The sequence below is a fragment of the Jaculus jaculus genome, chromosome 1 (assembly GCF_020740685.1).
Source record: "Jaculus jaculus isolate mJacJac1 chromosome 1, mJacJac1.mat.Y.cur, whole genome shotgun sequence".
NCBI lineage: Eukaryota > Metazoa > Chordata > Mammalia > Rodentia > Dipodidae > Jaculus > Jaculus jaculus.
The window spans coordinates 53,994,883-54,571,598 of NC_059102.1; the positions used below are offsets into that span (position 1 = coordinate 53,994,883).

The 576,716-nt window shown below is 37.6% G+C and overlaps 1 protein-coding gene and 2 pseudogenes across 7 annotated transcripts; all 3 read left to right on the forward strand.

The window, feature by feature from the left end:
- The first annotated feature begins 1,986 nt into the window (after nt 1–1,986).
- Nucleotides 1,987–269,603, forward strand: Rfx3 (regulatory factor X3). 7 transcript variants are annotated; one of them, XM_045150961.1, is made up of 19 exons: nt 1,987–2,246; nt 87,980–88,038; nt 129,990–130,114; nt 157,413–157,510; nt 174,223–174,481; nt 191,209–191,283; nt 200,740–200,921; nt 205,000–205,119; nt 218,102–218,223; nt 219,733–219,845; nt 224,248–224,363; nt 224,836–224,990; nt 228,784–228,881; nt 231,101–231,250; nt 237,715–237,923; nt 243,668–243,821; nt 246,236–246,298; nt 264,720–264,762; nt 269,192–269,603. In XM_045150961.1, exons 3-19 carry the CDS (start codon nt 129,998–130,000, stop codon nt 269,428–269,430), a joined length of 2,313 nt encoding a protein of 770 aa, XP_045006896.1. In that variant the 5' UTR covers nt 1,987–2,246; nt 87,980–88,038; nt 129,990–129,997; the 3' UTR covers nt 269,431–269,603. The 7 variants fall into 7 exon arrangements, with proteins under 7 accessions (XP_045006896.1, XP_045006907.1, XP_045006918.1 ...); XM_045150983.1 differs by lacking the exon at nt 1,987–2,246 and adding an exon at nt 2,562–2,627; XM_045150948.1 differs by lacking the exon at nt 1,987–2,246 and adding an exon at nt 3,426–3,477.
- Nucleotides 269,604–460,675: 191,072 nt separating this feature from the next.
- LOC101594628 lies at nt 460,676–461,505 on the forward strand (annotated as a pseudogene).
- A 351-nt stretch (nt 461,506–461,856) lies between these two features.
- On the forward strand, nt 461,857–493,753 carry LOC101594336 (annotated as a pseudogene).
- Nucleotides 493,754–576,716: the final 82,963 nt, after the last annotated feature.

Here is a 576,716-nt window from a genome sequence, read left to right on the forward strand (position 1 = left end):
TATAATACAGCTATTTTCACTGACAGCAGTAAGGAGCAACAGCTGACAGTGTGGAGACAGGCAAACTATAACAGACAATAGGACTAAAAATCGCAAAGCTACTGAGAGAAATGCAGTGAGCTAGCAGTCCTACTCACCCTTGTAGAAAGTGGAGTTCATCTGTAAATGTTATAAGTGAACACTGTCAACTTGAAGTTTAACTGCTGTTGGTTAATACACTGTTATTTTTGTCTTGACCCGTGGGTCATGAAACCTTTAGGGCTGTGTGTATCACTGTTCACGACTGCATTGTAGCTCATTAAGAATATCTACAGTGCATCATGACATTACTGAAGTAAATAGTATTACTCTTACATCTATTGTTCTGACAGTTGGTTCCTAAAATGTCTTTACTTAGTATCTTCATGGCCTAGAGAGGGAAAATAAAAACTACTTCCAAGTCTCTGCTTGTTTTTCCAAAACTGAGAATATTACCTACCTAATAGTGCTGTTGTCAGGATTAGATGAGATAATGTATGTAAAACACTCAGCACAAAAGTCAGGGGCAAAGAAATAGAGCTCAGTCTTATTTGAGCAGTGGTGAAAACATGCGGTCCCAAATCCTTTATTTGCAGGTGCAAAAATTAAGCCTCAGAAGAACTGACTTCCTAAGGCTCTACTTCCAAATGTTATTGTCTCGGATAAGCTGCTTAGCTGCAAATGTTGGAGATTTGGGGTATTGGCGGGCCGGGGGGCACGTGCCTGGTGGACTCCGGTGTGTGGAGAACTGGACCAATATGTTGAACCATGATGTGTGAGAAGTTGAGCGTTATCCTCAGGAGCTCGGGATACCAGGTCGCGCGCTAGTAACCCATTATCATAGACGGAAACTCACAGGAGGTCAAGTAACGGGATGCAGGCTGCGCTCAAATCCCTTCCGCCAACTTTGGAGGGATGAACACTTAAGGGGCGAAAATGACGGGCAGTGGACGGTGGTGCCCTAAGGGAAGCTCGGCAGGTCGGTTACGCCGGCCGCCCGCCGGGCCTCCGTCGCGGGGACCACCGTGGGAACCCCATCCTGCCGAAGGGCAAACCCCAGCTGCTCGTCAGCACTTACTCCCGGCCCCGTAGGTAGGGAGTGAAGGAAGACCTCTCCGGTCCGCTGGGCGGGCAGGGAGGGCCGGACACGCCGGGACGCGGCGCCGCCGAGGCCGAGGGGCGCGGGAGGCCGGCCCGCACAGCGCAGCGCCCGGGCTCGCCTTCTCTAAGATGGCGGCGGCGCAGCTCGCTCACGCCCGGCGGCCCGCGCTCCGGGAGCCAGTCGTGGCTCGGGAGGCGAGAGCAGGCTGGGGCGCCGAAACCGGAGGGACAGGGCAGCTCGGACCCTCGAGGCCCGCCAGTCTGGGGAAAGGCCAGGCCAAGAGGCTAGGGCGGCCGGGGAACACCCCCGGCGCTTCAGATGGGGCGCGGGAGCGTGGGGGACGTTGGAGGTGGAAGTGGGGAGGGGTGTGGGGAAGAGCCGTGGTAGCCGCACATCCGGGCCCTCCGTCGGGCCCGCCCCGGAAATGACGCGAAAGGGGGCGGGCTCCGTACTTCAAAGTAGATTCTCCCCGGCCGCGGCTGGAGTGTCCACCGAGTGCTCGGGATGGCCGTCCCCACCCCTGCCCTGGCTTAGCGGTGGTCTTCTCGCGGCTCGGGAGCTCGTCCGCATCGAGCTGGCTGCAGACACCGGGGCTTCCCGATTCTCAGACTGTACCCCTCTCCCCGTCACCCCAAAGTGCCCCCCTCGTGCCGCGTGCTTCCCGGCCGCGAGTAGTAGCGGACCTCGGAGAGGAGGACGCCCGCTGACCCGAGCCGCGTCAAGTCTCAGCGCCCCTCTCGGAGAGCCCACGTCGGAATCCCTTCCTCCCGACCGCCGGCCGCCCGGGCGCAGAGCTGTCAGTCAGGGCCGCCGAGCCCGCTCCTTCCGGCGCTCACGGGCCCGCCTCCTGCCCTCCTCCCTCCCCACCCCTCCCCGCGCGAGTGTCTCCCTCTCGCTCCCTCTCTCCCTCTCTCTCCCTCTCTCTCTCTCTCTCTCTTTTGTGAGTTATAGCAACCGTTGCCTTGTGAATCAAGCGCCATAGTCACCGTAGTCCTGGCGACTGTTACCCATCAACAACAACTACTCCTCTCCTCCTCCTCCTCCTCCTCTTCCTCCTCCTCCTCCTCCTCCTCCCCACCACCATCTCCATCACCCACCAACAACACCACAATAATCCACAGCCAAGGTGAATATTCTTCGGTCTCTCCATGTGTGTGGGAAGCGTGTGTCCGTGCGTGTGTGTGTGTGTGTGTGTGTGTGCGTTCGTGTGTGTGCGAGCAGCGAGCGTGGCTGTGCGGGGGTCTCACTCCTGACACCGGGCTGCGGCGGGGCGGCCGTCCAGGGGCTCGGTCCCCCGGGCTTGTTTACAATGGACCTCGCGCACCGGCGGGGTCGGGGGTGTGGGCGCCGCGCGCTGCCCGCCGCCCGGCCCTCGCCGCCGCGCTGCAGGGATGGAGCGGGGAGCTCGGGGGGCTGGAGTCGGGCCGGAGCCGGAGCCGGTGCTGCCCGCTGCGGATGCTTCAGCTCCCCCCCCACACCCCCAGGTCTGGGTGAGGAGGAGGGTCAGGTGAAGACAGAAGGGCTTCTCTCTCTCTCTTTCTCTCTTTCTTTAATTTTCTTTTCTAATGTGTTTCTTGCTTCTTTCAAAATCGAATTAGACCACAGTGTGCAGAGAGAGGGTGACCCAAGAGGTGGTGAATTGTGGTTCACTTGTGGGGCCTTGTTTGGGGTTTTGTTATTTTTATCATCGTACATCGGTGAACTTTTCCCACCGCCTATTCCCTTCATTTTTGCCCCTCTTTGCCTGCTGCTGAATAGGCTGCTCTTCTTCCACCATCGCCACCTTCATGATCTTTTTCCTTTAAAACTGTATTTTCTTTGTGCAGCAAACAGTGTTAATATCCATTCAGTACTCCCCACCACGTCCCCCCCCCCACCTTTTGCACACACATTGCAACCAGGGGCCCTCTTCCTTCTCCCGGGCTCTCCACTGCACTGTGAGGTTTTTTTTTTTAAGTCTTCAGTGTCCCCCCCCCTCCTCCTCCCCCCCTACAGTGTGTGGTGCGCTTGTGATTTACACCGGATGCAGGGCATCTGTGGTACTTGGGTTAGTAGAGTTACTGACAGTGCTTTATCCTTCTTGTGGTGATGGGAGGGGTAGTGGTGAGGTTCCATTTCACTTTGATGAGCCTCCCTCCCCGCAGGAGAGTGTTAACAATTTTCATTGTGGTTTTGAGACTTTGTGTGTGATGAGCAAGAGAGGACATAAGGAAGCTTTGTGAGAACGCAGTTCCCAATGTTATTTGTGACAGTTATGGTACTTGAAGAGTTTCTTCATCTCTGTTCTTTTCCCTTTGAGAGTTGAAATTGAAGTCAAGTTGTTCATAAAGAATGTATGAAGCTTCTCAACTTGAAACGTGTGTATATTTCTCTTTCTTTTGGTTAAGATTTAGGTTTGTGTGTACTTAACATATTCTTTTTGTTTACTTTTTTCTTCGGTCAGTGACTTAAACATGCTCAAGAGAGAACTTTTAAAAATACTTCTTTTGAGAAATTACTATTTTGTTTATAGATTTGAATGCTTACTAGTCCTTAAGTCATAGTGTTTTTAATTAGAGCCAATCTGGACTCACTGATCCCTTATTTTTGCTCATTTTTCCAGTCTAACTTTTAATTGATCATCAGTTTAAAAAAAACCTTGATAATGAAGTTGTGCTAAAACAAACATAATGCATAATGTACTATTACAATTGCACATATTGAAATTTCTAATTCAGTTTTCAGGTTTTTTAAATACCCGCTTAAATTATCTAAAAGCAAACATTTACTGATTTAAATGACAGAACAACCTTTGAATAATGTGACAGTTAGTATTGAAGATGGTCAGTGAGTACTTTGGATAATTATAATATTAAGGCTAATATTTTGTATAATAAGAGTTGGGGGTTTGAAAAAAACTTTTCTTTTCCTTATGATTGCTATTTTAAATGAAGCTGATACTTGGTTCTGAAAGAAGTCTTCTTTGAGCACTCAGACTTCTTTAGCATTCTTCATTCCTTACCCAACCTGTTTTCCTTGTATATCACTAATACTAACTTGTATTTTTCATTTTTCTGTTCAGTAAGTGTCAAATGCCTGAGCACTTTTGGATGGCAAAGCTCTGGGGTTCTATAATTCTCTCTGAACCTAAAAGGAGTTTTACTGTCTGGGATAGTTTTAGGCCTCATGCTATTTACATAGTAACTTTTCCACTAAGTAAATTATATATGTTAAAATGTCATGAGTTAATATTCTTATTTGCATCCTCCAAGAATATTAGCATCATTTCACTCATCATACTTATACCATATTTCCCTGGTATAATTTAGATTCGTTTTTGTTTACAAGTTGATTTGCGAATAGAACCCAAGTTGAATTACATTTCCTATTTAACAAAGTTTGTATGTGGTATAACATTGATGTTAGTCATCGTTAGGGCTCTCATAAGATGAAATTATTCTTATGGATCATTTAACTTCTAATTAGCAATGCAACAAATGATTTTTACAGTTAGATACAAAGATAATACTTAACATTTATTTCATTTATTCTGTAATAGTTTTTCCTAAGAAGGATTATATTATGTATTGCTAGTCATTTTTAGGTTTTTAGGTGAAGAGAAATCTGTGAAAATGATCATACTTTGAAACTATAAGTATTAAATAGTAATTCGTTGTGAGCAGCTGTATATCTATGATTCAGTATGTGTTATAATGAGTATCACAGTCTTTTTGAGTTGTTCTTCATTGAATTATATTAAACAGTGTAGAATATAGGCATAGTAACTTTACATGTATATGATCAACTAGTGAATTTCTAGACATTTTGCATTTTCATTACACGGATATAGTTATACCTGATTTCTAAAATAATATATTCTTCTGGACTATATATGGTCTTGTATTCTACAGAGGTACTCAGAAGGCTTATAGTTTATCAACTTTGTAAACTTTAAACAAACAGCTTAGAAAAACTGTAAACAAAATCATTGTGGTTCATTTTTGTACCATTAAAATGTAACAAGAATGAATGAGCCAGGGTAGATCTGTATCTTGCTTAAATGTCAATATGGTATGCTTAATACTTTTCTGTAGACTTACAAGTAAATATTTTATATTTCTCTAACTTTTAACTAAAGAAGATTTCAAGTTTTAAAGTGTGTGTGTCTCTGCGTTTAAAATAGATGTAGGAGTATCAGATTGTGGAAAGAGTTAATTTTTTTTTTTTCCTGAGTAGTCCCATAATGAGAACATGTAAAAGAAATGATAATAACAAATAAGTCAGCTTTTAAATTATGAAGTCTACTTGTTATGTTGTTTTTATGGTAAGCATTTGGCCGAATATTTTATTTTATTATTTTGGTTTTTTTGAGGTAGGGTCTCACTCCAGCCCATGCTGACCTGGAATTCATTATGTTGTCTCACGGTGGCCTTGACATGGTGATCCTCTTGCCACTGCCTCCTGAGTGCTGGGATTAAAGGTGTACGCCACCATGCCCGCTGGCTGAATATTCTTTATATATTTGCTTTAAAATAATTTCCCTTACTAAATCATTTGCCTTTAACTCTTTGGTGTATATTCCCAGTTGACATTACCGAATGGATTTTAAATTGTTCTCTATTCACAGGTGCATAGTGTTCCCATATTTTGGAAATCCAAGATTAAGTGGATTTGACTAAATTTAGCTTGTTAGAGACAGATGGCTGCTTTAAACAGGTGTCACTTTCATTTTTCACTGCATTGTGCTGGGACTTCCAGGGGTTCACAAAAGGATTGTCTAAAGCAGGTGGCGTCTTCTGAGTTTGTAGTATGATCTTTTAGAGTTAATTATTTCCTAGGAGGAGATATTTTTTTAAATCAAAACTTTTAAACTATTAGTCTTTAAACTTCTCTAGACTTTTAGTTCAATTCACATAGCTTTTATTTCTGAATGCCACTGTATTTTCAAGCTATGGAAATTGTATATTAATTTACAAAATGTCAATTCTTGCAAATAAGGATAAATTATGTTTGAATTCAGAAAGGGTATATAGGAAAGCTTTTCATACTTGAGTCAAATATATCTAAAGCAAAAAAAAGGGGATTAAAAGAAAGTAAAATTTAGCTAATATAACAAGAAAACTTCCACTATCCCATACTTAAAAGAATTTTTTGTACAGTATTTAATTAATATTTAATTTGAGAGTTATGTTGGAAACAGGTGTTGCTTTTTTTTTGCCCGATATTATAATATTAAAATACTTCCATGACTTATTTCACTTGATGCCTTAATATTTATATTGACCTTTACAAATAGTTTTAAGTATGTTTTACTTATGGACTGGCATTAATAAAAATATCAACCAACTGCTATTTAAAATTTATTTTTAGTTTATGATTTTATCCTTTCTGTGTGGGAATTTTATGTATCTTATAAGAGATGCACCAGAGGGTGCTGTGCTATTTGAAACATAATATTCTCACTAAAAATTTGTCTTGATTAGAACTTTCATTTAAAGAAAAAACTTTAATATATGAATTCAAGCATATGATCTTATTTCCACGGAGTTTTAACATTTAATATACTGCCTTAGTTGGCAGCTTTAAATGAAAGCTTGTGTGTATACTTATCATATGGATTGTTAGCATGGTATAACAGTATCAAGATGGGTATCATTATATAGTCTTATCAGCATGTATTCCTATGAGCATATGTATTGGCCATCTTATGCGAATATTTCTATCTTTATCTTAGAAATTTAGTGGAACTTGAGAATATATAATATTTGGTAATTTTATTAAAATATATTAATTCTTATAATATCTTATTTAATATTATTCACACATATCTATATATTTTCATTCCTTTAGTATTTTTGTATAGAATAATATACTTTTATGGTATAACCTAAAAAAATGACCCACACCTGGAAAGTATAAATATAAATAAATAAATATAAATAAATAAATATAAAGTATACATTAGTTACCAGGCTAATTTATCAATAATAATAAAATATCAAACATCTGAAAAGTTTAATTCCTACTGCATGCTCTAAGAGTAGTCTAGTTGACTTTATAAATTGGTTATTATCAGAAAACTTTTAGATTCTCTGCTGTATTCTGTGCCATGTGCTTCTAAACTGGAATTGGCTTTATGTAGCTGAATATTTGTTTAGGAAAAGACATTTTTCTTTAAAATGTTGAATTCAATTTTTTGATGGCTTACATCATTGATTCTGCTTTTACAAGCTGTGTGTACTCAGTGGCGAGTGCAGGAACAACAGTATCTACCTCCAAACATCAACAGAAAGTAGCAATATTTTAAAATCTACTGGGCTTAACTAAAATAGTTTTGGTATTGGTCTTAAAAAAATCCCGTAGCTTGTCAGTTTAGGCCACTGAGTTTTAGACATATATTCAGATATATTAAAAATTTTACATTAGAGGTTCAGGTGTTTGCCTTCAAAGCCAAAGGACCCAGGTTCAATTCCCTAGGACCCACGTAAGCCAGATGCACATGCGTCTGGAGTTTGTTTGCATTGGTTGGAAGCCCTGGCATGCCTATTCTCTCTCTCTCTCTTTCTCTCCTTCTCTCTCTGTATATATATGTATATGTATATTTATATGTATATATATGTATGTATGTGTATATACATATGTATATACATGTGTATATGTATCTTTCAAATAAATAAAACTAGATATTAAAAATTACATTTTAGATTTTATGTTTCATACCAAAGTATGAATTATAGTTAATGACAGAGTTAAAAAACCAAATTGTTGGAGTAATGTATTATAAGCTAAGAAAGTAGGCTTTAGAGTCAAATTTTAGATACTCTTATTAGTATGACCTTGTACATATTATTTACTTTCACCATAGATTCAGTTTTTTCATTTGTAAAATTGGGATCAATTCTGCTTATCTTCTGAACTTATCGCTTAAAAGAAAGCGATAAGTTCATGAACTGTGTGTAGGGCAGTCTTAGAATACATGCTCAGTGCATAATGGCTGATTCTATTCAGAAATGCTGAGAAGATACCTAATATTTTTTTTTGCCACCAAAGAATCATTTAGCTATGACCCTTTAACCATCTCTTTTCCATGGACTGAAGTGTTTGAAAGACCGTCCACTAATGTACTGTCATTGCCTACTTCTAAAAATAAAGCAAAGCTATAAAGCTATCAATTCCAGGTTTGGATTACCATTTTATAACTAGTCCTATTACCACACTGAACTAAAAGAATGCTAGTTCAGGGATTGGGGAGATAGCTGATTCAGTGTAGTGCTTGCCTTGCAAGCATGAGGATCTATGTTGGATCCAAGTAACATGGCAAGTGAGATGGAGTGCCCTTTTAGTATTAGTTGTAAGAAGCTGGGGAGGCAGAGACATGAGGATCCTTGGGACTGATTGGCCAGCCAGACTGGCCTAACTTGTGAGCTTCAGGCCATTGAGAGCTCTTGTCTCAAAGGAAGTACATGGTGCTCCTGAGGATGCCCCTGAGATTGTCCTCTGGCTTCCATGCACACACATACAAATGCAAAAAGCTCATCCAAACTCATTTTTTACTTTTATTCTGTAGCCTTATAATAGTGTTTACTAAGTTTATATAACTTTCCTTTTCTAGATGTTTTGTATTAAGGACTAATGATAATATTTCATTATCTCTTAATTCCCATTGACCCTTTCTTTGTCCACTTTGTATTTTTCTTGTTACATGTTATACAGAAATGCATATGAAAACATCTGTAGCTCCATCATGCTTAAATGGAGTCATTATATAATGAAAACAATGAGTTTTAAAAATAGTTTTTACATGTGAATTCATGCTTAAAATTTAGGGGTAAAAATGTATGCAATTATTGCTTATATATTTGTGTACAACTGAGAAATTTAGGATACTTTGCTAACTTGCACTTGAGTTGTAAAGTAACTTTGGAACATTATCTGGCATAACATATAATATGAAGTTACAACCCCAAAATGCTGTATTTGTGTCTCTTTTTTTAGATGTTAAAAATGTTTCAAGTAACATTTTCAAGTTGGCTGCCATAACTAAAGTTGTTCAATAATGTGCTATATTTTTATTTTTGAGCAATTTGAATAAGAATGAAACCTTTTTTTTTTTTTTCATTTTAAAGTGATTTAAAGCATCCTCAAGATGGTTGTGGTAGTACATGCCTTTAATCCCTGTACTTGGGTAGGCTCAGGTAGGAGGATCACCATGGGTATGAGGCCAACTTGTTAGAGTTTCACACTAGCTTCACCTGGAGTGAGAGACCTTGCCTGGAGAAAGAAAAAAGAAAAAAAATTCCCAACCTGGAAATATGGTGTATTTATTCCAATCGAAAAAAAATTACATGCTATCTTTTCTTTTTTTTCTGGAACTGCGTTTCTCATTGTTCAGTAATTACTTGGACCTTTTATATTATTTTATAGCTAATTAGCCCCAGAATATAAATTAGACTGCTTTCAGTTATCTCTTATACATCTTTTTGTCAGTGATTGTGACACACATACACACACACACCCACACACACACACACATACACACACACGCTCTCTTACTTTTAGAGACAGGGTCTCAGTATAAGCTGGCCTTGATCCTCTGCATCCTGTGTATGGGACCTACAAGCTCACGTTTACGTTTTTAAAGGAATCTTGGAAGAAGGACTATGAAATGTTACTGACACGAGCAGAATATAACACTTCCAAACATCTATTTTCCTAAAGTTTCTATCTTTCTGTCTTCTTCAATAGAAATATAACTTTATTTCGCTAATAATGTAACCTGAATGTAATTTTTGTTCAAAAGATTTCCAATCCCTGGGTTTGATCTGCCTTCTCGAGAAGAACTTAAGGGTTAAATCTCTGGCTGAATTTAAATTACTGTGTTTATGCAGTTGCCTGTACTTTTGATGACTCTTAATTTCAGTACCCTTCTTTTATGGCAGCAGTTACAACCAGTCCATACTGCTTGCCATTGTTTTATAGAGCCTGATCAAAAATTCCCAGAGGTTCTTGGTGTTTCCTCTTAGGCAAAAATGGGTATATGCTATCAGAGCTTTCCAGGAAGATTAAAACAATGAAGAAGCAGACCTGAAAATAAAAGTACAATAATTAATGAGAGAAGACAGATACATTCAGAGATGACAGAAGAAAGTGACTAGATTGAGAAAGAAAGGGACTTTAATCCTGCAAGCCTAAGGAAGGTAAAGGGAAGGGCAGAGGTACTCAGTTATCCATCTGTAAAACAGTGTGACTATGTGATCTCCAAATTATTTCTACCAGTAATAGTCTGTGATTCTATGTCAAAATTAGCACTAGGAGGCCAGAAACATCCTGACATGGGTCCAGGAATTGGTGTGTGCTTTTTTTTTTTTTAAATTATTTATTTATTTATTTGAGAGCGACAGACACAGAGAGAAAGACAGATAGAGGGAGAGAGAGAATGGGTGCGCCAGGGCTTCCAGCCTCTGCAAACGAACTCCAGACGCGTGCGCCCCCCTGTGCATCTGGCCAACGTGGGACCTGGGGAACCGAGCCTCGAACCGGGGTCCTTAGGTTTCACAGGCAAGCGCTTAACCGCTAAGCCATCTCTCCAGCCCTGGTGTATGCTTTTACTAGGGTCTCAAAGGCCAGCATGTTACTTGCCTTTGGCTTCTTCTGATAAGAGCACCAAAGCATGAAAACAGATCCCAGCTGTAGTCTAATTGTCATATCCATTCCAGTGGCTCCTTCAGAGAGCAGTGACCAAGTGCCCTGATTTCTTCACCCACTTAGCTGAGCCTTACAGCTTGAGCTCCTTCTGGAGCTAGCTCTTCTGAGGATATGTGTCAGATAAGTGTCTTGTAGTTGGGGATCTTGCCTGTTGCTTATTAGTAAGATACTTAAAACAGGACTTAATCCCCAGTTTGTGAATAGGCATGTAGATGGTGTGGGTGCCTGGAAGGCAGTCACTAAGGGAAAAAGCATTTTTGTATATGTTTAGGGCAAATCATATATTCTGTATTGTAACTCTTACCAATCTGTAGAGAAGAGTATGAGAGATTTGAGAGTTTGTATTTTTGTTATTATAATTGATTAATGCAACCATATGCATGTGTCTGAATTGCATTCAGATTTTAAAAAAATTAAAAATATTTTAAAGAAACTTTATTTATTTATTTGAGAGAGAGAAAGAGAGAGAGGGTGACACATCGAGGGAGAGAGAATTGGGCATGCCAGGGCCTTCAGCTGCTGTAGACGAACTCCAGACACATGTGCCACCTTGTGTATCTGGCTTAAGTGGGTCCTGGTGAACCAAACCTGGGTCCTTTGGCTTTGCAGGCAAGTGCCTTAACTGCTAAGCTGTCTCTCTAGTCCCTGCATTCAAATTTTTATGCTTCATAACATGTGTTTATATTTTAATAACACTTTTCTCTTTAGAATATCTTCATAGTGTACTTTGTCTGAATATGTCAAATCTTTTCAGAGACTGTGCTTGTTAGTTAGGTTTCTTCAAGCTGTGTACAGTGGTGCATGTTTGTAACTGCAGCCCTTGGTAGGCTGAGGCAGGAGGATTACAAGTTGGAGGCTAGCCTGACCTACAAAGTGATCGTGTCTCAAAGAAAAACTTTTTCTTCAGTGCTTTATTTGTAGAGGAGTGGGAGAGGTTACTTGATGGAGGTGGGTGGGCAGAAAGAAGCAAATGCATTTAGAAGTCATATTATGTTGTGGAATACCATTTTTTTATATATGCCTATCTGTTCATTTTTATGTATTATGTAATTTTGGTAGGGGTAGAAGTTAGTGGTGGGGGTTAGGGAAGTGCAGAGGCAGGAGATGAAAGTGACTAGAGCAATCCAATATTCCTTCTGTGCTGCAGTGTTGAAGAGAGCACAGATACTTTTGCAAGGACAGTCATTCTATCACTTAAATGCATGTTTATTACATTTCATTAAATAATTCAGTTCTCTTAAAGACTGTGTTGTCTGATTTGTCTATTCATTAGTACATTAGTGGATATAAAATACTCTTTTGACAGCCAGCATTGTGCTTTAGGCATGCACAGATTTTAAAAGGTAAGGATAAAATAAAGGAATGGTGAGAAAATCTATTTCATACATAACTGATTTCCTTTTCTTTTTGAGACAGTGTTACATGTAGCCCAGGCTGGACTCCCAACTTGCTTTGTAGCTGATGATGACCTTGGAGTTGTGATCTTCTTTTTACATCCAGAGTGATAGGATTATAGGCGTATTCATGCACATTCTGTTTGAAACTGATTTCTTCATTTACCTCCTTATAATTTCCTCTAGATAGATGTTTTTATGAATACATTTTTGACAATAAAACCTAGGATTTTCCTCTCGTTGGAGAGAATATGCTGGTATTTCAAAGTGGGAGTATAACCTGTAAGAGCAAGCTTTTACTTAATCATTTTGTGATTATGTCTGTATGTAGTCTTGGAAATGAGTTTTGAGAAGTGTCTGCCTCAGGGTCATTAACTCATGAACACTTATTATACTAGTAAGTTGGAAATTACCTGTACAGCTTTAGTGTACATACAATATGTATTTTAATGTGCTATGGTGAAAACTTAACATAAATTAATACATGGAAGATCAGATAAACTGATTTTTTTTGTTTTACCACATTCCATTTTCAGACTGCTTATAAAAATGGAGTTTAGATGTGGTGCTTGTATATATGTGTTCATGTGTATATAATTAGATATTTTAAATGTACGTTTTACATGGTGCTATGCAGCTTTTATCATTATTGTTTTTTGTTCACTGTTTTTTTGCATTATACATATCTTGGGTCATATTAGGAACGTTGAGCATTTCCACCTCAGTGCTGTATTCTTGAGGCAAAGAAAACTAGGGGAAATATTTGAATAAGTTCTATAAATGACCTTCCTGTGATGCTGTGAACAATTTCTAACAGTGTTACACATTATGAAATGATACTTAGAGGCTATTTGACTTAGTAAAGAACTTGAGTTTGGGAAATGAATTAAATACAAAAGTATAATTTCAGTACATTGCAGTAAGTTAAGATTTTGCTGCTGGGTTAACATTTCATCTCTTCTTTGTGCTTGAGAAGTCTGCTAAGTTTTGAAAATTTAAATAAAACCTTTTAAATAATATTGAATGAGTAGAACTGTTTGATAGATGTTTATTTGTAACTTATGTGTATGTTTCTACATGAATGCAGGCATGTACATGTCACAGCATATATGAGAAAGTTAGAGGGTAACCCGAGTGCTTGTGTTTGCTGTTCACTTTATATGAGGCAGGGTCTCTTGTTCATTGTTGAATACATCAGACTAGATGACCTAAAAGACTTCTGTGAATTTCCTGTCTCTGCCTCCCACTATACGCTGTCTGGGATTACAGACATGTCTGCTCCTGCATTTGGTATTTACATGGGTTCTGGGGATCCCAGCTCACATCCTCACCTAGATTTTTACCTTAGCAAAGATCTAAGAGCCGTATGTCTTAGAATTGAGGTAAGATTCTTTTATTTTTGAATTTTGAAAGCGAAGTTAATATTTTGGTTTGGATTGATTTGCTTGAACATGCTTTTGGAGTTAAAAAATAAACAAACTTGCAAATGACAATGGACTGCACATGAAGAGGACAGTGATTTGTGAGACTTTTGGTAATTCTGATATTCTACTCACCTCCTTGTTACAGCTCTGGATAAAATTAGAAGTAAAGATTTCTTTCTTACATTATGTAAGCCTCTGTATTAAATTAGGTTTTGGTTAATTTACATTGTTGTTTGGAATTTCCCAAATACACATTATGTATGCACTTTGGAAATTCTAGTTTATCTTTTGGTTCACTAATCTTTGTTTCTCTCTTTCTTTCTTTCTTTTTTTTTTTGGTGGTTTATTGATCCTTGAAGAATGCCCACAGATGGTATCCCATGCCTTAATCTGAAGAGATTTTTATTTATTTATTTATTTTTCTTCATTTTTATTTATTTATTTGGGAGCGACAGAGAGAGAGAGAAAGAGGCAGAGAGAGAGTGAATGGGTATGCCAGGCCCTCCAGTCACTGCAAATGAACTCCAGATGCATGTACCCCTTGTGCATCTCGCTAACGTGGGTCCTGGGGAACTGAACCTCGAACCAGGGTTCTTAGGCTTCACAGGCAAGCGCTTAACTGCTAAGCCATCTCTCCAGCCCTGAAGAGATTTTTTAAATGAAGCTAAGTTTAAGTTGTAGAAGGATCTTGTAATTGGAAACACTAGGAGATGACCAGTGGTAGTACAGAAGAGAAAAACAGAGGGGTCACTTCAGGAGCTGTGTGTGAATCCCAGTGTTCCATGTTTAGTAAATTGTATTTGATTCAAAAATAACTTAAAAAAAAAAAAGCTAGTAGAGATCTAAAAGTAATTGCATATGCCAGTTTTTAAGCTTTCAGTTTTAAATAAAAGTCCTTTAGTTTTAATAAAGGGTTTACATCAGTTAGTATTTGGTTCAATACTATTTATGGTTAATTTAGAGATTCTGAAATGGCTTAAATTTCTTTTTTTTTCTTCTACCTCCTCCTCCTCTTCCTCCTTCTTCTTCCTCTTCCTCCTCCTCCTCCTCCTTCTCCTTCTTCTTCTGGGTTTTAAGGAGTATTTTGAAAAGAAAAGAAAAACCTTATGTCTGATCCACAACTATAGCCCTCCAAAAGGAAACAAAAAAATTGAATGAACTAAACAATAATACAAAAATAAATATAGCCTTGCAAACAAAATATCACAGGTTATATATGTTAACTATAGCTATATTTACAAATTTAGTTATGTAATTAAATACAATATTATCTTAAAGTTAATCTTAAAGTAATCTTTTCTGTGCTTTTACATACTGCATACTTACCATATAATTCCATTTGTTTTTTTTTGTGTTTTATTCTAAATAGTATCAACAAAAACTCAGGTGTTTCTTATTCTGATCAACCTTTAGAAGGTTTTTTTTTGGTTAAATTTGACTTAGTATGTTATGTCATCTAATTAAAAACCCAGGTTTTTCTGATGGGAGGATAATAATAGGTAACAGGAAATAGCTTAATGCTGTAATTTTCAAGAATTTTGTGTCTTTGTGTGTGAAGGGGAGTTTTATCCAAAGGTTTATAAAGGTATTTTAGAACCTGACCCTACTTGGATACTAGCCAAACTTTTGGGTTTGGGACTTAAATACTTGATAATGGATGTCCTTTTTCTTCAGCACAATTTAAGTTCTTTTGTCTCTACTTAGCTTTTCTACAGCCATTTTACTCAGTCCCTTTGCCATGTCTCACTTAGCACAGCAAAATAAAAGGAGCAGTCAGAAGCTATGGTCAAGATGCCAGAGTGAAAATGTCTTATACTATAATCATAAATGGTTTTAAGTATAAATATGTAGAGTTCTACTGGAGAAATAATCAAGATGTTTCTATTTTAGAAGCAAATTTTTTTTTTTTTTTGGTTTGTTTTTTTGAGTTAGGGTCTCCCTATAGCACAGGCTGACCTGGAATTTACTATATAGCCTCAGCATAGCCTCAAACTCAAGGTGATCCTCCTACGTCAACCTCCAGAGTGAGTGCTGGGATTAATGGTGTGCACCAGCATGCCTGGCTACTTTCTTTTTTAAACTGTGAGATGTGCTTTTGAAGTTATCAAGTTGAAATCTCTTCCCCTTCTCCACTTACTTTACTGATGAGGAAACTAAGGTTAAATGACTTGCACAATGGTAAGGTGTCATACAAATCAATGGGCTGGGCTGTTGAACTTCATACTATTCACATCGACAAGCATTGTTGCTTTTGTAGTTAGTACAAAACTTTTCTTAAATGCAAACAGCACATATGTGCCACCTTTAGAGTATAGAATTCTTGTTAAAATTTGATCTGTATATTTTTTAATGCAAGTAGGCTTAATTCATGTTTGAATACATAATTTTTATTTCCAGTTGTAATTTTGGCTATATGGGTCATTTAGTTGTTCTCCTTTAGAATTGTATAGATAATTTAAATTTATGGACGATTTAAAAATGTTCTAAAACCCTAATTAGGGTGTGTACTAAGGGGAATTACCACATTTGCTAGATTTTGTGTATTAAAAATGAGTTGGAGCCAGGCGTGGTGGTGCATGCCTTTAATCCCAGCACTCGGGAGGCAGAGGTAGGAGGATCACAGAGAGTTCAAGGCTACCCTGAGACTACATAGTGAATTCCAGGTCAGCCTGAGCCAGAGTGAGACCCTACCTCGAAAAACCAAAAAAAAAAAAAAAAAAAACAAAACCAAAAACCAAAAAACAAAAATGAGTTGGGGGATGTGCATTCAAGGCCAGCCTGAGACTACATAGTGGATTCCAGGTCAGCCTGGGCTAGAATGATACCTTGCCTCGACAAAACAAACAAAAAAATTGCATCTTGATCCTCATTTGTATGTCATAAACATTGATGTATAAACATGAACAACTCTCAGGCTTGGAATGTACACCTTCAGGGTTTTTTTGTTCTTTTTTAAATGCTAGTGCTGGAGTCCAGGGCTCTCACTCATGCTAAGCATGTACTTACTGTACAGCTGAGCTATAGCTCTAGCTCTTCTCTTTAATTTTTAGTGAAGGTAAAGTTAACTACTGTTATTCTGAAGAGCTTTATAAAATCCATTTGTTAATTTTAAAAACAAAAGCATTTGTTCTTGTGGGTTACTCTATGGTGGAACAAAAGTCAATAGCTGGCCTCTGACATGGGGTGGTGCAAGCTGAACCATGCCAAGGTGCTTATAGGTGCTGTAGCACCAAAAAAAGGAGTATGTGAGCAGACTTCCCTTAATTCTATTGCAGCCAAAAGCAATGCCAGCAGCCATGCTGCCCTATGAAGTCTTATTTTCTTAAAATTTGAGTGTTTGGAAGATGATGTTAGCTGATTAATAGTATGAGACTATGACAGGAATAAGTAATTATCAACAGGGTGGATTACTTCCTGTGCTCCCGCATATAGAACTAGAAGTAAAATCTTGAGCTCAGGCTTGGACTTACTTTTTCTGTCCTTTTTGTGGTAAAAATGAACAGTCTGAGTATTAGCACTATTATTTGAAACAGCCCATCTAAGAGACACCAAGCAAATGACAGTTTAACTTTCCCATATAACTTAATTTCTCTGCAGTCTAATTTGTGGTACCAAATCTGAAAAGAATGCATTCTTATAAAATAGGAATAGGCTTCCTATGGGGAAAAACCATTTGTCATATGCTCTTAACAAGGTTAATCCCTACAGACAAACCTTCTTGTAAAACTGTTCCCACTGGATTTAACTTCAACTTCAATAAAAAAAGGATATACAGTAAACAAAGGTATGATGAAATATTACTTGTTCTTGCATTTTTGCTCAAAAGTTCCTTATTTTTTTTGATATAGAATAATGCTAGTTCATGTAAATGGAGAGACTTAGAACATAATGTATTATGTTGTTTTGCTTCCAATTGGTGATCTTGTTATTTGAGGAGAGAGGGAGCTAAGTAATTTACCACTATATGTCTTTCTGATCTTCTCATCATAAGATAGAATAGAAAATATAAATGTTTTAAGTACAATTCAGATGAGGAGAGAGTACTAAATACTTACTGGCCTTAAATTCAGATCTGAACATAAAGAATGAATTAATAGTGAATCTGAATACTAGATTGCTGTATTTGTTGGGTATAAAGAAAAAAATTCTCAATAGGAAAGTAGTCCTAATATAAATTTTTCTGAATAATTTTTGCCTAAACTGTTCTCATATGTATAAATAAAAAAAAAATAGCTTGGGTAGTCCCACCCTTCCCCTCCCCTCCTTTCCCTTCCCCTCCCCTCTCTTTCCTTTCTCTCCCTCTCTTTCTTTCATCCTTTCTTTTTTGGCAATCACAGGAGGACTGGCCTTTTTGTTTTTAAAGTGAGAGAGAGAATTGGTGTGCCAGGACCTTTAGCCACTGTAATTGAACTCCAGAAATGTGTACCATTTTGTGCACATGTGCAACCTTGTGCACTTGCATCACATCACATTTTGTGTCTGGCTTATGTGGGGCCTGGAGAGTAGAACATGGGTCCTTAGGTTTCACAGGCAACCACTTTACAGTTAAGCCATCTCTCCAGCCATTGGGTATTAAATTTCTTTAGGTTAGAGTCCTTTTAGGATTCCTCACTGCAGATTTATCATAATAATTTAAGAAAGGCTCATTCAATGCCACACATAGAGTGCCACAACACTATTTAGTCCTTGCCATTTGGAAGATTGTTTTCTCATGTCCATTTCAAATTCATATTTTGCCACTTTGCTTTGTAACTTTCTTTTTCTGCCTGGCCTGGCTTATGGCATTTGTCCTTGTTAAAAGCATGGACTGTAAAATCAAGAGTCCAGAGCTTGAATTCCAGCTCTGCTACTGATTAGGAGTTTAATGCTGTGCAGAGTACTTAACATCCTTGAAGTAGGTTTTATAAACCTACCTTACCAGATTGTTTGGAAGATCCCATTATTATGGCACAGTGATCAAATGACATTTGCTGAGACTACCCTAGGTAGTCTCCTGAAATCTTTCATTCTTTTCAAACTCTGTTCTCTTTCTTTTCTCTGCTTGGATCCTATACTTTTTCTCTCTTTTAAAATTAGAGTGCCTCCTAATGTGATCTGTTCATGTTCAACACTTTTATTTAGACAATCCCAATAGACTGGCCTGTGTGTGCGTCTGTGTGAGAGAGAGAGAGAGAGAAGGAGCGTGAGTATGCGCGTGAGAGAGAATGAGATTGTTGGGGCACCAGGGCCTCTAGCCACTGCAATGGAACTCCAGACACATGTGCCCCCTTGTGTGTTTGTGTGACCTGTTGCTCTTGTGTCACCTTGTGCAGCTGCCTTACATGGGACCTGGAGAGTCAGACATTAGTCCTTAACCACTAAACCATCTCTCCATTCTTACTTTTATTACTATCTGTGATACTGAGTGGGAATTGTGATTTACATTTTTTGTTTTGATTTAGATGTTATTCATTAATAAATTTATTTTTTGTGTATGTGAGTGATGTTCATGTACATATGTATACATGTTATTTTGTGTGTGGACATGAATGAACATGTGAAGGACATAAATTTTCCTTAGTTATTCTTCACATTTTTGAAAATGCATCTCCCACTGAACCTGGACTTCACTGATTTGGTTAGACTAGTGGTCCATAGGCACATATCACCTTGCCCAATTTTATTTATTTATTTATTTTTAGCATGGATGCTAGGGAATTGAACTCAGATCTTCATGGCTGTCTGGAAGACATCTTATGAACTCAGCCATCTACCAAACCCCAATTGTTTAATCTTTTCAAATTGTTTGTTAGTTCCTGGAGGGCAAAAAAATTATACAATAGAATTTTTTAAGCTCAGCATCAAACACAATACCCTTTTCTAGTACAATAAATATCACTTTAGGTATTCTATTAATTTACAACTCATTGTGAAGTGATTTTAACTTTTCAGATTTTAGGAGGAACTAAAATTTATATAGCAAATTGTACTGTATATGTTCATTTCCACCCTTTTTAATACATGCATTTGTTGAGTAATTACTGACATGTACAGTGTGGGTCAAGAAGTTAACTGCTGTGTGAGTTACAACAATGGACAAAACTGTTTTTTTCTCTGTCCTGAAAGAGTGCACATTCCTTTGTGAGGAAAGAGAAAGGATGAATTGATATGCGTTATAAGTCATGTTTATAAGTTATGGAGAAAAGTAAGATGAAAAGAAGGATAGAGAAAGTTAGGTAAGAGAAGTGGAGAACCTACAATTTCAGATAGAGTAAATAAGATAATATTGGAAAAAAGACAAAGGATGTAGGTCTTTTGAAGTTTCTTCAAGTGTGTCTTTATAACTGATGCCTTGATGGCTGCTAGCATTCCTATGATCTTATTAGTCTTTTAAAATCAGCATCTGTGGCTGGATAGATGACTGAGCAGTTGTGGCATTTGCCTGTGAAGCCAAAGGACCCAGGTTCAGTTCCCCAGGACCCATGTAACCCAGATGCAGAAAGTAGCATATGTGCCTGGAGTTTGTTTACAGTGGCCAAAGGCCCTGACATGCCCATTCTCCCCCCACCCCTCTCTCTCTTTCTCTCCTTCTGTCTCTCTCTTTCTGTAGCTGCCTTTTTCTCTCTCTGTCAAATAAATTAAATTAAATTTAAAAAGTTTTAAAAATAAAATCAGTATCTGTTCTCACATCACTTTCTGCATTTCCATTTGCCCCCTGTTTTCATATTTATATGCTTTCTCTAAAAACATAGATTTTGAGGTACATCGTCTGGAACTTCAATTTTTATAAGGAAAAGGAAATAATTACTTGAGAAACTTTCAAATTTAAATCTTCCATGCCTACTATGCATCAAGGTTTAAGGTTCTTTAGAAACATTTGTAATTCTCATAAGCTATATCTAAAGTAACCAGAATTCATGTATGAGGTATTAATTGTAAAAATCATAATGCATAGTCAAATCAAAATTAGAATTGAGCAGACTGTAATTTGGTTATGCCCTCAATTTGCATGTCGGTAATTTAAACTGGATAACAAATCATTGGGTACAGTGGAGTCAATGATATAAATGCTGTTCCTCTCAACTTTTTAATGTCATTGCTTCTATGGCATAGCTATCACATCTCATCTTTAATCATTACTTATGAGTTAAATTTATTCATAAAACTTTGTATATGCCAAAAATGACAATTGAAAGGTTATTTCAATAAATAAAAGGTACTAATGGAGGAAAATTGTCTTGCATTCCATTATTTTGACAAATAAATTGTCATTGTGATATTTTTAGAGTGAAATTTTCAGTGTGCTAATGTCAAAATCATATTTTCCATTTCATTTCATTGCCAAATATTCAGCATTATTTGCCTGTCATCCATTGTGAGTACATATAGTTGCATATTTAGGCTATTGTACTGGAAAACTCCACAAATGGTACAAAGATATTTAACATATAAATATAAATATGAGTTTTATATCATTTAAAATATTTTTTGTGCAATCTTGAAAACAAAAGTTACCTTTCTGTGTTGGAACTTAAATAATATATATGTCATACTTATTTTTAATCCTGATTTTCATCCTTAAAGGCCAATTTAATAATTATACTTGCAAATGTGTCCAGGCATTTGTATGTGATATGAGTCAGCTGTGCATACAGTTTAGCAACCTGTGGGCCAGACTATGAAACATGAATACCTGGATATTTCTGACAGAACACCAATAAATAAATCACATTTGTAGATGAAAACATAAAAAGTTCTTAGAGACTTTGGAGAGAATTGAGTCAACATGTATGCTTGTTCCCCTGTTTTTAAGTACAGATTGAATATTTATAATAAAGAGAATAATGATGAAACAAGGCAGTTCATCACTGTGCTTTCATAGTTAATAATTTGTGGCTAATGGCATTTCAGCCAGACTTCTCTGTTTCCTACCTCCCTATTCCCCTTGGTTCACTTTAGAACCGACACTAAAGCACAGCTCAGTCACAGTTTCCACTCTGATCATTTGTCAGTCCCTTTTGCTGTTTTGCAAATTGTTTATCTACACTGTGGTTGGATGTTGAATGAAAAAAAATCATGAAAGAATATGTTTCTCTATCACGAACTTTAAGATTTTGAATTGTGAACTTTCATATTTCTGGTTTTAGGTTTTGAGTTGAATTAAGTATAATTTTTCAAATTTAGTATAGACTTCTAGAATATTTGCTAGTGTTCTATTGGAAAGTATATTTTTTGTTAAAGTGGCTTATTTGTTTTCTAAAGATTTTATTTGTATTTGTCTGAGACCAAAAATTTTGGGATTGATTGAATTTATAATGTGATACAATTAATTATTCCTTGGATTTGTGGGATATATTTTAAGATACTGTTTTAGTGTCCTCAATTATGAATTTCAAAAGGAATTGATACAGTGTCCCCCATCAAAGTTTGTTTCTTTTTCTTTTTCCTTTTTGAAGTAGGGTCACACTATAATCCATGCTGATCTGGAATTCACTATCTAGGCTCAGGGTGGCCTGGAACTCACAGAAATCCTTATGCTTCTCTGCCTTGTGATCCTCCACCTTTGCCTCCTGAGTACTGGGATTAACGGCTTGTACCACCACACCTGGCCTTCATCAAGTTTTTAAATATATAAAAACAAATTGTATTTAAAAAGTGAAAGTGGTTTTTATAAATTTTAGAAGTTGTAAACTATGTTAAACTGATATTATAGTTGTTTATGCCATTCATTTTTATAAATTTTAATGTTAGAAATATTTGTACATAAAGGTTCTTTTTGACCTTTGCTAAGCAAAACACTGAAATAATTTGAATAAGCAAAATAAAGAAACATGCTTTCACAGAAAAGGAGAACCTGGGTTCAACCCCCAGTACTGCCAGAATAAAAGACAGGATGTATTAATGTTTCAGATAATGATTTCCCTTTCTCTTTATAGTTACTAAGGTATGATGAATACTAAAAAGAATTCTCACCTGTAAGTCATTGATTACCCAACAAGAACTATGTGAATTATCAGAGCCTGCAGTTCTTTCTTAAAGAATTTTTGAAGTAAAAATGCATTGGAACTCACTTCTGTTTCACATTTACTGAGGTGTTTTGATTTTTATAAATAAAAATAGGAAGATGGATATTTAGTCATGAAATACAGTAGAGTGATGTAAATTAAAGAAAAGGAATGTATAAGGAAAAGGAATAATTGCATAGAGGAGCACATTACTCTGTGTTGCTTCACAGTCTAAGGTAGAGCTGAAGGATGCCATACTTCACCCTGCAGCTTGATAGTCCTGTGGAAAGGAGTAGTGAGTGATAGTAAACAACACTTTCTAGTTGGCCTATTTACCCTCACTGTTTTTTTTTAGACTTCATTATCTTTTAGTTTATTCTGCTTGATAGTATTAATGTATTCAATTTAGAACTTTTTTTCTTAGATCACATTTTCCTGATCAAGTTGGAATAATTTAATTTAACTAATAAAAAGTTACCACCTTTGTTAGCGCATTCTTTGTTAGTAATACACTTCTAAGTTGAATGTGGCCTCATCACTTTATGAGTGTGTATATGTAGTATGTCTGTCTTCAGTGTTTTAGTCTTGTTTGAGGAATCAATATTTCAAAAACATTTTCATACATTATGCTCTGCAGTATGAGAATTAAGTTAAAATTATTTTATTAGGTATGAGAATTCGGGAGTATTCAGATTACTTTGAAAATTAAGTTGTCTATAAGTTACAAATCACTTTTCTACACCCTTAGTGTCTGCTCACATCCATGAGTAGAGATAACTCATGAGTTGTTGCACACTTTCTTAGGAAGTAACAGTGACTCAAGGAGTACAAAATTACTGGCTTTTTCTCATTTGTGTTCTTTTTCCTTTTCATCACATTTGTAAAATGAATCATACTTTTTCTGTATATCCCATTTCAGTACTCATTCAAAATATATGCCTACTTTCATAATTTTTTTCTGCCCCACTTCTCATTTGCACTGTTCTGCCTAGCCTGGCTTTATTTACAAACAGCATCAGTTCTCCATCTTCATAGTCAGCCCATCCACCTTCCTCACAGAGTGCTTTGGTCAGACATTGCCTGTGTCCCTCTCAGCCTCCCTCAGCTCGCTTTAACGTTGGATTCTTTGTCCTTCACTTTTGGATAGTTGTTCCACGTTCCTCTGTTGCTTCTCTGTTCTCAACTCTGTTGTGTACTTTGAGAGAAATAATTTCTTTTTCTCTGCTCCTGTGGTATGTAACAGAAGAAATAAAAGCAGCAAGTGAAAAGGATAACCATTTTATTCAAAAAGAATAAGGTAGTACAGTTGGCAGATTAAAGTGCTCCCCACTCAGAATAGTCAGGTACAAGGAAGGGTCCAGCTTGCCATAACTATAAAGTATCCAACTTCATTTCTTTTAAATTTAATTTCTCACTTAAAAAAAAAGGCAGGCAATGTTACCACTAAAATATCATTGGAAAATTCTGGATTTATTTTTCATAGTTATTGTGTTTATTATTCTTCCTTGTATTATCTTTGATAATTTATTATATATGTAGAAGCTTTGTCATTTTCTTTGAGCACTCGAAAAAAAACCTAGCATCCATAACCAAGTAAGTCAGTATAGTCTCCTTTAAAGGTATGAGTAGTCCACTAACCTGTCAGTAAGTAGTCCATCCTTACCTATCTATAAGCAAATAATCAGTAACCTCTTTTAAAGATGTCCATAGGTTAAAATCTTTCGTTAATCTATGTTACTTTGTAGTGTGCTTCACAAATTTGTGTAGCAGAATTTTGATAGATTCCATGTTTCTCTTTTCAAGTGATGCCATATTCAGTTTTAGTTCTTAAAACTATAGAATGTTTGCATAGAATAGATTTGAGGATTAATGTAAAATCATTACTGACCAAATGGGATGAACAGAGAAGCAAAATTATCTTTTATAATAAAGTAAATTTTCTAATTTTATTTTCATAATTTTATTCTTTCTAGTTTTAGACCTCTGTTTAAGTTTCTCTTGGAGTTATAAATATGATTTTAAAAACCAATGTAAGTATGTACCAAGTATGGTACTCCCCCCTTCCTAATTTCTCAGCTAATTTATATCCATTATAACATTTCAAAAGACTACATGGAAAGAAAAACTTTAAATGGTAGGTAGTATAATTGAAATGTAGATCATAATCTCTTTGTTTTACCAAATTAGCTGTTCTGAAGATACATTTTTGAATATCTGTATATGTTTAGCATTTTGTCCTTTTTGTTAGAAATCTCTCTCAGTGTGACTTGTTTTTAATAGGATGTGTCTTGAATTGTGGGCCAGTCACTCTTTCAAAGTATTAAGCCCTTTAAACACACTAGTCAGCCCCATAGAGGGAAGCCTACAGGTTTATTAGCACTGCTTAGCTGAAAGCACAGCATACCCTTTTAGGTTGCACAGCAACAGACTCCTAGCAACCATAATAGATTGAATTTCTAAGAGTGACCAAGCCGGATGTAATAATAAAGCAAGAGGTACAAACAGTTGTCATGGTTTTCTTTTCACAGCAAGCTAGTTTGATTTGGGGGAACTCAGCTTTTTAAAAATGTGCAAACTTTTAATAAAACTACTACTATTTGTACATACTTTTGTTATTAAAAATAGCTATAATACCACAATTTAAAAACCACTGTTTAATAATATACTCAATAAAAAGGATTATCATCTAAAGTTTTTAGGAGAGTATTTTTATAAAGAATTTGTCATAAACTTAAATTTGAATAGTAGCCAAATAATCCTAATGTACTTTAAAATTAGAAAGAAAAACATATTTTTTAATTTTTTATTTTAGAGAGAGTAAGAGACAAAAAAATTACTGTTTCATGCTTTTTTTCCTTTTGAATTCTGCTCCTTTGAATCATCTCCTTCTAGCATTATGAATGTGATATAAGTGGATATTCAAATAAAACATTATGTAAATTTAAAAGTATATACAAAAGAAGCTTTTTAACTTGTACATAAATAACTTTTGAAGTCACAAACTAATAAGTAATATAAGTGAATTTATAAAAAATAAAATGTTTGATCTTATTGATAGTAAAGGAGCTGTGATATTTCTAAAGATGTAATTTCATGCTATAACTTTTCAACATGCCTTCTTTGTAGCCTTTAGTGTGTGCTTGCTAATGAAACTATGAAAAGGAGCTTAATTAAAATACATTCACAACCTGAAACAGGATGCTTCTATCAGAAGAAAGAGATCCTCTTCATATAGCTGTTGGAGTTGAGAGTGTAGCTACAGCCTTTGACAGCAGTAAGCTGTAAATATACACACATGCTAATGCCCTTGATTTGTTCATCTTTTGTGTCAGCATTTGGCAAAGATTGTTAAAGTGGCAGTTATAGTAAGCCTAGCAATTACAGTAAGGAGCAGAAATTAGGTATTTGTGACCTATTACATTTCATTAAAAGACGTCCTTATTAAAATGGCACTGCTTACTCTGATTACTTGACAGCTGCCCTAAACAGATTAGAAAATGCACAGCTTCAGCTAAAGGTAAAACCAACCTCTTAAGCAAGCTCATAGCATAGAATAAGTAAAATGGCATGGTATAAGCCATTTTTAGACAATGAATTTGCTTTAAGTAGAAATGTTTTATTGGTGACCACATGTCATGCTCCTTTACATAATAATGTCTCACCCACAGTGGCATTTTACCATTGAGATATTTTACTGTATCTACCTAATATTACACTAGTTTACTAATAACACATGTGTTATGGACCATTGTGTATCAAGATATCAACATGGTTTTATTAAAAAAGCCTTTTTCTATTATTACCACCAAAGCTAATGGTAAATTCAGTCTGCACTTAGCATAACTCAGACTTTTAGAACTTTTCCCACTAGATTAAAGTCTGAAATATTTTAAATATATGAAATTTAGGCATCTATTTTACAATAGTGAACCATCTGACTTTCTAGAAAAAAATTGTTATATAGCTCTCGTTAACTTCAGTGATGTTTCTGCTTGCTTTGGTACATATATATTGTTAAAGTTCATATTTGTCCTTTGTTGTCTACATCATGAAGTCAGGTGAAAACATGTTATATCATTCTGAGTGCTAAATCACACTTCACTGTTGATAAAAGAAGCACAAGTTCATCATGAAGAACACAGACTTTTATTTTAATAGAGAGTGATTGTAGTATGTATCTCAAACTAGATAATTTTTGCACTGATCCAGAAGTATGTTGTATGACATATTCATGCTGATTGTACTTGCACAAATATTCATGACTTATGTTTTCATATTTTCAGGTTAATATCTGTCTTGTACCTGTTGCAAGAGCTATGCCAGTTTACAGAATTATTTTGGGGTAAATGATGCCTAGTTTTGAATAAGTGAGTTGGATTCACATTTTAGTATCCCATTTGGTAGTTAATTTTGCTTAAATAATTTATATTGATTCTGGATATTTTATGTAAAAATGGATATGTTATGTAATCAATATGGTTATAAAATGAAAGGTGAAGTAGCAGGTATCATGAACTAAGAATTTTGCTTATCACAGCAGTCTAGTTTTTAAACTGTGGAAGCCAGTATTTTGATTTTCATCTTTGTGGCTCAATCTTTGTGTTGTAAGATACAAGGAGCAGACTCCTGCATCTCCCTCCTCACCTAGTAGAAGATAGACTTATACTTAAAAACATTGTGTTCAAAGAAATGTGTGATATATGGAATCATTTTCACTAATTGTTAGTAGTTATGAATTCTTTTGAAATTTTTTCTGGCAATTTCATACATGCATATTGTATTTTGATAACATTTACTCAACATTACCATCTCTTGTCCTCTTACAACAAAACCTTTTCCTCTTCTTTCTAGTCCCCATTCTACTTTCCTATTTTCCTGTATTTTTGTTGTTGTTCCTGTGTAGTTGGTTTGGTAACACAATGAATATAATTAAGGTTGCTTAGATGAGCAAGGGTAAGATGTTATTTACCAAACACTGGTAATTTACCAATGGGTACAAGCTGATGAAAATGTTTCTTCCTGCTCCAGTAACCACTATCTGACAACAGCCCCACAGGTGGGCTGTCACCTTGTGATCCCCTGCTTTATCCATGATGGCATTTTGACATGGTGCCTAGTCCTGTGCAGGAACCAAAGCTGCTGTTCAGTCATGAGTACAGTGGCCATGCCATTTTGGAAATGCACCTTTCCATATTACCCTTCCCTTTATCTAGCTCTAAAATTAAGAATTCTTCAGAATAAACTTGTATAAAGTGACCATTCTTGTCCATGGATTCAGTTATTGGGGCCAGATGTTTAAAGATTTTAAGATCTGAAAAAAATGTATGCTGATGTTAAATGTTCACCTACACAAAAATAAACTTTATAGAACAAATTTTTTATTTTAGTAAATATGTTCAATGAGGCTTAGCTGTTAATTCTTTTTTCCATGTGAAAAGCTGTAAATGCAGAAGTGACTAAACTGCCCAGGCTTATGCCAGCCTTTTTCATTGTTGATGTAAAAGAACCACAATGATCAGAGTCACTCACTATTAAAAGTTAAGTTAGCTGTAGAGGCACTTTAGAGATTGCCTTTGGTACTTTGGTCTAATTAAAAACTGTTCAGCATGCCCATTTATTCTTAACTTGTGAAAGTTACTTAAATTTTACTATATTTTTATTGCTTAAGTGACTGTAGGCCTTTAATTTAATGAGAATGTAATATTTACAGAATAGAATTGGCTTAAAATACAGTAGAAGTTTAGTTAGTGGGATTAAACTCATTTTAGGCAGTGACTGTCCTACTTCACTTTTTTGAGGAAGGCAATTACAGTATGAATTTAAGAAAAGGAAAAAATACTGAATGTGTTTAAAAATGCCATGATATTTTTCAGTTGAGAAGAGTATCAGGCTAAAGTGATAATTTTAGGGCCAGCAGAAAACAGTACGTAATCTTATGTAGATATTATCTCAGATAAAACCAATAGCTATTACTGGTGGTTCTACAAATATTTAATAATTTTTCTCAAATATAATTTATATGCCTATAGTAAACTGTTTAATAAGATTAAAAGTAGACAAATATTAAATTCAGAAATTTCAAATTAAAAACATTTATTTATTTATTTATTTGAGAGCGACAGACAGAGAGAAAGAGGCAGATAGAGAGAGAGAATGGGCGCGCCAGGCCCCCAGCCACTGCAGAAGAACTCCAGATGCGTGCGCCCCCTTGTGATCTGGCTAATGTGGGTCCTGGGGAATTGAGCCTCGAACTGGGGTCCTGAGGCTTCACAGGCAAGTGCTTAACCGCTAAGCCATCTCAAGCCAGAAATGTCACATTTTAAACTAAAATATAATTTGCTTTCTTATAACAGCCATGTCTTACATCAGTGAATATGGTGCAGTTGTTCACATATAAAAATGAAGAATATAACTGTACCTTGTATACTTAATTGGGTATTTTATCCAACTCAATGAAAATTCAGTTGTTTGCCTTATAAATGTTCATAGTGCATTGATTTTCCTCTCTTAAAAATGGAGAAGCTTTTTATAGTTCTCTTTCTTTATAAAACCACTATGAGTGGATGAATTGAGGGATAAAATTATATGTATGTATGTATACACTTTATATATATATGTCTTGCACTTATATATGAATGTATATTTGTAAGTGTACCCACTCACCTATGAAGTGTGGGCTTTTAATTGCAGTATAAAATCAGAATTTCATTTGTAAATACTTGCTAGGTGAGAAAGATGAATTGAAATGCCAAATCAGTCCAAACTCAATATTGATAAGGTCTTTTGATATGTTTGTGCCACATGTAGTGGTCATTTGTTGTCATTTTAAAGTTAATAAATAACTACTATATTTTCACTTTGTAATATGAATACAGAGAAATATAACTTAATAACTTATAATGATCTGAATCATACTTTTACCAGTTTGAGAAATTCATGGTTGCTAAATGCATGTAGGATGTAGCTTGAGCTAGACATAGTGGAACTATTTATATCGTATACATGTGTACAAACTACATATTTGACTTTTGGGGATGGGAATGAAAATAAGTGAGTTTCAAAAACATTTACTAGTGTATGACTGGAGATGGCACACATGAATATAAGTTATTTAGGGTTCTAAAAATTTTTGGATATAAATAGATTCTAGGATCCAGAGTTTTGTTCATCATAAAGAACTGATACTTATAGTATGCAAACAATTTCTGAATCTATAAAACTTTACAGCTGACAGGACTTTAGGAAGGTGCTTTAGTCTCTGGGGTCATATTGCCCTTTTTTCTTTTCCTGTAATGCCTTCTACCAAAATTACCTCCATTAAGTGATTTAAAGTCAGTAGATATGTAATAACTTTTTTTGATTCTCTCAATGCTCAGTACATCACTTAATTACTTGCTTATTAAAGACTACAAGTGTTACAAGAAGATAATGAACATAGGATGATTCTGGGTTTGATTTGTTAGAGGTCTTCAGAGAGGAGGCATGCCATGGTATGGCTGTTAATCCTGTGAATAACAATTAAGCACATGATAGAGAGAGAACCAAGTGTGATTGCTGTGTAAAGAGGTCAGTTTGGGATAATGAAAGTGTCCTTTAAAGAGATTAATCTGGTAGACCTGTTTGGTTAGATTAACGGACGTTGATTGTGAAATCAGGGAAAACTTCAGGCAAAACTTTTAACGTGGAGTGAATATAGGATGACTAATTTGGGCTTTGAATTGAGAAAGATCTTGGTTGAAATCTTTCTGCTATTCTGTAATGTTCAGTTTATGGATAATGAGATATAGACAACCACTGCCCATTGGTGTTATATTACAAAGAATGTGGCAGAGTGCAGCACAGGCCGACACAATGACAGTTAGTCATTGTGAATGTAAGACTGCTATTCATAATGCCATTATTACAGTCACCGAGTTGGTTGTAATGCAGATTGAGGCTGAGGAAACATCTGTAGAAATAGGGCATAAGAAGAATCTCCATCCCTAATATCAACAATGACCAAGAATATAAGTGAAAGTTCCAGAATTGTTATTCTGGGTATTTTAGTATTACAAATGAGCCAAGAATCTGTTGGGTAAAATATGCTTTAACATCCTAACTTGACCAATATAGTTATAAAATGAGACAGATAGCTAGAATACTCAGGATTTTCAAGGAGTTCCTTCCTAGAACAGTGGCAAATGAAGAGTGACTCATCACCCTGTCCCTGATTGTCAGTCTACCATCTTTGCATTTTATCCTAGGTTCTTTTTTTCTTTTTAAATAGAAATATGCCTGCATGTCCACCTCCCAAGGAGCCTTGCCCCATCCTTTTAGTGCTATATCTAGATAAGTCTGGGGGCCAGCGGTGAGTGTGCCTTTATTTCTTTGTGCCATGAGAAGGATAGCCCATGGCCGTACAGTCTTAGATCCTGGGACTCTGCTGAAGTAGAGTTTATTATCATGGCACTGTGCTAGACAAGTATATCACCTCATGAGAGAGACACAGCACCCTTGCAAGGTACAAGAGCAAGATGCCTGCTTTCAGGAGGATGCTGGAAATGAACCATTGACATGACAAATTAGTGGGACTTCTTACTATTTGTGGGGTACTATAAAATTAAAATAGTAGTAAAGACCAAATATAACTGGGCTTGAGGGGCAGGAAGAATGGGAAATAGCCATGCTTTGTTTACTATTGACACTCTACCATCTAGTCACCTGTTTGAATATTGCCAACCACATACAAAGTCACAATAATGCATGATAACATAAGGAAACTAAATTATCATGATGCCACAGTCCCTTGTATCCTATGGAGTGGGCAAATTGCTGTAGTTCATAGTAGTATGTGAGCTCACTGTGTGTAAAAACCATATGTGCTTAATATAGTTGGTTCTTTTTAAACAAATTTTTGAATAATTTAATAAGAATAGGCTCTGAAGGAATGAAGGGTTTTTAAAGTGGTGCTTGGCAAAGTGAATGATGTATAGCTGAGGGAACTTGCAGTACCTTTACATATCCTGAGCAGTTGTTGCAGTGTCACTTTGTGGTGGGTACAGAGAAAGAGCTGTTCATAGCAGAGATTTTATTTTTTCTTTGTTTGCAGAGGAGTTAATGACTCATAACTGCTATAGATGAGCTTGTGTTTTCAAGGTAGCTGTAGGGGTATTTGGAGAAAATGATTAGAATTAAAGTAGTAGTGTTTTTATATTTATTTCCAAAGAGAGTGAGAGGAGAGAGAGAGAGAGAGAGAAAAAAAAAAGGATGGGTGTGCCAGGGCTTCTAGCTGCTGCAAAGAAACTCCAGGTGCCTGTGCTGTTTTGTGCATCTGGCTTTACATGGGTACTGGGGAATCAAATCTGGGTCATTAGGCTTTGCAAGTAAGTGCCTTATATGCTGAGCCATCTCCCTAGTCCCCCAAATAGTAGTTTTATTGATATAAATATGTGCCTGCATGTATATATAATTCATAATCTTAGTTTTGAAAATTATGAAATATTTAGTCACTTCATTTGAAATGTGTACAATAAAACCTCATGTCATACAGTGCCCTGTATTCATAGTGACAGCAATGTAATAGGAAAATCTGATGACAGACTTAAAATTTCCAAGTTCTTTTTGAGAATTTGGTGTGTTCAGTAATGTATGTGATTTCATTTTGCTGACTCTGACTTATACACTATATACACAACAAATTCCTGTGATTATTTTAGTGCTCCTTTTTTCCCTAAATACATGGATTTAGATTTCTATTAGTTCATATGTGTTCAACCTGTTGGCTGTGTTATTTTTCCATTGTAATGAATCAATATAAAAATTTATGGCCAACTGTCAATATCACCTCTACCTTTTGTTTTTGTTGTTGTTGGTTTTTTTTTGAGGTAGAGTTTCACTCTAGTCCAGGCAGACCTGGAATTCACTACTATTCTCATGCTGCAAGTGCTGGGATTAAAGGCATGTGCCACCATGCCTGGCTATCACCTTTAACTTATAGAAAAATGAAACCAAAACTGAATCATAGTAGGCAACTATGTAACTAGAAGACATAGTGTACTTAAACCGATCTTTGATATCATAGGCCAGATTTAGGGCAGCAAATATATATAGGCAGATATAAACAAATACACACATACATGTAGTGATGTCATTGTAATCCTAAAATTAATTACCCAATAAAGATCATTTGTTTCAAGAAAAAAAATCTTTTACTATTTTTCCTAAAGATTACCTTTTAAAAAATTTAATAAACTTGGATAGCATTTGTATTTTATTGATTTCCTCTTCTATGTGGTCAATTCATGTATCTTTTGCTTATTTACAAGAAATCATGTTTGGTTTTAAGAATGAGAAAATGTCTGTCAGCTGTTAATTCATTCTCATTTTTGTTTCTTTAAACACAGGAAGTTAGCACAGTGATTTCAAAAGCTTTTGCTTACTATTTTCCCTCATTTTGATCTTACCTGCTTATTACAATGTTATTTTTATTATTTATATTTTATGTTTTTAAAAATATTTCCCTTTCCTGTAAAATTAAAACCATTATCATATCTGGCTCAGTGTGAAATTAAGAAATAGAGATTTAGTTGTGAAAAATATGTTTTTAGTAATTTGGGCATATACATACTCTATAACTTAAGATTAATAGCTTCTAGATGTCTTAGGAATTTTTATGCTAACCTAATTGTTCTTGGTTTTAAATCTTTGAGACTTTTTCATTATGGCATTTTATAATAGAGAGTACCTTGAGTTGCCCCACAGAAAGCATAGAGGGTTATTTGATCACATGTTCTCTCTACATACATGAAAGAATACTTGATTCTGTCATATGTCTGAGTTTTCCCAAAAACACATTTAAGATTTTGTGATAGGTTTTCCCTTTCCTGATGGTTGGCAATATGATAGCTACCTTTAAAAATATTATTTCATATACATTAGAGACAATTCTTTGTGATTAGAGTTTTTATTTTAAAACACTTCAAAACCCCATTTTTCTGTGGTTCTATAGAAAGTACAAAAGCACTCTCTTTTGTCTATTACCTATGTCTTTGCACCTCCACATGTCTTGAGTAGAAATAAAGGCGTATTGCATTTAAATGTATTGTAGTCACCCCACAAAGGTTACAGGGAAAGCAATAAGATAAAATATTGAAGCTTTTATAATGTGACATATCCAGATATTTCTCCAGCTTACAGATCTTTAGAGATACTGAAACAAAAAACTTTTAGTCTTCTCCTGGAAAATTCATACCCATGTATCTGGATTTGATATTCTAAAATAATAGGTAAGTAGTTATCTTTCCTGAATTTCCATAGTCTCATAAATTACAAGGCATCAATCATATATTAGAATAAGTTCTACTTAAGGATAGGACGTTAAAAGCACACTCTTTATGAAGTTTAGCCAATCACATTATCATGTGGACCAGTGGATATTAAGTATTTATTAAGAGGAATTGGCTAGCATATTGCTGATGTCATAATTCTCCTACTCACTAATGGGCTTGTTAATAATACAGTTTGGTTGTTTGACCATCTGCTTCCCCTATAAACTATATTGTTAAGAGAAGCCTTTCACTGACATTCAGAAAGGTGAAAGGAGCTTGTTGGATATATGGGTGGTGGGAGTTACATAAGAAAGGGATAGGCTTAGTTTCTGTTGTGTGTAAGTTGCTCATCAACATTGGTCTTTTAGATGTTTGCTCTGTAGTTACTTTCTTACCTTTCCAAGTTCAATGCAATTGCCTGTCCATTCAGGATGATTAAATCTTGTGACTTTCCATCTCCTGTCCCAGTATAAAATGGAGCCGGGCATGGCGGCACACACCTTTAATACAAGCACTTGGGAGGCAGAGGTAGGAGGATTGCTATGAGTTTGAGGCCATCCCTAGACTACATAGTGAATTCCATGTCAGCCTGGGCTAGATTGAGACCCTACCTCAAAACAAAAACAAAGAAATGCAATGTAAATGATTAAAGTTGGTATTTTAAGATAAGTATGTGGTTTCTATTTTATTGAGTATATAATCTAGTAATTGTTTTAATAATTTACCTTTTTAATGTAGTTTACTTTTTATTTGATGTTGGATATTCAATCTATGGCCTCACATATGCCTTGAAAATGGTCTACCACTGAACTATATATTCAGCCATAATTTGTTTATTTGTGCTGTGGTGGGAATTGGACCTAAGGCTTCATACATGCTAGATAAGCTGTCTACCTCTGAGCTGCACCCCCAGCCCAAACATTCATCTTTAAAATTACATTTTTCATGTTTATTCCTTACTTGTAGTAATTTTGCTTATATATATCCAATAAAATATATAGTGAGGAAGTAGAATCTGTCGTCCTTTGTGGAGACCATATAGTGTTATATTTCAAGTTGATTTATGTATTCTTTCTGTTTAGCCCATATCACTAAGTAAAACCTGCTTCTATGGGAAGATAAATACACAAATGATAGTTAAGAGACAAAGCTCAAGAGAAATTCATTAGAATTATATCTATCTGTCTATCTATCTAATCTATCTATCTATCCATCTAATATATATATGTATATAATTTTTTTGAGGTAGGGTCTCACTCTGGCTCAGGCTGATGTGGAATTCACTATGTAGTCTCAGGGTGGCATTGAACTCATGGTGATCCTCCTACTTCTGCCTCCCAAGTGCTGGGATTAGAGGCATGTGCTACCATGCCCGGCTGAGAACTATGTTTTTTATTCCTCTCTCACTCCATTCCCTCCCTCTCTCCTCCCCTTTCTCCCTCTCTTCTTTGTTCCCTCCCTCCCAACAGAGCCTCACTTTGAATGTTAGCCTAGACTCAAACCCATAATGCCGCATCAGCCTCCCAGTTTGGAATTGCTGGGATTCCAATTGTATATTAATATACCCAGTTCCTGCACTCTTCCATTTCAAACCTCTGTGTGTGTGTGTGTGTGTGTGTGTGTGTATACACACACACACACACACACACACACACACACACACACACACACATATAAAGGATTTTTATTTACTTATTAGGGAGAGGGAGAGAGAAAGAGAGTGGGTACATCAGGGCATCGGTACTGCAAATGAACTCCAGACACATGTGCCACCTTGTGCATCTGGCTTACGTGGGTCCTGGTGAATCAAACCTGTGTTCTTAGGCTTAACAAGCAATGGCCTTAGTCACTAAGCTCTCTCTCCAGTTCTCAAACCTGTATTTCTATAAATGTCCTTCACAGAATATACCAGAAGTTCCCATATACACACATTTCTCAAAAATTTTTTATGTATGTATGGTTATAGCAAGGTTGTAAGAAAGACCAATAATTTTTTAAAAATATTTATTTTCACATAGAGAGAAGAGAGAGAAAAAGAGAGAGGAGAGAGGGCATATGGGTACACCAGGGCTCCTAGCCATTAAAAATTAACTCCAGATGCATGGACCACTTGTGTATCTGATTTTGTGGGTACTGGAAATTCAACCCCAGATAGTTAGGCTTAGCAGGCAAACACTTTAACTGCTGAGAAATCTCTCCAACTGGATATATAGTTTGTATATATTCAGTATGATATGTAACATAACTGTGCATTTATGGGTAGGAGTTATAATTTAAGTGTTATAATAATCTTTATCACTGTATATTTAAAATACTAGTTCTTTCAAATATTTTTTTCCCTAGGAAAATTTACAACTTTATTGCATTATTCACTTGATGAGATACTGATACTCTTTTTTTAATATATTCTTTTTCCTTAACAATTTTCATAATTGGGTATATCTGACTATGGGCTTTGCCTATCTAGTAATTATAAAAGCTCATGTGTATTTGAAAAAAATGTTTTTTGCCACATACTTACGTTAATTCTTATAAGTATGTTTATAAATTTAATTTAGATGAAATAAACCAGTGGATATGTAGTAGAAATGGAGATGTCTTTAAGTCACATCCAGTTAAGCAATAGAAAACAATTTCTCTTTTCTTCACTTTTAATAGCATTAATTTCCTTTGTTGCGAAGCTTCTTGGAAAAAGGGAGTAGAGGAAAGGAGCATGATTACTTTTACAAATTAACAAAATATTTAGTTCAATGATTATATTATACATCATATTTAAATACTGGTTCTTACCTTACCAAGTCCTTACGAGTATAGGACTTTTGAAAACTTTTTCTATTGGACAGTTTTTTGGCATAGTGATTGTCACTGGACCACGAATTATGAATTGGAAATAGGTTGAGGAACACCTGTCTAGCTACACAAGTAATATGTTTAAGAACCAACTTGTGAACCCTCATCTTGTGACTCTGTTTACAAATTTACTTGCATTTCTTTTTACTTTATTGTTATGAACTTCTATCCACAATAAAATGCCATATTGACATATATTATTGTATCATTATATAGTACAATATATACAATATGTAATATGTTGACATATGTTCAGAGGAGAGAGGTCAGTTACCTTTTTGAAACCTTGAACTAAGTAGAGCTTAAATTATGGAAAAGGTGATCTTGATTTGCCATAAAGAGACTCCCTAAAAGGTCACTAAGCTCTGGAGTTGGATACAGATAAATTTTTAGCATCTTATTTACCATAAAAATCTTGTAGATGGAAAAGGATTAATATTCAGCTAATATGTGTACTACTTATGTCTCTGGCAGGCTTAGGTTTCTTTTGTTGTAGTTATGCTTCTAGTTGTTTGGAAAAGTAATTCTGTATTCCTTTTATATTCATAATTGAAAATATTACATGTAATTTATGGAGATTTAAAAATTATTTTTTCATAAGTATATTAAGATAAAAATTAGAAATACATTTGAGACTATAGAATTAATATTCCTTTATCTCAAAAAGTAAATTCCATGTTGTTATGACTTTAAAAATACTTGATAAAGGGCTGGGAGATGGCTCAGTGGCTGTGCAAGAATGAGGGTCACCTAACAACCTGAGCATGCAGCACATGCCTGTAATCTTAGCACTGGAGAGGTGGAGATAGGAGATTCCCTAAGGCTTCTTGACTGGCTGTTCTAGCCAAATTGGTTATATCTAGATTCAATTAGAGACCCTGTCTTAACAAATAAGGAGGGAAGTGGCTAAGGAAGATATTTTATAGCTTAGATGGCTGGTCTCCATATGCACCTGTGCAAATACATGTGCCCACACATGTGAACATGCATACACACTGACACCACACTCATGAAAAAAAACAAACAAAGAAAAACTAGACATTGGGGCGGCGGGGGAGGGGGAACTCAATGGTAAAAGCTCAGGTAAGGCTGGGTGCTGCAGTAGGCATCTAACCCTAACACCTGTAGTGAAAAGGGATATGGAAAATCTATAGGAAGCTCACTGGCTAAGTAGTCTGTAGTACTGTGGTCAAAAATGAAATGAAATATCCTGCCTCAAACAATGTAAAAATTGAGAACTGACACCTGAAAGTCCTCTGACCTTCACATGTACTCACCCAAATCCATCACATCCACATGCGTACACACACACACACACACACACACACACACACACACACACACAAATTCCTAAGGTTGGAAAACTTGTCAAGAATGAGAATAGAGCAGTACCATTTGGTAGGGTGGTCTAGTATAAGTAGTTCATTAGCTTATGTCTAACTTGAGTTAGACCCTTTGTTGACTGATTTATTAATTCAGTACACTGTAATACATGGGCAGTAACTGTTGACTTGTTGCAAAAAACAATCAAGGGGTATGGGTATGTACACACTACATAATGTGATGCTTGATATTTAATGCTTAATAATTCATAGTTTGCTCCATTTTCTCATGAGTTTAAAGCCTCTCCCTAAGTTAGATTACAGGGCCTCTGGCCACTGCAAATGAACTCCATATTCATGTGCCATCTTGTGTATCTGGTTTACGTGGGGCCTGGGTAATTGAACTGGAGTCTGTAGGCTTCACAGGCAGGTGCCTTAATTGCTAAACCATCTCTCCAGCCCTCATTTTGCTTTATTTTGAAGACATAATTATCTTAGGTTTTCTCTGGCCACTTCTCACCCCTATACCTACTCCCTGCCTTTGGGTAAAGATATCGCTGATCATAGAATTCCCCTAGGAGTAGTGTAGCCCAGTTAAAAAAAAAAAACTTAAGTAGACATAGAAAACTATGCTTCTCTGTCATCATTTCTTTTATTCTTTCATGTTATTTGAATCTCAGTCTGCACCATAAATTGCTTATTTCGATTTTATTCAAGAGATAATTATTTAATGATTGCTGTAAACAGATTAGATACAAAATTTAACATGATATCATAGACCCTATCTCAACAGGGAAACTATTATTATAGATGGTGCAGTTCATAGTTAAGTATCCCATGTTGAAGCATGTTTAACATCTTTTGGCCCAAATGGCCTTAGAAGCACTTACTTTCCCCTAGCATTGTGACAACATGGATATAAACATTTCCATATTCTTGGTAAGCATGGGGTAATGGCATAATAAAGTTATTTATTCAGTCTTGATGCTTGCCTACCACTATCCAAATAAAATAATTGATTTTAAAGATTTACTTTGTTAGAGTACTGGCTTTATGCAAAGTAAACATCTGAGGGATATGGAAGGAAAATGACTAAACTGATTACATTCTTACTGCAGTGCTTAATCTCAAAAACAAGACTGGGAATGGATAATCTACCCATGGCTAATAGAGAAGTTCCATTATACTGAGTAAATTATAAGCATAAGTTAATAAGCTCCCAAGTTAACTTACCAAGTGGTACTGGATTCTTTCCAGCTGTGGAATTAAAGTCTCTTGTAAGTTACATATTCACTGCTCAGAAATATAATACATCATACCCATGCCAAGTATAACATGCCAGACTTCATTTCTGCTTCACATTCATTTTGAGCAACATTTTAAAAGAAATTAAAAAAATCTAGTACTTGTGAGCAGAAACAAAAAGTGTTTTGTTTTGGTGATTTTGAATTTGTCATTGGAAATATGAATTTCAAAATACATTTTTTTCTCTTGGATGTATGCAACTGTGTTTTGGGCTGTATGTATTAGTATAAATAAAATTGGAAAGTTCACAGAATTTCATGCTTACAACAGTAGAAATTATTTTGAATAAAATTATTATTTTGTATTGTTATGGAATTATATGCGATTAACGTAAATATTCATAAAACACAAAAGTACAAAGAATGAAACACAAAACAAACTATAGCCCTGCTGTTTAGAGATTGCTGCACATTTTATAGGATCAATGTTGTCGCATGTTGGGATGTTTCTCTTTGAGTAGCTGTATGCTTATGCTGATGCTCTTAGATTTGATGCTAGTGTGCACATGCTGGTATTTGCATCTTGCAGATAAAGATGTATCTTAATTTTTTATGAAGTTGGGTCTTAGGATTTTTTACTTTGACATCATAACTTTTACTCATTTTTACATCAATGAATAAGCTTTTGTCTTTATTGACACTGTATGGATATATTAGTTTATGCAGCTCTGTAGCTATGTAGGTAACACCATGTGTTTTGGTACTAATTACTGTATTCACATCTTTGCACATTTGTCCAATTATTTCCTCTATATGAATTCTTAGGAACAGAATTACTGGATAAATGGCTAGGAGAATTGGCAATGTTTTTTAAACAAATAACATTATGCTCTAGAAAACTTGTGCCATATTGACTCTAACAACATTGCCTGAATGTTCGGTTTCTTTGCTTGATGTCTGATTCTGAATGTTATCATGTATTTTGAAATTTAAAAAAGTTACCAGTCAAAAAATTATTTTGCATTTTCTTGACAAAAATGTCAAAACTTTACATGGCATATTTTTACTTTAATATTTGCCATAATTTGAATTTCCCATAAAGTTTATGTGCTAGAAACCCCTCAATATAGTTTTGGGAGATGAGACCTAATATAAGAAGAAATTTACAATAGACCTAAGATTACTTTTATCTCAGAATTGGGCTAAATATGAGAATGTGCTTGTAATTATAGTGAGTTTGGCCCCTGGCTTGCTTGCTGTCCACCTTCCCTCATATTTTTGCCATCCACCACTGCTAGAAGGCCAGATATGAACCTTTTTATATTGGACTTCTTAGATCCTAGACCATCAGAAAAAAATATAGTTCTTTATGAATTACTTAGTATCCTAAATTTCAAGATGTCTTTATTATACAAGGATTTTTCACTTATATCACACATATTTTTGCCAATGATTTATCACATGCAAGCAAAAATGCCATTTATACTACACATTTTTAAAGTACCTAAAGTAATCAAATCTTAGGTGTTTTAAAAGAGTGACATTACCTACATTGGATCTGATATATAGGTGAACAACAATAAATTGTAGCTAGAGTTAGTATTATCATTCATAGCAAAATGTACTGTTACTTGAACCTGTATTACATGTAAATAGATATAATAATTGGTTTATGTGTAATTAATGTTTATTATGATTCTTTTTTACAGATTGAAGCCTAGCTAGGTTGATTCTATGTCATTATTCTTTCAGGTAAATAGTACTTGTTTATATTTGTATACTACTTTACAGCTTTCCAAGCACTTTGCTTCTTTTTTTTAAACATTTTTGTTTTATTTTTTACTCATTCATTTGAGAGACAGAGATAGAGAAACAACGGGCATGCTGGGGTCTCCAACCACTGCAAATAAGTCCCGATTCGTATGCTCCTTGTACATCTGACTTACATGAGTTCTGGTGAACCAAACCTGGGTCCTTTGGCCTTGAAAGCAAGTGCCTTACCTGCTAAGCCCTCTCTCCAGCCCCTGGCTTTTTGTTGATGTAACATTCCTATAAGATAGGGGATATATAATTTTCCCTCTTGTATTTTATTTATTTATTTGAGTGAGAAACACACACGCACACATACATAGAGAGGGAGGAAGAGAATTGGTACACTAGGGCCAAGGAACTCCAGAGGCATGCACTGCCTTACGTGTCTGCCTTGTGTTAGTCCTGGGGAATCAAACTTGGGTCCTTTGGCTTGGGAGAGTTTGACTTGTCCAAGGACATTTGGCTTATAAGTGGTTAACCAAGTCTCACCTATAATTCAGTTTTCACTGAAACTGTAATGACCCTTACTGAAAAGGAACAGAAAATAGTCTCTTAACTGCATGGTCTTCACGTATCTTTACCTACTTGAGAGCTTCTTGTGGTTTATTCTACTCCAGTCACCTGGACAGTGGCATTAAAGATTTAATAATTTATTAAACTTACGGTATTCAATGCTCTTGTGAAGTTTTTCCCCTCCTCCCTCAATTTTAGCTTCAAAAAATATGTAACAGAATTTTTAACAAATAGGTTGTAACCGATTTAAAGCTGTTCCATGTCTATGTAAGCTCTGAGATGGCTTGGCAGTTTCAACTTTGGGAGAATGAACCTTTTTGTAACAAATTTCACCACCTTCTTTTTGTTTTGTTTTGTTTTTTGTTGTCTCAAGGTAGGGTCTCGCTCTAGCCCAGGCTGACCTGGAATTCTCTATGTTGTCTCAGAGTGGCCTGAATCACTAGCTTTCCTGAAAGACGTCTGTAAAAGAGGAAACATGTAGAGGAGAGGGAGAAGCCCCAAGTGTACAGGAAGATTAGACTAGGAGGTGACAACATGAATACCAAGAATTGCCTATTTGAGCTCTGCCCCAATAGCAGATATGGACACACATGGGATATTGTTATTATTTTGAGCCAGCTAGTTCTCATTTCGTTGTTATACAATGTAAAAAAGCATGACAGTTCCACTTAGAATAGGTTTCAAACTTCCTGGCCCACTCTGGCTCCTCAATATCTAACAGAGAAGAGAGATGATAGTAATGAATATGCCTCTTCCCCTACTCCCAGAAACTCTGTACTTTCCCTTAACTACACAGGTTTGGCCTATCCTTGTGTCAATGTGAGATAAACCCAGCTCTCTGTAGAATTTATTCAGAGGAACCTTAGGAATATGGAAGTCTCCTGTGAACAGGTCTCTGATGTCTCTAGGGTTGTCTACTATGCTTAGGTTCTGTTTTTTCTTCTCTGTTGAAACCCTTACTCAATTTCTGTGGTGTTCCCCCTCCCCATCCCCATCAGGAAGAGTTAAATTGGATTTGGCCTACATCAGCAAAGTAAAATAAGGTAGAATAGCTTTTTTGTTTGTTTCTTCAAATCACTGAACCTTCTTTTGTTGGAGGAAACAGATTTGGGATGCTGTTTGAAACTGAGAGAAGGCTAGGAATCACCTCTAATTTTCTTCCTAATTATTAACAAGGAAGGTGGATGCAAGACAGTAAGATATTGCTCATGTAGTTAATCTAATTCCTCAAAGATCAGTTTCTCTTATGTTTAAATACTGCAATATATATATATTTTTTCACAAATTTCTCTAGACATAGAAATCAGTGATCTAAAATTTGTAGCTTATTTTGTCAAACTGTATAATTTTATTTTTTTTACTAAAATAGTTCTTCCCCTCATAAACATGTAAGGTACAATTAAAAGTACAGTTTAAAGTGTATATCATGACCTACTTCCCAGATTGTGGAATATAAAAGGCAGCAAAAACAAACAAACAGACAAAAAAAAATTGGTAAAATAATGAAAGTTAAAAAATAAGCTGAAAAATGCCCAGTAGAAAATATTGAACCATTGGAAGAGAGTAAGGTCTCCAACTTAGTAGTTTAGCTGTTATTGTCTAGATTGACAATAACAGGCAGAAGAGATAGAAAATATGAATATGACTATGAGCACTTTAGGTACTCCACTAAGCTCTGTCCCTAGAGCATAGTTATATATTGTCTGAACTTGCAGCAGCTCACTGGGAAAATTATTCTCAGAGAGAGGTTGGCTTGACTTGGAGCTAAGCTTGGAGAAAGAAAAAGTTTACCCCCCAGGGCCTTACTGAGACAATAGCAAACTGTTGACAAGGTCTCTGCTGCCTAAAGCTGTAATTTTCACCTGTGGCAAAGTAGAGCCTGGTTAGGAATTTTTTAAAGAAAAGCCCAAAGAAAGAGCCAAACAATAGTAGGGCATATGCCTAGGAAAGACCCGAAAGGAAAATGTCACTTCTGGCTGCTCATGTGATTTTATGTAAGAAGGAAAGGGGTTTGCTAAACTGATGGAAGTTTGGGGTATATAGTAGGAAAGGACTTGTAAAGTTAGCTATTACTAATATGATGCCTCAAAGGACTAAGTGAACCCTGTTTAAAGGATTGAAAAGAAAGAAAATGGTATCTCGTCAAAGAGAATACAAGTAAACAGATGGCTATCAATAATGTGAATCACATACATATTTAAGAGGTTAAAAGTACAAGGGAAAAAATCACCCTAGGGACTCACATGAGATTGCAGGTGAAGCAGTCAACTTGAAGATAAATCCATAGAGATTACCCAGTATGAGGAGGAGCAAATCAAAAGTAGAGCCAGGAACCTATGAGATAGCATCAGATGTACCAGCACAGGGCTACTTGGAGAAGAAGAGCAAGAGGAGCAATAATATTTGAAGGAATAATTAAAGAAAATGTCCCAAATTTGCTAAAACATTAATTATACATTTAGAATCTTAGCTTGATTTGAATAGAATGAACTCAAAATGACATATATTGGTATACTTAAGAAAGGGAAGTCATACTGTGGTAGCACCTTCCTTTCTCACTCCCTGACCATCTTGACTGCTGCTCTTGGCTGGAGCTGGTCTTGCACTTAAGCTAGGAAGATGGTGGCTGCAGTGAAGATGACAAAGAGTCCATCAGTTCCAGGCTCCAACTTGTTATGAAAAAGAAGTATGAGGGCTGGAGAGATGGCTTAGCGGTTAAGCGCTTGCCTGTGAAGCCTAAGGACCTCGGTTCGAGGCTCGGTTCCCCAGGTCCCACGTTAGCCAGATGCACAAGGGGGCAAACGCGTCTGGAGTTCGTTTGCAGGGGCTGGAAGCCCTGGCACACCCATTCTCTCCCTCTCCCTCTATCTGTCTTTCTCTCTGTGTCTGTGGCTCTCAAATAAATAAATAAAAAGTGAACAAAAAAAAAAGTATGAGTTGAGGTGCCATCTGACTTTGAAGATGATCAGACAGGGCCAACAAAGTGACATTGGTCATCCTTGCCAACAACTGCCCAGCTTTGAGGAAATCTGAGATGGAATACTATGCTAGTTTAGCCAAAACTGTTGTCCATCACTACAATAATAGTGAATTGGGCACAGGATGTGTTAAATACTGCAGAGTATGTACACTGTCTAACATTGGTCCAGGTGATTCTGACATAAGACACATGCCAGAGCAGACTGGTGAAAAGTAAATTAGGTAAGTTTTTTCATTAATAAAACTTGTTACGGGCTGGAGAGATGGCTTAGCAGTTAAGCGCTTGCCTATGAAGCCTAAGGACCCCGGTTCGAGGCTCGGTTCCCCAGGACCCACGTTAGCCAGATGCACAAATGGGCGCACGCATCTGGAGTTGGTTTGCAGTGGCTGGAAGCCCTGGCGCGCCCATTCTCTTCCTCCCTCCCTCCCTCCCTCCCTCCCTCCCTCTCCCTCTCCCTCTCTCTCTCTCTCTCTCTCTCTCTCTCTCTGCCTCTTTGTCTGTCGCTCTCAAATAAACAAATAAAAAAAAACTTGTTAGAATGTAAGTCTTAGAAGCAGCAAAGGAAAAGTGACTGACTTATCATGCACAAGGGCTCACCAGTAAATTTAATAGTGACTTTTAATCAGAAATCTTGAAGATAAGACATTTGCAGCATTGAAAGTATATGACTTAGATCTCTCTAAGCTCTTTCAAAAATAAAGAAAAATGCAACCATTTTCAAATAGTCAAAACCTAGAAGAATTTTTCATTAAAAGTTCATTATAAGAACATTAAAAGGACTCCTTATGTTTCAAACAAAAGACCAATGCATAGTAAACTCTTAATTGATGTGAAGAAATAAACCAGCATACCAAGGTAACAACAGAGGTATTATGAAAGACATGAAAATGTACATAAATACAATTTGCATATAATTTTCTGTTAAAATTCAATGGAATTAAATCAATAATTATAAAATTGTTTTCATAATAAAGTATGTATCCATACCAGGTATCTTAAGAGAGTTTCTAATTGTAATCTTTTTATTTATTTATTTATTTATTTAAGAGCAACAGACACAGAGAGAAAGACAGATAGAGGGAGAGAGAGAGAATGGGCGCGCCAGGGCTTCCAGCCTCTGCAAACGAAATCCAGACGCGTGCGCCCCCTTGTGCATCTGGCTAACGTGGGACCTGGGGAACCGAGCCTCGAACCGGGGTCCTTAGGCTTCACAGGCAAGCGCCTAACTGCTAAGCCATCTCTCCAGCCCTCTAATTGTAATCTTTAGCCACTAAGAATACAACTTAAAACAAATTATAGTAAAAGGAGCAAAAAGGGAATGAAAACATGCTAAAAACATGCCTATCTCACATGCACAAAGGCAGGACTTAGAATTGATATTACTAAGCTAATTATATTTTTGTTAATGGAGACATTTATGTCATATTTAAATTCATAAACTTGCCACATAGTTTCCCTATATTTTAAAAGAAAATAGGAAAAAGAAATTGGTACAGGAAATAGAGTTATTTACATGTGGTCAAATCCTAAGAGAAAGACACCTGTTTTCTCTGTCATTCCTTGGAGCAATTGTATAATTTTATAGAAATGATCAAACAAAAGCCAAGAAATATGTGCTTGTTAATTTAACTGTGAGGTAACTTGTCTGAACTATGGGAAATCTTTTCCTGTTAGTTAGATTCTTCATCTGGCTGCCACTAAGCTTTAGCCTTTTCCTTCTCCCATTTGAGGTTTCTGGAAGAATTTTCATTCTTTGACTTTTCTGTTTTAATAGTCTGATGGTTGAAGTGAGCAGCATAGATCTCTCTTAGAATCGTTCTCCTGTCAGGGATCCAGCAGAGTGTTACAGTGACATTCATGTACCACTTCCATGTTAAAGAATATATTCATATAGTCCTTGTAGAGAAATGTTACATTTTAGTACATAAATCTTAGTTTAATTTTATGATTCAATCAAATACCTCTGAATAACTTTTGAAAGTATAGCATAAAATGTATAATGGCTACACACTTTATATCCCACCAACCCTATCCAACAGTACCTGTTTTTCCACATTCTCATCCAAACTCTTTTTTTTGGGTGGGGGGGTAAGTGTGGGTGTGATGTGTGGATGTATAGTGTTTGCAAGTGTGTGTGTGCATGTGCTCATGTGTAAATGTGTATATGCATATGTGCATATCATACCAGATGAGAATGTCAGGTATCCTATTGTGAAAGAGTATGTCCTTGAGATGGAATCTTTCACTGAAGATGGAGTTGCTGTTTTTGGTCACACTGACCAGTGAGCTCCAGGAATTTTCCTGTTTCTGCACCCCCACAAAAGTGGGGTAACATGCATGACAGACGAACACTATGCTTTTTAAAATTATTTTTCTAATTAGTTTTGTACTCAGTGAATACAGTCAAGTTGCTACCATTGTTAGGCCCATCCACGTCCTACCCCCTCCCCTGACCCCTCTTTGTTGAGATATATGGGTCATGCATTGTGGAGTTAGCCCACAGTTATGGGTAGGAGAAATGTCTCTGCGTATCATTACCCAACGTGTGGCTCTGACATTGTTTCTGCCCCCTCTTCCACAAAAATTTCCCTGAGCCATGTTGGGTTCATTTTTGTTCTGCTTATCCTAGGGTTGAATTCAGGGCATTTCTGGCCCTCAGCTCACACAGCCAGCACTCTTCACTACTGAGCCATCTCACCAGCCCATATTTTCTGTCATTTTGATAGTGGCAACGTTAACCGTTACTCATTAATTATTACCTTAATGCTACAAATTAGTCTTTGTTTTATTTTCATTTTCAAAGAAACCAAATAGTTATCTTAGGAGGCTTCCTGTATTTTTGCCAATCTTCATACTGTTCCTTGACTTTCAACACTAAAGTATTAGCTGGGCTGCTATTCTCCATGCATTTAAATGTATAAGACTGAATATTTGAATTCCTTCAGAGTTTAACAGATATATTAGGTTTTTTTTTTTTTGCTAGAATTCATATGATTACCTAAATGTATCACTAAGCAGAGTTAAGATGCTATTTTATCTCTGCCTTTAATATTTTGAATGGTGACTACTACCACCCAGATGCCTCTTCTACATCTGTTTCCAGGCAGTCCAAGAATGCCATATCTCTGAATGCATCTTTTCAGTGCATAAACATGTGCTACTTCAGTTCTTTCTGAAGATGGCTGTGTACATTTCATTAGCCACCTGGTTTATATTGTGTTTTGGAGAAGTCTGGTTTGATTCTATGCTTGGTCTTAAACTTGGTGTCTTATGCATACTAAGTAGGTTTGCTACCCTGTTCCTTATGCAGTAAATCTTGTAACCAAAGAAAGAATCATTTTCCTAGAGACAAAAATGATAGACATCAGGTATTCTTTAATGGACTGTATTTGATAATGGGTTTGGAGATTCGTTCTCATAATTTGGCCATTAATTGGAAAAGTCAGTGAAAATAGCATAAAATTATTCACTAACAATTTTAATTTAAAATGTATAAATGGACTGCTTTGATTATGCCTGAAGGACTGTCCTTGTAGCATCAGTCTCATATTTGGAAGTGTAATTATTACATGAATTTACATATATAACAAATCTAGTTTATGCTTTGTTCCTTTAATTTAGATAGAAAATAGAGGCATTTATGAAGCAGAGATTCTCGAAGTGTGGTTCTGTTACAAGTACCATGACATGGCACTTCTTTAACATACAGATTCACTTTCAGAAATTTTGGGTCATGGAGCTAAGCAATCTTTGTTTTCATAAGACCTCTATGGTAAAGTTTAACGGTCACTAGTTTGTATTTTGTGGCTTTTCCCAGATTTGAAATACTTCTCTTACCTTTGCCTTTCTCAGTAGCCTTGTTTTTATAGTAAGTTGCTTTTATCACATCTTTTCAAAGCCATTGTCTTAGTTTAAAAAATATGGAACCTTTCACTTTTGCTTTTGTGTTTTATTCTATTAAAATTAGCTCATTGCAATAACAATACCTTCCTACCCCTAGTGAGGTTTAGGAGCAAATACTGCCAAACTGGCTGAATAAACAAGTCAACATTTGGGATCAGAAGTGAGATCCAACCTGAAAAAGAGCCTATAGGCTATGGATTTTCCATGTTCTGTGATATCTGTCACTGTGGTTGGAAAGGAAATAGTGATTAGGGTTTTATATAGTAAGCTGGGTAAGTGAAGTTTGATTGAGCGATCTTCCTGTGTTTTCTCTGCATGGGTTTATGTGTTTCTGGATCCATTTGTCTAAAATCTCTAGTCCATTTATATGTGTTTTATATATTTGTTAGTAATCTTGAGTCTTTGGATTTGAAATTTGATTTTAATACTTCTCAGATTTCTCAGGTCAGTATTGTGGAGAGATCTAGAGCAAGAATCTAGGTGTACCTTTGGAAAAACGTCACAACACTGAAAAGGAGAGACTTTGTAGCAGCTAAGAATTTAAAATAAAAGAAGAAAAAAAATTTCCTCTAGCCCAAAATTTCAGTTTTTGCCTAGCTTTAGAGCTTTCTATGATTTTGGGGAAATAGATATATTGGGGATAATTCCTACTAAAGTACAGGGAAAGTATTTGACAATCATTTGGGTTTCAGAGATTGGACTGGTCTATTGAATTAAAACATTGCTGTCTGGTGACATGTTGGATTGTTGGAGAGAGATTGGATAGAGCTGATTTTCTTTTTTAAATTCTCTCTCTCAAAAAAGTGAATAAATACTTTATCAGGAACAGACTCTTAAGTTGATAATATTTGGCATGCATGGCATACATTGCAATTCTGCATTTAAATTCTACTTTGCTGTCTGAATAGTCATAAAAGTAATAAAAATTTAATTTTACATAAAACTAAAGGAAATTAAAATAAAATTGCATTTAAAAATTATTTCATTTTAAATGGTAAGTGAGCTATATCATTCATCTACATATCTATATCACAGCTTCCTAGGGCATGACAAAATTACTTGAATTTTATGGTTGGGAAATTGGATTACAAAAGCTGGTGACATGCTTAAGATCATTTAAAAGTAGTATGTGATGAGGCTTAGTTTTGAACTGTAATCTACTCATCACTAAAAAATAAGCTTTTAAATATTATTTTATACCTTAATATCCTGTGCTTTTGTATTCCTGGCCTACCTTCAGAAACTTTTTTCTTCCTGTCAATTCCAGAGATAACATTTAATGACTTGACAACAGTGACCTTTCTAAACAAATATAGAGTGTTAGAGAACCAGATGGCCTAAGATTATATTTTATTTTTCTGGCTCAAAAGAAATTGCTTGCTCTATGCCTGATAAAGTTAAAAATAAAAATAAAAAGGTCCGTCTGTGTCCTAGGACTTCGTCATGCCACATGGCTAGCCAATGCCCTTTATCATTAGCCAGTCATGAGTACACAGCTCTCTGTCTTTATACTATAATTTAAATTAGGACCTAATGAAAGAGGATGAAGCTGGTTTACTAAATGCGATTATTCTGGCCTTTGTTAATAGTACTTGGTAGAAAAAGTGTGAGGAATTGACAGTAGGGCAATACTGCACTGTCTTTTTAAGTGGATGTAACCAAAAGGAAGATGAGTATTATTTAACACAAGTGCATATTATACATCTATTTTCATTTTGGGACTTGAGGAGAATTTTTCTAATAATCAGCAACCTTATTATTCTTGACTATGCAAAATCTGGGTAAGCATTTCCTTAAATTATTACACAAATATATTTAGAGAACTGTCCTTTGGTGGAAAGAAGGTACTACATCATGCATAACCATATATGGTGCTTCTTTGAACTCACTAATATTAAATTCTACAGTTAGAAAAGATTCTAAAGGGTAGTTATGGAACTAACTCAGAGATATATTGAAGCTGCATTTGTAATTGACTCAAAATTCCACTATCAAAAGATGCACTGGAGAGATAACTCTGTTGTAAAGGTGCTTGCCTTCAAAACCAAATCACCTAGATTCAATTTCCCATGTTAAGCCAGATGTACAAGGTGGCACATACTTCTGGAGTTCATTTGTAGTGGCTAGAGGCCCTGGCATGCCTATTGTCTCTCCATTTGTCTCTTTTTCTCTCTCATTAAACAAATAAATAAAAACAAGATATTTTAAAAACGAAGCACTTGAGTTGGAGTTAGGAGACATGTATTGAGACTTAGCTTTACCATGTGTAAGGATCCTGGAACAAGCAATCTAAACTCTCAGCATCTTAGTTTTAGCACTGGCAACTTAGACATGAATAATAATAATTGTATCATTTCATGGCCAGAATAGGAAGTGTATGTGTGATTTTAAAATGGATGCTATTACTATGGGGTAACAGTATCTTGAATGCATTGACCTGTGTTTGGAATTATACTCTTCAGTAGTTTGGAGATTTTAGTCATCATCACAGACTCACAGGTGTGAAAATTCTTTAAGTTTTATTATTTTCAATAATATAGATACTTGAACCCAGAGCAAGATCTCTAATACTGAGCTATATTTTAGACCCTTGACTTTTTTTGTTTTTTTTTTTTTTGGTTTTCTGAAGTGGGATTTCACTGTAGCTCAGGCTGACCTGGAATTTACTATGTAGTCTCAGGGTGACCTTGAACTCACAGTGATCCTCCTACCCCTGCCTCCTGAGTGCTGGGATTAAAGGCATGTGCCATGCCACCACGCCCGGCTTCCTTTGACTTTTAAAAAATTTAATTAATTAATTAATTAATTTTTAGTTTTTCGTTATTTGAGGTAGGGTCTCACTCTAGCCCAAGCTGATCTGGAATTCACTATGTAGTCTCAGGGTGGTCTTGAACTCTTAGTGATCCTCCTACCTCTGCCTCCTGAGTGCTGGGACTAAGCTAACCCTTGACGTTTTTCATAAAATAGTGTTGGGATAGGAATAATAATATTGAATTGATTTCATGAAGTTAAAAAATAAAAAGGTAGCACATTTTGTCTTGATGCCACATGTCTTAGCAATATACAAAATCAATAGAATACTAAAATATTCTTTCTAGATGGACCGTTCAGAATCATTTATATTCTGTCCATCATTTTAGCCAAAGATTGCCTTCTAATCACATTTTTGTCATTCTGCTATGTTTATATGTGTGGAGGATAATACTGTCACAACAAAATCAAATGTAAAGGATGTACGTCGTCTTTAACTTTTTTTATTTAAAAAAAATTCATTTGCAAGGAGGGTGGAAAAGAGAGGGAGGAGTGGTAGTAAGAAATGGTGGGGGGAGGAAGAGGGAGAGAGAGAGAGAAAAAGAAAGAGGGCACAAGCTCACATGCCAGGACATCCAGCCACTGTAAACAAACTTCAGAAGCATGCAACACTTTGTTCATCTGGCTTTACATGGTTACTGGTCTAGAAATGTAAAGCCATACCAGAGATGATCTCTGGAAGTAGTATAGATAAGAAAAAAACCTGAACCATTTGTTAGACTAGAGAGAGAATCTTGATTTTGTTAGTTCCTACTTGTGACAATGGGAAGTTGAATGATGCTGTGCTGTGTTCCTTGCCAGGATTGGCTCCATTTTCACTTGTGATTCTTTGGACCTGAGATGTATTTTGTTTTATTTTCTTCATGCTGATGGTTTTTTGACCTCTTTCTAAAAAAAAATAACACTGAGAAAATATAATATGTTGATTCCTCAAGACTGTGAAGGGACTTCAATATGTAAAATACTTCAATATGGAATGGTAAATTAAAAAAATCATGTGGCATGTTAGCTTTTTTGCTTACATTATTGATTTTGTACATTTGACTTTATGTTGATTTTTTGTAACTGGGGGTTACATGTATTTCCAAATTTATTAGAACATAAAAGAAACTGACTTAATGTGGAATTATAAAATGATAATATTTGTTTTCAAACAAGAAGATGAGCTCTTGTAGAAAAAAAAAAAAAAAACCACCAGGAAAACACTATTTGCTCACTGAACACTGAGGACAAATGTAGAGAATGTCTGTTTTCACAATTATTATTTTTTTTTAAATTAATTTCACTAATTTTTGTTAGTTTGAGATAGGCTTCACTACTATAGCTCAGGCTGGCCTCGAAGTCATAGTAATTCTTTATTTGTTTATTTATTTATTTATTTGAGAGCAACAGACACAGAGAGAAAGACAGATAGAGGGAGAGAGAGAGAATGGGTGCACCAGTGCTTCCAGCCTCTGCAAACGAACTCCAGACGCGTGCACCCCCTTGTGCATCTGGCTAACGTGGGACCTGGGGAACTGAGCCTCGAACCAGGGTCCTTAGGCTTCACAGGCAAGCACTTACCTGCTAAGCCATCCCTCCAGCCCTGTTTTCACAATTATTTATGATCCCCTGTGCATATCAGTTTGGACGAGTGGTTCAAGGTGCCATAGTCAAGAATGATCACCTTTGTGTACTTTGCCCATTATAGTGTGGGAGAGATTCCATATTTTTATAGTGACTTGTCCTTTGACTAACATATTCTTTTTATCCCTATATGATGTTCTGGGAATAAGCATAAGTTGAAAATTTTGAAAAATGAAAATGCAAGATCAATTATTTATTTACTTAGGTCCTAATGAGACTTGACTGGAAAATGGAAGATTGACATAAAGAGAATATAGAAGCAAAAGAGCCCATAGTTTAATGGGAATTAATCTGTGAAGTATATTTTTTTCTGTCTCATTTTTTTGTGAAATAAATGAACAGAATTTCTCCCTTGATTAACTGTAGCATACTTTCATTGTAGCCAGTAGTCTGGGCTTTTGCTTGATTGCTTCTTTTGTGAATTTATGTGTTGGTGCTTTGCATCTGTTTAAATTTTGTCTCTGCTAATTACAGAACAGATATTACAACAATTTGGCAGGCAGTTTGCTGAAATATTAAATGAGTAACTTTATGATACATGGGGATTACTTTTTCTACTTGTTTTTACATTGTCCTTCAGAATGTTTACTATCTTATAATGAAATTACATTTTTTTTTCTTTTTGCAAAAAGAAAGCAATTGGTCAAAAATATGAGAAATGATTTTGTTGTCCAAGGCTAATGCTGACTTAAATAGGCCTAGGTCTTCATGGCTGACAGCTGCAGGTAATTAGCTTTTTCTTCCTTAACAAAGAAGCAAATGGAGCCTCAAGACAGTCATTGCCTTTTCTGTCATCATCATAATAATGTATGTATTTAACTTCTGTGGTTCCTTAAATTGATTCAGCGCTAAGCTGCCTACATTACATATAATAGGAGTGACAAGTGAAAGCTGCAGCACATATTTGTGTGGCAAACGGGGGCATTGATTGACAGCAAAGTTTCTTTCTACACTGTAACAGCAGTGTTGTGGGGCTGAAAGAGACCAGATACATAAATCCTAAAATTGTAGAGCAGATTCATGGAATGAATTTTGGAAGGGGATTGTCACTTGGTGTATTTATTTGGGTGTCATCATGTTCTTGGCTCTGGGTGAGGGCACAGATGGATAGAATCTCACCTGACATGATGCACATTAAGGAAAATTATTTGAGCATATTATTACTTGTAATATGAGGAAGCTTTCCAAATTATAGATCAAATTAAAATTTTATACTCAGTAAATGAAAATTTCCTACAACTGAGTCACTGTATTTAAAGGAATAATGTAGGGCTTATATTCAAAAAAGGATTTTAAGATCATAAGCTGTCTTGTTGTTATATAAGCAAAAATACCCATTTTCACCTCTGTCATTTCTGGAAAAGTAATCATATAGGTTTAGTGGTTTCTGTTGGCCATAGTAGCTAAGTGTGATCATCTCATTTTGTTTTTGTGACATAGGATATGTAGTTGAAAGGCCCCTTGGTGATTACTGCTGAGTACTGAACTTCCTTCTGTATCCTGGAAAGGCTTATATTTAGAAGGTAGCCACTCTGTGTGTGTGGAAGGGAGGAGGGTGCCCTGTGTCCTTGTGCACTGGCAGCCCCTACTGGCCACTTGGAAGACAGCATTGGCCTCTGTTTTCTTCCCTGTAAACTTGTGTACTTGAGCTCAGCTTTCACTTTTTTTGGTCTTAACTCTCATTATTGTTTCCTTTGCAGGGCTTGGAAGACTGCTTCATCTGTTGGATGTTTGATTTATAGTATCTAAAGGGGCTACTACTCAAGGGTTTTCCTCAATAAACTAACAAAATAAAATGGGTAGAATTATTTAGAACCTCTGAAGAAATAACATATAACATTGCCTTGTGAAGTATTTCTTACAAGAGGTCAATTAATATTTATAAAAATTTAAATATAATGAATGAATGAATTAAGGAGATTATATGGCATTTACTTTAGTCTGTTAGGCCAGTAATTATCTAATTATCTGATTGATAGTCACCTAATAAGCCTTGAATCTTAGGATAAACTCAGTTTCTTATTATCTATTTGTATATGTTTTGCTGACTTGAATTTATTAAGACCTTTTTTATAGGTATATTTTGTGTGCAATTTGAGTGTATTTACACTTCCTTATATGTGTCATTTTTTACTTTTTAAATGTAGGTAATACTGGCCTCATAACATAATTTGAGAAATGTCTCCCTCACCATTATCAGGAAGAATAAATACCAACTTACTTCCATATTATTTATATGTTGCAAATGAAACATTCACTTTTTTGACTCTTACAATTTATTTATGTAATAAAGGGCATGCTTCACCTTTCAGTTATTCTTTAGATGATTAATAATATCTGATAACAAAACATAAAACAAAATACTTTATTTGGTGGGATTGCACAAGTATTTTTAAGCATTAATATGCAAATTAAGTTTTACAATTTAATATAAATTTAGTATAGAAATATATGGAAGTATATTTCATAGAGATATTAATAGTAAAATTCTTTTAGTTTGGTTTATTTAAACATTCTGTATAATTATACGTTCCTATCAAATTATTTTATTTGTGTTTCTACTTTAACCAACTTGGCAGTTGTTACTTTATGATAAATACAAAACTCTTTGATCTAGCAGAACATTCTATGTACATTTCTTAGCAAGAAACAGTTTCTTTGGACTATAATTGTTCTTAAACTGTATCATGATTAGATGAGAAATCTTTAAGATATATTACAGGTCAACAATTTGATTTTTCCTTATTGTTTTGCTTTTCATATATTAATTATAAAACTGTTAAATCTACATCTGAAGTAACATTTTTGAACTTTTAAGAATCAGGTTGGCACATGCTATTGATTATTTGAGATAGTGCTTGTTAAAGTTGGTTTAAGGAGCTACGGATTTGTGTTAACTGCCCGAAAATGGTAAACAACAGTGGATAGTAAAATAAAAAGATGTTTATCTGTTGAGATGAAAATAGTTTGCTGTTTTCTTACATAGTTTTAATAATATTAGAACTTAAATTTTACCAAGCTCTTTACCAATTGTTTTCTAAATGCTTGTTACTTTAATTTTTTTTTTTTTTTTTTCTTTTTCGAGGTAGGGTCTTACTCTGGTCCAGGCTGACCTGGAATTAACTCTGTAGTCTCAGGGTGGCCTTGAACTCATGGCAATCCTCCTACCTCTGCCTCCCGAGTGCTGGGATTAAAGGCGTGCGCCACTACACCCAGCTTGTTACTTTAATTTTTGTTGAGAATCTCATCACGGACAGGAGAAACTTTGTATCCTATAAATCTTTTATAGTAGCTTTTTAAATTTTTTGTAGTTATTATTATTATTTATTTATTTGAAAGAGCCAGAGCCAGAGAGAAAGGGAGAGGGAGGGAGGAAGAGAGGGAGATAGAGAGAGGAGAGAGAGAGAATATGGGCACGTAGGGCCTCCAGCCACTGTAACTGAACTCCAGATGCATGCGCCATCTTGTGCATCTGGCTTACGTGGGTCTTGGGGAATCAAGCTTTAAATTGGCATCCTTAGGCTTCATAGGCAAGTGCTTAACCACTAACCCATCTCTCCAGTCCTTATAGCAGTTTTTACATTGGTAAATATTATGACTTATTTATTAGAAGAATTACATTTTAAAACCACGAAAATTCAGTTTTTTTTCTATTTTCATTATTTACTTGCATATGTATTTTTTGTGTACATGAATATGATATATGTATATGATGTGCATGTGCCATGGCACATGTGTGGGGGTAAGAAGACAACTTTCGGGTGTTTCCTCTCCTACCTTCCCGAGACAGGGTCTCACTTGTACTGTTGCATTGTCATCAACATATAGAGTTTACACACTCATGTGCCATGTCGTGTGTGGCTTTATATGGATGCAGGGAAATTGGACTTGGACCTGTAGGCTTGAAAGCAAGTGCCTTTATCCATGAGCCATCTCCCCAATCTCTGAAAAGATGAAATTATATAAAATAGGATGTAATAAGGTATTTATATTGATCCTTTTTTTCATTTTTCTTCCCACAGTCATGAACTTGATTTTCTTTCCTGTATAAATTTGCTAGTGTTCCCTTTGATGTAAATACCACCTACATAATGTTGTAAGATATGAATCAGTACCTATAACTAAATCATTAAATGTATTGTTGACACTTTTTGTGTGTATATTTTATAAAATACCTCATAGCATGAGCTACATTTGCATTTATTTACTATATGGAATGACATAAAAAGCCAAGCTACAAATTACTCAGTTAAAGGAAGCAGTAGGCCTACTACTATAATATATATTTTGAATAAATAGTAATGAAGACAAAAAAAGCAAATCACAAGAGAAAGATAGTATAACTGAAAAGGATTCATTTAGATTGATTTTTAAAATGATCTGAGAGAGAGAGTGGGTGGGAGATGGAGGGAGAGACAGGCAGAGAGAATGGGTGTGCCAGGGCTTCCAGCTGCTGTAATTGAACTCCAGACACATGTGCCACTTTGTGTGTCTGCCTTATGTGGGTCCTGGGTAATCAAACCTGGGTCCTTTAGCTTTGTAGGCAACCATCTGGACTGCTCAGTTATCCCGCTAGCCCACAGATTGATTTTTGATAACGCTCTTTCTTGTAATGTCTCATCATAAGTATAATCATATGTGAGATCATTAAGTACAGTAAGAATGTGATCAGAGTATTGAAAGACATTTGTAGTTGTCGATTGTACATTATGATAAAAGCAGGCTCTTCATTAAGTAATTGGCTACATGATCATTTAAGGAAGTATTATCTCTTCTCACTGTAGAAACAGAGAAATATGCATTTGGAAATGATGAGTAATTAGACATGTTTCATATCTTCTCTTCATAGTGATTGTGTGTGGCTTAGAACTACCTTGTGCATCTTCATCTAATTAGAGATACAAAGAATGTATAAGGATTTTATTATATTCCCTAATAATTTTCCTAAATCAAGAAGGGAGAAAAGAGGCAAGAAAGTAGATCAGATTCTGTGAGATTTTACCTCAGTATAAAGTATACAATATTCAAGTGAGAAAGTTACACCTTTGTGTCAACTTGATAAATTTTAAGTTTATTATTGAGTAAAGCACAATTGGAAACTTCAGAGGTAAATTTTTGGGCTTTCCAAATGCTCTTTAAAAAAAAAGTTTTATTTGAGAGAGGGGGAGAGAAAGCAAGAGAAAATGGGCATACCAGGGCCTCCAGCCATTGCACACAAACTCCAGATACATGTGCCATCTGGCTTATGTGGGTGCTGGGGAATCAAAGGTAGATCATTAGTCTTCATAGGCAAGTGCCTTAACTGCTAAGCCATCTCTCCAGCCCCCCAAACATTCTGTCTTTTTTGTTGAGTATGAAAGTTATAGGGAATTGAATGATGATTGCTGCATTGAATATTTTCTAATTGTTAAATCTATTACTTAATATTAGAAATATTTGAGTATTTAGTTTTATCCATATATATATTCAGGAAGAGCAGATTTTATCTTTTATCTGAAGCCATTTAGCAATCACTGTAGTTTGGTTTTGATTTAATGTCTACAACATTATAAGAATTTTGCATTTTACTATACTATAATTTGCTAGAATATAGAATATATATGTTTTCTTAGGTTTTTAAATTTTTCTTAGTTTTATCAATTTGTGCCTTCTCTCATCTAGTTTTTCACAGACCCATTAACTGAGCTAGTGAGTTTATACTTTCACACCAGAGCAATGGGATGCAAACATAAGATCCCAGGTGAAAGTCCATTCATATCTCACTAGCTTTTGAAATTGAAGCCTTGTTATATGTTTTTTTCTTAATAATGGTATTATGTGGTTATTAAAAACCTTTTATGCTGACTGTTTAAGGGAAGAGAAATAATTGCTCATAATCTCACTATCCATAGATAGCATATTTTACCATCTTGAAATAATAATACTTAAAAATATAGTTATACTTGTGCATCAGGAAGATGCCTTCCTTAAAAGTCTACCTTTCATCAAAATATAACTTAGCAGAGTGGGTACGAGTTAATGGGAAGGGATGATGAATGGCTAACTGAAGGCTGATGTGAGGTTTCATGAGATAGCTGAGGAAACAAGAGTCCCTGTTAAATTCCTGAAGTACAGCCCAAAAGTGGAAAAACAAAACCTAGATTCTGAACCTAATGAATGGGTCCATGGCAAAGTAAGACTGACTATTTTAATCTATGTCACATATTATTTGTTCTGATCCTTTATCGCTCTTATTTTTATTTTATTTCTTATTGCATTCTAGTTAGTTTTCTGCATATGATAAAAATAATAATGCTTCACCAATATGCAGTGCCCAGTAACTGTGCCAGGTTTATGTTTTTCAGACTTTTATTGAGAATTTAAGCAGTATCTTTTAGAACTTACCATGTTTATCTTCCAGTTCTAACAGATGTGATTGGGATAGAAATCACTTCTGTTTATCTGAATGAGAACCCTTTGGTAAAATTCCTTTGATTCTAAGATAACTAGATGAAATGTGTTGCATAAATCATGTCACAGCAAACAGTTGTCACCTGGCACTGGAGCTTAATGAAATTTGTTGGTGTTGGCTCATTGCCTGTAGTGTTCAGCTGCAGTTCTATAGGAAGTCTGTCTCTACAGATAAAGCAGTTCTTAGAGTAATGCAAGAATCACCTTTCTCAAGACAGAGTATTGGAGTTCAGTGGAGATCCTGATTCGAACCCTCAAGACAGGCACTGATGCTTTGTTTTACTTTCTCAGTGTTCTGCCTTTAGAATGCTTCTAAGAAAGTGGAACAGTCCATTGGTTTGGCCTAGTACCCACCCCAAGGCATTAATATTTCCAGTAATTCTTGGCAGATAATCAGATTTGGGTTTTAATATTTTTTATTTACTAGTATTTTACTTTTGCTTCAGAACTTGCTTTATTTTTTCCAAGATTTTACATTCATGTTACTTACTGACAGTTTAGTCTGATACTAACCTTTTCTTACAAAATGAGAAAAATCTACACAGCATTTGTAGAGTGGCATGAACCTATATTCTTCAACTTTAGAAGAAACAATAGCTAAAGTTCTAAAGTCAGTAAACTTTCTTGTAAAACATCAATTTAGATTTTACATTTTCAGACTTTGAAACCTCAGTTACTTTGAAGAAATTATGCTGTTTTTCATGGATAGTGATAGTAAGATAAAAAGGTCCCCATTCCCTACCTTATTACTTTGATTTTAGCTATAGTTTTTGTTTCATAAGAATCTATTTCTACATTTTTTGAAAACATGGGGACAAATATGGTAGGATGCATTTGTTTTAAATTTGCCTTGGTAGCATTATGCCCTAGTTACTATTTACTGCATAAACAGAGTACAAAATGACATTCAGCATAATCCTATCAAGATCGGTATTCCCATTTGCACCAGGATATTCTAGAGAGAGAACATTTGCTTCATTTTATTTACCCTATGGGCCCCATGGATAACAAATCTATAATATAAAACCTTTAGGTAACTGGCCACATATTTTTCAGCTTTCTCTTTCATATGTCTTGTAACTTAAACCTGATCCACATGAAATCATTCTTTTAAGAAAACCGTGTATGCTTTTTCATATTGCCATTCCTTCATACATGCTATTCCTTAAGCTAGTTCCAGTATTCCATGACTACTTCATCATTCAACTCAGGCATAGTTTTCTTGGTTAAGACTTCTGCAGCTATTTTATGCTTAGGCTGTTTTCTTTTTACTCTGTTCTCACAGCATGTAGTTTAATTTTGGTAATATAGAAAGCTGTATTCATTACCCTTAGTCTATATTTCCCTCTATACTCCCTGAAGACAGAGACTAGATTTTAGGTATTTTTAAGACACAAATACCAAAGTACAAAACAGAATGGTGAACAGGATTTATCCTAGAATAAATTGAAGCTCATACAATAGTACCTGCCATGACCTGTTTTGTTCATTGCATGAAAGAAGAACTGTTGTTGAAATAGATGGTACGGTTTAGAAGCTAACGTTAAGGCAGAACTATGGAACTGTTGGGTTTATTTCAATTGTTCTTTCCAAATAAAATGATAATAAAGTTCTGTAAAGGAGATTAATAAGAGTAGTCAGGTTGAAGTCAATGAAGATGAGATCAATGAAAAATCATTTTGATGCTCTCTACTGTTAATGATCTAGTACTAAATGGTTTGTTGTTTTGAATGGATTATTTTGGCTTTGATAAATTTGGCTGAATATTAGAGTGCCAAAAGGAAAAAAAAATAGCTTTCAGTTTGTTTTTATTTTTATGTTTATAAATATTATTGACTTTTCTATCAGTACCTGCAACAATTTGTTTATTATTGAGATTTGTAAGATTAACCTAGAAAAGAATTGTTCATCTAGGGACAACATGGTTTGGTGAGGAAGTGACATTAAGACGTGCATAGTTTTTCCAGTTTAGATGAAGTAAGTTCATTGTAGCAAGCCTTTGAACAAAATGTTTCATGTTCAGGAAATAAGTTGTCATACCAGAGGTACATTGTTATGACAGGTTAAATTTTAGGTGGTTGAATAAATTGATGAATGGATTGGTACTAGCCTGAAGAGAGGTGTTTCTATGACATGACATAGCTCTTTTCCCTCTGCCCTATTAATCATTTTTATCACTTGCTTGGATAAAACAGTCCTATCATATTTGCATATCACATAGTTGGGTGCAAAAGCAGATAGTATAGATGATGGAATCATGATTGAGAAGTGTAGTCATTTGAAATGTTCTGCTCAAACTAAGATGGTCTCTAGGAATGAATAATATACAATTCTGCACTAAGTTTCTCACATTACTACACTAGTGTATAATAAAGTTGACATGCTCTAGGAGAATTTCATGTGAAAAGACCTCAGAATTTCTAATATTATTGTCTCTTCCATGTTCTACTTTTGTATGGGTTTGAATGTATACCCTCCATAAATTTCATGTTGAAGTTTAATGTTCATGTGGTGTTATTAATGTGTGGGTACTTTAAGAGGCAATTGTGTCTTGGGAAGAACTCTCATTCTAGGAAGGAATGAGGGTCAGAGTCTTCTTATGGCATTCTATAGCTGGTTCCTTTACTTCTCGTGAGAACACAGATTTCCTCACTTCTGGAAGATGCAGTCCTTTTCAGACAACAGAACATGTCTGTAACTTGGTCTTTGACTTTTTCTGTCCCCCGGTACTGTGAGAATTAACTTTCTTTGTAAAGCTTTGGCTATTCTGTTAAAGCAGCACAAAATGGACTAAAACATGGGTAGACTTAGAAGAGACATTCTGTACTGATGAAGAGTTGCTGTGATTATTTCATTTATGGTAGAAATTGGTCAAATAGTTACCTGATGAGTACATGTGAGTTATAAGTATAACTGCTGTGAAGTAGATAGATGAGTATGGTACCACAAGAGAAGAGAACTAATTATAAGGACATTTTATTTCGTTAGTAAGAGAGGGGAAGTGAAGGCCTGCTGAAATTTAGGGAGAGTACATTGCCAAGGTAGAAGTAGGCAAAAGGATGTTGGGTGAAAAAATTTGGTGATTGTGAAGGCCAGAACATCTGTGTGGCCCATAGAGCATCCAGAAGAAAGGAAAGGGAAAAGGGTCAAGCTGTTCAGACATTGAAGGCTTTGCTAAGAAGTCTGTTCCAAAAATATTTACTGATTTAAATTTTGGAGGCTGACTCTGGCTACAATGTGGGGAATTTGACTTGAGTTGAGGCCAGAGGAAATGTGCTTAAGCCATCTAAGGAAGGGTTGCAATTAGATGGACTAGGGTAGTATGTGCGGCAAGAAATAGGACCTGTCTGTGAAAGTGTCATTCAGTTCTGGAGACAAAGTGCAACACGTCAAAAATAAAAATTTGGGGGCAGAAGATGTCAGTATGAATCCCAGTTCGCTGACTAATGAAATTGAAGAGCTTGTGCAATGCACATAATTTCCTTATTCCTGTTTATTTGGATAACTATCTTCTCATGTGTTTTTAAATCAAATTTGTATGATTTTATGTACATGTGAATGTCATGCAAACTATGAAATATACATATACATACAAATACATATATACACATGGGAATTTTGGGAAAAATTTAATCAGTGATGGCTGTTATAAGACCAAGAAGGCTAGTAATAGTATTGAATTTCTTCAGTGGTTTCCATTTTAATTAGTTCAAACAGCTAAGTCTTGATTTTTTTTTTTTTTTTGTAGCTTATGGCTTCTATACTTTGCAGTTGTTTGGGAGCCTTCACTATCAAAGGCAGTCCAGTATCTTATGGTGGTCCCATTCTTTATAGCTTTCTAGTAGTAATTGTGTAGTGTGATGTGTCTTAAAGCAAGTTTTCTAGGAATAATTTTCCTTCTGCACAATCTCAGAAGCAAGAAATGACATCAAATAGTCTTAACAAAATGTTAAGACAAATAATTAGTAAGTATAGCATTTCTCAAACATGTCTTTAGGTATGTTCTACCTTTTATATTTTCAGTAACATTCAGTGCATAGGGATTTACATGTATACCTGTTTTGTATGCTTATCTGTGCGCATATTTGCATTTGTCTGAAACCATGCATATACAAAATGGATCCTGTGAGTGGGATTATACTTTTAGTTTTTGAAATGTTTTAGTTTGGACTCTAAGATAAAATGAAAATCAGAGAAAAATGTTATTTAACATCTGTTGGGGGGCATACAGGAAAGGAACACTTTTTAGTAATTCTTAGGGAGGTGGATATGCAGGGATCATGCAATCACATGTTCATACTTCACTCATAGATTTATTGAACACCCAAGATGTTCATATGCACTGCTCTAACCTGTATGCTTATTATTTTTGTATGTTAGCACTCATCTCAAAAATCTGTTCCCAAGTAAGATGTGAACAAAGGTAAAGTGCCAGGATGCAAATATATTCTATATTTGTAAACACATACAATCTTATGGAAAAGTTCACAAGTTTGGCAGTAGCTCTTTCTGTGTTTTAAGCATGTTTGATCTCACTGTCTTTGAATATTTTGTGGCTTAATGGACCACAAGAATTATCCAATGAGAATATATGTGATTCTGTGGTTTTTGGTTTAGTATATCTCTACGCAAAGGAGCAGTTAGTGATAGGTATTTCGTTAAGTAAGGAATCAGTAATAATAATTGCTAAAAACCAGTTGTACTTGAAAAGTATTTACATTTGGACATTGCTTATGGATTTGTAGTTGAGTAGGACACAAGGTTGAATGGGAAATGGGTCTTCCTACTGACTATTATTTATACCAATAATGGCAGCCACTAGGCTAAGTGCTTTATTTATCTTTCCATCAACCTTGCAAAGTGTGGGTAGTGTTATTCCAGTTGTATACATAAATAAACTGGGCTGTAAGAATGTTAAATAATTAGTAGAAAGGCCTTTGTTCCATCCCAAGTCACGTTATTTTTCAAAATTCTGATATTTCGAAACAGCTAATTTTTGTACAAATTTAAATTGATTCATATCATTTTTATTAATTTCTTTGGGCCATGATTTTTATATGGCACATATTACAAAGTAGCAACACATAGATACAAAAAAAAGTTGAAAAGGTAACTATTGATTTCTGTGTAATAGTGACTTCTTTTAGCTTCTGGCACTACAACAAATTTTAAATAAGTAATGCATACACATTGTAAAAAATAATTCTGATATCTCCATAGTTGTTATAATATAAAACATTTCTCCTTCTAACTTTCTTCCCTTCTGTCCTTTTCCGTACTGAGGTAAGTATTGTATCTAATTTCCAGTTATTATTCCATAATAGTGTTAACATGAATTTGTTTTTCAAAGATGACATTTGAAGACCAATCCCAACGAGACAAATTGCAAACTGCTAGACAAATACATTATCACCTTTATGGACTAAGCTAGGGAGGACTTGAGGTGGATGCAGGTGTGACCCTCAGGGCTTAGAATGCAGACAAGCTAGTGTCATTAAGCTTCTTTCCCATGGGGTAACAAAGCCATCCCATCAGTCTTGGCCATTTTATATATGACAAAGTTAGTTATTGAAGTTCTGTGTATGGTTACAGTAAGAACAAAAGTCTTTAAACACTGTGCCTCGCTATTTTGTTGCAGTGCACTTGATCTGTGAGTTCAGAGTATTGTGAAGAATTATACAGTTGAAGTCATTTCTAATACACTAGCTTTTATAATAAGGTGGTGAGCAAACTTCTAAAAGCTGAAGGCAATAGATAACCCTCCTCTCCATTGCTCTCTCTCCCTCCCTTCCTTTCCATTTTCTAACTCTTTTTTGTTCATTTTTATTTATTTATTTGAGAGTGACAGAGAGAGAGAGAGAGAGAGAGAGAGAGAGAGAGAGAGAGAGAGAGAGAGAGAGAGAATGGGTGCGCCAGGGCTTCCAGCCACTGCAAATGAACTCCAGATGCATGCGCCCCTTTGTGCATCTGGCTAAAGTGGGTCCTGGGGAATCAAGCCTCGAACCACAGTCCCTAGGCTTCACAGGCAAGTGCTTAACCACTAAACCATCTCTCCAGCCCCATTTTCTAACTCTTAAATGTGCTTGTTAGTTTATAGTGAACTTATAGAAAACCTTCAAATGTAATACATAGTTCTCATATACTCTACTGTCAGTATCTCTTATTAGCAACAGGGTTTTTCACCTTACTAAGGAAATAGGATTGCTTATCGTACCTCATTCTCATTGAACTATTTGAAAGGAAGCCAGTGCACTGCTATACTCAAGGCAAGGAAAGGGATGTTGCACCTCAGTGAAGGTGGAGTATCTAAGTAAAGTATTTGGACTATTTCTATAAAAGTCTTTTAAAATATGTATATGTATATATATATGTGTGTGTGTATATATATATATGTGTATGTGTATATATGTATATATGTGTATGTGTATATATATATGTGTGTGTGTATACATATATATATATACACACACATACATATATATGTGTGTGTGTATACATATATATATACATATACATACATACATACATACATACATACATACATACATATATATATTTAGTTAGTGATTTGAGAGAGAAAGAGGCAGACAGAAAGAGAGAATGGTCATGCCTGGGCCTCCAGTCATTGTAAACGAACTCCAGATACATGTACCTTGTTGTACACCTGACTTATATGAGTCCTGGAGAGTTGAACTGAGATCCTTTGGCTTTGCACACAAAGCCTTAACCACTGAGAAATCTCTCTAGCCCTGTAAAGCTCTTTTGTATTTTATTCAAACATTTATTTATATAAGTATTCTTGTATAGATTATATGATTATATAATCCATTAATACTTTGTTGCTTAAGCTGTACTAGTTTTGCCAATTAAAAGCTCCTTTAGTTGTTTCCTGTATAACTTTGTAATTTTGTTGATGACTTTCTTACTTTCTGATACTTCTAAATTCTTAAAATTTAATTTATTTCCCATTACACCTTTAGAGTCCATCATTTTTTTTTTCCATGAAGCTTTGATTCTTTTTATTTCAAAGGAACAGTAGAAACCAAAATCTGGGTGTCATATGTAATTGTAGCTTTCTATTTTTTTATTTTTTAAACATATTTTATTTATTTGGGAGAGAAATGGGCAGAGAGAGAGAGAGAGAGAGAGAGAGAGAGAGAGAGAGAAAGAAGAAGAAGGAGGAAGAGGAGGAGGAAGAAGAGGAGGAGCAAGAGGAGGAGGAGGAACAAGAGGAGAAGGAGGAACAGGAGGAGGAGGAGAAGGAGGAGGAAGAGAGGGAAGGAGGGAGGGGGAGAGAATAGGCGCACCTGTGCCTGCAGCCACTACAAAGGAAATCCAGATGCATGTGCCCCCTTGTGCAGCTGGCCTACGTGGGTCCTGAGGAATCAAATTGGGTTCATTTGGCTTTGCAGGCAAACATCTTAACCATTTAGCCATCTCTCCAATCCAATTGTAGCTTTTTAAAAACTAAATATTGAGTCATTGTTCCAGGTAATGCTAAGTTAGGTGACCACAGTAATTACAATTTGGCTGAAATGTAAAGTTTGCCTCATTTAATTAAGTGGAATGATACTAAGATGTTTCTGTGTGTGCACATGTGTGTATGCATACACATGTTCATGTGTGTCTATGGTATCTAGGTGGGCAGTCAGAGGAGAACTTTGGGGGGCCTTCTGTAAAGCTCATCCAAGTACTTCTCTGATCTCTATCCCTCAGGCAGAACATGGATTCTGAGGAAGTGTAACTTTAGTGGTCTCTGGCTCTCCCATGCTTTCGTACGTAAATGGCAAGTGCTATTAACCACAGAGCCATCTTCCTAATCTAATAGTAAGATTTTTTTTCTTTTAAGGAAAATCTAGGAAATTTTACTATTCCTTTCTGTCAGTTTCTTTTAAAGGTCTGTCCTTGATTTTAATTTATTTGATACATCTTTTTACTCTTAACCAGAAAATCTGAGTCAAAACGATAAAATGTGGTAAATTGAAACTGGTAGTGATTAAATCTAGGCTTTATACTCTATTAAAAAATTAACAAGAATGGAGGCTGTTAAATATAGATATTCAAATAATTTATATTTATCTAAAGAAAAGTACTTTTCACTTGATTGGCTAAAGGAGGAAGCCAGCATGGACTACAGAATAAGTTCCAGATCAGCCTGGGCTGTAGTGAGACCCTGCTTCAAAACAACCAAAAAAATATAATAATAATACTTCTTTTTACACTACTCATTAATAGGTATTTTTAACTTATATACCATACAGAGAGTAGGGAGAGAATATTTTCTTAAGGAACAGAGAAAACGATGGAAAAATATGAAAATATGATCTTTCAACATTGTTAAAATATTTGGGTGGTAGTCCTAAGTAATTTTTGTCATTCTAAACATTCTGTAACAATTTTGCCTTTCTGATTTTAGAATTGAGAGCTTTTTTTTTTTAGTTAAAGAATTGAGAGCTTTTTAATCTGGAGTATTTGCAGGTAGATCAGAGTCTATTTTTCAGTGGCCTTACAGGAATCTGTATCTTTGTACTTATAATTTTAGTGCCAATTACCAATGCACATTTGTGAAAACTCATTTTATGTTCTGAGCTACCTTGTTAGCACACATACTCTTTTAGTCTTTGGCATTTACCATTTCAGCAAATAGGTTATACTTTTAAAGCTTATCAGGCAACCAGGAGAATCACAGGACCTAACAAAAAACTCTCTAAAATATAATTGGTTAAGAGTTTTAAAACATGGCTGTTATATGTAGACAGTTTGGAGCAGTTGAAATTTTGGGTTATGATCATCAACTGTATTCTGATGGTCTCAGAATTGATGAGAGATCCATGGTCGTAGATGATGAAACAAGTATGCTTATGGGAAATTTTAGTTATTTGTTGAACATTTTAAATAGAATTTTCTGTCAGTATCCCTTTTAGAGTGCTTCTTTTTGTTGTGTTGTACTGTTATACTCTAGCACACTGGTTGTTAATATATTAGACTGTGTATGGATGGGAAAAGAGAATGCCTAAAACTACTATGAATTGTAAGAAGGTAATTTAAAAAAATAGTGTTTACATTTACAGAGTAAATCTCAAGAGCAAATTAATTATATGTCTGAGTTCTTGAAACTAAGTAGGCTAAGTGAGGGAAAAGCATGATTTAATCTTGCTTTATTGCTGGCCAAATCTCTTGGCCAGCCATTTTTTCCTTTTAATAAAAATGCTTGTGGTTCCTTGTCTTCCATTATCTCATAGTTGAGAGCTCTGTTAAGTTGTCTGTGAGACGGAGTGTATTAAGCCTGCCTGATTAAAATTGTTCATGAGAGATCAAGCAGACAGGGACTTTTAGTATAATTAAAAAAAAAAAAAAGCACTGCTAGCCTTTAAAGATGAGATTTCAGAGATTTTTGAAATTTATATCTACCTGTAGGGAATTGTGTTTATGTAATTAGATTCTGGGTCTCTCATGAACCCTTTGTACTTAATTCATGCATGGTATCCTTTTATGAAATACTATCTTCTTATCCAGGACACGCAAAAGTTGTTTAGAAGAAGCAGAACTTGAACAAATGAAATGTTTCCCTTGACAGATCATCATGTGATAAGTTAGAAAAATCAGTTACCTCCTTATTTATGCAAGGAAATACAGAAGTAGAGTTGAAGATAGAAATGGGGGAAATCAATTCTTAGACTAAACTGAGAAAGTATACTAGCTTTTAGGAAATAATCTCCTTTGTTTAATGAATGTCTCATGCCAAATTTATGTTTGTGTGTTTTTATTTTACATTACCAGACATTGTAATTATTTGGTTATCATTTCCAGGAAAAATGATTATATGTAACATGGTTTTAATATTTTATTTTCATTTAATTACTTGAGGGGGGAGAGAGAGAGAAAGAAAGAATGGGTGTGCCAGGGCCTCTAGCCACTGCAAACAAATTCCAGATACCACCTTGTGCATCTGGTTTATGTGGGTCCTGGAGAACTGAACTGGGGTCCTTTGGCTTTGTAAGCAAGTGCCTTAACTGCTAAGCCATCTCTCCAACCCTTTAACATGGTTGTAAAGTGCTTCTTCTTTTGTCCTTGGGAATTAAAAGTCATGGCTACACACTGGGAATGTTTCTGTCTTCATGTGTTAATTTAAAATGGCATTGTATCTTCTTCAGGATGGAACCCTTGTGTCATAGATCAAAAATACATTGCTGGGCTGCAGAGATGGGTTAGCGGTTAAGCGCTTGCCTCTGAAGCCTAAGGACCCTGGTTCGAGGCTCGGTTCCCCAGGTCCCATGTTAGCCAGATGCATAAGGGGGTGCACATGTTTGGAGTTCGTTTGCAGAGGCTGGAAGCCCTGGTGCGCCCATTCTCTCTCTCCCTCTATCTGTCTTTCTCTCTGTGTCTGTCGCTCTCAAATAAATAAATTAAAAAAAATTTAAAAAAATACATTGCTGTAATGAGACAACATTTTAGGAGAAAATTACAAAGGTGTGGACTTTTTCTTTTCAACTTCATGTATATAACTCATTAATTTCATAGACATAGGTCTTCTGTCATGAGAACATATTTTTTAGGAAAGGTTTTGTAGTCTATAAGTATAATTTTTTTTTTTTTTTTGAGGTAGGGTCTCACTCTGGTCCAGGCTGACCTACAGCCTGACCTAGAATTCACTATGTAGTCTCAAGGTGGCCTCGAGCTCCTGGTGATTCTCCTACCTCTGCCTCCCAAGTGCTGGGATTAAAGGTGTGCGCCACCATGCCCAGCCCTACTTTTTCTTTTTTAATTGTTTTCCAAAAAGATTGCTTAAGAACATGCTCATACAATTAAAGAGTTTTTCCATTACCTGAGGATAGTCTTCAAAGACTCTTATTTTTTTGGAATTTTATCTTTTGATATTTTAAAAAATAATGTCATATTTTGATTTTAATATAAAGCATCTGTGTCCAACAAGAACCAACAAATTTCTATATCATACCTGAGCAAATGAACAAGAAATAAATGAAACTCTTTAAACCAAACTATACTATAAGTTGCCCCAGTTATATTTGAGATAATTTTAATAAAACATTATGACCAGGCATAAAGAATAATTTAATTGAAATCACTTAAGAAGAAAGGATCCTATAATTTTCAGCATTAGGAGTTTTATTTCTTTATTTTTATTTTTTATGTGTCATCTACAGCAGGATAGCACTAAACAAGGTTACATCTTGAAACAGTAAAATCTGTAAATAGTTTTATTTGTAGGTGGAGGCCACGAGAAGATTATTCTTCTGGCTTCTTCTGGACAATCAGAGTGGTTCATACCTCTCTTGGTTTACAGCCATTTGAAAGGCTTGACAGTTAGTTCTTATATCACATTATATATTACTTTTAGTTATAATTAAATAGACTTTTAATAGGCTGCATAATCAAGTAGGCTAGATGATGATAGCCATTTAAATTAAGATATAATTAGGGATGAGGTCATATGGAATTACTATGGTATAGTATATGTTATGATTGTGCTAATTAGTCTGTATCATATAGTTAAAACAGGTGTGGTTGTGCACACCTTTAATCCCAGCACTTGGGAGGCAGAGGTAGGAGTATTTCTATGTGTTTGAGGCCAGCCTAGGACTACATAGTGAATTCTAGGTCAGCCTGTGTCGGAGCGAGATCCTACCTCAAAAAACCAAATTTATATATTACTACTTTCATATCACATCTCTCCCAGTAAATACTTAATTTCAGATATTGGTTAGTATACTCCTTTATTTGTTTATTCATTTACCTGTTGGCCATGTTGACAATGTGGACTTTAAGTGTAAGGACATAAAAGCACTGGAGGAACTAAACCTGAATCAGTAATGTGAGAATTTTTAATTTGAAGTTACTACATCAGGTGGGCTTAGAGGAAACACTGGGAAAGTGGAAGAAATACTTAAATAGCAATCATCAGATGACTCCTATTCTTCAGTAAACTGTGAGGTATTTACATATCACTAGTATGTAGATCCACAAAGACCTGATTGCATCCTTCCTCTCAGCTCTGTCAATATGATTTTTCATCTGTACCCTGAAGATTTTGGGTTGTACATCTCATTGTGAAATAGGCGTTTTACAAATTTGTAGGCCTATACAATATAGTTATGGTTGGCCATTACTATTATTAAGTCTTTAAGTGCTTAATAATGTTGCATTGATATATAAATTTGTGATAAACATAAAAGGAAAAATGCCCAATAAAATTGTATCTATGAACTCTTTCTTATTGCTTTTCTTATGTGAAAGATAACCCAGTTATCTATTAACCTAGTATATTTAGTATGTTCATGTACTCACAAATATTATATCACTCAAAATTTACAGGCAACTTCAATTTTACAGTCAACTCCAATTGTTGGAGCTGATGGAGCTTCCTATTGATTTCTGTTCTGTTGGTATTATCTCATGATGTCACATAGGAAAATCTAGTCACTATTTCATATGTGATACCATGTATGTTTGCCAAAAGTCATCATTACTTTCCGAGACTTCTCAATTCCATGTTGAAAGTTTTTCAACATTCTCAATTTTCTTTTTGTTGAATTTTTTTCTTTTAAACATTTTATTGACAATTTTCACACATGTCCATAATATATTTTGGTCATAATCCCCTCTAGCTAAGTTCTCCTGGCCCCTTCTCCCCATTCTTCTTCCACTGAGTCCCTACTTTGAAAATAAATCCCTACCTTTTAAAACATTTTTGTGAGACCTTTTTTCCCTACAATGAACTGCACATATTCAGAATGCATAATTTGTTAAGTTTTGATGTAGCATATATCTGTAAAACTATGACTATCCTCAGACTAGTGAATAAACTATTTCCTTGAAGTTTGCCTTTATAGGCTTTTTCTCTTGATTCTCCCTGTTATACTCAGCCCAATCTTACTCCTTCCTATAGTCATTCATTCTTTTTCTTGTTTTTAAAAAAATTATATTTATTTATTTATTTGCAAGGAGGGATTGAGGGAGGGAAAGAAAGAGAGTGAGAGAAGAGGACAAGGGAAGAGATGAGAGGAAGAGAATAGACCCACCAGGGCCTCTAGCCACTATAAATGAACTCCATATATGCATGTACCACTTTGTGCATCTGGCCTTATGTGGGGACTGGGAAATGAGACCTGGGTCCTTAGGCTTTGCAGGCAAGCTCCTTAACCACTGAGCTATCTCTCCAACCTCATCCTTTTATTATTACTAGAACTTTGTATAAATGGAATCACTTAGTATATATTTCTTTCTCCTGGCTTCTTTTTTTTTTAATTTTTTTTTTATCTTTTATTTATTTATTTGAGAGCGACAGACACAGAGAGAAAGACAGATAGAGGGAGAGAGAGAGAATGGGCGCGCCAGGGCTTCCAGCCTCTGCAAACAAACTCCAGACGCGTTTGCCCCCTTGTGCATCTGGCTAACGTGGGACCTGGGGAACCGAGCCTCAAATCGAGGTCCTTAGGCTTCACAGGCAAGTGCTTAACCACTAAGCCATCTCTCCAGCCCTTCTCCTGGCTTCTTTCATGAAGGTTTATCCATGGTTATGTCTATAATAATTATTTGGTTCTTTTCATCCATGAGTTGCATTGCGTCAGAAGGATACATTACAGTTGGTTTATCCACTGTCCGATGACAGTTGCATGCATGTAACATGTCCACTTATTAGCTAACCATCATGATGAGGCTGTTATGACCATTATTATTTTTTGTTTGCTTTTCATTGAGTACTTAATAAGTTTTATGAATGGGTAACAAAATAGGTATGTATTTGTGAAAAATTTCTAAACTGCCTTTCAAAATTGTTGTACAATTTTCCATTCAGTATGGTTTGAGTGTTCTAATTCCTCTTCATTCTTAACAACTATAGTGGCTTTGCTTCATGGTATTACTTTGCATCTTCCTGATGGGTGATTTTGTTAACCTTATTTTCCTATAATGTTGGTCAATTTGTATATATTTTTCTAGTATTTGTTCAAACATTTGGCCCAGTTTATTTATTATTTTTATTTTGAGGGAGTGAGAGAGAGAGAGAGAGAGAGAGAGAGAAAGAGAGAGAGAGAGAGAGAGAGAGAGAGAGAATGAGAATGGACACTCCAGGGCCTTCAGCTGTTGCACATGAATTCCAGATGCCTTTTGTGCATGTGTAGCATCCCTGTACATCTGGCTTATGTGGAACCTGGATATTCGAACATTAGTTCTTAGGCTTCACAGGCAACTCCTCAATCACTAAGCCATCTCTACAAACCCATAGCCCAGTTTTAATCAGGTTGTTACTTAACATTTTGAGAGTCTTGATATATATCACAAAGCCTTTATTAGCTTTATTGAGCTTTGCAATACTATGCTGCCTATTTGTTTCATTCCCATAAAGTACCTTTCAAAGAACATACTTTTAATTGTCATAGTCAAATTTATTGATTTTATCATAAGTGGAATATACTATTGGTATATAACATTTTCCTCAACTTAATGTCAAAAGTAATTTTTGTTTTGTAAGTTCTTCATTACTTTACCTTTTATATTTAAATTTATATCAATATTTATAATAATCTTTTATTTTAAAATAATTTTAGATTTAAAGCAAAGTTGTTAAGTTAGTACAGATAGTTCTGGTACATGTTTTCAGATTGTTAACTTCTCATATAACCAGTATTGGTACATTGCTTTTAATACACTTCATGTTTTACTTGAATTTTACCAGATTCATTCTAAGTTTCCACCTTGTAGTTGGCTCTTATGCCTCCATAGGCTGTTTTGATCCTTCATTGTTTCTTTGTTGTATTGTGCTCTTCGTTACATACAGCCTCAAGTCACTGTGATGAACCTCCAGATCAGACACAGTTTATGAGAAGAAGGGCTTTATTTGAAGCTTAGAGGTCTAGGGGAAGTTTCATAATGGCAGAAGTTGGTCCCCCTTTCACAGATCCAAGCAGAGAGAAAAGCCACATCCACACCATAAGCAAGTAAACTTAGGAACTCCAGGCAAAGCTCAGGCACTTTGCGTATCTTTAGACTGAAGTTCCAAATCCATATCCAAACCTTAGGGCTGTACACTAGGCTCCACCCATAGTGACAGCTCCTTCAGCCAGGTAGCTATAGATCTAAATAAACTTTATATTATATTATAAACTTTAATAAAATCCTGAATATATTGTAGGTTATCCATGCAAACTACCACATTCTGCTCCTGGGCCTCAATAGATTCATCACCATCTCACATTATAAATTCTATTCAGTCCAACTTCAAAGGTTCCCACAGTCTTTACCAACCTAAAATAGTTTAACAATTCTAAATCTAATCTGAGAGTTAAGGTTGTCTCTTAGTTGTGAGTCCTGTAAAATTGAAACAAGTTATATACTTTTAACATACAAAGGCATAAAGTAAACATTTTCAACTATTATGAGATATAACAGGTAGAGACTGGAGCAATCAATGTAAACTCAACAACCATCAAGCAAACAAAACATCTGATTGTCTCTGGATTTTTCAATTCTACCCAACCAGCTGGGCCGAGTATCCAGGGAACCATTCCATCCTTAGGCTAACAGGCTCCATGGTAGCCCTTACACATTCCTGGTATATCCAAAACATATTTGGGTCTCCATGCAAACCATGGTATACCTTCCAATGGCTTTGTCAGCCTATTCATGAGGATCATGATCCCCTGCCTATATGCCACATCTCAGCAGTGGCTCCTGAAACTGTTCACAAATGACCATTCCATACATTTTTCCTACTTCCAAACCTAATACCAGGTGTGCTAGACACAACCATATTCTTAATACAGGGACAAAGTAAATCATAATCTTGAAAAGCAGAGGTCATTACTCCAGTCAACTCTCTTCCAAAAGAGTTTGCATTTTATTTCATTTTATTTAAGAGAAAAGAGGTAGATAGAGAAGGAAAATGTGCACATCAGGTCTTCAGCCATTGTAAACGAACTCCAGACACGTGCTATGTTGTGTACCTGGCTTATGTGGGTCCTACGGAATCAAACCTGTGTCCTTTGGCTTCATAGGCTAATGCCTTAACCATTGTACCATCTCTCCAGCCCAAGAGTTTGCATTTCTATCATAATCTTCCCTCAGACATCCTTTCCATAGTTTCAAAGTAAAATAGTTGGGCCATCTTCCTCCCAAATGCTAATGTATTTGACAATAGCAGCTTCAGCAACCAGTCTCTGTGCCAGTAATTTTAAACTTGCTTGAGTATTTCCATCTCAAAATATTAAATCTCTCAGCCTAATATCTTTAGCCAAGCACATTATTCCATTATACATTTAACCTTGATCAAACACTCTAGGCATGGGAAGCAGAATGCAGCCAACCTTTATGCTAGTAGCCCAGTTTCAACAAGGTTTTCTGCTGTCTTCACCTTAGAAAGTTCACAGGCCAGGGCTCTAAATACAGTTCTCTCTGTACTTAGCATTAATACACACACACACACACACACACACACACACACATATACACACACACACACACACATACACACACACACGAGAAAAAAGAGAGACAAAGAAAAAGAGAAAGAGAATGAGAATGAGCATGCCAGGGCATCCTGCCACTGAAAACTCCAGACACATGTGCCACTTTGTGCATCTGGCTTATGTGGGTCCTAGGGAATCAGACTGGGGACCTTTGGCTTTGCAGGAAAGCACTTTTACCACTATGTACTTAGCATTTTTAAACTTTTATCAGAATAGTCCATAATGTTTGAGTTACTTCTCCAGAAGTTATCTTCAGTTGCAAGCACCAGGTTTCCCATTTCTGTAGCACACAAGTTCCAAAAGAAACGAAATCCCTTAGCAAGATTCATCTCAGCATACCCAACTCTTGGTACCAACATTGTAGCAAACAGCTTCAGATTGCTGGGATCAACCTCTAGATCAGACACAGTTCAGATTTATTTAAAGTTTACAGATCCAGGGGAACTTCCATAATGTCTGAAGAAGTTGTCCCCCCTTTCTCAGATTTAAGCAGAGAAAAAATCCATAAGCTGTGTACACCAGCACCATAAGCAAGCACATTTAGGAACTCCAGGCATATCTTTAAAGTGGAATTCCAAATCCACTCCCACACCATAGGCCTGAACACTAGGATCCACCCATAGTGACATCTCCTCCAGCCAGGTGGCTGCAGATCTAAATTACAAACTTTAATAACAAAACCCTGAATATACTGGGGGCTATCCATTCAAATACCAAAATTACCATAACAGTTTTTAAAATATTATTATTTGTAATCAGAGCAAGATAGGGAGGAGAGAGACAGACAGAATAAGTATGTCAGGGCCTCCAGCCTCTGCAAATAAACTTCAGATACATGTGTCACCTTTTACATTGGGCTTTATGTAGGTACTGGGGAATCAAACCCTGGTCATTAGGCTTGCAGGCAAGTACGCTAACTGATGAGTCACCTTTCCCACCCCACCATAGAAGTTTTGAGAACAATTAACCATATATTTATTTAGAATGTTTATCAAGTTGGGTTTCATGTTTTGGGAAGTGCTCTTCTTGCCTTGTGTGGTGGTACATACCTGTAATTAATTCTAGCACTTGGAAGAGGGAGACATCAGATTGTGGGTTGAGGCCAGCATGCACACATATACACATTCTCTTCCATTATGTTGTAGTGCGTAATGACCCTGCTCTGGTGTGTGTGTGTGTGTGTTAGTGTGTATTTTGTGAATTAGGGTGGAGTTAATATGCTTGTCACTGATGTTCATCCTTGGTTTCCTTTCTGTATTTTGTTCTTTGGTAGCAAGTCATTAAGTATAGTACCAGGAACTAGGGGGTTGCATATGAGAGAAGTATGATCCATATTCTACAGTTAGGTGTCTAGATACAGTATTTCACTTTTTTGTAAGAAAGCTTTATCCTTGTTATTTATTTCTTTTATTATATTAGTATGGCCTCATGCATAATTACTTCATACACCATAACTATGTTTTTTTTTTTTAATTTTATTGCTCAACTTGTTCTATCTAGGAGCCAGTACCCCTCTTTGACTTGTCTTCTCTCTTTCTCTCTGTCTTTCAGCACTTTGACTTCCTTGCTTCCTGATATGTTTAATAACATTTAAGAACATTTTTTTAAAAGCCACTGTTCTGTTGATGGGTATTTAGGTTGATTCCATAACTTGACTGTTTTCAGTAGTGCTGTGATAACTGTGGGTATACAGTTATCTCTATTAGTAACCCAACTTTGAGTCTGTGGGTGTAAGATCAGAAACAGGGTAGCAAATTGAATGATAGGTCTAGGTTTTAGTATTTTAGGAACTTCCATACTGAATAGTTGTTCTGACAGTGGTGACTTGGAATCATGCTATAGTTTTCAAAGGATATCTGAATAGTTTTATAAAAAATTTGTCATTTGTTATTCCCTTAAAAGTTATCTTCTCTGTTCATTTTCCCATTTGAGTTGATGATGGGGCTTTTATGGTCTTTTTGAGGTGTGTGTGTGTGTGTGTGTGTGTGTGTGTGTGTTGATATGGCATGTGTATGCCTATGAACCTGTGTTTGTGTCTCTTGTGCATGATTGTAGATATAACAGGACATTGGATGTCCTTCTTTATCATTCTTCTGTCTTATTTCCTTGATATAGAGTAGCTTAGTGAACCCGGAGTTTATTTTAGGGTCAGGTCAGCTGACCAGTGTACCCCAGTGATTCTCCTTTTTCCCCTTTTTTTGCATTGGGATTATAAGTGTATGTAGCCACACAGAGCTTTTTAAGGGGTACTAGGAATTGAACTCAGGTTCTCATGCTTGCATAGGAAGTGCTTTTGCCAACAAAGCCATCTCCCCAGCCCTTGAGTACTTTGTGTATTCTGGATATTAATCCTCTATTGGATGAGGAACTCACAAACTTTTCATCATTCTATAGTCTGTCTCTTCACTTTATTTTCCTTTTGCTGTATAGAAGCTGTTTAATTTGATGAGGCCTCATTTATCATTTCTTGTTACACATTCCTATTCAGAAAGCCATTGCCCATGTCCAAATTCGAGTTTTCTTATTTTTTCCTATAGTAATGTGAAAGTTTCAAAAGGTCTATCCATTTTGAGTTCATATTTTATTTATTTTTCAAGTTAGGATCTTATCCTAGCTCAGGCTGACCTGGATCTCATTCTGTACTTACAGGCAGCCTTGAACTCTGGATAATTTTCTTATCTCCACCTCCCAAATTTAGGAGTAAAGGTTTTTGCCACTATGTATGGCTTAAAAAAAAAAAAAACAGAAAACAAAACAAAACAACAACAACAACAACAAAAAAAAAAAAAAACAGTGAAGGAGAATGTGATCTTTTCCTAGCACTCCTTAGTAGAGTGACTGGTGTTCACTGTGGGGTAATTAGGTCCTCTGTTTCTGCTGGGAGCTATGTCTCTGGCTATTTCTACCTGCCTTGTGGCTTTCCCAGTCTTCTGTCCTCTTCTACAACAGTCCCTAAGCTTTGCCCTCGTGTATTATTGGTTAGTTTGACTTCTTTGTAGCCTCTGTATTTCTGTTATGATATACTTTTGTTTGCCACAGTATTTGCTGCTATTTTCCTTGATGTGGAATTTGGACTAAATTGAGAGCAATAGGTTTCTGCTTCCTCTGCAGTTTCTTCTGGGCAATGGTAAATGTGGTAGAGTTGGCATATCTCATTGTATTTAGTTGTTTTTTCCTGGGTTGGTGAATCTTGGATATCCCTAGTATATTCTTCCATCTGTAAAATAAAACAAACCAAAGGTGAGAGCAGCTTTGATTAAAGGCACTATACGTAGGGTCTCTCAAGCTCATATGCATATCCAGAGATGTTTTGTTTACTTTAAAAAATTATTTAATTTTAGACAAATATATTTTTGTGCCATTACTTTATTTCAGTCTCTATTTCTTTTATTTTCTCTCAAGAAAGATTGTTGGGATATATCTTTCCAATAGTGGGGAAATGTTTTCCATCCTATTCTAGAAAAGTAATCTCACAGTAATGTTATTTCAGTCATTGTGATTTTTATGGAAGAGAGTCTCAAGAAGAGGAGAAAAAAAAGAAGATGGGGTGTTAGGCTTGAAAAATGCTACAGTTATTTTATCAGATGTGAAACAGGCAAACCAGTACATTTAAAAAATATTTGATATATAATAGGTAATAACACTCTAATCCCCTTTCCCTGACTCCTGTTACCCTGGGGCCCTCCTCAGTGGGATTATGGTATGGTATTCATGGGGTCACAAAGGCCTCAGTCAGTCCCTATGGGGTAGCCTGAGCACCATGCCTTAGGTAATCCTACTTACTCTGTGGCTCTTACAGTCTTTCTGCTCTCTCTTCCACAATTTTCCCTGAGCCATGACAGACCTGTTAGCAGTGTGACTCAGTACCTTTTCATCTCAAATACCAAGATATAAGGAAGTATGTAGTCTATTATTGATCCCTGGAACTGTATATCAGAAATAACTTTATTTACTCCTGTTTAGAACTGAGGGGGTGGGGGGAACAAAAACTTTTCTCCCCTTGCTTCAAATTGCTTTGTTCCTGAAGGATATCCTGAAGTAGCATTGTCATGAGAGGATTTTTGTTAAGTTCCTCTAGTATGTAAATCAGGGCATTCTTGTTCCCTGTGCATTCTAAATCTAGGTCTTACAAAGTCAAAGAAGCAGAGTGTGGCACATCTCTATTAAAGGCAGATGCTTTCTGCCCTGTTTACTTCAGACAGTTGAATGTCTAGCGTGGTTAACACTGATGAATTGTAAGCTGATGAATGATGCCAAAAACTAAATGTCTCTTGAGTCCATTGAAGTCTATAGTATAGTCTCCATCAATATTAGGGCAGTGTGCCAACTAAAGTTGGCTTAATTCTGCAAACAGGAGCCCTTTGCAGAAGGATTCATGGTAATTAACTAATTCGGAGTGCAATATTTTCCTTTCATTAGTTTGGCAGAAAACAACTAAATATCTACAGCAAAATGTTTTTGACATTTTCATTTGGTGCTTGGAAAATAATGGATACTTTGAATTGTACTATAAAAGAAAACTGCTAGGATTTTTGTCATTTACATTTTAACTTCCTATATATACAATTAGTAGTTTAAAAAAAAGTGGAAATATTTGACTGCAAGATTGACCACAATTAATTCACATTTTGAAGTGACTTGCTTATGAGAGTTTCTTAGGGGACTTATTTGCTCAGACCTATTGCTGTTTACATTATCTTCCCTTTATGTGTGAGTAGTGGGGATGCATTGGGAGGTGATAGCTTTATATCCTCCTCCTTTTCCCATCTTACCTACTCCAAATATTTCACAATTTCTTGCCTTTATTTATTTATTTAATTTATTTTGCAAGGGGGTTGCAGCATGGGCACTCCAGGGGGTCTAGCTGCTGCAAATGAACTCCAGAACTCCAGTTGTATGTACCACTTTGTGCATCTGGCTTTACATGGGTACTGGGGAATTGAACCTGGATCGTTAGAGTTTGCAGGCAAGTACCATTAACTGAGCCATCTCTTCAGCCCTCCTTTATTTATTTTTTGGTTAAAGAAACTTTTGCTATCCCAATAATTTCATTCCAAGAATTGTTAATGGTTGATTTGTTTTTTTTTTAACTTCAAGAAAAATGTTCTTAGGGCCAGATACTTAGCAAGTGGTATCTTGGAGTATAGTCTATTGTTGACATTTTTTTTCTTAGAGGAATTGCAGTATTTATTTATTTTGGGATATGTCTCTCTCTCTCTCTGTGTGTGTGAAAATAATAGATATATTGAATTACACATTTTCAATCATGGTTTTGTTTTCACTAGAAACATATCATACCTTGTTTTAGACATATTCATTTACATATTTAATAAGTTTACACACATGCCAAAACTCTAACATAAGAAAGGACCCTTAATGTGTAGAAGAAGCACTAAGACACTTACTCCCTTCCATGTCCCAAGACAGTGGTAGAAAGTATGTTTGCATTTTACACAGTGGTTAAATTAAGGGCCAGAATCCTCATGGGGCTTAACAAGACTGAGGGACATGAGCACTCCCAAGGGGATGCAAGGGAAAGAAATTGTTATATTAACATTGTTTAAAATTGTTATTTTAGCTGGGCGTGGTGGCGCACGCCTTTAATCCCAGCACTCGGGAGGCAGAGGTAGGAGGATCACTGTAAGTTCAAGGCCACCCTGAGATTCCATAGTTAATTCCAGGTCAGCCTGGGCTAGAGTGAGACCTTACCTTGAAAAACCAAAAAAAAAAAAAAAAAAAAAAAAAAAAAAAAAAAATTGTTATTTTAACATTTAAAAGAAAACCACAAACTCATTTGAACAGCTCTTCTAGGCTTGGTGCCTCAGTATGTTACACACACATGCACATGGGCACATGCTGGTGAGACAGGAAGACACAGTGCCCACTTTCCTCACAGCCACACTATGAACTTGTTTCCCACAAGAACACCTTGTCCAGCATAGGCTGTGGTTTCAACTATGGTGGAACCATGTCACAGGCTAATTTATTAAACTTGTCAATGCACCATGATCCTCAAGGGCAGTTACACTGAAGTCTTCCAGAGGGTGCTGCAACCCTACTACTTAAGTTCTAATTGTTTTCTCTTCTCTTCTCTCCCTTTCCCCTCCTGCTTTTCCACAATTCATTTGCTTTGATGAATTTGTTATAACCCATGTATGGTCAAGGATTTTTCCCTATGTTAGCCTCTGGTTGGCATATGCTTTTAATAGTCTTGAAATAAGGTCTCTGAATCCCTCCATCACAATGTCAGGGAATGTGAATTCAACCTGTGATAGCCTTTTGTTAGTATGTGTCACCAAGTCATTGTAAACTTGATGATTACTCAGTCTACCATTTTTGCTTTTGCAATTCTGACATATTTTGGGTAAACAGTTGTCTCTGTATGGTCTGCATATAAAGGTTATGTTTAGTTGGGAAAGTACCTTATGTTTAATGTTCTTTATTTTTGGTTTTTCAAGGTAGGGTCTCACTCTGGCTCAGGCTGATCTGGAATTCACTATGTAGTCTCAGTGTGGCCTCGAACTCTTGGCAATCCTCCTTCCTCTGCCTACCAAGTGCTGGGATTAAAGGTGTGCACCACCATGCCCGGCTAATGTTCTTTTTATTGTAAATATCTAAAACCATGCCCGGCTAATGTTCTTTTTATTGTAAATATCTAAAATGTATTTTAATCCAAAAATTACAATGTGGGTTGATGTTGAGTTAATTCCTAAAATGTCAGGATTTCTGAACTTCATTATCATTTTGAAACTGCCATTGGTAAATTCATATCAACCTAGGTTGAATTTTTTCATCTTTTATGTTTCCATCCTAGTATAGGCTGCTTCTTCCTTTGCATTTTATAAATTCACTTCCCAGTGTTGTTAAATATACAAGACCAAATATAATCACTACCACTGCTTTTCATTTATTCAATTGGAATGACAAGTTTAGATGGAGAGACCAGAGTCCTGTGTGAATGATAAAGATGCCATGAAAGAAAATGCAGACCACCTTCAGTCAAAAAGCCATTTAAAGACTGGCTTGTGAGACTTTAAAATGTTAAGACATTGTAGTGAAACAAATTAACAGGTTAATATACATCTATCTATGTCATTTATGTTACAGGCTTTGGCTTTACTATTTTTCTCAACCTGATAGGCTCAAACTCATGTGCTTAAATAGTTTATCTACTGAACCTTCTGAACTAGTTGGGATTGTAATTGTGTGCCATCACATTGGGATTAAGTATCCTTACTTTTAAATGTCAAGTTCCTTTGAGATACAATTCATTTGATGGAAATAGTCTTTTGGAGATTACTATGGCTAATATGTTTATATGTGTATCTGAAGAAACTCAGACTAAAATTAGGGGCAAAGTCTTTTGTCAACAAGAGTAAAACTGCAATAGAACTGGGATAGGGAATTAGAATTTCAGATTAAGCTGACTACATTTCTTTTGAGCAAGGAGACTTAAAGAGGGTCATCATTAGATCCTAGTATCCTATCCTTATTTCATTCCAAGCTTCAACCAGAGCACATTGCCTTTATATATACTGTGTAAGATTTACATGTAAGTCTTGAATATTGTTGAAAACATCATTATATTGTCTTCAATATTCATTTTTTTTGAAAATTTTCTTGGTCACCAAATACATGAGATCTATCTGTTATTAATGAAATTGTGATGACTTGGCAAAGAATCTCTTATTGAGAAAGTGTAAATAACAAGTACTTAAGAGAACATGGAATGGTCAGTGAATCTGAAAATCTAAGTCAACTGATGTTTGACACTTTGTGGTTTTCAATGTGATTAGATGCGCATAGGTTGTGGTCGAAAGCTGCCTCCTAGATAGGAACTTGTGACTCTGTTGGTTACTTCAACAGATTAAAGAGTTTGTATTATTAAGAGATACCCAGGTCCTATTTCTGTTAGAGAAAATAAATATAAGGCAGATGTAGCATGATAATAGCCACATGATAATGTGAATGAGTCTGGAGATTTCTGATTATGCTGAATCTTATTTAATATGTTCCAGTTGTTGGTCTGTCTAACTACTGTGTAAGGAAATGCAATTCCTATAAATCAAAAAGAAAAGGAAGAAAGGGTTAAGAGGAGATTAGTTCTTAATTCTTTGAAAAGGATAGAATGCTCTGTCTAGTCTAGTGGAAAATATCTTGAGTTTCATGCATTAGAATCACAGAGCCAGATATAGTGAGAAATTGAAGTTGTTTTTTTATTTCAAATCTGAAAATATCTCTCCATTATAACTATCTCCATGCCAATACTATAAACATATATTTTATTATAGTATTGGCTTATAATAGCACTGGTTACCAATTATTTTCTCTGACCTAATTTTCCAATTTTTCAAATTTTAAGAGAAATTTCAGGTTGTCTGTTGGCCCTTGAAACAACTATGGTCCCTAGGCTTTATGCCTCAGTGGTATGTTGTCCTTGATATACTCCAAGAATTTATTTATGTGAACATAAGAATTACCCAAATTATGGCTTAGTGGTTAAGACGCTTGCCTACAAAGCCTAAGGACCCATGTTCAATCTTTATCCAGATCAAATGTAAGCCAGATGCACAAGATGATGCAAATATAAGGTTGCACGTGTTCAGTAGGTGGCACAAGCATATCGAGTTTGATTATAGTGGCTGGGACCCACCAATTCCCTTTCTGGGTCTTGCTCTCTCTCTTGCTCTCTCAGTCTCTCTTTTTTATTAAAAAAAGAAAGAATGCAAGAAGAAAGTATCCAAATTAGTTGAGAAGTCTGTGCTCAGCAAACATATACTTAATTCATGTTACTAGCCATTTCATGAAAATGGTTTTTAAAGATACAGTATTGCTTATATTTATATTGGTTTCTCATTTAAATAGGTCATGGTTTACCTAGGGAAAAGTAGATATTTCTTCAGTCTTTAAATACAACTAGAAAGACATTTTTATTTGGACAGTGAGATCATATCAATATCATAAATGAAATTGAGGAGAATTCTGACTAGGTTAGTTTCTCTAAATATTCTATTTTTATTTTGACTTGAATTAAAACTGGAAATGAAAGAAATGTGAAAAGCAGTATGAGTTGCAAGGTCGCGATATTTTGATTAGCAAATTGGTATTTGTTGGGGCGCAGTGGCGGAGTGAGTAGGCCAGACCCCTGTTTCCCTGCTCCTCCCAGTTCCCTAGTCTGGATTCCCTGCTCCACATGGTGTGTAGTAGGATGCAGGGACATAGAATGGGAGCAGGACCTGTGGAGATAAACAACCCAGTTTCACCCCAGCCCCAGCTGAAACCATAGAGGAACTGGTGAAATGAGCTAGAGTGCTGCTTTCTCGGTGAACTTGATAGCAGCACAGCGTGAAGGAGATAGACGCTGTGGACACTCAACACCTTCCAAAGCATTGTTGGAGATGGCATACAAATTGAGATTGAAAATCACCTTTCATAACTATGTATTCTCTCAATATCTGTCATGTTTATGTGAAACATATGTGTTAATCTTTAAAAAACTGGTTATTTGTTCAGAAAAAAGTAAATAAGCATTAGAAGAAGCTTTAAAGTTTGATTTCAAACAATTTTTAAGTGTCAGAAACCTTATAAGAGTTATTAGACAGTTATTGGATAGTGTGTTAGGGATCCGAGAATTGATGGGTTCCCAAGCACTATGGAGGGAAGATAAAAATAACAGGCATCCAGTTGAGAACTAAAATTTTCATAACTTTAAAGCAAAGGACCTTTGTCTTGATTCACTGTCACTGATATACAAAATTATCTGAGACCTTAATTCACAAGGCACTGATATTTTTCCCTTATAATTCTGCAACATAACAAAAATGTCCAAGGTTGTGCGGTTAGGGTTATTCACACCCAAGATGGTACCTTGAATGCTTCCACTTCTGGATGGATTGCATGACGAATGATCACATGGCAGAAGCTCGAAAGATGAGAGCTGCTTATAAGTGAAGCCTTTCTTATAAGATACGTTATTACAATAATGAGGAAAGTTGCCATGGATTAGTCACTTTATAACACTGCCTTTTATACTTGACAGAACTTTGGAGATGACTAATTTTAGAGAGAACTGATTAAAATAAAAGGTGCATCCTAGAGAGCCTTACCTTCTATCTATACTACAAAAATTAAAACTAGATTTCCACAAAATCTGTAGGGAAGCATTAAAAAAAAAAGTCCTGCCAAACTGGAAGGCTTGAGAAATTTGTTGAGCATTCTCAACTTTATCTCAGTGAAACATAAAACAATTTTTATTTTGTATCTTGAGACTGCTCTCCAGAGGTTACCACTCTTCAGAGGTACATGGAACCCAAGATCAATATATTTTATTGCCATACTGTTCAGTAAGTAATAAAAACACTACTGGACATGTCAAAGAACATAAAAAATATGACCTATGGCCAAGAGAACAGAGAGTCAATAGACCTTGAGATAGCCTACATGCTAGTTTTAGTGGACAAAGACTTATGTGTAAACACCCATACAAGAACTTACAGGCCAAAAATAAAAAAAGTGTGCAAATAGAGAAATTACAATCTCAATAAATGAACCAGTAGGAAATTATGGATGGGAATAAACATAATTCAAATTCTAAAACTGGAAAGTGTAGTGCTATAAATCAAATTTATTGTTTTACCACTTAAAGGATATTAAGAAAAATTATATTTGCCAATATGTCAATCAAACTTACTTAGTCTGAGAGACAGTGATGGTGTATTGAAAAAGAAATAATAAATGATTGAATCACATCTACTTATCTAGCATGTGTAGATTGGAGCTGCAGTAAGAGAGGAACCTGAGAATGGGGCATATAAGGGATTAAGAAAGAGGACTGACAACATCTCATTTTAAATTCAGCACATCAAACTATAAACATAAACTATAAAGCCTATGGTGTATCACATGAAACTGAACTATCTGCCAGTTACTTTAGTGATAAAAGTGATAAAGGAAAATTTAAGCCTTCCACTATAACTGAGGAAGGAGCCATTACCTTTGTCTAATTTATGCATTTAAAATAATGAATTATAAAATCTTTCTGCATGTGTCCATTGAACAATACTTTTGTTTGTTTTTTGAGGTAGGGTCTCACTCTAGTCCAGGCTGACCTGGAATTCACTATGGTGTCTCCAGGTAGCCTCGAACTCACAAGTGATCCTCCTACCTCTGCCTCCCGAGTACTGGGATTAAAGGCGTGCGCCACCATGCCCTGCTTGCTTTTAATTTTTGATTACAAGAAGCATGTATGCTTATTGTAGAAACACAACTATGAAGATATTGTACAAAATTTGTTATATCATGGCATTTGACCATTTTATCTTACCATGTTTCTATTTTGTTTATTTTTGACAAACAGTAGAGAATCATTAAAAAGTAATTATGAAGGGAAATCACTTTTGCTTCATTATTATTTTGAGACAATGTCACCCTAGGTAGCTTTGGCTGACCTGGTAGTCATTATGTAGCCCTGCCTGGCTTCAAACTTAGGGTGATCCTCCTGTTTCTGGTACTATAGGTGTGGCCCACAATGCCTGCTTAACATGTTACATTATAAAATAAGTTCTAAAATCTAATTTGCTACTTAAAATTTTTATGTTAAATTGATGTGGACCAAATATCTCTTTTGTGTGAAATGTTTATAATAAATTCATTCTAAACTTAACATTTTATATTATATATATGTATGTATGTATATGTGCGTATACATATATATATATGTATATATATATATATTTGAAGATATTCTAATTATATAGTAGAAACTATTCACAGAATTTCTGAGAATGAAATTTACTTGAAATGAAAATTACTTATACTTTCTGTAGTGTGAAGCTTGAGTAATTACTTTTTAATAAAAAATTTAGTTATGTATTAGAATAACTAAGTTGTTGTTTAACCCTCTTCTATATTTGAGAAGACACTGTCATGGTAAAAAAAAAAAAAATCCTGAGGCATTTATGGGATATTTAATTTTTTTCTCATTCAAATGGTATTTGAACAAAATTAAATTAAATGATATGGATTTGCAACTGAAGTTCACCAAAGATAGCCTCCTATTTCTTTTTTATTCAGAGATTTTTATCAGAGGGATGTAGACTGGAATCTGCAATGGTTCTCACAATCTCAGAGTGGTAAGTGAGGCCAATCAAGTCTTTTCTTACCTGTATTTCACTTAATTTTTTTCATATGTATATGTATGTATGTGGATATATATATATATATATATATATATATATGTGTATATATATATATATATATACACATACATGCATACATATATGGTTCTTAACTAAAATATTTCAAATGATAAAGTCTCATTAATTGCCGAGTTTTTATTTTCTATTTTGTGTGTATGAAGGTGATGCTTGTATGTATGCAGATGTACATGCCCTGTTCACATGTATGGTGCTGTTTCATGGCTGGTAATACAGGCATGAATGGCCATATGGTGGTTGTTAGGGATTGGACAATGATATTTATGCATGAATAACAAGCACTCTTACCTACTGAGCCATCTTTCCAGCTGCAGGCTTCTTTACTTTTAATAAAAGCTAATAAAAACCTTTTTTTTAAAGCTTTGTTACCATCTGATAACTCTATAGTCTGTTGTTAGAAATTCCTTATTTGCATTCTAAGGGTTTTTACTTACTTGGAACCTGAAATGAGGTCCAAGAACAGTGAGAAGCTTTGTGTAACAGAGGATATACTTATGTTGAATACATTTGTCTCATCCTTTAGGACCTAAGTACCCTAAGTTGATGGTTGATCCTTTGATAACTTGCATTAGACTGAGAATAGAGTTGGTATTTTCTTGTTTTCACCCCAAGAAGTTAAGACTTATAGCCAAGACTAATTAAATCTGGGACTATTACCAATGAACTGATTGAAATGAATCGTGTTTGAAAAATAGAGCTCTTGGGAAATATCCAGGGATTTAGGCTGATCAGTGGTATAGCACCTGCCTAGCATTCATAAAACCTTCCCTGCACATGAACAACAACAACAACAACAACAACAACAACACACACACACACACACACACACACACACACGTTCCAAACTATCTTAGGGACTGTAGTAAATTTTCCATTAACATTTTGTAGCAAATCATAAAAAGGAACAATTAAAAGGGGTTATTTTCTGTGGCTTTTTATTGCTGTTTTAATGCAGGCTCTTGATATAAGTCTCAACTGGCCTGGTATTTACCATAGAGATCAAGCTGATTTCCAACTCACTGTAGACCTGTTGCCTCTGCCACCACATGGTTGGGGTTACAGGTATGCACCACTATCCCCAGCTCAAAAGTTATAATTCTAAGCAATTCAAATTGATCAGTTGTGATTTTAAACAACTCCAGTTGATGTTGAAAAAATGTACATTAACTAATTATATCCTAATTTTGAATTAACAAAAACCTACAGAGGTAAAAAATGACTTTGTACTGTCCATACAAATGCTCTTGAAATTATACATTCAAACAAATAAAAGATCTCATGAATTTAAGCTATAAACAAACACATTTGCTTATGTATCACAAAAGATCAAAGATATATGCCTTTGGACTTTCACTGGACTTCTCTACTATTTTTTTTTAAATTATTTTTATTTATGTATTTGAGAGCAACAGAGTGAGAGAGAGATCGAAAAAGAGGAAGATAGAGAATGGGTCCTCCAGAGCCTCCAGCCACTGCAAACAAATTCCAGACGTGTGTGCCCTTTTGTGTGTCTAGCTAAGGTGGGTCCTGTGAGTCAAGACTCAGACCAGGGTCCCTAGGCTTCACAGGCAAGTGCTTAACTGCTAAGCCATTTCTACAGCCCTCCACTAAATTTTTAAGGCAGCATCCAAGTCATGGATTTTGTTATAGCACTTTCATACACATGTTGTTCTTACCTCTTCTCTCCCTTACTCGACTCCCTTGTCATGTTCTCCTGCCTTCTCCTGTTGATCCTGTTCTGTTCCCCCAATAGCCCCCCTTTCTGCTTGTATATAACATATTCTATTACCTTCTTTTCACGTGCAAATCTAGGTTTTTTTAAATGAGAACAAACTTTTTAAAAATTAATTAGTGGTATACTCAGCGAATACAGTCAATTAGGTACCATTATTAGGCTCATCCATTACCTAACCCCTCCCCTTGGCCCCTCCTTGTTGAGGTATATGGGTCATGAATTCTGGAGTCAGCCCACAGTTATGGGTAGGATAAATGTCTGCATATCATGACCCAACATGTGGCTCTGAAATTCTGTTTGCCCCCTCTTCCGCAAAATTTCCCTGAGCCATGTTGGGTTCATTTTTGGTCTGCTTCAGTGATGAGGTGTTGGGGGCCTCTGGGTATCTGGCTCTCTGATTTGGTAGGAGTTGATTTTTCTTTATGTTGATCTCCTTCACCCTTGTGCTGGTACCTGGTTCACCAAGAAAACAGCACCCTTGCTTGTTTTGCCAATTGTTCTTAGTTTCAGCCAGGGCCCTTTTGAGGTATGATGGGCTGGCTCTCTCCTTAGGATCTTCATCTTTCTGGAAAAGAGAAGCATATTCTCCAATGGAGAGTAAGTTAGCACCAGAGAAATGAGATAACCCTTTCTTTTTTATAGAGAATTTAATAGGTATAGGTCCTCTTATAGCCCATGATTGGTGGTAGCTTGATAGTGGAGAACAGACTTATGTTTGGATATGGTTCTGACTTGTTTCCCAGCTCCGGCTATGGGTCCCGTACCACTGAGGGGAGCAGTTAGCCCAATCAAGACCAGTTGGTTTCCCAACATGGCTGTGTGCCACTATTGCACTTGTGTGGTCATCACACCAGGTTATTTGTTGCTAAGTAGGTGAGATCATGAGTTGCTTGGACAGATATTGGTCATTTTCCCCCAGTCGCCCATGTAGCACCTTGTAACCTTTGGTGGGTCAAGTACTCCTACAGAAATCTGTCTTTCTTTTAGGAAACCTTATAGTTTTCTCTGATCAAAAGCTCATTGTGGATGATAGCCACATGCTGGTACTGGGAGTTACAGGTCAGTGCCCACTAAGTAAAGGAAGACAAAGACAACTAATATAAAAGAGATAGAGAGAAGAGGGTGGGGGGAAGAGAGGCTGTAGAAGATTAAGGTCAGTCTTCATCATACCCTCTCCAGTGTCTTGTGGGTCAGGTGTTCCCTCTAAGGGCCTGGTGAAGGTTCAGACATTTGGTCTGCCTTTTAGGATGTAGAATTTTATGGTTGTTGTTTTTATGTTTTGTATGTTTTGGTTAATGTAATTATTTCCAGTTGCCATCATTTTCCTCCAAATGTCATGATTTCATTTTTCTTTTTTTTAAAAAATTTATTTATTTATTTGAGAGCGACAGACACAGAGAGAAAGACAGATAGAGGGAGAGAGAGAATGGGCGCGCCAGGGCTTCCAGCCTCTGCAAACGAACTCCAGCCGCGTGCGCTCCCTTGTGCATCTGGCTAACGTGGGACCTGGGGAACTGAGCCTCGAACCGGGGTCCTTAGGCTTCACAGGCAAGCACTTAACCACTAAGCCATCTCTCCAGCCCGATTTCATTTTTCTTTATGGCTGTATAAAACTTTTCCTGTGTATATATACTACTTTTTCTTATTGGTTCATCTATTGATGCACATATAAGATGGCTTCATTTCTTAGCTATTGTGAGTAGTGAAGCAATAAACATGAATATACATTTTATCTCTGTGGTAGGACTTAGGAGTCCTTTGTGCATAGACCCAGCTGTTGACTATTTTTATAATTCCAAGCTCACCTTGCACATCTACTGATGTCATGCATTTTTTGATCACTTGCCATTAAACATTGATTTCTTTACTGTTTTTGTAGATGACATTGTCTCTCTAGTATTTCATAAAAACAGAATTATACATTTTATTTAGTCTTGCCTTGGAGATAACAGGTGTTTGGTTCTAGATCAACTCATTAATATCAGTAGAGAATCCTGGGAATGTTTTGCTATCTTGGTGCATATAAAAGTTGTTGTAGGGGCTGGAGAAATTAAGGCATTTGCCTGCAAAGTGAAAGGATCCCAGTTTTACTCTCCACAACCCACATAAGCCAGATGCACCAGGGGTGCATGTGTCTGGAGTTCATTTGCAGTGGCTGGAAGCCCTACTGTGCCCATTTTCTTTCTCTCTTTCCTTCTTTCTCTTTCATTCTCTCTCTCTCTCTCAAATAAATAAACACAAATAAATAAATAAAATATTAAAAATTTGTTTTATATAACTATATTAAATATACAAAAATGTATATATCATATTCTACAAAATACTTCATTACTAACAGTTGTTTGATCTGTTGGAGGAATGCTTCTGACAGGCTTGCTCCATGTAAAGTTACCACAAACCAACTGGTAACAATATAAGCAAAGTACAGTAAAGTGCATATCCGTAAAACTATATATGCCTATTTTTTGTATCTGGCTGTTTTTGTTCAACATAATGTTCTTGAGCTTATCCATATTATTTGAGTTTTTTAATGCTTGATTAGTATTCCTGTTTATGATTTTACAATTTGCCCCTCCACTGTTTGTGGCTATTACAGACAAAGTTACTGTAGACAGTTATTTTATATTTTGTTCAGAGAAAATTTTAATGTTTTAATTTTTTGAATAAATTTCTAGGAGTGAAGCCATTAAGTTTTATATTTAGTATAGTTCTTTTTTTTCAGAAGCAACTTCCAATGTGCTTTTAGCAATGATTGTACTATTTCTCATTGTCAACAGCATGTTGAAAGTTCTAGTACCTCTATATTAATTCATTGTTTTAAAGATGTACAGAATCCTTAGCATATATTTATATATGTTGTTAGTTATTGTGTGTCTCCATTAGTCTGAGTAGAGTCCTACAATTAGGAAATAATTTCTGATTTTATCTGTTATCCACACTTGATTGTTAGTTACTTTGTAGATCTGTATTTTCCTGAGAAAAGTGCTACTTTTTTAGAACATTTCCCCACATATTTTTTTGAAATATGAATCATCATGTTAAAATCATAGAGAAATCAAATTTCTGGGATATGTTTCTACATTTGACAGCCTTCATTTTATAAAACCTACTGACCCACAGTGTGTTTTATATACATAACATGTATCCTAAATATAGAAGATGCTCACTGTCTCTTTATTACTGGAAAATCCCCTATCTTCATTACAAAATATGCATTATTTACCTTTCTCATATGCAAGTATGTGTACATGCATTGATACAGGTGAGTGTATATGTATGTGGAATCTGGAGGTTAACCAACATACCTGGCATTTTTACTTGGGCTTGAACTCAGATCCTCATGCTTACAAGGCAAACACTTTAGTGATTGAGCTATCTCCTCAGTAGCATAATTTACCTTTAATCAAGAAGCTAAATTGGTCATAACTGAAGTAGTACATCTGACTTATTATGGGATCTGTTTCACTTGCATAGTGTCTGATTCATGTTGAATTTGATATATAAACCATTCAGAAACTATTTCTTATAGCATCAAAGGATAAGGAAGAGGTATTTCAGATAAGGCAGAAGAGTTTTTCTTTTCTGGTCTGTCAATTCAGAATTTATTTCTACTGTAAATGTACAGGGTTGGGAGATCCATACCAAGCCAAGATACAATAACCACAGAGTTTACTTCATGTCATCTGTTTGAAACTACACACAAACTTCTACTACCACCATCACCATCAACACCAGAGCCCAAGTTTGTTTCAGGCTCATTTCAGCAATATAGGGGATGGCACATGTCAGTTCTGGCATCAGCCCTATTATAGGACAGAAGGTAGTCCAGACATCCATTCAGGTGAGGGGGCTGCAAGCAACAGTATGCTTTACTATGAAATTTTCCTCTGAGATGAATCATGTGTTCCCAGTCTCCTTCCTTTTTTGTTCTTTTTAGAATGACTTCTTGAGCACCTTCCCTAATATAAAGAACAAGTCAGTTTTCCTTATCAAAAATTCTACTTCTTTTTGTTTCTCCAGAAAATTTAATTATAACTCTGTGATGGTTCCCAGGAAAACATTTTAAAATGCACAGTCTTTTTAACTCGAGAGAGTAGTTCCTACTGTTGTACTATAACTCTTTCTGGAGTTAATTTTGTAGCAGTGTTTTTATATACATTGTGTTAAGGAAAACAAAGCGGAGAGGCAGAAAAAGGGGAAATACATTAAAAGATATAAAAGGAAGCCAGAATCAGTCTATGGGTGTTACTTTCTAGATCTGATATGTTAGGCCACCATTTTATAACTGTAATAAACAAGCAGATGCTGTGATTCTGCCATCTTTAAAATAAAGCCCAACTCTGGGTATATTACTGGCCTAATGAGATGACCAAATTAAATCATATAGATGAAGGACTTGGGATGCTGAGAGTTTTAATTTGCTACTGTTGTATAAAATAATGAGTACTGAATAAAATAAAAAGTGCAGACCCTCCACATTTTTCGAAATGTTTTTTATAATATAACTAGAAAATAGGAATACTAGTTATATCTGTATAGTATGATGTTTGGTGATATTTGTTCTTTTTATATTAAAGTTCTTTATTTTATGTTTTTAAATATTTATTTGTTTGTTTGCAGGCAGAGAGAGATAGAAGAGAGACAGACAGAGAGAACAGATATTCCAGAGCTTCTAGCCGCTGTAAATGAAGTCCAGATGCATGTACCTCTTTGTGCACCTGGCTTTACATGGGTATTGGGGAATTGAACCTAGGTGGTTAGACTTTGTAGGCAAGTGCTTTAACTGTTAAGCCATCTCTCCAGCCCAAAGTTCTTTATGGTAAATTAAAGATGAAAGGAGGGTGTTCAGCTCTTTAGGATATTTAGTAATATTGTCTAAGTATTGCATTTAAGCATGAGGTGTTTCTCTGCTCTTATTTGTCCCTTCTACCTGGTTTTGACCTACTACTGAGAATGTTATAAGCTTTGAGTTTAGAACACATTGTAAACACTGAACATGATGGTTTAGGTAGTTCTTCAGAAGGTCATTAAAATCTTGTTTTGCTTTTTATTGTGGTCATTCTCAGTGTTTGTTCTGGTTCAGTGATTCAGTATGGTCTCTAGGGGATAGCCACCAGAGTTAAGTGATGCCATATTGATTATTCATCGCTTGCTTAGTTTTGATATGTACAGCAGACTTATAAAGTCAGTGACTTTCTCAAATTTCATTACTCCTAGGCCAGTTTCTGATGTGCCCACAAAACATTACAGTCTCAGGAGAAGGATCTATGTTTTGTGACTTCAAGTTTGGCTTATAGATATTTTATTAGATCAGTCAGACTTTAAATGGACAAAACATGTCCTGACGTCTTAGGCCATCTGAGAAAAACAACCAGGAGTTAAAGGCAAGAAGTAAAGGAAGGAATGTGTTTGCTAACTAAAGGCACCTTTGGAAGCAGTACTGTGCTACATGGAATCATTGTTGACTTCACTAAGGAAGCTTGACTTCCAACTTCGCCCCTATCTGTGAGGTATAGAAATGAGAACTAAGAGACTCTGAAATCTTAAGTTAGTTTTGGGGAACATAGAAGTCAAGTTCTTCTCCACTACTTGTTGAAGTAACCTCTGACATTTTGTTTCTTTTCATGAACATTTAATTAAAAATACATGTGTCAGGTTGATGGAGATGGCTTGGGATAAAGTGCTTGCTATGCAATCATGGAGGCCTATGTTTTGATCTCTAGAACACATGTAAGCACTAGGTACGCATGATACCTGCTGTAATCCCAGCACATGGGAGCCTGAGACAGGATCCATGTATTCCTGCACCTACAAGCTAGCCAGCTAGACTAGCTGAATACGTTAGCTTTGGTCTCAAGATAGAAACCCTGTTTTAGTGAAAAAAGTGGATAGCAGTTGAAGTAGATGCTTGATGTCAACTTGGCTTCCACACACATGAACACAAAGTCCTGCCCCACACAATGTACCAACAGGCTTATAAACACATATGCATATAAACAACCACACCCATGAAGAATAAAAATGTTACTGTTCTTCTAAGAATTAGTAAAATATTTTTATGTGAAATACTTGATAAATGCAAAGCTGTAGTTGATAACAAGATCAATGATTTCAGGCAGTCTTCACCGTTTCCTTGACTATCTGATTTTACTCTTTGCTTATGTTTTCACATTTTTGCTGTCTTCTCCATAGGCATTAGACTGAGTGAATAATAGAATGTCCTATAAGTACTTAACCCATGTTGCAGTGTTTTGCTTGCCTTTATGGTTCTTCCAAAGTGTTGGTTGGTATAGGCCATGCCACAAGCACCAGGAGACAGCATATATGATTTTAACTTTAATCCATTGGCTGACTAAAGTTGGAGGGAGGCAGTTCAAGAACTGTGGTGCTATGTCCTCAAATGCCTTCTGCTTTCTCTGGCTAGTCTTTTCTTCTTGCCTTCCTGTGCTACAATGACAAACGTTCTCATTTGTTCTTATCATATAAAGACAAGAGAAAGATGGATTACAAATTCAAGGGTTGTGTGTGAGTTTTCAATTATTATGTATAATAGGCATAATCTACTTAGTAGTCCCAGTTGGCTGAGGCACATGGTTACTTACCTTAAGTAAGAAGTTTCGATTTCAGTGTCCAAGAAAGAGAACATGGCTTGCATATAGGTTTTTACATAAATATGACATTTTGAGTTATTTAGTAACAGTATACATGTTTTTATCATGTTCTAGCTAGCATGTGAGAGACCTGTGAGATTATTTTAATTAAAAGAAGAAAGCAAAGTACTTGTTCTTTTAGTACTTGTAAGAAATTAGAAAATATAATCACCAGCTTGGTATCCTTTACAGTTTGATAGTACAGCATCTATTTTTGTGCTGTTGGTAATGAATGCAGCGTTGAAGGCATTCGTGTTTCATAAAATAAAAATGTGAAATGTGTTCCATACTTATTTGGTTGTTTTCTCATACCAGATGAAAACTGCTCTTGTGCTTTCTTTCTCATTGCTATCTAAGCCATTTAAAACTGAATTTAGAAAGAAATGAAAAGTTTTGTAAGACATAATATTTAAATCTGTGAGCTCTGGTTGAACGGAGCATGTAACAATGAATAGTTGCAGGCAGCAGGACAACACTAAAATTGATCTTTTGTGTCGCTTGAAATATGAAGTTATTAAATGTGCTAGATGATCTAAAATACTTTATGTAAGACATAATTTTTTATTGGATCATTCTCTCTTGCTTTGAAAAGAAATTGTCCCTGCCCCACCTCTGTTTTAACACTTACTCTCAGGTAACTTCTAAGCTTTGCTTTTCTTTTTTGAAACATGGCTGAATTAACCTATTTTTCTGTGGTGGTTCCTTATTTTAATTAATTTTTCTTAATTTAAAAATATGTGGAGTATTGACGATAAGCTTCAGTTAATTGTAACTCAATACTATGTAATAGTGGTGGTTGTTCCTTGAATTCTTATTTTACATCAGGAATAGTTGATAACCCACAAATGAAGTGACTTGTTTAAACCATAAAGAAGGCTACACTCTAGGAACTGGAAGTATCTGATTATTATTATATTGTTTATGCCTACTTTGAAGTCAAGAAAACTAAGGCTTTGGTAGTTAAATAACATGCTAGTTATCATGGTTACTAATTTTGATTCATACCATGGTATGAGTCCAGGCAATTTGGGTAGATAATTTAGAAGGCTTCACCATTTTGCTATGCGTTAATATAGACAATTTTCATTTAGCACATAATACTTCCATAGAGCTCACAGGATGTTGTATTCAGCTATAGACCAAAACATACATGTTTTTAATATATATATCTGCTTTTAGGTTAAAAAAAGGGGATTAAAGCATTTAAATATTAATGTTACATAGCTACTAACATAGAGATTGCTCAATTTTTAATTAGGAAAATTATGTTCATTTTTAAATTTTTATTTATTATTTGACAGAGAAAGAAGAAGGAGGAGGAGGAGAAGAGAGAGAGAGAGAGAGAGAGAGAGAGAGAGAGAGAGAGAGAATATGAGCATGCTAGGGTCTCTAGCCACTGAAAACTAATTCCAGATGCATGCACCCCTTTGTGCATCTGGCTAACATGGGTCCTGGGGAATCAAACCTGGGTCCTTTGGATTTGCAGGCAAATGGCTTAACTACTAAGCCATCCCTCCAGCCCCATATGTTCTTTTTAAAACTGCCTTTTAAAATTTTTTTGTGATTTTAAAGATTTTTAGAAATATCCTCTAATTCTTCCAGTTCTGTTTATTTGAAATTTTATTTTATGGGTGAAATTTCATCTAAGAATGCAATGAATGCTTCAATTATTGGACTAGGCATTCATGGTGGGAATATCTTGGCTTGTTGTCTTGTTTGTTATTATTTGTTTTACATTGGAGTTTTCCCATCTCAAGGTAGTTGTCTTGTTTTGCTAAGAATGTAGCAATTACTAGCTCTTGTGGAATCGGCATTGATTGTTCAGGTTTGGTCAAGGTTGGAGTGGGATGGTGGTATATTCACAGGTTTTTGCTGGGTTGTCTTGAGCCTGAGTCAAGTTTTCCTGGTGTGTTCAGTGTCCTATCAATAAGTAAGGTCGTCTTTTCCCTCTGTTACTCATTTCCTGGTTCTTGGTGTTGGGATTTGCTGTAGCTATTGTTGGTAAGCATACAGAAGGGAGAACCCCAATACTTCTATTGGAGTAGAATCTTAATTAAGGTAGTTGTGGGACTCTCCTAGGTCCCATGTTTATAGGGACAGCGTGGGCTCAATGATTACAGACCAAATCCTGCTTTTGGGCCTTCTCCAATAAGTTGTGTGTGGAGATCTAATGGTTCCTTGCCCCCAGGTTGAGATAGGCCTAGAAAGCCAGGTAGTTCCCTACCACCTGACCTAAATGTGCCACTTAGGTTGCCTAAAATGTTCCGTGTCTTCCAGGTTCGATGTGTCTAAGGAGCCCAGCATTTCCCTGCCTGCCCACCCCAAATGTGGTTCCTGATTGACAGGCTTGAACCTGCCTAACTGGCACCTTACACCTGCACCCTGGAATCTTGCCTCCTTTTAAATTGAGGCTCCGATTCATTTGACTAGAAATCTGAGTCTCCTTTTAGTAAAATTTTACAAACAGTTCATCTAACAAGAACAGGGACTATAAGAAAGGGAAAAGACATAGCATCACAGTTTGAAACATTCGATACAGCACAGACTGATATAGAGACCAAACTTCCCAGTAGCAAGAAGTCCCACCACACCAAGGAAATAACTATTTAAACAAAATAAAAATGAAAATGTATGTTTGGGTAAGGATAAAGGGAATGCCACTCTGTGTACTCTAAGGAAAGAATGAAACTTCTTTTATCAAAAAGTAGAAAAGAATAAATAAGTTCCTACTTTGACTTTGAAAGCTGAAACTCTGTCATATGCAGCTGGTAACAGGAAATATACTTATTTATTATCATTGCATATTCACTAAATCTCTGAGCTAAAAATAAAAATTTTAATAGCACTTTCATTATGTTACATGTATGAGTTCAATAGCATTATATTTTATGTATTATAACAATATTTTTGTTACAAATATAATAGATTTTGAATTAAAAGCCCAGTACCTAAACCTAACATTGTCTTCCTGTTACTGATACTGTTTTATTTGTTTTACTTTGTGTTCATTCATATCTTTAACTCTTTTTTAATTTTTTCATTACATACATTAAAATTTTTTTTTATTAGCAACTTCTATACTTACCGACTATAAAACATGATATTTCCCTCCCCTCCTCTCCTACTTCCCCCTTCACAACTCTTCACTCCATCATATCCCCTCCCTCTCTATTAGTCTCTCTTTTAATTTGATTCATCATCTTTTTCTCCTATTTTGAGGGTCTTGTGTAGGTATTGCTCAGCACTGCAAGGTCATAGATATTGAGGCCAATTTCTTTCTGGACAGTTGCATTGTAAGGTGTGGCATCCTGCCTTTGGCACATTCTTTCTGCCACCTCTTTCACATAGGACCTGACCCTTGAAGGGTGTGATAGAGAGGTTTCTGTGCTGGACACTCCCTCTCCCTTCTTTTTAACACTATGTTGCCTTTTGGGTCATCTCAGTGGTCATTGCCATCTGAAAAGAGAAGCTTCTCTAACCAAGAATGAGAGTAGCATTAATATATGAACATGCACTCTAAGTGTAGTCCTTTCAGGGCAGTTTGGTGAGTAATATGTATGTTTATCCAGACAAGAGCAGGCTTTATATCCTTAAGGCTCATGGCCTCCCCTGCCATAGGCTTTTGATTAGGTTTCCAGTACCAGGATTGTATTCTCTCCCACTGAGCAGACCTCCAGTACAGCTAGAGAGCAGTTCCCCTAGAACAGACATGCCACTATTGCACCCATGTGGTCATTTGGCCTGTCTGGCCAAACTTGAGGCTTCCAGTATCCATTGTTTTCACTGCTGATGACTTTTGTCTCCCATAGGACTGCATGCAGCACACCTTTTACCAGCTTTCAGTTGGCTGGTCTACTGGGAGGAGGTTTTCATTGCAGCCCCAACTTGACATCTCAGTTACCTTGCTGCCCAGGCATGTGAAGACTTCAGCAATAGGGTCTTACCATCTGTTTCTCATGAGAAACCAAGGGCCTAGGCAATAGCCTGTAATGTTTTGGAGGCTACAGGGACCTCCCTGGCCAACAACTCACTGGAAGGTATCCCATCCCTGGCACTGAAAATTTTCTAGTAACAATCTATGGCTTCTGGATGTGCCAGTATCCAAAACAAAAAAACAAAACAAAACAAAACAAAACAAAAAAACAAACAAACAAACAAAAAAGTTTTCATGTCTTCTTCAGAGTATTTGAATTTTGATTGACCCTCCCCCTACCCTTCTTTAACAGTCTTCTCCCCTGGCCTCCCTTAGACCATTCCCCTCTCTGTAATCTGTTCTACTTACATGTATATAATACCATTCCCTAAATCCTTCCCTCTCCTCCCTCTCTTACAGCCTTTTTCTAGCTTACTGGCCTCTGCTACCAAGTTTTAGTTCCAGCTCACACACTAGTCTATGCATTTGTAGCTAGGATCCACACATGAGAGAGAACATGTGAGTTTCCCCCCGCACCCCCTGGGCCTGAGTTACCTCACTTAGCATAACAGTTTACAGATCCATCCATTTCCCAGCAAATTTTATAATTTCATTTTTCTTTACTGCTGAATAGAACTCCATTGTGTAGATATACCACATCTTTTTTATTCATTCATTTATGGAGAGATATCTAGGCTAGTTCCATTTCCTAGCTCTTGTGAATAGAGCAACAATAAACGTGGTTGTATAAGTATCTCTAAGGTAGTGAGAAGAGTCATTAGAATATATGCTTAGGAATGCTATAGTTGGATCATATGGTATATCTATTTTTAGCTGTTTCAAGAACCTCTACACTGATTTCCACAATGACTCTACCAGATTACATTTCCACCAACAGTGTAGAAGGGTTCCCCTTTTTTTCTGCATTCTCATCAACATTTATTGTCATTTGTTTTCTTAATGGTTGCCATTCTGACAGAAGTGAGATAGAATCTCAAAATTGTTTTAATTTGCATTTCCCTGATGACTGAGGATGTAGAACAGTTTTTTAGATGTTTAAATGTCATCTGTATTTCTTCTTTTGAGAACCTTCTACTTAATTCCATAGCCCCTTTAAAAATTGTGTTGTTTGATTACTTATTGTTCTGTTTTTTGAGTTTTTTGTATATTCTGGTTATTAATCCTCTGTCAGATGTGTAGCTGGCACAGATTTTCTCCCATCATATAGGTTGTCTCTTTGCTGTATTCACAATGTCCTTTGCCATACAAAAGCTTTGTAATTACATGAGATCCTAGTGGTTGATTAGTGGTTTTATTTTCTGAGCAATTGGGTTATATTCAGAAAGTCATTGCCTATGCCAGTAGATTTCCCCTACATTTTCCTCTAGCAATTTCAGAGTTCATGTTTGATATTAAGTTTTCTGATCCAAGTGGACTTGATTCTTATGAATGGAGAAAGACAAGGATCTATTTTCATCCTTCTACATATAGATATTCAGTTTTCCCAGCACCACTTGTTGAAGAGGCTGTCTTTTCTCCAATGAATATTTTTGGCATTTGTGTCAAAAATCAGATGGTTGTAGCTGTCTGGATTAATATCTGGGTCCTCTATTCTGTTCCATTGATCTACATGTCTTTTTTAATGCCAGTACCATGCTGTTTTTGTTACTCTGGCTTTATAATATAGCTTAAAGTCAGGTGTGGTGATACCACCAGCTTTACTTTTGTTGCTCAAAATTGTTTTGGATATTTGAGATTATTTTGTGTATCCAAATGAATTTTAGGATTGTTTTTTTCTATTTCTGTGAAGAATGCTTTGGTATTTTAATGGGCATTTCATTAAATATGTAGATTGCTTTTGGTAAGATTGACATTTTCACAATATTGATTTTTTTCAATCCAAATATGCATGATGTCTTTCCATTTCCTAGTGTCTTCTGCAATTTCTGTCTTGAGTGTTTTAAAGTTCTCATTGTAGAGCTTTTTTACTTCCTTGGTTAATTTTATTCCAAAGCACTTTATCTATTTATTTATTTATTTAGAGGCAGTTGTGAATGGGAGAGATTACCTGATTTCATCCTCCACTTGTTTTTTGTTAGTATATAGGAAAGCTACTGACTTTGGTGTGTTTATTTTGTATCCTGCTATGTTGTTAAAAGTGTTTATCAGTGCTAACAGAGTTCTGGTAAAGTCTTTAGGGTCCTTTATAGATAGAATAGAATCACATCGTCTGCAAATAATGATAATTTGATCTCTTCCTTTCTAATTTGTATCCCTTTTATGAGGGTCTCTTGCCTTATTGCTATATCTAAGACTTCCAGTGCTATATTAATAAAAGTGAGGACAGTAGACACCCTTGTCTTGTTCCTGCATTTAGTGGAAAAACTTCAAGGTTTTCCTCATTTAGTATTATGTTTGCTGTAGGTTTATCATAAATAGCTTTTGTCATGTTCACTTATGTTCCTTCTATTCCTAGTTTTTGTAATACTTTTACCATGAAGAAATGTTGGATTTTGTCAAATGCCTTTTCTGCATCTATTGAGATGATCATGTGAGTCTTGTCCTTCAGACCATTTATATGATGCATTATATTTATCGATTTACATATGTTGAGCCATCTGTGGATCCCTGGGATAAGACCAACTTGGTCAGGGTGAATAACCTTTCTGATATATTCTTGTATTTTGTTTGCCAAAATTTTGTTCAGAATTTTTGCATCAATGTTTATGAGGGAGATTGGTCCATAATTTTCCTTTTTGGTTCTGTCTTTGTCTGGTTTTGGTATGAATGTGATGCTGGCTTCATAGAAGGAGTTTGGTAGAATTCCTTCCTTTTCTATTTTATGGAAAAGTTTGAGAAGCAGTTGTGGTGGTTTGATTCAGGTGTCCCCCATAAACTTAGGTGTTGTGAATGCTAGCTCCCCAGCTGATGGATATTTGGGAATTAATGCCTCCTGGAGGGAGTGTATTGTTGGGGGCGGGCTTATGGGTATCAAAGCCAGTTTCCCCTTGCCAGTGTTTGGCACACCCTCCTGTTGCTGTGGTCCATCTTTTGTTGGCCAGGGGGTGATGTCCACCTTCTGCTCATGCCATCGTTTTCCCCTGCCATCATGAAGCTTCCCCTCGAGCCTGTAAGCCAAAATAAATCTCTTTTTCCCAGAAGCTACTCTTGGTTGGGTGATTTCTACCAGCAGTGTGAACCGGACTGCACTAGTAAAGTGGTACCGAGGAGTGTGATTGCTGCTAGACACCTGACTGTGTGGCTTTGGCCTTTTGGAGCTGATTTTCAAGAGGAATGTGGGAGGATTTGAAACCTTGGCCTCAGAGGTGCTTTGCAGTGCTGTAAGTATAGCTTGATGGTCTATCCTGGTCAGAGCTGAAAGACCTGAAGGCAGTAAGAACTATGGACTATGAGGTTTGGCTTATGAGGGTGAGAAGGAGCTTTGCTTGGACTGGGCTAGCAGTTTGTGTGAGAAGCTTGCTCTTGTGCCCATGTCCTGAGAAGTTTTGCAAGGTTGCTTTGCGTAGAAATGAACTGGTGTGTGCAGAGGCATATAGCACAGAAAGAAAAATCTTTGGGTGAACTGTTGCCCATTCAGCTGCAACTGAGAGATTACAACCTTTGAGACTGGGCTAGCTGACCTGCGCTGGGGCAACAAGAAGAATGTAGACTCTTTTGAAGGGGCCTGGGTGCTCCAGGAGTGTCCTGTTCTTCAAAGTCTGCTTTAATCCCCCCTGGATTAACAAATTGGCACCCTACCTGGTATCGTGGAGTATAAGAAATGCTGGAAAGAGGGTCATTGAGTTTGCAACACGGTCTTGTGTTTTGGAAATGGCCATGGGCAGTGTGAAGTGGGTTTGCTGGTTGCCTGCATAAAGACCCCACGGGGCCATGAAGATGAACCATGGCTTGCAGTGGAGACCCAGTGGAGATGCTGGGACCATGAGATGGCTGCCAAGGAGCTGCTGGCCCTGATGAAGTTTCTCACGACTGTGAGTAGCCTAGCTGGAGGGGCAGAATTGGAATGCCAGAGACTTGTTGCTGGTTAGAATTATCGGACTTGAAGATTTGTCACTGGCCATAGTTGCTGGACTTGAAGCTACAAAGTTTGATATTTGCCCTGTTTGTTTTAAATCTTGTATTGGTTGAATGTTTCTTTGCTATGCCCAATGCCATCTTTTGCAGTGACAATATTTATTCTGTGCCATTATGGGTTTTTTGAGGTTATTTTTTTGGTATTATGGCTCAGTTAAAAGATCTTGGACTATGGGGATGTATGAACATCATTGGTATTGATAAAAACTATGGGGACTTTTAAAGTCAGACTGAATACATTGTATTTTACATCATGTATGGATATTAGTTTATGGGGACAAGGGTCGGAATGTGGTGGTTTGATTCAGGTGTGTTCTGAATGCTAGGTTCCCAGCTGATGGAGATTTGGGAATTATTGCCTCCTGGAGGGAGTGTATTGTTGGGGGCTTGCTTATGGGTATTAAAGCCAGTTTCCCCTTGCCAGTGTTTGGCATACCCTCCTGTTGCTTTGGTCCACCTTATGTTGGCCAGGTGGTGATGTCCACCCTGTGCTCATGCCATTGTTTTCCCTTGCCATCGTGGAGCTTCCCCTCAAGCCTGTAAGCCAAAATAAATCTCTTTTTCCCAGAAGCTGCTCTTTTTTTAAAAATTATTTATTTATTTATTTGAGAGTGACAGACACAGAGAGAAAGACAGATAGAGGGAGAGAGAGAGAATGGGCGCGCCAGGGCTTCCAGCCTCTGCAAACAAACTCCAGACGCGTGCACCCCCTTGTGCATCTGGCTAACGTGGGACCTGGGGAACTGAGCCTTGAACCGAGGTCCTTAGGCTTCACAGGCAAGTGCTTAACTGCTAAGCCATCTCTCCAGCCCCAGAAGCTGCTCTTGGTTTCGTGATTTCTACCAGCAATGCGAACCGGACTGCAACACAGTGATGTTTTTTCTTCCATGAAAGTCTAGTAAAATTCACCAGTGAATCCATCTGGGCCTAGGCTTTTTATTTGGGTGACTTTTTCTGACTGCTTGGATCTCCATACTTGTTATAGCTCTATTTAAATGGTTTATCTTATCTTGATTAAATTTTGGTAGATCAATGAAGGAAATCATCCATTTCTTTCAGAACTTCAAACATAGAAGCATATATATTCTTAAAGTATATCCTTGTAATTTTCTGAATTTCTTTGGTATCTATTGTAATGGTGTCTTTTTCATCTCTAATTTATTAATATTTGTTTCTTTTTCTTCTGGTCAGATTTGCTAAAGGATTATCAATCTTGTTTATCCTTTCAAAGAACCAACTCTTTGATTCATTGATTCTTTGGATTGGTTTTTGTTTCTATTTCATTAATTTCTGCCCTAATCTTCATTATTTCTTTCATCTACTGATTTTTGGTTTGCCTTGTTCTTCTTTTTCCAAGGTCTTAAGGTGAAGCATTAAATTGTTTCCTTGTGAACTCTCTAATTTCTTGATATCAGTACTTAGCACTGTAAATTTCCCTCTTAGGACTGTCTTCATTCCAAAGGTTTTGGTATGTTGTATTCTCATCATCATTTGATTCTATGAATTTGTTGACTTCTTTTTGATTTCTTCAATGACCCATTCATCATTCAGTAGTGTATTGTTTAGTCTCCATGAATTTCTATATGCTTTGTAGTTTTTCTTGTTGCTGATTTGCAGTTAAAATCCCATTGTGGTCAGATAGAGTACAAGGGATTATTTCAATTTTTTCTATATTTGTTGAGATTTGCTTTGTGTTCTAATATATGGTCTATTTTAGAGAATGTTCCATGTGCTGCTGAGAAAAATGTATATTCTGCAGCATCTGGATGAATTGTTCTGTAGATATCCGTTAGGTCTATTTGTTCCATGACAGCATTTCATCCTGATGTCTCTCTGTTTACTTTCTGCCGGGATGACTTGTCAGTTGATGAGAGTGGTGTTGGCCTTTATTAATTGAGACATACGGAATATATACTTATTTTCTGGAGTTTGATGTTCATTTCAGTAGAGTAGGAAACACATTCTAGTCTAGATTCCTACCTCTGCCTCTCAAGTGCTTGGATAAAGGCGTGTAACATCATGCCTGGCTGGGAACACACATTTTAAAACATCATTGTAAGAATTCCTTTGTTTTTATGGCACCTGTGTGACAGGTGATCAGTAAATTATAGTGCTGTTTTTGCATATATATATGCATAAGTACAGTTAGTATGTATGTTTGTGTGTGGGTGGATGCACATATGCATGTGAAGTACAGAGGTAGACATTTGGTATTTCCCTCTGTCACTTTCCACTGGGACTTTCATTTAATCTGGAACTCATGGATTTGGCTAATATAGCTAGCCAGCTTGCCCACGGATCCTCCTGTCTCTGGGTATGACCTTAAACTTCTTATTTTCCTGTCTCCATCGCCAAGTGTTGGGATTATGGGCACATGCCACCTTGTTTTGTTTTAATTGCACATAAGTGGTACAGTAAGTCGGAGTCTTTGCCAACAATGGGGCCTTACTCACGGTTGCTCTTAATTGACCCTTTCTCAGCTCCTGGTTGTTAGGGTGCTGGATCCTTATGGCCACACCAAATTTCCACTGAGTTAGTGGTATCTAGGTTCTTGTGTTTAATGAACAAGATCCATAGACCGTACAGGGTAAGTTTAAATTTATTTTATTATATATTTTACAAAGCTTAAGAGCAAGATGGAAGGCAGAGTTCCCTCCAGGAGGAGTTTCCTGGAAATAGGAATGTCCACCTAGTGATACCTAGGTGGACTCTGTGGTCTTTAATGGGGTTTAATATATGGGGGCTTAGGGTGTCATTCCAGCTCCCATCTCAGATTTCTAGGAAAGGAAGTAAATTGATTGGCATTCCTAGGAAAGGGAATTACCCTTCTTAGAAGGGGGCAATTATCTAGTCCATGAAAGGGGAAGTCCTGTAGAGAGAGGAGATTTGGAAATAACAGAGCCTTCTACAAATTCTGGCCTCTAGCAAGGTAGGTGATGATGTCCTCCTTTAGGGAAAAAGACATGATGAATAACAAAGTTCCTTCTTACAAGCTTACGGACATTTCTGGTCTTTAGCCACTTTTACTCTTGTGAGCCCTGTTACTCCTAAACTGCCTTATAAGGAATGAGAGGTAATGGTGAAAGAAGAAAACCTGGTTTGTTGGAAGAAACTTTCAAATGCCTTATTATTTTTAAGGCTATCTAGGGTGGGGGTGTCACTTTTTTTTTCCTGATTTGGAGATATATATATATATATATCTCCAAATATGTATGTATGTTTTTTACATAAGAGAAGTTTTTTGAATTTAAAGTGTGACTTTTAAATTCAACATTTTCAACATTTGTGTTAACTATCAATATTCTTTTAAACATCAGTTTATCAGCAGACTATTCAGCATTGGTGCTAAAAATAATTTAGGAATTTGCATTTTTTTCCTGGACATACAAATGGTATTAAATTCCTTCTCTATCTGAATATAATGTAGTATTATGGTTAGCATACCTAAAAGATAAAGTGCTTCCCATGTCTTTAACCATTTTATAGCACTTTTGCTGACACCACATTATGTCCTCTGACATCACAGATTTATAGGTGTCCCTTTGCTTGTGTGGATTCCAACAGCAGCTTCAGAAATGCCAATTTCATGCTTTGCATCTTTTATAACTCCATACAATTTTCTTCTAAAGATATTTACCCAGTCCATCTTGTTCTAGAATTAGTCAGTCCACTTTCATTCTAAAATTATTTTTGTTTAGAGCATTCCCAAAAAGAAAATAAGTCAAATGAGGGCTGGACAGATGGCTTAGCAAAGCAAGTGATCCATATTCTCTTTCACAGTAAACATAAAAGCCAGAGGCACAAGATGGTACATATATCTGGAGTTCATTTGCAGTGACTAGAGGCCCTGAAGTGCCCATTCTCTTTCTTTCCCTCTCCTCCTTGTCTTTCTAAAGAAAATAAATAAAATACTTAATAAAAAGTCAAGTGAATATATTTTTTATTATTTGAAACTCTTAGTTCTTTGACCATTATACTTCTAATTACTATCTATACACTTAAAAATAAAAATAGAGTTAACTTGGAGTCATATTAAATAACAATTCTGTAATATTACCAGTAAAGTGATATGGTAGACTGTCGTAATGAAGACATAGATGAATCAATGTTATTGCCTGGAAGTATGAGCCTAGAATTCTCTAAATATAGGCACATCAAGTAATAACAAGTCTAATGTTTAGTGGTCTTACAATAAAGTAGTTCTACTCGATCCCAAGAGCCAAGAATATATAGCATTATTGATAATAAGCTTTGTCTTGTGATTGAAGTTTGTTCATGTGGCATACATATATAACATGTATTTCCATACAAAATGATGTCACTGAGATCCTATGAGTAATGTGAATGTCAGTTGTTAGGATATGTAAAATAAATCTGAAGATGAAGTAATGAAGTCACAGTATTCACTGAGCTTGTATGTACTAAACCTTAAGAAAGAGGCACTTTATTGTAGCTGCTGCTTCTGGACAATCCTTTTATTTGAGTGGGTGGCAGAGGAAGGAATGAAGTAAAGGAAGCAAGAATGTAAAATAATTCTATTGCTATGTTATTTATAAAAGAACTCATTATTCAATGTTAAGTGCATTTTATAGGAAAGAGAGTTACTTCTTATAAGGAACAATTCAGTTGTACTTAGAAAACATCATAAATCTGGTATGTGAGAAAAGTACTTCCATGGAATTATCTTGGGGTTTTGAACATAATATATAAATACTAGCTTACTAACAAGGCTTCATATTACCTTTATATTATGGGCTATCTAGATAATTTTTGATTTGGTTTTATTATAAAATATTTGTTAATATCCTTCAGTACTGCATAAATACTACTTCAATGTAAATTAGGTATGGACATTTATTCAGCTAACAAAATCCAATTGAAATCTCATATGATTAAAGAAATTAAGGAATATGATTTGTTCAAAAGTTACTTGTATAGAAAAGAATTTTAAAATCTTTTAAAAAAAGATGTGAACATAAAATACAAATAAGTAGTAGCAAAACATTTGTCATGGATAAATAGTACAAGTTTTGGAAAGCTTGTAAATTTCCTGTATAAAACTGATAACCCTTATGAGCATTTCATGCTATTTGACAGTGAATAGAGCACCTTGTAAAAGCTGTTACACAAACTGTTCCATTTAAAAGGTTTTCGTCTCACACCCTAAAATTACAGTTATTTACTTCAAGTCAAGATTCAGAACTTTTCCCTTGTTTATTTTGGTTACAATTAGTGATGTGTTGAATTTTGTTTCCCCACCTCCCTTCTTGTCAAACTAGAAATTAGTCTTTTGGCTTTTTTAAAAAAAATTTCAGTAAAAAACAAAGTCAGTTTCTCTATAATTTAAATTTATAATTTAAATTCCAATGATAAAATAATAATCTTCTAAGCCTGCAACAAATATAATTCATATAATAATAAAAGTCTGGGCTATATAACTGTGGGCTAACTCCACAATGCACGACCCATATACCTCAATAAGGAGGGGCCAATGGGGAGGGATGAGCCTAATAATGATACCAAACTGACTGTATTTGCTGAATACAAAACTAATTAATAAAAAAAAAAAATTTAAGTCTGGACTAGAAACACTGAGTATTTAACACCCAAAAATGTGTAAGATGGCTCAGAATCCCTGAAGAATATGTGAAATGAACTGATTCATTTTAGTTGATATTGTTACACCTCATAGTTTGCTTCTCTTGAAACCTTGTTAACTGCCCTTAATATAGTGCCTTATTCATTATGTGAAAGAGAAACTTGGGAACTTCTAAGAGGCCTTCTTATAGTAGAATTCGATTCTGTATGTTATTTGAGAATTTCCTTCATTGTGTAATAAACATTTGTGCTTCTGGCAAACTTGCTGCTTCCTTTTGAGTGCCTGCTCCTTTTCTTCTCTTAGAGCTTTCTACTGTAAACTGGATGTCTGGAGTTTCAATGCAAACTCTGAAACTAGCTGATAGGTCTATTTTGATTACGTTGGCCTCAGACTCTAAATGGAAGGCTGAACTAGGTGATCTACTGAACACACTTAGCTTTAAAATGCAGTTATATTTGGAAGGAGGCCAGTTACCTGAAAAGCAATTATCCTTCCTCACCAAAGGAAAATTTACTGATTGATTGAATATTTCACCTGAAATCAGTTTAGTGAAACAAGGTCACAGAAAACCCTGCTATTTAATTTGCTGACTACACTAATGTATCACTTAATGACAAATTATTAGCTGCTTGAAATGTGTTTATATTATCTGCATATGAAGTTTATCACAACTAATGCTACATAGAGTAGTTGAAAAAGCCTTTTGGAATTTTTGGTGGGAAGTATTAAGTTTTAATCCTTATGTACATACCCATTTTGTCCTATATATTTTATAATTCAGTACTTTCAGTTCATTTGAATTTCAAATTTATTGTATATATTTGATAACTGCATGTGTTTAGTCATTCAAAGCAGAAGCAATATCTAGCTGAAATGTTCAACAAAAGTGTGAATTAAGGGAAATGAAGATCACAGTTAAATGGGTTGAAAATTTGGTTGAAAGAAATAAACTGTTCTTATTTATAAATATCCTGGTATTCAAGATTTCCATATTTAAGTTTTTTCTCAATTTTTATTAACATTTTCCATGATTAGAAAAAGTATCCCATGGTAATACCCTCCCTCCCCCCACTTTGAAATTTCATTTTCCATCATATCCCCTTCCCATCTCAATCAGTTTCTCTTTTATTTTGATGTCATGATCTTTTCCTCCTCTTATGATAGTCTTGTGTAGGTTGTGTCAGGCACTATGAGGTTATGGATATCCAGGCCATTTTATGTCTGGAGGGAGCATGTTGTAAGGAGTCCTACCCTTCCTTTGGCTCTTACATTCTTTCCAGCACCTCTTCCTCATTAGACCCTGAGCCTTGGAAGGTGTGATCGAGATGTTACTCAGTACTCCAGTCACTTCTTTCCAGCACTATAATACCTTCTGAGTTGTCCCAAGGTCACTCCCATCTGAAAAGAGAAGATTCTCTATCCAAAGTGAGAGTAGCATAAATACAAGGGTATGAATATTAAGAGAAGTGCTTACTGGGCAGTCTGATAAGCATATATACATTTATCCAGACATTAGCAGATGTTATACCCCTAGGGCTCATGACTACCCCTGTTTTACGTTTTCAGTATCAGGGATGTATTCCCTCCCATGGAGCAGACCTCCAGTCCAATTGGAGGGCAGTTGGTTTCCACCATGACAGACATGTCACTATTGCACCCGTTGGCTCATTTGGCCTGGCTGGCCAATTATAAGGCTTGCAGTGTCCACTGTTGAGTATCTTCACTGGTGGTATCTCTTTCTCCCACTGAACTACATGTATAATGGCTTCTTTCATCTTTCTGTCAGCTGGTCTACATGGAGGAGGTTATCAGCTTATTTCCAGCAGGATTTCTCAGTGGCCTTCCAGCCCAAGTATGTGGAGTCTTCAGCAATAGGGTCTTATCATCTATTCCTGGTGGGAAACCAAGGACCTCAGCAATGGTCTATAATGTTTTGGGGCATCAGGGACCTCCATGGCCAACAACTCACTGGAGGTATCTCATCCCTGGCACTGAAAAATTTTTAACAATGATCTATGGCTCTTGAATGTTCTATTGTCCAAAACCGGAGGATTCCATAGAATTTATTTGTATCCTCTTAGATTTTGATGAGCCCTCCTTCTACCTTTCCTTTACCGAATCTCTTCCTCTGAACTCACTTTGGGCCTTTTCACCCCCATTAATCTATTCTTCTACTTACATTTATATAATACCAACCTAATAAGTACCCTCCTCCATTTCTTTCTCTTCCCTTTATATCTCCTTTTTTATATTCTCATTCCCAAAAGTTATACCAGAAAACCACAAAATTCCAAAATTCAATATGGGTAGATGATAGTGTAGTACAGACTGAATTTTCAAATAAATCAAAAAACTTGAATTCATAAACTGAAAATATCAAAGAGCTCTTCAAAAGCTATTAAAATCATCATTTAATACCAATAACTGTCAAAATTTTAAAGTGCTAAGTGAAGCAAGGTTTGATTGAACTGTTAAATGGATTATTTGCCAAAATGAGTTGACTGTTGACAAAGCTGACCTGGCTTTTTCACATCCCCATTGCTATCACCTCCAGGGATGGGTGGTATGTCTATGGTGGGATGGTAGGGGTATGAAGGTGTGAGACTTCAATAAGATATATTATTTTCGTTGGAATTGGAGTTTTTTTTTTTTTCTTAGCCATATCCTGTAGGTTGAATTAGAACTGTTTTAAAAATGTGTTAAGGCTGGAGAAATGGCTTAGTGTTTAAGGTGCTTGCCTGCTAAGCCAAAAGATCCAGGTTCAATTCCCCAGGACCCATATAAGCCAGATGAACTTCAGCCACATGCATCTGGAGTTAGTATGCAGTGGCTAGAAGCCCTGGTATGCCCATTCTCTCTCTAAAGTAAATAAAGAAAAATAAAATTTTTTTTTTAAATTGGGTTAAAAACTCACAGTATACTTCTGTGTGATGTGTGTGTGTGTGTGTGTGAGAGAGAGAGAGAGAGAGAGAAAGAGGGAGAGGGAGAGAGAGAGAGATGTGTATGTATATGTGAGGTATGGCTACCATAACACTATATTAAGCATGATAAAAAGTCTAGGTGAGAAGTAAAGTTACTTTTCGTTCATCCTGAGTCTTATCACCAGTGTTAAATATGTCCTATTTGAGCATTTTACTGAAGAACAAAATGCATAGTTGAAGGTATATGACAATTCTTTGGCACATATAAAGGAAAGATAGTCTCATTCTCCAGCAGGACCAGAGATGGCAGTTGGATTAGAGGACTATATTGTGGCATAGTTTTGGGTTAGTAATCTAAATACTATCTTTTTGTTTACAGCCTTCCTTAAGGCTCTTTGTTTCTCAAATGCCATTACTTAGTAGATATTAAGGAACTCTGGCATTTTCTGTATTGTAATCTGTGACTGTATATAAAGATCACAAAGCTACAGTGCTTAATGCATATGCAGAAGACCTCTTATGACTGTTTTCGCAGAAGTGAACTAGTTGAGACTCTCACCTGAGAAACTGCACCGCATCATTCCCATTCCTTTTGAAGAATTGATATGGGTACCTATGAATTAGTAGATACGTATGGGTATCTATTTCAGAAAGAGAATACATTTTCTAAGCTATGATTCAAATCCCCTTTAGGCTTGTGCATTAGCCCAGAAGTAATAGTACCCATCTGCTAGCATCAAACCTATGGCCTTGTCCTTGTAGGCAAGCATCTGCATTGAAGATGTATCTCCCCAGTACATGACAAAGGCATTTTTATTAGTCTAAGCTGACATTTTCAGAAGAAAATGGAAAGCTACCTTATCAAATAGTCTGAATTTCTGAGGTAAACTGACTTCTTTTTAATTTTGAAGATAATGTCTCATGCAAGTTTACTAAACGGGTTAACTCACACCACATCTAGCTCCCATAATGCAGAAGATTGAAAATCTAGAAAAGACTCATAAGCCAGACAAGGCAACATAATTGTTGGTCTGCTAAGCATTACATTATTTTAAGCCAAGAACTACAGACGGCTTGGTTAAAAAAAAAAAAAAAGAAAGAAAGAAAGAAAAGCAAAGGTTCCTGAACCTTAATATTCAAGTCTCACTTTCCCTTATCTAGTTGTATACCTTGGTGCTGATAGGATATTTTAAATTCTTTTCCCCCATCATCCATAGAAAGATAGGGTAAGAACTTTACATACCTCATAGCTTTTCCAGGCAGATGACATCATGTACATAAATTCTCTATTTAAATGTTAATTTATTAGTAACTTGAAGTTCCCTGGAATACTTTTTTTGTGTGGAAAGTTTCAGTAATTATTAAGAGAACATAGAAGAATGTCAATTGAATGTTGCCAACTTCAAATAAATTTCAAGTGGTTAATTAATGATGTAGTCAGAACAATTACTAGTAGGCTAATTACTTATTCTTAGCATTCCACCTATGAAAATTAAAGATCTCAGTGCTTCTGTCTAACAAAAGAAGTATAAAAGGCCATGTCTTCCAAGCTGACATGATTAGAGCAAATCCATAATTCAGTGAATCATGTGTTCTTGTTAAAACAGTAAATGATGTGTCAGAAGATTCAGAGCAATAGCTGGTGATTTGATGTGTTTATTTAAGTTTATGTGATCCTTGTATTTTTATTTAAAATTTTTTGTGTTAGGTCTTTTGAAGCTTAAAATTCTTGGAATATTGGGACTACAAAATTCTACAACTGAAATCAAGAGTAACGTCAATAAAAGTTAAGGGAACAACCACTCTTAATGAATACTTTGATTGCAAATGGCTATAACTGACCATGGTATTTACTTGTAATTTTGCAGTATTAAATGCCTTTGAGAAAGTATAGTAATTTTTCAACAAGGTCTTCAACTCATTCTCTTTAAAGATTCATCTGTTCACTCAACAATTGAATGTATTTTGCGTGTTAGGCACTGTGGCACATGTGTAGGTAAAAGAGATTAGCTAGGCAGAGTCCATGTGCTCCTGAAGCTTATGCTCCTCTTGTCAAGACTGATAATTGCACTCTTATCTGACATGAGTCCTGCATATGGAGTAATGATAGAGTGCTGTTGGAACACCAGGGAGGTCACCAGGCTTAGATATGTGAACAGGAAGGAAGGGAACAGATTAGTGTGTTTTGGAAAAGTATCTGGAAGAAGTGAAATTTATCCTGACGCCTAAAAATTGACAGGTGGGAAGGAAAAATTGTTTCAAACAGAAAAGAAAAAAAAAAAAAAACTTTCTGCTTGAATGCCCCTGTGCTGACTAACTAAGGGGATCACACATAGATGAATTGTGTATACTCTTGGGAAAGTATGAACTTTACATTTCTCTCAGACAGGCGTATCAACCTGCCAGCTAGGAAACCTCATGGGACGTATTCTTCTGAGGATTGTGACTCAACAAAAAATTACATATCTACCTAAAAATTATGAATTTTATTTTGCATTATTTTTGTTAACTGGAGTAGTTCTGGAACATGAAGTTTGTAGATAGTGATGTCATGTTACAATGTCTAAAGGTTAGACATATCTGCTTGTAAATAGAAACTGTATTCTCAAGAGCCTCAGAAGTCTAGATAAGGGATTTGGAGTTCACCAGAGAAATCTGGGGACCTAAATCCAAGGACTAGCCTAAACTTAAGGGATCTATGTGGTGAGGTAGAATTTATTGTGTTTTTAAAAATAATTAGAAACAGAAACATTGGACTAGTAGTTTAATTGAAATTTGTGGGGTAAGAGTAAAGAAGTCTGTCTCTTAATGTTAGTTATTCTTTTTGGAGTAGATGGGATACCAAAATAATGACATGCCAAGGTAGCCATCAGTGGATTTTCTACTCACTAAGAGCAGACTGTATCTCCCACATCATGGAAGAGCAGTTGCTGGCAGAAAATTTAATAAACAAGGTAAATTTAAGGTGAGTTTTGATGATTGAATTTGAAAAAAAATTGAGTTATAATTATGATAAACTGTTTAAAAAGATTAAATATATAGGTAAAAATCAAAATCTCCAATTCAGTGGAAGGAAAGGTATTGAGTAGATGTATTGATTGGGAAGTTATTAATATACAGATGATGTAGATGTATAAATTTTTCAAAACTGTGTATCCAAAGTGTAGAGTATAGATTCCAAACCCAACTCTGTCTTGTGTCAGCATGCAAATGTTTACAAAAGGGAAGAATTTAACCTTTGAGGGAAATAGACTGGCCAGGCTATATGAAGAAAAATCAGACAAATGGAATGTGTTAGAAGGCATGGAATAACTTTTCAGAAGGATAAGTAGTTGTCATTAATTTCCAGAAAACTGACAACTCAGAAAGATCATTGAATTTTTAGATTTAGAAATTATTTATTCTTTAATTTCTTCGAAAACAAGATTCTCTCAGAGAGCTGTGATAGAAACAGAATGTTCAGTGATCCACTTAGGAATTGAGTAAAATGGACAGAAATGGAGGTAGTGGAGGTAGTGACTAGAGGACACTTTTATGAACAAATTTTGTGATTAATAAAAGAATGATTAGGTTAAAAATAGTTACCATTATTGTAATCATCAGTGGATTCTATACCCTAAATTTTACTCTCCACAGAAGACCATCAAAGTGTAGTAGAAGGAGAAAGGGAAGCTCTGTTATGTGGAATTACACACTTACCTAAAAAGTTATATAATAAAAACTTGTATTCATCATGAAAAATTTAGTTGATTTTAAACATTTACATATTTTCAATTAGGGGTATTAATTAAATAGTTATGAGATAGCATTAGCTAACTCACTTTTGGAAGGTAGTATTTATGAAGGAGGTTTTAAATGAGTTTGTTTTTGAAGCAAGAAAAAAAAAGTGCTGTAGACTAAGTTGGAAGGACTGCCATAGAAAAAGTCCGTCATCAATTTCCAAACTGTAATTCCAAAGGAACAGCACTTATAAAATAATTTGTTTTTCTTTGTTTATTTAAGAGAAAGTAGGAGAGAGGGGGAGAGAAAGGGAGAGAGTAAGTGTGCCAGGGCCTCCAGCTGCTGGAAACAAACTTGAGACACATGCACCACTTTGTGCATCTGGCTCATATGGGTACTGTAGAATCAAACCTGGATCCTTTGACTTTGCAGGCAAGCGCCTTAACCACAAACCATAAAGCATCTTTCCAGCCCAGGGACAGCATTTTTAAGTAACTAAATTTATTGTAAATTTTACTGATCTCTTCAGATAATTTTGTTTTAAATATATGAACTTTTAAAATTGGCTGGATCCTTCAATCTGTTATATATGCAGTTCTTTCATGAAAAAACAACATACACATTTTCCTGGATTAATACCATTGTTTTACAGCAAAATGTTTCTAGTGTTTATGTGTGTAAGTGATATATTAAGGATTTTTTGAGGCCCTCCCACACTCATTCCCTGTATTTGCCAAAAAATGTTAGTAATAAGAATCAATTCTTTAAAATACTGGATATTTAAAATGGTGTATATTGTTTCCTTTATTAGTAGTGTTATTATACGGTATTTTCTGTTTTTAAATAATATTGATCTCTTTGAGCCTGTCATTACAATAGTTAAGCACTGCAAAAGATTGTTTTCCAATTTTATAAAAAGAAAAAGAGATGGGAGAAAAACAATGTGTGTGGGTAAGAGAATTTAGAGGAAAATTGTCATTGCAGCCTTTTCTGATGTGAAGAAAATGAGTTCTTTTTCTTGCTTTACTCTCCCTGTGAAATGCAAATGCAAACCTTATACTTGCAGCTTATTCTATTGTGGTTCTTTTAGCCATGCTGGCTTTTAAGCCGATTTCTTCCTGACCTTTGTTATGATGAGTTAAGATCACTTGTATGCCATTCTTGGTAAGTGACTTCTTGTTTGTTGACCCCCAAAATAAAATGGGCTGGGTACATTTGTGCCAGTGGCTAAAACCACAGTAGAGAGCTTGAGACCACCCAAAATTTACCATCATATCAAGCTGTAAAGACTTATGACTTCCTTTGTTCTCATTTTCCCTTCCCATTGCTCATTTATAGTATATTCCTAAAGAAAGTTTTCTCATGTGCAGTGGTATTTCTGTGAATAAAATTCTATTTGGATTATCTACTATTTGAGAAATTACTTTTTATGCTTAACAACATTCTTTTATAAATCTAATACCTCATTGCAAGGATATTGAGAAATACATTTCATTAACTATAGATATTTTGGTTACTTATTCATATCTATGTATGTATGTTGTTTGCACATCTGTCTGTCTGTCTGTAAGTATGTATGTATACACATATCTATAAACAACTCTGGTTCATGTTTTGCTATTTTTATAAGTTGAATTTAAATTTACCCTTTTGAGAGTAAATGAATCCCTGAGTGCTATACTTAATCTCATCTATATAATATTTTTAAAACTTAAAAAAAATGTTTGAGAGAGAGAGAGAGAGAGAGAGAGGCAGATAGAGAATGGGAGCCCCAGGCCTTCGTCCATTCTAAATGAACTCCAGATACATGCACGACCTTATGCATCTGACTTATGTGGGTCGTAGGGAATCAAACCTAAGTCCTTTGGCTTCACAGGCAACCACCTTAACCACTAAGGCATTTATTTAGCCCCAACATAATATTTTTAAACAATTTAATGCAGACTACTTTTCACCTGTAACATGCCTTTTCATATAAAAATTATACCGTTGGTGACTTCATGAAAAAAGTTTATTGATCCCCTCCATGAGGTATGTGTGTGTGTGTGTATATGTATGTATGTGTGTGTGTGTATTTGGTTCACTATATTCATTTGTGTTTAGATTTTATTTGCAGTTCCTAAAATATTTGTGACTGGTCATTATTAAAGTGTGACAAACCTAGGCTTGAATCCTGGTTGTATTAATTTCTCTAAACTTAAATTCATATCTTAGAGAATAGTAATATCTACTTTTTAGGTAAGATTACAACTAAATATAACCAATTATCTATCACATAATAAGTGGCATATATGTAGTATCTATTCTTTGTAACTGTGACAATGATCATTGTTAGTTTGTGGTAAACTGTTCCATGTTCACTGTCTTTTTCAATTCCATATAGTATAATCACTAAACAGTCCATTTGATTTGGTAGTTTTTAGTTACTGAAGACCAAGTTCACCAATTAGGAGAAAAATATGTTACTTTGTATCAGAGGTTTTGGTAGGAATCTCTGTATGTTATACCATATTGTTTTCAGACCCTCCCTTAAGGAGGTAAGATTATATACTTAATATTATTTCAAATATTTAGTTATATGAGACAGAGACATAAAAAGAGGGAAAGAGAGAGAAAGAATATGGGCTCACTAGGGCCTCTTGCCATTGAACTACTCTGTGCGTCTGTCTATATGTGGGCACAGAGGAATTGAACCTGGACTGTCAGACTTTGAAAGTTTTGCTTTTAATGAGCCATCTCTCTAGCCATGTACTTAGTATTCTTAAATGTTTTATTTATTTGGCTTCATCTTTATTTTCTTTTGACTCTTAGCTTGGCATTGATTTTTTTTTGTGTGGTTATTGTTTAGCCTCTTTTCTAGTATGAGTGATCTGCCTATTAATTCATGAATGTAAGTGGATATAATTCAAAGATGGCATCTGTGCTTGATTGTAGATTTCTTTGATAACCAGAATTACAACCAAATAGCAAAATAACTTTCACATCCTTTGGGATCCAATGTTAATAGATTGCTTTATTTTAATTTTAACTAATTGCTGCTATAAGATAAAATCTGTTAACGGTAATTTAATTTGATATTTGTCTTCTTGAAGAAGAAATAATTATTTGTACTCTGTTCTGAATCATGGGAAGAATTAGGTAAGAGAAAATCTTTGTTGAAAAGTGAACAAAGTTACCCTGGAAACCTGTTTCTAGTGTTCCAATTAATCATCACTAGCATTTATCACTATCACATTTATCATGGGAGGATGACTCCAGAACACTATACATACATTGTTATCCAATCATTTTTCTAAACATGAATTTAGTAGAAATTATTTGATATAGACAGTCATGAATATTGCAACACAAAACTTAAATGAAGAGGCAGAGCATTTATAATATAAAAAATCAGGAGTTTTCATATCCTTCATTTACATGATTTATTGATTTGATTAAGCCCTTTGTTTTGCTGTGAATAAACTTTGGCTAGATGTATGTTTTAGATTAAAAGGGCTTGAGTTTTTTTTTTAAATATTTTTATTTATTTATATGAGAGAGAAAGAGAGAGAGAATGGGTGTGCCAGGACCTCTAGCCACTGCAAATGAACTTGAGACACCTGTGCCACCTTGTGCATCTGGGTTATGTGTGTACTGGGGAATCAAACCTGGGTCTTCAGGCTTTGCAGGCAAATGCCTTAACTTCTGAGCTATTTCTCCAGCTCAGCACTTGAGTTTCGACTACATTTGATAGTTCAACGACAGCTTCATTCATCTTGTTGGCTATAGAGAGAAGAAACCAGCTCATAGTGCTTTGTAGGTGTAAGTAATCAGTTGACTAAATTTTATCTAATGTTTTCCAAAAATTAATTAAAATTATTAAAATTAAATCATTTTATATTTGCTTTGAAAGTTACCTAAAAACCTTGCTTTTTAAAAGTTAGACCAACCTTGATTTTTTTTTTTAATCATGAACTCCAGATTAGTTAGAAGTACATATATTCATATTCCAGAAAGTAAATGTTAATGGCAATTTTCCAAAAAGTACTGCTCATTTTAAGTGCTGAAATTTTAAAATATTTTATTCATTCACTTATTTATTTGTGGCAGAGAGAAAGAGGCAGAGGGGGCAAGGAGCTATCACTCCAGCCCAGCTGCTGAATTTTTAATCAGTGGAGATTTTAATTATTTTTAATATTCACTTAATATAGCTGATGCTGGATCACAGTATTAATAATACATTTTTTATCTTTAAGAACTTTATAATGATCTTACTCTGTATAAAAGTATACTAATATTCAACTCTTTGATCTGTATTTTAAAATTAGAAATTTTCAATTATGAAATAGCATTCCTGTGATCTTACATTAAGCCAGGGATTTAACTTTTTTACAAATAATTTATTCTTTTATTTATTTATTTATTTATTTGAGAGAGACAGACACAGAGAGAAAGACAGATAGAGGGAGAGAGAAAGAATGGGCGCGCCAGGGCTTCCAGCCTCTGCAAACGAAATCCAGATGCGTGCGCCCCCTTGTGCATCTGGCTAACGTGGGACCTGGAGAACCAAGCCTCGAACCGGGGTCCTTAGGCTTCACAGGCAAGCGCTTAACCACTAAGCCATCTCTCCAGCCCAATAATTTATTCTTGAATACAGCCATATTTTAAGTGTGATTTAATTTTTACCCTACTTATTAAGTAACTGTATAATAATTTTCCTTAATTTTAATAGGAAGTAGAACTAGCATGTTGTTTGTGGTGTATATGTGATTGCATGTGTGTGGGCACATGTACATGTGTGCTTGTGTGTGTATAGGCCAAAATTTGACATCAGGTGTCTTACTTGATTACTTTCCATCTTTTACTCGTGTGTGAGAGAGCTGTGTGTTTGTTTTTAGGGGTGGTACTGTATATGGACTGTACATGTGTGAAGTCAGAGAATCACTTCAGAGGAGAGGTGGTATTTTTCTTTTTGCACCCTGTTTAAGATAAGCTTCATTTTGTTGTGTTTTGCTGCTAGGAAAGTCAGACTAGCTAGCCCATAAGTTTCAGCATTCTCATGTCTGCTTCCCATTGTAGGAGGCATGTTGAAATTAATAGACTTGTGTGCCATTGTATATCCAACTTTATATGGGTGCTGGGGCATCTGTACTCAAGTCAGGCTTGTATCCTGTCACTTCTGAACCTCTCCCCAAGCCCTATGTTATTCTGTGAGGCAGACTTTCTCACTGAAACTCACCTTATGAATTACCTAGAATTAGTAAACTAGTGAGCCCAGGGATTCCTTATTTCTACCTTTCCAGTGTTGGGATTATAGGGGTGTACCACACTATCTAACATTTATATGTTTCTGGGAATCTGAACTTAGGTCCATATGATTGCACAGCAAGTATCATACACATTGAGGCAGCTCCTGAGCCCACATTTTTGTCTTTTTATACTAAGAAAAAAGGAAAGATATTCTCTGTTGTACATGACAATAAAGTTGTAGATTTTTATTTTCTATAAGGATTAAATGTTATTTTTCAGTGTTATCAATATGGTAAGTTTAATGGAATCAAACTTTGCTTTTTAGAGGAGCAAGTTATTTTAGAATGAAATATTCCAATAAAAATAAAATGAACAGCTGGGCATGGTATCGCACACCTTTAATCCCAGCACCTGGGAGGCAGAGGTAGGAAGATCGCCATGAGTTCTAGGCCACCCTGAGACTACATAGTGAATTCCAGCTCAGCCTGAAGCTAGAGTGAAACCCTAGCTCAAAAAAACAAAACAACAAAAAAGTATATATACATTTATTATATATATAACATATAAATATATAAAAATATATATTTAATATAAATTTATATATAATATATATAATAAATATATATTATATATAAACATATATAAATAAATAAAATGAACACCACCTACTTTTGAACTAGTGTAATTATAACATTCTGTTTGATGAGTAATTGATTAGGTCATATGATTAAACTGTTTAATCTAGCATATAGATTGTGTATGATAAAAGGAGTTCAACTCTGAATTTGAATATATTAAGTAATCTCAGGAAGTTCTACCAAAACCTGTGAATGCCTTTACACTTGCAAGACGGCTTGTTTGTTCTACAAAGTAAATGTGATTTGCCTAGGTTTGCCCATCAGGTTGACAAACCCTAATCATTTTATATTCTGCAGCTGACTTTTTTTTTTTTTTTTTTTCGAGGTAGGTTCTCACTCTAGCCCTGGCTGACCTGGAATTCATTATGTAATCTCAGGGTGGCCTCAACCTCATGGTGATCCTCCTACTTCTGCCTCCCAAGTGCTGGGATTAAAGGTGTGCACCACCACGCCTGGTTTACAGCTGACTTTTGCATTACTCTTTTACCTCTCCTACGGATTAATTAGCCTTCTTTCCAAATGTGGCCTATTTAGCTGTAGATACTCATGATTCAGCAAGAATTGGATGTACAAGGCCGAACCACCATTAGAATTAGCAGGCGGGTATTGTCCAACTGCTTAATTAGCCAGAATAGAAAAGTCCTTTGTCAGACAAGTATCTGTTGCTTATGATACACTTGACAGCCACATTAGGCAAGGATGACTAGACAGAAATTAAGCATGTCTCTGCTGCAAGAATATACACTTCATTTACACATGGGCAGCATCTTTGAAAAACTGCAGGAGTTTATTTAGCTTATTACAGTGGATTAATGTGACTATGTTGTTGTCTGATAAACAAATATCACTTAGAAGGAGATTGTGAAAGACCATATTAACCAAATTATACCCAAGTATAAATAAAGTAATAGAAACCCCTCCTGGATGAATGGTTACCCCTTAAATGTACTCAAACTGTTGTGCATGGAGTACACCAGGCATCCTAACCTAGCATGCTAAGACATTGCCCTCATGTAATGTTACTCACTTTGCAGAAATGGTACAAACCAACATAGTATTTAAATTTGTCAGGGGGTTTATATAATCTGTTTCGCAAACTTAGGAGGTATATATTCTTCTAACATGTTTTAACATTGTTGTTTATATGTAAATAAATCTTCAGAATTAATGAATTTAAAATGGCTCTGGAAAAATTCTTTTTAGTTAAGCATTATCATTTCATCAGTAGAAAGGAAATACCTCCTTTGCTGAGGGAACAAAGAGATAAGATGAATGTCCATCATTGTTGGAAGTATAAGTCAAATACTATTTATTCAGAACCAGAAGTTTGCTATCCAAACTACCAGTCTTCAGCTTGCATTTGGAAGCCCTGTTACTCTGATACTGCAATGCAATGTACTCACTGTTTGATATCATGGACCCTCAAGTCAGACAAATATGTTTGGAATTCAGGCTTTTCTTGTTTTTAGTTGTATAGGTTTTTTCCACATAAATCCATTCCACAGTTTCCTCATTTTTAGTTAGAGATAAAACCTCGATCATGGGGGTCTTCTGAGAATTAAACTGGTAAATATATTTAAATCAGGATAGATCATGACACAATGGAAAGACTTATTAAATTATAGACATAATAATATTTGTGGTGTTTAGAGTTAGTTTGCGGTAGGGATGGGGTGGAGACCCTCCTAAATCTTGAGGCTTGGCAGAGAAAGAGTATTTTGTCCTCAATTGATGATGGTAATGAAATCAGAGGAGATTGAAGAGTGTCTGTTAAGACAAAAATCAGACAAACAATTCAGATTAAACTGACGGACTGAGATGGTAATCTGTTGGCATGAACCCCTAATCCAGAAGCCAAGTTCACTGGACAAAGAATAGAAAGTAAGGATAAAGAGAAGAAACTCTGGAATTGGATTGATACTTGGGTTGGTTGGACTTTTTCTTGCCAATTTTGAGGTGGTATACAGCCAGAGGTTAGGTGGAATGTTCTCCCTAATGCTCTTGATTGACATTTAAAAACTGGCAATTTCTTTGTACCTTCTTTCCTCTGCTCTTAGTCTATAGATTTGATCCCTGTTCAGTAGTTAACATATCTTCTTCCTTTTTAGATTTTGCATTGTAAGATTTTCTTTCCCATTTACTTTTCTTTATTCTAATTATTTACCTATGCAGTGTTTATTATGAAACTCTGAATTTACAGTTTAGAGAATGGGCTTTAATGTGATAGACAAACCCTGCTTTCTGTTCCCTATCTGTATGGTTTTAGGGAAGTGACTTAACATCTCTGAGCCTTAAATGACTCACCTGTAAAATGAAGAATATTGTAGTTTTAATTATCAAATATAAAGTATATTCACTCACTCTAATTTTGAAAAGGTTTCCTGTCAACTCTGGAAAACAGGAGGAAGTGTTAATGAAAACAACTTCAGTGTAAGAAATCTAGGAGTCTTCAAATGAGCTACTTAAAGGAGAAGTGGTCACTGGCTACTCTTGTCTTCATTTGTACACTAATCTGATTGTCTGTCAGTCTCCTTGGCAACTGTAAGACTAGAAAAAACCTCACAGTGGATGCTATCTAATTTCTGATTGTTTTCTTGTTCTTTACATAAAAGCATTGACTCAACACTCTGAACTAGCTCCTTGCTATAGCACAAATGTAATCAACAGCCTGTTGCATGTATGTAATACATCAAATCAGTGTGGTCTTTGCTTTCTTTGGGGGGTTGCTCTGTCACTCTCCCTCCCCCTGTTGATTGCATGTGTTTTTTCAAAAAACATTTCTGGAAGTGTTGAGTGTAATCTAGAGCCTTGTACATGCTAAACAAGCACCTTCCACTGATCTACAAGGTCCCAAAATTTCAAGAAACACTGGTCTTCTATTCTCAATTAGATAGGACTATTGTGTAGTGAACAATGTCAGGCTCATTAGCTTTGAGGAATACTCATGGTTTTAATGCTACTCCAAAGGGAATTGTGTGCATATGGTTGGAGATGATTGATTTTCTTTACAAAGAGCTATAATTTGTAATATTTCACGTATTATTAATTTTTGCTATTTTTGAAAAGTTCACATCTTCTATCTTAAGATTGGGCTCCAATATATATCTAGGTTATGCTTGATTCAGTTTTGCAAACCCTAACCATCCACCTCTATGTAAATCAAGCTTGCTGATTCCAAATGAAAATTATAGCAATTGCATTAGGTTACTTCATGGATTGATTTATTCATTAATGAATTTATTTATAAATGCCACTTAGAAGAGCTCTTCACATTTGTTAAACACTCAGTGATAACTTACTGTTTGTTATACCTTTTGTAAGTAATAAGGATTGTCATGTTGCTTTTGGTTTTTTTATGTATAATTTTATTATTCACAACTTCTATACTTACAGTCACTAAACCGTGACATTTCCCTCCCCTCCCCCACTTTCCCTTTCACAACTCCACTTTCAATCATGTCCCCTCCCTCTCTACATTAGGCTCTCTTATTTTGATGTCATTGTCTTTTTCTATTAATATGAGGATCTTGTGAAGGTATTGCTAAGTACTTAAAGGTCATGGTTTTGAGGCCAATTTCTGTCTGGACAGTTGCATTGTAAGGAGTTGTATCCTTCCTTTGGTTCTTACATTCTTTGTACCAACTCTTCCACAATGGACTCTGAGCTTTGGAGAATGGGATAGAGATGTTTCAGTGCAGGACACTCCTCTGTCACTTCTCTGCACTATGTTGCTTTTTAGGTCATCTCAGTGGTCATTGCCATCTGGAAAAAGAAGCTTCTCTAACCAAAAGTCAGAGGAGCATTAATATATGAATATGAACATTAAGTGTAGTGTTTGATGTGCAGTTTGGTGAGCATAATACATGCATTTAACCAGAAAAGACCAGGCTTTATATCCTTAAGGCTTATGACCTCCTTTGCCATAGACTTTTGATTAGGTTTTCAGTACCAGGAATGTATTCTTTCCCATAGAACAGGCCTCTAGGATAGCTAGAGAGCAGTTGATTTCCCCTAGAACAGACATGCCATTATTGAACCCATTTGGTCATTTGGCCTGTCTGGCCAAACTTGAGGCTTCCAGTATCCATTGTTTTCACTTCTGACTTCTGTCTCCCATAGGGCTGCATGCAGTGCAGCTTTTTCCAGCTTTCAGTTGGCTGGTCTACTGGGAGGAGATTTTCATTGCAGCCCCAGCTTGATGTCTCAGTGACCTTGCCTCCTAGGCATGTGAAGTCTTCAGCAATAGGGTCTTACCATCTGTTTCTCATGGGAAACCAAGGGCCTTGGCAATGGCCAGTAATGTTTTGGAGGCAACAGGGACCTCCCTGGCCAACAACTCACTGGAAGGTATCCAATCCCTGGCACTGAAAACTTTCTAGTAACAATCTATAGCATCTGGATGTGCCATTATCCAAAAAAGTAGGTTTTAATATGTCTTATTCTGAGTATCTTGAATTTTGATTGACCCTCCCCCTGCCCTTTTATACAATCTCTTCCCCTGGCCTTGCTTAAACCTTTCTCTTCCCTGTAATTTGTTCTTCTACTTACATATATACAATACCATCCCCTTAAGTCCTTCCCTCTCCTTCCTCCCTTATAGACCTTTTCTAGCTTACTGGCCTCTGCTACCAAGTTTTAGTTTCAGCTCACACACAAGTCTACACATTTGTAGCTAGGATCCACGTAGGAGAGAGAACATGTGATGCTTGGCTCTCTGGGCCTGGGTTATCTCACTTAGTATAATAGTTTACAGATCCATCCATTTCTCTGTGAATTTCATAATTTCATTTTTCTTAACTGCTGAATAGAACTCCGTTGTGTAAATGTACCACATTTTTATTACCCATTCACCTGTTGAGGAACATCTAGGCTGGTTCCAATTCCTAGATATTTTGAATAGAGCAGCAATAAGCATGGTTGTGTAACTATCTCTAAGGCAGTCATTTCTTTCTTTCTTTCTTTTTTTTTTCTTTTGGTTTTTCGAGGTGGGGTCTCACTCTAGCCCAGGCTGACCTGGAATTCACTATGGAATCTTAGGGTGGCCTTGAATTCACAGCAATCCTCAGACCTCTGCCTCCTGAGTGCTGGGTCAGTTGTTTCCTTGATTATAGCCATTATGACAGGAGTGAGATGGACTCTCAAAGTAGTTTTAATTTGCATTTGCATTTCCTTGATACCTAAGGGTATAGAAGAATTTAGATGTTTATATGCCTTATGTATTTCTTTTTTTGATAACTCTCTATTTAGTTCCATAGCCCATTCTTAGTTGGGTTGTTTGATTTCTTATTGTTGTGTTTTTTGTGTTCTTGGTATATTCTGGATATTAATCCTCTGCCTGATGTATAGCTGGCAAAGATTTTCTCCCATTTTGTAGGTTGTCTCTTTGCTCTGGTGTCCTTTGCTGTACAAATGCTTTGCAATTTCATGAGTCCCCAGTGGTTGATTAGTGGTTTTATTCCTGAGTATCTGGGGTTATATTCAGAAATTCATTGCCTGTACCAATATGTTGAAGGGTTTCCCCTACTTTTTCCTCTAGCAGTTGCATTGTTTCAGGTCTGATATTAAGGTCCCTGATCCATTTGGACTTGTTTTTTTTCCGTGTGGAGAAAGGCAAGAATCTCTTTCCATCCTTCTACATACAGATATCTAATTTTCCTAGCACCACTTGTTGAAGAGGTTGTCTTTTCTCCAGTGAATATTTTTGGTATTTTTGTCAAAAATCAGATTGCTGTAGCTGCCTAGATTAACATCTGGGTGCTCTATCCTGTACCATTGATCTGTCTGCCTTTGTGGCAGTACTATGCTGTTTTTGTTACTGTGGCTTGGTAATATAGCTTAAAATTGGCTACAGTCACACCACCAGCTTTACTTTAGTTGCTCAAAATTGTTTTGGTTATTCGAGGTTTTTTGTGCTTCCAAATGAATTTTGGGATTATTTTTTCTATTTCCATGAAGAATGCCATTGTAATTTTCATGGGTATTCCATTAAATGTGTAGATTGCTTTTGGTAAGATTGACATTTTCACAATATTTATTCTTCCAATCCAAGATCATGGGATGTCTTTCTGTTTCCTAGTGGCTTCTGCAATTTCTTTCTTGAGTGTTTTAAAGTTCTCATTGTGGAGATCCTTCACTTTCTTGGTTAGGTTTATTCCAAGGTCCCTTTATTTGAGGCAATTATGAATGGGCGAGATCCTCTGATTTCATCCTCTGCATGTTTGTTGTTAGTATATATGAAAGGTAATGATTTCTGTGTGTTTATTTTTAGCTACGTTGCTAAAAGTGTTTATCAGCTCCCGCAGTTTGCTAGTAGTCTATAGAGTCCTTTATGTATAGAATCATATCATCAGCAAATCATAATTTTATTGCTTCCTTTCCAATTTGTATGCCTTTTATAGTGTCTCTTGCCTTATTGCTGTAGCTAAGACTTCTAGTTCTATATTAAATAAAAGTGAGAACAGTGGACACTCTTGTCTTTTTCCTGAACTTAGTGGAAAAGCTTCAAGTTTTTTTCCCATTTAGTGTTGTGTTTGCTGTAGGTTTGTCATGAATAGCTTTTATTATGTTGAGGCATGTTCTTTCTACACCCAGTTTCTGTAGGACTTTTACCATGAAGGGATGTTGGATTTTGTGAAATAACTTTTCTGCATCTATTGAGATGATCATGTGATATTTGCCCTTCAGTCCACTTATATAGTGTGTTACCATTACATTTTCCATATGTATATATTGAACCATCCCTGCATCTCTTGGAAAAAGCCTTCTATTTTGTACTCCTATTTCCCTGTTCTGATAGATTATAAAAGTGTGTAGAAGCGTTGACAAGATGGCTTAGCAGCTAATGCATTTACCTGTGAAACTTAAGCACCCAGGTTTGATTCCTCAGTACCTATCTAATCCAGATGTACAAGGTATTAAATGTGTCTAGAATTTGTTTGCAGTGGCTGGAGGCCCTGGTATACCCATTTTCTCTCTCTCAAATTAATAAAATAAAATAAAAGTTTTTAAAAGTAGGATATGCTGAGATTTTTGCATCCAATTTTATTTGTGTTTACAATTGATGATCTTGAAAATGTTGGAACCTAGTTTATAAAGCAATTGAAATAATTTATAACAGGATCTAAGAAAGATAAATTTCAGTGAATTTCAACCTCTTTAATTTCAAGAAAGTTGTGATCATGAAGACTTTTTACAATAGAAATATGTATCATTAGTTTGTGGTTTTTTGCATTTAAAAACTTATTAGATTGACTGTAGTTATACATGAATCATCTTGGCAGTGTTTTGGAATGAGAGGTATTATGCGAGTTGAGACAATGAAGCTTGTCATGCAAGAACAGTTTAGATTTTGTTTTTATATTTTTCAGAGATCACCATGCAGACATCAGAGACCGGGTCAGACACAGGTTCGACAGTGACTTTGCAGACATCTGTGGCTAGTCAAGCAGCAGTGCCTACTCAAGTGGTACAGCAAGTGCCGGTGCAGCAGCAGGTAAGGATCTGCTCTCCCTTAGACCAGGTCCCTTCTGAAAGAGCTTCTCTCCACTCTTAAAGCTCTTAAAGAGAGGTATTTTTTTGTTGTTGTTGTTTGTTTGTTTCTGACTCATCCACCCTAAAGTTAATCTTGGATTTCTTCTATCCTCTCCTTATTGCTTTTTCCAATTTCCAGATATTTTCTTATTGAAGCATCAAAATAATTATCTTTACTTAATTAACTCAAAGTAGAACTTAAAAATGGAAAGCATACATGTATCTCATAGAGAGCAATTTTACTTTTGTGTTGTTTTACAAAGTGCCTTAGCATTAGATAGCTGCTAAATTCTGTTAAAGGAAATAAAATTACTTTAATAAGCTAGAATTCTGACTCATCCCATTGAAAAAAATTGGAAGCTAAGTCATCAATAAATGCTTAATGTGGGTCTTATCCATGCTTAAATTTGGCTTGTTTTGGAAATATATTGAATAAATAATGCTACTTATGTCAGTTAACAATTCAGCATGTGGATTCTGGATACATTGGCCTGTCACTTTCCCCAGAGTGGTTAGAACAGAAGTAATAATTACCCTGTATCACAGAACAAACATCATCTTGATAGCTAAGTTTGCCTATAAGGGTTCAGTATGTGGGAAATCCTCAGCAAATGTTGTTCCTACAATTACGAATAAGTGACTGGACAGGGGTATCTTCATATATGAAAGGTTATGTATTTTTTCAAGATACAGATTCGTGTTAGACTAGATGAGCAGTGTTAGATCGTAACAGAGTCTGACTCTTCAGCTTTTCTTTGTAACCTCAGCATACTCCTTGTTTGTCTGTAGCACACATACACTTCTATCTAATTATGTCAGTTGATTGTTAAACTATATGTAGTTTCATTTTATGAAAACTTTCATGTTTCAATCTGTTAGTTTTGTTTTTATTTCTTGTTTTTTTTTTCTTTTTTTAACCACTAAAATAGGATGTATGATTACTGATCATTACCAACTTCAGAATTGGAAAAATATTCATGAAAAGAGGGCATGTTCCAAAGCACAAGAACAAGTGAGACATCATTCTGCATTCCTAATTTGTAAAAAATAACAGCAATCTGTCAATATTAAAGAAACACTGGACAGTTAAAACCATTCTGGTTTGTATAAGAACAATTTTAAAAATGAATATAGAATGAGATGAGGATAGTGTTTCTAACAGCAAAAACTGTTATGTTGAGATCTAAAAAATTCTGTCATATATATATATATATATATATATATATATATATATAGAGAGAGAGAGAGAGAGAGAGAGAGAGAGAGAGAGAGAGAGAGAGAGATTAGATACAGATATATAGACTTCTATCCTGGACTCACCTTTTCTTCCTCTCCCCCATCATTTTTTAAAAATCTTATTTATTTTTTTTTCAGAGAAAATTGAGTTTTTATTAATTATTTATCACCAATATATCATATGCAATATATATTATAGTGTAAAAGGTAAAATAATTGTCAGATTTGTTACTGGGCGGAAGCAAACTTTAACTTCCCCTTCTTTGGCCTCCATAAACTATTCCTCAGAGGGAACTTCATGTAATTTTTTTAACCTATTATCTTGATACATATGTCCATGAATGTAAAAATAACTTATATTTATTTTAATGTGTCTTGATTTTTTTAAGCATTATTTAAGTACCTTTCTTTTAAACATCTTAATTCACCCTTCCTCTCTTTTTCTTTCCCTTCCCCTCTTCTTATTCCTCATACTCCTGACATATTTGTATTTTTTAGTATTTTATTTTTTTAGTTTTGGCAGTCCTGGTGATCAAACCCACATACTACCCAAGCACTTTTCTGCTGAGCTGTGTTTGTAGACCTCTACTGATACAATACTTTACTGTACAATAATTTCAAATGACTCAACCTAGTAGTTGCATTTTAATTTAGTAGATCAGTATTTAGTGCTTATATTATCATGTTATATAAATGTTACTAACATATAGCATATAACAAACAATGATTGCCTTCATTTTCTGTATAATACCTTTCCTTTTTCTGGATTTAATGATTGTATTTAGTTATAAAATTGCTGTATACAAAGGAAATATTCTGATATCTGACCCTCTCTATGTGGCCTATATGATTATGGGTTTTAAATCCTAATTTTTTGAGACATTTTGGTAATATGTCCTGAAGTAGGCCCAATTTTTATATTATGCTGGGACCTGTATGGGCCTTTTCCAATTGGACATCCATATTCTTGGTTTCTAGAAGTATCTCTTCAATCTTTTCATCAATAATAACCTTTTGCTTTTCTTTTTCCCTTTACATTATGCATATTTTTGTTCAGCTTTAAACTTTATCTTCCTGGTATCATATTTTATCTTAAAGCACATTTAAAAATTTTGGTTTATGTTCTCTTTTTATAAAATGTTTCATATCATACTTATGTTTATTTCTCTAATGATATTCACTTTTTAAGTTGTTGACATTTTCTTCTTTTTACATAGTATGTTCCAGATACTCTGTTCTCATCTGGGTGTGGTGGTGTGTACCTGTAATCCAACACTGGGGAAGTTGAGGCAAGAAAATCACAAGTTTGAGGCCAACTTGGGCTGTACAGCAAGGCCTTACCTCCAACAAACAAAATTAATTATTCTTTTATGAAATAGGAAATTTTATGGATACATCATGGGTTGGTATCAACATTTTACTCCTTCCTGCCCCCATTCTACTGAGGGCTTTCCTCAGTGGGATTGCTGGTAGTCAACGTAGGGTTGTGGGTTATGAGTTATGAAAGCATCAGACAGTCTTTGGGGCAAGGGCAATGCCTCTGGATACTACTTCCTACTCTGTGCTTCTTATATTTTTTTACCCTCTCTTCTGAAAAATTCCCTGAGACATGGTGGGTATGTTTTAAGTACACTTTAGTGTTGAGCTGTCAGTAGCTTCTAGATTTCTGCTTTGGTACATTTTGAGTATCTTCAGTGTCTCTCTCCATACCCTGGTTCAGGTTGTCAGGCTCAACATGGAAGCAGCAGTCTTATTCATCTTACCAAATCCTCTGTGTTTTCACCAGGGCCCTGGCTGACCATCTCTTGTCAGGGAGTCAGCTATCTTTTCTTGTCTTGTTGATAGATTTTGGTTGTCTTTGGTTTTCACTTCCTTCTGGTTGGAGGATACTGACCCCAAACATGCTGGCACCTCAACCAGTCACAGTGCATCTATAATTTTTAAAACCAATGAACTATTTTTTTTCTGTTTTGTTTTGTTTCTGTCTCTGTATTTCCTGCTCAGTTTTTCACAGATGTCTGATAACCTTTGCACATTTTCCATAATTTAAAATGCAGAAAGCTATGAGTGGTCACTCATACCTGAAATCTCAACACTCAGAGTACTGAGGTGGGTGGATTGTAACTTGTTCCAGGCCAAATTGGGCTACATAGTAAGAATTCATCACAAAAGCAAGCAAACAGAAAAGAAAAATCATTGTGGTATTAAGAATGTGGTTTGGATGCAAGAATAGGTCATTGCTACCTTCTCAGTCGAGTCATCTGACTGGCTTTGATAACTGAGAATACTCTGCTGTTCAGCACAAATATTTTCCATTGTTGCCAGTCTTATTTTTCTAGAAAACTTGTGCAATATTCTACCTGGTTGGTGAACGCATGTGTGGCTCCTTGAGAGCTGAGTTGGGCAAGACAACTGGTTATTTACTGCATGGATTCACTTACTTTTTTTTTAAATTTTATTTATTTATTTATTTGAGAGTGACAGACACAGAGAGAAAGACAGATAGAGGGAGAGAGAGAGAATGGGTGCACCAGGCCTTCCAGCCTCTGCAAACGAACTCCAGACGCGTGCGCCCCCTTGTGCATCTGGCTAACGTGGGACCAGGGGAACTGAGCCTCAAACCGGGGTCCTTAGGCTTCACAGGCAAGTGCTTAACCGCTAAGCCATCTCTCCAGCCTGGATTCACTTACTTTTTAATTATTTTTTCCATATAAAATTGTAGGTACATAACCCTCATCAATACAGAGAATAAATCAAGAAATAAACCTTTAAATACTTTACCAAAGATAGGAAGTCATTGTTCTTGTTGCAAGGAATTGATTGAGCATGTTTAGTGCTTACAAAATAGAACTATTGTTTGTATAAAGCAGCATATTAACAACAAAAGTACCCAGTGTTATGGCGCATATTTGTAATTCTGGCACTTGAAATGCAGGCAATTGAGCACAAGTTAAAGACCAACTGGAGCCCATAGAAAGTTCAAAGTCAGTCTATAGTACATAGCAGAGCCCTGCCATCCCCAACCCCAAAGTAGATTGCTGCTAGGAGAATAGCAGCATGGCCATCCATAAATGAAAGTGTACATTCACATGGATACATGCAGATGCTTATGAAAATGCACTTCATTCTTATCTCTTACACACTTGGACCATTCTTTGAAACCATTGTACTACTACTCTGCATCACTTCCTCCTAGCAGGGATACTTTTTAGTTTCTCAAATTAGTTCTTTCCTCTGGGACATTGAAGGTAGGTGATACCTTACATTCACTTACACCAAGCAAAAAAGATGAGAACTGTTTTCTTCTTCTGTGTTTTGACAACACAGTGTTTTATTTCACATAGTTGGCTAGTGATAATTGTGCTTAAAGATACACGGATGTCCTTCTAGCTGTATTTGGACAGATGTTTTATTTTCCTTTAATATTTTTTGTTTATTTTCTATTTCTCCTATCATGAAAAAGTTTTGTGTTTGAAGTTCCCCAGTACATTGGAATAGTGATACTGTGGATTCAAGTTGCCCATAATATTGCTACTGTAATTTCCTATTGTTCTAACATGTCTGTAATGTATGAATTGTTAATGTTTTCTGGAGTGTACAAATTCTACTAGAATGCATTTGAAAGTATTAGATTTTGTTGGTGACATGATGGATATGAAAAGTATGGTATTTATGTTAAAGGTATAAATTCTATTGATGCAGCCGTGTTATGGCTATTAAAGAGAAAGCCTACAGATAATGTTTGCATATATGTGAGGTAGTATGTACATAGTCAGACATATATTTATATTGAGTATATGAAGATCCTAATAGTATGCACTATTTCTTCAAAGTCCTAAAGGTTCTAATTGCTGGTTAATAAAATTAAATACTAATTCTCAAATTACTCCTATTGTTGTTTCTTTAGTTCCATATAAAATCAAAACTGAATTTGTTTCTTAGAAGGGGGAGGCAGTAGGATTCAGAGTTCAGTGTCATCCTTGGCTACATAATGAATTTGAGGCCATCCTAGGCTATATGATACCCTATCTCAAGTAACAAATTAACAACAACAAAAACCAAAGCAACACAGAATTTTTTCCCTTCACTTGGATAATAAAGTTTATAAATGGGGAATTCTGAGGACAGAAAAATTAATTTTTCTTTGTACTAAAGCATCATGTTTTTTACTTTATGTAACTTTTCATGGTTTTATAAGATATTGTAACCTTAGTTTCTAAATATCAAACATTGTTTCCAAATTCAGTAACAAGAAAAATAGTCAAATGATTGGAAATGGAAATTTTTGTTATACATCCTGATGGAGAGATGGCTTAGCAGTTAAGGGGCTTGACTGTGAAGTCTAAGCACCCAGGATCAAATCCCTAGTATCCATTTAAGCCAGATGCACAAGGTGGCACATGTGTCTGGAGTTGGTTTCCAGTGGCTGGAGGCCCTGGCATTCCCATTCTTTTTCTTTATCTGTTTCTTCCTCTCTCTTTCCCTCCCTCCCTCTCTCAAATAAATAAACAAAATATTAAAAAATACTCTTTTGTGATGTAGTTTCTAGAGATTTATGGCTAGAAATAACTTCCCCTCTCTCAGATTTCTTAATGCTATTTGTTCTTATGTCTCGAGTGATTTAAGTAATTCTTTATATGTTCTTCTTTTTAAATTTAATTTAATTTACTTAAGAGCGAGAGAGAGACTGGGCATCCCAAGGCCTCCAAATGCTGCAAATGAGCTCCAGATGCATGCATGCAGTACTTTGTGCATCTGGATTACATGGGTCCTGGGGACTTGAAACTGGATTCTTTGGCATTGTTGGTAAGCACCTTAGCCACAAAGCCATCTTTCCAGCCCTAGACTTTATTCTTGATATTGGTCATATTATGCCTGAATCTTGGAGGTCTTCTAACTTAGCTTATCCTAAAACAGAATTTAACAGCCCAATATTATATTCGAGCTGGTTAATTTTTTCCCCCAGGTGGAATGATTTTTAAGCTAAGATTGAGGAGTAGATGTAACCGTGGTGGAACTGAAGAAGGTTTTAAAGAGAAGCATAGAAAGACCTGGTATGTGAGAAAACGTAATGAGCTGGTGGAATTTTTACAGGGTGGAAATGCCTGGAGAGGTTTGTGAAGAGCAAGTGGAATGAGATGAGGTAGATGAAACATGATTTCTGTGATCTTATTATCTTAATTTTATAAATCATGTTTTGGGCTCTATTGTAGGCAAAATTTTCAATAATATCTATGATTTTGATCTTTGATTCCATTTATGTAAGAAGTCCAGTTGAAATAAAACAATACTGAATGCCAGAGTCTAATGTGTGCCTTTTCTCTGCTTAGTGCATGGTTTATTGTTTTTAAAGCTCAAGACAAATTAGGTGGCATTATCTCCCTTTTAACCAGAGATGTAACTGGGCCTCATGGAATTGAAATAACTTGCTTTCAACAGTAGTCATTTGGCTTGACAGCTTGTGCTTTTATTTGAGAAGTTTACTTTAAAGCAGTAATTATAAAATGAATGTGTGGGGTTGGCATTATAGTTCATTTAGAAATGGGGCATGTTTGTATTATCTCCTTTATGGAACCAGTAAATACTTGGCAAGTAGAAATGCCTCAATATGTATTGAAGAAATATACTAAATAATGGAAAATATGGATTGTTCAAGTTGTATCATGATGAGGGAGCTTGCCCACTTAGCTTCCTCTTTCACTGATAACAGCTTCTCAGATGCCTTTGCAGAGCTTCTAGTGATCTATAGGATACAATTTGAGAAGAATCTCCTCTTCTGGATCTTTTCTAGCTAGATATATTTTCTATCAACTTCCTTAAACTTTATATCTGTATCTAGCACACATGCTATAACATTAATTTCAAGTAACATGTTCTTATCTATAAAAATTGATTGTTTTGCCATTCCTTTAATTCAGAATTAGGCACTAATTGTATTCTTTTAAGCCTCATATTGATATCAATTATAGCTAGTTTAGAAACTGGTGTTTCATTTTCTTCAGAATCTTATGTACTCTTAGACTTCCTCTGTAGAGTAAATCACTTTCTTGTCCTAGTTATATAGTAGCTCAGTTCTAAATCTTGAATGTAATGCTTAACTAACTTACTTTATTTTAGTCATGATTTTTAAAGCCAATAGTCAAACTCAAGTAATGTTACTTCAGAAGCTGAGCTCTTAAGGTATATCCAAGAGATGAAGCAGTCAGATGAATAACAAGATAAACAGGATAAGCAGGATAAGCCCCCAATATAACAGTACTAAGCATGGCAGTCCTGTGGCAAAGAACTTAATATGCTTTATGTCAAGAGGGATTAAGTTTAGCTCTATCCATCTCCATGTATTATTGAACAATCCCATGAGCAACTAGTGAAACAAATGAGAACATTTGGGGCATAAAAGCCTATTTGATCAGAATAAGTAGCAAATAAAATTGGGATCCTTGGGCTGGAGAGATGGTTTAGCAGCAGTTAAGGTGCTTGCCTGCAAAGCCTAAGGGCCTGGGTTTGATTCCCCAGAACCCATGTAAGCCAGATGCACAAGATGGTACATATATCTGGAGTTTGTTTAGAGTGGCTAGAGGCCCTAGAGTTCACATTCTCTCTCTCTTTGCATTTGTTTTTTTTTTTTTTCTCTCTCTCTTTTTCAAATAAATAAATAAATGAAAAAGTACTTTAAAACTGGGCATCTTTAACTCTCTACAACCTATCTAAACCTAGATCCTTTTTATAAGCATTGGCAAACATACAGCATTTTAAAATAATTTCTGAAAAATTATAAAATTGGTATGTTAAAATGCAAACCTACAAATAACCAAAAAGTGTGTGTGTGGGGGGGGGTGCTGGAGAGGTTTTATAACTCTTGAAACTCTCCTAGGAGCTTGTGGTTATGGGTGTCTTTCTCACTTACTCTCCCACTATTCTTTGAGACAGTGTCTTACTGATTTGGCTCATCTTCAGGTCTGGGCAATCTCCTGTCTCCAACTCTGGAGCTGAGGGACTACAGGCTCATTACACCACAATGTGGAGGTTTGTTTATTGTTTTGGTTTTCATATTGGTGCTGCCTATCGAAAGTCAGATTCATGTGTTTGTGTGGCATATACTACAATTGAACTATCCCCCCTGCCCCAGTGAAATCTTGAAAGTACTCTTAATAGTTGTGAAGTTACCTTTTCAAGGTTATCTGTTTTGTGGCTTAATATATTCTGATGTTTGGACTGTGTATCCCACTGGGATGTGAAGTGATTCTGGATGCCTACAATGATAAGATAGCCCTCAGTTGATTATGAGAAAGAGTTTTAAGTAAGCCAAGTCACATGTGGAGTAGGGAAACTGTCACTTGCTTCATTCTGTCTCATTCACTTGGTGTAGTCTGTGTAGTCATTCTGTGTACCATTTCTGAAACTCCTCAGAAATATTGATAATACTGCCTCATTTCCACATGCATACTTTAAAAAGGATTGGACCCAGAGATTATAAGCAGTAATCCATGGCTTGTTTCAAGTAGTTGCTTTGATACTTAGTTTAGGGTCAAAACAATGAAAGATGGAAGGTATTAATTTTATATTTTTTATTATAATGATTTAACAAAAAACAGAAATTTAGGTAAACCTGGAGAATCATGTAAAACCTATTAGGTACATGTGTACATACATACATGCAGATGAATTTATGTCAGAGATGACTCCTGGGAAAGGATACATCTGCTGCTTCATTTGAGTATTAATAATGTAGGTACTTAAGAAATTGAGTGGTATATTTGGGAATGATCCCTGGAAATGCTGTAGCATACTTGTAAAAGAAGACAGGGCGTCTTATTTAGTGCTGATTTAATTATTGTACAAATTACAACTCTGGATAAAATGGAAATGGATCACAGTGGAGGAATCTATAAGCTAGTGGTCCACCACGTTTTAGTTATCCTGTTGAGAAGTGAAGAATCTAATTATATATTGACTCTTGTGAGTCACTGTGGCAGAGCTTAGTCAGAGGCATGGGTAAATTCCTGGCATTATGGGCTGATACACAGCTAGAGTGCTACAGGTTGGGGCTTCGTCTCCTATAGTGAGAAGCTGGCTGCTAAAGCAGTACTTTGGAATGGTAAGGGTAAGCCTGCATGTACGTAGCAAACAGGACATTTACTCTGTATGTTTCAGAAGAATGAATGACTACCTGAATAATTGTGGTTGAACATATTCAGAGTCCTAGCTTTTATAACTATATTTATATTAGTCTCTGAAGTCTTCAAACTGCAAATGAAATTTTTCTTGGTACCTAAACATAGTCCTTCCTAGTTGAGTTAATCTTTTTATATTTATCTTTTTATGTTCTTTCTCTAGGGCAGAACATTGCAAGTATGTGTTTCTACAGTGCTATTTCAAACTATTTGAATAAAGACAATTATTTCTTCTTCCACAAGCCTTCTGTTCTCTACTAACCAAAATTATCTTAGACTTGCTTTGTTAAACCATTTCCTAGTCATTTAGGAATTAATATTACTATTTCTTAGACTTTCTGTAGTTTATACATCTATTTTCTGTAATTATATTTCCAAAATGATACACTTATTAAAGAAAAGGCATATGTAACTTAACTTTCTACTACATTTAAAACTTCATAGTTGGTTAATTTATCATCATCTAACTGAATGGAAGTGTAAATGATTTTAGTTCTACAAATCACTGAAATTATCGCCAGTCATAGGGTATCTATATCAATTATTTGATAGCTAGTATAATATAGCTTTGAACTGGATAAGTGGAAACGTTGCTCTAGTGTAAGTAAAAAATTAAAATTAAGCAGTAGGAATTGATTGTGCTGTTTCAGAAACTGAATTGGTTACATTATTTTCAAATGTCATTTTATTATTTATCTTTTTTACTCCATTTTCAAAGAAAAGCTCTACTGGTACCATTAAAAATAGAAACATGGGGCTTGAGAGATGACTCAGTGCTTAAGGCACTTGCCTACAAAGCGGAATGACCTGGGGTTCAATTCCCCAGTACCAGAAGGCCAAGACAGACAGACAGACAGAGAGAGAGAGAGAGAGAGTTTCATTCCATAGAACTCTTTGATTTCAAGTTTCCATGTTTAAAAAGAAGTTCAATTTTTATAGCAAATGTAATATTTCTTATAGTACTATTAAAATGATAAATTAAAAAATGATTTGAGGAATTTTTACTGTTAATTTTCTATTTCTACTTCTGTCTTACAATTATGAGGAAATGACATTTGAAACTTAATTCACATTTGCAGTTTTCTCAGGACAAACACTCTACTTCCTACACATAAACATACACAGATATACACAGCAGTGAGATACGTATTTGTACACTGGAAAGTGAAATGTTACATATCAGTTTGCAATGGATACATGATAAGGAGATATTATTTCTGGTTATGATTGATTCCATTTATTTCCCAAGATTTGGGGAATTTTCTTTTTTTTTATATTTTTATTTTTTATATTTTTATATTTTTTTATATATTTTCTGTGCCTTTACTTTATATATCTTTTCTTTCTCTTGTGCCCATAACTTGTCAGTTGAGTGTGTTAATAATGTCCCAGTAGTCTCATCTATGCTTTTAGTATTTGCTTACCTTTTTAAAATCACTGTCTGATTAATTTGTCTGTTTGGTGTTGAAACTCTTATTGTCTTCTCCTTGGTACATTCTATTGGTGAGACTTTCAACTGATTTTTTTTTTGACTTATTAAGCTTTTCATTTTCAACTTGAGTTTTTCAACATCTCTCTTTATTGGATTCTTTCCTGCCCTGTGTTAAATTCACTAGAGGCCCTGGTACACCCATTCTCTTTCTCAGTACATTCTCCTCTCTTTCTCTGTCTCTCTCTTCCTCTTTATCTCTCTCAAATAAAAATACACAAGATAAAGATGAGAAAGAAATAGAAGCAAGAGAGAAGTAAATTTACCTCACTTAGTAAAGACGATTTTTAAATATATATGGAAAAGGGGAAGAAGAAAGAAAAAGAAGAAAGGAGTAACAATTTGCCATTAGGGCCTATTGAGTGGGGCAAGCCTATTGTCCCAGTACTGAGGAGGCAGAAATGGAAAGATTGCTGCCAGTTCAAGGCTAGCCAGGTGTACATAATGAATGAGTTCTAGGATAGCCTTGGATATGTAGCAACACCCTGTTAAAGCTGGTTAATGTGGCTGAGTTTTTATTTCCAGCACTCAGAGGTCTGAGGCAAGAGAACTATAAGCCTGATAACCCATCTTAAAAAACAACGTAGACCAGGATAAAACAAGAGAAATCAGATGTTAAAAGGAGAAGAAATGAGGTGGAAAAATGTATGAAAAAATATATTTAAAAAGAATAGGAAATCACTGTTGTGGTGGTGCATGCCTTTAATCCTAGCACACTGGAGGCAAAACTAGGAAGTTTGAGGCCAGCCTGAGAATTAGTAAATTCCAGGTCATCCTGGCCTGGAGAGATACCCTACCTTGAAGAATACAAACAAAGCAAATACAAACACATAAAACAAATAGCAAAAGAATAGGAAATCCCATACAATTATTTAAACAGATTAGATCTAATTAAATTTTTTTAATAAAAAACAAAAATATTCCTCTAAGGCCAATAAAGGAACATTTTATTTATTTATTTATTTTTAAATTATTTATTTATTTATTTGAGAGCGACAGACACAGACAGAAAGACAGACAGAGAGAGAGAGAGAGAGAGAGAGAGAGAGAGAGAGAGAGAGAATGGGCGCGCCAGGGCTTCCAGCCTCTGAAAATGAACTCCAGATGTGTGCGCCCCCTTGTGCATCTGGCTAACGTGGGACCTGGGGAACCGAGCCTCGAACCGGGGTCCTTAAGCTTCACAGGCAAGCGCTTAACCGCTAAGCCATCTCTCCAGCCCAGGAACATTTTAAATAAATAAACAAAAAGAAAACAGGTCAGGTCAGGAGACAGGTGTCGCGAGCACTCTCAAAGATGATTGGTTGAGAGGATTCCGCCGGCGAAGGTCAATGATACTCAGACACTGGTATACTTGCAAAGGAGTTTACTGGGATGAAAGTCACACACAAGCAAGTCCAAACTATCACAAATAATATTATAGCTAATATATAACCAAGGTATATTCATCGCTACATTACTAACACAAGAATATTTCTAACGAGTCTAACATGTATATGACCTGACAACGCGAGATTTGAGTTGCGACGTTTTACGACGTTTTATGACCTGACCAACGCGAGGTTCGAGCTGCGCTCCAAGCCGAGTCTTGGTCCGTTGGCGTAAGCTAGTGCTCTGGCTTACGGATGATCATTCGGACAGAGTGTCGGGCTGATGAATTCGGATCGGTGATGCGTCTCACGGGGGTCTCAGCCAGGACTGCTGAGTAACCTTTCAGTCAGTCATAGTGTCGGGGAGACTGAGACAATGGTTGCTGAGCAGCTGGGGTTTTTATACCTTCAATACTTATCTAATAGTTCCACACACACATCTGCTAATCTCTACTACGTCACTGCACACAGAGTTTTGCTTACAAGCTTTGACTTTGCATTTTTTACTCTCACAACAAACTTGTTTATCCTAAACTGGCCCTGGACCATATGCTGGTCCTTACATGCTCATAACAACAGGGTTGCAGTCCTCTATGGAGTTTGTTGTGTGGGTATTGGTGGGAGATTGTAGGATGTTGCCTAGCTCTTCTTGTGTAGGTGCTTTTGGCTGTGACAACCTGGTGGGAGTATAGCCTATGCTGTTTGGCTTCTCACTTTTTCTTTGTGTTGATTGTCTCACAGGCAGTGGGGATAAAGTTTGTGGACATAGCTGGCTGCAATGATTCTGATGCACTGCTCACCAAGAAAGGTTGGGAAAGTGACAGGGCTTTCCACTAGCTGTTCCAAGTATCTCATCTCTTCAAATGTCTTTATAGAACAGGGGAGCACCCTGTCTGGGGAGGTAGCAATCCCCACCACCAAGTAATGACCAAATGTCCATGCCTGTGCTTCCTAGTGTAAGGGTCTGAGAATTCCTGAAGAAAGACCCCAGATCATAGTATGTAAAAACAAAGGCCTTTTATTCTGCAGAATCAGCTGACATGCCAAGGTCAACCATTCATACAAAATGGCCACCCAAGAGGAGCATGCAGGCTCCTTTTAAGCACAACTAGGGGAATTCCAGGTGGGTTAGGTAATCTTCTAACTTGATCGGCTAGGCAAGCAGCAGTTACAGTTGTACCTCTCTGATTGGTTGGGGCAAAAGCTTGCGGAAGGGACATGTTTGGGCTTGTTTGGACATGTCTCCAGGAACTGACTCAGCCCCCAGAGAGCAAAATATAGCTATCTTCCTAGCCTTAGCCCCCAGGGCACAAAATGGTGGTTATCTTCCCCAGCCACATGTCAGGGTCACTGTTGATTAACAGCCTGCCCTTTGTTCATGGTTTTTCCCAGAAGTCTTGCCTACCTCTCTGGGAAACTGAAACTTAGGCTTAGTTAGGGCAGCACCTTACTGAAGCCTGTCATGGGGTCAGTTTGGCCCCTTCATCTAGCCCTTCAGCTTTCAGCATCTTAGCATCACATTTGCTGCTCATAGCTCTCCTTAGCTAGCTTTTCTAAGTGAAGCCCCAAAGTGAAGTAAGTGCCTTTGCTCATGCTGTTAGTCCAACTGGTTTCTCATCATGGAGGAGCTTTCCAGACCCTTCCTCTGTATTTACATCACCTCTGCAGGCCACGAGTGCATGACCCTTTATGAGAGTTCAAAGAGATAGGCCACTGGAGGTATCTTTTACTCTTAAAGCTGCATATGCAGATAGAGCCCACTCAAAATTACTTTCTACCTGCCATTGCAAGGGAACAAAATATCTTGAAGAGAGATCTTTCCCATGCCTGGGTGTTCTACACACTCCAGACTCTCCTGTCTGGTTGGACTGCCTTACTGTGAATACTGAGAGCAAAATTAACTGGGTTTTCTGTATCTCTATCTCAGCTGCTGCCATCTGCTGCTCTGTTTCTTTTCCTTCTGCCTAGAGCTCTGCTTAGCTCTCTTGGGTTCTCTAGTTTTCTTCATTCAAATGAGGTTTTGTCTTTTCACAGCTGAGACCGTAGTGCTCATATTCTATCATTCCTTTGCCCCTGCTTCACCCTCTGGCCCACTGAAGCTGCCTACTACATATGCTAAAGTGATGTTTTCTTTCTTTCAGCTCCCTCTCTGAATGGTTTTTTGTTGTTGTTGTTTGCTTGTTTGTTTTTATGTCTTCATAGCTGAAACTTTCGCTCCTGTTCTCCTCTCTCCCATCAGCTACCTCAGTCAGAACTTCAGAGAGAGCTTCTTTTTAGCTATTCTAACCATATCCCCAAGGAGCTGGTAATCACTAATTTGCCATATTTTTGGATTTTCTGTCAATTTGTTTAGGACTGTCTGGAGCCACTGAGTAGGTAAAGTGTTGAATTAATATAATTATAAATAGCTCTCAAGAAAATATATAGTAGCTTATTTATTTGTGTGTGTGTGTGGAGGGGCCACCAGGGCCTCTTGCTATTTGCAAACATACTCCAGACACATGTGTCATTTTTATGTCTGTATTTATGTAGGTACTGGGGAATCAAATCTGAACCATCAGGCTTTGTGAGCAAGTATCTTTAATTGCTTAGCCATCTCTCCAGCCCAGTGTATAATTTTGGTTAAGTGTTTTTGAATTTAGATGACTATTGAACTGAACCTACATTCATCCTCAATGGAGAATTTACTTTGGTGATCACTTAAAATTTTTTGACTATTTGAAACAACCTAACAGGTTTACTTAAATAAATTTGTATATGAACTTAATTGGTCATTAATGTCATTAATTGGACATTCTGAAATTAGTGTTCAACAATCTGTGATCCTCTTTAGCCACTTGTTAGCATCCAAACAAGACAAGTTTGCTTGTGCTGGTATGAAAGTATCTTCATCTGAATAGTGGATGACTGCTCTCATGAAGTGGGTTTGTGTTTGTTTTGTTTTTGCCATGCTAAAGATAGAACTCATGACATCACATATGTTAGGCAAACATGATACCACTGAGGTATAACATACCTAATCCTTATATTATTTCTGTATGACCTTTTATTTAATAAAGGAATTACCTAAGTGTTCTGTTAAAGTGAAGTGGCTAATAAGTCAAGCTATATTTGTGCTATAGAATACACTGCATTCAGTAAAAGTAGTTGTGTGAGATATGCATGCAATCACACAGAATTTTCCCTACCCCCCACCCACTTCTTAGTGAAGAAAGCAATTAGTAGAAACAAACAACTATTTTTTTGTACATGTACTTTCCTACAAAATGATAATTATATCAAACACATAAAATGCTAACCTGAGTTTCCTCCTGATAGTTTCCTTACATCGGATGGTAGCAAACTCTGAGTAAAAGTAGTGTATTAATTTTGAACCCCAGTTAGCAGATAGTGTGCCTTGATGACCACTCAGATCCTACAAGGATATATAAGAAAATAGAGTTGCAAGGTCATAAAGCTTCTTGATCCTGGTCTCTAAGTGAAGAGTGGAATAAGGATTGCTGCATCCTATGTTAGATAAATAACTTCTGGTTAATCATATGGAGGTTATCATTTGTGGTAGTTAGGCAGTGTCATTAGTTAAGTTGGGATGGAGAAAGCATACCATTCTACAGTTCATCATTATCTCCATGAAGTGGACTAAGCCTCTTTAGTTTTGATGCTGGTTCTTTTTATACAGAATAGATAGTAGGCAGTTGGGAATTATGTATTGAGTTAATTCACTACCATGTGATTTCCCTCATTCTTATATGGTTGGAGTCCAAGTCAGAACCTTACTGCTTCATGTGCAACAATAACACCTAAACTGTGCTAGTGTCTTCAGGGTGTCTGTGGTGATCATATGATTTTAGTAAACCATTCCTGTGGAAACTTAAGTCTCATGTTTACTTGAAACTATGTTGAAGCAACTGTAAGCTTTAGCATGTTTATGCATTTGAATGTACTAAAAGCATCATTTATTTGATATCTGTGATTTTCTGGGGGGGGAAAAAGATGCTATAGTTTGTAGATGGAAAGGTCATCAAATTACAGGGACAGTTAATGAAATCTTAATGTAAATAAACAATTTCAATTATCTATATACAATGAATTCTGTCACTTAAATTAGAGTACTATATACTGTTTTTCAGTCTTTCATAATCATCCCATTTGCTGATATAGAAGGGCTTGATTATCTTTATGTTGAATGTTTAACTCTAAGTTAAAGCGAAAGATTCAAAGAAACATCTTTTTTCTCAGTAAACACATCAAGAGAGAATTTAAATTTTCACTCCTAAACTGTGTCATTTAGCCATGTTTTTAACAAATTCACAGTAACCCTATCCTTATCAAGTCTAAGCAACCTTCAGCACAATTTAGTTTGAACATTAACAGTTCTTGTAGTATTCTTTCTTGTTAAGATTAAATAACCTGTGACATATAGTTCATTTTGGTTTTCACAAAGACTGAGAAAATACATGTTTGGCTCATGACTTCTGTTTTGGTAACCTCCTGCTTGTTCGACAAATCTATTGTTTCTTTGTGTTCTTTCACTTCCTGTATATTTCATTCTAGCCATTCCCATACCTTTTACTCACTTACCCTTTCTGAATTATGTCATTTCCCTACCGTACTGTTGGTTTGGCAATCATGGGTGAGTTCTGTTCCTTCTCTTTTCTCACAGGTGGTTTGTATAAATTAACTCTGGATGCTTTTCCCTGCTGCCCCCTTTTTTAATACCTATTATTATGCTGATTTTACTTCCACCTGTTTCACAATTGGTCAGTAGTATAGCAGCTAGGAACCTAATTATTCTAAATCCCATGCTTTTTAATCAACTAAGTGCTCACTCTTGTCTCTTGTAGCTTTCTTAAAAGTGATATTAATATAGCTTTAGATAGTTCTTAGAGCTAAGGTTTGAAGTGGTTGGTGCCAACTAAATGTTTAAGGATTGCAAGATAATGATCTTGAATTAAAGAAGCTTTTACAATGATACTAGAATGGTTCTAAATAACTAAGGAGCATGATGATTATAAATGATTTCTCCCATGGAAAGAATTTCTGTGTTGAAGTAGAACTCATATATTTTTCTTGAAGTACATCCAGAATAACATATTGTATAAGTTTGTCCTCAAAATGTACTAATTGATTCTATTGAACTGGCACATTTTCTGTGTGGTGATTAATTTGTTTTGGTGCAAGTGATGAAAAATGTACATGAAATAGACAAATATAGTTAGTATTCTACATTTGAATAGGAATATATTCCACTTATGTAAATATGTGTCAGTATGAGTTTTCTGAGTTTTTTTTGTTATCTACCCTCTATGAATATAAATACATTAGTGCATATATTTATATTGTGGAAGGTAATTTTTTATTCAGTTGATAATTTTTTTATAAAAATATTAATTTATTGAAACTTCACTACTGCCAGCTTTCTCATATGCTAGTTAAGCCTTCAAAACTAGGCCCAAATTTACTTTTAAATAATTTATTTTTAATTACTTTTTTGAGAGAGAAGCAGATAGATTAAAAAAGAGAGAGTGCACACCAGGGCCTCTAGCCACTGCAAACGAACTCCAGACACATGTACCACCTTGTACATCTGGTTTATGTGGGTACTGGGGAATCAAACCTGGGTCCTTAGGCTTCACAGACAAGCACCTTGCAAAGCCATTTCTCCTGCCTCAAATTTACTTTTAACTTGATATATCCAGATCACTTCTATTCATTGAATAGTTTATTACAAAACTTTGAGTATTCTTGCTAATTCCACCATTGTCCACTCTTCCATGCCTTTTCAGTTTATACTTTGGCCTCTTCAGTCTTTATTAAATTCAGTGCTATTTATTTGTTATTGGGTAGCCAGTGATAAAAGAATTAAGTAAGAGTTTGATTTAGCACTGCCTTTCTTAAGGGCTTAAGTAGAATGAACCACAACAAAAGTGTCAGCACATAGATTTAGATCTCACAAAATTATACAGGAAATAAAGTGATAGTGATGATAATGAAATTTTTACCAGAATTAGTTTCCCCATCTCTGATGGAAATTCTTATTTTAATAGTTCCTGCACTAAATTAATGGCAAATATAATAAAAAAATAGTTTGTAGTACATAATAATTTAATAAATATTTGAATAGAAATAAGTGAGCAATAGAATAATATTTGAATTAGTTGAACCTCACTTAATTAAAAAGAGAAAATAACATATAACTTAATATTTTCTGTTTTTTTTTTAAATGCTACATCAAACGGCATTAAAAGTGGTCATATTAGTTCACTTTAGAATAATAAACATTTTTTGGTGACAAAGCTTTTTTTTTTTTAAAAAATAGACTTCCACATTTAGAAGATAATATAAATTCTACAAATAATCACTGCTGTTCCTTTTCTAGCTTCAGGGCATTGCTTAAAATTTGCAATAACTGGGTAGTGAAAAGCTAACAAGTGTTGTAACAATAATCCATTGTCTGGGGTGCTTGCAGTTGTCTTAAAAATTAAAGTGTTATAAGTAAAAAATTGTAATTATTAAATATTTACAGTGAATGTATTTTATGTTGGGATTTTGGGAGATATAATAACATAAAAAGACAAAAGGTTGCTTCTCTGTGCATACACAGGAATGATGTGAAATTCTGCTATTTTCACTTTCCAACTCATGATTGGATATATAGTTGAAAACTGACCATGTGTTAACATAGCTACCTTCCTGGATTTCACTTATGTTAATACGAAGTAGAGGAGAGCAATGATGTGGCGTTCAAATCTACCTTTATGAATTAAAAGTAGAGCCTCATTGCCAAACAAAATCAAAACTGAAAAGACGGGAAAAAAATGGTTTTCAGGATTCTAATTTCTCATTATGGAATAAGACATGTATACATGAAGCAGTCGCTTTTCCAATTTTGTTTTCTGTCTCCCTTCTTTTTATATCCCATTTGCCTCTTTTTTTTTCTTCATCCACTACTACTTAAGCCCTTGAAAAGATACCTCATAAAATTACTAACAGTATGTTGATTTCCATTTCTTACTCGGACCAGTTGTTCTAAGGGCTTATATAGACCAGTTAATAATGGTTGGTAGACAAAACAAGACATGCTACAAAATAATTAAAATTGTACAACCTTCAAAATGTTATGTAATTCTATATTCTAATGGTTTAATTTTGTTTTCATTCACTTTGCTAGTTCCTTAGCTATGGTAGATAATATGCCAAATCATGCTCTATTTTTACGGTATATAGTTTCCATGTGATCAAGAGGTATATTTACATATTGCTGTCCTTAACAAGTAAGCTAGTCTCTATCCAGATCTCATTTCTAAATTTATCGACATTTCTGTTTCATTTCTATCATAACTATAGAATCTTTTGATTGATAAACATTTTCTTGCATGTTTGTGACTGAAATCAAGTTAGTTATAAAGATGGGATTGCTTGAACATCAAGATTTATTGTATAGGCAGGCATATACTGTTTTTTTTAACATTTTATTTACTTATTTGACAGAGAGAAAGAGGCAAAGAGAGAGAGAGAGACAGAGACAGAGACAGAGAGATAGAGAATGAATGAGCGCTCCAGGGCTTCCAGACACTGTGACCAAACTCCAGACATATGTGCCCTTTGTGTATCTGGCTTATGTGAGTCCTGGGGAACCAAACCTTGGTCCTTTGGCATTGCAGACAAATGCCTTAACCACTAAACCATCTCTCCAGCTCTACCATGCTTTTTGTGTAGTTTAAGTTGCTCCAGATCTGTTGTGCAAAAGACACAGCTCAAAGGGAATGTGAGATGGTTTGTTCTAAAGCCAAATATGAGTGACCTTGTCCATTTGAATATAGATTTAGGTTATCCCACCTAACTCCATATTCCAACATTTTAACAATTTCATGAAGGTTTTGTGGGTACATAACAGAAGAAAGTTACAAATCAAAGTACTTTTCAAATGCTTTGGCTGACCATCAGATAGGTGGGTTATAGCAAAATGGGGAAATCTCCACAATAGACTTCAGATGCTATCTGATGACATTCTTATTTTTTTAATTAATTAATTAAATTATTTATTTATATATTTGAGAGCGACAGACACAGAGAGAAAGACAGATAGAGGGAGAGATAGAGAATGGGCGTGCCAGGGCTTCCAACCTCTGCAAACGAACTCCAGACGGGTGTGCCCCCTTGTGCATCTGGCTATCGTGGGACCTGGGTAACCGAGCCTCCAACCGGGGTCCTTAGGCTTCACAGGCAAGTGCTTAACCGCTAAGACATCTCTCCAGCCCTGATGACATTCTTAAATCTTGGGTTGGTGGAAGCTGGTGGTCCACTAGTATATTCCCAAAAGATTGTACCTGATCAACTCATAGTTACTTGAATGTTAGGTCAGACACAGAGGTGTGTAATAAATCACTATTGAGATGCTAGTAGCCAAAGGTAATTCGGCTCTGGTCTTGGGAAATCCCATCTCTCTATGATCTTAGGAGTGTTATTAGTCCATTCAGCCTCTTTGGAAAGGTGCAGCAGATGCAACACTTTTCTGGGAACTTTATTTCTCAGGTCCTCATCAAAAAATTGATTATGTTAGATTTAATTTTTTTTTTTACAAAGGAAATAATTGCTTGAAGAAGTATACCTGCTTCTGTAATACCCATTTAGTATTGAGCAACAGTTATTCTAGTTCCAAATTAATGTTTTTGCCCTCTCAAAATATTTGCCCCAAGAAAGAAGTCAATTTGGAATCTACATTGGAATCAAGACACATGCTGCCTTTCCAAAAAGGAATAATCTCTCATAGGATATGTAAATTACAGAAGAATTTAAGAGAAACTAAGATTGGTTGAGCTGAGAGCCTCATGTAGGCTATGCAAGTACTTTTTAACACAACTCTATATCCCTCTCCTGGTCTGTAAGGAAAGAATGGTTTGGTCAGTACACAAATTATATAAAGAAAACATCATTAGCAATGCTAAAGAGTAACATAAATGTGGGTGATTATAAAACTTTTGAGATACTGTGTTGGAATATTAATATTCAGATATTATTAATAAAAAATTTTATATTCTGACCTGATATATTTTGATCTTATTTGAAATATACCAGGTAAGCCCTTAAAAAATTTATGTGGTGGAGTTATATTATCGAAAAGAATATTTTAAATGCTAAAGCCCTGTCTTTTACTGTATGCTCATAAATGCACAGAAATGCATGCAGAGGCCATAGGAGAAAGTCAGGTGTCTCTGATGCACATATTTCCTTGCAATGGATGGATGGATTCTCTCCTTCCACTAAGAGCTACTGTTTTCAGTCAGCAATCTCCAGGATTCTCCTGTTTCTGACCACCTCAGGAGTAGGGTTAAAAAGAATTACCACACCCAGTTTATTATGTGGGTGTGCTAATCTCAGGTCTCTATGCTTACATGGCATGCTTTCTTACCCACAGAGCCATTACCTCACCAGCAAGATTTGGTACTGTTTTCTTTTAAGGACTTTGTCCATTTTGCCTAAATTTATTAGCAGCACTTTGTCCTCATTGTCATACTTCATGTCTATTAAAATGTAGGGGACCTTTGCCCTTTTATCCTTGGATGGCAATTTGTCTCTTCCTTTTCTTATTAATGAAGTTGTCTTGATGTTTGTCCTTTCATTTCCTTTTTCAATTTTATTTTTAATTACTTTGAATTTTATTTTGTTTCTTCTCTGTAATCTTATATTACCTCTTGTCACCAACTGAAAGCCTAGTTTTATGGTTGTTTGGTTTTATTTTGCTTTATGACAGAAGACATTTCTAGTATGATTTACTTTAGCATAGATACAAATAAAAGATCTATCTAATGGAATATACATATATGTGTGTGTGAATTAATTTTTGTTTAAAATTTTAAGAACAGCAAGACCTTGAGAATTAAACATGAACATGAACCTTATTTCTCCACCTCTTTCCATGTCACTCAAGAAATAGCCTTTTCCAGAAGCTGAGGGTGTGTTCCCTAGACTGCTTTGTGTGTACATACATATACCATTACCATTTACATAAAAATACAGATTTCATTATAAAAGATCATTCTTTGTTCTATAATATGGCCTAGGTATTTTACTATTAAAATATATACAAATCTTACTTTGTTCTTTTACCATTGGCTCCATGCTGTATACAATTTTTTAAAAATATTTTATCTTATTTATTTGAAAGAGAGAGAAAGAGGCTGATAAAAATTGGGCGCAACAGGGTTTTCAGCTGCTGCAAAGGAAATCCAGATGCATGCACCACCTTGTGCATCTGGCTTATGTGTGTCCTGGGGAATAAAACCTGGGTCTTTTGGCTTTGCAGGCAAGTGTCTTAACCACTAGTCTGTTTCTTTAGCCCTACAGTTGTTTTTTATATAATGTCATACATTCATTTTTCATAATTACTAAGGTTTTCCTTCAAACTGCATTTTTCTAAATAAAATTGAGCTATAATTATTCATAGGATAAATTTTCCTATAAAAGAAATATATAGATATGACAAATGAGGGTCCTCATTAATAAATGATTTCCAAATTTAAAAAATATTTTTGTATTGTTCTGTACTATATGCAAATATACTTGTTTTCTTAAGAAATTACCAGCGATTGATATACTATATTTGGCAATTTTTATAATTCTACAATAAGGTAATTTTCTCTTATTTCAAAGTATTCTGATTACTTTTGCTATCAAACTTTCAAAATCTACACGAATTGTTCATCTGTAATTTTAATTTTGTGACCTGTATATTAGTAAATTTTACTTATTTTCTATGTTTTTCTTCTCATAGATTTATAGGAGCTATCTGTATGCCAGGTGCTATATTAAATGCGTTGCCATCTATTTATTCAGTTATACTTCTGTATTTTGCTCTTTGTTTATGTTATTTGCCACACAAAGTTATGCTCACCTCCCTCCCTTCCCTTCCATTCTCTTCCCTTCCATTCATTGCCTTCCCTTCCCTTTTCTTTCATATTCTTTCTTTCCTCCCTTTCTCTTCTATGTTCTGCTCCATTCCCCATAAGTAGCCTTAGTCTTTCCCATCATTAGCAGCCTCACCAAAATAGTACATATATTTCAGTTGAAGAAGTTACATTAATTATTATCATCCTATCTATAATTTGCATTAGGTTCCATTTTCCTATTGTTTGAATAACCTATGTTTTGAACAATTTATAGATGACATATACCCAGCTTTATAGTAATAGTTTTAGTGCTCTAAAGTGCTGTTGTTTCACCTATCTATTGTTCCTTTCAGTCAGCCACTGACAACCACTGATATTGTTTCTATCTCTGTCTTTGCCAGGATGCCCTATAGTTCAAAACATACAGTATGTACTCTTTTTTAATATTGGTTTCCTTATTTATTTATGTATGTGCACTCAAGTTTCCTCCGTGCATTTTCATATTTGAAAGCTAATTATTTTTCTCAATTTTTATTAACATTTTCCATGATTATAAAAAATATCCCATGGTAATACCCTCTTTACACACTTTTCCCTTTGAAATTCCATTCTCCATCATATCTCCTCCCCATCTCAATCATGCAACTTACATATATACAATACCAACCTATTAAGTATCCTCCTCCCTTCCTTTCTCTTCCCTTCATATCTCCTTTTTAACTTACTGGCCTCTGCTACTGAGTTTTTTCCTTCTCATGCAGAAGCCCAATCACCTATAACTAGGATCCACATATGAGGGAGAAAATGTGGTGCTTGGCTTTCTGGGCCTGGGTTACCTCACTTAGTATAACCCTTTACAGACCCATCAGTTTTTCTGCATATTTCATAACTTCATTTTAGCTGGAATCTATTTTTTAAAACCCTGAATAGTTTTGCATTTTCTGGATGTACCACCATTTATTAATCCCTTTCCTTAGTCAAAAGTTACCTGATTGCTTCCCAGTTTGTGTAATTATGAATAAAGCACCTATGAACATATGTGAAAGTCATTGTTGAACACAATTTCAAGTTCTTTGGTCAATATCAATATTTAATATTGTAAAAATGTTTGGTACTTCCAAAGTGTATATGCCATTTTGCATTTTCACTAGTGATGAATAGGAGTTCTTCATTTTCACCCGCATTTGTTATTGTAAATGCTTCCAATTTTGGATATCCTAGTTTGAAGTTCTTGCTTATCTGCATTATTTTTATTTGTGTTTCTCAGATGCCGTATTATGTGACTTTTTAAAAAAATATTCTTACTTACCATCTGCCTGTCTTCTTTGCTGAGGAGTTCTTTTAAAAGTATTTGGCCTTTTCTGTAACCTACTTGTTTTCTTTCTTTTTTTTTTTTTGGCTTAATCTATTTTATTTTTTTTCTGTATAAAATTCTTATGTGATAGCCACAGCTGGAGCCTGTGTCCTCTGCACTGAGACTCTGGTGTGGGTTTTCACAAGATGGTCAGTGAATTTCTGGTAGGGAGACTTGGTGAACACAGTCTCTTTCCAGAGGTCGGGGGTCAGAGAGCTGTAGGTCTTAGAGATGGCGTCAAAAGTGGCCTTAGCAAAGTTGCCCAGGGTGGCAGTGCAGCCCCTGGCTGAAGTCTAGCAGTCGTCAATACCAGCCATCATCAATCAGCTTCTTGGGCACAGGGGCAAAGACAATGCCAGTGCCTCTGGGGGCAGGGATACAGCACACCAGCACAGAACCACAGCCGTCTGTCACTTTATAGGGGAATGTGTGGGGCTTGCCCATCTTGTTCCCCCAGTAGCCTTTCCAGACAGGCACAATGGAGAGCTTGGCCAAGATGATGACCCCTCGGATGGCAATGGCTACCTCCTTAGAGCACTTGACACCCAGGCCAATGTGACCATTGTAGTCCCCAATGGCGACAAAAGCCTTGAACCTTGTCCCCTGACCAGCGCCAGTCTGCTTTTGCACTGGCATAATCTTCAAAACTTCATCCTTAAGGGATGTGCCCAAGAAGAAGTCAATAATCTCAGAGTCTTTGATGGGCAGGAGAACAGATAGATCTCCTCCAGGGACTTGATCTTCATATCCTTGACCAGGCGTTCTAGCTTGGTTACGGGGATCCACTCCTTGTCTTCAGCTTTGCCTCCAAGAGCCCCGGCCTCGGCCACTACCATGGCCACGTCCACGACCTCGACCCCAGAGACCACTGCCAAAACCTCCACAGACGCCTCCGTGGCCTCCCAGGGGGTCCTCCGGGCCCTCCCGCTGCACCTGCATCATCCGCCATTTGGTGTTTTCCGAAGGAAGAAGCCCTACTTGTTTTCTTAATCTAGGCTTTTTATTTTCTTTTCTGAGGCAAGCCCAACAGACTGCCTTTTCTTCTTCTTCTTCTTCCTTCTTCCTTCCTCCTTCCTCCTTCCTCCTTCCTCCTTTCTTCTCCTCCCCCCTCCTCCCCCTTCCTCCCCCCTCCTCCTCCTCCCCCCTCCTCCCCCTTCCTCCCCCCTCCTCCTCCTCCCTCCCCCCTCCTCCTCCTCCCCCTCCTCCTCCCCCCCTCCTCCTCCCCCCCTCCTCCTCCCCCCTTCTCCTCTTCCCTCCCTCCCTCCTCCTCTCTCCTCCTCCTCCCCCCTCCTCCTCCCCCTCCCCCTTCCCCTCCTACCAAATCAGAGAGCCAGAGCCCCAGAAGACCGCAATACCTCATCACTGAAGCAGACCAAAAATGAACCCAACATGGCTCAGGGAAATTTTGTGGAAAAGGGGTCAGAAAGAATGTCAGAGCCATATGTTGGGTCATGATATGCAGAAACATTTATCTTACCCCTAACTGTGGGGTTACTCCACAGTACATGACCCATATACCTCAACAAGGAGGGGCCAAGGGAAGGGGGTAGGTCACGGATGAGCCTAATAATGGTACCAAACTGACTGTATTTGCTGAATACAAAAGTAATTAATAAAATAAAATAAAATAATAAAATAAAAGTCCCAAGTTTTCCACTGTCAGTACCCACATAAGCCAGATGCACTAGGTGGGGCATACATCTGAGTTTATTTACAGTGGCTAGAGGCCCTAGCACATACTTTCTCTCTGCCTGTCTGTCTCTTTCCTCTGTCGAATGAATAAATAATATATATTTTTAAAATATCCAAATACAGAACTTTGAACTTGTTTAGATCCTGATTTGAATAAGCTAGCACTACAAAGTCACTGAAATAAAGAAGACAATGTAAACATTGAATTACAAGTAACATTAAAGAATCCTAGATGTTTTAAGTTAATATGCTCATGTTAAAATAATTTTTATGTCTTAGAAATAGCAAATTGGAGCTGGAGAGAGGGCTTAGTGGTTAATGCACTTGCCTGAGAAGCTAAAGGACCCAGGTTTGAATTCCCAGTTTTCATGTATGCCAGAAGCACGAGGTGGCACATACATCTGGAGTTTGTTTGCAGTGGAGACCCTGGCATGTCCATTCTTTCTATCTCTCTCCCCTCTTTCTATATCTCCTCAAATAAATAAAAGAAAAAGAAAAAAGAAAAAGCAAATAAATGTATTTATCAGTAAAATGTAATTTCTGAAATTGTCTAAAATAATCCTATTGAGGATAAAAGGAGAGGACTGGTGACAGTTATTTATCTTAGAAAATGAGTTTATGGGATGTATTAACATGTTTTCTCCATGTTTGAATGTTTATAATTTCTGTGGTGAACTGTTTCAATTAAAATTTCATTTAGCTTGAGTTTGCAGATTAAAATAAAATGTAATTTGATAAGCCTTCAAAATAAGTGAGAAACTTTAGAATGTTAATTTGAACTTTTAAGTGTGTATGTATATATATGTATACATATATAAATACTGAGAAAAAATATAGTTTATTCAGTATAATACTAGAGTTGATCTGCACCCAACTATACTTCTCTTGAAACTGGCGTGAACCTAAGAATTTTTAAAAATTTACTTTTTCATAAAAAAAGTTTGCATATGTAGACCCCATGTTAATCAATGTGCTAGAGAAACCTTTGAGGTAAATCTAGTCCTGTGTTTCTTCCTACAGAATCTGCCTTCTAACATAGTCCTAATGCTTGTTTTTCAGGTCCAGCAGGTCCAGACTGTTCAGCAGGTTCAGCATGTCTATCCAGCTCAGGTGCAGTATGTGGAAGGAAGTGATACTGTCTATACCAATGGAGCAATGTAAGTTTGTATATATGCAGGAGTCTTCTAATTCCCCAATTCAAAGTGAAATTCTTTACTTTCTAACATGTCTTATGATTCCCCAACTTTTTCTGGTTCTTATCATTATTTTTAATTGGACAGAGTTATATATATTAAACAGATGTTTAGTCTTTTGTTTGTGATTATTAAGAAGATATCTAATTTTTTCTTCTCCTTTTTCCTACTGAAATATTTTCCCAAGTTATTGAAATTGTATGCCCTTTAATAGTCTCTAGGTTGAAAAAACATCTCTTGTGATTCTATGTTTAATAATGTCTTAAACTCATGATTTTTTTTTGTTTTGTTTTTTGTTTTTCAAGGTAGGGTCTCACTCTAGTCCAGGCTGATATGGAATTCACTATGTAGTCTCAGGGTGGCCTCAAACTCACACTGATCCTCCTACCTCTGCCTCCCGAGTACTGGGATTAAAGACATGCACCACCATGCCTGTCTAAAGCTCATGATTTTTAAATATTAAATGGAGTGTTGTGGGATTTGTGCTTATTTATAAATTATGACAAAACTAGAATAATAGAAGTTTTGTGGACTTTTATGTCTCTCTCTGTGTGTGTATGTGTTAGATATTCTATATAAAAGTGCTTGGGACTCAATAAATCTTATTTTCAAATCTGAATTTGTTTCCTCATTACTTTATCTTCTTTGTGTCAACAATAATACCATTTTGTAAAATTATGATCCAGCCACTTTGGATTGAGACAAGATGTTGCTACAAATTAAGTGGATTAAAAATTAATGAAAGTCATAGTAGTATTTTCAAGTCAGCTTTTTATAGACAATTTCTATTTAAAAATTGTTTTAATTTAGTTATTAGAAACAGAGGGGGACACAGAGGTAGAGAGAGCGAGAGATAGAGAATGGGCATGCCAGGGCCTCTAGCCACTGCAAACAAACTCCATATGCATGCACCCCCATATGCATCTGGCTGACATGGGATGTGGAGAATCAAACCTGATTCCTTAGGCATCACAGGCATAACTGATAAGGCCTTAACTGCTAAGCCATCTCTCCAGCTTTGTTAATGATTTATACATTGAAGTTAGTGAAATGAGTTCAAATTCACTCATTGACCCTTCTGTTCACAAAACTGAACTTCCTTCATTCTTCTTGCATACTCTGTTTCCTTCTGTGATTTCACTAATTCCAGTGGGACAGCCTGTTTGCTGAGGGCAGAGGTTTTCTTTTCCCACTATAGTAACTCTAACCAGAAGAATGCATAACAGATAGAGTTCAGTTGCTATTATGTGTTATTATTACAACTAAATCTTTCAAGTTTGTTTTAATTATATATTCATTTTGTAATAGTGATCAAAGTACTTAAGTATTCAAGGGCTTTTATTAGTCTTTCCATGGTAATGGGAGGAGAATAACTCTCATTCAGTTAACATAAGTATTTAAGGAAATATATTTAATGCACATAATACAGGAACTGAATGATATAAAACTTAAAGAAAAATCTTTTCTCTCATTTTCTTTTTCTTACTTTAAAAAAAATAGCATGTAAAGGAATGTTTCTTTATAATATCTGTTGCAGTTAGATTTGCATTGCTGGCAGAAATCACCCTACCAAGAGCAGCTTGTGGGGAAAAAAAAAAAAAAAAAAAAAAAGGTTTGTTTTGGCTTACAGGCTCAAGGGGAAGCTCCATGATGGCAAGGAAAACCAGGCATGAGCAGAGGTTGGACATCACCTCCTGACCAACATCAGACAGATAGCATCAGCAGGAGTGTGCGCCAAACACTGGCAAGGGGAAACTGTCTATAATACCCATAAGCCCACCCCAACAATACACCACCTCCAGGAAGTGTTAGTCCCCAAATCTTCATCAGCTGGGAACCCAGCATTCAGAATGCCTCTGTTTATGGGGGACACCTAAATCAAATCACCATGATATAAATCTTAAAGAAAAATCTTTTCTCTCACTTATTTTCTTTGTACTTGCTTTAAAAAATTAGCATATAAAGGAATGTTTCTTTCATACATAATTTGGTTTTGTTGACCACCCTACCCCACTCTTTCTTTTAATCTCTTCTATCCCCTGGTATCCTTTCATGTGCAGTAGTCTTCTTTAGGATTTCATGTGGTATTTGATTCCATACTGCTTCACCACCCAAGACCTGTTTTTACTCATTCATCATCTTTGTAGTTTCCTGACCCCAGCCATATTTACTCCCACTTATATACACATTTACAAAGATTAAAAACTAGAATTTCCATATGAATTTCCATATGAATGAGAGTCCAAGATATATTACATAGCATAATAATTTTGAGATTCATCAATTTTCCAGAAATTTTCATAAGTTCATTTTTCTTTATTGATGAATAAAATTTCATTGTGTATATTTACATATTCATTTTCCATTCATATGTTGATGGAAATCTAGGCTGGCCCATTTCCTTGCTATTACAAATAGTGGCTCAATAAACATGAATGTGCAGGTAGCTATGTGGGAGGATAGAATCCTGGGGGTACATTCTCAGAGGCAGTATATTTTAGTCATACTGTGTTTTTAAATTCTTAAGAAACCTCCACACTCATTGATGTCCATAGTGGCTTCACCAGTTTATACTCCTACTGGTGAATAAAGGTTCCTGTGTCCCCATGTGTCGGGAATTCTCAGTTAATTTTTGATGATAGCCATTCTGGATGAGATAGAATCTCCAAATCTTTTCTTTTCTTTTCTTTTCTTTTCTTTTCTTTTCTTTTCTTTTCTTTTCTTTCTTTCTTTCTTTCTTTTTTTATTTATGGGAGGGAGGGAGAGAGGAAATGAGAGAGAGAGAGAGAGAGAGAGAGAGAATATGAATGGGCTCACCAGGGCTTTCAGCTACTACAAAAGAGCACCAGACTCGTGTACCACATTTGCATCTGGCTTATGTCACTCCTAAGGAATTGAGTCTGGGTCCTTTGGCTTTGCAGGCAAGTGCAACCACTAAGCCATCTTCCCAACCCTCAAAGTAGGTTTAACTTGCATTTTCCTTATGGCTCAAGATATTGAAGGTTTTCAAATATATAATTGTCCATTTTTGTTTTTTTCTAATACTTTTTGCATTTCTTCATGTATTCTAGAAAAATCAACTCCTTTTTACATTAATTTATTTTTTATTAACAACTTTCATGATGGTAAGCAATATCCCATGGTAATGCCCTCCCACTTTCCCCTTTTAAACTCTACTCTCCATCATATCCCCTCCCTGTAAATCAACTTTAAAAAAAAAAAATTATTTATTTATTTACAAGAGAGAAAGAAAGAGACAGATAGAGAGAATGGGCATGCCAGGGCCTCCAGCCACTGCATACAAACTCTAGGCACATGTGCCCCCTGTGCATCTGGTTTATCTTGGTCCTGGGGAATTGAACCTGGGCCCTTAGGCTTCACAGGCAAATGCCATAACCACTAAGCCATTTCCCTAGTTCCCTAAATCAACTCTTATATGAAGTAGAGCTGACAAAGAATGTCTCACATTCTGAAGGCCATCTGTTCACTCTGCTAATAGCTTCTTTTGCTTTAAAGAAGTTTTGAATTGCATTTGTTAGTTCTTATGGTGGCTTCTTGTGCCACTGAAGTACTAATCACAACATCCTTGCTCAGGCTTATATCGTGAATTGTTTTCAACTAGCAAATTGAACATTTCATGTTTTAGGTTAATGTCTTTATTTTCTATTGAGTTTTAGGCAAGTTAAGAGATGTGGATCTAATTTCATTCTTCTGAAAGTAGATACCCACTTTTGTCAATGTCATTGGTTGAACAGGCTGCCTTTTCTTTTTCCAGGAGTTTTTGACACCTTTCTCAAATATTGGATGATTATAATTGTGTGTGCTTACATCTGGTTCCTCTATTTAATTCCACTGGTCTATATCTCTGTTTCTGTGTCCTTCACATGTACTCTTTCTTGGTATGGCTCTGTAATATAATTGAAGGTGAAGTACTGTGTTATCTCCAGCAAGGTTCTTTCTGCTTAGGAATATTCATGGTCTTTGTGTTTCCATATGAATTTAAGGATTTTTTTCTAGTTTTCTAAAGAATATCATTAAGATTTTAATGGGGATTAAATTGAATCCGTAGATTATTTTTGGTATTGTAGCCAATTTTACAATATTAATTCTACCAGTCCAGGAACATGAAATTTCTTCTCATATTCTAATATCTTCAGTTTCCTTTTCAGTGTCTTAAAGTCATCATAAAAATCTTTTACCTCCTTGCTTAGGTTTATTCATAATATCTTTTAAACTATTAGGGATGATAGGTTTTTCCTAATTTAATTCTTTTTTTTTTTTCTTTTTTTTGTTTTTCGAGGTAGGGTCTCACTGTGGTCCAGGCTGAACTGAAATTAGCTCTGTCATCTCAAGGTGGCCTTGAACTCATGGTAATCCTCCTACCTCTGCCTCCAGAGTGCTGGGATTAAAGGCATGCGCCACCACGCCCGGCTCTAATTTACTTCTTAGCAGGTTTCTTATTAGTTTATATAAAAGCTACTCACTTTTGTATGTTGATTTCATATTTTGTAACTTCTCTTTTTATTTTTGGTTCTTCAAGTAGGATCTCCCTTTACTGCAGGCTGACCAGGAATTCACTATGTAGTTTCAGGATGGCCTCAAACTCACAACAATCATCTTACCTCTGCCTCCCCAGTGCTGGAATTAAAGGTGTGCACCACCACACATGGTTGTATTTGACAACTTTAGTGAAAGTGTTTTTTAACTTTTTATTGATAATTTCCTTAGGTATAGACAATAAACCATGATAATTCCCTGCCACTACCCCATTGTCCCCTTTCTAAATATACCCTCCATTGAAATCCTTCTTATCTCTAATTACTGTCTGTTCTATTTTGAGTCATCATTTTCTTTTCTATTTTGAAGGTTTTATTTAGGTAGTATCAGGAACTGTGCGTTCATGAATATCCAGGCCATATTGTATCTGGAAGACACCCTTGTAAGCAGTCCTCCCCTTGCTGTAGTGCTTACATTGTTTCCACCCCCTGTTCCACAATGGACCCTGAGTCCTATAAGGTAAAATAGAGATGTCTCACTTGATGCTGAGCATTCCCCTGTCACAGGTCAGTTTTGAGTCACTCTAGTTGTCACTGCCCTCTGGAAAGAAAAACTTCTCTAACCAAAACTGAGAGTAGCATTAACACACATGGGCATCAACGTAAGTGTTTAGAGGACAGTTTGGTGGATATAATATATGCATTTAGCCCAATAACAGTAGTCATTACTCCTCTAACGAAAGGTTTTATCAGATCTACAATGTTTCGATTGGAATCTGTAGTCTTGTAAGTAGAATCATATAATATCTAATAGGAATAATTTTACTCATGTACTTCTTTTTGTATCCCTTTTCTAAAGTTCTTGTGTCTTACTGGTCTATGTAGGGCTTTGAAAACTGTGTTGCATAATAGCACAGAGAGTTGGCCCCCTTGTCTCAGGTTTACTCCATTTAGTTTGTTGCCTATAAATTTGTGGTACATAGCCTTTATGGGGTTATAATATGTTCCATGTATTCCAAATTAAAAAAAAATAAATGCATGGTGAACTTTGTTAAATGCTTTTTCATCTATTGAGATAATCATGCGATTTTTGTCCTTAAGTTTCCTTACATTTATAGGTTGCATTTGTTGAATAAATTTTGTATTACTGGATGAAACTATTTTGGTTTTAATGCATGATCATCTTAATGTATTCTTGAATTTGGTTTGTATGTATTTTCTTTAATTTTTGAATATGTTTCCTTTAGGGAAAATGGTTTGTAGCTTTCTTTTTCTGTTAGTCTTAATCTGATTTTGATAATCAGGCCAGTACTGGCTTAGTACAATTAACCTGGAATTATTCTTTCTCTTTCTATTTCATGGAACTGTTGGAGAGTATTGATTCACGATCTTCCTTAAAAGTTTGATAGAGTAACCAGTGAATTTGTCCAGTCTTTGGCTTTCCTTTGTGAGGAGACTTAATATACTGCCTTAGTACCATTGCTTGTTATTGGTCAGTTTAAATTACATATATCTTCCTGTTTTAGAAATAGTAGATCATTTGCATTTAGAAATGTATCAATTTTTGTCAATTTTACTGCTTTTGGAGCATAGATTTTTTTAAAGTATTTCTTAATGGTTTGGCTTATGAAGTTGTAAAGGAAAACAAGGACTCTACCCAGAACTCAGCTAGAGGCTGCATTCTATACATCCCCTGTGAATTTGAATGATGCTGAACTCAAAACTAATGAACTAATTTACTTAGTGGAGGAAACCTCAGGAAAGGATGGCATAAAGATTGGTGCTGAGAAAGCAGCTGTAATTATTAAAGATATCAGCATAATTGAAGAGAAATCTCCTGCAGTACATTGGGAACATAAGAAAAGTGCCCTGAGTGTACAGTTCCACCCATCAGAAGTTCCATGTTGTAAAAATCAAAATTCATTGGAAGGAAGGATGTTTGAGCTGCAAGGGTTCCCTGTTGGAAAACAAATGCAAAGTAAGTGCTTCACCAAGGTCATACTAGAAGGTGTATATAAGCTTCTATCACTGTGGACCAAGAAGGGCCAAGCTACATTCTAACTGGCAGCAGAAGTTGGCTGCATTAACTATATTGTACTAGTTTTGGAGGCATTAGAATATGCAGAGTTTAGGGGGTCATAAAGTCTTGCTCTGTTGGCCCAGAAAGCCATTAAAACAGTCAATGTGTTAAAGGGTCAAAGTCCTCTTAAGGAGGTTCTGAAAGGCTGTTACATGAATCTATAAAAGTTATTCCACAATTTAGAGATCATAGAACCATAGGATATCAGCCAAGTAAATCTATAAATTCAAAGTAGAGCTGGCTCAAGAGAGAGGCTATAAATCTAAGGGCAGCAAAGCTGGAGTAAGAAGAAATTTAACAGAGAAACCAGGCCCAGATGATACTCTAAAGCACTTCTATTGTATAAGCCTTTACCAGGGAGACAGCATGACCCTGAGTCTACATACCTATCTTTATAACTGTGCCCAGCTTATAATATGTTATCTGGCTAGTGCATCCATAGGCACAAATACCCTGAAAAAAACAGCTTTCTGTTCTGCATTTGTACTTCCTTATTACTGACTGATTACTAAGGAATTTTCTGTTTGCGACCTAAAACCATGTAATCTTAAAAACTTGTGACCCACCAGTAGTGTAAAGAATTCAAGATCATGTCTAACTGCCATACTGTCTATAAATCTCAGAGTTGAGTACTCAGGTTTTGGAAGTTATTCCCCTGAGTCCATGACATAAATAAATTTTCTGATTCTCCTTTCTGTCTCTGGTACTATCTCTGTGTGACTCAGTTTCCAGTAACAGGAGAGATGGGACTACCCAAGTCCTTTGGACTCCAGATTGCATCATGAATCCCTGATGCTGGTCATAGAGCTATAAAATTTGCAATTTGCTTCCTGGGTTTTATCTTGTTTTGGTCTAATCTTTTCTTGCTATACTCCAATTCCTCCTTTTTTGGTTTGGGAATATTTATTTTGTGAATTTCTGTCTTAGAAGTATGTTTCTTGTTGTTAACTTGATTTTTGATGTTAAGATATTACCTGAGTTTCAGAAGAAATTTTGGACTTACCTTTTGAATAGTGTTGAGGCTATTAAAGATAAATTGGGCTGAATTTTTTCTATTTTATGAGATGCCCTTGACTTTATAGGGACAGGTAGTAGAAAATTGTGACTTGGAAGTGGTATGTTTGGCTGTAATGTTGATAAGAGCTGGACTTGCATTTCATATTGATTGTCAACTTGACAAGTCCTAGAATCACCTAGGAGAGGAGCCTCTGAACATGCTTCTGAGGGATCATCTCACTTAGGTCACACTCTGGGCAAACCTGCAAGGGATTATCTAGGTAGGTCAGCCTCCAGCCATAATTGTGAGGGACTACCTTGTTATCTTAATTGAAATGGCAAGTCTCATCTTAACTGGAGGTGATGCCATTCCATGTCCTGGGATCCCAGATTGGATAAAATGGAGAAAGCTGGCTGAGTACAAGAACTCCTCACTGTCTGCTTCCTTACTGAGGAGTGATGATACAGGCTGCCTCAAACTCCCTCCACATTGCCTCCATGGTGTACTATTGCTGAGATAAACCTTCCCTGCCTTAAGTTGCTTCTTGTCACATATTTGTCAGTGCAACAAGAAAGTAACTAATGCAACTGTCTTTCTTCTTCCTCCATGTACAGTGTTTTTAAAGAATTATCTATAGTGTTACCGTACTTGTCATGAATTGCCTTCATTTGCATTTGTCTTGAAATATTCTTCATCAATTATTCTATCAATTTTAATATAGCCACAATATAATATGATTTATCACAGATAGCGAGTAGCTATAGTGGCCTTGGTTGAGGCACTGGCAGCACCAGTGGCATCCAGCAGACAGCCCAGCCTCATTAGTGGGAGAAGTTTGTTGGAGTATACAGCCCAAATTAGGGATCCAGGGTGAACATCTTAGCACAGCAGTGTAGCAGCCCAAGTCCATCTTATTCATCTACTCACACAGATGTAGCCTGTAATCATCAATTTACCTGGGCATCCCAAATATTCTGTTTCTCTCTGTATGTACTATTGGTCACTGAATCTTTCACTTCCTCATTACCATCTTCTTTATCTGTAACATAAAATCTAATTTACCTATTAACATTCTTTCCATTCCTACATCTCTATTTTACATTCTAATGTTTCAGGAATAAACAACTTGGGGCATTTTCTACCTAATACTCTGTTTTCATGTCTTTTAGTTTTCTTTCTTAAAAACATATTTCATATATTTCTTTTCAAGTAGAGTGAGGCAGACACACACACACACACGCGCGCGCGCACACACACACACACAGAGAGAGAGAGAGAGAGAGAGAGAGAGAGAGAATGAATGAGTATGGGAACATCAGAAAGCTCCAGCTTTATGGGACCTGATTTCAGAATTTCTGCTATAAACACAAACTACTACTGGCATTTATCATGCCTACTACTTAGACCTGAATTCTCTTAGAGAAAATAAGTGGCTTTCATGATACTGCTGGAAGTCACCCACTTGTCAGTTGTCATTCAATATTTGACTGTGACATGTAGTAACAGGTAACTACAGAGAATCTGAGAATAGAAGTTTTTATCTTTTATGCACGTAGGACATAATCTGTGTGTGGTGAGGGAAGGTGGAACATAGAATAAGTGATGAGAGTGTAAACTGTACAGTGTCTGTCACAGTCATCCCTCATTTTGTCCTGTTCCCAGGTAGGACAGGGATTTGCTCTGCTACTTATGAGTATGTAACTAAGCTTGAAATGGAAATAATTAACTAATCACAAATGCTTTATGATGTTCCAACTGAGAAACTGTCAATACTTATTGACATTAATTGTTGCTATTAAACTTTGTGATTTATTTACATATTTTATGTTCTTTTAAATTCTACACATTGTGCATATATTTTTAAACTACCTCACCACTGACCCATATAATAAGTAGATGTTGAGTTTAATGAATTATTCACTCATAAAACCTCAGGAACATAACATCTTAAAGACTCCTTAAAATTAAAAGAACCATATAAGTACAGAAATAATTCAAAGTAAATATCTAGCGCCAACAGATATATTATGTGGCATAGTAAGTAGCTCAGTTGGTTAGATCACGATGAATCGGGTCTAGATCATGAGTTGATTGGGCTATAAAGCCCAATTATCTTTTATGTGGACTCTGTGGGACCAGATTGCATTCTCAGCTTCAATGATCATGCCACAAATATGCACTCTTGGTCAAGAGAGAGAAGATTCATCTTTAAAAACCTCTCATTATTATCAAATATACATTATGAATAGGGGTTCTGAAGTGTAACTTTCACACTCAATAGGAAAATCTCATTTTACTATTCTTAATTGTAATCAAAATTTTAGTAACCAGATGACTGAATATTTTTTCAAGCATGATCATAATAATTTCTTTTTCAACTTGAACTATACTAATCACTCGTAATTTGGTAATGCTGCTATTTAATTACATATAACTTTATACCAAATGTTCATATTAAGGTATTTGTAATCTCTTTTTTTAATAGTTTTCCTTGTGCCATAGGAAAGTATAGTCCTTTTTCTTGTGTTCTATCACACCAAATAGCTAGCTAGTATTTGACCTATGACTTAGCACTCAGTTAGAGTTCTACTTTGGTGTGATAATATCCACGTTTTGCTAATGACACTCCCAGGGGATAGGGACTTTCGTCTTTTTCATGAACTCTCAAGCACCAAGTACATGACCCTGTAACCTGTACATGTTTTAGTAAGTGCTGGTTTTCTGATGTCCTTATCACCAGCATTCTCATGTCATATAGATATAATGCACAGGGTCACATTTGAGAGGTGATTATAGCACTTAAACCGATATGTGTCATCACTTATGATAGTGTATAATCATCATAATTTGCTGATACTAAAGTGTTTACCTGGTTCTCACTGTGAATATTGACAATTACTGCCAGCCTAGCAGACTTAATAATGTGGGTTAGTGAGTAGGCATATTTTTCATTTGAACTACTGAGATTGCCTTACAGTGTTAGAGATGAAGTAGAATAGCTTAATATTCAAGGGAAAAGTTAACTTAATTTACTCATCCTCCTGTTTACTTCTGCAGAAACCCATGCTACAGCTTGTGTTTCTTTCCTTGCAATAGTTTTCCAAGGATGTTTTCCTAAAGTCTAGAGTTAGACATTCAAGAAAACATCTACAGCTTGATTCTAAATTATAAAAACATAGGTAGATTTCTTTCATTTCTTACATACCTATTAAAAAGGAGAGAGAAGAAGAAAAATTTATCTAAAATCTTTCATGTAGAGTTATTCTTATATTAATCTAATGGTTATGAAAATAAAATAGTATAAATAGCCTGAATATAGTACCTTTGTGTTCTATCAATAGATAATAACAAAAATGTGTGTAGATAGTTAAAATCTTTTTCGTGAAACTTTTTTAAGAACAACCACTGATATTGGACACTTACCTAATATAGACTTTTCTATGTATGTATGTCCTAACTATCCAATAATATATTTGTTCATTCATTCACTCATTCATTCCTTTGTGTTTTGTGTTTGTTTTTGTTTTTTAGTAAGTGAGATCTAACACACAACACTTTACTGTCACTGTACTACATCCCCAGGTCCCAGAATATTTACTAAATCAATCTAACTGAAAGGGTTAGATGTGAGGATAAAGGATTGGCAACATGACTCACTCTTCTTTTTAATGTTTGATTCTGAACATATTTTTCCATCCAGTTGGTAGATGTGTTTTTTAGCAAGGAGTGAAAGTACATAGTATATTTATTTAATGAGCAAGTAAAATGTGCAGTGAGAAAAAAATCTTTGCTAGATTTCTCCAAAACCAAAAAGTACTTTCTCTTCCAATACTTAAAAATAAAAATAGGAGGAATGAATAAAAATTCAGTCACTCGGGAAGCAAGGCCACATTTGACAAAAGGGGCCTCATGTAATTAAAAACCTGCATAGCAAGAGAAACAATCAGGTGAAGAGGTGGCTTGAAGACTGGAGCAGAGCTGTACCATTTATATATCTGACAAAGGGTTGGTATCAAGATACATAAGGAACTCATGAAACTAAGTGATAAGAAATCAAATGACCCCAGTCAGTAAATAGGCTAGTGGATAATTCTCTGCTCATCCCTAGCTATCGAAGAAATATAAATTACAGCTGCATAAAAGTTCCATCTGACTCCAGTCAAAATGACACTGATTAAGAAAGCAAATAACAGCAGATGGTGGTAAGGATGTAGGCAAAAGGGACTCTATACATTGATAGAGGAAATGCAAGCTAAACAAGATACTTTGGAAATCAGTATGGAGGTTCTTCAAAAAATTAAGAGTAGATCTTCCATATTACCTAGCTAAACCAATCCTGAGTTTTTATCCCAATGAGCCCATTCAAGTCAACATATTACAGAAACATTTGACATCATTGTTTATTGCAGCATTACTTGCAAAAACCAAGTAAGGGAATCATTCTAGGTGTCTGTCAACAGGAGAATGGGTAAAGAAAATGTGTTATATACAGTGATATTTTTTTCAGCCATGAAGAATAATAGCTGGATTACTTTGTAGGAAAATGAATGTTACCATTGATCATGATATTCAGTGAATTAAACTAGTCACATGTATATAACCTTAGTGTGAATTTCCTCATATCTTCATACTCCTTTGAAATTATACTTCATTCTTATCTATAATCTCATCACTTGATACATCTGCAACAACATAGTACTCATACTGAAGAGTCAACAAATTAAAATATGAATTCTACTTAAAGAATAATAGGCATAGCATTAAGTTTATAAATTTCAATAAATAAATTCTCTTATGTTTTGTTAAATCATGAGAAATTATCAAAACTTTCTAGGACTTTATAATTTGAAACAATTGTTAAACCACTAAACATTTGTAATTCAGAATATAAATTTTAATAAGATTAAAATATGTTCAGAAAGTATTCTCTACTGAGTAAATTGTTCCTTTCCTTTTAGAAAAAAAAAAACACAGAAAATTGAGGTATAAATTTTAGTTTGGTATAATGACAGAAAAAAATATACAGAACTTTCTTTTTACAGATTAACATTCCATTTAAAACATATAAAATGTTTTTCATCATCACTACGTGTCTTAACTGCAAATCTCTTATTTACTTAGATGAAATAACTATATTGGTTATGCATTTATATTTTAAAACAAATCATTTTACATCCAAGGAATATGAGAGTGGTCCTATTTAGCTATTTTTAAAATAACACAACCCAATGTTGACATTTAGTGGTACAAATACATAAAAGACAATAAATACTATGACATATGCAAGACATACTTTTTTTTTCTTAGAAATCTTTGCAATTAAGTAAGGAAATCATTTTTCTTATTAACAAAATAAAGCTCTACATTTTTTTCTTTTTAAATATTTTATTCAATTTTTTAGGTTTAAGACCATTGTGCTGAGAATTTATATTTTACTTTGAGAATATTTCTTGCAGTTCTCCTCTTTCTTGAACCTCCCCCTTCTACCATTACACTGTTTTTCTGCTACATAGTTTTGCTTCCATATTCACATCATTTTTACTTATATGATTTTATGTAATCATGAAATTCAGGACCCAAAAATGTGAGAAAATGTGAAGATTTGGGGGATATTCCTTACAAGTTCCTTACAGACACCCTTTATGTACATTAAAGTTGTCTTCTCATGTGCTATACTGGTTGAGCACATGGACTAATTTTTTAATACATGATTCATGAACTATGTGCCTGAGTTGAAGCTTTTAACTGATGTAAATTTGAATTATTCAGCATGTATATGGAATAGGAATTATTATAGTACCTATAACATATGAAGAGTAATTAGATAATATGCTAAAAGTACATAGAATAGAATCTGTTGCATCTTAAACGGTCCACAAGTTGGTGTTCAGTATTTAAGTTTTTAATTTGGAGACCATTTTACTAGAAAGCATGTTCAGTCATGCTTGAACTATGAAAAGAATATGTATTGCATGTATCAAAGTATTTATTATCTTTTATGTATTTATACCACTAAATGTCAACGTTGGGTTGTGTTATTTTAAAAATAGTTAAATGGGACCACTCATATTCATTCCCTGGATATGAAATAATTTCCTTTTTTAAAATATAAATGTACAATGAAGATAGTTATTTCATCTAAGCAAATAAGAGATTTCCAGGTAAGAAATTTAGTGATGATGAGAAACATTTTGTATGTTTTAAATGGCATATTTATCTGTAAAAGAAGGTTCTATATATTTTTTTCTGTCATTATCCCAAACTAAAATTCATACCTCAATTTTCTGTATTTTTTTTTCCTAAAAGGAAAGGGACAATTTAGTATAGAATAATTTCTGAAAACTACTTTAATCTTATTAAACTTTATGTTCTGAATTATAAGTGTTTAGTGGATTAACAATTGTTTGAAATTATAAAGTCATAGAAAGTTTTGATAATTTCTCACGATTTAACAAAACATAAGAGAATTTATTTATTGAAATTTATAAACTGATTGCTATGTCCAGTATACTTTAAGTAGAATTTATATTTTAATTTGTTGACTATTCAGTATGAGTACTATGTACTTGCAGATGTATCAAGTGTTGAGATTATAGATAAGAATGAAGTATAATTTCATAGGAGTATGAAGATATGAAGAAAGTCACAATAAGGTATGGAAAACTATATTTTAGAAATGCGGACTGTTAGGAAAGTACACAGAACAAAACTAAGAGCTCTGTGAGGAGGGCTGTGGAGGGCACAGAATGCAGAGAATAATTCTGCAATAACAATCTTAGGCTGAGGGCTGGAAAGATGGTTTAGCAATGAAGGCATTTGCCTGCAAAGCCTAATGATGCAGGGTTATTTCCCCCAGTACCCATGTGAGCCAGATGCACAAGGTGGCACATGCATCTGAAGTTCCTTTGCAGTAGGTAGAGGCCCTGGCATGCTCATTCTCTGTCTTTATATGTCTCTGTCTGTCTCTCTGTCCCTCTCTCTCACACACATACAAATAAAAATAAATAAAATATTTTTTATAAAAAAGATCTTAGCCTGAGATGCTAGGGATGATAAACATGAGGCATTAAAAAGAAATATATAGGCTTTCCAGGCAGAAAGACCATGTATAGCAATGCATAGTGGCTATAGAAACATGGTGTTTTGAGGAGAGGAGTGATGAGCAAAAGGCCAATATGGCCTCTGTGAAAAAAAGTATTGAGAATATGGCTGATGTTGAGTCCCGAGTTTATATGCAAAGCAGCCCTAATGCCTGATGTCAAGAATCACGGAAATATTTTTCTGCTAGAATTTGTTTGCATATTCACATACTAGAAAAGTCTCATAAAGCAAAGTTAGAGCCAGATTGGAAAAGAGACCAATTTGAGGAAGGAACCCCAGTTGTAAGTCAGTGATAATAAAGAATATTGTGAATTAAAGCAATGATTATGAGAATGGAAGGGAGAGTTGGAGAATTTCAAATATCAGATTTTATTTAAAAGAAAAAAATAGGATTTTTGTGGCTCATTTGAGTCTAAGAAAGGGAAGAATTAGTAGTAATTTCAAAAACTTGGAATTGTGTTCTTTCTACTGCAATTAGGGACATAGAAGAAGTAAAAAAGATGAATCTCATCAGGTGTTAGATTTTGCATATGAATCTGCCAAATATCATGGAGTTTATTAGAGATAAGTACTTGGCTACTAGAAACTCAGATTTAAAGCAGCCATGGTGGACCACACCTTTGATTCCAGAGCTCAGGAGGCAGAAGTAGATGGATCGCTATGAGCTCAAGGCCATCTGAGACTACATAGTGAGTTTCAAGTCAGCCTGGGCTGGAGTGAGACCCTACCTCAAAAAAAAAAAAAATAAATAAAGATTGGAAATATGCAAAGTATAATAAATTAAGGGAAGCAGAGATACTAATATCTATGATGGCTTGTAATGAGTATGCTTATATCCTATATAACATGGTAAAGGGTTATGATCTAAATTAAAATGAGGAGAAAAATATAAGTCTCATTAGGATAGAGTATTGAAATGCTAGGAAAATAGAAATTTGAAAAGGTTCTTGAAGGGTAATAGTGAAAAAGTAAAACATGGAAATAAAATGCCATAGAAAATAAATAGCACCAGAATGAATAAGACAGAAAGATTTTAATTAATATGAGTACAGGGCATAACTGAACATTGTGTACACCAAACCCTTAGGAATAGTTAATTCTGGAGGGGTTAAAGAAAATAGCAAGAACTAGAAATCATAATTTTTCATTTGCATTTTAAAGATATTACATGTTACATTTTGTGACTGTATTTTTTGTGTTTCTGTATTTTTGTAACTCCTTATGAGCTTTTACATATTAAGAAATTTCAAGTAAAAAAACCCTTAAAATTGAAATTGTAGTAAATTGTAGATGAAAAATCAGATAAGCTTAATCAAAAGAGAAAGAGGGAAAGGGCATCTGGAGTGGTCAACAATATCATTCTGCAGAGAGGTCAAAAAGAGACAAGGGTTGACAGGAGCCTTTTAGTGTGGCATTTAGTGTTGGCCACAATTGACCTTATTAAAGGCAGTTTCTATGAAAGGTAAGGGTATAAGCTAGAACATAGTTGTTGGGAAGTGGAAAATGAAAACATGAAGAGGTGGTATAGTCATTTAATAAAGGAGAAGCAGTAGCATAGAGAGAGATTAAATGGAAATTTGAGGTACAAGTTAAGGAAATTGTTTTCATCCAAGCTCTTTTGTATGGTAGGAAACAGAATTATTACAGATCTCCCTTTCCCTAAACTGACATTCAAAAGAGGTTTTTAAAAGGAAGTGAAGAAGTTGCTTGGCAGGTTTTTTTGTAGGAAGTGACCTGCTGTTTATGACCTAGAGGGACTGGGTACCTATAGACAGTAAGTGCCAGACAGGACAGGAACAAGTGGAGATACTCACAAGGGAGTGTACCTTTAATTTGGAAAGGAAGTCCAACTATTTCTTGTACCATAGTTTCATATAAAAATGCAGAATTTACCACTTTTCCCAGGCTAAGATCAAGATATGCTTTTAATAGATTAATATACTAAAGCAATCAGATGATATAAATAAACTTGTAAATTTCTTCTTTCTTTCTTCTTCTAAAGCCGAACAACAACTTATCCTTACACAGAAACACAGATGTACAGCCAAAACACCGGAGGAAATTACTTTGACACTCAAGGAAGCTCTGCACAGGTGACGACCGTAGTCTCCTCCCACAGCATGGTGGGCACTGGTGGTATTCAGATGGGCGTCACAGGAGGGCAACTCATCAGCAGCTCTGGAGGAACTTATCTGATTGGCAACTCAATGGAGAATTCTGGTCATGCAGTGACACATACAACTCGGGCCTCCCCAGCGACAGTAAGTTAACTTTTGTGGCTTCTATTGTACTGTCGTCCTCTGTGGAGGGGAACTAATCACAAAGACTAGACCTGAGTAAGAATGTGTCAAATAATTTTAATCTTGGGCAGTTTGTAGAATGGAGTATGTGTAGAACTCATGGACTGACTGTTAATTATTGTATACCCCAAATTATGTGAATTAGGAAGTTCTCGTTGCTAATGGAAGATTACAGGAGTAAGTTTTGTTCAAGAAACTGCTGACTTTGCTGGATGAGATGCTCATGCCTGCACTCCCAGCACTTGGGAAGTTGAAGCAATTGGATTGCTGTGAATTTGAGGCCAGTGTGGGCTGTAGTGTGTGACACCTATCTCAAAAATTCCAAAACTAAAATAAAACAAAGAAGAAATTGTTAATTTTAATAGATTTTATTCACTAGTTACTCATTACAACACTTTAACTTGATACGAAAGAAGTTTGTTTTTTTAATGTTTATTTTGTAAGATAAGTGGCAATCAGTAAAATAGAGAAGACAATATATCTGAATTGGGAATTTTCATATCTTTTATTAGTCATATTCTTAGCAGTACATCCCTACAGAAATATTATGTAGCATTGTCTTTCCTGAGCATTAGACATTAAGTGTTGTCATAGTCGCATGTCATATGTACTATTATTTACTCAATGTATTTTTAAACTGATTTTTGTAATAGAAACTATATGTAGTTGTTTTTCTGATTTATATTAAAATTACACTTAGTGAAACTGAAGGCAGTGGGGTGGTACATCCCTATCATCCTAGCACTTGGGGGATTAAAACAGGAGGACTCAAAGGCCAGTCTGGGTTATACAGGGAGACACTGTCTCAAAACAAAAAAAGTAACTGACTAAGTACTACATAACTAACTAGTGTTGCCATGTGTAAAACCATGTTGCACTGTGCCAGACATCTTGAGAATCACTAATGCAGTGATTCATGTGTGAAACACTTGTGTTGGTTATGATCAGATCTGTGAGCATGTAATACAACAGGGATATACCTTCAAGTTTAAAATTTTTACCATATATTTTAATATTTTGAAATAGTAATATAGAAATTGTATAGTATTTGGTATCATCAGGCTCTGTTACCTAGACCTGCCCTTTTTTTTTTTAACCTCAGCTATGGAAAAAAATTAGAGAATGATTATTTAAGACTAAATGTCAGTAGAGTTGAGTTTTTAGATGTTTCACAGAAAAGAGTACTGGAAATGGGGGTGTAGTTCATTGTTAGAGCACTTGGGTAGCATAGGCAAGGTCCCAGGTTCTATCCCCAGCCCTACTAAAAGAGAAAGGAAGGGATGCTGGGGATTTGTATTAAGTAAATCAACTTTATCAACATGTTATCATATAGCTTGTTCTTAAAGCAATGGATTAATAAATTTGAGGAAAATCATAACTTGAGAGGGTTATAGTTCTAAGTTTATGAGTTTTCTTCAAGGTGATATATATACTTAGAATTTACTTTGCAATTACCTTGTGTATTTCTACAATTTACATGTGTTCATAGCTTCAGCATTTGTTGACTTTCCCTTGCTCCATTTTAAAACTATTTTTAATTCAGTTTCTCTTACTAATACCAGAACATATGACTAAGTGTTCTGAGTGGAGATTTATATCTTTCTTTTGCCTCTATGTATTTTGAACCATGCTATAAGTATATTTATATCTTGCTTTTAATAATTTTAAACTGCCAAACATTGTAGTCACACCAACAAGTTTAAATAGACTGGAAAATAAAAGGAATTGCCACTAAGAAATCATAGCATGGACCTCAGTTACCCAATCAATAAATAAGTTATGGTGAATATTGTATCAATTTCATTCCAGTTTTAAAAGTTATACAAAAATAATAAAATATTACAAGTAAGCTAGTACATTTACTTATTGCTTAATTAATATTAATTAATAAGTAATAATACCACAACAGCAAAGAAAGGTACCAGTACTTTATAACATTCCTAGTGAAATCTCCCAAGAAAGCCACTTCAGGGGAAAATATCAGCTACTCATCAAGGTGTCAAAAACTTGAAAAACCAAGCAAAGCAGGTGAAAACAGAGCAAAACTTTCTCACTTTTGTTATACGTGCTTTCTTTTTTTGTGTGAACATATCATCCTTCTCTTGCCATCCTTTCCTACTTCATCTTCTCCAGACATTCCCCTTTGTCTTCCCACTGAATTTAGCTTCTTAAACATGCTCAGTAACTGGAAAAAGACTTAACATTTCTATCAATAAATTAAGTTTTATATTCAGGTAATTTAAATATAGTTCTAATTACAAATATTAACACTCACACGTGTGTGTCTATGTGTATATATACATATACATATACATATACATATATGTGTGTGCATATATATGTATATATATAATGCACACATATGCATATATATTTGCTGTTTTATAAAGGATATAGTTATGTTTACTATATAGAATATGATAGATAGCATTACTCCTAAAGTTATCTATTATATAACTCTATGGTATGATTTTTTTATCATATCAGCTGATAAACTGAATATAATAAAAAGCAATATAGCACCTAGAAATAGTTGAAACTATTTTTAAAGTACCAATTCATAATATCAATTGTACATATTAATTTATATTTTCATATTATAATTTGAGATTTCGGTGAAGTGGATTTGGATGTGGTTGTTTTCTTTTTATATGATTATTTTCTTTTTAAAAAGCAGTGTAAAATATAAGTAGTTAACTTGTATCAAAGGGCCTTCATCAAGGCCATATGATAGTACAAACTTATTTAAGTAGATGTCTGTTCATATTCGTTGTGCTACTTTGAATTTATCAGCATGCCATATATTTGTCAGTTTAAAATTTCATGTTACTATAGTAAAGTTAACTAAATATAAGTGCTGTGACCCTATTGAAGATTTCCTACCATTCTCTTCTTATGAAATATTAGAGAATTACTATAGTTTTCATTATTCTGATACCTATTAATCCAGATTTTACTTGGTGCAAGGTCACTAAGGGACTTTGCTTGACTTCATATCGGTCTTCTTTCACTATAGAAAGTAGGAATGTCTGTAAACAGTTTTTAGCAATTTGTTGATCAAACATATCTTTCCAAACACTGAGCTAAGTAATGCCATTTAAGTTTAGATTATCTGCTGGCCTTACTATGTAACTTATAACCTGTACCATGGGCTGGATGACACAACTAACTATAGAAGTAATTTATAGTCAAAATATCAGATTGCAATACAACCAGCCCTCTATATCCACAGGATCTAACTCCATGTCAACTAACTGTAGGTAGAAAATATTTGGAAAAAGTAGTTGTAGTGAAAATGTGCCAACATTTTTCTTGTTGTTTCCCCTGATGTGATATAATACATTAGCTATTTCATAGCATTCATATTATGCTAGGCATTATAAACAACCTAAATGTGATTGAAAGTATGTAAGAGTACACTCATTGTTCATATGCACTGCTACTACATCATCTTATATCAGGGACTTGACCATCTCTGGTCTCAGATCACAGTAGAATCAATCCCCCAGAGGAACTAAGAGACAAGCATAGCCAACTGGGCCATTCCTTTAACATCCAAGAAGCAAATAATGTACACAGTTGACTCATTTCATGTGGAACTAGTTATATTTGGGTACTTGGGAAGAACAAGTAAGCTCTGTTACTCACTTCATGGGTAACGTAGTTTCCCCTTTTGGTCCTCAGAATGATTACACAGATCCTCTTTTACAATTGCCCTAAGTCTATAGAAAATACTCCTATTCAAACGTATTCTGAATGATAGGGCTGGAGAGATGGCTCAGTGATAAAGCACATATCACATACCAAAGTACCTGAGTTTGGATCCCTAGACCTCCACAAAAAAGATGGAAATGGCAGGCTTCTGTAATCCAATGAGCCTAAGGTAAAATACTTGGTTACCTAGTCTAATAATAAACATGTACCTTAGAGTCATCTTTGCTTTACTAGTATCTTTATGTAATTAAAAGACTTTTATTTGAAATATAATTTACTTTACTTTGTAACTTAAAATGAAAAATTTAAGTAACTCAGTTTTCATATTTTATATTTGACTTATATATCCTGAAAATTTTGTTTATAAGGTACATAGAAATTTTGGCATTTTTATGATAATACTAGTGACAACAAATTTTACATGGTGAATATATTATGGTACAAACTAAAATTTTTATCTGACCAAATTACTGTTGCTTTGTTTGCTTACTATGTTATGGGGTCAATAAGAGCTCATGTCTTTATAAATTACATGAATATATTATGTGTGTGAATATACATATGTGCACATAGATAGATAGATAGATATACATATACATGTAAAAGACATTTCCTTTTGATAAATAGATAGAAAATAGTTTTAAGACAGATTTCATAACATTTTTGTTGGATTGTAACTTGATAGAATTTCAGCTGAATTAAAACTTGAATAAATGTTTCAATTTCACAAAATTGACATCAGTGATGTGTTTATTGTTAATACTTCAATAGCCTAGAGATACTAAGTAAAAGAGTTGGTTATGTGGGTATAATTCTGTACTCATTATACACCTTCTCCATAATGTTTCCCTCAACATATTTATCAATTTGACATGTTAACATTTTTTATTTTATGAAGAATATTTATAGAATTTTAAAAATTTGAAAAGACAACATAATCAGAATTTGTAGATTAAAAAATTGTGAATGTAGGGATATTTTTTGTGTTCTCCACAATAGAGTATATATTATTCTGTACTGTACAATGAACAGCATATGTTTTAAGATACTTTCTTCACTCTTGCATCAAATAGTACTTGTTTCTAATAATCAGTTATATATTGATATTTTTATTTTTTATATTTTAAAAGTAATTCTTTTTCTTTATTTGCAAGCAGAGAGAGAGAGTAAGAATGGGCATGCTAGGACAATCTTGCCATTGCATACATGCATGTGCCACTTTGGGCATCTTGTGGGTACTTGGAATTTGAACCTGGGCTGTCAGGCTTGTAAGCAAGCACCTTATCTGTTGAGCCATCTCTTCAGCCTGGTATTTTTATCCTTAACTAAAATTACACTAAGAATTTTTTAGGCTATTATATGAACACTAATTTAAACATCTGTACAGAATAGCAATTATATATCTTGAAGGGCCATTCTAAAATTGAATCCTGCCATGGGGCCCAAGGAAAATATGTTCAGAGTAGTAATATTCATTTCTATCTTTAAATAATATATAATATTATAATTTATTTTAAATATTTAGAAGATATTTCACTCTCCATCTGTTTTTGTAACTTAGCTTGGTTTATGTAATTGTGTAAGAACATTATAAGAATGTTATATGAAAATACATATTAAATCTCCCTCTAACCCTTAGCCCATTGTTATCTTTAGAAAATTAGGTATAATTCAAGTGATACTCTAATGAAGATACAAACAGAATACATGCCTTCCACTTTTCACACAAATATAACAAAAAATATTTTATCTTGTTTTACTTAACCTAACAATGTCTTAGAGAGTATTCTCTTATGAGTATATGGGATGCTTCCTTATATTTATAAGAGTGCATTAAATGTAGCAGAATTATCTATTACCTTACCAAAGGGAAATATTTTAATAATATTTGACTAGAATGCTGGCAATAGCTATATAGATATAGAAAAACTATATAGTTATATAAAATGAAAAAATCTTTGCTTTGTGTAAAGATATGCCTAGATTGACATTATTTATGAAATTAAGTATGCATAAGTTATTATAAATCATAGTTTTATTATTATATAAAATGATTTAATCTTGTAGGTATCTTCAATGAGGAAAATAACACTTTCCTCACTTATTTCAGCAGAAGCATGATTTTAGTAATTTCTATTTTCCTTTGTTCCTTTTTCCCATGACCATCCTGAGCCTTCAAATGGAACTCCTCAGAATACCACGAATTTCTGCTTTCTGCACTAAATCATAAATTGACTGAAGGTTCTGGGACTTCAATTTCAAAGCACTTAATAAAATGGGACTTTGAGTGACTTGTAGTCTCCATCTCTTCATCTATATTCCATTCAGCTGTCATTCAGTTCCACACTGCTCCAGCCTTGAAGCTGATAAAATCTAGGGGTAGTAATTTTATGGTTAAAGCTGTAAGACATTCCACTCCTAGAAATCCTGATAAATTAGAAGGTCAAGACAAACAGACTGGCAGGGCCTTTCGTGTCTCCTAGCACAGACCATGAATTTCCCTGGATCTTTAAAGGAAATAAAATGAGTAATGGGATTTGGGGATTATTTCATATTGAAGAAAAATTTAGAAACACAGGTAAATTGTGCTATGCCAGAAATAGCTATATTTATATCATGTAAAAATCCAGATTAGGATGGTTTAATAATGTTTGTCAATTCTGGTTATGAACATGAGAGTAAGTAGATTCCCTGGTTATATTCTCTTGTTTTTACTTGATCTTTCTTATATTCAAACACAAAATTTCAAATAAATTAACAGTGTGATATTAATGTAGATTTGGAAGGAAAAAAACTTAATGCTTCATTGTTTTTTTAAATTAGGTTATATAGGTATAAAGTATATTGGTATCAAATTAAAATACACTGTTGGGATTGGGACTTTAGCTCAGTTGAAGAATGCTTGCCCAGCAAGCACAAGGCCATGGCTTCAGTCCTCAGTGTCAGAAAAAATTAAAAAATTTAAAAAAATACAAAATTAGAACAACAAACTAAAATACATTCACTGTTATGTATAACATATAAATCAATATTAGACTAATAAAGTTTGATAGTTCTGGTTAATTTTATGAGGAAAATACAATATTATGTATGACTAATAATAATTTAATTCTCTTCTGAGTGGGAGTATCTCATTTGCTCATGCTTATAAGCTAAGCTCAGCTTTCAAAGCCCATGGATTGATTGTCATTCTCTCAGTAAGTATAATCACCATAGTGTTTACAGGCCACAGAATTATCTGAATTGTTTTCTTTATTTTCGGGGTTTGATTCTAATTGTTGGTAACCATGAATTTCATGATCTAAACTTCTTTAATATAGCTATAGATTATTAGAATGTATTTTTCACTATAACTTCAAGTTCACTTGGCCAGTGTAGGTGAGCTAAAGATCTTCCTGCTTTAGCCTCCTGACTGCTAGGTGTATGCTAGATGTGAAGTTTTTTATTTAATTAGGCTTTCAAAGCATACCAAAGATACAATTAGGCAAGAGTAAGAAACAGAATACAAAAATACAAAGGAAATAAAGAGGTCAGAGTTTCGATTAGAGAGATGGCTTAGCAGTTAAGGTACTTGCCTGTTAAGCCTGAGGACCCAGGTATTACTCTCCAGATTACTTGTAAGCCATAGGCACACCATGACAAGAGGATGTAATGTCACACAAGGTGTTGCACAGGTGTTATGATTGAGTGCAGGGTCCTGAATCCCTAGTGTGCCATTTCTCTTCCCCTCCCCTCTCTCAATCTCATCCAAAAAAGAGGTCGAGGGCTGGAGAGAGGGCTTAGTGGTTAAGCGCTTGCCTGTGAAGCCTAAGAACCCCGGCTTGAGGCTCCTTTCCCCCAGGACCCACCTTAGCCAGATGTACAAGTGGGCGCATGCTCTGGAGTTCCTTTGCAGTGGCTGGAGGCCCTGGAGCTCCCATTCTCTCCCCCCCCCCTCTCTCTCTCTCTCTCTCTCTCTCTGCCTCTTTCTCTGTCTGTTGCAGTCAAATAAATACATAAAAATAAAAACAAAAACAAAAAATTATAAAGAAGAGGTCAAGCTTAAAAATATCAAGACTGTATCTCTGATAAAATTATTGAGAATCAGATGAAACTGTCCTAAGAGAATTTAGTAAGTTATGTACAAACTAGGTACATATTGAAATCAGTAACTTTCCAAGATAAGCAATGGTACTGTAATGGAAGCAAAAATATAATTTCTCATCAAAAATAAATTGTCTCTCATGTATCAAGATAGTAGTAATTAAACCTTGATCTTAAAATTTAGTTAGAGTCTTCCCTTGTTAGAATGTTGGACATTTTGAGAGTGAAAATAATTTTGAATTTAGCTAAAAATATAAAGCTATCCTCTTTTAATATTTTGGAATTACAGTGGATATTTGATATTTTTATTCCTCTCTTAAAGTAAGAATTATTTTCTTATTTCATAGTGTTTACTTTTTGTAACATTTCACAGAGCCACTGTGTGTAGGTGTGTGTTGAGGATTGAACTCCGGGCCTCATGCACACTAAACTCTATCACTGAGCTCTCCCGTCACATCACCCTAGGATTATTTACATTAGTCACTCACTCTTAAAACAGTGGTCACTACCACCTACTGCTTTGCTTCCATAAATGTAAAGGTTACTTTATAGGCCCATTGAACTCATTCTAGCAATGAATCATCCTCAAGGCAAAAGTGGAGATCCAAACGTAGCCCCAAGCTACTTTTTAGTATTTAGTTTCACCATCTCTCCCATCATTATAGTTTTAAATTAAAATGTTTAATATGTTATGATTTCATTAATTTTATAGCCACCAAAAGCATGCTTATCTTCCAGTAATTGTGCTAATGTAATTGCAAAGTCACCTAAAGAGAAGCACAAAACCAAATGATACTTAGACTGCGAAATTGTCTTGTACTGCTTAGGCCTGGGCAAAAGAAATCAAAACATCTCTTAAATGTTGTTATTCCAATGATCCTCAACCTTGAGTACATATTCTATGGCATATTGGTTAAAACACATCAGTGGACCCCATTCTGAGGGTTTGGACTCAGTCACTGTGGACAAGAGGCCCACAGTTTTTGTTTATAACTAATGCTCAGGTGATTCTAGTAATTCTGATACAAGACCACATTTTGAGAAACCACTACTACAATGATTACATAGATTAAATATAGAGTCAAAAATCTTAGTATTCAGAATAACCTGTGAAGGCAAGGACCATTTATTTGCAAATGCGAGTTGATCTTATTCTCTCAGTTAATGCTTACTTAATTCCACAGATTATGGAAGGGTAATTTTAGCCCCTGGCTTCCTCAGAAGGTAGTTTTATCATCACATACTGAACATACAAGTCCCGTAGAGTCCTATGCTTACAGAATAATCATATGCCACCCCAAAATTACAATCCATCTTGATTTCAATCTATCATCCCAATGAAAATATCAAATGTTATCAGAACACATTTGATTTATACGTGTTTCTCATGCAGACTTTGTTCCCCCTAAATATTTTCAGAACAGTTTCAGGTAATACAAATTTACTAGAACTTAAAGTTCAAAGCATTACTTAAAAAAATTCCCTAAAAGTCACAAAATTATCAATGACTAGAAAGGACTTATATCTTAGAGCATTTCTAAGACTAGAAGTTGTTTTCTCTGAATGCTTACTGTGTTAAAGTCAATATTTCATTTTTTGTTACTTTATGGTCCAAGAATAAGAGAAAAATGGGGCTGGTTAGGTGTGCTTCCTGGACCTTTAAGGTTTTGTTTTTTTTGAGTTAAACTAAAAGCCTGCTCCAAGTCTCCCAAAGGTAGCTTCATTCCACATGACTGTGGAGTTACTGCATCATATCTGGATTAATATTGCATTTGAATTTACAATTTTACAAGCAATACCATGGGCTGGAAAGATGGGTTAGTGGTTAAAGTTCTTGCCTATGAAGCCAAAGAACAAAGGTTCGATTTCCCAATACCCACATATAAACCAGATATAGAAGGTAGCACTGCGTCTGGAGTTTGTTTACCATGTCTAGTGGCCCTGGCATGTGCATTCTCTCTCTCTTTATCTGTATCTCTTTCTCAAATAAGTGTATAAATAAAATATTTTTTAAGTCAAAAAAGCAGTATCATAGCTAGAGCCTCTGCTTTATTGGTGGGATATAGAGGGTTCTGTGTGCATTAACCAGTCCTGCTATGCCCGAAGACATCCTAAATATAGATATTGAAAAGATATGCATTGACTAGAAGGGCATGATACTAATTGAACTCACTTGTACAGGCTATTTGAGGTTTTATAACTACTATAAGACATGCCTTTACCTTGGGCCCTGTATATGTGCTCATGACTGCATATCAATATACACTTATATGTGACTATACCAAGACATAAGATTATGGTTGAAGCCAGAGCCACATGAAATGATTCATACCCATACTATGTACAGTGAACTGTGATTATTTTCTATAATATTTAATTTCCTTAAATGTTTAGAATTTTTGATCAGGGCCTACATAATTGATTTCATAACCTACTGTTTACTCCTGATAGTCTGAAAAAATATTGCTTTGGATAACTTAATAATACACAATAGAATTAGAAAATGTAAAGTTTTAGAAGGATATTTCTGGTTCTGAGCATATTTTCTTAAATTTCTCTAAAGAATTTACTATTTCATAAAAAACAAACCGAGTGCTGTTTCTCTAAGAAAGTCTCAATAATGTGACTTACAGAGTTAGCCAGAAAACACAATTGTTATGCATCAGAATATCTACTTTTAATGTTTATCTGTCCAGCCGAAATTATTGCTTATCTGGAAACTCGATTACGTTTAAGTCATTTTCAGTAAATGCTAATTGCTCATATTTACAGCTTTTCCTATTATGAAGTAAATCTCATCAATGGTAAACTGTTTAGCAAATTCATTTTATAAGATATTCCTCAGAAAAATTTTATTTAAACATTTACAGATATTTCTGCTTGATTTATAGTCATGTTATATTTGTATATAATGAAAGTGATATTGAATTTGAGTAATAAATCATGGGTTCCAATCTAATTTAAAATCCACACAATCTTAATTATGGTCCTCAATTTCAGAGAGCCTCAGTTTTTCTAATATGTGGAAAGGACATAATATTCCTTGCCTATCCTATTTTACATGATTGTTGATGTGAAAATTAAATACAAAATCTGTGAAATAGCTTTGTAAGTAAATCATAAAGCATTGTAATATTCTACTTTAAAATCTCTTTTTTTAACAAATCTAGATTGCAAATAATTTCTAGTATGCAAACAATTTTAATTAATTATAGTGGTAGTTGAATACATCAATCTTGACTTTCAATGTTTAAAAAAAGGTTAAAAAGCCATTTAAGAATTTAAAGAATTTACTTTGATCTATAAAGGTAATAAATAAGATGACACAATGTTATCTTTTCCTGAGTTAATAGTATGTAGTGGGATGATAAGTTGATATTTACATTAAGGATCATGTTATCCATGTACCTGATGTATATGGCATTCTATTTGCATTTATATACATAAATATGCAATTAAACACATATCCAGGGTAGTCTCTTTTGTTTTGTGTAATTCATATAAAACACTTAACATCACTTCAGATTTCCTTGATTTCAAGTAGAACCCTTTTTGACATTATATGCTCCCAAGTGAGCCCAAATAGCTCCAATCTTCCTTAATATTTGTACCAGAAGTATTTGTGTGGAAAAGATTTTAACTGACAATTTTGTAAGGGAAGAAACTGAAGAATTAGCATCACATTCTCCAAAACACAGTCACACAAAACCTCCTTGTATTCCCGTGTCCTGCTGTTGTTCATTCATTCTGCTAATGAGCCATCAAAGACTTCCAATCTTCTCAGGTGGCTTCCATCTGCTCTCAACCCCTTATCCACGTCATGGAGCATTTAGGTGAGACAGCAAGTACAAATCAAGAGACAGTCTTATGAAAAAAACTCTCCTTTTTTAGAAGACAGTGGGAAGTTATACAATACTGAAACAGGGTATTAGGGTCAGAAAAGTCCTTAAACCCCAAACCCTAGGTTTGTGTCTACTTCTAACCAAAGAATTGGATAAAAGAAGACGAAGAAGGATAATTGTTAAATTATTACATATATTAAGGAAGTATAGAATCAAGGGAAGGAAAATTAATACACCCACATTGTTTGAGTGACCACATGGTGGGCCTGGAAGAAATGAAAAAAGAGAGTTAGAGAAGAAAGAAAAGAACTTACAAAGAGGTCTTGCCAAGTGGGGTCAGGAGGTGGTAAAGAGCCCATGTGGGAAGTAAGAGTTTTAGGGGCTTCTCCCTTCATCTTAACCCAGCAGAATGGAGGGGAAGACTTACCAGAACCTGGTGGCTCATAAGTGATGAATGGGTCATCAAAAGAATTTGCCCTCCCCTGGTAAGTACATTTATAACCTTGTGGTGGTAGACCCTACCTTCCTGCTCAGGTGAGCTATAGAGACAGCCAATTGGTCTGGGTGGGGCTAGGAGCTGTCTCAGGAAGAGGCTAGTCATGATGCCAGATTCTAGGGGCTGAACTTGACCAACCACAACATGAGGATTAAATCTAAGGAAAGAAGACCTCCCTTATGGGAGGGGCCCATGTTGTTTTTGGAAAAATGGATCTAGGCTTCAAAGAGATAAGTAGTCAAATCATAAAAAAAAAAAAAAAAGAGGAGACTGCAAGGATATATTCAGGGGCCCAGTCATCCGAACTGCCTAACAGAGAGCTATTTGACTCCCTCTCAATATCATTGACAATGACAACGGGGAAATTTTATTTCTGTAAAAATATGCACCAAGAAAAAAATAATATTGATTTCTTGAGCATGAGAAAAGAAAACACACATATAATTTTTACTATCTAGACCTCATCTGGTACTTCCTCTCTATACACTCATCCTTTTTACATGGAGGCTTAGGTGGACCTTTTCTCTAAGGTCACCTTTGGGATACTAATCCCTGGTTGGATTTAGCATAAGCCCCACTGTGGTTCCTGGTACTTAGAGTGGCCTGGCTCTTCTTGATTCCAGGAAAGCAGCATATTTTAGTGATTAAAGTGTTTTAGCCCAAGCTGGGCTGCATGTTTATCATGCTGTCTCAGTTTCTTGTTAGTAATTAATACCCTGTCCACTTCAGTTCTTTCCTACAGAGTTGTTATGACTTTGTAGGAACAACATTGAATTAATTTCCTCTCAGATGTGAACTATAGTATCTTCTTCTTCTTTATTTTAGATCCCAATTCTTGAAAGATCATGGAATATTTTCTTTATTGTTCTAGTCAGCTACAAAAATATATGCATTTGAAGTACTAAAAATGGTGTTTCATTGTTAACAGAGCATATACTTTTTTTGACTGTGAGTCACAACAACTAAGGTGTACTTGCTACCATGTGGTCATACTTTTATTATGTAAGTTTTTGAGGGAAGTATGTGAATGTTCAAAAACATGTGGGTCTTTACTTAAAGGTACAAATTGGATCTTGCTCAGAATTCTGGCTTTTGCTAATCATCAAGGTTCAAATATACCTATGTTCATGAACTAAATATAAGCTCTAAGTTCAGGGAAAACTACTCTGTACATGCTTCCTTAGAGGGAGTCTTCACATTACTTTAATCTGTCTCATTAGCATGAACCATTACTACCCATTGTTCCTTCCATCCAGCCCTGAGATGACACATGTGGAGTTGAAACAGGGAGTTTCAAGCTCAGGAGTAGAGTCCTTGAACCCCAAATACTTAGTTTGTTTCTACTTTTTTTTTTTAAAAAAAGAATTCCTAAGCTTTATTTATTTATTTATTTGAGAGCAACAGAAAAAGAAGCAGAGAGAGAATGAGTGCGCCAGGGCTTCCAGCCACTGCAGAGGAATTCCAGATGCGTGTACCCCCTTTTGCATCTGGCTAACGTGTGTCCTGGGGAATCGAGCCTTGGTCCTTAGGCTTCACAGGCAAGTGCTTAACCGCTAAGCCATCTCTCCAACCCTGTTTCTACTTTTAAAGCCAAAGAATTGGATAAAATAAGAATAAGAAGGATAATTATTTATTTAGGAAAGTACAAGACCAAGGGAATAATATGAATATACCCACACAACAGCCCATGTAGACCTAAAAGAAATGTGAAAAGATATTTAGAGAGAAGAGAAAGTACAGAGAGCTTCTGTCATGTGGAGGGCAGGAGGGAATAGAGAGCCCACATAGGAGTAAGGCGGGTGGGGAGGCCTCCTCTCCTCTTGGCCCAGTGGAGTTTGCCAGAACATCAAAGTTCAGGAGCCAGCACAGAGAGGCTTGCCTTACCCTGGTAAGCATATTTATAACCTTATGGTGGTGGGCCCTACTTTCTTGCTTAGGTGAGCCAATGAGTTGGTTAGTCTCGGTTAGGGACTGGCACATGAAGAGGCCAGCCATGACGCTGAACTGGGGGCTGAATTTGTCCAACCACAATGTCAGGATTAAATTTAAATTCGAGGAAAGGGGACCTCCCTCCCAGGAGGGGCTCAGATTGTGGAAAAAGAAATCTAGGGAAGAGATAAGAAGACTGCTAGGGCAGGCCCAAAGATATCCCTACTTTTTATGTTTTAGTTTACCCTAAACTATCTCACAAAGCTACCTCATTCCCTCTCATAGTGAATCCCTGCCATTGTCTTTATATCTTAACTAAGTCACCACTACCATTATTTTTACACCCTCTTCAGGGCCTCGAACTGGACTACCTATTGTCCTACTTTTGAGAACCTGTTGGTAAGTTTCTTTCAGAGCTAGCCTCCAGGTTAACAGGGATATATCAATGCTTATGGCTCTCCAAAAGGACAGAGAAGAATCAAAATTCTAAATGTCCAAGGCCTTCTAGAAAGTTGGTGTAGCTATCCCTAGAGAGTGCAGTTTTTTACCACATTAGCAACTTCAGTAATTCAAGCAGGAAATACGGCACTATTACTCTAGCAGCAAAGGATAGGAGATCTCCAAGAACCAAAAAACAAAACAAAACAAAACAAAAAAACAAAAACAAAAACACGTGCTTGGGCCTGGGGAGATTGCTAAGTGATTAAAAGCACATGCTGGCAAAGTCTATTGACCCAGGCTCAATTTCTCAGTACCTACATAAGCCAGATGCACAAAGTGGCTCATGCATCTAGAGTACATCTGTAATAGCAAGAGGCCCTGGGTCACACATTCTCCCTCCCCCTCAGCCAACTCTCCCTCTTTATTTCTCTTAGATTAAACAAACAAATAAATAAATATGATATTTTTAAGATGTGATAAAAATGAATAAAAGCTTTTAAGTCTCCTACGAAAAGGAAATGATAATTTATCCAACTTAAATTTGTTACTTCACAGACCCAGAACAAGGACTTTCTTCCATTCAAGGACTAGGCCATTTCGTTTTTAATAAATTTTATCTCTTATTTCAACTAAAGTCATAAGCAGGAGATGATTTTAAAGTTGTTTGTTACACTGGAACCTTACCTCAAATATTCTACCCTCAAGCTTTAATGAATTTGTATTCATTTTAGCAAATACAATTTTGAGGAAATTCTTAGAAGTTATTTATACTCATGTGGATCTTTCAGCTATTTTCTCCTTGCAAATAAAAACACTTGATTCCCTTTAAGTGATGTGCAAAGTTCTTTTTATTCAGCAGTTTTGTAAAATGCGTGTTTACTCATTATATTTAAATTTTCTCTAAAATGTATGTTTTATCACTTACACAATTATCACTTTCATATGTTTATTTTCAAGTATAATGATAACTGTGTTAACATTTCATCTAATGGAAGGAATATTTTAGAAACCAGTTAGCTACTTATGATGAAAAGATTAACTATAGAATAAATTTTATTAAACATTTATGAATGAATTTCTTGTCTTTATTATATTCAGAGTGTTAAAGTAATAAATTTTCTGGTGGCTACTTTATATAATTTCAATTTCTTACTATTTAAATGTAATTCAGTAATTAAATGCAGAGTATTGGGTTCCTTTTTGAATGTGCCTGTTTAAAAGATAGATACCTTACATGGGAAGTCATCAGAAGTGTATTGTCTTTATCACTGGGGGCTGTTGCTTAAGTAGAATATTACCATGGTATACTTAGATTACATGAAGTACAGCTGTCTTTGTACTTGCCCCTTTTATTTGTTGGCTCTAAATTATTTTCTCTTATACACTCTATTTCTGCTGTCATTTCTAATATTTCTGCTTCATCCCACTTCCTAAACTGTATTTTAGAGACCACAGTTATATCTGAATGTTCATTGAATACTTCCCTTCTAATTTTCAATGCAAGTTTAAAAGAGGGATTTATAGATTTATATTTTAAATATTAATGAAGGATTTTTGTATACTTGCATTAAGATAGAAGGTAATGGGTAAATGTAATTAAAAAGAACATTATACACATGTATATTGTCAAAGATAAATGTAAAAAAATAAACCTCAGTAATACTGATAGAAGAAGACTATGTGGGCTGGGGGAATGGCTTAGCAGTTAAGGCATTTGCCTGCAAAGCCAAAGGACCCTGGTTTGATTCCCCAGCACCCAAAATGCATACTAAATCCAGAATCCTATGTATGATTTTTACTTCCTGACAGAATAGAACAAATATTAAATCAGCTTTAGGTGGGAGATGATTTGAGTGGTTACTATTCCATGTCTTGAACTATGTAAGTAAGGAGTATTTTCTCATAGCTAGAAAAGTCTGTCAGGATGTCCCGCTCTTTGAGTCTCCATACTGATTATAATTAGAGAATGTATGAAAGGGTTTATTTTTGTTTTGGGGCTTATTGATGTGCATACTTTTATTTTATACTCCAGGGGTGGGGAAAGGGGAAACACAGATAAGATACCTATTCATTACCCATCATTTAAAAAGAAATTAAGTTTAAAAAAAATCTATCAAAATTCTCTGGCCAGCCTTTATTACTATCTTGTCTTGAGCCCTTTTTTTAATGACATCTATTATCAGATTGAAATGGCGATTGAGACGCTGCAAAAGTCTGACGGTCTGTCCACTCACAGAAGCTCTCTTCTCAACAGCCATGTAAGTTGCCTGTTCTTCATGTACACGAATCTCCTGCTTGCTCTGCATGTGTTGCTTGCCTCTGATGCTTGTTTTGTTTATTTATTCATTTATTTTGATTCTTAACCTTCCTTTCTGAGCCCCTTATTATCTCTGAATCAATTAATGGCTACTTTATATAGTGGATTATCTCAAAGTAGAACCCAAGTATCTGGGTCTGTTGAGTTTTTGAACAGTTTGGATATATGTGCAAAAATTTCAAATTAATAACAACCTTCCATTTATTTATGAAACATAATTAATAGTGGTTTTAAACATCTGAAGACTTTCAGTTTGATATTTGATATTTCCTATGAAGCAAAATTGGTAGTGCACATCCTTGTGCCTGAGACACAGCAAACACTATGTCCACTGCATGTCCTTTAAGTGGATGAATGTATGCTAAGTCAGGTGGAAAACTGATAAGTATGTATAAGCCAGTAAGACTATATAAAGTAAATAGTTAGCAGTCAAAGTTGAGCTTAGATCTGAAAAACTGAAGAGAAACCAAAAGTGGGCCAAAAGGAAAAGAATGGCTTTTTTTGTGAAGTAGGCTTCAGTTGCTAATTGCCAAGGTAAACAGTTACCACTACTGTCTAGAAGCTTTTACTGGTCTCAGGTGCATTGATATGACACTGGTAAGTGTTGTGAAAGTTATAAATAATTTTAGTAGCTCTTCAGATTTGAGGAACCATGAAAATGCTTATTGAAAATTACTTTGTTAAGATAATTTCTGAATGTATGGAAAAAGTGAATGGAACTGTGAATTAAATATATGTTAGAGATATCTACTAAATGTCAATGATAGTACAAATTAGAATTTTCCTTCCAAACTGACTATGCTTTTAAAATTATAGATAAACTCATTATGATTTCTTAATTCTTCTCAATATTTTCTGACTGAAAAGTTTAAAATTATGATCAGCCAAATGAAATGTTTGTATTCAACCAAAAACTTGTAGTTTATAAAAAATTGTTTTTGCTTATGATTCTCTAGATACTTGAACTTTGAAATTTTGTATTCCAAAATAATACTATCTCATGATATTCTATCATGTCTATTTTACATAGGATATTTGGTCTTCTTTTTCAAGGGACATATTCCTGGCAAAAAGAAACATATTAATCAACTTGGAGAATGCGTATAATTTTGACAAAAAATTATAGATATATACTTTAAAATAAGATCATATGTTTTAATTTTTCTTCTTGAAACTGTGAATTATTATTTTTACATATTTCTCAAGTTTACCCTCGCTATCTTGGCATGAATTTGTATTGGTATTCAAAACAAATTTAATGTCTCACTTACGCCATGTATGGGCAAGGGCCAATGATCTACTAGTGATTGTATGTTAAATATTACAAGTGAAAATGTTCATTACTTTCTGCCAGAAATGTGCAAACAAAAGATTTAAAAAAGGAATTGAGATTTCCAGTTAACTATTTTAATTTTCAGACTCCTAAGTTGTATTTTAATAGTCAATTTATATTTCACTATTATTTCTAAAATATGTAGTATTACTATAAAATAAATATTATAGTATAATGTGCTTAATTTTAACTTTAACTTCAGTCACTTATCTTCAGTGGTACTTCCATGAACAACACTGTAAGTACAGGGACATGATATTAAATTATTCTCTTTCTGTAGAATTTGGTAAATCAATGACTGTGAATGAAGATGTACATAGAACAGATAGTTGTTGATTTCTCTAGTCCACGAGCTGCTTGCTGGGTTTGTAAGGCATCTTGGGTAGATTCAAGTTAGGTGCTGTAAATGAATGAAACTATGTGGCGATTTTTTTTCTGTGATTGGGTAAGTTCACTGAGAATAATTTGTTCCAGGTTCAACCATTTTTCCTCAAATTTCTTTGTGTCATTTTTTCTTACTGCTGTATAGAATTCCATTGTGTAGATACACATCTTAGTTATCCATTCTTCTAGTGATGGATATCTGGATTGATTCCAGCTCTTAGCTATTATGAATTGAGCCGCTACAAACATAGTTGAGCAAATCCCTTTGGCCTGTGGATTGAAGGTTTTAGGGTAGAAGCCCAGTAAGGGAATAACAGGGTCTGTTGGTATCTCTATAGTCAGCTTTTTCAGGAGTCTCCATTATTGCTTTCCAAAGTGGTTGTACCATCCTACATTCCCACCAATAGTGGATAAGTGTTCCTACTTCTCCATATCCTCGCCAGCATTTATTTTCGTTTGAATTTTTGATATTTGCTATCCTTATTGGGGTAAGGTGGAATCTTTCTCTGGTGATTAGGGATGATAAACATTTTCTTAAGTGTGTGTTTGCCATTTGTATTTCTTCCTCTGTGAGCTGCCTTTTCAGCTCTTTGCCCCATTTTGTGAGTGGGGTGTTTTACTTCTTACTGCTTAGATTTTTGAGTTCTTTGTAGATTCTAGAGGTTAGGCCTCTGTCAGTTGGATAACCTGCAAATATTTTCTCTCATTCTGTGAGTAATCTGTTAGCTTTGCCTATTGTATACTTGTCTGTAAAGAAACTCTTCAGCTTCCTGTGATCCCATTGGTTGAGTGACTGTTTAAGATGGTGAGCTACTGGGGTTTTGCTCAGGAAGTCTTTTTCCATTCCTATATCATGGAAAGTACTTCCTAAACTTTCTTCCAGTAGTATTTGAGTTTCTGGTCTTATATTGAGGTCTTTGATCCATTTGGATTTGAGTGTAGTGCATGGTGAAATGTGTGGATCAAGTTTCAGTTTCCAGCATGTGATTATCCAGTTTGTCCAGCACCATTTGTTGAAGATGCTGTCTTTTTTCCAGCCTGTATTGTTTGGGCCTTTATTGAATATCAAGTAGCTATAGTTGTTTGACCCAAAGTCCTGGTCCTCAAGTCTATTCCATTGTCTGTATCCCTGTTTTTATGCCAGTACCATGCTGTTTTTATTACTATGGCTTTGTAATATAGCTTTAGATCAGGTATGGTGATGCCACCAGAGGTATTTCTTTTGCTGAGGATATGTTTGGATATGCAAGGCCTTCTGCCTTTCCATATGAAATTTGAGGTCATTCTTTCTATCTCTGTGAGGAACACTGTAGGGATTTTAATTGGAATTGCATTAAATCTATATATTCCCTTTGGTAGGATTGTCATCTTCACAATGTTAATTCTGCCTATCTAGGAGTAAGGGAGGTCTTTCCATTTTCTCAAGTCCTCCTCAATTTCTTTTTTGAGTGTTTTCCCTGACTTTGTTTTTCTGTTACACAATATGGCAAGTCTTTCATACAGTAAACCCTGCCAGAGGCATTTCAATATACAGAAAGAGAGGTGCTAATCTCTATTGGCTCTCCAGATTCATTGTTATTGCACCTCTGAAATCCAAGAAATTCATTCAAAGCTGTAGGGTTCATGAATTTCTTAGACATGTTAATAATTCCTACATGGCTTGTAAGCCTCAGAGACTAGGTCAGGGTTTTTGCTGACACCTGTGAGGTTAGTTTTTCCTGAAAATAGAAAAATATACTTTTATTTTTTTCACCTCAAAGTGGCAACCATGTTCCTGATTTTTATTAGAATTTTCCAAACAACTGAAATAAATTGCTATAAACTACATGCCTTCTAAGTCATTAGACCCTTCCTGAGTTACATTAAATTCTACGTACTTAGAGGTTTTAGACTGTATAGAAATTTATCAATGGAAAGACATCTTGGAAACTATTGTTTATATTTTGAATGTCAATAAATAATATTACCTTTATTCCTCATTAGAGTATAATATAGATTATGATTATATATTTGTTATTCTTTTAGGTAGATATGGATTCAGCTTGGTGATAGTACCATGATTTATCAGTTTCTATAAAGTAAGAATTTCATTAAGTAGAGAGTTAGGAAAAATGAACAATAACATGTCTACCCTTCCTAAGTAGAGATGTTACTCACAATTTTGAGTTAAATGCTCATTATAGTTACAAATATAGTTATAAAATGATTTTGTATTTTGTATCCATGAATTTGATTATTTATACTAACTCAGAAAACTTTTATAAGGGGAAAATCCAGTAAATAATCCCTTCTTGGTAGAAACTTGCTGTTTCCCCTTTCTTTGTACACATGTAATGGTGGCATAGTATATTAAATTCTATGTATTATTAATAGCATATTCTTAAAAATATTTGGTGCTGATCATCTATAGCTGTCATTTTGGATATACTATTGTATTATCCACATTACATACACAGCTCCTCTATTTTGTACACTGTGCCATGTCCCACCTAGGATTGGAGAGAGTTATACAGTGTGCAGTGCTTAAGTCTAGTATTGATATGAATGTTAGCAACTATGATGGCACTGACATCTCACAGACACCACATATTTATTGGCCAGTGAAAGTTCCAAAGGAATAAGGATTTTTAGTCTCTGCCACCATAGCCTGAATGTATTGATGGTACATTATGGATGCAAACAAAAAAACACTAGAAGGGAACAGATCATTTGGTATATTCAATATCCTCAGATGCCTTTGTCAGCCATGAATATGTTTATTTTGAAACTCACACATATACTTTATTAATTTCTCTTTTTCAATTATTCTTTAATGGTTGTACATATGAACATTGTTGGCAGAGTGATCTGTCTCTTAGCATAATAGAATGAAAAATATACAATCCCTCTCTTATTTCTACCCATGTGGCCATCAGTTTGAAAAGATAAATTTTTTCTCCAATCTAATTCTTTAAAATGTTGTACTTTAATGTGATATAATTTATTTGTTTGTATTTTAAAATGTTACTTGCTTTAATTTTATTAATTTTGACACAACAGTTTTATGTATTTTTAAAATTTTTTATATGTGAATGTGCTGCCAGCAAATTATATAGTGTCTGCCTAATTCAAAATAGAATATCTAACTTTTTTCATTGCAGACTTAAGCTTATTTTAGACCTTCTTGTCAGGTGAAATGTATGTGCATGTGTTGTTTGTGTGTGTGTATGTTTAATATTTATAGTATGTTCAACTTGGGATACATTAGATTATAAATTTTAACCTGTAAATGTTATCAGTTATTTCTAACTTTCACATAATATTCTTAAGCTTGTGTATCTTTTAAAAATTAATTTAAAGTATATAAAACTTCTAGGCAATTACTTTTTTATTTTACTTGCATTCTATCAAATTCTAGCAAAATTCATGATTTTTATTAGCTTGATCTATTGAAATATATTCAGCTCAAAGCAAAACCTTGTTTTTTATACATTTTCCCCTAATTGTGTTATGTTATTAATATAAGTTGTTACAAAAAAGGGGCTGTCAAATAGCACAAAAAGCATCAATGCACTGAACTTAAAATGAATCCTAAAGTATAACAGTACATCTGGGAGGAAATGGCAGATGTTATATTTAGATGGTAATTGGGCAATGTGTTATTGATTTATTTTTATTTTTTAATCAGTATTTACCTTGAGAAAAAAGGAGCTATTCATCTGACTTAATCTATCCTGATTAATACAGATTAAATGAAAAGGTTGAAAGCTGCAATTATCTTGGCTTTGGCCCTTAGATGAATGTATGCTAGCTCATTAGTAAAATAATCAGGTTTTAAATAAAGGTTAAAAGTTCCTATGATATTTCAAGAGCATTAATAATACTAAATGTAATCATTTTATAAAATATTTCATAAAAAGAACAAAAGCAGTTTTATTCAAAACTACTAAGTTGTAAGGGTGTTGAGTTGTAATGTCCAAATACATTTTATTAAAGCCAAAGCTGCAGGAAACACTGTACCTTGTAACAGTCATTCTTTTCCTTTGAGCAGCATGAGAACATAGCATATTCCTTTAGGCTACATTTAATCTTACACAGAAATATAACAGTTGAAATCCTCTACCAATAAAAGGGCTTCTACTAATCCTATGCTTTAGACTCAGAGTCTGGTTTATAATTTAATTGCCATGTCATTCTTTGAGAATTAAACACTGGTTTACAGAATGCAGATTATATTCCCCAGCTCTATCTCCAAGTTTTACATGGTAGTTCTTTGCCATGTACTGCTCATACAATGACTTTTCTAGAAGATACACCCTCATGAGATACAGTAGTTGGCAAGCCACCTAGCAGGGATATTCATGGCTTCCAGGAGCATATCTTCAATCCTGTTACAGCTTTTACCCTCACTTGACCTTCTTCTTACTCCTTCCAAATGCTCCCCAGGCTTCTGGCAAAGAATAAAGGTCCTCTTCCTGTACACATGGGAACCAGAACAAAATGTCAAAGTCATAGTCACCATAATAGTTGTCATGTAAAACATTCCAAACAACTAAAAATTTTACATATAAGTATAGAATCTTAGTTTGTTTGACATATGTGTATTTATTTATGTTTATATCAATCAGATTCATTTTTTTATGCTGGTTTAAAGTTAAAAATTCTTGAGAACATTCACTATTTAAGAACAACAATCATGTATGAAATTGCCCAGGTGTTTTGGTTTAGCTAGCCATATTCAAGGATTACATAGCCATTCCAATAAAACTTCATTTTCACTGTATCATTCAACTAGGATATTAGTAATATCATTTAAGCTTCTAAGTAGTTTATGACATCTATTGCCATACTTAGCTCACTATTTCTGCGAAATTTTTCTTTGTTAAATTGGTCTGATTAACTCATATATACAGACATACTCATTGTTGAACTAAAACTATTTTATATTGAATTACATGATTTATAATAGTTTTCCCTTTTATCTAAAGAAACTTGTGGTAGTAACCTTCTAATATTCTATTATTGGATTTGCTCTTTAAAAGTTTTTAATAAAATGATTTGTGAAGAAAAAAATTCCATGATTAGTAAAAATGAATAAGTTAATATTTTTAGTTTATTCTCTTGACTTTTTAAAAAATATTTTATTGATTTATTGAGAGAGAGAGAGAGAATGGGCACACCAGAGCCTCTAGCCACTACAAAAGAACTTTAGATGCATGTGCTCCTTTGTGCATTTGGCTTACATAGGACCTGGAGAATCAAACCTGGGTCCTTTGGCTTTGTAGGCAAATGCCTTAACCACTAAGCAGTCTTCTCCAGGCCTCTTTTACCTTTTGAATAACAAAATATTAACAGAAGGCTAGTGTACAACTACATTAGAATAAATTTTCTTACATATTTATCTAGTTAATTATCTTATTGTGTTTTCTTAAAATTATTAACCTAACTATATATATATTTATTATAAAGTTCATTTTATAAAGCTGACTTCCATTTCTGGAATATATGCCCTTAAAACTAATATTTCATGCATTTTTATTTCATATTTCTAGTAGCAAAAGAATAATATTTTTTTGCATTCTATTTCTTAATTACGTTATTATGCTTTTAAAATAATTACTATTTTATAGGGCTATGTATATACATATAAAACATACCTTTGTCAGTTTTTAATTAAATATACAGCTTGTGGATATGGGAATACTATTAGTTCAGTTGAAAATATTACAAATGTATAAAAACTGTAACAGCGCTGTTATACAATATGGCTCACTGTGACTACTGTAATACCATTTCAGTACTTTCAAGTCCAGGCCATTCTTATGAGGCACATCAAAGATAAAATATGTGAGTCAGATTTGTATTGCTGTATTTTGTATATTCTCCTTCATCTATGTTTATAACCAACAAATTTCAAAAAGAAAATCTCTAACGAGAATGCTGCTCCTCTGGTAAAGGCAGAATATTGGTTTGAACCTCAGTAACTTAATGATTGAATCAGTTTACCTTCAATTTTATATTGAATGAATATGTATAGCTATCCTATACTGTACATTATTACAAATGCTCAAAAAGCATGTTTGAGTACCTCTGGAATACTCCATAGTTTATTTTATGTAATCATTTGATTTTTATGTTGGAGGATAATATATATATATTATAGTGCTAAAACATATGCATGAGTGCATATTCATATGGATATATATTCCTTGGAGAACTTGAGGTCTTTTTGAACAGAACATTAATTTTTAGTTTTACAAGTGTCTTCTATGCTTTGTGGCTATACTTTCTATCACCAGCCAGTATACATTTATTGATGTAAGTTTATTTATTTAAGTGCCCTATAGGAATAATTAGAATTAAAATTACTATAGAAAATTCACGTGTCATAGTTGCAATGAATAATAAAATATCTTAATTAATTAATTTTAATGAAAAATCTGATAATTCAGCTTCTTTAATTATAATTCTTAAAATATATATTTGAAGTGGATTACTGGGTTAGTTTATTTGAATGTGCATAGAATCATTATCAGCTTTTGACTCCAAATTCCTAGAAGACAGGTTGGGTCACATTCATGTTTGGAGCACTGAATGTCTGGAATATGCCTGCTTCACAATGGGTGGTCAATAGTGATTTATTTATTTTACCTCTATAATTGTACTTATCTAAAGTTTCATGTTAAATGTTCGGTCTTTATAGCAACTCTTATATATGTCATGAGAATTTTGTGGAGGCAAATAATGTGACACATTAGTTCCTTTGGTGGAGCTATTGATCTGTACTAGAAGAATTAGAAATCAGGAGTTAGAAACTAGTCTCAGGCTTTGAGGCAGTATGTGACCTTGTCATTTAAATCTATGTAAATTCTATTTTTAATAACTAATTGAAGAATTCAGTTTTTACATGTTGAAATTCAACATATTCTGAATTTAAAGATTATTTTTTCCAAAATTAAACATAAAACTTTAAAAGGTAAACTATAGGATGAGAAAACTTTGCTTTAATATTTACAGTAGTATTGTGCCTTCTGACTTTTTTAAAGAAAAAAAAAGCCTCATAGCTTTTAGGTAATAAAAGTCACATTGTTGTATTGTTTTTTCTTTATTATTGCATATAAATGCTTATCAACATCTAGTGAGGTTTTTTTTTTTTCTCCCCTTCTAGAGAAAGAATATCTGAGTTTTGTTCTATTTGCAGAATTTGCCTGAATAGTGGTAATCTAAGATTAGTAAAATTATAATTCTCTGAAATGAACTAAATCTTAACATAAATCCTTATCCAAGGCAGCCTGCTATCCATATATTATAGCAAAGCAATACAAGTGTTATATTAGGAACTAAATTGCCAAGTCTGGTAGCATGTTTTGTTTTATAACCATTATATATTTATGAGTAGTTAATTGGGTTATTTGCACTCCCTATAAAGTTATCTGTCTCCAAACTTGCAGTTAACACAGGGAACATTAGTCTGTCAGTACTTAGCCTTGAGTACTTGAAGCAAAAGTTATTGCCTAAGATCGTAAGTGGTTTTTTTCAAGCACTTACAAAGGTGGATTACACCAGCCTTTGGAGAATAGTGGGTTATTATAGGATTTACTAGAGAACTTCTGTGTCATTCCATGCATTATGTCGCAGTATCTTACAGAGATGTTGGCAAATAATGTGATTTGTCTGTATTTACTGTCTTATTTCCACTAGCTCCAGTGGCTGTTGGACAATTATGAGACAGCAGAAGGAGTGAGCCTTCCAAGAAGCACTCTGTATAACCACTACCTTCGCCACTGTCAGGAACATAAACTGGACCCAGTCAATGCTGCTTCTTTTGGAAAACTAATAAGGTCAATTTTTATGGGGCTACGTACCAGGAGATTGGGCACTAGGTCAGTACCAAAAATCAACATCATAAACTAATATCTTCTTTTCACATTAGAACAGTTTAGTACATTCTTTGTGCAAAAGTACTTGGCTACAGATAATCTAAAATACATTGGCTCAAAGTCATTTTCAGTGAATATCATAAAAGCTTTGAGAACTGGTTTTCAGACTACATAGAAATCAGATGACCAATTGGTTCATGTAACATTTAAAGATGGTAGTTTAAAAATTATTATTTATCAGTGTATTCTTTTTGAAAATAAATAAATAAAGCATGATTAAGTATAGGAACATATTAAAAGAGGAACTTCATATCTCCTGAATCTTATAAAAACTATACTTTTTTTAGATATCACTTTATTTGAATAGAAAAAAATTAAAGTGGAGGTTTTCATTTAATTTCATAGTTCTGAGGCCAACTAAAAGCAAACTACAGGTATTTGAAATCCTTGGTAACGGAATTATTTTACTTTTTATCAGCATTTTAATTTTTTGTTCTTGATTGTGAAACCATGAATATGTGGGAGTAAAAATAACCCCTTCATTCTATCATATAGATATATAATGTGTGGAAGGAGCTTCCAGGTGCTCTGCTTTCCTGCCTTTGGCAATAAATGAGGGTTTTTACTAATCAAAATGGGATGAAAAGAAAAATGAAACCACAAAGCTTTATGTTTATCTTTCTAAAATGTTTACAAATAGAAAATAAGTATTCCAAACAATTAGAAATAAAGTTATAGATGATTTGGCTTCCTAAATCATATAGGATTTATATAAAAGAGCATTAAAATACAGATATTTACTGTACAGTAGTGATAGGTTCTTCATTATAAATCGCAGCAAAGTATTACCCTAGTGAATTCTTTTTAGCCAGACATGGTGGTGCATACCTTTAATCCCAGCATTTGGGAAAAAACAAAATAAGAAGAGGAAAAAATAATTGTTTTTAAATCTCAGTAAAATTAGCAGAGGCTTACTAATTAACTTTACTATGCTATACATTAATAATAAAAAGAGGAGTGAATGTTTTCAGGTAGAAAAGATTGAGCTTTTCCTTCTCTATCTCAAGGTCCATGTCGAAGTCCCCCCAACAAAGCATAGTTAAAGGATAAACATACCTATTTACTTAATGTTTTATGATAGGGAGCCTTTCAAATAAAGACCCAGAGCCAAGGATGTAGCTTGATTCCACAGAGTTACAAATATAAAACATAATAGAAAAAAAGACCCCCCCAAATTGCAAATTTTGTATTTTATGCTAAATCTGATGAAGAAATGGTTATTTCTGGAAAAACATGATTGGAGAAAGGTAAGGTGTAAAACTGTGTAAATGGAATGGTAGAGTGAGTCAGCAAGAATCTGTGTCCAGATTCTTCCCTGTCTGTGTCTTCAGAGATAAAGATGTGCCTTTCACCACATACATGAAGGCCTTCTGTGGCCCCTGTTCTGAGAGGTCACATATGTTTTATGGCCACTTTAGGAGGAAAGAGGTGACGTGATTTTTTGCTACTTTCTAAGGCCTGTTTCGGCTGTTTTTTCAAATGCTATGGTGACAAGTTGGAGGTACTTTTGAACCCCATTACTATGCCAGTTAGGTTTACATATTCTATATAGAATATTAGAACTGTGAATTCTTCCTTTTTCTTGCTTTAAAGTAAATGTACAACTCTCAGATTCTTGGAGGTTCATTTGTCTCGTAAGTATAGTTTCTTCTATTATACATCAAAATCTGATTTTAAATTGCAGAAAGTTATGGTTAGTTCAGACTGAAAGAACTAGCTTTCATTCATTTGAAAAAAATATATATAGCTTTTTGGTTTCTCTAGTATTATTTTCTAAAACCATGAAAATCATTATTTGGGGACCTAACCTACTGTCTCTTAGCTGATGGCTCAGAAGCTCCATGAATGGTGCCTGTATTTTGAAACTCTGGGCTTCATTCAGCATTCTAATAGCTGTATTGTTGTGCTGCTTTTGTTATTGAAAAGGATTTCAATGGATCCTATTTTGAAACCCAATTGAAACCTTGAAACATATCTTTAAAATAGAATGGAAGAAAATTGGAGTTGTTGGGGTTTGTGAATGAGTAGAATCTATATTCTGTGAGTATATACTGCAATATTGAAGCTTTTACTTTCTGATAATCCTCCCATGATTATGTCTACTATGCTTTTATAAATGTGCATGTAGTATTTGCAGTTGAGTTGTCAAGGAAGCTTAAAAAAATAAATAGAAAATAAACACTATTGGCTGATTTTAAACAAATGAAGTGTTAGGAAGAAAGGCGAACTCTAGTGGAAAAAGACTCAGCATGGCCTGAGTGAAATGTGTTTCTGCCTGTTATGGAAACTAGCATCTAATTTTCCTTCCTAACCCAAGAAACTGAAATAAAAATCAGTGTAATTCATGAGGACAACTAAGCAGTGTGCATGTGCACACGCACGTGTGCGCGCACACACACACACACACACACACACATAATATACAAGTATTATCCATCAAAAAATATCTAGAGAAATCACTTACATTATACCATACCTTTTCAAGTTTTTGAACTTAAGTAAATAAAGTCACCTCATTTCTAAATAAAAGCTAATGAAAAGGTACTTTTTGGTTACATGTCATCTCAAATTTTACCAAAAATATCCTTTCCTAATAGAATAAAAAGAACTTATACCCAACTTAGTACCACTGTTAACTTGTAGGAAACTGAAGAGAATCCACACTATCTTCCCACATATACATACACATGATCAATGCCTTCTGTCTCCTCCTTTTACCTCTGCTTTACAGTCATCCAATTTGTGTGGGAGAACACTATAAATACATTCTTGGTGAGTTTGTGTTTATTTCCTATTCTGTTTTCAATGGATTATAAAAACAAAGTTTCATTTTTCCAAGAGGTAGGTCTTTATAAATTTTCATGTCTGTTTTATTTTGTTGAAAGTATATAGGTTTTCAAATGTCCAACATTCTTTAACTAGCAATATTGTTCATAAGATTTTAATTTCACTTGAAATATGTGGTTCATCTAATGTATGTGTGTTAATCAAATTAAGACTTGTAAAAAAAAAACAATTTTTCTTCATAAGAATTTACATACTTAAAAATTTATATTTGTAAGATTTTTAATTTCCATTCAGAACAAACCTTGTCATTTCTAATAACAATATTTCTCATGAACACAGGGAAATTGTGACATTTTTATTCCAGATGAAAATTTCCTTTTGGGGGGAGGGGGGGGAGAGAAAGATTTGGTGGACCAGGCCTCTACCACTGTAGTCCAGATGCTTCTGCCACTTAGTGGGCATGTACAACCTTGTGTTTGCCTCACCTTTGTGTGTCTGGCTTATGTAGGATCTGGAGAGCCATGCATGTCCTTAGGCTTCTCAGGCAAGCACCTTAACAGTTAAGCCATCTCTCCAGCCCAAATTTCCTATTTTTAGAGAACTCTTCCTCTGCCTCTTGTGAGATATGTTTTAGCATATAAAATTGATATAAATTGATGAAACAGAGACCAATATGCTTCAAAATCAATATAATAAATATCTTCCTCTGGTTTCAAAATAATATATTTCATTACATTATCAGTAATGTTGCAATAGCCCTAAATAAAAACAGAATATGAGGAATTTATCCAAAATTAAAAAAAAATTTTAAAAAGCTTTTAGGGCATTGTATAGCCACATCAAAACAAATTCATTCCTCTGTACTATAAGTGAACTTTGATTGGCCAAAAAAGATATTCCCACCATTACCTCTTCTAAATTTAGCTCAAAATGTAAACTAGAAAATAAGATTAATTTGAATTTATAAATGGGCTGTTTTAATATTTAAAATGAAAGTTTATAATGACATATTTAGGACCTTAAGATAATTTTTTAAGTATCTTATTCTGATTCTTCAGATTTCACTATCAAATATAACAAGCATCACAAAAAGGTAAATTACAAGTACTTAATTTTAAGATGGTGTTTTTACCAATATTTTCCATGTAAAACTAATGGACAGCCTATGTGGTTAACTTGACTTTTTGGTTTGATTGACTTTTTGTGTTTCCATGTTTACTGTTCTTTTATTAAGAGGAAACTCCAAGTACCATTACTATGGGATTCGTGTGAAACCAGATTCCCCTCTTAATCGTCTGCAAGAAGATATGCAGTATATGGCTATGAGACAACAGCCTATGCAGCAGAAGCAAAGGTAAATTCTGTAACATGATTATTGTTGATATATGAGAGCTAAGCACGCCTTAGGTGCTTATGGCTTCTCATGTCTGAACAGGTAAATGAGATATATGACAAGAATGTTGCTACTATTGAGGTGTGTTCACTGTGGACAATGCTTTAATGTGATTTAGAATTTTAATGATCATATTTTCAAATTTTTAAGTAATTTACCCTTAAGCTTGTCAGGCCCCTTTAAAGTTAAGTGCAACACCCCAAACTATTTACACAAGGAAATGACAAACAAAACATAAGTACACCCAAGAAAATATCAACTTGGAGAAACTTTTTTCAATATTCATGAGCTTCAGGCTTGGTCTTCTGTATATCCTTCAAGTCATATTTTTTTGGCCAAGCATGAATTCTTGCAGGATGACTAGGACTTCTTACATTTTCTTTGAATGTAGTTTTCACTAACACATAGAATTGTAGATATTAGAACTATGAAAGATCTCATACATTCATGGATGGTTGAGTGGATGGATGAATGGATGATAGAATCCTATTTCTTAGAGTAAAAGTAATACCCCTCTTAAGTATGACCTCAGAATCCTGTGATAACCAAACTATTAGAAGCCATCATTTTCAGATCACTCTCACAAAGGTTAAGTGGGTTTCACAGGCCCATTATGTTATTATAAAACCAAGAGCCTTTCAGTTGCTAATGAAAAGTCTCAAAATAAATGAAACCATTTTTAAAAATATATTTTATTTATTTATTTATTTATTTATTTATTCAAGAGAGAGAGAATGGGCATGCCAGGGCCTCCAGCCACTGCAAACAAATTCCAGAAGCACATGCCCCCTTGGGCATCTGGCTTACATGGTTCCTAGAGAATCTAACAGGGATCCTTTGGCTTTGCAGGCAAATGCCTTAACTGCTAAGCCATCTCTCCAGCCCTAAATTAAACAATTTTTAAATCCTCCCCCTTTAGCAGTATAGCTCAGCTTTTCCCTATATTTGCATTCTTAAAAATGTTCTTTTCAACTAAAGCTATGGAAGGGACTAAGATAAAGGACATTTCTGACTAGGTTCTATTCCATTGGTCTGGAATAATTTGTTGCCTTGGCCAGATTTCCATATCCATACTAGTCCACAGCACTAGTTCAAAGGTGCTGTTGTAGAAATAATATATCACATAGTAATCTTTTATCTGCTTAGTAAACACAGAGTGTTTGGCCCTGAATGCAAAGATAAGACACAGTCCCACTTTTGAGAAAATTAGGTATATGTAGAATTGCTTTGATAAAACTGTGGGAGAAGGAGGATTAAGAAACTTAATAGAGAAGGTGATATTTGTAGGAACTAAGAGGAGAAAGAAAAGGAAAGAAAGGAATGCTGAAGATAGAGGAACAATGTCAGCATAAGGGTGTAGGAGAAAGTCATGATGTCTTTGGTAGATAGCCCATGATTTGGTGAGGCTGGTATTTCAGAATGAAATTTGAGGGAAAGGTTGAGTAGCGTACTTAGAGATGCAATGTAAGTAGCAGATTATGCCATGAACCTAAGGAATTAGTTGTATCTAAAGCTAATACATCTGTTCTTTGTGCAGAACATAGCTTTGAAGCTATTTTAGGCTTTGAAGCAAAACAATGAAACTTTGATTTTTTCTAGAGTGATGACTTTTTGATTTGGGGCAAGACATATTTAATGGGAAGAGACTGGAGGTAAGGACTCTTGTTAAGTGGTTTTAACACAGTCATAATTCCTGTGTATATGTTCTAGCTGGAAGACTCAGTTCAAGACTGACTATTTTGGAAAGGTACTTCAAGGACTAGATATTTAACTCAAAAATTCTCAATAATTGTTTTCATTACTGAGTTTTTTTTTTCTTTTTTGATTTTTGAGGTAGGGTCTCACTCTAGACCAGGCTGATCTGAAATTCACTATGGAGTCTCAGGGTGGCCTCAAACTCACGGCAGTTCTCCTACCTCTGCCTCCCAAGTACTGAGATTAAAGGTGTGCACCACCATGCCCGGCTTTATATATATATATATATTTTTTTTTCAGGGAAATTAAGATCTCTGGTTAAAGTAACAAATCATAGAGTAGTATCTTATATGATTATTGATAGAGAATGTGTGTTGTGATAAACTATTTTGTTTTTTGGTTTTTAGTTACTTTCCATTTACTAGTATCAAGTTCATAGCATTTACTTTTTGGTGTGATCTCTGCTTCCATAAAGAGTAGCAATACACTGTATAGCTAATGATGAAATCAAGAAGAAAGTTAGAAATAAAACTTAATTATAAAAATTGATAAATTGTATCTAAGACAGCTAAAGCCAACTGCTTTCAATGATTTAATTATGAGGAAATCTAGTAAGCTTTCCTGAATATGGACATGTTCAAGAGTCATACATTATAAAACATCTGAATTAGGTAAGCAAGAACTAAAAGTTTTAATAACCTCCTATGAAACATGATTCTAGGACTGTAAAGGTTAAGGAGCCATGAAAACACCTGCTATGTCCAGGTAGGGATAATTGCTGTTAGAAATAGGAATAATATGAATGTTCTTATGAGGAGGTATAAAATTATTTAAAATATTTATGAATTCTACCAATTTTACCTTCTTGTGGGGTTTGTTTTATTATTAAATAATAATATTAAAAAACCAAACGTACTGAACCTTCTTTTTGTACACTGAGATTTTTTATGGTTATTTTTTGTAATATAAGTTATGCTATTGCTCTTAAAATGATACCTTTATAAGTGGCTGGGGTGTGAGTGTTGTCAACCCCATAGGCCATGCATTGGGATATGCAAGAGGTTTCAGCTGTGCTTCTGAAGTCATGTGTCCATATCCTATCCACAGCCTTATCTGAAGACAGTTACCTGGTTATGTAGAAGCAGTCACATAAGAGACAAAGAGTTTATCTCCAAGAGTCTGCATATATGTATAAAGTTCAAAGCATGTTGAAAATGCAGGTGGGAATGGGAATAACTTATTAGAGCATTTATTTTGTGACTTATAAGTTGAAAAATGGTGCAAGATTCAAATTATTCTACTTAAGTTAAATTTTATATAAGAAAAGACTATGGTGTTAAAATACAAGTAACATTTGAAAGGTTTAAAATATTTTGTACCAGTCATAATATTTAATATTTAAACAAATTCAGATTGAATAGTTACCTTAGAAGTTATTGAATGATAAATTTATTTCTGCATCCACATGTTCCATAGTGTAGATTTTATGTTTCTCATTTGCTTATAATAAAAAGCCAAGTATATATAATGATTGTTTTGATAATTAGAGTATTGGTTTTTATTTGTAAAATTTTCCAGTGAATTTGGAATTATAATAGTTGTTGTGATGATGGTTATTATTGTATGATTGAGGTCTTCTATAAGACATTTAGTTTGAAAATTTGAAAGGATAGTAAAGAAAATTTCCACTTTTATCTAAATCAGTCTCCTAGCACTGCTACTATATGGAGTAGAGCTAAGACTCTGGAAATAAATGGAAAGAGTTTCTGGTTGAGAAGCAAATGTCACAGAGCATGTAGCGTCACATGCTTGAAAAGGTTAATCCAGCCTCAAACCATTTACCTAAAATTAAAAAAAAAAAACAACAGATTAGCATCTACTTGCCCACAGGCATTCATGGGATATGGCTGCTAGCAAAAAAAAATATATAAAAATTATATGTAGGTATGATCTTCTATTCAGCAGATTTCTGTGGGCATTCAGTGAAGGGTCAAATGTGCCCAAGTACTCCAACTACTGTTTTACTATGACTTTAATGATTAGAATCTAGGCTAACACAATGGAATAATTATTTTGTATAGCATGACTCCATAAGTAATCAAAAAGAGGAAAAAATATTTCAAAAATATCTTTGGTTGATAATGCATGGCAATAAATTTTAAATTAAAATTAGATAATCTTCAGTATTTAGGAAAAATTCTTATTGAATAATTTACTTACCTTAATTTGGGCAACACATAAGTTAATTTATAGAAGAACAATACAACATTAATAATTTTCAGGACTACAGACTGTGTACAAATATTTGCGCTGTTTATTTTTGATACTTCACATAAGTGCATAAAACATGTTTTAACAATTTTTCCAGATCTTGCAGTAAAAGTAGTGCAGTACAGCCAAATACTTATTATAATGTGCTTGACCATATTTATGCCAGTAGCTATTCTCAAAATATTTAAAAACATTTATCATTTCTCAACAAGCTCATGTAACTATAAGCTGTATATGTCTAAGAGATCATGGGATAATATAATGTTTGAACTAGACAGAAGAGATTACCTACTCCAAAACTCCCTCATAAGAAAATGAAATATTAAAAGCTTATCCACATTCATACAGCAGCCTGGAAAAGAGCCTGGCCCTTTGCCTTTATTCTTATAAGAATTCAATTCTCAAAGTTAGAAGACAAAGTAGAAACATTTACTTAAAATAAAAATTTTGTAGTCAAGAGTGATGGCTCATGCCTAAATGAAATCCTGGGACTTGTGAGGCTGAGGCAACAGAACCTGTTAAAAGTTAAGCATAGCCTACTGCAAGTTCAAATACAGGCTAGACTACAGAATGAGACCTTCACACAAAATGTATTTGCCCAGGGGCAAACCACATTTCAACAAGTACGCTTTAGTTATGTGAGTCCATATGCCACTTACTATTCATTGAAATAATCTCTTGGTGGGAGGTGGATTCTGTGAAAGAATGAAACTTTGTGACAATGTGGAGGATGAAAAGAGAGATCTAGTAGAAAAAAAAGATGAAACTACTTTTTCTTCCATTTTGAGCATTTTTCTAAAGAAGAAGGAAGGATACCTCATTCTGGACAGGGCTCTTTTCAGGAGGATAAGCATCTCACATTAAGAAAGTTCTTCTGAAGCTGGGTATGGTGGTGCACACCTTTAATCCCAGCACTTGGGAAGAGAGTCAGAGGACTGCTGTGAGTTAGAGGATACTCTGAGACAACATAGTGATTAGTGAATTCCAGATCATCCTGGGCTAGAGCAAACCCCTATCTCAAAATACAAAACAAAACAAAGTCCTTCCAAAGATGTCCGGCATGGTAGGAATCTTTAGTGAGAAAACAGCCTGGTATTTTTCTGTGCATTTTGCTTCTGGACAAAAATAAGAAATCCTGACACTAATTACTAACATATTTAATGTTAATTATGTGACTTCACTAGTTCCTGATGTAATGGTCATATTTTCTGCCAAAGTCACAAGGATCATAAAGAATCACACCACAGTGTTATTAAACTGCAGTGATACATACAAGATTTGATAATAAAGAATGTCATTCAAACTTAGTGTTCTAAGGAGCAGATTCAACTCTAAAATGTATTCTAGTAAGCACGTTTTATGTAAGTTCTCATTTGGTAACTATATTATAATTTGCTGATAGGGAAACTAGGCCCACTAATTTTTCATTTTGCAAAAATCTCAAAGCTACTTTTTTTCACATATAGAGCCTCAAAAACTTGATTTCCTAATGTTGAGCACAACTTGATTGCCATTCTCTAAGTACTGAATGTGTGGACTGTTAAGAAATCCATGTATTAGAAAGAGCCAGTTATAGATGAAAGAAGTACAAGCACACTTACTATGTAAGGCACTTGCAACAAAAGGGGCTAACTGAAGAAATACATAAAATCAGGAAGCCATTCCTCACTCTTCTCATTCATTTTAGGAGATCACTTAGCAGATTTATTAAACATTCTCATTTTAGCCAACAACTACAACATCTGAGTTGAATGATTTCCACTTCTTGCCTACCTGTAGATGTAGAGCAAGGCAGTATACAAATGTTCTAAGTATTCCCAAGAAAATATGGATGACTGGAGAGGAGGCTTAGTGGTTAAGCCAGATGCATAATGTGACACACTGGAGCTCCTTTGCAGTGGCTAGAGGCCCTGGCACACATCCATTCTCTCTCTCTCTCTCTCTGTCTTTCTTGCTAATAAAAACATAATGAATAAAATATTTTAAAACAATGACATGAAAACTTGTCTTTAATCAGCAAAGCTGATATTAGAAGTCATTTGAATGACTTAGAGGTATACTTTGTGACAACAATGGATCACCTGCTATCTTAAAGAATGAATCTCTTCACATTCACTATTTGTTTCAGAGCCATTCTTATTTATGTCACTTGGTTCATGTTGGACATTCAAGTAATCTAAAGACTTTGGGGGACAACTTTGTCAAGTAGAATTACAAGATATAGTAGAAGATTTTGCATGATTGTCAGCTGGACATTTTTATTTCTTTATGCAAATCAAACAATTTTGTACTTTCAGGAATTATAAATATAGTAGTGATTCTTGGACTATATAATTCTTATTTTATTTGAATATTTTTCAACTACTTTGAAATAAATTTCCAAAATGTTTTATTTAGTGTTGAAAATCTTTTTACTTGATACTATTAGTTGAAATAGTAGTATGTATGTATGTATGTATGTATGTATGTATGTATGTATGTATGTGTTGCAGTCAGGTTTGCATTGCTGGTAGAAATCAACCAACCAAGAGCAGTTTGGTGTGGGGGAAAAGAGGTTTATTTTGGCTTACAGGATCGAGGGGAAGCTCCATGATGGCAGGAAAAAAAATGGCATGATCAGAGGGTGGATATCACCCCGTGGCCAACATAAAGTGAACAATAGCAACAGGAGAGTGTGCCAAACACTAGCATGGGGAAAACTGGCTATAACACCCATAAGCCTACCTCCAACAATACACTCCCTCCAGAAGGTGTTAATTCCCAAATCTCCATCAGCGGGGAACCTAGCATTTCAGAACACATAAGTTTATGGGGGACACCTGAATCAATCCACCACATTTTACCCTTGAACCCCATAAAATGATAACCATCCATGGTGTAAAATGCAATGCATTCAGTCCAACTTTAAAAGTCCCCATAGTTTTTATCAATCCCAATGATGTTCAAACATCCCTATAGTCCAAGATCTTTTAACTGAGCCCTTATATCAAAAAAATCCCCCAAGAATAAATACTCACCTTACAAAAGATGGCATTGGGCATAGCAAAGAAGTATTCAACCAATACAAGATTTAAAACAACCAGGGCAAACATCAAACTCAGTAGCTTGAAGTTCAACAACTCTAGTCAGTAACAAGTCTCCAAGTTTGATAATCCTAACCAGCAACAAGTCTCTGGAGTTCCAATTCCACTCCTCCAGCTAGGCTACTCAACAGTCCTAGAAATTTTCAGCCAGGGCAGGCAGCTTTCCTTAGTACACATCTTGTGGTCCTGGCATCTCCCCACAGTCTCCACTGCAATCCACAGTTCATCTTCATGGCCCCATGGGGTATCCATGAAGGCAACCAGCAAACCTGCTTCACACTGCCCACAGCCATTTCCAAAACATGAGATCATGTTGCAAACTCAATAACCCTCCCTTTCCTGCATTTCTTATACTCCACAATACCAGGTAGGTGCCATTTTGTTAATCCAGGAGGGAATAAAGCAGACTCTGAAGAACAGGACACTTCTTGAGCACTCAGGCCCCTTGAAAACAGTCTACATTCTTCCTGTTGCCCCAGTGCAGGTCAGCTGGCCCAGTCTCAAAGGTTGTAATCTGTGAATGGCAAGCTGAATGGGTAGCAGTTCCCCCACCCAATTTTTTTTTTTTTTTTTTTTTTTTTTTCCTGTGCCATATCCCTCTGCTCACAGCAGTTCATTTCTACGCAAAGCAACTCTATACAACTTCTCTGGAGATGCCATAACAGCAAGCTTTTCACACAAACTGCCAGCCCAGTCCAGGCAAAGCTCTTTCTCACCCTCATAAAGCAAACCTCACTGTCCATAGTTCTTATTGCATTCAGGTCTTTCAACTCTAATCAGAATAGTCCATTAAGCTGTACTTAGAGCATTACAAGGTATCTCTTAGGCCAAGGTGTCAAATCCTTCTACATTCCTTTTGAAAATCAGCTCCAACAGTCCATAGCCACACAGTCAAGTGTCTTAATAGCAATTACTCCTTTGTACAACTTTACTGCTGCAGTCAGGTTCACATTGCTAGTAGAAATCATCCAACCAAGAGCAGTGTGTGGGGAAAAAAAAAGAGGTTTATTTCAGCTTACAGGCTTGAGGGGCAAGCTCCATGATGGCAGGGAAAATGATGGCATGATCAGAGGGTAGACATCACTCCCTGGCCAACATAAGGTGGACAATAGCAACAAGAGAGTGTGCCAAATATTGGCATGGGGACACTGGCTTTAACACCCATAAGCTCGCCTCCAACAATACACTCCCTCCAAGAGGCATTAATTCCCAAATCTCTATCAGCTGGGAATTTAGCATTTAGAATGCCTAAGTTTATGGGGCCACCTGAATCAAACCACCACAGTATGTATGTATGTATGTATGTATGTATGTATGTATGTATGTATGTATGTATATTACATTCTTTGCCTTCCATGGGACTGCTTCGGTGTCTGTGCTTGTCAGATTATTAATAAAATATTACTCTTACTGTAGAGTACAGCTGTCTAAATCCTAAATAACGGCAATTGCTAACCTCATGGGGGAAGAGTCCTAATAATTTTCTGTGTTGGTGACAGGTCTCATGCATACACTCAGCTCTTAACGCATTAGAGCTTCTTTTATTTCTTAATCATTACCAACTTTGGCTCTGCTTGCCCATGGAGTTACAAGCTGTTCAAATGATCATTTGCCTCTTACTAATTTTGAAACCAAGAGCTTTTTCTTCCTTTCATGCAGTACAGGTCTCCCTCATGAAGCATGACTCAGGAGCTCTAGGAATCTACTATAGGAAAACTTAATCTAAAAATAATTTGTAAGCTGGGCATGGTGGCACACATCTTTAATCCCAGCACTTGGGAGGCAGAGGTAGGAGGATCGCTGTGAGTTCAAAGCCACCCTGAGACTATATAGTGAATTCCAGGTCAGCAAGGTCTAGAAGGAAACCCTACCTTGAATAACAAAATAAATAAATTAATAATAATAATGATAATTTATAAAATAAACAGATGTACACAAAGGATAATAGCCTTAAGCATGCAAAAGTTTATGATTTTGAAATAATGCAACATTGATGTTTGGTTGGCGTGTGTGTGTGTGTGTGTGTGTGTGTGTGTGGTGTTTTCTTCAATAAAAAGTCTCCCTGTATACTATTTAACATAGTAAGTATTTCTTGAAGATTATACAGAGACAGGAAATATGAAGTCATGTTGCAATACTAAAAGACTATTGAAAATTTTATCAAAATTAAGATAAGGTACAACTAATATATTTTTAAAACTTTAAAATATTCTACTTATACTTCACCTTTAAAAAGTGATGCATTTACAGTCTGTGTCCTACCCATGATAAATGTGCAAATGTTAGATAAAGTGATTTAATATAATTACAGTTATTTAATAGTGTGAAAAATGTTATCTTAAACATTCATTTGCCAGTCTATTTAATGATACTCTGATTTCAAGTATAGTTGCTGAGAAAGTTGAAATTAGTTATATATTCATTGGAAATGATGCATCGTCTAATGTTGATGGATATATTTACACAGCATTGCAATAACAGGATATACATTGGGGCAAGAGGTTCCTGTTGAACTAGGAGTATGAAAACCATATAAGAAACATCTCAGAGTGTGTAATACCAGCTCTATGTCCCATTCTCAGAAATTCTGTTGGGTAGGCCTCGAGTAAGGCTAGTTTTTAATGTTACGGAAAGGTTGGCCATTTTGAAACACTATTACATGTCAATATCTAGGAAATTTTCTGTAACCATTTTTTTTAGGGAGAATCAGCAGTCACAAATATTGGTTTAGCCTGTGTTTAATGTGATTAACTTGATTCCCTATTAACCTTCCTCCTTCTCTGAGGAAACTCAAACAACTGAGGCGACAATGTAGAGAGATCATTTTCTTTAGATAGTAATTATTAGAATGAACATCTAGACATTCTGAGTCTAATGTTTCTGAATTTAGGAATTTCTTTTAAGCATTGACCCAAAGTAACTATGGGTATGCCACTATGTGACTCATTACTTTAAATAATGCAAGGATAGCAAATGTTAGCACTACTGAGAAACTCATTCATACTTGCAGAACTGAGTCATCTTCTGCCCTTCCTGATGTTATTCTTTATGGCATAAACCTATCCCAGACTTTGTCCCCAGACTTCTTAGCCAAGAGATACAGTATGGGATTGAAGAGACTGAGGCTTACACACATTTTATTGGACATACACACATACACACACACACACACTCAATACATTTCTACCTGTATTTCTTGCCAGTATTCATCCTGCTATCCTTATGCTTATCATTCTAATGAAAAAATTATTTTTCACGACTCTATGTTTTCTATTCTGCTTTCATTCTTAATGTCTGCTGTATTAAGTACTGACATGTATATTTATTCCAGAATATGCCAGTTGATCTCCTTTTTCTTCTATAAGCTAGTTTTGACACATTTTCTATCTGTCACATAATACAGTATGCCTCTAATTTGTGTTTCTCACATTCAATGTCATTCTTATTACATGTAATCATATATTAATTGATACTTACTGTTTTAATTCTATATCTTAAAATGTAATATACATTGTTTGTGATGTGAATGCCTATTACCATCCCCCAAGAGAAGTAGATAATTTGGCTTTTGGGCCACAGGCTTTTGTGTGAAGGTAGATTGTGATGTATATCATGTGTCCTGTGAAGTTGTACCATTTTGTTTGTTGGTTAAATTTTACTTGTCCTTGATATTCATGCCTATCATACTTGAGGCTCTCTAAAACAAAATGGCATGATAATGAACAGATGAACATAGAATCATTTCATAATTCTATACTAAAGTTTAGTAACTTTATATCAAATATTTAGAGCAGAAAAAAGTCATTCAAATTCTTTAACTTTTAAGATAACATACTTAGTTATAAAAAGTACATGATTAAACCCTTTTATGTTATTATATTGGTGCTATAAAAAATCAGCTAAAATCCAAGTAAAGCTACAATGAATCAATGAAGACAAACAGCTTCCCTACATGAAAAGATGAAAGTATTCAAGTCCACCAGCAAAGAATAGTTAAGCCACAGCTCTTCCCATAAGTACACAACCCTTGCCACAAATAGCTTCTGAACCATCTAAAATAATTCCTCAAGGAAGAAAGAAATAAGGGATGACACTTGGAATATCTCAATACTAATGCACTATCTGTCTCTGAATTTGGACCAACTGAGAAGAAATTTCTCGAAGGCTGTCCATTTAAATATAATACTAGGCTAAAGTTTTATTTTTTCATGAAAAAGAAAAAACCAGTATGTTGTAGTTGATGAGGTCACCACTAAAATTATACTATGGATAAAATGTTTGTCTTGTTCCAACTCTTGTCCTCTGCCTCCATATTTGCTTTTCATACTTGTCTGTAAGATATTCTTGATAAGGAAATAAATTATAAGCTCTGAAGGTTCATTTATCTAAGTTTTAATCTACAACCTTTCAGATTGAATCATTCTTTTAGGCAAACTGAGCATTGTTTATATGATTTCAGCCAGGTCTATTCATCCATATCTATTGTCAGACTGCATGTGTTGTGAGTGTGTATGTTCCATTTGCATACTAGAGACATTGACATTCATAATAACTGCATAATTAATGATGCATATCAAGTACAGTTTTAGCATAATGGTCAAATATCTGGGTAATGAGAATATGAAGTTCCTTTTTATAAATACAATTAGAAATAGAGAGAAAATAGAAGACAAATATATCTAATTGTTGGTATTGCTTATAGATTTTACTTTTGTATTATCCATTTTAATCAATGTATTTTTGACAACTTTCTTCATGCATTATAATGTATTTTGGCCACAGTTTACCCTTAATTACCTTCTTGTTCCCCTTATATTCCCATTGCACCTCTTCTTACCAACTAATCCCCCTTCAACTTGGATGTCTTTTTGTGACCCACTGAGTTTAAGTAAGATTGCTTCAGTGAGCATAGGAGGGAGGTTATTTACCTGTGTATGGGTAACTTACCAGTGGCTCAGTATAATCTGAGCAAAAGGAAGAATTGTAGCTACTGCTAACTTATTTCATGTTGGTTTGTCCTAGGAGGCTTGCCTGACTCTAGGTTGTTGCTTGAGATTGTATGTATGATATTTCTCACCCATAAATTCTGTTTTCTAATGCTTAAGCAAATTTTTCTATATCTTAGCAGCATAGAAGGTACATGAAGTTATAAACTAAGATGTAAAGACAGAAACAACTTTAACTGATTTTGATTTTTTGTTTTTTTTTGTATGAGTATGATTCTCCTGCCAATTCTGGAAGCTAAACCCAGGACTTTAATCATGCTAAGCACGTTCTCTACCACTACCATTTTTTTTTTCTTTTTTTGAGGGAGGTATGTAGGTTTAGAACATAGTTTCTTATTTGCACATGTGGGTGAGAGTCAAAAGGGATGAATGTATTAAGATGCATAAGAGCTTTTAGCAGATAAGGAAAACAATATGACAAGATTTGTAGAGTCATCTCATTTTAGAGATATTAAGTGAAAGCCATCTATCAGTCAATATTTCTTAGGTGCCAACAAGCTCCTTCATCTTAGTTTATGTTAAAGTTCCAGTCTATTTAAATCTTTTACCTTGTTCTGCTTGCCCCAAAGCATTACTTTCAAAATATGTTCTAAAACTGTAATCTTGGACATCATTGCTGCTATTGTCCAAATAAAAAGTAATTCATAACTATTTTATTACATCATTTCTAAATTTTCCTCAAGTGAGTTCCTTTCATATAACCCCTTCCCTTTTTCTTTTCACAATTGCAAAGATGACTGTATCTAGCTTCATGAGACTGACAAGAAAAAACACCAGCAACTATCATGAAACTTTAAAGAACCTAGATTAAAATGGCATTTTCATAGTACAAAAAAGCAACAAATAATTTGGTTTGTTTGTTTGTTTTTCCCAATTTAATACTTTTAGGTACAAGCCCATGCAGAAAGTGGATGGGGTTGCAGATGGTTTCACAGGAAGTGGTCAACAGACAGGCACATCTGTTGAACAAACTGTAATTGCCCAAAGTCAACATCATCAACAGTTTTTAGGTATGTTAAGGCATAATGCATATTAGTTGTGATTAGGATTTTATAGAAAACAATAGTAATCTTTAAGTGCAATGTCTTTTGCATATATTACCTACATTCAATTTTTTTTGCTGAAACTATACACATGACATGATACTAGTTCATCTCTACATGCTCATGCTCAATGGAGCTTATTTTCAGAACTCCTCAATTATGTAGAATCTTGATGCATATGAATTAAAGGCTCATTGCTATGAAAGTATTTTTGAGAGGTTATATTAATTGGCCTTTGTGACAAAATGATGTTTTGTTTACTTCAATAATCACTTCAAGTACAAAAGCAGTCTCAGTTTGTGTATGCAAAGTTGTATCTTCATAGTCTCAGATTAGAAAAAACTTATAAACTTTTAAAACGAAATACTTTTAAATTGATCACAATGCATACTGCTTTTATAATTTCATAGATGGGTACACCTTTTCTTGTTATTAACAGGGTTAGGAAGTAGAACATGGACACTTGAATATTTCTGTATCGCCAAAGAGGCAAATGTGGCAACTTAATTTACACTTCTGCAGATGACTGTGCATAGTTTCCAGACAGTAGGTCAGGAGGAGTAATAGGTGCTATCAGAGAGTGTGCCTCTGTGTGTGTGTGTGTGTGTGTGTGTGTGTGTGTGTGTGTACTTTGCCAACAAATGTAATTAAAATAGACTGTCAGGTTGGAATAGCTACTACAGTTTGAAACATGCCTAAAGTCCTCAGATGAATTCTTATGGATCCTTGAGCTTTCAATATACATTTTATTTTTTGTTTTGTGATATTTTTTTTCTAATTATAATAGTTAAAAATACTGAGAGCATGTTTCATTAATTGTCCAAAGCTAATAAGGAGAGAGTCTTAGTAGGACTTACCATGTAAATGATGTCTCTGTATATAGCAACAAGTTTCATCATCATTTGGATGCATAAGAGAAATGGGGGAGACAGGCACCAGGAAAGCTCAGGTTGGTGTAGGTGTCAAACTTGGGCCACCCTGAGCCATAGTAGATCACATCATGCTTATGTTTCGAGATAGTATAGCTATAGGAAGGCAGCATCTTTCATCTCATCAAGTTAATGCTTTAAGTTTAATACTGATTTTGTGTTGAATCTGTAGCTCTTGCTTATGATTATGTAAAGGATATGAACAAAATGGGTTTAAGATGTTCATTTTTATTTAAGTAGTATAATAAAAAATAAAATTAATACTAGCAAACTCAAGAAATTTTTCTTTTACTAAGGGGCTATCCATTTTTCAGCTTAATTGTTAGAAACTTAGTTTATGTAAAATTCATAAGCATGTTCCTCTATTCTCATGTTTTGTGCCAATATTTACCAATTTTGCTTGAATATTATTTTTTTTTAAATCTTGCTCTTTAGACCTTTGATCTCTGAATTTTCTTCCTTTTTAGTCTTCTGAAAATTTCCCTCATTAATCTGTAATTGACACCATCCACAATAGCTTTTTTCTGTTGTGTTGTCATGGTAACAGATGCATCTCGAGCACTTCCAGAGTTTGGAGAAGTTGAAATCTCTTCTCTGCCAGATGGTACTACCTTTGAGGATATCAAGTCACTACAGAGTCTTTATCGAGAGCACTGTGAGGTAAGACTTTTCAAGCATAGCATGAACGCATACTGAGTTTTGCCAGACAACTTGCTAAAACAAAATAATAATTTTCTTTCCCTAGAGGATAGATAAAGCTAGCACTAATTCTTTTAAACATTTTTTGAACACTAATAAACTTGTTTTTCTTCTTCCTTGTCTCAGAGTGGTGAGGTAAAGAACACAGGAAAGGGAGAGCACATTTCATTCTGCTTCTTTAACCAGTCCAAATCTGAATCTTGAAGCAGCAATTTCACACCTAGTTATTTGTCCTCCAGAAATACTTACATTGGAGTGATGAGTTAGCTGTATAGGAATTTGCTTTATGTTTCTTAATGCAAAATACTGGCTATCACTTCAGTATTTAATAATTGTATAAAATTTGACATCATCTATAAACTGTACCACTACACAGCCAGAGAACTGAAAACTAAATGTACTAAAATGGCATATGCTCCACTATTTACTCTTAAAGGAAAAATCCAGATGCCAGAAACATGTGACATGTTATCATTTGAGTGAAAAAGAATGTGTATAACATCTTTCCAGAATAAAGAATAGGAAAATGTCAATAATGGTTGCCTGTATAAAATAAACTGGGGACAAGACAGAGAGACTTGGTTTTCAGTGAACCCTTTTTACCCTTTGAATGTGTTTTTCTATTAAGAATGCCTAACTATGTTTAACAAATCACTTTTGCTGTTCCTTCCAGGGATCATTGAAGCTAGTTTTATTTGTTTTGGTTATTTAAGGTACCCCTTGGTGTTTTTGATTTCTACTCCTACTCTCTCCTTCTCACATCAGATTGGTGACTTAGTCTAGGAGGTGAGCTTTCTTTATGCTAGTATATTAATACAACTGCTACTCACTTGGTACAAAGGGGATAATGGATTACAAATTTCCTATGCTCTCTTTTTGAAGAGTATTTATAATTAAAGTTCCTTTATTCCAAAGGTATTGGTGAGCTACCTAAAAGTCAAACCACTGGATTTTTTGGGAAGTCTTTCTGACTGCTGACAGTGCAGGATATAGGAAGAAGTTTCAGTTTCTAATATCCACAGATTTTTTTCCTACTCCAGAAACAAGATAGCTTCAGTGATTCTTATTACTTTTCAAGTATACTAACTTTTTAACAACATAGGCATGCTAGATATCTTCTGCAACCTGTCCTACCCGACCCCAACATATCTTAACATAAAAAGCCACTTAATAAAAGTTTCCTTTGACTACTATGTTTTCCTTAATATTAAAGGATTTTAGACAATCTGTATATATTGAAAAATAGTTTATTTCTATATCTACCATAATATTTAATAGGAAATCTTATAATTCTCTAATAAATTTCTCACTCTTCTGTACTCAGATCAACCATGCTGTAAGTAAACCAGCTTATACAAATATAATTCTGATTTTTAAAAGTTACTCAGAGTGTAAGTTGAAACACGATTATTTACATTACTAAAGACTCTAGTAAGATTTTCTAAGCAACAAACTCTAGTAAGATTTAAATAATCTATGTATTATAAAATTTTCATAAACATTCCAATTGTCATGAATATATTTTCTATGAAGAGACAAAAACCCATATAGTAATTAATCAGTGTGAGAAATTATACTCCCTAAGTAAAAGGGATCCTATTTGTTTCAAAGTTATCAGTGCTTATGCCATTTTTTATGAGGCAGTATAACATATATGGAAAATAAAAATTCAAATTATCTGTTCCTGTCAAACTTCAGAACTTTGTATATATAGCTTCCTTGGCTCTCATATTGTAATGATTTAAATGTGTGGCCTCACAGACTCAGACTTAAATCTTGAGTCTCCAGTGGGTACAGTGGGGAAGAGGTATATCACTTGATATAGATTTTGGAGTCCAGCCCTAAGGTATAGTTGGGGAAATACTGAGTTCTGGCTATTTGAACTTTCTGGTGTTTAATGGCTTCTTGATGGTTTCTCTCTATTTGGGTCTATGGATGTTTGAATCTTCTGCCATTGATTATGTTCCCCTACAATTTTTAGTCATAAAATAAACCCTATCATCATATAAGCTGTTGTTTGTTGGGTGCTTGTCCAGCAACATGAGGCTGACTGCAATACCTTATCTAATACTATAGTCATTTTTCATAAGCAAATAGGGTATAAATTATTTTCATTCCTATTTACCTATATGTTTTACAGTAAGCATATATTAGAAAGTGGATGGACAAATGATGAAGTGCTTTAATAGCTTATATAACTTCCTCAAATGAGGCTGGTGTTAATGTCCTTTTCAAAAGAGTTGAGATTTATTTGAAGGGATACTGAATTGAAGATGGACTAAAATCTTTGCCTAATTTTATTTCAGATTCCTGTTTTTATTTTTTATTATTGACAGCTTCCATAATTATAGATAATAAACCATGATAATTATCCCCCTTCCCCACTTTCCCCTTTACAACTCTGCTCTCCACCATATTTCCTCCCCCTCTAAATCAGTCTCTCTTTTATTTTGATGTCATCATCTTTTCCTCATATTTGTAATTGTCTTGTGTAGGTAGTGCCAGCCACTGTGAGGTCATGGATATTCAAACCATTTTGTGTCTGGAAGAGCACATTGTAAGGAGTCCTATCCTTCCTTTGGCTCCAACATGTTTTCCATCAGCTCTTCTGCAGTGGTCCCTGAGCCTTGGAAGGTGTGACAGCAATGTTTAGTGCTGAGCCCTTCTCTGTCACTTCTTCTCAGCGCTTTGGTGCCTTTTGAGTCATACCAGTAGTCACTGCCATTTGAAGAGAGAAGCTTCTGTAACTAAAAGTGAGAGTAGCATTAATACATGGCTATGAACATAAAGAAAAGTACTTACTGGGCAGTTTATAGAGCACAATATATGCATTTAGCCAGACTACAGTAGTCACTACACCTCTAAGGATCATGACTTCCCCCATCAAAGTTTTTCAGTATTAGGCATGTATTCCATCCCATGGAGCAGGCCTCCAATACAATTAGAGAACACTTAGTTTCCCTCATAACAGACATGTCATTATTGCACCTATTGGTACATTTAGCCTGGCTGATCCATCTTAAGGCTTTCAGTGTCCAGTGTTGTTTATCTCCACTGGTGACTTCTCTCTCTTTCCCATGCAGCTGCATGCAGCATAGTTTTTTCCAGCTTTCTGTAAGCTGATCTGCACAGAGGAGGTTTTCAGCTCAGTTCCAACAAGATTTCTCATTGACCTTGCAGCCCAAGCATGTAGTTTTCAGCAATAGGGTCTTACCATGTATTCCTGGTACGAAACCAAGAGCCTTGGCAATGACCAACAATGTTTTGGGGGATATCAGAGACCTCCCTGGCCAACAACTCACTTTAAGGTACACCATCCATGGCACTGAAAATTTTCTAGTAACAATCTATGGCTACTGGATATGGTGCTATTCTGTGCTATTGTCCATAAAAGTAGGTTTCCATATGACTTAATTCATACCCTTTTATATTTTGATTAACTCTCCCTCCACCCTTCCTTTACTCAGTCTCTTCCCCTGTCCTCACATAGGCCTTTCCATCCCCCCCCTAGTAATCATCTCTTATAATTTATTTTAGGAATGATTATCCTGCCTATCTAGAATTATAACTTTACACAGGTTTTAGCCAGATATAGGAACATACACCTAACTATATGTACTAAAAAGGCAGAAGTAGGAGGATCCTGAGTTCATACCCATCCTTGGAACAGCTAGACTCAGTCTAAAATACAAAAATATTCAAACAAATGTACCACAAGTCTTGTTATTTAATCAACAGTTATAAAACTCTAGGAAAACTGCTTCAATGGCCTTTGTTTTTTAACATATTCATCTGTTCTTAAACCAGTAACACAGAGAGAGGTATGAAAGTATTAATAGTTGCTTCACACTTACAACTATTTAATGGAATTTGACTAAGGGACAAGTTAAGCATTTTCTTCTGGAGAGGGCTTTGTGTGTGATAAGGAATCTCTATATCCCCTTTATTTTCAGAGTTTTCTGTTCATATTTTGGAATGTAGATGAGAATTTACTATAGTTACATACACATAATATTATAAGTAATATATATTACTAGTCTTTATCTTCTTTTACTAAGGATGTTGAGGCAGGGTTTCACTCTAGTTTAGGCTGCCCACAAACTCATGGTGATTCTTCTATCTCAACTTCCAGAGTGCTGGGATTAAAAGCCTCTGCTACCACTCCTGGCTCAAAGACTTAAATATATTATATACTTTTAGTATGTATAGTACATTCCATTTTGGAGTGGCCAAGTTTCTAGGGCTTAGAAATCACAGGGCAATACTTGTAAAGGAAGGGGCAAGAACACTAGACATGCATTATGGAAAACATATTAAAGTAAGAGAACTAGAAATATATTGGTTTAACTGTTTTGTTTTTTAGGCAATATTGGATGTTGTTGTGAATCTTCAATTTAGCTTGATAGAAAAATTGTGGCAAACATTCTGGCGCTACTCTCCCTCTACTCCAAATGACGGCACTACCATTACTGAATCAAGGTCAGAATCAACATGTTTTTCCAATTCATTTTCATGGCTGAGTAGATGTCACAGCTAATAATTTAGAGATATGTATACCAGTTGTGAACCTTACCTAATTACATTAAGTGAATTGATTGATGCTTTGACCATTCTAGAAACAAACCACAAACTGTTCCTTTGAGGTTTCAGTGTGTATATATAACTCCCATTTTTATTAATTTGGGGTACTACAATAAAGCTACTTTGTCCTCGTGGAATTACTATCCTATCTGCCTTTTAGACCGTCAGAACATATTAATGTGATAGGCAGCTCTGGGCGTGTGTTTATATATAAATATATATACACACACACATATATACAGCCAAGTGGCACCCAGTGCAGTGGTGGTATAATCTAACCTCAGTAATATTTGATAAACTATTTTTAAAGTCCATTTTCTTTTTTATCCTCATTTGCCATCTATTCATTTGCGACATTTATTCACACCAGCAATCTGAGTGAAATAGAAAGTCGACTTCCGAAAGCAAAGCTGATAACTCTGTGCAAACATGAGTCTATCCTGAAATGGATGTGTAACTGTGACCATGGGATGTACCAGGCTCTGGTGGAGATTCTCATCCCCGACGTCCTTAGACCCATTCCTAGTAAGTTAAATGCAGACAACTATGGATGCTTTTGTTCTCATACATACCACCTAGGAAGTGTTGGGATTTGATTTTGCAATCAGGACTGATCCTAATTTCATTTAAATTTACTAAATAGAAAACATGCAACATAGGCTATTGCATGGAATCAAACTAAAGCAAAATTTTAGAGAAGTTGGAAAATTACCTGTTTTCTAGGATTTTCTTCTTGATTTTTAAAAAATAATCTAACCTATAGATATGACAGTCTCAATAAATGAATTGCAAAACCACTCTCTGATCAGCACCCATGTAATGTTATTCAACACAAGGGTAAAGTCCCCTACAAATAGCAAAAATTATTAAAATCTCTAATTGTAGGCCATCCCCTTTCATGGTTGCTTTGGGTTTGAAAGGAATTTGTCTTGGTTTCCAATATAGCTGAATTCCTTTATAAAAGCATTTTCTTTGCCACCTAGATCATCTTAAGAACTGCACATTCAATTGTCCCGAACAGTAATGCTTAACTTACACTTTATGAGAAAAATATCTATATAACTATGTCCCCACTATAAAGCAAATGAGAATTAAAAAATATCTCAAATTACTTTCTCTAAGTGATAGTTTTTTTAAAGCTAACTTGTAAATAAACTATTTTCTACAGATAAAAATATAAATGCTACTACATATGCTGTTAAAAACAGTTGAAACTACCTTTGTACAAGTACACTAGTGACCTTAAGTTTTAAAAAATAGGAACATTTTCACTCTATACTGACATTATTAAAGTAAAAGCCATATTTTAGGTTGGGAAATTGGTAACTACATACTTCAAGCACAGTGTTTATGGATGAATTTGGTTACATTAGTCTAGAAAACATTTAAATAAGTTTCATAGAAGAAAAGAAGAAGATGTTAACATTTGTATGATTATACTCTTTTGTAAATATAATGGACAACAATATAAGGTATAAATTCTTTCATATGTTCTCTACCACCTTAGAGAAGATGCTTAGGCACATTTACATATAATGCATATCAACACACATACAAATATATAGAAGAAATAAAAAATTTGACATTTTTCAAAATTTTATGCATTGCTAATGTGTTCTACAAGTGTCCTAACCTAACATTAATGAACACTGATATTGCCATGGATAATACTGACTCGTCTATGTTGTTTTACCTTGTTATTCTTGTATTTCCTGTTCTATGAGTGATAATCTCTAGAGATGCTTAAATGGAGATGCATAGGTTAGCTTATTAGCGTATGATATCTGGCTACCAACATACAGTTTGATTCATGAGTTACATGTCAGTGAGTACTTATTTGAGGCAAATAAACAGCATTAGTTTTCATTAAACAATTCTGAAATATTTTTGCTTCTGTGTTGACATCATATGACTTAACTTATGAACATAACAGTTTCCTAAATTAAATCACACATCAATTCTCATGTTCTTAAGCCTTGAGATTTTTAAGTATGTAATAAATTGCTCTTCAACTTTTTCAGATTTTTATTGGAAAACCACTTCTGTCAAGTTATTTGTCTCCACATTCAAACTATTCAGTTTTGAAATTACCCAATGTATTAGCTCACTACCTTATAAGACAAATTTGAAAAATAAGTTACTATTCTATAACAAATCTCATAAAATAAAGCTTAAGATATAATTTAGATAGTTTTCACATGGTTGTTTGCATTTTAGTACAATACTAATCTTGAGCAGGATGAGACAAGTCCATTTTAGAATAGATTTGAAATTCCAACTCATCCACTTATGAATCTTTAAAAGTTGACAATATCAAATATTATTTTTTTTAAATTGGATTTCCCTGACTATTTGTACTCTACCAGTTTCTCTCCAGATGGTATTTCATTTTTAGCCCCCCAAACGTCAGCACATCATACTAATTTAAAGCTAGCTTGAAGCTCCTATGTTCCAAAATATATTTATCTGAAAATGAAAAAAGAAATTAAGTGTGAATTACTGTGTAAGAACTCAACTGGTAACACGTAAATGGACAATTATGAATATAATTAAAGGTAGTCTAAAATATCTTTAAGTACAAAATAGTACTAGCATTAATATACAAAACATATTTTTTATTTCATAATTTCCTTTCCATTGTTTGTCTAGGTAAAATAAAGCCCATATAAAATGTTTTCCAAAATGTAAAGTATAACACATAAAAGGTTTTGCAGTTCTTTCAAATTTAATGAATGTTATACATTAATTGTAGGAAAAATAAGCCAGGTGTGGTGGCACATGCCTTTAATACCTGCACTCAGGAGGTGGAGATAGGAGGATTGCCATGTGTTTGAGGCTAGCCTGGAACCACAGAGTGAGCTTAGGTCATCCTTGTCTAGAGTGGGACCCTACCTCAAAACAACAATTAAACTGTGGGAAAAATAGACAATATAGGTTCAACCTTGAACTAAACTTTTCTTATTTACAAAAAGGATTTTTTTTCCACTCTTTTTTTCATTTCCATTCATGCCTGCACTCCATGGTTCTAGTACATAATACAACAGACATAATTTTCTTTCTTTTTTCTTTTTCTGACTTAGTGTGGTTGAGTCTGTACTTCTAATCAACATTTAGACTATTTCAGTAAGTCTCTTCTGTTATTTGACCATTTTTAAAATACTTAAATTGGTTGCCATAAAAGCAACTAAGAAATATTGGAATAGTAAAATTTATATCTTTTTTTCAAATAACTTTAGTAACCTAAATTACTTCTAAAACCTGTCTTGCTAAAAGTAATAAAGAAATATATCAGACTCACTTGAGCACAGAAAGAAAAAACAAAGAATTTAATCCTGTCATTAACATATTCTTGGGAACAATTGGCAAATATTATTTCTTGTTTCTTATAGCAGATTACATATTTTCATATACCACATTGTAGGGAACCTAAGGAGAATAATTTTATGTTACGGATGTTTAGAACATTTATCAAATATCTAAAACTACCCATCACAATGTGGAACCATAGGTACAAAAGCAGCAAAATACCATTTACTGAATGACTTGTTAAACAATCTCAGTATGCAGACCTTGAATGATGAAATAGTTACTAGTGACCACTGAAGAGGCTCCTAGTCATTTTATGACCACTAGAAAATCCTGTATCATGTGTCCCTATTTGGGCTTTCACAAGTATGTGAAGAATTCCAGATGGGATTATCTTTGTAACATTGGTCTCTATGCAATTTCATTGCAGTGATATTTTAGTTCTAACTACCATGCAAAGTAGAAATAGTAATTTAACATTTTCATTCAGACAATTCTAACTTTACTGTTTTCAGCAAGAGTGAGAGGCCAGTATTCTAGCTTATAGGCTGTAGTTGCATAGAGAAAAAGAAAGCTTTCACTATATTTCTTTTTAATTAAAGATATGAAAATAGGATTGTGAGCTTGAGAGCAATCAAAATGGAGAATAAAGAAAATTTTAGCTGCTGAACACAAGAGTGTTAATGAAGAATGTTGTGTCCATGATAAAAATAAATTCCCCAAAGTATATTCACAACTGGTATATGTTACCATAAACAAAAATGTTTGAACATTTTCCTTTCCCAGCAGGTGTCAGAAGTATCTGGGAACTGTGTAACTTCAAAAAGAAACCCCAAACCATAAATCTTAGATGCTGTAAGATGTAGGGATAATATTAAATTTTCATCACTGAGGACAAGATGTATTCTGTTCTGTGTTATATCAGATATTATGTTCACATATTTTCCTTAAACCAGCATAAAGATTAATGGGTTTTGGTATATTTATCATTCTGCCTTTACTTATCATTTAGGTGCCTTGACCCAAGCCATTCGAAATTTTGCAAAAAGCCTTGAAGGTTGGCTTTCTAATGCCATGAACAATATTCCACAGAGAATGATACAAACCAAGGTATACTTTATATCGTTGCTTTTTCTTTTGTGCTTAGTAAACCTTTTCTTCAAGTAAACCATTATCTCATAATTGATGAGTATGTCAGTAATGTAGAGTTTTATACATAGCTAGAGATATGAATGTTTTAATCCAGAGATTCTCTACCTAATTGGCTATATACTTCAGTAGACTCCCATGATATGTCTTTTTCTTCAATATGGGGGAAAGCTAATTTATTTATGTTCTTTTAGTTTACAAGTATCTTTGGGACCAAGGTAGTTCTTAGTTCTTTCTTTTCTTTCTTAAGTTGCCTTAAGGTTTTCAATAAAACTTTCTATCTCTAAAACATATAGAAAGAGGTATTTCATTGATTTGTTGCTCAAGAATTGTGCAGCCAGCCCAGCAGTGCTAGACATGTTTGTCTGTATAAAAATGAAATTAAAGTCAAGTAAAATGAAATATATATTCCCATAGTCACACTAGCTATATTAAAATGCTCAAATGTGGCTAGTGGCTATGATTATTCTATGGCACATATGTGGAATATTTCTATCATCACAGAAAATTCTCTCTGGCAGTACTGTTGTACTGCATAAAAGCTGCAGGGAAGCTGGCAGAAAAGAAGATGGTATGGTTTGGTGATGGGTGCCTGTAATTCATATGCCTCTAGTCCCATCACACCAGAAGTGAAGAAGGTGGATCATGAGTTTAAGGAAGGCCTAGACTACATAGAAAATTGAAGAAGAGTCTCAACCACGTAAGAGACCCTGTCAAAAATCCAAGGACTAGGGATGTCACTCAGTGGTAACATGGACTGAATTCTATCCCCAGAAAAAGCAAATTATTTTTAAAAGGGTGCTGTTTGATTATGACAGAAAAATCCTGCCAACCTGCAAAATCATCACATGTATGACACACCTCAAATACCTGACAGCACTTTCCAGTTTCTTCCAAGTAAACACCTCTGCAGTTCCCTGTATCCCTGGCCATCTCACTGAATTCCAGCACTGATAAGGATGTTTTACTGTGGCAGCAAGTATATTTTCCTCTTCTGTTGACACTGGTATTTTGTAGTTCTTTCAGCTTAACACTCAATAAAAGAGTTTACCTTGAGAAAAAAAGAAGTTTCCCATTAGCTGGTAATAAGGATCAAAATACCTGGGTTTGATTTTTAACATTTAAATTCATTTGTGTGCAACGATGAACTTAATCTTTTAAAAACCATAGCATGCTGAGATGAGCAATTAAACAGTGTAATATATGCGAGACACCTAACCTGGCATAGTATGTGCTTGATAACTATAAAACACAAAATGGAAAAGTATTAAAGACTCTTGTTTGAAGGAAAATGGGCTTCTCCCAACATCCCATATAGACCTAAATCATGTTACAATCTGTGACCTTTTCTGCACAGAGCATGATGGAAGTGAATGGAAAGGAGATTTTTAATTTTGTTTGTTATGTATTACATTTTCCAATACAATTGTTTTTTGTGAGTTCCCATTCCCTCTTCTCCCTTCCTCCCATTCTCCCCCACCCAATTATCTTCTCCCTAGATTTTCCTTCTTTTATTATGTTACATGTATCTTTTTGCCAGTCCCTGTCCACTCTTCTAGATCTTTTCTTTATATTCACTTTTGAGGAATAGAAATTTATTTGATAGCCCATATAAAGAAATTTTGTTCTGAAAGTATTCGAGTTGCTTTTCTTTGATAAATTTATTAACTAGTAATAGCCATGAATTCTCATTTCACCTAAAACAATCACCAGACTTGTAAAATAAAGTGAGTCTGAATTATATTGCTCTGAAAATATTCTTATCCAGTTAATTATGGATACATAATTTAATTTTCTAAATAAAGGGCATGTTTTATTTTACCTAGTTTTTGATGATCCTGAAAGAAATAGGGAAACAATTCCAAACCACCGATTTTATACTATCCTAAATAAAGTTTCTTGTGTAGTTGAGAAATTATTTGCAAGACTAATTTAATTAATGTGCACTCAGATGTCAAAAATGTGGGAGTCTGTTTTAGTTGTGTATTCTAATCAAAAGGAAATAATTCTTTAAGAAATTTAAAAGCTAAATAATACATAAGTAAATTCTCACCAAATGAATTTGAAATAAATTTCAAACAGAAATCATTTAAGTTTAGCCAACTTAAAAAAAGGTTTAAAAATTGCATTTCTTTTTTGAAGAGAAAAACAATCAATACCTGGTTCCTTGGTTTTTACAGGTTGCCGCTGTAAGTGCCTTTGCCCAGACTCTGCGACGATACACGTCACTCAATCATCTGGCCCAGGCAGCTCGCGCAGTGCTTCAGAACACTTCCCAGATCAACCAGATGCTCAATGACCTCAACCGTGTTGACTTTGCCAATGTCCAGGTATGCTACCTTCTTACAAAACCTTTTTTTTTTTTTCTTTTCCTTTTGTTTTATCATTTATTTTGTTTTTTTAAAGGGAGGGTCTCACTCTAGTCCAGGCTGACCTGGAACTCTCTCTGTAGCCTCAGGATGGCCTCGAACTCATTTGATTCTCCTACTTCTACTTTCTATGTGCTGGGATTAAAGGCATGTGCCATCATCAGGGACAAAATCCTACCTTTTAAAGAAAGCACCGGAGACTGGATATATGGTGGCACATGCCTTTAATCCCAGCATTTAGGAGGCAAGGAGGCAGAGGTAGGAAGATCACTGCGAGTTCAAGGCACAACTGGAACTACCAAGTGAGTTCCAGGTCAGCCTGGGCTAAAGTAAGTGCCTACCTTGAAAAAAGAAAAAGAAAAAACAAAGTTACTAGATTTATTCTTCTGAATTAGATTCATCAAATTCCTTGTGAAAATCTGAAATATATATAGATAGCATCTATATTCACCATATCCTCAAAGAAAGAGCTTTACACGGATAGAACGTTATTGTGCCAGTGTTTTGTGTTTAAAGTCTCCAAAGGCTTATATTCCTTGAAGGCAATATAATACACTAAGAGATGCTGAAAAGTTACAAGGGTAATAAAGACCAGAGTCATTCAAACCAGGCAAGAAATTAAACTGTTCTGCTGTCTGTGAGATCTTGAACAAATTACTTTTGCTATTCTGTACTTCATTTTCCCAAGTATAAAACCTTTCATAGTTTATTGTTTATATAGTTAGTAATTGTACCATCTCAAGCAGAGATATTTCTGTTACTACAGTAACCTCCCTTGAGAAGACTCAGAAATCTATTTCAAAGTTCGTTACAAATGCTTAGGAAATATTTGTTCATTTTAAAACAATTAAGTGCTAAATTTGGGATTTTGCTTCTAACCTTATGATAAAATTACCTACTTGTACTACACATTTAAAATGTAAAATAAAATGGCTAATTTAGGAATATTATTATAGAATTTCATCAAATATTTTATTTATGACACTAAAATAATAAAGCTTGTTTTTACTATATAAATAACAATGCTCAGGATCTAAAGCATGAACCACAAAAATGCATAATTTGAACATTGCCAAATTTAAATTTTTTTAAGCTCAAAGAAGACCATCAAGAAAGTAAAAGGACAACCCAATGAATGCCAGAAAATCAACATAAATTATCTGAAAAATAAATTGTATATACAGCTTATAAAAGAACTGTTATAATTTATTAATAAAAATCCCACTTGAGGGCTAGAGAGATGGTGTAACAGTTAAGGTGCTTGCCTGCAAAGCCACAGGACCCAGGTTAAATTTCCCGGGATCCACATAAGCCAGATACATAAGGTGACACATGTATATGGAGTTCCTTTGCAGTGGCCCAGGGCCCATATTCATTTTCTCTCTCACTCACTCACTCTCTCTTCCTCCCTCCTTCTCTTTCTCTCTAATAAATAAATAAAAATAAAACATTTCGAAAACTCCCACTTGATTTTAAAATGCCAAAAACATCTAAGTAGACATTTCTTGGAACAAAGAAAGACAAATGGCTAATAAACACATGAAAACCTTCTCAACATCATGAGATGCTAGAGAAATGCAAATCAAAACCATAAAGAGACTCCATTTCAGGTACACTAAAATGGGTAATCAAAAGACAGAAGGCATCAGTTTTGGTTCCTGCAGCAGTTAGCACTTCATACATTGCTGATAGTAATATAATATGCTGAAGCCACTTGGGTAACAGTCTGACAATTATGCAAAAAGATCAACAGAGAATTACCACAGGACTGAACAGTTCCACTCCTTTTTGTATACCCAAAAGACATGGAAACAAAAACTTGTATCCTGGGCTGGAGAGATGGCTCAGCAGTTAAGGAGCTTACCTGCAAAGCCTAAGGGCCAGAGTTTGGTTCCCTAGCACCCACATAGAGCCAGATGCACAGGTTGGTACATACATGTGGAGTTCACTGGCAGTGGCTAGAGGCCCTAGTGTGCCAGTTATGTCCTTTGTCTCACTCTCTCTCTCCTTGCTTGCAAATAAGTAAAATATATTTTTTTAAAAACTTGTATCCTTATATTAAAGATTTTATATTCAAACTTTTGATACATAATTTTTTAAAATTTCTGTCATCCATCTTATCACTTTATATATATATGTATGTATGTATGTATGTATATGTGTATATATACATACATATACACACAAACATATACATATAAGCATAACCTTATGAACACAGTCTCGGGTTTACAACGCCATCTACTTTACATATTCCACTGGATTAACCTTAATTGATTTACTAGGAATATTGAAAGCTTATGTTGCCTTTAAATTTATACTTGAATATTTATTTTAAAAAGATATGATTAGGGGCTGGAGAGATGGCTTACCAGTTAATGCACATACCAGAAATGCCAAAGGACCCAGGTTTGATTCCCCAATACCCACGTCAGCCAGATGCACAAGGTGGTGCATGCTTCTTGAATTCATTTGCAGTGGCTAAAGGACCTAGTACACCCTTTCCTCTCTCCCTCTCTCTCTCTCTCTCTCTTCTCTCTCCTTCCCTCCCTCCTACTCTCTCTTTTATAAGAAATTAATTAGTTAATTAAAGATGTGTTTAGGAGTGGGGGAAATGCCTCAGTGGATAAAAGCGCTTTCCATACAAACATGGGTAAATGAGTCAGAATTGCCAGAACCTATATAAGAATCTATATAAAAGTCTGAAGCTATAGCAGGCTTCTTTAATCCTAGTGTACCTATAGTGAGAAGGAAAGCAGATGAGAATTTCTAGAAGCAAGTGGACCATGTAGCCTGATAAATGCAGCCCTGAGCAGCAAGGAGAACAAGAGACCCTGCTTCAAATGAGGTGGAAAGTGAGGACTGATGCCTGAAAGTTGTCCTTTCACCTTTGTGTGCTCACTATGGCACCCACATTAACATATGCATACACACACACACAATCATTCAAAAGACATACATGACAACAAGATATATTTTAAAAGCACCCTAAGAAAAGTTAAAATAAACAACTTTGAAGTCAGAATATTTGCCAGTTACCAAATATAATTTCAGGTCAATAATCTATATTTTAAAGAATTTTAAAGAATGTTTCCAAATACAGTCTGGAAAACGTTTTAACGTTCCATAAGCATTATTTTCATGTGTGTATTTGTATGTCCACAACTGTATGCGTTACTTTGGTATTAATACCAAATATGCATGTAAATAATTCTTCACTGCTTATAATCAACAACCTTGTAATATCTTTGCATATAAATGGCCATGTATGTCAACTACTTGACCTCTAACCAGCATATTGTGACTACCCTTTCTCTTTATTTTCAACTATCAAGTTTGTCTTAGTCCACTGTTGACAATCATTAGTTCTGAAAACATAACTAAACATACTAAGCATCTGCACTCTGAAACTACCTTGTTTTCTCCAGAGATCCACTGACATACTGCTTAGCCCTTCTTCCCCTGGCATTTCACTCCTCTATTCATTTAATAAACTCTCTCAAGGTGGCTTACTTCATGTTTAACTTCATGTATGTCTTCTGTCCCAAGTTTTACCAGGTTTCCACAGGGTGCCCTGTTTTCCATTCCACATTTGTCATCTTTTCCTATCACTGGGAAGTTGCCCCTGCCTCTTTTGAGATTAAACTCAATAATACTGACAAATGAAAGGGTAAAATTCTTATAATAAAGAGATTTAACAGTGAAATTACATGTCAATATTAATATTATCATATAATAAAATACCTTGAAAGTCCCTTTCAGGATATCCATAAATCTGTTTTAATTACTTCATTCTTCTCTAATGAAATCTTTTTTTTATTTATTCAAGACATATTTTTCTATTGCAGTTTTTTTTTTCTCAGTTGGTAGTGTTATAATTGTATCCTAATATTAGGGTATGTGAATGGATAGTTTTTCATCTGCATTGAATGGGCTGACTTAATAACCTAATCATTGAATATACTTGTGTTTCTATATTTAAAATGCAGCCTGATTTTGAAGTTATCACTACTTAAACTATTTTGAATATTGTTTTTATGTAAGTTAAGTATATTTTTAATTGTTTATTTTCAGCTTTTTCAAATAAAGTTGGAGTATCTGAATTCTATTCATAAAGAAATAGTTACAGTATATTCTACTATTTTGTATATTCATCTTAAGTAAAACAAACTATAAAATAATTTAAAAATCAGGTTTATTGAGCTGTGATCTTATGCCTCTAAATCTTTTAGATTATTATATTACCTTGAGAAATATTAATTTTTACATGAGTTTGTATTTATGGTGAGAAATAAAATTCCTACATGGATATTGATAAATTCTTCTTCCCCATTATCAAAAAGCAAACAAATGAAAATAACCTCCCCTGCAGTGAGCATAGCATGTTATATTTAAAAAGTGAAAATGGTCTAAATTGTATGCCCAGAAAGTTGCATATAGTTCACCCTGATGAACAGTATACTGAAAATTGGTTTACACGGTAAATTTTCAGTTGTGTTTTTTTTAACAGAGTGAAAAAAACACTTAGATATTAGCAAATGGATCAAAACTATCATGATCCTTAAAATTCTTTATTGGGTACTCTCAGGTACTCTATGAGCCACTTGACAATATGTATTTAAAGATCTTCATTCAGTTAAATGGCAAGACAGTTATATATTATTAAGTTAATATTAAATAGAATTTATTATATAATCTTTATTATTTTCATTATTTACATATACAAAAACATAAATGCTACTGGATATAAGTAAATGTTTAAGTGTTAAGTACACACACATATATATAATAAAATATTATATATTTGCATAAATAATATAGAGGAGAAAAGCTTGAACTAACTTTCACTCACTGTTGCCATCCTAGCTATTCATTGCTTCACTTTATTTTTCTGAGGCAAGATGTCTCTCTAGGCCAAGCTAACCTAGAATTTACTCTGTAGCCCATCCAGGCTGGCCTCAAACTCATCCTCCCAATTATAGGCTAGTATTATGGGCATGGGCCACCATATCTGCTCTTGGGTATTTATTTAGTTTTTACTCCATATTGATCTTTTTCATATCACATTTTATTCCATTTAAACCATTTAAGAGTGATATTTAGAAGGATAGTGAATGGTAGATAAGATATGGAAGAAACCATGTTTCCCAGGAAAAATAAAATGAACTGAATTTGGGGCACTTTGCATTTGAAATGCCTTTAGTTTGAAATGATCCTTGAACAGAGGAAGTCTAAGAGACATGCTGGAATAAGAAGGTAGGGATTGGAATTAGAGATTTATTCAGTTGAATTTGTCAATTTGAATGACTTGTCATTTGTGAGTATATACCATAAAAGCTATAGACACTGCTTTCAACAAAATATAGGCATATTCTCAGTGTTTTATATATAGAAATGTAGTACTTTTGCAGACACCTCAAAGAAGCTCATGTTTAAAAAATTGCCTGGGCATAAGGACCTCTGCTTGAGCATTCTGGTTAAATTTCATTTATACTTAGGGAAAATGAGGCCAACATAAGCCAATTTTATTACTTGAATTTAGTATAATGAATATGAGGCCTAGGTTAAAAAATCTGTTTTTTGATTGTTAACCACGCTCTATGTTACCAAATATTTACATTTTAACAATTAGAGAATTTTTTTTCTTTTAATCTTAAAATATAACGTGACATATAACTTATATACCCACTGCAAAGGAACTTAAAAGTTCCTGTTTTCATTGCTGTTACAAAACATGAAACCTCCCAACCAGAACCAGAAGGAAAATTGCAGCAATCAAATTGCTTGGCAGGTAGCATATCTACATTTTCTCAATAGAGGTTTTGTTATTGTTATTTTCAGTTCTGTGGATTCATTTGCATTTGTCATTTTTGCCTTGATAGCCCTTGAGATTTCTGTCCCCAAACCACTAGTGCACCTAGCATTTGCTTCCAGCTAGTTCCAGTCAGTATTTGTTTTGGTTTAAATCTTGAGGAACCACTTTTGACCAGTTGAATCTATTTATCCTTGTTACTTACTCTAAATCTTCTCAAATGAATTGATTGTAATATTTTATTTGTGGGGGGTAGGGAGAACTTTTGAATCCAGTATAAAAAGGACAGGATGAAAGAGCCACATACTCAGGTTCAGACATGCACCTTAGTAGTCATTCTGGTCTGTTACATGGCTTAACTTGTGTAGAAAATCCAAGTCATACTTATATATACATCAGTTATTCATGTACCATAATGAGCAAAGAGAAATACTTAAGCTAATGAAGGTGGCTTGCTTAATACTGACAGTATTGGGTAATGTTCTTGAATCATTGACTCTGAAGATTTCATTATAATTCCCCTACTCCTTCAAGCATCTAGTTTATGGTGTCACTTGATGAAAAGTGCTGAATTAAACTTTTCTTTGGATGTGCTATCTGTGACCTGTCCCAGGAGCAGGCTTCCTGGGTGTGCCAGTGTGATGACAACATGGTTCAGAGATTAGAAACAGACTTCAAGATGACCCTTCAGCAGCAGAGCACGCTGGAGCAGTGGGCTGCATGGCTGGACAATGTGATGATGCAAGCACTGAAGCCCTATGAAGGAAGACCCAGTTTCCCTAAAGCCGCCAGGCAGTTTCTGTTAAAATGGTCTTTCTACAGGTATTATAATTTCTCCTAAATTATCTTCATATTCTGAAAATGTGTTACATGCATACTTTTCAGACCAAAGAAAAGAAAGTAGTTTATACTTTGTGGAATACCTAATTCAATGATTACAGTATATAGAAATCAATCAAGAGATACATTGAAATGAACTGTTAGCTACAGCTATGGCCAAAGCAGAGAGTCAGATGCAGGTGCCCCTTTTCATTGCCTTTCTGCCCATTTTTAATGAAGCTGGAGTCCCACACCCAGCTGCTTAGTAGATTCTGCAGATTAAAACTCTTGTGGTCTCAGGCCCCCTCACACCCTTCGGAGTGGCCTATGGTGTATAATTAACCACTAAACAATTTCTTTAACCCTGTTTGAATTTTCTTTATAAGTGATTCCTTTTTCACTCAACTAAATTTGACCCAGTTCTTACTTCTTACTAGAGATACAGAGCCATTATACATTTTTAATTAGGAGTCAAATTATACTTCAGTGCTAATGATTTATGATGTATATTACAGGGAGACACCTGATTTATGACCTTATCTGCTTCAGTAAAGGCAGCACTGGGTTTAGATCTGGGTGTTAATATTGAGTGACATGATGACAAGAAATTTAAAGTTTTCCCTTGGTGTATGAGGTAGTCTTGGAAACTACTGTCACAATACTCTCAAAGTAAATATTACAATTATAGTAATCAGGGTAGGATTCAAAATTCTAATTTGGGAATATTTACTAGAAAATTTCATATATTTTTCCCATTTTCTCCAAAGTCAATACTTTATTCATCAAAAATTTTCAAAGAAGATGGAAACATAAATTATGTGTGTGCTCAATGACCAGTGAATGTAACAGCAGTCATGCTAATTGGTGCTTCTAAGACTTATATGACCAAGGAGAGTGTCCACTCTCTACATCCCTAAATGAAGTTACTTGTTTTTTCTTCTTCTTGCTTTCCATCTTGATAGTGTCAAACTTGCCCTTACTTCATCCTGTGCAGTTTGTCTTATATTTACTTGATATTGTTTTAGAAATATGCCCTTGGAGCTTTCTTTGTTTCCACATAGAGATGTTACAGGTATCCTGAAAATTCTTGTGTGCTTTATTCTCTGCAGATAAAATAACTCATTAGACTATAACCTGCCTGCCCTCTCTGAGTTTGGGATAATTGACTTATTATTATCAGAACTATTATGGTTGTTACTTTAATTTCAAACAGACATGAAGGAGTAGAATTCTGAGCCCCATTGTGAAGGAGCACATTCAGACAGATGTTCATTTCCTGCTGGTTGGCACAATCAGTATCTGAACTGCTTTCTATGGAGGCATAAGAATATATTGAGTAATAAAATTTATACTCACAAACTACTAGGGAAGCAGAATTAGGGTCATTTAAAATATTTTAGTATTATAAATGCCAAAAATTTATTTTTAAAGTCGATTATAATTCTGGCAGCTATATACACAGATCCTTCATGTTCTCAAATCAGACCTTTAATCTCAAGATTTCTAAAATTCTATGTACGGATTTAGTTACAAAGACATTTAGCACTAGTATGGAATTCTGCTTGCTGCAGATACCCTGCCCCAAATGGGCATCTCTCTTTGTCTACACTAGCTTTTAATAGCTAATATTAACTCTCAGGAAAGTTGAAAAAAATACTGCCTTTTGGGGGCATAAATGGAAATTTTATGTGGGCCATTTCTTGACTGCTGTGAGTTTTGTGGATAATAGAGGAGCATGTCCAAGGACAACCATGTATGTCAACAGGGCATCTCTTTCTGAAAGAATAATATTTAGGGCTGAGGATATAGCTCATTGGTAGTGTATTTATCCACTATGCACAAGGCCCTGAGTTTGATCCCCAGAACCACAGAAAAATTTAATTTAATTTTTTTAAAGTTTTTTTTTTTACTTATTTATTTGAGAGCGACAGACACAGAGAGAAAGACAGATAGAGGGAAAGAGAGAGAATGGGCATGCCAGGGCTTCCAGCCTCTGCAAACGAACTCCAGACGCATGCGCCCCCTTGTGCATCTGGCTAACGTGGGACCTGGGGAACTGAGCCTCGAACTGGGGTCCTTAGGCTTCACAGGCAAGCACTTAACCGCTAAGCCATCTCTCCAGCCCTAATTTAATTTTAAGATAGATATAACCCTTACTAAACTCATTTGATCACCAAGGGAGACAGAGACACAGAGAGAGACAGAGACATCAAAGTAGAAAATTAGAGGAAGAACTAGTTGATATGAGGTTCAGTAAAAGTGGGAAAGAGAAAAGAGAAGATAATGAGGGCTAAATATGACCAAAATACATTACATTCTTATATGAAACTGTCACATAAAAATAAAATGACCTAGTTGATTATCTAGTATTGACAACATAAAGAGAAAGCACCAGAACTTTATATATAACTAAAAATAAATAACATATATTAATAAACAATGAAAAAGTACTTTCTGTATATGTGGCTTTTCACACAATCTTTTAAAATCACTTGTATGTGTTTTAGGTATGTGTATTGTGTTCTGAACTATACAGTTTTAAACGTGTATGTGTTGAATGTTCTGAATGAACATAGTATATGATCTAAAACAGTCAATATACAGAGATGACACTCTTGAGAGTGTATGTTGTATTTGCTGAAAATTGACACAAGCTTCAAAAGAAGTAATTACTTACATAAAGCAAAATTTAATTCATCTGGTCCTATTTTAAAAAAAGAGCAAAATGCATAGATAATACCACTACTTGAAAAGGGCACAAGGGATTTAGTTTGCCTAAAAGTAAACAATATGAGAATCTTCCAATAACAACTGTTCTTTCTGAATCAGCTATAAGCAGTGTTCAAAGAGAATAATGCACATTAGGGTCACAATTGTAATGTCTGAGGCTGGTTGACTTTAATGTGTTTGGGGATATATTGCCATTTCTTTATCAGGATAAATATTCAAAAGTATTCTTCATCTACTGTACAATAATTAATGTTTGCAAGTTTGACTTTATAAGGAATTTATTTTTGGTAATTTATCAGCATGAAATTTGGTAAATTTAATTTTGAACATATCTTAACAGAAGTCACAATTGGAATTTCCAACTAATCTTTTAAGTGTGCCATTTGGTACTAGCATATAAAATAAAGAGAGAATGACATAGACATAGCATTTATGATACATTCCAACTGATTACTTTCATAATATATTTCACGCCATTCTTACTAGCATTTGAAATATAACTAAGAATATTAAAGTCATATTTTTAAATATATCCAAAATTTTGTACATGTATAGTTTATGTTAAAACAATATGATTGCCTAACTTTCAAATTTTCAAGACAACTGGGATAAAACTCAGGCCTTTTCCTGGCCCACACAACCCACATGGTCCAGTGGCCAATGCTCTCCAGGATCTGCGTGTATTCTTCCTTGTTCACTGTCCTCCAACCACAGGGACCTTTTGGCCTTGCTGTGAAATCATTAATCATATGTCTGCCCTAGGTGTTCTGAACTACATAAAGTATTCATTTTTGGTCTGTATATTTACCCCTGAAAAGTTTGTTGATGTTTAAATGACTCAAGATTACTATTCTATAATATAAGTCAAAAAAATTTTTAAATCATAGTGAAATTAATATGTGATCTTTAGGATATGGAAAATACAAAAGGTATATAGAGAATAAACTAAATTGGCTCATAATTTTACTATTCAAAAAATAACTGTCAAAAGTCTTTTAATGTTACATAAAATTTGGATGCATTTGTTTAGTAGAGATTGTTACCTTATGTTTTTCTCTGAAAATTTCTCATTAAGCAATGTGCTAAGCATTTCTTATCATTAAATATCTTCAGAAACATAAAGTTTCATCCCCTTATCCAGAGAATGTTTTCCAAGACCACATGTGGCTAAAACCCAGGATATTTCCAAATCTTACACCTATATACATACATACACACACAAGAATAAATATATCCACTATTGAAATGTGCTGAGAAACACATATACATATATAGAAACACATATACATTGTTTTCTTTATACATGCATAAATACATACCTAATTTAACTCATAAATTAAGTACAAATAGATTAAAAACAGAAATAAAATAGAATATTTATAATGTAAGAAAAGTTATGTGAGTGTTTTCTTTAGCCTCTCTCCCTCCCCTTTCTTACCTATGCTCCATCTTATTGTACTTATAGTCTACCTTCCTATGATTGAGATGATACAATGCCTCCATAGGAATATGATATGGGAAGAATAACAAAGAATGTGTCATAGCAAAATGTTAATATATTGAGTTACTTAGCATAGGCAATGTAATGCTGTTACAGTTAATCTGTTAACCAGTATAGCTACCAAATGACTAATAGGTAGGTAGTGTATAAAGCAGAGATACATAAAACAAAGGAATGACTGATAGCATCAGTAGGACAGAATCAGACTGCCATGAGAAGTCATGATCCTACTCAGAATAGCATATAATTTTAAACTTATCAATAGCTTATATCTGTAATTTTCTATCTTGTATTTTAAGACTAAAGTTGAATATGATAAACTTAAACCATACTAAAGTAAAAGAAAGATGAGGGCTACTTTAATTTTGAAGTTGCCCAAAATATTTCATCAGGGGTGCGTTACACATGATGTTAGCATTCTCTTTTCCTGTTATTTAATATTTAATGATATCTTGATAATTTGATAGATTTTTAAATCATGCAATAATTGTGTATATTTTTGTATGTGTTTTAAAGCAAATTCTGTGAAAGGATATGAATTTTTTTAAATTAAAGTGACTAATTCAATTTTAATAATGTATAACATATAATTTCTCATTTATTTACAAGCAGGATTTTTAAAAATATACATTTATTTACAAGCAGAGAGGAGAAGAAAAGGAATAGAGATAGAGAGAGAGAAAGTATGTAGGTATGGTAGAGCTTCTTACCACTGTAAACAAACTGCAGATTAATGCCCACATTATGCATTTGGCTTTACATGGGTACTGTGTAATCAAAACTATGCCATAGGCTTTGCAAACAGGTACTGTTAGCCATCTACCCAGCCCAATATGTATAATTTTCCCTGAATAGAAAGTGCATATATAAACTGGCTCATACATTTTGATTCCTTAAATTACTATTTTATATTAAACATATTTCCATCTATACTTTCTTTTATCATTTAACTATTATATATAATTCTGTAGATAATTCAGCTATAACATATTTAATTACTGTTCCTCTAGTTGATATATTATCTCACAGCTTCACATACTGCTGCAATTTAAATTTTTCTTTATTCTAGAACAAATATGTATTTTTTTTTCTCAAAGTACATTCCTAGGGTCATTGTCACTTGGAGATGACAATGACGTATTCATTTTGACTTGTTTTTTCTTATATGGGGTATGAGTTTTCAACTTTTCCATGATCATTTTTTATTCATTTCTGATCCTTCCATGAGTATGATGGAAGAGCAGACATGCCTATGATAAGATGGTCTATCTCTTTGAGGACCCTTCTAGCTCTAATAAGATTCAAGCCTTTGTGAGGATGAACTCTTCCCCATCCACTATTGAAATGTGCTGAGCCAACTACTTTTAACAATGAAATTGTTTCATGCCAGGTTTTGTGCTATAAAAGCCTATATTCCCACAAAAGTTCCGAATATAACTTCTTTTAAGAGAAAAGCACATTGAACTATGATTTTCTCAATAACATTGGTATCATTGGTATCTTTCTCTTATAACAGCTCAATGGTCATCCGGGACCTAACCTTACGCAGTGCTGCTAGCTTTGGCTCCTTCCATCTGATCCGGCTGCTCTATGATGAGTACATGTTCTACTTGGTGGAGCATCGTGTTGCTCAGGCAACAGGAGAGACACCCATTGCAGTAATGGGTGAGGTAAGAAAAGCCTGTAGAGCCTTGTTCAATGGGTTTGTTTGTTTGTTTTTTGAAATATACTTCATCTAAACATATAAATGATTGATTAACCAATGAGCCTCAGACTCAAGAAAGGTAGTGGAATTGCTGCAAGTGGTCCAAAATGCCTAATGTGTTCTTAATCATAAGACTATGAAACTACAGATTGTATCCTGTGACAGTCATGGATTACTTTGCTTTATTATGTGTGTCTATGTAAAGGAAAACTTTGAGAACCAAGAAAAATAAGAAAATCTATGTTTCTGAAAAGGCTAGGACTAGGTAAACCAAGGAAAAGAGTTAAATATGTATTTTGTAGACCCTTTTCCAAGTCATTAAGGGCTGTGGAACAGTTCTCTTTCATAATGTTGATGATGATGATGGGAATGATTAAACCTGCCATTTCACTGTTCTAATAAAACTACTAACAATTGAGATGGCTCCTACTGTATCCTATTTTATAAGTGTGTATCTGAAGTTTATGCAGAAAACTTGGGCACAGAGATATTGAATGGTGTCACACCTAGTAAATGGTGGAGACATTTTTCTAAACACAATCTAATTTTTAAGCCTGTGCTGGTAATTACTTACAGTGTGTGGGCATAAGGAGATATTTGTAGAATTTCTAGATAGTAACCAAATGTCTAATCCTCATCTGTTGTCAAAAGGAAAAAATTATAGATAACATGAAAGAAAATTGTTTAATATAGTTGGTAACAGATACAGATGCTTAAATAATTCAGCACTGGCTCATTTGTTATATGAAATAGCATTTTTTGCTGCATTATACTTGGTCAGACAAAAATCACAAAATACCCAAAGTTGTAAAAAATACCTGTTCAAAAATTTTAAAAATGAAGAGGAATATTATTATATTATATTTAATAAACATTAAGGTACAAATAAAATATATCAAAACACTTCAGGGCCTTCCATAAGTATCCTAGTGTAAAGAAAATGCATATTAAACATGTCAGTTAGCATAGTCTACTTTTCTTTTCTTTAAAAAGTCCTTTGCAGTTTGTTGATGTATCAGTCTTTATATGATGCTCTCTAATGGTAACTGCACTTAAGTTAGGACAGGTGGATATCTATATATCTATATATGATCAAGCAAATATTGCTGTAGCTTTTAAGTAATAGCCAGAACCTCATGAAATCCAAACAATCTGGACTTTTCTTAGATCTTATTTTCCTGTGCTTTAGCTTTATGCATGTATTCTTATAAGATCCCACAAAAGATTTCTCAATTCATGGGTTAAAACTTCGGAAATAGACCAGCCTTTTAGTATATCCAACATATTTCTACTTATCTCAAGCACTCTGGGGTTCTTTTCCAGAGAGAAGAGGATAAAGATGACAGGAATTATTACCACCATGTGATTTATTCTGATGCATGGTCTTTGCTTTGTTCACATCTCTAGGGAACAAGTATGATGCAGGCATAGTGTGAAGGCTTATCAACCTCTTCACATATTAATACAGGCAGTGATAATTCAGTATACCTCAAGGGATAACACGATTAGTATTGTTAACTAATAAAAATTATTATAATAGATGATTGGTCTTTTTAGCTATATGAAAAGTGAATATGACAGATTATGGCATATGGTAAAGCTATATTAATAAAATCTAACTTTATACAATAAGACATGTAACCTTTTGTAAGACTCAAGCTCTAACTATTCTTAGTTTACTGCTTATATTCTCACTCACTGTATGAGAAATTCCTTCACACTGTCTTTGCAAATCCATAATTCTGTCCAAAAGGTATACAAAAGCTAATGATATAGGCTCAGTGTCCTTATTTAGCATTATACCTCACACACCTGCTGGCTTTCATAGTGGGCCTTGAACCTGTTATCTAAAATTTCTTTAATTGACTAGAAAAGATGTGAGAGATAGACTTTTTCTTATATTCCCCTTCCATGTCAGCCCATACCTGCCCCTCTCTTAGCCCCTTGAATTCCCTTTTCAATTACTGAGCATTAAGGCATATGCCTATAATTACAGCACTTTGGAGGTAGAGGCAAGAAAAGTAGCTAAAGGACAACCTTAGCTACAAAGCAAGTTCAAAGCCAGGCCAGTTTGCATGAGATCCTGTCCCAAAAGTTTCTTAAAAAGAGAAGGAATAAAGAGAAGAGAGGAGGAATGGAAGAGAGGAGGATAGGATAGGAAAAAAAAAAAAAAGAAAAAAAAACCTATCTTTATCATGTACCAAATCCAGAAAGATTTGTATACAGAGAAAGAATAGTATATTGCATCAAAATCCATTGAAGTCCATAAAATTTACCAATACCTTCAATAAGCACATCACTATAAAAGTCAATAATAACTGTTGCTATTGATAGCTTATACACTTAGTTGAATTATGCTCTTGATCTCCCTATTTATAGTTCTTTCTCAGTGAATTTCACCATGATCCCGAGTCTTCTCATTCTCAAGTCTCTTATAATTCAGTAAGTATTATCTTATTGCAAACTAAACTTTTGGGGTTAATCTCTACTTAAAACTCTTCAGTGGCTTTCCATCTGTTAGTTAAGGAAATAAATTCTACCTCTTTTTCTTACAGCTATTTTACCCTTTTGCCCCATCTCATTAAGTTAATTTCACCATTGGATAACTGTGTACAGGGTTCTCTATCCTTCTCTTCACCTTCCTTGTTTATTTTAATTCATAATTTATGTCTGAAATATCAGTTCTTCAATGAGGTCCAGTTTCCCCAGACTACGTTAGATTGTCCTATTCTCTCTGATACGTACTTTCACTTTCCATTCTAAAACTTCCACAGTAGTAATTACATGGTTCTCAGTATGATTTCTATAACTGAAGATTTAATACCTACAACTTACAGAGAACTTCTGAGTTAGAAGAAATGAATTCTACTTCTAGTTTTGTTATTACTTTTTAAATATTTTATTTACTTATATATTTGATAGAGGGGGGAAGTGAAGAGAGAATGGGTGTGCCAGGGCCTCCGACTACTATAAATGAACTCCAGATGCATGCACCCCCTTGTGCATCTGGATTACATGGGTCCTGGGGAATTGAACTGGCCTTGTATTTTCCTTAATCACTAAGCCATTTCTTCAACCCCTGTTGTTAATTTTTTTTTTAATATTTTTATTCATAAGCATAAAGGGGTGAGGGGAATGAGTGAGAGGGAGAGATCGTCAGATACTTGTGCCATTTTTTGTACCTAGCTTTATATGGGTACTGGAGAATTGATCCCAGGCCCAGGCCATCAGGCTTTGCAAGCAAGTGCCTTTAACTGCTGAGCCATCTCTTCAATCCATAGTTTTCTTATTATTATGGTGTAAACTTGAGCAAATCATGGCCCCTTGTGTTAAACACCAGACATCTCATCTCAGTAACTACTCTAAGTCAGACACTATAGGTTTTGGATATGTTGATAAACAAAATTGACTTTGAACTCATCTTCAAAGGATCCTGCATTTTACTGGAGATACATATTTATTAACCACATAGCTAACCACCTAGCTAAAAATTCCCAGTACTATAAAGAAGAAATATAAGATATATGGAGATATTTAAAGTAAGGGATGCTATTCTGGGCTTGAAGGCTAGGAATGACTCTTTAAAGATAGGATGCTGAAAATAAGATAGCAAAACTCCATGTAAGGGGATGAAGAGATGGATTAGTGGTTAAGGTACTTGCCTCCAAAGCCAAAGATCCAGGTTCTATTCCCCAGCACCCATATAAGCCAGATGCAGAGGTGGCACATGTGTCTGGAGTTCGTGTGCAGCTGCTAGAAGTCCTGGTGCACCCATTCTCTATCATTCTCTCTCTCTCTCAAATAAATAAATACATGTTAGAATCTATAAGAGAGGGGGTAGACCATCAGAGACACAGTGAAAAGGGGAAAAGGTGCCTGTGTAACATCTGACACAGGAGAATGAGAGCCGATGGAAAGTTTTGATGGGAAATCTGGGAGTCAAGTGCTGCCAAGACTAAATAAGCACTATCAGATTCAACAGTCAAGAGGAAAACCCAACGTATATAGACACTATGGTAGTTTGAATGTAATGTCTACCTCATATTCTCCTGGGTTTGAATATTTGATATTCAGTCTGGGAAATTTGTATGGACTTAAGGAAGTGTGTTGCTGAGGGACAGAACTTGGGGTGTTATAGTCCATCCTGCTTGGTAATCTTTAGCTTTTCTACTTCCTCCATGCTGATGTGACTACTTGACACCAGTTGTCTTCCCCTGCCATAATAGAAACATGCCATCAAAACTGTAAGCAAAGCCAGGCATAGTGCCACAAGCCCTTAATCCCAGCACTCAGGAGACAGAGGTAGGAGGATCACCATGAGTTCAAGGCCACCCTGAGACTACATAGCGAATTATAGGTCAGCCAATTCCAGGTCAGCCTGGGGCAGAGTAAGACCCTACCTTGAAAAACTTAAAAAAAAAAAAACAACTGTAAACAAAAATAAAACCTTTCCTTCCATAAGCTGCTCCTGCATAGATACTGAGTCCCTATAATGAAAATGTAGCACAACCCCATAATCACCATTTTGAACGTAAAACAGAAATAATGAGTTAGGTGTGTTGGCCCATACATATAATGCCAGTACTTTGGATGCAGAGGTAAGAAGATTGTGAATTTGAGGCCATCCTGGACCTTGGCATGAAATTGTGTCTCAAAGTGTTGGAGAAATGGCTTAGCGGTTAAGGCACTTGCCTACAAAGCCACAGAACTTTGGTTCGATTTCCCAGGACCCATGTAAGCCAGATGCACAAGGTGACACATGCATCTAAAATTCATTTGCAGTAACAGGAGGCCCTGGTGTGCCCATTCTGTCCCTCTTTCTCTCCCTCTCTCCCTCCCTCTCTCCCTCCCTCTTTCTCCCTTTCTCCCTCTTTCTCTCTCTCTCTCTCTCTCTCTCTCTCTCTCTCTCTCTCTCTTTGTCTTTCTCTCTCAGCAACTTTCTCTCAAAGTAATAATAAAAATATTTTTAAAAGATATTTTCTCAAAACAATAACAAAAAGTAGAAACAACTATTCTTTAAGAATTCCATTTGAATATAAATATGACAAATTATCCATCTAAAGAAAAATATAAAAATGTCTTTGATTCATCCAAGTTGATATACCCATTGAAAGTGAAATTTTAAAAACCTAAATGCTGTGGCGAAGAACACCAATATTTCAGCAAGCAGGCTTTGAAATTAAACCATTTGGTAGAAATACAGCCATACAAATAAGCTTGGTGCTTAAATTAAAATTAAACCAAAGGAAAAAAACATTTTCATCAGGATTTCATTGCAGCTGGGAAATATACTGACTGTGCCTATGAAACAGTAGAATTAATATACAGAAGTTTTATTTATTTTTATTTTCATCTGTGTATGTATGTTTGTGAAAGTGGGTACACATTTGCCACATTGTGTGTATATAGGTCAGAAGACAATCTCTAGGTCAGTCTTCACCTTGAGAAGGCCTCTTCTGGTTTGCCTCTGCAGTTACCAGGCTGGATAGCCTGCAAGCTTCTGGGATTCCCATACCTTTGCCATAGAAGCACTAAATTACAGATGTGGTCTCTACCTCATCAGGCTTTGCATGGGTTTGGGGTTCCATAGTCAGATCCTCACTCTTGCACAACAAACACCTGTTCACTTAGCCATCTCTGCAGCTGCAAAATATATATTTAATGAATAACTATATTACAAATTGAGATATTTACAGGAATAATCTTTGAATAGTAGTAACAGGAAATATATAGAAAAGTAGTCAAAACTTTAGTGTTGACTGTTATCATGTGTGAACATTTTCCTAATTGCAGTCAGTCCTTATGCCAGTGATTTTGCTAGTATCTTACTTGTATTCACTCATGCCTTATAGATGACATACTAGTGGCTCTTTTTTATGAAGCAGGTAAAAAGAAGTTAAAATTTGTTCTCAGATCAAAACTACCAAGTAGTAAAACTAACATTACAATATATACCTGTCTCACTCCAAATACCCAATGGGCTTAAATCACATTTAAAATTTTCACCATGTAAAATCTTCATATACTCTTTCAGATTAAGGTCTGCCTATTTTATTAACTTATCTTTACTGTACAACTACTCAGACTTAAAAATGCAAACACTGATTTTATCTCTGAGCAGATAAACCAGATGCTAGTATGTAAGATTTTACCATTATATTCTTGGGTTCTTTCTTTGGCTTTACTACATGTCTTTCCAGAGTCCTGTCACCCTTCCTTTCCACCTTTTGTTAATGTACTTAGAATATGCAAACTAAATGAGATATTAGTTTAAGTAAGTTGTGACTGAAAAGTCAAACGTAGCCAAAAACAACAAATTATATCCTTCAACTCCTTCATGCACACCCACACACCAGAACTAAATTGAAATTATTTCTTTAGAATTTGTAGTTTTGTTTTAACTGTAAATCTGTTCCTCTATATTAGCATAAGTTCTAACAACTTGAAAATAAATTATGAAAGTGACAGTCTAGTGGAAGAAACCCTGCTTTTATACTGTCATCCACCCAATTCCCAATAACTGGCTCAACAACCCCACATTTTCAGCGTTTCTCAAGACTTGTCATTCTGTTCATTTCTCATTTTACATTTGAGAAAAGAGACCACTTAGCTTAGAGCCACAGCCCTTCCTTCTGGGATTCCCATGATCATCTTCCTGTATTTAGTTTTTACTTGCTAGCTGGAAGTTATAACCTCTCTTCCCCTCCTCCTTCTGCTTGTAACTGTAGTCCAGATGCTAAAAATCATTTTAGTGAAGTACAAAAACAATGACAAAAGACCACCTTAGATTTTATGGTTGGTATATGATGTTTCTTTACTCAGGAAAATAAAGACAAATGTATCTTCTGGAATATTTAAAAGAACCTCTTCAAGTGTTTATAGCTATATAGCTGGAAGTGGGGACAGAAACAAAAACAGAAATTTACAGTTGTTTAAAACATTTCAACAACTAAAATAGTCACTGTAGAACTTTGGAGATCCATCTCCACACATAATCTTCAGCGAAGTCAGCCTCTAGATTTCTTAGAGAAGACTACTCGGAGAACCTCCAAAAGCATAGAGCAGTCTAGCAGAGAGAGTCTCTATTGTAGATTAAGCCTGACAGTACCAGCAACTGGCACTCCTGTTCCCAGCCCTAGAGCCTGGCTGTGAGGCTGACTTTATAGTAGTGGAGTTCTTTGTCACAGATGAACGTAGAAGTGGTTGGTTCTGCTAAAGATAAGTAGGTAATGATAGGTGATTGATAGATAGATAGATAGATTGATTCATTCATTGATATAGATAGATAGATAGATAGATAGATAGATAGATAGATAGATAGATAGATAGATAGATAGATAGGAGATGATAGATAGATAGATAGATAGATAGATAGATAGATAGATAGATAGATAGATAGATAGATAGATAGGAGATGATAGATGATAGCTAGGTAGATAGATGATAGACAATACATAGATGATAGGTAGATAGATAGACAGACAGACAGACAGACAGACAGACAGATAGATAGATAGATAGATAGATAGATAATAGATTCCCTTATTTGGAGTAGGAAAATTCTTTTATTTTATTTTGCTTTCTTCCTTCCTTCCTTTTATTTTTTGAGACACAGTCTCCCTCTGTAGAACAGGTTGATATCAAATTCATTAGGTAGTTTAGAACTCCTAATTTAGGGTGCTCCTCCTGCCTTGCCTCTTGAATACTGTAATTATATATGTGTGCAACAACACCTCCTAGAATGAATATGCTTCTGTGGAGCCCTTGTTTCTCCCTTGTCATCCACCTTCCTATTATCTAAGGCCTTAGAAATCTATACACAAAGATCCTGAGTTACTTCCCACTCTGGTTTAGATTTCTTTTCTAGATCTACCCTTCAGAGGACAGGAGGGGAACCCCATGCAGCATAACTGCTTGCCAAGTTTGAAAAAGGGAAAGTTCTTAAGGAGAACTTTTTTCTTATGGAAACTATGGTTTCTCTTTTTCTTTATACCTTCATTGTACTGAAATATACTGCTTCAGGTTATCATAAAAATGATGTGTTCCCTGCAATAACACAGACCTAGCATGATAATGATATAAACACATTATACTTTAGTCAAATTTCTGACAGTGTGCTTCCACCTCTCTTCCAGTCCCTTGTTTCTTCAGCTAATGATTTCCAAAGCAGACAGATAATGCAATCAAACTTCAGTCCTTCTCTGCTCTAATAGAGTGATATCATACTTTGCTGTTAGATAATGCAGGTAGCTTAAAGGAAAGGCAGTCAATTCAGGAGCAAGGATCTTTTTCCTTCACTTTTATTTTCATTTATGTAAAAGTTTTGCTGCTATGTCCAGCACTAACATTTGTAGAGCTCTGGGTATCAGATATATCTTGATAACTTGGAAATCTGGGTTTAAATTTAAAATAATCCATCTCTCTAAGTTGCATACCAGAAAAATGGTGCCACACACATAGCTAGTTTCAGCCCCTGTTCACTTCTCTTCTATATCTTACTCTTTCCATCTTATCCTATGGATAGTTTTGTGATCATATTTGTTGACACCTTCAGCCAGTGTTAAAGATATTTCTACACTTGGCAAGCAGCAGTACTGCATGGGGTATCCCTTCCTGTCTTATTAAGGGTATATCTGGAGAAGAGACCTACTCCAAAGTGGGAAGCAACTCAGAATCTTGTGCATGGAATTTCAAGGCCTTAGATAACAGGTGTATGTCTGGAAGGTAGACAACAAGGGAGAAATATGGGCTCCAAGGAAGCAAACCACTTAATTCTGGGAGGCATAGCCTAAGAAAAGGTGAAACAGAACTAACAAACAGGACAGAGAAACCCTCTGGTTTAATAGAGATTTTAAATGCTCAAACCTGTGTTGAAAGCTACTTTTTCCAAGCATCTAAGGCCTATAGTACTTAGCAGCTCACTCCCTGCCTATTTTCTCATGTCTCCTTCATAGAGACTAGAAACAATATAAAGTACTTATGCTGCTGTATCCTCTGGATACTGGGGATGGGAAGGCCACAAAGCCCAAATTTTGAAACCTGTGATGTAAATGCAGAGTGCTACACACACACATGTTGCCGAGACACCAAGCCAACCCCAACAAGCTTATCCAGCAGCAGTGACAGGATTGAAGTGGTATGGAGTAAGCTTCCAGAAATTTTGGTCTTCTTTGCTTGCAGGCTTTAATGAAAACTATTAGACAATATGTAAACAAGTGCATCTGTAAAAAAATCCAGGAACCCAATGTTTTATAAAATAAAACATATTATTAATTCAAAAATAAAATTGGAAATTAACTTTTAAGTCAGGAACTTTTTTCTCAGATTTAGAACCCTGTATGCTAATTGTAAAATGGATGGACAATTGATTCTCATCTGGGAGACATTTAAGGAAAGCAGAGCTCTAGAACCCCTTGAAACTCAGAATTCAAGAAATTTGTCTCCAAAAGCATTCAAAATAGTTACCACTAACTAACTTAACTGTATTTAATAAAACAAAAATTATAAACCATTGTTGAGCTATATGTGATTTGTAAAATTCAGAATTTTCTCAAATTCAAGCCATTTATAAACTGTTGGCTTTAAGTTCTAAATATTCATGTGAACAATCTGCCCACTTCTGTGTGGAAAGCTGTTGAGGGTTTAAAGTCTTGTATTTACCCTTTACAAGAGTAGACAGAGAAACAGTTGGTTAAAATTAATCTGATCTCATCAATTATTTCCAGTTGCATGATTACCACATTCCCCATAAACACACAATATATTTGCACCTCACTGTATGCAAGCTAGCCCTTCTCATGGTGTGTACATGTGTCACAGATGCCTTTATTAGTATATAAAATGACTCCCAACCCCAGCTCTAGGTTGGATGTATACTGTCAACCTTAAACCAAAGTCTAAGGTACAGTTCTGTTCACAGACTATGTTACTTGTTCCCCCACTCAGCTAGAGGTATTACATTTTGAAATCATCATCTACTGACTATTGTGTGGAATTCTTTGATTTTGTCAAGAATTTTCAATCTGAGTTTTAAAAACAATCTGACTTGGTAGAAGCACTGTTGAAAGAGTAAAAGAACCTAGGTTCTTTTGTGAATGTGCCTACTTAATCATAGTAGTAACCTTGTCTGATTCATAGATAAGCAAAGCTGAAGGTCAAAGATTTTAATATGGGCTAGAAAGTGGCTAAGCAGTTAAGTGTACTTCCTACACAAGCATGAGAGCATGAGACTGTCCAAGATCAAATCTCCAGAACCCATATAAACAGCTGGCCATAGCCATGCTTGATTGTCACCCCACTCTCACAGGGAAGCAGAGACATGGGAATGGCTGGAGCTCATATGGGGGACAGCAAGCTCTGGGGTCAGTCATTAAAAGAGATTCCAGCTCAAATAAGAATGGACAGAAAAGTGGCAGAGTTAAACACACATGTTCTCTGCCACTGCAGGCAATCACATCCTGCCACAGGTGAGTACATGGGATGCCACAAGGGTACATATAGTACTAACACACGTTTACCAGAGAGAGGGATCAATTTGCCCAGAATCTGATAACTGATAGTGATAGAGCTGAGATGCAAAACTAATCAGACTGGTCTATGACAGGTATTGTTCTTGCTCTGTAGTGCTTCATTCTTCAATTTAAATTTCATATTTACCATTTAAATTGCAACTTTGGCAAGTTATGTTTATTCTTGCTTAAGTCTTAGTTTCTTATCAATAAAGTAAGTGTAAAAACTTACCATGTAAATCTGTTGCAACCTAGGAAAGTTAAATTTATTCTTGCTTAAGTCTTAGATTTCTCATCAGTAAAGTAAGCATGAATACCATTTCTTCAGAGTGATGTTATGAGGCCTAAATTAGGTAAAGAAAAATGTAAATAAGGTGGGATAGGCAGACACATAGTGAGTACCTGATTGGAGTTTTATTTCATGAGTATATAAATGGTGAATTACTCTGGACTGTATGTGACTGCCTTCTACTCTGGAATAGATTTTTAATTGATTCTGCACTGAGAATCCAATAATTTCTGCAATTATACCATTACTTTTTATTTTATATAATTTTGTTTGTTGGTTTTTTTTTTTTTTTTTTTTCTTTTTAGGTAGGGTCTCACTGTGGCCCAGGCTGACCTGGAATTCACTATGTAGTCCTAGGTTGGCCTTGAACTCACAGCGATCCTCCTACCTCTGCCTCCCGAGTGCTAGGATTAAAGGTGTATGCCACCATGCCTGGCTTTATTTTATATATTTTTAATGTATTACATTTTACACATAAGTCAAGGTTTATTTTCAAATATATTGTGAGGAAAATATCAAGGAATTATCAGAAAACAACACTTGTCATTTTTCTAAACCAGAACTATTTTCCATTTTATGATTTGAAGGTCATTGTAGCTAGTTAAGCATATTGTGTCTGTGTCCTTCAAGTGTATGCACACAATTACTTGATTATTACTCAATTGTATTTGCCACTTGCATTTATTCACTTAATATTTCACTTTTTCTTTTTTTTTTTTAATGAGAGAGAGAGAGAATTAGCACACCAGGGCCTGGAGCCACTGCAATCAAACTCCAGATGTGTGTGCCACTTCATGCATATGTGCAATATTGCACACTTGCATCACCTTATGCATATGGCTTGCATAGGATCTGGAGAGTTGCACATGTGTCCTAGACTTTGCAGGCAAGTGCCTTAACTGTTAAGCCATCTTGCCAACCCTCGTTGGATATTTCTAATCAACTCTAGACTACTACTGTTTTTGTCAGGTGAACTTAGATACTAAAACAAATAGAACAGATAATATCCAGCACATTCAGACTTTAATAATATTGTATTATAACAGCAAAATATCCCACAGGGAGTTTTTGAATGTCAAGTCAAATGATTCATAGAATTACACAGAATCCAGCCACATTCTTTGGTGTGTGGCCAAAGTGATAATCAGAGGCAAACTAATTTAATACTTTGAAAAACACAACCAACAAAATAGAATGGGGAAAGAAGCCAATTGGAAAATAAAGTAGCAACATTAGGGAAGAATATAATTAGGTCTAAGTAGATAGTCATAGATAGGCTTGAATTCAATCTTAACTAATGGGAATGAATGAGAGGTTTTACAAGTACTTGTAAATTGAGTGGGTAGAGTGCTATGTAGACTTAACCCAAATTAAAAAACAAATCTTGTGTTGGTATATGTCTATAACCCTAGCACTTGGGAGGATGAGGTGGCAGAAAGATCAGGAGATAAAGGCCAACCTCAGATACTTAATGAGCTCGGGTCCAGCCTGGGCTACATGAGACCCTGTCTCCACACACACACACACCCCTCTCCTCTTCTCTCTCTCTCTCTCTCTCTCTCTCTCTCTCACATATACACACACTCAAAAAACAAAGTCTATACCACCAAAATATCTTGTATAATCAACAGTTAGAAACTACTTGAGAGAATTTTACAGTCATGTGCTTTGGGAGTCTGTTAGAGCTTAAAGGTCTTCATTCAAGGAGTAATTGGACATTAGCAGAAAGTGGTGAAATATAGACATATACACATACAGACACATTTTTCCCACATATGTACATCCAGTGCTGGTCCACTGTGTCACTGTATTCTAATCTGTGCTGCAGATTAGCTACAGATCTAATCTACTCCTACATTAGCTGACACTCCCAAATCTTTACAATTCTTTAGTTAAGGCTTTTTAATCCTTTCACTTGACAACTGCTGATAGTCACAGTCTCCAGGTAAGCAGGGATGCTTAGTATAATGTACTAACATTTACTCTCAGATTCTGCACTACATACAAGCTGTGGTCCCTTCTGTCAGCTAATTACTTGTCTGTATCTAGACATGTGGCTACTAGCCTCTTTTCAATGTGTACTTCATAGAGTCACCTGGTGTTGCTAACACAAGAGGGCTTTCCAGGGTGTTTTTTGCCTTACTGTATGACCTCAACATTAGTTATTCAAGAGATCTTCATTTGGATATAGAGTTTAAAGTTATTCCAGACTCAGTACCCCATAGCTTTTAGTTTCCTCAATTTTGATACCCACTTCTTTCTTTGGATTGACTTCATTTTGTGGCATTGACAATTTTCTATTCTGTGATGCTGATAAGCATCTTAGATTTGCATGCATGGTTACAAGAATTCTGAACATTAAAATGCATGATCAACAAACTAATAGGAAGTTGTGTAAAGTACAGATGTCTTAAGTAACAAATATATACTAAAATATTCATTCACCTTTAGTGAAGAACACAAAACAAGAGGAAATTGAGGGGAAAATGACTGTGATAATTAGCTTAATATGGTTGGGTAGGTTTCCTCTAGTCCTAAAAGAATGATTTTACTGAAACACATGTGATAGGTTGTTTTTTTTTAAATATAAGGTAGAAAGGGACATGGTTCTCCAAAGATGTTTACATATTAATCCCTATAAGATATTTTGGAACCTGTGGGTATGTTATCTTATAGCTGAAAGTAAGTCTGTTAGTTGGTTGACCTTAAAATAGATTTGCCTAGATTATCTGAATGGGCCCACTATGATCCCAGGGGTGATTAAAAGTATAAAAGAGTGCTGGAGAGATGGCTTAGCAGTTAAGGCACTTGCCTGCAAAGCCAAAGGACCCAGGTTCTACTCTGCAGGACCCAGGTTCTACTCCACAGGACCCATGTAAGCCAAATGCACAAGGTGGTGCATGCAACTATAGTTTGTTTGTACTAATATTTATTCTCTCTCCCTCCCTCCCTCCCTCCCTCCCTCCCTCCCTCCCTCCCTCCCTCCCTCTCTCTCTCTCTCTCCTTGTCTCTTTCTCTCAAATAAATAAAAATAAAAAATATTTTGAAAAATTTATAAAAGAGGAAGATAAGTCAGTCAGTGGATTGAATGACTAGAATTGTCATTTCTGATTTTAAAGATGAAGGTGGGGTGTAAAGGAGGGAATGAGGTTAGACACTAATAGCTGGAAAAGGAAGCAGAAAATTCCCCTCTAGAACTTTCAGAAGAAATTGATCCTGCTAACCATTGCTATAAACCAGGTAAGGCCTACTTTGCAATTCCAACCTCCAGAACTCTGAGATAATAAGTTTTCTTTGTTTAATCCACAAAGTTAATGGTAATATGTTACAGCAACATCAGGAATCTGCTACAGAATGAAAGCTGTTATTAGTGGCTGGTTGTAGACTCTTCTTCTAGTGAATGAATCTTCTTGCTCCCTCCTGCCCTCACCATAAATCTCACTGCCATTTTTCCATAAATTGCCCTGCCCTGAAAATCATCTTTATCTAGTACTTACCCCAGTTTGAATTTTCTTATTCTACCACAGGCTATGGGACTACTTACAAACTTCCCATTAGGAAAGCATGCTTCATCTGAATTACTGACACAGGTAGTTTTTCTACTCATCTCTTATCTTACAGCTTTCCATGTGATCTTGTATCATAGATTATTCCCTCTCCCACTAAATGTGCATAATTTAACCACCAACTTCAATATGTTTCTTTGTTTATATATGCATGCATCCAGAGAATGAAAAAAGGTATTTTTCAGATGACTTCTATCTTTAAAAGATGACTTCTTTTTCCTTCTTCAGGACATCCATGAGTCAAGGCTCATGTGCATGAGCCCTTCTTACTCTCTAAGTCTCTAGTTCCATATTTTTCCTGTGACAAAATCCTTATACCCCCCTGAAAAATAACATATTATGGTCCCTTCCCTGCAATGAAGCAGGTCTTTGCAACCTTGCAAACCTCTTCTTTGGGTCAGGAGCAATCAAACTATGGTCCACAGGCAATACTCTGCCCATCATATGCTTTTATAAGTATAGTTTTGCTAGAAAACTAAGTCATAATCATTTGTTGGTTGTTCGATATGAATGTATAAAATGTCTACTAAATGCTAGGTTTAAACACTAGGACCAAGCTAGTGTGATGGTTTTGAGAGGTTTTGAAACCTTTGAGGAAAAAGGACTGACCTATACAGATCTATCAATAGAGATAGCTTTTGAACTATATATATAGCTCCTCTATTTCTACTATAGCAAAGTGCTTTCTGCTTGCTACCCTATGTGCCCAGCTACCTCATACTACCCCTGCCAGCCCATAGGAACTGATCCAAATACCATGCCTTCTCCACCTTCGGAAACTGAGCTAAAATAAATTCTTACTCCCTTCCGTTGCTACTGTTAGGTATTTCATCAAAGCAATGAGAAAAATAATGTATGTGCCTGTTATCTGTGGCAATTGTTGCACTAACTAAAATGACACATTTAAACAATTGTGATACAGGGTCTGTGTATCACTCTAAAATATTGACTTTCTATCTTCTTGCTGAAAAGTTTGCCCAGCCTATTTTCCTACCAGTGTGCCCCCCCTTGTGTGTGTGTGTGTGTGTGTGTGTGTTTAGGTTAACATAGGTTTTTAGACGTGAGCAATTAATATACTATATGGAAAAGAGTAGAGGAGGGAAGAAGGGAGCAAGAAAAGGAGAGGGGAGAAATTGTCCTCTTGCGGCTCTTTCCAGAGAACCTTTTATATGATGTATCTATGTGGGATGTGTACCTCACTGACCTTGATGGCTCTTCCTTATAAAGAACACAGCTAAATAAAATGCATTTATTTCATTCTCCTTCAGAGTACCACAAGAGTAGAGTCAAACTAGTCTCTGCATGTTTCATTTACAATTGTTAGGAGATAATGATGATGTCAATTATAGTAATAACAATAATTATAATGATAGTTGATTGTTAAGTACTTCTGTACCAGGCACTATGTGAAGTGTTGTAGTTTGTTTCTTTAAATTAGACCAAATTTAAAGTATGGGAAAATTTATTTCATATTTGTTTAAACAATTAGCAAGCAGTGACTATGCTTACAAAGAATTATGTGTATCATAAATGTAGTTATTAACAAATTACTCAATTCCTTTCTCACCAGAGTGTAGTGAACTCTTCCAAATGGGGAAAGTGTCCCTTGGAGATTGTCTTTAACCACTCCCAGGACTTTTTTCATCTATTCCCAATTTTTGGTCCCAGCTTGTTTCTCTGACCCCTGTTAATCCTTATCTGCTTGTTATCTGAGATCCCCAGCCTCCTTTGTATTGTTTCCGGTTTAAGTGTAATAGGACAAAGCTGGCTTCCAACCCTGTGAAAAGTCAGCTACTGTTGAGTAATAAGCAGTGACCTCAGAGCATCTATGGGCTGTATTGTCCTTCACTGAGCCAAGCTTCTATCACAGTGTCTATACTCAGAAACAAGTATAAGCTGTCCACACTCCTGGGAAGAATTACTCTTAGCTACCTGGGTTGTCAGGCTCACACTTGAGTCCTTTGGAGACCTACTGTGGAGCTGCCTGACCTTAGTTGCAGGCTACCCAAGTCAAACTTCATAGTCATTTCTTATTTCAACATGAACTTGGGCTGCCATGACTCGTGACTTCATTCGATCAGGCTTCTGGTGCTCCAAACAGTGTCCAGTATTATGTTCTGTAGTTGGGAAATAGTTGTTGCAGAAAATAGTTTCTAGAAGAGGAAATCTGTCTTTTAAATAACACTGCTTCTGGGTTAAATGGCTTATTCCTTTAATCCAGTTAGCATCCTTGTTCCTACTCTCCTATATTCTCTGTTATCTGGTAACAGAATTACAACTCTTGAATGTATTGAATGTCTTGTGTTTCTATTCAGAGTGTTATTAATCTCTTAATTTAGGCATAAATATTCCTTCCTACATATAGGGATCCTTCTCCCTCCCCCTCCCCAACCACTCTTTCTCATTCCTGAGGGTAATAATTTCTGGTCTCAAATATAATACTGCCATATTTACTATACGATGTTATACAAACCAGTTACTATTTTCAATAACTATAAGATGAAATCTATACATGATGCCTTGTCAGATCCATAATTTTGTTTTGTTTGCTTTTGGTGAGGCTGAAATGAAGAAGTACATTTCTTTGGTGTTTACTGACCCATTAGTATTCTGTATATCAGGTACTATGTGAGGGTCTAGAATACATGGGTAAAAAGGACATATGAAATCTCCATCCCATCACTCTGTTACAAGGAGAAAAACACAGACAATAGGTGAACAAATGAAGTCAGCCCTGTAGCTTGTGCTTTGAAAGACGTGACCATGGCAGTGACTGAGAACAACAGGGAAGGAGGTGTTTCCTATATGTCTGTCAGGAAAGACTTCTTCAAGACTGAGAGAGAAACTGACACAGTGAAGTCAAAATACTTGAAAGAAAGCCTACCATGTGTGTGTTGAATCACATACGTGCTTTGTACTTGCTAGATGTCACATCAGTGAGTACCAGCCCCTCTAATCCTTTCAGCAACAGGGGAAATTACAAAACAGTTTTGCTAATTTCTGGAGCTATCACTATACAAAATTCTGTACTTTCTTATTCTTTTACTGCTTTTCCACTTCTGTTTCTGATATATGCCAACCTAATGTAGCTACATGTTATCTGTCTCTCTGTGTGATACTGTGTTTCTGTCCACTCTCCATTGTCCTTCACTATCTCTTTCCTTAATGCTGCATTGACTTATTGCACAACTATAAACACATGCAGTTGATTCCCATTGCCAGGGCTTTGATCCCATACTTTTAAACCTTTCCTCATGTTTCCTGGGCTGCTTCATTCTTCCTTCAGAACAAAAGCTGTTTCTGAGAGTCACCCCATAAGCAGTAGATATTTCCCAAACTTTTCTGACTGGTACTGACTGGCTTTGTCCAGCATGTGCTAAGCTTGAGGTAAATACCACATAAATGAGCTAATGAACTGACTCTTTAAATTTTGCATATTCTAAGTATTGTTTCCCTTCAGTTTATATGTGTGTGTGTGTGTGTGTATGTATATATATACATACACACACACATATGTGTATATATGTCCCTCACATGTAAAATGCACATAGAAACTTTCACTTACAGAATAATAAACTCTTGCCTGTTCTTCATAGGATTCCTTTATTTTAAAATCATTCTCTGCATCTGCTATAAGTGGAAAACTTTGTCATTAATCCCAGACAGCTGGATGCATTGGCAGTGCCTCTGAGCACAGAGCATTGTGACAAGCACTTTTTTGTATGTGAATATTTTTTTCCTAATAATGCCAGTCACTGAGATTTTAGGTTTTTTTTTTTTTTTTTTTTTTTTTTTTAGTATCATGAGAAGAGTATGTTTATTCAAATTACATAGAAGGGAATTTAAAGATGGCTCAGCAGTTAGTGGCTCTTGCCTGCAAAGCCTAAGGACCTGGGTTGGTAAAGCCTGATGCACAAGGTGGCACCTGTGTCTCAAGTTCATTTACAATGGGTACAGGCGCCTATCACCTCTCACTCTTTCTCTGTCTCTCTTTCTCTCTCCCCATCTACCTCTTTCTCCCACTCTCTGAAATAAATAAAATAAAATAATTATGTAGAAACATAATAAGGGAAATACCCGTGATTAGTTATAGCAGCTTTTAGAGATTTTTCAAATACAGAAGAAATACAAGCTGAACAACTCTAATCCAAAATGTTATACATTTGGAATTTGTTTTGTTTTGTTTTTTGAGCACCACTATCACATTATGACTTTGTGTGATGTGTTGCATTCAAAACTCAGTCACACTAAAAATATTAAATTAATTTCAGGCTATGTGTATAAGTTATATATGAAACTTAAATAACTTTAATGTTTATAGTCAGATCCCATTCACAAGATTTGTCTGTATGCATTTGCAAATATTCTAACATTTGAAAAATCTGAAACCTGAAATACTTTTGGTCTTTGAAGTATTTCTGATAATAGACCCTCAACCTGTATTCACCTTTCTGTAAGCATAGATATGTTGTCTAGAATCATCACTTCCAACTTGCTTAAGAGCCAGGTCTTGGACGAGAAATGTTGCTCATTTGATGGGGGTGCTTGCTACCATCACAGAATCCTGGGTTTAATCCCTAGCACCTCGTGAACAAAGTATGTTGTAATCCCTGCACTCAGAAGATAGAGGCAACAGGATCAGAAGTTCAAGATTATCCTTGGCAGGTACATAGTGATTTAATGACAGTCTGAAATACATGAGACCCTGCCTCAAAAACAAAATGGTAACATAAATAAAGAAAAAAGAAAGAAGGAAATTTTAAAAAGAAGAAAAAGAAAAGGAAAAGAACTAGATCTTAAGTGTTATTAAAATAAATAAAATCTGAATTACTGTTTCAATTAGAAATGACTTATCAATGATACTTCAGCTTTGAGCATTCTTTGTATAATCCTATAATATTTAAAACTACCAAGCACTTGATAATCAGATAATCACTTTGAGTGTTCGTCACTTCAATTCTATTCTGTAATTCATGCATCCTCTGTAAATTGCACTGTGAATTTTATTTAAACATATGCAGGGTTCACCCATGTGATCAGAAACTACTTTAAAGTAGCAGTAGTTAGGATTTTATGTATGGTGCCCAGTGGTATGTAACTGCAAAATAATAGAACAGACTCTCAAACAAGCAAACCAAGAGTTCTGTGTTCAGGAAGCCCCTGACCTCTTCAAAGCAATTGCCTAGGAATGGCGCTTATTTATTCTAGCAAAACTGGGATGGCTTAACAATACTGTGGAATGCCATTTTTGTAAAACCTTCCTCTGAAATGCTAAGAAGTCATAAAGAGTAAAGTTACATACTATTTTAAGTATCCTGAATTATAGAAAATATTAATTTTATTTTGGTAAGAAGTCAGTCCAAGATCATGTATAGTGAATAAAACTTGGAGCCATAATTGGAATTAAAAAAAATATATGGGCTTTCTTGAATAATGCATGAACTTACCTTGGAAATTATGAAAGAGGAATTCCAGAACCCTCTTCCTTGGAATAAATATATAAGCTCCTAAGCAGTGCTTGTTTAGGTAGAAAAAGACAGAACCATTTATGTATATATTTGCAAAATATGCTTAGTTTTATTACTTTTAAGAAAAACTTTGTAGATAAAAAAACTATCATGAAATTCTTGATAAGAAAACTTTCAAATGTAAGTAGAATTTCTGTCTCATCCTAAGTCCACTGAGAAAGATTTTTAAATTAATTTTTTAATTAATAACTTATGACAAAAAGTTGAATATTTTTGAAAATAGATGCTATAGTTTCACCTCACTATTTTTTGGATTGATTAGCTTTGTTCTTCTGCTATTCTGTTTTGTATTTAATGTATCAGTCTTCAGCCTGAGACGCAAATGTATATTCTTACTGTTAAATTATCATCCATCTATTGAGTCAGAGTCAAGCAGGGCATCCGCATTTACAGTGTGGCCCTATTATCTTGTAAACAAACACATCTATCAGAATAGAAAGGACTTGAATTTTAAAATGTATGTTAAAGAATACTCTCAATGCTAGGGATCTGGTTGTATTTATCTGTCTCACTGATAAAAAGTTTTAAAATAGAATTCAAGAAAATTCGTAGGCCATATTTCTGTAATGTAGAAATGCCAGTTGTACTCTCTAGCCACACATGGGGGTGGGGAGTAGAGAAGATATGTCCTGCTTGATCAAGGTTTTTCCAGATTTATTCCACCACATCCATCTTCCTCCAGGTCATCCAGACCCCATTTCATCTCTGAGTTGAAATAAAATGAAGCATGGTAGGCAGAGAAAATTGTAATCCTTGTGCAAAGAGGTGAAGACAGCTAAATTGTGACATAATTTAAACTTCAAAAATGACAAGTCTGATTGGAAAATTGTGTGACCCATGTAGTTAGAGGTCAAAATGGTGACTAGTTTACACGTTTAAAAAGTCATAGAGTAGTGTTTTTTACTTTAGAGTGATAGAAATTTTTTATTTTGCCTAAGAATAACTATTGCACAACTGACTCTTATTTTGCAGTTTGGTGATTTAAATGCTGTGTCTCCAGGAAATCTGGATAAAGGTAAGAATTGAAAATTTTGAAGGACCTTTTTTTGACTGTGAAAGTCTCGCAGGGGAAAGAAAGCATAACATAGGCCTGTAGTGCTCCGAGCCTCTGGAGGATACACAAAGCCCAGAGAATATGACTGCAGTTCTTTTGGAATCTAGTATGCTTTTGCCTTTTTCACCCATCCTCCTGCCTTTTATATGTGAAATATAGTAAATTTAAATGTAGTAAAATTAAATTAAAATATGGTTCCAATTTTTAAAGAAAGTTTTTGACTGAAGTTCATTATAAGTAACAAGAAATTGCTTCTGATCGTGGTCAAAATTCTGGAGAAATTTGGTATTTAGAAATGGGTCATACATTTTAATCCAAGGCCCAACAAAAAAGAAAAAAAAATGTTCTCAGCATACCTGCCTAGTATTCAGTACTTTTCAATGGAAAAAGAACATGGAAGGAGTAGTAATAGCACTGCACAAACAAGATAAGCACAGAGTCCAGAAGTCAGTGACTTGTAGAAAACTCCTGTACAGAAATCTCATCTTCATGTACCAAACAAATGAAAAGATCTATAGTGGTATGGGAGAAAAGGGTAGCATACATCTGAAATCTCTATACTGAAATCATGAGTCTAGTATGTACTTTCATATGTACATGATATAGCATCCCAGAGAACCTCACAATCAAAACCACTCCATGCAAAGTACAGGAAGAGTCTGAGATGAGTTGTGGGTGAGAATACAACACATAAATCTCACCAACTTCATAAAGTCTAAAATATACCGCTATATTTTTAATGTACATTTTATAAGAATCCACCTTGCAGTAAATATGGTCCTTTTATAACTTGGATTTTAGAGAATTATTATGGTTACTGATTTTTTTATAACATGAACAAAGAGAAAAATTCACAAAGGCTAAGGACATCTACATAGTTAGACCTTCCAGGCCAGAGGGGCTGAGATGGCTCAGTAATAATGTTTACTAGACAAGCATGAGACCTGAGTTCAATCCTCATCACCTACAAAACAAGCTAGGCATGGTTGCATAAGTTCGTAACCCCAGCACTAACAGGGGTAGAAGCAAGACTGAGGCTTCATGGTCATAGCCAAAAATGAGTAGTTCCAGGTTCAGTGAAAGACTACCTCAGGGAAATAAGACAGAAGATATTAGTGCATGTGGTATTCATGTATGGAGATATCACACACAGCCCCATTAAGATGTACAGTTAATGTGATGATTTAAAAATAACTAGAGGGCTGTAGAGATTGCCTAGTGTTTAAGGCATTCACCTTGAAAGCCAAAGAACCAAGGCTCAATTCCCCCCAAATCCACCTAAGCCACATGCATAAGGTAATGCATGTGTCTGGAGTTCATTTGCAGCCACTAAAGGCCCTGGCACACCCATATTCATTCTCTTTCTCTCCCTCCATGCACACACACACAAATATATATATGTATATATATAAACACATACATACATATATATGCATACATATACATGTATGTATATATACATATATATGTATGTGTATATATATGCCTTTTTCTCTCAAATGAATCAATAATAAAATATTTAAAATTGTTTAAAACGTCATTTTCACTCAATGCATGTTAGCTTCAATTTCTCCAATCACATATGATTACTCAGACCTTACTTCTATGTGTGAAGGCCCTTTTACTCCTCCCTCTGAACTTTTCTTTGGAACCCTCTTTGCCCCCAACTGATAGAAAAGTCAAGGAGTCCATCTATATGAAGAGTACCATTAGCACAGATTTCTGCTGTGGTGTCCCCAAATGGGGTTCAACACTGAAGGAAAGGGTCCAATGTAGTCTGATAAAGAAATATTTGGATGACTAAGGAAATAAGTCAGCCAGTAAACTGCTTCTTTGCAAGCATGAGGACCTCAGTGTATTCCTCATAACCCACAGGAATATAGAAGATGGAGCCACCACACCTGTCCATGTACCTAGAGGAATGTGTACCCTATGACAGAGTTATGTGTAGACCCATGTTCACTGCTGCTCCACTCATTGTAACTAGGAGATGGAAACAAAGAAGATGTCCATCAAACGATGACTGGATAATGAAATGTGGTACAAATGCACAATGGACTTTTATTCAGCTATAAATAAAAATAAATTTATGAGATTATAGGAAAAAGGATAGAGCTGGAACAAGTTATACTAAATGAGGTAACCCAATCCAGAAAGACAGATATCACATGTCCTCTTGCATATGCATATCTTAACATTTAATGTTTGTATGTATGTAAATAAAAGGATTCAAGAGGAGGTTACTGAATATGAAATTAGATAGGAGACCAATAGACAGGAACAAGAGGTGATAATTAGGGAAGGGACAAAGGAAACATGGGGAAAGGGGAAAGAAAACAAAGCAACAAAATTCATTTGAAAAGCACCATAATGAAACCTAATTTTTTGTATATTAATAGAATAAAGTTTTTAGAGCTTGAGAGAAGGCTTAATAGTTAAGGCGTTTGCCTGTGAGGCCTAAGAACCCAGGTTTGATTCTATAGTGCTCACATAAGCCAGATGCACAAGGTGGTGTATGCCTCTGGAGTTCATTTGCAGAGACTTGAGGCTCTGGAGCACTCATATTCTCTCTCTCTTTATATATGTATATGTATGTATGTGTATATATATATATATACATACACACATACATACATATATACATACATACACACACATATATAATCTGCCTATATATATAATATATATCATCTGCCTCTCTCTTAAATAAGTAAATAAAGCTGGTGATGGTGCTGTGCTTGTAATGCCAGCACTGGCGAGATGGAGCCAAGTGAATCTTTGTTGCTTGCTGGCCAGCTGATCTAGTGTACTTGGCAGTTGGCAGGCTCCAGGTTAGTAAGAGAGCTTGTCAGAAAGAAGAAAGAAAAGAAGAAAAGGAAAGAAAAGAAAGAGAGAGAAAGAAAGGATGGAAGGCAAAAGGCAGTGTTCTTGAGGAATGATACTCAAGGTTTTGCTCTACATGCATGAACATTCATGAACCTGCTCACACATGATTCTGCACAAACACACAAAGAGGTGCTTGACATCATGCTCACTATTGGTAATATATCATAAGAAAGGAAAGGATAGGATGTGATAGAATGGAACAGAAAAGAAATAATAGGACAGGACTGTAGCTATATTAGCTCTACATTAATTTTTTAAAAAATCTAACAGTAAGTTAAATGTATTTTGGTAGACGAAGTATTTGATGTGATTATGTACATGTCTTTTGTAAATGATAAAGCATGTTGAAAATAAAGTAAAAATATTTGTAAGGCAGAACTATATTCTCCATAATCTAAAAGTTATCACTGGTGAGTAGATGGCTCTCTGCTTTCTTTTGCAACATTAAAGCTGCACATTAGCATTTTTCTCTGTGCTATACTTTTTCATTTTAAAAGTGCACATTGGAAAAAAATTCAATGAAACCTTATTTAATTAAAAGATAATAAAATTTGGAAGTAACTGTGACTATTTTAAATAAATTTACCTTCCAGAAATGATTAATAACAATTAATAGTTTTAGGGTTTCCTTTAGGAAGGAAATTCTTTTTGTATTCTTCCACTCTGATACTACTGAGTCATTCTCCAGGTTTTTTTTTTTTCCTGAATGAAAATTAAGGATTTAATACCTATATACCACAGTCTATATAGCAGCCCCTGCTTATACAATAGTGCAATAGTTATATTGTGCATCAATGTTGGTTTCTTCAAGATTATCACCATCACAAACAAAAGTGTCATTTAGTATAATTTTTTGGAGTAAACTGAAAACTTTCATTTTTATTTTTATTTATTTATTTGAAAGAGATGGGGAGGAGAAAGAAAGAGAGAAGGAAAGTATGGGCTCGGCAGGGCCTCCTGCTGCTACAGATGATTTCTCCAGATGCATGTACCACTTTGTATGTCTGGTTTTATGTGAGTACTGGGAAATGGAGCCCAGGAACATGGTTTGCAAGCATTTTAACCCCTAGGCCACCTTTCCAGCTCTACCATTGTCTTAGTATTTTTAGCTCTTTGTGGTGCCCAAACCAACAGAATATACCATAGTAAGTTCTCCATGATGACACAGATTATGCCATTATTTAATTCAGAAAAATGCCACAGGTTTTCCTAATAGAGCTGCTGAAGTGTTGATCATGGCTGTCAAAAAAGAAACTCTTCTGTTTTTGCAAGAATTGTGGGGTTACCCATCAGTTATAGGTAGGAGGAAATGAATTATAGCTACTTCAATACAGAAGTAATAGGAGTAAAGTTCCAAAGTTCCATGATGGGAAAGTCTACACGTTTTGTCCCAGGGATAAGCTAAAAACTTGGTGAGCCTTATGAAATTAGTTCTAAAGCACATTAGCCACTGTTTTCCATGAGTCTTCTGGTAGTAGTCTTGATCTTATTTATGTTTGTGCAGATGAAGGCAGTGAAGTGGAAAGTGAGATGGATGAAGAGCTGGATGACTCCTCGGAGCCTCAAGCCAAAAGAGAGAAAACTGAGCTGAGCCAGGCGTTCCCCGTGGGCTGCATGCAGCCTGTTCTAGAGAGCAGCGTGCAGCCAAGCCTCCTGAGCCCCATCCACAGTGAGCACATCGTCCCCAGTACTCAGACTATCAGGCAGTGCAGCGCCACAGGAAACACCTACACTGCAGTCTAGCTACATTAAAGCTTATTTTTCCAGCTTACGTTAACCCTGTTGATATTGGGCTTACGTTGAATTTCTAACAAGCCTGAAGGTCGACTGTTTTCAAATTCTATCTGTAATGAACATTACCTTTTTGGAGTTGTGAAATGGAATGGGTGTATGTATTTTTCCAGGTGTTTTTTTTTTTTAACACAAATTATTTACCTTTAATAATAAGAGTTTTTCCCCCCTAGTTGCAGGTGTCAAGAAGGATTTTTACAACACCTAATGTCAATGTTTTGTTTTCTCATAATTAAAAAGTAATTTACGTTTTGTAGCTTAAATATTTTATTGTTGATTGTTAGTCTTGGTGTATGATTTCATGTGTAATTTTTAATTAGATGCACTTCTGTGAAATATCAAAAGAAATGAGTTTCTTTGATTTACACTGGAGGCATGCCCGTTTGGCAGCAGATGCATCAAATTTGCTTTTTGAAAGGTGCTTTTCATTGGACAGAACCATAAGACACTATTTTGATAATACTTTGGAGAATGGAGAGAAAATACAGAGCATTTGTATGATAGTGCTAGAGGGTTGGAAAGGTCATCTATTTTTCTTTGAAGAAAACTGAGCTGTGCATTTATCAATCCAGGGTAAATGACAGAATCACAAGAGATTATGCTAATATGTACATCATTTGTGTACATAATTATTAAACCATGTTAACAATGCAAGCTTCCGTTCGACATTGAATTTTAGCTATTATTTGCATACCAATTCCTCTGTTGAAAGACTACTGATTCTGTATCGGGACCACTGCACAGATGCATTCTGCTGTTAAGTGGGGCTGTTATAGTTAGTACTGAAGCTGAAAAAAATGACTTGACTTTTTTTTAAGTGTACATGCTACTTATACTGAGCTGGACATACAGGAAACCATTCCATTTGGATGACTTTCTTTATTCCAGGTCTTTTTTCTAATAGTAGTTCAATATGCTGCTATTATAAAAGAAAATTTATAGAATGCAAGGAATGTAGCAACCTGCATATCGTTATTTCCTTCAAAGCGATTTCCTGGTTTCTAAAGTATGTGGATTTAAATTTTAAATAACCTGAAGGCAGTGTAACTGGCACACCTCACTGTTACCCCAATTCTGTAGGATTTGGAAGGGTGGCTAGATGGACCATTGCCATTGAAGAATGTACATCAGGGATCATTGTACCTCGGCTATTACATGGTGCCTTAAAACAGAACTGAAGCTAAGGGTTAGTAAGGTTTATTTTGTTCATGTGAATAACTCTTCAACCCATTTGACAGTGTGCCTGTCACGTTCAGATTCCTGAAGTAAGGACAGGTTGCATGTTCTTCAAAGGAAATTTAAGAAAGAGGAAGCAAAACGAAAAGATAAACATCAGTTTCTCTCTTTGAGTGATCATGAACTTACCTATGTTCTATTCTTGGAGCTGAATATTACTTGATTACAAATTAGATTACTTAAGGGTGTGAAATAGCAGACTAGTTTTAATACCAACATGTTACATAAAATTGTGTGTTTTAGACCATTTTGTCTAGTTACAATTCTAGAAAGTTAACAAAATAAGCAGGTACTTATGGAAGTGCATCTTTTCAGTCTCAATGTCTGTCTGTGTGTCTGGGTGTTTGTGTGTCCACATGCACACATGCCGGTGGAGCAGGTGATTGCTAGAGTCAGAAGGTGAGATCTCAGACAGCACGCACCCATCCCCATTTTCAATTGCTTGAAAATGCAAGGTTCTTTTGAGCACTCAAATGATTAGAAAAAAAAGGCACATCCTATCATTTTAAATATTTGTAAGAAACCAAAAGTTGAGTAACTAAATCAGTAAAGCCAAAAAAGAAGGAAAGCACAAAATGATTTACAGATCACTAATGAGGCCTATGTTAAACTCAAGATGGTTATCTTTCCACTTGTGTTGGGGTAAGGGTGGGGTTTGGAGAGATGGGGAGCCCGTCTGGAAAGTTAACAGTACCAAATGGCTTATCAGGTAATGTGGAGTACTTAAACTGCTAGTTGCCTGGTTGCCTAGGACTTCTCATATTTCTTAAGTAAAATTTAAATGTTTGAAATCTAATTTTAATGGGTTCAAATTTTTTATTGTGAAATTTATTCATATCTACAAGTCTTCAGTAGCATTCCAGCATCACCTCCATTTAACTAAATAACTAAATGACCATCTTCTTCCCATCCCCCCACAAACAAAAGCAAAGAATTTGCACATGCACACACACAGAACAAAAATCCATCATAAGCTGCAAAAGACCATGTACCTACTTTATTGTGCATTTAAGAAATGTTTACACATAAAACTAAAATCAAAAAAAAAAAAAAAAACAAAGACAACTCATCATTTTGGCTCTCCTTTCTGAATTTTTTTGAGTTTCCTGTCTCTACCTGCCATCTTCAGAGTAATATTATATCTGTATCAGACCAAATGTATTTACTGGTTTCATCTTGTGTATTGATTGGTTTTAAATGTATTGGTTGTCATTGTTTAATTTAATGTTGGAGATATTTGTGTCATTAGAGGAATCTGATACTGATGAACAGATCTAGATTCATGAGAATTTGGGATTATGGAGCCCTCTGGGATTCAACATTTCTTCCCGTTGTTCATGGTTTGCTCTAAATTAGGAAAGAGTAGAAATTCATAAACATTAGTATATTTAACACTGACCCAATAAAATATTCTCATCTCATTTAGGAATATTTAGACATATTAATCATCTGTGACTAGTATTCATTCTTCTGACCAGTAACTAAGTGTACCTGTGGTTTGTGCAACTACTACCAACTTGTAAGCCACAAGAATACATAAACACATCTGCTAACAAATAGTTAAATTGATTTTAAATTTGAACTGTGAAATATACTAGAAAAATATGTATGCTGACATATTGGAGCAATCACATTAGTGATAGTTATTGAACATTTTTATTTCCTTATTTTTATTCGTTGAAACATGACTTTTCTATATGATATCAGTCACTAATGTTCTCACTGTAGATTTATTAGGTGATATAAATACATATTTTATAGACTTCTTATATTTCTTTGCATTGTTATTAAACACTAATCATGAAGTATATTCACATAAATCAAGTGCTAAACATTCTATATGAAGAAAAGATTTACTAGCTATTTTTAAGTTTCAAATAAGATATTTCCATATAATAGGATTAACTATTAGGGTTTCACTTTAATTTTGACACATATATTGAGAATTATACCCAAAAGATTTGCATTTATGAAACCAGTGAACAATAGGGTGAAATGGGTGAGCTATGTCCTAGGAATACAGGGCCCAATTTTCAATTTTTTCTTTGGATACCAAGTTGCTAACAACTTTCCAGGATTTTAATCCAAACTATGTTTGGATGGAATATAAAAGTCTTACTGCCTTTTCAGAAATCTGCTTTCCTCTGTGTGATTTTTCTTGTACTGTATATCACGGTTCATGCACCTCTCTTCAGATGGTGTACTTTAAAAACAGAAGTAAAATACAAAAGTGTTTTTATCACTGCATACCTAAAATTAGTAGTGTGCAACATTGACTGCCTTTGATTTGTAGTAGACAAGTAAAAATGAACATGTTCTTGTAAAATGCTGTAAGTCATTCAGGAATGAATATGATTTCAGTACTATAATCATGAACCTTTTTACATGGATGCATTGTCTACGGTGATAAATGCATTTTAAGATTTTGAAATTTATTCAAATGATATATTTGAAATGTTTAAAATAGTTCTGTGCTTAGAACATTAGCATAAAAGAAAAAAAAGTATGTCACTGTGATGTTGGTCCTCCCCGTGTGGACACAAATAGAAAGTAAAAATCTTGGCATGTCACATTTGTATACAAAGTGAGGCAGTGGTTTTATACAACAAATTCAGGTGATCATAATCTCTTCTCCTCCCCAAATTCTTTTGTGAAAATAACGACCCAGAAATTGAAATCAGAGCTTTAGTGATCTGTATGAAAGTCACACCAGAACAACATGGAGGAGGTTGACATGCAGTGCTAATGAAAATCAGACCTGTAGTTGGACCAGAGCAGCCTCCATGTATGTGGTTAGAGCACACCAGAACCCTCGTATTCTACAAGTTTGGTGATCTCAAAGAACTGGAATAGAAGCATTAATTCAGTGCTTAGTTCTAGTATTAGAAAACCCCTTTGATGTAATGCCTTGTATTAACCCTTTGAGCATTGTAAGATATACAATGGGGGATCAAAGCCTTTCAGATCATTTATTTAGACTTAGACCAGTAAAATATACTCTATATCCAAATGTCTAATTATGCTGTTTTTTAAAGGGGGGGGTAGGAAGAGAAAGTGTTTCCATGCTGAACACTTGCATTTTATATAAAACTCTTCATTTTCCTTCAAGAGGGCTTGATATATTTATTCCCAAATATTCACTGCCATCTAAGTAAGTGTACTGTTTACAGAAAAAAAAAAAATCAACTTTTCTGGCATCACATCATGACGCTGTAGAAAAGGAAGACAAGTATATGTGCAAACGTGTGGCATAACTGATTTCTGCACACTGAAGGTACCTAGATTGCCTTTAAAAGGTGTAATAAAGGGTTACATTTCTTCTCTTCCCAAAACAAAACAAAAGATCTTATCTATTTAGCTTTGGAAAGTACAGGTGTAAATGAAGCCTTAGGAAGAAATGAGTTTCAGTGAACATGGTGGACTGGGCTCTGAGGGCAGGTAGGCTATTTGGAGTTGCATCACTCTCACTCATAAAATATTGTTTGGGAAGTCATACAGGGCACAATTTTATCTATGCTCCAAAACCTTAATACTTTTTCAGAAAAAAAAAATATATATATATACATGAAGTGGAGAGCTAAGTGCTTGATTTATAAGCTCATCTGTAAGTTGATGCTGTGACTGCTGCTTCGGATATCTCTAAATGTCCATCACTGATGTTCAAGGGAATCTGTGCTCTTGAACCAAGTCCCCTGTGTGATAGGCCATCAACATAGTGCTGTCTGCAGATGTGCATGTGCTGCCCTCTGGCAGGCTGCAGATGAGAGTAACCTGCTGATGTCTGCAAAAGGACATCCACATCATAGTGTATGCCGTAAATGTGGCTTTTTAGGCAGTTTAGGAAGTCAAACCATGCAAATTACTCTTGTGTTAACATACAATACTCAAAGGGTTTTAAGTTAACTTTCTTCTTTTGACTTCATGATGATTTACTGTAAATGCTTCTCAGTTTGCATGCCTTGACCATTGCTGCTAGTGGTTTTATGTGCCAGTAGACCTGAGTTTAGTTTACCAATTTACTTAAATAGTAAAAGCCACTTACAAAGTGACTGCCTAGGACTTTTTTCCTTTTGTTTAAAGTAATTGGTGATAGCCTTTAAAAAAAAAAAAAAAACTATGTTTTGTCTCTTATTTGGTTCTGGTATCTGATTCTATCCCCCCCCCCTTTCCTTTGTGTTTTAAATAAAGTATGATGTTGGGATTGGAAGCCCTGAGTAATGAAATATTTGGTAAGAATTGTTTATGTAGCTCAATGATGACAACAAATCTTTGTGAGAACTTTGATTCTGGGGAGGAAAGTAAAAATAAAAAATGATTTTTGATGACCAAGTAAATTTTCCTTGAATAAATTAGTACTTCTGAACAAATGATTGCCTTGTTTTAGCCTACCATACACAATTTTAAATGACTCAATAAAGGAGGTATTGAATTTCATTCGTTAAAAAAAAAAAAACATCCTTTGTACCAAAGCAAATTATTTTCTCTGCTCATCTCCATCATCAATTTGGACCTATGGTGGCAACCAATGAGTTGATTCTAGAAACTTTAAGAGAGTGCCTTGAGAAAACTTGGAAATTTGTGCCTGAGGTGGTAAACTTTTAATTAGATTAATTGTAGTGCTTACCAATCAGTAATTCTACTATCACTCAGGGCTTTCGTACCTTCTAGGTAAACTTCTTTCATTGTTTTTTTTTTTTTTAATACTGTGTGTTTTTTTTAAGTGCCATCATTTAAATTTCACTTAGTAAGTGGCAGATTACATTATTCAGTCCCACAAGCACAGAAACATAGTAACACTAGGAGATATTTGAACATTTATTTTACAATCGACTGAATATATTATGTAAATGAGGTAAGCAACTTTTGTAGAGATTGTATGTGTGAGATAATGTAATGTTCTTTTCCAGTTTTTGGACTACAGTTGAATAAACTTTTTAATTATTTAAAAACATCTTTACTGAATAACATGTGATGGTTTTTTGTATAATGTATTTGATTTTGTAAATACGTATTTCCTGATGTGATTTTTGTGAGAAATGCTAAATCTTTTAGTATATCATGTCCTCTCAAAATTGGCAGGAGCTAAATAATAGTTTGTGGGCAATTTGTATTGTGTACTGTACAATAACTGGGGAACTTTTATAATTATAAAAATATATATTAACTTTTAGTGTGTTGTTTAAACAAATGACTGGAACATACTAAAGATATTAGTAGGATTTTTCTGAATATTTCAGACTTGAACTCAGGCTAGCTTTCTTGTGTTTTTCAAAACAAAATGGTGTCTTGTCTTTTAAAATCAATAAATTTGTTTCCTTGTTACAAACACTTGAAATGACTTAGTTTTTTGTTGTTGTTGTTTTGGTTTTTTACCCTGAAATCATTGCTAGGAAGATATTATTCACTACCTCATCTAAAGGGTTACTGTGTCATCCATTAGCTTAGAATCAAAATTGTTTTCCTTTTTGTGTCAAGTGAAGTTGGCAATATTTACATATGAACAGCACAAAAAAAATTATAATCCCAGCAGGGTAAAAATCTTATCCTCAAAGAAAATTAATGATGGAGTGCTATTTAATTTCAGAAGCTGTCAACATTTTCACTGTAAATCCAGACATTGGATGTTCATAATGCATGTGTTTTATGTCATTTCACATTGGTATTTGGCACCCAAACTCTTAAATTGAAATCACTTATTAAAATCCATTTCAATGCACTTGAGAATACCCTGGTCAGCTCTTTTCCTCATTCTTTGGAAATATACAGAATTTTTCCATTTTGGTGAGCATTCCTATGAATATGGAATGAAGATGTTCATATAACTGCTACCACAAGAAAGCTTAAAATTATGTTTCTACTTTACTGAAATTTAATTACTTTTTAGATTATAATATATACTGAGGCTTCTTGGATGTGGAATAGACAACTTTGGGGTTTCTTTAAAATAAAGTTGCAAGACATATATTCTTGTAAAATTTCCAGCATGCTACTTTCCTATCACAATATAAAGTTAATTCTAAAAGTAAAACAATCACATCTTAGCCTACAACTTATCTAGATACTTAACCCAGTAGCTTGACAATATATCCAAGTAGTACTATTTAACAAAGATGGACAAAAGTAGCTAATATTGGAGACAATAGTACTCCAGAAAGAAAATGAATCTGATCCATTTCAGTATCTTTATGTTGTACCCTTTTTTGAGATATTTGGAACTTTCATACCACAAAAGTAAATAATTCTTGGTTTCTAATCTTATGTTTCTATTTGGTTTCTCTTGAACTTTTTAGGTCTTTCATATATCTTATGGTTTTACTTCTTAGTTATGTTCTTCCTACTATGGATTCTTAAGGTTTTTCTTTTTCTTTTCTCTGCTTCAGAACCCAGTCAAACCAGCACTGAAACCTACACTGCTACCAGAACAATGTTAACAGCTTTATGAACTGGTTTTGTCTGGTACATCAAGTACTTTTCTTTCATTTTAATCCAAAAGTAATGAAGACATTTCTTAAGATCATAGAGTATAACATAGGAAAATTCTCCTTGCCAGTATATTGTGATTACAATAACCTTGAAAGAAAGAAACAGTCAAGTGAAAGTGGAGGAGCCTCTCAGTCATACTCAAAATGGATCATGAAGCCCCAAAATGTTGCAGGCATGCTCATTTCTCTACAAAGAAGTATCCTAGCTTTCACCACATATTCAAGGGTATATTCAACCTACAACTAAAATGCACTGTCCTAGCATTTTACCACTAAAATTTAAACAACTCAGAATTATAATAGGGCAAATCTAGAAATATGTTAATACTTATTAATATCAGATTGTTTTTCCTTTTTAATATTTTATACATTGATTTGAAACAGAGAGAATGGGTGTGCCAGAGCTTTTAGCTACTGCAAATGAACTCCAGATGCATGTGCCATCTTGTGCATCTGGCTTACAAGGGTACTGGGGAATCAAAGCTGGGTTCTTGGGTTTCACAGGCAGGTGCCTTAACTGCTTAGCCATCTCTCCAGCACAGATTGGTTATTTTTATCAGTGAATAATAAATTCCATTTTATAAAAGCATTTTATAATCTTAACCTGATGCCTCTTTGAAGTCAGCATACTATGATGAAGCATTCATCATCTGAAACATTTTCTGTCAATCCTGATGTTCAGGTTAAAATGCATTAGTAAGATTGTCAGATTCAGGGTGGCAAAAACATTGGGGCTTCCGAACAGTGAGCTGATTTTAAAGTTTCCAGTGGTAATCCCTCCCTGAGGACTCTGTTCACTCATGGCAATAAATACATGGCATCCCACAAGAAGTGGTTCAAGGGGTATTTGTAAGAATGTTGAGTTAGAAGACTTATTTCTTTCTTTACTGATAAAATGCATGCACCACTAATTCTGCTCATATAACACATGAAGAAAAGTTGAGTCAGTAGCAAGATGAAGCTAATAAAGTCTCCACTTCTTTAGTTGGTCATTAGGCCTAAATCACTATCCACAGTTTGCTAATTCCTCCACCAACCACGGCACCATCGTACTCTCTGTTGAGGCCTCTTGATAGGCTCATTGTAGTACATTCCTTATCATCTTTTCCATATTGGATTGTTATAGTTCTCCACGCACAAGATTGCTGAGGTTCTGGGGACAGTAGACTGCAGACATAGCCCTCCTTACTCAATTTCCTGTATATAACCTAGGTCAACTATCTCATTCACAGGAGTGACCTATTTCATTTGGTTCCTAATCAATGGGAATTTATGCCAGCCAATATCTATCATGAGAATATATCACATTCCATTGTAATAAAGCCATTGAATAGTTAGTTTCTAAGTAGAAACATCCATGCCTTGAATCTGTGGGCCTCTAAAACAAGATCAAGGTTTGAAGCCTGAAAAGCAAAAATATTTTCATGGCTTATGTATGTAACAATGGGTCACTTCCTTTCTTTTTTTTTAAGAATTAAAAAAATTTTGTTTATTTTTATTTATTTATTTGACAGTGACACATACAGAGAGAGAGAGAGAGAGAGAGAGAGAGAGAGAGAGGGAGAGACAGGGAGAGAATGGGCACGCCAGGGACTCCAGCCACTGCAAACAAACTCCAGATGCGTGTGCCCCCTTGTGCATCTGGCTTACATGGGTGGGTCACTTCCTTTCTGTTCCTTGATTCCAAGAAGCACACATTCTGTCTAGGAGAGAAACTGTGCCAACTCTTGACTCATATCTGTTGTCTCCCAGCTGGCACCATGGCTGAGCCTTCAGTGTACAGTTGTGTTATTTTACAGAACAAGCTACTTCTGTGTGATGAGACCCTTAATATCCAGAATTCTATAGTGAAAGCCCATGTCCCTTTGCTATAAACTTAGTTCTGTAATCAGAAATTGATACTGTGTGGTATCATAGTCATAAATAAAACTCATGTAACTACAAGAATAATGGGACTTGCCGATCATCTAGAATATTCCTTTCAAGGAGTTGCTCCACCTCTGTGAAGAGAAAGTAATAAGCCTGTCAGGCAGACCCTGGAAAGTACTGGCAAGTCAGGGGTTTTTGCATTAGTTTTTCTTGTTGCCAGGCTGGTACTCAGCAGCTCAGTAGTAAGTCTCAGTATGAGAAGTCTGTGTCATGGAGCCCCCGTTGAGCCTCTGTGGCCCCTTCATACATGGCAAGTTGCACAGGGACCAAGATGGCAGAGGAAAGACAGTGACAATTACCCTCAGATCCCTGTGGGATCCTTATGGGTTTCCTCCATAGTGGATACCTTTAAGGGCTGGGGATGGGGAACTGACCTGGCATCCAAGTACATTCCACACTAACTGTCCCTCTGAGAAATCCAATCACATATTTCCCCCACAAGACTCCCTATTATACTCAAATTTTTCAATTTTATTCAAATTCCTTACCCATGAGCCACTATCCCTGCAGTAGTATTGACCTGAAAATCAGAACACTACTCCTTCTATGTAAGGAAGAGAAATAGAAGCACATCATGAGGTCCTTAACCATTCAGAAAATTCCCTGCACCACCATCCTCCTGGGCCGCCTTGAGTGAACCTTCACCACATAAATGAATCGAGCTCAGCCCAGCTTGAATTGCTGACCCAACAAATAATGAATGAGAAATGAGATAGTTCTGTTGGAGCTTCCAGCTTCATGAAGCAAAACTAGATATGAATCCCACCTGGACTGTTCCCCAGCTCTGTGGTCTCCCAGTGACCTTGATAGGACTGCAGAGTGTGTGTTTGGTGTTAGCGACTGCTGCACATGAAATCAACTACTGTGTTTGTCCTGCTTTTATTAGTACTCTTCAGAGTACAAGCTTTATTAGTTGTCCATTAGTAATCCTGTCAAACGGATTTAGGTGCTATTCTCAAGTAAAAATTGCTCCAGAGACTGGTAGATTTAACTAGGGTCCTATTCGCCTGTGATTGAGTTGTGTCAACAAACAAAAATTAAACTTTAAACAAAAATAAATAAAAACGATCTCCATAAGAATGCTAGGTGCCAAAGAGGAATTTACTTTCACCTCCATCCAGCCATTGCCAAGTTAAATAATTTCCTCTTTGATCACAGGCCCGTCTGAGCTTTTCTTTCCTTTATGCATTCAAAAGTAGCCATTGAATGTCCCTGAGATTCTCTTAAATTTTCAAAACACCCCGAAAACATTTGGGGATAGTATGTCCCATCTTATCTCTGCAGGCTATTTTTAGTCAATTGTTTTTTCCACTATAATTCATATTATCTGTATCTCATAATGCATATGTTAGTATTAGAGATTGTACATTTCCTATTTAGTTATTTTGTTTTCTCTAGGTAGGTTCTCACTCTATCCCAGGCTGGCCTAGAATTTACTATGCAGTTTCAGCCTCAAACTCACAGCAAGCTTCCTATCTTGGCCTCCTAAAGGATGTGCCGCCATGCCCAGTGAGACTGTACATTGTTACAAGACTAAAGCCCTCAGAACAGTATATTAAGATATTAAGATGTAATACTAAAACAAGGAATCTGTGTTTTGCTATTGTTTCTGTTTGGGGATTTAAATTTGTTACCAGAATTTTTAAAATACTTGTACTTTAAGGTCTAGTAATAAATCTGTTAATGTAAAATATGGACTTCTGATCTTGAAAACTCAATCTGTCAACATTTGACCCTAAGGACCCTACAGTAATTTGATGGAACTAAAGCAGTGGGTTTGTAAGACGGGTTGTCCCCATGTACTTACTGAATCCAGTTGCTGTTTTGAGTACTCTAGTACCTAATTCACCCTGTAGGAATGGGAAGTTTTGACTCTTGGCTTACATTCTTTAAAAAATGTTATTAACAATTTTTACTCATGTATGCAATGTGTTTTGATCATAGTTCCACTTATTATTTTCTTTTGTCCTCATCCCCCTTCCTATTAAGGCCTTCTTTATAACTCGTCTCTTTATACTTTTATGTCCTTATTTATTTATTTATTTTCATTTTAGAGAAATAGAGAATTGCTATGCCAGGGCCTCAGCCACAGAAATCAAGCTCTAGATGCTTGCATCACCTACTGGATATTTGCAACCTTGTACTTGCCTCACTTTTGTGGATCTGGCTTATATGTGATCTGGAGAGTCAAACAGGGGTCCTTAGGCTTGGCAGGCAAGTGCCTTGACTATCAAGCCCTGGTGGCATTTTTTATTTGCCCTGTACCTCCATCATCCATCATGCAATGTTCATGGGCTCAGTATTGCGCATGTCTTGTGTAGGTGACCGTGATCATTGTCAGGTCATTATGCAGTGGCCACTTTGTATCTGTGAGACAGCCCTCCAAAATACCCTTTCCCACTCTCCTGCTCTTACATTCTTCCTAACTTACCCCTTTCCCAGTGTTCTCTGAGCTCTGGAGTGAGGAAGGAAGCAGAGATACCTCATTTTGCACTGAGCACACAGCAGTCACTTTTTCCCAGCACTTTGGTTACATGTTTTGAGCATTGGTGCTTCTTTCCAAGATATAATTTGTATTTCTAGCAATAAGGACTAGGGAGCATAGCTAGAAGCATGAAGAGAACCATGGTGTTCCTGCTTCCTGTCACATTCTCAGTCAGTATAATGGAACCAACCATGGCCAACGCCAGCCTCTGGAAAAGAGCCTGAGCTGTGGATTTAGGCTGTGCAGTTGGGGGAAGCAGCAGCCCCTCTCCTGGGCACATGACTTCCAGCAACAGAACAAGATATTGAAAGGTGGTCTTGTTCTTTCCAATCCTCTCAGCATTCAGTGGTCATGAGACTGCCATCCTCTCTGGACACATGTCCTAAGCCTTGAGGCTGTGACATTTAAGTCAGGCCCTTTTTAGTTTTCATCAGGACTAACCAGGATTAACGTTTGAGGCAGAAATGAAGGATGTTTCTAGGCAACCAGTTCTGAGTACCTACAAACCCTTGATCTGCAAAAGGGCTACCTTCTGGGCTATAGGGCCCAGCCTGAAATAAATTGCCTGGAGTAGGTGGACCTTACTTATTATTGTTTCATGCTTAAATATTCCATAAAGTCCCTGCTTCCTACACTGTAGTGATTGACAGATACATGTTAGCTCTTTAACTTTGATAGTGTCTCACACATCTGGCCATCAATGCATATCTGTTGATTTTTCACTTAGGCATGTAATATAAAGAGAGTATGCCTCATTAATTTACCTGTTGTCACCTTGTTAATGCCTTATTGTTGCTTCTTCAGAACAAGAAAGCAGGACACATCTTTAAGAAAGTGTCATATTAGTAGAGAAAGAATGGAGTGAGAGTGTTTTTTTTTTAACAAAAGAAAGGAACAAGAGTTTTCATATGCAAACAAAGATTTCTAAGAAAGGCTGTGATTGGATGATGTCTTTATTCTGTATTTTCACAGCAGATTTAATTACAATAATGGTACCAAATATTTCAGAACCAAACCCAAGGATACAATGTCCTGATTTGCAGAAGGCATGTAGAGGAGTTGTCGACTAGTTTAATTTCTTGAAAATGGGATTCATGTTTATGGCGGTTTGAATGTAAAATGAACCCTATAGCTTCATGTGTTGAAAATTGATCTCCAGCTAGGTGGCATTGTTTGGGAAGGTTATAGGAGTGACAGGAGGTGGAGCCTTGCTGGAGAAAGTGTGTTACTGGGGGAAGCCTTGAGATGATATGCCTGTTCCTTGTTCTACTTCTTTCTTTACTTCCTCCCTCCTGATGTGATGGTGTGATACTGATTTCCTGCTCCTGCCATGCTGTTCCCACTATGATGGCCTTCCCTTTGGAATCTTCAGCCAAAAACAAACCCTTTCCACCCATACTGCTTCTGATTAAGAAGTTTGTTCCAATGATGAAAAAGCCACCAATACACCATTTAAAAAAATCTTAGAGTAAATAAAACTTACAAGACTCAGTACATTCCTGAAACTTAGAAGATTCACAAGGACCTCCTAAAGATTATAAAAGCATTAAGGATTGCTGGGGAGAGAAGACTCTCTGCCTGCAAATTGTATTTAGGAATGCTTCTTTCATAAACTGCTGGGGAGGGTTATTCAGTGATGTCACTACTTTAGAGTCAGCCATATGCCTCCAAATAACCTCTCATTTGTACTCCTTTAAATACCCAAAGAATTCACCAGCTCATCAAGCTAGATATGCTATAATTGTCTATTTGGCTTGTCATCAGCTCCTAATCTGGGATGGATGGATTTTTTTTTTTTTTTACCATCTCCCTAAGAGCAGTCACAAAGCAATGTGCTTTATACCAAGTACCCTTCCAGTATAGAGGACAAGGGCCCAACACACTGTCCCACTTTCTGTTTCAGAGGGCAACTAACTGAATCAGTGAACATCACAACGCTAAAGAAATCTGGTCTAGGGCTGGAGAGATGGCTTAGTGGTTAAGCGCTTGCCTATAAAGCCTGAGGACCTGGGTTTAAGGCTCAATTCCCCAGGACCCACATTAGCCAGATGCACAAGGGGCACATGCATCTGGACTTCATTTGCAGTGGGTGGAAGCCCTGGTGTGCCCATTGGCTCTCTCTCTCTCTGCCTCTTTCTCTCTCTGTCTGTCATTCTCAAATAAAATAAAATAATTTTTAAAAAATCTGGTCTATACCAAAGCAATTATCCTAAATTGTAAGTGAAATAAACTCAAAACACACTTCTTAGATTTTGGCTGTGATCTTCAGTCCTATAAAGAGTGTATCTTAGCCAGGAGTGGTGGCGCATGCCTTTAATCCCAGCACTTGGGAGGCAGAGGTAGGAGGACTGTCATGAGTTCAAGGCCGCCCTGAGACTACATAGTGAATTCCAGGTTAGCCTGGGCTAGAGTGAAACCTTAACTCATAAAACCAAAAAAAATTTTTTAAAAAGTGTATCTTAAGTATCACTTTAATATACACAAAAAACTCTACCCAGCAGAAGAGAGGACAGGCACAGCTTGGAAGGTAAGTAGGTCATTAAAACTCATCTCCTTTATGATTTAATATATCTTTACAACTTCCTGGGGCAGAAAGGGAGAGGTTTGCTATAAAATGTGTCTACTTTACAAGGAGGTCTTCAGCAGGGAGAGTAAATGCCTCTTTCACCTCGGGTTCGAGGCTCTCAAATAAATAAATAAAACTTTAATAAATAATTAAATAAAAGATTGTTTAAAGGGAACTCTTAAAAGATAATACTGAGCCCAGGCAAAGGGGCTAAAAGTAAAAGTATGATGAAAGAAATTTTTAAAATTTATGCTATGAAAAACTTAATGATAAATCTGGAATGATGCAGTAGATGCTAGGAAAACTGCCCAACAATGCTACAAAACTGAAGATGTAAATGGAGAAGTATGTACTGTTCATAGGCCAGAAGACTCAACTTCTTATTAATTCTTCCCAAGTTGACTTATAAGTTAAACATCAGTCCCAACCAAAATCATAGCAAGGTTTTGTTCTTTATTTTCAGAAAATTACCAGCTGATTAATAGTTCATATGGAAATGTAAAACGTCCAGGAATGGTATATAGCTTTGAGGAAGAACCAGGCTCTTTATAAAGCTACAGTATTCAAGATCATGTGGCATTGACATCATCAAGACAGATCAGTGGTATAGAAGAGACTTCAGAGCAGACCACACATTTATGGACCACTGTATAGGCTTCTGTAGTGTAGTGGATATCATGCTTACATCACATTTATAGATCTCTGAGTTTTTAACAAATGTATAGGGTCAACCTAGTAAAAATATAGTCTTCAAAAAATTGTCATGGACCAACTAGATATCTAAGTATTAAGTTTGATATTTACCTCACACCATATGTAAAAGTTAAAAATGATCATAAAATTATATGTAAAACCTAAAACTAAAAAAACACAGGAAAATATTAAACAGAAATAATTCAGATATTACCCAAAATATGATGCATTTAAAAAAAACAACCAATTAATAGACTATATTTGGTCAAAAGTAAATTTCTGCTTGGGCTAGGGAGATGACTCAGTGGGTATGTACTTGTGACACAAGCATGAAGACCTGGTTTGGAATTCCAGCACCTGTGTAAATGTGGGGCAGCAATGGTAGTATGGGCCAGTGATCCCAGTGCTCAAGAGATGAGGACAGGATTCCCAGGGCAAGCTGGCTGGCTAGACTAGCCACACTGGTGAGTTCTGTGTTGAAAGTGGGAGACTGTGCCTTAATAAATAAAGTGGAAAATGCTCAAGGAGGATATCTGAAATCAACCCTGGCCTCCACATGCACACATATGAATATACATACATGCATATTTGCCCATACACATTCAAATATAAATATACACATGCCCACATTCACATACACAAGCAAAAATCTTTCCACTCTTCAAAACACACTGCTAAGCTGGAGAGATGGCTCAGTGGTTGAAGGTGCTTGCTTACAAAGTCTAAGTCTAAGTCTTACACAGGTTCGATTCCCCAGTACCCACATAAAGCCAGTTGCACAAGATGGTGCATACATATGGAGTTTGTTTGCAGTGGCTGGAGGCCCTGGTATGCCCATTCTCTCTCTCTCTCTCTCTCTCTCTCTCTCTTTCTCTCTCTCGCTCTCTCTCTCTCTGTCTCTCGGTCTCGCTCTCTCTCTCTCTCTCTCTCTCTCTCTCTCTCTCTCTCTCTCTCTTTCATAAATAAATAACACTGCTAAGAGACAACTCATAGATTGGATACATTAGCAGTAAATTGTCCTTGGGTATCTCATGTTTCTTTGTGTATTCTGAGAATAGAATCCAAGAATATTCCATAAACTTAGGCTACAAAATTGTTCACTGTAGAATGTGTAAGTCATAAGACTTATCAATGATACAGAATAGGACTCAGTTGCTTACATCTCCAGGCACTAAATGGTAAACACAATATTTAGGCTGAAGGACTCTACTTTTCCTGTGCTGATGAAACCTGTTTTGCATCAGCTTATTGCTACTTTTGTTCTGGACAATTTTTTCCCAAAATATGTTTATGTAGCATAAAGCTAGAGGATAGAAATAATAACTCCCTCTGGGGCAGAGGGCACCTGTGCTTCTTGAATGATAATAACTTCTTTTTTCCTGGGGTAAAGGATGGGGAAGTTTACTCACAGCCCTTTTATATGATTAGGGTTTCTCACTGTGGCAGTAGCACACCCAGCCTACATAGGCAGCGCCTTCCTGCGCCTTCCTATGGCACCTCCTGAGTCTCTGGCAAGATGGAAGGAGGGAGCAACAGAAACAGATATGAATATGAAGCTCATGCCTTTCTATAACCTAGGAACCTCCTGTCTATAACCTGTGCCTTTGAAACTGTATCTGCCCCAACTTTTAGTTTGCCAGCAGCAAGGTAAAATGCCACACCATCCAGAAATATTTACATATAAGCATGCACTATGCCATGCTTTGATCAATGACAGACCACATCTCTAATGATTATTCTGTAAGATTGTATTGCTTAGTGATACTGTGGACACTGCTATTGTCTGTGTGAGCACACTATGTTATTCTTAGAAGGATTAAATCACCGACTGATGTAGTTCTTAGAATATGTCCTGGTGATAAGCAATACAGAACTATAACTTATCTGATCAATGACTTTTATTCCCAAGACCTAAAGAACTTTTACAACTCCAGAATAAAAGCTTCCTGTCTACACTTCCCCAGAACTGGTTTACAATCATGTGTCACCATGCCCAGCAGTTTACATGGGTGCTGGGAATCTGAACTCAGGTCCTTACTAAGTCGCACTTGAAGCCCTTATTACAAACAATTCTAAACAACTGTTCTTGAACCTGTTACCTGTGAGTTTTTCTATTTTCCCATGCATGCATATTCTTCACACACCTTTATAGAAACTAAATCTGATAAACATATTGCTGAACCCTACTGTGAAAGTTTAAACCAAATTTTAATCTTTGCAGCAGCTCTAGATCAAATCACTAAGGCAAATAACTGAAAAAAAGTACAAAATCATCGTGTATCTGATCTACAGGAAGAGATTACTATATGCTGTGACATGCAAATTTTACTATTTGACACATTACTCTATCAATTTACTCTTTAGTTTGTATTGTATGTGTTTGTATGCATATTTTCCACACTTTAGCAAAATTTGAAGAAAAAAACTTGCCAATTTCATAGGCAAAAATGATGCTTATTATGACATGAATTGCAGTCCCCAATATGTTGAAGATTTAACTGCAAATGTGACCTTATTTGGAAGTAGTGTGTTTGCAGATGTAACCAAGTAAGTGAAGCCCTTATTCTCATGCCAGCTGCATAGAAAAGGCAAGGAAGCTTTCCACTGAGACTTGCAGAAGAAATATGGACCCAGTGCCCTTGAATTAAGACCTCCTGTGCACCAAAAGGGTGACACAGTTGACTTCATTTGTTTTAGGCTACCACTCTGTGGTGACTCCTTTGAAAATAGCCCTGGGAAACTAATTCACTCTTCTCCCTCCCTGTAATGTTGCTTTTCTAGGTTTCCCTTACCTTCAAGTGAAGTCCAAAAATAGGAAATGAGAACTTCCGGAAATAATCACTGAATTTAAAGTACTACGTTGTTTTCAGTAGTCGGATGCTATCTGTAGCTGTCCTGTTTCCTCTTGCTGGGAACAAGAATCACACTTGGATAGCATATCATCCCAGCAATGTTACCCACTTGTTAGTCATAGAGCAGCATCTTTGCTATCAGATTAAATGTTGTAGAATTGCACATTTGCATACAAATAATCTTTATTTTATTTAATTTTAATCCTAAAACAAGGAGAGTAATAATAGTGACAATTAGGATATGCCAAAGAAAAGCTGAAAAGTGTCCTATCAGAAAAATACTAAAAATTCTTGACTTAGTAAGAAAAGAAAAACCTGGTATGCTAAGATAGCTTTGCTTTTTATAACAGAGTGCATTTAATGGGCTCTGAAATCTGTAGCCTTTACACTGAGCATAATGGGGGAGGAGGAATACTGTTTTATAGTCTTATAAAAGAAATAGCCAGTTGGACATGGTAATTCGTGCCTTTAATCCCAGCACTTGGGAGGCAGAAGTAGGAGGAGCGAGTTCAAGGCCAGCTTGAGACTCCCTAGTGAATACCAGGGCAGCCTGGGCTACTAGAGTGAAACCCTACTTCAAAAAAACCAAAAGAAAAAAAAAAAGTAAAAGAAGAAAGAAAGAAAGCCTTCTCTTGGAGGTCCAGCACCCTTCAAAGTTTTTGTTTTCTTAACCTTAGGGTATAAGATTTGTGACACCTGAGTGAATTATTTTGTCTGTGAAATCAAAACAAGTAAATCACAGGGACCTCAGCACCGATGTCTTCTTTCCAGAACTGGAGGACTGACTTCCCGTTAAGATGGCGGCATAGGTACCACTCCAAAGCAGCCTAGGGGGAAAAAAGACCAAAAAACTCAGCAAAATACACACTTTTACTAAAAAGTGAGGTGTACAGGAAATTGAAGCAGCAGTGGAGAAGTAGGAGAGATCCAGAGCGTCCAGAGCCTGCACAGGCCGGCAAAAGCGGCCCCGGCAGCTCTGCCAACCGCGGCGGCAGCAGCACACCAGAAAGCGGCCAGACTTGGCTCCAGCCGCAGGACAAGCAAGGTGCGGGAGCTGCCCCTCACACCGCGCTCTCCGCAACTCAGGAAACGTGAAAGGAGAGCGGCAGCGAGCAGCGGAGGAGCAGACCGTGAGGTAGAAGAACACGTGGAGCAGCGAGACAACCAGAGCAGCTGCAGCTCCCTCCCCTCCCCCACCGCCTGAGCCCAGCTCCAGCGAACAGAGCAGCGGCCCGGGACCTGGCCACGCCAACTTGAGCCAACAGTGGGACCCAAGCAGGAGCAGAGTTCGGCAGCAACATCAGTGGCTCTGCCACTGGTAACAGCGGCCCCAGCAGCAGCAGACACAGCAGCAGCAGCTTTAGTGGCAGCAGTGGCAGTGGACCCAGCAGCAGCAGCTTCAGCAGCAGTGGTGGCTCCAGCAGTGGCAGCTACAGCAGGAGCAGCAGAGGCAGCAGCAGCGGTGGGCCCAGCAGCAGCTTCAGCAGCAGCAGTTCCAGCAGCGGAGGTGCTGATCTGCAGGGCCACACTTGCCAGGCTCGGTTTGCCCCACAGGAAAAGCCAGTGCCCAGCTCCAGAAATCAGAACAGCAGCCCGATGACCCAGGCAGCAACTTGACTGAGACCAAAATCATCCAAGGTAACTTGGATTGCACCAGGGAAGGGTACACTTGGTCACAAGCTGACCTTGATCCCTCAACAGACCAAAAATCTTAACCTCTTTGTTGATAGAGGATCTGGTTGTTATAATAACTACTCTTGCATACATACTTGGGGCTGTTTTTGATTGTATGTGTACAATGTTTAGTTAAATTTTAGAATCTACCTATATTTTATTCCACTCAGCCTGCTTGAATACTCCCATAGCAGGGAAACTCAACCCCTAGGAGCACCTTTGTAGATACTCTGAGAGTCTTAAGAGCCACACCTAACACCTTAAGCTACTACCCTGAAAATATATAACATCAAATCAATTGATACAGCTAAGAATACCCAGCTAGCTAGAAAACTCAAGCTTTAACTTAATCCAAGATACAAAAATATATACATTATAACACAAGAAACACTAAAAAGCAAGACAATATAAATCCACCTAAAAGTATTAATGCATCAGAACTGGAGGACTAATAGAAAGTGCTGATGGCAAATGACCACCTAAGTCCTGTCATCCCAGGTACTTTCTGTGTGCCTTCTCTTGCCTACAAATTGTTGCCAGGTTTGTCTGAAGGCTGCTCTTTAATTCTGAATGTGTATACTGTGTTCTTTCAACCTGAAAATGAATTTCAATAAAAGATTCTTACTCTTTCTTTGGATTTGTTTATCTACGGTTTTGCCAATCTTACTTTTTCAAATGACCAATTCATTGACATGTATTGTTCTTTGAGTCTCCAGGTCATTAACTTCTGTCTTGAATTTTTTAATTTTAATTTATTTATTTGCAAGGAGAGAGAGAGAGAAGACAGACAGAGAGAGAATGGGCATGCCAGGGCCTGTAGTCACTGCAAACGAACTCCAAATGCATGTGCATATCTGGCTTATGTAGGTCCTAGGGAATAGAACCTGGGTCCTTTGGCTTTGCAGACAAGTGCCTTTACCACTAAGCCATCTCTCCAGCCCCTTGATTTTTTAAATTATTATTACAATTTTTCTGGTTGTTCTAGCATAATGAGGCACATTGTTAGGTTACTTATTTGAAATCTCTCTGAGCTTCTTAATGTCAGCCTATAAAGGTTGCTCTTATACCGGCCTTAGATGCATCTCAATGGTTCTGGTAACTCATGCTTTCCTTGTGATTATTTCACTCTAGGAATGTTTTTTAATTTCCTCCCTGATTTATTTTTAATTGACTAATTGCTTAATTTGTTCAGCCTCAACTATTTGTGTAGTTTCCATAACTTTTCGTGGTATTGATTTCCAATTGTATTGTTCTGGTATCTGTCAAATACTATATTTAGTACCTGTTATAGGCAGTTGCTGACTTATCTTGGGCTACATGCTGACACAAACTTCAGGGTGTTGACAGTCTGGAAATAGTTATTCAAAGGTCAATTCCTCATGTCATAGGCTTCTGTGACTGAGTTGTCACCAGTTGATCTGTGACAAGGACAGAAAGCATGATTGTGGAAAGCAAGTGTGCCTGGCTGATCTTGGGAGACTCACTGTACAATTCAGGATGTCATTATAGAGGACACATTTGCTTTTCAGCTCATTTGTCTATTTCTATTTCTGCTAAGCCCACCTGTAGCCATGAAAGCACATTTCAAGTTCAGTTTCATCATCTGTAAAATTAAAATACCAACAGGACTCCTAATGTAAGGGTAGTTTGAGGATTCTATGAAATGCTCCATATAGTAGCTCAAAAACGATAAGCTGCACTGAAACCCAAGAACAGTTGTTAGAGGGTTATGTCACTCACCCATGTTCTCCTTGGTTCAGTGGAGAGGGCTTGGGCAGGCATTCCCATGGTGTTCTGAAATTAGAGTCTATTCTTTCAGACTAATAAAACCAATAACCAATTTTCATAGTCAACCAGGTATGCCTGTGTAAACCTACCAATTTTTGCAACAACCAAATAATAGTTACTATTAACTAATTCTTACTTTATGACAGGAAAGAGTTTGTCTATGATACACAGCTCCTAAGTGATAAAGCCAGAATCTGGCACAAAGCAATTTGGTTCCTAAACGTGTATTCCTAACCATGGCACATGCTTCTATGCCATAGTTCTCAACTAGGGATAACTTTATTTGGCAAAATGCAGAGACATTTCATCTTGTCACATCTGAAGGATGCTATTGTTGGGGATCAGAACATTATACCCAAAATTCTAGTGCTTTATCATCCTCAGTACTTTGAACAAAAAATTTAAAAGGGGGGTGGGGAGGTGGTTTAGTTGTTAAAGGCACTTGCTTGCAAAGCCTGCCAGCCTGGGTTTGATTCCTAATGCACAAAGTGGCGCATGCCTTGAGTTCATTTGCAGGGGCCCTGGTGTGTTCTCTCTCTCTCTCTCTCTCTCTCGCTATCTCGTTCTCTCTCTCTCTCACACACACACATAAATATATTTTTTAATATTTTAAAAAATTTTTTATTTATTTATTTGAGAGTGACAGACACAGAGAGAAAGACAGATAGAGGGAGAGAGAGAGAATGGGCGCACCAGGGCTTCCAGCCTCTGCAAACGAATTCCAGATGCGTGTGCCCCCTTGTGCATCTGGCTAACGTGGGACCTGGGGAACCGAGCCTCGAACCGGGGTCCTTAGGCTTCACAGGCAAGCGCTTAACCGCTAAGCCATCTCTCCAGCCCATAAATATATTTTTAAAATAGAGAGTAAAAGGCCTCAGAGGCAAAGAGGCAAAGCCTTCTGATTTTATCTTGCCCTCTTGTTTCCTGCTCCTTGTTCTTGGCAAAAGCAGGTCAAACCATGAATACTGGACCTGTCATAGAAACCAGGATTCCATGTCAAAGTAAGCCATAGAACCTAGGAGGGCCATTCTCACTCTCTCTTCTCTCTTGAAGACTTCTAGTCCACTGATAATTCCAGTCTATCCCATATACATGATACACAGAGAGACCAATGAGAATCTGAACAGAAAGGTCTTGCTGTGTTGTCCTAGTCACTGTTCTCATGGTCCAGTTGCATAAAAACAGACATTTTCCCTGTGATTTGGAGTATTCATTTAAAAAAACTTTTTAAATTTATTTGAGAGAGAAAGGCAGATAGAGAGAAAGAGAGAAAATGAGCATGCCAGGGTCCCTAGCCACTGAAAAACTCCAGACACACGTGCCACCTTGTGCATCTGACTTTATATGGATAATGAGGAATCGAACCTGCGTCCTTTGGTTTTGCAAGCAAGTGCCTTAACCACTAATCCATCCCTCCAACCCTGGGTCTTTTTTTTTAATTAAGTACAAAAAGACTTTCAAGGGTGTTCTTGAAATCCATGGAACCTGTGTTTTGTCCCACCCAAATGTTCCTGAACCTTCCATGTCCCAGGGTATATAAATAAATTAAAAAGGCATGAAGACTTTCCTTATCTTAGTTCACCACAATTTACTTAGTAGTAAATGATGAAGAATGGAGCCAAAATGGATAGAATGATATCTAATGTGAAAACATGGAATTAGAACATGAGCTCCCCACAGGAATGAGATCACATTATATTGTGAGACTACCATAAAACAATTTCACATGACTTTGATTCACTTGTGTTTTAATTTTTTTTGTTTATTTATTTATTTGACAGCAACAGACACAGAGAGAGAAAGAGGCAGAGAGAGAGAGAGAGAGAGAGAGAGAGAGAGAGAGAGAGAGAGAATGGGCGCGCCAGGGCTTCCAGCCACTGCAAACGAACTCCAGACACATGTGCCCCCTTGTGCATCTGGCTAACTTGGGTCCTGGGGAATTGAGCCTTGAACCAGGGTCCTTAGGCTTCACAGGCATGTGTTTAACCACTAAGCAATCTCACCAGCCCCACTTGTGTTTTAACAATAAGGTGTTTTGTTTGGAGAACTGAAGAAAACCTTGTGAGCTTCAGACTTCGACATTTGTTAAGTTGAACGGGCCTGATTGCTAAGGATTTGTTAGTTATGACTATTGTTAGTTCCCTAATCCTTTGTTCCCGAGAGACTATTCCATTCTAAAGGCATACTTCTTAAAATATAACCTGACCTTGTTTTATAGGAATAATCCCACACATATGATCAGCAACTATCTTTCTCTCTTCCTATATTTTAATGGCTTAAAATAAGCATTTATCCAGATTTTAGTATTTCGCTTTTTGCTCTCCTTTCCCTGTCTACCTTGTGACTAGTGCCATGAAAATTGTGTAACATGCCTCTCCGATATTCCCTCCAAGATAAACATAGCTGCGGCCAGAATTTTAGTTCCAGTGTGTCTCCCCAGAAGCACCCACAATTGACAGGGCTACTGTCACACACGCTGCTGTCTGTTCAGATGCCCCGGACTTCCCCATGATATCCCTTTACCTCTCATCTCACACTTTCTATAAGAAGTAAATCCTTTTGACTTTCTGCTAGCAAAGAAGTAAAATGTTTGAAGTCACATTTAAATTTCAGTTCACAGAAAATGATGTATGTTCTCAGTGGAAATCTGGGAAAACTGGGACATTCTAAAATGTTAAAAAAAAAAAAACAACCAAAAAACAGAATAGTTACCCTGAATGCTTCCATTGAGAGAGAACCATTATAATATAGTGTGCTTTTACATTCTGTATACATTTGAGAGCTATGTCCTTCATTGGTTCCTGGTACTACAGGCCACCTTGTGATTGCTGTGGATCTCTGTTATCTTTATACTAATGGGATCATTTTGCATAGGCTGTTTCTCACCTGCCTTTTTCATTGAACTGTCCAGCTTGACTCTTTCTCCTATCCTTTGTGTGCCTCCAGAAAGGCATATTTTAAAAAATTAAACATTGGCATGAAGAAGTCTCAGAGTTACTAGGTCATGGTTGTATGCCCATGTTTGTTCTGTGTTAGTTATGTGTAACTCATATGCTATGCACAGTTAATAAGTATTCTGTTTTGTTGTTGTTTCGAAGTAGCATCTCACTCTGGTCTAGACTGACCTGGAATTCACTATGTAGTCTCAGGGTGGCCTGGAACTCAACAGTGATCCTCCTACCTCTGCCTCCTGAGTGTTGGGCTTAAAGAATTGCTCTACCACTCCCAGCTTAATGTCTGGTGGCATAGAACAACAATTTCATCATTCAGAGGCTGAGACAGGAGTATCTCAAAGCCAGGTCAGCTGAGCTATGAAGTGAATTGCAGATAAACCTGATCTACAGAATGAGACCTTTGTCTCAAAAATATAAATTAAATAAATAATAAAATGATAAAATTAATACAAAAGTGTGACTATCTCAAAAAATAAATAATAAAATCAGTAAATACAAATAAATCATATGAGGGCTAAACTTACATATACCAAGACATTTCTGGGAACCTAGTCCCACAAATAGCTTGTACTTGCATAATTTCTCCTCCCTGCTCACCTACCTCCAGCTCTGGGTACCCACCCTTCACTTATCCCATATCCCTTTCTACTTCCTGATATGCCATAAAATTACTTATTTTTTTTTATTGCTTCCTTCCTTCTCTAGGCTGGAAGCCTTAGTGGAACTGGGATTTAGAGTTTTTGAAAACTAGTTTATGTTCATGAAGAACCCCACAGGATGCGTAGCAGGGCCTCAGTAGGCGCTGTGCGTATATGAGCAGGGCCTCGGTAGGCGCTGGTACACTGTTGTATGAGTCACAAAGCACATCTAGCACAGACCGAGTAGTGGTTCCTCTTTGCTGTCACTTACAACATCATGGATTTGTGGCTAACCCTGGGTTGTGTGGGGGAATGATACAGTCCTCTGTCATGAACATATGAAAAAATATTTTGGACTCAAACATACACCAACTTTATTTCTTTGTCTTAGATATTAGTGATTGTGATGGAACTGAATTGTGGAACTGGGGATGGGCCCTGGATGTAACATGGTTAAACGTCTTTGCTTCCCTTGGTATAGAAACCTAAGTCCAGGTAGAATCAACATTCACCTAAGAAGATGGAGGAAATAAGTAAACAAATTGGAACCAACTTGAATGACATTTTACATGTGAAGAAACTGGCTTAGTTGGTGCTTCCCACTTTTAATAGGTTATGATATGCATTGATAATCCTTGTGCAGTGTGAGACAGGACTATCCATGACCACAAATAATACATAAGGGTCTCTGGGCTAAACACAGTGTATGTACATGATGCCCCAGCATCCTGTTATAAGCTATCAGAAACTGACTTAAAGCTGACAGAGTAGGCCCAAAATAGTAAACAAGAGACCCAGGTTTGATTTGCACTGTTAGATCTGACCCAACACTCTTAGCCATGAGCTTTTATGCCCGAGACCCTGCTCAGCGTCTGGAAAGCTCTAAGAGAACAGACTCTTCTCTCCCACTTTACCACCCTAGCCTGTGCTTTCAAGCTGAGTGTGGTAGGAACATCCACCTCAGGAAGACTCTTACCTAGTCTGAGAGTGCAACAGCCCTGGGGCAGAGAAAGCTAGCTGTCAGCTGTCATCAGTCTCAAATATCACTGCTGGTCAGACACCCCCTTTTGTGCCCCTTGCACCAGCCTATGCTGAGGCCCTAACCTCCAATGTGACTCTCTCTGGAGACAGGGTTTCTGAAGAAGTAACTAAGGTTAAACGAGGCTATAAACATAGGCTCTGATCCAAAAAGATCAATGTCCTTATTTTAAGAGGGACACTTAAACTGTACGCAGTGGCTGACAATGTATGGTGGTTTGAATTATATATCCTCTATAAATTCATGTGTGTGATATGCTTATTTGGATAGTGGAGCTTTACTGGAATAGGTATGTTTTAGGGGATGGGCTTTAGACTGTTATAGCCAGCTCCTCCTTGCTAGAGATTAGCTCACTTTCTTGCTGCTGTTTTCCATCTGCTGAGGCAGAAAAGTTGTCCAGCTTCTACTTGTGCCATTTTTTCCCCTGTCATCGTGAAGCCCCCCCGCCAACCCTTTCCTCCTATCCAGTGCTTTGTCCCAGCAATACTTACTACAAAACATGGTCAATGGTGCACATTGCAGTTACCTTCCTATTGGTGGGACCAAACACAAGACCAGAAACAGCTTCTGGGAGGAAAGGTTTTAGTTCAAGTTTACAGATTGTAGCTGAAACTTCATGATGGCAGAAGAAGCTGGCTTACCTCATTATCCATCCATAGCAGAGAAATAACAGCCAGCACCAGAAGGCACACACTGACTCTGAACCTACCTTAATACTGGACTCAAGATCTGCCCCCAGTGACATACTTCCTCCAGCAGGGCTCTGTCTGCTCAAGACTATGTAGAAAGCTTAATCAAAAATTCCTGAGGCTGGCGGGCATGGTGGTGTATGCCTTTAGTCTCAGCACTTGGGAGGCAGAGGTAGGAAGATCTCCATGAGTTCGAGGCCACCCTGGGACTACAAAGTGAATTCCAGGTCAGCCTGAGTTAGAGTGAGACCCGACCTGGGGGGGGGGGGAACCCTGAGGCTATGAGAGACATTTACATTCAAACCACCACAGGGCAATCTAGTAAACCAGTTGTTCAAGATTAGATGAAATCCACACAAAGATGGAACATGCTTTGCAAGGATTAATAAATGTTATTAAAAATTGATGTTCACAATGTATTATCAAGTTGGAATGCATATTTAAAATGATTTTGAGGTTGGATTTCACTCCATCCCAGGCTTACCTGGAACTCACTCAGTGGTCTCAGGCTGGCCTCAATCTCACAGGATTCTCCTACCTGTCTCCTTAGTCCTGGGATGAAAGGCATGTGCCACCACATCTTCCTTTAAAATGATTTTAAATATCTATAGATGTGTAGAAAATATGTGGTGAATATGCATCAAAATATTAACAATGATTGCACATGGATGAACATGTGATTTTTGTGGCTTCATTTAATTTTATTTGGCTCCTACTTCTTCACAATGCCCATGGAATACTTAAACAATTGTAAAAAGTAAAACGAAATTGATTAAAATCTAGCAACTTAATATACATTGCCTGTCTCCAATAGAAAAGCCATGCAACCTGTGTGAATACTTGGTTCTCAAGCACCTTCAGCAGTCTGACCAGGGGTCCACATCTTGTCAAAGTTGTGTTCTACTGATGTTTGTGTCTTTTCACTCCCCCCACCTCCATCCCTCACCAACTTTTGACTCAAGCTGCCCTAGAAATTTCATTCTGACAAGACTTTTTTCCAGCTTGCTGTATTGAATTAATGAGTTCTCTCAGTGTGATTATTGCTATGGAGCCCTCTAGAGACCCTACCTGGCTGGCTGCTTAGTTCAGAGCCTCTCACTGAACGCATGACTTGGGAAAGAGTGGAGGGAAGATGGCTGGAAGTCTTTCAGGGGCCCTGAGGCACTGATTCCAGTGGCAGTGACAGACATACTTGAGTATGTAGCAACTGCACTGACTACATAGGCAGTGTGAGGATGACAGAGTCCGGATTTATTAAGAATGCAAACATCAGAAGCATTCCAAAGGGTGAGGGAAACCTTCTAGGAAGTGTAGAGGAGTGTGGGTGGAAAGCCTGGGTCACAGAGATTTCTGAACAGGCCACCTGGCCTAAGGAATAGCCTGAGCAGTGGGAGTGGATAAGAGCAGAGGGGTTGGGCGGAGGGTTTGGTACAATGGGAACTCAACCTAACAATCACATGACAGGGTGAGGCTAGCTAGTGGTATGGAAAAGATGGTATTTTGAGTTCATCTGGTAGTTGTTGTTAGTTTGTGGGTGGGATTTGTTTGTTTGGTTTTTGAAACAATGTCTTTTGTAGCTTGAAATTCACCAAGTAACTGAAGACCCTCCTGATCATCCTGCCTCTACCTCAGGATTTCTGTTTTGTTGTTTTTTCTTAAATAGGTTGACTTTATGTTGGCTTCTGGTTCATAAATATCCTTGTATGAGCCTTAGTTTCCTTGTAAGGAAAGATAAGGAACAACCCCTGTAAATAGTTGTAAAGATAAAATTAGGCAATGAACATCCATATCCAAGATCTGTAGTCCCTGAGGAGCACCATTCTGAATTTCTAGAAATGGGTGGTTGTTTTATTGCACGTGTCAGGGAAGACTGGTAAACCATGAGTCTAGCCCATCCACCTTAGCCCTTGCCATAGCTGCTTCCATTAGGCTGAGGGTCACCTTTCTAGTTTGCCACTGACCTTTAATGGCTAGTAGCTGCGATGAATATGTCCCCTGGGGCTCTCTCAAAGGCACTCCAAACACAGGCTGGGATTTTGCTTGTAAAGCTCCCCAGGAAACTCTAGTGTGCAGCTGCTCTCAACCCTATTAATGTGGTACAGCGAGAACGGGTGTGTGGCCTGGTCTGAAGGGTCAAGCTGGGGCCTGAGAGATCACTCAACCGTTAAGATGCTTGTGTAAAGGGTGAAGCCACGGGGCCAAGTTACAATTGGAAGCTAGTCAGAAGGTCTTGTGTTCTCTGACACTGTAGTGTAAATGTGTAAGTACCATGGCAGGAGGGGAGAGTGTCTAAAGAGAAACACATGCGTCCCTCCTTTTATCTCTCAGACTGTTGAAACGAGGCCCCAGAGCATTTCACCTCCCTAGAAAGCACCTACTGAGAGGGGAAAGCCTAATGTCAGTCAGAATAGGAACTTGTCTCCCAGGAAGTGAATTCACACAGTTCTGACAAATAAGCATATTATTTCGGGTTTTTGTTTCATCTTTTCTATAAAATTCTAATGCTGCTACATAAAAGGCAGAGAGAAATTGGAAGGATTTCTCTCCTGGGTTTGGCTAAACTGAAAATAAGTCCATTTCCTTTATCAATTTGCCTCCTAATATCTTCCAAGTAGCTATGGGTTTTTGAACCTAAGTGGCCCCTGGTAACAGCTTCAGATAATGATGCAGCATGTATTTATTTCAGTGGTTTTGAATGTTATCATAATGATGATAAATGGTTGAGGTGATCTATATATTTAACTTATTTTAAACATTGCACAATTATACATAAATCAAACAACACATTATCCCACTTATATATATATAAGCTTAAGACTTTAAGCATTGACTTTTAAAAAATGCACTTTTTAAATTAAAAGATTATATGCATAGACTCCCTTCTCCCCTGCCCTAATTCTGCTGAGGGTCTTCGGTGGGATTACTGGTATTCATTGTGGGGATAAGGGGCCTTCGTAAGCCTCTGCAGGAATGGGGGGAACATGGTGTCTCACCCACTCTGAGGCCTTTACAATCTTTCTTCCCCCTTTTCCATAATATTCCCTGAACGTTGATGAGCAAGCTAGAGATCTGCTTTAGAATTGCTTTCTCTGTAGACTCTGGATCTCTGTTTTTATGAGGTGTGAGTGACCACAATGTCACAACTTTCCTGCAACTGGTTTTCGAGGCTCACTGTATTTTTGTATGTATTTTATGTATTGATTAAAAAGAAATAGTGCTCCTGTACTCTCCTAGTTCCTCCTGAGGCAGGTTAGAGAGATGGAAAATTAAGAGTACATGGGAAGGAAAAGGAGCCCTTCACTCTGGAATCTGACTAAAGTCTCTTGTCAGTGAATAGTTAAGAATTTCAACACAATTAGCCACACTTGCTGTAAAAATAGACTATATATTGGGCTGGAGAGGTGGCTTAGCTGTTAAGCACTTGCCTGTGAAGCCTAAGTACCCTGGTTCGATTCCCTAGGATCCACGTTAGCCAGATGCACAAGGGGGTGCATGCATCTGGAGTTCATTTGCAGTGGGTGGAGGGGCCCATTCTCTCTCTCTATCTCTCTCTCTCTATCTGCTTCTTTCTCTCTCTGCCTGTCACTTTCAAATAAATAAATATATAATCAACAAAAAATTTAAAAAGATAGGCTATATAAATGACATTCCTTTAACTATATATTTCACTAATAATTTCGTTAATTACTTATTTATTTGTGTGTGTGTGCAAGCGTGTACATGTGTGCCATGCCTCTTACTACTGCAAATGAACTCCAGAATAATATGCCATTTTTAATTTTTTAATTTATTTGAGAGAGAAAGAGAAAGAAAAAAAAATGGGTATACTAGGGCCTTCAGCTGCTGCAAACGAAATCCAGATACATGTGCTCCCTTGCATGCATGTGTGACATTATCACTGTGCATCTGGCTTATGTGAGACCTGAAGGTTCAAACATGTGTTCTTAGGCTTCACAGGCAAGCACCTTAAGCACTAAGCCATCTCTCATATACCATTTATTTTTGTGCCCAGTTTTATGTGGGTTCTGGAGAATAGAACTCAAGCAAACAGACTTTGCAAGAAAGGGCTTTTAACTGCTAAGCAGTCTCCCATCAGCATATACAAAAGCAGAAATTCAGAGGCTCCTAAGAGCTCATCATTGAAATAGACTTAAAACACACCTACCACAGTTCAGGGAACAGGGTGAAAGACTGCAACAGCCACAGGTTGGGACATTGTACTCACAGGTGTCACCATCCTTTCCAGTAACTGACTGCTGCTGTCACAATGCATAACCCACAATCCCACGGGGAACATCAGCAATGCCACTGAGGGGAGTCCTCAGTGCAATGGTGGCAAGGAGGAAGGAAAAGATGGTACCAACACATGATGTATCCATACAAAGTATGTTCTTAATAACAATAATAAAAGTTTCAAATAGCAATGAATCATGCTTATGGTTATGGTTTAAGTGTATACAGCCTTTTACTATGTCCCTACTCCTTTCCCAGATGTAAATCTGCAATTATCTGGGACTCTCATAAACAAGTCTATGAACATCATTTATAGTAAAAGTGTGTCTTAACCCCCTGAGCAATCCTTGTGACCTATGATTTTGTCTTGTCAGTCTGTACTCCCATCCAATGGACACCAGGAGCCACTCTGTGATGTCATTTATCAAAAAAGAAAATGTTTCGTAAAAACCCTTTGAACAAAGTGATTTCAGACTAACAAAATTGTGTGTGTGACTATTGCTAAGACATTTAGATATGATCGGCCCTCGCCCACGCTTGGGTATGTACTGTCCTCTGCCGACATGCCTCTCTTTCTGTTACCACCCGTGCTGAAACCTAGCCAGAACCTTTCCTCAATAACTTCCAACTCTGCTTCATGCTGACTGCTCCTGAAGTTCACTTTTCCATGTTTTATTGAGATTTTTAATAATGTACTACCTAAATTTGATCATAACTCCCTCCCATTACCTTCCTTTGCCCCCTCTTCCCCATCTTACTGAGCTCCTCCTCTTTCCAAATTGTTCTTCCATTTTGATGTCTCATTTTTTTGGTACTCCTTCATTATCTATGCAAAATGTTGATGGGCTCACGGTGCACATTTTGTGGAGGTAATGACATTCACATGTGAGGTCATGGATACACTGGTTACTTCATGTCCAGAGGGTACTGTCCTGAAGTTCTGCTCCCCATCCTCTGGCTTGTACATTATTTCCACCTCTTTTCTGTGGTGTTCCCTTCTTTTCTTCCTTGAAGTTAAGAATCCTGGCTAGTCCAGAGTAGATCTCTGAAAAGACCTCCCCAAGCCACTGTTCGTACGCCATGGAGCTGTGTCTCCAACTCACAGGCTCCCACTGTTGTGATGTTTTCTTAGAGAGAACAGACTAACAATTTTTCTGTCCTCCCAGAGATGTCTATGCACAAATAAAAGCTTGGTTTGTTTTACCTTGCTTTTCTCATCACCATAGCATGGACATTGTTCCGTAGTAGCACGTCTAGTTTCCCTCCTTTTTAACACTGCCACAGTAGAGGCATATCAAATTTAATCACTTTAAGTTGTTTGCAATCTCTTAGGCACTGACTATCCTCTACCCATTGCCATCATTTGTGTTTACCATATTTTATCAAAAAACATTTTATGGGCTGGAGAGATGGCTTAGCGGTTAAGCGCTTGCCTGTGAAGCCTAGGGACCTCGGTTCAAGGCTCGGTTCCCCAGGTCCCACGTTAGCCAGATGCACAAGGGGGCACACACGTCTGGAGTTCATTTGCAGAGGCTGGAAGCCCTGGTGCACCCATTCTCTCTCTCTCCTTCTACCTGTCTTTCTCTCTGTGTCTGTCACTCTCAAATAAAAAAAAATAAACATTTTATATAGCAAGTACTTTTGGTACTGGTGGCTCATGCCAGTAACCCAAGCACTCGGAAGGCTAATGCAGGAGTTGTTCCGTGACTGTGAGCCCATCCTGAGCTGTACACTGAGTTCTATGCTAGCCTGAAACACCATGTAAAACCTTGTTTCAAAACATTAAAAAAAAAAAAAAATTTACACAGGGCATGGTGGCACATACCTAGAATCTCAGCACTAAGAAATCTGAAGTAAAACAATCGCAAGCTTGAGGCCAGTCCAGGCTATTGTCAACACCATGGCACAAACAAACAAACAAACAAAAACATTTGAGTAAGAATAAAATATTTTCAGATATTTGAAAAATTATTTGCCCTATATTCATGAAAGCAAGGAGCCATTAGAACTGTTTATAAGGGGTGGGCAGGGTGATGGCTCATAATAGTTAAAGTCACTTGCTTGCAAAGCTTGCAGATCCAAGCTCACTCCTCCCCAGCACCCACATAAAGCCAGATGTAAACTGGTACATGTATCTGGGATCCCAATGAGCCTATGACATTGGGAAGCAGAACCAGGAGAATCCGTAGTTTGTGAGCCAGCTACACTGGGCTTCACAGCAAGAGACCCTGTCTCAAAGAACGTGGAAGGGGAGAAGAACACAGGTAACTGTGGTAGAAAAGATGCTAAAAGTTGAACTGATTACTGAGTTACTGTGAGAATTAATTGCTGATGAACTAAAACTTCTTTTTGTCAGCAGATGGAAGAATCCCAATGAAGGAACTGTCCAGAAAGAGCCCAAAGAGACAGTAAGAAGGAAACACAGTTCAGGCTAAAACAAAGTAAATTGGACTCTATTGTTAGGGTGGCCTGACTGCAGAAATGATTGAGATGCAAATTGAACATCTTATTTGTTCACTTACCCCTTCTCTTGCCTAGGAAAACTATGGAAATAAAATGTCAGCTTGGGGCCAGAGCATCTTTGAAGGGCTACATCAAGCTCTTTTCCCCCAGGGAAATAAGCTCCCCTACTTTCACTCATACTAGCGTTGGAGTGATCTTTCCAGAGGTTTTTTGTAACATCTCCTCAAGATTGTCCTCTGACTCCTGCAAGTGTGCCAGGGCACTCATTCACACATGCACGCACACAGATTTTAAAAAGAACTGTTTATAAGGAACATTGCAAATTAATCATAATTTATAAGGAGCAATATAAACTTCAACAACAAATTACAATTACATATGTGGTAAGGCAGGAAGGATGTGGTAAGGCCCTGCACAGACCAGAGACGGTAGTTATTGTAAGACTCCCAAAACAAGGACCCCACACTCTGCCCGGATATGGCGACACCCCAAATCACTCATGAGAAGCGGTCTTGATGCAAACTGCAAGAGGATTTTATTCCAAGCGCGCTGGGGCCCACAGTCGTACACCACACAGGGGTAGAGGACTGCAGAGCCCTGAATGCAGGAACGGGACAGTTTTTATAGGGTTTCTAACAAAGCCTGTACATTAGACCAATCAGTCTCCTATGACCTTGGTGGTCATCATTTGTGCAGGTCCTTGGATGGGAGTAGCAGAGTGAGGTATCAGTCTCCTATGACCTTGGAGGTCAGCATTTGCGCAGGTCCTTGGGTGGGGGTAGCAGAGTGTGGGCTATTAAGGCTTATGGTGCAGGCTATTTACAGAAACCAAATAAGTGGTTTACTTTATTATTCATTTCCCATCCTTGAGGGCTATCTCATGCCCTTTTTACCTAGTTTTATATTAGGAGTGGGCTCTGATATAATGAGAAGAGGGATTCTTTACTTGCTTCCAACAGAGAGTAAAGCCTGGAGTTTGAGGTATGCAGGGGCCCGCTTAAACTCCCTTTGGAGCGTGATAGTATTTCTGGGCTTCTGAATTCTTGGGCCTTTCATTATGTGTCTGTATGCATAAAAACAACCTTGAAGCCCTGTAACTTAGTAAAACCCAGATGACAAAGAGAACCTGACTAAAGGAAAACAAGAAACATCTCTAACAATCTGGTCAGCATGCTTGAGTCTGCCTTCTCCCCACTCCCATAACCCTGTTCTGCCTAAAGATAGAAGTAACTGTAACCATAGCCAGTCATGTATTGCCAAATATGATTCTTCAGTACAAAAGGTATGAAAAACCTTAAACTGGGGTTCAGGTTCTTTGGAGGTGACTCTGCCTGAATCTTAGCCAGCTAATACTGCTGTTTTCTAGGGATCTCAGTGCCTGTTTATTCTCCTGCTTCACATAAGCAGAAAAATGGATGTCAACTCTGTTCTCTTGATAGTCACTGGGGGTCACTATTTCACTAAACTCCCCCCCCCACCCACCCAGTTCCCTGACCAACCATCACAGGCTCACTGGAGGAACCAGGCTGCCCTGATGAGGCCAGCACCTCCCACCAGGAACCAACTGTTAGTAGCAACCTGTTCTGTATTAAAACATTCCATCACAAAAGGAAGTTGCTTAAAATTCAGGAAGTAAAAACCCACAAGTGTCAGGAAGTTCCTGAAACTGAGGGCCCTTCCCCAAAGGTACACAAGTAATAACAACCTCTGTGGGGAGAGGTGCAGGCAGCTCCAAGTATGCAATGTGCACTCATCATTTCTCATGTTGGGGTGGGCTGTCTGGGCCTTTGAGCCATCCATTCCCTGTAACAACCCCAATAAACTCATAGTGTTCACCAAGTTGGCTTTTGATGGAATCATTCCGTTGGCCTGCTGCTGTTTCCCCATCTGGAGTGAGTAGATGTTTGCTCATGTTTCCCCAGGAAAAATCACACAACAGCCAACCCTGACAAGCTTTCAAAACACCCTGTGACATCCATAGTCTGTTTCGTGGGTGGAGGTGCCTCAGCCAAAGAACCCCCTTTCCTCTGTGACCAATCCAACTTTGTCTTCACTCAGACTCACCCTTGAATACTACCATGGAAGTAAGGGTTACAAGAAGCCCCCGTTTTGTAGGCAACTAGTTAGGGTAACAGGTCCCAAAAGAATAAATGTATATCTGTATGGCCCAACAGAGCACAGAGATTTCATAGTAAGTCCAGCAAACATAGTCTGGGAACTGAAATCCCTAAGGCTCTGACTCATGTGCACTCACCAGGAGGCCAGTTGCAAAACAACCAATCCTTTGTCTAACTCATCCGCCCGTCAGGAGTCTAAGATACATTCGAAGTAACCATCTGGTCCATCCTGACTTGATGACTAATTCACATCCCCAGGAGTAGAAAAAAATATCCACGGCATTGGACTCCCTCCCAACTTGGAAACGTTTCTTTTTTCCTTTTACTTTCTTTTCTAATAAACCTTTTGCTTATCTTGCCCTTCTATGGTGTCTGCACTCATTCTCTGCAGGTCAAAGACAATGGACTCAAAGCCACTAGGTTGGAATTTTAGTGGGCCAGTGAATGCTTAGTGCTGTAAACTTTAAGCTATGTCTGCCCATAACTGAGGTAGCCTCCATTGCTCTTGAAACTGGCAACAGCATGTAGATTATTTTCTCACTAGGGTATGTTGGGGTAGTATTGGGGTAGATAAGGGCACTTCAAAATAAATTTTTAATCTGTGCTTAGATTTGGATCTTAATTCTAGCCTTCTCATTAAGTTTGACTTTGGTCTATTTGTAGTCCATTTTTATGTGGAATTGAATTGCTGTATTCAAAGATGCGAGTATTCTGAAGCTTGATGGATGTTTTCATACTTATTCTTCTGTCCCTTAACTAATATAGCTTAAAAATTCTTTCATAAATCTACAATATGAAAAAAAAACCTTTGGATTGTTTCACATTAGCCAAATCAGATAATTTAAACATCTGCTCCTATATGTTTTTGGTGTGTAAATTGGTGGTTTGTATCCTGTGGAGTAATAATTTGGAGCATCACCCAGGCTGCTTTTCCTTCAGTGACAATAATATAGAGACTAGAAAATTTTTACTCATCCAATTTCTTATTATAATTGATTTACCAATAGATGTGCTATTTGTCCAATTCATTTCAAATTTTCAGTGAAACAGTTCAATCTTACTTGAGAAAAACTCCAGGGTATTTTAAGATACAAGAGAAAAATCTTTGATGGTACTAAGGTTGAGGAGGCTCTCTGGCCCCACTTGTGTTAAGCCTGGGTAAGATAAAGTGGTTTTCTATTTTTAAAGAGCAGATATTGCAGCTATTCTGTAGAGGTCCCCTGTTAGCAGGTACCTTGGGAAGATAATTGGCAGGTACCCATGAAGGTCAATGCTAAGCGCTGGGCATTGCCCATGCAGAAGGACCTATGGAGGCCTAGACTCAGAACACCTGCAGGAGGCTTATCACCCAAGTGACCATTTGGAGACATTTCTATTAATGTCAGCAGCTGGGTGCTTTTTGCTTTTTGCTTTTTTGGGGGGGGGGTATGAAAGTAGCATTAATAAAATTCTTAGTGTTAAATTTATTACTTATGACTATGATTGCCTTATTTAAGGCTAAATAATTATGCCTGTCTAAGGAAGATAAATGACCTAGCTCAAATAAATAAAAAAGAAGATGGCACTGCTCTTATTTTTATCATTTGTTTATCATTTTTATTTATTATGACCCCTCTTTCATAAGGTGGGGACACTTGTGGGCTGGAATGGTAGGACAGGCACACTGGCATGTGAAGAGAGAAGGCCATGCAGGTCTACTACCTACTTCAAGTAGTTTCTGCACTATGGGAACTGAAGTTCATGCAGGTAAATACCCAAATATATTAATTCACCCTGAACTATGAATCCTATTCTTACTATTGACACAAATTTCCAGGACAAAGTTAATGGTAGAAGGAGTATAGATGCAAAAATAAAGCTACAGATGTGAATTTATTTTGGAAACAAATGCTGACTGTGTCAAATAGCACAAACATGGCAGGTTTAGTTTGGATTGCAAAACTTAGGAGAGCTGTATCTTTCAGGTGACTTTTAAAGATGCTTTAATATTTATTTTTGATTCCTGTGATTAATTGGTGCCTGCATGTTGTCTCCTTGTGCAGCTTCTGTCTCAGAAACTTGACCCACAGCAGCTTATGGAAGGGAAGAGCTTATTTCAGCTTTGTTTCCTGGGAAGTTGCATCATGGTAGAGAAACATGGCAGAGCAAGAAGCAGGTGCATTGCAAACCAGAAAAGCAGAAAGGTAGGAAGTAGTCCAGACATGCTAGCTCTGAACATCAAGTGGACTAGGCTAATGAAGCTCAAGGTCTGCCTGCAGTGACACACCTTCTCCAGGAAGGCTCCACCTCCCAACTTGCCATTAGCTGGGGACCAAGTATTCAAAATACATGAGGCTATATGGGACATCTCATATTCGAACCACTGTGGAGCTGTTATGTGATTTTTACTTTCACTGTGGACAGTTTGTCATACTAATAATGTCCTCATACCCAAAATTAATTTGATTCCTCAGAATGTAAAAGCGATATGCCCTGTGTATAAAAATGTTCTTAGCAGTCCCCTCCTCAGCTGAAAATCTGTACTGTATTTGTAACTCTTGGTTATCACTCAGTTAAATTTTTTACCAAGGAGCGCTAACACACAGACACACACACACACACACACACACACACACACACAACCAGATTTAACAATTTTAAACAATTTTAGATTAAAAAAAAAAATACCAGGTAAGGATGTAGTGAAATAGGAACCCTCATCCACTGTTGGTGTAATGTAAGATGGCACAACCACTTTGGAAAGCAATATGGAAACTCCTAAAAAGCTGATTATAGAGTTACCAACAACAGACCATTATTTCCTTATTGGGCATGTACCCTGAAAGCTCCCACACCTCAGCTCAGAGAGATTTGCTCAACCATCTTTATAGTGGCTCAATTTGTAATAGCCAAGAGCTGGAATCAACTCAGATGTCCATCATTGAACAAATGGATAACTAAGATGTGGTATATTTACATGGCAGAATTTTACACAGAAGTAAGGAAAAACAACACAATGAAATCTGAAGAAAAATGGTCAAACCTGGAACAGATCATTCTCAGTGAACTCACTCAATCACAGAAAGAAAATGGCCACATAGTCTCACTAATCTACAGCTCCTAACCTGAATCTACCCAAGTTGCCGACATACCTACCAAGCATCTTAAGGTCCAGACAATAAGGATGGTGGGGAGGAAGGGGAGGGGAAGGAGAGGGGTGGGGGACACAAAACTGGACCCAAAAGGCAATGGTACCATAAAACTCTACATCCTAAAAGAGACCAAATGGTTGAACCTCCACCAGGCCCTTAGAGGGGACACCAGATTCATGAGGCCCTGGAGAGGGTATGATGAAAACTAACCATTATCTCCTCCCATTTCTGCTTCTCTCTCTCTCTCTTTTATATCATTTATTCTTTCTTCCTTCTCTTCTTGGGTGCTGACCTGTAAGTCCTGGTACCAACAGGTGGATATCATCCATAATGAGCTTTTGATCACAGAGACTTACAAGGTCTCCCACAAGAAGACATATTTATGTCAGAGTGCTTGAGGACCCACCATAGGTTAGTGGTAAGACCCTACTGCTGAAGACGCCATACACTGTTGGCATGTATCATGGAGCGACGTGGCTGGAAGCTGGAAGAGAGTCAGTCCCCAGACAGCTCATCTAGTGCCAGAAAGTGCTACATGAGCAACTGGGGGATAATGACCAATATCTGTCCAAGCAACGCATGGTCTAACCTACTTAGCAGCAAACAACCTGACGTCATGCTCATACAAGTGCAATAGTGGCACATAGCTGGTGGGAAATCATCTGCTCTTGATTTGACTAACTGATCTGTTCAGTGGGATGGAACCCATAGCTGGAGCTGGGAAACAAATCAGAACCATATCCCAAAATGAACCCACTCTCTATTAAACTCTCTTTAAAAAAAACAATGGTTATCACATTTTCTTGGTGCTAACTTTACTCTCCATCGGAGAATCTGCTTCTCTTTTTCGGATAGATGCAGATCCTAAGGATAGAACCACCTCATCATACCTCAAAAGGGCCATAGCTGAAACTAAGAATAATTGGTAAAACAAGCAAGAATGCTGTTTTCTTGGTGAACCAGGAACCAGCACAACAGTAAAGGAGATAGACACAAAGAAAAATTAACACTTACCAAACCAGATATCCAGAGACACAGAGGCTCCCAACACCTCAACACAGAAGCAGACCTAATATGAACCCAACATGGCTCAGGGAAATTTGCAGAAGAGTAGGCAGAAAGAATGTCAGAGCCACATGTTGGGTCATGACACACAGAGACATTTCCTCCTACCCAAAATGAATGGCTAACCCACAATGCACGACCCATATACCCTAACAAGGAGGGTCCTTGTGGAGGGGGGAGGGCAGGGAGGAGGCTAACAATGGTATCAACTTGACTGTATTCATTTACTATAAAAATAAAAATTAAAACAAAAAACAGACAAGGCAAATTCTTTTTTTTTTTTTTTGAGTGTATATGTGTGGTGTGTATATACATGTTTGTATATGTATGGGTTTATGTGGGTGTGCAAGTGCATGTGTGTGGAGACCAGAGGTTGACATCACATATGTTCTTTAATTGCTTTTCACCCTATTCTTTGAGACAAGGTCTCTCACTAAATCTAGAGCTCACCAATTTGCCTAGACTAACTAGCCAGTGAGCCCAAAGGGTACCCTATCTCAGCCTTCCCAGTACTGGGATTTCAGGGGTACACCATCATACCTGGGTCATATCTGTCATTTTATATGGGTGCTGTGGTTCTGAACTCTGGTCCTCAAACTTGGACAGCAAGCACTTTGACCACTGACCAATCTCCCTAGCCCCTTAAATAGATCCTTAGACAAGAAAGCAATGATCCATTCATTCATTTATGATTGGACATTTGTCAAGGCTTCTGCCATAAGACAAATATTATCAATGACTATTTAAGATATTAAATAGGATAAGTGTGTTGGTTCAATTGCAAGCCAAAATAGTGTCCATGGGATTTACAACAGTGTGAAGAAAGGTATTAATTAGGTCAGCAAGTGTACTCATCTATGATGAGCTCTCAGAAAAGAGCAGGTGCTGGGAAACATGGGCATTCACTTGCAGGTACCTGGAGCTAATACCCCTTGGACCATTGTTTCTTCCCAATGTGCTTCACACTCACGTGTTGTACATATACATGTAGCAGCCAGAGGTCAACTTTGGGTGTCTTTCTCAATTACTCTCTACTTTAGTTTGTAAGGCAGGCTAGGTCACTCCCTGTGGTAGTTTGAATAGAAGACCCCCAATATATTTAGTGTTTTATTACTTTGTAGTTTGCATCTGCAGCCACCTAGCTGGAGGTAGTTTCACTGGGCAGATCTTAAGGTGTGGTAGTGGGCTTGAAATTTCAAACTAAAGATATGCAAAGTGTGCCTAGCTGGAGTTCCTGAAGTGTGCTGTGCTGTGTGGCTTTTGGCTTGTGTGTCTCACTCTGTGCTTGGTCCTGTGAAAGCAGGCCAGCTTCTTCTGCCATTATGGAACTTTCCCTGGATCTGTAAACTTCAATAAATCCCTTCCTCCATAAATGTGTTTGGTCTGGAAGTTCATCTCAGCGAACCTGAAGCTGTCTGCTGCACTCCCTCACCTGGAGTGTATTTACTCAGCCAGCAAACCTTTTGTCTCCTCCTTCATATCACCTCCTGCTGTTGTGCCCAACATTTTTACCTGGATTCTGGGGATCAGATCAAAATTCAGGTTCTCATGCTTGCATGGCAGTCGTCTCCTGAGCCCAATGGTCTTTGATATAAGTGCTGCTGCCTTACTTTGCAGGGGAAGACATGGATGCACAGCAGTGAGGGAAGTGCTCTTTATGCTGCCTTTGAATGTTTGTGTCACAATTAACTCTGAATGAAAAGGGGTTAAAAACATGGAATTGGAGTTCTTCAAGATAATTCTATTATTTGCTTCTTTGAAAATTTTATTTGTGTCAACCTGTCTGTCCCTAAAGAAAAACGGGGCTGGAGAGATGACTCAGTGGTTAAGGCACTTGCCTGCAAAGCCTGGGGACTCAGATTCAATTCTCTAGTAACCATGTAAGCAAGATGCACAAGGTGGCACATGTGTCTGAAGTTTGTTTGCAATGGCTTGAGGACACGGCATTCCCATTCTCTCTGTCTATCTGCCTCTTACTCTCTCTCTCATAAATAAATAACTAAATAAATAAACTATTTTAGTTTTGTAGGGACATGGAAATGCTTTCAAAATGTTTATGGGAATACAACTACTCATAGATATTACACACTGGAAATTGAGTGATACACTTATTGTCTTAGTCTACTATAATAAAACCAGAGGCTGGGAACTTTTACAAAGAATAGACATTTTGTTTTAAATTTTTTTAAATATTTTTTTGTTCATTTTTTATTTATTTATTTGAGAGTGACAGACACAGAGAGAAAGACAGATAGAGGGAGAGAGAGAGGATGGGAGCGCCAGGGCTTCCAGCCACTGCAAACAAACTCCAGACGCCTGCGCCCCCTTGTGCATCTGGCTAACGTGGGACCTGGGGAACCAAGCCTCGAACCGGGGTCCTTAGGCTTCACAGGCAAGCGCTTAACCGCTAAGCCATCTCTCCAGCCCAAGAGTAGACATTTTTTCTCACAGTATTATAGGTTGGAATTCTGAGATCAAAGTGTTGGCAGGCTTAGTTGCTAATAAGGACCTGGTATACAGAAATTGAGCCTTCTTGCTGCATCTTCCCATGGTGGATGGGGCCAAGCAGCTCTCTGTATCCTATTATATGTGGGCATGTCTCACTCATGAAGACCTCATGCCCTGATCATCTCCAAAAGGCCCCATCTTCTCATATCATCCCATAGCGGATTGGATTGCAACACACGAATGGAGAGGATGCTTAAGGCCCTTATCCCCTTAGTTCCTCCACTTCCTGGATCAGCTGCTGCAAGCCTTAATACAAAGATAAACCTCACATTCAACTCCTCCTTGGTTTAGAACAGAACTGTTGCCTGCATGGTCCACAGGCATCAGAACAGCCACTCCAGTAGTACCTGAGTCTGAATTAGAAATGTACACTCTTGGGCCCTTCCCAGGCCTGCTAAGTCAGAATTTCTGGGGGGCAGGGGCCAATAATCCACATTTTAAAATCTTCTTCAGTTGATTCTTAAACATGATGAATTATTTTTTGTTTTAAAGACAGAAGAAAAACTACAAAATATAGTTATGTCTATCATCAATATATTTTAATATTTCAAAAACATACAAATCTGCCAGCCATGGTGGCACACGCCTTTAATCCCAGCACTTAGAAGACAGAGGTAGGAGAATCATCATGAGTCCAAGGCCACCCTGAGACTACGTAGTGAATTCCAGGTCAGTCTGGACTAGGACTAGAGTGAAAAACCAAAAACAAAACAAAACAAAACAAAACAAAACAAAACAAAAAACCCACTAACCAACCAACAAAAACCATAAAAATCTGAAAAGTTGATTCCTTCCCTAATCCACTCTTCATATTTAAGAGGTGGAGAATTCTTAGAGTGGCCTATTGGGGCAATGAAGTAGAGGCATGCATGGACATGAGACCCTTGTTAGTTGAAGAGAGAGGGCTTGGTCCTCAATTCTTCCTGGAGCTAGGTCCCAGATAATCTATGTAGTCCACTATCAGTTGGCAGCTCTCTTCTTTATTTAGTTGGTAACCATGTCACACAGTATTAACAATGGTTGATCTCAATAGAACACAAGGCTTTCCTGGAGTTCAAATATTTAAGGGTTAAGTCTAACACTGGGATAAAAATGTAAAAATTTGTATTCAAGAAGGTATTAGGCCTTTAATGTCAGCACTCAAGGTAAAAGAGTCTCTGTGAGTTTGGGACCAGTATAGGCTACAGATTGAGTTCCAGGTCAGCCTGGACTTAAGTGATACCCTGCTTCAACCACCAACAACAAAAGATTGTATTAATTGGGATTCATTTTCCAATTCCAATCTTTCCCACACAGAGATTAGTAAAACAGAAGCAGTTGTACTTGCATCTACCAACCAGCTGAACTCACAAAACCAATACGGCCATCTATAGTCAAGGAATAGATGTTTTCTCTTTTCAGGTGGCCAAGGCCACAGCCCAGGAGAGGTGCATGAAAGCCACAGAGGCCAGAGGGGCACAGCATGATAGATGTTAGTCACCCTTGGACTAGAGTTGGTATTGTCCTAAGGCTCTGCAGAATCCAACACTTACAGATGGCATGATGCATGTAGATCCATGAAGAAATGGCAGCTGTTTTCTGTCTGTGTTGTATGTTTGACCCGTGAGGAAGCATTAAGAGTAACCAATTCAGGCACTTCCTCCTTTGTGCAGATACATCGAAAAAATGCGAATAAACTAGATGACATATGTGATGAAGTGTTTTCTTTTCCTTTGTGTTGTCTATATGAGTTTTTTTTTACTGTCTTTTCTAATAAATCAAATCAAAACTATTCTAGCTTATCGTGAGCTCCTGTTAGAGTGAGAGTAGGTCAGCAAGCTTCTTTAGCTCTGTCATAATTTCTGCTTAACTGTGAAAAGAATCTGTCTCTGTGAGAGACCATGCACAGACCGCATATAAACCCGCCAGCTCTCTGAGAAAGCCAAGGCTGATGATCAGGGACATGGTCTGTGTAACTGTTACAGGGCCTCTCACCCCGGATTCTGGTGAGAAGTGGCAGGTTAATAAAAATCACACTCATTTTCCAAAATGCTCATTTCCACCTCCATTCTTTTTTTTTTCTCTCTCTCTCAATTTTATAGCTTGTTTTCCTCATCCTCTTTGTTTTGTTTTAAACATTTGGTTTCACCTCCATAGAAACAGATCTGGAATTCTAGCTGCTGTTTATTTATTTGTCACATTTATAAAACATGTCTATGTGCCTCTGGGCATGAGTACAATATAAATCCCAAGCTACGAATAAATGACAGCATAGAAGAAGCAGAAATAAGTAAAAACCCAGACTCACATACCTTCATAATTAAATCTTTCTCTTATCAGGAGAATTAAGTTAGGTCCTATACACATCTATTACACATGTGGTCATCACATTACTTTTTCTTTCAATTAAGAAAACAGACTTAAAGTAAAAATTAACTGGCTGATATAAAATAGAAGTAACTATTTTAAAACAAGTCTGATGATTGCCTTAGGGCAAAGGAATATGGCTCTTTTAAACTTGTTTCTACATTTCCATATTTTCCTCAGTGAGTAATAATGGCCTTACTAGCCACAACATATTGAATGGTTGTTATACACTGAGTGTCATTTAATTTTTACAATAAGCTCATAGGGCTTTTGAGAGTTCAGTGTAAAAACTTACACAAACCTAAAACATTTAAGTAATTGCCTGAGTACTGGGGCCACAGTCACCCTCCCAAGTATGCCTCAAGGTCCCTAGCATTTTCCTCCATGTGCCTCGCACACTACCCTGAGTGGCTCACTGCCACTTCTCACTGGTGTCTTCTTTTCACCTGTAATCTTGGACAAGCTTCTGGAAAAGACTGTTGCATTAGTCAGGGTTCTCCAGAGGAACAGAACTAATACAATGAATTGTATTAAAAAGGAATTTGGAGCTGGAGAGATGGCTTAGCAGTTAAGGTGTTTGCCTGCAAAGCCAAAGGACCCTGGTTCAATTCTCCAGGACCCATGTAAGCTAGATGCACAAGGGGCACATGCATCTGGAGTTTTTTTTGCTGTGGCTAGAGGCCCTGGCATGCCTATTCTCTCTCGGTTTCTCTTCTATCTCTCTCTGCTTACAAATCGTAATAATAATAAACACAATTTTTTTTAACAAAAAGCAATTTGGGCTGGACCGATGGCTTAGTGGTTAAGGTGCTTGCCTGCAAAACCAAAGGACCTTGGTTCGATTCCCTAGTACCCATGTAAGTCAGATGCATAAGGTGGCACATATATCTGGAGTTTGCTTGCAGTGGCTAGAAGCCCTGGTGCACCCATTCTCTCCCTCCCTCCCTCTCTCTCTCTGTCTCTTTCCCTCTGTCAAATAAATAAATAAAAATAATTTTTAATTGGAATTTTTTTGGTTTGGGAATTTATCAGCAGTCCAACAATAGCAGTTTGCAGGCCCAAGAGTTAAGGAACCCGATAGCTGCACAGTCTACCAAGGATGCATGCCTCAGCAGTCCCAATTCAGCACTGAAGACCTGGATGCTTCCAGGAGAGCCACTGGACTTCAGTCCTTCAGTCCACACTGTTCTTCAGGCCACATAAGAAGGAAGCCAGTAGCACTCACAGCTAGGTGGAGGGAATTCTTTTTTTTTTTTTCCCCCCAGACCTTCCTTAAATCTGAGAGGTGCCACCCACTCTGGGGGAAGGGCTCCCTCTGGGGCAAGGACATCCTCTATCACTTAATTGTTCCTGGAAGCAACTTTAGAGACCCACCCAAGAGGAATGTTGGTGGATTCCTATGCAAATCAAGTTGACAACAAAATTTACCCATCACTAATCTACCCCTTGTCACCTTGACACCAAACTATATCTCCTTACAGCATACTTAATTTCCAAATGAAGGTTGTAACAAGCATATTATAGACAGCCTCATATCAATGGGATGAACTTCCAAACTAGGCACAGTTTATGAGAGGAATGGCATTTATTTGAAGCTTACAGATGTAGGGGAAGTTCCATGATGGCAGAAGAAATTGGAGGGCTGGAGAGATGGCTTAGCAGTTAAGCGCTTGCCTGTGAAGCCTAAGGACCCCGGTTCGAGGCTCGGTTCCCCAGGTCCCACGTTAGCCAGATGCACAAGGGGGTGCATGCGTCTGGAGTTCGTTTGCAGTGGCTGGAAGCCCTGGCACGCCCATTCTCTCTCTCTCCCTCTATTTGTCTTTCTCTCTATGTCTGCCGCTCTCAAATAAATAAATAAAAAATGAACAAAAAAAAAATTTTAAAAGAAGAAATTGGACCCCCTTTCACAGGTCCAGGCCAAGCAAAAAACCACCACCAACAGCACCATAAACAAGCACACTCCAGGAAATCAAGCAAGGATCAACCACTTTGTATATCATGGAATTATCTAGTGGAATTCCCCAAACACATCTTAGGGCTGGGCCCTAGGATCTGCCCACAGTGACATCTTCTTCAGCCAAGTGGCTGGAGATCTAAGTTATAAGCTTTAATACACTCCTGAATCAATTAGGGGATATCCATTGAAACTACCATAGCTGTTCCCCTCTGTGAGCGAGGCCACACTTTGCTGTTTCAGCTAGCTTCAGCACCACATGGTACTGCAGACCCTGCCTGCCTGAAATGGGGTTTGTGTGAAAGGAACCACAGGGTTGGATGGAAGAAACTGAAACAGTAATTTTGGTTTCTTGGATGCTGATGCCTCAATAATGTTGGGTGTTCCTGGGTCCTTGTTGAAGGATTAATAGTTCTCCCTGAAAACTAGAGAGTACTAAAGAGTTAACAACTAACCTTAAGATTAGCAGGCCATAAAGAAGCAGTGGAGACATTCAGTCTTCACAGGCCCCACAATTCCCCTGATTGATAATCTTCCTTGTACTCAGAAAAATAACTTCAGTTCCTTGTCTGCTTCCCTTGGACATGCAGCCGGTTCAATCTGTTTGTCTTAGGATCCTCATTGTAAGCTTGAACCTCAGCTTGACTCAGTGCTTCAGCCTGCATTCCACGGAAAGGCTGCTGCCCCTCGCTATTTCTCTCAATAAACAGTCTGTCTGTAGAGATCAAGTCCAGTGTTCTATTTTGCTTTTCTCTTATACTTGTCCTGTGAGTTGAAGAATGGAATCCATGGACTAGAGGATAAGATACAGAAAGGTTTCATTATAGCTTAAAACTTTAGGAGGAAGAAGAGAAGGGAGCTTAGTCCTAGAATGTAGGAGAAAGAAGAAAGATGGAGCTCTTGCACAGAGAGGCAAGAGGGGATTGAGAAGGTCCCCTCGAGACTCAGGTCTCTGGGTTATTTACGGAGAGTGGCTATGTAAGGAGGACCAAGTTTACAGGTTACTATGGACAAAGACCATATTTTACAGCTTTTCCAGTAATCTTAGGTAAGGATCAGAATTTCTGTCCTCTAGGAAGGATGCCAACTTAATTTAGAAATCTTTCCTGAAGAGTGCAACATCCAGGTTTCTGCAAAGTTAGTGACATTTCCTGCTTTTACTAAAGGGGAAAAAAAACAAAAAACAAAAAACATTTACATTTGGGGTTCTGTTGCTTAGCCAGTTTCTGCTCCCATCAAAACCACACCAAAGAAGCCTGTTCTAGGTAGTCTGTTTCATTGACCTCCCCTAACAGATTCCCAGGTCCAGCCTGTGCTTCTCTGATTCGAGGTTCCCACGCTTTCCTTTAACCAGCTAGACTTGGACCTTTGGCCATCTGTTCATATACAACCTTCCTGAGAAAACCTGGCCTCACCTGCAAAAGCTGGTTTTGCCTTGGGATTCATTTCATCCCATAGACACATCTTTCTCCAAGTCTTCCAAGTCATCCAAGCTGAGTTGTCCAGGCTGGATTCTCCTGCCAAGAGCTATAGAACTCGTCAAGGTGGTCTGTAGCACCCCAAAGGCCCAAAGAAGAGTAGGTTGAATAAATCCTCATGGTTGTTAGATTTCCAAAACACCACAGAAGTATTGGTAAGTTCCTATGATCTGCTTGCCTATAGCAGTGTTATTCAGTTCTTGGCTTTTGTTTCTTTGTATAGTCCTATGATTTTATAAATTTGGAGATTATCTGTGCATTTTAAGTTAGCAACTAAAGTGCTTCAAGCTTAAATATTCACCAGAATGCCACTTCTGTTTCATTGTTGACATTATATTATACATTAAAAATAAAAGTGAATCACATTTTAAGTAGACCCAGTGATTTTTTATAGTTTCATATTATTTGCCATAAAAATATTTGAATAAGCAGTTTTATCGTTAGGCATTATATGTATGTCTTTATCTTTATTGCCATTGAATTTCCATAGAATTTATTTGAATTTTATTTTGATTATAATGTATTCTATGGTTCAACTCTTTTATGTTAACTTTATTATGATATGTGTATATAAATGTGAATGCAATTTTAAAAGCTTCTATAATCATGAATCTCTTTTCAAAAAAATCTTTATTTAGTAATTATTATATTCCTGACTGGTAACCAGAGATGAGGATTATATTAGAAGGCTTGGTCCTTAGCTTAGTACTATAGAGGCATGGAATCTTTAAAAGATGGAGCCTATAGTGGTTAAAGACACTTGTTTGCAAAGCCTGCTGGCCTGGGTTCAGTTGCCAAGCCACCCACATAAAGGATGCAGGAGGAGAAAGTGGAAGTGGCACAAGCATCTGACACTTGTTTGCAGCAGCCAGAGGACCCTGCCCCCCCCATGGAATTAGTTAATTAATTAAAAAATTAAACGTGAAGCTTGTAGGGGGTACGGTTTTGTAGATCATTAAGGGTGGACCCTTAGAAATGTAGAATCTCAGCCTCTGTATCTCCCTGTGAGGGATGTCATTGTTCCTTCCCACCTATACTCCTAGCTTTGTAACCAGGTCACCACTAGAGGCCATGTTAGTGAGGCTGTCTGATCTTTAATCGCCAAAACTGCGAGCCAAATAAGCTTCTTTAAAACAATAAAGTTATCCTACTTCAATCGTTTCTATAACAACAGGAAAAACTAAACAACAACAATAAAAACCAAGCTAATATATCCACCAGGACTGTAAATGTGACCTCTATTTGAAAAGGACCTTGGCAGATGGAATTATGCAGGGGTCTTGAAAGGAGTCCTTCTGCATTGCCTAGGTGGACCCTAAATGCAATAGCAAGTATCCTGATACGACTCTGAGGCACATGGTTGGGCGTGGGTGTACACAGAGGAGGAGGCACACAGATGCAGAGTGAGGCCACGCAGTTCCGGAAACCAAGCCAAGAATCGTGGAAGGCGAGGAAGATCCTCTCTTACCATCTGGAGACAGCAAGACCCTGCTCATGATTCGTGGTCTCAAGACCAGAGAGGGTGCATTTCTATTCTGTAAAACCACCGTGTTGACAGTATTTTGTAACAGTAGCCCTTAGAAACCAATACGCCCACCTAAAGAAACCATAAATGATAATAAGCCAAATGTAACCTCAACCATTAACAGTATCCCAAAAATTTGTACATTTTGAAAACATAATTTTAAGGAACATCAGGAAAAAGATTAAAGAGCCCTTTCAGTATGAGCCTGGTTTGATTTGCCTTTAAGCTCTTTTCTAGCAGGGCTGGAGGGCCTCAAGAAAGCCAGTATAGATTCTGAGTTTCTGCATCACTTGTACTTTTGACAGAGTACTGCTTTGGATCACTGGAGGTCCTACATGCTCTAGTGAGGGTGGGGCACCATATTAGTGAGGAGTCTGTCATTGTTATGTCCAGATCTGACAGTGTTCAAGAAGAATAGATGACATGCCACATGGAACATATTTGGGAACCCAGCAGTCTCAAGATCTAGAAGACCTCACCTATGGAGGCTGCATGAGGGAGCTAGCTAACCATGAAGGAGTCCTTCTTGAGGGGTAAGGCAGAAGCTCTGAACTTACTTGGAGAGAATATCTATTAGTTACAAAATGCACCTATTGTAAAATATAGTTGAATCTGTAGTAGGCGTGATGCAATAGTTCGATAAAGTTGCCACTAACATTCCTCCTAGGGGATATGCAGGAACTAAGCTGTGGCTAGCCTCCAGTCACAACAATTTCATCAACAGATCAATATATAACCCTGTTAATGTATGTTTCTGTTTACACATGTCATTTATATGAATATTGCTGTATCATTCAATGTGCCAACTCCCTGTTGCTCATGCACAGTCAGGTTCTCTAGCACATGGATTTTTGCCCTCAGGCACAGTACTGTCTTGTACCTAGGAATACTAGCAAACACGTCACTACGTGGGAGACAGTTTTAACAGCAAATCCACCAACAAAAAGGCCTTAAGTGTAAAAGTGTGGTGCTAAATGAGCCTTGGGAAGAACACCTTACAATATGGAAAACCAAAGGAGGAAGCAGGGAGCAGAGTCCTCCTTCCTTGGGTGGGAGCATGTGTATCAGGCAACACAGGCTTTTTGTCACATGCCCTGCTTCTGCAATGACTGTGACAGAGCATAAATATTGATTAGGGGTGATAAACACACTTGGTGAGCAGGTGAATTCACAAATGTGAGGTCTGACACTAACAAGGACTCACCTGCTTCATGGGCTGTGTCAGGTGCTGGTCATCACATCCTTAATTTCCAGGGAGTGACCTCAGAAGGTACCTCAGGTGAGGACCTTCATTGTTTGAATGAAGCATGAGATTTTTGGTTGATGAGGACAACATACTTTAAAACTAGGAGGATGGAGCAGGGGGGCTCTTGTCTGGGTCTCTGCAGAAGCACGTGTGGCAGAGGGCAGGGTCTCCATCCATTCGTGCAGCGGCAGCGAGCGTGGGCGCCGGAGGAGAGAGCATGTACAGCTGTTGAATACCCTCACGGAAGTCAGGAGACACAAGACACAGAAAGGGACACAAGCTCGCCCAGCTCCATGCCTAGCGCTCTCTCTCACACACACACTCGCACACACGCCCACACACACACACCCCTCATAATGTCCATTTGGATGCTGGTGGGATGCTAGGTGTGCTGTCATGAGTTACTAGACATGACATTTGTCTGATGTTCTTTTTCCGCTGGTTCACTAAAGAAAAGAAAGAATCTCTCAGCCCCTAGATACAGTCCATCTACACAGAAAAAGCCAATGCCACAGATACCATACAACTTGAGCATCACTTATCCAAAATGCTGGAGTCAGGCACCAATTTGGGAACAGAATCTCTAGTTCTGGTTCCCCTACAGGCTAATAGTCCTAATCCTTCTGCAAATCCTAATTTAAGTGGTGGGAGAGGTCCCTCCATCAGTCGCACAAGAGCCAGGTGCCGCAACAAGGCTATTTATAGGGATTTGAGGGGGGTGAAACAAAACAAAACAGTGCTTTGGACAATCACTCACACTCACTTGGGTGTCATAGCCCCAAATCACACGGAGAACAGGAGCACTCAGTCACTCAGAGAGGAGCCCATCCTTTTCCAGGGTACACCCAAGGGGACAGAGATGTCACCCTTCTTCCAAATCTGAACTACATCGAGGTTGCGAGACAAGCCAGAATGACGATGGGAGCCGTAGGTGTCCCCAGAAGTCTGTGGGAGTCTCAGGTTAAACATTAAACTTGCAAGCGGCACTTTGGGAAGTCAGCCCACTGGGGACAATTCCCTGGACTCCTCAGCTCAGTGCGGAGGAGCAGGCATCTCTATGGCTCCAGAGGGAATGGGTGTGCCAGAGCCTCCTGCCACTGCAAATGACCTCCTGATGCACATGCCACTTTGTGAATCTGGCTTTCATTGGATAGGAATTTGAACCCAGGCCACCTGGCTGTGCAAACAATGCCTTTAACTGCTGAGCCATCTCCCTAGTCCTTAATAATGATTTTAATATTAAAATCTGAGTTTTCAGGAGCCTGTGACATAGGTTTCCTTAAACTCAGATCCCAGGACAAGTAGTGCATGCACCACTTTGCTTGGTAAAACCTGCTTTTTGAACCAACACGCGCTGGTCACAAGACTAGCCCTGCCTTAACCTCACAAGTTCACCCACAGAATGCCTTAGGTGCAAATGTCAGAGACAGGCAGGCCTGAGCACCAGGACAGAGTGACAATTCGCCCTGTTCTGCTTTGCCTTGAAATGGATTAAAGGTGGGAAATCACAGGCCACTTGACGGGATCTCAGCGTTATCATTGACATCTTTAATTTGAGGCTAAAGCTCAGAGTTGTCTGCAACTATAAATTCCTCAGCGCAACGACACTCCTGCATGGGTGGGTGTTTTCCATACAGGAAATGTGGTCCACATGCGGCTTTGTTGCCTGGGTGCAGACACCTGCTCAGGGAGGGATGCCTCTGGAATCCACGCATGCGCACTGAGTAAACACAGGCAACCCAATCTGCAAGCCGGACACACACACCTGCAATCCTACACAAGCAAGCGGAACCCCTGCACAACGCATGCCCCCCGCAAACAATCTCCCAGGCACCTAACACATACCCGTGTGATGAAAGAACATTCTTGGATGCGTCTTCTCCCTCTTCGTCGATCAGATGGAGAGGTTTGCTGTGGATTCAAAGCCTTATTCAGTTAGTTGCTTATAGATTTCTCAAGGCAGAAAAGGAAGAAGCTTTCAAAAGTGTTTTTGCAGCGAATTCTGAAACCCGAGGGGCCAGAGAAGAGTTGCATTTGTCTACCACAGTCAATTTTTCTCATCCGTAGTGATCTATAGTCTACATAGAGACATAAAGGAATACAGTTAATATTTACATTACTTGATATCCTATAATTTTCTTGTCCACAAATTTGTGTTAAGGTTCAACATGATTGGAGTTATAGACTCTTCCACATTGCCTGATGCCTGGCTTAGGAGGACATAATTATCACAGAGAGAGGAATTATAAGCCCACCCTCCCTGGAATTCAGACCAGATTAATGGGAATAATAAAAAAGAATTAAAGTTAAGGCCAGTTTGCCATTATCATAGATTTTTGACTCATTTTTCTTTGTGGAAAATATTCAATAATCAGCACAAAACACACCCTGCAGTCATAAAGTGCATTCTATGTATGGATGCAGTTATTAAAACAGTACTGCTATATGGAGAGCTTTTTGTAAAGGAAGTGTTTTAGTTTTCCTTTAAGGCAGCTTGTCATAATACCAACTCATTTCTTATGGGCAGTGCCTAAGAAAAACAAACTAAAGGAGACATTCTAATGAAATATTAAAGAAACTTTAGCTACATTCAAATATTGTATGCTTAGCAGCAGAATTTTGGACGCCTTGGATTCTCCTAGGATAAGTTTATCCCAAACTCTTTAATGGATTTGATGAGTGGGTCTAAGCAACATATTTGAAGAAATTACAGTTGCTTGGCTCATATCTAGAACTAGTTGTTAAGCAAGTAGTGCCCATGATAACTACCTGAATTCAAAATATAATTTTGCCTCTTATAAGCCATGCACTAAAATTTTCACTTAATTAAATTTAAACTTTAGTTTTTCTCATCTGCAAAAAACGATGATAATACATATTATGAGGATTAAATAACATAAACATCATGTTTGGAACAACGCCTGGCATATACTAAGAGCTTAATAAATGCTAGCTATTATTATTCTTATTATATTCAGGTTCTGTACCGTGAAAAAAACAGGATGTTTTGAAGGTTAGCAAGGCCATGTTTTTGTGAAAATGCTCTAAAGGAGACAATTAAATCTGGTAAATAATAACTTGAAAAATTTGAATATTTTAATTCGCAAATTCAATAGCTTGTCATGCAGAGAATAGGGCAGAATAAGAAAGCCAGTTTATTCTAATTTGAAGCTTTTCAAAATGGTAACAATTTTGTGAAGAGGACACATTATAGGGTATTCAGCAAATGGCACTGTAGCTTGTGAGCTCCGGGAAGACGTTCTGATATTCCTTCACTTCTTACATAATTTTTGAGTCCCTATCCTGCTAGTAGTCTGATAAAGAGTATTTACTCATCCTTCCATCTCTAGAGCTTTCCAGAATTAGTACATGTAAGGTACCTATAAAGGTTTCCTGATTGAGCCAGGGCTTTAAGTCAGGGTTTCAAAAAGTCTTGTTAAAATAAAACTCAAAGCATAGAGAGTACAGAACAGAGTCTCTCAAACATGTTTAAGACACAGGCATCTACCAGGATGTTACAACAGTGTGCCAGTAGAAAATCTGAGGTACAGTAAGGGCTAATGGATGAGAAGACAATTGCCACTGAATACATAGTACCCTTCACCCTGTTCCCAATGTAAAGGGAAGATGGGAGGGGGTATGAAGAAGCACTCAGTCACCTGGGAGGTGAACTGGTGGGCAGGAGTTGGGGGATTCAGGTGAAGCAGGATGAGCATGCTTGGCATTGGCTGGTTTGGATGGTTTCAGCAGGCTCTGGGGTGGAAGAGTTATGTCCAACTGTGGATACTTAGTCCTGGAGTGATTAAGCCAGGTGGATATGGCTCAGAGTATGATGAGACCCAAACAGAAACAGGATTTCCTATGGACTGTGGTTGCTTTGTATTTGAAAGCATTCTTGTGGGGAAGCTGTTCTCTACCTACAGGAATGAAAGAATTCTGGGAGAACAGTGTCTCCAGGATCAGCAAGATCATACATTAGATCACAGAAAATACATAGTGTGGTGAATGTGAGGGAAAATCAGAAAGCAAGAGGATTGTCATTACATGGGGTAAGGGTGAGGTGTGGCCTCTCAAGAAGAGGTTATGGATAAGGACTTCAGTTCTGATATAGGGAAAAATACTCTTTCCCTTCTTTAAGTGTACACAAGACAATTGAGGAAAAATAGGGAAAATAAAAATGGGGACAGAACCTGTTTTTCCTCTACTCTTTTCACCAAGTTCTCAAAGTAAGCCTCACTTTGGGGGGTAAATGGAAAAGCAAAGGGATAACACTGTTTCAACATAAAGACTAAGGAGGAGCTGGCTGGCTCAGTGGGTAACAGTATTTGCTGAGCAAGTGTAATGAGCTGAATTTGGATCCCCAAAATTCACTAAAACTGGATGTGGTAGAGTAAGGTGTGGAATCCCAGCATTCCTACGATGAGACGGGAGAATCCCTGGAAACTGGCAAGCCAAAGCAGGGCATTTGGCCCCAAACAAGATGGAAAATAAGGACTGACACTTGAGGTTGCCCTCTGACTTCCACATATGTGCCATGGCAGGCATGGGAAGATACATACACACATACCCACCACATAAAGATTCAAAAGAGACCAAGTGTTGATTAATAATGGGAGAAAAGAGAGAAAATGCTTTCCTCTCCTTTCTGTGGTTTGAATTATCACTTTCAAGTGGAAGTTAGAAAAATATACAATTATGCCTCACAGACAATAAAGTGTAAAAATACAGATTATTTTATACACAACCATTTTATAGTTTCCAGATTCTGAGAGAGAGAGAGAGAGAGAGAGAGAGAGAGAGAGAGAGAGAAAGAGAACCTAGAGAGAGAGAGAGAGAAAGAGACAGAGAGAGAGAGAAGTACCAGCAAGGCTTCTTGATAATTCTTTGTGTTGTTGACTGGTACCACTCATTGGCACGTGGCCATTGGTGGCCTGGTCAGAAGTCTTCATTCACTCAGGCTGGCTCCCAAGTCGGTGTGATGGCTAATTTTTTGAGGCAACATGCCTGTGTCATGATTCCTGACATCTGCTCAAACATTATTCTTGGTGTTTCTATGAAAATGTGTTTTCAAAGGATGAAATTAACTTTGAAATTGGTGGACTCTGAGTGAAGCAGATTGCCAACCACAGTGTATGTAGATGGACCTCACCCAACCTGTTTAAGGTTTTAATGGAAAGACTGCCTTTCCCCATGAATCAAGGATTCTACAGCCTAAGCACTGAAACACTAGCTCCAGCTTACTGGCTATAGATGCTGGACTTGACAACCACCATCATTGTGTGAACTCAATCATTAAAGTAAATATCTATGTGTGGATATATATACATTCTGTTGTTCCTGTTTTCTTGGCAAATCTTAATATAGCTAAAATGTCCACCTATATGTGGCCTCTCCATATGGCTTCAGTTCCTCTTGCCAAGGCCACCTCTGTCCATAGCTGCCCTTCACAGAGATACAGGCTTCCCAGGTGGCATTTTCCAGCAGACATTTGTTTTTCTAGAGCACATTTTTTTTTTCTTGTGACTTACTTGTGTAAATCACCCACCATTATCCCTGTCATATTTTGTAAGTCAAAGTAAGCCCAAAACTGCCAGGTTCAGTAGCAGGTCCAAAAGACTTGTGGATAGTATTTTATAACTGCCACAGTTAGACCCGCCAGTTAATATGAGATCACCTCTCCCCCCATTCCATAGTATATATTATAGCAATAATGGAGAGGAGACTTTACTGGGCACCACTGTGGACTTCTTGATTCTAGACCTCCCCTAGGAAACAACTCTTCTGAAGGAGCAGAGGGACCTGAAACATGGGGGAAGGTCTGTAGGGGACAGGCTTCTGACTTCTCTTAGGACGCTGAACAGAGAACCCTGAGGATGGAGTGGATGTGTGGGAAAAGGCAAGAATTGTTCCCTGTGTAGCTTCTTAGTGGGGCACATACTGGCACCTGAGCTGGAAACGCTCTCCATTGTCAAGGACACTGTAAAACCATTAACCCTCCTGGCCTCTTGGCTGTAAAGTCAACACTTCTGTTCGCTTGGGAGAAGGACGATGGAGAACAACCTGCAGAAACCACATGCCTATTCTATCCACAGTCACACACTCAGTCCTGCCTGTCACATCTCCCTCTGTCTAGAAAACACCATGCCCATCTTCTGCATGGTAGTTCCTGCCCAAACAGGACTCCTTATGCTTCTAGTCCATTCTGACCTTGCTACTGTTTAACCCAGCAACTGTTTAGATAGTGCACTGGGGCACTGCAGGGTCATTCCACAGATGAAATGGAGCCAGAATCCTGCCAACTAACTGCTTTCTTCATTGTTACCTGACCAACAGCAACGCTTTCCCAACTTCACTTTCACCTCTCCAAGAAAGATGTTTCATGTGACTAAACTGAGACTTTCTTTGGATGTTAACTGATGTTCAGCAGTGAAGAGAAAACTTCTCCTCTATTGGGTAGGAATGGTACCTTGAATGGATGACAAAGTAAACTCTATCAAAGCCACATGTGGTAGACTTTAAAGACACAGAAATGAAAATAGATGAAAAGGCTTGTTTTTCTGGCCAAATAAAGACCCTGTGAGATTCCTTTCTTTTCCAATGTTCAATAGATGACTTAGTGGTATTTTTGCATCCAGTACTGATGAATAAACCAATGCCCCTCTGAAGAGAAAAGTGACCTCGGGACCTTGGGAAGAAATGTTAGTTAGCATGGTCAACTGTCTTCTAATTTTAAAGAATTACTACTTGAAAAAGAGATGCTAGTAAGGTAAGAAAATTAAATGCAATTGACTCATATATTTATGCTCTGTGTTGTGATTAGCCATGGGATATTATCAATTAGTCATTATTATGATTATGTATTGAAGGTGTACAACACAATGATTTGATATACGTATATATAATGAAATGGTTACTACAGTGAAGTAATTGAACATATAGACCACAGTTACTTATTGTTTCATTTTGTGAGTGCAACCAACACCTAAACTCTATTATCTCAGTGAATTTTCAGGAAACACTATTATTAATCATCCTCCTCATGCCATACATTAGAACTCTATTTTTACACGGGGTACTTGAAATAAAGAATTACTTTTAAATACAAGGCCTATGAAACACATGAAGTTCGTCTTATTATTATTGATGATCCTTTTACTTTTACACCCGGCAGCTTGAAGCAAAACTATGAAGTGACATGTTCTGCATCTGCTTCCTTCCCCCCATGCTTTTCCTCCCTTGTCAATTCTCAGTGGTGAGCCTCTTCCAGCCCCACTTCCCTCTCCATTACATCTGAGGCCTCACCGAATCCGTTCATCAGAGAATTTCCTTTTCTCAGTGCACTTGCTTATAAATGGAGACAAGCTCTGCTCAAAGGTATGACCTTACATCCTTGGAGAAGTCCTTTTTCTCAGGCCTAGGAAATTTCTGGGTTTCTCAGTCACTCTCAAATCATCATATTTACATTTGATTAGCCCATCTACTCCCTTTAGTTGGTAGATGCTTCCTCTTCAAGGTATCCTGGAAATAGATAACAATTATGTCATTTTATTCATTCATTGTTTCCAGGGGTATTGTCCTCAAAAGCTACTTCTGTCTTTCTATAGTAATTTCTTGTATTTAGTAATACAATGCTTACTTAGCATGGGCTAAAGTTGGACTTTCAGCCACAAACTAAAGTTTGGATGTGCCTATAGACTTAGGACATCTTGGCAGGATGGGAACCTCCAGTAAGAGTAGAAACCTTAACAACAGGAGGAGTTACAGGTGGTATCACACTGACATATTTGGAACAGAGTTGAGGATTTCTAACTTCTAGGTCAGCCCCCATCTAAAAACTGTTTGCATGACCTCCTTCTGTTGTTAATGACTCCTCAGCATTTTCATCTATGCTTGTCATGACAAGACTGGTAAGGTAAATGACTCCGGTTTACTAGCTTTGCAACCTTAGAAGGTGTAGCAAGTCTTTTTGAACCCTAGTTTTCTCTCAAAAGCTGGTCTAACTTTCACCTCATTAATAAAAATAAAAAATGGAGTTATGAAAATGATGTTAATTTTGAAAATAGAGTTGAAAATCCCAAATGAAAATGATGCAAAGATATTTTTGTGTGCAGCTGTAATGGGCCTTGTATTCTAGCACCTTCTAATAACTACCTGGATACTTTTTACTAGACTTAGAATAGGCCCATTGGGAAAATATTTCTATTGGGTATAACTCTCTCATAGTAACTACATGGCTCTCTCATAGTAGCTATGAGATCAACTCCATGGGAGCATCTTTACTCTGGTCCCTTTACTGTGTTGTTCCTTCTGTTACAAGTGTTCTGCTCCCATACCCTCATCCTGGCCCTTTGTGCAGGTGGGTCTTTGTCATTCTGTAACTCCAAGTTTGAAAGTCACATCTCAGAAAGGACTTCCACTGAAGCATCCAAGGCTCCTACTGCTATGACTCTCAGCCCTCTCTCTCTGTTATAACCATTTCCCCAATTTGTCATGAAAAACAAGAACATCTTTGAAAATTCATCCTTGGTCAAAATGGAAGTTAGAATTACATGTCACAAATCAGCATGAGTGGATGTAATGAGAAACCTTGAAAGGAAGAGAAGAGGTTGACCCAAAGATTCACCTAAGTGTGATAAGGTTGACGTATATTTTCCAATTAGACACTGCAAGGCAGGAAGAGTAAAGCGTATGAAGCAGATGAGGTGAAAGGATCATGCAGGCCCCGTGGTGCATATGTATGCAGTCCTGAGGAGATTCGGCTTCTGTTCAGTTTCTTTGGTAAGAAGACCAAAGAGGACTCCTACAGTATTTTGTTTTTAACTATGGACAGTTTATTGCTGTTTCTGAGAAAAAGAAAATTAACCTTGAGGCTCTTATGATGACTAAAAAGCCTGTTTAGCATTTTTGCTATGGAAAATTTTATCTGCTGAGTATATGTTTGTCTTAGAAAATTGCATTTGTTTGAGTACTTATGGTGGAAGATTGGGTTTAATCATGTAGTTGTGTTGTGGCTGCAGTGCTGTGATGACCACCTAACACATGTTTTTCAATCACTCTCCTATATCAGTGACAAGAACTAGTTTCACTTATTGATTCATGCAATTCAAACTTATTTCAAGCCTGAGATGAGCCAGTCTCTATTGAAGGTAATGAATTTGAAGTAGTGGTGTATTACTTATCTATAACAAATAATCACAAACTTAGTGACTTAAAGCAATATACATATATTATCTAACAATCTCTGTAGTTGGGAATCTGCACATACTTAGCTGGCTTCTCTGCTTCAGGTTCTTCCCTAAACTTTCATCAAGGCTGTGGGTCTATAAGAAATGTCAGGGAAACATTCTCTTCTCAACCCATTTCTGTGGTTGTTGGCTTAATTCAGCTCATCAAGGTTTGTTTTCAATGGATCTCAATTCTTTCCTGTGGTGCTCCTCAGTTCCTTCATACATGGGCTTATCCAACATAGTAATTTCTTCCATCAAAGCCAGCAGAGAGGGGGTCAGATAGCAAGACCAGAGCCCTGGTCTTATGTAGCCTAATCATGTCAGTGATATGCCCTGTCCATTTTCTTTTGCTTACCAGACCAGTCAAACTTGGGAGAGGGGATTATACAAGGATGTGAGTCTAAGGGTCATTAAGGGCCACCTCAGAGCCCACCTGCCATAAGAAATAACAACAAAGCTGCCAATTTCATGAAGCTCATATCCCAGTGCTATCCAGAAACCATCAAGATCGTGTACTCGACCAGCTACCTTTGGGCCTGTTTTAGAAAAATGCATTTGTGCTTCTCACAGATTAATTGCTGAATGTCATATGAAGAATCATCCTTTTGAAAGCAGTAATCAGATACAGTCCTTCACTGAACCCCACAGGATGTTTGCAGTTGAACCGAAGAGCTCAGGGGTGCTGCAGAAGTGTCTAACTATAACTCAGCAGGGATCAGTGGGGCAGAAAATGAGCTCACATGTGTTTTTGGCCTCTCAGGCCTGTCTCAACTCTAGTCTATATTGGCTTTCTGGGTAGAAGAGGCCTGTACTCATCAAGAAGGTAAACATTGTGTGGGTACTTCTGTTTAATTTGGTGTTCACTTTATTGCCACAGCCTATTTCTCTCTTTTTTTTAAAAATTTCTTTTGTTCATTTAAAAAAAAAAATTATTTATTTATTTGAGAGTGACAGACACAGAGAGAAGGACAGATAGAGGGAGAGAGAGAGAATGGGCGCGCCAGGGCTTCCAGCCTCTGCAAACGAATTCCAGACGCATGCACCCCCTTGTACATCTGGCTAACGTGGGACCTGGGGAACCGAGCCTCGAACCGGGGTCCTTAGGCTTCACAGGCAAGCGTTTAACGGCTAAGCCATCTCTCCAGCCCTCATTTTTATTTATTTATTTGAGAGAGAGAGAGATAGAGAGAGAGAGAACGGCCAGGGCTTCCAGCCACTGCAAACGAACTCCAGACGCGTGCACCCCCTTGTGCACCTGGCTAATGTGGGTCCTGGGGAATCGAGCCTTGAACTGGGGTCCTTAGGCTTCACAGGCAAGCACTTAACTGCTAAGCCATCTCTCCAGCCCCACAGCCTATTTCTTTATGTGGAGGCTTAGATAGTTTTGTTTTCTTTGTGAGGAATCCATGTATTGGGATAGATTTTAATCTTCTGCTTATGTTTAAATACTGTAATACTTTTACAAAATGACTCATGGGGGACACAGAGTGATTGAGCTGCTGTTTCAAACAGTAGAAATTAAAGAGCTGGGTATGTTGGTGCACACTTTTAATCCCAGCACTCGTGAGGCAGAGGTAGGTGGATTGCTTTAAGTTCGAGGCCACCCTGAATGAATACAGAATGAATTCTAGGTCAGACTGAGCTAGAGCAAGACCTTACCTCAAAAAGAAAAAAGAAAGAAAGAAAACCTGGAAATCATAGTGACACTTTATAGAATGAAAGAATGGATGGAAATGAACAAGATGGAAACAGTGAAAGAAAGTGAAGAAGGAAGAAAAGAAGCAAAGGTGAACCACTCATTAGATCTGTTTCATTTTAAGAGACAATCAATGGATATTTTTAGGTGTTCTTAAAACATATTTAAACAAACCTCTATATTCATACCATTAATACAGATTAGGAACAAAGGAGCCCTCTTTTTTAAATTTTTTTTTTTTATTTTATTTTGAGAGCGACAGACACAGAGAGAAAGACAGATAGAGGGAGAGAGAGAGAATGGGCGCGCCAGGGCTTCCAGCCTCTGCAAACGAACTCCAGACGCGTGCGCCCCCTTGTGCATCTGGCTAACGTGGGACCTGGGGAATCGAGCCTCGAACCGGGATCCTTAGGCTTCACAGGCAAGCGCTTAACCGCTAAGCCATCTCTCCAGCCCGAGCCCTTTTTTTTAGGTGATTAGTTGGGAGCACAGATGCAAACCTGCCGGAGCCAGATGAGAAGTCAGGAGCAACTTCCTGGTTCTCTCTGTTTTTTTTTTTTAATTTTATTTATTTATTTATTTGAGAGCGACAGACACAGAGAGAAAGACAGAGAGAAAGACAGATAGAGGGAGAGAGAGAATGGGCGCGCCAGGGCTTCCAGCCTCTGCAAACGAACTCCAGACGCCTGCGCCCCCTTGTGCATCTGGCTAACGTGGGACCTGGGGAACCAAGCCTGGAACCGGGGTCCTTAGGCTTCACAGGCAAGCGCTTAACCGCTAAGCCATCTCTCCAGCCCCTCTCTTAGTTTTTCATAAGATTTCCTCCCATTCCTGGGCTGTTGCTGAGTCCATGCTCTCCCCTCTGACACACCAACCAATTAGGGTCCTCCATATGCATTTAGATGTAACCAATGTAATTCATCCCAACTTGATGCCTAATTTACTTCTCCCAGGTTATATGACCAATTCAAGTCACAACCTGGTTAACTGCTCAGAATCTCTCCTGATCTGGGAGCTTTCTGCTGTACTTTCTTCTTCTTTTTTAAAAAATAATTTATTTTTATTTGTTTCTTTATTTGGCAGAGAAAAAGGAGCAAAGAGAAGAATTGGTGCGCCAGGGCCTTCAGCCACTGTAAACAAAGTCCAGACACATGTGCCTCCTTGTGCATCTGGCTAACATGGGTTCTGAGGAATCAAACCTGGGTCCTTTGGCTTTGGAGGCAAATGCTTTAACCACTAAGCCATCCCTCCAGCCCCCATCTTTTAAAAAAAAATCTTTAACTTTTTTTATTGACAACTTCCATAATTGTAAACAAAATCCCATGGCAATTCCCTCCCTCCCCCCTGTTTTCCCCTTTGAAACTCCACTCTCCATCATCTCCTCTCACCCTCTTAATCAGTCTCTCTTTTATTTTGATGTCATGATCTTTTCGACCTATCCTGATGGTCTTGTGTAAGTAGTGTTAGGCAAGGCAAGGTCATAGATATGCAGGTCATTTTGTGTCTGGAGGAGAACGTTGTAAGGAGTGCTACCCTTCCTTTGGCTCTTGCATTCTTTCTGCCACTTCTGCAATGGAGCCATGGAAGGTGTGATTGAGATATTTCAGTGCTGAGCACTCCTGTCACTTCTCAGCACCATGGTGCCTTCCGAATTATCCCAATGTCACTGCCATCTGAAAAGAGCAGGTTCTCTAGCCAAAAGTGAGTAGCATTAACATATATGTATGAACATTAAGAGAAGTGCTTATTGGGCAGTTTGGTGAGCATAGTATATACTTTTAGCCAAACAGCAGCAGACGTTACACTTCTTGGGCTCATGACTACCCCAGTTGTAAGTTTTCATTATCAGGGATATATTTCTCTCCCATGGGGTGGGTCTCCAGTCAAATTTAGAGGGCGGTTGGTTTCCCCCATAACAGACTGCCACTATTGCACCCGTTGGCTCATTTGGCCTGGCTGGCCAAATATAAGGCTTACAGTGTCCAGTGTTGAGTATCTTCCCTAGTGATATCTCTCTCTCCCATTGAACTGCATGCAGCATGACTCTTTCCAGCTTTCTGTTAGCTGGTCTACATGGAGGAGGTTTTCAGCTCAGCTCCAGCAGAGTTTCTCAGTGACCTTGCAGCCCAAGTATGTAGAATCTTCAGAAATAGGGTCTTACCATCTATTCCTGGTGGGAAACTAAGGACCTTGACAATGCCTTGTAATGGTTTGGGGGCATCAGGGACCTCTCTGGGCATCAACTCACTGGAAGGCATCCCATCCTGGTGCTGAAAATTTTTGTCTCTGCTGTGCTTTCTTAAAATGAATCTTTCTTTTCTTACCCTCCTGCATGTCTACATTTGCCAATTATTTTGTAAGTTGTGAGACGAATGAGCCCCAGAGCAATGGCTTGAGGATTTATAGTGACCACTGAGTGTCTGACACTCTGACACCTAAGCTAAGCCCAACCAAAGCTGAGAAAGGCTCTGTCACACTCAAAACTGGTAATACTGAGACTTCTGGGTAAGATGGCTGCATAGGAGTCCACCAAACCAGCCTAGGGAGGGATTTAAGAAAAACCATGGCAAAATACAATTTTCTTTTGAAAATTGAAGGTGTATAGGTTTTTATTGGCCACAGCAGAGAAGCAGGCGAGACTAAGATCTACCAGAAAGGAGGAAACCATCCAGAATCCCATGGAGTCATTTGTAGCCCATGTGGATCCATGTGTCCACCTGGCCCAGCACCTAGCTGCAGGAACAAAGACAAAACAAGTGGAGTTTCCAACCTTATCAAACCTGAAGGGGAGAGACAACAGAGACCAGCTAAGGAGCTGCTGAAAGGGATTGAGGTGAGACCAGCTGAGCAGTTCCAGTACAACTCCAGGCTTCCTGAACTCTCCCATCCCCCAATAATCAGAACTATGAACCTCCTGAGAATGTATTCAGCCCCCAGTGGCAGTGCATCCATCATAACTTATCAGAGCACCAGCTCCACAGCACAACACAGAGGGATCAAGGTGGGCACTCAGCATTAGTGAGATTGGAAGCCACCCCCAAAGGTAGCAAGGCCAACTGACTACAAAGTAGGTGCAAAGAGCCTGCACTGTAAATGCTAATCTCTCTTTTCATGTCAGGGCAGCTTATGGGTACATATTTGTTGTTAGCTTTACCATTTTCTTTTTTTTAACTTTTTTTGTTTATTTTTATTTATTTCAGAGGGACAGAGAGAGAGAGAGAGAGAGAGAGAGAGAGAGGCAGATAGAGAGAGAGAGAGAGAGAGAGAGAGAGAATGGGCGCACCAGGGCTTCCAGCCACTGCAAATGAACTCCAGACACGTGTGCCCCCTTGTGCATCTGGCTAACATGGGTCCTGGAACCGGGGTCCTTAGGCTTCACAGGCAAGCGCTTAACCGCTAAGCCATCTCTCCAGCCCCAGCTTTACCATTTTCAATTAAGCTGTACAAGGGGTTGACTATTGATGATTTTGATGCTTTCAGTTTCATAGGCCCTTTATGTTTTCTTCTGTCATGATTGGAGGCAGGGTCTGACTCAGACCCAGGCTGACATGTAACCTATTTCAGAACAGAAATCTCAACCTCACAGCTGACAGGATTAAGGGTATAGAGCAACACACACCCCTAGTGATCTTGGCTTTATAAGGTTATCTGTTTGTTTCAATCCCCACATTTGCATAGTCTGTGCTTTTTTTTTTTTTAAATTGAATGTGTATATTGTTCAGTTGAATTTTAGAATTTTGCCAATAAGTTGGTCCACCCAGCCCACTAGAATGCTTGACTAGCAGGCAAACTCAACACCTAAGATTACTTCTGCAGTTGGATTGGAATATAAGAGCTACACATGGCACCTTACACTCCTACTCAGAAGTATATAAACTTGGATTTCCAAGTCTAAGAGCACCACAGATAATTAGAAAACCCAAGTATCAAATCATCTCAGGATGCAAAAATAGCTACATACAAGAAACACAAATGATCAAGACAATACAATCCCATCAAAAATTACAAATCCATCAGAAATGACTCCCAATGAGACTATCTTATATGAAATTCCTGACAAAGATTTTAAAAAATGATTTTGTTTATACTCAAAGAAGTTAGTTAAGAAGTCAAATGAATCAAAGAAGAAAACAAAAGAATCAATGAAGAAAACAAACTCCTGAAGGAATTCCAAGAAACATAGGAAAACAGCTTAATGAAATAAAGAGGTCATTACATGATACAAGTAAGGAAATAGAAATGCTGAAGAAAAACCAAGCAGAAGTTCCAGCAATGAAAAACACAGGCAGTCAAATGAAAAAACTCTGTGGAAAGTCTCTCCAGTAGAATGGAAGGAGAAAATAGAATATCTAAACTAGAAGACCAGGTGGCAGATCTAATACAGTCCAAAAAAGAGGAAGATAAGCTAATAAGAAGGTGCAAATGGGAATTTCAAGATATCCAGCACACTATTTAAAGATCAAACATAAGAATTCAGGATATAGTAGAAGAAGAAGAATTTCAATCCAAAGACATAGTAGGCATTTTCAACAAAATCATAGAAGGAAACTTTCCTCAAATTGGGAAAGAAATACCAATGCAGATATAGAAAGCTCTTAGAACACCAAACAGACAAAACCTGGAAAGAACCTCTCCTCACCATGTTATAATTAAATTACTAAATATACAAACTAACAAAAGAAAAATCAAGTCACCTACAAAGGCAAGCCCATCAGGAGATCACAGCAGATTACCCAACACAAACTTTAGAAGTCAGAAGGGCTTGGAATGATATATTATAAGTTCTGAAAGATAACAACTGTCAGCCAAAATTACTTTATCCTGAAAAGCTATCAATCCAAATTGAAGGAGAAATAAGGACACTCCACAATAAAAATAGGCTAAAGGAATTTATGACAACTAAACTAGCTCTACAGAAAATACCTGAAGGTATCCTTCATGCTGAAGAGGAAATAGGAAAAATTAATCCATACTCAAGTAACAGTTAAAACAAGTGAGTAAAGGGAAGTCAGGAAGCACACACATGAGGAAATAGGAAAAATTAATCCATACTTAAGTAACAGTTAAAAACAAGTGAGTAAAGGGAAGTCAGAAGCACTACAAAACAAAAGGAATGTTAAGAATAAGGCCATATCTTTTAATAATAACCCAATATCAATGGCCTCAATACTCAACCAAAAGACACAGGCTTGCAGACTAAATTAAAAGGCAGGATACATGGGATAGAGAAATGGCTGAGTGGCTAAGGTGCTTGCCTACAAAGACAAAGGACCCAGGTTCAATTCCCCAAGACCCATGTAAGCCAGATGCACAAAGGGGCACATGCATCTGGAGTTGGTTTGCAGCAGCTGGAGGCCCTGGCAATCCATTCTCTCTTTCTCTCTGCCTCAGAAATAAAGAAAAATAAAATATTAAAAAATGCGGGTTCTTGAAGTTTGTTGCCTGCATGAAATTCATCTCTCATTGAGAGATAAACACTGTCTTAGGGTGAATGGATGGAAAACAGTATTTCAAGCAAATGGGCCTAGGAAACAAGCAGAGGTTACTATCCTAATATCTGATAGGATAAACTTCAAACCAACATTAGTGAGGAAAGATAAAGAAGGTCACTTAATACTGATTAAAGGAACATTCTATCAGGAGGACATTACAACCATAAACATATATCCACCTAACATGGGGAGCTCCTAACTTCATCAAACAAACACTATTAGACTTAAGGTCATAGATAACTCCAAACACAATTGTAGTGGGTGACTTCAATACTCCACTTTCGTCAATTGACAATTCATCCAGGCAAAAAATAAACAGAGAGGCATCTAGATTAAATGACATCATGGATCAAATGGACCTAAGAGGTATCTATAGAACACTCCATTCAAATGCTGCAGAATATACATTTTCTCAGCAGCTTATGGAACATTCTCCAAAATAGGCTATATGTTAGGACACAAAGCAAACATTAACAAATACAGAAAAATTGAAATAATCCCTTGTACTATATCTGACCACAATGGGATTAAACCACAAATCATCAACAAGAAAAACTACAGAGTATACAGAAATTCATGATGACTAAACAGTACACTATTGAATGACGAATGGGTCTTTGAAGAAATCAATAAATTCATAGACTCAAATGATGATGACAATACAACATGCTAGGGAGCTGGAGAGATGGCTTAGCAGTTAAGATGTCTGCCTACAAAGCCAAAGGACCTCAGTTTGACTCCCTAGGCCCCATGTAAGCCAGACGCACAAGGTGGTGCAGGCATCTAGAGTTCATTCAGTGGCTGGAGGCCCTGGTATGCCCATTCTCTCTCTCTCTCTCTTTGTCTACCTGTTCCCTCTCTCACTCCCTTAAATAAATAAATAAATAAATTTCAAAAAATACAACATACCAAAACCTTTGGGACACAATGGATGCAGTCCTAAGAGGGAAATTTATAGCTCTAAGTGCCCATATTAAAAAATTAGAGCGTGTACAAATAAACAATTTAAGCTTCACCTTAAGGCCTTGTAAAAAAGAAGAGTAAGGCAAACCAAAAATTAGTAGACAGGAAAAAATAATAAAGATTAGGTAGGAGTTCATTTTTCTCTGCGTTGATCTCCTTCCCCTTTGTGCTAGCCTCAGAGGCCCCCAACACCTCAGCACTGAAGCAGACCAAAAATGAACCCAACATGGCTCAGGGAAATTTTGCGGAAGAGGGGGCGGAAAGAATGTCAGAGTCACATGTTGGGTCATGATTTGCAGAAACATTTATCATACCAATAACTGTGGGCTAACTCCACAATGCACGACCCATTTTCATTAACAAGGAGGGTCGAATGGGAGGGGGTAGATCACAGATGAGCCTAAATAATGGTACCAAACTGCCTGTATTTACTGAAAAGAAAACTAATAAATTAAATTTAAAAAAAAAGAAATATCAACGTAGGGGGCCCAGTTGGAAAGAAGGGGTTCAGTAAAAAGGGTATGGGAAGGGGGCAAAAGAAAGTAACAGGAGGGGATTATGACCAAACTAAATTTTGACATGTATGAAGGATCTCAGTAAAACAAAAACTAAAGGGAAATAACTTTAACAAAAAAAAATGAAAAAAAACAATAATAAAGATTAAAAAAATCCAAATAATCAATGAAACAAAGAGTTAGTTCTTTGAAAGGATAACTGAGACTAATAAACTCATAGCAAATCTGACCAGAAGAAAGAGAGAAGAGACAAAAATTAATAAATTTCGAGATAAAAGGGCACCATTACAACAGACACCACAGAAATTCAGAAAATCATAAGGACATATTTTAAGAATATATATGTCTCTATGTTTGAAAATCTGAAATAAATAGATGATTTCCTGGACTCGTAAGACCTACCAAAATTAAATTAAATCAAGATGAGATAAACCATTTAATAGACCCATAACAAGTATGGAGATCCAAGCAGTTATAAAAATTCCCCCAACTAAAAAAGTCCAGGCCCAGGTGAATTCACTGGTTAATTTTACCAGACATTCATGGAAGAACTAACACCACTGCTTCTCAAACTTTTCCATAAAATAAGAAAGGAAGGGATTCTACCAAACTCCTTCTATGAAGCCAATTCCATCCCGATACCAAAACCAGACAAAGACAGAACACAAAAAGAAAATTACAGATCAATGAACATAGATGCAAAAATTCTGAACAAAATATTGGCAAACAGAATATATCAGACAGATTATTCACCCCAACCAAGTAGGCCTTATCCCAGAGATGCAGGGATGTTTCAACATATGCAAATTTATAAATGTAATACATGACATTAATAGACTGAAGTAAATAAATCACATGCTCATCTAACAGATGCAGAAAATGCATTTGACAAAATCCAACATCCCTTCATGTAAAAGTCCTACAGAAACTTGGAATAGAAGTAACATAATAAAAGCTATTTATGAGGGCTGGAGAGATGGCTTAGTGGTTAAGCGCTTTCCTGTGAAGCCTAAGGACCCTGGTTTGAGGGTCTATTCCCCAGGACCCACATTAGCCAGATGCACAAAGGGGTGCACACATCTGGAATTCATCTTCAGTGGCTGGAAGCCCTGGCATGCCCATTATCTCTCTCTCTCTCTTTCTCTGCCTCTTCCTCTGTTACTCTCAAATAAATAAATAAAAATAAACCAAAAAAATTTTTTAAAAGCTATTTATGAAAATTAACAGGCAACATAATACTAAATGTGGAAAAACTTGAAATTTTTCCACCAAATTCAGGAACAAGACAATATGTACATTGCCCCCACTTTTATTTAATAGAATACTGGATGTCTTAGCTATAACAATAAAGCAAGAGGCTAAAGGGTTAAAAATTGGAAAGGAAGAGATCAAATTATCATTATTTGCAGATGACATGATTCTATACAGAAAGGACTCTAAGGACTCTACTAGCAAGCAGTGCTGATAAACACTTTTAGCAATGTAGCAGCTTACAAAATAAACATACAGAAATTAGAAGCTTTCCTATATACTAACAACAAACATGACAAGGATGAAATCAGTGAATCCCTCCCATTCACAATTGTGTAAAAATAAAGAAATAAATAAAGTTCCTTTGCATAAACCTCACCAAGGAAGTAAAGGATTCCTACAATGAGAATTTTAAAACAGTCAAGTAAGAAATTGCAGAAGACACTGGGAAATGAAAAGACATCCCATGTTCCTGGATTGGAAGACTCAATTTTGTGAAAATGTCAATCTTACCAAAAGCAATCTACACATTTAACACAATCCTCATTAAAATTTAGATGGCATTCTTCATGGAAATAGAAAAAAACAATCCTAAACTTCATTTGGAAGCACAAAAAACCTTCAAATAGGCAAAACAATTTTGAACAAAAAAGTAAAGCTGGTGGTATCACCATACCCGATTTTATGCTATATTACAAAACCATAGTAACGAAAATAGCATGGTGCTGACACAAAAACAGACACATAGATCAATGGAACAGAATAGAGGACCCAGATGTTGATCCAGATAACTACAGACATCTGATTTTTGACAAAAATGCCAAAAATATTCATTGGAGAAAAGACAGCCTCTTCAAGAAGTGGTCCTGGAAAAATCGGATATCTATATGTAGAAGGGTGAAAATAGATCCTTGTCTTTCTCCATGCATAAGAATGAAGTCCAAATGCATCAGGGACCTGAATATCAGATCTGAAACTCTGAAACTGCCAGAGGAAAAAGTAGGGGAACCCTTCAACATATTGGCATAGACAATGACTTTCTGAATATAAACCCAATTACTCGGGAAATAAAACCACAAGTCAACCACTGGGATCTCATGAAATTATAGAGCTTTTATGCTGCAAAGAAAACTGTGAATCAAGCAAAGAAACAACCTACAGAATGGGAGAAAATCTTTACCAGTTATACATCTGACAGAGGATTAATATCCAGAATTCACAAAGAACGCGAAAAACAATCCTAAAAAAATGGGGTATGGAACTAAATAGAGGATTCTCAAATGAAGAAATACAAATGGCATACAAACATCTAAAAAGTGTTCTACATCCTTAGCCCTCAGGAAAATGCAAATTAAAACTACTTTGAGATTCTCTTTCTCTCCCATCAGAATGGCTACCATCAGGAAAACAGTGACAATATTGGTAAGGATACAAAAAAGGGGGAACCCTTCTGCCCTGTTGGTGGAAATGTAGTTTGGTACAGCCATTGTGGAAATCAATGTAGAGGTTCTTGAGACAGCTAAAAATATATTTACCATATGATGCAGCTATAATACTCCCAGGCATATATCCTAATGTCTCTTCTCACTACCTTAGAGGTACTTGCACAACCATATTTATTGCTGCTCTATTCACAATAGCTAGGAAAAGGAACCAGCCTAGATGTCCCTCCACAGATGAATGGCTAATAAAGATGTGGTAATTTACACAATGTAGTTCTATTCAGTGGTAAGGAAAAATGAAATTATGAAATTTTTAGGAAAATTGATGAATCTGGAAAGGATTATACTAAGTGAGGTAACCCAGCCCCAGAAAGCCAAATGTCATATGTTCTCTCTCTTATGTGGATCCTAGCTACAAATGTGTAGACTTGTGTATTATCTGGTACCAAAAATTGGTAACAGACATGAGTAAACTAGAAAAAGCCTATAAGGGATAGAGGAGAGGGAAGGACTTAAGGGGATGTTATTGTATATATGTAAGTAGAAGAACAGGTTACTGGAAGTGGAATGGCCTAAGTGCAGGTAGGGAAAGAGATTGAGTAAAAGAAGTGTGGTAGGGTAGGGTCAATCAAAATTCAAGATATTCTGAATAAGGCATGTGAAAACCTACTTTTTTGGATAGTGGCACATCCAGAAGCTATAGACTATTACTAGAAAATTTTCAGTGCCAGGGATGGAATACCTTCCAGTGAGTTGTTGGCAAGGGATATCCCTGTTGCTTCTAAAACATTATAGGCTATTGTAAAGTCCCTTGGTTTCCCTTGAGAAACAGATGGTAAGACCCAATTGCTGAAGGCTTCACATGCCTGGGCTGCAAGGTTACTGAGAAATCAAGCTGGGGCAGACCTGAAATCTCCTCCCTGTAGACCAGCAGACAGAAAGCTGGAAAAAGCTGCAGTGCACACAGCCTTATGGGAGACAGAAGTCATCAGTGGTGAAAACAATGGCCACTGGAAGCTTCAAGTTTGGCCAGTCAGGCCAAATGAACCAAGGCATGCAATAGTGAGAGGCATGTCTGATCTGGGGGAAACCAACTGCCCTCTACTTGTACTGGAGGCCCGCTCTATGGGAGGGAGTACATGCCTGGGACTGAAAAACCTAATCAAAAACCTATGGCAGGGGAGGTCATGAGCCTTAGGGCTATAAAGCCTGCTCTTTAATGCATGTACCAAGCTGCCCAATAAACACTCTACTTAATGTTTATATTCATATATAAATCTACTCTCACTTTTGGTTTGAGAAACTTATATTTTCAGATGGTGCTGACCACTGGGATGATCCAAAAGGCAGCGTAGTGCTGAGATGTGACAGAGGAGTGTCTGGCACTGAAATATCTATCACAGCCGCCACAGCTTAGTCTACTGCAGAAGAGGTAGCAGAAAGAACATAAGAGCCAAATGAACTGTAAAACTCCTTACAATGCAACTCTCCAGACAGAAATTGGCCTCGATACCCATGACCTTATAATGCCTAACCATACATTCACAAGACCCTTATAATAGGAGAAATTGATGATGATATCAAAATAAAAGAAATACTAACAAAGATAGAAAGGAGATATGATGGAGACTGGTGTTGTGAAGAGGAAAGTGGTGAGGGAATCATCATGGTTTATTGTCTGTAAGTAGAGTTGTCAATAATAAAGTTATACATTAAGATAAATAAATAAACAAAGAAAAAATCTGGTAACACTATCATAGGTTTAGGATTTATATTTTAAAATAAATAAAAATGGACTCTGCTCAGATGTGAGAGAATACATATGTCTTTGACCTTGAGTGTTAGCAAACACTAAATTCATGAAGAAGCATGTGAATTATGTACAGTGCTCATAGCCTAATCTAGTCCAGCTAACGAACCTACACAGAGATTCTGGAGCATTTACAAGCATTGCAAATTCATGGGAAATACTGCCACTTTGGGGATAAAACTGAGATGAAAGTTAATAACTGGCCTTAGACATTAGAAAGAGCTGAGCTGCACCCCGCTTTCTAGGTCTGGAGGCAGACTTCTCATAATGCTTTTCTGAGCTGGAGAGACAAAAGGTCCATGTGAGTGCTTCATGAACTTTCTGTTAAAAAAGCCAGTGTTTCCTTTACAACAATGTTCATTTCAGATTACTTTTTTAAGTCTTCCTCAGAGAAGAAAGTTTTATTATCCATTTTTGACCTATGGCAATTCCTCCAGGATCTGAACCCAGTTTCCTTTGGCTTGAGGAATATCACAACAGAAGAGCAGAGAACATTATTATTACAAACAATGAATATTAACTTGTTATTAATGGAGTAATAGCACTAGTATTAGAAGAATGCATTTCAAAAATGCAGAAGAAATTTTTACATTTCCTTGCTATTATGTGAACAACTGGGACTGGAGCTCAAACTCTCACCACTAAGTTTACATTCATCTTCCAGCAATCTCTTTAGGAAATACATTTAGAACTCATGTTTTATGTGCCTGTGGTGTGTATGTGTGTAGTAGCAATACATGTTTATATTTTTGCATGTTTATATGTGTGGCATGCATGAATGTGTGTGTGCACTTGTGTGTGCATGCAAGTTGAGGCCAGTAGTGGCATCATGTGTCTTTCTCAATCCTTCTGTACTTTATTCTTTGAGACAAGATTTCTCACTGAACCTAGAGATAACTGATTTAGGCTAGAATAGCTATATGATGAGCCCAAGGGATTTGCTGTTTCCCCCTCCCAGCACTTGGATCACTTGTGTACACCACTGTGCACATCATTTTGCATAGGTTCTGGGGATTTGAACTTGGGTTTTCATGCTTGCACCTGCCAAGCACTTATCCACTGAGTCATTGCCTTAGCCATTGAATGCATTCTTTTAGTCAGTATATGACTTTTGTCTCTTGGATCTGAGAAATAATTGTCTTTATTTTTCATTTCCACGAGAACTACTTGCCCCACAATCACCAGACTTCCCATTTTTTGATTGTTTCAATTAAATAAAAGCTCATTATGTTGTGTTGAGACATTTCAATAGTACTGCTTATTTATTTAGTATTTCTCCAAATTCTTCCCATTAGGTAGTTGAAAGTCTGAGATTGTGTCATCATTTCTGTATTTCTAGGAAATACATTAGTGTATTCTGTATTTCTAGGGAATACATTAGAGTATATGTTCCTATACTCTAGTGAGTAATAATCTTGTAGCTTTCAGAGCAGAGAATATGTTTTTCCCTTGGGAAATATGAATTGCTTGAAATTTTAGTTAGCATGCCATTATAGTGAACTAATTTGTCTTTAACCTTTCTTGTAAATTAATCAAGTTCCTTTTACCTTTATTAGTTAATTCTATTACTCCTGGGGCAAAATTCTTCCTAATTAGAACATGAGTCTGAACTTTAAAACAATAATATGCCAATTGAAGAGAAGCACTTGAGCTAATTTGCAATATCTACTCCAACAAAGCCTCACTTGGTGTTTTGAAAGTAATCTTCAGGTTTTTCCACTCTGATTCTTTTAAAATATGTTGCTATGATTTTAGTTAACTCAGTTTACATGGGACCAAAATAATTGCAATTTTCAAATAATACCCATCTCTCAAAAAGCTTCCTATAATTTCTGGGATTGGAATGGTAGCATGCATGTATACTCCCAGCACCTGGGAAGTTGAGGGAAGGGAAGCACAAATCACATAGCATCCTGGGCTCTATAGCAAGATTCTATCCAGAAAGCGAGGGAAAAGTTTCAAAACTTTCTAATAAATCATGTTTCTTAGAAAACTAAAAGTGATATTGTTTCCCCCACCCCCCACAAAACTGAACTTTGTGTTACTTCTGCTAAGCAGCAGCAATTAGATATACCTTGCTCAGAACAGCATTGCCATGGCAGGTAAAATCACAAGGAAATGCTTAGTCATTTCCTTTATTTTGATTGTGATTTATTTACCATTACTTACTGAGCTCATTTCTATGCTTACTGCTATACCACCTTGCCAAGAGTGAAAATGTTCCTAGTTATTTTATGATTCATATTGCTGATTCTTACTTAAATAGATTATATCTAAGTGACCAGAGAATTCTGCTGTATCTAAGAGTATCTGAGTTTATGAAAAGCGACATTTTTTGTTGTTGTTGTCTTTCGAGGTAGGATCTCACTCTAGTCCAGGCTGACCAGAACTCACTATGTAATCTCGGAGTGACCTCGAACTCACAGCCATCCTCTGGGATGTGCTGGGATTAGAGGCATGCATCACCACACCCAGCAAAGATGAAATTCTTGTATGTACATTGCTTGGCTTGGTCCTTTCACTTGTCTCTATGGAGAACATTGTCATATGAATAGAAATAGACTGAAGTTATTTGACACAGAAAATGGAGGCATGAAAAGTCAAATAACAAACCATGAACTTACTTCTACCTCTTTCAGCATGTGTGTATGTTTGTGTGTGTGTGTGTGTGTGTGTGTGTGTGTGTGTGTGTGTGTGTGTGTGTAGGTGTGCATGCATGTGATTGTATATGTGGAGGCTAGAGGTTAATATCATGTATCTTCATTGATTGCCTGCCTTTTTATTTTTCCTCAGGCAGGATCTCTCACTTGAGCATAGAGCTTGTCTACTTAGCTAATCTAGTTAGCCCGTTTTCCCCTTAGATTCCCTGTCTTCATTTCTAGAGCACAGGGATTACAGGCAGTTGCTACACTCAGCTAACTTTTACATGGATTCTAGGAATCTGAACTCTGGTCCTCACACTCATGTGGCAAGTGATTTACTGACGGAACCATCTCTCTTCCCCACACCTTTTGATCAGAACCTGCGAAGCGTAATTATAAAATATCTCATTTTCTACTCAACAAAAGTCTCTTACTGGTTGCAGCTGGAATATACAACTTCTCCTTTTAATCTCATACATTTCATATTTACCAGGCTAACTAATAGAAGTAGGGGCCTACTTTTTTTGATGATACATTAAATGTCATCGTTGTATGATTCTGAGGGCTCACATCTTCCCATGCGTGGTAATTTGAATGTATGTCCCCCACAGACTCAGGTGTTTTATTAAAATTGAGTTTGCAGCTTCAGCCTCTAGCAGTCAGACTCCTGCTACAGAGAGCAGAGCATGTCACTGGGGATGAATCTGAGTTTCAACCTAAAGGTATGCAGAGATTTTGAGCTCCAGCTGTGCTTGCACGTGGTGCTGGCTATTTTGTCGTGTCTTTTCTGCTTGGATTTATGAATGGGAGTCAGCTTCTTGTGCCATTTGATGGAGCTTGAAATTCAAACCAAGACATCTCCAAATAACAACATAAAAATACAAAAAACATGAAAATTCAAGGCCACATGATTCTTTCAAAAGATCATAATTCCTCTATTCAAGTTAAAGATACAGAAGCAAAATCCAGGTGAAGATTTCAAAAGTTTTCAGGTAAAATTGTCAATAAGACTCAAAAAGACTTCAAACAAGGAGATATGGTCACTGCAGGATCTGAAGAAGAAAATCAGGAACATAGAAGAAAAAATCATCAAGGAAGTTGAGATTTTGAAAAATAAAAGCCAAATAGTTGTGTTAGATGTGTAAACCTCAATCAAATAAAACCCTCAGTGGATGCATCTTCAATAGACTCAACCAATGAGAACAAAAATTTCAGGGATGGAGGAGAAAGTTGAGGAAATAGTACTTTCAAACATTAATCAGACTCTCAAGTAAGATGGTATCATAGTAGCCATGCCAAAGCAATCTGTATGGGGGGGGGGGGAGAAGCAGAAGCAGAAAAAGAGAAAAATACACTCTTCTACTGAACAATGATGATGTATAAGGAATTACCAACTACAGCAGAGAAGCAGGAGAGGCCTAGAACTTCTAGCAACCAAGCAACCAGTCAGAATGGCCACAATTCCCAACCAGAAGACATAGGCTTGCAGACTGGGTTAATAACAGAACTTTTTTCTACTTTTTGCCTCCAAAAAACTCACCTTCCAATAAAATCTGGGCACTATCTTAAGGTAAGAGGACAGAAAATGGTATTTTAAGGAAATAAGCATAGAAAACAAAGCAGGTGTTGCTATCCTATTATCTGATAGGATAGACTTAAAACCAACATTAATTAGGAAATATAAAGAAGGCCACTTTATATTAATTAAAGGAATAATCCAACAAGAAGAAATTACAATTCTAAACATATATGCACCTAACATAGGGGCTCTCAATTTCATCAAACAAACACTACTAGACTTAATTTCACAGATATAAACAAACACAATTGTAGTGGGTGACTTCAATACCTCTCTCTCATAAACTAACAGATCATCATGGCACACAGAGAAGCATCTGGATCAAATAAGTCATAGAGCAAATGAACCTAACAGATATATACAAAACATCCATCCAAATGCCACAGAATGCACATTGTTTATAGCAGCACATGGAACATTCTCCAACATAGAGCATACATTCAGATACAAAGCAAATCTTAATAAATATAGAGAAATTGAAATCATTCCTTGCACTCTATAGGAAAAACTACAAATCAACAGCAAGAAAAGCTACAGCGCATACACAGAATCACAGAAACTAAACAATAAACTAGTATATGATGAATGGGTCAATGAAGAAATCAAGAAGAAAATAAATTCATAGAATCAAATGATGATGAGAACACACTATACCAATACCTTTAGGACACAATTTCCTAGAGGGAAGTTTATAGCTTAAATTCCTATATTAAGAAATTAGAAAGATTACAAGTAAATAATTCAAGCTTCACATTAAGGCCTAGGAAAAAGAAGACCAAAGCAAACTAAAAATCAGTAGAAGGGAAGCCGGGTGTGGTGGTGCACACTTTTAATCCCAGCACTCCCAGTACTAGGGAGGCAGAGGTAGGAGGATCACCACGAGTTCAAGGCCACCCTGAGATGACATAGTAAATTTCAGGTCAGCCTGAGATAGAGTGAGACCCCATCTCCAAAAAACAAAAAGAAAGAAAAAGAAATTAGTAGAAGGGAAGAAATAATAAAGATTAGGGAAGATATTAATGTGATAGAAACCAAATAAACAACACAAAGAATCAATGAAACAAAAAAGTTATTTCTTTGAAAAGACAAACAAGACTGATAAACTCTTAGCAAAGAAAGAAGATGGCCTAGAGATATCTTAGTGGTTAAAGTGCTTGTCTGCAAAGCCAAAGGACCCAGGTTCAATTCCCCAGGACCCACTTAAGCCAGATGCACAAGGTAGCACATCTGTCTGGAATTCATTTGCAGTGGCTGGAGGTCCTAGCAAGTTTGTTCTCTCTCTCTCTTTCTTTCTCAAATAAATAAATAAAAATAAATGATTAAAAATGAGAGAGAAGAGGCATAAATAAAAAAAATTAGGGAAGAAAAAGCCACCATTACAATGCATGCCAAAGAAGTTCAGAAAATCATAAGGACATTCTGTAAGTACATATACTCCAATAAGTTTGGAAATCTGAAAGAAATGGATGATTTCCTTAATTTATATAACTTACCGAAATTGAATCAAGATAAGATAAACCATTTAAACAGATCTAAAACAAGCACAGAAATCAAAGCAGTTACAAAAAAATCTTCCAACTAAAAATGGCAAGGCCCAAATGGATTAATAGGCGAATTTTACCAGAAAATCACAGAAAAACTAACACCAGTGCTTATCAAACTTTCCATAAAATATAAAAGGAAGGAACACTACCAAACTCCTTCTACAAGCTAGCATTACCTAGATACCACAACCAGACAAAAAACAAAGAAAGATAATTATAGACCAATCTCCCTCATGAGCATATATGCAAAAATTCTCAACAAAATATTGGCAAACATAATACAAGAATATATTTAAAAAAAGATCATTCACCTTTACCAAGTTGGCTTTATCTCAGAGATGTAAGGATGGTTCAACATATGTAAATCAGTAAACATAATAAACCATAGAAATTGACTGAAGGAAAAAAGTTACATGTTCATCTCAATAAATGCAGAAAAGGTATATGACAAAATCCAACATTCCTTTCTGGTAAAAGTCCTAAAGAAAATATGAATAGAAGGAAGATATCTCCACATAATAAAGGCTATTTATGACAAATCTACAGCTAACATAATAGTAAAGGGGAAAAACTTGAAGCTTTTCTACTAAAATCAGCATTAAGACAAGGGTATGCACTGTCCCAACTTTTATTTAATATAGTACTGGATGGCTGAGCTATTGCAATAAGGCAAGAGACACACATAAAAGGGATACAAATTGGAAAGTAAGAAATCAAATTACCATTATTTCCAGATGACATGATTCTATATACACAAGGGATGCTAAAGACTCTACCAGCAAACTGTTAGAGCTGATAAACACTTATAGCAACATAGCAGATACAAAACAAGCACACATAATTCAGTAGCCTTTCTGTATGCTAATAACAAACATGCTGAGGAAAAAAATCAGGGAAACTCTCCTATTGACAATTACCTCAAATAAAATAAAATAAAATAAAATAATTCAAATAATACAAAGTACCTTGACATAAACCTAGCCAAGGGAGTGAAGGATCTCTACAATGAAAACTTTAAATACTCAAGAAAGAGATTGCAGAAGACAATAGGAAATGGAAAGATACCATGTTCTTGGTTCAGAAGAAATCTGCACATTTAATGGACTGACCCCATGAAAATTCAATAGCATTCTTCACAGATATAGAAAAAATAATCCTAAAATTCATTTGGAAGCACAAAAACTTTGAGTAGCCAAACAATTTTTAGCAATTAAAATAAGGCTGGTGGTATCACCATATCTGATTTTATGCTATATTACAGACCCATAGTAACAAGAACAGCATGGTACTGGCACTAAAACAGGCACAATGAAACAGAATAGAGGACCCAGATGTAAGTATAGGCAGATACAGTCATCTGATGTTCAACAAAAATGCCAAAAATATTCCTTGGAGTACAGATAGTCTCTTTAACAAATGGTGCTTGGAAAACTGGGTATGTAGAAGAATGAAAATAGATACTTATATCTCTCCATGCATAAGAATCAAGACCAAATGAATTATGGACTTTAATATCAGACTTCAAACTATGAAGGTGTAGAGGGAAAAGTAGGGGAAACCCTTCAACATACTGGCATAGGCAATGACTTTCTGAATATAACTAGTTGCTCAGGACATAAAACCATACATCGACCACTGGGACTTCATGTAATTAAAAAGCTTTTGTATAGAAAAGGACACTGAATAGAGCAAAGAGGCAACTTACAGAATGGGAGAAAATTTTTTTCCAGCTATACATATGACAGATAATTAATATCCATGATATGCAAATAACTCAAAAAACTAAATGGTAAGAAATCAAACAACCTAATTAAAAAATGGGCTCTGGAACTAAATAGAGAGTTCTCAAAAGAAGAAATACAGATGGCATATAAACATCTAAGAAAATGTTCTACATCCTCAGCCATTAGGGAAATGCAAATTAAAACTACTTTGATATTTCATCTCACACCTGTTGGAATGACTATCATCAAGAAAACAAATGACAATAAATGCGGGTGAGGATGAGGGAAAAGATGAACTATTGTACACTGTTGTTGGGAATGTAAACTGGTATACCCATTGAGAAAAACAGTGCAGAGGTTCATGAGAGAGCTATTAATACATTTACCATATGACCAAGCTATATCACTTCTAGGTATATGTCCTAAGGACTCTTCTCACTACCTTAGGATACTTGCACCTCTATGTTTATGGCTACTCTATTCACAGTAGTTAGGAAATGGAATCAGCCTCGATATCCCTCAACTTATGAATGAAAAATGAAGATTTGGTACATTTATACAATGGAGTTCTATTTATCGTTAAGGGAAAATGAAATTAGCAGGGAATAGGATGGATCTGGAGAGGATTATACTCAGTAAGGTAACCCAAACCCAGAAAGCCAAGTGCTGCATAATCTCATATGTGGATCCTAGTTACAAATGTTTATACTTGTATGAGAGTTGGGGTAAAAAATAAGTAGCAGAGACCAGTAATCTAGAAAGGGGCTCTAAGGGGTGGAAGATAGGGGAGGACTTAAGGGGGTGGTATTGTATATATGTAAGTAGATGAACAGATTACTGGGGGTGCAATGGCCTGAGTGAGCTCAGGAGAAGAGAATGAGTAAAGGAAGGGTGGGGGGATTAATCAAAATCTAAGAGGGTATGAATAAGCCATATGGAAACCTATGTTTTTGGACAATGGTGCACCCAGAAACCATATCTTGTTTTTAGAAAAAATTCAGTGCCAGAGATGTGATACCATCCAATGATTTGTTGGCCAGGGAGGTCCTTGATACCTCTCATAACATTATAGGTCATTGCCAAGGCCCTGGTTTCCCAAAAGGAATAGATGCTTAGACTCTATTGCTGAAGACTCCACATGCTTGGGCTGAAAGGTCACTGAGAAATCAAGCTGAAGCTGAGCTGAAGACCTTCTCCTTGTGGACCAGCTGACAGAATTCTGGAAAAAGCTCTGCTGCATGTGCAAGCACCTTTATGGGAGAAGGGAGTCATCAGTGAAAATAAACAGTGGACACAGGAAGACTTAAGTTTGTCCAGCCAGGCCAAATGACACAATGGATGCAATAGTGGCATGTCTATTATGGGGAAACCTGTCACTTTTTAATTAGACTAGAGGCCCACTTCATGGAAGGAAATACATGCCTGACACTGACAATCTAGTCAAAAGCCTGTGATGGGGGAGGTCATGAGCCCTAAGGGTGTAACAGTTGCTGGTATCTGTCTAAATGCATACATTATTATTGCTCACCAAACTGCCCTATAAGGACTTTTCTTAACATTCATACCCATATATTAATGATGCTCCCACTTTTGATAAAAGAAGCTTCATTTTTCAGATGGCAGTGATCTCTGGGATGACTTATAACTCACCATAGTGCTGAGAAGAAGTGTCAGAGGAGTGCTCAGCACACCTTCCAAGGCTCAGGGTCTATTGTGAAAGAAGTGGCAGAAAGGATGTAAGAGCCAAAGGAAGGGAAGGACTGCTTATAATGCAATCTTCCACATACAAAATGGCTTACATATCCATTACCTTGCAGTACCTGGTACACAAGACCTTCATAATAGGAGGAAAAAATGATGACATCAAAATAAAAGAGATACTAATTCAGATGGGGAAGGGATATATTGGAGAGTGTATTTGTGAAGGGAAAAATGGGATAGGGAATTGTCATGGTTTATTGTCTATAATTATGAAAGTTGTCAATAAAAAACATTAATAATAAGCGAAGCGTCATGGTGGTATACACTAGTAATCCCAACATTTTTTTCCCCAAGGTAAGGTTTCACTCTGGCCCAGACCTGGAATTTACTTTGTAATCTCAGGGTGGCCTCGAATTCATGGAGATCCTCTTACCTCTGCCTCCCAAATGCTGGGATTGTGTGCCACCATGTCCAGCTTAATCCCAACTCTTGGAGATAGATGTAGAAGGATCATCTTGAGTGCGAGGCCTGAGAATACATTGTGAATTCCAGGACAGCCTGGACTACAGTGAAAACCTACCTTGAAAAAGAAAAAAAAAAAATTAAAAAATAAAGAAAGATAAGAAAAGAAAATGAGTAAGATCCAAACACTGAAGAAATTTGAGATGCAATTAAGACAGAAAACTCAAGAAATCAAGGAATAGAAAAAGTTGCTGGGGTAACTACTATAGGCATAGAAAATCAATTCAATAAAATTCCCCAAATCTAAAGAAAGATATAGATCTTCAAGCACAAGAGGCCAGGAACTCCAGATAAACATATTCAAAGAATGCATATAATTAAGACGCCAAAACACAAAGAAAAAATATTAAAAGTTGGAAAGGAAAAACAGAAACTCACCTGTAAGGGCAGAAATGGCAAAATAACATCGATTTTTTTTTTTTATTAGCAAGCCTGAAGGCCAAGAAAGCAAAGAATGATGATATATTTCAAGTACTAGAAATAAGTAATTGCCAACCAAGATTGCTGTATATGACAAAGCTGTGAATAAAGACATTTAAAGATAAGCATGTGTGGTGGTTTAGTTCAGGTGTCCCCTATAAACTTAGGTATTCTGGATGCTAGTTTTCCATATGATACAGATTTGGGAATTAATGCCTCCTAGAAGCAGTGTATTTTGGGGGGTTAGTTTATAGGTATTGAAGCCAGTCTCCCCTTGTCAGTGTTTAGCACACTCTCTTATTGCTGTTGTCCATCTACTATTGCCCACCCTCTGCTCATGCCATCATTTCCGCTTGACATCATAGAGCTTCCCCTTGAAGCTGTAAGGCAAAACAAACCATTTTTCCCACAAGTTGCTCTTGGTTGGGTGTTTTCTGCTAGCAATGCAAACCTGACTGCAACAGCATGGCAAGCACAGACTAAGATAATGACCACCAAACCAGCTTTGCAAAAGATACTTAAAAGTACTCATGGAGCCAGATGTGGGGGCACACACCTTTAATCCCAGCACTTGGGCGACCAATGTAGGAGGATTGCTGTGAATGCAAAGCAAGCTGGAGAGTACATAGTAAATTCCAAAGTGAGACCCCAACCTTGAAAAAAAAAAATGTCACAGATACCAGTGAAATAAAATAGATGACTCAGAAAACCACATAGCTATATCCACCTAATTTTTTTTACATGGTGCCAGGGACCAAACTCAAGTCCTCACGCTTGGCAGGCAAATCCTTGACCAACTGAGCTATCACCTCAGAGCCGTCTAATTTCTGATAAATAAGTAAACAACACATATTAATAAATAATAACACATAATAATAAACGGAGAAACCTGGATTTCCACATGTAAAAGAATAATAGATATACATCTCTCACCTTGCACAAAATATCAATTTAATCTCCATCAAATGTAAGAACTAAAAATTTGAAACTGCTAAAGAAAAATAGAAAACATTCTTCAAGATATAAACACAAGCATAGGCAGAGAATTTCCAAAATGACTTGAAATAGCACAAGATATAGTGTCAAAACTTGACAAATGAATTTAAAGAGTTTCTGCACAGCAAGGGAAACAATTACTGTTGTGAAGAGATAACATACAAAATGAGTAAAATATTTGCCAAAGATACATCAGACAGAGGACTATAATCTGTAACATGTAAGTAACTGTAAAAACTAAAAACCAAATAAAAGTCAACCAATCAACCAATGAAGGTACTGATAAACTGAGTGGAGAGTCTCAAAAGAAGAAATACACATAGCAAATACTTGCAAAATTATTCAGCATCCTTATCTATCAGTAAAATTACAGCAGCTTTGAGTTCCCATCTCTAGTGACAACTGCTAACTTGAACAAAAGCTTACAAGTGCTGGCAAGGGTGAAGGAAAGAAAAGCCCTTATTCACTGTTAGTGAGACTGTAGACTTGTTCACTTATTATGGAGGTTTCAAAAACTGAAACACAGAATGTCAATATGACCCAGTTATACAATCATGCATCTATACTCAGAGGATTCATATGTCTTACTACATAGATACTTATATTTAGATTTGTTGCTGTGATATTCACAATAGTCAAGGAATAGAACCAAGCTAGATATCCATCTACAGACAAATGTATAAATAAGCAAAGAAAATGTGCTGTATGTGTGATGTATGTATGTATGTATGTATGCATATAATTTTATGCATCTACAGAGAAAAATAAAATCATATTATTTGCAATAAAATGGATGTCATTAAATAACCCAGACTCAGAAAGACAAATACCACATTTCCTCTCATAGGTGGAATATAGATTTAAAACTATATGAATGTATGTCTGTGTGCTCAGTGTATCTTCTACCCATTCATGTATGTGTGAACAAAGGTCATGACCTAATAAAGGGGGTTGTTGCAGTCAGCTTCACATTGCTAGTGGAAAACACACAACCAACAGTGGGTTGTGGGAGGAAAGGGTTTATTTTGTCTTAAAGACTTGGGGGTAAGCTCCATGGATGGCCAGGGAAAACTATGACATGAGCAGAAGGTGGCAATCACCTCCTGGCAACATCAGCTAGACAACAGCAGCAGGAGACTATGCCAAACACTGGCAATGGGAAGCTGGCTATAACACCCATAAGCTCACTACACTGCTTCCAGGAGGCTCCAATTCCCAAATTGCCACCAGCTGGGGACTTAGCATTCAGAACACATAAGTTTATGTGAGACACCTGAATGAAACCACCACATTCCTCCCCTAACCCCCATAAACTTGATCATCATACATGATGTAAAATGAAATGCATTCAGTCCAACTTTAAAAGTCCCAATACTTTATATCACTCCCAGTGCTGTTCAAACATTCCCATAGTTCAAGGTCTTTTAACTGAGCTGTAATGCCAAAAGACTCATTGTGGCACAGAATAAACATTCATTCTACAAAAGATAATGTTGGGCTTAGCAAAGAAATAGTGAACCATTACAGATTTAAAACAACCAGGGAAAACATCAAACCCTGAAGTTCTAAGTCTGAAATGTCTCCAAGTCTGATAATTCTAAGTCTGAATCCCTGGAGTTCCAGTTCTACCCCTCTAGCTAAACTACTCATAGTCCCCAAAAAACTTCATCCTAACTTGCTACCATCTAGGGTCCTAGCTTTTAGTACATGTAAGTTTATGTGCAACTCCTGGACCAAACCACCGTAGGGGTCATGACAGGAAAGAAGGTGTTCTGAAGGAAGAGAGATGTAAGAGACTTACAAGAAAGCAATGGGCCAATAAACTTCAGGAAAGAAAGCAGCCAGCTTGATGAGAGAAAGAGAGAGCAGTAGGAGAGGGGAACAAATGAGAACAAAGTATAATGGCACAGAGGTATAAAAATGCCATAATGAAACTCATTACTTTGTAAACTAACCTTAAAAAGTGAAAAATAACAAAAATTATTGAAAAGATTTTAAAGATGGGTGCACATTTTTAATTCCAGCACAGGGGAGGCATGGTAGGAGAATTGCTGTGTATTTCAAAACACCTTGAGACTACATAGTGAATTTCAGGTCAGCCTGGGCTAAAGTGAGACCCTACCTCAAAAAACACAAGCAAGAAAAAGACACTTCAAAGTTAAAAATAAAGATAGTTGTCAGGCATCATGGTGCATTCTTTAATCCCAGCATTTAGGCTAGATGGAGATTATATATTTAAAAAATACTTAAGGGCTGGAGAGATGCTTGTCTGTGAAGCCTAATGACCTGGGTTTGATTCCACAGTACACACATAAAGCCGGATGCAGACTGTATGTCAATGTTCATTTTGCACATGTCTCTATCTGTTTCTTTCTTTTCTCTCTCTCTCTCCTTGCAAATAAATAAATAAAATATTAAAAATAAAGATAGTATACAAAATACTGGTACCTACTGTGGAAAACATGCCAGCACCTTTTATAAATACCTGAAATTTGACTTGGCTACTACTGAGCTTTATTTCTTCATCTAGGTTTCCATTTGAAAGATTACTTAAATGACTAGGTTCCAAATTTAAAGAATTTTCTTCAGTGGAAAATTTACGAGTTTCCAAATAGTTATTTTATTGTAAATTAAGTACATAGTAATGGAATAAACTGATCACAGGATACTTAAAAGAGCTCTATACTATGCGGTCAGTGGAATGAGAGTTTGATTCTGAAACACTCATTAACCAGACATGATATCTGGGTTCATGGAGACTGTAGTCTGCTGGCTGGATGGTAAATATTTTATACTTTATAAACCACATGCAATTTCTATGTTGCATATGAGTGCTTATTGTAGCATTTTATAAGTACAAAGACCATTTTTATTCAGAGGATACATAAACCTAGACTGTGGGTACCTTTGCCCAAAGGGCTATAGTATTACAATCTTAGCTTTGCCACTGGGGGCCCTGCAGGCGCCTGCTTGCTATTTCTGCTTGTTGATTTTTCCTGTGTATCCTTCCAAATTTCACTGACTGTTTGCTGTGTCAGCAAGTATTATTGGTATTTCATGTTAGAAAGACAGCAGGCAAGGCCAAGGCAAAGGCCAAAAGATGACTGATTAAGACGTTTCCTCTGATAGCATGATGGTTAAGTTTTGTGTCAACTTGATCTGTTTAGGAATCCACAGACATTCCTTATTAGTGGGTCCTAGAGGTTGCTTCCAGGAAAGATTAATTAAAGGAGGAATCCTTCCCCCAGGGTGAGCCCTTCCCCCAGGGTGGGCAGCCCCTCTTAGAGGGGGGGTTTATCTAAACAAGCTCCGGGAAGGAAAGTATCCCTCCTCCCACCTGGTTGCTGGTGCTGCTTGCTGCTTTCCAGTGTGGAGTGAAGACCAGCATGGACTGAAGAACAGTTTCTCTCCAGGAAACCTTCAGGCCTTCAGTACTGGATTGGGACTGAAGCATCCAGCCTCATAGACTGAGCAGCTACCTGGGTCCTTGACTTTCAGGCCTGCAAATTTGTTAGACTGCCTTAAGCTAATCCAATAAATTACATTTTAATACAATTCATTCAATCAATTCTGTTCCTCTACATAAACCTGAATAATACAGATAGTTTATTATTACTTGTATACATAGGTAATGGGGAAAAAAAAACCCTAAACATATCAACTTTCTGGGTTCTTGATCTACACACCAAAAAGTAAGACACAAAGGCAAAAGGATGCTGATTAGTGAAATGTAGGATGTCCTATTGCAGAGGAACTAATTTCTCCACATCAGTCATGTAGCTTTACCCTAAGAAGAGTGGGGAATAGAGCCAGGCGTGGTGGCGCACACCTTTAATCCCAGCACTTGGGAGGCAGAGGTAGGAGGATCTCCAAGAGTTCGAGGCCACCCTGAGATTACATAGTAAATTCCAGGTCAGCCTAAGCCAGAGTGAGACCCTACCTCGAAAAGCCAAAACAAAAAAAAAAAAAAAAAATAAGAAGAGTGGGGAATGAAGTCTTCTTGTATGTATGTACTCAAAACCTTGAGGACATACACAGTTCTCATTCCCACTTCCTATCAAAGGGAAAACAACCAAAAGTAAGTAGGAAATGGCTGGAAGACAGAGTCTAATAGCCTCCTAAATTCTTGTGTTCCAGAGAGATCTTGGCATTCTGCTGACATGCACATTAACTGCAGTACTAGCCTTTTCCTTCATGATCTATGACAATATGTGTAATTGCTAGGATGTCATAGTAAATCCATTTTCTAATTTGAACAGTTAACTTCCTTTTTCCTTTGTGAAATATAATTCCAGGTTTGATCATGCAAAGGAACATAGCTTTAGAAGGTAACTGGTGGTGGATGAGCACTATTACTGGAGATGATGGTCTCATTCACCTATGACTGACTTAGGAGTAGGCATATGTCTTTGTCTATTTTATGCTGTTATAACAAAATAGCTGAGCTGGCAAGTTTATAAAGAAAACTGGTTTATTTACCTCCTAGTTTTAGAATTTGAAAGTCTAAGAATGAGTGGTCAATCTTTTTTACTATTGCATAGCCTTCTGGCTATGTCACAACATGGCAAATAGCATGATATGAATGGCATCACATACAGGGCTCAAGAAAAGAGGACATGGAAAGGCTGGCTTTTTATTCCTCTAAAACATAAAAAGCTCTCATAGGAATAAATCACTTCTTAGAGACCTAACATAGACTACTGATCCCTTCAAAAGGAAGGTCATTAGCCACTAGGCCCCAACTCTTTAAGATACCACCAACATTCTGTAGTGTTATATACGCAAAACTTTGAGGGACAAACCATAGCAACATGCCTCCAAGTTACAGCCAGTGAGATGTAAGAGAAGATCTACTCAGTGCCTGTGTTGGTTTGCTTCAGATGTCCCCATAAACTTAGGTGTTCTGAATGTTAGGTTCCCAGGTAATGGCGATTTGGGAATTAAAGCCTCCTGGAGGCAGTGTATTGTTGATGGTAGGTTTATGGGTATTATAACAAGCTTCCTCTTGCCAGAGTTTGGCACACTCCTGTTGCTGTTGTCCATCTGATGTTGGCAAGTATGTGATGTTTACCCTCTGCTCATGCCATCATTTCCCCCTGCCATAGAGCTTATCCTCAAGTCTGAAAACCTCAATAAACCTTTTATCTCACAAGCTGCTCTTGGTCAAGTTTTTTCTGCCAGCAATTGAATCTGACTACAACAGTAAAGTTGGTACTAGAGGAGTGGGATCATTACTGCTAAAATCCTGACTCTATGGCTTTGGCCCTTCGGACCTGCTCTGTAGGAGGATGTGGACGAATTTGAAATCATGGCCTAAGAGATGCCTTGCAGTGCTATAAGTACAGCTTGATGGACTATTCTGGTTAGAGTTAAAAGACCTGAATGCAGTAAGAACTATGGACTGTGACATTTGGCTTATGAGGGTAAGAAAGAGCTTTACCTGGACTGGGCTAGAAGCAGTTTGTGTGAGAGGCTTGTTGTTGTGCCGTGTCCTGAGAATTTGTGCAGGATTGCATTGTGTAGAGATGGTATGATCAGAGGGATATAGCACAGAAAAAATAAAACCTTTGGGCTGAAACTGCTTCCTGTTCAGCTGCAATTGAGAGATTACAACCATTGAGATTGGGCCAGTTTACCTGACTGAAACAAAAGGAAGAATGCAGAGTCTTTTGAAGCGGTCTGGATGCCAAAGAAGTGTCCTGTTTTTCAAAGTCTGCTTTATTCCCCCCTGGATTAACAAGTTGCACCCTACCTGGTAGGATAGAATATAAGAAATTCAGGAAAGAGTCATTGAATTCACAACATGGTCTTGTATTTTGGAAACAGCCATGGGCAGTGTGAAGCAGGCTTGCTGGATAACCTATATGGATACCTGATAGAGCCATGAGGAAGAACCATGGGTTTCAGTGGCGACACAACAGAGATGCCAAGATCATGAGATGGCTGCTAAAGAGAGCTGCTAGCCTCAGATGAAGTTTTTTTTGGACTGTGAGTAGCCTATTGGACTTGGAGATTTGTCACTGACTAGAGTTGTTGGACTTGGAGATACAGAGTTTGATGCTTGCCCTATTTAAATCTTGTATTGGCTGAATATTTCTTTGCTATGCCCAATGCCATCTTTTGCAATGTGAATGTTCATTATGTGCCACCATATACATACATACATACATACGTGTGTTGGTATTATGGTAAAAGACCTTGGACTATGAGGATGTTTGAACATCATAGGGATTGATTAAAAACCATGGGAACTTTTAAAATTGGATGAATACATTTAACATTACGTATGGTTATCAGTTTATGGGGGCCAGGGGCAGAATGTGGTGGCTTGATTCAGGTGTCCCCCATAAACTTAAGTATTCTGAATCTTATGTTCCCAGGTAATGGAAATTTGGGAATTAATACCTCCTGGAGGCAGTTTATTTTTGTGGGCAGGCTTATGGGAATTATAACAAGCTTCCTCTTGCCAGGGTTTGGCACACTCTCCTGGAGCTGTTGTCCACGTGATGTTGGTGAGAAGGTGATGTCTATCCTGTGCTTGTGCCATTATTTTACCCTACCATTAAGGAGCTTCCCCTTGTGACTGTAACCCAAACTAAACGTTTCTCCCCCCCCCCCCACAAACGGCTCTTGGTAGGGTGTTTTCTGCCAGCAATGCAAATCTGACTGCAATAGCGTCCCTAGAATAAAATTAATTTTCTAATAAAGTGAAAGGCCCCAAGGAGGACCTTATTGCTGAATTTTTTTTCCTTCCTGCTTTGGGTGTTATTTGTGATTTATTAGAATTAGAATAGCATTAGCCAACTTAGGGTCAAGAATGGTAAGGCTTCTACATATGGTTATTACTCATTCAGAGAGACTGTATATATCTGATTAGCAAAAGAAATTAGTTAAAAAGGTACAGAGCATATTTGGTTAGAAAAGCAGATCTTGTTAGAGAATGACACAATAGTTTAACATTGTTCTGATTAATATTTAAGTTTAGTTGTCAGGTGACAGTGTAAGCTATATCTGGAACATAGAAATCATGCACATTTTATCTTTTAAGTATCTGTCAGTTATAAGTATAGACAGAACATTTTAGTAGTCCTGAAAACAATATTTTACCAATTATTTCAAAAGTTAGTTTAACTCAATTGATTTAATCTAGAAATTATATGCCAGGAAAAGACAAGACAGAATAAAAACATGGCATCTGTGTTTAAAAACAACTTTGGCTAGTCTATATACCAATTCAAGTACCAATTAGCCCCAAATTGAAGCAGAACAGCAATTTAAGATTGTTTTTCTAGGGCAGAAAACATGTCTTAAGTATCAATGTCTCTATAAGCAATGAGCTTAAGATACCAGAAATCAAACAATTGATTAAGTGAAACCTTGACTGAGGCTGATTATACATAGCTTAAGAATAAAATAAAACCTGGTCATTGTTGAGTTAAGTAAACCCTATTTTAACATACATTAGAGACAATATGACAGACACAAAGTAATTTCTTAAATAAGTACCTTTTACCACTGAACAATTTTAAGGTTTAACTAAAGAAATATTTATGAGTTACATGAGGCTTAGACAAACTATATTAACATTATTTGTATGCAGTGGATTTCCCTAAGACATGGGGACCTTCTTCAGTATTTCCAAGAACAAATCACAATAAGTCACTTTTTATAAGACTTATATTATAACCTCAGTGATAATCACCTAGAAAAACCAACATGAACAGGACAAGAACCATCCAGGTATGATGCATACTTATTGATAGCCAAACATCATAGACTTTGTATAAACCAAATTACAATATTCTGATAACTGTAAAGTCTGATATTAACAAAAAGAAGAGTTCACATATTTAAGACACATGAGACAACAGAGAGTAAACTATGAACAGAAGATCTGCTAACAGAATTCAAAATAAACAAGAAATATATGTTGTGTAGTAATATTTTTGGCTTAAATATGAAGACATGAAAAAATTATATTTGTAAAGCTCATCAGAATCAGGATTCTTTTATATAATATTTTCTTTATGAGGAGATTTAGAACTTCAGAAAGGTAAATAAGATGTCCACGCAATCTATAAGTCAGTTTCTGAAATTAATTCAGCTATATCTAACATACCCAGAGAACAGAGGAACTGGACTAATCTGCCATGATATAATGAAAAAGGAGACTAGTCTCATGGAAAAGAGAGGGTATGGGCATGCCAGGGCCACTTTCCACTGCAAACAACCTCTAAATGCAAGCTCTACTATGTGTATCTGGCTTTGTAAACAAGCAAGATAAACTGCTGAGCCAGAAAGAAGTATTTTCAATCTCTTCCAAATCATACACAAAACAAACACATGACACATTTTATGACACAACCTATAATTACTCAAACCTTGACTAAGCCTGTGGCACTCTGGTAAGCTTGCTCAATAATGACATAAGTTAAATCTAAAGTAATTTAGATTGTGATTGTTGGAGGAATTGAGGAAATACATCTTACTTTTACCTTAAAATCTATATAGTCACTCTGTAACAGTCTTTTTCATCAAACATTTAACATCCAACATTTAAAGTTTCCTCTCTAGTTTATCTTCTTTAGTCAGTTCATCTCATAACTACCAAAACACAAACAAACAAAGAAAAAAACCTTTCATTGTCCTTACCCTAAGACTTTTAACATGACTATTTAAGTTTTTTTTTTTTTCCAAAAGGCCTTTTGAAATAGCCTTTTTATAAAAGAGTAGACCAGACTTGACTTATACTATTTATTTGGAATAAACATATAGATTTTATCATGTATTGATTTTGGAACTTTATTTCTATAACATTCCTGAAACATATTTTTTTTTTTTTACAAAATATAAAAGCAGATTAGAGCATTCTTGGAAATTTTAGACATTTTCTTACATGCCGCGGACTGACTCTCGGGGAGATCAGGACCGAGGGAGAACAAGGGCGAAGGCTCAGGGAGAACTCGGGATTCGGCGAGGAAATGACAGACAGACACACTCAAGTTGAATATGCTGCTGCAATTTACTGAAGGTTTCACGAAGATTTTATACAGATTGAACAGGGAAACTTAGCAAGCCAACAAGTGATCTCAGAAATCATTAATCTAAACAATCTTTGAGTATTGTTCTATTGTAAGCATACATGTAATGTTGATCAGGCAGGAACTGTACCCATTTTTTAAGAAGGGCGTCTTGTATCATTGACCACAACATTATACAAACAGAAACTAGGTGTAAGGTGAATAACAGGTTACTTATTTCTTATACCCCAAGGACTGTATAAACACCAAGGCTTACGCTTCCTTGTTAAGCGTTCCCATAAATGGAAGAGAATGCCATAGCCTCCTTTTTTCTTCATAATTCACCCATCTATTACCGAATTCATCATATCCTCCCTCATAGGGGAGTGGAACTAAGTAGATTCCAGCTCTAGGAGTCCACCATCTGCCCTTGATCAAGTACTGAACATATCCTCCAGGAAGTTTCCTGGTGGGAATGCCTAAGTTTTGTAACTCCTTATCTGCAGAACTGTCATGTTTCTTATGAACACTACCGATCAACATTTCTACTTTCATATTCTCAGGCTCAGTATCGTTCTCAAACATCATAAGCTGTTTTTACTTTACACCATCTAAAAACTGTTCTAGAGTTAATTTTTTATTCCTAGTAGAGTTATACATTCTCTCCATTGCCCTAATCATAGGAGGGGCACATTCAATACTTAGATTGTTTCTTGTACTCTGATTGCGTGCATGATTACTAATAAGTGTTGAATTAGCTGTTCTTAGACAAACAGCTAGAAGAAAGCAGGAAAGAAACAGCATTGGCGCCAGCAATTAGGTTGTCGTGACTTCATGGGCAGCAGGAACCTTTACAGTAACTGACTGCCAAGGGGTCACCGGGGGCATCCCTCCGAGGAGTGCTGGCCCTCTGTCCTCAGCTCTCATCCAGTACAGAAGCATCTCTGCTTGCTACACAGGCGAGGTCGCCGTGGACGTAGCACTTACAAACACAGTATTGTGTACTTCTAAATTGAAACAAATCTTGAGGCTGTTGTGTGTTAGTATTTCCATAGAAGCGTGGAAAGATAAGGTAAATGTAAAAACAATTACAAATTTCTTATAAGAAGTCCCCATCTGTTCACAGTGACTTGGCACTCACCCATCATTCTGGGGACAGGATCCTGAGATTCCCTGTGCCTGTAGGCCCCTGGCTCTGCAGGGCAGGAAAACTAAGAAAGAGTCTCCAGGGATTCTCGCAGGGCAGCCTAAACCCCAGAGAGACCTGTGTCTTGTCTCTGTCCAACAATGAGATTTGTGAGTTAGGCTCCCCATCTTACTCCCAGGGCCACCTGGCCATTTACAGATCAAGCCCTTCATGGTAAAACACTAAGTAACACATTACAGTTATATCTTCCTGGACTGGCCCAGAACTTAATTATCCAAATCTACTTCTTGTCCCTGGGGAACACAGTGGGACTGCATACTGTCTCCCCCTTTTTTCTTCCCAAATTCCAGGGAGTGTTTTGGATTTCCCTCAGGGCTACAAGGCAGCTTTCTGATCCTGCCATTTTACAACTCTTTAAGAGCAGGAGAATCATGTGTTTTTCCTTGCCTATGATCTTAATTACTTTCAGTGTTCCTTCCGGGGGGACACTCAACAGTAAACGTTGGCCATGCCGTCTAGTGCAGTGGACTTGGAAGAGAGCATCCCCCACAATGAAATAACATTGCTCAGAACAGAAGTCATTCTGCAGCCTTAGGGCTGTGAGCTACAGACATACTCATACACACTTTCATTTCAACTGCACTTTTCATACAGACTCCAGACAACCATCTCCCCCTCACACATTTATTCATTGATTCAGAAGCTATGTATTCCCATTTTCAATTTCTGTTCTATTTCCAACTCTGGAGACCCAAATCAAACCTTGTTCATGGGAGCATGGAATTTTAGTCAGGGTCCTCCATGGGAACAGCAAGCATCCCCACTGGGAAAGTTAGTTAACCTAACCTAAGGTCAGAAGCCTAGGTGAGATAGCAAAAAAAATTTTTTTTTAGTATAGCATGTTGGATCAGATGCAAAAAACCTTAGATGTTTTTTAATCTAGGATAAATCAGACATGGCAAAAGAACATGAACACAAATGATTCGCTCAGAGCCTGCAACCTCATGTAAAGGTCACATTCTGTCCCTGTGATAATGAGTGTGCTGGGCAGAAGGGAAAAGAGGAGGAAAGGAGATGGGAGATGGCGTTGGTGGGGGACATGGAGATGGAACAGAAGGCAGATGAAGGGAGGGAAGAGGGGTTTGGGCATCAGGCAGGGGGTCATGAGAGTCTGAGAGAACAAGAGGACCTGTTGAGGCCAGGTCATCTATGACGTTCAGGTCAAAAACAGGGTGAGGATGAGTACAGGGAAAGGGTTGAATCAGAGTGCATTCCTGAGACCTTGGGAAGAAGGGGCTGGTGAGAAGAGCAGGTAGAGCAGAGAGAAGGCCATGCACGCAGAGTGAAAAATACTGGAATATAGGGTATTTCCAACCATCTGCTGTACCGTGGCAGAAGTTATCTAAATCAGTGAGAATTTGGAAATCAAAAGTAGCATGTTCGGGCCATTTGAACCATTGTCCTGCTTATATTGTGGCCAGACGGAGTTGCAGAGGAGGATCAGATGACGAGGTTTGATGTCACCCAAGAGTCGTAGAGGCTTTAAGCTCTTAAGGAGACAGGACAAGAGCAAAACAAGGGTGAGAGAGAAACCAGAGCTTACTCTGGGTTTACACAGACCACCAATATGACCCCCTGGCCCATTAGGGTGGATGGAACCTGCACATCCCACATGGGCAGAGGCCATACAGGTTTCAACTGTTGGCATTTTAGCCTGTTAGTGGGCAAGGCAGGCACCTGTGCTCCTGAAAGAGTAAGCAATGGGCAATGACAGATGAGACCTCAGGAGGTGGAGGGAGAGGAGGGAGGGAGGGAGAGAGTGTCCCAAGATGGTGCAACTGAAACAAAAGGCTCCCTTTAGGATATGGTTGACAGAGAGTGAGAGACCCTAGGTATTGAGAGTGCATCATTCTTTTATTATTATTATTATTGTTATTATTATTATTAATTAGTTTTGTATTCAGCAAATATAGTCAATTTGGTACCATTCTTAGGCTCATCCATGACATACCCCCCCCCCTTAGCTCCTTCTGGTTGAGGTATATGAGTATATGTGGGGTTAGCCCACAGTTATGGGTAGGATAAATGTATCTGCATATCATGACCCAACATGTGGCTCTGACATTCTTTCTGCCCCCTCTTCCGCAAAATTTTGATGAGCCATTGTGGTGGTTTGATTTAGGTGTCCCCCATAAACTTAGGTGTTCTGCATGCTAGGTCCCCAGCTGATGGAGATTTGGGAATTAATGCCTCCTGGAGGGAGTGTATTGTTGGGGGGCAGGCTTAGGGGTATTATAAATTTCCCCATGCCAATGTTTGGAACACCTTCCTGTTGCTGTGGTCTACCTCATGTTGGCCAGTGGGTGATGTCCACCCTCTGCTCATGCCATCATTTTCCCCTGCCATCGTGGAGCTTCCCCTTGAGCCTGTAAGCCAAAATAAATCTTTTTCCCAGAAGCTGCTCTTGGTTGGGTGATTTCTACCAGCAATGAGAACCAGACTGCAACAGGTAAGGAAGAGTATTCCTGGAGTGCAGGAAATCCTTTAGGGCATCTGTTAGTGTTACCATGTCCTGTTGTCAAAGTCAATGGACGACTGCAACAACCCAATAGAAGTAGTGTGATAAATGGTCCAGATCCTTCAGGAATGAAGGTATGGGTTACCCCTCCAGGTAAAGAACCAAGACCTGCTGAGGTGCTTGCTGATGGTTGAGGAAATACAGAAGGGGTAGTAGAAGAAAGCAGTTACAAATACCAGCTAAGGCCATGTGACCAGTTACAGAAACGAGAACTGTAATTGAAATGTTTCTGTCCTGCCTTGATAACAGAGTGTTTGTATCTACACCAATATTAAGATTATATCATTAGCTAACTGTTGAATTTATATCAGATCCATTATATTAGAAACTAAGCTTGTGTTGGGGGGAAGATCTTGCGGTTCCTGTTGTACATGGGATAGTTATGCGATGTTAGGTGGAATTATGAACTTGTTACTGTTTTCATTTGGAAATTAAGTATGATGTAAGGAGACATGATCTGATGCCAAGTTGACAAGGGGTGGACTTGTGATAGTTAAGGTGTTGTCAACCTGATCTACTTAGTAATCCACAGGTTGCTTCTAGAAAGGATCAACTAAAGGAGGAGGTCTTTGCCCCAGGGTGAGCCCTTCCCCCAGAGTGGGTGGCCCTGCTCAGAGGGAGACTTGATATAAGGAAGCTCTGGATAAAAGAGTTCTCTTTTCCTTCCTTCCTTCCACTTGGCTGCCGGAGCTGCTCGCTACCTTCTAGCATGGATTGAAGACCAGTGTGGACTAAAGACCAGCATCAACTGAAGATGCGCGTGGATCGAAACCCAGCGGGTCCTCAGAAAGCCTCCAGGCTTTCTGGCACCATCTGCAGTGCCAGGTCGGGATTGCTGAGGCATCTGTTCACGTGGACTGAGCAGCTACCAGGTCTGGTGATTCTCGGACCTGCAACTGCTATTGGACTGCTGTAAGCTAATCCAATAAATTCCCTTTTTAAAATAATTCATTCTAGCAATTCTGTTCCTCTAGAGAACCCTGACTAATACAGCCTTGTTGGGTTCATTTTTGTCTGCTTCAGTGATGAGGTGTTGGGGGCCTCTGGGTCTCTGGCTCTCTGATTTGGTAGGAGTTGATTTTTCTATGTGTTGGTCTCCTTCTCCCTTGTGCTGGTACCTGGTTCACCAGGAAAACAGCACCCTTGCTTGTTTCACCAATTTTTCTTAGTTTTAGCCAGGGACCTTTTGAGGTATGATAGGGTGGCTCTCTCCTTAGGATCTACATCTATCTGAAAAAGCGAATCAGATTCTCCAATGGAGAGTAAGTTAGCACCAGGACAAATGAGATAACCCTTACTTTTTTTTATAGATAATTTAATAGGTGTAGGCCCTCTTGTAGCCCATGATTGATGATAGCTTGATAATGGAGAGCAGGTAGTGCATCTTTCTTGAGACCTGGGGTTGGAACCCAAAAGTAGGTGAGGGGTGTAGCCTAGCATACCTGCATGGCTTCCACACAGATGGATTAAACCTGAGAGCAGGCCAACCTGAGAAGGACATTTACCTAAAAGGAGGGAGGAGAAGAAAAAGGGAAGAAGAGTGAGTCTGAATTGTGGTGGGTGTGAGAGCCTGTATGAGGCAGAGATGGTCCAAGGCCTTCACAGGGTCAGTGGCACCTCAGTGGTCTGGTATGGGGAAAGGAGGTCTGGCCACCCAAGAGGACAACCAGGGGCCTCCTATCTGAGTCAGATCACTAGATGTAAGGTTAGGGAGTGACCAAGACCATGCAAACCATGCTGAGGCAAAGATGAAAGCTTTTCTTTGGGAAAAGCATAGGCTGCCAGGGCTGACTCACAGGAGAGGAGCACAGCCAACCTGAGTTTTTAGGTAGTGGGCTTTATAGGGCTTTTTAAATTGGGGGAAGGTGAGTAAGGGAAAAGAACTCGTTTGTTAAGTTGAATTAAAAAAGTTCCTTTAGGGGAGATCATTGCATTAACCATTTTAAATAGGTAGGGTGTGAGACCAGAACAGTGACCAGGTGACTTACAAGGTAAGGGGGCAGGAAACCATGACCTGGGGACATTGCTAGGCAAGGAAGGGATAATGGCTGGGTAGTTTCTTGAGGAATTTGGATAATCCACTTCCTTATGCCTCTGTTGCCATTATGCTGTCCTTGGTAACTCCATCTTGGGAGCCCATCCTGACCTAACAGATACCAGGTAATTGAGCCCAGGCTTGCAGGCTTTGCAAACAAGTAACTTTAACTGCTGAGCCATCTCCTTAGCCCCTTGATATTTTTTTATTTGTCTGAATTTTATTTTGCTGAATTCCAGAGTCTTCCTTCTTTCTCTATTCTCTTTCTCTCTCTGAATTTTAAATTTGTAGATCCTGAATGTTTTTGTGCTCCTATAAGTATTATTGAATTTTTTTCCCCTTGGATTTGTTTGGTATAAACAGAGGCAGATGAGAAGGACCCACCTCTCCCTGAAACACTGGGAGGAGTTTTAGTCGCTGTTTAAGTATTGTTAAAATCATGGTTAGTGTTAATGACAAATTCTATAAGTTCTTATTGTAAGCATTCCTTTTGATGTTTACTTTCCTTTAAATAGGCAAAGATATTGGAGGGTGGGGCACTCTGACTCCTTAATTAGCAGCTGTTGGAATCTCCCTTGCTGCTCTGGCTGCCTTGAGAAAAAAAAAAAAAAAATTCTGCCAGTCAAACAGCCAGCTGGACTGCTGTTATGCCAGCACCAGCCATCTGGACAACTCCTTGGACACTGAGAAAACTACGTAACACAACTGACTGCTGTGAAGGTCTATGAAGGCCTTGCCTCAGTCAGAGCTGTTTGAAACAGTTTGTAACACAAGTTTTAATATCACAAACGTAATGAACTCATCTAGATGACCCTGGTATGATTTCTACCTAGGCCAGAGGAGGACAGCTTCCATGCTGGGGCTGCAAACAGACTGTTGGGATTAGTGCTAAGAGGCAAGGCTGTGATTGGTCTAACATGTAAACCTTGATGACTATAATTGATGTTAAGAAGCAAATCTGTGATTGGTCCAAACATTCTTTCTCAGGCAACATAAGAAAGTTTCTTGGGCTGACTTACCAGGGAGAGAGGCTCCCTGGTAATCCCTCCCCTGATATTGCAAATGCACTTCCAATTAAAGGCTTCTCAAGAGGGATTTCTTTTGCCTACCTGTAGTAATGCAAGCTGAGTTGTTACTATGCCGAAAGAAACAGCAGAGGGTAGAGTGGTGGCAGAGACATCATAGCGGCCGTGGCAATAGTAGTGACTGCCTTTGGCAGGTGGAAACTGGGCTGAAGGGTTTGAGTGTGGCCAGAGCAGAAAGGTTGTAGAAGCCACCAGACAACAAGAGAGGGAAGAACTGACACCCAAGGATAAAAGTCTGTAAGGATCCAAGGAAGACAAGCTACAGGGCTTTGGTTGCTTAAAGAGCTCCAGGGAGCTGTCAAGGATCTAAGGCCAAGATCCAAAATTCAGCTGGTGTTAAGGGCAAAAGAATCCTGGCTTCCTAGGCCCACACAGGACCTGTAACTGTGGATGATGCCAAGGACTGAGGGATTCCAATACTCAGGCCTCTGAAACCTGGAATGCCAGCTACAACCTAGGGCTGAGGAATACCCTCTTCCTAGGCCTACACAAGAACTCAACTCTTCTAGGTCCCGATTCCAGACGCCTGCAAGAGGACTGTGACACTAGAGGGCGCCACTCCACTCGCTGCCGATGATGGAACTGATGCGAACAAGATCTGACAGAAATCAACGCTTGAAGGGTTTCTTCTGGCCTATGTACAATGTCTGTCCAGATGTGGCAAAGAACTCGATCCCCAGCAAGGTTTAGGGCATTTAGGGAAGGACTAATCATACATAGCCTATGGTTAGACAGATGGCTATCCCTGAATTTTGAGAGGATCCCATGTGGTCAGTGGAAAAAGGCCCTGTATTCAGTCTTGTGTGATTAGAGAATCAGTTTTTCTTATCCTGCTATACTCTCCTCCAATGGGTACATGAATCACTGCTCTGCAAAGGAGTACGAGAAGTTCCTTACAAAATCAACCTTCCCTTTTTTTTTCTTTTCTTTCTTTCTTTTTTTTTTTTTTAGGTAGGGTTTCACTCTAGTCCAGACTGACCTAGAATTCACTATGAAGCCTCAGGGTGGCCTTGCTCTCCTCTCTTCCCTTCCACTCTTCCTTTCCGCTCTCCCCCTATTCTCTCTCTGCTCTTCCTCTCCCACCCCCTCCTCTTCTCTCTCATCTCCCTGTCACTTTCCCTCCCTCCTCCTCTAACTCCTCTTCCTCCTCCTCCCCTTTCTTCCTTTCTGAAGAACATGAACTCCAGAAGCTTTGGTGTCCCTGGGTTTTGAATCTCTCCTCCATCATTAGTTTTGCCCAGCTTTCCCTGTGTTGAGCTGGAGCCTGCAGAGTCTCTGGAGAGTCAGCTAGAGCAGCCATAGGACTCACTGTTTTCTGATCTTTCTTTGTTGAATGATTTCCAATTTCTCAAGAATAGTTTTTTATTTAGTTTTCTCCAAAATGGGAGCATTATCTAATATCTGTAAGTCCAATATCTTGGCTGATGCCTGAATTAATAATTACAGGGTTTTTTTAAACAAAAAAAGACAAATCATGATATTAATGGTAGCATATAGGTTTATTGCTGAAAATCCTTTGTTGGAAAGTGGCACTGCAGCAGATCACCCCTTTGATTGTCTGGTCTATTCTGTAGCTGGATTTTCCCAGTAACTATCCTTTAAAAGATTTACCTACTTTTCCTCGAAGATGCCCTCTATCTTTCTTGTGTGTGTGTGTGTGTGTGTGTGTGTGTGTGTGTGTGTGTGTGTGTTAGAGAGAGAGAGAGAGAGAGAATATATGCACTAGAGACTTTGGCCATTGCAAATGAACTCCAAATATATGTTCCACCTTGTGCATCACTTTACATGGGCAGTGGGTAATCGGACTTGGGCCAACAGGCTTTGTAAGCAAGTGCTTTAACTACTGGGTCACCTCCCTAGTGCACCCTTGTTTCAGTTTACATTTCAGTGTAATATTTTCTTTTTGCTTAAAGAAATTTCTTTTTTAAATTTATTATTTATTATTATTTTTGAGGTAGTGTTTCTCTTTAGCCCAGGCTGACCTGGAAGTCACTATGTAGTCTCAGGATGGCTTTGAATTCATAGAAATCCTCCTACCTCAGCTTCCTGAGTATGGGGATTAAAGGCATGCACCACCATGCCTAGAAATTTCCTAATGCTATAGGTAGGCTGGCAACAAATTGTTTTAGCTTTTGTTTGTGAGGGAAAAACCTTCATAATCTTTATTTTTAAAGATATCTTGGGGCTGGAGAGATGGTTCAGCAGTTGAGGTACTTACCTTCAAAGTCAGGCTCAGGTTTGATTCCCCAGTACCCATGTAAAGTTAGATGCACACAGTAGCACATGCCCATTCTCTCTCTCCCTCTCTCTCTCTTTCTCTGTGTGTCTCTCTCTCTTTTTGCAAATAACTTAATAAAATATTCTTGATTATATAAAGATATAAATATGTGAGGGCAAATTATTTAGTATTTCATTTAGTGTCTTTAAGCATATCACTTCAATGGCCTCCGAGTTGCATCGTTTCTGATGAGGTGTTTGGTGCACTCTTTTCTTTGTTTCTCTCCATGAAATGTTTGTTTCTTCCCCACCCATAATGTTATTTTTGATTTTCAACAGTTTGACCATGATCTACTCAAGTGTGTAGTATGTTAAAATTTATGCTCATCTTTCCTGATTTTTTTTATTTCTGTGGATAATTTCTATTATCTTTTCACACATTTTTTGGACTGTTCTTTGCTTCTTCCTCTCTTCTTTTGAGCTCTTTGTATATGTTGTTACTTGATGTCATTTCTTTGCTCTTGAATTCTCTGCTTTTTTTTCATTTCTAGTTTTTTGTTGTATTTCAACTTGAATAATTTCTATTGATTGAGCTTCACGTTCAGCAGTTCTTTCCAATGCTGTTTGCTGCTATTATCTCCTCAAAGCTATTCTTCATTTATATTGTATTTTTCACTTCTAGCAGTTCCATTTGATTCCTTTTGAGTTACCACCTCCCATCCAATGTCTTCCAATTGCTGTGGTTGGGTTTTCTTACCCTTTTCAATACAAGCCTTAATGTTAACATTCATGTTCAATCACAGTGACTTAGAATTGTGTGATTCCCAGTTCCCATTTTGGGGCCACCTATAGGTTCAGTCTTGTTTGCTTGTTTGTTTTTATTTTTTGAGGTCGGGTCTCACTCCAGCCCAGGCTGACCTGGAATTCACTATGGAGTCTCAGGGTGGCCTCGAACTCACGGTGATCCTCCTACCTCAGCCCCCGAGTGCTGGGATTAAAGGCATATGCCACCCACCTGGCTAGGCTTGGTCTTTCATGTTTTGGAATGGGCCATTTCTTCATCTTGCTGATTTCCAGTCTCAGCTTCCACCCTGCTTTGCTGGTGTCACAGAGGTGCTCTCAGCGGTGCTTACAGTGTTGGGCAAGGAGGAAACATTTCTCAGGTTCCAATTTTAGTCTCAGACATAGGCAGACATTTTGGGCTCAGTTCTAGTAGCAGGATGTACAGACCATTCCTCTGTCTCCTGAGGCAGAAATCTCTCCAGTCTGCATTGGTACCAATGGCCATTATACTGTCTTTTCCCTCTTCACAACTGTAAGTGTGCCTTTCATTAGTCTTTTTGCATCAGGTGAATGTCCCCTAGCATCAGCAGGCTTTTTCTTTATGATATTGTAGGGGTTTGGTATTGGTTGACTCCCTGGTCCTCCTCAAGTACATATGATTTTATATATTATCATCATAGTGACAGGTAACTTGACTGGCATGTTTCCTGACCCTCCCTCCAGGACTTATACTCCTTCTTATCAAATGAGAGTCATCCTCTGAGTTTTAGAGTTTTGCTCTGCCTCCAGGGCAGATGATTTTTGACTCAACCCCAGAGTACAATCTGGCATACAGACGGGGTTGGGCTTGTTTCCCAGGTGCAGTTGCACCCTTATGCTTATTGAGGCCCCAACTGAGAGAGCTCCCATCCCCAGATTATTTCCTCCTCTCCTGCTTGGCCAGCTTCTGGCCCTTAGTCAGCCAAGCAGTGAGCAGCACTTTCTTTCTTCTAAGTACCTGGAGGAGGGTATGGAAAATATCAGGTAAGAGAGTGAGGATTCCATTTGTCTGGAGTTGAGGCAGTTTCCACTGTAATGCTAGTTTGCTTCCAGTCTTAAAAAATCAATCATCTGAAATGTTTCTCTTCCTGCTTTCAAGATTTCCATTTCTTTCAGCTCTGATCTTGAGAAAAATAAAAGTTTGTGTCTTCTACCATTCCTCTAAGAAGTATCACTCTTATAAGTTCAATTCAAAATAAAATAAAAATAAAAATAAATTCAGTTCACTTGGCTGCTCTGTAACCTCAACTTTATGAATTTCTGTGGAGATATATACATTTGCTACAATAGGGATACAGTGATGCTCTTAGAGAAATATTCTCTCAGGATCTTTTGCTTATCTAAATTAAGAAATTATGTCATATTCATCAATATATCCCTGTAACCATATATACCCTGTAACCTACATACCTCCTTCATTAAGAACTTTACACATACCTTTAATCCTAGCACTGGGGAGGCAGAGATAGGAGGATCACCATGCGTTGGCAGCCACGCTGAGACTACATAATGATTTAATGAATTCTAGGTCAGCCTGGGCTACAGCAAGATTCTACCTTGAACCCCTGCCCCACAAAAAAAAAAAAAAAGGAAAGAAAGAAATGCTTTTAATAGCACACCCAGAAGCTATAGACTATTACTAGAAAATTTTCAGTGCCAGGGATGGGATACCTTCCAGTGAGTTGTTGGCCAGAGAGGTCCCTGGTGCCCCTAAACATTACAGGCTATTGTCAAGGTTCTTGGTTTCCCACCAGGAATAGATGATATGACCCTATTGCTGAAGACTCCACATGCCTGGTCTTCAAGGTCACCAACAGCTCAAACTGGGGCTGAGCTGAAAACCTTCTCCAGGTAGATCAGCTGACAGCTGTAAAAAGCTGCACTGCATGCAGCTTTATAGGAGACAGAAGCCATTAGTGGTGAAAACAGTGGACATTGCAAGCCTCAAATTTGGCCAGTGAGGCCAAATGAACCAAGGCATGCAATAGTGAGTGGCATATCTGTTATGGAGGAAACCAAATGATCTCTAATTGGACTGGAGACCCACTCTATGGGAGGGAATACATGCCTGCTACTGAAAACCTAACAAAAAGCCTGTGGTGGGGGAGGTCATGAGCATTAGGAGTATAATGCCTGCTCTTGTCTGGCTAAATGTGTATATTATGCTCACCAAAATGCTCTATAAGCACTTTACTTAATGTTCATACCCATGTGTTAATGCTACTCTCACTTCTGGTTAGAGAAGCTTCTCTTTTCAGATGGAATTGACCACTGGGATGGCCCAAATGGCCCCATAGTGCTGAGAAGACATGACAGAGGAATGTTCAGCAGAGAAACAACCCTAATATAAATTCCAAGGCTTGGGGCCCATTGTGGAAGAGGTGGTAGAAAGAATGTAAAAGCCAAAGGAAGAGTAGGACTGCTTACAGTGCAACTGACCAGACAGAAACTGATCTTGATATCCATGACCTTGCAGTGCCTGGTACTATCTTCACAAGACCCTTATAACAGGAGCAAAAGATGATTACATCAAAATAAAAGAGAGACTAATGGAGAGAGGGAGGGGATGTAATAGAGTGTATATTTGGGAGGGGTAAAGGGGGGAGGGAATTATGGTTTACTGTCTATAAGTATGGAAGCTGTCAATAAAAAGGGGAAAAAATAAATCCTTTTAAAGATAGACAAATATTGCCATGAGAAAGAAAAATGAAGAAAAAATATCACTAAGACTTTTCTAAACAGCAAGCATTTCTGTGAAGTTACCCAGCTCAGATTTTCACCCCACAGATTTACTTTCAGAAGACAACTTTTGTGTTGCCACATTCCTACTTGCACTGAGTGTTGAACTGAGGGAGGAAAAGAACACAAAGAGCAAACAGACACCAAATTAAATACCTACTCACGAGAATGTAAAACTCACCCTCAGCATAATTGTTAAAATCAGTTGAGCATTTCTCTCACACTGGCCATACTTAGGTTGTGTGTTTTGTTCCCAAAATTCTCACTGTGAGGCTTAATACCCCAAGGTAATGGTACTGAGGTGGGTTTTGTAGAAGGCAGTTGAGGTCATGAATCATCCTCATGAATGCACTCACGTTTTGGTCCAGAAACTGCATGAGGTCATATTCTTTCCCATAAGACTGGGCTGTTAATCAGTGAACCTGGCCCTTTCTGGGTCTCTTGATTTTCCCTTGTCATGCACTCTCTTGTACAAGCTCCATATATGTGAGATCATTGGCTCTCTTGCGATGCAGCAGAGCTCCTCACCAGTGAGGTTGTTCAGTGAAGCCTCCAGAACTATAAGGCATATTTGTTTTCTGTCTGTCTGTCTATCACTTATTTGTGGCTATTCTTGGAAAATGTTGTTTTTCACTTTGTCTCCTACCAGCCATTTTTTCTCATGTTCCACTCAGTTCTTATTCTCTGGCCTGGTGCATCTCCAGATTAGAACCTCTGCGGTGGCTGACTCTCACTCCATGGCCAGTTCCAAAGAACATAGGACATTTGCATGCCAACCTCGTTCTCTCTCTGTTTCTTTTCTTTTTTTTTTTTTCCAAATTCCTAATTATATTATGGGAGGGCTAGTTAACCTTAATCCAGATCAATACACATCTCATAAAATTTTCACTCAAATCTACTTGTGTGTCAGTGTAGCTGAATTATATGTAGGTAGTTCCTGGTGTCAGTGGGACTCTGGTGAGTCGTCAGTGGGTAACTGTGGAAGCTTTCCTTGATAATTCTTCTTAATATATTGTAGATTCAACATAGGCAAGATAGAGAAAGGCTAGCTCTAAACACTGGTGCAAAGCTCAATATCATGCTTCTTAGTAGGTAGGATGCAATAAAGCCTTTTATGATTCTGATGTCTTCATTGTGGGCTATAACTAATATATACCCTTGGGAAGTTATGTAGAGATGCCTGTGTCTGAATGTGCTTGGCATGGCAATGTATTATATACAAATGGACTTTAGAGAATTTTTAGAAGAGAACATATGGAATAAGCATGCCCTACTAAATATTCTTATTCTTTATGTTATTTTCGTTGGACATTGAAAAAAGCATATTGTTTTATTTATTTATTTGAGAAAGAGAGAGATATGAGAAACACACACACAAACACACACACACACACAGAGAGAGAGAGAGAGAGAGAGAGAGAGAGAGAGAGAGAGAGAGGAGGAATAGGTTGCAGCCCTGCAAATGAACTCCAGTTGAATGTGTCACTTTGACTCTGGTGTCATCCTCAGGAACACCATCCACCTTTTCTTTAAAAATACTTTATTTATGTATTTATGAGAGAGAGAGAGAGAGGAAGGGAGAGATACAAATAATAGGCATGCTGGGGCCTCCTGCCACTGCAAAGACATTTCAGAAACTTGGACCACCTTGTGCATCTGGCTTTACGTGGGTACTGGGCAATCAAGTTCAGGTCCTTAGACTTTGCTAGCAAGCACCTTAACTGCTTAACCACCTTTCTAGTTCACCATTCACTTTTTTGAGACTGGGCTCTCATTAGCCTCAAGATCAACAATTAGGCTAGACTGGCTGACCAGTAAGCTTTAGTGATACCAGAAGATAATCATATTTATCACTGAAAATACAGAGAACAAGATTTTATTTTATTTTATATATATTATAAGAGGTTGTACTCATTTATACCCTTGCCCAAGCTCCCTTTTCCCTTGGGCTCTCTGTAGTGAGGTTATGATATTAACTGTAGGACATAAAGGCCTCAGTCAGTCCCTATCTGGTACCAGGGGGACTGTGCTTCAAGGTGTTCCTACCTACTCTGAGGCTCTTGCAATCTTTCTATCCCTTTTTCTGCAATTTTCTCTGAGTCCAGGCAGGCTTGTTGGCAATCTGATTTAGTGTTTAGTGTTCTCTATAGCCTCTGGATTTCTGTTTTGTTGGGTTTTGTTTGAGCACTGTGTCCGTTACCATCGCCCTGGAGCTGGTTGTCAGGCTAGCAGTAAGAGCAGCATTCATCTCATTTTTTTTTTTTCTCTGACATTTCTCCTGGGTCCCAGCAGAAGTGGTAAAGGTGGCATGTCTCGTTGTGGGCAATCAGATATCTTTTTCTTATGGGCAGATCTTTGTTCTTCTCTGTTTTCTCTGCCATCTGTAAAACCAAAGCAACTCTCCAACAGAGTGAGAGCAGCTTGGGTTAAAGAGGATGTGATAGTTTGAATGTGTGTCCCCCATAGATTCAGGTACTTTATTAAAGACTGTAACTTGCTTGGCTGGAGGAGGTGTTATTGGGGGCAGATCCTGGGGTGCAGTCCTAAGGTGCATTTGGGGGTGGATCTGATTTCCAACCCAAAGGTCTGCAGAGAGGTTTTAGCTCTGCCAGGGTCCCCTGTGCTGCTTACTGCTGACTGTACTTATTGGTTTTTTTTGTTTGTTTGTTTGATTTTTTTTTTTTTTTTTTTGGTTTTCATGGGATGTTTGGTTGCTTTGCTCTGTTTGGATGTATAGAATCATCTTTTTTCCACCACTGATGAAACTTCCTCTTGGATCTGTAAGCTGAAACAAACACTTTCTACTATAAACTGCTTCTGGTTTGGATATTCATCCCAGAAATGTGAAACTATCCATAACAGGATATATGAAGTTCTTTGAGAGACATTTTGGTATGCAAGCCCATTCTTCTCCAGAGAACAGTGGGGGCTTCTCTGTGAAGTTTGTGAGTTTCCAGACCATGGGATTTTGGTTTGGTTTCCAGTTCCAAATACGAATTCTCTCCTACTGGGTTTGCTTCATGTCTAATCATGTGGGTAACACTTGATTACCCACCACCATTGCACAGATGTGCACCTTTTGTCTGGCTGGTTGATTTTGTAGTCAGCCAAGTCCCCTGCTTCTTCATGCTATTGGTGACCATTGTCTTCCAGCAGATCCCATAGGCTTTCCAGCTCTGTGAGGGCTAGCCAGGAGGGAGCTAGTTTCCCTTTTGGTTCCATCATGGTATTCTGATATCTTGTTATTGTAGCCTGTTGTGTCTGTAGCAATAGGGTCTTTAGCTCTAGCAGTAATCAAGTGTTTTGGTACCTCATGGGTTTCGTTAGCCAACAGGTTACTGTGGGTGGCAACTCAATTCTGGGCCTGAGATTTACAAACCAGAGTCCATGGCTTTAAGTTTAACCGTATTCTAACTTCTGTCTGTACTGTGCCCCTGTCCCCTTTATTGGAGTTATATCTCATAGAATGCTAGATAGAAAGAGGATTTCTATGGAACTGAACTGATTCATGGTGTCTTGGATTTTTAAAATTAAATTAAAATTTGTTTATTTATTTGAGAGGGAGAGAGAGACAGAGAGAGAGAGAGAATGGGCATGCCAGGGCTTCTAGCCAGTATAAATGAACTTCAGATACATGCTGCATCTTGAGCATTTGGCTTGTGTGGGTACTGGGGAATCAAACCTGGGTCCTTAGACTTCAAAGACAAGTGGCTTAACCACTAATATATCTCTCCAGCCCTGTCTTAGATTTTTTAACTAAAGCAAATTAATTATTGACAGTTGAAAGACTTCCCAATATTCTTCCTCATCCTCTTCCTTAAATCTGTTAGCTGAGAAGATATCCTTTTGTGGATGTCTCATTGTAACATACAAAATTTCCCTGGCTTGTTTCTTCCTTTCATTCTCAGCAGATTTTGGTGAATTATTTTCATTTCCTTATTCCCTAAATGATGACCTTTGTTGGCATTCTATCACATTGTAAGCACTGAAGTTCCAATCAACAAGATTTTGGGTTATGTATCACTTGGACCCTTTGTAACAACTAAACTTCAAATATATTTGAAGAAAAAATTGTTCTAAAACCAGTCTGGGTGAACTAACATACATCTATTTGTGTTGCGTAATTTAATTTTGAAAATTCTGGTGTTCTGTTTCTCTCAATCATGTCATATCAATTTATACTTCTAAAAGTTTGCTGTGCGAATTAGGCACAGTGTTATTTAGCACAAGCAATTATTTGATTACCTCCCCTGTGCTAGTTGCAGCCTGGCATTTAATCTGGCTGAGGCCTACAGACCGCAATTTGAACAATCAGGGTAGTTTTCTGTAATTGCAATAAATCATATCATTAACTATGACAGACTGTTCCTCCCACAATCTTTTTTTTTTCAGTAACAGTTAACTCCTGAACTCCTCATGAAGGCCATATTTCTCTGTAGTCAAGTGAATTTTAGTCAGCTAGCAGAAGTGAAGGCAGGGTCTATGTTGGAAAAACACTGATGTCCTGAGAGCAGAGCCCAAAGTGATTATTCAAGTTTTAAGAGATGAAAGGCTCCAAGGAATATGGTATATATGGAGGCCATCTGAAAGCATAATTTGTAGAAGGAGTATCTTCTGCAAATATGCTTAACTTTCTAATAGGGTAACAGATGGAGATCAAGATGTCAGCATACTAACATTGTTACATTTTGGTCATTTATATAAAATACACCTGCAACTGTACTGAGGCTTCCCAAGATGAAAAATATGAAAAGAGAATTTAAAAAATGTGTTATGACCTAATGTAAGCTTATCTTACAATGTGTCCATTTTATATAGGAATCAAAAGTAGACTATTTTCCAAGCTCTGTTATGCTAAAATTGTCACACTCACTTTGCCTAATTCATGACTTATAGCCTTCTTTGATTGCTTAGGGTTTCAAATGGCATGCTCTGTTACTCAACTTGTTTTCATAGTGTTGGCTCTTGCTAATGGAAGGTAACGAGTTAGACATGTTTTACTCTACCCTTTTGTTGTCTACTGATTCTCCTAAGCACATTTTATTCTCACTGTGGGTGTTCTCCTCCCTATCTCTAACTTTCATTGGCTGTGTCTCTAATTCATTATAGACCACAGTGGTCCAATTCCCTGAGTTGTACCTGATTCCACACCTATAAACCCCTGATGCTCAGGGAGACTGTTGTCACATCAAGACCTCATTGCTTTCTTTCATTTCTTTTGTGTTTTCTTTCTCCTTTAAGTGATGCTTGCTGCCATTGCATCTTGCACTCAATATACAAGAGGTAAACCCAATACTTTGCCTTCAAGTTCATTTCTATCTGCACTGACTAAAGAAATTGAACTCTGAACTAAATTCCCCTTAGATGTTTGAGTGCATTTTCTCATCATCCTTTAGTGTTCAGTATTTCACTGAGAAGTATATTCCACATTTATTATAGTCTTCTTTTCTTAATAAGAAATCTGTTTCCCTTTCTTGCAAAGGTAGCTTTATGTTTTTGTCTGTATTTGACATTCTGAAACTTCACTATAATGAGACTGGCTTTGTCGTTGCTATTGTGATAAAACTTTTTTCCTTGACATGTGGTAGCCTTTCAACCTTGTTGATTTTAGGTCTATTGGTGGCATCACAATCATTACATTTCAGATTTTTTTTTCTTATTTTCCATTTCTCAATAACAGTAGGTTGTATTTGCCCTGGTTTGATAAATACAGTATCCTTTTTGTTAGACTTTTGTTTTAATGAACCATTTTTACAGAGAAATTAAGCATAAGTACTGATTATGTGCATGAATTCCCTGTCTCTAACATGCATACTTTCCCCTATTGCCATCTTCCTCACCAGAGTGGTAACTTTATTACAATAGATGGACCTAAATTAGCATTTCAACACTGAATGATAAGAGTTCATGAACCCTAGCTCATTCTTGGTTATATATATCTGCATATTTGCACAAATGTATAATGACATTCACCTGTCAGTAGAGAATCATGTGGAACATATAAAGTATTTTTCTCCCCTAAGTAGTCTCTTTGCTCTGCTGATTAATTTCTCATTCCTCCTCATGCAATAACAAATATAATTTTCTTCCTTGATTCTTTCTTTCTTTCTTCCTTCCTTACTTTCCTTTTCGTTTTTTTTTTTTTTTTTTTTTTTGGCTTTTTGAGGTAGGGTGTCACTCTAGCCCAAGCTGACCTGAATTTTACTATGTAGTATTGGAATGGCCTTAAACTTACAATGATGTTCCTACTTCTGCCTCCAAGTGCTGGGATTAAATGTGTGCCATTAATCCTGGATTTATTCTTTTAAAAAATATATTTATTTGCTCCATGGACTGGGTTCCCTGCACAGACAGTGTGCAGGTAGACTCATTGGGTGGTCTGGAGTGAGTAGACCAGACCCTTGTTTCTGGGCTCCTCCCACCTTCCTGGCCTGGGTTCCCTGCCTGGAAAGTGTTCAGGTGGGTTTAGCTGTATGGAGGGAAGTAGGCCAGACCCCTCCTTCCTGGCTCCTCCCAGTTCCCTGGTCCAAGTGCTCTGAGCCAATCTGTGTGCTGGAGGGAGTAGCGGCAGAGTAAGTAGGCCAGATTCCAGTTCCCTGGTCCTGATAGGTCCCATTGTGCCTTGTTTTGGGAGGACTGGTCCCTGTGTGAGCTATGGTGTCAGACCTTTTGCTTAGATATTCTGACTGGCCATTGGGTACCAGCAGCCTTTTCCACCTGAGTCAGAGGGTGCATGGGCCAAAGGACAAAAACTTGCTTTCTCCTCAATAAAATAGAGTCTTCCTAAAATGAATAGACAACAATGGAAAAAAGCTAACAAAAGTCAAAAAACTGAGAGGTCTTCACCAAGGATGCCTACTCCTACAATGGAAACCACCAACAAAATCATAGGCAAATCAACAGACATTTTCCCCCACAATGAAAACACAACAACCAATGAGACCCTGACTGCCCCCCCCCCCCACCAAAAATCACTGAACTGGAAGTAGTCCATCAAAGAACCAACACTTGTAACAATGTAATTGAACAGAGTCATCTCCTAGAGGGTTCAGCTTTTGAAAGTAGGCTTAACTTAATTGAGGAAAATATTAGAAACCTCCAAAGAGAAATGAATAAATTGAAGATTGAAGGTAAGTCAAGAAATGTAAGATCTCAACAAACATCCAACCAAGTTTAACGAAGACTTGATCAAATGCAGAAGGAACTCCAGGAAGCATCAAGAAACTGAACTCAAATTGAAATTGTACATCAAAAGAGAGATGGACACAATGCAAAATAACACAACAGAAAACAAAAATCAAATAGAAATTATAAAAATGTCTCTAGAACCTCTCACCAATATAGTTACTCATGTGGAAGACAGAACCTCTAACCTGGAAGACAAGACAGAAGAAATTGATCAGGAGGCCAAAAACTTTGCTAAGCTCAAAAAATAAAATGAACTGAATATGAGAGAACAGAATACTGTGGGACATCCCAAAACATCCAAATATCCATATCATGGGTATTCCAGAAGGAGAGGAATCCAGGCCAGAGGCATAGAGACCATATGCAACAAAATTATTAAAGAAATTTTTATAAGTCTCTCAAAAGAGAGGCCTATCCACATGCAAAAAGCCCACAGAACATCAAACAGACAGGAACAAAGAAGAAACTCTCTGTTGCAGTCCGGTTCGCATTGCTGGTAGAAATCACCCAACCAAGAGCAGCTTCTGGGAAAAAGAGGTTTATTTGGCTTACAGGCTCGAGGGGAAGCTCCACCATGGCAGGGGAAAACGATGGCATGAGCAGAGGGTGGACATCACCCCCTGGTCAACAGAAGATGGACCACAGCAACAGAAGGGTGTGCCAAACACTGGCATGGGGAAACTGACTATAAAGCCCTTAAGCCCGCCCCCAACAATACACTCCCTCTAGGAGGCATTAATTCCCAAATATCCATCAGCTGGGAACCTAGCATTCAGAACACCTAAGTTTATGGGGGACACCTGAATCTAACCACCACACTCTCCAAGAAACATCTTAGTTAAAACTCTTAACAACAAAAACAGAGTGTATTAACAGCAGAAAGAGAAAAACAATTCACAACATACAAAGGAAATCTCATCAGAGTTATATCAGATTTCTCGGTGGAAACCCTGAAAGCCAGAAGGGCCTAGAATGGAAGACTTCAAAGTCTGAAAAACTAGGTCTTCTAACCCAAGCTATTCTACCCAGCAAAAGTATCCTCATAATAGATGATGAAAGGAAAACTTTCCATGAAAAAAGTCAATTCCATGATTATATAAACACAAAGTCAAACCTACAGAGAATACATGAGGGAATACTCCACACAGAACAGTCAAACAACCAATCTCAAGAGTTAACAAGAAGAAGATCACAATAACCAAAACAGATGAGGCACAAAATAGTACAAAGCACAAGAAAGCACCAAACCCCATAAAACACCTCACCATGGCAGGGATTAATTCAAATTTCACAGTAATAACCTTAAATATTAATACTCATAACTCATCCATCAAAAGACACAGGTTATGGGATGGATCAAAAACTGGACTCTTCTATTTGCTGTCTTGAAGAAACCCACCTCACCACTCAAGATAGACACCTCCTCAGGGTAAAAGGATAGAAAATGATATTCCAAGCAAATGGAAATGAAAAAAAAACCAAGTGGCTATTGCTATATGAATAACTAATAAAATGGACTTAAAACCAAAAGTAACCAAAAAGGACAAAGAAGGCCACTTCTTATTCATCAAAGGAAAGATCCAACATGAGCACATCACAATCATAAATATATATGCACCAAATAGAGGTGAACAACAGTTTATAAAACAAAATCTAGGGGCTGGAGAGATGGCTTAGCGGTTAAGCACTTGCCTGTGAAGCCTAAGGACCCTGGTTCGAGGCTCGGTTCCCCAGGTCCCACGTTAGCCAGATGCACAAGGGGGTGCACACGTCTGGAGTTCGTTTGCAGAGGCTGGAAGCCCTGGTGTGCCCATTCTCTCTCTCTCCCTCTATCTGTCTTTCTCTCTCTGTCTGTCACTCTCAAATAAATAAATAAATAAATAAAATTTAAAAAAATCTACTTGACAATAAAACAGAAATAAACACCAATAGCATTATGCTCAGAGACTTAAGTACTTCATTATCATCAATAGACTGCTCATCCAAGCAGAAAATCAACAGGGAAATAATAGAGCTCAACAGCATCATAGATCAACTAGACCCAACAGAGATCTACAGAATTTTCCACCCCAAGTCTATAGAACACACATTTTTCTCAATAGCTTATGGAATCTTCTCCAAGATTGACGATGTATTAGGCCATAAAGTATGCCTACATAAAGTCAGGAAAATTGAAGTAACTTCCTGCATCATGTCAGATTACAATGCTTTAAAGCTATAAATTAACAAGAGACACATCAAGAACTCAACCATCTCCTGGAGACTAAACAACACACTTTTAAACAATAAATAGGCAGTGGATAAAATAAAAAATGAAATTAAAAAATTTCTAGAATTGCATGACAATGAGAACACATCATATGCACATTGAGGGGGCACAATGAAGGAAGTCCTTAGGGAAAAATTCATAGCACTAAATTCCTTCACAGCAAGGACCGAGAGATCCCAAATCAATAATCTAACCATCCACCAAAAGGCACTGGAAAAACAAGAAGAAACCAACCCAAAGAGCTCCAGATGGAAAGAAATAATCAAGATTAAAGCAGAAATTAATGACTTGGAAACTAAGAAAATAATTTTAAAAATCGATGAAACAAAGAGCTGGTTCTTTGAAAAAATAAACAAGTTTGAAAAGCCCCTGGCCAAATGGGTCAATAAAAAAAAGAGAAAGTCTCAAATTAACAAAATCAGAAATGAAAAAGGAGAGATAATAATACACATCAATGAAATTGGAAGAATCATCAGTGCATAATTCCAAAACATCTATTCCACAAAATAAAATAATCTGGAAGAAACGAATTCATTCCTAGATACATACCACCTACCAAAACTAAACTCAGAGTATATTAATATCCTAAACAAACCTATAACATCCATGGAGATAGAAAAAGGTAATCAAAAAACTCCCCCAAAAGAAAAGTCCAGGACTCAATGGCTTCTCATCTAAATTCTATCAAACCTTCATTGAAAAACTAAAATCATTTTTTCTGAAATCAGAGACCAGGAAATCCCCACTGACTCCTTTTATGAAGCTCGCATCACTCTAATGCCAAAACCAGACAGAGATGCAACAAGGAAAGAAAACTATAGGCCTATATTCCTAATGAACCTAGATGCAAAGATCCTGAACAAAATCCTTAAAAACTGAATTCAACAATAACATTATCCATCTTGAACAAGTAGGCTTCGTCCCAGGGATGCAGGGATAGTTTAACATATGGAAATTGGTCAACCTAATACACCACATAAATAAACTGAACCATAAGAACCACATGATCATCTCAATTGATGCAGAGATGGCCTTTGACAGAATATAACACCACATCATGATTAAAACACTGGAAAGAATAGGCATGGATAGTTTATATTTCAACACAATAAAGGCTATGTATAAATCTCCTAAAGCACAAATAATACTTAATGGGGAAAGATTCAAGGCATTCCCACTGAGATTGGGAATAAGACAGGGGCGCCCACTTTCACCACTGCTCTTCAACATAGTACTAGAAGTACTAGCCCAGCAATAATACAGGAGAAAAAAATAAAAGGAATTCAAATTGGAAAGGAAGAAATCAAGTTAGCCCTATTTGCAGATGACATGATCCTATATATAAGTGATCCAAAAGTCTCCATCTCAAAACTTCTAAAGGTGATAAATTTCTTCAGCAAAGTGGCAGGATACAAAATCAAAGCACAAAAATCAGTAGCACTTCTAAACATGAAGGACAAATATACTGAGAAAGAAATCAGTGAGGCTGACCCATTTTCAATAGCAATAAAAAAATTAAATACCTTGGAATAACACTAACCAAAGATATGAAAGACCTATGTAATAAAAACATAAAAACACTCAAGAAATAAAATAGAGGGGGATTTGAGAAGATGGAAAGTCCTTCCATGCTCCTGGATAGGTAGAATTAATATTCTGAAAATGACAATTCTACCAAAAGCAATATATAGATTTAATGCAATAGCAATAAAAATACCAGCATCATTCTTCACAGAGATGTAAAAAATGATGTCAAAATTCATATGGAATGGCAGAAGCCCTTGGGTATCCAAAAATATTCTCACCCAAAAAGAAAAAAAACTGATCTAAAGCTATATTACAAAGCCATAGTGAAAAAAATATCATGGTACTGGAATAAAAAACAGAAACATTGACCAATGGAACAGAATTGAAGACCCAGACCTTAGGTCAAGTAACTACAGCTGCTTGATCTTTGATAAAGGTGCCTATAATGTAGACGAGAGAAAAGATAACTTCTTCAACAAATCATGTTGGACAAATTGTATGACCATGTGTATAAAAATGAAATTAGACCCACTCATTTCGCCATACAAAAAAAAAAAAAAAAATCAAGTCCAAATGGATTGAAGACTGCAACATAAGACCTGAAACTCTTCAAGTACTGGAAGGAAAGATAGGAGGCACCTAAAAAAGACTTCCTGAACACAACCCCAGTAGCCAAGGAAATTAAACAAGCACTCAACCAATTTGATCTCATGAAGCTAAAAAGCTTTTCCACAAACATACGATAAGCAAAGTCAATAGATTACCCACTGAATGGGAGACAATATTTTCCAGCTATACCACTGACAGAAGCCTAATATCTAGTATGTACAAAAAACTCAAAAAGATAAACAGAAAAACAATTCAAACAACCTACTCTGAAAGTGGGACAGAGAACTTAATAAGGAGTTCTCAGAGGAAGAATTACAAATGGTTAACATACACTTAAAAAAAAGTTCAACATCCCTAACTATTAGGTAAATGCAAATTAAAAAAGCTATGAGGACTTCCGGTTAAGATGGCGGCGTAGGTACCACGCCAAAGCAGACTGGGGGGGGAAAGACCAAAAAAAACTCAGCAAAATACACACTTTTACTAAAAAGTGAGGGGTATAGGAAGTTGAGGTGGCATCGGAGAAGTGGAAGAGTTATAGAGCATCCAGAGCCTGCACAGGCGGGAACAGCGGCTCCGGGGCGGCTCGGCTACCCGCCGCAACCGCGGAGCGGCAGAAAACCACCGGACTCTTGGCTCGAGCCGCAGGACAAGCCAGGTGCGGGATTTTCCCCTCACACCGCGCTCTCCGCAACTCGGGAAACGTGAGGGGAGAGCGGCAGCGAGCAACGGAGGGAGGAGCAGACCGCGAGGTAAAAGCACACGTGGAGAAGCGATACAACCAGAGCAGTCGCGGCTCCCTCCCCTCCCCCGCCGCCTGAACCCAGCTCCAGCGAACACAGCAGCGGCCCGGGACCCGGCCACGCCAACTTGGGCTGACGGCGGGACCCAAGCAGGAGCAGAATTCGGCAGCAACTTCAGCGGCTCCAGCACCGGTACCAGTGGCCCCAGCAGCAGCGGACCCAGGAGCTGCAGCGGTGGCAGATCCAGCAGCAGCGGCTTCGGGGTGAGCAGCAGCGGTGGACAAGGCAACGGCAGCTTCAGCAGCGGTGGGGGCTCCGGGGGTGGCACCTACAACAGCTGCAGAGGCGGCAGCAGCGGCTCAGTTTGCCCCGTAGGAAAAGCAAGTGCCCAGCTCCAGAAATCAGAACAGCAGCCCGACGACCCAGGCAGCAACTTGACTGAGACCACAATCACCCAAGGTAACTGGGATTGCACCAGGGAAGGGTCTCACTTGGTCACAAGCTGACTTGGATACCTCAACAGACCAGAAATCTAAACCTCTTTGTTGATAGAGGATCTGGTCATTATAATAACTACTCTTGCATACATACTCGGGGCTGTTTTTGATGGAATGGGTACAGTGTTTAGTTAAATTTTAGAATCTACCAGTATTTTATTCCACTCAGCCTGCTTGAATACTCCTATAGCAGGGAAACTCAACCCCTAAGAACATCTTTGTAGATACTCTGAGAGTCTTAAGAGCCACACCTAATACCTTAAGGTCCTACCCTGAAAATATATTACATCAAATCAATTGATACAGCTAAGAATACACAGCTAGCTAGAAAATCCAAGCATTAACTTAATCCAAGATGCAAAAATATATACATTATAACACAAGAAACACTAAAAAGCAAGACGATATAAATCCACCTAAAAGTATTAATGCATCAGAAATGTCCTCCAGTGAGAAAGAGTTAGAGGAAATGCCTGAGAAAGAGTTCAAAAGAATAATTATAAATATGTTCAAAGAGGTCAAAGAACACATGAAAACAATCAAAGAAGAAATCAAAGAGGAAATCAAAGAGGAAATCAAAGGAATCAAAGAAGAGGCAGGACACCAATTTAATGAAATAAAGAAGGCAATACAAGACATAAATAGAGAAATAGAAATAATAAAGAAAAACCAGTCAGAATTACTAGCAATGAAGAACACAGTTAATGAAATAAAAAACTCTGTAGAAAATCTCACCAGTAGGATGGATGAGGGAGAGGACAGAATATCTAAGCTAGAAGATCAGGTGGCAGACCTAATGCAGTCCAACAAAGAGAAAGACAAACTTATAGAAAAGTATGAGTGGGAATTTCAAGATATTCGGGACACTATGAAAAGATCCAATATAAGAATTCAGGGCATAGTAGAAGGAGAAGAATTCCACTCCAGAGGCATAGTAGGCATCTTCAACAAAATCATAGAGGAAAATTTCCCCAAATTGGGAAAGAGGTGCCAATACCGATACAGGAAGCCTTTAGAACCCCAGCCAGACAAAACCCAGAAAGAAACTCTCCTCGCCACATTATACTCAAACTTCCAAACACACAAACCAAAGAAAAAATATTGAAAGCAGTTAGAGAGAAAAATCAAGTTACCTACAAAAGCAAGCCCATCAGGATTACAGCAGATTATTCAACACAAACTTTTAAAGCCAGAAGGGCCTGGAGTGATATATTCCAAGTTCTGAAAGATAACAACTGTCAACCAAGGTTACTTTATCCTGCAAAGTTATCCATCCAAATAGATGGAGAAATAAAGACATTCCATGACAAAAGCAGGTTAAAGGAATATCTGAAGACAAAACCAGCTCTACAGAAAATACTTGATAGAATCCTCCATGCTGAACAAAAGGAAAAGCACACATATAAGGAACCTAGAAAAAACCAGCCATACTCAAATACCAGTTAACAGAAGAGAGCACAGGTAGAACAAGTAACACACACACACACACACAAATGGCAAACACAAATACACACCTTTCAATAATATCTCTTAATATCAACGGTCTCAATGCCCCAACGAAAAGACATAGATTTGCAGACTGGGTTAAAAAGCAGGATCCTACAATTTGTTGTCTTCAAGAAACTCACCTTTCTACAAAGGATAGACATTATCTTAGGGTGAAAGGTTGGAAGACGGTGTTTCAAGCAAATGGGCCTAGAAAACAAGCAGGGGTTGCTATCCTAATATCAGACAGGGTGGACTTTAGTCCGAAGTTAGTCAAAAAAGATAAGGAAGGTCACTTTATATTGATTAAGGGCACACTACAACAGGAGGACATTACAATCCTAAACATATATGCACCTAACATGGGGGCTCCCAAATTCGTCAAACAAACACTATTAGAACTAAGGTCACAGATAACACCAAACACGGTGGTGGTGGGTGACTTTAACACCCCACTCTCATCAATTGACAGGTCATCCCGGGAAAGAATAAACAGAGAGGCATCTGGACTAAATGAGGTCATAGAAGGAATGGACCTAACAGATATATACAGGACATTTCATCCAAAGGCTGCAGAATATACATTCTTTTCAGCAGCACATGGAACATTCTCTAAAATAGACCATATATTAGGACACAAAGCAAATCTTAACAAATTCAGGAAAATTGAAATAATTCCTTGCATTCTATCTGACCACAATGGAATTAAACTACAAATCAGTAGCAAGAAAGGCTATAGAGCATACACAAAATCATGGAAACTAAACAATACACTACTAAATGATGAGTGGGTCAATGAAGAAATCAAAAAGGAAATCAAAAAATTTATAGAGTCAAATGATAATGAGAACACAACATACCAAAATCTCTGGGACACAATGAAGGCAGTTCTAACAGGTAAATTTATAGCCTTAAGTGCCTATATTAAGAAATTAGAAAGGTCGCAAGTAAACGACCTAATGCTTCGCCTTAAAGCCTTGGAAAAAGAAGAACAAGGCAAACCAAAAAGTAGTAGACGGGAAGAAATAATAAAGATTAGGGCAGAAATTAATGAAATAGAAACCAAAAGAACAATCCAAAGAATTAATGAAACAAAGAGTTGGTTCTTTGAAAGGATAAACAAGATTGATAAACCCTTAGCAAATCTGACCAAAAGAAAGAGAGAAGAGACACAAATTAATAAAATCAGAGATGAACAAGGTAACATCACAACAGATTCCAGAGAAATTCAAAAAATTATAGGGACATACTATAAAAGCATATACTCCACAAAGTATGAAAATCTGAAAGAAATGGATGATTTCCTTGATCTATATGACCTACCTAAATTAAATCAAAATGAGATTAATCACTTAAATAGACCTATAACAAACATGGAGATCCGAGCAGTTATCAATAATCTCCCAACTAAAAAAAGCCCAGGCCCGGATGGATTCACTGCTGAATTTTACCAGACTTTTAAGGAAGAGCTAACACCATTGCTTCTTAAGCTTTTCCAGGAAATAGAAAAAGAAGGAATCCTACCAAACTCCTTCTATGAGGCCAGCATCACCCTGATACCAAAACCAGGCAAAGATAGAACAAAAAAAGAAAATTACAGACCAATCTCCCTCATGAACATAGATGCAAAAATTCTCAACAAAATATTGGCAAACAGAATACAAGAGTATATCAAAAAGATCATTCACCCTGACCAAGTAGGCTTTATCCCAGAGATGCAGGGATGGTTCAACATACGCAAATCTATAAATGTAATACATTACATAAATGGGTTGAAGGACAAAAATCACATGATCATCTCATTAGATGCAGAGAAAGCATTTGACAAAATCCAACATCCCTTCATGATAAAAGTCCTACAGAGACTGGGAATAGAAGGAACATATCTCAATATAATAAAGGCTATTTATGACAAGCCTACAGCCAACATATTACTAAATGGGGAAAAACTGGAAGCTTTTCCACTAAAATCAGGAACAAGACAAGGGTGTCCACTGTCTCCACTTCTATTTAATATAGTTTTGGAAGTCTTAGCCATAGCAATAAGGCAAGAGACACACATAAAAGGGATACAAATTGGAAAGGAAGAAATCAAGTTATCATTATTTGCAGATGACATGATTCTATACATAAAGGACCCTAAAGACTCTACTAGCAAGCTGTTAGAGCTGATCAAAACCTACAGCAATGTAGCAGGATACAAAATAAATACACAGAAATCAGTAGCCTTCGTATATGCTAACAACAAACACACAGAGGATGAAATCAGAGAATCACTCCCATTCACAATTGCATCAAAAAAAATAAAATACCTTGGAATAAACCTAACTAAGGAAGTAAAGAATCTATACAATGAGAACTTTAAGACACTCAAGCGAGAAATTGCAGAAGACACTAGAAAGTGGAGAAACATCCCTTGTTCCTGGCTTGGAAGAATCAATATTGTGAAAATGGCAATCTTACCTAAAGCAATCTACACATTTAATGCAATCCCTATCAAAATTCCAAAGGCTTTCTTCATGGAAATAGAAAAAACAATCCAAAAATTCATTTGGAATCATAAAAAACCTCGAATATCTAAAATAATACTGAGCAACAAAAAAGAGGCTGGTGGTATCACCATACCGGATTTTAACCTATACTACAGAGCCATAGTAACAAAAACAGCATGGTACTGGCACAAAAACAGACATGTAGATCAGTGGAACAGAATAGAGGACCCAGATGTAAGCCCAAGTAGCTATAGCCACCTGATATTCGATAAAAATGCCAAAAATACTCATTGGAGAAGAGACAGCCTCTTCAGCAAATGGTGTTTTGAAAACTGGATAAATATCTGCAGAAGGATGAAAATAGATTCTTCTCTCTCGCCATGCACAAGAATTAAGTCCAAATGGATTAAAGACCTTAACATCAGACCGGAAACTTTGAAACTGCTAGAGGAAAAAGTAGGGGAAACCCTTCAACATATTGGTCTTGGCAAAGACTTTCTGAATACAACCCCAATTGCTCAGGCAATAAAACCACAGATTAACCACTGGGACCTAATGAAATTACAAAGATTTTGCACCACAAAGGACACAGTGAAAAAAGCAAAGAGGCAACCTACAGAATGGGAAAAAATCTTCGCCAGCTATATATCTGATAGAGGATTAATATCTAGGATATACAAAGAACTCAAAAAGTTAACTAATAAGGAATCAAACAGGCCAATCAAAAAATGGGCTAAGGAGCTAAATAGAGAGTTCTCAAAGGAAGAAATACGAATGGCATATAAGCACCTAAAAAAATGTTCTACGTCACTAGTCATCAGGGAAATGCAGATTAAAACTACATTGAGATTCCATCTCACTCCTGTCAGATTGGCCACCATCATGAAAATAATGATCATAAATGTTGGCGGGGATGTGGAAAAAAAGGAACCCTTCTGCACTGCTGGTGGGAATGCAATCTGGTCCAGCCATTGTGGAAAACAGTGTGGAGGTTCCTAAAGCAGCTAGAGATTGATCTACCATATGACCCAGCTATAGCACTCCTAGGCATATATCCAAAGGACTCATCTCATTTCCTTAGAAGTACATGCTCAACCATGTTTATTGCTGCTCAATTTATAATAGCTGGGAAATGGAACCAGCCTAGATGTCCCTCAACAGATGAGTGGATAATGAAGATGTGGTACATTTATACAATGGAGTTCTACTCAGCGGTAAAGAAAAATGAAGTTATGAAATTTGCAGAAAAATGGATGGACCTGGAAAGTATTATACTAAGTGAGGTAACCCAGGCCCAGAAAGCCAAGCGCCACATGTTCTCCCTCATATGGGGATCCTAGCTACAGATGACTGGGCTTCTGTGTGAGAATGAAAATACTTAGTAGCAGAGGCCAGTAAGTTGAAAAGGAGACATAAAGGGTGGAGAAAGGAAGGGAGGAGGATACTTAATAGGTTGATATTGTATATATGTAATTACAATGATTGTAATGGGGAGGTAATATGATTGAGAATGGAATTTCAAACGGGAAAGTGTGGGGGTGGGGAGGGAGGGAATTACCATGGGATATATTTTATAATCATGGAAAATGTTAATAAAAATTTAAGAAAAAAAAAAAAAAAGCTATGAGATTCCACCTTACCCCAGTAAGGATGACAAACATTGAAAAATTAAATGAAAACAAATGTTGGTGAGAATGTGGAGAAATAGGGACGACACTCATTCACTGTTGGTGGGTTTGTAAGCTGGTATAACCACTATGTAAATCAATATGGAGACTCCTAAAAAGGATGAATATAGAGTTACCAACAGACTCTGTTATTCCCTTACTGGGTATTTACGCTAAAGTCTTCACATCCCAGTTCATAGATATTTGCTCAACCATGTTCATAGCTGCTCAACTCATAATAGCTAAAAACTGGAATTAACTCTTGGCTCTGGCCTGTAATTTCTTGTACCAGGATGTGGTTTATATCCACAATGAGCTATTGATCAGAAAGAACTACTAGATTTCCCAAAACAAATAAGACAGGCTTCTGTTAAAGCACTTGATTACCCACCAAAAGTTAATGGTAAGACCCTACTGCTGTAGGCACTGTATGCTGATGGCATGGACCGTGGAGAGACCTGTTTGTTATCAGGAAGAGAGCCAGTCCCCAGACAATCAGCCATCTAATGCTGGAAGGTGCTACATGAGCTACTGGGGAAAAGTGACCAACATCTGTCTGAGCAACTCAAAATCTAAGTGAACTCAGAAACAAACAACTTGATGTAATACTCACACAATTGCAATAGTGGCACACAGCCATGGTGGGTAACTAACTGCTCTTGGATTGACTAACAAATCCTCTCAGTGGAAAGGAAACTATATCTGGAACTGGGAAGCAAGTCAGAATCATATTCAGATAATGATTCTGCTTTCCATTGTCAAGCTCCCACTAACTTTGGGCTATAAGATTGTCCACACCCATTACATTCTAAGTTAATAATGGTTATCCCATTTAATTTGGGCTGACTTCAATCTCTGTTGGAGAATCTGCTTCTCTTTTTCAGGTGGGAGCTGGACCAGAGGAGATAAACGACCCAGTGCACTCCACCCCGGCCCCAGCTGAAACCACAGAGGACTTTGGGAAATGAGCAAGAGTGCTCCTTTCTTAGCATATTTGATATCAGATAGCATCTGATATCAGCACAAAGATGAAGGAGATAGACACTGAGGACACTCAACACCTACCAAACCAGATATCCAGAGGCTCCTAAGTTCCTATCACTGAAGTAGACTTAAAATACTCCTAGCATGGCTCAGGGAATTTTGTGAAAGAGAGGGAAGAAATATTGTTAGAGCCACAAGTTAAGACATTTTGCACAGAGACATTGCCTGTACTCCCCATAATACATGACCTACAATCCCCATGGGGTTGAATGTCATCCCAAACAAGGAGGGTCTCTTCAGAAAAGAGGCAGGGAGGAAGGAAAGAATGGCACCAACGTGTGTTGTTTACATACTAAATATGCCCATACCTAATATAAAATTTGAAAGGCAAAAAATATCATATACATATATATATAGAGAGAGAGAAGAAAAGAGAGAGAGAAAGAGAAAGACTGAGTGTTAGAATGGGTATGTAAGGTCCTCTAGCCACTGCAAATGAATTACAGATGCATGTGCCACCATGTGCATCTGGATTACATGTGTTCTGAGGAACTTAACCCTTAAGCTTAGCAGGCTAGTGCCTTAACCACAAGCAATCTATTCAGCTCCTTGAATCTTTTTATTGCTTAAGTTTTTATTCATGTATAAAACTAATACATGTATAAAATGTATTTTGATCATATTCACAAATATATTTTACTGACTTGTTTTTCCTTTTCTGAGATGCTGCAGAGTTGCAATCTTATAACATATGACCTTTCCAGACTGACTTCTTTTACTTAGCAATACACATGTCTCTTTCTGTCTTTTCTAAAAAATATTTTATTACTTTTTAAAAATTTATTTGAGAGAGAGAAGAGCAAAGAGAAAGAGGCAGATAAAGAATGGGCACACTGGGGCATCTAGCCACTGCAAACGAACTCCAGATGTGTGCACCACATTGTGCATCTGGCTTACTTGGGTCTTGAGGAATTGAACCTAGGTCCTTTGGCTTTGCAGGCAAGTGCCTTAACCACTAAGCTGTCTTCCCAGCCTTTTAAAAAAATATTTCATTTCTTTTTCTTTTATTTATTTGAGAGGGAAGCAAAGAGAAAGAGGCATATAGAGAAAGTGTCTCTTTCTTGCATGTCTTCTCATAGCTTCCTAGCTCATTTATTTTTAGTGCTGAGTAATGTTCCATTATCTTATGTGGCACAGTTTATCCACCTACTGAAGGTTCAAACCATTATGATTAAAGCTATTAGAAGCATCTGGTGTAGGCTTTTATGTGGACATACATTTTCAACTCCTTTGGGAAAGTACTGAGGAGCTTTACAGAGCTAGCATAGTAGGAATGTGTTTAGATTTTGTAAGAAGTACTAAAACTGCCTTCAGAATAGCTATAATATTTTGCATTTACTGCAGCAGTCAGTGAGAATTCCTATTGCCACCTCCTGCAACTCCCACAACCCCAACATCCTCACCACTCCTCACCCCCACCCCACCATCTTTATCATTTTTTTCTTTCATGTATTGTGTTTTTGATGAGTCACCTGGAGTATAGCTTATAGGAACTATATAGTTTTGTATTTTACATTAGGTCTGTGATCCAATTTGTTAATTTTTCAGAGGGTGTAAAGTCTATGTCCAGCCTGTTTTTATTAAAAAAAATGTTTGTTTATTTTTATTTATTTGAGAGAGAGAGAGAGAGAGAGAGAATGGGCACACCAGGTCTTCCAGCCACTGCACTGCAAATGAATTCCAGATTCATGTGCCATCTTGTGTATCTGGCTTATGTGGGTCCTGAGGAATCGAGCCTTGAACTGAAGTCCTGAGGCTTCACAGGCAAGGGCTTAACCACTAAGCAATCTCTCCAGCACTAACCTGTTTTTTGATTGTGAGTGCCCTATTGTTTCATTAGTATTTGTTGAGATTTTTTTTTGTAATTGTACTACTTTTGCATAGATCATTTGGCCCTATTCATATAGGGATATTTCTGGGCTTCCTCTTCTGTTCCAGAACTATTGGCCTATTCTTCCATCTTTATTATTGGAGTGTATATATATTTGACAACTTCTATACTTACAGACAACAAACATGGTATTTCCTCCCCTCCCCCTCACTTTCCCCTTAATAACTCTGCTCTTCGTCATATCCCCTCCCCCTCTCCATTAGATTCTCTTTTAATTTGATGTCATCATCTTTTTCTTCTATTATGATTGTCTTGTGTGGGTATTGCTAGGCACTGCAAGGTCTTGGATATCGAGGCCTAATTCTGTCCAGAAAGTTGTACATAAGGAGTGGTACCCTTCCTTTGGCTCTTATATCTTTTCTGCCACCAATTCTGCAGTGGACCCTGAGCCTTGGAGATTGTGAGATGTTTCAGTGCTGGACACTCCTCCATCCCTTCTTCTCAGCACTATGTTGCCTTTTGGGTCATCCCAGAGGTCATCATCATCTGAAAAGAGAAGCTTCTCTAACCAGAAGTGAGAATAGCATTAGTATATGAGTATGAACATTAGAGTGTAGTGCTTTCAGGGCAATTGGTGAAAGTAATATATGCATTTATCCAGATAAGAGCAAGCTTTATACCCCTAAGGCTCATGACCTCCTCTGCCATATGCTTTTGATTAGGTTTTCAGTACCAGTCATGTATTCCCTCTCATAAAGTGGGCCTTCAGTCCAATTAGAGAGCAGTTGGTTTCCTCCAGAGAAGACATGGCACTATTGCACTCATTCAATCATTTTGCCTGTCTGGCCAAACTTGAGGTTTCCAGTGTCCACTGTTTTCACCGCTGATGACTTTTGTCTCCCATAAGACTCAATACAGTGCAGCATTTTCCAGCTTTCAGATGGCTGGGCTACAAGGAGAAGGTTTCCTGCTCAGCACCAGCTTGGTTTCTCAGTGACTTTGCTGCTCAGGCATGTGAAGGATTATTGGATTATTTTTTATGCCTAACTGAAAAATGTTGAACACATAAAAATGTTGAAAGGCAAGTGCAATACCCATCAACTACATATAACCATTGCTAACATATGATATATTCTTTTTATTTCGTTTTATCATTACTTTTTTTTCTTGCAGTGTGGGGTATGGTATGGTTCCCCATGTGCTCACCTACAGTGTGGGCCCTCACCTAGGTAGGCTAGAGTGAAACGTTGGTGTACTGCTCTATCGCTCCTCTGCCCACTCTTGGTTTTTTTTTTTTTTTAATTTAATTTATGTATTTGAGAGTGACAGACAGAGAGAGAAAGAGGCAGATAGGTAGAGAGAGAATGGGTGTGCCAGGGCCTCCAGCCACTGCAAATGAACTCCAGATGCATCCGCCCCCTTGTGCATCTGGGTTACATGGGTCCTGGGGAAACAAGCTTCTTTGAACCAGGGTCCTTAAGCTTCACAGGCAAGCACTTAACTGCTAAGCCATCTTTCCAGTCTCCACTCTGGTTTTAAGCCAGTCTCTTGACTAATTCCAGGACCAGCCAACATTCTCTCCTTCCTGCTTCACTGTGGTTCAGATGTTACAGGTGCATGTAGCCATACCCAACTGTTTAAGTGGGATCTGAAGACTTGAACTCTGGCAGTCCCAGGCTCCCTCAGGCCCTCATGTTTGCACAAGATACAGACTTAACTGCTGAGCCATGTTTCCAGACCACAATATTCTTTTAATTCTCTCTGTGGATTTTAAAACCTACAACATAGTGTTTTCTGTTTACTAAATGATTGCTATCTCTTCTGGTTGTAATTGGTGATTTCTCTAGGTTATTTTCTTGTACACCATTTTTTTCTTAAGGCAATGATCCTTGGTGGTTTATAGATTGGCTTTGAAGGTTGATAGGGTCAAACATACAACTGTTCATAGATTGCTCTATAAGCTGACATGAGTTTCTACTGGTACAGCAGCCTTCTGTAAGACGTCTGACAGTAGGCTCTGTGTAGGATAGCTGTTGTGTTTGTTGCCTGGATTCGCTTGGATGTTGACGTAGTATAGGCAGCCAGTCTGAGGACCACTGTTTCAATTGTCAAACATACAGACAACTTCAGTATATTTGGTATTCAGGCTAGTGATTTTTTTTTTCATTTTCCTCTTCCATTTATATTGTACAGTTTCAGACTTATCTTAAATTTGGTTTACTTGCCAATTAGGCTTCAAAATACAGACCTACTTTCTAGTTAGGGAAAGACAGTGTCTTCTCTGCACAGAAACACATGATTTGGTTAATCAGGGTATGGCTTCGATTTCAGAAACTTTTTAAAGCTCTTGCTGGGAATCTATGTGCATATACAACCTCCACATCTGTAGGTGGTGGAGTGGCCCTATTCACATATAAGCCCCTACTCCAGAGTATAGTTGAGTTTCAGTATTCTGGGAGGACTAAATGAGATAGACTCCTACCACTACCGGTTATACTTAAACAACACATCCACATTGTCACCAGCAAGATTCTTCTGTTTTGTAAATGTAACTTTTCATCTGTCCAATGAAAAAAGAGAAAGAAAGAAAGGAAGAAAGAAAGAAAGAGAGAAAGAGAGACAAAAGAAGAAAAGAAAGAACCAACCTAAACTGGAAACTTCAATCCTGAATGGAATTGTATTGATATATTATTGTAAAGTCATGAGAGGGAGTTATAGCAGGGTTATGACATGCAAGAATAAAATAAAGATAAAATGCTCAGGAGCAAGTGATAAGTATGGGAGATAGATGGAAAGAGCACAGAGTTAGAGAAATGGCCAATAGAATCTGGTCCTTAAGAAGATGTCTGGAGCCACAGAAGTGAAAGAAATTCCAGGGGGCTGGTCTTATCCAGAGACAGCAGAGAACCTTACCAAATGCTGAAAAAGTACTTAGGATATGTAAAGACATAAAGCATTGGTGAAGTTCAGACAAGAAACATTTCAGATATGAAAGAATAATGCTCGTGTCTGTTTGTGTATGTTTGTAACTAAACTACATTTACTTTATTTTATGAATAATCACATGAATCAAAACTATTGTAATTTCTTCCAGGGTCTGTCCACTGCTTAACCACTTCTCCCACTAGCCTTCAGCTTTAATTACTTCTTCTGAACTTCCATCCCCTTGAACATTTACTACTTAAATGTTTATTTTGAACAACAGATATTACTTCTTTCCAACCAGCCTGAAGAAAAATATGCATTTAACTCCTTCTAGGCTTAGCTAAAGGTATCTCTGCTACTTGGTAGCATTCCTAACTGATTCCCATATAGAGTTCATTTTTTCTCCATCTTGCTCCTTTGGCGCATTAACCTTGGATTTCATTGCATTTGTTTAATCACTTCTAGCAGAACTATTTCCTTTCAGAACTGCCCTTGTCATCACATATATGTTACTTGATAGTTTCAGTTAAGTACTCAGTAATTGGCCACTGAATGGATAAATGAGGTCCATGTTCCTGCCTTCTCTAACCTTCCATCTCTGACATCTTCCCTCTCCTTCAGTCCTGTCTTATACATTAACCATTTTCATTCTTCAAATGCAGACAGCCATCTGAGAGCCACATCTGCTGTTTACCCCTCTGGGTATTAACCCAGGATGTATTATGCACTGGGAACTGGAAAAAAACATGGGTTCATCAGAAGCAGGCCCAGTTTTTGCCATGGGAGAGATGATGCTTTATTGCAGGAACCTGATTTTAATCTTGATTTAATAGACAAGTTTGAATTTTTTTCCCTGAAGGAGAATATGGTGAAGACTGAGGAGTAGAGGTGAGTATTAGACATGTACAACATTCTCCTAGCTGTGCTAAGCAGCTCTTGCTTCTGGTAGGTAGGCCATGGTACCGTACTGTTTTGGTTTGTGTTCCAAGTCATGTTTATTTCCTGAACGATTTGGGAATGTTTTTGTGTCTCCATTTCCTTATATATATAATTAAGATCATATTACCTTCTTGATGAATGAAAGGAGTTAGAATAGTTTCTAATGTACAACACTAAGAAAATTTCTGCTGTTATTACTATTATTATTATTTCTAGAAAGATATATGGGATCCCCTTAAATTGTAAATATTTCCTTATATCTAATCTTTCCCATATTTATTTTGATAATATTTCCAGGAAAGACACTCTATATTGAAAAAGACAGAGAGAAGAGAAATTAAGGGGTTATTTCTATTTTCTTTTTCTTTTATTTTACTTTGAAACTATTTGGAGCTGTATAAAGACTGGGAGTAGTTTTAAAACTTCTCTTGTCAACAGGCATAATTTTCATTCTGTTTCTTACAGCTCTTTACTGGCATGAAGACTTGTTAGTAACATTTATCTGCAGGCTAAGAAGCAGTGCTGAAAGTACATAAATACATTTACTCGGCACCTCTTGACCTCCTAACTTGAGGTGGATGTGGAGTAGGAGGCATCTGCTGGTGGCCTCCTTCTCTCGCTTTAGAAGTCACTAACCACCACTAAAACGTGCTCGCATAAAGGTCATAAAGGGACTTCATTTCGAGCATCATTGAGTTGGGAAGGTAAAAATTGTGCATAATTTGTATCATTGGAACTGCTATTTAGGAGGCCATATTGATTTCATCAGTGACCACATATAATTGGTAGCGTCAATGATCATTTTGATGGTGATTGTGTTAAAATAGCATCCAAAGCACAAAGAGGAAAAAGAGAGATGTCATCTAGAATGCTTTTTTATTGAGTGCCTGCATTATGGCTCCTGGGTGAAAGTAGAGTCTGGTATGTGTGTATATGTGTGTGTGTGTTTAACATGTTTCACAAGTATTACCAATCACCAATCTTAGTAGCTCTTAGAAGACATTGCTTTCTGAATATATTTGGACCATGAAGCAATACTTCCCTTTATCTCTCTTTGCCATTGTTAATTAGGAAAAATTGCCAGATTTCCCAGTGGCAGCATGTCTAATTTAATAACCTGAGAGGCTGGTACTTGAAAATATAATGAAATGTACTAAATACCATGGCAGTTTTATAATTACTGATATAAAACATATTGTAACTAATCTTTACTGATTAGGAAAGACTTTTGTAAAGCACAAAATACAGTCAGATGAGAATTACAGCTTTACTTGAATAATTTAATGTAATTATCAATCACAATTTTGTCTTAAATATGGGGATGGGCACTACGTTTTTTTGAAATGTGTTTGTTTAAAAAGAAATAATATTAGCCAATAACCTTCTGTTTCTAGATTTACTTCTGATTTATGTAGAAAATGCACAGAATAAGCAGAGGAAATCTCTATCTATCTATCTATCTATCTATCTATCTATCTATCTATCTACCTACCTACCTACCTACCTACACACACACACACACACACACACACACACACACACACACAATTTCTACCATTTGGTTTTCCTTAGAAGCCTATAGGATTATCCTAATAAGGTTGGTGATTTTACTGCATGTGTAGTTACCTTGTAAATATATCCTGAACCAATAGTTTTACATATTTTGGAAGATCCAAGATTTTCCAACATTTTTCTTTATTAAAAATAACATATGTTGGCAATAGTATGTGCTGTGCCAAGACCCCTGACCAGGAGTCAAGTTCCCCAGTCACCCAGGAGTCACCCAGAGAACCACCACAGAAGCTAAGACATTCGAATGTAAAAGCAACAGGTTTCTTTATACAAGCCTAGGCCTGGGCTCCATCCCCACAGTCCCGCACAGCGGTAGTGAGGGAGAGAGCCACTTTCTTTTGGGGGAACTGGTTCATATAAGAATTCGAACAAAGAAGTAGGGGATAGATACATGATTGGTTGATTTGGTTGATTTAAACAGTTCTGATTGGCTTGGGGTTTCAGTGGGCAAAGTTGGGGGCAGGAGCTAGGGGCACTCCAGGCAGATGAAGTCATCTCCATTGTCCTTGAAGTGGAGATTCCTCAGTTTCTTATCTAAGCAGGTGGTCGGAGGCCCCCCAACAGTGGAGTGTTTCTACAATGTCCTTGAAGTGGAGATTCCTCTGAAACGTTAGGGGGAAAGGCAGCAATTAAGCAAGCAAAGTTTACAGAAGCAAAGGTCAGCACATTAGCTTGCTAGTTCTCTATCTAAATCAGGCCTGGGCCTTTTTTTTTTTTTTTTTTACTTAAAATGGTTATATTTGGTCTCTCAGTATGGATTAGTAGTGTTCTTTATATGGAATTCCAGTCTTCCCTAGTTGTATGACGTTACAGAAAGATGAAATTCAGCAGGTGATTTAGCCATAGGATCTCAGTTTTCTTTTTTGAAAATCCGGGTCTTTTCACCATGAAAAAGCCTATCATCTGCCCATCAAAAATGTCGACAAAATCTCCTGATTCCTAAACCATTTCCTCCCTGGAGTAGCCATGACAGGAGTCTCACAGCACATGAACACCATATGGAGGTGTCACTGAAGCCACAGTGCAATAACTATACTTGAGTGTCATGGATTTTGTGAGAAGAGCAACTAACCCCAAGGGCATAGGACATGGTTTTGCATGGTGATTCAGGATTGGATGTGTGTCGGACAGACTTGAACTTAAATCCTGGCACTGCTACTTATGAATTTTGTGACTCTGGGGAGATTATTTAATCTTTTGGATGATTCTTTTCTGATATGTAAAAGAGATAATATAGCTTCCCATGGAATTAAAGTTTAGCTTAAATTAGTTGAAGCATGTGGAAACTTCTTGTCATGATGTACCTATGTTAACTAGTTATGAGTCTCTGCATTAACTTCAACTTCCTGGGTAAACAACAACAACAAAACCTTTTCTTATAAGGCTGGGAGCTGCATTAATTTGAGGGTATCAACATAAATGTTTAGAAGGCAATTTGGGAGGAGGTAAAAGGTTTAGCAGGTAAGATTGCTTCCCATGCAAGAATGAGGGCCTGATGGGGCCTGAGACTGCCTGAGTTCAATTCTTCAGCACCTATGTAAACAGAGGGTTTGCAGCTTTATAACCCCAGTCCCGTGGGAAATGGAGACCAGATAATCACTGGGTCTCATGAAAGTGGCAAGTTTAGGGATCAGTGAGAGACTCCACTTTAAGGAATCACATGAATGGGCAATGGTACAAGGTAGGGGGAATTGGAGACACTCAACATTCCCCTCTAGCCTCTACACTTGTGTGCGTATTCATGAGGTATTAACATCTGGGCATGCCTGTGGATACATCATGCACATGCACCATAAACATACCACACCACACATATTATACCCATGCACATGTAAAAACAATAGAAGATAGTTTGACAACATATCTATTTAGTAAACAGCAATAGTATGTTCCCCATAGGATCGATAGCTTCCCAGTCTTGGACTTTTAGTCTGGTTTAGTAGTACTAGGCATGAAGAGTACCACCATTCCCTATGGTGGAGCAGACCTTAAATCCAGTCAGAGAGTAGTTTATTACCCCCCACACAAAATAGTCATGCTACTATTACGCTGGGGTTGGGGGGTATCTTGCCTGGCAGGGCAATATGGTAGCATGTAGGTGAGAGGCATTTTAGACGGGCATAGATGGGTAGGGAACGGGATAGGGGACTGTTGACACAAAAGAATAGAAAGGCAGGGCTGGAGAGATGGCTTAGTAGTTAAGTGCTTGCCTTTGAAGCCTAAGGACTCCAGTTCAAGGCTCGATTCCCCAGGATCCACGTTAGCCAGATGCACAAGGGGGCATGCGTCTGGAGTTCGTTTGCAGTGGCTGGAGGCCCTGGCGTGCCTATTCTCCCCCCCCCCCTCTCTCCCTCCATCCTTCTTTCTCTCTCTGTCTGTCACTCTCAAATAAATACATAAATAAACAAACAAACTTTTTATAAAAAGAATAGAAAGGCAGATAGTTGGAGTTTTTATAATTGACCAGCAGAGTAGAAAACCCTAAAAGTGGAAGCTAGGGAAAGAAAAGGGAAAAAGTTAAAATGATTAGATGATGGCCAGTTGTTGTGAGGGCCACTGTTTTCTGTGTCTTGTCAGGGGAGAGGGGCTGGCTAAGGGGATGAGCTTAGATTCCTCATTATCATGGTATGGGAGATGAAGGAGATTCAAACCCTACAAAACCCAGTCCAGTTCTGGGGTTCCACTTTCCCAAAGGGAGCTTTTGGCTTGCAAATAAAGTTTGCTACTTCTGCTTTCACTGTTGTTTTGGGTATATCTTCATTTCTAGAGCTTTCAAATCCTTGTTAGTTTTAAGAAAGGACCTGCGACTCCCTGACAATGGTGGAGGGGCAATTTTCCCTGCAACAGTAGGGTCCACTGCTGAGTGAGACCATTGATAACATTTCTCTTCCAATGTAACACCTTATTGCACCATGAAAATAGCCAGCAAGCAGGAAGCTTCTATCTTACTTCCAGCTTGATTTCTCTGCATCTAGCAAACGAAAGGTACTTGGGCGTCTTCCCAGCCTACGGTATGGTTCCCTTCATAACCAGGCTGGAACCTCCCATGTCACTCGACTAAATCTATAAACTCCCTCAGAGTCATGCCCAGAGGTTTGTTTCCATGGTGATCATATTAGTTACTTTATCCTTTCTGTGAACAATTACCTGACCAGAGGCAACTTAACAAAAGTGTTTCATTTGGTTACATTTTTTAGTGGAAGTTTAATGGTGGGGAAGGCATGACATATAGGAGAATAAAGCAGGAAGCAGAGAATGAACAGGAAGTGAGACCAGGCAAGTGACCCACTTCCTTCTAAAGGTTCCATAATCTTTTCAATCAGCACCACCATCTCTGTGCCAAAAATGTTCAGACAGCCTATGGGAGACGTTTTACATTTAGATAACAGTGATTCTAATAGTATCAAATTGACTATATTAAACATCATACAGGAGAATTGGAAGCTCCAACATTTTGCATGTTTCTGAATTTAGTCACATTTTGCCCTTAGCATAGACCAAGTTGCCTGAATGCATCCTTGGATTCCTTCATTGTTTTCCTGCTATTAATTGAACATTTAATAAGTATAAAGGTTTAAGTGTGGGCTCCAGAGATGTGGAAATATAGAGAAGTTAGTGCTATGTGAATGGCAATGCTGGTGTAATACAAAGGAACTGTGGGAACATGGGAAGGGTCACCTGGACAGGTCTGCAAAACAACAGGAAAGGAGAACTGAAGAGGTAAAGATGGGGAACTGGTTCTCAATCAGAGATGGTTCTGTTATTCTAGAAGGCCTTGAGAAGGTACAGGGCTTTTCTCATTGTCACAATGATTGGGGTTGGCACGATAGGCCATTAGGCAGTGTAGGCCAGTTATGCCAAATGCTCTTCAATGGACAGTATGATTCCACTTAGCAAAAAAAAAAAACAAAACAAAAAAAAAAAACAAAAAACCTTTCCCAAATGCTGATCAAATGATGAAACCTCAGGAAAAAGAAATTCTCACATGTTTTCCATTTGCAACAGACTGCCAAGTTAAGAAGGCAGAGCTTTTGAATTACAAATCTACTTTTCTTTGCTTTGATACAATTTAAAATAAAATACATTCTTTCAGACCTCCAGAGCATGTAATAGGCTTGTCAACAACTATGGCCTAAAGCCTAGGGCACTAGGAGAAATAGTTAAGCTGCAAATTCAGAGGAGCAGGAAGGAAGAAGGAAGAACTGGGATGTGCTTGAGGAGCCCTTGGCTTCAGGATATGCCCATGAACCTTTGATAGGGAGGACACAGACAGAAAGCCTAGCATATCAGTAGAGCAGAAGGGACCAAGACAGTATGTATAAAGACTGTTAGGCCCATTTAGTCTCAGGAATTGTCATGGATGTCGTTCAAGTCAGAGGTGTGGATGTATAGGAATGGGGTGACTTTTTCTGGGAAGACATGAACAAATCTCTACTTAGTTAGCATAGGGTACCTATGACTCACCAAAGAAGCTATTCAACCAGTTACTTGGAGGAAGGAACACTGGAAAGGAGTTACTAACAGGAGCATGGGCAACTCACAAGAAGCTGCACCACTGAAAGGCTTACTCTATCATGGATAATAGTGCATAAAAGCTGCATTTCTGCAACTCCCTGGTTACTTGCAGGCAGCTCCAATGAGACCTTTTCTCTCCCAGTAACTGCTGATTCTTTAACCTTGGGGTTGGGGCCTTCTGAAATTTCATCAGTTTTTTGAGACTTTTTAGTTGCATGAACTTGTAAGGGTTGTACATTTCATTACCCTTATGAGCCTCTGTCTTCCCACCAGAAAGGAATGTTTCACTTGAGAGAAAATAGCTATGCAGCAACAGGGATGGGACAAGGAAAAAGTGGGCAGAGGAGGCTGGCAATATGACTCAACAGTTAAAGATGGTTGCCTGCAAAGTTTGCTGTCCTGGGTCCATTTCCCATCTCCCACCTCAACCCAGATTCAAAAGGTTATATGTGTCTTGAGTTTGTTTGTAGTGGCAAGAGGCACTAACATGCCCATTCTCTCACTCTATCTCTCTGAAATAAAATGATAAAAATAGTTCTTTTTAAAAATGAGCAGAGAAATAAGAAAACACTGGGTCATGAAGTTCCTTCTCTGGCCTTTAGCAGTAATTTCCAATCAAAATATAGGTCATGGTACAAGATTTCATTTAAAAATAATGAAAAATGTTCTGTTCTAAACAATCTGAAAACTACTAGTTCTAAAAAAAAAAAAAGAAAAAAAGCTTCAAAGTACTCATACCCAGTGCCCAGTGTCAGATATTCATTGAGAAGTCAATCTAAGAGATGACCATGGGCCTGTGTCACTTAAAAATAAAAATCACCTTGATCTTGAGGGCTTCAGACTAGACTGTCTAAGGACATTGTCAGCACTAACTTTTATAAATCTTCAATCGTCTTCATCATGTACTGCTCTATTTTGAAGGAGAATGATTTGGTCATCCAACCAAATGAGAATTAACAGATGAACCACACAGGAGGTCTAGCAAAGTCTAGGTTTTTGATCTGAAAGTTACAGGATGTGTGAAATTAAAACGTTATTTATGGAAATTCACAGTTTGCAGCTCTGACAATTGCAAGTGGTTTTACCAAGGCAGAACATCTTGACAAAGAACAGGAGACTTAATTCACAGTCTCCCCAGTGCTCTAGTTTAGGTCTTTACATGGAAAAATTAGTGAGCTAGTCTTTCACTAGCTTTGTGCTGTAACCAAAACCTTTGTGATTGGGGAGGCCACAAGATTCTTTTCATTTCCTTTTGCTTAAAAAATATATATATTTTACTGAGAGAAAGAGAGAGAATGGGTACATCAGGGCCTCCTGCCACTGCAAAAGAAATCCAGATGCACATATCACTTTATCCATCAGGCTTTTCACGTGTATGTGGGAGCTGCGCTTGGGCCTTCAGGCTCTATCAGCAAGTGTCTTTAGCTGCTGAACAATCTCCACCACCTCAGAAGCATCTCTTTTTTGTCCTACTGATAAATGCTTTAAGTTAGTTGTGTGTAAGTGCTGGGAGGAAGACTTCGCTTTTCCAAGAAACATGTGTCTGCACAGCGGACTTCAGAGGCTATGTTTCCAATGCAAGGCTCAGAACCATGGGGCAGTTTACCTGTTCCCACTGATTCCTAAAACCACTTCCTGTTTTCCTATTGGCATTTTAAAAATTGTGTCATTCATTTGACCTCCACTCCCTTTATGCATATTATCCTGGCTGAACTTTTGTGGTACTTGCTAGGGAGCAATGACTGTAGGTTCTGTTATCTTCTCTTCTGGTTGCCAGGGTGGCCCCCCCTTTTTTAGTAATTTTTAATGGTTATTGCAGGATTTCTGGATTGAAATTAGCCCTCTGCTTGATTTGAAATATACTGGCAGACATGGTAGTAATTTGTTTGGAATGTTCTCCATATTAGAGAGAAATGAAATGCCTTAACGGAAAGGCATAGTCCAGCACTCTATGCCCACCTCTTTATGCTATGTTTATAAAACACACACTGGTATTGGGCTAAGCATCATGTGTACATAATTTTATCTTACTTATGCATCACAGCTACCTAACAAAGACCACCATCATCATCGTCATCATCCCTGTCATCAGTGAAGAATGAAAGCTAAAATAATTTACCCAGCATCTCACAAACTAATCTCCAATGATAGCAACCATTAGCTAACTTCTACTTGGTGAGATTTTAAAATAAATTATATGGTGATGTATTTTCTGACACAACTACAATGGTAGTTTAATATGCTATATTTTATGCTAATTTGAATTATATTGTGACTATGTAGCTTTAATTAGATTAACACACGTCCAGTGAAATGTCATGGACACCTTGTGAAGTTTGTTCTTCATTTTGTAAAAGCTTTTGATTTGGGGCTGACATCTTCATGGTTTGTTGCTAATGCATCCATCTATGTGCAGAGGCCCAAAGCCCTTAGCTGTGGAATGCATGGCCAGTGCTATTAATTGCTGTTTGTGATTCTGTACTAGAGAATACTCCAACTCTTCTCTTTGTTATATCTGAAAGCTTCTGGGAAGCCGGAAGTCTTTACTTCTTCCCATGAGTGCCTACACATTAACTATGAGAGAAAAGGATTCATTAGACATTGTTTTTCAGCCTTTCTAACAGGGAATTGAATCACATAGGTGAGTTCAAGTGATGTCAAGTATCAATGCTGGCTTGTTTTTTAATCCCAGCACAATTAATGCTCTCAGAGTACCATCAGTGTTTAACATTGCCTTGACTCAGAACTGTATGTGGTTGTGAGAGTGGCGGAAATTCATAGATGCAGTAAAATAGCACACTGTTAAGGGATTCATGGCTGGTGCATGCCAAGTTCACCTGTATTCTCCAAGAGGTTCATCGTTTTTTATGTATTTTGACTCCATTGCAGCTCATGAACACTACTGGCATTGTCAGAGGGAGGCAGAACATAAGTAATAAAAGAAAACTGTTGACTCTCCCTGTTGATGGATACTGCATCTTTAGATTCAGAAATTAGTTGTGGATCAAAAATAATCAGAAAAACACATCTATAATAAAAACACATACATTATTCCTTAAGTTATATAGTATAACAGATTTTCCATTGTAAAAGATGTCAGAAATCATTCAGAGGTGATTTTAAGAATCCAGGAGAGTATGTGCCTATTAAATGCAATTGTACCCAATTGATAAGAGACTGCCGCATATGTGGACCTTGGTATTTACAGCTCATCCTGGACTAGCCCTCCACACTGAAGGAAGACTGGGATGCCTTCTAAGACTGTGCTAATACCTCCCCTTGCCACAGCTGTACACTTCAGTAGATCGTGCTTTCTTACACATTCAATAACATGTTGCTTGGAAGTTGTTCTCATTTAATTCATATATGCAAATAATCTTTTACAGTTTTTGACACTACAAAAATATAGTCATTTTCAGCATAAATTTTCTGTTTTTTTTTCTTAGTAAGGAAGTGCTGTAAACTCACTATGTAAAGAAAAGTGGAAAAGATGAAGGTAGAAGACACCACCACCAGCCAGTAAGACAATCATTGCTTATACTTTATATTCTTTGACCTATTTTAATGGTTCTTTTACAATGTTCGTCAAATTAAAGCTATTGTTTTGTACTTATACAACTATTAGGTGGTTCAGCTAAGTAAACAGATTCAAAATTAATTTTAGAAAATGAATAAGAATTCCATACATGAACAAAACACAATAAATCCTGTAGTTGAACAAATTCTATTTACGTTCTTACTGTAAATATAAAGTCTCCAGGTATAGCCTTAATGAATGTCTACATAAAGAAATTCTAAAATTTTACAGAAAGTTATAAAACCATGCAAATAAACATATTTCAGTTTCCTACCCTGAAAAATTCATTGTTATTAATGGTTATACTAAAGTTTACTCCAACTTATTAATAATGGATTGATAATGGGAGATCATTGACATTTCAGGAACAGACTTATTTCCTAATTTCACATATCATAGATATAATTGTATATTGTGGGGTATTACTGTATGAGGGAGCATATATGGAGTTTAAAGAGTCATATTGGAATCAGATACACATGGATTAAAATCTCAAATATGCAAAGTTTTGTGATTTGCTATTGTTTTCACCTAGTTGTAATGCAGGACTAATAATTCTCATCTCATTGAGTGGATCTGAGTTTTAAATGGTATGTGGGGGTTGGAGAGATGGCTTAATGGTTAAAGACAGTTGTTTATTTTATTTTTTATTTTTAATTTTTATTTATTTATTTGAGAGCAACAGACACAGAGAGAAAGACAGATAGAGGGGGAGAGAGAGAATGGGTGCGCCAGGGCTTCCAGCCTCTGCAAACGAACTCCAGACGCGTGCGCCCCCTTGTGCATCTGGCTAACGTGGGACCTGGGGAACCGAGCCTCAAACCGGGGTTCTTAGGCTTCACAGGCAAGCGCTTAACCACTAAGCCATCTCTCCAGCCCGGCAGTTGTTTATTAATAGTACATGGCGAGTAGGCAATAAGTGAAAGATAATATTATTTTATTTCATCTTTAAAAATTTGGGAGATTAGAAAGCCCAAATTTTTAATAATATACTTGAGATGTTCAAATATAATATTTCTACATTTATATAATTACTAAATATAAAGAAGGTATTATAATGTGACTCCAAAGAAATATAAGGGAATTAATATAATAAATTTTCTGTGTTCACAAGTCATGCAACCATTGGCTGTCATGGAGTCTTTCATTCTATGTTGTTTTGGAAGCAACTTAATAATAAAATGGGTGTGTCTATGCCTTAATAGTATTCAGGTTTGTGCCTATTATTTATGATAAGGTTATAGAAGCAATCATAGGTAGGTTCTAACAATGAAAATTATCCATGGTAGAAAGTGTAAGAGACACAAAGGTATGAATTAAAAATTTAGGATGACTTGTAATCCCATCCCTTGAAGGTAATCAACATTAATATTCTGTCTCTCCTTCTGGACTCTTGATCACATAAGTGTATACTTGAGTTACTTTTCTTGCCTTTAAAATGTTTATTCTTTAAAACATTTATTTGCTTTTTAAAAAAAAATTTGTTTATTTTTATTTATTTGAAAGTGACGGACAGAGAGAGAGAGAAAGAAGCAGATAGAGAGAGAGACAAAATGGGCACGCCAGGGCCTCTGGCCACAGCAAACAAACTCCAGATGTATGTGCCCCCTTGTGCATCTGGCTAACAGGGGTCCTGGAGAATTGAGCCTCGAACCAGGGTCCTTAGGCTTCACAGGCAAGTGCTTAACTGCTAAGCCATCTCTGCAGCCCTTAGTTGCTTTTTATACAGCTATACAAAGTTCTTATTGTTCCTTTGGCAATGGGATATAATGGAATTTCACAACTATATAAAAAGTTACCTTTACTTAGAAATAGTACTTACAATCATTGAATGGGGAGGTAATATGATGGAGAATGGAATTTCAAATGGGAAAGTGTGGGGGTGGGGAGGGAGGGAATTACCATGGGATATATTTTATAATCATGGAAAATGTTAATAAAAATTTTAAAAAAAGAGAGAGAAATAGTATTTACTTGTTGAATGACAAAATTCTCTACCATCCACCACCCTGATTATTTGATGAAATCAGCTACCTTGTATCATAAGATTTCCAAGTAGAAAGAGAAAGATACAGATACACACACACATTCACACAAACACACACATGCACTGTCACTGGCTCACACTGATCTTCAGGCAACCTGCAGTGATTGCCAAGTACAATTTAGTGATGAAAAAATATCTCCAGGCCAGGCGTGGTGGCCCATGCCTTTAATCCCAGCACTCGGGAGGCAGAGGTAGGAGGATTGCCATGAGTTCTAGGCCACCCTGAGACTCTATAGTGAATTCCAGCTCAGCCTGGTCTAGAGTGATACCCTACCTCGAAAAAAAAAAAAAATCCTTAGAAGTCCCCTTGAAGTATGGCTAAAGTGTAACTACATATAAGAAATTACTTAACTTTCTGCTATTGCAGATATAGTCAGTGCTCAATTTTTTTTAATTTAATTTATTAGTTTTCTTTTCAGTAAATACAGGCAGTTTGGTACCATTGTTTAGGCTCATCTGTGATCTACCCCCTCCCATTGGACCCTCCTTGTTGATGTAAATGGGTCATGCATTGTGGAGTTAGCCCCCAGTTATTGGTATGATAAATGTCTCTGCAAATCATGACCCAACATGTGACTCTGACATTCTTTCCGCCCCCTCTTCTGCAAAATTTCCCTGAGCCATGTTGGGTTCATTTTTGGTCTGCTTCAGTGCTGAGGTGTTGGGGGCCTCTGAGGCTCTGACTCTCTGATTTGGTAGGAGTTAAGTTTTCTCTGCGTTGGTCTCCTTCCCCTTTGTGCTGGTATCCGGTTCACAGGAAAACATCACCCTTGCTTGTTTTACCAGTTGTCCTTAGTTTCAGTTGGGCCCCTTTGAGTTATGATGGGGCAGCTCTCTCCTTAGGATCTGCATCTATCTGAAAAAGAGAAGCAGATTCTCCAACGGAGAGTAAGTTAGCACCAGGAAAATTGAGATAACACTTACTTTTTTAAAAATTTATTTATTTAATTATTTGAGAGCAACAGACACAGAGAGAAAGACAGATAGAGGGAGAGAGAGAGAATGGGCGTGCCAGGGCTTCCAGCCTCTGCAAACGAACTCCAGACTCATGTGCCCCCTTGTGCATCTGGCTGACGTGGGACCTGGGGAACCAAGCCTTGAACCAGGGTCCTTAGGCTTCACAGGCAAGCGCTTAACTGCTACGCCATCTCTCCAGCCCAACACTTACTTTTTTGATAGACAGTTTGATAGGTGTAGGCCCTCTTATACCCCGTGATTGATGGCAGCTTGATATTGTAGAATGGGCTTGTGTTTGGATATGGTTCTGACTTGTTTCCCAGCTCCAGCTATGGGTCTAGTACCACTGAGTGGATCAGTTAGCCAAATCAAGAGCAATTGGTTCCTTACCATGGCTGTGTACCACTATTGCACTTGTGTGGGCATCACATCAGGTTATTTGTTGCTAATTAGGTTAAACAATGAGTTTCTTGGACAGATCTTGGTCATTTCCCCCAGTCGCCTATGTAGCACCTTCTGGCACTAGACACGCTGACTGTTGCAGTCCGGTTCGCATTGCTGGTAGAAATCACCCAACCAAGAGCAGCTTCTGGGAAAAAGAGGTTTATTTGGCTTACAGGCTTGAGGGGAAGCTCCACGATGGCAGGGGAAAACGATGGCATGAGCAGAGGGTGGACATCACCCCCTGGCCAACAGAAGATGGACCACAGCAACAGGAGGGTGTGCCAAACACTGGGATGGTGAAACTGGCTATAAAGCCCATAAGCCCACCCCCAACAATACACTCCCTCCAGGAGGCATTAATTTCCAAATATCCATCAGCTGGGAACCTAGCTTAAGTTTATGGGGGACACCTGAATCAAACCACCACATTCCGCCCCTGGCCCCCATAAACTGATATCCATACATGATGTAAAATACAATACATTCAGTCTGACTTTAAAAGTCCCCATAGTTTTTATCAATCTCAATGATGTTCATACATCCCCATAGTTCAAGATCTTTTAACTGAGCCATAATACCAAAATATAACCTCAAAAAACGCAGAATGGCACAGAATAAATATTCACACTGCAATAGATGGCATTGGGCATAGCAAAGAAACATTCAACCAATACAAGATTTAAAACAACCAGGGCAAACATCAAACTCTGTAGCTTCAAGTCCAGCAACTCAAACCAGTGACAAATCTTCAAGTACGATAATTCTAACCAGCAACAAGTCTCTGGCATTCCAATTCCGCCCCTCCAGCTAGGCTACTCACAGCCCTGGGAAACTTCATCGGGCCGGCAGCTCCTCGGCAGCCATCTCATGGTCCCGGCATCTCCACTGGGTCTCCACTGCAAGCCACGGTTCATCTTCATGGCCCCATGGGGTCTCTATGCAGGCAACCAGCAAACCTGCTTCACACTGCCCATGGCCATTTCCAAAACACAAGACCGTGTTGTAAACTCAATGACCCTCTTTCCAGCATTTCTTATACTCCACAATACCAGGTAGGGTGCCAATTTGTTAATCCAGGGGGGAATTAAGCAGACTTTGAAGAACAGGACTCCTTGAGCACTCAGGCCCCTTCAAGAGAGTCTACATTCTTCTTGTTGCCCCAGCACAGGTCAGCTAGCCCAGTCTCAAAGGTTGTAATCTCTCAGTTGCAGCTGAACGGGCAATAGTTCACCCAAAGATTTTTCTTTCTGTGCCATATCCCTCTGCACACACCAGTTCATTTCTACGCTAAGCAACCCTGCACAACTTCTCAGGACATGGGCACAAGAGCAAGCTTCTCACACAAACTGCTAGCCCAGTCCAGGCACAGCTCTTTCTCACCCTCATAAGCCAAACCTCACAGTCCATAGTTCTCACTGCCTTCAGGTCTTTCAGCTCTGACCAGGATAGACCATCAAGCTGTACTTACAGCACTGCAAGGCATCTCTTAGGCCAAGGTTTCAACTCCTTCCACATTCCTCTTGAAAATCAGCTTCAAAAGGCCGAAGCCACACAGTCAGGTGTCTATCAGCAACCCCACTCCTCGGTACCACTTTACTGTTGCAGTCCGGTTCGCATTGCTGGTAGAAATCACCCAACCAAGAGCAGCTTCTGGGAAAAAGAGGTTTATTTGGCTTACAGGCTTGAGGGGAAGCTCCACGATGGCAGGGGAAAACGATGGCATGAGCAGAGGGTGGACATCACCCCCTGGCCAACAGAAGATGGACCACAGCAACAGGAGGGTGTGCCAAACACTGGGATGGGGAAACTGGCTATAAAGCCCATAAGCCCACCCCCAACAATACACTCCCTCCAGGAGGCATTAATTTCCAAATATCCATCAGCTGGGAACCTAGCATTCAGAACACCTAAGTTTATGGGGGACACCTGAATCAAACCACCACACTGACTGTCTGGGGACTGACTCTCTCCTAGCTTCCAGCCATGTCATTCCATTTTATGTGTCAGCTGCGTATGGAGTCTTCAGCAATAGGGTCTTACCACTGGCCTTTGATGGGTCATCAAGTACTCTGACAGAAGTCTGTCATTGTTTTGGGAAACCTTGTAGGTTTCTCTGGTTGAAAGCTCATTGTGGATGGTAGGCCCAAGCTGGAAGTGGGGGTTACAGGTCAGTGTCCACTAAGAAATTGAGGAAGAACATAACTAATATACAAGAGTTAGAGAGGAGAGAGATAGAGGGGAGAAGGGGAGAGGGAGGGAGGGAAGATGTAGGAGATTTAAGTTAGTCTTGATCCTACCCTCTCCAGTGTCTTGTGGTTCAGGTGTTTTCTGTAAGGGTCTAGTGAAGGTTTAGACATTTGGTCTGTCTTTTAGGAAGTAGAATTTTATGGTACCATTGCCGTTTGGGTCCAGATTACTGTTTTCCACCCTTCGATTCCCTCCCCGCCCTCCCATCCATCCTATTGTCTAGTCCATGAGGTGCTTGCTGGGTATGTAAGGTATCTTGGGTAGATTCAGGTTAGGTGTTGTAGATGAGTGAGACTATGTGTTGATTTTTTTTCTGTGATTGGGTAAGTTCGCTGAGAATGATCTGTTCCAGGTTCAACCATTTTTCCTCAAATTTCTTTATGTCGCTTTTTCTTACTGCTGTATAGAATTCCATTGTGTAGATATACCACATCTTTGTTATCCATTCTTCTAATGATGGACATCTGGGTTGATTCCAGCTTTTAGCTATTACGAATTGAGCCACTACAAACATGGTTGAGCAAATCTCTCTGGCCTTTAGTTTGAAGGTATTAGGGTAGATGCGCAGTAAGGGTATAACTGGGTCTGTTGGTATTTCTATAGTAAGCTTTTTCAGGAGTCTCCATATTGCTTTCCAAAGTGGTTGTACCATCCTGCATTCCCACCAACAGTGAATGAGTGTCCCTGCTTCTCCACATCCTCGCCAGCATTTATTTTCATTTGACTTTTTGATGTTGGCTATCCTTATTGGGGTAAGGTAGAATCTCATAGTTGTTTTAATTTGCATTTCTCTGATGATTAGGGATGATGAACATTTTCTTAAGTGTGTGTTTGCCATTTGTATCTCTTCCTCTGTGAATTGCCTGTTCAACTCTGTGCCCCATTTTGTGAGTGGGGTATTTGTCTTCTTATTGTTTAGACTTTTGAGTTCTTTGTAAATTCTAGAAATAAGGCCTCTATCAGTTGGATTACCTGCAAATATTTTCTCCCATTCTGTGGGTATTTTATTGGCTTTGCTTATCATATGTTTGTCTGTAAAGAAACTCTTCAGCTTCATATGATCCCAATGGTTGAGTGACTGTTTAAGAACTTGAGCCACTGGGGTTTTGTTCAGGAAGTCTTTTTCCATTCCTATATCATGGAAAGTACTTCCTAGCCTGCCCTCTCCAAAAGTAACTCCATTGTGGCTTTGAAATTAAGCAAAAGAAAACAAACACCAGTACTGGTGACAAATATAGAGCAAGTTACTTCATTCTTCACAAAGACTGAAATCAATTTCTTGGACTAGGAAGAGCTAGAACTTCACCTCTTTTCAAAGCCTTGTCTCTAGACTATGCACCAACTTTGTTTTCTTTCTTTCAGAAAACAGTATGACAAGTCTAGACTTAAGGTCTGAAAGCTGTGGTTTTCCTGTATTCAAAATCTGCAAACACACTGCCCCCATGGCCTGCCCTGAATCCACCACGAAATCCTCAAGGGGCAATGAAAGTCCCTCCCCAGCCAGAACACCCTGTGCCATCCTGGAAACTAAGACCTCTGCCTCTGTAACTACCATGGCCACAGTTTGGACTAACTGGGATTCCAAATGTTTCAACATTTATATTAATTTTAAAAATTAATTACTCAGTGAAAATTAACCAAAAAGCTCAGCCAAAATTGTTGGTGTTTCAATTGAATTTAATGAGACAATTCCAATATTTATATGAAAAACAGATAGTTTTTTTAGGGGATGGAAGATGGCTCAGTGATTAAAGGTGCTTACTTGCAAAACCTGCCAGCCTTGGTTCAATTCCCAAACTATACACATAAGCTGGGCACAAAAAATGGTGCAAGTGTCTGCTGTTGGCTTGTAACAGCAAAGACACACATGCACACACACACACACACACACACACAAACACACACACATATCATGTGCAAATTAATTAATTAGATTTCTTTTATAAAGGTGAATTTTATTTTGGAACATTACTACTATTTACCATGATTTTCTTACATTGCAGAGCGATATCACAAGCACAGGAAAATTTATTTTTTGTCCTTACAGAAAATGTAATCATTTTTTTGACTTTACAATTAAATCTCCTCTGCTTTGTAAAGAATTTCTAGTACCTTATCATGACACTTAGGATCCCAACCCTGACTTATTTTATTTCATTGTTCTTTTTTGCATGCAGATATTCTTTTAAATCATGGTTCAATTTGATTTTGAAAATACTCATTTATTTCTGTGGCTCCTTCAAATTAGGAAGACTCAGTTTGTATAACTCATATAATGATTTCACCAAATAACAACTGGAAACATCAGCAAAGTAACTCACACCCTGGTATTGTAATTGCTGAAAATACAGGAATTGTCTTAAGATCACTCAAGATTCTGTTGGATAAATCCTGTTCCTTTATAAAGCTCTATTCATTGTACTTAATTACACCATGTAAATTGTTCATGATTGAATACATCTATCATGAACATTGACATTTGTCTAATCACATAACAATAGCAATTCTTGGTATATGATATGCTGACTATATTTAGTGATTCCAGCTTTGCCAGAAAATTCTAGAAACAATTCTCAAGGTAAAAATTAACCGACTTACTATGAATAAGAATGTCACATTAATTCTAGGAAAATGATATGGGAGGTTGATGCAATTAGTATTAAAAAATAATCAGTGAACAGATAATCACCACTAATGAAATCCAATACAGAAATCTCAAGTTCTCTATTGTGTGAAAATGTGCCTTTTTCTCTAACATAAGGCTTGCAACAGATCATTGCTTACTTTTCTTTTTTATGCTATTGATGGAAGGGTTCACTTGCTAATATCACCTTTGTCTATTTTTAAACCTTAAGAATGCACTTTGGAGTATGCTTCTTCAAATGCTGCTGTAATAATCTTTAACATTGCACTGATCTTGTGTTGGTCTAAATTCCCAGCATATTATAAGAATAGTTATACAGTCAGAATTATGTTAAAAATAATGCCATTTATTTTAATGTTTATTTAATTGGCAACTGATTGAGAAAATATGCTTGTTGTGTCTGATTTAAAGATGTAAGCGTATTTATTTGGAAAAATAATAGGTTCTTAAAGTCAATACACAGATTTTTAAATTTTTATTATTCATTTGAGAGATAGAGAGGAGGGGAGAGAAAGCGAGAGAACTGACATTCCAGAGACTGCCACTGCAAATGAACTCCAGACATATGCACCACTTTGTGTATCTGGCTTTATTTGGTAACTGGGGAATCAAATCCAGGATGGCAGGCTTTGGAAGCATTGCCTTTAGCTGATGAGTCATCTTCTCAGCCCCAAACATACAGATTTTTAAATAGAAGAAATGGGGCTGGAGAGATGGCTTAGTGGTTAAGTGCTTGCCTATGAAGCCTAAGGACCCTGGTTCGAGGCTTGATTCCCTAGAACCCACATTAGCCAGGTGCACAAGGGGGCACATGCATCTGGAGTTTATTTTCAGTGACTGGAGGCCCTGGAACACCCATTCTCTCTCTCTCTCTCTCTGCCACTTTCTCTCTGTCTGTTGCTTGGAAATGAATAAATAAAAATAAAAACAAAAAAATTTAAATAGAAGAAATGCAGTCATATCATTTACATGCAAAATTTATAGTATTTTAAAATAATAATTTAAGTTCATTTATTAACAAAATCTGATTATAAAATTTCTCAATATTTAAAATTTATTTTTCTTGGAACACCTATAGTAACTCATTCATATATTCTGAAAGAAATAATGGGTCAAGAAAATTGTGTTCCTGTGATATCTAGTATGAAAGAATTAATTAAGGTGTATGTTTCCAATTCCAAATCATAGTGGGAGGGCATAAAATAATTTTAGTAATTTTTCTGTTGAAATGAGAAGGAATTTTCAGTGTGGCTTTCTGATGTCAGTAATCTTGTTAGAGCTTCACAATATGAAATGATCCATAAATTTATATCTGAAAGCTTGTGACCAGTCAAAGTTTTTTTTAATGTTTTTGTAACAATATTGCTGGAATATCTGTGTGATTTCCTCTTGTATGTTATAGGTTTGCACAAATCCCACAGGAGACAAAGTACAAGTTATATTGTTGTTTTACAAAGAGAAAATTAGCTTTACAGAAAATTGCCTTGCCCAGCATAGTTTCTTTGCTGAGAATCACTACTGAGTGAAATCTGTTTGCATGACTAAATGATGCAAGTCACACTTTAATATTTTTCCTATCAGTATCTCTCTTATAACCACTCAGTTCACTTACACAGTCAGTCTAAAGTAGATGGCATGGTTAAAAATCCAAAGTAAGGGCTAGAGAGATGACTTAGCAGTTAAGCCCTGGCCTGTGAAGCCTAAGGACCCCAGTTTGAGGCTCAGTTCCCCCCCCCTTACTTTCTCTGTCTGTTGCTCTCAAATAAATACATAAATAAAAGTAACAAAAAAAGTTTTGAGTTCTGATGATATTAAAAAAAATCCAAGGTAATATTTTGGTGTTTGGCTCTATTGTCTTATGAGCAAGCTCTCAGAAGTAGAGTACAGAACAAGCTACAGGAAATGTGTTAAATAGCATCCTCATGCCAGCAAGGGCTAGTGACCATCACATAGAAGTACCAATGATAAAAACCTTCAAAATATAACCTCAAAAATTTCTGAGTCACAGGTTTTCCATGTAAAGTGAATCAGAGTAAGTGAAGGAGAGCAGTGGATCATGCCTGAGCAGTGTGGTACTTGGGCTGTCCCCTGTGAGTTGATTCAGAGAGCAAGTCCACTGATTACCTTATCTCCTATGGAGTCCTTCCTAAAAAGCTCCTTCTCTTTTTCTCTCTTTATTCTTTTTTTTTTTTGTTGTTGTTGTTGTTGGTTTTTAAATTTTTTTAAATCTTTATTTATTTATTTGAGAGCGACAGACAGACACAGAGAGAAAGAGGCAGATAGGTAGAGAATGGGTGAGCCAGGCCTTTCAGCCTCTGCAAACGAACTCCAGATGCGTGCGCCCCCTTGTGCATCTGGCTAACGTGGGACCTGAGGAATCGAGCCTCGGACAGGGGTCCTTTGGCTTCACAGGCAAGTGCTTAACTGCTAAGCCATCTCTCCAGCCTTCTCTCTCTTTATTCTTTATCAAATGTTTTTATTTTCCTCCAGGACTGATTTTCCTTCCATGTTAAGGTGCTAATCTGCACATCTAATTACCTAAAATAAACAAGGCATAGGGTTGAGTACCTTAGTACCTGTGTTGGTTAATGCCAAGCACCACCTATACAAGTACCTACAGAAGGCACGCAATAGATAATAAATGAATCAAATCAGATCAATAAAGAAAAATCAGCAAGGCATGAGGATAGCAAGAGAGGGAAAAGGCAGACAAAGAACTATATGACTCACAGAGACCAAGTAGCCGTGTAACTAGTATGTCATTCCCCATTAGTAAGTACACTGAGTAGATTAAATCACCCAGTCAAAGGCATTTAATGGCTGAATGAACAAAAGCAAAATATCAAACATAACAAGACCCCAACAACAAGCATTTGAGATCTTAGATGTGGAGGATTTAGAGGATGGTGGAGGAGTGGAATAAATAAGAACGAACTGTGACGATATAGGGATGAAAGTTACATTCAAAGAATAAAAGAAAGAAACTGACTCTAGATTTACTGACACACATAAACAAATGAAAGAATGTAAAAATATTTTACATTAATGGAAACAAGAAAGTATTACATAAAAAATAGATTTGAACTTTTCAAATAATTTGAAAATAGACAAAGATGTTTTATAATAACAAAACGTCAATCCGCTAGGAAGCACAGCAAGTATAAACACATAAGCACCTGTAGCAGTCAGTCTCTGGTTGCTGGATGAATCTCCAGACAAGACACAGTTTGTGGGAGAAAGTGATTTGTTGAAGCTTACAGATAGAAGGCAGAAGAAGCTGGCCCACTTTCACAGGTCCACGCAGAGAGAAATATCACCACTAGCACTTTCCAAAGCTCTGGCTGGAAATTCCAGATCCACCTCTACACCTTAGAGCTGGACCCTAGGATCTTGCCACAGAGACACCTCATCCAGCCAGAAGGCTGGAGATGTAAAGCTTTTCTAAAATTTAGCCTAGTCAAGGACATCCATTCAAACCATCACAGCATCCTATATCAAATATTTTATAATATAGGAAGAAACATTGACAGAACGGAATATATTTAGCAATAAAATAATTGTAGAAGTCTTTGGTACTCCATTTTCAATAATGGACAGAACATCCATATGGAAATTCCATGAGGAGAAAAGAGTTGAGCAGCATTATAAATCAAATGGAACTAAATGACATTACACAATATCCCACTTTACCTCAGTAGAATAAATATTCTTTTTGAGAATATACTGGTCTTGGGCTGGAGAGATGGCTTAGTGGTTAAGTGCTTCCCTGTGAAGCCTAAGGACCCTGGTTTGAGGATCAATTCCCCAGGGCCCATATTAGCCAGATGCACAAGGGAGCACAAGTGTCTAGAGTTCATTTGCAGTGACTAGAAGCCCTGGAATACCCATTCTCTCTCTCTCTCTCTCTCTCTCCCTTTCCCTCTCTCCCCCACCCCCTTCTCTCTCTGCCTCCTTCTCTCTGTCTGTTGCTCTCAAATAAATAAAAATTAAACAAAAACATAAAAAAAGAATATACTGGTCTTTCTCTATATATCAAATGTCAGATCACCAAGTAAGTCATCAAATAATAAAACTGAAATTTTCTTTTCTTTTTCTTTTTCTTTTTTTTTTGTTTTAGAGGTAGGGTCTCACTCTAGAGCCCAGGCTGACCTGGAATTCACTATGGATTCTCAGGGTGGCCTCGAACTCCCAGCAATCCTCCTACCTCTGCCTCCCGAGTGTTGGGATTAAAGGTGTGCGCCACCACGCCCAGCTTAACACTGAATTTTTCAAAAGTAAATAATGGAATGAAACTGGAAATTAATAGAACAATAGTCAAGATGTATAAATAAAATAAATTCTCACTGACAGATGAATGGATAATGACAACCTCATATATACATATAATGGAATACTGTTCAACTGTACACAAGAAGGAAATAAGGATGCATGTTACAATGTGGATGAACATTGAGGACTACATCAATTACTTTCTTATGGCTAGAATGAAAATACCTTATCAGAAGCAGCTTAGGGAAGGAAGAAGCTTATTTCAGCTGATGGTTCCAGAAGGCAGAGTCCATCATGGTAAAGAAAACATGGCAAGAGTAGGATGCTGGAATCTCATCCTCACATCAGCAGAGCGGAAGGAGAGAGTGGAAAGAGACAGAGAGAGAGAGAGAGAACAGCAAATGGAGCAAGGATAAAACGCCTACCATCTCTAATGTCACACTTGCTCCAAGAAGAATCTACCTCCTGAATTTCCACATCCTGCAAACAAACACCCAAGAATGGAGTATGCAAACACATGAGTCTATGGCGGGGGGGGGGGGAGAGCATTTTATATTTAAACGTAAGGACATGATGCTAAGAGTAGTAAGCCAGGTCCAAATATAAACACTAATTCTACTTCAATCAATCAAAGGTATGAGCTTTAGACATGTTTTGAACAATGCATCTATAGTCCACATTAATTTATTGTCAACTTAAGTATTTGTTAAGAGGATATGATATTAAATATTCTTACAATGAAATATAATTTAAAAGCTAAGGGTCTGGGGAGATGGCTCAATAGTTAAAGGCAATTGCTTCCAAAGACCGTCAGCCCCCCAATACCCACATAAAGTCAGATACACAAAGTGGTGCATGCATCTGGAGTTCATTTGCAGTGGCAAGACATCCTGGTGTGCCTATCGTGTGCCTGTCTGTCTGCTTCTCTTGCAAATAAGAAAAATTAGATAAAAAAATAACTAAAATAAATGAAAAATGTTTAAAATAAAAATCAAAAGTGGACAGAAATAAAAGCAAATGCGAGTAAGGTAGTGGTAGCACACAGAAAATCATTAATATACTTTTTATAACCTTTTGGAGAAAACCTTTGGGGAATTATATAATAATTTTAGGACTTTTATTGCATTCTTCTGTTTGTTGGCCTTGTATATAATAAATAACTAACCTGTTTAACTGTGACAACAACAAAACCAGTTTGTGTCTACAGATATTTCCATAGAGCTTTACACTTAATACCTCTAAAAGATTAGAATGAGCAAGGATTTCCTGAGAGAAAAATCCTAATTCTGAATGCTGTAAAGCTGTAACATTTTTGACCAATTCTCCTCTTCCTCTTCTTCTTCTTCTTCTTCTTCCTCTTCCTCTTCCTCTTCCTCTCCCTCCTCTTCCTCTTCCTCCTTCTCTTCCTCCTCCTCCTCCTCCTTCTTTTTTTTTTTTTTTTTTTTTGTTGAGGTAGGGTATCAATCTAACTAGGGCTGACCTGGAATTTACTATGTAGTCTCAGGGAGGCCTTGAACCCATGGTGATCCTCCTACCTCTGCCTCCTGAGTGCTGGAATTAAAGGTATGTGCCACCACGCCTGGCTTCAATTCTCTTATTCTTAACTTGCTTTGCCTTCTCTTGCCTATTTTTCAGGATAGGGGGCTGAACTCAGGGTCTCAAGCATGCCAGGAAACACTCTTATCACTGAGCTACAGTCTCAGCCAATTAACTTGAATATGTAATTTTTATAATGTGTCCATATAGTCTAGAAAACTCCCATTTGAAATAGTCCCTCCTGGAGGGAGATTCATGAGGTCCACAAGTCTGGGAAAACTGAAACTTAAAAGGTTGCAAAACCCCTCCCTACCTTTACATAAAGAGCAAATCACTGCTTGGAAGGGAGACTGATCAGCCAAGCTGCTGGCAAGCCTTGTGCAGTGGCTCCAGAGATGCAGCTTCCAGGCGTTATGGCCAACATTCAGATGGGCTTTTCGGTGCTGCCATTAAGTCATCCATTGTCCTGCAAGTAACCCCTTGTGCTGTTCTGTAAGTAATCCCAGTAAACTCACTGGTTGAACAAAACTGGTTTTGGTGCAAACATGCCTTGGTCTGTTTGTGTTCTATGTGATAGAATAGATGTGTGTTCGTGTATCCCTAGGGAAAAAGCCTCATGTAACAATTCTCTGAGCAGAAAAAAAGATGAGGGATATGATTTTTATTAGCACATTGAGGACTAAACTTAAGTGACAGCTAGACCCTCTAATTATTGTCAGACAGAACCTACTATAGCTGCAACCAATTACTTTTTAGCCAAGGAAGTTATTTTTAGAAGATATTCTATGTTGTTTAATTGGTTCATATCTCAAAATGTGTAAAAGGTCAACTTGAGTCCTTGCCTAGAAGTTAATTTTGTTACTAATGCATCTTATTGTTCGCTAGGGAGTTACATTTCTCACAATTGATAATGCACATTTTGGAAAATTTCCAGAGAAGAATCATCATTACCATGATGTCTGTGACTTTTAAAGAAGCATGAGGCCCTACCCCACCCTGACTAGTGAGGTGAGAACAAATCCCAAGCTATTTCTGTAATTGCTTTGGTTCATCACCAGTTTCTTTGGTCTGCTCTCTGGGGCAGTGCCTGGCTTTGTCTGAGAAGGATCCTTCTTGGGCGTCTTGTTTGTAAAAATTAAAAGAAAACAAAACAGGTGGTACCTTTGCCTCCACCCAGATAATGGATATTCTAATCTCTTAAAAGGAAATCAAGCACAGCAATGTGCTGTCCAGAGTTTACAAACTTAACTGTGGGATAACAGTCATGGAGATGAGGTTATAAAACAGTTAAGTCCATCCCCTATTCTAGTCAAATGAAACTTTGCCTCAGATAAAATGAGGTTACTTATGATAGGATAGGAGAGCATTATGCTGAGCTGTAGGTGCATAGATTCTCTTTTAATTAGTTTGACCTAAAATCCTCAACTTCATATGAAAGATACTAAGAAAAAAGCTATATAAAACTTACTCTGGTCTTTTTTATATGTATGTGAAAAGTCTGGTTCACCACATTACTCTCAGTTCTTCTCATGAAAATTCTCTATATATTCCTATTTTCCACGACTAATATATATATTTATCTGTAAGACACTGTTAGACAGTGTCTGAATATATATATACACACATACATACACACACACACACACACACACACACACACACACACACACATAATGTAGTGTAGCCAGCAAATCTACCAGATTGGTCTGATATAACTTGATTGCAAAGGTATCATACAATGCAAGATGTACTTAGCTTTAAGTACTTGTGTACTTAGCTTTAAACAGAGTATAGCCAATTGATTGAAAGAGTAGTGTCTGAAGCTAGGAAGCCAGGTTTCAACTGAGTTCATTGTCATTGTCCTTAGTTACTGACTTTGTGAATTGATTTTCAGTTTTTACTTGTAGCTCAATTACTATATCTATAGAGGACAGATACTAGGGGAATCTTTCTCTGGTTTGTTGTGATTATCACATATAAAACAGAATGCCTCATGAACATGGTCATTCTTTATACATTAGTGTCTCTTCTCTCTTCTCTTGTTCATATCTCTCTCCTTTCTGTTTCTGCCCCCCCCCTTTTTTTTCTTTTTGTGGTGCTAAAGACTGAACCCAGTGCTTTGTACATTATAAGCACATGAGCATGTGCTCTACCACTGAGCTATACTCCCAAGCCCCAATCTTCTTTTATTCCTATCAAGGTTTCATATATATTGTATTTATGTGTGTGTGTGTGTGTGTGTGTGTGTGTGTGTGTGTGTGTATGTATTTTATTAGAATAACAATACATTTTTAACAACTCTTTCTATCATTGATGTCAGAAACATGCACATTAAATACAGAAAGAAGCTATGTGTAACAAAAATCAAAGCTTGCTTCAAAAATAGCAGGACCCAGGAATTCAAATGTCATTGTTTCTTGTGGTTAATTAACCCTGTCCTATTTTAAGTGAACTAAACACTGTCCTTTCACTTTATACCATCTGTTTTTAAGGGAGATGGATGATTTGAAGTGGCTACATGCAAATATAATCATGTATTTCCCACTTTCTTGTATGGAACAATTCCAGAATATTCATGATCTGTGCCATGTGTAAAAACCAACAGAGGCAGAAAGTTTGAACTCTACTCTATCCCTTGCCCAGGTCCTCTTTAACCAGAAGTTCCTTATTAAAAAACAGAGAAAATGAACAAACATAACCTCTTGCACCAAAGACTTCTTCAGGACATTCTTTAGGAATGAGATATAATGTTATTAAACAATATGAAACTATTGACTGTATGTATATTACTTTCAGTGGACCACAAATATGTTTGGCTGAAGGTATAGGCACTATTATTCTTTGGGCACCAGAGTATTTTTGAAATCCTTGACAGACCAGCCCGTGTTTCCACAAAGTGTTCCATAGACAAAGAAATCAAACAATCTTACTAAGTTTGTTCTATACCCACTCTGACCAGTTAGAATGCCTGTATTGAGAAGGATTTGGAAATTGCCTTGAGCTACATGAAAAGGAGTACCCAGATACATTAGTATGGTCTATAGGGAAAGAGTTGCTATATACTTGCTGGTTTATGCTCCTGAGTCTTATGAGGTATAAATTACATCTAAAGGAGCCACAAGAAGATACAACCATGTATTCCCAGTATTCCTCAATAGAACAATTTCAGAACGTTCATAATGTGTGTCATATGTCAAAATCTAACGATGTAGATATTTTGGAAACCATTGTGGTAGATTTATTTGCAATTGAAATTGCCATTTTAGAAATTCTACTACAGCATGAATGTTACTACTTAACATATGTATATAAAAATAGTTGAATAAAGACTATTGCTTATTTCAAAACAATTTAAAATAAAAAGCTATAAAGTTTCCTAGAGGATTACAATTTGAAATATATAAGGAATGAATACATAACTATCTTTGTTGAAGACAATTCAAAACCAAATCATAATTGGATCTTAAAATATCCCTTTCAAAATTCCCTTCCATCTATATAAATACACATATATCAGGTAGCATAAAGTTATTTGAAAATATAGATTTTATATTTTATTCTAGATTAATATGCTTTGGCTATATGTAATAGGTACAATGGCCACAAATCCTAAAACTTTAAAAAGTAATGCCATTTTCAAATATTTTATCCAAATTTGCACAAGTATACTCAATCCTGCTTTCCCCTACATTTTAATACAAACATTTTGTTTTCTTTATTTTTTAAGTTTAGAAAGATTTTATAAGATTATAGATGGAACTTAAGAGAAGGAAGGCAGGGCTCTTACTCAAGGAAGCAGGGGGGAATTTCCAGAAATAGTAAAGCCCTTCATATGAACATTTTACATCATGAGTGAGCATCCATATGTTCAGTACTTGTATTCTACTATTAGTATTTTGCAATACTTTATCAGATATATACTTATAAATCCATCCCTCTACCCTTTCATCACTCTACCTTTTTGGTTTTTATGCATTTCAAAGTAAATTGTAGGAAAAAATTACAGAAATAATTTTTGAATCTTCTATTTTATTCTGAGTTAGTGCTAAATTCTGGGGGTTCAAGTATCTTAAAAAGAGCAAATTCATAAACTAATAACTGTGCCTGTTGATCCACTACATTTCCTGTAGAGCCTTTCTTTTATCTTGACAAAAAGAAAATCCTTGGCCTAGGTTTATTATGTAAAAGTATTAAATTCAAAAATTTCATTCTTTCAAGTCATTGATAAAAATTATTATCAAAATGCAGTGTTCTGTCTTCAAGTACTGTCCTGCAGGATTTCTGCTGGTCATTGGCACAATTCACTGAGCATCAAGGCACTACCAGGTGTTTTGATTTTATCTTCAGACATGTGGACCAACCCTACTTTGTTTAGATGACAGCTCACTGTTTGCTCATGAAGTGGGCACCATGAGGAAACACATGGCCTGGCTGTAAGGCCTTTGATCATCTCTTTCTGTGTTTGTTGATGGGATCTTTCAGAAGACTTTTGATAAAACCAAAGAAGTGAAGCAAGTTTAGCTGGAAAAATGTATACAAGTGTATATTAAAAATCTGCTCACTAAAGGAATTCACTAAAAGGCTGAAGAGGCACAAGGTTTTAGTTTCAGTTTCTTTAAATATACATCATAAAATAGATTAGAACAAATCAGAACAAGCAAGGAAACAAAAGTGAGGAAATAGGAAATGAGGCAATGAATGAAAGAAACCCATTAAAGTTTATGCAGTGTGATGCACATGCAGGCTCATGGTAGAGCCTTTAGCTGACTAATGTGAGAACCTAGATTTGATCCTAAGCACTGGAAGAAAAAAAGGCCAAACTTTATGAGGTAACTGTAGCTCAGTTCTAGGTCTTCTGAGAGACTCTAATGAACAGGCAATAGTACTTCTCTGGAATTCTACTGTGCCCTTATCACGGCCGAACACATTTCTAGACCAGAAGCTTCCATATAAACAGACACAAAAATGTGGGGTAAAGAGCCATGGAAAACAACATGTATTTTTAATATATATGTCTATAAATGTCTGTTATTTGGAATATGTAAAGAACTCCTACAAATCAATAAGAAGAAAATTTACCATTCAACAAATACATCTACAGGTAACAAATACATCTGGAGGTTGTTCATAAAGGAGAGTTATGTCCATGACTAATAGAAACATGGAGAAGACCTCATTCTAGATACTTAGTAGAGGAAAATTGAAGATTATACACAGCAGTATATCATTATGAACAGAGCACAATTGACAAAATTCAGAGAGTTGACATAGAGTGAAAAGAATGTGAAACAACTGCATTGATCATAGACTCCTGATTGGGAATGGAAATTAACAAACCCACTTTGAAAAACTAGCAGTTTCAACAAAAATGCCTCATGGACATGGGTAGTTTGTGGAAATGTATTGAACTGTATACTTGTGATTTGTCCACATTTTTTCTGTGTTATGGCTTTAATTTACCTAAGTAAATAAGTGAAATGCATTTTCAGAGTTCCCACTTGAAAATGAACTACTGAGTTATTTTTAAAAATATTTTATTAAATTTTTTGTTCACTTATTCATATATTTATTTGAGAGCAACAGACAGAAAGAGGGAGAGAGAGAGAGAGAGACAGAGAGAGAGAGAGAATGGCCGCACCAGCCACTGCAAATGAACTCCAGATGCATGTGTCTTCTTGTGCATCTGGCTAACGTGGGTCCTGGGGGAAACGAGCCTCGAACCGGGGTCCTTAGGCTTCATAGGCAAGCGCTTAACCACTAAGCCATCTCTCCAGCCCCTATTGAGTTCTTTTTTTTTTTTCTTTGAGGCATTAGTTTTTTTTATTAGTTATGTACACAGTGTGTATACAGCCATTTTGGTACCATTGTTAGCCTCCGTCCTGTTCTCCCCCCTCCACAGGGACCCTCCTCATTGGGGAATGTGGGTGGTGCTTTGTGGGGTTAGCCATTAGTTATGGGCAAGAGGCAATGTCTCTGTGCATAATGTCCCAACATGTGGCTCTATCATTCTTTCCGCCCCCTCTTCTGCAAATTTCCCTGAGCCATGTTGGGTTCTTTTTAAGTCTATCTCAGTGATGAGGTCTTGGGAGCCTCTGTGTCTATGGATATCTGGCTTGGTAGGAGCTGAGTGTTCTCTGTGTCTATCTCCTTCACCACTGTGCTGGTACCAGGTTCACCAAGAAAAAGCAGCATTCTTGCTCATTCCCCCACTCTCAGTTTCAGTTGGGTCCCTGGTGAGGTGTGATGAGCTGATTCTCTCCTCAGGTCCTGCATCCATCTGAAAAAGAGAAGCAAACTCTCCAAAGGAGAGTGAAGTCAGCACCAGATAAATGGGATAACCATTATTATTTTAGAGACAATTTAGTAGGTGTAGGCCCTCTTGTAGCCCATGATTAGTGGGAACTTGATAATAGAGAGCCAGCTTGTTATTTGGGTATGGCTCTGACTTGTTTCCCAGCTCCAGCTATGGGGATTCTGTTCCACTGAGCAGCTCAGTTAGCCAAATCAAGAGCAGTTGGTTACCCACCATGGCTGTGTGCCACTACTGCACTTGTGTGAGCATCATGTCAGGTTGTTTGCTGCTAAGCAGCTTATACCATGAGTTGCTTAGACAGATGTTGGCCATTTTCCCGCAATCTCTCATGTAAGCACCTTCTGGCACTAGACAAGCTAACTGTCTGGGGACTGGCTCTCTTCCAGATTCCAGCCTGGCCACTCCATGTTCCCTACCAACAGCATGTGGTGTCTTCAACAATAGGGTCTTACCACTAACCTTTGGTGGGTCATCAAGTACTCTGACAGAAATCTGTCTTCTTTTGGGAAACCTTGTAAGTCTCTTTGATCAACAGCTTGTTGTGGATGTAAACCACATGCTGGTCCTGGGAGTTACAGGGCAGTGCCAAGGAAAAGAAGGAAGAAAGAGCCGAGCATGGTGGTGCATGCCTTTAATCCCAGCACTTGGGAGGCAGAAGTAGAGGGATATCCGCGAGTTTGAGGCCACCCTGAGACTAATTCTAGGTCAGCCTGGGCCAGAGTGAGACCCTACCTTGAAAAACCACACACACAAAAAGAAAAAAAAAAAAGATGAAGAAAGAGATAGGTAATATAAAAGAGATAGAGAGAAGAGGGAGAGAGAAACAGGAGAAGATTAAGGTTAGTCTTCATCATACCCTCTCCAGAGCCCTGTGATTCATGTGTTCCCTCTAAGGACCTGAGGAAGGTTCAACCATTTAGCCTGTGTTTTAGGATATAGAATTTTATGGTACCATTGCCATTTGGGTCCAGTTTTGTGTCCCCCACACCCACCCTTACCCTTCCCTCCCGCCCCAACCTCCCTATTACCCGATTCTTGAGATGCTTATTAGGTGGTTAGGGCAGCACCTCAGCAGATTCGGGTTAGGAGCCGCAGATGAGTGAGACTATGCGATAATTACCTTTCTGTGACTGGGTGAGTTCACTGGGAATGATCTGTTCCAGGTTCGACCATTTTTCTTCAAATTTCATTGTGTCATTTTTTCCTCACTGCTGTGTAGAATTCCATTGTGTAGATATACCACATCTTGGTTATCCATTTCTCTCATGATGGACATCTGGGTTGATTCCAGCTCTTAGCTATTATGAGTTGAGCAGCTATAAACATGGTTGAGCAAATCTCTGGAGTTTTGGGCTTGTTGGATATGGTTGGTATTTTCTACTGCTTTTTTTTTTTTTAATGTAGTTTCCATCCCTCTGTCGAGTCCCCTTTTCATGTCATTCTCTGATTTTCTTAACGTTTCCTGGAATCCATCCTTGCATTTCTTTATGTCTTCATTGAACTTAGCCAGCTGGTTATTAAGGTCCTTTCCTCTTTTTTTGGCTCTCCTGCAGATCCTTTAACTCTACTTGGATACATTCCAATTTCTTTTCTATTAGTTCTACTCTAGCAAGGGCAGCATCAACAAGTTTATCCACTCTTTGTTGGTTTTTTGCAATTTCTACTATTTTCTTGGCCAGGGCTGCATTGCTGATCTCTTCATTTTGGAGTTCTGATTTTATTGTCTTTTCTATGTTTTGTTTAGAGTCATCCATTGTGGAACTGGGCAATCTTGTTGGATTTGCTTGTATTTGAGTTTTCATGTTATTCCTTTTGTGGTGTCGTCTGCCCATCACAGCGTAAAAGTCTTATTTAATTTAGGAGAAAGCTGTAGTCTATTCTTGACGTGTCTTCAGTGGTTATTCCCTTTTATATTTACTTCCGCTAGGCTTCTGATGGCAACCAGGCCTGCCTTTGTTTCCCCGGAGGTGCAGCGTCCCCTACTGAGTTCTTAAAACACTTTAGAAAATGTATTTTACCACTTCTCAGGAAATGCATATGCATTAGTTCAGAAATCCTCATAAATAAGTGAGTATGTAATGAATTGTGATTCAATTTGTTTCAAGTAGTGATAATGAATTTTAAATGTTTTATACTTCATCTTTAAAAATAATTGTTTCTTTGAAATCTTAGAATTCATTTTAAATACTTTGATCTCATCAATAAAAAGAATATTCTTTTAATCTAATCTTACTTCATTTTTTTTCTTTTTATCTTTTACTGTCTGTTTATTTCTCTTTTAAATATATGCTTTCAGGAAATTTCTGAGGGATTTTTGTTCATAGGTAAGGTTTTATTTTAGTAGGTTTTTCAATGGATCTGTGAGAGGGAAGCTCCCTGGAAGTAGGTTTAGCTGTGTTTTGTAAGACAGCATGATCATTGTGTGGAACAACGACCTTGATTACTTCTAGCTACAGTTAGCCTTTGTGCCTTACCTTCCTTGAACATGGTGTCATGACACACAGGGCAAAGGCATCTATGTCTCAGGCTAAATATAAGGAGACTATATCCCACTGAGGACCATAACAATATAGGTGTTCTGTGAAGAGGAACTGCTATTATACAGTTAATCATAAAATTTCACCACAGAAGCATTTCCTCACATTTCTGAACAAACATTTTTGAGTAGTTCCCAAGGAGCTGACATGTTAAATATTGCCAGAGTCCATATAATGCATATTAGCTATAGAGATGGAAATTCAATTTACTGCTATCCATTTGATTTTCATAAATCTCTGTGTATTTTAAATTTTATGTTTTATTTATTTATTTATTAAGAGAGAGAGAGAGAGAGAGAATGGGTGCACCAGGGCCTCCAGCCACTGCAAAGGAACTCCAGATGTATATGCCACCATGTGCATCTGTCCTAGGTGGGTTCTGGGGAGTAGAACCTGGGTCCTTAGGCTTTTCAGGCAAACACCTCAACTGTTAATCCATCTCTCCAGCTCTCTGTATTTTTGAACTGCTTCTTAAAGCCTAATTTGCTTTGTGATCCCTCAAAATCATCAATTATTACTCTTCTTTATTATCTGAATTCCTCTTTTGTTTGTTTTACTCTTAATACAGTACCAGATTTCATCCATTCAGATGACAATTCATCTATTCACTTATTTTTTCATAACATATGACATATTTTTGATAGTTTGCTCTGGTGCCAGTAATAGTGTAACTTCTGGAGATATAATTGAAGTTAGGTCATAGTTGTGGGCTTTGGAAGCTCCAAGTCCAGCTAGAGAGGTCAATATATAAATGTTTAAATCAAGTGAGCTAAGTGTTTATACTGCAAGAATGTATAAATAAGTTAAGTTATGAGCAAGAAAATTTAGTTCAATTCCTTTAGCCAAGATGGTCAAGTGAGATGAGGGAGATCAGGGAATATTTATGTATTTGTAGGATTTGACTTGGCAAAAGAGAAAGATACCTGTCATTGCTAGATGAACAAAGCTACAGTTACAATGCAACGTGCCAGGGTCCAGCCCTGGCTTGAAGGAGGGTCCCCGAAGAGAGGTGTGAAATGGAGCGGCGAAATAACGACTTGAATTCAAGTTCTGGTGCAAGCTGACAGGCTAATGCTGAAGGCAGCTGAGTTTTTCCGTCTTTCTCTTTTTTTTCTTTCTCTCTCTCTCTATGCCACAGCTCTTAGCCTCAGTCTTTTATTTTCTGATCACGTCATGCAAGAACAAACTTTAAGAAAGTTACAATTTCACAGAATTCATAGAAACTTTTTGTTATTCCTTATCATCAAACAATCCTATAATTACTCACCTCAAGTAAAGTCGTCAGGCCCCTGTAATGATTAACTGTTTTCACATTTTCCCCATGTATGTGCGGTCAAACACTTGTGATTTCCTGGACTTCTACTTTCAATTACTCTGTTAAAGGGGAGAGGTAAAACAACCACAAATGGGGCTTCCCATCATTAATCACTGATCCAGCAGATCCATTTATCCTTTAATTATTTATTTTGAAGTTTCCTTTGCACGTCCCTCCAATACTTAGACTTTGGTCCCCCCAATTGAACTATTTCTGACTTCGGTTGTTTTTCTGTAAGGATTCCTGGTAAAGAGTCAATTGCAACTGTCACCATTTAGAAAAATTAGTCATATAACAATGTTTACATTATTCCAGGCAGTTCATTGTTTCCTCCTAAGTGTACTGTACTCCATGCCTGACTTTCTTTAAGGCCTTTAAGGAAAACAATTATCTTTGACCCATTTTCTTGTTTTTCCAATTCTATGCCAGAGCCTCTTTCAGATACATTGACCAACACTTTACTGACACCAATTTTTGCTGGAAAAGTAAACTTAGAGATTGGGACACCAAGTGAAAGACAGAGAAAGACAAACATTACACAGAAAACCACATATTTCTGTAGCGTAGAAAGCCAAAGATTTTTCTATAGAGGGGCCACATTGGACTTCAAGGAAGAGACAGCTGGGCTGGAACTAGGTCAAGCAGCTGTTCAGCACTTGATTCCTCGTGATCCTGAAATGGCATGCTTGCCGTCTCCAGCAGCAACGTGCTGTAGAAATTACTTAATGGAAAGGGAGCTCTGGGTAGTTTGTTATGGACAGATTAGAAACAATGGAGAAGGGAGTACAACACAGTAGCAGCCAGTATTCTATGTCTTAAGATCTCAAAAACTATTATTTTTTAATGTATAAATTTTTTCATCCTCCCAACAACTTATGTGGTAGCTACCATTGTAGCTTACCTTTACCTTTTCAAGATAAGAAACCTGAACAGCAGAAGGTAATTTTTTCCTGTTGCCCAGATATGATAATTGGTGAAGTTAGTATTTGAATAGCAGCCCAAAGCCAGTGAATTTACAATATAGATCTTATATTATAAGCCATATATAATAGAGACTTTTCCAAGAGTTTTAATAAAGGCAATGTTATATTAAAAGTATGTGATAGAAAATGCTCATGCTATCCAAAGGGAGGAAGGGAAGCAAGATGTTTATTTATCTTATTTCAAAATTAATTTACTGAGACTTTAAAAGATTTAGGTAAGACATAGTATGAAAGCTGAATTATAACTAGTTTTAAAAGATAGAGGACAAAGGACAAGAAATCCCACCATGAGTATGGTTGTAACACTAAATGTGGTTCTTAGCTCTACCTTTTTCAGCTACCAAAAAGAAGAGTGGAAACTGAATTAATTCATAGGCACCATAAAACAATGTATCAAAGAAGTGGTGAGTAGAAGGAAGGGTATAAGAGGAAAATAGATATTTGATAGTTTTCTGATGGCTTAATCTAATATACAGATGTACATTACAAATTCAAAACCTGAAATCACTGTTTTATAAATATTATTCTTAGTTTCATTTTATGCCAGCTACTGGGAAGCAGAGATTTCAAAACTAAGGAAATAAGTCTCTAATTAAGTTCCTTTTGTGCATCCAGTTGAGTGGGGAGTCATATGGTTTAACTATCAGGTGAGCTAGGCATATAGTTGGCATTCGTTTGTGAAAATAGTATGGGGACTACAATGTAGTCCTAAATGGAATAGTCCTGTGTCTTGCCACATTTATGCACTAAGGTACACACATTTTGCTTGCAAATGATTTGTGTGGCAGGGGTGAGGCTAGGTACCTAAGGGAGGACCAATAATCATTATGAGAATAGAAACTTCCATCTGTGATAACATGGGGGCATTATGTGCACACAAAGCATATAGCATGGCCAAGTAAGTTTTAGTGGGGAAAAACTATTAAAGTAGATGCAACCAAATGCCAACTTCAGTCATACTTCATACAAGTGTCCAGTGGTTGGATTTGAGCAGAATGATGTTCCAGTATACCCTCCATGCTAACAATCTGTGAAATGTAAACCAAAGGGCCTGCATTCAATAGTGGATTATATGGGAATAGTTGATGTATATTCGCAGAAGTTTTTTGTGGTGGTACTTTCAGACAGTAGAATGTTTCCTCTTAAAGCCCTCCTTGGTTATAATTAACAGAAAGAGAAGTCCAGGTACTTCAAAACTCTCATAACTTAAAAACTGAAGAAATAAGTTAAAAGAAACATTTTTTATTTATGGGAAATATAGTGGAATTTATTTCTCAGAGCCCAAATTTTCTCCAAGCTGCTGAACAAACTTCAGAAATCAGCTTGCACAAAACATAAATAGTTTTTAATCTGTAATTAATCTGGACCTTTACACTCAAAGGGCAATGAGAGTAAAACACAGTTATGTCTGTATTTATATTTCTAAACCTCTACAAGTGGTTTTTAAAAAGGCATATGCCTCAAGAAATTTTTAAATGCCAATTTATTCTACCCAGAGCATCATTTGGGGAAATTTTATCAAATCCTAAAGAACTCGAGTGTTCCAGTTGTCCCACAGCTGGAGCACTTCATTTGGTGGCATGGTTACCTTCCCATTGCTAGGACAAAACACCTGACAAAAGGCAGTTGATGGGAGCAAAGGGTTTGTCTTACAGTCTCTAAGAGATTCTTCATGACAACAGGGAAATGTATGGCATGATCAGAGGCTGGACATCCCTCATTGCAACCGCATGTGAGAAACAACAGCAAGAAAGTGAGCTGAGCTCTGCTAAGAGGGAACTGGCTATGACATCCTCAGGCCCACCCTCAACAGCACACATTCTCCAGCAAGGCTCTGCTTTCAAAAGTGCCTATCATTCAGACCATGAATTTAAGGAGTTATTGTATTCAAATCACAGTATTTGGTTTCCTAAGACACTTACTGTCCTCATGTGGTGAGCAAGCCACCATCAGTGGAACATAGTCAAGATGACAAAGCATCCTTAGATAAACCTTCCCCAGCAACAAAGATGTGAAGAAACTTCTTAGTGAAAGGCTCTTCCTTTCATCTGCAATGTAGGCCCTGTGTTAGAACAATAAAATATACTGGCAAGGTCAGGAATAGCTAACAAAACTCAAGTAAAAGTCTGGAGAGATGACACAGTGGTTAAGGATTTTGCCTGCAGTACCAAAGGACCTGGGTTTGATTCCCCCATGTAAAGCCAGATGCATAAAGTGGTGCATGCATCTGGAGTTCATTTGCAGTGGCTAGAGCACCTGACACACCCATATTCACTCTGTCTCTCATGCTGTATTTCTCTCTCTCCTTTCAAGTAAATAAATAAAATATTTTTAAAAATTCAAGCAGGCTATCACAAAACGACAGGAATACCTTGGCAGAATATTTGTGGGCAAAATTTAGCACTTGGTATATTGGTTAGAAAATATGAATAAATACTGTTTCATGAATTCAATATTCATTTATGATAATATATTAGGAATATTCAAAGTATCTTAATATGATAAAATTGTATCATAAAACTATATAAAATATCAAACTAGATAAACAAAGTATACATATGTCAGTATAATATTAAAATATAATGCAAATGAATTTGTGTCTTGTAAGTATTTGGGTTTTTTAAAATTTATTTGAGAGCAACAGACAGAAAAAGTGGCACAGAGAGAGAGAGAGAGAGAGAGAGAGAGAGAGAGAGAGAGAGAGAGAGAGAAATGGGAGTGCCAGGGCGAACTCCAGATGTATGCACCCCCTTGTTTATCTGGCTAATGTGGGTCCTGGGGAATCAAGCCTCTAACTGGGGTCCTTAGGCTTCACAGGCCATCTCTCCAGCCCTATTTATTATTTTTGTTTGTTGTTTTTCCTTGCTTAAGAACTGTTTTAGAATTCATATACTCAATAGTTATTATATCCTAGCTGATTTACTCATTTATATAAGGCATTTTAGTTTTATTTTAAAGACTTAGAAGAACTTTAGGTTTTCAGAGAACTTGAATTTAAAGTTCAGAGATTTCCCTCATGCCACCTGTCCTTGTATATGCACAGCCCCTTCAGTATTGACAACCCCCGCCAGAATGGCCCATGGGTTATAAGTAATGACTCTACATAAATACTCTATCAGTCAAAGTCTATAGCTTATAGTGGGGTGTACTTTTGATGTTGTAACTCTATGACTTTGGGTCAAGGGATAATGACCTGTCTCCACTATTATAGTAGCATAGTGTTCTCATTGCCATTAAACTCTATGTGCTACAAGTATAGGTTACTTATTTAGCTTTTTTTCTTCCTCCTCACACAAGCATAATCTCCATGAGGATAAGTCTGTTTTGCCTACTGTTCTGAGCAAACATGTATAACATGTCATAGGTGAAAATATAAAATAAATGAATAAAGAATAAGAAATAAAGAAATAAGAAAACACCTGTATTTTGCTTTCAAAAAAATGTTCTCTGAGGACTTCCAGTTAAGATGGTGGCATAGGTACCACGCCAAAGCAGCCTGGTGTGTGTGTATGTGTGTGTGGGGGGGGGGAGCCAAAAAGAAATCTCAGCAAAATACACACTTTTACTAAAAAGTGAGGTGTATAGGAAATTGAAATGGCAGCAGAGAAGTAGGAGAGATCCAGAGCATCCAGAGCCTGCACAGGCCGGCAAAAGCAGCCCCGGCAGGTCCACAAACTGCAGCAGACTGCAGCAGTGGTGGCAGCGCACCAGAAAGCCGACAGGATCAGCTTGAGCCAAAGGAAAAGCCAGGTGAGAGGAGCTTCCACTCACACTGGAGCTCTCCACAAACTCTAGAAACGTGAAGTGAGAGCGGCAGTGAACAACAGAGGAGCAGACCACAAGGTAGAATGCATGGAACAGCAAGAGAACTAGAGCAGCTGCGGCTCCCTCCCCTATCCCACCGCCAGTGCCCAGCTCCAACGAACAAAGCAGCGGTCCAGGGACCCGGCCATGCCAAGTTGAACTGACAGTAGGACCCAAGCAGGAGTGGAGATAACTGGGATTACACCAGGGAAGGGTCTCACCTGGTCACAAGCTGACTTGGAACCCTCAACAGATCAGAAATCTTAACCTCCTTGTTGTCAGGATTAAGGGTGTGGGTGGGGCACCACATACCCTAAGGGACAGTTAGAGGATCTGGTTGTCATAATACCTACTCTTGGATAAATAATCTGAGCTGTTTTTCCTTGAAAGTGTACATTGCTTAGTTAAATTTTAGAATCTGCTTTTATTTTGCTCCACTCAGGATACTTGAATACTCTCATAGCCAGCAATCCCAACACCTAGGGTCAATTTTGTAGACACTCTGAGAGTCTTGAGAGCCACACCTAATGCTTTAAGCTTCTACCCTGAAGGTATATAACATCAGATTGTCTCATACATCTAATAATACCCAGCTAACTAGAAAATCCAATCATTAAATAGTCCAGGATGAAAAATATATACATTATAACACAAGAAATACCAAAAACCAAGGCAATATAATTCCACCAAAAAGTATTAATGCATCAGAAATGACCTCCAGTGAGAATGAGTTAGAGGAAATGCCTGAGAAAGATTTCAAAAGAATGATTATAAATATGTTCAAAGAAGTCAAAGAAGAAATCAAAGGAATGAAAGAGGAAATCAAGGAAAACACAGGACACCAATTTAATGAAATAAAGAGGTCAATACTAGACATAAATAAGGAAATATAAACAATAAAGAAAAACCAGTCAGAATTACTAGCAATGAAGAACGTAGTTAATGAAATTAAAAACTTTGTAGAAAATCTCACCAGTAGAATGGATGAAGGAGAGGACAGAATATCCAATCTAGAAGACCAGGTGGCAGATCTAATATAGTCCAACAAAGAGAAAGACAAACTAATAGAAAAGTATGAGTGGGAATTTCAAGATATTTGGGACACTATAAAAAGATCAAACATAAGAATTCAGGGCATAGTAGAAGGAGAAGAACTCCACTCCAAAGGCACAAGTAGACATCTTCAATAAAATCATAGAAGAAAAACTTCCCCCAAATTGGGAAACAGGTGCCAATGCAGATACAGGAATCCTTTAGAACACCACCCAGACAAAACCTGGAAAGAACCTCTCCTCTCCATATTATAATCAAACTTCCAAACACACAAACCAAAGAAAAAATATTGAAAGCAGTCAAAAAGGAAAATCAAGTTACCTACAAAGGCAAGCCCATCAGGATTACAGCAGATTATTCAACACAAACTTTTAAAGCCAGAAGGGCTTGGAGTGATATATTCCAAGTTCTGAAAGATAACAACTGTCAACCAAGGTTACTTTATCCTGCAAAGTTATCCATTCAAATAGATGTAGAAATAAAGACATTCCATGACAAAAGCAAGCTAAAGGAGTATTTGAAGACAAAACCAGCTCTACAGAAAATACGTGAAAGAATCCTCCATGCTGAAGAAAAAGAAAAGGACACATATAAGGAACCTGGAATAAACAAACAATGCTCAAATACTTGTTAACACAAGAGAGCAAAGGTAAAACTGGAAAAACTACAAAAAGATGGCAAAAATGAATACACACCTTTCAATGTTATCTCTTAATATCAACAGCCTCAATGCTCCAACCAAAAGGCATAGGTTCACAGACTGGGTTAAAAAGCAGGATCCTTCAATTTGTTGCCTCCAAGAAACCCACCTTTCTACAAATGATGGACACTATCTTAGCGTGAAAGGTTCGAAAACAGTATTTCAAGCAAATGGACCTAGAAAACAAGCAGGGGTTACTATCCTAGTATCTGACAAGGTAGACTTCAGTACAACATTAGTTGAGAAACATAAGAAAAGTCACTTTATATTGATTAAAGGTACCCTCCAACAGGAGGACATTACAATCCTAAACATAAATGCACCTAACATGGGGGCTCCCAAATTCATCAAACAGATGCTATTAGAACTAAGGTCACAGGTAACACCAAACACAGTGGTAGTGGGTGACTTCAACACCCCATTCTCATCAATTGACAGGTCATCCTGGGAAAAAATAAACAGAGAGGCATGTGGACTACATGATGTCATAGAAGAAATGGACCTAACAGATATCTACAGGACATTTCATCCAAATGCTGCAGAATATACATTCTTCTCAGCAGCACATGGAACATTCTCTAAAATTGACCATATATTAGGACACAAAGCAAATCTTAACAAATACAAGAAAATTGAAATAATTCCTTGCATTCTATCTTACCACAATGGAATCAAGCTACAAATCAATAGCAAGAAAGGCTATAGAGAGAGAAGAATCTATTTTCATCCTTCTGCAGATATATATCCAGTATTCAAAACACCATTTGCTGAAGAGGCTGTCTCTTCTCCAATGAGTATTTTTGGCATTTTTATCGAATATCAGGTGGCTATAGCTACTTGGGCTTACGTCTGGGTCCTCTATTCTGTTGCACTGATCTATATGTCTGTTTTTGTGCCAGTACCATGCTGTTTTTGTTACTGTGGCTCTGTAGTATAGGTTAAAATCAGGTATGGTGATAGCACCAGCCTCATTTTTGTTGCTCAGTATTATTTTAGATATTCGAGGTTTTTTTGTGATTCCAAATGAATTTTTGGATTGTTTTTTCTATTTCCATGAAGAAAGCCTTTGGAATTTTGATAGGGATTGCATTAAATGTGTAGATTGCTTTAGGTAAGATTGCCATTTTCACAATATTGATTCTTCCAATCCAGGAACAAGGGATGTTTCTCCACTTTCTAGTGTCTTCTGCAATTTCTGGCTTGAGTGTTTTAAAGTTCTCGTTGTAGAGATTCTTTACTTCCTTGGTTAGGTTTATTCCAAGGTACTTTATTTTTTTTGATGCAATTGTGAATTGGAGTGATTTTCTGATTTCATCCTCTGTGTGTTTGTTGTTAGCATATATGAAGGCTACTGATTTCTGTGTCTTTATTTTGTATCCTGCTACATTGCTGTAGGTTTTGATCAGCTCTAACAGTTTGCTAGTAGAGTCTTAAGGGTCCTTTATGTATAGAATCATGTCATCTGCAAATAATGATAACTTGATCTCTTCCTTTCCAATTTGTATCCCTTTTATGTGTGTCTCTTGCCTTATGGCTATGGCTAAGACTTCCAAAACTATATTAAATAAAAGTGGGGACAGTGGACACCCTTGTCTTGTTCCTGATTTTAGTGGAAAAGTCCAAATGGATTAAAGACCTTAACATCAGACCTGAAACTCTGAAACTGCTAGAGGAAAAAGTAGGGGAAACCCTTCAACATATTGGTCTTGGCAAAGACTTTCTGAATACAGAATGTCAGAGTTACATATTGGGTCATGATTTTCAGAGACATTCATCATACTAATAACTGGGGGCTAAATCCACAATGCACGACCCATTTTCAATAACAAGGAGGGTCTAATGGGAGGGGGTAGATCACAGATGAGCCTAAATAATGGTACCAAACTGCCTGTATTTACTGAAAAGAAAACTAATAAATTAAATTTAAAAAAAAAAAAAGGCTTTCTGAATACAACCCCAATTGCTCAGGCAATAAAACCACAGATTAATCACTGGGACCTCATGAAATTACAAAGATTTTGCACTGCAAAGGACACAGTGAAAAAAGCAAAGAGGCAACCTACAGAATGGGAAAAAAATCTTCGCCAGCTATATATCTGATAGAGGATTAATATCTAGGATATACAAAGAACTCAAAAAGTTAAATAATAAGGAATCAAACAAGCCAATCAAAAAATGGCCTATGGAGCTAAATAGAGAGTTCTCAAAGGAAGAAATACGAATGGCATATAAGCATCTAAAAAAATGTTCTACATCACTAGTCATCAGGGAAATGCAGATTAAAACTACATTGAGATTCCATCTCACTCCTGTCAGATTGGCCACCATCATGAAAACAAATGATCATAAATGTTGGCGGGGATGTGGAAAAAGAGGAACCCTTCTACACTGCTGGTGGGAATGCAATCTGGTCCAGCCATTGTGGAAAACGGTGTGGAGGTTCCTAAAACAGCTAAAGATTGATCTACCATATGACCCAGCTATAGCACTCCTAGGCATATATCCAAAGGACTCATCTCATTTCCTTAGAAGTTCATGCTCAACCATGTTTATTGCTGCTCAATTTATAATAGCTGGGAAATGGAACCAGCCTAGATGTCCCTCAACAGATGGATGGATAATGAAGATGTGGCACATTTATACAATGGAGTTCTACTCAGCGGTAAAGAAAAATGAAGTTATGAAATTTGCAGAAAAATGGATGGACCTGGAAAGTATTATACTAAGTGAGGTAACCCAGGCCCAGAAAGCCAAGTGCCACATGTTCTCTCTCATATGTGGATCCTAGCTACAGATGATTGGGCTTCTGCGTGAGAATGAAAATACTTATTAGCATAGGCCAGTAAGGTAAAAAGGAGACATAAAGGGTAGAGAAAAGAAGGGAGGAGGATACTTAATAGGTTGATATTGTATATATGTAATTACAATGACTGTAATGGGGAGGTAATATGATGGAGAATGGAATTTCAAATGGGAAAGTATGGGGGTGGGGAGGGAGGGAATTACCATGGGATATATTTTATAATCATGGTAAATGTTAATAAAAATTTTTAATTAAAAAAATAAATTAAAAAAAATATTAAGAGCATGGGGTAGGGGAGATACAATTGGAAATCAGAACCCATTTCTTGATTAAAAAAAAAAAAAAGAAGAAAGAAAGGCTATAGAGCATACACAAAATCATGGAAATTAAAAAAAAATTCTCTGTGTTTGACCTATTCATACATCTACCTCACAAACCTCTAGAAACCCCTGATTCTAATTTCTATCTTACTCTGCTCTTCATTGGTTTGGTTTACAGAATATCGTATATTCAATGTTTTACAGTAGCTCTTTCAGATGGGATTCTTTTTTTTTTTAAACTTTTTTATTGACAACTTCCATAATTATAGACAATAAACCATGATAATTCCCTCCCTTCCCTCACTTTCCCCTTCACAAATCCACTCTCCATCGTATCCCCACCCTCTCTACATTAGTCTGTGTTGGGAGCTATGAACCAAACCTCGGCCATGTTGACAGAAACCGCCATATAGCAAGTTAAGTTTCTATTTCCTCATCTAATGATCTATTACCAGAAATGAAGAAGCTGTTATGCCTGGGTGATAGCCTCTCCTGGTGCTGCTGGTAATTGATGAAGAAACAAAGAAATTGCATTTAGCCAGTAACCCTGTGATCTCTGGCCTGATTGTGACTCCTTCCCCCTACAACCCTATAAAAACCTATGTGTAAAAATAAACTTCAAGACCTTGACAAATACCTAGCTTGGTCTCCTTCTTGTGTCTGTTTGCCTCCCCCCATTCAGGTTAGCTTCTCCTCGAGTCCTTGTTTGACTCCCCACTGGCCAGGGCAAGTCTGTCTTTTATTTTAATGTCAACATCTTTTCCTCCTATTATGAGGGTCCTGGGAAGGTAGTGCTGGGAACTGCAAGGTCATGGATATTGAGGCCAGTTTCTGTCTGAACAATTGCATTGTAAGCAGTCCTACCCTACCTCTGACTCATATATTCTTTCTGCCACCTTTCCTGCAATGGACCCTGAGCCTTGGAAGATATGATAAATATATTTCAGTGCTGAATACTCCTCTGTCACTTCTCAGCACTATGGTGCCTTTTGGGTCATCCCAGTGGTAACTGCCATCTAAAAAGAGAAGCTTCTCTAACCAAAAGTGAGAGTAACATTAATATATGGGTATGAACATTAAGAAAAGTGCTCATAGGGCAGTTTGGTGAGCATAATTTATGCATTTGGCCAGATAAGAGCAGGCATTACATAACTAGGTCTCATTATCTCCCTGACAGTAGGCTTTTGATTAGGTTTTCAATACCATGTATATATTCCCTCCCATGGATCAGGCTTCCAGTCCAGTCAAGGAGCAGTTGGTTTTCCCCATAGTAAGTATACCATTATTTGCACCTGTTGGCTCATTTGGCCAGACTGGCCTCATTTAAGACTTGCAGTGTCCACTGTTTTCCCCACTGATGACTTCCCCACAGGATTTCATTCAGTGCAGCTTTTCCCAGCTTTCTGTCAGCTGGTGTACAGGGAGGAGTTTTTCAGCTCAGCTCCAGCAAGATTTCTTACTGACCTTGCAGTCTAAGTATGTGGAGTTTTCAGCAATAGGGTCTTACCATCTATTCCTGGTGGGGAACCAAGAGCCTTGGTGATAACCTATAATATTTTAGGGGCATGATCCCTGGCCAACAACTCACTGGAAATTATCCCATCCCTGACAGTGAAATTTATTTTAGTTATAATCTATGGTTTTTGGTTGGGCCATTGTCCACAAAAGTAGGTTTCCATACATGTTATTCATAACATCTTGCACTGTGATTAACCCTCCCACCAACTTTCTTTTACTCAATCTCCCTGAGCTGGCTTAGGCCATTCCACACTTAGTAATTGGTTCATCTATTTACATATATATAATATCATTGCCTTATAGCTCTTTTCTAGCTTAATAGCCTCTCCTTCTGATATTTACTCCAACTCACGTAGAAGTCTAAACATTTGTAGCTAGGATACACATATGAGTGAGAACATGTGACGTTTGGCTTTCTGGTCCTGGGTTACCTCACTTAGCATAACCCTTTCCATATCCATCCATTTCCCTGTAATCTCATCTTGATTTACTTTTGGTAGGTCATATAAATCTAAGACATCATCCATTCCTTTCATATTATCAAACTTAGTGGAGTATATGTTCTTAAAGTATGTCCATATGATTTTCTGAATTTCTTTGGTATTTGTTGTAATGATGCTTTTTCATCTTTAATTTTACTAATTTGTGTTTTTTATTGCTTTCTTTTGGTCAGATGTGATAAGGGTTTATCAATTTTTTTTATTCTTTCATTGACTCTTTGGATTGTTATTTTGGATTTCATTTCATTAATTTTTGCCATAATCATTATTATTTCTTCTGTCTACTGATTTTTTGTTTACTTCATTCTTTTTCCAAGGCCTAAAGATTAAGCATTAAGTTGTTTACTTAAAACCTTTCTACTTTATTAATATAGGCACTTAAAGTTAAATTTCCTACGTAGTACTGCCTTCATTGTGCCCAAAAGGTTTTATGTTGCTGTTATCATTATCACTTGAATCTAGGAACTTTTTGATTTCTTCAATAATCTATTCATCATTCAGTAGTGTACTGTTTAGTCTCCATGATTTTGTGCATGCTGTGTAGTTTTTCTTGTTGCTGATTTATAGTTTAGATCAGATAGAGTATAAAGAATTATTTCAGTTTTCTGGTATTTGTTAAGATTGCTTTGTGTCCTAATATGTGGTTTATTTTTGAAAATGTTCCATGTGCTGCTTAGAAGATATGTATTCTGCATCATTTGGATGAAATCATCTGTAGATATCTGTTAGGTCCATTTGATCTATGACATCATTTAATCCAGATATCTCTATGTTTTTGCTTGGATAACCTGTCATTTGATGAGAGTGGGGTATTGAAGTCACCCACTACAATTATACTTGGTGTTATCTGTGACCTTAAGTCTAATAGTGTTTGTTTGATTAAATTGGGAGCCCCCATGTGAGGTGCATATCTGTTTAGAATTATAATGTCTTCTTGTTGAATTATTCGTTTAATCAATATAAGGTGACCTTCTTTATCTTTCCTCACTAATGTTGGTTTGAAGTATATCCTGTCAGATATTAGGATAGCAACACATGCTTGTTTATGAGGCCCATTTGCAGGATCTGGTTCTACCTGGTTCTGTGGTCACTAGAAGATCTGGGTCTCTGCTGCTTCTCTGCTGTGGCTGATAATTCCTTCTACATCTTCACTTATTGGTAGAGATTGTATTTTGCTGTTTTTTTAATTATTTGCCACCCTAGTCTACATTGGTATGGCTACTATGCTGTCATCTTACCTAGAAGTCATTCTTTTTCTTAATTATAGGCAATTCAGGTTCTTCTATGTGCTTTACCTTTATAACTCATTTCTGTTTTGTGCCAGGTTGATACACCACAGCAGTTATTTATCAATTTACCTATTAGAGGGTATCTCTATCACCTCCAAGTTTTAGCAATCTCAAGTAAATTTGAAATAAACAACTATATGTAAATTTCTGTAGATGTAAGGTTTCGAGTCATTAGTGCAAATGCTAGGGAATACAAATATTGGATGTCATGGTAGAGTATGTCCCATCTTAAATAATCACAAAACTGACTTTCACAAGTGGCTGCACCATCTCCTTTCAATAGCAATGACAGAGTATTCCTGTTGTATCACAACCTCTCTGCCTCTGTTATGATCAGTGTTCTCAATTTGGCTCATTCTAATGGACACAGAGGGTATCTTATTCTTATTTTAATGTGTATGTTCATTACTGAAGTGTGTGGAGCAACTTTTCCTATTTTTATTGACTATCTGCTTACTTTTTCTGCAGGACTATTTGTTCATGTCTTTGACCCTGACTTTGTTTTCCTCTTGCTGAGGGATATTAGAGATTTTTTTTTTTAATTTGGACTTAAATCTGTTTTTCCAGATATGTCTCCTGTAATTAATTTTCCTCCATGGAGCTTGTCTTCTCATTCTCTTGATAGGATTTCAATTTTTTGAATTTTTTTTTATTAACCACTTCCATGATTGGAAACAATATTCCATGGCAATGCTCTTCCCTGCAACTTTCCCCTTTGAAACTCCATTCTCCATCATATCCCCTCCTCCTCTCAAGCAGTCTCTTTTATTTTGATGTCATGATCTTTTCCCCCTATTATGATGGTCTTGTGTAAGTAGTGTCAGGCACTCTGACGTCATGGATATCCAGGCAATTTTGTGTCTGGAGGAGCATATTGTAAGGAGTCCTACCCTTCCTTTGGATCTCATATTCTTTCTGCCATCTCTTCCACAATGGACCCTGAGCCTTGGAAAGTGTGATCGAGACATTGCAGTGCTGACTGCCCCTGTCACTTCTTTCCAGTATCAAGATGCCTTCTGAGTCATCCCATGTCACTGCCATCTGAAAAGAGAAGGCTCTCTACCAAAAGTGAGAGTAGCATTAATATATAGCTATGAACATTAAGAGAAGTGCTTACTGGGCAGGTTGATAAGCATAGTATATACATTTAGCCAGATAGCAGCAGACATTACACCCCTAGGGCTCATGACTACCCCTGTTTTAAGTATTAGGGATGTATTCCCTCCCATAGATCGGGCCTCAAGTCCAATTAGAGGGCAATTGGTTTCCCCCATAGCAAACATACCACTGTGGCACCCGTTGACTCATTTGGCCTGGCTGGCCAAATATAAGGCTTGTAGTGTCCACTGTTGAGTATCTTCATAGGTGATTTCTTTTTCTCCCATTGAACTACATGCAGAATGGCTTCTTCCAGCTTTCTGTTAGCTGGTCTACATGGAGGAGATTATCAGCTCAGTTCCAGCAGGATTTCTCAGTGGCCTTGCAGCCCAAGTATGTGGAGTCTTCAGCAATAGGGTCTGACCATTGATTCCTGGTGGGAAACCAAGGGCCTCGGCAATGGCCTATAATGTTTTGGGGGCATCAGGGACCTCCCTGGCCAACAACTCACTGGAAGGTATCCCATCCCTGGTACTGAAAATTTTCTAGTAACAAACTGTGGATCCTGAGTGTTACATTGTCCAGAAAATTAGATTTCCATATGATTTATTTATATCCTCTTAGATTTTGATTAGCCCTCCCTCCACCTTTCCTTTACTCAATCTCTTCCCCTGACCTTACTTGGGCCTTTTCACACCCCATTAATCTATTCTTCTACTAACATATATGTAATACCATCCTATAAAGTACCCCTTTTCCTTCCTTTGTCTTCAATTTATATCTCTTTTCTACTTTACTGGCCTTTGCTTCTGAGTTTTCTTCCTACTCACACAGAAGTCCAATCATCTGTAGCTAGGATCCACATATGAGAGAGAACATGTTGTCTTTCTGGGCCAGAATTACCTCACTTAGTATATCCTTTCCAGACCCTTTCATTTTCCTGAAAATTTCATAACTTCATTTTTCCTTACCACTGAGTAGAACTCCACTGTATGAATGTGCCATATCTTCATAATCTACTCATCAGTTGAGGAACATCTAGGCTGGTTCCATTTCCCAGCTATAGTGAATTGAGTGGCAGTAAATATGGTTGAGCAAGTATCTCTAAGGTAATGAGATGAGTCCTTAGGATATATGCCTAGGAGTGCTATAGCTGTCTTAGGAGCCTCCACACTGATATCCACAATGGCTGGACCAGACTGCATTCCAACCAACAGTGTAGAAGGGTTCCTCTTTTTCAACATCCTTGCCAGCATTTATGGTCATTTATTTCCATGATAGTAGCCAATCTGACAGGAGTGAGATGAAATCTCAATGTAGTTTTAATCTGCATTTCCCTGATGACTACGGATGTAGAACATTGTTTTTTGTGGGTTTTTTGTTTTTTTTTTTTGTATGTTTGTTTGTTTTGTTTTTTTTTCCAGATAGGGTCTCACTCTAGCTCAGGCTGACCTGGGATTCACTATGGAGTCTCAGGGTGGCCTTGAACTCATGGCGATCCTCCTACCTCTGCCTCCCGAGTGCTGGGATTAAAGGCATGTGCCACCACGCCTGGCTTAGAACATTGTTTAAGATGCTTATATGCCATCCATATTTCTTCTTTTGAAAACTCTATTTAGTTGTATAGCCTATTTTTAATTGGGTTTCTTGATTTTTCATTATTTAAATTTTTGAGTTCTTTGTTTATCTTAGATATTAATCCTCTATCAGATGTATAGCTGGCAAAGATTTTTTCCCATTCTGTAGGTTTTCTCTTTGTTTTATTCACAGTGTCCTTTGCTGTACAAAATTTTTGTAATTTCATGACGTTCCAGCTGTTAATCTGTGGTTTTATTGCCTGAGAAATTGAGATTATATTCAGAAAGTCTTTGCCAAGACAAATATGTTGAAGGGTTTCCCTTACTTTTTCCTCTAGTAGTTTCAGAGTTTCAGGTCTGATATTGAGGTCTTTAATCCATTTAGACTTAATTATTGTGCATGGAAAAGGATCTACTTTCATCCTTCCACAGATACATATCCAGTTTTCCTAGCACCAATTGCTGAAGAGGCTGTCTTTTCTTCAATGAGTATTTTTGGCATTTTTGTCAAATATCAGGTGCTATAGCTACCCAGACTTACATATGGGTCCTCTATTCTGTTCCATTGATCTACATGTATGCTTTTGTGCCAGTACCATGCTGTTTTTGTTACTATGGCTCTGCAGTATAGGTTAAAATCAGGTATGGTGATACTACCAGCCTTATTTTTGTTGCTCAGTATTGTGTTCGATGTTTGAGATATTTTGTGCTTCCAAAAGAATTTTTGGATATTTTTTTCTGTTTCCATGAAGAATGCCATTGGAATTTTAATGGGTATTGCATTAAATGTGTAGATTGCTTTTGGTAACATTGCCATTTTCACAATATTGATTCTTCCAATCCAAGAACAAGGGTTTTCTTTCCATTTTCTAGTGTCTTCTGCAATTTCTCTCTTGAGTATTTTAAAGTTTTTACTATAGAGATCCTTCATTTCCTTTGTTAGGTTTATTCCAAGGTACTTTATTTATTTATTTATTTATTTGGGTACAATTGTGAATGGGAGTGCTTCTCTGATTTCATCCTCTGTGTGTTTGTTGTTAGCATATAGGGAGGATACTGATTTCTGTGTATTTATTTTGTATCTTGCTACATGGCTGTAGGTGTTTATCAGCTCTAACAGTTGGCTGTTAGAGTCTTTAGGGTCCTTTATGTATAGAATCATGTTATCTGAAAATAATGATAACTTGAGCTCTTCCTTTCCAATTTGTATCCCTTTTATTTGTGTCTCTTGCCTTATTGCTACAACTAAGACTTCCAGTACTATATTAAATAAATGTGTGGACAGTGGACACCCTTGTCTTATTTCTGATTTTAGTGGAAGAGCTCCCAGTTTCCCCCCATTTATTACTATGTTGGCTGTAGGCTTGTCATAAATAGCCTTTATTATGTTGAGATATGTTCCTTCTATTCCAAGTCTCTGTAGTACTTTTATCATGAAGAGATGTTGGATTTTGTCAAATGCTTTCTCTGCATTTAATGAGATGAGCATGTGATTTTTGTCCTGTAATACATTAATATAATGTATTACATTTATCAATTTGCATATGTTGAACCATCCCTGCATCTCTGGGATAAAGCCTACTTGGTCAAGGTGAATGATCTTTCTGTTATATTCTTGTATTCTGTTTGCCAAAATGCTGTTAAGAATTTTTGCATTTATGCTCATGAGGGAGATTGAACTGTAATTTATTTATTTTTTTGTTCTTTCCTTGCCTGGTTTTGATATTAGGCTGATGCTTGCTTCATAGAAGGTGTTTGGTAGGATTTCTTCTTTTTCTATGTTATGGAAAAGTTTAAGAAGCAATGGTGTTATTTCTTCCCTGAAGGTCTGGTAAAATTCATCAGTGAATCCATCTGGGCCTGGACTTTATTTAGTTGGGAGAGTTTTGATAACTGCTTGGATCTCTATACTTGTTATAGGGCTATTTAAGTGATTAATCTCATCTTGATTTAATTTAGATAGGTCATATAAATCCAAGAAATAATCCATTTCTTTCAGATTTTCATACTTAGGGGAGTGTATGTTTTTAGAATATGTTGCTATGATTTATTTGAATTTCTCTGCTACCTGTTGTGATGCTGCCTTTTTCATCTCTAATTTTATTAATTTGTGTCTCTTCTCTCTTTCTTTAGGTCAGATTTGTTAAGGGCTTATCAATCTTGTTTATCCTTTCAAGGAACCAACTCTGTTTCATTGATTCTTTGGATTTATTTGTTGTTGTTGTTGTTTCATTTTCATTAATTTCTGCTCTAATCTTTACTATTTCTTCCCATCTACTGATTTTCAGTTTGCCTTGTGCTTCTTTTTCCAAGGTTTTAAGGTGAAGCATTAGGTTGTTTACTTGAGACCTTTCTAATTTCTTAATATAGGCACTTAAAGGCATAAATTTCCCTCTTAGAATTGCCTTCATTGTGTCCCAAAGGTTTTGGCATGTTGTGTTTTCATTATTGTTTGACTCTGAATTTTTTTTAAATTTTTCTTAAAATTATTTATTTATTTATTTGAGAGTGACAGACACAGGGAGAAAGACAGATAGAGGGAGAGAGAGAGAATGGGCGTACCAGGGCTTCCAGCCTCTGCAAACGAACTCCAGACGCGTGCGCCCCCTTGTGCATCTGGCTAACGTGGGACCTGGGGAACCGAGCCTCGAACCGGGGTCCTTAGGCTTCACAGGCAAGCGCTTAACTGCTAAGCCATCTCTCCAGCCCTGACTCTGAATTTTTTGATTTCCTTCTTGATTTCTTCATTGACTTATTCATCACTTAGTAGTATATTGTTTAGTTTTCATGATTTTGTATATATTCTATAGGTTTTATTGATATAGATTTATAGTTTGATTCCATTGTGGTCAGATAGAATGCAAAGAATTATTTCAATTTTTCTGTATTTGTTAAGATTTGCTTTGTGTCCTAATATATGGTCTATTTAGAGAATGTTCCATATGCTGCTGAAAAGAATGTGTATTCTGCATCATTTGGATGAAATGTCCTGTATATATCTATTAGGTCCATTTTTTTCTATGACCTCATTTAATTCAGATGCCTCTCTATTTTATTTTACATAAATGAAGCTTGATACCATCCCAAAGGCCACCCTGTGATAGCTATACTAGGTCAGTGACTCTGGGGAAATCTAAGGCTGCTCTGTGACTTGTGGCTAAAAAAAGTTAAGAAGGCTATTTGATATTTACACTTAAAAACAATTCAGATGCAATGATTTTGTGTGGCTTTTTCTTTCTAGTGATACTATCTATTGTTTCTACTTTGGAGCTGTTGATTTCCTCATTTGTGGGATGATAATTATTTTAAAGTATGAATTGTTACATGCAAGTAAACACTTTATAAATTGACTCTGAATTCTTTTCATCATTTATTACACTATGAAAGCAATTTTGCATTAAGAGGAAAGGTTGTTGGTTTTGTTTTTTTTTTTAAATTAATTTAGAATTTAGAATTAATGGCACTGAGTGTTAAATGACCAGATGTGTCTATTCTGTAAGTAAAGCATCCTGGTTTATTCAGTCACTGATGTTTTACACAATACAATACAATAAATTAACAAAAAAAAAAAAACAGAGAGGAAATAACAAATATATTTATTTCAGATGTTATATCTTTTACATAGAAAAGAAAGTAAAAGAATTAACTGCAAACAATGCTATGCATACTAGTAAAGTTCAACAACATGATCACATATATTAAACTATTAAAGCAATTTTGCACCAAGAGGAAAGGTTCTTGGGTTTGTTTTTTATACAGTTAATGGCACTGAGTATTAAATGATCAGCTGTGTCTATTCTGGAAATAAAGCAGCCTGGCTTTGTCAGTCATTGAAGTTTTACACAATACAATACAATAAATTAAAAAAAAAAACAGAAAGGGAAAAACAAAAAGGAAAAACAGGAAGGAAATCACAAATAAATTTATTTCAAGGGTTAGTAAAAGACTTAACTGGATACAATGCTATGCATGCTAGTAAAATGTTCACATAAAGGTAAGAAATGATATAAATAATCATCTTGATAGGAAAGTTGAAATGTGCTATGACATTAAAACATCAGAAAATATTAAAGGCATGTGAAGATTTAAAATGGGATTGTAAACTAGCAATGTTTGAAGGACTACTGAAGATGCAATCGTAGGGAAGGGGGGCTTTCATCAGAGGGTGGTGTTTATGTTCATGTCTGAATAGAGAAAAAGAAGGAGCCAGACATGTATCAAAGGACATATCAGCTACAAAACTGGGAGCTAATAAATAAAATTCTGATTTGAACTGCTAAATTTGTGATAATTTGTTATGCAGTAATGAGTAATATACCAAAGGTGTCAGAAAAAAAAATACCTTTCATTTAAGAGGATTTGTGTTGATTTAAAATGCTAAGTTTGAAGTACTCCTTTGTGAGGCAATAGAAAAGTAATGCATTGTGAGTCTCAGAAAAACAACCTTCACTTGAGAGTCCCCTAGGAGATTGTTTGCTTGTCTGAAGATAGCCAAGTTGCTCTAAAATCACAAAAGAACTTCAGATAAATAATGAAGGCTACAGAAGGAAAGGTCAGTGGTCTAGCATATGGTGATAGAGACCAAAGAATTGTTAGGTACTATGCCAAATTAATGAATGACCAGGGAAACTTGAAATTGCAGTATTCTCATAAATGATGGAAATATTAAGTATAGTGAGATAAGTCTTGCATGAGAGGAGGATGGAAAGCATTATTTTCTTAAGATCTGGGACTATTAAATGATTTCTTAGTTTTTCTGGGGACGGATGTGGTTGTATAGGAAAGAAATTATACTATTAGAGGCAGAAGCCTAGGAACTGCCCCCTTTTATAGATAATATAGAGCATGGAGAATCTTGATATGATAAAAATCCTTAGGATGCCAAACACAGTAACAATTTTTATAAAACAGAGAAAGTAATAATGTGTGGCTTCACATTTCTAGTCATGAAACTACTTAGTTGACTACTGAAAATCCTTGGTGACCAAAGTTAAAATCATGTTTTGTGGTGAGACACTGAAAATCTTTCCACAAAGATCAAGAATCATACAGGATGTCTACTTTTGTCCATTCCATTAAATATTCACTGACAATACTATCCAGGATATTTCAGCAAAATAATGAAATAGAAAGCATATATTTAATCAAAATAATTCAATTTATTTATGTATAAAAAATTCTAAGAAGCCTTGCTCCATTTTCAAATTTTAGAGGTAATAAAGAACCTCTAAAGGAGACAGGGGAGAACATTTTCTCAAGTTACAATATATACTTGTATGAACATGTCCTTATATAGCACATGACAATGTACAATGAATATACACAATGACTTTTTTTGTAATTTTTTAACAGAGAGAGAAAGAGAGCAAAGCAGGGAAAATGAGAGAGAGTGGGGGAGAGAGTTGGCAAGCCAGGGCTTCCAGCCACTGCAATTAAACCCCAGACATATGCACCAACTTGTGTGCATGTGCAACTGTGAGTGTTTGCATCACCTCATGCATCTGGTTTATATGGGATCTAGAGAGTCGAACATGGGTCTGTTGGCTTCACAGACTTAGCCTTAACTGCTAAGCAATCTCTCCAGCCTGAAAAGTTTTTTTAAGTTTAAAAACAAAAGAAAGAGTTTAGTAGGTAAGAATTCTGAGTACATCAAATAATCATATTTCTATGTACTATCTACAATCAGAAAGTGATATTCAAAACATATTTGAAATTGTCCAAATAAAGGAATAAGATGATTAAAAATGAATTTCAGAAAACTGGTGCATTATTTGTGCACCCCCCAAAAAATCCTACAACATAGTTTTGAAAGATATTAAACAAGACTTGTAAAAACTTAATTTTTTTAAATGTATTTGTAGGCATAGAGAGAAGGGAGACAGATAGAGAGAATGAGAATGGGCACAACAGGGTCACCAGACTAAGTAAATGGAAATACTTTGTATTCACCATTTGGAAGATTCAATATATTGCTAAGATGATAATATTCAAAGTTTATCAAAGTATTCATTGTAATCCTTCTCAACAACCTAACCACCTCTTTTGTAGGGAAGAATAAAATGATACTAAAATCTACACAGAAATGCAAGTGACCCAAAATAGACAAAACAATTCTTAAAAACAAAAAACAGAGTTGGAGAATTCACAGTTCTGGATCTCAATACTTATTCCAAATATGCAATAATCAAGACAGTGTCATCCTGACATGATGATAGACAATTGACCTGAATACTAAGTATGTATATCAATAGTCAACTGACTTTTAGAAAAAATGATAGTCAATTCAGTGAGGGGTGGGCTGGAGAAAAACCTTTTGGGTAAATAGTATTATGACAAGTGTGCCTCTACATACAAAATAAATGAATTTAGACATATCTGCCATAAAAAATGAATCATGGATCCAAGTGTAATAGTTGGAACTATAAAATGTTTAGAACCAGATAGATAAGCCTTTCTGGTTTCATATGAAGTAGTGGGCTTTTCAGTATTGTCACAGCCAGCTATGTTGTTGGGATGAACTCCCAAACCAGGAACAGTTATAGAGAATGGAATTTACTGATGCTCACAGATATAAGGGAAGTTCCATAATGGCAGAAGAAGCTGACCCACTTTCACAGGTCCATGCAGAGATAGGCAAAGAGAGAGAGAGAGAGAGAGAGAGAGAGAGAGAGAGAGAGAGAGAGAGAGAGGGAGAGGGAGAGGGAGAGGGAGAGAGAGAAATGAATACCACCAACACAAGCAAGCATACTTCATGAACCCCAGGGAGAACTCAAGCACTTTGCTTATCTTCAGATTGGAATTCTGGGTACACTCTCACACCTTAGGGCTGTATCCTAGGATCTGCACACAATGTCACCAAGTTACAAGCTTTAATAAAACTCCAGAATCTATTGGGCAACATCCACTCAAACTATCATATTCTGCCTCAGACTCTCAATAGATTCATAACCATCTCATACCGTGTTTAGTCCAAATTCAAATGTCCCCATGGTCTTTACCAACTCAAGATAGTTCTAAAGTCCCAAGTCTCATCTGATATTTAAGATAGTATCTTAGCTGTGAGTCTTGTAAAATCAAACAAGTTATATAATTTCAACATATAAAGGCACAGAGCAAACATTTTCAACTACTAAAAGGCATAGCAAGGAGAGACTTGAACAATGTGAACTCAATAACCATCAAGCAAACACCAAACATCTGTAGTTTAAGTATGATATCATGACCAGTGACTGACAGTCTGGATTTTGTAATTCTCCTCTTCCAGCTAGGCTTAATAGCCATGAAAAACTTCCATACCAGGCCAACAGTGCTCCATGGTAGCCTTTGCACATTTCTGGTATATCCAAAACGTCTTTGAATCTCCATACAAACCTCTTCATCAGGGTCATCATGCCCTGCCTATATGCTGCATCTTAGCAGCAGTTCCTGGCATCATGTGTACTTCATGATCACTCCATGTATTTTTCATGCTTCTGAAACCAATAATGGGTTGCAGAACATAGCCATATTCTTAATTCAGGCACCAAATAAATCATGACCTTGAAGAGCAGTTTCCTTCCTTTCAATCAACTCCTTTCAAAAGAGTTTGCATTCCTACCATTTAGTCTTTCTGGGGTAGAATCACCTTAGGCATTCTCCACATTCTTCTCATGGAAAACATTTGAGATATTGTCCTTGAGATTGTTAATGTTAATGTTATTGCTAATGTGTTTGAAGATAGCAGCTTCAGTAACCTGAAACCAGACTCTGTGCCAGTAAATTTTAAACTTGCTTGAATGTCTCCAGCTTTAAATCTTATAACTTTCAGTTTCATATCCTTAATCAAACACATCAGTCCATTACAAATTTAACCCTGATCAAACTCTCTGGGCTTGGTCGGCCAAACACAGCCAGCCCTTATGCCAGTACCCAAGTTCCAATAAAGTTCTCTGCAATCTTTCCTTTCTCTTAGAAAGTTTATAAGCAAAGCCTCCAAATGCAATTCTCTCTGCACTCAGCATTTTCAAACTCTCACAAAATTAGTCCATAAAACTTTGCCTACCACTCTAGAAGGGATTTTTCATTTGCAAGTACCAAGTCCATGCCCATTTTTGCAAAACAAAATTTCCAAAAGACCAAAATCCACATGGTCATATTCATTGCAGAGCCACACCCCCCATACTCAGGTACCAATTCTACTATAGTCAGCCTCATATTACTGGGATGAACTTCCAAGCCAGGAATGGTTGTGGAGGAGGGAATTTATTGAAGTTTAGAGATAGAGAAGTTCCCTAATGGCAAAAGAAGCTGACCAATTTCACAAGTCCATACAGAGAGAAAAACCAGATGCCAGCAACACAAGAAAGTATACTTAAGGAAAGGCAGAATTCAAATACTTTGCATATCTTTTCAGTGGAGTTCTGGGTATGCTCCCATACCTTAGGGGTAGACCATAGGATCTGCCCATAGTTTTAAGCTTCAATAAAATTCCTGAATCTAGGGTTGGAAGAATGGCTTAGTCGTTAAGGTGTTTGCCTGCAAAGCCAAAGGACCAGGTTCAATTCCTCAGGGCCCATGTTAGCCAGATGCACAAGGAGAGCACGTGTCTGGTGTGTGTTTGCAGTGGCTGGAGGCCCTGGTATGCCCATTCTCTCTCAATGTCTCTGCCTCTCTCTCTCTCTCCCCCTCTTTCTCTGTCAAATAAATAACTAAATAAAAATAAAATATTTTAAAATTCCTTAATCTATTATGGGACATCCTTCAAACTACCACATGCATAGTGTCTCAAGGTTAAGATGTTAATGATGGGCCAGACTTACTTGGTTGGAATTAATCTGTTTTTTTTTTTTTCTTTTTTGTTTTGAATGGCTATCTCTTCAAAGAAGATACAAACTGAACAATAAGCACACAAGAAGATGCATCACTATCAGTGTAGAAATACCCATCAAGACAGCAATAATAAAGTCACTGAACAAAATGACCAGCAACTAGTATTGGGGAGGATATGAAGAAATTAGAAGCCCCATAGCATTACTCATCAATGATGAAAAGATGTGATGGTAGTAATAAGTTACTAGTTCTTCAAAAAAGTTTTTTAAAAGGATGGTTACATGTCCTAACACTTTGGATCCTAGAGCTATACCCAGTGTCATGGCTGTTTATTGTCAACTTGGCCAGATTAGGAATGGAGAGACCCACCTCTTAGGCCAAACTTTGAGGGTGTTTCCAGACAAGATTAACTGAACAAGGAAGTCCCTCCTCTAGAATGAACAGCCCTTCCACTGGGGAACTGTATATAAAGAATCTCCAGGAAAGCTGGAGAGATGGCATAGCCAATAAGGCACTTGCCAACAAAGCCAAAGTTCCCAGGTTTGAGTCCCCAGGACCCATGAAAGCAAGGTGCACAAGGTGAGGTGGTGCACGCTTCTGGAGTTCTTTTGCAGCTGCTGAATGCCCTGGTGTGCCGGGTCTCTCTATCTGCTTCTCTCTCTCTCTCTCAAATGAATAAAAATTAATAATATATATATATTTTTAAAGAAACTCCAGGAGATGCCAGGGATTTTCTTCTTTTGTCCTGCTGCCTGTACTAGGGCCTGCTATTTGCCTGGCTTCCCTGTGGCATGAGTGGCTTCTTGGTTTTCCTGAAACAAGCTTGTGTCTAGCCTCTTGGTCTGATTGGCTATTGAGTCCTATGACTCTTCTGCCTGCCTCTGTCCTTGCGAAAGTGAGGGGATGCAGGATTCAATTTTCCAGCATGTGGCAATTGTGGTTGGACTGCTCAGCCTGTATCTGTGAAATGATTTAATAAATGTCCCTTAAAAAAATATTCATCCTATCATTCTGTTTCTCTAGAGAACTCTGACTAATACTTCCAGGAACACTGAGTGTACATATGTTCAAACCAAGACGCATCCAGGAACGGTCCTAACAAAGCTATTTGTGATAGCTACAAAGTAGAAACAACTTCACCTATCAATAAGGTAAACTGATGACTAGATAAATCAGCTGTGGTACCGTGCGCTGGAATACTGTTAAGCTACAAAAATTAATGAGGGGTCTTTCCACACTACCCATGTAGGGGCATTGTTCCTGATTCCCAATGTAACTTTAAGGGGAAGCTATCACAATGTCCTGAGCCCTAGATATCCTGCAAACAAAGGAGGATGTCCTCAAAGTCCTTGCAGCGGGAACCCACTTAGGTGGCACCGGCCTTGATTTCCAGATGGAGCAGTCCATCCACAAGAGGAAGAGTGATGGCCTCTCCAGCATCAATCTGAAGAGGGCCTGAGAAAGGCTTTTGCTGGCAGCTCTCCCCATCGTTGCCAACGAGACCCGCGCTAATGCCAGCGTCATCTCCTCCAGGAACCCAGGCCAGCGCCCCGCGCCACGGGAGGCACTCCCATCACTGGCCCCTTCACCCCTGGGACCTTCACGGACCAGATCCGGACAGCCTTCTGGAAACTTCGTCTTCTGGTGGTGACTGACTCCCGGGCTGACCACCAGCCTCTCACGGAGGTGTCCTACATCAACCTGCCTACCACTGCTCTGTGTAACCCCGACCCTCCTCTGCGCTGTGCGGACATTGCCATCCCACGTGACAAGGGAACTCCCTCAGTGGGTCTCACGTGCTGGATGCTGTCCTGGGAGGTCCTGCGCATGCGTGGCACCAACCCAGTGAGCACCCCTGGGAGGTCATGCTGGATCTGTACTTCTGCAGAGACCCTCAGGAGATCAAGGAGGAGGAGCAGGCCACCGCTGAGGAGGTCGTGACCATGGAGGAGTTCCAGGGAGAATGGACCGTTCCCACTCCCGAGTTCACTGCTGCCCAGCCTGAGGTGGCAGACTGGTGGAGGGTGCTCATGTGCCCTCTGTGCCTATCCAGCAGTTCCTGACTGGAATGCCAAGACGGCCTTTCAAGACTGGTCTGCAGCTCCAGCAGCTCAGGTCATTCAGTAGGTGGAGAATCCCCAGAATGGGTCCTAAGCTGTTCTGTAGACTCGAGAAAGGTGGAAGTAAACAGTTTATAATCATCATCATCATCATCATCATCATAATGGCCTGAAGAGTTGGCTTGGTGGTTGGGATGCTTGCCTGCAAAGCCAAAGAACCCCGGTTCAATTCCCCAGGATCCATGTGGGCCAGATGCACAGGGTGGCGCATGTATCCGGAGTTCCTTTGCAGTGGCTGGAGGCCCTATTTCTCTCTACCTGGCTTTCTCTCTCTCAAATAAATAAATAAACAAAAATGTTTTTGTTTTTAATTAATGAGGTACTAATACATGCTATCTCATGGAAGAACCTTGAGAGCATGGAAGCGAATTATGTAATGTGCATTTGCAGTCCACTTGCACACACTCCACAGAAGAGGCAAATGAAGAGTTGCAAAACAGCCCAGAGGGTAGGAGCTCTTAATGAGTATGATGATGAAAAACAGAGAATAGAATCCCATTGAGCTGAACATTAGGAATTGATGAATTTCATAGCGTGTGAATTACATCATAAAAACAAATCTTTAGTCTGGTGTAATGGCGCAAGTCTTTAATCCCAGCACTAGGGAGGCAGAGGTAGGAGGATCATGGTGAGTTCAAGGCCACCCTGAGGGGGCAAAAAACAAAACTCTTTAGTTAAATCCAAGTGTATTTTTACAATATACTGAAAAATCTTAACTGTGTAGCAAGCCTCTGCATCCTAGCCTGTGAAGAGTTCCCATAAGCAGGGAGACCTCAGGGGAACTGCAAAGTCAGATGTGGTACAAGTCATCCCTTCTGATCTCTCACGAAAGCTTAAAAGTTTTTAAATTTAACATCTATTCTAGTAACGGAGGCAGGAAAGGTATCAGATTCTGGACTTGCATGATGGTGCCCATTTTGCAGGCTTTAGTTGATAATTTAGTTAGATAATTGGGTGGTAAAACATACTCACAATTTTTATTAACTATTCTCTTTTCATCAAATACTTCACTAAGGCAATGTATAAAGCATTGCTAAATGAATGTAGATATACACATGTGTACATACATACTTTAGATGAGATCTCTCCAGGTGTTGACATCTATTTAGTCATGGGGGTATAGTGTTTACAACATGTCACCATGGTAGAAACTTTGTTAGAAATATGGCAAGAGTGGGTATCAAGGTCACTGAAAAATCAAGATGGTGCTGAGCTGCAAACCATCTCCTTGTAGACCAGCCAACTAAAAGCTGCACTATATGCAGCCCTATGGGAGACAGAAGTCATCAGCAGTGAGAATAGTGGACACTGGAAGCCTCAAGTTTGTCCAGACAGGCCAAATGTCCAAACGAGTGCAATAGTGGCATGTCTGCACTGAGGGAAACCAACTGCTCTCTAAATGGACTGGAGGCCCACTCTTTGGTGAGAGAATACATGCCTGGTACTGAAAACCTAATCAAAAGCCTATGGCAGGGAAGCTCATGTGCCTTATGCATATATTATTCTCACCAGACTGTCCTGAAAACACTACACTTAATATTCATATATTAATGCTACTCTCACTTTTGTTTAGAAAAGCTTCTCTTTTCAGCTGGTGATTACTACTGGGATGACCCAGAAGGTAACATTGTGCTGAGAAAAAGTGACAGAGGGTCCAGCACTGAAACATCTTTATCACACCCTCCAATGCTCAAGGTCCATTGTGGAAGAGGTGGCAGAATAAATGTAAGAACCAAAGGAAGGGTACCACTACTTACAATGCAACTGTCCAGATTGAAATTGGCCTTGATATCCATGACCTCGCAGTGCCTAGCAATACCTTTGCAAGACCCTCATAATAGGAGAAAAAGATGACGACATCAAAATAAAAGGGAGACAAATGGAGAAAGGGAGGGGATATGATGGAGAGCAAAGTTGTGAAGGGAAAAGTGGGGGAGGGGAGGGAAATATCATGGTTTATTGTCTGGAAGTATAGAAGTTGTCAATAAAAAAAAAAAATTAAAGAAATACGGCAGGAGAAAGAAAATGGAAGGTGGAATTTTGGGCCTGACACATCTCAGTGGTGGAGAGCGAGGCTCCAGGACTCTGGATCTTGAAAGATCACAGAGGAAAAGGTGTTGAAAGCATGGTCTTCAGGAAGCACTGCTTGGAGACAGGGCCTTGAAGAGCTACCACCTAGTCAGAGACCTTTAGGTTACTGAGCACATTTCCATCAAGGCTGCAGGGAGACCCTGATCCCTCCAAGCCTTTGTTTCTAGGCAATAATTGAAGTGTTGCTTGAGATGTGCTTAACATATCCACAAACTTAAAAAAAAAAAAAAAAAAGCTGGGTATGGGGAGCACACCTTTAATCCCAGCACTTGGGAGGCAGAGGTAGGAGGGTCGATCGCCATGAGTTCGAGACCACCCTGAGACTACACAGTGAATTCCAGGTTAGCCTGTGCTAGAGTGAGACCCAACCTGGAAAAACCAACAGCAGCAACAACAAAAATCCATGGATTATGTGCTGGAACCTCCAAAACTGGAGCCATAATAAACCCTTTCTCTCTGTGACAGACAGTGGGATTTTTTTTTTTTTTTTTTTTTTTGGTTTTGGTGTTTAGTATGCTGACTAACACAAAGACTTAAATTTATGGGTAGCTGGATATTCATAACCTCTCACCTGTGCACAAGTATCAAGTCCTGAACTTATTACATAAAGAATAAGGAGCCAGGGGTGGTGGTCCAGGCCTTTAATCCCAGCACTCTGGAGGCAGAAGTAGGAGGATAACCGCGAGTTAAAGGCCACCTTGAGAAGTGAATTACAGGTCAGCATGGGCTAGAGTGAGACGCTACCTCGACAAACTTAGAAAAACTTAAAAAAAATAAAAGAGATAATAATGAAAAGCTCATAAAAACAAAGTAAAATGGTAGTTACCAGAGGCTGGATGCTAGAAAGATGGCTAATTTTGGTATGATTAAATGAATTTGCTTGGGTGCAGTGGCCCATGTCTGTAACCACAGCACTCAGGGAGCTGAGGCAGAGAGAGAACAGATTTAAGTCCAACTTGGGTTGCAGAATAAGATTTTGTCTCAAAAAACTAAAAAAAAAAAGAAAAAAAAGAAAGAAAAAGGCGCTCGCGGGTGGGGGGGGGGCGGGTAGGGAAGGATCGCAGGACATCCCAGAGGCGGGGTTGCCTGCCTCCGACACGCCCAGTCCCCCCCCCCACTCCGTTCCCCCCAGAGCGCCCATCCGTTGCCCAGTCCCAGCGGAGACCTAGGAGATCCTCCACAACCACAGGAAGCCTGGGCTGTCCAAGTTCTACCACCCTTACAGTGTAGATACGCAGCAGCAAATCCTTAGGGAGACTTTCCACTTGGTGTCTAAGAGAGAGGAAAATGTTTGTAATTTCCTAGTAGGATTTCGATAGTCTTAAACTGTGTATCTTACTGTGATCTATGGAGTGAAATCTTATTGGAGGATCTGACAACAAATTGATTAATAAGACATTATGCAACACTATATTTTGTCGTTTGTGTGGCTTTCTCAGAAAGTGAACTTGGCATTTTAGATCTAATTCTAGTGTTTGTGGAAACATTAGACAAGTGTTTTGAAAATGTGAACTGGATTTAATATTCCATGTAGACAAGGTTCACAATAGTCTTGCAGAAATGGTGATAGGGAATGGTCTTGGAGACCAACATGTATGAGACCGTTATACAGACTGATGCACAGAATAAGCTGGAGAAATCTGAGGCTGGCTTAGCAGGAGCTCCAGCCCCTGCTGTACCAACCCTAAAGAATATGAATCTTCCTGAGATCCCAAGAAATATTAACATTGGTGACATCAGTATAAAAGTGCCAAACCTGCCCTTTTTAAAACAAAATGTTAAACAGGCTGCTCCAAGGTAAAATCCAGGGGGGAGTCATCTAAGTTTACTCTGCAGTTGTTTACCAAAAATAAGAGTCTTAACTTTGCTCTTGGACTTAAGTCAAGGTACTATAGAAGTTGTATAAAGTTAGTATGGAAGTTCAATGTTACTTTTCTTGCTCAATGGTTTTAAAGAAACTGAATAGTTCCACTCTGATCCCCCTTTTTTCTGATCCCCCCTTTTTCTAAACTGCATTACTGTGCTCACATAAAGGCATGCCTCTATATATTGGCTATCATAGGATTTTCAACAGTGAGATATTTCTTTAATTATGCACAACCCAAAATGTTGGTGTTTTGTATGGATCACAAGAGCAGCATTCTTAAATTCTTTCTGCTGTTTGTTGCAATTGTTATTTAAAAATCCAAGTATATATTGCATGAAAATATTAAATAAGCTCCAAGGTAACTGGACTCTAAAGGACTTTTCAGTTTTGCCTGGTATATACTTTAGCAATAATATTTTTACAACCTTCTGACTCAACAAAGTAAATAAAAGTATATTTTATCACCAAAAAGAAACTAAAACAAAGTTCAAGAAAATTATTATTCAACAAAATTACTATAGTTAATAACAGTAAGTCCGCATATTTTAAGTGTTCTCATAACACACAAAATGATAATTATGATGAGATAACACATACACCAAATATCTCATTTTAGTCACTTCACAGTGTATATACACATGAAAACGTTATGTTTTATATAATTAATCAATGCAATTTATGCTTGGCAACTCAAATAAAGATATTGTTAATTGAGGAAGTTATTTGACCTAGTTAATATAACATTATATTATAGTCAATAAACATAAAATATATATTAAAGGCATTAAACAAAGACAATAAGATATTTATTTTAATTGGCATGGTAAATCCATTATTGGTATTCATAAAAAGAGAAAGAAAAAAAATAGTGAATCCGGGTCAGAAAATAGTATTACATTTTTAAAATTTTAGTGAGTTTAGAAGGTAAATAACTTGTTACTTATGATTTTACACTCATTTCACTTTTTGGAAATTTAGGAGAATTTTAAAGGCACTATGACAAGACAGGTACTCAGTCTTGATGCTCTCATTTCAATATAAAACTTGAAACTGTGACATGACTGGAGGAAAAAGTAGGGAGAACACTCTAGGAGTTAGGCATAGGGAAACTTTCTAAGTAAGACTCCCATAGTCCAAGCAATCAGACAACCTTCAACCACTGAGATCCCGTGAAACTACAAAGCTGTTATGCAGCTAAGCAAACTGTCATCAGAGTCAACAGGCAACTTGCAGAATGGGAGAAAATCTCTAGCTACATTTGACATAAGATTAATATCTATAATATACAATGAACTCAAAAACTAAGCAATACTAAGGACAATTGGTGAAACAAGCAAGGGTGATGTTTTCCTGTGAACCAGATACCATCACAAAGGGAAGGAGACCAACGCAGAGAAAAATCAACTCCTACCAAATCAGAGAGCCAGAGCCTCAGAGGCCCCCAACACCTCAGCACTGAAGCAGACCAAAAATGAACCCAACATGGCTCAGGGAAATTTAGCGGAAGAGGGGGCGGAAAGAATGTCAGAGTCACATGTTGGGTCATGATTTGCAGAGACATTTAGCATACCAATAACTGGGGACTAACTCCACAATGCACGACCCATTTACATCAACAAGGAGGGTCTAATGGGAGGGGGTAGATCATAGATGAGCCTAAACAATGGTACCAAACTTCCTGTATTTGATGAAAAGAAAACTAATAAATCAAATTAAAAAAAATTAATCAGCCCATCAAAAAATGGGACAGGGAACTCAGTAAAATTCTCAAAGGAAGAAATTCAAATGTCTAATAAACATCTTAAAAAGTGCAACCTCTTACACCACCAGGGAAATGCAAATTAAAACAACTTTGAGATTCCATCTCACTATGGTCAGAATGGCTGTAATTGAAAAATCACTTGACAACAAATAACGCTGGTGAGGGTGTGGGGAAAGAGGAACCCTCATTTACTGTTGGTGGGACTGTAAACATGTAGAGCCACTATAGAAATCAGTATGTAGATTTCTAAAAATTGTAAAATAAATCTACCATTTGACCTATCTACGCCACTCATGGCCAGGCCCCCTAAAGACTGTAGTCTTTACTATAGAGATACTTGTTTTGCCACATTTGTTGCTTCTGTATTCATAATATCTAGGAAATAGGATCAGGCCAGATGCCCAACTGATGAATGTATAATGAAAATGTGGCATATATACACGATGGAGCTCTATTCAGTGGTATGGAAAAAAGAAATTATGACATTTTCAGGAAAATGATGTATCTGGAAAGCAAGGTAACCCATGATCAGAAGGACAAACACCTCATGTTCTCTCTCGCTCTCTCTCTCTCTCAATCATAGACGAGTTCTAACTTGGGGTAGTTTTATTTGTTTAAAAGCTGTAGTATCAGTAGTACTGGTTAGGTAACTAGAATAGAAGCAAGAAGGGATTAAAAGAGGTTGTAAAGCCAGCCAGGTGTGGCAGCACACGCCTTTAATCCCAGCACTTGGGAGGCAGAGGTAGGTGGATCTCTGAGAGTTCAAGGCCATCCTGAGAATACAGAGTGAATTCCAGGTCAGTCTGAGCTAGAGCAAGGCCCTACCCTGAAAAACAAAACAAAACAAAAGATGGTATAGTAGATAGGAAAATGGATAGATAGAATGCAGGGATATAAAGGTACACAAAACAAATTTAATCAGAGAACAGTTGGTTACCTCCATATCAGTCATGTCACTATTTCAGTAGTGAGTACATCTTACCTGATTCATCAGTTGTGTAGTTTGCGATGTCCACTGCTGGTTAAGAGTATTGGTGATTAACGCCCCCCGCCCCCCCACAAACAGCCTGCATGACACTTTCCAGCACTGTGATGCAGGCCAGCAGTGGGGAGTCTTTTAGCTCAGGATCAGCATGATCTCTCAATATCCTACAATTGATACATAGACACCTACAATAATAGGATTTTATCATCTAGTTCTGTTCGCCAACAAAATGCATTGGCAAAAGCCTGTAATGTTTTTTAATTTTTTAAATTTCTTTTATTTTTGTACTCAGTGAATACAGGCAAGTTGGTACCATTGTTAGCCTCCTCCCTGTACCCCTCCCTCCACAGGGACCCTCCTTGTTGAGGTATGTGGGTGGTGCATTGTGGTGTTAGCCTTTCATTTTGGGTAGGAGGAAATGTCTCTGCATGTCATGACCCAATGTGTGGCTCTAAAAATCTTTCCACTCATTCTTTGGTAAATTTCCCTGAGTCATGTTGGGTTCACTTCAAGTCTGCTTCAGTGTTGAGATGGGTTCAGTGGCCTGCTTGACCAACAACTGACAAGAGGCATTTCATGCTTGGCACTGGGATCTGCCTATGTTTTTTGCGAGTAACATTTTCTACCCATGTACTTCTTTTTTTGCAAATTATATTTTTAATTTATTCTCATTTTTGATGACTAATTTAACGAATTCAGTGTCCAATGCTTTCTAATAATTCCTGAGATAGCAGAGTATATATGTCATATGCACACATGCCATTCATTTTCTGTGGCTTTCAAATTTAATATAACACTAAAGTATTATGAGCCATTCAAAACATATGAGTTATGTGTTATGTCAATGTTTAACTTTTACAGAAACTTATATTGTCTTTTCTTACTAAAAGAAATGTATATCTATTACTAGAAAACATTGTAAAAATTGAAATAAGCAGCAGATAGTCTATAATTCGGTCTCCTAGTAAAAGCCCACAACACTATTAGAACTTCCATGTCTATGCTTCCTCACATATTCCTCAGTATATATTTCTCTCTTAATAAAGTAGGGTTAAATAAAACATTTTATACCATAAAATATATGAGGAAAAACTATCCCTGTTAATATTTCTTTTGTAATTTCATGATGTTCCTTTATATGGATGAACTATAATCTATTTAATTAATCCCCTATTGCTTGACATTTATTTTTTCCAATTTTTCAAAGTGCAAGCATCACAGTGATGAATAAAATTGCAATTAAACCTTCCTACAAATTTTTATATTCAAGGATAAACCCACCAAATTGAAATCAGGGGAGTCAAATAGCATGATTATTTTAAAAGTCTTCAATATATATTACCAACTTACCTTCCCCCACCTCCAGGATATGCTATCATTTATAGTCTCATCCTAATAAGAGTTTTATTTCTCTACATCTTAGCCCACACTCACTGAAATGTTGGGAAGTATTTCTACATATTTAATAGACAAAAATGTCACTTAAATCTATTAAACCTTAAAGCATTTACTTTTGTTATAAGCTGCCGTATATTTTTCAGTTTGTAATTTGTTGGCAAATGAATTTACTTTACTATTTCCTATGTTATCATGCCTAAAAGCTATATACAAATATTACCCAGCCTAAATTTTTTATTGCTACCTCAATATATTTTGGCAATACTTTTATTTTTCTACTTTTTATACAATATTTATTCAGTTGACCTATAACAATAATTAAATAAATAATCTCATAAACAACCTCATTTGTGCTTTATAAAGTTGAAAAATAATTGAATTGCTTTGATAACATGCATTCTGTTCTGTGAAAGCATTCTAATCTGAACAGTCAAACAGCCCTCTGTGGTGATGATATATTTAGCCGGATCCCAGGGAAGCAGAGATGCCTGTTATTATCCAGGAGTTAGGGGCTTATCATCACTTCTTTATGTCTCACTATATATTTTCCTTTCTTCTTCTATACTCATTCCTTTATAGCATATGTGTTTATGTCCCAGTACATTTGCTGTTCAAAAATTGGATTTTCTATAAGTGGAAAGTAGACCTCACATACTATTAGAATGATAAGGCATTCAACCAGGTCTCTGCCCACTCAAGATTATCTACATTGGGCTGGCGGGATGGTTTAGTGGTTAAGGTGTTTGCCTGCAAGCACAAAGGACCCAGGTTCAATTCTCCAGGACCCACCTAAAGCTAGGTGCACCAGTGGCTAGAAGCAGTGGCACACCCATATTCATTCATTCATTCTCTGTCTCCAAAATAAATAATAAAATATTATAGAAAAATAACTTTCATAAAAAAAGAGTATCTACATCATTAAGTAAGGCTTAACTCAATGTTTTCAATTATACTTTAAAATACACCATTTGATGTTTCTGCTGTTTTATGTGCCTGTTTTACTTTTCTGCATACAAAAAAAAAAAAAAGAAAGAAAAGAAAAAAGGAAATAAGTGGTGTGATGAAAGAAAATAATGATAAGCCCCTAACTCTTGGATGCTGAGAGCCATCTCTGCCATCCTGGGGCCTTGCTGGGATACATATTCTGGTGGGCACCTGTGGGGCAGTCTCAGAGTTCACCCTTCTGATTCTTCACTTACTTGGTAAAAAAAGGCACTGCGGTGAAATTTTCCCAATATACTTGTTTTAGTGTACTAATCATCTTCACTAACAAGTATCCCCTGAAAGTTACATGGAAGGCAATGAATGGTCTGTTCTCAACCACATCAACAGAACTTTAGCAGTGCTAAGCAATGAAAATGCTATAGCACACATCAGAGAGACTTGAGCAAGGTCTAAGAGTAGTAAAGACCTGCTCATTATAGACTGTTTCAGTCATAAGTTACACATATTACACAAGAGCTATTCTGATTGGTCAAGAGTTTTTGAAAGGCTGTTCATTTTGAGTCTTTCTCAAACCAATGGTCACCATTGCTGCTGTGATGGACATGGAAAGCTGAATCTGTGTGTGAATTAATTGGTAAATAACATGATTTTATGAGTGAGAATTTCAGGCAAATTAAACTAAAGAAAACTCTAACTGCAAAATTTCCATCTTTTTCCATAGGTATGTAGGCATGTTCACATATGTGTGGGTGTATGTGTGTGGGGGGTAGGGGAGGAGGGTGCTCACCGACTGCAAATTTCTAGTTGCAAGAAATGGAAGATGTTAAAGTCCCAGATGTTTCAATAACTAGCCACTTGTCCTGCATTGCTAGTTGTGAGAGAGTATTTTTAATGGGCTTATAGTTTTAGGGTCAATACTTTTGTAAAACTCATAGCTTGATACAAAACAAACAGACCTTGAGCCTTTTGTTCTTGGGAGGAAATAGCAGGTACCATATTTTGTAAAATACTTATAGTCTAAGTCAAAAGTACTCAAAAACATTTCTGATTCTGCAAATTGTTTGTAATAGAAACCATTTCCTTACTTTTAGCGCTGACAATATAATTTTCATTCCTTTAAGGTTGTTTTTCCTTTGGTTGCTTGTACAATTTTTTTTTACTTTGCATACTGAAATTTCACCACACTGTGTCTAAAGATAGAATTGATTTTCTTGTAGGCTGATAGTAACTCATTCTTCTAGTACATAATGATTCATATTTTCCATCTAGTTTGGAAATTCTTACTGATTTCAAGTATTGCCTCCCCTCAGCCACTCCTTATCAAACTTTTACTAGACATGCATCATCTCCTTTTTCTCTATCCAAAGTCTTTTCACTGTTAACATAGCTCTTGTCCCTTTGTCTTTCTCTGATGCATTGTAGTTAGCCTGAGTTATATTCTCAATTTATTAATTCTTTGTCATATATGGTCTTCATTTAAGTATACTTTGAAAGGAAGAAGTAATGTAGCTCTAGACTTTGTCTAAGCCCTGTATCTGAACACAGAGATTTCTTATGCCACAATCCAGAGCCTTGTCAACCACCATAAAACAATAAAAGTTGTGTGAGGGCTGGAGAGATGGCTTAGCAGTTAAGGCACTTGCTAAAGGATACAGGTTCAGTTCTCCAGGACCCATGTAAGCCATGCTGAAAAGCTGCTGGGGGAAAATGATCAGAAATGTTGTGAGCAAGCAGGGGACACTGCTATATGAAAATAATCAACCTGACAAGATGTACATAGTGGCACATGGCCTAGGTGGGCAACCAATGGCTCTTTCATTGTCTATGAGATCCACTCAGAAGAAAGGACTCATAACTAAAACTAAGAACCAATTCAGAACCCTAGAGACCAAGATAATGGACTCTAATGAGAAGCTTCCACTAGCCTTCATCCAAAAGTGAGGCTACATCCATCAAAATATCTTTAAATTTTTTTGTTCATTTTTATTTATTTATTTGAGAGTGGCAGAGAGAGAAAGAGAGAGAGAGAATGGGTGCGCGAGAGCTTCCAGCCACTGCAAACAAACTCTAGACACGCGCACCCCCTTGTGCATCTGGATAACGTGGGTCCTGGAGAATCCAGCCTCAAACCAGGGTCCTTAGGCTTCACAGGCAAGCACTTAACCACTAAGCCATCTCTCCAGCCCAAAATATCTCTAAATTAACAATGTTTATGCACTTTAATCTACCACGATCTCACTCTCCATTGGACAATCTGCTTTTCTTCTTCATAAAACAGTGAGAATTGAGGACAACCATCATCTATCAATAAGACAAGAACAGATAGCTGACTCCCTGGCAAGAGTTGAACCACCCCTCACACAGTAGCTAGGGCCCAGTTGAAACCACACAGCAACTGGTGATGTGAGCAAGTGTACTGCTTTCACAGCAAGCCTGATAACCTGGGCCAGGGTGATGCAGACAGACACTGGGGATACTCAAAATGCACCAAAGCAGGAATCCAGAAGCTATTTAGAATCCAAAACTAAGGTAGAATTAAAGTACACCTGCCAGTGCTCAAAGAAGTTTGCAGAAGAGGAGGCAGAAAGAATATAAAAGCCACAGGACAGGAAGGAATATCCAGAGACATATCCCTCCCCACAATGACAGACTGCTGCTCTCACAAGTCATAACCTAAAACTCCATGGTGAATACCAGCAATCCCACTAAGTTTGGTCCTCAGTAGAGTATGGAAAGGGAGGAGGGAAATGATGGTGCCAACATATGGTGTGTCCATGCAAAGTTTCTACTTAATTAAAAAAAATGAACAGTTGAGGAATGAGAAAAAAGTTGTGCAGCATTGTTTTATAAAGTTTAACATGTAGTTCATTCAATTCTAAAATGAAAAACAAATGACATGAGGAATATACATTAATAGCTAATGATTTTCAAGAATTTCTGAAAGATGGGTTTGCAGAGATAGCTCAAGGTTAAAGAAGCTTTGTGCCACAAGCTTGCTGACTACAGTGTGGATCCCCAGCACCCATATAACAGACCCCATCGCCCACATAATGGATCCTCAACACCTTCAAAACAGATCTCCAGCATATATAATAGATTCTCAACATACACATAAAGAAGAAGCTGGGCACAAAAGTGGCACTCGTCTGTAATACCAACTTGTATACAGCAAGGAGGGCAGAGTCAAGAGAATCCCAAATCTCCTTTTTTTTTCATCTGTGGCAGGGCCTCATATACCGTCTGACTGGCCTTAAACCCCTGATCCTCTTGCCTCTGTCTCTTGAGTACTGAGACGATAGGCATTCAGTACCATGCTTGACTCGAGTTTCATTCTTATTCATGGCTGAATAAAACTCCACTGTGTGCATGGAACTCATACTTTGTCCACTCATGAACTGAGAAAACATCTATGCTGCTTCCACAATTTGGCTACTGCAACTAGTGCTTTAATAAACATGGATATACATGATCTCTGAGGCATTCAAGTTGGATCCCTTCAGATATATTCCCAGGAGTGGTATTATACAGTAGCTTTATTATAGTTTATTGAGGAATCTTCATATTGATTTTAATAGTGGTTGGGTTGATTTAACATTTCTACCTATGCTGTATAAAGTTTCCATTTTCCATGAATCAATACCAGAATTTGTGATTTGTTTTCTTAATGATAACCATTCTGACTGGGGTGAGCTATCTTAATGTGATAGAGAATAGAATGGTGAAATTTTATAGCTTATATTATAAAGGTACACTTGTATTCCATATTGTAGAAATAAATATGTGTGCACATGTTATAAATAATAGCACACACACAGTATTAACAGCTTAATTGTTCTGAGCTATCTTCCAGCCCAGTGGCCCTGGAGGATTATCAGAATGGTGTGCAGATATTAAGTGATATTAAGTAGACTCCATGTATCAAGAGCAGCCTGAGCCAAGGCATCCAGAGAATGGGGAGTATGAGAAAGGGATGATATGGGCAGAGACATAGACATCATCCTGAATCTCAGAGGTAAATCTACTGTTATTCTGTTGGTTACATGTAACCTCATGCTTCTCTCTTGTAGCTTAAAAGTTGCTTTCCTTTATTCTGCATACTTAGTGTTCAAAGTGCCTCCTGTACTTAGAGGAACATTTCTTTTCATATCTGTGGAAAAAAAAATGTGCTATGATTTTATTGACTATGTTTTCTGTGCCTTTAACTTATATATTTCCCTCTGCTATGCCATGATTCTTAAGGTTATTCTTTTGGTGGAGTCCTAAAGATCTTGCATGTTTTCTTTGTGCTTTCTTAATATATTATCTTTATTGTTTGAATATTTATCTTATTTGCTTATTTATTTTGATTTTTCAAGGTAGGGTCTTACTCTAGCCTAGACTGGCCTAGAATTCACTAGGTAGTCTCAAGCTGGCCTCAATATCACAGTGATCCTCCTATCTCTGCCTCCTGAGTTCTGGGATTAAAAGTGTGTACCACTGTGATTGTACCTTGCCTTTAAACCTTGATGTTCTAACTTCCATTCTACTAGTGAGGTTTTCCACTTAGGTTTTTATTTGAATTATTGGGCTTTTCATTTCCAAATTTTCAATTTAAGTTTTTCATTACTTTTTATTCTTTTAATGAGTTCATGTTTCATATCCCATGTTTCCATCCATTATTTTATTACCTGTTTATTTGTATTCTCTGTTAATTTATTCAGAAATGTATCCATGTTTTCTTTGGTTTTATTGAACATTCTTATAATCATTCTTTTGAATTCTTTGTCTAGGATTTTATTGACTTCTCATCACTGGAATCCTTACTGTGACATTGTTAACATTTATAGTAATCATAGTATCTTTATTTTTCATGTTTCTTGTGTTTCTGCATTGAAATTTGTGCATCTGGGATTAAGCCCATTTTTGGATTTTTAAGCATTTGTATTTATTTATGAGAGAGAGAGAGAGAGAGAGAGAGAGAGAGAGAGAGAGAGAGAGAAGAAGAAGAAGAAGAAGAAGAAGAAGAAGAAGAAGAAGAAGAAGAAGAAGAAGAAGAAGAGGAGGAGGAAGAAGAAGAAGAAGAAGGAGAAGAAGAAGGGGAGAGGAGAGGAGAACAGAACAGAACAGAACAGAACAGAACATGAGCCACGGCCACTTGCTGCTTCAAACAAAATCTAGACATGTGGCACTGTTGAATCTGGCTCTATGTAAGTACTAGGGAGTCAAATCTGGGCCAGCAGATATTGCAAAGAAAGTCCCATCTTGCCATCTTGCATTTGAAGTATTGGCAATGTTCTAGTGGGACTCTGCTGTGGTAGGTTATTTCTCCTCTGGGCTGGGGTGGAGCTTATTATCGAAATAATCATTACATATGCTCAGTGCCTGGGTTTGACACTCAGCACCACTTTGACAGTAGAAGTCCGAGTTCTACCTAAGCCCATTATAAATATAGAATAATAGCCAGTTAGACACCATCACTTCCTCAACTCCAGTAGTTTTGAAGAATAAAGTATAGCAAGGAACATACCCTATTAGTTACTGAGGTTAGGAAGATAAAGGAAATAAACTGAATCAGGCAAGTGATTGTTACTAGAAAAACAAAAAAATACAAGAAAAAAAGTAAATAAACTTCAAATCTCTTCAGATGAGTCCAATGTTACTTGTATTTTCTGGATGTGTAAATCTTTGTTTGCTGTGTGGCTTTTGTTCCTTGACACTCCCACTTGCTTCTGCTCTCTGAATTTTCTGGAACTGAAAATACAGCACATATTTTCTGAGGTTCTGCGTTTGGTTTCAACTGGGTTCTCACCCTCTGCAGTTACATTCAGCCCACACTTGGAGTTGAACCCTCTGGGACACTCTCTTTCTCTGTTCTATTTGCTAAAATTGGCTTGCTTTCTTTCTTGCTGAAACTCAGTGCTTCTCTGCTGTCACTCATCTCAGAGAGTCACATCTCTCTAGCTACTCCTGGCTTATTTCCCAGTCATTCTAGCTGCTGACACATCGGTGTTGTCTGCCATCTTCCTCTTCACAATCTCTCATAGAATTTAGTATTTAATTCTTTAAGTATTTTATTTCTTTGTTATTTATTTACTAGAGAGAAAGGCAGGTAGAGAAAAAGAAAGACAGATAGAAAGAGAGAAAATGGGTGCCCCAAGGCCTCTAGCCACTGTAAGCAAACTCCAGATGCATGCACTAACTTGTGCATGTGGCTTGCATGGGTACTGGGGAATCAAACCTAGGTTCTTAGTTCATAGGCAAGCACCTTAACTGCCAAGCCATCTCTCTAGCCCTGTAACTTAATATTTAATTTTATCTTCTAAGAGGAAAAAGTTGTTAATGTTAAGAGAAAATGAATCCTTTATAGCCTTACCTCTCCTTTTGAACTTTTTTTCCTGAAAAATTAGAGGATAAAACATACTGAATTTGTCAGTCTTTATTTCTAGTGAACGAGTTAGCTTTTCCTGCCCCATATGATAAGCTATGTAATTCTCATTGATAAGCATTGCTGTCAAATAGACAATTATATGCATTCATATATACAGAGCTTTCTGTGGTGAGTCCTTCCTGTGGTGGTCACAACCCTTTAGTGATTCTGCACTGTATATGGGTAGGCCGTTGCATGAAGTGAGTGGAATTAGAGTCTTCTGCCGAGATGTCCACACTTTTCACTGCACACAAACTTCTAGTTAGACTCTTCTTTGGATTACTGCATAATAAGTCATATTATATGAAGCTCTTTTCCAGAGCACTTATAATAATAAATCAATTGTTGGTGTACGGGTTTGTCTTTGTCAGGAATGCTTTATTGCTCAGCTTAAGATGGGAATATTTACTTGAAGTTTCCCTTGATGGTACTTAATGAAGTTGTGAAACATAACCTGCAAAATCATATGCAGTCACCTTGCTTTATTTACAGAATTATATGTCTGTATTAGTCAGGGTTCTCTAGAGGAACAGAATTACTAGAATGAATTATTTTATAAAGGGAATTTATTGGATTAGCTTACAGTAGTCCAATAGCAGTTGCAGGCCTGAGAATCACCGAACCTGGTAGCTGCTCAGTCCATGTGGCCAGATGCCTCAGCAGTCCCAACCCGGCACTGCAGATGGTGCCGGAAAGCCTGGAGGCCTCCTGAGGAGCCGGAAAGCCTGGAGGCTTCCTGAGGAGCCACTGGGTTTCGATCCACGTGGGTCTTCAGTTGATGTTGGTCTTTAGTCCGTACTGGTCTTCAATCCACGCTAGAAGGTAGGGAGCAGCTCCGGCAGCCAAGTGGAAGGAAGGAAGGAAAACAGGGAACTCTTCTACCCAGAGGTTCCTTATATCAAGTCCCTCTCTGAGCGGGGCCGACCACTCTGGGGGAAGGGCTCACCCTGGGAGAAAGACCTCCTCCTTTAGTTGATCCTTCCTAGAAGCAGCCTGTGGATTACTAAACAGATCAAGTTGACAACACCTTAACTATCACAAGTCCACCCCTTGTCAGCTTGGCATCAAATCATGTCTCCTTACATCATACTTATTTTCCAAATGAAAACAGTAACAAGCTCATAATTCCGCCTAACATCGCATAACTATCCCACGTACAACCGGAACCGCACAATCTTCCCCCCAACACAAGCTTAGTCTCTAATACAATGGGTCTAATATAAATTCAACAGTTTAGCTAATGATACAATCTTAATATTGGTGTAGATACAAACACTCTGTTATCAAGGCAGGACAGAAACATTGCAATCACAGTCCTCGTTTCTGTAACTGATCACGTGGCCTTAGCTGATATTTGTAACTGCCTTCTTCTACTACCCATTCTGTATTCCCTCCACCTTCAGCAAGCACCTCGGCAAGTCTTGGTTCTTTACCTGGAGGGGTAACCCATACCTTCATTCCTGAAGGATCTGGGCCATTTATCACACTACTTCTATTGGGTTGTTGCAGTCGTCCATTGACTTTGACAACAGGACATGGTAACACTAACAGACGCCCTAAAGGATCTCCTGCACTCCAGGCATACTCTTCCTTACCGCCATTGTGGAGGAGCAGCCCAATTTCCCCCTGGTAACTTGGATCAATCACCCCTGCCATCACTGTAACTCCTTTCTCAGCCTGTTCACTCAAGGGCATTAGGAGCCCAAAGTGACCAGGGGGAAGTCTTAGCTTCCAGTTCAATAGAATGTTCTTTGTGTCTCCTGGCAAAAGCACTCCCCCCTCTGGGACCAAGACTTGTAGTCCAGCAGAGCGTAAGGTTGCGGGAACAGGAAGCAAAAATCTAGCTAACGGGTCAGTTGGGGTGATGGCAAGTGGGACCATTCCCATTTCCACCCCTTGATTCCTGGACCCATGAATCCGGGCTATAGGAGAAACAGTACCATATATAGGACGCTGATTCAGAGCATATACAGCCTGCTGGAGGACACTCCCCCAGCCCTCCAAGCTGTTGCCACCTAGTTGGTGCTGTAGCTGTTTCTTCAAAAGGCCATTCCACCGTTCTATCAAGCCAGCTGCTTCAGGATGGTGGGGCACATGGTAAGACCAGTGAATTCCATGATCATGAGCCCACTGCCGTACTTCCTTGGCGGTGAAGTGAGTTCCTTGGTCAGAAGCAATGCTGTGTGGAATGCCATGACGGTGGATAAGGCATTCTGTAAGCCCACGGATGGTAGTTTTGGCAGAAGCGCTACGTGCAGGAAAGACAAATGCATACCCAGAATAAGTGTCTATTCCAGTAAGGACAAAACGCTGCCCTTTCCATGATGGAAGAGGTCCAATGTAGTCAACCTGCCACCAGGTTGCTGGCTGGTCACCCCGAGGAATACTACCATATCGGGGGCTCAGAGTCGGCCTCTGCTGTTGGCAAATTTGGCACTCAGCAGTAGCCGTAGCCAGGTCAGCCTTAGTTAGTGGAAGTCCATGTTGTTGGGCCCATGCATAGCCTGCATCTCTGCCACCATGGCCACTTTGTTCATGGGCCCATTGGGCAATGTTGCAGTCCAGTTCGCATTGCTGGTAGAAATCACCTAACCAAGAGCAGCTTCTGGAAAAAAGAGTTTTATTTTGGCTTACAGGCTCGAGGGGAAGCTTCACGATGGCAGGGGAAATCGATGGCATGAGCAGAAGGTGGACATCACCCCCTGGCCAACATAAGATGGACCACAGCAACAGGAGGGTGTGCCAAACACTGGCATGGGGAAACTGGCTATAAAGCCCATAAGCCCACCCCCAGCAATACACTCCCTTCAGGAGGCATTAATTCCCAAATATCCATCAGCTGGGGAGCTAGCATTCAGGACACCTAAGTTTATGGGGGACACCTGAATCAAACCATCACAGTGTCTAATATCTAAAATCAAGCCATATTTATTTGAACATCCTCAATGTCTAGCACAAGCCCCCTAGTAGGTATTCAATATATGTCAAAGCATAATGAAGTAGAGCTGGGGAGATGGTTTAGCTGTTACAGGCCTGCAGACCCAAGTTCAATTCTCTAATACCCTTGAAAGCTGGAGGCAAAGGAGCACATTTGTGATCTAAATAAACCTTTGGCAATGAGAGGTGGAGCCAGGAGAATCCAGAAGCCTGTGGGCCAGATAGACTGGTGCACACCCATAGTAGCAAGATCAACAGCAAAGGAAGACTATCTCAAGCAAGGTGAAAGAAGAGGCCAAACACCCTGAGATTGTTTCCAGACCTCCATGTGCACATTGTGGCACATGCATAACCACACACACACATGTACACATAAAACATACACATCCATCCATACATACATATGCATATACACATTCAAAAATATGGTAAATTCTACAGCAAGTGAATTTTATATTATACATTTCAAACACATTGGAGGTAATTCTGTAGATGAGACAAGCATAAGATCTGATAGTCACCAGATTAAAAGATGAATCTGTATCCTATAGTTCACAAATGATAGCTTTATGCAAGTTGCTTTAACAATTCCCCATCTGTAAAGTAATTGTAACTTTGTAGGGCTATCATGAGAATTAAACCAACACATGTAAGCTGCTCAGCACACGCACAGTCAATGGAGATGTTTATTACTGCTGGCCTTGCAATAAATAATCATTGATGACATTGCCACCATTATTATTTATCTAACAAAGTTAAACTTGTCAGTGTCAGAAAAGCATTCAAGTTCTCAGTGGTGGGCACAAGGTAGAGGAGCGATTCTAAGTGTGATTTTTCAGTTAGACTGAATTTATCTACAAGAATATTTTTTTATTTTTATTTTATTTATTTGAGAGCAACAGACACAGAAAGACAGATAGAGGGAGAGAGAGAGAATGGATGCGCCAGGGCTTCCAGCCTCTGCAAATGAACTCCAGACGTGTGCGCCCCCTTGTGCATCTGGCTAACATGGGTCCTGGGGAACCGAGCCTTGAACCGGGGTCCTTAGGCTTCACAGGCAAGCTCTTAACTGCTAAGCCATCTCTCCAGCCCTATCTACAAGAATATTGTGGTAGTTGCTCTAAGTTTTTTTTTCCCTTTAGTATTCCTAGAAAAATGTTTTCTGTTTTACAAAATAGTTACCTGAGCTTCTAAAAACCTACCCAGTTTGAGGCCAGGCTGCAGCTATTACATTAAACATGAAAAACTAGCACCACTAGGGAAACTGGTGAAGTATGGGTGAGGAAGGGCCTGCATGGAATGCAAGCTCCTAATGCTAGCTTCTTTTCTATGAGAAAAGTACTTGAGTCCCATGAAGCTCAGTCCCCTCAGTAGGACCTCAGGAATGTCCATGAATGCTGGGACTTACTTGTAGGTGGTGATTAATTTCCTTCTGCCTTTTAGTATGGATTAAGATTGTCAGGATGCATAAAGAATAACAGGACAAAAATGAAGATGTTTACTATGGATGATGTGTCCTTCTCTTAGATTAATATATTGAAGGTTAAGCCTCATGTGATGGTATTATGGAGAGGTGATCAAGTCATAAAGGAATAACTGTAGTCACTTAGGTCAATGGTCTAACAGAAAAAAAAAAATCTTCCTTGTACCAGCTTCCATGTGAAGACCCAGTGAGGAAGACAGAGAGAAAAGGAGCTGCTCTTGAGCTAGGAATTAGATCCTCAACAAACATTGATACTACCAGAACCTTGATCTCGGACATTCCAGTCTTCACTAACAGTAGAAGTAAACTCCTGTTATTTATGTATCTGACACTTTGTTATAGCAGTCTAATGTAAGACACATTTGGAAATATTTTGATTTGTTAGTAGTAATTTCTTGTCATCATTTTGTTCAAATGTTTATTGAGTATGAGTGCACTATGGTTTGGCATCAAGCATATAAAGACGAAACAGTCAAGAAGGCAGATGGTAAATACCAACTGTTATAATTTGTATCTGAATGTTCCCCAAAGGCCCATGTGTACAAGGTTTGGTCATCACCATGGTGCTGTTGGAAGGTGGAGGAAAACTTTAAGATGCGAAGCCTAGTGGGAGGTTTTAGGTCATTGTGGGTGTGTCCTTGAAAAAGAGGGTGCATTGCCAGTCTCTTCCTCACTCTTACTTCCCTGCCAAGAAGCAAGCACTTTCCTCCTTTACTATGCTCTCCCCACATGGTGTTCTGCCTCTTCTCAGGCCCCCAAATCACACAGCCAACTGACTGGGGACTAGAATTCCAACCTGTGACCCTCCCCCCAAGTCCCCTCTTTTTAACATGTGCATGTGAAACAATGTGGGTGTGTGCTCGTGTGTGAAATGTACACATGCCTCTGCCAGTGCAGCACATCATGCAGCCACCTGGAGAATGGCACTGGGCATCGCCACCTGTGGTGGTGTGAATTAGGTATTCCCCATAAAATGAAGGGTTCTGAATGATTGGTTTCCAGATTATGGAAATTTGGGACTTGGATCCTTATGGGAGAAGGTGTGTTTTGTGGCAGGCTTATGGGTATGGGGATTATAGCCAGGTCTTCCTTGCCAGCATTTGTCCCACTTCTGTTGTTGTTGTCCACCTGATGTTGACCAGGAGGTGATGTCCACCCTCTACTCATGCCACATTTTCATTGCCACCATGGAACTTCCCCTAGAGTCTGTAAGCTAAAATATACCTTTTCCTTCCACAAGTTGTTTTGGTCCAGTGCTTTGTGCCAACAACATGAAGGTAATTGCAACCGAAAATTGGTACCAGAAGACTGGGTGACCCTCCTGGTGGTGGGCTTTTTGTTAGGAAGCACTTAGAGAAAAGAGCCACTTCCTCCCACTTGTTTGCAGGTGCTGGTCCTGGTGAGTGACTTCACTTTCACATGCATCTACCATATTCACCTATCCTTTCTCAGCATTGGAATGGAGTTTCTTTAGCCTTACAAAAACCAGCAGCTCCCCAGTAAGCCTCCAGGCCTTCAGTGCTAGATTTGGACTTCTGAGACATCCAGTCATGTGGACCACACAGCTAACAGGTTCCTTGACTCTCAGATCTGCTAACTGCTATTGTTAGATGACCATAAATTAATCCAATAAATTCTCTTTTTAATACTCTGTCAATTATGTTCCTTTAGAGAAGCCTGGCTAACATACCCTCCATTGCTTACTCTTACTGATTCTAGCTAGAGCTTGACTCTTTCACCAGACCCAGAGCTTCTCTTGTCTCTGCTTCTTACAGTATTGGTTATAGGCGTATGTGGCCATATCCAGATATTTTCACAGATGCTGGGGAATCAACCTTGAGTGGTCTCGTGTCCTCCTATTTGCATGGTATACTATTCATGGTTCTCTGCATAAACAAAACTAATTGAAAGAAAATATAAGAGATATTTGTTAGGGTAGCATACAAGATACAGGTTGGGCAGTCCAAAATAAGGTCAGAAAACCCAGTAGCTGCTCAGTCCCAGGGGCTAAATGTCTCAGTAGTCCCAATATGGAATGGAAGTCCTAGAGGATTCCAAGGGAGCCATGGGTCTTCAGTACATGCTAGAAGGCCAGCAATGGTGGGTTTCAGTGCTCAAGGATTTCAGCAACAAAGTAGATCAATGCATGTTCCAGCAAGTACCACAAGGAGCCAGGCAAGAAGCTATGTGTTCTTCTAGAATTTCTATCTGTATAGACTAGAACTAGAAGGGCCTCCCATTCTGGGGTAAGGTCTTTCCCCATCCATCAATCCTTCTTGGAAACACCCTTACTGACCTGCACAAAGAGGCACATTTGTTACTTGATTCCTAATCTTATCAAGTTGACAATATTATTTAACATTTTCAAGGAGAAAGGGATTTTACCAGCTGAGCCATCTCTCCATCCACAATTTCTTTTCATAAATTGATTCACAAATTTTAGAAAGTTGACTACTACATCTACCTAGAATTCCATTCTAATTTAACTATTTTACAATATTATTTATAGTAATATTCTGATATGATAGAGTCATTTTACAGAATAGAGCTGGAAGCTGAATAAACAGAATTTCAAGATAGAGAGAAGGCATGGATAAGCAACGTGATAGAGGAGCAGAGGCTGGTGGAGAGAAACTTGCTAGTTCATCCCTTCTCTTCTGCAAGTGGGAAGCTATGCTTTATTCTGGTAATGACAAGCAGTTGGATAAAGCTAAAATATGAGGGAACTAGATGATGAGGAATCAGTCTGAGAAGTTGGACTCCAGGCAGCAAAATCTTGAATATTCAGCATATTAACTTGAACATCCTTCTACAGTGAGTGTTTTCCAAAATGTCTATGCCTAAAGGATGCTCACTGATCAAGGGGTCTATGACCTTTGTGAGTTTATGAAATATCTGCCTCTTAGAGAAAATCATGTTTTGATCTAGGTCATAAAGGCTCTGAGAGGTTGTGAAACCAAAAATAATCCTGTTTAACATTCTCAAATCCATTGCCTCCAAATATCTCATTTGCAGGAAACATTAATTAATTTTAGATGAAAATGCCACTTTGAGGAACACATCTCTACTGCAGCTGCTGCTGCTTTCTCTTTGAGATTCCCTCATTAAGACCTGGGACAACTCCTGCCTAAAGTCTCCTGGCTTCCTGGTGAGACTGGGCAATGGCATTCTCCTTGATTCCCAGCCACACATGATGAGTGGTAATGAATACCTCTTGTGTTGCTTACATCTGGGGACTCTGCTCATTTTTTCTTTCTTTTTGTCTCCACAATAGTTTTGTTATCCTTCATGATGACAGTAACATGAAGGATGCTGCTTCAATATGATCCTCTGCACACTGAATTGAAATGGTTAGCTTAAATATCTTGGAAGGATTCATCCAGCAAATAAACATCAGGGTGAACTCAATGATTTATATGTCAATCAGTTTTAATTTCCTTTCTCCTCAGATGAATGGGTAGGGGCCATAGATTGAGTGATATCAACTGAATACTGCCATGCTTACACACCAAAAGAGGCTCCTTAAAGTAAGTACTCAGGGCTTGCTGGTAAGATGGTGGCATAGGAGCCATGTCAAACAAGCCTAGGGAGGGATTTAAACAAAACCACAGCAGGATACACTCTCCTTCTGAATAGTGAAGGAATATAGGTTATTCTTAGACACAGGGGAGAAGCCAGAGAGACCAAGATCCATCAGAAAGGAGGAAAATGACCAGAACCCCACTGAGGTGCTTGTGGTCCACCAATCCTCCCACCCAGCACCAACCCACCGGGTTCCAAATGGCGGCAGCAGCTGACACTAAACAAGGGGATTTTTCAACTTCATCAGGCTTCTTACAAAGTTAAGAAATCTGAAGGAAAGACAGCTAAGATCAACCAAGGAGCTACTAAAAGGGATGCAGGCAGAACTGCATGAGCAGCTCCAGGAGTCTGTACTCTCCCTTCCCCCAACCATCAGAACCATGGACCTGCAGCATTCAGCCCCCAGTGGCAGCGCAGCCAGCACAGCTGATCAGAGCTCCAGCTCCACAGCACAACACCCAGGGAGCAAAGTGTGTGCTCAGGTGAGATTGGAAGCCACCCCAAAAGGTAATGAGGCTAACTGATAAAAACAAACAACAATAACAAAAACAAAAACAACAACAACAACAAAAAAAAAAAACCAGGTACATAGGCCTGCATTGGAAGAGCTAAGCTCTCTTTCCATGTCAGGGAAGGTTATGGGTTATATATTCTTGGTTGGTTTTACCATTTTCAAATAAGCTGTGTTTGAGGGATTGAATATTGTTGCCTTTGATGCTTTCAGATTTATTGGGCCTTTGTCTTTTGCTTCTGTCACTATTGGGGGCAGAGTCTGATTCAAATCCAGGCTCACCTGGAACCCAATTCAGAACAAAAATCTACCTCTAAACTGACAAGATTAAGGGTGTAGAAAACACACACCCTTAGGTGTTTTGGCTTTATAAGACTATCTGTTTGCTTTAATCCCCATAATTGCACACTCTGTGCTGGTTTTTATTGAATGTGTATACTGCTCAGTTGAAGTTTAGAATTTTCCAGGAAATTGTTCGACCAAGTCCACTAAAATACTTGCTTAGCAAGCAAACTCAACACCTAGCATTACTTCTGTGGCTGTATTTGGGTACAAGAGATACACCTGGCATCTTAAACTTATATCCTAAAAGTATATAAAGATGGATTGCCACATCTAAGAACACTACAGATAAGTAGAAAACCCAAGCATAAAATCAATTCAGGATGCAAAAGACACTACATTATAATACAAGAAATACAAAGAATCAAGACAATACAGTCCCACCAAAAATTATAAATTCATCAGAAATGATCACCAATTTGACTGTTTTAGATTAAATGCCTGACAAAGATTTAAAAAAAATATATTATATCTATACTCAAAGAAATCAAAGAAGAAATGAAAGAAATCAAAGAAGAAAACAAAGAAATTAAACAAGAAAACAACTCCTGAAAGAGAACACAGGAAACAAGCTTAATGAAATAAGGAGGTTATTATAAGACAAGAGTAAGGAAATAGAAATGCTAAAGAAAAACCAGGTTGAAATCCTAGCCCTGAAGAACACAGTAAGTCAAATAAAAAAACTCTGTGGGAAGTTTCACCAGTAGAATGAATGAAGGAGAAAACAGAATATCTAAACAAGAAGACCAGGTGGCAGACCTAATACAGTCCAACAAAGAGAAAGACAAGCTAATAAGAAGGTATGAATGGGAATTTCAAGATATCTAGGACAAACATAAGGTTTCAGGGTATAATAGAAGGAGAAACATTTCAACCCAGAGGTTTAGTAGGTGTTTTCAACAAAACCACAGAAGAAAATTTCCCCAAATTGGAAAAGAAATACCAGTGCAGATACAAGAAGATTTTAGAATACCAAACAGACAAAACCTGGAAAGATCCTCTCCTTGCCATGTTATAATTAAACTACTAAGCATGCAAACCAAAGAAAATATATTGAAAGCAGTTAGAGAGGAAAAGCAAGTCACCTACAAAGTCAAGCCCATCAAGATAACTAGATTACTCAACACAAACTTTGAAATCGAGAAGGGCTTAGAATGATGAATTCCTAGCTCTGAAAGATAACAACTGTCAACCAAGATTACTTTATCCTGCAAAGCTATCTATCCAAATTGATGGAGAAATAAGGACATTCCACAACAAAAATAGGCTAAAAGAATTTATGACAACTAAACCATCTCTACAGAAAATACTTGAAGGAATTCTTCACACTGAAGAGAAAACAAAATACACACAGGAGGAAATAGGAAAAAATAAACCACACTTAAATACCAGTTAAAACAAGTGAATAAAGGGAAAACAAGCAACACTACAAAATAAGAATGGTGAGAATAAATGCATACCTTTCAATAATAACTCTTAATATCAATGGCCTCAATGCCCCAAACAAAAGGCATAGGCTTGCAGACTGGATTAAAAGGCAGGATTCTGCCATTTGTTGCATCCAGGAAACTCATCTCTCAATAAAAGATAGACACTGTCTTAGGGTGAAAGGATGGGAAATGGTATTTCAAGCAAATGGAAGAAACGAGCAGGGGTTGCTATCCTAATATCTGACAGGAAAGACTAAATTCCTACCTGAAGCTTTTGATTTGGAATTCTAGATATCCCACCAACTTCTGTCCCTCACACTAAAATTCCATTGCACAAAGGCTTTGGAAGACAGTTGGAAACTCAGCCCTTTTTAAAAAGCTCTTATTGAAATAAAATTGATAGGCAAGCTTTAACAAGTTTGGACATATGCCTATACCCATGATGCCATCACCCCAAATACCCTTTACTATACAAAGTTTCCTTATGCTCCAAGGAATATTGTTCATTAGTTTTAGTATTAGCACTTAGCATAAGCTCTTAACAGAAAGTATAATGCTTAATTACCATGCTGTTAACCACACATGTAATATTATAAAACAGGTATGTAGGACTTAGTAATGTGTCACTGAAAATTTGTACCTATTGAACACCAGTTTCTTGTTTTGTCTCCCCTTGGCCACTGGAAGTCGCCATTCTTTTCTCTCTATTCTCTGTTAATATGAATTTGACTATTTATATACTTTGCATAAGTTGGATCATAGAGTATTTTTTTTCTGGGACTGGCTTATTTCAGTAAGTTATATAAGTATGTAAGTTCTACCATGCAGTACAAATGGTAAGGTTTCCTTTATCTTTTATTTATTTATTTTGTGGAGGCAAGTCCAACAGACTGGCCATTTTTATGCAAGCGTGAGGGCAAGAGGAAGAGAGAAAAGGAGAGATAGAGAGAGAGAAAATTGATGCACCAAGGCTTCCAGCCACTGCAAACAAACTCCAGATCTTGTTTTCATGAGCAACTTTGTGTTCTTGCATCACTTTGTGTTTCTGCCTTATGTAGGACCTGGAGAGTAGAACATGGGTCCTTAGGCTTCACAGGCAACCTCCTTAACAGCTAAGCCACTTCTCCAGCCCAAGGTTTTCTTTTTTAAAGGATAAAGTAATATCCTATTACAAATAAGATAGCACATTTTTTACTCATTTGTTTATGGAGATTTGGGAATTCTGTTCAAAAATTTTTATACTATTCTGATTGGCAATGGAAAGAATTTATAAAACTATAAAGCTATGATTTTTCTGGTTATGCATAAAATTCTTGGTAGGTCTGAGGGTTTAAAGAAAAATCTTAGTAATCATTAAACCATAGTTCAAGATTTATGATTTAAAAAGAATCAAATTATAACAAAATCCCCAAAACATGAATTAAATGAAAATCATCACATGGACATAATTGCTTTTTTTTTTTTTGTGCATATAGTACTTTAAAAAAAACACATGGAAAGTAAAATACTTACCTGAAAATATTTGTTATTTTCCTATAAATAGTCTGAATATTTTATCATGACATTTTTACTAGCTACTAGTTCTTTTCACTTTTTTTTTTTTTAATTATAGTGCTGAGGATGCAATCCTGGGCATGGTGGTCGTGCCTTTAATCCCAGCACTCTAGAGTAGGAGTGCCATGAGTTTGAAACTATCCAGGGCTATAGAGTTCCAAGTCAAAATCAGCTATAGTAAGATCTTGCCTCAAAAGAAAAGGAACATATAAAAGAGGAATTACAAAAGGAGAGGCTCATACAGCTACCATCCTCTGTGTTTCCCTTACTGGCCAGTAAATTAGCTAAAAGGCATGATGAGATGGAAAGGTTAGCTCCCCATTGTTTATGAGGAAGCCCAAAACAAAAGAGAGCACAAGACAGATACATGTTAAAAGGCCTCTCCTAGGTACCAAAACCTTGGAATTCATGGGCAGAGTTGGTGAGTAATAAGAATAGGATGAGGTAGGAGAGGCAACAGGGACCCCTTGAGTTTGACCTTTAATATGAAGAAAAAGAAAGTCCATGATTCATAATTCAGATGAAGGCCTTAATAATGGTATGGTGTGAGAAACAATGATACTCAGAAGTGGGTCCTATGTGCTGAACTATCAGAGTGCCAGGAAAAATTGGTATGATAGTGGCATAGCAGTTGTGGGTACAAGCAACATTTTTAAATTAAATTTAAAGCTCACAAGCTGGGCATAGTGGTGCATGCTTTTAATTCCAGCGCATGGGAAGCAGAGGTAGGAGGATCACTGAGAGCTTGAGGCTATCTTGAAACTGCATAGTGAATTCCAGATCAGCCTGAACTAAAGTGAGACCTACCTCAACTCCTTTAGCCCCTCTGCATAAGCAAATTAAGGCCTGCACTATGGGAGAGAACATATGTCTTGTTACTATAAACCAGGACAAAAACCTACGGCAGAGGAAGTCATAGGCTGTGTGGGGGAAACAACTTCTATTGTTTTGTTAAATGCTTTCTAAACATTTGTGGTTATGTAGATAGATAATTGTGACTACAGTTTCAGTAGAGGTAAGAAAATTTTGTTGCAATGGGAGGAGTATGACATAAGCTCATGGCCAACCAAGATCCTGAGGCTACATGACTATTGCTGTGACTGATGTCTCAATACTAAGCTATGAATGGAGAAAAATGAGCTCCCTCTGTGGCTCAGGGAACATGGAGGAAGAGGGAGCAGAAAGAATGTAAGAGCTGGAAGAAGGGATGAAGTATTATGTGACATGGTCGTCAGAGAGAAACAATTGTTGCTACTTTATCATAAGCAATTGTGGCCACACACAAAAGACTACAGATTGAGCCTGTTTATATCCCCCTAGAAGAAGACTAGTGGTTGTTAATAAACTTTACTCATTTACCTTGGTGCTACCAAGGCAATCATTTTAAATTATCCATTAAATAATTAAATTATCTATTAAATAATTCCTATCCACTTCTAGGAAACACAACACAAAGTAAACTAACTTCATACTTCTAGGTAGAAAAATATTGGTAGTAAGTTATCACAGTCGCAAAAATACCATGATATTGGGCAATTAGCTCTACCTATTTGTCATCCATAAATACAATTATAAAAATATTTGAGAACCCTTATTCATAGAGATGTTTGCTATTCCATATTCCTGATCAAGCTAGTTGTAGCTTTGTGTGGTGATTCAACTTTGGCATTTGCATAGGGTGAAAGAAGAGGAGGTATGCTCTAGAAAACTCAAGATGTATTAGTTAAGAGAGGCAAGGAAATTTCCCTCAACCTGATCCCAGCTCATTTTCCATGTTTACTTCTCTACACTGTACAGTGCTAAATCCTGGATTTTGTAATGTACCCTTGATATATTGACAGATGAGCCTTAGCAAGAAGACAGTGCGATGTACTGGATTCATCAACTAAGTCATTTTCTGTGTGACAAGCAAGCGGCTTTCATTAATGAGGAAAGAACAAGGCTCCAGGCTTTCCTGAAGCTGACTGAATTCTGGCACATCCACTTCCTCTGCTGGTTACTTCACTGCTGCATGCTGAGGTCCTGTCCTTTAAAGAAGGCGCAAAGAGTGTTGTTGACAAGAACAAAGTTCAAAAGCAGAATGAGAGTGAATACAGTGAAGCAGATAGTCTAATTGGGTCACTGACAAAATTAGATAGATGTTTCTAAGAGAGGGTGGGAGTGCTGGGCAGCCATAGCTCTGATTAACAGTAATGGTGTCAATAATTATCTGATGTAGAAAGGAGAAAGAGGAAGAAAAAGAGACCTTCTACCTTAGTGCTTTGGAATGGATCACCAGCATCCGTTCTTTGCCAGTTTTTGGTATGTCCTGGTTGTGGATTTATGCATGCTCCACAGTTATTTTACATGAATTGTATGTGTTCGTATTTCTTATGTAAATTTTTTATCAAGGTATACTTCTTAGTTGATAATATGCTCTTCCTAAAGTAACTGACCTTTAATCTTAATCCCAGTATATACATAAAAGTCATTTGAAGACCATTAGCATGATCAAAGGACTGGAAAGGAAATCAACACAAGAAGACACAAAACTACCACACACAAACAAACGTGGCAACTCATTTCCCAATAAAATGATAATTAAAATAACAATTATCTTGTGGCAATAATTCCTAAAAGATACATAACTAAATTCCAATGAATATGCAATAAATGAAAAAAAATATCAAAGTGCTAATACTCACCAAGAGTGCAAATGGGATGAAATGCATTAGTGGTGGTCATATGACTTTGGTTCAATTATACTTTTTACCAAATGACAGTAGCTTTTATGGTTTGTTCCAATTATAAAAACAAAATAGCCACATAGAAATTCAAACACAGCAGAACACTATTAACAGAAAAAAAAAAATCTCCAAATCTTTCCAGTGAGAGGAAACCACTGATGACATTTTGGTGAATGTATTTGTAAAGAACTTCTTGCAAAGATAAATTGCTTCTGTAAAATCATTCATGTCTTCTACAGTTCCAGCATGGATGCACTGTACTTTACCAACAGTTTAAGGAATAGGCTCCCAGTATCTTTGCATTTTCTAACTGTATTAATAACTCTGGGATGAATGTCCTTAGATATGTATTCATCCACATTTGAATAAAGTATTCTGAAAGAAATTATTATAAATATCTACCAAAGATCCCTTAAATTTAAATTTTCATCAATATGGACATAATAAATTCTAGAAAGAGAGTCCCAATAATGTGCATAGCATTCACTGTTTTCACATGGCCTATCCAACACATTTTTAAATGTTAAGCATGAGAAATAAACAGCTCTCCATTCTTATGTACACTGGTATTGTTTTCCAAATTTTTTTGCTGTTGGTATTTTTCTATCATTTATCTATCCCTCTTATTATCTTTTTAGTAGATATGCTTGTTGCCTCTTATTTTTAGTGCTAATTGCATGCTGAGAATGATAGTTTTTATTGTGTATGATGACATTTTTGCACAGCTTATCACTGCTTTTTAACTTAAAAAAATTATACTTAGTTTAAGTAAGTCTTAAAATGTTGAGTAATTATTAGTACTTTCTGAATTTTGTGGCATGCTTAGAGTTATTTCCATCCCCTAAAGAAATTAGGAATAACTATAACATGACCTAGAAATCACTCTTTCTCCCAAGGAATGGAATCAACATCTGAAAAAGCACTCTGGGTTCATTGCAACATTATTCACAATAGCCAAGATATAGACACTACCTAGAACTGTTTGTCAACAGTGAGTGGATAAAGCAGCTGAGAATGAAGCCAGGCAAAGTGGCACACACCTTTAATCCCAGCACTCTGGAGGCAGAGGTAGGAGGATCACTGTGAGTTTGAGGCCACCCTGAGACTACATAGTGAATTCCAGGTCAGCCTGGACTACAGTGAGATCCTACCTCAAAAAAAGAAGAAGAAGAAGAAGAAGAAGAAGCTGATAATGGAATATTGTTCAGCCTTTAAAAAGGAGATCCTGCCATTGACAGCAGTAAGTGAACTTGGAAGGGGTTATACTAAGTGAGGTAAGCCAGACAGAAAGAAAAATGAAACTTGATCTCAATTACATGATAGCACTAAAAGAAAGAAAATGAGTACATATGGAGTGCAGAAAGGTGGGGGAGACGTAGTCTAAAAGGCACACATCTACAAGTATGTCACATAAATGAGCCTGGAGAGTTTTTATAAATGAGGACCACAGTTAACATAACATCATATACTGGAAATTTACTAAGATCACATATTTTAGGTTCATTTGCCCAAACACACAGACCAAGGAAAGCTAATGTGAGCGGAAGGATATGTTGATTTTCTTGAGTGAAGTGATCACTTCTGGGAGCACACATACATCAAAATAATCAAGTTGCTTAAACAAATCCCACTTTCAAAATAGATCTGAAAGACCTCAGAAAAGAAAGTCCTTCACCAGTGTTTAAGCAGAGATTAGAGAGAGAGTGTGCTGAAACAGGGGCTACATATGCATTTTGAAAGGCAGTGTATATCCTAATCAGACTATAATAAGACCAGCTACAAAACCATGAGTCTATCTATGACATTTACTCTGTGATAGTAGTCAATAAACACATGAAGAAATGTTTCTCCTGATCCAACACATGTTAATCATGTGCCATGTACTATGTTAGGTTTTGGTTCAGAGGGGAAAATGTATTATTTCAAAAACCAAGTTAAATTCCAGAGGCTCTAGACTCTAATAATCATGTATATAATGTTTATAGAAACTTAGAATCCTCTGAGAAGAATGGGTAGCAAACACTAAATATATGATTTCTTTTGAAAACCATTTCTTCTAATTTCAGGAGAACATAAACTTCCTTTTGTGTCTACGTTCATAGTCACCCCTCAGCAAGGGGGCATTGATGGCTTTGGTGGTGACTTGGCTGAGCCTTCTAAACCTGCTCTTGTGCTTGATGCTCAGAAAATGCTTCCAGAACATTTGCACTATTTAACCAGCCATCACATTTTGTGAATACTTCCATTGGGAAGTATGCATTTGTTTGATGCAACTGAATGAAATATTTGAAAATATTGCTCATCTTTACTCAGCTTATTGTGTATGTATGCATGTTTTGAATGAGTGTCCATAAATGTGAAAGCACTTGTATCTAATAGTGTAATTTTACATACTATGACACTGTTAGGTTAATATACCATCTGTATTTGAATGTATGGGGTAATGGAAGATATTAAGGACCTAAATTAGTATTTCTTTTAAAATGAGAGGAGTATTTGTCTTGTTTTACTCATATTTTAGAAATCAAATTACCTTGTTATTATTCAGTCTTTACCAAAAGCCCAAGAAATAAATCTGTCAATATCTTTATTTTATGTAACAAAGAAATATGGTTCAGCATAAAAATGTAAGCGAAGTTCCTCCATTTGCTTTTTAAATGGCAGTGGTAGTACTCTCCCTAAAGATTTGTTGTGATGTTCCAGATATGAGGAAGGTGCTCAAGAATTACCCACAGTGGTCTGGGACAGGCAATGGGTAGGGTGACTGCCATGAAATCCTGAGACCTGAGTTAGGATCCATAGACCTTTTGTCAAAAAAAAATCTGGGCTTCTGTAATTCCAAGACACCAAAGAGGAGACAGGAGAACTTCTTGCAAGTTTGTGATTGACCTCCACATGTGCTCCTTGGCACAGGTATAAGTCTTTCACATCCTTGGTTAGTGTTATTCCAAGGTTATTTTGTTGTTGTTGTTGCTATTTAAAATGGGACAGTATTGCTAATTTCTTTCTCTGTATCTTCATCTTTTGCATGTAGAAAGGCTACTGATTTTTGCGCATAGATTTTGTATCCTGCTACTTTGCTGAAGGAGTTAATCACCTTTGAAGAGTTTTGAGATGGAGGTTCTTAGGTTTCTTATGTATAGAATCATGTCATCTGCAAATAGGGCTAACTTAACTTCTTCCTTTCCAATTTGTATCCCTTTTATTTTTTTCTACTATCTTATTGCTGGAGCTAGGACTTCTAGTACTATGTTGAAGAGCAGAGGTGAGAGAGAACACCCTTGTCTTGATCCTGATCTCAATGGGAATTCCTTCAGTCTCTTCCCATCAAGTATTATTTATGCATTAGGAGCTTTATGTATAGCCATTATTATGTTTAGATATAAACTGTCCATGCCTATTCTCTCCGGTGTTTTGATGATGAAATGATGTATTGTGTTGAGAGCCTTTTCTGCATCTATTAAAATAATCATGTGGTTTTTGTGTTTAAGCTTATTTATGTGGTATATTACATTGACAGATTTCCATATGTTAAATCAACCCTGCATTCCTGGGATAAAGCTTACTTGATCAAGGTGTATAATGCTTTTGATGTGTTGTTGAATTTGGTTTGTGAGGATTTTGTTCAGGATCTTTGCATCTAAGTTCGTCAGGAAAATAAGCCTATAGTTTTCTTTTCATGTGGCATCTCTGCCTGGTTTTGGCATTAGAGTGATGCTACCTTCAAAAAAGGAGCTGGGGAGCTTTCTTTGTTCTCCAATTGTGTGACACAGTTTGAGAAAAAATGGTTTTAGTTTTCCCATGAAGGTTTGAAAGAATTCAACTGAGAAGCCATCTGGTCCTGGACTCTTCTTTTGGGGTAGATTTTTTTATTACCTTTGCAATCTCGATGGGTGTGATAGTTCTGTTTCGGAGATTAATCTGCTCTAAGTTTAGCTTTGGTAGGTGATACGTGTCCAGGAATTCATCCATTTCCTCCATATTATCCAGTTTTGTGGAATAGGGTTTTTTGAAATAAGTCCTGATGATTCTCTCCATTTCACTTATGTTTTCACTGTTGTGATCTTTCCTTTTTCATTTCTAATTTTGTTAATTTGAAGCATCTCTTTTTTTCACTTGATCAAATTGGCCAGGGGTTTATCAATCTTGTTTATTTTTTCATAGAACCAGCTCTTTGTTTCATCAATTTTCTTAATTGTTTTCTTAGTTTCCAATTCATTAATTTCTGCTCTGATCTTAATTCTTTTTTCTGCTTGGAGCTTTTTGGGTTGGATTCTTCTTGTTTTTTGAAAGTCTTTAGGTGGATGGTTAAATTATTGATTTGGGATCTCTCTGTCTTTGTCATGAAGGTATTTAGTGCTATGAATTTTCCCCTAAGAACTGCTTTCATTGTATCCATAATATGTGGATTTTGGGTAGAATGTTCTGTAGATGTCTGTTAGGTCGAATTGATCTATGGTGTTGTTGAGCTCTATTGCATCCCTGTTAATTTTCTGTTTGGATGATCTATCTATTGTTGGTAGTGGGGTAATGAAGTCCCCAACTATGATGTGTTGGTCATTATTATTGGACATTTGTTGATTTTCTACAAGTTCTGCTCATTGCTTGGCCAGGGTTGCATAGCTTGTATCTTCATTTTGGGGTTCTGATCCTGTTGTCTCTTCTATTTTGATTAGAAACTTTCATTGTGGGACTTGGAGACCTTGTTGGATTTACTTACATTTGCTTTTTTATGTTACTACTTTTGCGGGGTGTGGTGGCTAGCAGTCCTGGGGAGGCTAAGGGGGGGAAAGCAGAGGTAGTGAGGGGGTAATGCTATCCTGCTGGCCTGTGTCCAAGTAACCTGTGTGTGGTCTGCCCATCACAATGTAGAATCTTATGTAATTTAGGAAGAAGCTATAGGTTACCCTTGAATTGTTTTCAGTGATTGTTCCCTTGCCTCCATTAGGCTTCTAGTGGCAATGGAGCTGCCTGCTCAGACAGAAAGAGCTGGTGAGGGCTGGAGAGATGGCTTAGCGGTAAAGTACTTGCTTGTGAAGCCTCAGGACCCCAGTTCGAGGCTTGATTCCCCAGGACCCACTTTAGCCTGATGCATAAGGGGGCGCAAGCATATTGGGTTCTGCAGTGGCTGGAGGCCCTGATGTGCCCATTCTCTCTTTCTCTTTCTATCTGCCTCTTTCTCCCTGTGTCTGAAATAAATAAATGAATGAATGAATAAATGAGCCAGTGAGGCTCTGGTGGGGGCTGAGGACCTAAAGAAAGGGGCTTGTTGGTCGGTGGTTGGGGTTTGGGACTGTGTGGCCAGGTGAGGTGGCCCGAGAAGACAGGAGGTAGGGGGGTGGGACAAAAAAAGACTGATGTTGCAGCTGGGTAGTGGGGGGAGTGAGGATGGAATCGCTCGGTCCTGCAATGCTGAGGGGTGAGGCGATGAGACAGCGTGGTCCATTGGGACTGTGTAGCAGGGGGTGGATGGGACTACCAGGTCCTGTGACGTGGTGGGGCAGGGAGATGGAACTGCTGTGGGTCAGGTGATGTGCGGGGGTGGTGGTGGGGGGTGTCTAGCAGTCCTGGTGAGGGTAAGGAGGGGAAAGCAGAGGTAGTGAGGGGGTAATGCTATCCTGCTGGCCTGTGTTCAAGTAACCTGCAGGAGAACCTGGGCCATGCTAGTGGCTGAGACTGCAGTCACAGGGAGACCTCTGAGGAGGGAAAATCAAGGGTGGGGGCAACACTAGTCTCCTTGCCTGAGTCCAAGTAGCCTGCAGGAAGTACAGGATGACCTCGTCCACGCATGGCAGGGCTGCGGCTGGGACAGTGCAGGGAGATCTCGGTGGCCGGGAAGCCCGGGAAGCCCGGGGAAGGAGGGGAATGCTGGCCTGGTGGGGTGGGTCCACGTAGCCTACCGGTAGTTCAGGAGGAACCTGGTAGCAGCGCAGCTGGGACAGCGGCTGGAACGGCTGCTTGAAGAGTTTAGAGGTCTGGTGGGCTACCTGACAGCATGGGAATCAGCAGATTCCTTACTATGCTCTTCCCCGCCCTCCCACTGGAGGTCTACCAGGATCTACAACCCCTAGCAATCCCAAAGATCTTGTCTTTCCTTCCCCGCAAGGTGAGGTGTGGTTAGGCAGATGCCATCTTGACCAGAAGTCTCATCTTGTTTTTGCCTTGGAATCATTTAGTGTGTATTTTAAGACTACAAGCAACAAGAAAAGTACAAAGTATAAATAAAAGTATTTGAGAAGGTAGTAAAGGGTCCTCTGGGAAATTGCCAGCCTTCGTGAAGAAAAGCAGGTCGCAATGCCTTGAGTTTACCTTAGTGACTGAGTGACACCATTTCCTTACCTTAGGTATGTATTGACACTCTATCTCATGTATGGTGTCAATCCACATGCAAAGGGGATCTGGAGTCAGCCAGAGTAAGGAACTGATTTCTCATATAACTATTTCTCTATCTACCATACATTGATCACTCCATTAGTTTTCATGAAGCATTCTATAGTAACTTAAAAAAAATAATAGAAAAATTGACATGAAATCATACACATTTACTATGTGTAACACAATGCTTTGAAGTATATAAACAGGGTGGAATAGCTAAAGTGAACCAATCAACATATTCTTTGTACTGTGTTGTGTGTGTGTGATGTGCATGGTGTATGCACATGTATGTGCCCTGTGGCACTCAGTGTGCTCAGTGCACCAGAAAGCCACTCGCCTGTGGTGGCTGGAGCAGAATATTGCTCTTCTGTCTGTTCTTATTTAAATCAAGCTCTCTTACTAATACCAGAGTTTATGTTTTACATGAGCCCATGTGATTCCCTAGTCACTGGTCCCTCTGTGTGAGATGGGGCTTACAGGCACTACGGCCACATCTAGTTGCTGTATGGGATCTGGAGATTCTAACTCGGGTGGTTTCAGGCCACCTCAGACCATCATGCTTGTGCAGGCAGCACATTTAAATGCTGAGCCCTCTCTCCAGCTCCTGATTAACATATTTTGTGGTAATAAAAGTTAAGTATTGTTAGGCCTTGAAAGGCCAGGGCGTGAGGCCTAGTGGAAATTCCCGAGCCTAGCTAAAGTTTGACGACCTGTCTCTGGCCAGCTAGGACTCAGCAAGATGCCTAATGGCTTCTTGCCTGCTACTTCTGGGCAGGAGTTGGAATTATCATTTCAATAGTCACAGTTTACTATTGGCCCTTACCTCTACCCCTACCCTAGAATCTCCACCTTCATTCCCAACATTATATAGGCAACTGCCTGTAACAATAAAGTGAGTTCCTGCTTCGACAAGACTCCCAATTCAGTGTGGTTTTTTTCCAGTGACTAGGAGAGGTTCTGAGTTGTCTGATGTTCATCCCTTCTTCCTCAACCCACTGGGAGGAACCAGCCTGGGAGGAGCCTGGCAAAGTATCCTTTAGTAATGTTCAATGCCTTATATTCCAAATGTACGTCAAGTATTTATGTTCTGCTTGGCTAACTTCACATATAAAATCCTCTGGATTCACCCATGTTGTTAAAAATGATGGAATTCCTTTCATTGTGGCTTAATAGCATTGTGTTGTGTACAGATAACAAATTTTCTTCATACATCCATCCATTGATGGATAGTTAGGTTGCTTCTGTGTCTTGGCTATTGTCAGCATTGCTGCAGTGAATGTGGGCATGCAGATAGGTTACTTACTGATTTTTTTGCATTCTCATTAGATATATACTGAGATATATGTGCAAATATATATTTAATATTTGATTAATTCTGTTTCTTAATCTGTGCTAATTTGCAATCCTATTCAACAATCAATATTAATTCCTATTTTTCAACATTATCATTTGCTATATCCACATACCCATTCCTCAACATATCTTTTTATTTTTTTTATTTTTTTTATTTTTTATTTGAGAGCGACAGACACAGAGAGAAAGACAGATAGAGGGAGAGAGAGAATGGGCGTGCCAGGGCTTCCAGCCTCTGCAAACGAACTCCAGACGCGTGCGACCCCTTGTGCATCTGGCTAACGTGGGACCTGGGGAACCGAGCCTCGAACCGGGGTCCTTAGGCTTCACAGGCAAGCGCTTAACCGCCAAGCCATCTCTCCAGCCCTCAACATATCATTTTTTTCAACAATAGCAATTCATTAAAATATGGGTGAGATATCTTCTTATCATTATATTTCAAACTTTTTATTATGTGTGTTTATCTGTGTGGATATGTAGATGTTCTTGTTCTGTGTGCATGTGGACAAGTGTGTGCCATGATGCACATGTGGGACTCTGAGGACGGCCTCAAGGTGTTTGCGCCTTTCCTTCACTCTGTTTGAGACAGTGCTGACCTTGTTGTTATTTTGTTTTTGCTACATTTTTTTGTGTGCAACAGTCTAGCTGGCCCACGAGCTTCCAGATTCTCCTGGCTCTGCCACCCATTGCTGTAGGCACTTTGGGATTACAGAGTAATGTACCACTTTGTGTCAGGCTTTATGTGAGTTCTGGAGAATTTGGGCTATAAAAAGGTATGAACAAAAGCACTTTTAATCACTAAGCCATTTTCCCAGGCTCCTTTAAACTTTTTATGGACTATTTTCATACATGAACATATTGTAATTTGATCATAATCCCATTCCTTGTTCTTTTCTTTTGTTTCGAGGTAGGGTCTCATTCTAGCTCAAGATGACCTGGAATTCACTATGTCATCTCAGGGTGGCCTCAAACTCACAGTGATCCTCCTACCTCTGCCTCTCAAGTGCTGGGATTAAAGGTGTGCGCCATAATCCTATTACTTTCTTTTGTCCTCCCTCTTTTATCCCCTTCCACTGTATCCTTTATTCTTTGAACTAGGTCCTCTTCTATTTTGATTTTTTTTTTTTTGTCTTCCGTTCATGTTGAAGTGTTCATAAGCTCAATATTGTGCAGGTCTTGTGGACGTAATTATAGGCACTGTGAGGTCATGAAGTAATGACTACTTTGTGTCAAAAAGACAGTGCCCTAAAGTATTCCTCCCCATCCTCTGGCTCTTACATTCTTTCTGTCCTCTCTTCTGCAACATTCCCTGAGCCTTCTAGGATATGATAGGGATGTCTAATTTAGTGCTGTACACCCAACAATCACCTATTCTCTGAACCTTAATGAATTTTGAGTCTCCCCAGTAGTTACTTTTACATGCAAAAGGAAGTCTTTTGAATTTGATTTGTATTTTCCTGGTGATTAGTGTGTGGCAAAACATTTCCTATATATTTATTGGCAATCGGTATGCCTTCTTCAAAAATAATTGTCTACTTAAGGACTGTACATATAGCTCAGTAGTTAAGAATGCTTGCTGCTTAACTGTGACCACCTGGGAGGGCTAATTACCACTGAGTTGACTCTCCAAAACCTACCTGAAAAGCTGGGCTTGGCCACATATGTCTGTAACTCCAGTCTGAAGGGGTCATACTCTAGAGGATGCTCACAGATGGATGTTAGTTCCTGGTTGAGGGAAAGACTCTGTCTCAAGGAAATATGTGGATAAAAAAACAGAAAATTCTCCTTTTGCCTCCACATGCACATGCATGGGGCACATGCCTTCATACATCAAACACAACATATCACACATACACACACACACACATGAAAAGAATTATCTCTGTAAGTTTATTGTCCATTATTTTAGACATTATTTTTATTATTTTACTATTGATTTTTTAAGTACCTTTTATATTCCTTTATTTGTTTTGTCTTTTTTTGGTTTGAATAACAAGGTGAAAGTGGCCTCAAAGAATGTGTTTTGAATTATTCTCTACTTTATATTTTTTGGAATGATTTAAGAATTTGTATGAGTTCTTTAAATATTTAGCAGTCAGCAGTAAAGCCATCTGGTACTGGGCTTTTCTTTGACAGGAGTCTTTTTATTATTGATTTGATCTTGTTACTCCTTATGTGATGCTGAATTTTATTGAGTGCATTTTCTGTGTCTACAGAGACAGGCATGGGATTTTCATCCTGCATCATACTGCTAAGCTACATTGCATCTATTGATTTGTGTATACTGAACCTTTTGTTTTTGCTGCCTGTTTAGGTTTCATAGAAAAAGTATCCTGAAACAATGGCATGGGGGTTTTCTTCTATGTTTTCTTCTGCTAGTTTTATAATTACTGTTGCAGTCAGGTTTGCATTGCTAGCAGCAATCACCCAACCAAGGGCAGCTTGCAGGAAAAAAGGTTTATTTTGGCTTATAGACTCAAGGGGAAGCTCCATGATGGCACAGGAAAACAATGACATGAGCGGAGGGTGGACATCACCTCCTCACCAACATCAGGTGGACAATAGCAACAGGAGAATCTGCCAAACACTGGCATGGGGAAACTGGCTATAACATCCATAAGCCCGCCCCAACAATACACCATCTACAGGAGGCCTTAATTTCCAACTGTCATCTGCTAGGGAACTTAGCATTCAGAACACCTAAGCTTATGGGGGACACCTGAATTAAACCACCACATTCGGTCCCTGACTCCCATAAACTGATAACCATATATGCTATAAAATACAATGTATTCAGTCCAACTTTAAAAGTCACCATAATTTTATCAATCTCAATGATGTTCAAACATCCCGATAGTCCAATATTTAAATCTTTTAACTGAACTATAATGCCAACCCCTCCCCCAAAAAAACCCATAATGGAACAGAATAAACATTTGCACTGGGCACACATGGCACTGGGCACAACAAAGAAACACTCAAGCAATACAAGATTTAAACAGGGCAAATACCACACACTATAGCTCCAAGTCCAAGAACTCTAGCCAGTGACAAGTCTCCAAGTCTGATAATTGTAACCAGCAACAAGTCTCTGGAGTTACAGCTAGGCTACTCACAGTCCTGGAGAACTTCATCTGCAGCTGGCAGCTCTCCTTAGCAGCCATCTCATGGTCTTGGCATCCCCACTGGGTCTCCACTGCAATCTACAGTTCATCCTCATGGCTCCATCGGGTCTTCATGCAGGCATTCAGCAAACCTGTTTCACACTGCACATGGCCATTTCCAAAACACAAGACAGTGCTACAAATTCAATGGCCCTTTCTTTCCAGCAGCTTTTATACTCCATAGTACCAGGTGGGGTGCCAATTTGATTATCCAGGGGAGAATAAAACAGACTTTGAAAAATGGGACAGCTTCAGCATTCAGGCCCCTTCAAAAGACTGCATTCTTTCTGTGTCCCAAAGCATTCCAGCTGTCCCAATCTCAATGGTCATAATCTCTCATGCAATTTCAGATGAACAGGCATCAAATTTTGACCTAAAGATGTCATTTGTTTCTATCCCATATCCCTCTGCTCACACTAGTCCATTTCTTGCAATGCAACCTTGCACAAGTTCTCAAGACATGGGCATAAGAGAAAGCCTCTCATACAAACTTCTTCTATCCCAGTCCAGGAAAAGGTTTTTCTCACTCTTGTGCTGACCTGCAGCACAAGAGATGAACAGACCCTGAAGGAGGGAGTGGAAATGAATCTGAGACAAGGACACAAGGAATGGAGCCAAGACAAGTTCTGATCAAGGCTCAACTTTATTCAGGCAGACACAAGCTTATATACAGAAAATAAAACTTTCTTGACAATGCCTATGTGTCTAAACTCAACTTCACCAAGGAATATGATAATGCCTCTGTGTCTAAAGTCTCAAGAAAAGAGGTCAAGGAACAGCTACAGCTCCCAACATCTCCCCCTTCTTTATTTATTAAAAGAAGCGACTGTGCCTGTCTTAGGTTGTCAGAGGGAGAAGAACATCCTTACCCGTCATAGGACAAATGTATTATCCTTCAATACGTGCCCTGTCTTAGGTTGGATGTCTTCTCCCCCAATCTTACCTGTCTCTGGCTACCAGCCAGACAAAATTCAGGGAGGATTAGGATAAAATCTGAGGGAGCCAAGGACGTGCTCTATAGTGCATACCTTGGACCTCTGAGTGAACATTCACAATAGACTTCATTAGACACTTGAAGAAAATAGGCAATAGGCATAAGAGAAGCAGACAGCAAACTTCCACAGCTGCAAAGCTGCCTATCCAGGAACTTAGAGAGTCCCAACTAGGCAACATAGACTTAATTGCAGTAAGTAAATCATTAGTAGCCTTGGTGGCATCAAAATCAAGATGACTGTTCTGTATAGCTAGAATTTCTGAATGTAAACTAACCAAATCTAATGAAATGTTATGGTGCCAAATCCTTCCAAGTGCATTTTGACCTTTACCCAATTTTCATAACTAGCATTGTAAGTTTTAGAGGTGATGCAGATCCATTGGTAATCTGCATGACATTCAAATCCAGCTCTGTAATTGGCTATGTGTATTTTGAGGAACTTTAAACAAATTTATTTTAACCAAACTTTATCTATGACTACAGGAGCACATGGTACAGACAGTCTATTCCCCCTTATCAGGAAACTATCCTTGCTGGGAAGCAGAAACATAGGCCTATTGATGATTCTGAGGCTTATTATGGCTTCCTGAGTCCTTCATTCTCCCCTCTAATTGTAACTTAGGAGGACCCAATGTTGGATCCTTATTAGGGGAGAGATTGTAAAGGATGGTACTGGGTACTTAGTGCCATGAGTTGTACTGCATTAATTCATTCCTTGACAAAAGAGATTTGCCCATTGATTATGCAGGGTCCAAGGGTTAGTAACAACAATAATAGATAGAATCAAGGGTCCAGTTAGGGCTGAAAGCAAGGTAGTTAGCCACGGGGACCAATCAAACATGGATTCATATCAATTTTGATTCTGCTGTCTAGCTTTATCCCTTTCCTCTAGTTTCTAAAGGACCATGGCTAGGCTATCTATAACAATAACCAAATTGTTGATATAAAAACAATGTTGCTCTCCCAGGACTTGGCATAGTCCTTCTTGTTGTAGGAATAGTAGATCTAATCCCATTTTATTTCTCCCTTTCATGAGAAGACACTCTAACTGCTTTAGGGGACTGGGTCAAAGACATCAGATTGTTTACTATTTCCTGCTGAATGGGACAAAAAGTGGGGACTTGTTGCAGTTAGAGAGTCTCTCCCAGAGAAGGGAACTATTTTAATGGACACCAGAGTATAGGAAGATAGTCTTGAAACAGAACATTGGGGAGAAAGAATAAAAGTAAGGAGTTAATGAGAAGTGAGCACACAGCAAACTGGTCTTTTTGGAGGTTGAGGGAATCCAGGTAGACAGGCTTGGATCATATCAGGACCATCTGAGGATGAGCTGGCTGAGATTTTCTTTCAGAACTGTTCATTAAATGGCACAGTAGTATTCAACTTGGCTTGTAAAACAGATGTGATGTTAGCAGAGTTATCAGAAACATATACACAACATTTAATCTTGATAATAAAGAGCTATTGGGTGCCATTAAAGGCTATACATATATATTTTTTGGTCCCAGAACTTATTCACATTTTTAAAAAATTTTTATTAGCATTTTCCATGATTATAAAACAAATCCCATGTTAATTCCCTCCCTCCCCCCACACTTTCCCCTTTGAAATTCCATTCTCCATCATATTACCTCCCCATCACAATCATTGTACTTACATATATACAATATCAACCTATTAAGTACCCTCCTCCCTTCCTTTCTCTTCCCTTTATGTCTCCTTTTTAACATACTGGCCTCTGCTACTAAGTATTTTCATTCTCACGCAGAAGCCCAGTCATTTGTAGCTAGGATCCACATATGAGAGAGAACATGTGGCACTTGGCTTTCTGGGCCTGGGTTACCTCACTTAGTATAATCCTTACCAGTTCCATCCATTTTTCTGCAAATTTCATAACTTTATTTTTCTTTACCACTGAGTAGAACTCCATTGTATAAATGTGCCATATCTTTATTATCCACTCATCAGTTGAGGGACATCTAGGCTGGTTCCATTTCCCAGCTATTATAAATTGAGCAGCAATAAACATGGTTGAGCACGTACTTCTAAGGAAATGAGATGAGTCCTTTGGATATATGCCTAGGAGTGCTATAGCTGGGTCATATGGTAGATCAATCTTTAGCTGTTTTAGGAGCCTCCACACTGATTTCCATAATGGCTGGACCAGATTGTATTCCCACCAGCAGTGTAGAAGGGTTCCTCTTTTTCCACATCCTCGCCAACATTTATGATCATTTGTTTTCATGATGGTGGCCAATCTGACAGGAGTGAGATGGAATCTCAATGTTGTTTTAATCTGCATTTCCCTGATGACTAGTGACGTAGAACATTTTTTTAGATGCTTATATGCCATTCATATTTCTTCCTTTGATAAGGCTTTATTTAGCTCCATAGCCCATTTCTTGATTGGCTTGTTTGATTCCGTATTATTTAACTTTTTGAGTTCTTTGTATATCCTAGATATTAATCCTCTATCAGATATATAGCTGGTGAAGATTTTTTCCCATTCTGTAGGTTGACTCTTTGCTTTTTACACTTTTTCCTTTGCAGTGTAAAATCTTTGTAATTTCATGAGGTCCCAGTGATTAATCTGTGGTTTTATTGCCTGAGCAATTGGGGTTGTATTCAGAAAGTCTTTGCCAAGACCAATATGTTGAAGGGTTTCCCCTACTTTTTCCTCTAGCAGTTTCAGATTTTCAGGTCTGATGTTAAGGTCTTTATCCATATGGACTTAATTCTTGTGCATGGATAGAGAGAAGAATCTATTTTCATCCTTCTGCAGATACATATCCAGTTTTCCCAACACCATTTGCTGAAGAGGCTGTCTTTTCTCCAGTGAGTTATTTTTAGCATTTTTATTGTATATCAGGTGGCTATAGCTACTTGGGCTTACATCTGGGTCCTCTATTCTGTTCCACTGATCTATATGTTTGTTTTTGTGCCAGTACCATGCTGTTTTTGTTACTATGGCTCTGTAGTATAGGTTAAAATCAGGTATGGTTACACCACCAGCCTCATTTTTGTTGCTCAGTATTATTTTAGATATTCAAGGTTTTTTTGTGATTCCAAATGAATTTTTGGATTGTTTTTTCTATTTCCATGAAGAATGCTTTTGGAATTTTGATAGGGATTGCATTAAATGTGTAGATTGCTTTTGGTAAGATTGCTATTTTCACAATCTTGATTCTTCCAATCCAAGAACAAGGGATGTCTTCCCATTTCCTTGTGTCTTCTGCAATTTCTTGCTTGAGTATTTTAAAGTTTTTACTGTAGAGATCCTTCATTTCCTTTGTTAGGTTTATTCCAAGGTACTGAAGCTGCTGCTGCTGGGCCCACTGCTGCTGCTGCCTCTGCTGCTGCTGCTGCTGCTGCTGTAGCTGCCACTTCTGGAGCCACTGCTGCTGCTGCTGCTACTGAGTCTGCTGCTGCTGGGTCTGCTGCTGCTGCCACTACTGGATCTGCTTGCTGTTGGGGCTGCTGTTACCGGTGCCGGAGGCTCTGATGTTGCTGCCGAACTCTGCTCCTGCTTGGGTCCAGCTGTCGGCCCAAGTTGGTGTGGCCGGGTCCTGGGACGCTGCTCTGTTCGCTGGAGCTGGGCTCAGGCGGTGGGGGAGGGGGGGAGCCACAGCTGCTCTGGTTCTCTCACTGTTCCATGTGTTCTTCTACCTTGTGGTCTGCTCCTCCGTTGCTCACTGCCGCTCTCCCCTCACGTTTCTTGAGCTGCGGAGAGCTCAGGTGTGAATGGGAAATCCCCGCACCTGGCTTTTCCTGGGGCTCGAGTCGAGCCTGGCTGCTTTCTGGTGCGCCGCCACTGCTGTCGCCATGGTTGGCAGAGCTGCTGGGCCACTTTTGCCAGCCTGTGCAGGCTCTGGATGCTCTGGATCTCTTCTACTTCTCTGCTGCTGCTTCAATTTCCTATACACCTCACTTTTTAGTAAAAGTGTGTATTTTGCTAAGTTTTTTTGGTCTTTTTTCCCCCCAGGCTGCTTTGGCGTGGTACCTATGCCACCATCTTAACTATGAAAGACCCTCAGAGGGAGACCTTCACTCAAGTCTTGAGATAGCACGCACCCAAAGACACACAGGAGACCAAACTTGCTGCAAAAGCATGAGGCTTTATTCGGGAAACCAGAGCTCTGGGGTCGACATGTATCTCATGCAGGAGACAGCGGAGTTGACCTTGAGCCCTATTGGGTATTTCTTTTTATAGGGTTTTTAGCAAGGAAGGGAAAGGGGAGGGGGTTTCTCAAGGGTATTTGCCAAGCTTGTACAGTTATGTCTACATATCTTATTTGTGCATAACCAGAGTTTAAGTCCTTGGTCAGGCTGTCTTGGGAAACTATTTTATTATTTTGGTTTTTCTCAAAACTGTATTTTTGTTTTTCCTCTTCCCGGGACATAAAGTTTAGGTTGACCCGACCAACCCATATCTTGGGCCACCCGCAGCCTATCTTTTAGCCTATTTTTGATTTACTCCTTTCTGAATATACAGTTCAGGCTGTCCCCCAGCTGTAGCAACCAGCTGTTTCTTCACTAAATTTACTTTAAAATTTTCTTTCCTGCTTTTCAACCAGAAGTCCTTATTCACATATTTTAAATTTGAAAGTAGCCCTTTGAACATCTATAGTTGTTTTTCTTTATTATAGAATTAGAACTATGGGGAAAATATGTCTTAATGTTTGTTTGTTTCCCCTCTTAAAAAGCTCTTGTGTTACTTCATAGGCCATTCATATATTTAAGGTATTTTTTTTTTATCTTTGGTTATACATTTCTCTCTGAGTGTTTAATACCATGTAGATAGCCAAAAGTTAATTAAGGATTAATTTTGGAGGTCATTAATGGCTCTCCAAAGAGACTTTAGGGACACAGGAGTAGCCCCATAGCTTACTGGTGTCTTTGCCTGTTAGGATGAGTCAGGGCCATGCTGGCCAAGTAGTTTTCCCTTCTTTGGGAAGTCAGGAGGACTGATTGCTCCTCAATTGTGACTCTTCTGTTTCACATTGTACACCAATTTTGTTTGGGTCTCCATATCCACCCTACTTAGGAAGACAGGTGACTTACCAGGGGGCCAGTATAGAAATGTCCCATCATCTCCAGTGGCCTCATGACATGGGAGCACAGGCCAAAATATTGACACATTTTACCCTGATGATTCCAGTTGGCTTTGGCTTCTACGTAGGTGATTAACACACTTAGAAAGGAAGTTACACCAGCCTGGATGTATGTTCATATAGAGCACATTTAATTACTAAAATAGACATAGTTAAAGAATGGCACAAGGGCTTCTAAAATCATTTTGTCCTATATAATTTTTTTGTTGTATTGTGGCAGCATAAGCCATATATCTGAGGTATAGGAAGTAGGCACATCTCACATTTTAAATATCTAACAGTTATAAGTATATGAAGAACCTGTTACCAGTCTTGGAAACAGTACCAATTGATTTACATACTTAACTAATTTACCCTAGAAATTATCAGAAAAGGACAAATAAGACAGTATAAGGTCTTAGCACCTGTGTGAAAACATGTTTGATTAGTTCAGATACATGAGTGGGTACAAATTACCCAGAGAACATTGGAAACAGAACCATGGAGCTTGAATTTTTTTTTTTTTCTCAGATGAGGACCATTGTTTGAGCACAAGGCTGTACCCTAAAGTAAGGAATACGTCTTGAGTATAATCTTGTTAATCTTGTTATAAGCACTGGACTTAAGATGCCAAAATTGAGACAGTTACTTTACATACAATAGAGTAGAATCTGGTCTTTTCTGAGACAAAACAGCTAGCTAAATATTAATATAACCCTTGATAATCCTTTTTGAAAGAAAAAACATTATTTGACAACCAATGATTTTGGCTTAAACTTGCTAGCTACTGATTTTATGTACCACAGAAATTTTTATTAACATAAAACAATTTTATGTTTTACCCATGACTTAAATTTGATAAAGCTTAAGCAAGCTATCCCAACATATTTTATCCTGGAAATTAGTTTTTGTTTGTTTGTTTGTTTGTTTTTTTCCCTAAGAGTTTGTAAACAGTTTAAAAACCTCTAACTTTAGGCATGGTGTTTAGGTTTAGCCTGAAAATTTCTTTTTTTTTTTTACATCTGCACACCTTTATCTACATACTTCTGATTTACATATTTACATACAACATTCTGATCTAAGTACCACTCAAAAGGCATTTTTAACAAGCACTTTATGTCCCAACATTGAAAAATTCCTTCCCAGTTCCTTCAATCAGTTTATCTCATCCCATCATTAACCATCTTTCTTATAAGGCTATTAAAAAATTACAGCAGCCAGGCATGGTGGCACATGCCTTTAATCCCAGTACTCAGAGGCAGAGGTAGGAGGATTGCCAAGAGTTCAAGGCCAGCCTGAGACTACATAGTGAATTCCAGGTCAGCCTGTGCTGGAGTGAGACCTTACCTCGAAAAAAATAAAAATAAAAATAAATAAATAAATAAAAATAAAAATAAATACACCAAATTGACTAATCTTATTACTAAAGATAAAGTAGTCAATACAATTTTATGTCATTAATACCAATAACACACTTGGAAATGATTTTATTAGGAGTCACTAAGGCAAATTGTGTTATTATCTTGAGGTAGGCTGGCTCAGAAGTCATGTCAGTTGCCTCCTCCTTTTAGGTAACAGGACATTACAATCTTTTAAAAAAAATATCTGACAAATTATTGGTTACCTCTTCGGAGGGAGTTCTATTGTTTTTTATAATCCTCTATGTAAGGTGAAGTTGACCTAGAACAAATATCTGGCTAATTCACTCCTGCAAGACATTTAACTTTTCCTTTTTAATTTCTATGCTCAGGTCTTTGATTTCCTTAAAATGGTTCTTGAGAAAAGAAAGGGGTGTTACCTGTGTCTGTCTCATCTCTTTAGTTACAAACAGTCATAAACACGACATAACTAGCAAGCACAATGAACACACACATATACACACACACAAACAAAAAGAACAAATCCTCCTGGTAAACAAGCTTTGCCTAGAGATTTCCAATCATCTGCAGCTAGAATGTTCCCTGTCCTGTTCTATAAACCAAGGGCTCATTTTATTAACAAAATCAAAAAATTTGCTTAAAGAACTTGAAGCAATCCCAATTCCTTGTGCTTTTAAAATATCTTTTACTACAGCAATTAGCTCCTTTTTGCTTGTCCCATAATTGTGCCAACTTATCTTATTCCAGAAGACTGAGTGTGCCACTACAGTCCTCTTTTTAGTTTCACTTTCTTCCGCGGATCCTGGGTTGATGTTGGCGTTCCTCACTGAAGCCCCTCTTATTCAGGTCCCTGTTCGGGGTCCATGCTGTGTTGACCTGCAGCATGAGAGTCAAACAGACCACAAAGGAGGGAGTGGGAATGAATCTGAGACAAGAACACAAGGAATGGAGCCAAGACAAGTTCTGATCAAGGCTTAAGTTTATTCAGGCAGACACAAGCTTATAAACAGAAAATAACACTTTCTCAACAATGCCTACATGTCTAAAGTCAACTTCACCAAGGCCATACGAAAATGCCTCTGTGTCTAAAGTCTCAAGAAAAGAGGTCATGGAACAGCTACAGCTCCCAACAACCCTCATAAGCCAAATCTCACAGTCCATAATTCTTTCTACATTCAGGTCTTTCAACTCTGACCAAAATAGCCCATCAAGTTATACTTACAGCACTATAAGGCATCTCTTGGGCCACGGTTTCAAATCCATGTTTCCCTTAAAAATCAGCTCCAAAAGGCCAAAGCCACATATTAAGGTGTCTAGCAGTAATACCACACCTCTGGTACCAACTTTACTGTTGCACTCAGGTTCACATTGCTGGCAGAAATCACCCAACCAAGAGCAGCTTGTGGGAAAAATACTTCATGTTGGCTTACAGACTCAAGGGGAACTCCATGATGGCATGAGCAAAGAGTGGAGATCACCTCCTGACCAAAATCAGGTGGACACAGCAATAGGAAAGTGTGCCAAACACTGGCATGGGGAAACTGACTATAACACCCATAAGCCCACCCCCAACAATACACTGCCTCTAGGAGGCTTTAATTTCCAATTGCCATCTGCTGGCTAACCTTGCATTCAGAAAACCTAAGTTTATGAAAGACACCTGAATCAAGCCATCACAATTACCCAATCCATTTTAGTATATTTTTTGTATTATGTAAAATTAATATACATCTTTCTTCCTGTGTATGTGAATATCTTATTATCCCAGAACCATTTATTGAAGATGTTGTCTGTTTTCCATTGTATGTGCTTATCATCTTTGTTTAAAAAAAAATCAATTGACCATAAATGTGTGGACTTATTCAGTTCTACTGGCCATTGTGTCTGCTTTTATGCAACTGCCATGTTATATTTATTACTTTGGCTTTGTAGTGTATGTTAGTGGTAGGCAGTGTGATATTTCTGGTTCAAAATCAAAAGTGAATTTCAGTAACTAATACTCTAATGAGTTTCAACATATATACTGTTAAGTGTCATGCAGCATTCAATGGTGGTGCTTCTTTTTACACTACAGCTAAATTTATAGATTTTGAAACATGTAAGTATTAATTGTACTATTATTTCTGACAGTTACTCTATGCCTTTTCCAGTGTCTCTCCTCTCTTATCCTTCCAGACATCATCATGTTGCTTTTTCAGCATAGACTAGTATTATCCTTTCTGCGTTAAATAGGGCTATTATGTCACCTAACATAATATTTAAGATTCATTCATTTTTGTTGCATGTTAGTAGCTCATTTATATTGCCTAATAATAGTCATAATTTATTTAGTCTTATTTTTATGAACTTTGAGGCTAATTCTATGATTTAGCTATAATGAATAACGTTGCTATAATTATACTCTTAAAAATATTTTTCAGGGAGGTAATATGATGGAGAATGGAATGTCAAAGGGGAAAGTGTGGGGAGGGGGGGAGGGAGGGCATTACCATGGGATTTTTTTTATAATCATGGAAAATGTTAATAAAAATTAAATAAAATTAAAAAAAGTGAAAGCCAGGGATGGAGAGATGGCTTAGTGGTTAAGTGCTTGCCTGTGAAACCTGAGGACCCTGGTTCGAGGCTCAATTCCCCAGGACCCACATTAGCCAGATGCACAAGGGAGCGCACATGTCTGAAATTCATTTGCAGTGTCTGGAGGCCCTGGCATGCCCATTCTCTCTCTATATCTGCCTCTTTCTCTCTCTGTCTGTCGCTCTCAAATAAATAAATAAAAATAAACAAAACATTTAAAAAGAGAAAAAGAATATTTTCCATGAATTTACATTGTTCAGCTTTTCTGTATCAATACCTCATAGTAAAATCTTGGTCATAGAGTAAGTACGACTAGCTTCATATGAAATAGCCAGGGTTGCAAAGGTGAATAAGCAGTTAAAGGCCCTTGCTTGCAAAAGCCTGCCAGCCCACATAAAATGAGATGCAAAAATTAAAAGTGGTACATATATCTGGTGTTCGTTTTCAGCAGCAAGAGATCCTGGCATACCCCATGTGCATGCATGTGGGCATGCACACATGCACACAAATAAATAAACATTTAAAATGAGAAATAGCCAGAACTTTTCCCAAAATGATACATTTTATATTCCCCAAAGTAGTGAATCAGAATTCTGCTTGCTCTACATGTTTGAAAACCTTTTGTCTTTCAACTTCAATTTTTCTTTGTGATCTCTAAGTCTTTCCTATCTTTCTCACTTTTTGCAGTTTTTACCTCCAGGATAATGTTGGATAATCTGAAAGCATTTGTCCTTGGAATTTTTCTGATTGGAGAGTGTATTAGTCAGGGTTCTCTAGAGGAACAGAACTGCTAGAATGAATTATTTTAAAAATGGTATTTATTGGATTAGTTTATTGTAGTCCAATAGCAGTTGCAGGCCCGAGAATCAAGGAACCCAGTAGCTGCCCAGTCCACATAGCCAGATGCCTCAGCAGTCGCTATCCAGCACTGAAGGCCTGGAAGCTTCCTGAGGAGCTGCTGGTTTTCTGTCCACATGGGTCTTCACTTGATGCTGGTCTTCAGTCTGTTCTGATCTTTAATCCATGCTGGAAGGCAGCAAGCAGCTCCTGCAGCCAAGTAGGAAGAAGGAAGGGGCTCTTTTCACTCAGAGCTTCCTTATATAAAGTCCCCCTCTGAAAGGGGCCACCCACTCTGGAGGAAGGACTTCCTCCTTCAGTTAGTCCTTCCTGGAAGCAACTTCAGAGACCCACCCAAAAAGGATTTCTGTGGATTACTGAACAGATCAAGTTGGCAACACCTTAACTATCACAAGTCCACCCCTTGTCAACTTGACACCAAACCATATCTCCTTATATCATACTTAATTTCCAAATGAAAACAGTAACAAGCACATAATTCCACCTGACATGGTATAACTCTCCCACATAAAACCGGAACCACAAAATCTTCCCTCCAACACAAAGCAAGCAAGGTTCCTTGAGGAATGCTTACTCTCTAGTATAATAGGTCTAATATAAATTCAACACTTAGCTACTGATATAATCTTAGTATTGGTGTGGACATATACAAGCACTCTGTATCAAGGTAAGACAGGAACATGGTAATTACAGTCCTCGTTTCTGTAACTGGTCACATGGCCTTAACTGGTATTTGTGACTGCCTTCTTCTGCTCCCTATTCTGTATTTTCTCCACCTTCAGCAAGCATCTCATCAGGTCTTGGTTCTTTACCTGGAGGATCTGGGTCATTTATCACACTACCTCTATTGGGTTGTTGCAGTTGTCCATTGCCTTTGATAACAGGGCATGTTAACACTAAGTGATGCCCTAAAGGATCTCCTGCATTCCAGACATACTTTTCCTTGCCTCCACTGTGGAGTAGCAGTACAATTTCCCCTTGGTACCCTGTATCAATCACCCCTGCTTTCATAATAACTCCTTTCACTCAAGGGCATCAGGAGCCCAAAGTGGCCAGGGGGAAGTCTTAGCTTCCACTTCAATGGAATGTTCATCACATCACCTGGCAAAAGCACTCCCTTCTCTGGTACCAAGGCTTGTAAGCCAGCAGAGCATAAGGTTGCGGGAACAGGAAGCAAAATTTTAGTTAATGGGTCACCTGGGGTGGGACCATTCCCATTTCCACCCCTTGATTCCTGGACCCGTGAATCTAGGCTATAGGAGAAACAGTACCATACATAGGACACTGATTCAGAGCATAGACAGCTTGCTGGTGGACAATCCCCAGCTCTTCAAGCTATTGCCACTTAGTTGGTGCTGTAGCTCTTTCTTTAAAAGGCCATTCCACTGTTCAGCCAGCTGCTTCAGGGTGGTGGGGCACCTGGTAAGACAGGTGAATTCCATGATCATGAGCCCACTGCCGTACTTCCTTGGCAGAAGCAATGCTGTGTGGAATACCATGATAATGGAGGAGGCATTCTGTAAGCCCACAGATGGTAGTTTTGCCTAAGCACTATGTGCAGGAAAGGCAAATGCATACCCAGAATAAGTATCTATCCCAGTAAGGACAAAATTCTGCCCTTTCCATGATGGAAGTGGTCCAATGTAGTCAACCTGCCATCAAGCTGCTGGCTGGTCACCCTGAGGAATACTACCATGTCAGGGGCTCAGAGTTAGTCTCTGCTGCTGGCAGATTTGGCACTCAGCCGTAGCTGTAGCCAGGTCAACCTAAGTTAGTGGAAGTTCATGTTGTTGAACCCATGCATAGCTTGCATCTCTACCACCATGGGCCACTTTGTTCATAGGACCACTGGGCAATGACAGGGGAGGCTGAGGAAAGAGGTTGGCCACTATTCACAGAATGGGTCAGCTTATCTACTTGATTATTAAAGTCATCCTCTGATGAGGTCATCTCTGGTGATCATTAACATGGGACACAAGTATCATTATATTCTTTGCCTATTCAGAGAGTTCTATCAGCATACACCTTCCCCAAACATCCTTCTCACCAATTTGCTAGTTGTGCTCCTTCCAAGTCCCTAACCATCCAGCCAAACCATTGACCACAGCCCATAAATCAGTGTATAACTGCACATCTGGCCATTTTTCTTCCAAGCAAAATGCACAACCACATGCACTGCTTGAAGTTCTGCCCATTGGGAAGACTTCCCTTCACCACAGCCCTTTAGTGTTGTCCCATAAAGAGGCTGTAATGCTGTAGCCATCCCCTTCTGGGAGGTGCCTGCATATTGTGCTGAACCATCTGTAAACCAGGCCATAGTCTTCTCCTCCTCAGTCAATTGATCACAGAGCACACTCCATGATGCCATAGGTGCATGCTTGGGAACAGAAGGCATTGTAACAGGAGTAGCAACCATAGGCATTTAGGCAACTTCCTTATGTAACTTACTCGTATCTTCTGGGCCCACTTGAGTCTCATCATGTATATACCACTTCCACTTAATGATGGACTGCCACTGTGCACATTCAACTTTATGGCCTGGTGGGTCAGATAACACCCAGCTCATAATGGGCAGCTGAGGTTGCATAGTAACTTGATGGCCTGTTGTCAAACGTTCATTTTCCAGTAAGGCCCAATAGCAGGCCAAGAGGTATCTCTCAGAGGCAGAATAATTGTCTGTAGATAATGGCAGGGACTTGCTCCAAAATCCCAAGGGCCTCCACTGTGATTCACCTATGGGGGCCTGCCAGAGGCTACAAAGAGTATCCCTATCTACCACTGACACCTCAAGTACCATCAGATCCACTGGATCATACGGCCCAAGGAGCAGAGCAGTCTGCACAGCAGCCTGCAGTTGTTGAAAAACCTTCTCTTGTTCTGGGCCCCACTGAAAACTAGTAGCTTTCTGAGTTACTTGGTATATGGGATGGAGTAAGACACCCAAGTGAGGAATGTGCTGTCTCCAAAATCCAAGTAGGCCCACTAGATGTTGTGCTTCTTTCTTAGTGGTAGAAGGGGCCAAATGCAACAACTTATCCTTCACCTTAGATGGAATATCTCTGCTTGCCCCCCATCACTGAACACCTAGAAATTTCACTGAGGTAGAAAGGCCTTGAATTTTAGATGGATTTATTTTCCATTCCCTGATGCACATATGCTGTACCAACAACTCCAGAGTGGTTGCCACCTCTTGCTCAATTGACCCAATTAATATAATGTCATAAATATAATGGACCAACGTGACATCTTGTGGAAGGGACAGGCAATCCAGATCCCTGTGAACTAGACTATGACACAGGGCTGGAGAGTTAATATAACCTTGAGGTAAAACAGTAAAGGTGTACTGCTGACCTTGCCAGCTGAAGGCAAATTGCTTCTGGTGGTCCTTATGGACAGGTATGGAGAAAAAAGCATTCTCAAGATGAATAGCTGCATACCAGGTACCAGAGATGTGTTAATCTGCTCAAGTAAAGAAACCACATCTGGTACGGCAGCTGCAATTGGAGTCACCACCTGAATAAATTTCTGATAATCCACTGTCATTCTCCAGGATCCATCTGTCTTCTGAACAGGCCAAATAAGAGAGTTAAAGGGAAATGTGGTGGGAACCACCACCCCTTCATCCTTCAAGTCCTTTATAGTGGCATTAATTTCTGAAATCCCTTCAGGGATATGATACTGTTTTTTTTTTTTTTAATTTATTAGTTTTCTTTTCAGAAAATACAGGAAATTTGGTACCATTGTTTAGGCTCATCCATGACCCACCCCCTCCCAATGGCCCCTCCTTGTTGATGTAAGTGGGTCGTGCATTGCGGAGTTAGCCCACAGTTCTTGGTATGATAAATGTCTCTGTATATCATGACCCAACATGTGACTCTGACATTCTTTCCGCCCCCTGTTCTGCACAATTTCCCTAAGCCATGTTGGGTTCATTTTTGGGCTGCTTCAGTGCTGAGGTGTTGGGGCCTCTGAGGCTCTGGCTCTCTGGTTTGGTAGAGTTGATTTTTCTCTGTGTTGGTCTCCTTCCCCTTTGTGCTGGTATCCAGTTCATCGGGAAAACAGCACACTTGTTTGTTTCTCCAATTTTCCTTAGTTTCAGTCAGGCCCCTTTTGAGGTATGATGGGGCAGCTCTCTCCTTAGGATCTGCCTCTGTGATACTGTTTTTGATTCACTATTTTCCCCCAGTGGTGGGAGCCTCAATGGCTTCCATTTGGCCTTTCCAACAGTAATAGCCCTCATTCCACAAGTCAGAGAACCAATGTGGGGTTCTGCCAACTCCTAAGTATATCTATCCCAATTATGCATTCTGGAACTGGGAAATTACCACAGGGTGAGTTTGGGGACCTACTGGACCCACTGTCAGTCTAACATTTGCCAAAACTCCATTGATCACCTGACCTCCATAAGCACCTACTTTAACTGAAGGGCCACAGTGCTTTTAAGGTCTCCTGGAATCAATGTCAATTCAGAGCTAGTGTCCAGTAAGCCCCAAAAGGTCTGATTATTTCCTTTTCCCCAGTGTACAGGTAACCTAGCAAAAGGCCTCAGGTCCCTCTGAGGAAGGATATGTGTAAGCTTAATATTGAAACTTGGGAGGTTGAAATGAGAGACCAAAAAGAAATAATGCATAAATAATTAAACAATGGCACTGTCATTGTAGGACAAATCATTGTGAACAAAAAGAGGAGCCCAGGCTCAGCTCAGATAAGGAACTAGCTGACTAATGCACTGACCTTTACTTCTGTAACTCATGCTCGCTTGCTCAACAGGACATTCCAGAAATACTTAACTGTGGGGGCCTCTGGCCTCTTGCAATAGATAGGTTCTGCAAGCAGTCTGCTTACCAGAGATAAGCAACTAGAAATGTTCTTGTGCATGCCTTCTTGGAACCAATCATTTTAAGAGATGCAATGTGATGTAACCCCTTTGTTGCCTTCCCTCTCTTTTTCCTTTATAAACCCCTACTTTTAGAAGGTCAGGGCTCTCTCTCACTCCCGCTGTGCTGGTCTGTGTGGATAGAGATCCTGCTTAAGCTTGACATTAAAAGAAACCTGTTGGGCTGGAGAGATGGCTTAGTGGTTAAGGCACTTGCCTACAAAGCGTAAGGACCCAGGTTCGATTCTCCAGGTCCCACTTAAGCCAGATGCACATGGCAGCCCATGCATCTGGAGTTGTTTGCAGTGGCTAGAGGCCCTAGTATGTCCATTATCTCTCTGTGTCTCTCTCTCCCCCTCTGTCTCTAATAAAATAAATAAAGAAAAAAAAAAAAAAAGAAACCTGTTGCTTTTACATTCGAGTGTCTTGGCTTCTGTGGCAGCCCTCTGGGTGACTCCTGGGTAACTGGGGGTCTTGGCTCCTTGCCAGGGGTCTTGGCACAACAGAAGGAGGGCTCTTCCTTGAGGGGACCCTGCCATCCCTTTAATCAAGGGGCTCAGGATCTGTAAACTGGCTCAAGTCTGGAAAATGATTAAGAGGGCTTGATTTTCTGTTGCTATAATTCAAAGTGGCTTTATGTTCCTTTGCTCTGGAACTTTTCTGCTTATTCAGATCAAGCGGGAACTCAGTAGACTTCTTATCTATTTGACTTCTGGGAACATCATGATTAATCAGTCATTTCCAAAGGTCCATATGAACCATACTTTTATGTGCACAATTTTGCCTATGCTGTCTATTATGAAAAACACGTTCACCCCACCTTTGTCGATTCAATGCTGCCACTTGGTCCTTGTTACCCTGAGATCCAGTTATATCCAATGCATCTAAATCACCTCATGCAGCAACTGCAGCACCCACTGTGATGATTTCTTTACATAAAATTGGTTTCTTATAGTCCGAGTGAAGGGCACATCTTCTGGACACTCCCATTATGGCGGCAAAGATGAGTTTACATGGCAAATCCACACCAGCATTCCAAGTTCTCTGAAACTTTTAATCCCTTCATCAAGATTAAGACAAAGGATACAAGGCAGCTCGAGCTCATTCACAGTAGGCCATCTTTGTATTCATACTTCAGCCAACCAATCAAATAAACTCTTGGCACCTTTTCCAACTGCATGAGATGCAGTGTTAAATCTAAAGTCTCTGCTCAATGGGTCCATTTCAGTAAATTCAGCCTGATCTAATCTTATGTTCCTTCTTCCATCATCCCACCCCCTTAAAATCCATTCCCACACATATTCCCCATGCTTCTGTCTGTACAAGTTAGAAAACTCCTGAAGTTCTTTAGGAACATACCTCACCTTCTCATGTGTTGTGCTTGCTATCTCACCTTTAGGGGCCTGCCTAGTCTTCCATCTAGCTATAGGCCCAGAGGCAAAGATGGGTGGAAACTGAGAAGCATCAGCACCTCCTGCTGATTCCTCAGACAATGGGGGATTAATTCCCTCAGGCAAGGGTGGGTAGGGTAATACTTCAGGGTGTGGAGGTGGGGATACAGCTGCTGCTAAGTGAGGGGAAGTCATATCTTCTTCCAAAACAACTTCTTTAGAATATGACACTTCAATGTCCCCAGATTCTTCAGGGTCTTACTACACATCACCATCGCAAGTCACAGGAGCTGACTCTTTTCCAATCAATGCCCTCACTTTAACTTCTGATAAAGTTAGCCAATCTTACAATCTTACAATGAGAGCTTGGGTTTGGGTTTTTTTTTTCTTTTATTTTCTCTTTCTCTCTCCCTCTCTCTCTCTCTCTCTCTTTTTTTTCCAAGGAAGGGTCTCACTCTAGCCCAGGCTGACCTGGAATTCACTATGTATTCTCAGGGTGGCCTCAAACTCACAGTGATCCTCCTACCTCTGCCCCCTGAGTGCTGGGATTAAAGGCAAGCCTGGCTTTGGGTTTGATTTTCTATAATTTGAGCCCTGTTCTGGATAGAGAGGAGACTCTCCCCCAGGGCACACTTAGAGACCTTGAGATCATGTACATGTGTCTTAAGCTTGGAATTTTCCATTCTGAGCTTCTGTTGTTCCCTCTCTAGTTTGTCCAGAGATGCAATGAGCAACCAACCAGCCTCATCATTTGTCTTACTTTTCCACAAATATTCAAATGTTTTAAATACAGAGTCACTAAACTCCTTGCTCACCACAAGACATGACTCAGGATCACCAAATACATCTATCTCACAGAGTTCTTTAAATAGTTCACACCATAGATTATTAGTGACCTCCTTATTTCTAGTAAAAGTGGTCTCCTTATCACCAGTAGGGCTTTTAGTAGCATTGAAGTTCGAAAGCCAACCCCAGATAGCACCAAGCCCACTAGAGAAATCCATCCTTACAATTCTGTTTCTCTAGAACCACTTCTGGTACCAAAACCTGTATTAGTCAGGGTTCTCAAGAGGGACAAAATTGCTAGAATGAAGTATTTTAGAAAGGGAATTCATTGGATTAGTTTAAGGTAGTCCAATAGCAGTTGCAGGCCTGAGAATCAAGGAACCTGGTAGCTGGGCAGTCCATGTGGCCAGATGCTTCAGCAGTCCCTATTTGGCAATGCAGATGGTGCCAGAAGGCCTGGAGGCTTCCTGAGGTACCTGCTGGGTTTCGATCCATGGGGGTCCTCAGTTGAAGCTGGTCTTCAGTCCTCACTGGTCTTCAATCCACGCTGGAAGTCAGCGAGCAGCTCCGGCAGCAAAGTAGGAAGAAGGAAGCAGCTCTTTTCATCCAGAGCTTCTTTATATAAAGTCCCCTTCTGGGCCGGCAGCCTGCTCTGGGGGAAGGGCTCACTCTTGGGGAAGGACTTCCTCCTTCAGTTATTCCTTCCTGGAAGCAACCTCAGAGACCCCCCCCGAAAGGGATTTCTGTGGATTACTAAAGAGATCAAGTTGACACCACCTTAACTATCACAGGAGGTGTCATAGGAAGCTTTTTGCTTTAGAGTGACACAAACATGTATCTATTCACCCCAGACAAGGCTCAGAAGACAGACCAAAGTACAATTCCACCAAAGCAAATCCTGATGAACCAGTGAGTTTATTGGGATTACTTGCAGATCAGAGTGAGGAGTTGTTTACAGGAGTATGTGTGCGTCAAAGGGAGCTGCATAACTGAAAATCTTGCACCAGCCTAGGTGGGAACACATGGAAGCTACATCTCTGGAGTTCACTGCATGACTTGCACACAACTCGGCAGATGGGAGAGTCTTCTCCCAAGCAGGTATTTAACCTTTATGCAACCTTAGGGAGGGCCTGCAACCACCTTCCCAAGTTTGCTAACTTAAGTCTTCCAAACCCTCCTTCACTCCCCCCTAATGTTGCCCCTCAACAGTTGTTAACTGCTTCTAGAACCTTGGGAAGTGGTCTTGTGACCTTTAACGTTCTCTCAGACCTGCTGATCAAGAGACTTCCTTCTCCCTCCAGGAGGGAATATTTCTATTTGGAGGAATTTGTTATACAACAGAGGGAATTAATTTAATGTATCCCTACTAAGTATAATGAAGTATAATGTATGTTGTTTTAATATGTTTTATTAGGTTGTGAGGTTCCCTTTTATCTTTAGTTTGCTAGAACTATCACTTCTTATTACTACGTATTTTGTCAGATATCTTTATAATCTCTTGAAATGACCACATTGTATAATTTAGTGAGTTATTTTGAATGAAATAGTTTGTATCAAATCAATGTTTCTCTGAAAATGTTTGGTAAGACTCATCTGTCAATTCATTGACACTTGGAGTTCTAGAAGTGGCAATATAATTTCTTTTATACATATGGATTCTTGTGATTTTCTTCTGTCACTTTAGCATTTTATGTCCTTTCTTTAAATTTTCCTATTCCAACTAAGCAATTTAACAGGTTTCCTGGCAGAAGAATTATTCAAAATTTTTGTAACATCTAGGATAAATTTTCCTAGTTATTTCTTGATAATAAGTACTAATATCTCCTTTTTAAAAAGTCAGCTGAGCCAGGCATAGTGGTGCATGCATTTTATCCCAGCACTCAGGAGGCAGAGGTAGGAGGATCGCTCTGAGTTTGAGGCCACCCTGAGATTACATAGCGAATTCCAGGTCAGCCTGGGCTAGAGTGAAACCCTACTTCAAAAGAAAAAAAAATGGCATGAGAGATGGCTTAGTGGTTAAGGTGTTTGCCTGCAAATCCAAAGGACCCTGGTTCAATTCCTCTGGACCCACATAAGCCAGATGTACAAGGAGGTGCATGCCTCTGGAAACAGTAGCAGTAGCTAGAGGCCCTGGCACGCCCATTCTCTCCCTCTTCCTCTCCCTCTCCCTCTCTTTGCCTCTTTCTCTCTATCAATAAATTAATTAATTAAATATAAAACAAAGAAGAAAGAAAAAATTCAGCTGAGCTAGAGGACTATCAACTTTATTCTTTTAAATAAATCAAAATTTAGTTGTATGATTATCCTTATTGTTTTTCTGTTTCTGTTTCATTGACCATTAGCTTTATTTTTCTATTGCTTTCTCAAATAGTATCTTAATGCTGCTAATTTTGCACTAAGTATAACTTATGTAGCCAAATTTGGATATGTTGCATCTTTATTGACATGCTGTTCAAAATATATTTTACTTTCCTTTTTGATTAGTACTTTCACCTCTGACGTACTGAGAAGCTAATTCATATGTACTTAAGAATGTTCCACATAGCTTCTGTTTTTGAAGCTGGACATGCTAATTGTTACGTTAATTTTGTTTCCTTTTAAAAATATTTCTATCAATTTATAAGGAAGAGACAGAGAAAAAGCGGGAGGGAAGGAAGGAGAGAGACAGAGAGAGAGAATGAGCATGCCAGGAGAACAAATTTAGCCACATGCAACACTGTGTGCATTTAGCTTGACGTGGGCACTGGGGAATCTGAGGAATTGAACCTGGGCCATCAGCTTTGCCAGGAAATGCTTTTAAGTACTAAGCCATCACTCCAGCCCTATTTTCTTTTTTATTGCTCTGTGTGTGTGTGTGTGTGTGTGTGTGTGTGTGTGTGTGTGTGTGTATGCTCATAAGTGAGAGCGTAGGCATGCTCATGTGGTGGTAGAGGACAACATCTGGTGTTGGTCCTTGCCTTCCACCTAGGCTTTCTCACTTACCACTGCATTTACTAGGATTCTGGGGTCTTTTTTCTTCTTTCTCCCTCCCATCATCCCACAGGTCTACTAGGATTAAAGACACTTGCACCGTTGGGTCTGGCTTTTTATGGGTTCTGGTGATCTGAACTCAGGTACGCATGCTTGTGAAGCAACTGTTTAATCCACAGAATCATCTCCCCAATCTTCCTTGATTTTGTGGAAGGAGTTTGTTTAAAGATTTGTTCACAAAAGGAGATTAACTACTTATAGGTTGGCTCCAGTCTCCCAGGTTTGTTTCAGCTTTATTATAACTAAGAAGTCTTTCCTCAAGTTTAGTTTAGACCTACTACTGAGGTGTGACCACTCTGATTCAACAGTATGCCTCAAGATCTTACCAGTCTGGCTGGTTGACAAAATAAGTTCCCTCCTACCTTAGGTTATCTCTGAGAACTCCTCAGCTCACAGTTCCCCAATGCTTCTTATGCTTTACCTGTTAAGATGTCTGTTTGGTAGAGCCCTACCTAGAACATGATTTATTCAGTGAGAAACTGAAGGAGAGCCCTATGAAGAATTTTTTAAAAAAAAAAAACTCTCTTCAAGTAGGTCCTTTCTTTCTGGTGACAAGCATTGGAAATTCCAGCAGCATCTCCACCAGTTCTCAGACCCCTTTAGGGGTTCATACTTATGCAAACAGTAGGTAAGTGCTGGCCTGCTCTTCATCCAATCTGACATGCAGTTTAGCTCATTTGTACAATTGTTATATAAAACTCAAATGCATCTTTTCTTAAAGCTGAGCAAAATAGATTCATATCACAACATGTTTATAAGCTTACTTTCCTTTAAATTTGGACACTTGTCTTTTTGCTTTGATATTCTTATAACACATATAAAAATATATGCCTATTATCTTACTATAATATTAAAGTATGTCCATCAGATACTGTACAGACCATATTAAAACTCCAGGTTTTAGAAAAATGTCAAGAACTGTGAAAAGTCTGAGACTATACCCCATTTGTAACCTAATGGGCTAGATATGCTGATATTACTTGTATGCTGACAAAAGAAGCAAGACTCTTGGGTCAGAAATAGATTTTATTACTCTGAAAAGAGCAATAGCCAGAGTCAGTTTCTCCATGTGCAGTAGTGGAGGGCCCGATAGATGCCTACACACACAGTCCTTCGTATTGCAGAATGACACTGACTTGGGACCCTACCATTTTACAGCAAGCAACAAGCAAGCCTGCTCTTTGTTCCAAATGAAGATATTATACTTCATCCCTCAAGGTTGATTGTTGCATATACAGCTCTGAGAAATAGCTCAGGCAAAAAAGTATTTGTGTTTCACACTGAGAAATCAAGCTTGAGCTGAGCTGGAATCCTGCTCCTGTTGACTAGCTGTCATGATGCTGGAAGGACCTATGCAGTCTGATGGGAGAGGAAAATTGTCAATAGTCTTAACCAGCACTGTACTCTGCAAGCTTCACTACAAACCATTCAGGCCAAATGTGCCAACCAATGCAATGATGGTGTATCTGTTATGAGGGAAACCAACTGCTTTTTGATTGGTCTTGAGGCCCAGGGAAGGAATGTGGTTGGGGAAGTCACAAGCCTGAGGGGTGTGGAAACTACCACTGTTGCTTGGCTAAATGTGTATATTATGTCCACTAAACTACCCTTTAAATATTTAGGCTTATACCCATATACTAATGCTACTCTCACTTTTCCAGATGGCAATGACAACAAATACCCAGAGCATGGTGGTAGCCACATTATACCAAATCAGGAAGGCCTGAGGACAGAAGTGCTTGAGATTTTATATTTTAAGATTTTTGTCTTTATATATTTTACTAATGGAACATTCATGATCCATAAGTAGGAAGCATTTTGAGTGCTATGTCACATTCTTTGCTTAGGGATTGTTATCCTGCATAGGAAACTCCATTCCTAGGTAAAATTAGGTCAAAAACAAGCATACATATTAACAGTATCTGTAGGAAATATAAATATGGACACAACAACATTCAGTTTCTTTAATAGCAGAGTAAATCATTCCAGTAGTGTGGAGTATCTCACAGTCCAACTTTAGCAATTGATTTGAGACAGACATCATGTCTGGGTAAACTTTAGCCTCCATGACCTCAGTGTTTTCTCAAAACCATTGTCAGACAACATTGAATGAGGATAAATAACAATTTCTTGGTAGTTTTCATTTGTTGGAGGGAAGTAGACATCCATTAGACAAAAATAATCCAAATATGCTTGAGGCACAAATAAAACCAGGTATCCAGATAGTAATAAAATAGAAATAATTTAGAAGGAGCTTCAGTGAGTTTACAATCCCTCTTACACAATCAGCCCAGATATAAGCTATATATCTCTAGTGGAGCATATTTTGTTGGCCCTAGTGCAAAAAAGCATATGGGGATGCCTGGTGAGGCTTCCATGTTAAAAACCAAAGGAAAATTAGTATTTTGAGTTCTGAGTGGAGTCTTATCTGCAATAATAAAATAAGGAGGGAGTCCTGGTTTCCAAACAACTCCCAGATAGATGGTGGTTTTTGTGTGTCAAATATGACATCTTGCAATTCTTATGGGATTATGTCAGGGTCAATGTTAATAAAGACAAGAAATTCCTATTTTCAATAATGAAAAGCACGATGAGACTGATCTCAAGATGTGACTTGCAAGGTCCCAAATGGCCCAGTTCCTAGGCAGCAGTGGGATTTTGATTGTCACTTGTCAGCCTGAGTGTTGACAGAGGCTGGCTGCTGTGTCACTGCCTATCAGATACAATTGCTGAGTTTTCAAGATGTGCATTCCTTTCTTGGAATTAGAGAAATGAAGTTCGAAAAGTGAGGCTCTTTTTTATTTAAAATATATATTTAGAAGTGAAGAAACAGCTGCCGCATCGCTGTAACTTGGGTAGGAAAAGATTCATAAAGTTATGGGTGGGAGTTGTGACCTCTATTGAGAATTACTAGGAGAGAAATGAAATATCCAAATATGCCTCTCTGAGGAGTATGCTTTCTTTGCTTTCCTTTTCCAGAATTGTGACTCAGTGATAGATAAGCCTGACTTAGTCACACTCAAATAATCTTCAGTAATCTGCTATGAAATCCTAAAAATAAATGTTTTGGGGGCCAGGCGTGGTGGCACACGCCTTTAATTCCAGCACTCTAGAGGCTGGGAGAGGAGGATCGCTACAAGGTAGAGTCCATCCTGGGACTACATAGTGAATTCCAGGCCAGCCTAGGCTAAAGCGAGACCCTATCTCAAAAACCAAAACAAACAGAAAAATGTGTTTTGATTCAGAATATTTTTCATGGGCAGTGAGAATATTAATATTGTCAAATGTATTTTAAGGAAACATTTAGTGAAGAGATTGGTGATAACATCATGAAGCATTGTGAGTGTATGTGACAGATAGGGTCCCAGGCTAACTCCCTTTTTGTCCATTCGTTCAACAAACATTTCTTAAGTCAGTTACATTCCAAGAACTTTTGTGCCAAAGATATAGTACTGAACAAATAGGAGTCCTCATGAGTACATATGTGGATTTTAAGAGAGAGATACTGATGAGTAAATGGACATATAGTGAGTTGAATGGGTAAGTGCAGAAAGGAAAAATAAGCCAGGGTAAAAAGCAAAGATATTAAGTGTGTTCACTATTTCTACAAGCCTTTTCAAGGATAATCTGGGTGACACAATAACCTGTGAGTGCAAAACTGCAAGGCAAGGAGTGTTTTTGGATGTATGAGTGAAGTATGATCCAGATTGAGATGGTAAAATGTCAAAGACCTTCAGGGTCTTTGTTTGAGCAGAGAAAGGTGGGAGAGCCGTAGGCTGAGTCCAGGTAGACCAGTGAATCCACAGGGAGGACAATGGTGTTTTCCCCTGAGGGCAGAAAGCCTTGGTGAACTTGGAACAGAGGCTTGGCATAGTCTGAGAATGGCATCGTTCTATATACTTCCTAAAGTTGTATAAGGATATGTTGCAGTGGGGTGCTCATAGCAGTTCTGTGAGGTTTTATTTCTGTTTACAACAATGACCCAAAGACTTAGATATTAATGGAGTTGTTTAAATAACAGAGTAAAATACAAGTCTTTTAAGCTTCACATTGCTTCAGGGGATTAGCTGTTGATATTTAACATAGAAAATTCCTGTAATTTACTGGGGTGATATCATGAACATTGGAAAGCCAACTTTTATCAACATAGCAGTAATTGACAAAAATAAGTAAAAATATGGGCAGACATTTAAGCACTGAACAGTCACTTATTTTCAGCCCTTGAATGAGTTTTGAGTCTCCCCAATTAAAACTTTATCATGCCTTCCAAGGCTTAGGAAACATTACAGAAGAACTGACAGAAAGAATGTGAGAGTCAGAGGATGTGGAGTGGTGCTTTGAAATGCTGCCTTCTGGACATACAGTGGCTGTTGCATTCATGACCTTACAGCAGATGTCATAATCTACACAGTATGATACCCATAAACATTCCATCATGGATGAAGGAAGAGGACAGAAAAACACATCAAAGTAGAAAAAGGAACAGTTGGAAAGAAGGGGTTCAGTGGAAAGTGGAGGAGGGAGCAAGAGGTATTATACTTATTGTTGCAGGGACAAAACACCTGACTAAAAGCACCTTATAGGAGGGAGAAAAGGACTTATTTTGGTTTACAGTCTCATGGGGAAGTCCATCATGGCTCTCAGACAAGAGGCTGGACATTACATCATGCCACAGCAGCTGGCAGGAAGCAGCAAGAGAGTGAGCACAAGTGGACATATGTGGAAATAATCTAAGTGCTGGGTTTGGAGCTGGGTTAATAAACTTGGTCTGTTTGCAGTGACACACTCTCCAGCAAGGCTCCACCTCCCAAACTGCCACCAGCTGGGGACCAGGTACTCAAAACACATGTGGCTATGGGTTCAAACTACCACAGAAGGTAATGAGAGGGGATTATGATCAAAATGTATTATGTACATGTATTAAGTTATCAATAAAAATGTGATAAAATGGATATGGGTAGACTTTATTGTGGAAGCTTTCCAATCATTGGAATATTTCTTCATCTTTTTCAAAAGTTTGTTTTGGAAAGATTTCAAATTTATAAAATAGTTACATAAACATATCAGAGTTTCTGAACATCCTTTAAACAAATTGATTGAGTGAATATTTTGTTATGTTTGATATTCCTCTTTTTTGGTATGAGAGTATACATGTAATTTTAGTTTTGAGCCATTTGAGAATACTTTGTATCTGTTACACTACTTTGATTTCTTGTCCTTTACTAGGAGTCATCCAAGCAGAAGTGTGTCCTCTTATATGCCCATAGCACAGTTATATAATTTAGCACCTTTAGCATTTTCACAATTTTGACCTACAGTTGACCATCCAGTTTCAGAAATTGTCCTGCTGTTTATAATACTTTTTTCTCTAACAGTACTGCATCTTTTTAGGGAATGTGCATTTACCTGTCACAATTACTCAGTATCCTTTAATTGACTTTTTAAAATATTTTTATTTATTTATTTGTAAGGGAGAGACAGGGACAGAGAGAGAGAGAGAATGGCTGCACTTGGCCTCTTGCTACTACAGAGAACTTCAGATGCATGTGCCTTGTCCATCTGGCTTTATGTGGCAACTAGGGAATCAAACTCCAGCCAAAAGATTGTGCAAGCTAACACCTTGACCACTGAGCCATCTCTCCAGCCCCGGTTCCCTTTAATTATTTTTAAATTTATTTTTATTTGTCCCTTTACTTCTTAACAGTTCCTCAATCTTTTATGACATGGTAATATTTAAAATACATGGATTACCTTTTTTTTTTTTTTTGAAAAGTTGGATATTTCCTGTGATAGTTAAGGTGTTGTCAACTTGATCTGTTTAGTAATCCACAGGCTGCTTCTAGGAAGGATCAACTAAAGGAGGAGGTCTTTCTCCCAGGGTGAGCCCTTCCCCCAGAGTGGGCGGCCCCACTCAGAGGGGGACTTGATATAAGGAAGCTCTGGGTAGAAGAGTTCCCTCTTTTCCTTCCTTCCTTCCACTTGGCTGCCGGAGCTGCTCCCTACCTTCTAGCGTGGATTGAAGACCAGTACGGACTGAAGACCAACATCAACTGAAGACCCACGTGGATCGAAACCCAGCGGCTCCTCAGGAAGCCTGCAGGCTTTCTGGCACCATCTGCAGTGCCGGGTCGGGACTGCTGAGGCATCTGGCCACGTGGACTGAGCAGCTACCAGGTTCAGTGATTCTCAGGCCTGCAACTGCTATTGGACTACTGTAAGCTAATCCAATAAATTCCCTTTATAAAATAATTCATTCTAGTAATTCTGTTCCTCTAGAGAACCCTGACTAATACATTTCCCAATTGGGGTTTTTCTATATTTTTCTTCATGAAAAGATTTAGGCATTTCACCTTCCTCTCAGACAACTGGGTAAGTGCTTTGTGTTATTCATAGGGTATCAGGGGCACCAATGCCCACCTTCCTCTCAATGGTGAGGTGATTTTGAGCACTACAAAAGGTATTTTCTGACTTCTCCACAGTAATCTTCTATTCTTTCTCTGTGAGGTATAATTGATACGGAATCTGTACAAAGGTACTTGAGATCATGCACATACAGTTCTACACTGTTGCAGTTTCCTCCTCATTACTGAACCAACACCCAATCAAAAGCAGCTGACAAGAGGAAAGGTGTTTTGTTTTGACTTCCTATCTTGAGGAGAAGCTTCAGAATGGCCAAGGAAAGCTTGCCATGAGCACAGGCTGGACATCACCTCTGCCACAGCAGGTGGTAGGAGCCACATATGAGTGAGCCAACTAATGCTTGCAAACTGGGTGCTAAGAAACCTCAAGGTTCATCTTCAATGACACACCTCCTCCAGCAAAGCTCCATCTTCCAAATTGCCAGCAACTGGGAACCAAGCATTCAAAACACACAAGTTTATGGGCTACACCTAATTCAAACCACCACACTCACCAACCTTCTAACCCCAAATTATCTGGTGCTTTGGAAATGTTTTAAATGTTCTTATTATATCCTTTGAACATGCTAAGCCACTCAGTTCTGTTACAGTGTTGGGTTTTTTTTTTTGGGGGGGGGGGGCTTTTTTTGTTTTGTAGATTTCTAGATTTTTCTACTTAAAGTGCAATATAAATAAAAATGTATACTCACATATATAAGCTGTGACTACAGGCAGATTTTCTCTTTCCCCATCCTTTTCTTCTCTTTTTCTGTTTTACCTTATTGCACCAGCTAGAATCTCTGGTGAGTGCTTCATAGAAGATAAAGAACATCCTTTTCTTTTGTTCATGAACTCCAGGAAAGCTCCCAGTTTTCACCCTGTTAACTGCAGGGTATTTTGTTTTGGCTTGTTTGAGTGATGAAAGGTTGCTTTTGTTTTGCTTTGAGATGTATTTGACCAGGTTGAGAAAGGTCCATACTGTTCCTAATATGCTAAGTTTATATCTGAGTATATGTTTTATAAAGTAGCTTTTTTTTAAATCCAGAGGCAATTGAATCATTTTATGTCAATATGACGACTTAAATTTGTTTATCATTATTATTATTATTGTTGTTATTGTTATTATTATTTGGTTTGGAGGTAGGGCACCAGTCTAGCTCAGGCTGACCTGGAATTCACTATATAGTCTCAGGCTGGCCTTGAACTTACGGTGATCCTCCTACCTCTGCCTCCTGAGTACTGGATTAAGGGTGTGGACCACCATGCCCAGCTAATTTGTTTATTTTTGAAGGCTAAAGCAAACTTGAATTTCTGAGTTAAACCTCATTGTCATGTGATATGTTCTGTTATATAGTTTTGCTGGGTTAGATTTGCTAATATTTTTAAAACATTTTTTCTGTCCGTGATCATTAGGCATTTCTTTGTAGGTGTTTTTTCCAATGTCTTTGCCTGGGTTCATATAAACTAAGTAGTTTGGGCATGTTCTCAAGTAGAACAAAGTATTTTTGTTTGTTTGCTTGTTTGTTTTGTTTTGTTTGTTATAGTTCAGACAGAGTAGAAGCCATTTCCACTTCCTCAAGTGCCAGGGACAGTCAAGGATGAACAAGAGAAGTGCCTAGATTATTTTCTTTTTCCTTTTACTTTTTCTGGTGTTTTGAGAGAGAGTCTCACTGTATAGTCCTGGCAGCCCTCATACTTGTCACCCTCCGCCCTACACCACATGTAGCTCTGATTCCTTTTATTGGGTATAGGTCTTATATTCTTTATTTTTGTATAGTCTAACTAGAGACTTCAACTTCATTGATATTTGCAGTGAAATAGCCTTTGATTTTATGAATTCTCTGCTTCATCCACTTTATCTTACTGACTCGCATGGCTGACTGTACTTACTGTTTTCTTCCCTATGATCACTGTGGTTACTCTTCCCTAACTTTTTAAGGTAACCACTTAAATCTTTTTTTAATATGAGTTAGTTTTTTGATTTTTTTTATTGACACCATCCATAATTATAGACAGAAAACCATGGTAATTCCCCCTTCTCATGCCAAGTTTTTTCTTACTTTTCATATGGACATTTAATGCTGTCCACTATTTCCCACACACTCTTCTACCAACATCCCATAAACCTTGAAAGGCTGTTTTTTTTCCCCTTGCCTGATGTTTTATTACTATCAGTTGTTTGGCCTATTAGTGTCTTTTTAGGACTATGTAGTATATGCATGTATTCTGTTTAATTTCCAAATACATATGGACTTACTAGATATTGGCCTTTTATGATATCTAAATGAATTCTTTTGTGTTCTAAGAACATGATTTATATAATATCAGTGGGTTCAAAATTATTTTTATGGCCAAAAATATGATCTTTATTGGTATATATTATGTAAATACTTGAAAATAATTTGCTTTGTATTATTGAGTAGAATATTCTCTAAATATAAAGTAGATCAAGTTAGTTGATCTGTAAAGACTCATCCTATTTATGCCATAAATTATTGAGAGAGGAAAGTTGGAGTTACCAGCTATAACTACATTTGTGTATATCTTAAAGCCCTTTGATATATAACAGTTGATTTTCCTTTGATGTATGTAAGGTTATACTTCAGATAATGACTCAAGGAAACAAATTATAAGGATTCTAACTTTCTAGGAGCTATTTTTCAATTTTTTTTTTCTTACAGACACACATATACTTCAGCAACTTGCTAGAGCAGGGCTATTTTATGCATCCCTGCTCTAATATCTATGAAAGTACTATATTCTCTGTTCTCTATTTTCTGCTGAACATCTACATTCGGCTGAAATGTATATGAATCAAATGGCATGATGGCTAGATTGCTTTAAAATGTGCCAGAACACACACAAAAAGCATACATGGCAGTAGAGATAACTTAAAATTTGGCAACATCTTCTAAACTTTCAATCTTGGTAAACTAAGTCATCATATTAATCTGCTCTACATGCACTTAAAATATTTTATAATAAGAGAAAAATAACGGATGTCTAAAAAATTCCTAAAAATGCAATTTAGAGTATTGTGAGTCATACAGAAAGGAACCATGCTTACTTACAAGTTGGTTGGTGTGCTGGCTATCTCAGATATGTGATCCAGGGTGTGGAGCAGTACATAAACACCCTTCAGAGTTGAGTAATAGAACTCCAAATTCCTTATGGTTTGGGTTTTACTGCAGTTAACTAATAATAGTCCCTAGATAAAGCAGAGCATAGGTTTTCAATCTCTAAAATTCTTTTAAATGCCTTAACTCTCATAGGATGTAAAGGAACTTACATCATATAATGACTTGGCACAGAAGAAAATATTCTAATAAGAATATCACCTAAATTTATCTATTCATGAAAATTTGTCAACATAAAATGATGGTGATATGCAGAATGACAATGGCTATAGCTTCTGTAGAGGGCAATGTGGATAGAAGAACTCAACCTTTTCACATAATCATTAATGAGCAAAATAAAGTGAATTTCTAAAATATTACTGTGGGAGCTGGATAAATGGCTTAATGGTCAAGGCACTTATGTGCAAAGCCAAAGGACCCAGGTTCAATTCCCCAAGATCCATATAAGCCAGATGCACAAGGGGGCGCACACATTCACAGTGGCTGGAGGCCCTGGAGTACCCATTTTCTCTCTCTCTCTCTCTCTCTCTCTCTCTCTCTCTCTCTCTCTCTCCCTCCTGCCTATTTCTCTCTCTCTCAAATAAGTGAAGAAAAATAAAATATTTTTAAACATTACTGTGGTGGTTTGAATGTGAATGTATGTCTCCCATAGCCTCAGGTATTTTGTTTGTTTTGTTTTGTTTTTCGAGGTAGGGTCTCACTCTAGCCTAGGCTGACCTGGAATTCACTATGTATTCTCAGGGTGGCCTCAAACTCATTGCAATCCTCCTACCTCTGTCTCCTGAGTGCTGAGATTAAAGTGTGTGCCACCCCACCAGACAGGGATTTTTTTTTTTTTTTTTTTTGAGGGGAAAAGGGTTTATTTTGGTTTACAAACTCGATGGGAAGTTCCATGATGGCAGGGGAAAACAATGGCATGAGCAGAGGGTGGACCTCATCCCCTGACCAACATAAGGTGGACAACAGCAACAAGAGAGTATGCAAACCACTAGCAAGGGTACAGTGGATATAATACCCATAAGTCTGCCTCCAACAATACACTGCCTCCAGGAGGAATTAATCTTGAAATCTTCATCAGCTGGGAGCCTACCATTCAAAACATCTAAGTTTATGGGGGACACTTGAATCAAACCACCACATTTTGCCCCAGCCCCCATAAACTGATAACCAAATATGATATAAAATGCAATGCATTCATTCAACTTTAAAAGTCCCCATATTTTTTTAATCAATCTCAGTGATGTTCAGACATCCCCATAGTCCAAGATCTTTTAACTGAGCCATAATACCAAAATTAAACAAACAAACAAAAAACCCATAATGGCACAGCAAAAACATTCACACTGAAAAAGATGGCATTTGGAATAGCAAAGAAATATTCAACCAATACAAGATTTAAACAGGGCAAACATCAAACTCTGTAGCTCCAAGTCCAACAACTCTAGTCAGTGACAGATTTCCAAGTCTGATAATTCTAACCCATAACAACAGGCAGGGATTTTTGATGCTAAGATTCCTACTTAAGTATCCAGCAGTTTTCTGAAAGAGGTATCACTGGGGCAGATCTTTTTTAAAAAATTTTTTTGTTTATTTTTATTTATTTATTTGAGAGCGACAGAGAAAGAGGCAGAGAGAGAGAAAGAGAGAGAGAGAATGAATGGGTGTGCCAGGGCTTCCAGCCACTACAGACAAATTCCAGATGCGTGAGCCCCCTTGTGCATCTGGCTGACGTGGATCCTGGGGAATTGAGCCTCAAACCCAGGTCCTTAGACTTCACAGGCAAGCGCTTAACCACTAAGCCATCTCTCCAGCCCTACTGGGACAGATCTTAAGCCCCACACGAAGATGTATTCAAAGAAGTTTGAGCTCTGGCTGTTTGTGTTTTCTGGCTGCCTGGTTGTGTCTCTATGTTATGCATCTATGGAAGTGAGTCAGCATTTTCTGCCATGGAAGGTATTTCCCCTGGAATCTGTTAGCCTGAATAAACACTTTCCTCCCATAAGCTGAGAAATTCAAATATATTTCTCTCATATATAGAATCTAAGTTTAATACATATCTTATATATTATATGAAATATATGATATAAAACTCATATATGTATATATGTATATATGTATATATATATATATACATATATATATATATACATACAAATAAATATATATGTATGACATGAAAGCAAAAGGAAAATTACATGCAGGAAGAAATGAATCTAAATATAGGATAGAAAAACAAGGGAGGGTAATATATTTTTTTATTTTTCCTTTTTTTAATAAATTAAATAGAAAATTTGGACATACCATGTATTTGTACCATGGTACCATCATTTCCCTCCCCTCTACACCCATTCCACTGACACCCCTCAGTGAGACTGTAGGTATTCACCATGGAGTTGTGGGTTATGAGTTCTGAGAGCAGCAGTCAGTCATTGGGGGGGGGGGGAATAAAGCCTCTAGATATCCCTCTCACTCTGATTCTTGCAATTATTCTGCCCCCTCTTCCACAAAAGTTCCTGAGCTGTGGTGGGTATGTTTTAAGTGTACTTTAGTATTGAGCTCCCAATAGGTTCTGGATTTCTGTTTTGGTACATTTTGAGTACCTACAGTGTCAGTCTACACCACCCTGGCACAGGTTGTCAGGTTCGCCATGGAAGCAGCACTTTGGCTCATTTTACCAATTCCTCTAGGGTTGATGTGCAAGGAGTGGTTTGTCTCCTGCAAGGGAATGAACTCTCTCTCTCTCTTTTTTTTTTGTTCATAGATTTTGGTTGTCCTTGGTTCTCACACCATAATGTACTTTTTAAAAACAAAGATAAATACTACATATATGCAGAATCTAGATTTACATATATATATGTATATGAAATATACACATATATGCATGAAAAAATATGTACTTGGTCTTTAAAAATTGTAACCATTTAGGCATTACACTAGGAGGGCTGTACATTTTCTTTCACTGCTATTCTATTTGGCTATATCTGTTTTAGTTCTTGAGACAGAGTCTTTCAATGTAGCCCAGGATAACTCTGTCCTTGTGGCAATCCTCCTGCCGTAGCTTCCTAACTGCTAGCATTAAAGTCATGTGCTACCATGGTTTGCCTTTTCTATATTGTAGCACTTTGTTAACAGATTGGTGATAACCTTTTCATTTCTTCTTTATGAGAGAAGCCATCCTGTGGTTCTCAGGTAAGGTGGTGATGCCCCCAAAACTGTTCAGTTCACGGCATGCCATGAGACTCTCTTATATTTACATGGATCCATTGTTCACACAAGAAGAGCTAGTATTATAAATTAAACCTTTCTCAGAGGAAAAAAAATTCTTTATGGCTGGAGGGATGGTTTAGTAGTTAAGGCGCTTGCCTGCAAAGCCAAAGGATCCCAGTTCTACTCTCCAGTACCCACATTAGTCAGGTGCACAAGGGGACACATGTGTCTGGAGTTCATTTGCAGTGACTGGAGGCCCTGGCACACCCATTCTCCCTCCCTCTCTCTCCCTCTCTCCCTCTCTCTGTCAAATAAATAAATGAAATATATTTTTTAAAAAAAGAAAAACAAGGTTGGAGGGATGACTTGGCAGTTAAGACATTTGCCTGCAAAGCCAAAGGACCCAGGACCCACATAAGCCAGATGCACAAGGGGGCACACACGTCTGGAGTTCGTTTGCAGTGGCTAGAGGTCCTGGCACAGCCATTCTCTCTCCCTCTCTCTCTCTCTCTCTCTCTCTCTCTCTTCTCCTCTTTCTCTGTCAAATAAATAAAAATAAAATGTTTTTCAAAAAGAAAAGAAAAAATTCTTTATAAATGATTTATTGATAGGAAAATATGTTGTTTAATCACTTACAGGACCTCTGCATTGACTGGATGTGGGGTTAAAGCCTGTCTGGTAGGTTGAAGTTTTGTCTCCTGCAGCAATTTGCAGAAAGCATATATTCTGTTCAATCATAGTAGACTTAACATCACAGTAGACTAAAAGAAATTACACAATCTCTATCACCAAGGAGTTATATAGGATATAACACTCTTTATTTATCAGCAGAAATAATGCCACGGGTAGATGTTTCTTTGAGGAAAGGATCAGATGTCAAGAAACTCTCCCATGTCCATTTCTAAAGAAACAGTTTCCTACAACTCACAGGTGCAGTAGATAATTCCTGTAGCCTGTACATGAGATTATAGGCATGTAGAACAGAAATCAGGGTGAGAGGTAAGAGTTTGAATGTAGAATTTCCCCATTGCCTCATGTGTAACGCTTATGCTTGGTCCCTAGCTATGGTATCTTTGGGAGGTGGAGTCTTTCTGGAGGAGTTTTGCTGCTGGCTGGAGACAGATCTTGAGGTTTATTAGTCCAGCCCATGTGATGTGCATAGTCATTTCACCCTTGCTCATGATCCCTACTCATGTGATAAGATATGATACCCCATTACTATGCAATCTATGCTTCTCCTGACATGATGAATCTTCCCCTTCCCCTTGAAATTATAAGCTAAAATAAACCCTTTCCTTGTACAAAACACTTCTGTTTGGATGTTTTGTCCCAGAAACATAAAGGTAATTGAAAGAGGGACCAAAGTGCTACTTCCAGTGATCCCCATAATGCTGATCTGTAGTGGTCACTTACTTAGCAATGTCTATAGCTCTTAAATCCTTGCAACCTCTGCCACTGTGTTAGGTACTGACATTGGTTAGCCCTTTTCATTTCTCCCATCCTCATCTATGGCTGTGGAAGGTTATAAGGATTCTGTCCACACCAAGCAAAAAGTCTCCATTGTTTTAATTACCACATAGGTTCTTAGTCCAGGCTTTCTAGACTAGATGTCATTGGAATCTTAATGTGTTAAGTTTTTGTTGTTGGTGGTTGCCCTGTGTCCTGCAGAGTTTCTAGAATCATCTCAGGTATATACCCATGAAGTGGGGATAGCATCCCACCTCAAGCTGTGACAACCCAATGTCCTCACATGTTACCAGTGTCCTCTAAGAAGCAATATCACCCCAAGCTGATAATTATTCTTTTACAGAGCTATTAATATTTCTGTGGATTTTATCTTCTGAAAATACAGAGGAAAATTAAAGCATAACAGGTAAACTGTAGTCTGTCTATTTCCCCCATTATCTATTTGACCAAGAACCAGAGCTTGCATACTCAATTACTAGAAGAATGCATTTAACAGGTTTTGCATTTGGCATACAGGGAGATTTTGTTTTTAAATTTCAGCTTAAAAGTATGTAGAGCAGGCGTGTCTGCTCAAATCTCTGATTTTATAGAGTGGTAGAGTCAAGGAAAAAAGAAATGCTCTTTTCCTTTGGTTCTTGACTTCTGGAACCTGCTTGTCCGAACAGCACTGATCCTGGGAGTCTATTTCTCTAGGAATGAAAATCATTTCTCTCATTTGTGAATAATTTCACCTAGTTAGGGCTTTTCCAAAAGATGGCCTATGGAAGTTTCAATATATGGTCCCACAGGCTCCAATGTTTTATTAAAATTGATTTTGCAACTTCAGCCCCTAGCAGGCAGATTCCTGCTTGTGGGGCACATCACTGGGGGCAGATCTGAGTTGAGTCCAAAGATATGGAGAGAGCACTTTTGAGCTCTGGTGGCATTTGTTTGCTGCTTATTGGCTTTTGCTTGCTGCAGTTGTTTTTCTCTGCTTGGATACATGGAAGTAAGTACCTTCTTCTTCCATTGATGGAACTTGCCCTGGATCTACAAACTTGAAATAAACACTTCCTCCAATAAGATGTGTGTCTGCTTGGATGCTCATCCCAGCAATGTAGAGCTGACTACAACATGGCCATCTTATCTTCGTGTTCTCATGATTCTATTTGCCCATTCCTCTATATTTTCTTTACTCATTGTCCTCTTATCTGTCCAGTAAGCATTCCAGCCACCTACTCTGCTCAGGCATTACAATAGATCCTTGAGCTCATGGATTGTTTCCCAGAGTTCACTCTGCTCAAGCAACAACTTCAGAAAACCCCTCTGTGTGAGAGATAGCTTCTTGGTTGTTCTGTTTCCTTTCTTAAAGTCTACTTTCCATTATTATGTTTGAAATAAGAATAATGTTTATATAGTTGCTGCTAGTATTTTTGATTATTTTCAGAAATGTTTATATAATTAATTACTACTAGTATTTTTTATTGCTTTCAGAATTTTTTTAAAGTTTATTTTTATTAGATATGGACATACTTATTACGTAAACAACATGTGTTGGTGCCATCCTTTCCCTGATCTCTTCCCCTTTTCTGAAGAGGCCCTCCTTATTTGGGATGCAGGTCAACCCCATAGGGATTGTGGGTCATGCATTGTGGGGGCAGCAGTCAGTTATGGGGAAGAGGCAATGTCTGTGCATAATGTCCCAACTTGTGTCTCTAACAATATTTCTGCCCTCTCTTCTGCAAAATTCCCTGAGCCATGTTGGGTGCATTTTAAGTCTACTTCAGTGACAAGCTCTTAGAAGCCTCTGGATCTCTGCTTTGGTAGGTGTTGAGTGTCCTCAGTGTCTATCTCCTTCACCCTTGTGCTAACATCAGGTTCACAAGAAAGCAGCACTCCTTCTTATTTCCCCAACTCCTCTGTGGCTGGGGTGAAATGTACTGGGTCATTTATCTCCTCAGGTCCCACTTCCCTTCTGCTGCAGCACCCACACACCATCAGGGGCAAGGATCCAGGATCAGGGAAATGAGAGGAGCTGGGAAACATGGATCTGGCCTGCTCACTCCATGCCACATGGCCTGCACAACATCCAGCACAGGGAACCTATTTTCAGAGTTTTTGTTTCATATACATTTTGAATAGGTGTGATCATTATTTACATGTTATTTTATATTCTGCCACTTTCATTTAACATTGTGTTGCAGATAGCTTCAGGAACACTGAGATGGACTTCCAGATCAGGTACAGTTATGGAGGAAGGGATATTTATTGAAGCTTACAGATCTGGGGGAAATTCCATAGTAGTAGAAGCAGGTGGCCACCTCTTAAAGGACCAGGCAGAGAGAGACAGAGAGAGAGAATCCACAAGCCAAAAGCCACACAACACTCTTCAAGAACTGGGCAGGGCAGGGGGGAGGGACTAGGCACTTTGCATATCTTTAGATTGGAATTTCAAATACACAACCACAATTTAAGATCTGCCCAGTGACACCTCCTCCAGCCAGATGGCTGCAGATCCTAACTACAAACTAATAAAACACTGAATATATTGGGGACCATTTATTCAAATTACCACACACTGTAACATAAGCCTGTTTCCACCTTGGTTAGAGTTAATAAGAATCATTGAAAATATATAAATAATACTATACAAGTAAATTCCTGAGATTTGATCATCCAATCCTCTGGTAGAATATTTAAGTAGTTTCTGTTTTATTCTACCATAAAGAATATTCTTGCTGTTATAATTAGTAACAGAAACACTTTTTTGTTATAGATAAATAGTTGCTCCTGGGCATGCATCTTTCAGATGGTTTCATTCCAATCAGTCCCTGGGGTCGGAAAAAGTGTGTCAAAGGACAGGAGCCTTTGACCTCTGTTCCACTATATACAGCCCAGTGCTTTCTCAAACACATGTTCTGATTTGCAATTTCTGATGACTCCAGAAGTGTTTAGGTGTGGTGTTTCACTGAAAATTTACAAGAATCAGATGTTGAAGGCTCTTTAAAAAATTATTTATTTGGGGCTGGAGAGATGGCTTAGCGGTTAAGCGCTTGCCTGTGAAGCCTAAGGACCCCGGTTCGAGGCTCGGTTCCCCAGGTCCCACGTTAGCCAGATGCACAAGGGGGCGCACGCGTCTGGAGTTCATTTGCAGAGGCTGGAAGCCCTGGCACGCCCATTCTCTCTCTCCCTCTATCTGTCTTTCTCTCTGTGTCTGTCGCTCTCAAATAAATAAATTTTAAAAAAATAAAAAATTTAAAAAAATTATTTATTTGAGGGGTTGGGGATTTAGCTCAGTGGATGAGCGCTTGCCTAGCAAGCGCAAGGCCCTGGGTTCGGTCCTCAGCACCAGAAAAAAAAAAAAGACAAAAATTATTTATTTGAGAGAGAAAATGGTTGCACCAGGGCCTCTAACCACTGCAAAATAAACTCCAGATACATGCACCCCCTTGTGCATCTGGCTTACATTGGTCCTGGGAAATCAAACTGGGGTCGTTAGCCTTTGCAGGCAAAAGCCTTAACCCACCAATCCATCTCTCCACCCCAGATGTTGAAGGTTTTTAAAGCTGCCTGCTAATTCAATTCTAAAAAAAAAAAAAAAAAAAAGCAGCATATGTAAATTTGCCCTTCATCCTTCTCTGTTGGTGTGAAATAAAAAAGAGGTTTGGTTAACACACCAAAGTGTGATCTTGGTGACATTGGGTGACATCATCTACCTGCCATCAGGAGGTAACTTACAATGTCAGTGGCAGTCAGTGATGTTTATAAGTGGCCCTTGTAGTTTTCTTCTAGTCTTGTGACCAGGTTAATCTCCCTTACTGCCTGAAGTTAGGCATGGACACATGGCTTGCTTTGCCCAGCACCCATGATGAGCGGGGTCATTTCTTGGAGAAGATTCCAAAGCATTGCAGCAATCATCACATTCCTGTTTCCATCATCCATAGACCTGAGCCATTTATTACCAGAGTAGTCAGAGAGTTCTGTGAAGATAATAGGGAACACAGTTCCCTCCATTACTTGTGGTGGCACATAGACTAGATGAAAAGTAGAGTTGTTCTAAACCACTAACCTGGAGATAGTATGTGGCAAGGCATTGCTGAGTCTGCCAGGGCTGAAGGCTCTCTTTCCACAGTTCTACGTCCCAGCCCTTGAGGGCAGGGCAATTTATATACCATAGAGCCTTAAGGCACATCTTCAAGTCATGTGCTTTTTCAAACAAGAAAAAAATTCAATGGTATTTATGGAGAATCCATTCAATTCCAAGCAACTAAGTGGGTGACAAAACAATGCCATCTGCCAGCTCAAATTATTTTTGTCATCACAGATTTAAAACTGTTTTAATATTCAGCAGGGAAATGACTTAATGCTGGTTGGCTTCAGGCAACTTTTAAAAAATTGTTTCTCCTTTGCAACAAACCCATAAAAGATAATAAAAAAGCTAACATTTATTGATCACTCAATATGCTTTAGGAACTATGCCAAGCATCTTATCAGCACAATCTCCTTTAATTCTCCTCTGAGGATGTGGTGGTGGGGGGAAGCAGTCTTAAAACCATCTCTAGTTTTCAGATGAAGAAACTGAGCCTCAAGGTGAATGTCCTTTGTCAAAGTTACTTGCAGATTAATAGCAGCATCACTGTCAGCTATGGCCTCAGCCTAGGTGTTTGCATGTTCTTACTGAAAGGATCAGAAAAGACACACACCAAAATTAAGCAGCAGGAAACTTTAAGATAAAAGTGTTCACATAAGCTTAAATATACTGCCCAGAGGTCATCTGCAGTGGGTCACCTGAGGGAGAAAGTCCTAAAGGGCTCCACGTAGTTGTCTATGGCTTCTTTTTCAAAAGAAGTCCAAGAGAAGGAGGGGTTGGTTGTCAGGTGGGTAATTTGAGTGATTCTGCATTCTGATTGACAGACTTGAGTTGTATAACCTTCTTTCCATTGTGCACATCCCTTCCTATGATGTATCTTATTCTAATCATAGGCATGTCCAAGGCAGTAAATAGGGAAATCTCCCTAAAAGTTGTTCACTTAGTCTACACAGTTTGTCTTACAGTTTGTGCATGCACCCCAAACCAGTCCAGGCCAAATTAGCCCCCCTTTCTAATTCCCAGTTGTGTCTAAGAATCTAAAAACATATTTAAATATAAACTGATGACAAAAGGGGAGTAATGAATGGCTACTAAAGGAAGAGAAACATATTCCATTACTTGCAGTAGGGTTCAAGTGCAGCTTAATGCAGTTGGGTGTCCCATAGGTTAAGTCCATTGTTAAGAAAGGATGTGTTTGCTGCCTAAACCAAGCAGTATCCCAGGTTGCTAAGTTATTTCCATATTCTTCATATTCTTGCCTCCATCATTAATATTTGAGGAATAATTCATGGTATACGGGGATGGGTACCAGCCACTGTCTGGCAGGAGATATTGTGACTCTTCTCAGGAATTATCAAGAATGCCAGGTTGGTGCACTAGGAATTCCCCTATATCAGCATCTGTTACTACTGTAATTTTTCCCTCCTGCCTGCCTTTGCCATTCTATCATCAAGATTTTCATCCAATATTAATGTTGAGCCAATCCTTGCCAAGTAGACACCATGCAGATACTAGAGACACAAAATTCAGTAAAACCCAGTGTCTGCCATTGAGGAGCCAACACTACAGTATGCCAGCCCCCAAATGAAACATGAGCCCCAAATGCAAACACACTGACACTTGTGCATGTGTACACTAAGAAAATCAAAAGACATAGAGGACATGAATTTTAATATTGTCCTTTATTTAATCCAGTAATCTAAAGTGTCCTGTGCCTTGGTCATCTGGCAAGAGGTCTGTGAACTGTAAGGGGCAAGTGGTGGCCACCCTCTCTCCTCTAGTCTAGTCCGAAGGCTGCTTTCTCCCTTTCAGGGCCCTCTGGCTATTCTACTGGTTTTCACAGGCTAGCAGAGGCTCATCCAGGCACTTCTCATCTGCAGACATCAGGTCCTGCAGCCACCTGGCTTGCCTCCCCCTCCTTTCCTGCTGTTTGCCTCCTGCCTGTGGCACTGCTCATTTAGCATCCCCAGCCAAGCTTGCTGAGACGCAGATCTGTCAGCTCTGTGACTTGTAAGTTGCTCTACAGTGAACTTGCTGGGAAGGGAGGTTGCTTGCTGACTCAAGGCTGTGTGACGTTCATACCAGCTGCAGTGCCCAGTCAACCGCAAGATCCATCCTGCTCACAAGTTGGCCAAATCAATCAGTGACTTGTTGAATATCCTAACTAACCTTCAGAACCACTGTCACCTGAGCCTTTGCTCCCAACCACGGCCTTAGCCAAGCCTGGGCTGCCTGCCTCACTGCTGCCCGGTGTGACCAGCTGAAGCCTTGGCGCTTTGACTGGACGTGTTTCTAGCTGACCTGAGCATAGCTCCCCAGGGACTCTCTGGCCTCGGCCCACGACCTGCACTGCTGAGCAGAGAGGCTGTTCTGCCTCTGAGTACGTCTGTGTCTATGACAGGGCTGCGCAAACCTTTGTGAAAAGGACTGTATCAATACTTCAGGCTCCATGGTCCCAGAATTCTGTCACCCCTTTGCTCCTCTGCTGCTATAACAAGAAGGTAGCATGTATAAGAGTAAGCAAATGGACCTGTCTGCTTTCATGAAACATTCCCATGCAACCTTGAAATCTAAATAGCATATAGTTTTCATTTGTCTCAAAATATCCTTAGTTCAATGTTTTAACAGCACAGAATGTAGAAACTATAGCTCATGGGCTATGCAGAAAACAGGTCGGGTATGGGGTTGAACTTAGCCCAAGATCCATCATTTGTCCTAACCCCTTCGCTACAATCTTGCTAATGTGGTAAGGCAAAGCAAGATTTTTGTTTTGGAGTTTTCAGTGGGTATGTAAATCCTGATGCTGTCACAAAAATTAACTGTATGATTTACCATCAATTCATTTTTCTAAACTTTGATTTCCTCAATGGTAAAGTGAAAGTACTTACAGTGCATATGACAGATGACTGCTGATTAATTTATGCATTAGCAGATGAGAGGTAAATAGCCTAAACACTTCGAGGGGCCATGACGGACCCAGTGTGGGACTTCACACGTCAGGAGATCCAAAAGTGAACCAGACTCAGGTGACTCTCCAGGTGCTTGGAGACTATCAGGGAGATGGCCGGGTTCCTCAGTAACTGTCACACACAGCAAAGGGATCTGGTCTTTGAGAAAGGCACAGCAATGACAGTTTGTCATCTCATTGTCACAGTGCTGCTTCCTGAGGCTTGGGAATATTCTAGGATTTTATTCAAAGACAGTGCAGAAACACTGATGATGCCTCCAGAGGACTAGCCCTGGCTCTTCTGTTGATTTCCAGAGCGCACAGCTGCAGTGCAGCACTGCATGTCTAGGTTTATGGCTGCCTCTGCCAGCACCCTGGGCTCTGTTCTCAGTTCCAGCCTGGGAAGTCACAGCCTCAGAAAAGCTTCGTTTTTCACTCTGTAAGGGAGCCCAGCCCAGTGGAACTTATGGAAGGCATTTTAATAAAACATGTACCAGTTGTTGATAAGCCATTTGCAAATGAGGGGGGAAATATGGCTTTATATTTCTGCATTGTCTTAACTTTCACTTCAGAATGAATGCTGCCCTTACCCTGTGGGGTCAGGGTACTCATTCTTTCCAGTACGACTGTCAATCAGAACCCTCACTGGGCTCCCCATCTCAGAATAACCTCGTCTACATTCCTTTATTTAGTTACAGAGTTTTTAGCAAGGCCCTTGAAGATATGTTTTTATGACATACGGTTTTCTCATTTACATAAACATAAGCCACAGGACATGCTTCTGAAACCACAATCATAGAAAGTGATGCTCAGATACTAAGACCTGGTCTCACCTCCAGAAAGATGCATAGGAATCTTTGTCAACATTCCTGATGCTTTTCATTTTGTTTCCTAAAGTCTTCCTATATCTACATCACCTGCGAGTCCTTTCATGTCTCATGCTGTTCATATCTTATGCTGCTCTGTACCAGGGTGACCTCTCACCCTCTGAAATCAGGTATTTTGTAACAATTGTGGAGCTGTCTCTGCCTTCAACTATAGTTGCCCAGGTTCAAGCTTTGAAAGCAGTGATCTTCTTGTGCTTTTTTTTTTTTTTCTGCAAACCCTTTAGGAGGTCTTTTTATTCTAATACACTTTACACACGTTTGCTGTAGCTACCAGTTCCCTTGCGAATTACTTCTCTCATTTTTTTACTGTTAGAGTTTCTTTCTGCTCTAGCCATTCTTTGATCTACTTTCTACTGCGATGACAGGAAAAGGTTTTGAGGTTATTCTAGAATTCTGAGTATGAAAGGGACTTCCAAGTTAGGTATAACATGAAGAGCCTGCCTGTGCCAGACTGCTGTGGAACACAATTCCAAGGGACACAATTTCCATCGTAGCCTCCATGAGTATTGTAAAGTGGAGTTAAGCCCTGCTAAGCCTGCATGGCCTCAGCCAGTAGAGGCTAAGATGGGCACTCTGAATGAATGACACCGCCTCATAGGGTACCAGTGTGTGCTCCCAAGGGTTCATATTTAGAAAGCAAGTCCTCATTGCGCTGATGGTCAAAGACATCGAAACCTCTAAGAAGTAGGGCTTAAGCTAAGGTGATTATATCATGTGGAGCCAAGTCCTTGGAAGGTATGGAAGTAGTCCTGGTACCCCAGTAAGTTCCCGTGAGTGAGTTGTTACAGAGGAGTAATTGTGGCCCTGACCTTCCCTTCCTCCCACTTCCTATCTCATCATGTGACTCCTTTACACACTTTCCCACCATCCTGTGTCCTCCAGAGCTTACCAGAGCATGAACATCTGGAGCCATCCAGTGTTGGATTTTTCAGCCTCCAAACCTGTGAGCCAAATCAATCTCTTTATTGTGATTATCCAGGCCCAGGCATTTTGTTTTATCATTTTCAAACACAATAATCTATCACCTTACTAATGAAGAACAGGAGGAGGAAAAGAGGGGGCCAGCAGGAGGAAAAATCAAAAGATGGCAATACTTGTATGATGGTTTGAATTTTTGTGCTACGTATCCTTATAATCAATTTATATGTACTGTCTTTTAATTTTGAAATGTGAGTCTTTTACTTTTTCATTAAGAGTGATCGATTCCTGCAACATCACAACTCTCGGCATTGTTGAACAAACCTGAAACAGGCTTCCTCCCTCTTGTAGTTGTTGCCTAGTATCTTTATGGGCTAGTGAATAAGGACAACACTAGGCCTGGAGAGGTGGCTTAGAGGTTAAGGCACTTGTCTAAGAAGCTTGAGGACCCAGATTTGACTCCTCAGAACCCATATAACCCAGACGCACATGGTGATGCATGTGCACAAGGTCACTCAGACCCACAAGGTGACACATGTATCTGGAGTTCAACTGCAGTGGCTAGAGGCCCTGGCATACAAATTCTCTCTCTCTCTCCCTCTTCCTCTCCTAGCTCTCTCATAATAAATTTAAAAATATTAAAAAAAAACAGTGATGTCCAAAGCTCAACACAAGACAAACAACTAGAATTGCTATCAGACTCCCAAAGTCTGCCTTCACACAAAACAACACATACCTCATATTTAATTTCACATCACCAAGTGAGGTAGATCTTTATCAGTATCTCCAGATTTGGGGCTCTTGAAATTGGAAAATCAGGTCACAGATTTATCATAGAGATTCAAAACTCCCCCTTCTGAAGGCTTTCCTTCAAGCCATTACCTTCTTCCTTCTTCTCTACCTGTCCTTTCACCCTTGGCTTACAGATCATTCCTACTAGCAGCTTTTCTTGTTGACATGCACAGTCTCCATCTATATGTATCTGTGTATATGTATCACAGATGATGACAGCTTATCTTATATCCCCCTATATGCCCATATGCAACACTATGTCACGCTGTAGTTCCCCATCTTGTTTTCTCTGCACTTCTCTCACACTCCTTGAGGGAGGAGGCTTCATTTCTAAACTTATTTGTAGCATTCTCCACAGCCCCCAACTAGCAAACACAGCAGGTGATCAAAAAATGGTTTTGAGTAAAAAGCTGACTCACTGCCAGCACTCTGTCCCATGGCTCAGTTGTTCTGAGGCATGCAGCCTTCCAAGGAACACTGGATGTCTTGGCTTCTTTCCCCAGTGCTGGTATGAATTTCAATACTAGACCTTCAAAGAAGAGACTCAGTAAGGTCCATCCTATCTTGGATAATTATGAAAGAAAGTGCCCCAGTAGAAAGGAACTCTAGGGGTCACTTTGATAAAACCCACACCTATATCTATTCACATTTTTAGCAAAATAAAGCAAATTTTCTAATATAATCTATCAGTACTTACTGAATGATACACAGGCATATATGTGCATATAAAAGACACACATATTACACATTGTGGGGGTGTGCATGGGTATGTGTGTACATATATACATATATAGATATGCATATATATATACATATACATATATACATATATATATATATATGTTTATATTCACAACAACACTAGAACATAAATATTAACACACTGATTTTATAAAAGACTAGAATGAAAACACAGAAACTTATCTAAAACCATGCAGCAAGAAAGGGCCAGAATTAAAAGGTAGGAAAGCAGGTTTTATGAGTGATTTCATTGCCATGTGTACTTCTATACTATGCCACTTGGGACTGGTGTGTGTGTGTGTGTGTGTGTGTGTGTGTGTGTGTATACATGTGCCTGGGTATAGGCTGAGAAGAAAATTTTTAAATGTACTTTAGTATATTTTATATAAACCCAATGTTCTTATGGCTCTTCTATAATCAATCAGTACACACTTAGTTTATAAAGACAGTGAGAGCTGGGGAATTTTTGTAAAGATTCATTTTATTTTATTTATTTACCGAGAGAGACCAAGAGAAGGAAGGAGAGAGGGAGAGAGGGAGAATATGGCATGCCAGGGTCTCCAACTGCTGCAAACAAACTCCATATGCATGCACCACCTGTGCATCTGGTTTATGTGGATCCTGAGAAATCAAACCTGGGTCCTTTGGCTTTACAGGCAAGTGTCTTAACTGCTAAGCCATCTCTCCAGCCTGGATTTTTTTTTTTTTTTTTTTTTTTTTAGCAAAGCTTGGCCAGACTAGAGTAATAGGTAACTAGTTCTCAGTCATCTCCAAAGAAGGAACATCTGCAATCATACAGGGAAAGCTTTCACTGACATGATTTTGTTATACATAGGATCAAAAGCTCTTCCCCATCTGACTGATTTCTCTGATGGGCACTGAAGTCATGTCCCTGGTAGTTATGTTACATTTTAACTTTTTTATTTGATTCCTCTCTCCTACCCTCATTGGTACTCAAACAACATACCCTTAAGTAGAACTTGCTCCTTAGAAACATCCTATCTTTCAGAATTTTCCACTTTCTGATATGTGGATATTAGAGCTTGAATGAACACTGACTGGCCTAGTTTCACTCTCAGAAAATTGTGTGTCTGTCCTGCAGAGATTATCATTCCACTACGCAGTGAGGACTGAAGTGAATGGTGCTATAAATGTGAGAATATCACCAAGTGGAGCACTTGCTCTGTGTGTGTGTGTGTGTGTGTGTGTGTGTGTGTGTGTGTGTGTATGCTTCTGACCCTGGCTGAGACTGGCAGTGGAAACCCTCTCCCTTCTCCCCTCCTGGTTGTTCTTTTGTGTTTCTCTCCCCTCGTGCTCCTTTCCCCAGTCTCCTCCTCTGTGCTTGGATTTCCTGGGCAGCTGCTACTGTGAAGACAGTGCAGCTCCCATCTGCTTCCAGCATATGGGACCAAGGCTGTTGCTTCCAAAGTCCTCTTATTTGCTGTTCAGAGCAGGGTGGGTTACTGTGTGGAAGTGAGGCAGAAAATCGCAGCATGGTCTACATAATCTTTAGTGTTAATGGAGTCAAATGATCAATCTTTCTGTCCATCGAACTATCCAGCCAGCCAGCCAGCCATCTTCCAAGTTGTACCACAGAAATTTTGAGTTTACTCATAGATTTATATGCTAAAATATAAGTAAAGCTCAAGATCAGGGAAAATATGGAAGCACAGAAGGCTGAGGCCAAGAAGAAATCAAAACATAAACCTATATATTAAAGGACCCATAAATATTATTGCTAACCTATGATTTTTGGTTCTGAACATCCTGGCATCCTAGCAAAAGATAAAACACTGTCAGCTCAAAAGATTCCCAGTGTCCATAAATAGACTATATCAAAGAAGTTTCCATTGGCATTTATGCCTGAAGAAAGTTTTTTATGTAGGTTCCCAGTAAATCTTGTAACATGCCTTTATACCTGGGTATCAATTGTCAAAACTCAAAACTCATTCAAGAGCTGCATTATCAGTGAACATTAGGACTTCCCTTCCTATCAATGGACTCTAGAATTAATATTCCAGAGGTAAGTTATTGATAATTTTTCAGATAACCACATACAGGATAAGGCTGCTAGTTGTAGTTTGAAAATATTGAATTACAATCAATATCTTTGGGTTTAAGTATTCTGACTGTGAAGAATCATGCTGTCCTCCCTTCTGTATGAGGGGCATGCAGGTGGATGTCAAGCAGAAAGCATTCCTTCAGCTTTTGCTGAGTCCATTGGCTGTTGAATCTGTGGGTTTCTTTACACAGAAAATGATGTTCGATCAGTCTGTTAGGAAACTTATGATGCTGTGGGTGTTATGGACACCCACTAAATGGAATTATTCTGCAACAGTAGGTGCCACACTCTTGAGTCCCATCTCATTGGTGATTATAGGGGAAGGCTGGAGAAGGTGGAGAGCCTAATAAATACTCACTTTCATAGCTGAAATCTCAATGTGAACCAGCGAACAGTCCTCATGCATATAAAAATCAGCCATGTGGAAATGATGGTGACTGATGCACTGACTTAACTAAGAGCTTTAGAGGTAAACCTCCCCTAAATGATTTCATGAGACAAGATGACACCATTGCTGAGAGACTAAGTTTCATCTGCAGGCTATCAATTTGTTGAAAAAACAACATTAACAAAGTATGCTTCCTATAGTTCTTTGCTTTTATGACTTCCTGGTGCTTAGAAATGATATTTTAAGTTGCAGGTTTGCTGAGTTTTATAATGGGGACTTGAGCACAGGAAAAAGATGCAGACTTAGATGCCTCCAATGTGCTACAAGAAGGTCCTAAAAATGTATGAAGAGGAATGGTGACGAATAAAAGAGAATACAGACAACTAGTGCCACAGGTGGTAAGTCCTTTCCAAGATGGCAATAGTTTTTCCCTCCAAGGCAATCGTTCAGTCTCATGTGCCATGTCATATGATTTTATCAGAAATTCACATTTTCTGTGAGATTTTTGATGCTTAAAACACAGGATGGCCAAATTAAAACATTCCCACAGACTAGATTTAGCATCTGCTCATTCTCACCCAGTGAATCACCTATATAAATATGAATAACTATGCTTTTATCTAATTATTATGGATTCACTTCTTTAAGAATTATAGAGATATATTTTAGGATCTAAATAATGAAGACAAGACTAATTACTTGAGTAGGATGGGAACACTTTTACAGTATTATTGTTAAATGCGTGTTTGGGGAATAGAACTAGATCTTTAAAATTGTCTCATGAAAGTAACAAAGGAGCTACTTGTCATCCAAACTGGCCTTTTGATGTCACTTGAAACTCAAGTCTTCCAAGTTCAAAGTACTCTCTTCTCTGCCTTGCTACAGGCACAGAATTTCTCAACTGTGTTTAATGGTGTTTTGTCTCATTATTTATAGACAATAAAGAGAAATTCCAGAGATTTTTTTAGATCTACTGTTATGCAAAAATTTCACTTGGCAAGATAAAGTGCCCCAAGCGTTGTACAGTGAAGGTGCAGGCTGCTGTTGCAACTTTTTTTTGTAAAGATTTTTTTATTGGATTACACTAATGATTTCCCTGAAGTGATCTGTTTGGGGAATGTAGGGAGCATCACACAGGCAGTCATAAAAAATAATGTTGATTTCACTTGTCAGATGCTATTGCAAAAACAGTGTAAATCTATTGAAACTGGAAATGTGCCACCTGTTTGGTGTTCACCTGTGATGCTTTGCTTGTGGGGAGCCAGGCAGAAGCCATGGGAAGCCATGATTGCAAATTGAATAACAATTCATGCTGCCACATAAATAAATTAGTCCTCCTGTGAATATATGTGAAGTGCACCAAGAAGGCATTCTGGCCTTGCTTGGTGAACTGAGGTGCCATTTGTCTTTCTATAGATCCTGTGACTTTCAAGTCAGTAGGTGATTTTGTGAAATGTAATCTAATCCCAAGTGATGTGGCTAAATAATGGGCCTCCCTGTGTCAGGTTAAAGGGCTGTGGTAGAAATGGTCTGGAGTACAAACAGACTGACTCATCTATAGGGTAGAGAAAAGCATGGTGCCAATTTTAAAACCATTTGAAATGGGTAAAACATGAAAACAAACAAACAAAAACTACTGGTGAAAACCAAAAATTAAAGTCAAGGAAAGCAACATCAATCTGAGTTAGCCTGAGTAACTAGTAGTAATTCAAAACCAGAACAAAGTAGATTGTTGTAATGTGGAGAATTTCTGTTTTAATGGAGACTACCATGAACAAAAGAGTTCAGATTTAAAAGGGACAGTCACAGTGATGAAATGTCATCTGGAACTCAAGGCATTGCACCATGGTGAGGAAGCAGGTATTTCTTCTCTCCAGCTTTAGGGTGCCACATGGTCTCCTCTCTATGCAGCAATCATCCCATCTCTCTCAGCTGTCCGTTCCTCTTCCTCCAAGCACGGCCATCTTCCACAAGTTTATGTGCTGTCTTAGCCAGTCTGATTCAATACCTTGTCATCTGAACCAGAGTGGGAAGTAGAATGGGATCAATAATTTTCCAAGGACAACTGTGACATAGTATCACACCTTACTTCTGTTAGAGTCTGTTCGATTACAGTGCCTAGGTGTTTTGATTCAGGCAGAGCTACCCTTTGGTCAACAGCTAATTCTTCACTAACCTTCTGGTTAGCTTGTGACCAGCAGTAGAAACAGACCAGAAGAAGCTGCAAGGAGAGCCAAAGAGTCTTAGGAGTATAGAAGGGAACCAGAGCTGGTAACTGGCAGTACCAGAAAGTCTACATTATAGAAGCAAAAATGTTATATCAGTTATTCATAGTAGCATTTTACCACAACAATCTGCTGCTGGAAGCAAGATCTGGGTTTAAGTTAATCTAGGACACCAAATGCCAAGAGGCCAAATGCACTATTTTCCATAGCTCTTCTTCCTTTAGTTTGTTTTGGAAGCATACAGATTTTCTCACCTGTACTTTTAGTTTTCATTTTATCAATGATGTCACTATCTCTATGAGTAGTTATCAATTATGACTTCCTTCATCCTTTACTTTTTTTGACTTTAATCTCTTCTGTCTCTTCTGATAAAAAAGCCAGATTTTCTTTTAGGTTCACACAGAGTTGATGCCAGTCAATTTAGTGGGCATTGAGCCCTTGCCACAAACATAGATGCAGAGAAGATTGTGTAATTTAACCTTGTTGTCTAAGATCATATGGAGATTTTGTTGCAACCTTTTTGGAAAGATTGAGGTTGCTGAACTGTTAGTGTAATTCTGAAAACGTTGATAATTTACCAAAGCATGAGGCTAAAACAGAAGTAAAGACGAAGAGAGAGGTCATAAGAGCAAGCAAGGAAGCGAGATTACGTCCTAACATTGTCTGTGTTCTTGGGCACAGCCATTCTTTTTGTTGTTTGTTTTAATAACTTTTATTGATAATTTTTATATATGTAATAATGTATGTTTACCTTAATTCCCTCCTATTACTCTCTCTCTCTCTTGTTCTCCCTTCCCTATAACTTTTCCATTGACCCTTCCTTCTTCCAACCAGTCCCTTTTTTTTTTTTTTAATTTTTTTATTTATTTGAGATCGACAGACACAGAGAGAAAGACAGATAGAGGGAGAGAGAGAGAATGGGCGTGCCAGGACTTCCAGCCTCTGCAAACGAACTCCAGACGAGTGCGCCCCCTTGTGCATCTGGCTAACGTGGGACCTGGGGAACCGAGCCTCGAACCGGGGTCCTTAGGCTTCACAGGCAAGCGCTTAACCGCTAAGCCATCTCTCCAGCCCCCAACCAGTCCCTTTTCTATTGTGGTATCTTTCTTCCCTTCTTTTTTGCCTTCTTTCATTATCCATGATGACATGCTAATAGGCCAAATATTGTGCAGGTAAGGACAGCTGCTAAGAGATCATTAATGCAATGGCCAGCTCAGGACATAGCCATTTGATCCTGTGTTTTTCAGTTTTCAGAGTTGTTAAGTTTCTATTTCACCTAGACTTCAATTTTACCCTTGTCACGAAAAATGTTGTCACTGAAAAACCTTCTTAAGAATTTTTTTCTGGGGGAAGGGCTAGAGAGATAGTTTAGCATTAAGACACTTGCCTACAAAGTCTAAGGACCCAGGTTCAATTTCCCAGAACCCACATAAGCCAGATGCACATGGTGGTACATGCGCCTGGAGTTTGTTTGCAGTAGCTAGAGGCCCTCATGCACTCATTCTGTCTCTCTAAAATAAAGAAATAAATAGATAGATAAATAAAAATTTTTTAAACTTTTTTTCTGTTCTCCCTTTCTCAATTCTGTATCTACCCTCAGGTGACCATGATCTATGCTTATTAAAAATGTTGCGATCCTTAAAACTTAGGTTTTCTTTTGGATGGTTAGGATATCAGAGCTAGCATTAGGAGCCCATGAGGATTAAGGATCTGGAGAGGCTCAACATTCAAACAAATGAAAAAGTTTGCTTTCCTTCCAGAATGAAGAGGCTTGATGTTTTATTGGAGCATCTGTCACTGTTGGTTACCTCTATAAGTACTGAACTGGCTAACAGTGTTGGGTAAATATTACATATAATTTAGAGACTACTGGCTTGTTTGCCAATTGTAAGACTTTGAAAAGATAAACCCAAGTAACACATTCAGTTTCTTAGGATTCTAGGGTCCTTTTCTTTAAGAGAGTTTGACATGACAGTTCCTTTCCCAGAATTCTGATGTTATTTTTAAGAGGAGACAAAAGTATGAAGAAGGAAAATTAGGCTGAAATTTGGTGAAGCTATTTTTCCATTTCTCAGAAATATACAGCATAATGATTACTGAAGAACCTGCTTTATGTCTGAATTGTGTTGCTACTAAACTGAGTGCCCACTTCTAGGAGGTGTAAGAAGGGCCATCTTGTATAGCGTGTCTTTCAGCAGCACAGTCCCCTGCATTACACATCTTTGTAGCATATTCATTTTTATTTTTAAAAAATTATTTATTTATTTGCAAGGAAAGAGAGAGAGAGACGACAGAGACATAGAGAGAATGGATATGCCAGGGCTTCTGGCTGTGACAAACAAACTCCAGCCAGATGCATGTGCCACTTTCTGCATTTGGCTTGACATGGTTATTGGGGAATCAAACCTGGGTTGTTAGACTTTGCACTCAAGCACTTTAACCACTGAGCAATCTCTCAAGCCATGTATTCATTTTTCTGTCTCACTTCAACTCTCAAATTTCTATGCTTTTCTCTAGAAACACACAGAGCATATATGTATAGAAAAAAATGTTAAAATTCAGTTTAAATTTATTTTACTTTGGAAGTTGAAGTGAGAAACATATAGGAACTGTCCTCCATAATATTATGTTTCTGTTATCTAAAAAGAAAGAGAAGCAGAAGTGTTTTGAAATATTTAGGGGTTCAGACAATGACAAAAAAATCTATTCAAGATGCATGATAAATTAAGGATAGCATGGCTTTGTGCTTGATTCTAGTCAAACTTCACTCTTAAAAAGAGTTACTGAAGCCAAATAACTAAATATGTATACCTCAGAAAAGGGAAGAAGTAGACTAGTAAGAAATAAGTCCCTGACTGTAAAGTAATTGGTTTGAGTGAACTAGATTAGTCAGGGGGTAGAGGTGGAAATGGGTCCAAAAGGCAGAAAATGAAAGAGGTGATTATTGAGTGAAGGGGAAGGAGTATGAGAAGAAGGAGGAGAATAAGAAGAGGAAGCGGGAGGAGAACGAGATGACAAAGAGAAGATGAAAGTAAGGAAGAGGAGGGAAAAGAGCAGGCAGAAAACAAGGTGAGGGGAGAAGGAAATGAAAGAAGAGAAAGGAAATGCTTTCATTAATTCATATCTTTAAACATTAAATGGTATGTATTTAGTTTTTTACCAAACAATGCTGTATTAAGCTCTAGGAATGTATGGAGAAAAATCTTTGTATCTTCACTTAAATCTTTTCATCTTACATCCTATTGGGGAAGACAGAAAAAAAAATACATACATACATACATACATACATACATACATACATACATACATGTGTGTGTGTCCACTAGACAAAACAGTAAGCTCCATCCACTCACTATGCAGAGAATTACTAAGGAGTGGGCAGAGGGAAGACAGGTATGACAGTCTTGATATCACATCTGTGCTTAAAGAAGATCTACAGATGGAATTCCTCTCCTCTAGCTTGATCAGATGGCTGGAAGAAGATACCCAGGCTGTGAATCTAGGGGCAGAAGAAATGAACGGGACAAGTGTTCATTGTTGCTCTCTTCTTGTCAGTTGGAGAAAATTGGGTGATCATGTTTCCTTTTTCAAGTGCCCAGTAAAAAGAATTTAATTTGGCAAATTTGAGCTGATGGAAGACAGAATGAGAAGTGGAGTGGGGTGTTGGTCAATTATTCAATATACCCCAGAAGCAGTTCTGTAACACCCTCTAAAATTTGACATTTGAAAAAAAAAATAAAACTATGATTATCATATTGTCAGTTGTGTGGTTAATGGTCTAATTTTGGGACATGTGGACAGAACAGATGAGGCTGTCAGACAGGTATTACCCTTCCCTGGCGCAGAGAGGTGCCAGCATCTTGGTAAAGAAACTCTCTGTATGGAAAGCTGTACAGACAGTAGCACTTGTAAATAGAAGCTATTTAAGAGAAGCAAGCAAACAAAAACAGATCCTTCAATCTGGTCTGTAGACAGAACAACAAAAAGGAATGTCATGTCTGGGGAGTGTGGATTGATCTACAAGAATAACTATGTGTTAAAATTGAAAAATAAGGGTTTGTGAAGAAGAAACTTAAGCCTGAGAATCAGAGAAAAATAATTGGAATCATGGCTACAGTGTGGGTCTGTCATAGCCTTGGTTAATATCTACATGACAGACAAAATTCAGCCTGTGTATCTGTGTGAAAATAGCAAGACAGCACTTCACAGTCTGGCTTTAAAATGGCAGTTCCAGTAGGTCCTCCCTTCAGAAATTGTGGGTGGATGAGTTCTTTGAAATTTCTCATTTTTCTCCTGACACATGCTCTGACCAAAGGGTCCTGGCTCTCACTAGTAATTGAGGGTGTTCCACCACCCTGACCTACTATGCCCACCGCCCTCAGACCTCTGGAAAATACTCCCTAGAGGCCTCTTTATTCTAAAGCAGAAGGTTGTATCCTTCCCTTCCCATGTCTTCCACCCTGAGCAGCCATGGTGCAAACCTGCACATCCCTTCAGACTTGACCATGTTCTAGGCAATTGACCATTCTTTTTTTTTCCTCTGGAATAGATCTGGCTGTGCAGAAATAACCATCCATGAAGCTGATGAACAGAGATCAGATCAGTGTCTATTGAAGTGAGGCGCTGTGTGCCTAAATGGGTGAAATGCTTAGGAAATCAGCTATTTAACATTGATAATTACGAAAAATAATATTACTTGACAAAAAGAATTCCTTTCAAGTGGCTACACTTTCAACTTACTAGATTATTATAAACCATTATTTTTGACTGTACTAAAAACTCAAATTTCCTTCAGAGGATGGAGATTTGTAACTGTAGATATTACTTACAGGCTATTTGTTGAACAAATTAATTTGCCATAGGCTTTGAAAACCCAAATGACAGAAATACCCAGGACTCAAAGACCTCACAGATGGGTGACAAAAAGCTGATTCTGGCAATCTCTGACAGCCCACCAAGAACTGGAGTGGTGCCAGGAGACTTAAGCTGATAAATATTTCCCAATATCATTTTGAGGGAGAAAATTGCAAATGCAAGAAATTGAACCTTAACAGACCTTGTATTTTTGACACTCATCCCAACAGATTTGACCAAAGATGTTATATCTGCAATTTAAGGAAACATAATAAAACTTAGTAAGATCTACTTAGTCTATATGTTGATTCTGAAAACAAATTGGAGAAATAAGAGAAAAATTACAATTCAATTGGGAATATTTTGTACAGGTGAGTGATACATGTGAAAAGTGTTGACACAGATAAAGATAACAATGCATTTGTTCATTGAAAAAGTGAATTGTAAAACAGTAGAGCATATTATTGTTGAAAGAAATATAGAGATAGAAATAAATACACAAGACTCCTGGGAAATTCAAAACCTATTAGTGATTATATTTGGGGATTTCTTTTCCTTCTTGGTTTTCTCTCTGCATTTCTAAATTTTGTATGATTTACTTTTAGGCAAGTTATTACCTTTTCAGTCTCAATGAATATTATCAGTTTGTTTAGATTAATCTACTCTGAGTTTAGTTTGGGTAGGTAGTTTGTGTCTTGGAATTCATCCATTTATTCCAAATTATCCAATTTTGGGGACTAGGGGTTTTGAAAGTATGCCCTGATGATTCTTCCAGTTTCATTTATGTCTGTTGTGACCTCTCCATTTTAATTCCTAATTTTGTTAATTTGAAACGTCTTCTTTTTTCACTTGATCCAATTGCCCATGGGTTTAATCAATCTTGTTCTTTTTCTTTTTTGTTTCAAAGAACTAGATCTTCATTTCATCAATTTTCTTATTTTCTTTGTGGCTAATTCATTGATTTCTGCTCTGATTTTGATTATTTCTTTCCATCTGGTGCTCTTTTGGTTGGATTGTTCTTGTTTTTCTGATGCTTTTATGTGGACAGTTAAGATACTAATTTGAGATCTCTCTGTCTTTGTTTTGAAGGCATTTAGTACTATGAATTTTCCCCTTAGAATTAATTTCATTGTGTCCCATAAATTTTGGTAAGTTGTGTTCTCATTGCCATTCAACCCTAGAAATTTTACAGTTTCTTTTAATTTCTTCCACTACCCCTATATTGTTTAAAAGTGCTCTGTTCAATCTTCAGGAGCTGGTAGAATTCCTGAAGTATCTCTTGTTTCTAGGTTTGAAGAATTGTGATCTGATATGCAAGAAATTATGTCAATTTTCATGAATTTATGGAGGCATGCTTTATGGCTTAATATATGATCTATTTGGGAGAAGGTTCTGTGAGCTGCTGAAAAGAATGTGTATTCTACAAAATTTGGGTAGAATTTTCTATAGATGTCTGTGGGGTATAGTTAATCTATGGTATTGTTTAGCTCTGTTACTTCCCCTATTGATTTTCTATTTGGGTAACCTGTCTATTGATGATAGTGGAATACTGAAGTACTCAACTATGATTGTGTTGGTGTTTATTTCTGTTTTGTTGTCAAATAGGTGTTGTTTTATAAACTGTGGTGCATCTGTGTTTGGTGCATATAGATTTACAATTGTTATGTCCTCTTGTTAGATCATTCCTTTGATTAGTTAGAAGGGGTATTACATTTCCTTTGTGATTACTTTGGTTTGAATTCTATTTTACCAGATATTAAGATAGCAACACCTGCTTATTTTTTTATTTCCATTTGCTTGGAATATCATTTTCCATCCTTTTACCCTGAGGAGGTGTCTGTCTTTAGTGGTAAAGTAGGTTTCTTGAAGACAGCAAATTGAAGGGTATATTTTTCTGACCCAACCCTCTTAACTTGTGTCTTTTGATGGATAGATTAAGATCATTAATATGTAGGGTGATAATTGTGAGGTTTGATTTAATCCCTGTCATCATGGGGTGCTTTATAAGGTTTGGTGTTTTCATGGACTTTGTCTTTTTTTTTTTTTTTTTTTTTTTTTAGTTTCTTGTGGTAGGGGTCTCACTCTAGTCCAAGCTGATGTGCAATTCACTATGTAGTCTCAGAGTGGTCTCTAACTTATGGCGATCCACCTACCTCCAAAATTCTGGATTAGAGGTATGCACCACCATGCCCAGTCTTTGTACTTTTTTGAGCTTGGTCTTGAGCCTGGCTTCAAGCCTGCTCCAGTTTTGGTCATTGTGAACTTCTTGTAAGCTCTTGAGATTGCTTCTTTGACTCTTCTGCATGGAGAATTCTCTGAAGTATTCTCTGTAGGTTTGGCTTGGTGTTCATATAATCACAGTGCTGGGTTTTTTCATGGAATGTTTTTCTTTATCTATTATAAGTGATACTTTTGCTGGGTATAGTAGTTTGGGTTGTAAGCCATAGTTTTTTAGATGCTGAAGTGCTTATTCTAGGACCCTCTGGCTTTCAGGGTTTCCATTGAGAAATCTGAAGTAATTATGATGGAGTTACCTTTGTATGTATTCTATTGTCTTATCTCTAGAATTTACAAAGAACTCAAAAGTCTAAACAGTAAGAAGACAAATACCCCACTCACAAAATGGGGCACAGAGTTGAACAGGCAATTCACAGAGGAAGAGATACAAATGGCAAACACACACCTAAGAAAATGTTCATCATCCCTAATCATCAGAGAAATGCAAATTAAAACAACTATGAGATTCCACCTTAACCCAATAAGGATGGCCAACATCAAAAGGTCAAATGAAAATAAATGCTGGCGAGGATGTGGAGAAGCAGGGACACTCATTCACTGTTGGTGGGAATGCAGGATGGTATAACCACTTTGGAAAGCAATATGGAAACTCCTGAAAAAGCTGACTATAGAAATACCAACAGACCCAGTTATACCATTACTGGGCATCTACCCTAAAACCTTCAAACCAAAAGCCAGAGAGATTTGCTCAACCATGTTTGTAGCAGCTCAATTCGTAATAGCTAAAAGCTGGAATCAACCCAGATGTCCATCATTAGAAGAATGGATAACAAAGATGTGGTATATCTACACAATGGAATTCTATACAGCAGTAAGAAAAAACGACATAAAGAAATTTGAGGAAAAATGGTTGAACCTGGAACAGATCATTCTCAGTGAACTTACCCAATCACAGAAAAAAAATCCACACATAGTCTCACTCATCTGCAACACCTAACCTGAATCTGCCAAGATGCCTTACATACCCAGCAAGCACCTCATGGACTAGACAATAAGATGGATGGGAGGGCGGGGAGGACATCGAAGGGTGGAAAACAGTAATCCGGACCCAAACGGCAATGGTACCATAAAATTCTACTTCCCAAAAGACAGACCAAATGGCTGAACCTTCACTAGACCCTTACAGGAAACACCTGAACCACAAGACACTGGAGAGGGTAGGATCAAGACAGACCTAAATCTCCTACATCTTCCCTCCATCCCTCTCCCCCTCTCCCCTCTATCTCTCTCCTCTCTAACTCTTGTATATTAGTTATGTTCTTCCTCAATTTCTTAGCGGACACTGACCTGTAACCCTCACTTCCAGCTTGGGCCTACCATCCACAATGAGCTTTTGATCAGAGAAACCTACAAGGTTTCCCAAAACAATGACAGACTTCTGTCAGAGTACTTGATGACCCACCAAAGGCCAGTGGTAAGACCCTATTGCTGAAGACTCCATACGCAGCTGACGCGTAAAATGGAATGACATGGCTGGAAGCCAAGAGAGAGTCAGTCCCCAGACAGTCAGCGTGTCTAGTGCCAGAAGGTGCTACATAGGCGACTGGGGGAAATGGCCAATATCTGTCCAAGCAACACATTGTTTAACCTAATTAGCAAAAAATAACCGGATGTGATGCCCACACAAGTGCAATAGTGGTACACAGCCATGGTGAGGAATCAGTTGCTCTTGATTTGGCTAACTGATCCACTCAGTGGTACTAGACCCTTAGCTGGAGATGGGAAACAAGTCAGAACCATACCCAAACACAAGCCCACTCTACAATATCAAGCTACCATCAATCACGGGGTATAAGAGGGCCTACACCTATCAAACTGTCTGTCAAAAAAGTAAGTGTTATCTCAATTTTCCGGGTGCTAACTTACTCTCCATTGGAGAATATGCTTCTCTTTTCCAGATAGATGCAGATCCTAAGAAGAGAGCTGCCCCAACATACCTCAAAAGGGGCCCAACTGAAACTAAGGACAACTGGCAAAATAAGCAAGGGTGATGATTCCTGTGAACCAGATACCAGCACAAAGGAGAAGCAGACCAACGCAGAGAAAAACCAACTCCTACCAAATCAGAGAGCCAGAGCCTCAGAGGCCCCCAACACCTCAGCACTGAAGCAGACCAAAAATGAACCCAACATGGCTCAGGGAAATTTAGCGGAAGAGGGGGTTGAAAGAATGTCAGAGTCACATGTTGGGTCATGATTTACAGAGACATCATACCAATAACTGGGGGCTAACTCCACAATGCATGACCCATTTTCATTAACAAGGAGGGTCCAATTGGAGGGGGTAGATCACAGATGAACCTAAATAATGGTACCAAACTGCCTGTATTTACTGAAAAGAAAACTAATAAATTAAATTTTTTTTAAAAAAGTCAAATACATGAGAAAAAATGTAAAGAGAGAAAAATAAAACAAAATAAAATAAAATGGAAAAAATAATAATAATAATCACTTCCTTCTGTGATGAGATTATTTTTAAATATACTTCACATGTTGTTTTTGTAGTTATTTTAAAATTAGTAGTTTAATCCTCTTCTTTCTTAAATGATTATTTTTAAAATTTTATTTATTTATTTGCAAGCAGAGAGAGAGAGAGATAGAGATAGAAGAGAGATAGAGAGAGAGTGAGGGAGAATGGGTGTATAAGGGCCTCTAGCCATAGCAAACGAGCTCCAGATGCATATGCCCCTTGTGTACCTGATTCACATGGGTCCTGGGGAATCAAATCTGGATCCTTTGGCTTCACAGGCAAACACCTTAACCATTAAGCCATTTCTCCAGCCCTAATCCTCTTCTTTATAAGGATATAAATGCAAAACAAATTAAGAGTTGAGGAAAGTCAAAGAATTATTTTGTGGGCTGGAGATATGGCACAGTAGTTAAGGCACTTGAGAAGCCTAAGGACCCATATTAAATTCCCCAGTACCTACATAAGCCAGGTACATAAAGTGGCACACACATCTGGAGTTCATTTATGGTGGCTAGAGGCCCTGTCATGCTCATTCTCTTTCTCTCTCTCTCTCTATCTGCCATTTGCCTCTTCTTCTGTCTTTCTATTTATCTCTCAAGTAAATAAATAAAATATTTTTAAAAAGATTACTGTGTTTTCATATGAGTTGGATCAACACAGACACACTAGCTAAGTGAGGATGTATCAGCTGGGGTGAGCCCTTCCAAGCTGGAGAGATAGTGATTACTTGGGATGCATGATTTATATTTTCACTAGATTCTCTTCCTTTGTTCTTCTATAGGTTTTCTCAAGTAGATGACATTCCTCTGGTCCAGTCTGGAGAGATAGTGATTGCTTGGGATGCTTGGAAAATTTGATTCTCATTTATATTTCCACTAGATTCTCCTCCTTTGTCCTCCCGTAGTTTCTCTTGAGTAGATGGCATTCCTTGGGACAGGAGAAGGAGCAGCTGTGTGTACTTCCTTATTTTCCACCAGGATCCTTTTCAGCCTTTCTTTTCCTTCATAACATAATCCCAGACCTCAAAGGGCTGTGCCACTCATCAAACATGCGTTTATCAATCTAATTAATCATTTTTATTATCAATACATTCTAGAGACTAAACCTAAATAACATCTGGGCACCTAACACAATGCTTTAAAGGGGGCTTCATTAAGATGGGCAGATGGAGATTTTTAAAAATTGATACATTCAGTAAAATGTGAAGTAAGATAGTAAGCTGAAAAAAAGAAACTAGAGAAAGATTCTCTAAGATGAGAAATGTGGAGCCTTTTGGCAAAGAAATATCTTGTCCTCAGTAGCCACAAGGACATAGAATCACCTGTTAGATGAGATCCCAATATCCTTAGGTAGAAAAATCTTCCCAGGTTCTGATTGTAGTAATTATTATTGTTTGTGATGTCACAAAAGTCACCTAACACAAGAAAGAAGAGATCCAAGTGGGAGAGAATTTCTAGCCAAGACCAACTGGAGTGTGCTTGTGAAGATTCAGCATGGCAAGATGACCAAGGACATGGATCAGGTCTCCTGCACTAGAAAGACAGTATAGAGGGTATTGCAGCAGGCCAGGCAGGGATGTGATAAGTGGGTATTGGAGCTTATCATGATCCAGGGACACATAAGCATTAGGGACATTTTTGGTCACAATGGCCATGGCAAGGAAATTGAGGACACAGGCAATGAAGACCACTAAGCAGGACTCATGAGCTGGTTCTAAAGTAGAAGTCACTGTATTTGGCAAGTGCATGTGTATTTTCTGCCTTTGCTTCCACAGTTTCTCTGCAAATAGTAAGATGCATTCTCCTGTACTCACATATCCGCAGCTATTTTGCCTTTTCTCTAGACAGCTTAGTGAATAGAAGGTGAGAGAGTAATAAACTGTCATTATGATGATAGAATGAGTGTGTGTGTGTGTGTGTGTGTGTGTGTGTGTGTGTGTGTACTTCTTTTTTTTTTTTATCAACAATCACCTTTCCCAGAGCATATGCCCTGTGTATGTGGCTGGGAGCTATGTGAGGATGCTACCAGGAGAATTAGAGGAGACCAGTTTCTGACTGTGGCCCTTGATGCTCTCTTACTTGACATTTCCAAATGAAAATATGTCTGACAACTATAAATTAGGGGGTTATACCTGATAGTAGTACTCATTTCCACTTTGTCATTTCTTATCCTGTGTATGTTTTGGGACAGACATGCCATTTTCATCCTTGAATACTTTCACAGTTGAGTTTTTGTGCCTTTTTATTTTACACAGTGAAATGGTGAACTCTGTGGTTGCTAAGGTGAAGAAATAGGTCTGTTCTTTCTTCTTGAAGATACCAGTCCATCTTCAAATACTTTGAATTGGTGCCAGAATAAAAAGAAAAGAAATACTCAGTGTTTGCCCAGTGGAAAGAAGAGATGTCTACAGTATTGTCCTTCCAGGTTAGGAAAGTTACCTTGGCCTGATGCATTTAATTGCTCTGCTTGAAGGTGAATCACACATGTGAACACGCATGGACAGGTAGGAAGGTGAGGTCACAGGATATGTTCCACTGCAGTGGCTCTCAATGTGAGGTGACCAGGCCAACAGCAGCAGTATCACCACCTAGATCTAAACCCCCACTTTAAGCTGTTAGGATTTGGGCATGTTGCTGTATCTGTCCAAGTCATGATGTCTTCCACTAGGGAACTAGAAGTTCTGATTTGTCATGAATTAAAATTGCATAGATGATGATTATGAAATACCACAGTGCTAGTTATACCAAAAGTTCTACCAAAGATGCTAATGACAATGAGATGTTTGACTGTCAGTGTTGGTTGCCTTACAAGCATTTTTACTACTAATTTCTATTTCCTCCCTGAGGCTGATGGGACCCATCAAGGCAGGTTATTGTTTCCCCCTTTCTCCTTAATGCTGTCATTGCTTATTGGTGCCCTCTCAGCACCCTCTATGTTAAGAAGAGATCCTGGGCACCTATCCAAGCAATATGTAGATGTGAACCTATTGTGTGGAGCAGGAGTTGGAAGGGAGGGTTCTATTAAGAATGACACATTTTACAAACAGGGCCAACATGGATAGGCCACAGATCTCCCTCAACTTCAGTTTTCTTATAACAAAGGCAATGTTTCCTTTGACTGGTGGCTGTAAGAGCTAGACATTCATGAAGAAGAGACCTTCTGGGTTATTTATCCTTCTCCTTCTTGTTCCTGCAGTTTTGTGGCTGCATCTCACAGTAGCAGAACATGATGCAAGGTTTCATGAGGATGGCCACTGACGACAGAGCAATCCTCCAGATCTACACTGAATTTAGAGACAAGGAAATTCTGGCTCAAGTGACTAACCTCAGACAGTCTTAAGAAGCTCCTTCAAAGGGCTGGAGAGATGGCTTGACAGTGAAGGTGCTTGCGTAAAGAGTCCTTTCAAGACCAGAATCAAAATGAAGTTCTGGCAAAATTACTTGTGCAAAAATGTTCATAGCAATACTATTCACAATAATCCAAAAGCAAAGTAGTCAGAATGCTTTTAACCTGGTGCACAGACCCTACTGCTGAAGACACCTTATGTGGCCAACACATAAAATGGAATGGCATGGCTGGAAGCTGGAAGAGAGTCAGTCCCCAGATAATCAGCGTGTCTAGTGCCAGAAAGTGCTACATGGGTGACTGGGGGAAAATGACCAATATCTGTCCAAGCAACTCATGGTCTAATCTACTTAGCAGCAAATAACCTGTCGTGATGTTCACATAAGCACAATAGAGGCGCACACCCATGGTGGGAAACCAATTGCTCTTGAATCAGCTAACTGCTCCCCTCAGTGATATAGGACCCATAGCTGGAGCTGGGAAACAAGTCAGAACCACATTCCAAACATAAGTCCACTCTCCATTATCAAACTACCAACAATCGTGGGCTATAAGAGGGCTTACACCTATTAAATTCTCTATAAAAAAAAGTAAGGGCTATCTCTTTTGTCCTGGAATTTACTCTCTGTTAGAGAATCTGCTTCTCTTTTTCAGATAGATGTAGATCCTAAGGACAGAGCCACCCCATCACACCTCAAAAGGGCCCCAGCTGAAACTAAGAAAAATAGGCAAAACAAGCAAGGGTGCTGTTTTCCTGGAAAACAGGGTACCAGCACAAGGGTGAAGGAGATCAACACAGAGAAAATTCTACTTCTACCAAATCAGAGATCCAGAGACCTAGAGGCCCCCAACACCTCATCACTGAAGCAGACCAAAAATGAACCCAACATGGCTCAGGGAAATTTTGAGGAAGAGGGGGTGGAAATAATGTCAGAGCCACATGTTGGGTCATGTTATGCAGAGACATTTATCCTACCCATAACTGTGTGCTAACTCCACAATGAATGACCCATATACCTCAACAAGGAGGGGCCAATGGGGAGGGGATAGGTCATGGATGAACCTAATAATGGTACCAAAGTGACTGTATTTGCTGAATACAAAACTAATTAATAAAAAAGAAAAAAAGCCCAACTTCTGGGTTGGAGAGATGGTTCAGCAGTTAACAGGCCCACCTGCAAAGCCTAAAGACCTGGGTCTGATCCCCAGTACCTATATAAAGCTAGATACACAAGGTGACATATGTGTCTGGAGTTTCGTTTCCAGTAGTTGGAGGCCCTGGCACACCCATTGTCCATCTTCCTATTCTCTGTCTTCCTCCTGCTCTCAAATACATAAATAAGAAATAGTTAAAAATAAAAAAAATGTGGTATAGCCACACCATATGGTATTATTCATATTGATGTGGTCCACAAAACAATAAAACACTAATGCTTGTTTCAACATGGATGAACCACAAAAAACATGATAAATGAAAGATGCCAGTTGTAAAAGCTCATATGACTGATAGTATTTATATGAAGCAAACAGAATAGATAAATCAATAGTGAGAAAAAAGACACCTAATGGTCATCAGTGTGCAGCCAGGCAGGGAGAAGAGAAGGGAATGGTTGCTTAGTGGGGACAGAGTTTCTTTCTGTTGTGATGGAAATGTCTTGGAACAAGATAGAGGTAATAATTGTGCAACATAAAAAGAACGTACTAAATGATATGAAATTGTGCTCTTGAAAATGGTTAATTTGATGTTGTATGAATTTTACCTCAATAAAAAAAAATTAAGCATTGCATGCCAGGGACTCAAGAGACTGAATGTACTATGCTTTGGTACATAGGATGGGCTGGGTGCTTTATTGCTAATGAATAGCTCTTCACAAGGCACTCTATTCTAATTTTGTCATTGGCTCCACATGTGCAGACCTTCCTTTCCTTCCCTAAATAGATGTGAATGGTGACTGATTGCTAGCACATAATGCATCTGCTGTCCAATATTTTACCTGTAAAATAGCCAGAATGCTCAAAAAATTTAAGCAGCTCATCTCAAGCAAGAGCACTGGTCAGGAGGATTAGCAGTTGTGAAATCCACTTTTATATTTTTCCTCTTCCCTACCTGTGTAATCCCAGACACAACACTAAGCTATCCTATGCATCATGATGTCATCCCCACCAGATCAGTTGTCCACCTACATATCCTTGAGCTTTACTGCATGCCAACAAACATGCAGCACTAACTACTAGAGAGTGTGCCACTTTGAACTTCTAAGTCTAACTCACCCTTTAGCAGCATGCAGAATCATGGACGGATCCAGGACCAGCAGAGGAACTGCTCAGCCCTGCCACACAACTGAGAAAACTGATTCCAATTTAGCTGTTACATTTCTTTGCCTTGCTATTCCCGCCCCCAACCCACCAAATTTTAGTTTGGTTTGTTATACAACAACTAATTAAGACAGGAGCATGAAAAAGTCATGGTAGATGTTCTCTACTCAGAAGCTATCCATGGCTTACTTTCTTCTGTCATTTTTATTCTGTTACTGAGCCTATAAATGAAGTTTGATTTTGAGTACTTAATTTTTCAATTGCAACATTCCCATTTGATTCTTCTGCATGCTATCTACTTCTTGCCTGGTATTCAAATGTTTTTCCACTGGCTTCCACCATGTACACGAGCTCTAACTGGAACTTTCTATAAAACAGCTGTCCTCATGGCTGTCAGGTCATTGTCACATCTATGTCCATGCAATGTTTGCTTTCATAGATTTCTTTCCATGTGGGAGTTGAGATTCCCTTAACTTTTCAGATGCCAGGAGATTTTAGATTATGAACTCTGCTTCAGATACCATCTTGTTGTTGGGACAAAAACATCCAACCAGAAGCAGCTTGTGGAAGGAAAGGGTTTATTTTGGCTTACAGTTTCAAGGGAAAGTTTCATCATGGCGGGGAAAGCATGGCCGAGCAGATAGCCATGGCATCATAACTTGTCACAGCAGCAGAATAGAAGCAGCAAGAGTAAGATAGCTGGCATTGGCAAAAGGGTCTGGACTATGAAAAAATCCCAAGGCCCACCCACTGGCACACCTCCTTCAGCAAGGCCCTACCTCCCAAAGTTTCCATTAGCTGGAGACCAAGAATAAGGCTTAACTACACACAATTGAGGCTGTGGGAAACATTCCACATTCAAACCACCATACATTGTGTGTTCCATATTAGGAGACATTGTATTGGAGATGAGTAAAATCTGTGGACATCTTCATTTTAGCAGGGAGTCAGACTGGTTAGATTCATACTCTAGTCTTCTAAGGGTTATACTTCCTGGGACAGTTCTGTTTTCAGTGTCCTGGCAATGCAATAGATCTGTCCAGCGGGCACTCTGGCATCTGGGCAAGTTGTCCAACATTTGATATGCTTGTTAGTGTCAGGTCCATGCATAGGAACTCTATGGGTCTGTGTTTTTAATATCCTTCCTTTCCATGACCTCTCAGATACTTTTTGACTTTCTGTGTTTTCAACCACTGGCCGAAAAGCTCACTCTGTCATGTGCTCATATGTCTTTTGGCTGAACAGAAGGGAAACAGCACTGGGGAGGGGTGACTTCAGCCTTTAGGCTGTTCTGCTGAATGAAGAGAAGGATTGTCCTTCATAGTTTTGGTACCAACAGGCTAATGCTACCCCTACAGTAAGAGCACTGGATATGGAAGGAAGGGGGAAATGTAAAGAAAAGAGGAAGAAATAAGAGAACATGAGGACAAAAGAGAGAAGAAAACAGTGCCCTCACTGTAATCACTAGAAATTTCCTCCCTCTACTAGACCTGGAGCTGATGGCATCTCCCTGGTTTTAGTCGATCAGTAACATGGTGCCTATTTCTGAGGTGTAGGATCCAGATTAGGGTTTGGGGGCCGGAGAAGAAGGGGCACTATTTTTTGACAGTACTTCGGTCATATTCTGATTTCCAGAGTTCCCTCCATTCTGCCTGCTACTGTGTACTTTTCAGAATCCCCAAGTATGTTCCCTGCTTCATGACATGTTTACAGCTGGGTTAAGCGAGAATGGGAGGGATGTGGGCTTCGTCCAGCTAACTCAAGACGAGACACTTCCTAAAATCTAGATCTATTGGATGAGTAATTGCTCAGTGGGTAAAGCACTTGCCGTGCAAGTGTGAGGACCTGAGTTTGGATCCCCAGAACCCATGTAAAGCCAGATGGAGCAGCACATGTCTGTAATTCCAACTCTGCTATGGTGAAAAGACAGTGACATCCTCATAAATTCGAGGGCCAGCTAGCATGGTGTATACAGCAGCAAACAAGAGGCCTTACCTCAAAATAAAGGTGGAAGACAAGGACTGACACTTGATTTTGTCCCCTGATATCCAAATGCATACCTTGGTCTGCATCCACACACACATGAACACACAAATAAATGCACACATCACACACACACACACACACACACACACACACACACAAGATTTAGCAAACAAAAAAGAGTGAAAGAGAGAAAAAAGCTAGATCTGGGTTTATTTGGGGGGTTGCATTTCTTTATTTATTTATTATTGATTCATCTTTCTATGTAAAAAAAAGTTGAGACAGGTAACTTCCACTGATAAAAGTGGAGACATTTTAACATAGAGTCTCATCTAAAATTTTAAGCAAACCTCAAGAAAAAGATTTTAGAAATGCTGAGAATTGGTGGTCCACAGGCTGAATTTTGCTTGGAAATTTTTGCTTGTTTGCTTTCTTTATTATTATTGTTATTATTATTATTATTATCATTATTTAGAATCTTTGTGTGGACACATTACATGTTGGTACCATCATTTCTCTCCTCCCTGTTCCCATTCCACTGAGGGTCCTCTTCTGTGGGACTGCTGGTATTCACTATGGGGTTGTAGGTTAGGAGTTGTGAGAGCAGCAGCCAGTCACTGGGTATGGGGGTGGATTTTAAGTCTACTGCAGTGTTGTGCTCTCAGCATCTTTTGGATTTGTGCTTTGGTATATTTAGAGCATCCTCAGGGTCTGTCTCCATCACACTGGCCCAGGTTGTCAAGCTCACCATGGAAACAGCACTCTTACTCATCTCACCATTTTCTCTGTGGTTTCACCAGGGTGCTAGCTAATGTGCGAGGGGTGGATCATCTCCTGCCAGGGAACTGGCTATCTTTTCTTGTCTTGATAGGTTTTGGTTGTCCTCAGTTCTCACTGCTTTCTGAAAAATAAAAATATATTTTTCAATGAGGTGTGAGATCAACATAGGTTTAAGGGGATAAACATTGTTAAGAGAAATTTTGATGGGTATAACCTCTCTTTTGACTGAAAAGTAGTGGAAGCTTCTTGCTGGAGTCCATAGCCTTGGTCTCCATAGAATTCTGACTCAATTTCCTCTTTTAGATATAGGTTCCTTTCCCTTGAGTGGATCTTTTAGCCAAGCAGAGAGCCATTGGTTACCCACCTAGGCTAGGTGCCACCATTGCACAGGTGTGTATGTCTTGGCAGGCTGGTTGGTTTTTTATAGCAGTGTCGCATGTTGATCATAATGTTGTTGGCCATTTTCCCCCAGCAGCTCATATAGTGCTTTCCACGACTATATGGGCTAACCCTCTGGGAACTGGCTTCCTTCCAGATTCTAGTCAGATTCAGTTTCTCAATGTTCTGTATTGGTAGTATATGGTGTCTTCAGCAATAGGGTCTTTCCTTATTCCCCTGATGGCTAATTAAGTGCTTTGACAGAAGCCTGTTTTCTTTTGGAAACTTTGAGGTCTCTCAATAGCTCAATGTGGATTATAACCACTTTATGGTATTAGGAGTTACAAGTCAGAGCTAAAAGATGAAAATAGAGCTAAGAACTGACCCAGCTATTCCTCTCCTGGGCATGACCCTGAAGACTCCAGTCTTCCCTGCAGAGATACTTGCTTATCCATGTTTATAGCTGCTCAATTCACAAACGCTGAGAACTGGAATCAACCTAGATGTCAATTGTTTGATGAATGGATAATGAAGATGTAGTAAATTTAATTACACAATGGAATTCTACTCAACAGTAAGGAAAAAAAATGATATAATGAAATTTGTAAAATAAAAATGGATGAACTTGGAACAGATCATACTAAGGAAACACACACAAGCACAGAAAAACAAAGACAAATGCTTGCTGCATGTTCTCCCTCATCTGTAGTTCTTCACCTGGAAAAGCTTGAATTGTAGGCATACCTGATAGGCAACTTGGGGCACAGATAACAGGGATGGAAGGGTTTGGGGGAAGGGAGGGGGGGGCAAGGACTGACACTTGATTTTTAACTAAATTCAAAATGAATTGGTACCATAGAAACTTTCCTCCTGGATAGTAGACTAAAAGATATAACCCTCAATAGGAATATAAAGGGATCATCTTGGAAGAAGGGCCCTGGAGATGGTGGGAAGAAACAACCTAGATATGGATAAGGTTAAGAATAATGGGGACCAGAAACAAATAAGACCAGAAATGACCAAGTTAGGTCAAATTAAGCTTATCTGTCATAGGTTTTCAGGTCACAAGGACTTTGTTTTTGTTAGCAAGGCATGCCTAGTTAACAGTTACAGAGAAAATATTACTATCAAAGAAGATCTGTTTATGAGGGAAAGGTGGAAGGGTAGCAAGTAAAAATTGTCAGTTTATCTAGTAGATAAGCAGTATTATTGACTAAAGTATTTTTAAATTTTTGTTTAGTTTTATTTATTTATTTAGGAGTGACAGATATAGAGAGAAAGAGGTAGAGAGAGAGAGAGAATGGGCACACTAGGGCCTCCAGCCACTGCAAACGAACTCCAGACGCGTGTGCCCCCTTGTGCATCTAGCTAACATGGGTCCTGGTGAATCGAGCCTCAAATGTTTTGTTTAGGGAAATATCTTTCTCTCTGTGGGAACTTAGTTGAAAAATATAGTTTATCATATTCATATTTATTATTTCCTATTATCTACAATCTATTTTATATTACCTATCATCATCTACTTTTATTTCCAGTACAGCTTCTGGAGCACATCCCCCCAGCTCCTGATCTCACTAACAATTTGCATTATAGAGTTTTTCTCTCCAGAATTCTGTCACTTGACAATTACATTTCTGTATCTTTTCATCTATAGCAATGAAGATATTGGACCCAATCATCTTAAAGGTCACTTCCAACTCTAACTCATTTGATTCTAAAAACACCTCTTTCCTGCTTGCCCTGAAATACGTTTATCTGCCAATGAAATAAAAGAGGAATCCATCTGTTGGGGCTTATGAAGGTGATAATTAATCACACAAATGATAATTAATTATATCCCTTTCCCCCTTTGAATTTTAAACTAATTTAGAAATAGACATAGATGTCAGATAGAAATCACATTGTTAGCTGTGTTATTGATATTGTTATTAGGAGAATGGTACTCAGATCTGCAACTGAATGAAACCTTTTACCCCTTTCCCCTAGCTGAACTTTTCCACCCATTTGCCACCTGACCAACAGGTCTTCTAAAGGACTGTAGAGGTCCCTGGTTCAACATTACATGTGGGAAATCAAGGTGCGTGCTAGATAAAGTCAGGGTAGGCAGCTTGCCCAGTTCATGTGCCTAGGTTCTGCTCACTTCTATTTCCCAGTGTCCCCAGTCAGATGAGTCACTCCTCCAGTCGGGCCAAAAGAGGAAAAGTAGATGCCATCTCTTAGTCACTTACTTCCATGAGAGTAAATTTCCCTTCCCCTCTGAAAAGCAAAAGCACTGAGCGTTATTCATTTTAATGTCCCAGGAATCCCTTTGGTACCAGACAAATCAGGGTGGTTGGTCACCTGATTCCAAATCCATCACAAATCAGAATTATTGTTAATCTTCTTTATAATTTATTTATTTTTGTTTTTTTGAGGTAGGGTCTCACTCTGGCTCAGGCTAACCTGGAATTCACAATGTATTCTCAGGATGGCCTCAAACATGAGGTCTCTAGCTTTGGTCTCTTATCTGTGAGGGGTGTGATGATGATATGAGTACTATTTACACCCAACAGTACTTGCCAGTTCAAGATAGTGCACTACATATGAAGTGTTTAGTACATGGCTCATAATATAAACTTGACACATATTAGCAAGTATCACTGCTATTGATGCTCTTGTGGAAGTATACTATAGTTTCTAACTCTATAATTTCAAATCTTTCTAATCCTGACATTTTCATTCTGCCTCCTTCATGCAGTTTTAACCCAAACCCTTTTTTGGCCAGAGCACTGCTGGCTGAGAACTCCACTTGGAAGCCATCCAGGAAACTGACCCTGCTGGAGCCTATCCCATCTCCCTTCCTTGGAGTTTCTGTTAATTGCCATCTGGTTATTTTTAGTTTCTTCAAGTGTGTGCTGGGCACAAGCAGGAAACGTCTGTCCTGCTGTGGGAGTGGGCTTGTGTGAGATGTGGGGTTTTAATTTGGAAATGTTTTGACACTTCATTTGTCAGGGCACCAGTTGCTGGAAACTTGCAAGAGTAAGCAGGAGCTGAGAGCTCACTTTTGGACATCCGTGTTCTCACAGAGGAGAGAATCCTCAGTTGCAACAGCTGCTTGGTGCAGCCAAATGTGAGGTTGGCTGAGGCAGAAGGAATTTAGGGATTTGAAAGCTTAGAAGAAAGTGTAAACAACAACAAGCTGCAAAGCAACCTCTTGAGACTGTCAGCGGATCTGCAGATTGGTGAGGCTGTGCTTTGGCTCTCACGGGGATGTTATTTGGTGTGGGATTTTCATCAATTTCCTCTAAAAACCTCAGGTTTATTTTCAATCTTGTTCTGAAATTCTCATCACATTTTCAAATATAGCATTCTCTGGTTAATGTGGTATGCCAATGTGGCCTGAACTTTCTCATTGACCAGACAAAGGGCTGCACACAGTCCTGCCTATAAGCTCTTGCTTCCTCCTACCTCTTCACTTTCCTCCCTGAGAACTGTGGTTAACTCAATGGCAGCAGAATAGAAGGCTGTTTAGAGCTGTGTCAGGAAATAGGAAGAGAAGGTAATGACTCCTGGGTCCATCCAGAAACTTTGTATATCTTATCTCATTTAATCCCTGAGGTTAGTCAGAATGCTTGGCTCCTGACCTCAAAACTAACTTACCTAATTTAAGAAAAAGAAAGAATCCTAAATATAAATGGGAGCATCAGAAAACTAGGCTTGGAGGCTAAAATTTGCTGTAGAGTTGATGTCAAGCAGACAGCAATGCAGCCCTACTTAGACGGTTGACAGCCCTCACTCATGTTTGTCTTAACTGCTGTCCTTAGCATATCCTCTATGCTGCTCTGGAATCTGGAGGTAGCTGTGGCTTCACCAGAGTGGAATCCATTCAGTTCCCAGTTTTCACTCTCTGGCATTCCCATACAAGAGGCATCTTATTATCGCCACGTAGGTCATGCCTGGGCTTTACTGCAGCCATTCTGGAAGAGAGCTCTGACAGCTTCACTTCCCTGCAGGAGGTTGTGCTGGCTCATAGTGTGGGGGTGTGGCATTTCCTAAACATAAGAGCATTCAGGTGCTCAGAAACACAGAAGAATGACATATGCTCACTACACTATATGACAAAAGCACTATCTTATTAGGTGGCTAAAGAAAGGAAGCAGAGCTACAAAAATAAAACTAACTTGCTTCAGGGTATGTATTAAGTGGCATGCATTATGTGCAAACTCAGGTGTATCTGTGGCCAAGCTTACACAGCAGGATGGTTTGAGGAGTCACAGTATATATTCTTGATCTGGTCCATGTCAATAAAAATAGGATAAATTGACATTCTGATACTGTGGTAATCAATGGGATCTTTGGAACATGTTGTGGATATGATATAATGAAGAAAAGCAGCCTCTCTAGCAAATGTGTGTGTGTGTGTGTGTGTGTGTGTGTGTGTGTGTGTGTGTGTGTGCCACACTGTATTTATATCCCAGCTGAGTTCAATAGGTCTGTATCATAATTTGATTGCATCTGAATGAACTCTAGTTACAAGTAAGAACACACTCAGAGGATCTGATTGATATGAATCTCTGGAGACTAAGCATTCTCCAACCAAGGCCAGGTTCTAGTTAAGCTTTATATCGCTATAGTCATGCCTTACATTTAGGATCTGAAGTAGAGAAGAAGAAAAGAACAGGGTAGAAAATAGTTATAGGCTTTATCTGATATCATTGGTTCCTTAAGCCCAAAGGAAGCCCTCTGCATGGATTTTCTGATTAGGAATATGAAGTTGGTGGTACGTCTGCAGGGCTCTTAGCCTGCGTAGAATCTGGTCCTGAAGCAGAGAGCTGAGAAAGATGCCCGAGCCAGCAAAAGAACATGCTTTCATTCAGTGCAGAGACAAAAGGCAGCTTTCAAAGACAGCCAAGAAGACTGAAGAAGTGATGATCGCACACTGGTGTTTAGGGTAATTGGGAAACAGGATGCTGGGGGCTTTAGATGGGTGTATAGTCAATATATCTGTGCTTAAAGCCAATCTCTGTTTCTTTTGACATGGTGACCTGTGATCTTGGTCTTTTTGTAGTTAATTTTAAATTTCAATAATAATAAAACTGGGACCAGACATAATGGCACATGCCTTTAATCCCAGCATTTGGGAGGCAGAGGTAGGAGGATCACCATGAATTTGAGGCCACCCTGAGACTACAGAGTGAATTCCAGGTCAGCCTGAGCTAGAGTAAAACCTTACCTCGAAAACAAAATAATAATAATAAAACTATGGTGGCTGTGAGAGTTTTGTAGTTACTGTGTGGAAAGGCTCCATAGCTCCAGTGTACTATATACATAACTGGAAAATTAGAATCAGAAATCACCATAAGATAAAAAATCTATGGTCTATGCAGGTTGTGATGTAGTATAGACTATGCTGATGTAGCCATCAATTAACTGATAAAGCTCAGTGGCTTAAACAATAAAGCTTATTTCTCACTCTTGTCGCATGTCTACTATGCTTTAAATAAGAGATCTGCTTTATTTCATTATTTCTAAGACACAGCCTGATGGAAAATTCCCCATATCAAGCATCAATAATCCCTTTTGCACAGACAAGGAGAACATGGATAATCACATACTTAGTTCTCAACTCTTCCACCTAGAAGTGCCCATGCTAACTTCCTGCCATATTACATGGGCCAGCACAAACCCT

What these genes read in the sequence shown, in the direction of transcription:
- Rfx3 (XM_045150948.1), top strand. Translation starts at nt 3,452, where the DNA reads ATGTATGAAGCTTCTCAACTTGAAAC. An exon ending in AAGTGCCGGTGCAGCAGCAG is followed by an intron (nt 130,115 to 157,412) that starts GTAAGGATCTGC and finishes CTTGTTTTTCAG; the next exon opens with GTCCAGCAGGTCCAGACTGT. An exon ending in GCTCTCTTCTCAACAGCCAT is followed by an intron (nt 191,284 to 200,739) that starts GTAAGTTGCCTG and finishes TATTTCCACTAG; the next exon opens with CTCCAGTGGCTGTTGGACAA.